This window comes from Rhinopithecus roxellana, chromosome 10 (genome assembly GCF_007565055.1).
Source record: "Rhinopithecus roxellana isolate Shanxi Qingling chromosome 10, ASM756505v1, whole genome shotgun sequence".
NCBI classification, from domain to species: Eukaryota; Metazoa; Chordata; class Mammalia; order Primates; family Cercopithecidae; genus Rhinopithecus; species Rhinopithecus roxellana.
In genome coordinates this window covers 69,070,655-69,558,241 of record NC_044558.1, presented here as the reverse complement: position 1 = coordinate 69,558,241, position 487,587 = coordinate 69,070,655, and the positions used below count along the sequence as shown (strand labels likewise).

Here is a 487,587-nt window from a genome sequence, read left to right as displayed (position 1 = left end):
CAGTGACCAGGCAGGAAGGGAGCCAGCAGAATAAATATCCAAACTTTACTTCTTCCTAATATGCCAGCAGTGTTTCCTGCTGCAGTATAATAGAAACCAGACAAGAATCAAGAGGACAAAGGAACCCACCATTAGGGTCTGTATAGATCAGCCACCCCAGGAGGCAGAGCAGGGTAGAAAGGCTGAAACGGAGGAGCTAGAGAGGAAGAACTAAGTTATCCATCACATCCCTTACTTAGGCATATCATTTTCAATTTGGAAATTTAGAAATAGCAACTTTCAATTTGGAAATAGCATAACAGGAGTTTATCATCAGCAGAACTAGAATGCAATTTTTATAGTGAATCATCTGTAGAAAAGAGGAACATATTAAACAAGATATTCAGACTCACATGTGTTATAAGGTAAGAGAAATATTTATTTAATTTTGCACAAGAACGAGCTTATACTGAACAAATTCAATCAAATAATATTAAGTGCAGTAAAACAAGGAAATAGGGATGACTTTTCCTGTTAGAAAATATTAAGTAACCATGCCTGTGCATTATTTTTATCATTACAATAACTTGTTTCAGATTTCTTTTCAGAGTGTGTACTGTACATAACATGTTATAGCTTCTTTGCTTTACTTCTGAAAATATAATTCATTCACTGCCTGACATTTTATTTCTTGCAGTGAAGAACCTAACCGATTCGTGAAGATTCTGATCTAGAGGAACATTTTCTGCACCAGTGAAGCTAGAGACTTTCACAGATCCAATGGGCTCAGGCTTTCTATCCAGCGGCAGGATGTCACGGTGTATATTCCACGCCCATTCTTCTACATGGTGATGTCAGACACAGTAGAGGCAGACTTGAGGTCTAATTGTGCCCCAGTAATTTTCCTTTTGTGATTTTGTCAAGCTCCACAAATTTCATAATTGAAAGTTCACTCAGCTATTAACAAAGCTGCATTTAGCTGCCCACAAATCACCCAATTTAAGTTTTAACTTTTTTTGGTCTTTTTAATGAAAGAACATTCTTTTAACAGAAATCTCCCATGAGACAGTTAACTTCACAGTTCCTGAAGGCACTGTGGATCCACTGAGCAACAGATGTGGCCATTCTAGATTTAAAAAAAGTAGAAAGAAAAACAGTATGAATTTTTAAGCCATTAGTAAATGATCACATTTATGGATTGGTACGTACAAATAAAACTGTATAGTTTATTTCTGCATTCCTAAAAATTCAATGGCCCAATCACTTTTCATAACTCTACTATTGCTAACTCAATTATTATGCCCATTGCATTTGTGGGAAGCCATAAACTGACTTTACCCATTGGCATCCTCTGTATCACATTTGTTCTTTTATTTATTTGCAAAATACGTACTGAGTCTATGTAAGCACTACATATATTGATAAATAAAGCAGACATGGTCACTACTCTCACAGAGCAGGGTTTGCAGTTTATAAGGGAGAAAACTAGTAATTACCAAGCCAACATACAATCAAAACTTGTGAAAAGTGCTAAAAAGGTGCTGTGAACTAAATGTTTGCATCCTCTTACAATCCACATGTTGAAATCCTACCCCTCAGTGTGATGGTATTAGGAGGTAAAGCCTTTGGGAGGTAATTAGTGAATGAGGGTAGAGCGCTCATGAATGGGATCAGTGCCCTTATAAAAAAATGAGAACACATGCATCCTCTCTCTCTATCTACCATGTGATACAATGAGAAATGGCCGTCTGCAAACAGGAAGTGCGTCCTTGCCAGATACCAGATCTGCCAGGGTCTGGATCTTGGAGTGTGATAAATGAATTTCTCAGCCTCCAGAATTGTGAGGAATGAACTTCTGTTGTTTAAGCCACCCAGTCTACGGTATTCTGTTACAGCAGCCTGAACTGACTAAGACAAAAGGAAATAAATTAGGTAGTGGTGTGAGATTAATAAAAGACTAACTACTTAGTCAGTGGCCAGGGTAGACTATTCTGTGAGGTGATATTTAAACCGAGACCTGGTGACTGCATGAAAAGGTGGCCAAACGTGCAGGAACCAGCATAAGGAGAGGCTTTGAAATGAGGAGAGTTTTGTGTAGTTAAGAAACTGAAAAAAAGCTTTGGGTAAGAATTTTCAGTTGGGGAAGAAAACTGTGATGATGAAATAGGATAAATAGGCAGGGAAGGGCCAGATATGCAGAATTAGTTTTCGATATGAGGTGTCACAACAATATAGTGTTGTACAAAGAAGAAAATCTTCTATCCTGTTCTATTGATTGCCTGCACTCTTACTTTTCTCAACCAGTTAACTCATACAATAACGTTAATATCATTTTTAAAACCGTGATGGTGACAATATCCCTCTACTCCTTAAGTGTGTACTCTGTGGCAGACACTTTGTCAGGCATTTAAAATACATCATCTAATTTCAACCTGATAGCATTCCCAGTGGGATTCCTATTAATAGTCACGTGTTTTAGATTCAGAAACTAAAGATCAGAAAGCTTAAATATCATGTACAAACTCACACAGCTAGTACATGGTAGAGCTAGGATTAAAATTCAGGCTAGCCTGACTCTAAAATACATCCTCCATTATATAGTTTCTCTCAGAAAATTGGCTTTTGATGGTTGAAATGTGTAATACTTTAACATGATAAAAATCGAAAGCGTCTTTGTTTCTATAAGAGGAAATCTGAAAAGATTTTGATACTCCAGCCTTTGCTAAAGCACACCAAATGAGGGAAAAGCCAGTATATATCCAAGAAGAATATTATCAATTTAACTTACTCTCATCTTTTCTAAGTTATTATTAAGCTGAGTTCATATTCTGACAGTGACAGACTCAACCATTTCTTAGACCTCTAGTGGCATTTTAAAGTTTTGTCATCATATCTCCAGCCCCTAACATATTCCTAGAGACAGAACTGTTCGAATGAGACTTGTAGAACTCAGCTGTGCCCCAGAATCTCCAAGATGCCCCAGGCTGGAACCACCTTTGCCTCTCCTGTCTGCCAAAGGCCACTTCGAGGTGCTGGCTCAGAGGCACAGGTTTTCTGACCATAACCAGGTCACACAATCTTTCCTAATTCATTGGCCCAATAAAGTGATGGGAGTACCAGTTCCTGGGAATTTCAGCTCCTCAAATTATATGGCTTTGGAGCAGAAATATAATTAGGAAATTTCTGGAGCCTTCCATCATTGAGTATGTGCAATTAGCATTAGAATCCTCTGGGGAAGAAACCATTAGTATTGCAACCATAAGTATGTCTTAGGAAGGGACTCTTTGTTTTCTAAAATCTTCCAGGAGTGTGTTGCTTATTCCATAAGGACAGATTCTGCTACAACAGGATTCTACAAACCATATCAATGGCAGCTCCTTAATTAGGGAAGCATGGACAACTAATAAAACACCCTACTTGGGTTCCAGTTTTACTGATAGCATAGTTTCTTATATAAGACTAACCCTCCTACAGATTAACAACTACAAAGTCTGAACAAAATACAAAAATAACAATTGAAAGCAATGGAGAGTATCAGGCAGACACTACAGCAGTTTCGATCTTTGAAAGAAGGGAAAGGTACTGTGCGAGTGTTGTTTTCACTTGGTATTCCCCCTTAGGGCACTCCCTAGTCTGTGCACCTTGAGATAACTATAAGGAAAGCAGAAAGCCACAATCTCACTGAGGTGTCAGAGGACAGCTTGGGGGTTGTCAGAGTGGCTGGAAATTGAGGGGGAAATATCTATAAAAGAAGCAGTGAATCAGTAAACGAACTCCTCTCAAATCCTTGGCTGATCTTTGAGTTGCAGAAGAGATTCTAAAGAGAAAATCAAGAGAGCCACAGTTTGAAGGTTGAAAGATATGAGAAGAGCTTTCAGATGCTGCTCACTGAAGCAGTGCGTCAAATCTGTGTCCTTCAAAGATATAAAGGATTGATAAGCAATTTAAGCTTTCCTTAGACTTCTATCTCTCACCACCTACAAAACATCAACTAAAAATGGATTAAAGATTTACATGTAGTATTAATACCTGCAACTATAAAACTACTAGAAGAAAACATAAGGCAAATGCTTCAGGACACAGGTCTAGGAAAATATTTTATGGGTGAGACCACAAAAGCACAGGCAACAAAAACAAAAGTAGATAAAAGAGACTATATCAAACTAAAAAGCTTCTGCACAGTAAAGAAAACAATCAACAGAATGAAGAGAAAACTTGCAGAATGGAAGAAAATATTTGCAAACTATTCATCTGACAAGGGACTCATATCCAGAATGTACAAGGAACTCAAATAACCGCAAAATACTGCAAGTAATCCAATTAAAAATGGGCAAAGGATTTGAATAGAAATTGCTGAAAAGAAGTCATACAAATGACCAACACATATATTAAAAAGGTTCAACATCACTAATCATCAGGGAAATGCAGGTCAAAACCACAATGAGCTATCATCTCCCTCCAGTTAGAACAGCTTTTATTAAAAAGGAACAAATTACAAATGCTGGTGAGGATGCAGAGAAACAGGAACCCTTATGCACTGTTGGTGGGACTGTAAATTAGTATAGCCGTTATAAAAAACAGTATGAAAGTTTCTCAAAAAACTAAAATAGACCTAACACATGATACAGCAATCTCACTACTGGGTTTTTACTGAAAGGAAAAAAATCAGTTTATTGAAGATATATCTGAACCCCTATGCAGCATTATTCACAATCACCAAGATATGTAATCAACCTAAACATATATCAACAGATGAATGAACAAAGAAAATGTGGCATATATCCACAATGGAATACCATCCAGACATAAGAAGAATGAAATCTTGTCATTTTCAACAACATGGATGAGCCTTGGAGGACATTATGTGAAATAAGCCAGGTGCAGAAAGATACAGACTATGTGTTCTCTCTCATATGTTAGAGCTAAAAAAATTCATCTTATAGAAGAAGAATTATGGTTGTCAGAAGCTAGGAGGAGTATAGGGGAGAGGAGGATAGGAAGATGTTGGTTAAAGGATACAAAATTACACAGCTGGATAGCAGGAATAAGTTCTAGTGTTCTATAACACTGTAGGATAAATGTAATTAATAATAATTCATTGTATATGTTCAAAAATCTAGAAGAAAGGATTGTTGAATGTTCCCAACAAGAAGTAATAAATTCTTGAGGTAAAAAATACCCGAATTGCCCTGATAATTACACACTGTACATATGTATCAAAATATCACTCTGTACCCCATAAATATGTGCAACCACTATGCATCAACCAAACATACAAGGAAAAAACCAAACAAACAATTCAAGCTTTCAATTGAAGGCTCAAAAGGGCCATGATTAGGAGTAAAACAATACCTATATATTAAGAGATTCATGCTAAAACTAAAGGTACATTTGAAACAGACCTTCCTAACTGGTGTAAAGCCAACCTTCAATAAGTGCCAGGTTATTGGCCAATAATTTACAACCTGCTAGAACAGAAACAGTTTTCACAAGAAGCCAATGGAACCTATGGTCTATAAAACATATCATCCATCATATCCAATATATTATAAAAATTAATAGACATGTGAAGAAAAACGGAAAATGTGGCTCCTAATGAAGAGAAAAAGTAGTGAATGGCAAATGACTCAAAGATGATCCAGATGTTGTAATTAGCAAAGACTGGAAGGTATCTATCATAAATTTGCTCAAAAATGTAAAAAGATATGGTCATAATGAATGAACAAATAGCAAAGCTTGGCAGAGAAATTAAACTTTTAAAAATTAAGTGCAAATTCTGGAACTGAAAAATGCAATATCTGAAATGAAAAGATTCACTAGACCAACCTAATAGCAGATTAGAGATGGCAGAAGAAAAAGTCAGTAAATTTGAAGACAAAGCAATAGAAATTATCCAGTCCATAAAACAAAGACAAAAATATTGAAATAAAAATAGAGCTTTAGTGACTTTTAGGATAATTAAACCATCAAAACAAATGTTTAACTGGAGTCTCAGAAAACTATGAGAGAAAAAGATGTGGCAGACAAAATATGTGAAAAAACAGTGGCTCAACTTTTCTCAAGTTTGGTGAAATGATATCAACTTAGATATTCAAAAAGCCCAGCAAACACCAAAGAAAATAAAGACCAAAAAAAGAGATCAGACCTAAGCACATCATAGTCAAACTACTAAAAACAAAGATAGAGAATCATGAAAGGAAAAAGTGGGGGGAAAAAGAAATACTGCATACAAGGGAATAAAAAAACAAATGATCACTGTATCAGAAACAATGGAAACTAGAAAATGATAGAATATCACCTTTAAAGTTCTGGAAACAAATCTGTCAATCCTGAATTCTATATCCAGTGAAAATATTCTTGAAATATAAAGACATTTTCAGATAAATTAAGAGTTGAAAGAACTTGTTACTAGCACACCTGCAATAAGGAAAATGCTAAGGAGTGTTACTCAAGCTGAAGGGAATGTAACCAGATGGAGACTCCAATATGTAAGAAGAAATGAAGAGTACCAGAAATGGTAAATATGGTAGTCTTCCCTTATCTGCAGTTTATCTTTCCACAGTTTCAGTTACCTGTGGTCAACTGTAGCCCAAACAAGTGAGTAAAATGTATGATAAAATATTCTGAGAGAGAGAGAGATAGAGATCACATTCACATAATTTTTATTATAGTATATTACAATTATTATATTTTATTAGTTATTGTTGTCAATCTCTTACTGTGCCTAATGTAAATTAAATTTTATTGTATGTGTGTATAGAAAAAAACATAGCATATATAGGGTTTAATAAGGTTCAGTACTATTGTGGTTTCAGGCATCCACTTGGAGTCTTGGAACACATATCCCTTGTGGAAAAAGGAGCAATTACTACATGTGAATAAATATAAAATATACCATTTTCTTTTCTTAATTTCTTTAAAAGACATAAGACTTACTAAAGCAAAAATAATAACATGGAACTGTAGGATTTATAGTGAACAGAGTTGTAAAATATATTACTGTTTTAGCACAAAAGCTGTGTGGATAAAATTATAATGTTGCAAAGTTCTTATATTTTATATGAGTAGTATAATACTATAATTATAATATAATAAGTTAGTGATATATAGTATAATCCCTAGGACAACAAATAAAATAATAATATGAAAAGTTACAGTTTAAAATCCAATAGAACAATTTAAATAAAATAAAAATGTTATTAAAGAAAAAGAAGGCGGGAATGGATAAATAGGTGTATAAAATATAGTTGGGACAAATAGAAAACAAATGACAAAATGGTAGTCCTAAATCCATCAGTGTCGCAAATTACATTAAATGTAAATAAATAAAACACTTTAATAACAGATTTTCACACTGGGTGAAAAATAAGAAAAATACATTATCTATTAAAAATGCACTTTAAATATAAAACCGTTGAAAGATTAGAAGTAGATGAACAAAACAATATACTGTGTGGCTAAATAAATATCAGACAAAATTAATTTCAAGTCAAGAAGTCTTGCTAGAGATAAGGCGGGACATTACGTAGCAATAAAATGGTCAATTCACAGAAGACATAAATAAGTACAAGCTGTGTAATTCAATTTATATGAAATTTTATAAAGGCAAAATGAATTTATTACAAAGAAATAAAATTAAAGTTGCCTACTGAAAGTAGGTGTTACTGAAAGGGGATCCAAAGGTGCTCTCTAGAGTGCTGGATATATTCTGTTGGATATATTCTGTATTTTGATTTATCAAACTCATCAAACTATATACTTAACTGTGAATTTCACTATAATAAATATTACCTTGATAAAAATGAAAATAAAACTGACTCACTGAAACTCAGTCTGACTACTAGGAATAATAAGCACCTACTATCAAAACTCATAAAATAACTATTTTTTTTTTTTTTTTTTTTTTTTTTTGAGATGGAGTCTCGCTCTGTCGCCCAGGCTGGAGTGCAATGGCCGGATCTCAGCTCACTGCAAGCTCCGCCTCCCAGGTTCACGCCATTCTCCTGCCTCAGCTTCCCGTGTAGCTGGGACTACAGGCGCCCGCCACCACGCCCGGCTAGTTTTTTTGTATTTTTTAGTAGAGACGGGGTTTCACCGTGTTAGCCAGGATGGTCTCGATCTCCTGACCTCGTGATCCGCCCCTCTCGGCCTCCCAAAGTGCTGGGATTACAGGCTTGAGCCACCGCGCCCGGCCTCTAATTATTTTTATATAGTGACACAGTACAATAAGTTTCCTTAAGACCTTTCTATTTTTGGCTATATTTATTGTTAAAGAAGTCCTTGCCACTCTTCATACTAACCTTTGCGAATCAAGGTTAGAAGACAGTCAACTTTTAATTTTCAGCTACACTTATTTTTTTATCCTATTACTGTCAATATTTCAGTATGTTTTAAAGGAGTCCATTTCCTTTATTTTCAAACTTTTTGTAATTAAAGTGAGTATGTAATTATACATAACATTTTTATCTTAATTTTTATTATAAGCATTGTGATCACTTCAACAGCTGAATAATAATATATAATCTTCTAATACATAATTAGAATATATTATATAAGTATAACATATCATATAATTGCATTGTACACAAAGTTACTATAATTTATTTAACTGTTCTATTGTTGGATATTTTAGTTTCTTCCTTAATTCTGTATGACAATGTTGAGATGGATATTGGCATGTATATAGCTTGTTTTATACTTTAGATTATTTCTTTAGGTTAGATTCTCAGACCTGGGATTAAAGAGAACAATATATTTGTGTGTGTGTATGGGGGGTGGGGATAGTGTGTTGCACTGTGTATTTTTAAATGATATTAACAGTGCACAAAACTAATAATTCCATTATATCTCTGTCAGCATTAGAAATTATGAGAAACTTCTTTACTAGAGTATATGAAAATAATTACTTGTAATTTTAGTTTACAATTAAGGTTCAATTATTTAAAGGCTCAATGATTTCCTCTTTTATTTTAGTATTTTTAGTGAGTTGTTTATTTATCCTTTGCAGATTTATTTATGGGGGAAATAATTGCTTTTTAAAAAAGCTTTAGGGGCAAGGTCTTACTTTGTCACCCAAGCTGGAGTGCAGTGGTATGATCATGGCTGACTGCAGCCTTGAACGCCTAAGTTCAAGTGGGCCTTCTGAGCAGTTGGGATTATAGGTATGAGCCACTGCACCCAGCAGTAAGTACTTTTCTTATTAATGTTTATGTTTTTAATCTAACACATAAACCAAATCTGCTGAAGCTATTTTTTTAGTCTGTAGTTGTGACTTTTATTTTTTTGCTAATTTTATGTATCTATAGAAGCACTAATCTTTTCTTTCAGTTATATTTTATCATTGATAAATTTTAAAAAGTATCTCCCTCTAGAATTTTGATAAATATTTAATTATATTTTCTTTATTTTAATTTATTTTAATACTTAACACTTTTTCCATGTGGAATTTGTTTTGATATGTAACATAATTTTTATAACTGCGTGTTATTTCCCTCAAATTGATATTTAGTCATTCCATTATTTGTGAAATAATGCTTTTTTCCTCCATTGATTTGCAAAGTCCTGATCATATATTAAAAGCTTTATTATAATACTGCCCTTTTATAGGTATTTTTTCCATAGATCTTGTTATCTATTCTAATGTTAGAACAGAGGTCCACTGGCACAACTTCAAGTTTGTAGCTTTTGATAGATGAAGGCAACATTTAGGAAGTGAGGATCTTGATCGCTTTACAAAACTCCAATTTCTTCCATACCTCAATAACTGTAGCATTGTATCTAGAGTCTCCCTAGGAGTTAAAGTAGCTCCCTGGTTTCTGATTTTCAGTTTCCTGCTCAGTGATTGTCTATTAAAGGAAAGGACTCCCTAACCCCTTCTTCCTCCTTATTTCTCAATTGGATACATCCCTCTTTGTTGTTTGAAGCTCAAAGTGTTCTAACCAAAGTGTGCTTCTCTAGAAGATTTCGAAAAAGAGAACTTCTGAATTCATTTTTGACTCAAGAGTTTAACTTTTGAGTGGAGAAGGCTTTTTTCCTTTAAACTAAGAAAATTAAATTTGAAGACACCTTTAAAAAGAGAAAAGAAAACTTGTCCTTTTCTACCCAACTAACTCCTAATTCTTAGATCTCATTTACTGAGGAGTTACTCCTCAGCCAACATTTATTGAGTGCTTACTATGTGTTGAGCACTGTCCGAAACTTTTTGCGTGGATCATGTCACTTAATTCTTAGAGTAACCCTCTCAAGTAGGCACTATTACAATTCCCAAGTAGGTACTATTATTTTTCCCATTTTTAAGGACAGCAAACTGAGCTAGAGACAGATTAATGAATGTCCCCTGAGGTCACATAATTAGTGAGGTTGACCAGGCTTTGAATCCAGGCAACCTGATTCCAGAGACTACATTCTTGACCACTAGACCAAGCCTGTCCAAGAAAACATGTTGTGATAACAGAAATGGTTTTTTTGTGTGTGTGATATAGTTTGGATATTTGTCCCCATGCAAATCTCATATTGAATTGTAATCCCTAATCCTGGAGGTGGGACCTGGTGCGAGGTGTTCGGAACATAAGGGCAGATTTCTCTTGAATGGCTTAGCATTATCCCCTAGGTGCTGTTCTCACCATAGTGAGTTCTCACGAGATCTGGTCATTTTAAAATGTGTGGCACCTACCCACTAACTTTCTCTCTCTCTCTCTCTCGTTCCCACGCCTGCCATGTGAAGTGCCCACTCTTGCTTTGCCTTCCACATGAGTAGAAGCTTCCTGAAGCCTCCCCCGAAGCAGATCCTGGTACTGTTTCCCATACAGCCTGCAGAACTGTAAGCCAATTAAACCCCTTTTCTTTGTAAATTACCCAGTCTCAAGTATTTCTTTATAGCAAAGCAAGAACGGCCTAACACAGTGTGCTATCTAATATGACAGCCAGTAGCCACATGTGGCTATTGTGCAATTGAAATGTGGCCAGTGTAACTAAGAAGTTAAATTTTTCATATTATTTAATTTTAATTAAAATATAAATAGCCACATGTGGCTACTGACTAGCATATTGAACAACAGAGCACCAGATAATAAGCTGATAGAGAATAACTCCCAGGGGTGACTGTGTCTGGTTTTGCTTATCATTATATACCTGGTACCAGCACAATGCCCCACACAGTGTGTATTTATCAATTAAAAACAAATAACTCAGAGGGGAGTAGAATGGAGATGTAATAAATAAAATAGTGCTTTCAAAGCACTAAATTGTAAAGAATGCTTACCTCTAAGGCAATATCTGAAGCCTGTTTTGCATAAACTTTATTTTAAAATAACACAAAATAAATGTAATAAAAATTAGTATTTGAGATAAATTTGACAAAACTGAGCATATTTTATGACTCATATTTAATAACAAGACATAAAAAAATAGTATCTAATACTAACTTCTGCAAATCAGTACTTATCTGACAGGAAGAAATGACTTTAATATCAAAATACACTTTCTGGAATGTATTTCTATCAAGAGCTGAGAGATTATAGTAGTTGTTTATAAGGCAGTGAATGACAAGCTCATTCAAATTCTTTACCCCAGAAAACAGTCTGAGTTGTTTTTCTGCCTATTACTATATGCATTTTTCTTACTGCAAATACCTTCTGTGCTATATTTCATTTTTGTTCATCACTCAATATATATTTTTGTCACTATTGCTCAGAAGAATAATCTCACAGAAAGATTAAGGGTGTAAGAGGACTCAACTCTATTTGGTAATTAAATGTCAGAAAGTATTTCCCTGTTAGTCATTAGTGCTAAGTTTCGAGATATGCACTATTGAATATACACATATTAAATGTATATTAAAGGAACCTTGCACATACATTCTTAGTAACTTTTAGTAATAGTAACTTCTAAATTTTCTAATGCATTTCATAAAACAGCAGTAAATGTTCACTCAAAAAGCTTTGCTTGATTGACAAATTGCATTGATTGAAAGAACTAGAAATTTGAGCTTGAAATAGATAAAAATGGCATCTCAAAGCTTAAAGCATTTTATATTTCTTTGTCCTGTTACTTCAACCTACTCTGGTAAGAATTTGTAGTAAGTGAATCTGAATTAAATTGCTCTGTAGGATAAAAATTACAAAATGGAAATACTCACTTAAAAAAATCAGAGCAGTTACAGATATCTGGCTATGTTATGCTGAGAAAAATCTGACACGTCTGCTATTTGGTTATTACTGTTAAGCCTTCAGGTTATTTATTTAGTTTTAGTGTTGATTACAAAATTATGACTATAAATCATAATGGCCACAAGATTAAATTTATATAGAAATAATAATCAAATTAGAATGCTTCCAACATTGTCACTGATCTACAAACTCTATATGCTCTGCCTACATTCATTGTATTTGTGCTCTCACTGAAGCAAAAGGCACAGAGCTCTATTTTCCAATGAGAATAAGGTGAAAGAGCTTTGTAATGGTTTTTCTCCAACTGTATGAATAAAATATGGTAAAAAACAGATCTTAAGTTTTTCAACTCAATGTAACTGACCACAACAAACCAAGAAATACGCCCATCTTTGCCACATTGATTTCCACTTTGGAAAATGTAATAAATCTACTTCGCTTATGTATCTTACGGACCTTGTAAAAGAACCAGCTAAAAATCAATAAAACAATATTGTCTCCTATCATGAAAGAAGAAACATGAGGTTTGTTGTTTCAGCTTTTTAAAAAGATGTGTACAGTTAGATACTTAGGACAATTTAAGTAGCTTGTTTCTATTCTGGTGATATAAATAACGGATCATTCTGGTTTCAGTCCATGCACTGTCCTTAAATATACATCAGAGGGATGCCCATGATAGCCTTGGAACTAATAGAGCTGAGTGGCATTCCTCCCATCTATGTTTGAAAAATGAACAGAAAAAAAAACGTTCCCATTGTCAGGTCGAGCACATTATTATCTATGAGCCCTGGGTGCAGCTGGCAAAGTGCTCACTATTTAAATGTAATGGGGTTTACCTTGCACTGGCAGAGAGTACACTCAGTGCCATGTTTGATCCAAGAGGACCCGGTGAAGCGAACCACATTCATCTCGTCCAGGCAAGTCTTGGTGATGTCATTGCGGATGGTGTCGGCCTGGCAAGGGTCTGTGACACAGCGCGGGCAGCACTCATTCTCTGGGAGAATACTGAATTCACACTCCACATCTGGGCAAGGCAGGGGCCAACAATCAACTTCCCCTTGCTACAAGAAAAACAGATGTGCAAGGGCAGAGGGAGAGGGAGGAGGAAACGGAGGGAGGCCAGGAAAAAGCAGATGAGCACAGTGTTTACTGAATACTCAATTTATTTGACTGATATTTAAACTTAGATCTACAAAGCCCATGAATCTTTCAGGGAATGTATTAATACAAAAACCCTATCAGAATGATGAGTTCTGTATTGCAGCTTGATTTTGAAACAATCTTCAGGATTTAAATAACACCAATAGAACCAATGCAAAAATCACTTATCTTAAAACAATAAAATGTGCATGCCCCATCTTTCCCATGACAAAGGAGAGAGGTTTTCATTTAACGTGTTTGCCCATGTGATACCTTTTTCATTCTTTCGCTATTTTTTCTAAGCTGTTAATCATTCCTTTATGCATAAAGAATGTTTTGTTCATTTACAAGAAAATAAACTAAAATATGAAGGGAATATGATGGTTTTTCTTTGTTCATTTATATATTTTTCAGTGTAGAGACTTTGAAAAAAAAAAAAAACCCTAGGAATTGATTTCACTCCTTTTTAATTCCACACAGGAAAATAGTGTGAATTGGATCTTTTTAAAAATGTAGTTCCCACCTGTTTCCTATTTTCTTCATAATTCTGAATCTCATGGTTTGGGAGATGAAAGCAGCCCTCAGGCACAGAAACTGACCTTGGTCTTTCCATTGATTTTTGGGTTGAAAGTACAAAAAGGAAGGAACAAAAAAGCTTTGCCTTAAAAATAACCTCACACAAATAGAAAGAAACTGGCCATAACTTTAAAAGTAGCATCTTCTGTGAAAGTTTCCGCTATAAAGACACATAGACCAATTTTCCTTTTCATTTACACCACTAGAAAGAAACAAGAAATTTGTTCAACTGAAAAAAGGCTTTAACAAGTCATTACTTTCTTCTTATTTATTGTTTCTAGTAAAAGTTTTATAAATATATAGAGAAATTCAATTCTAATATATATTTATTGCATATCCATATTATGTGCAAAACAAGGTGCCCACCAGAAGCAATGAAAATAACAATCTTTAGAAGGAAATAAACGGTTTTGGTTGTGGGGGTGTTGTTTTGTTTTTTAAGTCTAAACATGACTGATATAAATAGGTTAACAAAAGTTCTACTTGGAAAAATAATATTTTTTTCATGAATGCCATTATTCTATCAATAATTGTCTTTAAGTTAGCCTAAACTGGATAGGAATGGGGAAGCTAGGAGAGTCTTTTCTTCTTTTGAGCTATGGAGATACTTCTGAAAGAGACATCACTGTCAGTGAAAGACTATTCAACACCTTGTGCCACACCTACCTCAGAATATTCCTTCTTGGGTTGTGATCGTGTAACTATCACCTCATCATCCTAACCAGGCTCACTTTTTATAACTGTCAACACTGTGGCCTGGTGCTAGGTATTGGCAAATGGGAAGGGCAAGGTTTGTTCCCTATTTAGATTCTGGGCCTAAATTTTCTTTCCACTTCATGTAGTTAAATTTACCAAGCAGCGGCACTGTTGACAATTCTGGACCCAGGTGTCACCACTGTTGTACAAAGTTTCCCCATTTTGATGGAGGCACTGACTACTAAGCCTTGGGTCACATTCAGGGCAGCAAAAAAGATCAACTGTCGGATTCTCACAGTCACAGACCATCCGTCGACACATAACAAATCCATTCTGTATGAAAAAGAAAAAAAGCAGTTACCAAAAACCTCCATTGCTCAATACAATAACACACACACACACACACACACACACACACACACACACACACACACACATATTTCAGATGGTGACTTGGAAGTTGAAATAATTCACACTGCTTATCCAATATAATAAATTTTCTTTAACATTTCTTTTTTTAGCTAACACAAAAAAATTACCTAAGCTGGGGGATTTTCAATTTCCTTTCCACATACTACTCCTCAAATGACCAGAAAATATTTTTTTCAGAAATGACCAGCATAAAATGATAACCACTGTGTATATAAATGTCTTCATTTATATGTAAGAATATATTTGTATATTAGTATGGTAAGTTGCATACTAACTAAATTTTGTTTTGTTTGAGGGCATGTGTTTTAACATTTCATAGTTAATAAAATACATATTACTAAATTTCTGGAGTATTTAACACCTATGTTTTTGTATAAACTGTTATTAATTTCTTTTATGACAGTTGAGTTTTTGGTACATAATATTATTCATCTGAAAATAATTTGAGCATTCATTATAACTAGGTACATATAACAGAATACCTATCTAAAACTGAAATATAGACCAAATAAATATTTTTCACTCTTGGATCATAGCATGTTCATTCTGACTTTATTTCTGCAGTCATTCAAACATGATATTGTGACTAGGAAAAAATTAGCACGGTTAGTAATAAAATTTTATCAACATGTGGATAGATAAATACATTGGTATATTCATACAATGAAATAATATTCAGCATTAAAAAGAAATGGATTACAGATATATGTAACAATATGAATGAATCTCAAAAACATAATGTTGCGAGAAAGAAGCCAGACACAATATAGTATGTACTATATAACTCCATTTATATGAGGCTCTAGAAAATACAAATTTAATCAATAGGGACTGGATGCAATTTTTGCCTGGATCTAGGGTTGTGGGACTAACTAGGAAAGAACATAGGCAACATTTGGGCTAATGGAAATGTTCTGTTATATTAATTGTGCTGGTAGTTAAGTGGATGTACACATTGTCAAAACTCATCAAACCATATACACACTTAAAACATATGCAAATTACAACTGAATAAAATTGATTAAAGTTTTTTATTTATACCAACCTGACATGAGCACACAGAGCACCTGTCGTTTTCCAAAACCCAAATCTGACCATTGTGCTTAACTTTTCCATCGTGGATGCAGTCCCCTGTGCAATTCTTTCCATGAGGACATCGACAATCATATCCACCATCCAAATTGAAGCAAATGGTATCATTGGCACAGCTGTGCCTCCCGGTCCCACACTCATCAATATCTATAGACAAGAAAAAACGGCATGCAATGTGCTTAGAATATGTGCAGTTTCAAACAACTGCAATCAGGTCAGTTGTCTCCTGACATAAAGTATTCAACTGTAAATTAATTTTCATCTTACTGGCTTGCATTTGTGATTAAATGTTGACTAAAGCAATGCTAATGATCTGGGGATTTCACAGGAAAATATTATCATGTTTGATTTAAAAAATCGGGTAACCTTGGCTAGAATTTCAACTTTTATATCTATGTAAATACCATTAGGCTTTATGAAACATTTATATTTTTGAGAGTAAAAATATGACTCAATTTACCAAATAAAAACAGTTTAACAGTGGAAATTCTAAAAGTGCCTATGATACTTTAATGGGGATATCATCCCCAGTGTTAAACTGGTGATTACAGAAAAATCCCTTCTTCGTGGGAGATGAAATGTCATGAGATCCCTGCAGCATTTTATGCAATATCAAACCTTATTCTCGCAGCTGCACCTGCCCCCCTCCATGAAGCTCTTTCCATTGTTCTGCCTAGGTGATCTTCCCTTGCATTCCAGGTATTTTCATACGGTCCTTAGACTTTGACTCTCAACCACGGAAGGGCAAATAATCATCAGCAATTACCATCTCTCTCACAAAGAATCCACTACTTCTTAACTTTCCATTTCAGATGATCATTTTGTCCCCTGCCTGACTCAGTTGGCAACTGCCGATACTTCACCTGACATCACCTATTTCATGGCCATCACAGCCTAAAGCATTTTCATACAGATGAAAAAGCAAACATATCGTGACCCACAGATCAGGTACATAAGAGGAGATGGGATTCACTTTTATTTACCCCCGTAATTTAAAGGTCACAAGCCAAAATACATTTCGGAGACGTGGTATGAACGGCAATAAGCAGTTATTTCCCATTTCATCAGTTTCCTCTGAGTAAAGGTCAAGAAAGAAAGAATTAAATCATGGCAGAAGTGGGTTAGAGACAAGATGGAATGTGTAGCTTTTAACGAGGGCGCTGTATACTGATTCTCCTTGAAGATTTTAAAAATAAGGTTTAGGAAATATCTTTATCAAATGATTCGACTTCAACATTAACTGAAGACTTGGACTAGTTAAAATTTGGCAATTTTAAACTTCTTATATACTTAAATTCTGCCACATATATATTCCTGAAACTAAGCCACAGGACATTTTTTTTTCTGTTTGCCTTGATTTTTATTAGTTCCCATTTCAACAAAACTAATGAATTGGATCAAGAGCCAAAAAAGTGATTATAGAGCTTTATTAAGCTTGATTTGTTAAGGATAATATTACTTATTATTGTAGACTATGATCAGAAAGAAAACTGTTAGCCAGGATGAGAATATATTTTTTAAAAATTAAGTACTATGGCTAATGTGTATTTTTTCAGATTACAGAAAATTTTTCTCTTTGTAATAAAAATTGAATTTTATTAGCTAGTTTTATATTTCGTCAATTCGGAATGATATGGTACATCTGGTGAGTTGATACTTGTCTCCCATTAAATATTTCTAGAATTAAGAATAATAGCCAGAAAAACATAAACAAACCATAGTTATTTGGTCTCTTTGACAACAAACGCTACAGATATCCTTACTACATAGCTTTTTTACAGTCTACTATAAGGACATTATTCCATGAATGGCAATGGCTGAATTTTTGCAATCATTTTATTTCACTTGACACTTTAAAATAAAAGCTGGGTTATCAGATAATACTTTTTTTCCTGTTATAGGCAGAAAGATTCCACAGGGTTGCTGCATGGGACAAAGAAGAGATGTCCAGCACAAGATGAATATGTATACTTAAATAAAGCACATCTATAATAAAGAAATAGAGTAAAAAGTTGCTCATAACAATGGTTGGCATGTACTTGTTATACCTGGAAAAAATGTGTGGGCAGATGCATCATAATGGACTAACTACAATCCCTTGCTATCCAAGGAGTTTGAGTAAGTTTGAACCCAGCTTGTTTTTTCTGCTTATTATCTACACTGACTCTGACAATGCAGAAACTTTTCCCAATTAACTGGTGATATAGAATTTTGGAACCCATTTTTACACATAGCTTGGTTATAACAAGATTCCCAAATTAACTATCTATACAAGGTGTGTATTCTACTTTGAAAAACCTATCACGGTATACCTATCATGGCATATACAAATTCCAACTTTAAAAATATAGATAACTCCTTTAGTGAGTGATTATTGAAGAAATAAGGTTGCTAAATCCATTTGCCAGTGTCAGTTTTCATGTAACTTGGTCTAGCAGGGCACTTGACGAAACTTTCTCCCTCTCCTTGATAAATTTTCCCTACTTGCTTCCTATCACACTGGTAGCTCTTCCGGATCTTTTTTGTCTATACATTCTCTAGGTATGGCAATTATACTACGATTAATATTTAGCCATGCAAAGAGTAGGTAAACAGTAGTCTAGAGTGCTTTTGAGGCAAGAGTGTGCTTGAAGGCCCAACGTCTAGAGCTATTAAGATGTGCTGGAGAACCAGAAGTGCTGGTAGACTGGGATGTTCAGTGAGAGAGCAGAGTAAACAGCATGTAGCTGAAGAGCTACTCAGGGTCCAAGGAGAGGTCATGTTAAGAAACTTGAACTTTTTCATAAAGCCAATAAAATGTCATTTTAGAGAAATGCAAAAAAAAAAAAAAAAAACAAAACACCATCTGATTTTCATTTTAGACAGGTTCCTTTGGGTTCATTTTGAAAAGAGAATTGAATGGATTAGAATTTGGAGCCAGGAGACCAGTTAATAGACTGTTTCCATAGTCTAGGCAAAAGATGATCATACAATAAAAGCAGAGTCTCATAGTGGTTGATATGTACCAGACTCTGAGAACTTTTCATGTAATGATTTATTTAATCTTCACAACCACCCTCAAAGATATAATTAAATTATGATTCTCTCTTTATAAATCAGGAAATTGAGACATAATACTGTTACATAACTTGCCCAGGGTGACACAGCCACACAGCCAGTAGGCCCAGATGGGAACTGAAGCAATCATGCTCTAAGTCTGTGCTCTTAAGTACCATGCCACACTGAGTTACAGCAGTGGGGACGCATAGAAAGAGACAACAGAGAGAATTAACACAACATAGTGATTTGTTGGCTTTGAAGATTAGAAAGAAAGAGAGATCAAGAATGATGTTTAGATTTCTGGCATGGAAAATATGGCTGATGCTATTTATGGAAAGAAGAGCAAGATTTTGCTGTGGAACAGAAGAGCGGGGAGGGATAAAGGCAGACGTGTTCAGTTTAGGACTGGCTAAACTGCACTTCATCTGGGCTTCCAAGCAGAGCTGTTCAGCAAGTAGTTGGATATGTGTGTCTGGGGCTCAGAAAATAGGATTGGGCCAAAATGTGGATTTGATGCAGACTACTTTCATCATCTCCTTTCTCAAAAAGAGTCCTTCTACTCAGGTTCAAACTTTGTAGTACTTAGAGTATTTAGAACTACTTTTGTTTGCAGTCATTTTCCCTATCTTGACTTGGCAATAATCTCATCATACTTAGCAAAGTCCTAAAGCAAATACTAGGTACTCTGAGAAGCCTTCCTTGGTGCCAAAGAGCAAATAATTTCTCTTTGTTCCTTCACAGCATGACATTTCGATTTCTTCTCAAAATCAAATGCTTTTCTCAATCACAGCGTTGGGCTTGAACAGACTATTTAAAATACTATCATGTAAACTTCATTTTTTTGGTATCAAAAGTTCAAAAAACTTCACCAAACTTAAAGATTGTCCAGAAATTAAAGCAATAATGGGAAATGTTGGCATAAATATAAGATATTTATGCGAAAAAAGATACTGGATGGTGTTTCAGAGAGACAAGGTTTTAGCCACAGTGGAAATGGGGGATGGATAAGGAAAATGGGACTCTGGCATGTTACCTCAGGATGAAATGTCTAAATCTCTGAGATAAATGGATGGGCAAAACAGCAAACAATTTGTATGAATGCAGCTTATAAACATGTATGTTGTAGATCACACAACTGTAACCTAAAAAATAGTGACACAGTGAATTTATTTATTCATGCCTTCAAGTATGAGTCTTACACTTCAGAGTAACTGTAAAGCTACCACTGTGACTTTCTCTACTTTCTTCCCCCCAGCAACAGAAAAATAGCACCTTCTTTGATATAATCATATTCTTAAAATGGAATCCTTCTAAATACTAATATTACAATTCTACAAATCACAGAAATTGCAGTAAATGGAGAATGTTTAGAAGTTTTTTTTAAAATCTTTTTTAAAAAATATATCTATTCATCTGACAAAGGGCTAATATCCAGAATCTACAAAGAACTTAAACAAATTTATGAGAAAAAAACAAACCTATCAAAAAGTGGGCAAAGGATATGAACAGACACTTCTCAAAAGAAGACATTTATGCAGCCAACTGACACAGGTAAAAATGCTCATCATCAGTGGCCATCAGAGAAAGGCAAATCAAAACCACAATGAGTTAGAACAATGATCATTAAAATGTCAGGAAACAACAGGTGCTGGAGAGGATGTGGAGAAATAGGAACACTTTTACACTGTTGGTGGGACTGTAAACTAGCTCAACTATTGTGGAAGACAGTGTGGCGATTCCTCAAGGACCTAGAACTAGAAATACCATTTGACCCAGCCATCCCACTACTGGGTATATACCCAAAGGATTATTAATCATGCTGCTATAAAGACACATGCACATGTATGTTTATTGTAGCACTATTCACAATAGCAAAGACTTGGAACCAACCCAAATGTCCATCAGTGATAGACTGGATTAAGAAAATGTGGCACATATACACCATGGAATACTATGCAGCCATAAAAAAGGATGAGTTCATGTCCTTTGTAGGGACATGGATGAAGCTGGAAAACATCATTCTCAGCAAACTGTCACAAAGACAAAAAACCAAACTCCGCATGTTCTTACTCATAGGCGGGAATTGAACAATGAAAACACTTGGACACAGGAAGGGGAACATCACACACCAAGGCTTGTCATGGAGTGGGAGTAGGGGGGTAGGGATAGCATTAGAAGATATACCTAATGTAAATGATGAGTTAATGGGTACAGCACACCAACATGGCACATGTATACATATGTAACAAGCCTGCACGTTGTGCACATGTACCCTAGAACTTAAAGTATGATAATAATAATACACAGACACACAGACACACACACACACACACACACACACACACACACACACACACACACACATATATATAAATCAGATGTGTTCTTTTAAAAATTTCTTCAGGCCGGGCACGCTGTTTCGCGTCTGTAATCCCAGCGCTTTGGAAGGCCGAGGCTGGCAGATCACGAGGCCAGGAGATCAAGATCATCCTGGCTAACACGGCGAAACCCCGCCTCCACTAAAAGTACAAAAAAATTTAGCCGGGTGTGGTGGCGGGCACCTGTAAACCCAGCTACTCGGCAGGCTGAGGCAGGAGAATGGCGTGAACCTGGGAGGCGGAGCTTGCGGTGAGCCGAGATCATACCACTGCACTCCAGCCTGGGCGACAGAGTAAGATTCTGTCTCATAAAAAAAAAAAAAAGAAAAGAATCCTTCGGAGCATATTGTCCTCTGACAGAGTAGTAGGTTTTCCTGATAATCTTTATACATTTTATTGGTAGATAATGGTAGAATCATCTTTCCAGAATAGTGTTTTTGTTTTTGTTTTTTTAAAAAAGATTTTTCACTGCTCCTATGTTTGTGGGTTTCCTTGAAAGGCCTTTTCTATGAAGACGAATCCTCTACTTTGCTGTCTTCGTATTTATAATGTGTTATTTTGATGTTTAGTTTAATTATCCTTGTTACTTTCTGGGCTGAACACTCATGAATGCATTAATTATGTTTTATCCTGATCATTATTATATATCTACTTTTAACTACATATATATATCCATTATCTGTCATACTAATATCTACATTCCAACATAGGTTATGTGCCTAATGCATTTCTAATGAAGAGATTAGTTATCTATTATTTATCTCAATCTTTTCATTGGACAAATAAATGTATCATCTACTATGTGTCAGACACCGTTCTAGGCATTGGAGATATGATAGCTGACAAGCAAACACAAACTATGACCTTTGAAGCTTACATTCTAAAGCAGATAATAAGAAAGCAAACACATAAATACATACTATAATTTCAGGTGAGTTTATAATTTCTATCAAAAAAAAGTGAAGCAGGGTAAGTGAATAAAGTGTCAGAGGTGGGAGACTATTTTAAATTAGTAGTCCAGGAGAAACCATTTGAGAAGAAATTTGAATTAAATGAAAGAAGAACCATGCAAAGATCTAGGGGCAAGGGCATTCCACATAAAGGGACAGTACATGCAAATAAATCTGTTTTGTATAATTTAGAAATGGTAAGAAAGCCAAGGATGCATATCATGTGAGCCCTTGTCAAACATGGTCAGGGTTTGCATATTGCTTTGAGAGGGGTGGAGAGGCTCCAGGAGTGTGAACAGAGGAGTAACATGATCTAACTTCAGTTTTAGAAGAATCACTCTGAATGTTATAAAAAAAAAAAAAAAAAGGCTCTAGGGGAATTGGGCATGGAAGTAGGAAGACCAGTTTGGAGGCTGTTATAGTGGTTCAGGCAAAAGGTAGTAATGGCTTAGATTAAGATGTTAACAACAGAAGTGGCAAATGGTGGTCAGACTGGGAATATATTTTGAAAGTTGAAACTGTGAGATTTGTTAATGTATGGAAAGTGAGATATGAGGAAAAGAAGGAAGAAAACAATGACTAAGATGTAGTTCTGGACAACTATGTTAAAGGACCTGTAGGACTTAGAGAGTAAATTAAAAGTTCTGTTTTAGCCGTATTAGGTCTGAGTTGTCTATTAGACGTCCAGGCTGAGCTACCTAGTAGGCCACTAGATGTAGAATCTGTAGCCAAGGCAGAGGTCTGAATTTGGGATATATAGATGGCATTTTAAGCCATGAAACTGGTTGACTTAGGGATTGAGAATGGACAGAAAAGACTGACAAAGTCTGAGCCCTGGGACATTTGAGAGAGTTAAAAAAAGGCCTGTAGGAGAAAGGAGAAAAACCAGGAGAGAGTGGTGAACCTGAAGCCAAGTGAGGAAAATTATGTTTTGAGAGAAAGGAATGATCAACTGAGTCAAATGCCTGAGTAGTTGATCAAGGAGATAGTAATTGATCAGCTAATTTGGCAAAATGGAAATTGTTAGTAATCTTGAAAGAAAAGCATTGGCTAGAGCAGTGAGACTAAAGTGTCACTGGAAGGAAGAAGGCAGAGATAACAAGTATTGAAAATTTTTTCAAGGAATTTTGTTCTAAAGGGGACAGAAAACTGGAAGATATGTCTGTAGAGTCAGGTGATGTCAAGGGAAGTTACATTTTGTTTGCTTTTGTTTTGTTTTCAAAGATGGCTGCTACTCTTGACTCTTTGAACACTGATAGGAATGATGCAGTAGAAAAAGACTTAATTATACGGAAGAGAAAGTTAATAATATATGGGCAGTATCCTTAAACAGGTGAGAGAGGATGAGATGCAAGATACAATGATGAGTTTGATATTTGATAGGAGTGGGGCCACTTCCTCCAATAAAAGAGGAGGGAGAAAAAGCAGCAGGTATATAGAAATAAACGAGCAGATATATAGAAATAAATAAATAAGCGAGTATGGGTTGTGGTGGAAAGTGAGGCAGATCGCTTTTGACTACTTCTGTGTTCCCAGTTAAGTAGACAGGCCACTGACAGAGAATAAAGAGAAAGGAAGCAGTATCCAAAGTCTGAGGAGACTGAAGAAGTTGTGAAATGGCTGTTAACTGGAAAGTTGGAAGGGAATGTAACTAAGGAAATGAAGTAGGAATGCTGGACAGTGCTGATGGCCCTTACAGTAGGTAGCTTCTGAGATGGCCCCAGTGATCTCACCACTTAGTATTCAAGCCCTTGTGTAATCCCCTTCCCTTGAATGTGGGATGGACTTACTGACTTGATGCTAACAAATATAAAGTGTGAGAAGTGATGGAATGTCACATCTGACATGAGGTTGTAAAAAGACTATGGTTCCCATATTGGGCATCTGCTCTTGGATTGCTTGCTTTAGGGGAAGCAAGCTCCCATGCCTTGAGGAGTGGCCCATGTATTAAGGAGATGAGATCTGCCAATAGCCACATGAATGTCCTTGGAAACAGATTCCCATTCCCCCCACTACCACCACAGACAAGCCTTCAATATAAGAAGACCATAGTCCTGGCCAAGAACTTGACTGCAATGTCATTAAGGCCCTGAATCAGAGCCACCCAGCTAAGCTGTGCACAAATCCCTGACCCACAGCAAGTGTGAGACAATGTTTGCTGTTTTGAGCTGCTAAGTTTTGAGAGTAATTTGTTAGGCATCAATAGATAACTAATACAATCCACTAGAGATTCGTGATCATAAATTTGAAAGACAGTGAGCTTAGTTACAAATTTAATGTAAGACAGTCAACAGAGGTATGTGTATTTTTCTACTCACATTCAGATGCACAGAAGAAAGTGTGCAAGGATACTAACCCAAATTAAACATAGGTAACCCCTACAGGATGAGTGGAAAAGATGGGGAAAAGGGGGAGGTGAAATGAAGATGCATATTCAGCTTTAATCCATATACAAGCTTCTGTATGATTTGCATTATTTATAATCAGCTTATATTCATTCTTTATGTGCATAATTTTTTTAAAAGATGATCTAAATTAAATTCTATAAAATACAAAGAAACTAGCTTATCAGGGGAGAACAAAATTCCACTGTCTATAATCTGTGGTTCCTGGCATTCTCTCCAGGGCTGGAAATGTTCACTCTGGAACATTCACCAGTGCAAGATAAAGCCCTCAGACCATATTTAAGTGGTAACATGCAAATGCCAGGTTTTAGCCCCTGGTAAGGCAGCAGCATTCCCATTCCTAGGTGGAAATCCCGATGAATACTCTGTTCAAGCTCCAGAGCTTGTCTGCTGCTGCAAAACAGGCTAGAGCCTTGGCATCCATCACCCAAGCCTGTTTCACTTGTCTCTTTGTGAAAATCCTTTGAGGCACAAGGATAAAAAACATCTTATCATTTAGGTGTCAAGTATCTTTAGGTTAGACTGTCAAAAGCTTTCATTGACTGTGTCATCTTAACCCCATTATCCTCTCAGGCTCTATGAAGGTGTAAATACAAATGGAGAAAATAATGAGTTCTCAAGTTGTGTTTTGTTTTTCATTCCTATGCCAAGACTTCTGATGACAAATCCTTTCAGTGCGTGTAGTTTCCCTGGCAATTATTCACTGGGCTTTGCTTGCTCTGTCTGCCTGTTTTCTAAAAATCATGCCCCTTCAAGAGAGGCTATAGAGGAGCAGATTTGTCAATCCGTTCAAAATAATTCAAAATTAATGGTAACTAATTGAATATAATCTGATTGAATTTTCTACTCCTCTTAGATCGAAAACTTAATGGAAGCAGGGACCATATCTTATGTATCCAACATTCAACACTCACTAAACATCTCTTACTTTGCCAGGCAAGTGTCATGTTAGGAATAGCCCTGAGTAGCATGCGTTATGTATATCATCCTTGACCACACCATCATTGCATTTCCTCTATTCCCATTTTTCCTCTATCTTGCTTTTTCTCATGTATTTTTGCTACATGTTTTTGGATCAGATGTATGCATGCTTTCCTTTTAAAAAATTTACGTGATACTACATGTTTTTTCATTCTAAAAACACCATTTAACAGTTGTAAGAATCCACAGAAAACTGGGTTAGTGTCACAAACTTTAATTATCTAAAAATAACAATAATTACCATAATTAGCAAGAAAAAGTTAGATTTTAGCATACTTCCAATCACTGTTGTATCAACATATAGCAAAAACACTAATAACACTGGCTCAATGTATTCTATTTATAGCTTACGATATATTCCTCAAGTTCAAGAGAAGTTCTTAAATTCTAGGTCTTCTCTTTGTACTGACCTTCACATGATTCTCCACTTGGTGAAAACATCCCATTGTCATGGTAGCCATCTCTGCACTCACAGTGGTACCATCCAGGCAGGTTAATGCAATTAGCACGACTGTCACATTGAACAAAACCGTCAGAGCATTCATCAATGTCTGGCAAAAAAAGAGGAATTTTATGAAATTATTTATTTTCTTTTAAAGAAACAAGAATATTCTGCTACAAGGCTACTAAAATTTTTAATGCCAGCAAATCCTTGAAACTGGGAATACATAAAATTAAGAAAGTCCACTTGTTTGTTAAAAGCTATACAGAAAGAATGTGGTGTTATTAGTAACAGGAGAAACATCTAGAAGGCTTCTTTGATGCAAAAGGCATTCCACTGTAGAAAATGGAAAGAATCCATATGTGATGGTCATTAGTGCTGCTCACCAAATATTTTAGCTCTTCTAGACACAAGCGAGGATTATGATTCTCCAGGCCCTTCCAGTTAGGTATGGCCACGTGATAGGTGAAGTGTCTCTTAAGCCAACTCGGGAGTGATAAGTGTCACCTCTATGCAGAGCCTTTAATATGCAGTGTGTGATTCACATATACCCTTTCCCTATCACAATGAATAGCCATTTCCAGATGCTCTAAAGACCTACCTGAGTTCCTGTGGGAGACAATCTGGTGCACCTTCCTTACTTACCTGGGATGGACTTATGGCATGAGAAAGAAATCAACCTTAGTTGACACTCCAATATAGATGACAATAGCATTCATGAATCAACATGCTTCACATGTTCAAGTATACATATTATTTATGTCACTTTCTACTGTGTTTCACACACACTACTTCATTCAACCCTCAAAAAAAATCCTGCCATGTAGATAGTACATTGAATATGTGGAAAAAAAAAGATGGAGGCAGAGGGAAATTACGGGATTTAACCAAAGTCGCCTGAAATTTCACAGTGCCTGACATTCAGGTGTGTGCTCCTTTATAGATGTAGATCATGCTGGATCTACTATACAAAGAGAGCTATGGATCTTGAGTCTCAGATACTTCCTCCAGAGGCTTATTACTATTCCCAAATGTTGAAAGCCCTTGATTCTTCTTGTCTGGTCTACTGAATCGTGAGAACTTCCAACACCATTCAAGTACCTTCCTTTGCTCACAGGAGGAAAAGTAATCCCTGAAGTTGCCTTACAAAGTGTCTCCTCATTAACTCCTGGTTTTCAGGATCTTTCGGCTTCACTTAGACTCTGCTATATGATCCAATGGTGCTGAACCATTGTGGCTACCAAAAATATCCACATGTCTCTCACTCCCATCTTGATAGCCGTATGCCATAGCTGAAGGTTCCAACTTGCCAAGGCAGGATGGTTCTTTCCTATATGTTTCTGACACCTGAATCACATTTCCTACTTCTGTGACTAGGCAAGATGACATCCTTCAAGTTGAAGGTAAGACAAAATGCTTTTTAGAGACCTTTCCCCTCCAGACAGACTACTTAAGTTGACAGAATCCACTTCCTTCCTATTTCAGTCTCATTTCCCTCCAAATTCCTGGAAGCATATATTCCTTTCATTTTCTTATAAAATGTCCTCTTTTCAGAAGTTCAATGTTGAAAGAGATAAATTAATGAATAAATGTATACATAAGTAAAAAAAAAAGTCAGACAAATGAGCCATCACTCGTTTATTTCTTGATAGGTCAAGTGTCCCTTCAGCAAAATAGTATGCAAACCATCCTCTTAGATTATTAGGTAATGGGCCAAAAAATAAATATTTTATATAACTGTAATAGTTCAGCATTATTTCTGAATTATGAATGATTCTACCTCTGTGGTGCCTCTTCTTTAGATATCAGTTACTATTGACAGTCATTCTTAACTGTCAAAATAATTGCAACTGATCAAATCAGCTAACCATTGACTTCCTGACACATAACTGATGTGGACTGCATTCATTTACTGAGGCCTCATAGGTTTTGTGAAATAGTCTATTTGTACTTCAGGGGCATCCCTAACTGATGAACCTCTGATTTTAAATAGGTCCAGAACATTTTGCTCATTTTGGCTTTATATGGTCTTTTCTTCTAACCCAAATGATGTAGAAAATTGATTATGTCATTTCTTAAGTGCATGGACAAAAGAAAACAGGTTGGAATTTAAGCTTTAGAAGTGAGTTTTATTGGAAGAAAGCCATACGGGGGATGGTTAGAGTCATTCATTTTGGAAGAATTTGGTCACTAGGGCTGGTAATTTGGAAGTAACTCTTGATGGAACTAAGCTTGCTCCACTGAAGCAACTTTCCCATCTATATTTAGCTTTCAGTTTAGTCCTTTCTTCCTTCCTTGACATAGTTGTCAGGTTATCTCAGTTTCTATGGTATAGATATATATTTAGATTGTTACTTCTCACTTCATTTCTCTCTTGTCACTCCTTTACCAGGCCCACTCCTATACTGCTTCATACCCATTTCTTCTTAATTACATTACGGTAAACTTTCTTGATCTATAAATACACTCCATAAAGTTTAATAGAAATGCTATGTGTTATATTAATTAGTGTTTTGAAGACTGGGAATACAAGCATGTGCCTGCCCATAATGTATTTTCTTTCTTTCTTTCTTTTTTTTTTTGAGATAGAGTCTCGCTCTGTGGCCCAGGCTGGAGTGCAGTGGCCGCATCTCAGCTCACTGCAAGTTCCGCCTCCCGGGTTTACAGCATTCTCCTGCCTCATTCTCCCATGTAGCTGGGACTACAGGTGCCCACCACCTCGCTCGGCTAGTTTTTTGTATTTTTTAGTAGAGACGGGGTTTCACCTTGCTAGCCAGGATGGTCTCGATCTCCTGACCTCATGATCCGCCCGTCTTGGCCTCCCAAAGTGCTGGGATTACAGGCTTGAGCCACCGCACCCGGCCCCATAATGTATTTTTATATAAACTTTGGGCATTATTATTATTTAATTATTACTGTGTGATAGGATTATAGAGGGTGAATAGGTAAATATGGCTGTTCCTCCACTTTTGATGGGGTTACCTTTCAATAAACCTATTGTAAGTCAAAAAGTCATAAGTTGAAATTGTATTTAATACTCCAAGCAACCTATCATAAATTAAAAAACTCACAAGTTAAACTATTTTAGGTCAGGGACCATCTGTATAAGTTTCATGCATTAATTTACATATTCAATATTTATTGGATGCATTTTATGTGCCAAGAACTAAGTGCTGGGGAAATAGGGATAAACAACACAGACGCAATTTCTGCCCTCAGTTAGTTAATCATCTATTTAAATTGTGCTTTATTGTAATAAAATTAAATTTATGAAAATCTGAATTTACAATCATATGGAACAGTATTTCCAAACATGCAACTTATCTGCCACCAGTGACACGGTATGTAGGTGATAATGGGTAGATATTTTATTTTAATGGCTACATATATATTTTTCTGAATTAGTTCCATTTGTAGCAAGTGAGACTTATAGTAGAGTTATAAAACTATTTAAAATTTTAAAATGAGAAGAATTACAGAAACAATATCAAGTAACTATTGGTATAAATGGTCAATGAATATGAGAAAAAAATGAAGTTTTGAAAACAGCAATATACAATATAGGGTAATTATTCATCTTTCAAAAGGATTTGCTGAGTAATTCCTTGTGAAATGCAATGCCTTAATTAGTCTAAAATACGTCTGAATTTATAAAAGACACCCATGTCATAGATCAAGATTATATGCTTGCTATCATTTAGAATAGGGAAAAACTAGCCAGATAATATATATAACCTCATTTTACACTTTTATGTTCCTGCTAATTTTGATTTGTTTATGCAAATTTTTCTACTTTGGTTAGTCAGTAGACAATGAAAATGTGCTTGAATTGACAGAGTATACACTTCCCACTAGAAGGCATGTTTTTTGGCTCATGACTCTAATTAAAGCCAAAGATCTAATAAAAGAAACAGTCTCATCTGTAAGTGATTTGATGGTATGCATATCCTTATTCACTCAGTAAATACTTAGTAAATGAAGAATTGAAATCTGATCCACAATTTATAAATTAAGTATATTTTCTCTATGTACAAATGAGTACATTAACAAGAATTACAACATAAATGCACACATATTTTCAAGTACGCTCATATTGTGCTTCACATATTTTCTAATAACACAAGGCAGTAAAAAAAAGTTCAAATAATTTATTTCTTGGGTACTTTAATTAGGTTAGTTAAAACCTAACTTCATATTCTCTGAGTCAGATACACAGAAAATAGTAGACCCGGGGGAAAAATGTTATTATTTTATTCAGTATAAGAACTTCAAAATTTGAATGCATTATTTTCCAAACTAAATAAAAGTATTCAAAAAATTAGTATAGGCTGTATAAGCTTATATGACTTAGTCTTAATCCTAAGGACCTTAACTTTTTACTCTGTACGTACATTATATAAAAAACTAAGAGTAAATATCATGAATTTTATAATTTTATTACATATTCTGTCTTAGAAAGGAACTAGTTCCTTAGAACATTTTCAGTAACCACATTTAGAACAGTCAGCTAGCAATAGTATTAAAATGCTGTCCAAAAGCACAGAGAATTCTACAACTGCAGTTGTAGAATGAGACACCTGAGTGATAAACACCCTCTTTCTCATGCATAGTAATAGTTATTTCTACTATAAAATAACTAAGAACAATAAAAAATGTGCAAATGTCCAGAACAATCCATACCTAAAATAGACCCTAATTATTACTTTAACACTCTCAAGAAAACTGACTAGCTTCTGCTCTTGTACTGGATAAAAAAAGAAAGGAAATCCAGCTCTTTTTTAAGATGAGTGAATTGTTTTTAATGACAGTCACATAGAGTACTCTCTTTCATACCATTTTATCATTAATAAAAATATGACATCATTTCTCATTTAAAAATAGGCAAGTGTTCTATTTATATCATCATCACATGCACTGGTTGTTAAATTATATTGATAAACAGTATGCAATTAAAGATCCTCAAAACAATGAACTCCTGATTACCCACATGTGGGTTATTTGCTGTCTAGATTATCTGAAACGTTTCTTTGAATCACAAGGTCATTTCCATCTGTCTCTTGTTGAGAAGAGACTTCTGGGAAGTCTGCTTTCAACATTTAGGCATGAATGCTCAAAGAATGCAAACTCATTATATTACTTTAAATGACTGTGCAAGATTTGGGTATAAAATATTGTCTAAAATTTCATATAAGAATATTGATTTTCTCATGAATTTTTTGAAAATACAACATGGTGATATATGTAAATAAAAATGGAAAACCACAAAATCCTCTGCACAAGTTACACCCAACATTGCATATTTAGAGAAAATTATATTCATTACTTTATAGTTCATAATTAGGAAGTTAATGACAGGTATTAAAAATGCACAGATATAATCTCTTCATCATATTGTTTAATCATTAAAAGAACCATATGAAATATTCTTATCCTTATGTCATAGACAAGAAGGTGGTGACAGCAAACAGAACAGAACCCTTTCAACTCCAAGCCCAGTTCTTTTTTCCCTTATGGTAGGCTGCCTTTCAAGACGAACATGTCACCAAACAGAATCAGCCTATGCTTTGGAATATCACAGTGTATATCTTAAAGTCAATGAATTGCAGCTCGTTGGCTCTTCGAACTAGGAATAATACTTTCTTTATAGTTTGCTGTTAACATACGAGGCCTCACAGGAGAAGCAGTAACTGGCTCATAAGAGGTATCTAATATGTGCAAATTCCATGCCCATCTCCAAAATAATCCTTCAGAGTTTACAAAGCATGTTCACATTCATCATTCGATTACTTGAAAAGAAACAGAGGAAAATACACTTTCATAAGATGGATTTAGTTGAAAGAATGTCTTTTCTTCTGTGAACAATCAAGAGTCACTGAAGGGTTATTAACAGGAGAGTGATGTGGAAGCTGCACTTTGGGAAGAACAGGGCAGCAGTTATGTGTCAAGCCAGTGGGACTGGGTAAGACTAGAGGCCATCTCACCAGCTTATGAGACTACATTTTATAAAGAAAAAGGTTATAAACATTTCAAGTAGAGAATAAGTGGAAACAAGGATAAAGAAGCATGTTTTCTTTAATGCTTATCTTTGGTCAGTGTACAACTCCCTCTTATGTCCCCTGTGTTGATGTCAGGTTGACCAAGTTCACATTCCATATGTCTGGGGGATATACCAGAAAAGGAAAGAAAATTGAGATAATCTGACTTTTCTTTTGGTTACTAGAGTCTTAGTATTTTATTATTTCTTTCTTCTTCACAGAGTCTCTGCATATGTTTTCCCTGTTGACTAAAATTTTTTTTTTCTCATCCTCTCACCTGAGTTAGTTAACTACTTCTCATCTATCTGTCCCATACTAACATTAATGTCCCTTGGGGAAGCTTTCCTTGACTCCAGAGACTATATTAGATCTCCTATTACTTAATGATTAGTCTATTTTCCCCCATATTTTTCTTGTATTTTGTATCCTTGTAATAGCATCTATATGCTTTTTCTTTTTGCCTAAACTTGCACAAATATTACACTGACTTAATACAATTTCAATTCTGGAGAAGTTCCTACCTATGTTTTTCTCCCATGTTCAAAAGCATTTTTAATTTGGGCTTTTTGTCCTTCCAAATAAATTTCAGATTTATTAGTTGGTGAACTTCTCAGCAACAAGACAAAACAAAACAAAATAAACACAAGAAATGGGGGTGGGGGTGGGGGAAAGCCTGCATGGATTCTATATATTGACTTTGGGAGAATTGAAATCTTTATATTATTGTATCTTTTAATCAATACATATGATATATTTCCTATTTCTGTAATATTTTACAGATTTCTGAATGTATGTATTGTGTATATATTGCCTGAACTTATTCCTAAATGTTTTATTACTTTATCTTTTTTTAAACTAACTTTATTGAGGTAAAATTTATATAGGAAAAAAATCACTAACAATTTCATGACTTTTGACATTAGTCATTACCATAATCAAGATATAATGCATTTCCTTCACTTCCAAAATTTCCTTCATATCACAGCAGTTTGAAAATAATTTTTATAAATATTAATTTAATGTTTATCTCTCAGAGTAAATTTCAAATGGCCAGAAATTATGTTACATTTAACACCATATCTCTAACACTTAGAAGAGAACTGGGCACATGGTTGGAGATTGATAAACACATGCTGAATGAATAGATGAATGAATGCTCTGTTTGTAACAGCAAGTAAGTAAGTGGAACACTCACTATGCCACACTTGAGTTCTGCTAGGGTTGGAGGGGAATGAAGGCAGGAGTGACAGTTTGAAAGCATACACTAAGACAAAAATAACATGATAGTAAAATGATACTTCCTCATTCTACTTCAAATGTTTTCGCCGAAAGACTATAATACTAGATGCAGTACAATAGGTGAAGAGAATGTGCTAATTTTACACACTTTTATATGCCTATTTAATTATATGTATTTTTAAACAAAAAGAATACATCAACACCTTTGATTAAAATGAAAGACTGAAAACATTTTAAAATCTCTTCTTCTTTACTTCCAACCCTGTAAACATTATGTTAGAGGAACAAAGAAAAGTATAAAAAGCCAACAAAGACAAAAAGAAAGATGATAGCAGGAGAGAAGAAAGTATAATATATTTCTGTCTTTTCTTGGAAAATAGAATATAGGTGAAGTGGTAGAGACAGAGTAAAAGGAACCAAAGATTAGAATCTTTATGTGATAATCGGGTATGGCTGATTATTAATAATTATTAATGATTAAGAATATGACTAATGGGTGTAGTAATCTTCCCTGAAAAACCCTGAAGAGTCTTGAAATACCATGTAGAGCTGAGATGAGACATGCAGCTGGAAGTAGTTGAGTTAATTAAAAGTCTACTGATGAATAATCAACCTACTCATCTACTCCCACCATGAGCAGATTGTTGAAAGAAAGCAGTTACCCTTAAAGGGCAGAGTGAATGTTTGTTTTTTTCCTGCAAGGGAAATAAATATCTGTGGGAAATTAAAGCAGCAGTGTAGAATTTGTTATTGTTTGAATCAAAGTCCCCTGCATTTCAGTCTTTAGATATCTTGAAGTATAAAAACTGGCTCTTTTTTTTTTTAGCTTACTAATGTAAGTTTGCAAGCCAAAAAAAAGCCTACCCTCATATCAAAGCTCAAAATCAATTTTCTATGTATTCACTTCTAAACATTAATGTGAAATCAAGGAGCAACGGATAATCAAGAAAAGTCTGTAACATGTAAGAGAAGAGTCAAGATATAGTATCAAAAAAACTGACCCTGAAAGAAATAGAGATAATTGGCCAGGCATGGTGGCTCACACCTGTATCCCAGCACTTTGGGAGGCCGAGGTGGGTGGATCACAAGGTCAGGAGATGGAGACCATACTGGCTAACACAATGAAACCCCGTCTCTATGAAAAAAAATACAAAATACATTAGCCAGGTGTGGTGGTGGGTGCCTGTAGTCCCAACTACTCAGGAGGGTGAGGCAGGAGAATGGCGTGAACCCAGGAGGCTGAGCTTGCAGTGAGTCGAGATCGCGCCACTGCCCTCCAGCCTGGGTGACAAAGCGAGACGCCATCTCAAAAACAAACAACAAACAACAAACAAAAAAGAAATAGAGATAATTCACAGAACAGAACCAAAAATATTTCTAATTAACATTCTCAAATAGATTTGAGAGAATATTTCATCTATAAAATAAGGACACAGTGATTACAAAAAAATATTCAGAAAGGAATAAAGAGTTCTTGAAAATTAAATATATACTAACTGGAGCTTTAAAAAATGCAATGTTAAGACTTGGAAGATCAAGTAGAAGTCGTCTCTTGAAAAGTAGAACATATAGAGAACAGAGGAAAAATATGAAAACAGCAAAAGCAAAGAAAGCAAAGACCACCAACCCAAAATGCTCAGCTTCTGATTAAAGAGAAATTTCATACCAAGAACACACACAAAAAAACCAATGGGAGAAAAATATCTTTAATGATAATAATAAGTCCAGAACTTTTCTCAAAGCTATTGTCTTCAGATTGAAAGGTCTATCAAGGTCTTCAAATATACTGAATAAAGATGTTAGCCAATAGCTGTTGCTGGCTATATGGCAGCTATTGTTCTATGTAATTTACCTATATATACTCACTTAATGCTGACTGCAGTACTATGAGGTAGGGAATATTACTGCTATCCCCATTTTAAAGGGAAGTGAACTTAAGCAATGAAAGTTTAAGTATTTTTTTACAAAATTATTTAGGGGCAAAACCGAGATCTAAACCCAGATATTTTAGATAACAGAGGTCATACTCTTGCCCATACACAATACTGCCTCACAAATAAATGAAACAAAGACCTACATCTAAATACACAATTGTCAAATTTCACAACAACAAGAATAACATAAATCTTAATATGTCCCAGAAGGAAAACAACAGCTTACATATAAAGGGATGAGAATAAGTTTAGTAGCACATTTCTTACTTGCAGCACTGTATGCCCAAAGACAGTGAAGCAATGATTTTAAACCTAGAAGTCTATACTCAGCATAATTGTCAAATAGCTATGAATACAGAATAAAGATGTTTTAAGGCCATGTAGTTCTTTAGAAGTTTTATGTTCCATGCATTATTTAAAAATATTTTACTAATATAGTGCAGTAAAATAAAGGACTAAATTGAGACAGAGAAAAACCTATCAGTAGTTCATCACTCCTTCCTTTTTACAATACTTTCTTCACTTTGCAAGGATACACCCCTCTCTCTTAGTTCTCCTTGTACCTCACTGACCTCTATATATTACTTTTTTTTTTTTCAGATCTTATCTTCTCAATCTCTAAAAGTTTGAATTCCCTGGGGATCTACCCTCAGACCTTTGCTTTTGTAGCTACCAAATTCTTAGTGATTTCATTTAGTACCAGGGCTTTAAAGGCTTTAAATATCCAAATGCCACTAGTCCATTAAAAACTATCTGTAGTGGGCAGAAGAAGAATGTCCCCTAGAAAACCATGTCCAGTTGGAACCTCAGAATATGACCCTATTTAGAAAAAGGGTCTTTGAAGATATTATTAGGTGATAAACTCAAGATAAAATCACCCTGGACTTAAGATGGGCCCCAAATCCAGTGACTGGTGTTTTTGTAAGAAAAGAACACAAATAGAAACAGAGAAAGCCAGGTGAAGAATGTAAATCAACTCTCCACCATAGTCTCTGGTCTCTAGACTTTCCTGTTTCAGTTTGCATTCAGTCAGGAAAATTGAGCCACTACAAGAATTATGGGAATAAGGAGTTTTAAATAGAAATCAAGTCTGCACAGATCGGGGAGGAATTGGGGAAGTAAAGAATGCTTCATTCTTCATCTGGAGTTATGTAGATTGGAGTTATGTAGCCATAGCCAAAGAATGCCTGGGGCCACCAGAAGCTGGAAGACGCAAGGAAGAATAATTTTAATAATTTTCCTAGTGTCTGTAGCAGGAGCATGCCTTGCTGACACCTGGAGTTTGGACTTCTAGCCTCCAGAACTGTGAGATAATAAATTCCTATTGTTTTAAGCTACCCAGTTTGTGGTTTTGTGGTATTTTACTATAGTAGTCCTAGGAAAATAGTACAGTATCTTATTTACATTTTTATTCTAGACTTCTCTCCTTTAGTTCCTACCTGTATATTCAATTTATCACCATCATTTCCACTCGGATACAAAATTTCTCCTTCTGAAGTCTCCCTGTTCTCAGAAAATGGCAATACCATTCAGTTACTTGGGCAAAAATCCTTATATTCATTCTTCTTCTTCTTGCTTTTGTCTCATGCCCTTTATCCAATCATCAGCAAATCCTATTAGTAATGTCTTTCAAATACACCTAGAATTTAGTAATCACTTCTAACTAGCTTGATACTTACCACTCCAGTCCATTCAAGTCCATTCACTATCACTATCTCCCTGATTCCATCTTTCCCTCCTACAGTGCATTCTGAATCACAGCAGTCAGATGATCCCTTAAAAATATGTCAGATTGTGTCATACTTATGCTCAGATCCTATTTCCCATTCATGGAGAATTTTAGGAGGGAAGTATCTTGGGATAAAGCTGTAAGGGATATATGCTGTTATCAACAACTTTCTATTGCTAAGACTGAAGACTACATTTCCCAAACGCCCTTTCCCTGTGTATGGCTTTGTGTTAGAGTTCAACAATGAGCGGAATGCCTAAATTTGCCAAAGAGAACTAAGGCAGAAGCCATTATTCTTGGGAAGTCATAGCAATCAGTGTCAGTGATTCTAAGAACTCTGGTTTCTCCACCAATTCTAGTGCATCAGTCTGAAGTGATGAGTGAATGTTTTGCAAATCCTCTGGCTGCAACCTCGAGGATCTTCACTTTCGCAACTCCTCCCTCATTTGTGCAATCTTGATTTCTGTATAAAACTCCTTATTCCTATAATACTTGCAGTGGCTCCATTTTCCTGACTGAATGCAGACTGATACAGAAGTGTCTACACACCAGAGGATATAGTGGAGAGTTGATTTTAAATAACAAATATGTGATGAAGAGTAAAAGAAAAATGATTGTCAATTAAGAACTTCAAGATAAGAAATCTAAAGATAAGAAATGCTATGTATATACTACTTGTCTCTCTAGTAAACAATATTTACCTGGTCACAATGATATAAACACTATGGATTTTCAAATTTTATATACATTCCATAGGGAAAGCATGAGATATTTAAATATTAAATTCGTAATATAAAAAGAAGACAGAAGTTGGGAGATGAAGGTAAGGAGCAGAACCAACATTTTTACATTTCATAGTGAGGAATCAAGAAAAACCATTGTAGTTGATACAATGAGAAGTGAAGGTGGAAAAATATATTGCTGAAGTCTGAAAAGGTAACCAATAGAGGAACTTAAACTAGTGATATAACTATATTAGAATTAAATAGTATGAACAGGTGATAGTATAAGAGAGATAAATCTTCATCTATCATACCCGGCATTCTACTGATAATGTCTGAAATTGATCAATTAAACCAAGAATGGTATAAACATATTGAAATAATTAAGTTATTTATCCTAGCAGCTTATCTCAACCAAGGTTTCAGAAGAGAATTAAACCCTAATGCATCCTTGTAAGCATGGATGAACTCATCTCCTGTATATCTTGTATGGTGCTAGTCATATGCCATCTTTGGGAGTTATGAGAAAATAGTCCCTCAAGTAATTTTCTGGTTTTGAGATTAGATGACGAACTCCTTTTACAAAAGGGTGCTGGAAAGTGAGCAGGAAGTGAGTCAGGTGATTATTTCTTTTCATTCCAAATTCTTCTCTACTGTTTGGTATCTTTTAACTCTGTCTTTTTTCTTTGACACACATAAAATATATTTTTAAAAACATTTAGGAATCTCATTTTATAAGTGTTGAGTATAATAATATGACAGGATGGCAATTCACATAGTAATGATATGAAGAATGATATGAATGATATGAAGATATAAAGAAAGTGAGACAGAAGCTTTGGACAAGATATCAGGGCTGGATATCTACAAGGGTAACCTAATTAGAACTGATACTGCAAGATGCTACTACAATTAGACCTAATTTGGTGAAAGTACTAAAGTTGAGATTACAGAGACTAGAAAGAGATAAGGGCAGTCCTTGGAGAAAACTGAGGGGCTGGAAAGGGAACTATAGGAGGGATTGTGAGTAGGGAGGTGGGAGTAAGATCACAAGTCTAACCACAGAACTAAAGAAAAAAAGAATGTTAAAAACAGAGGGTTGCCAACAATGGTAAGGAGTATTTGCAATGGCCTTTTGATATATATTTTAAAATAAATATTTCTGGTTTAACATAGAATTGAAATGCTCTCTGATATATGAATGAGTTGAACAAAGCATTTAATAAAAGAATTCTGGAAACTCCTTAAGACTTTTCAAAAATCTTTGCAGTTTCTATTCCTTTCACAACATAACCAATGGGTAAGATACAAGACTTAGAAGAATTTTATTCTTGTAAGTATTTGAAATAGTCCCTCAGGTCATTTTTTGGTTTTGAGTTCAGAGGAGGAAATCCTTTTAAGAGAGGGTGCTACAAAGTGAGAAAATGTATTTATTCATTCATTTAAGTATTTATTAAATGTCTATCGTGTAAAAACATGTGCTAGACACTGTGGAGATATATTCAAGATTTCATAGTCTTATAAAGAAGATATAGAATGAAAACAAATAACTTAGATAACAAGGTAAATATCATGAGGTCTACAAATGAAGAAAGAGATGAATTCAGGAAAGAGACATCACCTCACTTTAAAGCTCAGTTCAGTAAAAGTTCAAAGAAAATTAGTCCACTGTAGTAAAACATGGCTGAACAGAAACTTCCAGCTTTACTCCTACAAATGCTAGAAAATTACTTAATTATTTACTACATTGTGATCAAATATCTACTTTAAAAGCAGAGTTTTAAAAAAATCAGGTGATATGATAGAAAAAATGAATGTGAAGTATCTATTGGCTCTACAATATTAAGTACACTGCTCTTAATCAAGGCAAAAACCAGAAAAGTCTTACTTTCTATGCCTCCCAGAGCCATTTTCTAATACCAAAGATTAGATTGTGTACTTGATCTACTTAAAGATTATTTCCAAAAGAAAAAAGCTGATTTTCTTGGACTATCCAGTAAGAATAAGAGGGTTACGGTGTCTTTGTGTAATAGTTTACTGTGAGCTTTCTAATTATTAATATAGTGAAGCAAAAGACTATGCATTTTGATGAGCTCACTTATGGTTATTCAAAAAATGAGCTTCGAATGGTATGCCAGAAATTGTAAGATGACAGCAAAAATAGCTCTTCTGTATTTATTTGCAAACTAACTGACAAACCTACATCACAAGAAATACTGCTTTGAGTGAAACGGGCTCACTGATACCAATAAACAAAGAAATGCAATACTACAGTTTTCATATATCTGAATGAGAAGTTGTCAGATATAGCTTTGAGTGGGTCTTAACCAGAAAATGCACTGACGGATAGCTTCTACTGGCTTTGAGCAAGTGTCATATGCCTGACAGACTGTCTACTTTAAGTCCATTTTATTATAACAACCACTTCCATCTCTGTTGAAACACCCATTAGCTTGATACAGGTTTTTTAGCCAGTAAGGAAACATCACATCTCTCCCACATAGATAATTGAAGGCAAAAATATACCAATTGAGCAAGCCAATAACTCCTTCCAATTAAAATTACATGAAACAGGCTATGTGTTTCTTAAAGACAGGTTTGCTATTTGATGATGCTTTAAAACCTCTTAACCATGCAACCTGATGGCACTGTCCAGTTCTGTCAATATGAGGTCACTTAATCAAACTTTTTCCAGACTAATTAAATTTTGTGCTCACTGCAACAACTATATTTTCATGATCAGTCAGATCAGTTGTACAATCCAATTTTATTACTGAGGCAACCCCAAATGATAGATCAAAGGAAAAGATTTTCACTCCTGAGTGTTTGATTTTACAGACTCAGCTTAATTGTGTACTTGAGTAATGTGTATTTTTTAAAAAACCTTTAGTTTGCATTTTTGTGATTATTTAATGTAATAAAAGAAATAGGAAAAGGAAGGTAACTGACAGTTGTTTGGTTGCTAACTGCCAGGTGTTTTGTCTATCTTTCTCATCTAATTTCCATTACAATCGTTGTTTCTACACATTCACACACAAATCTTTTTTTTTTTTTTTTTTTTTTTTAAGATTTATATGGTGATAGGAGACATGATATGGGGTACCCAAAAGGAAAACAATCTCTATACGAACAGAACTGCCACAGCTACTTATAGTTTTCTGTGGCAGAACATATTCATCCTGCTACTTCTTAGAGGCAGGTTCCAACATTATAAAAAGGCTTGGCAAGAAGTTTGTCTTTCTAGTAGTTTCAGTGCTTAGTCAACAACATGAAGTATTTTGAAATCTAGTTTTATCTATACTATCTCAGCATTAAGCTGCTAGAGCACAGGAAATGATCTAAAAGTACAGTGATGAGACAGTGATTAAATGAATTATGGCACATGCATAAAATGGAAAGTGATACAGCTTCGTAAAATGATGCTTCGGAAAAATCTGAATGTCATGGAAAAATGCTTGGGATAAATATCATGTAAACAAGGTAGGATCAAAATTATGAATAAAATATTACTCCAGCATGTAAATATGTATCTTACTCATGAATAAGATAATGGTTATCTTTAACTGGTAATATTATGGATAGTTTTTATTGTATTTGGTATATGCTTTTTCATTTTATACATTTTCCAAAATTAAATATGCATTGCTTTTTAATTTAAAAAGATTTACCAAAAAATATATCAGAGTTGAGGAATAAAACCAGAATGAATTAGAAGAGTGGTTTGTATGTACTCCTTAAATAAATTAATGTCTCAAGAAAATGGTCAAGGCCATCTCATCTCATCTCCCATTGTACCCCTTCCATAGATTCTGTGCTCTGCCTGCCCCTTCCCTGCACATGAACTGGACCCTTTTGCCTCCATGCTTTTGCCTACAAGACTTCCTCTTTCTGGAATACACTTTCCCTTCCCTTTGAGGCACTAAAGTATATTTTCAAGGCTCTTCACAAGTCTTACTCATCCAGGATGCTGTTCTTAACTCTCTGGGTTCTAGTTCTCCTGCCGCACTTATAATTGAACCAATCACAATCTGTGAAATGCCTGCCAGTCTTACCAAAACAAAATGTGAGCCCTTAGAGGACCTGAATCTCACATTATTCACTCCCTCCACTTCTAGAACACAGCCTGGTGCACAGTAGACCTCAGTAAATATTTGCTCAACTCTGGTAAAGTCATCCTTAGCAAATAGGACTGGGATGCATGAGTGGGATGCCTTCAGATTAACATGTGGAGTTTTCGGTGCAATCAAAGGGCATTAGTTTAAGCTATTGTATTTCTTCAAAGCAAATTATTATGTAGTAGATTTAAGAACATAAGTGTTAGTCTTTAAAATTTTGGCCTACAGTGACTAGTATAAAACAAGAAGGATCACCTGGCCAACATAGTGAAAATCTGTCTCTACAAAAAAAAAAAAAAAAGTTAGCCAGGCATGGTGGCAGGTGCCTGTAATCCTAGCTACTTGGGAGGCTGAGTCTGGAGAATTGCTTGAACCTGGGAGGTGGAGATTGCAGTGAGCTGAGATTGCACCACTGCACACCAGCCCAGGCGACAGTGTGAGACTCCATCTCAAAAAAAAAAAAAAAAAAAAAAAAAAAAAAAAAGAAAGCCAAGAAGGAAAACAACACCAAGGAGACAGGCCTGAAAGACTAAGCTACCATTTTTTTTTTTGGTTGTTCAAAGAACATGATATACACTGACTTATGCCATTTTATTTTCACATAAGCAATACTTTCTTTCAGAATAAATAACAATTACTGGTTTGAAATTTACATTGGGACTTAAAGATAAGTTGTAAATATTAAATTAAATTTGTCTCACCTTTTAATTGGAACTATTTTAAATATAACACATAAATATAGTTGTAATTCACAATGATAAAATTAAGCACTCTATGCTTCTAATTTCCTATGGAAGTTGATTATAAAACAGAAATGCTTTCTGTTAAATCACCTTTATTTATTCCCCAGTGGAATGTTCTTTCTAAACTATGAAGGTAAGCTCTGTAATTCTTTCCACTCTAATATCTCCCATGACTAGGGATCAAAAGAAATTCACTTAACTTGGAAAGTGAAACTTGTTAGTTTCAAGAATAATTAATGATAAATTCTACTACGTTGGCTGTACCACATATTTAATTTCATGTTATATTGAAGAAAATACAGTCATAGTACCTGTTAACAAGACAAATTCCTGGAGGTAAATAAAATAGTTATAGTACACTAACTGTGGCAGAGATTGTTAATGGTTCACAGAAATCTATTTCCTCTTCCTTGTTGGCACACAGCTAGACTACATGAGTTTCAGAAAGTGGAATATGAGTGGTCAGGGTTTTTAGAAAGCAGATGTGGCACTGCCAGTCTCTTACTATTCTGCTGGTTGGATAGAATTAACAAGATCATCGGGAAGAGGAGAAGGGTGGGAGAGAGATTAGAAGGAGTTTGAGATTCTAAAATGTCTGCCAATCAGAGACACTTACTTTGGGCAGTTACACGAAAAATAAACTTCTATTGTATTTGTCATAATACATTTTGGCTCTATTTACTATTGCTGCCAACACTTCCCTATCTAAGAACTAGTAAAGGAATTCAGTGAAGTTGCAGGGTACAAAATCAACATAAAAAAAATCAGTTGCATTTCTATACACTAACAGCGAACTATTTGAAAAAGAAGTTAAGAAAACAATACCATTTACAATAGCATCAAAAAGAATAAAAAACTTAGGTAAAAATTTAACCAAGTAAGTAAAAGATCTGTACACTAAAAACTATAAAACATAATGAAATTAATTAAAGTAGACATAAATAAATGGAAAGATATCCTAAGTTCATGGATTGGAAGGCTTAACATTGTTATAATGTCAATGCTACCCAAAACAATCTACAGAGCCAAAGTATTCTTATCAAAATTCCAATGGCATTTTTCACAGAAATAAAATTCAAAATTCTGAAATTCATATACAACCACAAAAGATCCAGGATAGCAAAAGAAATTTTAAACAAGAGGAACAAAGCTAGAAGTATCTGATTTCAAATTCTATTACAAAAATAGCAATCAAAATAGCATGGTACTGGCATAGAAACAGACACACAGACCAAGGGAACAGAATAGGAGAGTCCAGAAATAAACCTACATATACATGGTCAACTTTCAACAAGGGTGCCAAGAATACACAATGGGGAAAGGAAAGTCTCTTCAAAAATGATGTGGAGAAAACTGGATATTCACACACAAAAAAATGAAACTGGGCCCTTATCTTAAAAAGCATAAAGAACTCAAATCAACCTAAAATTTAAAAATCAACTCAAAATAAAAAAAATAAAAATACAATGACTACATATCTATCCAAATAACTTGAAATTGCGATCTTGAAGAGATATCTGCACTCTCATATTCTCTGCAGCATTATTAAAATAGCCAAACTGGGATTACAGGCACATGCCACCACACCAGGTTATTTTATTTTATTTTATTTTTTGTGTTATTCGGGAGGACTAGGCAGGAAAATTGCTTGAACCTGGGAGGCAGAGGTTACAGAGAGCTGAGACCATGCCAGTGCACTCCAGCCTGGGTGACAGAGTGAGACTCCATCTCTAAATAAATAAATAAATAAATAGTCAAGTTATGGGAACAACTTAGATGTCCACCAAAGAATGAACAGATAAGAAATTGTGGTATATACATACAATGAAATACTATACAGCATTAAAAAGGAAGAAAATTCTGTTATTTGTGACAACATAGATGGACCTGGAAGGCGTAACATATGGTGAAATAAGTCAGACACAGAAAGATAAGTGCTGTATAATCTCACTTATATGTGGAATCTAAAATAGCCAAACTCATAGAAGCAAGGTAGAATGGTGTTTTCCAGCAGCTGAGGTTAAGGAGAAAAGGGAAAGTGATAGTTAAACTGTACGAAGTTTCAATTATGCAAGATAAGTAAGTTCTGGATATCTACTATACAGCATAGTATCTACAGCTAACAATACTCTCTTTTATATCTAAGAGAGTAGATCTTATGTTAGAGGGTTCTTACCAACAAACGAATACAAAAAGCAATAAAATTGTAAAGAGGCAAAAGAAAACTTTGAGAAGTGATGAATATGTTGATGGTACTGACAGTTTCACAGGTATATATGTATCCCTAAACTCATCAAGATGTAGACATTAATTATGTACAGCTTTTTATCTATCAAGCATACCTCAATGAAGTGGTTTAAAAATACTCCCCTAACCAATTCAATACTATACCCTATGTAAACTATCTAAAATATACATCTTTTATGCATCCATGCATAGAAAATCCAGGTATCATTTGTTGTGTACCCTGTTTTCTGATTTATTCACCCTTAAATATGGATGTTAATTTTTCCAGATGCATATATAATATATATGTCATGTGCATTCACATTTACATTAATTTATTCACTCATGAGAATCTGCTAATTGGTAGGCCTTGAGGATACATGAGTGAAGAAAGTTCATTAACAGTCAGAGAGACAGATCTGCATAGCAGGAGTAAACTTGATGTATTAATATGTGTGCTTCCTTGTATTTCCCATTCTCTCTCCTCTCTCAATGGCCTTCTCCTCTCCCAAGTGCCTTCTGCCCCTCCTTCAGAACCTACCCTCAGTTCACACAGAGAATAGCAACAAAAACTGGAAAATTCATAGAATTCTAAGTGGATATAGTGGTTGTGTTTGGAAAAATCAGGAAGTGGTTTGATGAGGAGATGATGTGAGGTCCATGTAAATATCTGGAAGATAATTCTAAGGTAGTATAGATAAGGCCTAGTGCCCAACTTGGACAGAAGGAGCCCACAGTGGCTTTTTAAAGAACCACCAAGTAATAACTAAAGCAAATGAAACCAGAAGCTTTTATTACTCATAAGATAAAGCACTCTCTCGTAACATTGCCTACTAGAATCCCCTCAGAGAACATGAAATTCTCCTGGACACACAAACTGAAGGAGCTCAGAGAAACACAGGTCATACATGTAGGCATTCCTAGGTGTGGTCCCAGAAAAATGACTGATCTGGCTGCTAAGCATGGGGAGTTCCCACTGCAGCTACTAGGCATATTACTGCTAATGTGGTATCTGTGATGTCTGGGATGCAAAGTAAGGCAAATTTTACAAAGATCACTTAATTAGAATATTTAGGTAGTTTGCTCATTGCATGTAATTTAATAACATTTTCAAATACAGAAAACATAAATTTTTCTGAAAGATTAGTGTAACCAAAGGTTTAACTGGTAACTTTGGATTGCTTTCCTTCTTCATTCTTCAATATTATGGAGGAGATGAATAATATCCTTGTAGCCTGTCGTTTTTAAAGATGATACTAAAATTAAAGTCCTATAAGCATCTTTTAGAAGGGTTTCTAAGCCTTAAAAGTGCTAAAAACCTCCATATATTTTCTTTAAAATAATCATTTCTTTTTGTCTGACTGATAAGTTCAAACTTTCCACTCAGATAGACTGTATTTATTGAATTTCACAGAAAACTTCACTTACAGGTCTCTTGCAATGAAGATAATTATACTAAAATTTTACATTAGATTGTTTCTTTTTCCAGGTTTTAGGGGGGAAAGAAAGACACACTAATATTTATTTTATTATTACTACCAGTTCTTACCATGTTACATAGAATTCTCTACAAAGAAAGCATATACCAAATGATTTTTAGTATGTGATGTTAAGACTATGAGAACAAAAAGAAGCCAGTTACTTGTGTTTACATTTTGAGGAAACTATCCCAAAGCCCCACATTAATAATAGCACTCTCTCTTTCAATGTCTTAAAGTTATTGCTATGACTTTCAGATTTTATTTTTCCATAGGCCAAGGATCCCAACTGTGCCATAAAATATGACCTATAATTTGGAACTCTCATCTCTGAGATTTTATTTGGTCAGCTTCTATTATCTACTCTATTTATCTCTCTATTTCAATTGGACTCTGCAGAGTTGGTTAAAGGTGAACATTTCCTACAAATAAGTCTCTTCACCTCTGTCTCCCAGGTTGATTCATGACCTAATATAACCTTTGACCCTAAGAAAGTAGATTTCTAAAAGAATAACTGCTAGTTTTAGACTGCTATTTGGCTTCATATCTACAGCCAGGCAACTTTCTTAAATATACCAAATAATTTCCACCTTCGCAAATATGTGAAGTGCTGTTCTCCTAATTTTTTTAAAAGAAGAATCAAAACAATCATTTCTATAACCTAGTATAATGCAATACATTTTAAAAAGGGCAAATATACAGTGAACTATGAACCACGAATGCTTAAAACACGTAGAATAATATATATTTGAAGTGATGGATATTCCATTTACCCTGATTTGATCAGTATGCATTGTATATGAGTATCAAAAATCACATGTACTCCCAAATATGCACAACTATTATATATCAATGAAACGGAGACAAAAAGGGTGTTTTTGAAAGTAAATCGTGAAGTAATACTATTGAGGACAATGAATTGGACATTGTGAGAATATAGGATTTAAATGTTCCAAACTAAAGAGACTGCTCATTTCCATCAACACAATATTCTACACACACACAAACACACACACACACGCGCGCACACATCTGTGCATTTAAGTTAATTTGCACATGCTAGTTTCACCCAAATATGATGTAGTAAAGCACAAATATTTTAGGGCTTAATTAGCCCCCAATATGGTAGGAGTACTAGCAAAACAGGACAGACTTCTGATTGCAGATATCATGTACCGTGTGTAAGAAGCTACCTTATGCTGATAGTTGCTACTGCCATATTACTATATTATCATAAGGAATCTGCAGAATGGACTCCAAACTTGAGCTATAAAATAATGTAGACTTCTGATTACAGACATTTTAGAAAAATTGCACATTTGAAAACTTTGAATGGATGCCATCCTGTTCACAGGTGGCAGACCCATAAATGGAGCCATAGTGTGTTAAGATATCTACGTATACATGGATCTCTAACCAGCCTGAATAATTGTCAACTAATATTAGAGATCATGGTGAGAATAAATCAAATATAAAACAGAAAAACAATACAGTACATACTGTATGATTATGCTTACATAAATGCTAAGAAATGCAAAGTAACATACAGTGACAGAAAGCAAATCAGGGTTTGTTTAGGCTTAGGGGAGAGGGAGTTGGAATGAGGCCTTGCAAAGGGACACTATGAAAATTTTGGCGATAATGGATATGTTCGCTATTTTGATTGTGATGATGATTCCATGGATGTACAACATATATTAAAACTTATCAAACTTTACACTTTAAATATGTGGGGTTTATTGTATGTCAATTTCAATTTTCCAAAGCTATTAAAATATATGTAATAAAAATGTGTTCCCAATTTTATGCACATATTCAACACAATGGTCAGAAATTGGTCTCTGATGATTTACTGGTGTATGACTGTAAACAACTAAAGAACTTCCAGATACTTAAGGTAACAAACTGTCCTTCCCAAAAGAGCCAGAATTAGCCTTCAGTTACAGGAATTGGGAGAACTAAGGAGGGAGACTTGGTGTTAAGCAAGAGTGTGTGTGTTTGGAAACTCGGGTATTAAAATGGGGAGTTACTTAACAGGAACACAATAGTTTAGTACACATTAATAAAGAAAAATTTCATAGACACAGGTTTGGAAACACGAGTGGGTAGCCTCCTTTTAGATTGGGGAAGCCATGTGCTGGAGGAAGACATACTCCAACTCTGAATAATAACTGAACTCAGAATGTCTGTCATGCAGTCATTCTTCGTAGATGATGCTGACAGCAAAGATAACTGAGTGGAAGGTCTGGAGCACCCAAGTCAGAACTGGTTGGGGTTCAGGTGGAGGGGTCTGTGAGCAGCAGCCTACTCAACCTGTTTGGAAATCAATTAACCTAGTTGTGGAAAGTAGGGTCTTGTGAGGGCTGGAAGGTCAGACTCAGTTTGAGTTGGAATCTGTTTTCCCTCTGAATACAGTGCTTACAGGTTCATTATGAATCTTCTGACATAAGTAACTGGCTTTATAGCTGTTTTGGTGTGGCTTACCATCTCCAACTCTCTTTTTGAGGTCATGCTCCTAGAGTAGGGAGTATTTCTTATGAGTCTTTGATCCTTCATATTGCTGACAATAAACATTGAATGGAAGAATAAAATTAATGTTAGTAGGCTTTCCTAAAGCTCATTAGCCCTGTTCCCCAACTGACACCATCGTCTACTTCAAAGACCTACTGCTAGCAACGGAATCAGCTGCCAAGTCCACTAAGTGAGGAGTGGACACTGGAGTCTCAGAATTGAATCACAATAACCTTTCAACCCATGATAGATTTCAGGCCCACTGTATTAAAAGTTGCAGAGACCAGCATGACAGCAGGCCAAGAAAAGTGAACTCAATCCCCCAATTCAGAAAGCTCCTTGGGATTTCCTGCTGTGTGATTTGACATGACTGAGTTTCTGAAAAGGCCATCTAAGCAGGAGACAAATCCAGCAGCAAATCCGCCTGGTGATGGATAACATAATATTTATCTTTCATTCCCTGCTTCCTTTATTTTATCAATGGGGGATTGATTAAAGAGAGGATGTCTAGGAACCAGGCACCAGAGAACTGGGAAATAAAGCCATGAAGGCTCACAGGCTGTAGGTACACACATACCCAAGGTGCATGCTGCCTTCAGGTCCACTCTGTCAAGCACAGCAGTTAGAAAGCAAGTAATAATCTGGACTATTGATAACTTACCAAAGTAAGCTCTTGAGCTTCTTTTGCCTGCATAATACATAAGAGAACGGAGGGGTACAGTCTCTTTAATTTGATGATGCTAATCCAGCACAGCTGGCATGATACAATGGAAAATAAGGTCTGTGCAGTTTACTTCAGGGTTTTTAAAATCCAGTCCATTCAGACAAATATTATTAGAGTCTGAAAATATAGGTTGTGGCCAGACGGTGAAGGGACTTGTTTGCTGGACCTGACATTTTAGATATTATCCTGAAAGCAATGTGGAGATGAAGAAGTTTTTGAGTATGGGATATTCAATAATGAGCTGTCCCCTGAAGCTCTCTCAGCATGCTGATGGCTAAAAGAAGCAGATGATGCACTCCCACAGATCCTTTCTCTTTCTCCCATGAAATGTCCTGGTCCCAGTCTTGAACCAGGGCTCCCCACCTCTGCTTTGGAAAGTTTATCTGTTGATCCCACCATTTTTCCCAGCCCCTTTTGAGTTACAGATTACTTGCCAAATTCTGATGTACTTCACCAAGGCACCACTGCTCCCACTATCTATGAAAACATTATGGCAAAATAGAAACAAAAAGCATCAAAATTCTTTTTCTGGTCTTAGCCTCTGAAGTGCTGTTATCAGTTAAGGGTAGAGACGGGGCAGTAACAGGATTTGGAGGCAAAGTAGAAGGGGAGATGGTAGAAAGAGAGTTATATTAGAGAAAGGAAGAACACTGAAGAGGATGAATGAAAATAATGATGATCATTGCTGAGAAAATCAATGCAGAGGTACTGAAGAGGTGGAATCTACAAGACTTGGTGACTAACTGACATGTTGTCACTTCAACTCTATGTTGAAGATAAGGGAGAAAAAATCATGGAAGATCACTTTAGACCACGTTGAGCTTTTAGTGTTCATGAGAAATCCAGGTAATTATGTCAAATTGGCTATTGAAAATACAGGTATGGGGTTCAAGAGAGATTGAGAATCAAGTGCAAATTTGGTATTGTTTGATATATACTATAAAAAAGAAGCCATGGAAATAAATGAAAGGATGGAAATGCTAAAGGGGAGTATTCATGATAGAAAACAAGAATGAAAAAGAGGAACCAAAGGAAGGATCTAAGAAAGGGCACCCCAAGCAGTAAAAGTAGGAAAGGATTTCAACAAAGAGAACTGTCCACAGTTCAAAATCGTTCAGCCAAATGAAAATGGAAGAGAGGGCACTGGATGTAGCAATTCACATGGGACAAGGGGGAGTACAAATTGAAATAAGTTAAAAAGTGAATGGAACATCAAGAAAATAGAGACAGGAAATATATATTTCATTTCAAAAAAGTTTGCCTATGAAGGAAAGGAGAGGGCTATATTAGTATTTTGAGAAGAAAACAAAAGCAAGGATTTAAGGAATTATTTAAGGTAATGAAACTTGAATATGCTTACAGGTTGAGGAAATGGCACCAGTAAAAGGGGAAAGACTGGATGGTACAAAATACAGAATGGATAATCGATTGAGCTCTAATCCAATTTCATTATTTCTAGCTGCATAAAAAATAGTCCATCAAGCAAATTAATTAGTTCTTCTCTGATGTTCAAGACAAAACAAGATAGAAGGTAAAGTATGGAACATCAGGGGTTGGCAAGATGGCCAAATAGGAACAGCTCCGGTCTGCAGCTCCCAGAGAGATCAATGCGGAAGGTGGGTAATTTCTGCATTTCCAACTGAGGTACCTGGCTCATGTTATTGGGACTGGTGAGACAGTGGACGCAGCCCAGGGAGGGCGAGCCAAAGCAGGGGGCAAGGGATGCATCACCTCACCTGGGAAGTGCAAGGGTTCAGGGAACTCCCTCCCCTCCCCAAGGGAAGCTGTGAGGGACTGTGTCATGAGGAACAGTGCACTATCTAGCCCAGATACTATGCTTTTCCCATGGTCTTAGCAACCGACAGACCAGGAGATTCCCTCAGGTGCTTATGCCACCATGGCCCTGGGTTTCAAGCACAAAACTGGGTGGTTGTTTGAGCAGACACTGAGCTAGCTGTAGTAGGTTTTTTTCATACCCCAGTGGCGCCTGGAACACCAGTGAGACAGAACCGTTCACTCCCCTGGAAAAGGGGTTGAAGCCAGGAAGCCAAGTGGTCTAGCTCAGTGGATCACACTCCCATGGAGCCTAGCAAGCTAAGATCCACTGGCTTGAAATTCTTGCTGCCAGTACAGCAGTCTGAAGTTGACCTGGGAAGCTCGAACTTGGTGGGGGGAGGGGTGTCCACCATTACTGAGGCTTGAGTAGACTGTTTTCCCATCATGGTGTAAACAAAGCCAGAATTTCATATCTAGCCAAACTAAGCTTTGTGAGTGAAGGAGAAATAAAATCCTTTACAGACAAGCAAATGCTGAGAGATTTTGTCACTGCCAGGTGTGCCTTACAAGAGCTCCTGAAGGAAGCAGTAAACATGGAGAGGAAAAACTGGTACCAGTCACTGCAAAAACATACCAAATTGTAAAGACCATCGACACTATGAAGAAACTGCATCAACTAATGGGCAAAATAACCAGCTAACATCATAATGACAGAATCAAATTCGTGCATAGCAATATTAACCTTAAATGTAAATGGGTTAAATGCCCCAATTAAAAGACACAGACTAGCAAATTGGATAAAGAGTAAAGACCCATCGGTGTGCTGTATTCAGGAGACCCATCTCATGTACAAAGACACACATAGATTCAACATAAAGGGATGGAGGAAGATTTACCAAGCAAATAGAAAGCCAAAAACAACAGGGGTTGCAATCCTAGTCTCTGATAAAACAGACTTTAAACCAACAAAGGACAAAAAAGACACAGAATGGCATTACATAACGGTAAAGGGATGAATGCAACAAGAAGAGCTACCTATCCTAAATATATATGCATGCAATACAGGAGCACCCAGATTCACACAGCAAGTCCGTAGAGACTCACAAAGAGACTTAGACTCCCACACAATAATGGTGGGAGACTTTAACACCCCACTGTCAATATTAGACAGATCAACACGACAGAAAATTCACAAGGATATTCAGGACTTGAACTCAACTCTGGACGAAGTGAACTTAATAGACATCTACAGAACTCTCCACCCCAAATCAACAGAATATACATTCTTCTCAGCACCACATTGCACTTATTCTAAAATTGACCATGTAACTGGAAGTAAAACACTCTTCAGCAAACGCAAAAAATGGAAATCATAACAAATAGTCTCTCAGACCACAGTGCAATTAAATTAAAACTCAGGATTAAAAAACTCACTCAAGACCACACAACTACATGGAAACTGAACAATGTGCTTCTGAGTGACTACTGGGTAAATAATGAAATTAAGGCAGAAATAAAGAAGTTCTTTGAAACCAATGAGAATGATATCATACCAGAATCACTGGGACACAGCTAAAGCTGTATTTAGATGGAAATTTATAGCACTAAATGCCCACAGGAGAAAGTAGTAAGTATCTAAAATTAACATCCTAACATTACAATTAAAAGAACTAAAGAAGCAAGAGAAAACAAATTCAAAAGCTAGCAGAGGACAAGAAATAATTAAGATCAGAGCAGAATGGAAGGAGATAGAAACATGAAAAACATTTCAGAAGAAAATGAATGAATCCAGGAGATTGTGTTTTGAAAAGATCAACAAAATAGATAGACTGCTAGCCAGACTAATAAAGAAGAAAAGATAGAAGAATCAAATAGATCCAATTTAAAAAATGATAAAGGTGATATCACCACTGATCCCACAGAAATACAAACTACCATCAGAGAATACTATAAACAACTCTACGCAAATAAACTAGAAAATCTAGAAGAAATGGATAAATTCCTGGACACATACACCCTCCCAAGGCTAAACTAGGAAGAAGTCAAATCCCTGAAAAGACCAATAACAAGGTCTGAAATTGACATAGTAATTAATAGCCTACCAACCAAAAAAAAAAAAAAAAAAAAAGCCCAGGACCGGATGAATTTACAGCCAAATTCTACCAGAGGTATAAAGAGGAGCTGGTACCAGTCCTTCTGAGACTAACCAAACAATAGAAAAAGTACCATTCCTTCTGAGACTAACCAAACAATAGAAAAAGAGGGACTGCTCTCTAACTCATTTTATGAGGCCAGCATCATCCTGAAACCAAAACCTGGTAGACACACAACAAAAAAAGAAAATTTCAGGCCAATATCCCTGATGAACATGGATCCAAAAATCCCCAATAAAACACTGGCAAACCAAATCCAGCAGCACATCAAAAAGCTTATCCACCATGATCAAGTCGGCTTCATCCCTGGGATGCAAGGCTGGTTCAACATATGAAAATCAACAAACTTAATCCATCACAAAAATAGAAGCAATGACAAAAACCACATGATTATCTCAATAGATGCAGAAAAGGCCTTCAATAAAATTCAACACCCCTTCATGCTAAATACACTCAATAAACTAGGAATTGATGGAATGTATCTCAAAATAAGAAGAGCTATTTATGACAAACCCACAGCCAATATCATACTGAATGGGAAAAGTTGGACGTATTCCCTTTGAAAACTAGCACAAGACAAGGATATCCTCTCTCACCACTCCTATTCAACGTAGTATTGGAAATTCTGGACAAGGCAATCAGGCAACAGAAAGCAATAAAGTGTATTCAAATAGGAAGAGAGGAAGTTAAATTGTCTCTGTTTGCAGATGGCATGATTTTGTATTTATAAAACCCCATTGTCTCAGCCCCAATTCTCCTTAAGCTGAGAAGCAACTTCAGCAAAGTCTCAATAAAAAATCAATGTGCCAAAATCACAAGCATTCCTATATACTACTAGATAGCCAAATCATGAGTGAATTCCCATTACCAATTGTTACAAAGAGAATCAAATACATAGGAATACAACTTACATGGGATGTGAAGGACCTCCTCAAGGAGAACTACAAACCACTGCTCAAGGAAATAAGAGAGGACACAAACAAATGGAAGAACATTCCATACTTATGGATAGGAAGACTCAGTATTGTGAAAATGGCCATACTGTCGAAAGTAGTTTATAGATTCAATGCTATCCCCATCAAGCTGCCATTGACTTTCTTCATAGAATTAGAAAAAAGCTACTTTAAATTTCATATGGAACCATAAAAGAGCCCGTATAGCCAAGACAATCCTAAGCAAAAAGAACACAAAGAAGTCAGTCATGTTACCTGACTTCAAATTATACTACAAGACTACAGTAACCAAAACGGCATGGGACTGGGACCAAAACAGATATATAGACCAACGAAACAGAACAGAGGCCTTAGAAATAATGTCACATATTTACAACCATTTGATCATTGACAAACCTGACAAAAATAAGCAATGCGGAAAGAACTCCCTATTTAATAAATAGTGCTGGGAAAACTGACTAGCCATATGCAGAAAACTGAAACTGGACCCCTTCCCTACGCCGTATACAAATATTAACTCAAAGACTTAAATGTAAGATCTAAAACGATAAAAACCCTAGAAGGAAACCAAGGCAATACCATTCAGGACACAGGCATAGGCAAAGATTTCATGACTAAAACACCAAAAGTAATGGCAACAAAAGCCACAATTGACAAATGGGATCTAATTAAACTAAAGAGCTTCTGCACAGCAAAAGAAACTATCATCAGAGTGAACAGGCAGCCTACAGAATGGGAGAAAATTTTTGCAATCTATCTATCTGACAAAGGGCTAATATCCAGAATCTACAAAGAACTTAAACAAATTTAAAAGAAAAAAACAACCCCTTCAAAAAGTGGGCAAAGGATATGAAGAGACATTTCTCAAAAGAAGACATTCGTGCGACCAACAAACATATGAAAAAACGCTCATCATCACTGGTCATTAGAGAAATGCACATCAAAACCACAATGAGATACCATCTCATGCCAGTTAGAATGGCGATCATTAAAAAGTTAGGAAACAACAGATGCTGGAGAGGATGTGAAGAAATAGAAATGCTTTTACACTGTTGCTGGGAGTGTAAATTAGTTCAACCATTGTGGAAGACCATGTGGCAATCCCTCAAGGATCTAGCACCAGAAATACCATTTGACCCAGCAATCCCATTACTGGGTATATACCCAAAGGATTATAAATTATTCTACTATAAAGACACATGCACATGTATGTGTATTGTGGCACTGTTCACAATAGCAAAGACTTGGAAGCAACCCAGATGTCCATCAGTGATAGACTGGATAAAGAAAATGTGGCATATATATACCATGGAATACTATGCAGCCATAAAAAAGATGATTTCTTGTCCTTTGCAGGGACATGGATGAAGCTGGAAACCATCATTCTCAGCAAACTAACACAGGAACAGAAAACCAGACACCGCATGTTCTCACTCAGTGGGAGCTGAACAGTGAGCACACATGGACACAGGGAGGGGAACATCACAAACTGGGGCCTGCCAGGGGGTTGGGGGATAGGGGAGGAGGGATAGCATTAGGAGAAATACCTAATGTAGATGATGGGTTGATGGTGCAGCAAACCTCCATGGCACGGGTATACCTATGTAACAAACCTGCACCTTCTGCACGTGTATCCCAGAACTTAAAGTATAATAATAAAAAAAAAAAGAATGGAACATCAGAAGGGAGAAAGAAATTATAGGTGATTTTTTTTCTTTTTCTCTTGCCTTTGCCACCAGCAAAATTCTAAATCCTGAATTTGAAGCTCTGCTTTAAAAGTCGTATATTATTTAAAAATGCACGAGTATACTAATACTACTCTTAGTAAGTCATCATTCATCCATAGTTTTTTAGGGAAAAGGTGGCACTGCTTAGCTAAAGAGTGAGTCTAATTAAGTAGATCATCATATATACCAAGGACACATTTGTGAATAATTACAAGATAAGAAACCCATTAGCTATTAAAACTATGTTGAACATAACTCAATCTTTCTTTACTGATTTGAAAGAATCTTATAGTGCCCTGGGGCCATCATTATAAATATTAATTCTCATTTAAAATATGGAACTGTCAGTTCGTTGGTACTTTCTAGTAGAAATAGCCTTTTCTAATTTTAGACTTGTTAAATAAATTGACAGATAGGTTTGAAGAAAAAAAAGGTTAATGCCTCAGATACTACAAAATGTAGAGAATTACCAGTTTGCTTCTGGTCTCTAAAATTCTATGATTATTTCCAGCTGAAAATGTCCCACCATGGTTATCAGAAATCTTATTTTAATAAGCTTACTGCAGGTCAATAATATAGCATATATTGATATAATCCTAAGGTAACTCTTTTGGAAAAGTACATAAATTGGATGATAACACATTCCCATGGTTAAATGAATGGCTTTGTGAGAATATATGATGGAACATTTCCCTTTTCATATTTATCCAGCTGTATAATTTCAGTGATGAAAGGATATGATATTTGACTTACCAATTCAAACTAAACATTTTACTTATAGTTTTTAGTGAGTTAAATGACAAATCCAAGTAAGTAGGGGAATGCTTTTAATATATTTGGGTGAACTGCACCTATAGAAGAAAGTACTAGAAAGCAAAATGCATGGTTTATTTTGTAGTGGGTCAGCATTTGAGGAGATTCTTTATTGAGGATAAATACAGAGAATAGAAATATTGAATATGAGTTATAATTGCCATTATCAAAGGAAAAGCAAAATGGTATAAATACTGTAATAGTCTTCAGGGCTATTTCAGTTCTCAGTATTTATATAGTATCCTCAAGAAAGTGTAGCATTTGACTGTGAAATGCATGTGAAAGTACATTGTGGGATATTTGCAGCATGCTAGGCACTAGGCTAGGCCCTGAGGACATAAAGTCACAGTTGTGCCCTATTAGACTCACATCTAATAAAACAAGCACACACACAACACACGTAATGCATATGCATGTGTGTATAAAATTGTCTGCAAGGACTGCCTGAAGGAAATACAGCTTTTTAGGAATCTATTCATTTATTATTTTAGATACAAGGAGTGCATCTAGGTTGTATTATTTTGGTTTTCCTAAAACCATGTTAAGATATATTTTCAGATTATGGTCTCACTTTTTCTTTCATTACATGCTACACAAAGACAGCCTGCAGATATAATTTCTGGGCATTTGCTACGAAATGAGGGCCTTATTGGTATATCCCCTCTATCAATCCACACACATTCTGAAGCTCCACTTGAGAGTTAAACACTGAAAAGAGCATTGTATATCCCTTACGGCAGTGTTTCTCACAGTGTGGACCCCCTGAATCAGAATCCTCTGAGGATGGCTTATAAAAATGGATATTTTTAATCTTGGTCCTAGGCCTATGAAATCAGAATCCCAGGTAATGGAGTCCGATAATCTGTCTTTTCACATACTCCCCAGGTGATCTGTGTGTGCCTTAAAGTTTGAAAGCTGCTGCACTAAGAAGCCAAGAATGTTCTCCCTTAGAACATTCTTCCTCAGATCTGTGAAGCATATTCTCCTCCTTTTAGTTTTGGCCTTCAAAGAGACTAAGTATCAAATTTGATGCTCAACTCTAACAACAATCATATTTTATCTATTCTTACTAATTCACTCATTGTAAGTTGCACATAATAATGATTATATGTATCACTAAATATGCTGCCAATTAAACAATGACATACCATCATTAGACACATTCTGATTTTTGGAATGTTAAAATGTGAAATGTGTGCATCTTAGAATTGATGAAGGATGGTCTATAGACTGCCATCCTTGTATTGTAACTCTTGTGTGACAGGATTGTCAAAATAAAAAAAAAGTTTTGAGAGATGAACACAAGTTTGCTAGAAAATCTGTGAGAGGGACAGTGCTTTTAGATTGAGGGAAGAGCAAGTGCAAAGTCCCAGAGACATGAAATTCACATGCTTAGTCTAGAGAGTATACTAAAGTCAGACTGCTTGAGTTCCAATGTTTGCCTTGACGCTTACCAGCTGAATGATATCGGAACAACCTAATTTTAAATGTCTGTAGGCATAGGACTGTAAGACTTAAATATCACAATACAAATAGAATGCTGAATACATTGCCCAACAATTCTCAATTACAGATTATAATGATGATTATTGTGAAAGGGAACCGTCTAGTGGGGAAGGAAAGGGAAATGAGAGAAGATGAATCTAGAGGGGCAAGTGGGAGTAGGATTTTGAAGATTGCCCATTCCTAAGAAGCTTAGACTTTATCTCCTAATAGGAAATCACTGGAAGCAGGACAGTGATTGGTCTCATCTGAATTTGAAACCAATTACTCTAGTGTCAGTTTGGACAATAAATTCGAAGGCAGGGACCATAAAGACAAGAAAACTTAGTGGCCTCTGGCGGTAGTTCAGATGAGGCATGATAAGAATGGTTGCAGTCAAGATGAAGAGTGGGAAAGACTTCCTGGAGAGATTCAAAAGCTAATTTGAATTACAAAGTAATTCAAAAATTACGTAACTCAGTGGCAAATGTGATGTAGTGAGTGAGTGATCAGGAGACGTCAAAGATACTTCCAAGATTTTTTAGCGTACTGAATTAATTTTAGAGAGTAGGTGCCTTTTGTAGAGATTTACAGCAGCCTTTGCCCTTAAGAAAATTAAAAATGAAAATGGAAAACCTCAGAAGTCACCATATAATTAGCATTCACCTATAACACTAAATAAAGAGAAGAAAAACTCAGGGAGAAGAAATGGCATAGACAGTAGGTGAATATTATCAGGAATGGATGAAATTAATCAGGAAAATAAAACAAGATATTAATCACAAAGTTCATATGTGCTTTTTTGCCTCTATACTAGTACATATTACACACACACAGACACACACACACACACACACACACACACACACACACACACACACAGAGTTTTATGAATAGCAATAGGGGCTACAATAATTTGACCTTTATTTACAGCTGGGGGCTGTCCTGTAGCTGTAATCAGAGTTCAAATCTCGGCATTAGTCATTTAATGACTGTGGTCTAAGACAAATTTGCTAACTTTGCTGACAGAGTTTCATCATCTATACAAACAAGAACAATTATATCTACTTTATAGTACCTCTGTAAAAGCGTTTTGAAAATTATGAAGTAATCTATTTACTATATGCTTTTTTTTTTTTTTTTTTTTTTTTGAGATGGAGTCTCTCTCTGTCACCCAGGCTGGAGTGCAATGGTGTGATCTTGGCTCACTGCAACATCTGCCTCCCGGGTTCAAGCAATTCTCCTGCCTCACGCTCCTTAGTAGCTGGGATTACAGACTTGCACCACCATGCCCGGCTAATTTTTGTATTTTCAGTAGAGATGGGGTTTCACCACGTTGGTCAGGCTGGTCTCGAACTCCCGACCTCGTGATCCACCTGCTTCGGCGTCCCAAAATGCTGGGATTACAGGCATGAGCCACTGCATCTGGCCTACTATATGCATTTTTATCTGATGGGAGTTTTATACCTTCCGTGAAACATGAAAACTCTATATGTTTTCATGAATCGGGATAAAAAGTACTTAAATCATTTTTAGTTTTAAAATGTAACTCCATCCTCATTTCTCATTACTATTTTCTTTTTAAAATACATTTTAATATCTTTCTATTGGTTTTTAGATACCTCAGCCAGTAAGATATAATGCTAATGAAATTCTCCTGTAAAAACTATGATCAAATAGAAAGGAGATACATATACTTAACCTAGTTTAGGGTCAGACTCTGATTCGAAAAATCAAGACCTAAAAAAATTGTTCCTGAAACAGAAATCAGAGTTGAATGACCTCAGTGCTACAGTGAATTTGGAATTACTCTACGTAATCCTATGGTAATGAGAAAGTGAAAAACAGAAGACACAGTACCAAAAGAAAGGCCAAAACAAGGAAACAAGGGAATGATGACTTAAGCATGTACTGACATATAGCCAGAAATACGGAAGAAAAACTAAAGAGGAAGCAGCATTCTATTATACGACACTCTTCATATTACATTTGTCCTTAAGTTTTCTTCTTCTTAATTTGCTACCCTAAACCAGAATGGAGATCCTGGTATTCACCTCATATCATTACCTTAGGTATAGGAATGTATTTCTGGCATAGCTAAGCTACATACAATTGCCCTGATCAGACAATGATCTTATAATAATCTTGTACATATTCCTTCCCTTTATAGATGAGGACTTTTCCACAATCTGTAGGCATTTGATAAGGAAAGTGGGGAATGTTGGGAAAATATATTTATACTCGGGAATTTTTAAAGTTGAAAGGGGTATACAGGTAAACACAAATACTACACATAGACACAACCTATAAAATCACACTAATCAAAAAAGAACTAATTGAAGACTTGAATGTTAAATATTTATAAAAGTAAAACAGAAAAATATGCTGAGTGTAGTTGGTCTGATTAGCAAGCCTAAAATCATTAAAAGATTTATGGATGACACAAAGCTGAAAAAAAGGGACTTGATTTAAGATTGTAAAAGAAATGACACTCTATGGTTTGGTGGCAGGAAATGTAGGTAAGTATGTGTAAAGGAAAAGTTCAAACCCAGCAGAGTATCACAATTTCATGAAAGAGAGTGCAGAATCACATAATCACATAGTGAGAACCAACCTTAAGTAATTTGTTTCCAAATTATGGCTACTTAATGACAAAAACTCTGTATTGGTTTTTATATAATTAGGTTATTCCCATATTAGAGATACCTTCAGGTAATTTTGATTTTAGATCTGACATCATGAAGATGAAGCACAACAGTGAGAGTGTGGAAGCATAAAGTCCTTTGAATTTGGCTCATCTAGAAACGGTATTACACTCTATATTTTTACAGTTTATCATATCATTACTATGATATTTAAAAGATAATAACTTAGAAAAGTAAACTGATTCTTAAAGGCCAGAATTTGAGGGATATGTATATAATAATGATAACACAACCAGAAGTTAATGAAATTGTTTCTGACATATGAATCCTGACAGAATTCACTTTTACGAGATTAGACTGCCACAGGCTCATTTATGATTCTGAAATATAGTATGTATATGTGCACATACATATTACATATACACACATTATACATATAATTATATATGCTTTATATATACACATATATATAGCATGCTGTAATATAGTTAGGCTTTTAAATTAGAAAGCAATATGTACAAAATGCCTAGCATGATGAACTACTTTCTTTTTTTTTAATTTTTATTTTAAGTTCAGGGGTATATGTGCAGGTTTGTTATACAGGTAAACTTGTGTCACAGGATTTTCTTGTACAGATTATTTCATCACCCAGGTATTAAGCTTGGCACTCATTAGTTATTTTTCCTGATCTTCTCCCTTCTCCCATCTTCCACCTTCCAATAGGCCCCATTGTCTGTTGCTTTCCTCTATGTCCATGTCTTCTCATCATTTAGTTTCCACTTATAAGAACACACGGTATTTGGTTTTCTGTTACTACATTAGTTTGCTAAGGATAATGGACTCCAGCTCCATCAATGGTCTTGCAGAGGACATGATCTCATTCTTTTTTATGGCAGCATAGTATTCCATAATATATATGTACCACATTTTCCTTATCTGGACTACCATTCATGGGTATTTAGGTTGATTCCATGTTTTCACTATTGTAAATAGTGCTGCAATGAACATATGCATGCAGATGTCTTTACGATAGGACAATTTATACTTCTTTGGATATATGCCCAATAATGAGATTGCTGGGTCAAATGCTCTTTCTGTTTTTAGGTCTTTGAGGAATTGCCACACTGTTTGCCACAATGGTTGAACTAATTTACACTTCCACCAACAATGTATAAACGATGAGCTATTTCCTTTAGCTAAACTAATCATTACCAAATAAGTGAAAATAGTTTTAATTTTAGTTTATAAATGGTTCTGTTTTAGACCTCTTTAAAGATTTTAAAAGTTAAGCATAGACTTCAGTTTTAAAAAGCATGAACACTATGTCCAAATGTTGTTAAGCTTTGGGACCCAGAAATAATATGAAGCAACTGAAATACTTATTAAGATATTAAAAGCATTTTGAATATTAACTACATTTTGATCTATGAAATTTTTTATGAGAAGATACCTATTCTATTCAGAGAGGTCTTTGATTATTACTATATTATATAGCACTATCTAACTCAAAAACATTTTTCTCTTTAAAAAGAATAAGGACTGGGACATTAGCTACAATTTCCAGCCAGGGATTTAAAGGCTAATTTCAAGGCACTTCAACAGGTTGAGTTAACACAGCAGATAAGTTCTTCTCTATAAATTTCCTACTGGCATGTTTCATGATAGAACAAGTCTCATCTGAAAAGCAGGTAACTTTTTCTTTTTTTATCTGAGCAAAAGCATGATTGCATTTTTTAAAAGTACCCGGTCTATGGAAAACCAATTTAGTTTCATTAATGAAAAGCAAGCACAATGTGATTGAGAATGTAATACGGAATTATAGTTCATTAATTCTTCAAGTACGTAATTTTCCAGGCTCCTGATCCCCCATTGATTTCTGCACACCCCCATAAGTCCCACCAAATGTGAGCAAAAGGAAATTTAATGGTGTTGCTATATCATGTGTGGCAATGGTGGTGCTCCACAATTAGGCAGAAACATTGTGAAAGGGATTTTTCCAGTGACTGCTCCACCATGTAGCTCTGTTAACATTTCTTTGTTGTCAAAAATTGATCAATCACAGACCCACAGACAAATGGGACCGTGACAGTCTCCTATTACGTGGTCAGTATCATCAAAGGAGATGACACTTGCAACAATCGAAGCTGATAATTCAGTACACTTAATTAAGCATGATAAATCGGATGTATGCATCAATCTTTTAAAAAAAAAAACTTGTATGTATTTTCCTATTAGTATCATTGCCATGGAATATGTCAATGCCCATTAAAATTTAAAACTAAAAATTTTACGCTAATTAATAGAACACAATTACAATTTGCGGTGTTGGTTCAGAGTTATATCCTGATCTTCTGCCTTTCATAAGGTTTATCTTTTTTAAAAAAATACAATGCTCTGTTCTCTCTGCTAACTTGTCCTTGAAACTTAAATTGCTTTATTTGCCACATCTCAGACTTGGGCAAAATTGTTGCCATGAATATTGTGTCAATTAGTGAATGCCAGTATATGTGGTCTGAAGAAATGAACAGAAATGCATTATGTCTAAACCAAATTTAGCAAAATGTTGTATGGTACTGCTTTCTTGCCCTGTAAAGACAGCTAATATTTCAAGACAGCTATGGAAGCTGCACTGACAAACTTATTGGGGTTCTTCTACAAGGAATCAAGGTCAGAACAACCCTATTGTGCTTTATTAATAGGTTCGAAGCATGGCACATTCTTTATATATTAAGAGAAAAAAGACAGGTAGAATCTTATAAAGAAGTGTTCTGAAAACAGTTGTGTGAACAAAAGCCATTTTAGCAGTGAGAGGAAAATCTACCATGGAGGTCAGCCTTTAAATAGCCCTTATAACCATTTCCTCTCTATAGATGGTAGAGTAGTAAATGGGGCAATCTTTAAAGAGTTTCAGCTTTTCATTCTCCCCTCTTTATATATTTTTATGCATAGTAGTGCCTTCTTGGCTTAGCAGAGTGTGAATGGTTCTGTTACCCAGAACACATAATTCAGGCACGAGTCAGCAACTAGCCTACGCTAATATACCATCTCAGATCTCAGGTCTGCAATGACTGGGTTGAAATAGTATATGGTGAAAGTTGGGAATGCTTATTAAGAATCCAATAAAGTAATTACTTATTTTTTCACCGGTTTATTGTCCATCTACCTCATTCTAAAGTAAGGGTCTGTCAGGGAAGTGATGTTATCTTGTTCGTTAGGGAGTCTCCAGTCTTCAGAAGAGTTCTTGCCACATTGTAGGCATCTGATATAAATTGATCAAATAAATGAATTAATTAATTTTATGTACAATGTTGATATTTCATGTTTGGTAAATACCTTTATTGAAACACCAAAATAAGTTTTGAAGCATTTCAGCATCATATGTGCAATATGAGAAGTTGTTACCCTTAGACATAGACATCTTTTCTTGGGGTCCCATGACAATAAGATAAATAAACTGCACAATAATTTGATTATAGAACTCCATCTCTCTTGACTCAGTTCTAAAACAGCTTCTAGGTTTTCAACTTTATTTAATAGGAACTCCTGGATCAATATTAACCATAAGAATTTTATACTCAGGGTATGTAGATTATAGCCACCCATGTATACAATAAGCACAATAAGCAAAGAAACAAAAAAGAAAATGAGGAGAGCAGAGATATCATAGCAAAATGTACAAAGCTCAAAAAAGGAAAAAATTTTTCTTTCTTTCTTTCTTTCTTTCTTTCTTTCTTTCTTTCTTTCTTTCTTTCTTTCTTTCTTTCTTCCTTCCTTCCTTCCTTCCTTCCTTCCTTCCTTCCTTCCTTCCTTCCTTCCTTTCCTTTCCTTTCCTTTCCTTTCCTTTCCTCTTTGTTTCCTTTTCTATCATTCTCTCTTTCTCCCTCTCTCTAGTTTGAAAGAAATTCATTATTTCATGGCCTATCATTACATTTTATTTATAAACAATATTTTAAGACTAAATTATTCAAATGTTATTTATTTATTTATTTTTAGACAAGGTCTCACTCTGTTGCCCAGGCTGGATTGCTGTAGTATGATCACAGCTCATTACAGCCTTGACCTCCTGGATCCAAGCGATTCTTCTGACTCAGCCTTTTGAGTAGCTGGGACTACATATGTGCACTACCATGCCAAGTTAATTAAAACATTTTTTTTCTTAGTGATGGGATCTCCCTATGTTGACTGGTCTCGAACTCCTGGGCTCAAGCTTTCCTCCCACCTTGGTCTCCCAAAGCAATGGGATTACAATGTGAGCTACTGTGCCTGGTCTGCTCTTTTTGATAATAATAATTTTGATTTTCTTAAAAAATGTGATGAGCAGAAACTCAGCTAATTAGACAAATTAGGAAACATACTAGGAATTTATTTTAGCTTTCATATTCACTCATTTTAACATATTTTCTGGACAACAGTATTTCAATATTGCTTGATTTTGAATGTTTGTATACAGGTAAATGGCAAAAGCTAGAGTATGTAAACATAAAAGGATAATGGGAGATTTAGTTTAGATGGTGGAACGAACAACAGCACATATTCTAGCAAAAACATCAAAATCACCACCATCAACTAAATGAGTATGATGCAATGGCTTAAAGAAAGAAACCTAAGTTTCCTCAGCAACTTGCAGACATGTGACATGGCTAAGAAGCCACACTGGAGACTAGACAGATTCTGAAATTTATCAATAAAACTGCCAGATTTGTCTAGCGATCTAACTGATAATTCTCTTCTAATTAAGGAGTGGTAGAAACAGCACCAGGGAAAAAGCTGAAGAAACAGAGGCATGCATAGCAGGGCTGATAGTGGAAGAGAAGAAAACCTGAAGTCAGAGGGCTAACCCAAAGGCTGAGGTGAACTTCTGCAGGAATGGAACTGTTCTCCAATAATATGGATTGAGCTCTCACACCAAACATTTGATGAAATCCTAGAAATGAGAGCACAGCCCAGATATTACAAGATGCTTCATGAGCTGAGCTCTCCTCTCAGCCCATTAGGCTCTCAAGTCATAGGAAATTATGGATAGAACACAAAATGCCTCATCTTCAAACCACACCTGTGGAGGGTACAACAAACAGTTGTGAGATAGGGCAGAAAGAAGCCAAAGAGAAAATCTAGAACAAACTGCCTAAGTGTGAGTAAAATAGAAGGAAAAGGAATGGAATTGATGACCGAAAATAGTAGAAAACAATCAAAATCATAGCACAGAAAGAAAATATCCAGCCTGGGAGAAAGTGTAACTCCAAAACAGAAAGAAACGTATCACAAGCGCTTAACAGGAAGATATCAATTAAATAACGAAGATTCAGGGATGAGATAATTTTTAAAAAGCAACAAAAAACCCACTAATAAATAGAAAATCACAGGCCTAAAGGCAATAAACTTGAAGACCAAAACATCTTCATGGAAGCAAAGTAGAAACAGCAAAGAACAGAATATATTCTTAAAATAAAGTTTCCAACTTAAAAGGAAGACTTGTGATAGTCACAGAATATATGGTTGGAAAGGAAAATATTTAAGTAATTAGAATGCAACTAATAGATATGGAGAACTGGCAAAAATAATTCAGTTAAGGGTAATTGAGGTTCCTGAAATACAGACCTTAATAAATGCAAGAGGAAACATTTAAAAAGTATTTAATATGAGAATTCTCCACAACGCAGAGAAAGATTTTAACTGTACACAGGGAGACTGCTCAACATGGAGACGCTCTCCACTCAGAGTTTTGCGTGGCTGGCATCTTGGGAGCATTCCTGTCTTGGACTAGGTGTTACCCACTAAGAGAGTTCTTGTACCATGCAATTCAATAACCTCCCTAGTTGTTTTCTTTCATATCATTAAGGGTTTTTGCTTGTTTGTTATTTTTTATTTTATTTTTATTTTTTTGAGACGGAGTCTCATTCTGTTGCCCAGGCTAGAATGCAGTGGTGTGATCTCAGATCACTGCAACCTCTGTCTCCTGGGTTCAGGTGATCTCAGCTCACTGCAACCTCCAGCCTCCTGGGTTCAAGTGATCCTCCTGTCTCAGCCTCCCGAGTAGCTGGGATTACAGGCATGTGCCACAAAGCCCGGCTATGTTCTGTTTTATTTTTATTATACATTCACCATCTGAAAAATCTGTACAAATTATAATTACAAAAATAATTTAAATGTTATAAAATTTGAAAACGTATAAAATAAAAATGAACAAAAATCTGGCGGGGTAATATGTTCATCTTTGACGTCAAGGACTTTATTAATATTGTCTTAAATTTAAAAATGCAGTGAAAATATCTATAACCCACTTAATATTTTTAATAATCTTTGCCTTTTTTTAACTTAAAGGAATTTTTAAAAAATAATACAATTTGTGATAATAAAAAAAAACACTAAACACCTTGTATGCCACATTAAATGGAGTTTGCAGTGATAAAGCAAAAAAAAAAAAAAATACTCACTTAGTCTTATTTTGTGCCAATACAAGATGATATTTATAGTAATATTACAAATTTGCAAATCAACATGAAGCAAAAATACTATTTGAATTAAGAGTTGCTAGTGCTTCAGAGATTGGGCACCGATGTTCTTTCTGCCAAGAATATTCTGGCCTCAAATATTTGCATGGCTTGCTCTCTTATCTTCTTTAGGTATTTATGATGTTACTGACTCATTGAGGCCTTCTCGAGATGTCTAAAATCACAACCTCAAATGCATCTATACTTGACATTCCGTTTCTCTGCTTTACTTTTCTCATTAGACAAAACTATTTATTACAGGATTCATACTATTCTCTAGCATTAATTTAGTATAAATTATAGAATGCATCCTGTTTGCTGTATGTGTCTCATCCAACAGACATGTATTTTACTTACACATCTTATGTATGGTTTGCCTTTCTTCCCTTACAGCATAAGCTCTACATAGGCAGGAATTCTCGTCTATTTTCTTCACAATTGTCCTCAGTGTCTAGAACAGTGCCTTTCACATAGTAGTCAGTAAAGGAAATGTTTGTTTAATAAATGAATGACTCAAAAATAAATAGAAATTCATGAACACAATGGAACACCATCCTATTAGCTACTATACTTAATCCCTTTTTAACTTACTTAAAACTTGAGAGATACAAGTAAACAGATATAACATAATAATTGGAGTTTGAGGATTCATTTTTCAAGCAGATACGTGCAGGCAGATATTTCCACAAATTCCTTGCAGCTTTGGTTCTCAGAGGCTTGGAAGCATCTACACTTCTTGATTTGCTGTATCTTTGCTGCAAAGCACTGACATCTGCCTCTACCTAGCATCAGAGAGATATGGAGCCAAAATAATTTACAATAAAATATTATAAGATGAAGTCTCAGTCTCTGGTCTTACCTTTTGGGTGTCCAGTTGACTCTAAAGCAACAGCATTTTGCTTGATTAATGCAGTGAAACTGCAGGCGATGTGGAAATGTGAACTTATTTTGACAGAGCACCACTATTTTCCAGGCATGCTTTCAATAATGCACATAAAGCACTGAGCATAGGGTTTGCTATACAGCTACAGTTCAATACATTTTCATATATCTTCATTATTATCACAGTTCCAGTCATCTTTCGCATTGAATAGACCTCCTGATTTTTCTTCTCACTCCCGTTTTGACACTCTTCCAATATCTTCTCCACATTCATGACTAAGTGATCTTTGAGTAACTCAAATCCGACCATACTTAAAATATTGAATAGCTTCTCTTTGGCTGGAGGGTGAAGACCAAAATGTTAATGACCTACAAGCCGTCATAGTTTGACCCCTACCTGCCTCTAAAACCTCATTATATACTAGGCTTTCCTGGCCTCTGTGCTCCAGGCACACTGACCGTCTTTCCCTTCCTCAAATGTGCCATGCTGTCCCCATCACAGGCTCTTTGCACATGCTTTCTCTGAGAACACTCTTTCCCTCTACTTCACCAATAAATCTTCCTCTTCCTTTAGATGTTGATTCAAACCAATTACCTTAGTAAAGCATTTCAGGCATTCCTGAGTAGATCAAATCCCCCATCCCACCTCCCACGCACAATGTGGATAGCAGTTTTTGTAGTTGTGCAATGCAGCAGCTCTGACTTCTCTGTAGGATTTCGCAGTCATGCCTGCAAATTATCAGTGGGATCCTTTGATTAGATCTCTTTCCTCACTAAACCATGAGCTCCTTGAGGGCAAGTGGTGAGTCTTTTCCATTATTAAATCACAGGGTCTTCCCAGTGCCTGTCCTAATAAGCAGGCTTGTGTGGAATAATTATCATCATGATCACTATCCCCATCAACATCATTATCATTACCATCTCATTCCTGGGTAGACATCTTTCTTATGATTTACCCCTAGAGCCTGCCTTCTCTTTTTTTTTTTTTTTTTTTTTTTGAGACGGACACTCGCTCTGTCACCCAGGCTGGAGTGCAGTGGCGTGATCTCGGCTCGCTGCCAGCTCCCCCTCCCGGGTTCATGCCATTATCCTGCCTCAGCCTCCCAAGTAGCTGGGACTACAAGCACCCACCACCACACCCGGCTAATTTTTTGTATTTTTTTAGTAGAGATGGGGTTTCACCACGTTAGCCAGGATGGTCTCGATCTCCTGACCTTGTGATCCGCCTGCCTTGGTCTCCCAAAGTGCTAGGATTACAGGCGTGAGCCACCGCGCCTGGCTCAGCCTGCCTTCTCTTAAAACTAGCTCCAACGGAACTAGCAGACCTTGACATGGCATTTATATAATAGCAATTGCCCTGACTCTTAACATGTGGCCCGATTAATTCTAACTTGCATTTTTGAATTCTGTCTAGATCACACCAAGTGAAGGTAATTTCTATCCTTTGAACCTTTTGAAGTCCTCACATGCTATAGTAATTTGTGTATTTTCAAATCCTTCTACTGAAATTTAAAATCCTTAGAGGTAAGAGTTGGCCTGTACTTATCTTTGAAAACCCTGTAGTACCAAACATTATTCCTTAAATATAGTTCAGTAAGTATCTATTGAAGTAAATGGTTGTTTTAACTCATAATTTCTCTCTGACTCTGTTTGAGTCTTAGTCCCTCTACTTCTGTGTTTTAACAATTATTTGTTTCTTTACTAACTTTCTTCAAGGAGCTACACCTTTCCATTTTGTAAACATCTTAAACATAATAAGATATTTAAAATACAGCGTATCTAAATGTTAAATGTATACAAACAAAACATACACTTAAATGTATAGAAACAAAAAACCCCTGATCCTATCACAGAGTATTTCAAGTGTTAAGTAAAATGATAGAAAACTTCAATTCTGAAAAGAAATTGAAAGTAAAGTAATTGATCAAGATAGACAAAAAAGGGCCTAAGGCTATGAAAATAGTTAAGAGAAATAGGAAAATGCCTTGAAAGCAATGAGAGTACCACAATAAAATCGTATGAAGGCTCTTCCACAGTCTCCCTTCTAGGCTTTGCTTAGAGATGTGTATCTTTAATTAAAATCTATACTTTGCATATTCCTCAAATCTATACCTTGCAAATATAACCTTTTTTTGTGGCAACAAAAAATGCCAGGAGACAGTAATGTGTGCCAGTGACTGGGCAAGAGATCCACCCAGCAACAAAGTCAAAAAGAAAAATTTGAAGATTTTTAACATCCAACAAAATGGTGCATACAGGTTTTCTTGAAGAAACAGATTTATTCCATGGTTTGAATTTTAAGAGTAGTTTATATGAGAAATGTCTTAAAGTGATGGTCAATATTTTATTACTGTTTTGCAAAGAAACAGAAAAAGCCTTCAAAAGCTTACTTTCTCTGTCTCTCTTAGGCTCAATCACAGCTTAGTTTTTTCTCAAAGGCATTTCTAAGAGGCATTGTTTTGTTTGTTTGTTTGTTTTGCATTACTTTATTCAATTCAGGTTTGGAGCTCAGAGAATCCAGAGGAATGAATTTTGATATGTCCTTTTCATTTTTACTCTCTAAAAACATCTGAGATTTTAAGCCAGCTTTGGTAGGTGCTAGACCAAAGTTACTTCCAATTTTAATTTTCTGATTTGTCCCTGAATTGCTGTAGTTTTGATTTGTTTATTAGGAGAGCATGCATCACTTTAGATTCAAACACATGGGCAAGAAAGTCTATACGTTTTTGTAAAAAATCAGAAGTTTGGATTAGCTCACAGAAGTAACATACTCTTGCAGCTTTAACAGGGGGCTAACTATAGGTGAGATCAGATTATTTTTCCCCAAAATCAGTTCTGAATCTGTTCAAAGGCATGGACAAATATTTATATCAGACCCTAGTTTGCTGTGCCAAAAGGCGTATATATAGATAACCATTTTGTTCTGAAACAAGCGTAACACTTAGCACCTTGGCCTTACATCTGTCCATCAAGAACCTTTGAGACAGTGGAAGTAGACTGATTTTGAGTGGAACCATATTCTGATAGGTCCTATAAGATGTTGACTCTAAAATTTATATTCCCAGCTTTTTGTATGGCTTACCACATAAAACAGGTTTACTACTGTCGCCTTAAAATAGAAGAATGCCTACTAAATATGACTTCAGTTTTAATACCAAGCAACACAGTTTAACTGTGTCAAATACGGTTAAACTGTTTTCTCACGGTATTAAATCAATAAATCAGTTATTTTTAAAGACACATTTGGCATCAGAATATGAGACTTGTTCTGACACCTTCTGGTTGTGTGAGACCAGAAAAAAAAATCCAGGTAATAAATGCCTTTATTACCTCAATTACCTCATCTCTAAGATGTGGAATACCTGTTATACATATTTCAATGACTTTCTGAGAGAGTGCATCAAATGACATAATGTATTCTGTAGCTCTATGAAACTGTTAAACCATATTCAAATATAACAAATTATTTTATGGGTTATTTATATACATTATTTAATTATCCAGAAAGCTTTCTGAAAGCAAAAAATAAGTGTATCAGAATTTTTCTTGGGATGGTTAAACTGTTTTTTAAAATGTGCCATAATGGTATGTGTTTAGAGAGAAAATCTCTCCAAAAGTCCACTTGATTGGACTTTGTACCCACTTCATTTTAAGATTAACTTGTAGTAGAGACTCTTGCTCTGGTATAACCTTCTTAACTGTATAACATCATTTTTCTATTATGGGTTCATTAGAATAGGGGATAATTATGTGGAAGATTCACATTGATTCAAGGGAAAAAATGGTGTCTGTTGAGATTAAGTTGGGAGTAAGGAGCGGCCCAATACCCTCACTGCCTTGTCTTACAGATCTGTGAGCTTTCACAGAAAAGCATCACAGAAACGACACAAAGTAAGTGCTCAGAGGTAGGACAGATGTCATTCCAGCTGGGCGCAGTGGCTTACGCTCATAATCCCAGCATTTCGGCAGATTGCCTGAGCTTGGGAGTTCGAAACCAGCCTGGGCAACATGGTGAAACCCCGTCTCTACTAAAAATACAAAAAATTAGCCAGGCGTGGTGGTGGGCACCTGTAATCCCAGCTACTTGGGAGGCTGAGGCAGGAGAATCACTTGAACCCGGGAGGCGGAAGTTGCAGCGAGCCAAAATCACGCCACTGCACTCCAGCCTGGGTGACAGAGAGAGACTCTGTCTCAAACAAACTAACAAACAAACAAAAAACTTATAATTCATGAATTTATTGAATTTCTGGAAAATGGCTTTAAGTTCCAAAAATCACTAAAAGGAAGCCTCAGGGTATTTTATTATTTGTGAGCTGTACATTTCAGTTCATTTCATATAACAAATGCCTATTTCTCAAATGCTATTGGAAGCATATAGAGCTTCAGTTTGAATTTAAATTATTGCAATATTTTAAAATCAGTATAGAAAATAATATGATTGCAAAAGAGTCAATAAAGTAAAACATTTACATGTTAACCTCATTTTGAGACAAACTTTTTAAAAAATTTAATATTTGCATGTGACAATTTACATTTCAACTTCCTAAATGATTCAGTCCTTTATGAAAGTGATTCCATATCTATTTTAGGTGATTTCCACATGCAGATAATTTCAGGCCTTTCAGTGAATAAATAAAACTTTCTAGTAGTTTTAGATTAAAGTCTATACTTAAAGCCATCAGTTTTTACTTACCAATGTGCCACTAATGGGACAGCTGCTTTTGTGTATGTAAGTTTTAATTACAGGAAAAGTCATCAGAGCTCTACATCTTAAAGATACTTAATTTAAAAGAAAAAAGGTTTTTTAAAATCTTTTACAATCTATACTACCCATCTGACAAATAGAAGGCAGAATAAACTAATGAAGGGTTATAACTCAATTCATAACTGAGAAGTTATCTGTTTGTTAGAGATCTTATTATAAAACACCCTTCTAAATATCTGGAGTACTTTCCTTATAGCTGCTTAAACATCAACAATCAACCTACAGATTGAAGTAGAAATTCCTTCATAGGAGTTCCTGAAAGAACGATTTTTACCTATGAAGTAACTTTTAATGCTTAAAAATATTATGTATAAAACCATTAAGTGGCTCATTTTAACTACTTGTCTTTGTGTAGACTGGTTAAAAGAAAAAAAATACATTATTGAAAAAATTCAGTTTGTTTTGAAGTGAAAAGTAGGGTTCCTAAATGCCGTTAGGCCATTTTCCCCTTGAGGGATTACAATAAGGTAATAAAAATCTATTGAAAACTATTACTGAACTATGATCTTAACTTGAATATAGAGAGCTTAAAAATATATTGCAAGTTTTAATTGTGGGCAAAGGAAAAAGAAAGATCACAGTAGGGCCTAAAACATGGTAAATATTGAAATGAAAAAAGTATCTGATGATTGCTTTAATTTTAAAAATTCAAGTCAACAAAACATTTTAAGCCCACACTAAATAGACACAATTGTATGCCAGGCATTCTTGAGCAGTGATGTGGAAAAGGAATTACAATTGCATCCTTTAATTTTTTCCCACATCTTTTCAAGGCTAATTGCTTCTTTTCATTTAAATCCCAAAGAAGGTAGAGACAAGGCCATCAATAGTAGGAGGGTGGGTAAAGATTGGGAAGGGCGCTTTGACAGAGAAAGCTGTTAAAACTTGACGACACAGAAACGGGCATGAAGTAGTTGTTCTGAAGAGAGGGGTAAGAAAAGCATTCTAAGGAATGGTAGCTCTGCATGCCCTTTTGAGATTTGTGCTCATGAATTTAAAGAGTGGCCAGTCAGTGCAGTGGTATGCTTTTTCTCCAGCCACAGTCAGCTGCTCAGGAGCAGAATGGAGGCCAAGGATTACACCTGACCCAGGCCTGGGCTTTTGCTGGGCAATATGATATTTGGAGAAAGAGTAAGAAAGTTAAGGGTATTCATAAAAGTGTGTTCAGATTGATGGACCAATCAAAGTGGTATTATTGATGAACCTTGAAATCAAGTTGTGCATTAGAAAAATGTTTAGATAAAATAATTAATATGTTCAACAAAGTTAAACAATTAATGAAGTGAAGATACTATGGCATATGAGATGAAAGGATAGGAAGTGGTGGCCAAAAGGTAGAATGCTTGAAAGTGAAATTTAGGGAGTGATGTAGTTATAGATGAGGATAAGGTCAAGGTTATGACCATAGGAGTGAGTAATGGTAGAATGCAGGAGGTGAGAAGATCAAAGAACTGGAAAGACAGAGTATTGGTTGGTGCTGTGGTTTGAATGTGTCACTCAAAATTCATGTGTTGAAAACTGAATTTCTAATGCAACAGTGTTGGGAGATAAGGCCTAATAGGAGGTGATTAGGTCATGAGGATCCTGCTCTCATGAATGAATTGATGTCATTTTCTCAGAGTAGGTGTGTTATTCTGAGGGTGCGCCTGTATAAAAGAAAGTTTGATCCCTTCTTGCTCTTGTGCCCACTTGCCCTTCCAACTTCTGCCATGGGAAGAAGCACATAGCAAAAAGGCCCTTACCACATGCGGACCCCTTGACCTTGGACTCCCAGCTTCCAGAACTGTAAAAAATAAATTTCTTTTCACTACAAATTACCCACTATGTGGTACTCTGTTATAGCAACACAAAACACACTAAAACATTTGGGTTATCCACATGTATACTGAATGAGCCAAGGAAGGTATGGTGGAAGAATGTCATCAACCACACGTCAGAATCTTCAATGAATGAAAGTTGACAAGGAAGGTTGGAGGGTATATTCTGATGGTATAAGATTCAAAGCTCAAACTCCATTTATTTAAAAAAGGCTTCCCTAACCACTAATGCTCACACTCTGTCACATTAGTCTATTTTATTTTCTTTACAGTACTTGATGCTGCAAATTACTTGTTTCCATGTATGTTGTCTGGACGCCGCACCTCGCTAACACCAGAAGGTAAAACTTATGAGAGCAGGGACCTTTTCAACTGCGTCATTACTATTTCTTGGGACTTAGATAGTAGTGGGTACATCTTACACATTGATAAATGAATAAACCAATGAATAAATAAAAGAAACTACTAATTAGATATTCACCATATGTCATGAACTGTGTAAATTATTAATAAAAAACAAAGATTTATGAGACAAAGATTTATATTTCTTTATGAAACTTTCATGCTATAGAGGAGCTTAATTCTAGAAAAACCAACACTAGGAAACATACGAAATGAACACTAAGTGTGATACAAAGTGCTGAAAGTGTTTAAAGGTACAAGTGATACCGTTCCCCCATCATGGCTCAAATACTACTTCTATTTATTTATGTATTTATGTATGTATGTATGAATGTATTTATTTATTTATTTATTATTTATTTATTTATTTATTTGAGACTACATCTGTCTCTATTGCCCAGACTGGAGTGCAGTGGCACAATCTCAGTTCATTGCAATCTCTGCCTCCCAGGCTTAAGCCATCCTCCCACCTCAGCCTCCCGAATAGCTGGGACTACAGGTGTGTACCACTACGCCTGGCTAATTTTTGTATTTTTCATAGAAGTGGGTTTTCTGCCATGTTGCCCAGTCTGGTCTCACACTCCTGAGCTCAAGCGATCCACCCACCTTGGCCTCCAAAAGTGCTGGGATTACAGGCGTGAGCAACAGCGCCCAACCTCAAATATCACTTCTTTAAGAATGCCTTTCCCATCCACGCTATAGACTAGGTCAGGCGCTCCGCTATATCTTTTCATAGCACCTTCAACTCTTATCATTAAGGTAGTTAAATAATTATGTAACTGATTTTAAATGTATGCTTACCCTCCTAAGATGCAGAAAGAAGAGGAAGTATCTACCTTTTTTAACACTGTAAACCCAGCAGCTATTCACAGATGACTGGTCAGCCTGTCCTTTCTGTGGGACAAATAGCTCAGTGACAGAGCAGTGTGCAAGAAATGTCACATAACTGATGGAGATTTTTTAAAGAGTTGTTGACAAAACAATCATGCAATTGGAGACTTCTTGTTACATGACACTCTTTGTGCCAACAAATCTACCATGGTTTACAACCAGCTCTTTCAGTTTCATAGGAAAAGCAGTGGGTTAAGTGGCATTCCTGTATTATATACCTGAGCCTTATTTATGCAGTTGTTCTTTTCGGGAAGGTTAGGGCTAACAGATTATTTAATTCATGTTTTACTGATTCCATTTCTAGCCCCCAAATATCTCATTCTTAGAATTCATTTATTCATGGTTTCTTTTCTAATTATCTCAGTAGGCAACTTGTTTTCAGGTTTATTTTTCCTCTGCCTTACTGAAAATCCATGTGGCTATAAATTCTGTGGACAACTGCTGTTACTTCAGTTATGAGGCAGTTAGGTGAAGGCTGATGACAGACTGGATCATGTTAACAAGGCAGCCAGAATCCATTCGCTCTCGGGTAAATTTCCCTAACAATATAGACAATGGATATACCTGCTATGGGAGTTAATCATCTCAGTGTTATTGCTTGTGGAGCAAAATGAGTTCCATGATCATCACATTGTACTGTCTAATGACCATTATTATGTCCTTTGATCCAGCCTGATAGGCCTTTGTGACTTTGTCCGAAGAGTCTTGAAATCAAGCACAATTTTATTTGCTTTCATTAAATGCATTTTTATTAAAACATACTTGAAAAACTGAAAATATTCCTATCATTCTCATATACAGTTGGTGGGAATATAACTTGCATATATCCTTTATGAAGGGCTTGGCAGTACCCAGTGTTCTTACAATTTAACTTTGCAATTTTACTTCTAGGAAATAGTCTTACAGAAATGCTTACACATTTGCACAAAAAGTGCATATATGAGGATGTGCATTGAAATCATCTGAAATAGTAAAAGAGTAAAAACAACTGAAATGTCCATTAATAAAACAAGAGTTAAGCCGGGAGCAATGGCTCATGCCTATAATCCCAGAACTTTGGGAGGCTGAGGCGGGCAGATTATCTGAGGTCAGGAGTTCGAGACGACCCTGACCAGCATGGCAAAACCCCGTCTCCACTAAAAATACAAAAATTAGCTGGGTGTGGTGGTGGGGGCCTGTAATCCCAGCTACTCAGGAGGCTGAGGCAGGAAAAAAAATATAACAAGAGTTGAATAAATTATGATATATTTGCATATACATATAGAATGCTAGGTTCTCAAGAATGAGATAGAACTAAATGTATTGATTGAAAGACCTCCATCTTGTAATAAGTAGTAATAGCAAGTCATAGAACAAATAGGTACAATTTTATTATTTCATTTACACAGCATGTGGGTGTGAATTTTGCATGGGTACATAAATATACTGAAAGAATCTATAAGCACACATGACAATGTCTGGAGACATTTTTGGTGGTAATAATGGGGGAGGGAGAATGTTACTGGTATCTGGTGGCTGGAGGTGAGGGATGCTGCTAATCACTGTAAAATGCGCAGACCCATAACAAAGAATTATTGGGCTCCAGGTAAAAGGAAAAAAAGCTGCATTAGAAGTAACCACTATGAACTGTTTGGTGTATAAACTTATCGATTCTTTCAGTATATTTATGTACCCATGCAAAATTCACATCCATATGCTGTGCAAATGAAATAATAAAATTGTATCTATTTGTTCTATGACTTGCTATTACTACTTACAACAAGATGGAGGTCTTTCAATCAATACATTTAGTTCTATCTCATTCTTAAGAACATAGTGTTCTATATGTATATGCAAATATACCATAATTTAATTCTTGTTTTCTTAACGTGTATATATATACACATATATACATACATTTATATATATATAATCATATATATCCAATTGAAAACCACTATTATAGTGAGTGGGAGTAGGAGCAACGAACTTTGCAGAGTGATTTTATATCTATATATACACACACACATATATAAAATAATGAACTTTGCAGAGTGGTTTTATATATATAAAGTATATATGTATATATGTACAAATGTGTATATATGCACACATATAAATACATAAATATATACATATATACACACATATAAAATCATATATCCTATGTATCTCATACACATGTCATAAATATATAATTTCTTAAAATTTAAATACATGATTCTTTAAATTTTCTTTAAAATTCTTTAAAAAAATTTCTTTTATTACTATAACGTTTTTAACATTGAACTATCATTTTCAAGGCTCAGAATAATAGTGTCTATCTACCTATATAATTTTCAAGTTTCTCCCACATTTCTAAGATATCTAAAATAATTATATGGAATTTACCAAACAACAAATACAGTGAGACACTCTACATTATTAACTCGACCTGATAATGTCTTAAGTAATTTCCTCTTTTATAAAACAGAGATACTTTTTTTCCCACAGAGTTGCTATGCCAAGTACAATAATACATGCATTGCAGTATGGCATATTAGCATTTAAATTATTAAGATATAAGGGTTATTTTTTGAAGGAGATTGGAGTAGACTCTACAAGGGAAACAATATTGCCCAATTTTCTTCATCATATTTCCAATGCCCTGTACAAAGTCAGCACTCAACACATATGTGTGAAATAACTAAAAACATAATGACCTCACATGCAATACAAATTAATATCTCTCATCTAACATCAGTAGTTGAGTAAGGTATTGACTTAAATATTTTAAGTATGAAGTTATATACACATTTGTCCCTATTCAGAATGAAATGAGACTAAAAATAATTAACATGATTATTACTAATGAACAATAACTATCAAGCTTAATCATTGAGATCCATTAGAAACATATTACATTACAAAATTTTTAACACATATTTTTTATATGTATTTTCATAGCTTGGCCAAGGGAATGATTTGTAATGGTGCATCTTTTCTATTAATGTCTAATAATGCTGGGTCGCTGGGTACAATACATAGAATCACAGAATCCAGAAGAATTTCTGGAGTCAAATAGTCCAACTATATGTTTCAAGTATAGATAGATAGTCGATTGTATTATTAAATAATTCCAATGTAGTAAGGAGCCATGTTTATTTAAAAACTCCAGGTTTTCCCGAAAGCCACCAAGTAGTTAGAAGAAATCTCAGGGAAAAAAGTCCCACTTGGACCTAGCTTTCCTTAGCTTTTGTACACCACATAATAAACCCCCTTGATGGTCACCAATCTATTGCTAAATTAGCAACATTTTTGGTTTGAAAATTACATTATAAAAGTTGGTTTTATATTTTGAATCTTTGTGTTTGATTGCTTGACCTAAATGAAATCGAACATAGCGCATCTGGGCACATCTGGCAGTGAGTGATAAGCACCATGGCTGAGTTTGTCTCACAAAGCCACAGCCTTGTGCCTCCTCTCTGGGGCAGCCTGGGCCATCAGGACCACCCTCCCAAGCCAAGCTTCATAGCCAAGGCTGTGGGGGTCTGTTGAAGGGAACCTCTCTCTCATGATCATGCACCCTACAGGCTCCTCAGACTGCCAAAATGACGTCCACTGGCTTAGGGGACATTGTGGAGGATAATTTGTCTCAGGCATCTTCCCTTGTATGCCAAAGTATGCTGGAGAGGGCACTGAAAGTAGTCAGTGTGTTAGATCTGAAAGTATGCTTATGCATATTTCCTGGCACTACGCAAAATCCAAGGAAAAAAAGTGTGGAACAGGTTTAAACCTGAGTGACAACCATCAATTATATGCTTACTTTCTTTTTATCATGGTAAAATATTCCATATTTTAACCATATTCAAAATTTTCCATTTTAACCATATTTAAGTATACAATTCAGTGGCATTAACTATATTCACAATGTTTTGTAACCATTATCATTATCTATTTCCAACATATTTCATCACCCTAAACAGGAACTCTGTATCCATTATGCAACAACTCCCCATTCCCTTCCATCCCTAGCCTTTGGTAACATCTAATCGACTTTCTGTCTATAATTTCGTTTAGCTATTTTTAATAATTTTATTTCACATGTATTTAGTACTTAGTATGTGCCAGGCACTGGCTACTAAGTGTTTTGCATGAATTAACTTATTTAATACTCATTACTACCATAAAGGGTACCATCAACTCCTTTTCACAGCGGTAGAGATAGAGATTAAGAAAGATGGAGTTACTCTGTAGTAGAACTTCAAGAATGAACTCCAGCATCCTGACTCCAAAGCTCACACTTTTGACTATGATGTTGGCCTGCTTACTGTTGAAAATTCTTTCTGAGTTCTAACGTTGTATTTAAGCTTACACTCATTTCTCTCAGTCAGTCCAGTGGAAACAAAGAACTGCTAGGCACCAAAATACTCCTTTTATAGCATTAATTTTAAAAGACAGTGATGAAAAAAATTTGCTCCAGGCAATCTTTTCAAGCACAAACAGACACTCTTTTTTTTTTTTTGAGACGGAATCTGGCTCTGTCGCCCAGGCTGGAGTGCAATGGCGCAATCTCAGCTCACTGCAGCCTCTGCCTCCCAGGTTCAAATGATTCTCCTCCTCAGCCTCCCGAGTAGCTGGGACTATAGGCACGCACCACCTCCAGCTATTTTTGTATTTTTAATAAAGACAGGGATTCACAATTTTGGCCAGGATGGTTTCAATCTCTTGCCCTTGTGATCTGCCCACCTCGGCCTCCCAAAGTGCTGGGATTACAGGCATGAGAAGAGACAGTACTTTTAAGCAATGCTTGCTAAAAGTGCATCCTTTAAGGTGGCTGTTAAGTAGTATCTTGGCTTTGTTTGTAACAAAGGAAAACCAAACTTTATTCACCAAAATGCCTGTTTAAGTTCTCCTAACAGAAACTTTGCAAAGACCCATTCTTGCATCGAACATCACCTACTTGTTCCAACCCACTAAATATCATACAGTTAAGTATCAAATGCTTATCACTATTACTTGAATGATTGGTGTCCAATTTCATTCTTACTTTGTTCTTATGCCCGTTCCATCTGATCTCTGCCTTCCCTTGTCACATTTTTTTCTCTGAGTCACACTGATATCTACCCAACTCCTAACTCACAGTTTATTTTACTGTATAATCACCCTAATCCAATCTATAGGTACTGATTTATTATTTTTTGCATACATGCCAGTAGGTAAATTTCTCAGAATCAGGTGAGAGGTGACTTATTCTCAGTCATTAATTATAATGCTTATAGTTGCTTACTTATTGTTGAATTTTATATCATATTATTTTTGCATATATATTTTTATACATTTAGTATATATATATATATTTAGCATAGTTGCATTAATTGTACTGCTTATAATTACTTCCTCTGTCAACTAAGAACACCTGTTTTCTTCTAACAGCTGCTTCCCAGTTGTTAAAGCCAATATCACCCATTAGGAAAGATGACATATTGCATTTTGAAGTCCCTGTGAATGTCACAGGTATATAGTTTTCAAAATGCAGCCTAGGTTCATCCTTAAGAGATCTAGTCCATACAGTGATGGACCTGCTGAAGGTAATAAACGCTTACCTTTTCAACAGATTTTTTTAAAGCAGTATACTTATGAATTTTATAATAGTTATTTTGTTTATCTAGATATAACCCAAATAGTGTTTAAGCCATAAAAACCATTTCATAAAATACTGGATTGGTTCCCATGAAGCAATGTATGAAGCTCCATGAATTTAAGATAGTGTTATTGTACTTTTGAGATTAATAACAACACAGAAGAAAACACAGGGGAAATGCTTCAAGACATTGGTCTAAGCAAAGATTTTTGGGTAAGACCTCAAAAGCAAAGCAACCAAAGCAAAAGCAAACAAATGGGATTAGATCAAATTGAAAAGCTTCTGCACAGCAAAGGAAACAATCAAGGGAGTGAAGAGACCACCTACAGACAGGAAGAAAAATTTTGCAAACTATTTATCCAAGAAGGAATTAATATGCAGAATATATATATATATATATATATATATATATATATATATATATATATATAAACTCAAACAACTCAACAGAAAAAAACCCAAATAGTCCAATAAAAATAAAGGACAAAGTATCTGGATTGACATTTCTCTAAAGAGGACATGCAAATGGCCAACAAATACGTAAAGAAATGTTCAACATCAATAATTATCAGGGAAATGCAAACCAAAATCATGAGAAGATATCATCTCACCACAGTTAGAATGGCTATGATCAAAAAGAGAAAAAATAACAAATGCTGGCAAAGATGTGGACAAAAAGGAACTCTTATACACTGCTGTTGGGAATGTAAATTAGTATAGCCATTATGAAGAACATTATGGAAGTTTCTCAAATAACTAAAAATAGAATTACCATATGATCCAACAATCCCACGAATGGGTATTTATCTGAAGGAAAGGAAATCAGAATATTGAAGAGATATCTGCCCCCCCTATGTTTATTGCAGCACTATTCACAATAGCCAAGATATAGAATCAACCTAGGTGCCCAACAACAGATGAACAGATGAAGAAAATGGTATATATACAAGATGGAATACTATTCAGCCATAAAAAGGAAGAAACTGTGTCACTTGCAGCAACATGGATGATCCTGGAGAACATTAGATTAAGTGAAATGAGCCAGGTGCACAAAGAAAAATACCATATGCTGTCACCCATACATGGAACCTAAAAAAAATTATTTCACAGAAGTAGGGAGTAGAACAGTGGTTACTAGAAGATAGAAAGGAGCAGGGATAGAAAGAGGTTGTTTAAAGGATACAAAATTACAGCTAGACAGGCGGAATAAGTTCTAGCTTTTTATAGCATTGTAGAGTGATTATAGCTAATAATAATTTACTGTATACTTTCAAATAGCTAGAAGAAAGAATTTTGAATGTTCCCAACACAAAGAAATGACAATTGTTTGAGGTGATGGATATGCTAATTATCTGATATCATCATTAAACATTGTATACATGTATCGAAATATGACTGTATTCATAAATAGGTACTATTATTATGTGTCACTTAAAATTTAAAAAATTAAAGATTAATAACAATACAAGGTAGTTTGAAGAAAGAGGATAAAATTGATACAAACATGGGAGTTGAGAGCAAGGCAAGGATACTTCTTATTAGACAAACCAAGGAGAGTTTTTCAGAAGAGTAGTATCTGGATGGCAATATGGGGAAGAGGTAAAAGCACACGTCTGAGGCTAGGTTTAACTATTCAAATCAAAAGTCTACCAAATGCTTGCTGTGTGACCTTGGATACATGATTCAACTTCACTAAGCATTGGTTTTAAAATGATTATAAAAAATTATACTCATAAAGTTGCTGTTACGATTTAAATGATTTAATAAATGTAAAGCAATTAGCACAATGTTTGGCATATGGAAAGTTTTCAGTAATGACTAGCTGATGTCTCAAGAAATTTAGAAAGGCAGTTCAAAACAATAAAAAGATAAATAGGACAGTGGCATATGTCATAATAAAGGAAAAGGTCCTGATTTAGGAAAATATCTTGATTACTTCTTTGGGTAGAGAAGGTGATGCTTTGTTTCCCTCTTCCCAGAGCACGGTGGGGAGGAAAAAGATTAGGCAGTTAGGTAGACCGACAGATACAGAAAAAGAGAGAGAGAGAGAGAGAGAGAAGAAATATAAAGATGTGAAATTGAGAGCCACAAGAGAGGATAAAAAGAAAAACAGTCACAGAAAATGGAGGGCTGTAAGGTGAGAAATATCCACCTGGTAAGAAAGAACTTTGTGCAGGGGTCAGTCTCTGGGGACAGAAGCCTATTCATTTTGAGGGCCCTGAGGAAAAAAAAAAAAAATATTACCAAGATATGTTGCAATTGCAGATTTTTTTTTTTTTTTTTTTTTTTTTTTTTTTTTTTTTTTTTGAGACGGAGTATCGCTCTGTCGCCCAGGCTGGAGTGCAGTGTTTTGATCTCAGCTCACTGTAAGCTCCGCCTCCGGGGTTTACGCCATTCTCCTGCCTCAGCCTCCCAAGTAGCTGGGACTACAGGCACCCGCCACCTCGCCTGGCTAGTTTTTTGTATTTTTTAGTAGAGACGGGGTTTCACCGTGTTAGCCAGGATGGTCTCGATCTCTTGACCTCGTGATCCGCCCGTCTCGGCCTCCCAAAGTGCTGGGATTACAGGCTTGAGCCACCGCGCCAGGCCACAATTGCAGATTTTACAAAAATATATGGCCAAGTGAGCACATTGCTAGGGCTCTTTCCAAGGGCTGGAAAGAAGCCTGGTTGCATTAAGAGCAGAAACTTAAACTTCATTAGCTTAATGGAAAATCTGCCTCTGACTCTGTGGGAAGAAATAGCTAAAGCATTTTTAGAAAAATGGGATCTCTATTTCTTTTTGGCTTTTTGACATTTGTTTTGTTCTTCTTTGATCCTCCTCCCTTTGCCTCAAAATTTTGAATAATACTCCACTACAAACTGTTTGTATGGGTGTTGCTCTGACGGGAATGAAGGAATTGAAGGGAGATGAGTGGTCTGTCAGGCATACGTGATTCCAGTATAAAACAGAAAAGCATTCATGATCCACATAACCCAAGGACAGCAAGCCACTGCAGACTGCTAAATGTCCAAGTGAGAACACAATGTAGCCCCTTGGGAGTGGGAGTTAAGCTTAGGAGAGGTGTCAGGATAAAATAAGTCCTTTTGAAGAATTGAAAGTGACTGAGATCCAGAAAGGAGATGGTAATAAGAAAGAAAAGAGATGATTATGTGTATAATCTTGTAAAACTTCCACATTTAGGAGATAAGCAGCAGCAGAAGAAAAAAATGCACACACACACATAAAAAGCAGTCAGCCAGGTGGGAGGGGAATAACAGTAAAAGCTCATGGGTGTGGGAACGGCCATTCTGGAGCTATACTGCAGTGATTTATTAGGGGCTTTACATTTACATGGTCCCATAGGTAACTTCAGGCTTGTCAATTTAATAGCTATGTCACCTTGGGCAATTTCCTTACTCTATCTTTTCTTTTAAAAAAGTGGGTGAAATAAACATATGTGTGCATGTGTCTTTATGGCAGCATGATTTATAATCCTTTGGGTATATACCCAGTATTGGGATTGCTGGGTCAAATGGTATCTCTGGTTCTAGATCCTTGAGGAATGGCCACGCTGTCTTCCACAACGGCTGAACTAATTTACACTTCCACCAACAATGTAAAAGCATTCCTACTTCTCCACACACTCTCCAGCATCTGTTGTTTCCTGTAGCCTTGTAATATAGTTTGAAGTCAGGTAGCATGGTGTCTCCAGCTTTGTTCTTTTTTCTTAGGATTGTCTTGACTATACAGGCTCAATAGCAAAGTCTTGGAACCAACCCAAATGCCCATCAATGACAGACTGGATAAAGAAAATGTGGCACATATACACCATGGAATACTGTGCAGTCATAAAAAAGGATGAGTTCATGTCCCTTGCAGGGACATGGATGAAGCTGGAAACCATCATGCTCAGCAAACTAACACAGGAATGGAAAACCAAACACTGCATGTTCTCACTCATGAGTGGGAGCTGAACAACGAGAATGCATGGACACAGGGAGGGGAACATCACATACCAGGGCCTGTTGGGGGTGGTGGGATAGAGGAGGGATAGCATTAGGAGAAATACCTAATGTAGATGACAGGTTGATGGGTGCAGCAAACCACCATGGCACATGTATACCTATGTAACAAACCTGCACCTTCTGTACATGTATCCCAGAACTTAGAGTATAATTTAAAATATATATATATATATATTATATATATATGTACATAAGAAATACTGATTACAAATGTAGAATAAAAAAGTGGGTGAAAACACCTATGTGAGCAAAATACCTACCACATAAAATTGTTGCAATACTATAGTCTGGAGAAAATACCATGTCAAGGAAACCAAAGAGAAAGGGGGTTGCCATAGAACTGTTGATTCTTAATATCAAATGCTGCAGAAAGGTCAAGAAATGTGAACATTTTGGAGATTGTGATTAAGAAGTTATATCTGATTTCCAAGAGAGTCATTCCAGTGGAAGAGTGAAGTCTAAAGTAAATGACTATAACAAGTATAGAATACTGCTTATACACAAATTTCTCCCTCCTATATGCCTGTCAAGAATATAAAGTCCTTGAAGATAAAGATCTGGTCCCAGAAAATATAGTGTAAATATTTATTAATCAACATAACAAATCTCCCCATTCTGCTTCTACATTATCTAAAATTAGTTTATTTATTCTAATCTAATTTATTTTAGACACTTACTAAATATTGCACTTACACTTATATACCTTACAGTTAGTGTAAGGTACAAAGTTACCAGTGTAAAAGAGATTCAGTACCTTCTGGTTTGTAATTAAGTTTTATGATTTACACACAGAGTCACCTTCCCATCATTCACTGAGTAAAAGTTTTGGCATCCTGTAATGTGTAACTTACTCTTGATTCTTGCCCACTCAGTATTTTTGTTTATAGGTATCTGTGTTTTAATCAATTTATTTTTGTGGTAAATGGCCGAAACCAAAAGATCATAATGAATAATAAATTGTTGTGCTTACACAATCCATTAGATTGATGGATTTTTAAGCAAAAAGAAACACAAGCAACTGTAGTCAACTAATTTTCTTTTCCTTAAATTAAACATTTTTAAAGAAAATCATAATAAATAGTAAATATGCTTGGCTTTATATTAAAAGGACAAAGTCAAGGTTAATTTTAAGGCTGGAACTGTCCCTTTTAAAATGTGAAGAAAAAACATCCATGAGTGAAAGAGTAATTTATATTTTAAAACCTGCTAAGGCAAATGAAAACACACCTCATTTAAGAAGGCAAAGAAGGAGTTATGTATCTTTTTTTTTTTTTTTTTTTTTGAGACGGAGTCTCGCTCTGTCGCCTAAGCTGGAGTGCAGTGGCCGGATCTCAGCTCACTGCAAGCTCCGCCTCCTGGGTTCACCCCATTCTCCTGCCTCAGCCTCCCGAGTAGCTGGGACTACAGGCGCCCGCCACCTCGCCCAGCTAGTTTTTTGTATTTTTTAGTAGAGACAGGGTTTCACCGTGTTAGCCAGGATGGTCTCAATCTCCTGACCTTGTGATCCGCCTGCCTCAGCCTCCCAAAGTGCTGGGATTACAGGCTTGAGCCACCGCGCCTGGCCGGAGTTATGTATCTTAAAAAGCTAAGAATATCAGATAGTTCCTTTAACTTGTTTTTTAAGGCTTTTGATTAACCTAAAGGTGCAAGTTAACTCTTATTGAGCCTTACAATTATCTTAAGACATGAATATTGAGAAAATTGGCAATGGAAACTATGTCTAACACTTGAAAGTATACCTTTCACACATTTAATCAGCTGTTTGTTTGCCTCCTAGGTTCCCAACAATAGAAGTTTATCATAAAGCCTTCCTCTCTAAATTACAAGTATTGGGATTACAGCTCCAGAATTCATTCTTCTTAAGAGCAATTTCTTCTGGGGTTACCACACCAGACAAGACTTGTAGTTAGCAGTCATTTAAAAGGTATTAGTATTATTTTTGTACCCATCTGTTTCTCTGTCATTGAGATAAAATGCTTCTTGTGCATTTGACAGGCAGAGGTATAAAGCCCCAAGAGAAAAGAACTGCATTTTACTTTCTACATCTTCATACGCATCATGTTGTGCTGTTCACGCACAGGAGCTTAAGAAATCTTTAATATGGATAATTTGGCACCCATATTCCACAAAGTTTACAGCTATCTCAAAGTCATTTTAGCATCCTATGGTGCAGTGGGAGGCCAAATATCAAAACAGAAAAAGCGTGGAAAATTTTAATGTAACAGTCCCAGAAATAATTCTTTTCTATTCCATTTTACTGGCTGTACAGACCAGAGCAAATTATTTAATCTTTTTCAACCTCACTTTCCTCATCTAGTAATAATAACCACTTTAAAGGGTTATTGTAGGGATTGGGATAAGGTCATGATAATAGCTAACATTTACTGAGCCACTGCTTGGTTTCCTATATTAACTAATATAATGCTCTCAACAATGTCATAAAATAGTTTTTTTTTTCTTCTTTAAACTACTATTATTTTTTGGAGAAAGGGACTTGTTATGTTGCCGAAGCTGTTCTTGAACTCTTGGCCTCAAGTGATCCTCCCACTATCTGCCTCAAAGTGCTGGGATTACAGGCATAAACCACACCACACCCTGCCTAAAATAGTATTATTATTATCACTCCATTTTAAAACAAGGAAATGGAGGCACATACATATTAAGTAATTTGCCCTATTCCACATACAGAAGTCATTTGCAGAGCCTAGATTTATAGCTAGAGAGCCATCCTCCAAGCCTACTTGTAACTCTTAACCATCATGCGACACTGCTTGTTTATTATTATACTAAATGCCCTTAGACATGCAGTTTGAAGCAGCTACTGTTATGAACAACTATAGCAAGAAGAATTTTAGATAATCCCAATAAGCCAAAGCCATCTTGTCCCAGAGTGTGGAAATCTTAAGTGTCTTCAGCATTTTGTTATCTAGACTCTGATTGAACATTCAGGGTGACCTATCCCTTTTTCCTGCGGTTCTTGTGATTAATAAATTTCTTATTTGGAGTCTAAACCTGCCTCCTGGTAAATTTACTAGTTTTGCTCTCTGGAGCAACAAAGAAAAATCTAATCCCAAATCCACACACTAGTTTAGCTCTTCATGTATTTAAGGATAGCTTTTATAGCACCTTTCGTTTTTCTTATTTTTTAAAAAAAATTCCTGGTGAAGATTTATTCAACTACCCTCTTATATCTGCCAGGACTTTCATCTCCTGGAAAACTTTTCCTCAATCACACTCCCATTTGCTGATAGTCTCTTAAAACTATTGGCCCAAAGTAAATACAATATGCCATTATAAAGTAAGTAATGCAGAATTTAAGGAGACTTTTGTTTTATAGACCCTGTTTCTTTTGATTATAGGTTAAGATTGCATTTTCTTTTAAAGCTAGCACATTATACTTTTGGCTCATACTTAACTTGGAATCAGTAGCCAACTAAAGCATAAAAACTGTTAAAGTTAGTTCCCTCTATGTTGCACAATTGGTTTTTCTAACCTAAATGCGAGAGTGTACTTATATTTTATTAATATTCATGGACTGCCTACTATATGCAAAGCATGATGCCAAGTCCTATGAAAAACACAAAATCATAGGCTCCATCTCTACTTTCCATGGAACTCATACTCCAGTGGGAGGGAATGAGGAAAAGGGTAAGGGAGGAAAGACAGACACCTAAAGAAAAGACAACTAAAGGAAAGGGGCAGAGAACACAATGAGTGTGGGCCAAAGATGGAAGAGATCAGAATTAAGGATCTAGAAATGTTGAGGGCTGGAAGCAGAACAAATGCAGGAGGTGCTTTTAATTGTTTGTCAAGTGTCATAATGTTATTGGATCCCATTGTTGCTACAATTTGAATAGCTCTGAATCTTGATCCTGTCTTTTGTCATATAAGCTACCCTCTCAAAACTATGTCATTCACAAATTTGACTGTTCTTCTTTAACTTGGTCCCAAACCCATTATTTGCTATTTAACTTGATCCTTGTGCACCACATTTTACTGTAAGCCTAAAAAAATTAACCTGGAATATGATCTATTCTCTCAAACAAACAAACCAAAAAAAAAAAAAAAAAAAAAAACAGTGAGTTTTAAAGAGAGAGTTATCCATTAGATGGATAGGGCTGACTGCTATAAGTTTTTTTTTGTACCTAAGTCCTAGTGGCTTCTTCCAGAAAGTTTCCATGACAGAAAGAAACAGAAACTAATCACAGATGAGAACCCTTTGAGAAGAAGTACAGACACTGTTTGAGAGCATTAGAAATTTAGTAAACGGAAAAAAACAGCTACATCCCCCAGCTCCATTCCTAGCAAACCTCATAAACTTCATATCATTATTGTTTTTTCCCATGTTCCTCCTCGTTTACATTCTCTCATCATAAATTTCACCTCACAGTCTACAGATTTATGAATGGTCAAAGTTCATCATTCTCAGGAGTCATTCACTGAGCATCAATGAAATCATACTTATGCTTAACACATGATTTTCTTTCTTATTCCAGCAATACTGAGACATGCATATAACCTGAAAATCTTTCTACATACACATGGCTTAAAAATATAATATTAAATTCATAACTGATCTCATTGAAAAAATGAAAATTCCTATGTGGCATAAGAAGAAGCCAATTTTGAAGTTAAAAATTTATATAATCTGTGTGGCATACCACTTGGCAAAAACTTTAATGCAAATGATGCATTGCAGTACCCCTGGTACACCTGCAGAAAGAAATGCAAGTTTTCCCTGGAGGGAAAAGACCTTAGACTTCAAGATAAAAGTTCAGTGGGAGGGTGGAGCAAAATGGCCGAATAGGAACAGCTCCAGTCTCCAGCTCCCAGCGCGAGCAACACAGAAGACAGGTGACTTTTTAATGATTGCCATTCTAACTGGTGTGAGATAGTATCTCATTGTGGTTTTGATTTGCATTTCTCTGATGGCCAGTGATGATGAGCATTTTTTCGTGTGTCTGTTGGCTGTATGAATGTCTTCTTTTGAGAAGTGTCTGTTCATATCCTTTGCCCACTTTTTGATGGGGTTGTTTGTTTTATTCTTGTAAATTTGTTTGAGTTCTTTGTAGGTTCTGGATATTAGCCCTTTGTCAGATGAGTAGATTGCAAAAATTTTCTGGGCTGCCTGTTCACTCTGATGGTAGTTTCTTTTGCTGTGCAGAAGCTCTTTAGTTTAATTAGATCCCATTTGTCAATTTTGGCTTTTGTTGCCGTTGCTTTTGGTGTTTTAGACATGAAGTCCTTGCCCATGCCTATGTCCTGAATGGCATTGTCTAGGTTTTCTTCTAGGGTTTTTATGGTATTAGGTCTAACATTTAAGTCTCTAATCCATCAGGAAACAACAGGTGCTGGAGAGGATGTGGAGAAATGGGAACACTTTTACACTGTTGGTGGGATTGTAAACTTGTTCAACCATTATGGAAAACAGTATGGCGATTCCTCAAGGATCTAGAACTAGAAATACAATATGACCCAGCCATCCCATTACTGGGTATATACCCAAAGGGTTATAAATCATGCTGCTATAAAGACACATGTACACGTATGTTTATTGCAGCACTATTCACCATAGCAAAGACTTGGAATCAACCCAAATGTCCATCTGTGACAGACTGGATTAAGAAAATGTGCCACATATATACCATGGAATACTATGCAGCCATATAAAAGGATGAGTTTGCGTCCTTTGTAGGGACATGGATGCAGCTGGAAACCATCATTCTCAGCAAACTATCGCAAGAACAGAAAACCAAACACCACATGTTCTCACTCATTGGTGGGAACTGAACAATGAGATCACTTGGACTCGGGAAGGGGAACATCACACACCGGGGCCTATCATGGGGGGGGAGGGGGGAGGTATTTCACTGGGAGTTATACCTGATGTAAATGACGAGTTGATGGGTGCTGACGAGTTGATGGGTGCAGCACACCAACATGGCGCAAGTATACATATGTAACAAACCTGCACGTTATGCACATGTACCCTACAACTTAAAGTATAATAATAATAATAAAAACCAAATATATATATGTGTGTATATACACACACACACACACACACACACACACACTATGACCCAGCAATCTCACTCCTATAAATAAACCCAGTAGAAACGCATGCAATTGTGCGTCAAAAGGCATGCACTAGAATGGTCTTAGCAGCATTTCTCATAGTAACCCCAAACTGGAAATAATACAAATGTCTATCCACAGTAGAACTGCTGAACAATTTGCGCTATATTTCCTACAGCTTGAGAAGGAACAAAATGAACAACCTGCAGCAACATGAACGGATCTCACAAGTATAATGTTGAACATAAGAAGCCAGGCACAAAAGAGTGCATATTTTTGTGTCTGACTCCATTACATTAAGTTCAAGAACAAGAAACATTAATGTATGGTGTTGGAAGGCAGGGTGTGGGGAGGTAGTTGGGGCATGAGGAGGTTTTGGGGGTACAGGGGGGTGGTAGTGTTTTACTTCTGGTTCTGGGGGCTGGCTTTATGTGTATTCATTTCATGTAAGTTCATATGCATTTGTGCAATGGCCTGTAAAGATGTCATACTTCGATAATATTAAAAAATGCAAAATAAAACTATAAAGCCCATATGGCAGAGCATTAAAAAAAAAAAAAAAAAAGGCAGGTGATTTCTGAATTTTCAACTGAGGTACTGGGTACATCTCACTAGGGAGTGCTGGACATCAGTGCTGGTCAGCTGCTGCAGCCCTACCAGCGAGAGCTGAAGCAGGGCGAGGCATCACTTCACCTGGGAAGCGCAAGGGGGAAGGTAATTCCTTTTCTTAGCCAAAGGAAATTGAGACACACAACACCTGGAAAATCGGGTAACTCCCACCCTAATACTACACTTTATCAAGGGTCCTAGCAAATGGCACACCAGGAAATTATATCCCACACCTGGCCCAGAGGGTCCCACACCCACGGAGCCTCCCTCATTGCTAGCACAGCAGTCTGTGATCTAACTGCAAGGCAGCAGCGAGGCTGGGGGAGGGGCGTCCGCCATTGCTGAGGCTTAAGTAGGTAAACAAAGCCCTAGGAAGATCGAACTGGGTGGAGCTCACAGCAGCTCAAGGAAGCCTGCCAGTCTCTGTAGAATCCACCTCTGGGGACAGGGCACAGCTAAACAACAACAACAACAAGCAGCAGAAACCTCTGCAGATGCAAACGACTCTGACAGCTTTGAAGACAGCAGTGGATCTCCCAACATGGAGGTTGAGATCTGAGAATGGACAGACTGCCTGCTCAAGTGGGTCCCTGATCCCTGAGTAGCCTAACTGGGAGACATCCCCCACTAGCGGCAGACGGACACCCCACACCTCACACGGTGGAGTACACCACTGAAAGGAAGCTTCCAAAGCAAGAATCAGACAGGTACACTCGCTGTTCAGCAATATTCTATCTTCTGAAGCCTCTGCTGCTGACACCCAGGCAAACAGGGTCTGGAGTGGACGTCAACCAATCTACAAGAGACCTATAGCTGAGGGTCCTGACTGTTAGAAGGAAAACTATCAAACAGGAAGGACACCCACACCAAAACCCCATCAGTACGTCACCATCATCAAAGACCAGGGGCAGATAACACCACAAAGATGCGGAAAAAGCAGCGCAGAAAAGCTGGAAATTCAAAAAATAAGAGCGCGTCTCCCCCTCCAAAGGAACAAAGCTCATCGCCAGCAACGGATCAAAGCTGGATGGAAAATGACTTTGACGAGATGAGAGAAGAAGGCTTCAGTCCATCAAACTTCTCAGAGCTAAAGGAGGAATTACGTACCCAGCACAAAGAAAGTAAAAATCTTGAAAAAAGAGTGGAAGAATTGATAGCTAGAATAATTAATGCAGAGAAGGCCATAAATGAAATGACAGAGATGAAAACCATGACACGAGAAATATGTGACAAATGCACAAGCTTCAGTAACTGACTCGATCAACTGGAAGAAACAGTATCAGCGATTGAGAATCAAATGAATGAAATGAAGCAAGAAGAGAAACCTAAAGAAAAAAGAAGAAAAAGAAATGAACAAAGCCTGCAAGAAGTATGGGATTATGTAAAAAGACCAAATCTACGTCTGATTGGGGTGCCTGAAAGTGAGGGAGAAAATGGAACCAACTTGGAAAACACTCTTCAGGATATCATCCAGGAGAACTTCCCCAACCTAGTAGGGCAGGCCAACATTCAAATTCAGGAAATACAGAGAACACCACAAAGATACTCCTCCAGAAGAGCAACTCCAAGACATATAATTGCCAGATTCACCAAAGTTGAAATGAAGGAAAAAATCTTAAGGGCAGCCAGAGAGAAAGGTCGGGTTACCCACAAAGGGAAGCCCATCAGACTAACAGCAGATGCCTCGGCAGAAACTCTATAAGCCAGAAGAGAGTGGGGGCCAATATTTAACATTCTTAAAGAAAGGAATTTTCAACCCAGAATTTCATATCCAGCCAAACTAAGTTTCAAAGTGAAGGAGAAATAAAATCCTTTACAGATAAGCAAATGCTTACAAAGTTTGTCACCACCAGGCCTGCCTTACAAGAGACCCTGAAGGAAGCACTAAACATGGAAAGGAACAACCGGTACCAGCCATTGCAAAAACATGCCAAAATGTAAAGACCATTGAGGTTAGGAAGAAACTGCATCATCTAATGAGAATGGACAGACTGATTATTATTAATCAGTTATTAATATAACCAGTTAATATCATAATGGCAGGATCAAGTTCACACAAAACAATATTAACCTTAAATGTAAACGGACTAAATGGTCCAATTAAAAGACACAGACTGGCAAACTGGATAAAGAGTCAAGACCCATCAGTCTGCTGTATTCAGGAGACCCATCTCACATGCAGAGACATACATAGGCTCCAAATAAAGGGATGGAGGAAGATCTACCAAGCAAATGGAGAAAAAAAAAAGCAGGGGTTGCAATCCTTGTCTCTGATAAAACAGACTTTAAACCATCAAAGATCAAAAGAGACAAAGAAGGCCATTACATAATGGTAAAGGGATCAATTCAACAGGAAGAGCTAACTATCCTAAATATATATGCACCCAATACAGGAGCACCCAGATTCATAAAGAAAGTCCTTAGAGACTTACAAAGAGACTTAGACTCCCATACAATAATAATGGGAGACATTAACACCCCACTGTCAACATTAGACAGATCAACGAGACAGAAAGTTAACAAGGATATCCAGGAATTGAACTCATCTCTGCAGCAAGCAGACCTAATAGACATCTACAGAACTCTCCACCCCAAATCAACAGAATAGACATTCTTCTCAGCACCACATCACACTTATTCCAAAATTGACCACATAATTGGAAGTAAAGCACTCCTTAGCAAATGTACAAGAACAGAAATTATAACAAACTGTCTATCAGACCACAGTGCAATCAAACTAGAACACAGGATTAAGAAACTCAATCAAAACTGCTCAACTAAATGGAAACTGAATAACCTGCTCCTGAATGACTACTGAGTACAAAACGAAATGAAGGCAGAAATAACGATGTTATTTGAAACCAATGAGAACAAAGATACAACATACCAGAATCTCTGGGACACATTTAAAGCAGTGTGTAGAGGTAAATTTATAGCACTAAATGCCCACAAGAGAAAGCTGGAAAGATCTAAAATGGACACTCTAACATCACAATTAAAAGAACTAGAGAGGCAAGAGCAAACACATTCAAAAGCTAGCAGGAGGCAAGAGACAACTAAGATCAGAGCCGAACTGAAGGAGACAGAGACACAAAAAACCCTCCAAAAAATCAAGGAATCCAGGAGTTGGTTTTTTGAAAAGATCAACAAAATGGATAGACCGCTAGCAAGACTAATAAAGAAGAAAAGAGAGAAGAATCAAATACATGCAATAAAAAATGATAAAGGGGATATCACCACGGACCCCACAGAGGTACAAACTACCATCAGAGAATACTATAAACACCTCTACGCAAAAAAACTAGAAAATCTAGAAGAAATGGATAATTTCCTGGACACTTACACTCTCTCAAGACTAAACCAAGAGGATGCTGAATCCCTGAATAGACCAATAGTAGGCTCTGAAATTGAGGCAATAATTAACAGTCTACCAACCAAAAAAAGTCCAGGACCAGATGGATTCACAGCTGAATTCTACCAGAGGTACAAGGAGGAGCTGGTACCATTCCTTCTGAAACTATTCCAATCAATAGAAAAAGAGGAAATCCTCCCGAACTCATTTTATGAGGCCAACATCATCCTGATACCAAAGCCTGGCAGAGACACAACAAAAAAAGAGAATTTTAGACCAATATCCCTGATGAACATCGATGCAAAAATCCTCAATAAAATACTGGCAAACCGGATTCAGCAGCACATCAAAAAGCTTATCCACCATGATCAAGTGGGCTTCATCCCTGGGATGCAAGGCTGGTTCAACATACGCAAATCAATAAACGTAATCCAGCGTATAAACAGAACCAAAGACAAAAACCGCATGATTATCTCCATAGATGCAGAAAAGGCCTTTGACAAAATTCAACAGCCCTTCATGCTAAAAATGCTCAATAAATTTGGTATTGATGGAATGTATCTCAAAATAATAAGAGCTATTTATGACAAACCCACAGCCAATATCATACTGAATGGGCAAAAACTGGAAAAATTCCCTTTGAAAACTGGCACAAGAGAGGGATGCCCTCTGTCTCGTCACTCCTATTCAACATAGTGTTGGAAGTTCTGGCTAGGGCTATCAGGCAAGAGAAAGAAATCGAGGGTATTCAGTTAGGAAAAGAAGAAGTCAAATTGTCCCTGTTTGCAGATGACATGATTGTATATTTAGAAAAAGCCATTGTCTCAGCCCAAAATCTCCTTCAGCTGATAAGCAACTTCAGCAAAGTCTCAGGTTACAAAATTAATGTGCAAAAATCACAAGCATTCTTATACACCAGTAACAGTCAAACAGAGAGCCAAATCATGAATGAACTTCCATTCACAATTGCTTCAAAGAGAATCAAATACCTAGGAATCCAACTTACAAGGGATGTCAAGGACCTCTTCAAGGAGAACTACAAACCACTGCTCAGTGAAATCAAAGAGGACACAAACAAATGGAAGAACATACCATGCTCATGGATAGGAAGAATCAATATCGTGAAAGTGGCCATACTGCCCAAGGTCATTTATAGATTCAATGTAATCCCCATCAAGCTACCAATGAGTTTCTTCACAGAATTGGAAAAAACTGCTTTAAACTTCATATGGAACCAAAAAAGAGCCCGCATTGTCAAGACAATCCTAAGTCAAAAGAACAAAGCTGGAGGCGTCGCGCTACCTGACTTCAAACTATACTACAAGGCTACAGTAACCAAAACAGCATGGTACTGGTACCAAAACAGAGCTATAGACCAATGGAACAGAACAGAGCCCTCAGAAATAATACCACACATCTACAGCCATCTGATCTTTGACAAACCTGAGAAAAACAAGAAATGGGGAAAGGATTCCCCATTTAATAAATGGTGCTGGGAAAATTGGCTAGCCATAAGTAGAAAGCTGAAACTGGATCCTTTCCTTACGCCTTATACGAAGATTAATTCAAGATGGATTAGAGACTTAAATGTTAGATCTAATACCATAAAAACTCTAGAAGAAAACATAGGCAATACCATTTAGGACATAGGCATGGGCAAGGACTTCATGTCTAAAACACCAAAAGCAACAGCAACAAAAGCCAAAATTGAGAAATGGGATCTAATTAAACTAAAGAGCTTCTGCACAGCAAAAGAAACTACCATCAGAGTGAACAGGCAACCCACAGAGTGGGAGAAAATTTTTGCAATCTACTCATCTGACAAAGGGCTAATATCCAGAACCTACAAAGAACTCAAACAAATTTACAAGAAAAAAATAAACAACCCCATCAAAAAGTGGGCAAAGGATCTGAACAGACATTTCTCAAAAGAAGACATTCATACAGCCAACAGACACATGAAAAAATGCTCATCATCACTGGCCATCAGAGAAATGCAAATCAAAACCACAATGAGATACCATCTCACACCAGTTAGAATGGCAATCATTAAACAACAGGTGGTGGAGAGGATGTGGAGAAATAGGAACACTTTGACACTGTTGGTGGGATTGTAAACTAGTTCAACCATTATGGAAAACAGTATGGCAATTCCTCAAGGGTCTAGAACTAGAAGTACCATATGACCCAGCCATCCCATTACTGGGGATATACCCAAAGGATTATAAATCATGTTGCCATAAAGACACATGTGCACGTATGTTTTTTGTGGCACTATTCACAATAGGAAAGACTTGGAATCAACCCAAATGTCCATCAGTGACAGACTGGATTAAGAAAATGTGCCACATATATACCACGGAATACTATGCAGCCATAAAAAAGGATGAGTTCGTGTTCTTTGTAGGGACATGGATGCAGCTGGAAACCATCATTCTCAGCAAACTATCGCAAGAACAGAAAACCAAACACCGCATGTTCTCACTCATTGGTGGGAACTGAACAATGAGATCACTTGGACTCGGAAAGGGGAATATCACACACCAGGGCCTATCATGGGGAGGGGGAAGCGGGGAGGGATTTCACTGGGAGTTATACCTGATGTAAATGACAAGTTGATGAGTGCTGACGAGTTGACGGGTGCAGCACACCAGCATGGCACAAGTATACATATGTAACAAACCTGCATGTTATGCACATGTACCCTAGAACTTAAAGTATAATAATAATAAAATTAAAAAAAAAAAAAAGTCAGTGAAGATAATAAGTTCAGACACCAAAAGTCCAAAACACATAAGGAAACAATCATGGGGCATAAGTCGGCAAACACAATAAAAGCTAGATTTAGATCTCCTCGAACTTCAGGCAATAGAGCAATGCCATAAATTTTATAATATAAGTACGTTTAAAATTGTTAAAGACATAAAAGAAGTAATCAAACCCCAAGACCAAAATAAGAACTAAGGAAAAAGAACCAAAATATATGAAAAAGAGAACTCCCAGAAATTAAAAAGTTATTAAAATTTAAAACTTCAACAAATAAACTAAATAATGGATTAGACAAAGCTGATAAATTCATCCATACACTGGTGGATAGGTTTGAAAAAATTATGAAAGGCACAATACAGAGAGATAAAGAGATGAAAAGTATAAAAGAATGTGAAGAATTATAGAAAAGACAAGGGCCAACAAATATCCAGTAGGAAGTCCAGAAGGAGAGAATAAAGAGAAGTGGAAATAAGCAGTATTCAAAGGGATAAAGACTGAGTGGATTCCAAAACCGACGATAGAGGTAACTCTTCAGATTCATTCTTCTAAAGGAGTCCGTAGCAAGATAAATAAAAATATTAATAAATTCATACCCAGGCACAATGCTTTGAAACCACATACTCCAAAGAAAAGGAAACCTTAAAAGCAATTAGAGAGAAACAGACTTTTAAAATGAATTACAATTGAATTGAAAGCAGACTTCTGAACAGAAACCTCAGAAGCCCCCCCCCAAAACAATGGAATACTGCCTTCATAGTGCTTAGGGAAAACCTAGAATTCTATACCCAAGAGTTGGCCACCAATAGAACCACTCTAAGAGAGTATTAAAATATGTCCTTCAAGAAGAAAGAAATGAAACAAACAGGGGAGGAATAGAATGCAAAAAAACAAAAACAATTTTGGTATAAATAAAATGTTGCACACAACAACGTTTCTCCAGCATATAAAGTTTATGCCTCCCCCGATTATACTTCTGATCAATAGAAGTTCGTCAGCTTATCCATATGAAAAAATCAGAATTTATGAAAGAGAAAATTGCAGAACATTCTCAGCCAACATATGGGGGTACCTCCCAAAAAGAGAAAGATCTTGACCCTAAGACATGTATTCCTATTGACACCTAGACTTTTACAAATTAAAAGTCTACTATTTGAATGGCAGAAAGCCTCAGCCTTCCTATTTGAACTACTCTGTCTAACAAGGACTTATCTGTGGTATGATTTCCAGGATTTATTGTTAAGGGAAAAAGCAGTGGTTGGGGAATTGCTATAAAGGAAAGTTTACTTTTCATTATGTGCTCTTTGTACTTTTAAAATTTATACAATGTGTATATAATATTTATTCAAAATATTAATTAAGTATTCAATTAATTAATTTTAAAACAAAGTTAAACAACTATCTTAAAAGTGACTCCATTTGGCTAGCTTCAAATAAAAAATAAGAGGCAACAGGGATCCTGGGAATTCAAAGGCACAATACAAGTTAATATACAAAAGTGATCTATTGAAAAAAACAATATTTTAAAAATAAAACTGAAGATCTTTTCCAAATTCCCAACTAATTCCACTTGGCTTTTTTCTTTTTCTTGGAGACCTGCTCTCTAACAGCTTGAAAGCTATTTTTTTCCTCTTACATTTTCTGCATGATGTGTCCTCATTTCCAGTGTTAATTAGGTAGGCCTTACAACAAAGGATCTGAAAAATTTTCCCATCATAGTTGTTATCTATTATACATGACTGATATACAGAGTGAGTTTGATTTTTTCCAATGAGCCTGCAGGACTTGGAAGAATGACTTTGAGATTTAACACTAAGAACTTTTGACTACTTTTTGAATAACACAAAGATTTATATTTTCATAAAATATTAACTTTTAATATTTGCATTAGGACAAAAATAAAGCAATTTTAAGCAAATGTACAGAATGCAAATCACTAAATTAAACATTTTAAACCACTAAAGTACAGTAAAATTATACTTATAACTGGTTTATGAATGAATCAAGAAAACTAGAATCCTTTATTGTTCTTAACCTTTCTCTTATAACATCTCAGGGCATCTCCAGCTAACTCAAGGATGTCAAAGAGTCTCAAACAGTTCTGTCTATAAAAGTTTATTTACAATTCAACTTAAAATTTACAAAATCATCATATCAGGTGTCATTTATTGAGTGCTTACCAACTCCTCAACATGGTGCTATGTGCCTTCCTCCATTTAATCTCCAGAACAAACCCATGAGATAGATATTACTATCATCTTTATTTTCTACATGCACAAATTAAGGCATAGACAAAAATGAAATAACATGAAAAGGGTCACATGGCTGGTTGGTAATAGAACTAGTTCTCAGGCCAATGTTTCTCTGACTTCAATTTTTGTGTTCTTGACCACTATGTTAAATTCTTCAAGGAGAACGGGGTTTGGAATAACATTAAGCAATTAAAATCTTATTCAAAACAGATTAAGGATCACCAACATAAAGAGAAGTTACGTCTTAAGTATCTAAGCCAACTCAAGCAGGGTACGGTCAAAAAGCCTTTGGTGAGAGTGCTTTTTGTTTGTTGTTTTATTTGTTCATTTTATAACAGAAAAAGAATCATTGGTATCTACACTCCTAATTCATACAAAGTTCATTAAAACACATTCATTTATCAAATGTAATTGAATCGCTTTTATCACTGCAGACAGTTTCAAGATAAGATGTGTCTAGTGAGCATGAGTGCAGATCCCTTAGGCAGATCAACAGAACCCTCCATGAGTATGTGCCCACTTTGCAAAAGCTACCCAGTGAGCTACTTTGCAGATCTTCCCTTGAAAAATTAAGATTCAGAAAACTGAATGTAATAAGACAGTACAGAACTAGAAGCAAAGCTTCCTTTATTCCAAATTGTCTTTATTATAATAAAGCATATTTAATGATTTGTGTACATGAAATTTGCATTTGTTCAGATAGAGCAGAATAAATTCAAAATAAAACTAAAAAATTCTTATTGGTAAAGCAGATGTATCTACAGTTTTTCTTTCTTTTTACATTATTTTTTATCAGATTGTCTCAGATTTTCTTCTCAATTTCTCCTCTTTTCTCACATAAAGATATATATTTTGGTAATGTCTTTCCACTGTGAGTCATATTGGTAAGAAAAGGTATGCCATGTCTGAACTGTTCTGAGAATTTTCTCTTGCTTCTGAATTTTTTCTAGTCTTCCTATGAAAAAATGATATAAATTTATACAAATTTCTGGAAAAATACGCCTCAAAAAAACAAACACTAATGAAACCAGCAGATATATTTTATGATGAAAAATGTGCTAATTCAGTCATACCAGGAAAAGTAATAGTTTGACATTAATAATAAATGCTAACTTTGGATAAAACTAGCAAGATAACTTTTTTCTAACAAAAATAATTTCTATTATCTATACTATAACAGTAATAAAATAAACTTAAAAAAATCAACCAACCTCAATCCACTTGAAGTTACTTTTGAAGTAAAGCAATACTCATGTAGGCCTCATGCTTCATTTTTGTCATTTTAAAACAACACATATTAAAAAGCTACAAAAACACTTAGGGATGCAACTTAAATTTATATTCATTTAACAACTCACTAAAATAATTAAAATCTCATCTCATGTTTTGATATGTGGATAACAAATCCATTATTTTGTACACAGAAAAAAAAGCATTTATCATCAAAATGTTAGATCTCTTCCTTGATACTACAGCAATGTTTTTTTCAGCTTTGTCATTTGTTAACAACTTTTTCCCAGTTATAAATATTTTAATTCGATTTAAGTCAGCAATTGCTTGTAGGGGACTGTCAAATCTTTTAGAGTTATGCTTTAAATCATTACTGAAAAATTTGCTTTTAGTATAATAAGACAGCTTTGCATATTAATTAGATCATCAGACTCATGTTTGCTGAGGTTTAGCAATCGTGTAATAAATACAATATGGCAGTGATAAAGCTGTAAACCTTGGCACATAGCTTTAGCTTTCTAATACACTTTACTGAGTTACCCAAGAAATAATCACCCTGCTAAATCCAAGTTAAACACCTGATAGAATATTAGGATATTTAATTAAAAATGAAGTTATGCTATACATGTGGGTGATTTTATACAGTGGCTAAAAAAGAAGTCCATGAAAAATTAATTTTGCTCAGTAAAAATCATACACATTGCTCTTTTGTGAAGTTGGTAAATGAATGCAAACTTTCCTACTAAGATACACATGATGCAGAAACAGAAATGAGGGGAGGGTGTTTCAGAAGAGACTTCAACCCCTTCAAGGAACAAGGGGTGGTAAGTGCAAGACACATTCAGATTGTCTTTCAAAAAGCAAGTAAATCCTATTATTTCATCCTCAGCGATTCCACTGAGATGGCTCAACAGATGGCCACTGGGGCTGCACAACAATTTCCTTTTTAAGCTATCAGGCCACATCCAACTCCAGCAGGCCAAATTTAGGCCATTCCTATACTTGGAAATCTTGTCAATCTGGAAGCATCCTTTAACTTTGGAGAGAAAAATTGCCACAGTTTTCGCTGTTAAAGACAACAGGTTATTTGGCAGTCGAAGGTGGCATAACAAAAGGCCCAGACCCGATGAACGATGAAGGTATGATGAATTCCTGGGACAAAGCATGGCATAAGAGAAAAGGAAAGCAGGAAGAAAGGAAGAAAGAGAAGGAGGGAAGAAGGCAGGACAGGAAAGAGAGAGAGAGGAAGACAGGAAGGGAAGCAAGGAAAGAAGAAGGAGTGAGAGAAGGGGGAAGGAAGGAAAAGAGAAACACTGGGCTAGAAATCAGAAGACCCACGTTCTAGAATGCAGATATAGATCAACAGTGAAACACCTATATAAGCTACTTCACTTCTCTGTGCCTTAATTACCATATCTGCCATATGATAGTACATAACTAGATAACTCTGAAAGCTTCAACTAACATTCAAAAAAGTCCAGCAAATATGGAAACAGCAACACCATCTTTTTCCTCATCATTTAATTGATCACTCATGTGTGCATTTATTTATTCACCAAATATTTATGGAACAACTACTAAGGTACTGTTTCGTGATGATACAAAAGCAAATAAGATACACCCTGTGTCCTCATGAGATTCACTGCCTGGGGGTGGGAATGAAGTGAGCTGGCAGAAGGACAAGAGGATAAAGTTGGGTGGATATGCAGGGCCAAGTCCTAACGGGCCTTATTGATCATGTTAAAAATGTGGCCTTTATCCTGAGGGCAATGGGGAACATGAAAGGTTTTCTTCAGTCTGGAGTGATATGATCAGATTTCTGCTCTGTTATTCTGTGGATACTGGACTAGCCAGAGACAACCTGAAAGTCCCCAACAACTGCAGCTCTGACCAGAATAGAAAGAAATGGACCCTGGTAAAGACATGGACTCAAAAGGATTTGAATGGATGTGAAAGAGGGTGAAAGAGAAATTGCTCCCTGATGACTGGCTTAGAAGACTTGATGGATAAGGTGGCTATTTGCTGAAATAAACTAGTAAGGAAGGAAGAAATGAAGATTCAGGTTTTGGTGGAGGACGGTAAATGGGGAGACATGAATCATGGATGAGATAATGAGTTCAGATTGGGGTCTTTGGATTTAAAGTCCCCAAAGAAATATACTGGGATGCACTGGATAAAAGCCTGGATTTGGGAGCAGAATGACCTTTGTATCAGCTTCAAACTCTGATGCTAGGGAAAAAAAATTAAACACCCTGAACCCAGTATTTCTGCATGCAAATACAGATAATAACTGCCTTAGAAGAGAATGGTGAAGAGTAAGGTGAGGCATAAAGGGTACAACACACAGGGAAGTTAGGTAACTTGCCTAAGGCAACGTAACATATAAACAGTACAACTAAACTTTGAGTCCACATCTGTTCTCAAAGCCCTTGGCTGCTACAGACAGCTATGTAGAATCAGTCTGGGATTGTCTTCTTACAGACTGAAGGTTCAAGGATAATGAAATAGAGATAGCTACATGTTCTTATTTTCAACTCCAGTCTTAAATATTACATTGCCAATATTAATTTTATGCCGTTCTAGATTTCTACAATCTTGTGATATTTTTCCTAGTGGAAGAATGCTGTACAGGATTGTGCATGGCCACTATTCATCCCAGATTTTCTGGGACAGCTTTTATTTCAAAATTCCACACCATTATCCTCACACCATTGAAATGTCCTGAAAAAGGAAGTATTTCTGTATCCAGCCTCTGTACCAGAAGCAGCACAAAAATATTGTATTCAGGAAGCCTTGTCACCAGAGGTGTTGATGTGCAGGAGGTCCACAGTGCACCTTGATGTATAGGGGCAAACTGGTGGAGAGCATGCCATAGAAATATAAGAAAACTATTGCAGTAGAGGTGCCTGATTTGATTTAGTATATCATATGGTAACTACTAAAAATCTGTATTTCTAACAAGTTATCAATCTCTATAGGTGACTCTCATGCACAATAAATTTAGGGAGCTTCTGATTTAGGAAAGGATCCTCTTAAGAAAGAGTCCTACATATCAAAGATAGTCACTATACATTGTCAGTCACAGACTTTTGAAATCAATTAGTCACTGAAATTTGAAAAACAAGACTTAGCAGTACTTGTAGAGATTATCTAGTGATGCAAGCCCTTTTGTGAGCATCCTTCTGTGCACAGTAGCAGTTTCTATTCAGTAAAATGTTCACTTCCCAAATGGAGCAGAACATTTTCTGTCTCACATTCTGGTAAGTCAGTGTTTTCATTAAACCAGATGACTCTGCAAGTGGAATAGAGGCAGAGCATGTACTGTATCTATTGCATTGAGATTTATGAAAAGCAATATGAGATGACAACTGTCAATTGCCAGTGGCAGAAGCTTTCTTTTAGGAAGAATAACCTGACTCTCTGAGGTCATTGCTATTGGACCCCACTGAACCAAAAGCAACCAAAACCACTACGAGTATGATTTTAATTAGGACTTAATACTCAAAACATTTTTTTAAATTCCCAAGGTGTGTTTTTCATTGGACAAAGTATTTTACTTTAGGGTTATAAGTTATATGTAGACTATATATTGTTTTTAAAATAATTTTTAAAGTTTTTAATATTCATGTCCATCAGAAAGAATAAGTTCAGAATGGATCTGGATGAGAAATAATTGAGAAGTAGAAAACTTTAATTATTTTCCAGATCAATAATTATTTATGAATAATTAAGGGGCCAGATAAAAATTTATTAAAAATTCCTAATTGTGGATGCAGGTGATAGTGTGTCCTAGGCACTGAGTTGGCCATAAGCTTGAAATCTAGGCTTTAATATAGTCATATAGATTCCAGTAAAAATGGATTTCAAATGAGTAAAATGAATTATGAAGTCATAAAATCCTGGGTAATTCCACACATGTTTCTGAAAAGTTCAATATGCATCTAGTTATAATAGCTGCAAAACCTTTTTAGAGTGACTTTGGGGAATCGCCTGGCAAAATGCATCACTGAAACTTCCCACCTCCTCCCTCCTATCACTTCCTTATTAATAGCTCCACGCTTTGAGAACCCACTTGAAACTTGAAACATTATTTTCCTCATGGATTACTTTATGCATTAGCATAAAAATTCATTTTCTAGAAGATGAAATGATATTCTTACCCGTTTCACAGCTGGGTCCAGTGAAGCCTTGTGGGCAGGCACACACATTAGTGGCAATACAGGCTCCTCCATTCCTGCAGCCATCTTTGCAAAACGCTAAAATAATTCAGATACATGATTTTAGCATTTTAGAAGTAAGTAGTTTAATAAACTCCAAACCTAGCTTTTCATTATCCCCTTAGAGATATGAACATCAAATTCTAAAAGTTATTTTAATTTTGTTTTCATGTAATATTTCCCATACATGTAAGAAACTTCAACACAACTTGTAAAACAGTACTCTCTCCAATGTTAGAGGAGTATTTCACCCTTAAAACAAAACACTCAAATTTATTTAAACAACAAACAGCAAATTTGCACAATAGGAAGTACATTAAAATTCAGATTTCTTCTCATTGTAACAATCCACCTTGAAAATAAACCTGAAAATGGCAGTTATCCTAGATGGAGCAAACCACCATCTAAAGAACGAGACCACGAAACAGGAAATGGTTGAATCCCATGGGGCTCTGACCATTTTGCACACTAGCCGAAGTGCCAACATAGTAGGAAATGCTCCATCCTTCAAAAATTTGTAAGCGGGTCCTGGTAATGAATTAACCAATAGTAAGAAAAATTCATTAGAGTGGTCTTCAGGGAGACTCTTAAATTCCTCTGCTAAGGCTAGGTCAGAATCAGGATCAAGGGCAAAGACACTGTATAACCTGTTTCATTAGAGTGGTTTTGGGAATGAGGAAAGTTGTTCTGTGAGTAGGAAGCCGAACCATTGCAAGGGAGCCAAGGTCTGTACCATTGCAAGGGTGATCTCTTGAAATGTGCTGTGTTCAAAGAAGTGCAGAAAAGAAGGAGAAGAGCAGCAAGACAAGTGAGCACAACAAGAGACGAAGAGAAAAACAAGATGGTTGGGACTGAGCCCCCTTTAGAAGCTTTTATTTCCACTTTGGCTTATTCTTTGGCTCTGTAAGGCTCAGCAGCTGCTTCCTCAGTCTGACAAAGTCTGTAATGAGTGAATTAGACCAGCTTGTTCCAGGCATTAAGGCAAAAGTTTTTTCTACAGTTTTCTGGCATGTGCTTCCTCTAGTTAGGTAGAATATACTTTCTCAGAGTAATAAAATGTAGAAATCTGAAATTCTAGTGATGAGTTAAAGAAATGGACCCAAAGAGTCCATTTGGCTTCTTTGGTTTAAACCTCATAAATGATAAAGAATGTGTCTGCCAGACCACGTTCATATGTTCACCAGAGTAATTTGCAAGGTTGCAGCATGTTGATACCGCACAGAACTCATGTTGATCAACTGCATGTTGATACCGCACAGAACTCAATGATTCAGCTCCTACATTTAAACTACTTATCTCTCAGATTTTTCCCATTCCCAGCATGGGAATTCCCAATAATTGGGAATTCCCAACATTCCCAAAGCTATATACAGGAACCGAACAGTCTTTATTCGGGCAACCTGTAGTCCTAACTTCCAGAAGGAATTTATAAATCCTTGAAAGTTCTCCTTCTTTCAAATACAAGAATTGTCTGTCTGCATATGTTCATAACTTTCAGAGTTCTTTATTTTATGAACTTTATTCTTCATACTAAATAGGAATTGGAATCAAGCAGAAATAAGAGAAAAGCTTTAGGGCTCCTAGATTAAACCTTAAGCCTAAGCAAACTCTCAGAACATTCCGGTGATTTGGAGAAAGTCCTAAGGACTTAGTTGTATTGTATCCACTCATGCTTTGGAAATACATTTCAAGATCCACAGAGGATCCTTGAAACCTCAGACAGCACAGAAATCTATTTTTAGATTATATGTGTATATGTATATATCCACATATAATCTAAATACACATACATACATATACATATGTATACATACACACTTTGTATATACATATATATACGTATATATATACAAAGTGTGTATATATGTGTGTGTATATGTGTACATATGTGTATATATGTATATACGTATACATATATAATGTAGTTTTCCTATACAGACATATTATGATAAAGTTTAAAGTATAAGTTATGCATAGTAAGAGATTAACAACAGTAATTTATAATGAAATAGGTCAATTATAACAATATGCCAACATCACTACTGTTGCACTTTGGGGCCATTAACAGTAAAATAAAAATTACTTGTTTTTGTTTTACCCATTTTGAGTTAGTTTTTGTACATGGTGTTTGTTTTTTGTTTTGTTTTGTTTTTGTTTGCTTTTTGGTGGAGATGTTGCCCAAGCTGGTCTCAAACTCTAGACTCAAGCAATCCACCTGCCTTGGCCCCCCAAAGGGCTGGGGTTACAGGTGTGAGCCACCAAGCCCAGCGAAAATAAGGTTTACGTGAATACAACCATTGTGATACCTCAGCAGTGTATTTGATAATCGGGAAGGCTAAGTGACTAATGGTGGCTAGTTGTAGACAGCATGGACACACTGGACAAAGGGATGAGTCACATCCCAGGCGGGATCTCATGCTACTCAGAACGGTGCACAATTTTAAACTTAAGAATTGTTTATTTCTAGAATTTTTGATTTAACATTTTCAGACTGCAGTTGACCACGGGAACTAAAACCATCAAAAGCAAAACTGTGGATGAGAGGGAACTACTGTACTATACATTCTAAAAGTCTAGCTTTTCTCAGGATTTGTTTAGTATTTCCAAGCAAATTTTTGTGGGATTTGGACCCCGAAATAAGTAGGCCTTCTTCAAAACGACCTACACTAATGATTTCCATGGAGTTTTGAAAATCAGGGTAATCCTCTGGCCCACCCATCTCTGGGTACAGTGTATTTTTGTCGACCAGGCCTTAGGACCCATCCGCATAAGACACTGCATTAACTACTATTCCTTGTTCTTTCCTACCTCACACAGACACGGTACCATAGCAAACTGATTTTAGTGAACTCTGAGATGAAGGACACAGTATATTTGAGAAATCAGCAGTTTTGAAGCTTAAAATGCCTAAATTGGATAAATCATATGACATTATAAGGGATGTAAACGTTATACTATGGGAGTTTGTAGAGTTTCCAAAAAGGTCTTCTATTTCCCCTAGGAGGTAGGAGGGAAAGAGGACAGTGGGGGAAAAGGTGAGTTAAGGATTGTGGTGAACTACAGTTGTATTGTCCACTGATGGAAACAGAAATCTGATTTCAACGGGACATTTAAAAGAATGATCAATTGGCATTAACAAACAAGCTAAAATAGGAAACTATAACATGTAGAGAATCAATATTCATGTTAATTAATCTTCCACAGTAGCGTCTGACAGCTCACAAGAGAGGGAAAAAAAAAAAAAAAAGCTGTCCTACTGACTCAAAATGGAGGTGATTCACATGGTAGCATAACAAATAGGTTGACAACGCTGTCAGAAAAATAGCTATGATGATATATGCATGTTTCGTCTCAAAAAGAAACATCTGAAGCTGGGAGAGTGCTAAACTGAATGAAAAGGAAGGTTCAACGAAATTAAAGATCAAAAGGTGTAGAAAGAACAGACTGAGCAAGCTGGAAGAAAAGGGATTAGACAATAGAATGTTGAAATTTAAGATTTCCAAGATGGAGCAGTTCTCCACAAAAATGCCCAGGATGAAAACCACTGTGGCTAAGGTCAAGGAACATTAGGTCAAAGGAGCTGAATGATTTGGTCACTTAAACACTGAAGTAACCCAGGAGGATGTCAAGACCTGCGGGAAAGACTATGAGCCACACACCAAAGCTTTTGATGTCTCTAGGAAGTACCTGGAATGTACATAACAGTAATGATAACGTGTAGAGGAAGGTAGAGAGGGATTGCATTGCACATAATGGAAGAGGCATTGGCATTTCAACCTTTTACCTTTGCATGTTGTTCCATTCCCTGTATAGCCCGGCTTGCAAACACAGTTGTGTCCTCCAACAGTGTTGAAGCATAAAGCATTTTCATCACAGTTGTGCTGATTTGTGATACACTCATCATGTTCTGAAATGAGGAATACAATTTTGTTACTCATAGTTATATTTCCAAAGACAGTATATTTTAAACTACACCTTCAATCTTGGTTATTGCATGGTAAATTCTTTCAACCACAGACATAACAAATTATAAATTACAGAAGAGCTCAGATTTTGAAGTATTATATACTCCTCTTGATGTACGTATAAGTTCACACATTCACAAACATTGAATGCAAAATAATTTGGACAAAAGGCATACCAACGATTGCAAGAAATAGAGAGGGGAGGCAAAGATGAGGATTAATTCTAGAAGTAGACTCCAAAGTCAGCTGTATACAGTTAATATTTGGGGAGGTACTCTCATGAAATAAATCTGTCACCTAACTCATCACTGTAGCATGTGAACGATGACAGGGAGGATGTGAAATTGTATTGCTTTGTGAGTCATGACCTGTAGGATAATAAAGCTGAAGTTCTAGGAGTTAGGTGCCTGCCGTTAACACCTGCAGCCACATTTCCAAGCCTAAAGATATTTATGCAAACTGTCTGGGGAATCTTTGATTTCTTTAGTAAGTTCCCTCACTCTGCAAAGAAAGCATCACAAATCTATTAAAAGACAAACTTGCTTTTGTAATATGTGCAAATACAAACTTTAGAATATGTAATCAATATAGTATCTGCTCTAACTGCTTGTAACTTGAAACTCTGGAAAGCATTGAATTATTTCATCCTTACAGCACCCTGTGGGAGACGCAGAACCATTATCATTGTAACCATTTTCAAGATGACTCGATGGTGGCTCATAGTGTTTAAGTATCCTGCCCAAGTTCACAGGAATATCAAGTAACTTCAGAATTCTAGCTCAGCATTCAGCAAAGATATAAATGTAAGGAATAAATACAGTGAACATGAGAAAGCAAACAAATCTAACATCAAAATAAAGATGAGGAGGAAATGAAATATGTAAGAAAATGCACACAAATTAGTTCAACCACCTAAAATCCCTACAGTGGCACTACTTCGTACTCAGTCTTTTACATGAATATTATTTAGGCCTAAAACAAAATACATACTTTAATAAATTACATTGATTGAGCCATTAATTTCACATTATATAAATCATGAAAACAATGAAAGATTTGATTTTACTTTAGAACTCTGTATTCCAGACATTATAATGGTAACATATCTGTAACTTGTCTTTGGCATAATAGATGTGTAACTTGTAATACATCTGTAAATTGTCTTTGGCATATACAGTTAAGATCAGACCAAAACCACTTACTTCAACTACTAAAATAAAATGCCCTTCGTTTTCTTTTTTAAAAATAAAAATTAACATTTTGCTATTGTATTTTATGTCTCATTCTACATAAGCACAAAGTTATGATAGCTTTAATTATAACCCTGTAATTACATTCATAGAGATTATTCCCAATAATCCTTTAGAGGAAAGAGAGATTTTAATCACCAAGGTTCCAAAACTGCACAAATGGATATATTATTTTCCAAATTCCTGACTGAATAACCAAAAATTTTACAAAATTCCACCCTTATTGTCTAGTATCACAGAACATTTCACAATTTTTATAAATTCATGCTTACTACTGGTAGCTTAGAAAAGAGCTAGATTACACATAGGTCTCCTAATTGAGGCTACCCTTGGACCATCATAAAATTTCAGAAGGGCTAGAATGGGCAGCATGCCTACCTTTGGGTTCTGCTGCCTGAAGCAAAACAAATCTACACTTTGAATGAAGTTTGCACCTGCTGCCAATTTTCTTCCCAGTGCAATTCAAAGTGCCACAGTTAATCTATAAATCTTTATATGGACAGCCGTAGGCCCTTAAGAGACAGCTGCTGATTGATTTGATGCTGTTTTAATCCCTGCTTTGGTTGTCTTTTTAATTAGACCATACTCACCAGGTAGAGAAAGGACCTAACAAGATTCAGTTTAGCACCTAGCATGATAATGTTCAATAAGCGCTAAATAATTACACAATCTGGGACCTGGTTTCCTCTGTTGTCATTTACTCTCAAGGGTACTGAAATGAGAAAGTGGGCTCCTAGGCAATTCAAAGGCAAATACAGTTCTGAAGGCTTTAAATGCCTCCATGCCTTTATATATACGTATATTGTTCCCTGTGACTGAAGTGTCCTTCCCCACAGATTCTCCTGGAAGACACTTAGCATTTTTAAACATTACAATAAAATGTCACATGCTGTTCGAAGACACCTTAGTCTTCCCCTCCTACAGAGTTAGGGGCTGTTATCTATTTTCCCTAACACAATATACAAGGTTCTGTTATTCTCTTTTATTGGAATTTTATGTCAATTTCTCTTTAGTTCTTCATTCTTAAGCTCCACTCTGGGACTGTGAATTTTTAGACCAGAATTTTGTATTTTTCTTTGTATCTCAATTTAAACATTCAAAGAATATTTCTTTTTTTTTTCTTTTCATTTTTTTATTATACTTTAAGTTCTAGGGTACATGTGCATAACGTGCAGGTTTGTTACATATGTATATTTGTGCCATGTTGGTGTGCTGCACCCATGAGGCCAACATCATCCTGATACCAAAGCCTGGCAGAGACACAACAAAAAAAGAGAATTTTAGACCAATATCCCTGATGAACATCGATGCAAAAATCCTCAATAAAATACTAGCAAACCGGATTCAGCAGCACATCAAAAAGCTTATCCACCATGATCAAGTGGGCTTCATCCCTGGGATGCAAGGCTGGTTCAACATTCACAAATCAATAAACATAATCCAGCATATAAACAGAACCAAAGTCAAGAACCACATGATTATCTCAATAGATGCAGAAAAGGCTTTTGACAAAATTCAACAGCCCTTCATGCTAAAAACGCTCAATAAATTCGGTATTGATGGAAAGTACCTCAAAATAATAAGAGCTATTTATGACAAACCCACAGCTAATATCATACTGAATGGGCAAAAACTGGAAAAATTCCCTTTGAAAATTGGTACAAGATAGGGATGCCCTCTCTCACCACTCCTATTCAACATAGTGTTGGAAGTTCTGGCTAGGGCAATCAGGCAAGAGAAAGAAATCAAGGGTATTCAGTTAGGAAAAGAAGAAGTCAAATTGTCCCTGTTTGCAGATGACATGATTGTATATTTAGAAAACCCCATTGTCTCAGCCCAAAATCTCCTTAAGCTGATAAGCAACTTCAGCAAAGTCTCAGGATACAAAATTAATGTGCAAAAATCACAAGCATTCTTATATACCAGTAACAGACAAGCAGAGAGCCAATTCAGGAATGAACTTCCATTCACAATTGCTTCAAAGAGAATAAAATACCTAGGAATCCAACTTACAAGGGATGTCAAGGACCTCTTCAAGGAGAACTACAAACCACTGCTCAGTGAAATCAAAGAGGACACAAACAAATGGAAGAACATACCATGCTCATGGATAGGAAGAATCAATATCGTGAAAATGGCCATACTGCCCAAGGTTATTTCTAGATTCAATGCCATCCCTATCAAGCTACCAATGAGTTTCTTCACAGAATTGGAAAAAACTGCTTTAAAGTTCATATGGAACCAAAAAAGAGCCCGCATTTCCAAGACAATCCTAAGTCAAAAGGACAAAGCTGGAGGCGTCACGCTACCTGACTTCAAACCATACTACAAGGCTACAGTAACCAAAACAGCATGGTACTGGTACCAAAACAGAGATATAGACCAATGGAACAGAACAGAGTCCTCAGAAATAATACCACACATCTACAGCCATCTGATCTTTGACAAACCTGAGAGAAACAAGAAATGGGGAAAGGATTCCCTATTTAATAAATGGTGCTGGGAAAATTGGCTAGCCATAAGTAGAAAGCTGAAACTGGATCCTTTCCTTACTCCTTATACGAAGATTAATTCAAGATGGATTAGAGACTTAAATGTTAGACCTAATACCAGAATGTTTCTTAAATAAATGATTGAAAGAATAGATGGGGCGAGATAGGAACTACTAATTCCTTTGCCATAATTCAAGACAATCCCAGTTTGTTCAATTGTGGACTACATGCCAAACACAGAGCTCTTAAAAATCCGAGCTGTGTTTTCACATTGATTTTACTACAGTGCAGTTTTATTTGATTTTGGATATTTCAAATATTAGTTAAGATATTAGAACATCTTTTGAAAACAGAAAATATTAATTCCTTTACACTATCACTTTAAATCTTTTCACACTACTTAAAATAAAGTTGGTTATAGCTACAATATATGAACTAATGCAAACTGTGAGCTTAGGAAAACTCTTTTAAATGACTGTAGTCTCAAAGAAGATTTTCTAATCCTTCACAAAAACAGAATATAAATGAAGCAACAAGCAAATATTCTGTAAAGTCATCTCAATAGACAGTTAATTATTGGTGCTCCATTTCCAGTTTTGGTCAAATGTCAATTTCTCATCCTTTCTCTGACTCACACTTCCCTGAGGACTCCACCATCAAATCACTAGTTCGCCTCTCCATTTCTAATACTTCCTCCAACACTTCCAATATATAGTAAGTAAAATTCAACAGAATAAGGAGGGAAATTCTAAGGTAAATTTTAAATCAGTATTATGTTCCAGTGTTTAAGAAGAGCATGTCAGGATGTAATAGTGAATAAATTTCAAGATTTATGTCCCACATATTGAAAGGCAGACATTCAGATCTGATGTTTGGAATATCCTTCCAATCTATAAGACTCAATGCCATCTTCATATCCTCAGTAAAAATTTCATGGTTTACTTGATACGACAATCCAACTAACAGCTGGAAGTGAAATCAAATGCATCACTTTCTAGCTCCTCTTCATCAAAAATATCAGCACATGGTTATTTTAATCAGAATTTAATTATTCATTGTGTCTATGAATTTGAAATTTAAATGAAATGAAAAAAAGAAAAATATATCGAAGGAAAACACCATCACTCAACAATACTAAAAGGAAGTAATTTGGTTGTCAATCACTATGAAACATTATACATAGAATTTATAATTGTATAGTGATAGCTAGAAAAGATTTTTTCCTGTGTATCATAATTTGTTTGTTCTGCATCTCTACATACAATGTAAACCTGATTTCATACTAATGATGAGGCGCAATATAGTAAAGTTCTTCCATGGGAAAAAAAAGTAATAATATACGCACTTGGATGCATCTAAATACAGATGTTATGTATAACAATAATGCTTGGCTTTCACTGATTAACCCCTAAGTCAACCTGGGTATGCTAATGTATCTAAAATAATTTTAAGATTCCTATCCAACAGTGTCATCAGTCATAATAACATGGACTTAAGATGAGGTTTAAATTTGGTATTCATATTGAGCTGTTTGCAGTATGAATGTGCTACCTAGAAACAAACAAGTTGCTGTAAAATTCACATAGCTTTCCTCACTGTGATTTCAAAGTAGATGTACAATAGAACACAATCCATGTTCTATTCAAAAATTTCAGTATAATATAAAATGCAAATACTGCAGAAAATAAGAGTGAAAAGTCATCGTTTACAAGTATCTACATTTAAATTAAATTTAGTACATTTTTCTTCAATATCTATTTAGTACTGGAATATTTGGGGGTTAAAAATTATTATAAAGTTAACAGCCTTCAAAAAGCTTACAGTTTAGTTGAAGATATAAGAAAAAAAAACAAAGCTTTAGTAAATGGTTTCATTATGAGAAGCTGCTAAAGTAGAGAAGTAAACACTGCTTACAGAGGGTTGCAAGAGATCAAGGGAGGATCTGGTTGGGTCAGGCAGGAATCCAAAAATGACTTCTTGGAGAACGAAGAATTTGACACGGATTTATTTTTTTTACATGTGTTGGTGAGGGCAGATGCAGATTCCCAATTAAAAACACCATGCATATACTTTGTCTCTTTTGTTTTTGGAATCTCGAGGCCCTTATAAATTTGAATCACACTGAATAATTTATAATAATCATAGCTACGATTCACTGCTTACTACATACCACATACTTTGTTACATATATTATCTCATTTAATCCTTATTTAATCATTTATGACTAAAAACATCATTACAGAAAATTAAAACTTGACTTAGAAAAGCTAAATGGCTTGCCCAGGAACACGCAGCTAGTAAGTAGCAGAGTTGTGAATTACATCTGACTCCAAAATTCAGGCTATTGATTGCTATGTAATTCATTGGCCAACGTATTTAATACTTGTGTTTTTCCTGAATCTAATCCTTTTTTATTCTAGTGTTCTTCTTTATAATTATTCAGTTTTTAATGTTTATACAGTTTAATGTCTTTTTGTTGTATGTAAAGTCTTCTGCTGCTTTACAATTAGGACGGTATCATCTCTTTACTATATTTTATACTTCTTTAAAAACACCGTCTAAAAGGAATCTTAGAATTATAGCACTTCTTAAGGCAAAGGACAGCCATCACTTTCTGTTCATACTAAAACCCACGTTTTCACAAGGTAGAAAGAAATTTTTAAAAGAAAAGGATAACAACATGTTCAAGTGCAAATCCCCGCCAAACAAAGTAACCAGCTAACAGAACTTGGACTCTAGCACCAATTGCCTGCACTTAAAAATCTCTTGAAGCTTAACATTAAATTAGTTTGGTAAATAGACACCTCCAATGTCTGAGAGTCTTCTCCTCTACCACCAGTGGTCAGGCCGTAGAAACACTGTGCATTGTGCTGGATAATTCTGCTTCATCTACCAGCAATATCCTACATCCTCTAGCTGACACCTTTATACACTAGATTCTGCTCTTCTGGTAACAGAACGTAAATGTCCTTGACCATCTAATGAATCATAACACAATGTTTTCATATATCAGGCTGTTAAATATCTGCGAAAGAGAAGGAAAGAAGAAGGGAGAAGGAAGGAAGGAGTGCCACTTTTTTCTTATAGACCTAAAACCAGAAATTTTGGAGTTGTAATATAGAACATTAATTAAACTCAGCTTGTACTCATTTTGGAAGATCTGCAGTGCAATAATTATCTTGTGAAAGTACTGAGGTGCTGTGGACAAGTTCAGAGAGTTGTTTAGTATACTAGGAGAGAGACAGAGTGTATTTTATCAGGGGATTCAGTTGTTGCCATTCTTTTTGGAAAAAAGCAAGAAGTCTCAGTATTGCAGATCCATGGGCTGTGTGATTTGGATGCTCTTCACAAAACAGTGCAGGTCACTACATATTAGCTTTGGTGGGCACACTTACAAGTGACACTTATGGATGGACTTCGGTAAAACCCATTGACATCTTAAGCAATCTAGTCTACAGAAATATTAGAGGAAAATGACTAAGCAGTCATACATTTTTTAGATAAACCATCCCTCTAAACATGTAGTTTGATACTGTTGTTATAAGCTACTCAAGAGCAATTCACACCTCTTCTATGGGCTTCTCTGCTCCAAGACTTATTTAGCATTAATTCTAAGGGAGCTTTTTCTCAGGTTTCTAGTAATCGGATGATAGTTGTGACTAGAGGTTAGTTGTCACTATGTTTAGGGCCATAACCTGCTACAATCTAAGAGAGAATTTACTTATATGAAATTTATATTCCAGAAAACGCTTGGGTTAGAGAAAGTGAAGCAGCTTTCTTTGTGAAACATACACCGATATGTTACTACAGCTGCTGTTTTTCCAACATTTTAAAATTTGAACAGAGGAGTAGAAGATGCAAGATAGACAATACATTTCCTGTGGCTGGAGAAGTATATCAGAGAAGAAAGTCTCTCTGAGGGTAGTGGGCTGACTATGAAGGTATATGATGTGTAGCAGGACCACAGCTAAATTTGAAAGATACAGGAGAAAAAATGAGAAAATTATGTACTATTGTAATGAACAATAACAGGGAGGCAGTGTATATAGTACACATTTTAATTTCCAGACAGGCTTAGTTTCAGATGCCATTTTATCCTAGTTCTATGGACATGAGAAAGTTAGCTAAGCTTTCTAAGTTTAAAATGCGGAAATTAGGAACTGTATAAAAGAGCAGTTGTGAAGGATAAATTTAAAGGATGAAAGTTAAATTGCTGGCAATAATAAGGACACTCAAGAAAAATTAGTTGCCTATTATCTACTTCAGTGGGAAAATTTCTTTTGCTTTTACTAGACAGATGTCTTCTCTTTTCCATTTCATTTTAATTCTGTGGAGAGAACCTAAATGTCCCATAGTGTTTGTTCTCCTCACAATCTTTTCTGAAATCAAATCTATTTTGGACATTTTTCTTGTTTCCGAAATGCCACTACTTTCAATGATTACATCAAGGGAAAATTGTCTGCTGACATATTGAGCAACAGCTATTCACTCTGTTTCTTGTGATTACCTTATTTACTCACTTTATATTATAGAAAAATTTTACTTACTGCCATGTCATTTTAACAGAAATCTATTTTTAATGCTACTAAAGTGACTGCCAGAAGTCATATTGTAAACTTATTTGATGCCCATATCAGTAGCAAATTCCCTAAAAGTCATTTTTAACACCCAGGCATTTTTAATTCACTATTTGTTTCTTGCTCACTGACCACACCGATTCAATTCAAGTCAATACTGACTTCTTGTCATTCTTCAGTTTGCTTGGCAACTAGGAATTTGTTCCGATTTTCTTCTCCTGACATGCTTGGTTAATTTTCTTCCAGTCTTTTCACTGGTGTGCCCAGTCTCCCTTCCTAATCCTTATTTGACCAAGAATCTTAACAACCAAAGCACACTCAAATTTCCTCCTTCTCCTTATAGTAATTTCGTAAGCTAACAAATAGAAACTAACTATGATATATCGTAGAAGTTGTTTAGTGCCATAACAGGGAAAATAATAATAGTAATAATAATGAGAGTAGCTAAATTCTTAAGTGCTTACTACAGACCGCAAAACACTGTGCTAACTGTTTTATATGCAGTATCCCCTTTAGTCTTCATAAAAGGCCTGTTCAGGTAGGTATTATTTTTATTTTTATTTTATAAATGAGAATACAGAGCTTTCTTGGCGCAATTAGGTGCTTTGTCCAAAGTCACATAGCTAGAAAGTAACAAGGCCAGACTTCAGTGCTTTAAAATACACAACCTGCAAACAAAAATCTCATGAAGCTTAAGGAGCTCAAAGAGATGAGGACTGACTGAAGGTTCTGGGAAAGCATTACGTGGGAAACAGGCCAAACAGGTGGCTCTTGAAAGACAGAAAGGGGTTTTAACAAAAGTGTAAAGATGGGAAAGAACACAGCATCTGGAGAAAACACAGGTGCACAAGATAAAAGCATGGGGTATAAGAGGGCCCTCAAGTACTTGAGCTGGCAGATGGTGATGACTAAAAGATAACAGTAAGGAATAAGTATTGGTAGCGTCCAGACTACAACAGAATTTTATTTGGTAGGCAATAAATAGCTGCTTCCAGCTGTAGAAGAAAATGTGGCATGGAAAATTAGAGTTGATTTTAAGGAAAACTAATCTAACAGTAATGTGTAGATGAAGAGAGATTAACTTTCCTTGACAAAATGGGCTTCTCAAGTTAGAAAGTTAGCATTCTTCTCTCTTTTTATCCCTCTTTCTTCCTTTTATTCTTCTCCATTTGAACTAGATTATTATTGAGAGTTGAGACAGAAGTCTGTGCAACACTGAGAGAGGGAAGAGGAAAAGAATGAGAAGGCGGAGGAGGATAAGGAGGAAGGGGAGAAGAAGGAGGAGGAGGAGCGGTGTTGACAACAAAGAAAAACAGAAAGAAACTGAGTGCTTATTACCTGCAAAGCACTGTGCTAAGCAACGTATATATTCAGCATAAGGAAGTACTAAGGACAGAGGAGGAATTACTGGGAAGTTTACAACAAAATCACAAGATTTGAATCCCTTTAAGGCAGGAACCATGTCTTATTCATTTTACGCATCCCAGCCCCTATGATTTTGTGAATTAAACTGTCTTGAATAGAGGGTCTAAAGTATAATGGAGAAAATGATGAAGGAAGAGGGGTAGATTTATACTCCAATTTTGGGCTCCAAAGTGAATCAATATTTGAGTCAAGAGGAAGAAACACTTTAGATAACTTAGGTTCTTAACCTGGGCAAGTGGGAAGGTGGTGATGAGATTAATAGATTTAAGAGAGCCTCTTACCTGTAGGTATTTTGTTATTCTTGTTTGCCTGGGTTTTGTTTGTTTTTTATGGCAAAGAAGAAAATAGAAATAAACAGTCAAAATATAAAGGCAAGGACCACCTTAGGAAACAAAATTTACTCTATTGATGGTGATCATAAACCAAATAAACACTCTTCACCCCAAATCTGTTTAACGACCACCACTTAGATGGTAAACCCTTGGGTCTAATTCATCAATCACCCCCAACATCCAAAACAAAATGACTGGCACAAAATTGATCTCCAATGAATACCTGTTAAGGAATGCATCATTGATTCTATAGTGTGTCTCAATCTAACATGCAAAACACCTGACAATGCTGAATATTCAAGGTATTCCAGAATGGCAATCCTGCAGTATCTCTTATTGTCTCTTCAAGAGCTTGCCCCATTTCCATCCTCAGCACATTACTCCATGAACAACCTCACAGATAAACATTCAGGTCATCAGGAGAGAATGTCCTCAGATTTCCCATCCACAGACAAATATGCAGCTAAATCTATCCTTAAGTCTTTCTTCCTCCCAAACCAGGAATCCGGGAGTCACTATAGATTCCTCCCTCCCTTCTTCTCACTCCCCACATTCATCTGGGTGCCAGGTCACCTGGATTCTTCTTTCTTGAAAGTTCTCATTTCTGTCCTCCCATCTCTATCCCCATTGCTCTGCAGGTGCCCAAAACTGGGCACTAAATAGCTCTTGTTTGGATTAGTGCAATATCCTCATGATGACAACACTGTCTCCAGTTTGGTGCATTTTCAGACCATTATCAGAATAACTTTTTATAAAATCTAATCTCCTTTCCTTCTGCCCCCACCAATCCTCCCCATTCTCTCTTCTTCTCTCTTAATTTTGCTATTGGTGGCACATCATTGTTTTTACTGGCCAGCAAGGCACTAAATCCTCATTAAAGCTTTCATCATGGCCCCCTGCTTTCACCAAACTGCACACTGATGTACCTACTGCAACATCTAGTAGTACTATCACTTGTTGAGACTCTACTAAAGGCCATGTCTTTCGCATGTGCTTCTTTGCTGCCACAGGTGCTATTCTCTGCCCAGAAAGCCCCTTCCCACTTTCTTTGCTTAACTGTTCTACTCACCTCCCACTCAGATCACACAAAACTCCTTCAGAAAATTTTCTTTGAGACTCTCAGTCTCATTTAGATGAGCTCTATAGAGCCTTGTATTTCATTTCGTTATAACATTTGAAAGGCAGAATGTGAAGTGGTTTGGTGAAAGGACTTTGGAGTCAGGCTGTCTCAGCTCAAATCCTGGCTCTTCCTTTTACTGTGAGGTCTTGGGCAAGTTACTTAATCTCTTCAAACCACAAAATGAATCTAAAAACAGTACAGAAGTAAAATTCCCTGCAGGATCTGGGGCTATACTCAAGTATTTCAGCAGTAAAAATATGACCATTCAGACCAAATAGGATCAATAAAGAAGTAAAATAGCCTCACATCTGATCAAATTTTGCTGCCAAATGAATTTTAAAAAATAAACATTTGAAGTACCTACATCCTTCACGTGGATTTACTCATTGTTATTGTGCTCGAACATTTTTTTAAAGCGCATCCATACAGTACCTCTTTGAAATAAAAATTAATAAGAAAAAACAAATAAAATAAAATAAATAAACACTTGATCGTCACAGCTGTCTGGACTTTTTGGAGTTTAAAATTGTAGATGAGGGACTGTGGATATGCATGCCTTTCATAGAGTTGTGAGGCTCAAATGTGGTAACATCTGGAAAGCACTGAGAATAATCCTGGTTCTCATAGCGCTTCATGAGTTAGTATTAGACTAGCTGTCCTCATGCTGTCAGGGATTGTTAATTCTCTTACCTGTCCCTCCATAATCAGTATACTTCTTGAGAAAGAAAATGTTAGTATAGATCTTTGAATCCTCACATCTTGCCATAACACCTGCCACTTTTTAGGCACTTGATACATATGGATGAATCAATGATGGGTAGGCTCCAATAGATACAAAAATCAACATTTTTCAATTCCTCAGAGTATGTTACATCTAGAGTTCATTGCACTCACTCAGAATCCCTGTAACACGTGTGAGATTTAATATTTAGAAAAATATCTACACACTGCTTAAGAGATCATGATGCTTAACTTCATCAATGCAAAAGTTCAAGCTTGTTGCTCGTGTGTTTTCATGTTGGTGCTGCCCCTAAATTTGGCAAGAGGCATGATTTTCCATCTATTGACGTTTATTTCATAAAAAGAAAGGCTTTCACTAAGCTAGTGAAAATCTCTGCTGGAGAAAAATATCACCTTCACCTACCTAACCCCATACGATATATTCGTTTTTTGAAAACTTTAAGGCCTGCTCTCCTTTAATATCTACAAATAAATAAGATGAGAGAGTATACTCAACAAAGTACACCAGAAAAAAAGTACCTCAAAACAAAATGAAATACAAAAGGTAACTTCTGAAATATATAATTTCCCAAGAAAAACAGCCATAGCATTCCAACATAGACAGTCTTTCCAATGAATTTTAAGATATTAGATTTCCACAGTTGGATCAGATACTATTTTCCGAAAAGAGAATGATTCCTCAGATTTTAAAGTGATGAGACTATGGGGCAAAAGAAACCTATCAGTGTTTTCTTTCAGGGGCTTAATTTTAAAATGAGCTTCATTACGAAATTTATCTTTCTTGGAGTATGTTATTTTAACATCTCCTGCAGCAAAATACAAGATAAAAGATAATTTCCTATTCCAAAGGATTACTACATACATTGTTCTTGATAAAACAGGAAGAAGCATGTAAAAGTATCTTTTGTGCACTTTTATTTCATGCTTCTGTGTTTACTGTGTTTCAGACTATTTAGTTATTTCTGACATTTTAGAGCTAATATCTTTAAAGATCCTTTAATATTTTGATTTGCAGTGGTGTGTTTATTGATGTTATAAATATGTGTTAAGGTCTCCTGTGCTTAAATTAGAGTTGTGGTCATTACAAGATGAGTAAGGCAGAATTCTCACCCTCAAGATATCTATATATGTTGCTCCCTCATAAAATAATAGATACAACTGCATTTCTTTATGTGTGCATATATGTAGGTATGTGTGTGAATATATAGAATATATGTGTGTATGTATATAATTTATACACACTAGACATAGATAGATAGATAGATAGATAGATAGATAGATAGATGTTAAGTAGCAAGTAATGTCTAATTTATACTTGTGTTTTGTTCTGCTCGAGTGTCAGGAATCAATTTAGAAATATAGTTAAATATATATTTTTTGTTTTGTTATTCCAAAAGTCATCTTTTCTAAAATACAAAGGAATGCTCTCTTTTGGTAATGTGGTTAGAGTGTCTCTTCTTTTATATTTTTTTCAAGAATTTAAAATGGATTTTATTCTAAATCTCACTCTGAATCATTCACTTTTACTTCATAAGGTTCCTTAAACTGCAATAATTCTTCTCTCACTGTGCCTCACAGAGGGGAGCTCTTGCCCTAAGGAATCACTAAAAGTTTTCAGAGAAGTTTAAGAGATACTTTAACGTCAATTCATCATTCTCTTTCCCTGATTGTTTCTCACACTAACAAGCTAACTCTTCCCTTCTCCTGATGTTTTCCATTTTTACTTACTCTCTTGGCCTCTGGGATCCCAATCAACTGTTGCTCAGATATGAATAGAAATGTGACCCAAAGACCAGAAAATGCGTAGCTTAAGGAGCAACTGGATGAAGTTGGAAACCATCCTTCTCTGCAAACTAACACAAGAACAGAAAAACCAAACACTGCATGTTCTCACTTATGAGAGCTGAACAATGAGAACACATGGACACAGGGAGGGGAACATCACACCGGGGCTTGACAGGGGGATGGGGGCTAGGGGAGGGATAGCATTAGAAGAAATACCTAATGTAGGTGATGGGTTGATGAGTGCAGCAAATCACCATGGCACGTGTATACCCATGTAACAAAACTGCACGTCCTGCACATGTACCCTAGAACTTAAAGTATAATAATAATAAAAAAGAAGCAACTGAACGACAACAAATGGGAATTGATTCTGATGCCAATTTTCTTTACTTTCCCTTCTCTTTCCACTACTTGCGTTCTTATATCTCTGTTTCTTGCACTTGCTTCCTTCCCAGTTGCAAGCTTTACTCAACACCTCTCTCCAATATATTCGTTTCAATTTCTTATATTCTTCCACAAAATTAAAAACTTTAAAATAATGTACTCTTCTCCCCAACTGCAAGTGTATATTTTAATTGCAATCAGCAATGTCCTGCTCTAGGAAAAACGCTCACTCTTTGTATTCATGGCTCTTATTCTACCCTCCTCTAATTACACCGGGCACCTCCCTCCTCACCACCTTCTTTCCCCAAACCTCTTTTCTCTGGGATCCCAGATCTAGTACAATGGGCAAATAGGTGTATTTAAAGGTTACCCCTCGTAATGTTATTTAAACATGTTCCATATATCTTACCATGAATGATAAAATCCATTCACTCACTCACAATGTCCCTTTAAGGTAAAGTGGGATAAGAGGAAGGCAGAAAGGCAAAATGAAAAGGATTTGCAGTTATCAAAATATAGCTGGCTCAGGTAGCCTCCAGGGCCTCTAGGACAGATTGAGCAAGTTGATTGACTCAGTAACACTCCTGCTTCTCTGTCTTCTAACTTGGTCTCTGCATTCTCCATCCTCTGCCCACAATGCAAAATAATAAACTAAATGAAAATGATTACTTTGAAAGTGAGTCATGATCATTATGGAAAGTTCCAGAGCAGTGAAAAACAGAATGATGGAATCATAATGTGAAACTCTTGAGGAACATAGTTTTCTCAAAGAGAAGATGACAAATATACATATATATTTCTGAACAAGTGAATGTTGGGGAAAGTACACTACAGATTTTAATTATAGATTTATTTGGGGGATAGGAAAGTCCTCTTTTTTAAAATATTCACTCTCTGTCACTACTTCAGGACTTTCATGACCCAGCATATTTGCCTAAACTGTTTCGTTAGACTGATGTGCGTTCCTTTATCATGGTATTGAACACCCGGCATGGCAGTTTTATATTTGCCTACCAACCTTTGCTTCTAGGTGATGACAGCCTTCATTATAAAGATGTGTTTTGGCCGGGCGCGGTGGCTCAAGCCTGTAATCCCAGCACTTTGGGAGGCCGAGACGGGCGGATCACGAGGTCAGGAGATCGAGACCATCCTGGCTAACACGGTGAAACCCCGTCTCTACTAAAAATACAAAAACTAGCCGGGCGAGGTGGCGGGCGCCTGTGGTCCCAGCTACTCGGGAGGCTGAGGCAGGAGAATGGCGTAAACCCAGGAGGCGGAGCTTGCAGTGAGCTGAGATCTGGCCACTGCACTCCAGTCCGGGCGACAGAGCGAGACTCCGCCTCAAAAAAAAAAAAAAATAAATAAAAAAAAAAAAATAAAGATGTGTTTTGTTTTTACACCCTTATCAACATAACAAAGAGTAGTTGAAAGGGAATTAGCTCCACCGTAATGGCGTCAACCAACTCTCCAGCCACCCCTACACATCCAAGTAAAAACAACATATAATTTGACGTGCAAATGCAACTTCAAAAGGAGGCCCCTAGTTTCCCACATCAAATATATTATTTATCACTGCCAAACCTCTGGCAGGTGACTTTGCTGTATCCTGTGTTTGGCAGAGTGTCTGACCAGAAGTTAGTATTTCATCTGTGTTTGTTGACTGAATGTTTTCATGCATTAAAAAAAAAAAAAAAAAAAAAAATGGAGCAGGTTGGCATGATACATCAAGAGGAGAAAAAAAATCCATCTAGAATGTTCTAAGAAGTTCCTGACCTGATTGCTGAATGCTTGCAACAGAAGGCTTTTATTTGGATGTCATTAGATTTATACTCCTGGACTCTCCTGTCTCTGTCTCCAGTCAAATATTTCAGAGAAAAACATCTAGAAAAGTATTTATTACACTGTGGTTAATCAAATCTAACAACACATGACCCTATCTCACAATCTTTCCTGAACTGGATTGAAACACTCACGTTTGCCAGCCCAAAAGCAGTTAGTATTTTTACTTCTTCTGTGAATATTATGGACAATTCTATATTACCTAAGATAAAATGAAACTCAAAAGGTAATTCGGAAAAAAATCAAAATATATCAGAAGAAGCTCAATTTTAATCATTAGCCTTCTCTAACATCTCTAAAAAATGTTTTCTCTATAAAAGTGCATGATTTAAAAAAATATGTATATCAACATATTTGAATGTAGTCAGTTAATATGCAAACATACTCACCTGTAGCCCTCTTATTTCATTCAACAGGCAGAACAACCATTTCAAGACATAAAACAGATCATGACTTATTTTCCCATTTTGAATAAAATATAAAGTATTTGCCATGACCACAGTGTGCCCTGCAATCTTCTACTTCTCTCTCTTCCCAATCACACTGGCCGCTCTATGTTCCTTGAATAGCAAAAGCATTTTGCTGTCCCGTCTTCTTGAGATGCTGTTAATTCACAGGTTCTTGTAGCTCACTCATTTGTTCACTTATTTCAGAACCCTGCTCAGAGGACACTTCCTTAGACATGCTCTGTCTCAGACCACTTCTTTTACCTGGATTTATTTCTTCACAACACTTGTTCCTATCTAACATCAGACTATATAAAATTATTTGCTTATATATTTATGGTCTGTCTTCTTCATTCAAATAAAAGTTGGATGAGCACAGAGACCCTAATTTATTCACTGACACATCTCCCCCACGTAAGAGAGAATTTGTTTACAGTAGAAACAGAGAATTTTAAGAGAAACTGGACCCTATTGGCTGCATCCCTCACCAATTTTTTTAATTGATGATATGAAGAAATTGAGGCTCATTCAGAGTAAATGACATATCCAAGCTCACAGTTAATAAGTGGCAGAATTAATAAGTGACAGAACCTTAGTTATCTTTACTTCCAGTCCAGCAGCTTTTGACTGTAAAGAAACAAACAAAAGAAATGGATACCCACACTGATTTTCGATTTTATGGAAATTTACATTTTGTTTTTTAGAAAAGCTTCTCTCTAAAAATTGTAATAGCTTTAAATCTTGGTTTATTTTTTGTTTTCTTTCCCTTCACTAGCAGTGAGCCCTAGTGTGATTTTGCAAATCCCAGAACATGAAAGCTAACAGGGTGTGACAGCTGGTATGTCCCATGCTCGTCAAATTCAGTGGTCTGTAACAGGGTAAATGACACAATTACTGCTGTAATTACTGCTGCTGACAATACAGTCTCCCTAGTGAACGCTTTATGAAATTCAGAACCGCATTTCTTGTCAATCCAATCCAAATCCTGCCTACATATTTGAGGTAGTATTTTGCTAAATAAATGTTTAAAAATTAGAGCCCAAATCTAAGTGGACATTTATTACTTAGTGTAATTCAAGCATTATGGATGCATTTTGCTTTAATCTATTTTTTGGATTGACATGGAAATCTTTCTAACAAAGTTTTGCTTTAAATCAAGAATCTATTCTCACTGGTTATAAAGATGCACAGAAAACTTCACGGAAAAAGCAGATATACAAAAAAAAAAAAAAGAAAAAAAATTCAGAACTGAATAAATAAAGCATCTGCCAAAATCCCTGGTCTAGAGTGGTCTGCTGTACACTGAACTTATTACTTATTTCATTTCAACTATAAAGACACTTGAGAATACACACAGACACAAACAATTGTAATAGTTGACTGCTCTGAGTTTGGCTGCCAGCCAAAATCCTTCACAAGTTATAGGTAGGCCATCAAAATAAAAAACAAAAATGCACAGGGACATACTTGCCTGCAGATATAACTTGTTTCCCTTTCTTAAAAAAAAAAAAAAAGTAGAATCACCAAATTCCCATTCTAAAACTGAGATTAGATTAAATAGCTTAGACATAGTAATAACAAAGCAATTCCAACTTATGAAAAAGTAGTACAAGCTCTTTTGCAAGTACATTCAAGGAACACCAATATGTTATCAGAATTATATTAGTAACCAGATGATTTTGACTTTGCAAATAAGTGGTTCCTGGTTATTGATGCAATGTATTCCTGGAAACCACACCAGAAGGCCGATTATCATTAAATGGAACTAATCATATCCTTATTGGAGTCACATGTTCTAACATAGTTTGGCACCATCAGCAAAAACCAATGAATAAATGGGTGAAGAGTTCAAAAGTAAAGGACATGTACTTTATAATCAGCACTGAATATGCACAGCAGTAAAACAAAAATGAGAGAAGAGGGCTAATATGTAAATTAAGTACATCATATCTTGACACAGAGATCTTCATTCCATAATGACACAAAAGGAGAAAAATTAAATTAAAAAAAGTAACAACATGCAATGTTAATGACTAATACAATGGATTTTGTAGTCTCATTTTTGGAAGTGAAAGTAATGACAAATCAATAAATCCTTTCTGAATTTCTTAGATTTTGCAGTTATCCAATGGTTGCTGAAGAATTGCAGCATGCTCACCCACATGGTAGAGGGTGGTAAGCCTACACTGAAACACAATAAACCAAGCTACTGCACCGAAGCACAATTCAAGCCAAAATGTGGTCTCATGCAAGCTGAGATCAAGGTGTTGAAATACATTTGTTCATCTAATCTCCAACCCCACTGGGTTCTATAAGGCTTTCCCAGCTTTGAGACTCGCCCTTTGCTATTGGTCAGTATTTTTGTTCTGGAGTCTTTGGGTCTGCTCATTTCTCCACCCCGTAATGTTCTTCCCCAGGTTCTTCATCCCTCAGGATCCCAGCGAGGCCCTACCTGAAAACATAACCTAAGTAGGTCCCCTTGCTGCCCTCTATAGCTTTCCTTCATAGCACCTATTTAGCATTTGATAATACTCACCCACTTGCTTGGTTACTAAACTGCCTGCTCACCTCACCTCCTATCTAGAGGTAAAGACAATGAGGGGATGAATTGTGTGACTAGCACAGTACCCAGGCCATATTAGGTGTGCCCACCTAAATATGAATTAGGTGAATGTACCTTTCAGACTAAAGGACTATTTTCCCTACGTATGTCTTTGTCCATACTTCATAATTCTAAATTTGAAATTTTAGAGGTCTTGAGACTAGTGAATTTGCAAGTGAGGAATAAGACTAATAGCTTCTCTGTTCAGTGTAGAATAACTGTATAGTATCAGGCTTTTATTTGAATGCAATTACATTTCAAGAGACATGATATTATGTAAGGTGTATCTAAATTTGAGTACAAAGGAGTCAACTAATATAATTCTATTCCACTGTATTAATTTGAACTATGGGTGAGAATCATTTCAATTCAAATGGCCTAGTCACTTTCACACTGAAGCATGAAAGGGTATAATTTCAGTTCCAGCATTCTAACAGAGTCCACTATAAAGGCAAAATATCAGGTTAGAAGAGTTTAATGTTAGCTTCAGAAAATCATTTGAAAATAACCTCAGAATTTAAAAAAATTAAATTTTACTGAAAACACCTTTTCCTATTGATTGGATTATCTGTCAACAGAATTATCTAAAGTCAAATTGATTTTCAAAGGAATTAAAATATGAAGACTCAGGTAAATAAATATTGTGTTTAGGAGTAGGATGCAGAGTTGTGGTACCCCTGCAGTAATAAATCAGCAGCAAAGCATTACAGAGATGTCACAGGTAAGCTTGCTTGGAAATGTACCGGATGCTACCCTTACAGTCGTATCTATTAACCCAAAGTCTTCATGGATAGACTCCATATTTCAGAGACAGATTGGGCACATATGATGAAATAATGCATTGAAAACTCTCTCTGGTAATTCTGGGTTAAAAGGTTATTTTCTGCATTCATTTTTACAAATATCATGGTAATTGAAACAAAATGCAGAATGGAAATATTTATTAACAAACCATTTTTCCCAGACATCATCACCAATCACAGAAGCTAGCTTGCATTGTGATACATATTTGCCAACACTGTCATAAATTTTCAGCAACACTGTAATTATTTCCTGACCTAGAACTGTTAGTTCATAAAGGATTTCAGAATATCGTCTTGCTCTAGAAACTTCTTTTCTAATCTGTCTTTGTCCTTCTGAAGACATTCCCATAAATAGCACTGACTCAACAAAGAAAGGGTATATTTTACAGGAACAGACCTGTTGGTTACATATTATAATAAACAGTGAAGCACTATTACTTTGTCCTCTATTACTAATAGCCCTATTAATCATGTTGCGGTATTTCATTATCCATGCAGAAGCAATACCTATAGGCATATTTTGCATATTTAACATGAGGATATATAATTTGTACTTGCATAATTAAGAAAACTTGATATGAACAGAAAAATGTCTCATCGTTTGGCTGGCATTTGCATTCAAGCTTATGTTTAGCTATTTGTTGAGCACTTATAATGTCCCAAGTACTATAAAATATAATTTACTTTGTCCTTTGATTTAATTTTCACAATAACCCTATGAAATAGGTATTGTTAACCCCATAGTATACTATAAGGCAAATGAAGCATGAAAAGGGGTAAAAAAATTTCTTCAAAGAATTTTAAGTAGAGGAACTAGAATTCAACTAGATCTTCAAATTTAGAGACTAAATTCTTAAATGTTAAACTAAGTTAAGAAGCTCTGAATTAAACTAATCGATCTTCTTCATTTGAAAGTTTATATCTTTTGCAAAGTAAACATGCTACCCCTTAACTGCTCTACAGATCAACCCCAGCCACATGGCCACACTGTGGATCTAATTACCAGAAGGCACTTTCCATATTCAAGGTCTTACAGTTGGTGCTTCTTACGGATTTCACCCTGGGAATTATCCTTTAAGAAGTCCAAGGTCACGTCCCATCATAAGGACCCCACTTTAAGAAGAATGAGGGTTAACTAAAACACATCAAGAGAACAGTCATAATAATGAAGGAATTAAGTAGGAACAATAACTGGTGGAAGTGTGAACTAATTTTAAAAAAGGATACCCCCAGAAAGTGAATTTTTAAAAACATTATTTTGAGCGCTGTTAGATGGAATAAAGATTAGTCTTATTTTCCTATGTTCCACGGTGTAAAATAAGGATAGCTTAATCACTGACTCAACTCAAGAATATGGTATTCATTCCATGTCAACTTCATTTGTGTTGGCCTCCTTGCCTGAAATCTTTTTTCTTCTTCTAGTTTACCCAAATTCTATCTCTCCTGAAATGTACTTTACATTCCATCACTGTCAAGAAAATGTTTCTGATTGGAACCATCCTCATTGAATTTCCTACCTTCAGAACTCCTAGGCATTATTATACTAGCTTCTTTTGATTGCTCTTATTTATTATAGAAATTCTCCAACAGACTAAGTTCTTTCAAAATAGGGTTCATGTCTTTTACTTCTTCTCTAGCACATAAAGGTGAGGTGTGGAAATAATGAAAATATATATATATATATATAAACATTATTTTAGATAATAAAATTAATAAAGTAGCCAAAGCAAGAGTTCCACATGTTATGGGGAAAAAGCATCCAAAGAACCCATGAGTTAAGAAGGAATCACAATGGATATTTTAAAATACTTAGAATTAAATGCTATAAAGAAAACTGATATTATATTTGTGGGATGTAGCTTAAGGAAATATTAGATGGAAATTTATACATTTATATGCACTCAGTCACAGACATGAAGATGGCAACAACAGACATTGGAGTCTACTAGGGTGGGGACAGAAGGAGAGGAGTAGGGTTGAACTAACTATTGGGTGCAATGCTCAATACATGGGTAACAGGATCAATCATACCCCAAACCTCAGCATCACACAATATGCCCAGGTAACAAGCCTGTTTATGTACCCCATGAATCTAAAATAAAACTTGAAATTATTAAAAAAGTAGATTCTATGAAGTATATAATGATGAATAGATTAGTAAACTCTATCAAGCATATAATGAATATCAAAGGTACACAGTCTTCTAAACAGTAGAAGAGGAGAGACCATTTCTCAACTTATTCTGTCAGGGATCTTACCCTGATCCCAAGCCAGATAAAGGCATTACAAAAAAAAAAAAAAAAACTACAGACAGGTATCCTTTATGAATATATGCAAAATTGCCACACAAATTATTAGTCAATCAAATTTAATAGTATATAAAAAGGATCATACATTCTATCTAAGTGGAGTTTATCCCAGGAATGTAACACTGGTATGACACTGGCCAATCAATCCATGAAATTGACCATATTAATAATGTGAAATAGAAAATTTTTATGATCATCTCAGTAGACTCAGAAAAAGTCTACAACAAAATTCATTATCCATTCTGATAAAAGTTCTCAGAAAACTAGAAAGAGAAAGAAATCTCAGAAACCTGATAAATGGAGTCAACAAAAACCTAAAGTTAACATGATACTTAATAGTGAAAGCTTCTTGTTTTCCGTTGACATCAGAAACAAGTCAGGTGTCTAATCTCACTTCTATTCAACACTGCACTGGTGGGTCTAGCCAGTGCAGTAAGGCAAGAAAGGAAACAAAAAGCAATCAGATTAGAAAAAATAAAAATAAATAAATGCATACATTGGAAACACATGGCTTTCAAAACAAGCAGACCTGGGCACCAGTATTTATTAGTAGTGTGATTTTAAACAAGCTATTGAAAATTCCAACGCTTTATGCTCCTCACTTATGTGATGAGGATAATAATATCAAACTTATGATGGTGTTTTGCAGATTGAATTAAATAAACAAAGCATCTGGAACCATGTCTGACATACTCAAGGCACTCTTTTTAAAAAATATTATCACTACCTCCCCTCGGAAGCCAAAAAAAATTAGATTAATTAAATGCTGACTAACATTTAATTAATGCCATTGACATATTTAAAGAAAAAAGAAGAAGACAGTCTACATGAATCCTGGAAAAGAAAAACCTTTGTACATTCTTCTTTTATTATCTGGGGAAGAGATACACTGACCAAATACACCAGAATCCCAGTCTCCTTAGAATCTTCTCATTAATTTCTTTTGCTCTACTTATAATTCAGTTATCTCTATCATTTTTTTTTTTTTGATGTTTGTTTTCCCAAAGGAGAATGCTATAACTAGGCCATAGAGAGTATTAGAGTCTTCTTGACTATGCTAGTGGATAGGACTATGGTGAAAATCATGTATAGAAAAAAATCAAAATAGGGAGAATAGAAAATAGGAAAAGAAAGTAAGAAGAAATATGAGCCCGTACAGGAGTCAAAGGAAACACACACACATCCATACACACACAAACACAAACAACACGTTAGGCAAAAGAAAAGTCAAAATTGTCAGGTTAATAAACACTAAGAGGAAAAGAAGTTTGATTAAGAGGTAAAGGCAACAGTATAAAATGCCAGAGAGACATGAGAAAAGGGACTTCCTGTAGATATTTAGGTCACTGGTGATTTCTATGTGAGCAAATTCAGAAGATGAGAGAAAAAGCCAGTTTACAAGAGGCAAATAAGTGGTAAAGAAGTGCTGGAGAAGCATGGAGTAGCAAACCATGCTGTTTTACTTTGTGATAAGATAGGATGGTAGCTAGAGTGGGGTCCTCTTCATACTACAAAATGTTAAATCCATAGCACCCCCTTTACCCAGTATGATTTGCAGCAGTGTGACAGAGAAATAGAGAAATAATAAAAAAGTAATACACACATATCTCAAATACTTAAAATATACAAACAAACATTTGCGTGTCAGTCACTAATGGACAGGCAAGGTCTTTGCTTTGAGTTCAAAGTCATGCCTTTATAAATCACAGGAAATATGTATTCTGTAGGAGTTCCAGCTTTAATTTATTTAAAGTACAGTGAGAAATTAAAGATGCTTCCAGAGCAATCTGAATAATGAATAGTAGATTCATATGATGGTCTCCAATATTTTACAGTTTTCTTACCCACCCCAAATATGATAACACATTGTTAAGTACTTGACCAAATCAAGTTTTCCTAAATATCCAACTTTTTTTGGTGACACAATATAATTTGGAAAATGTGTTTGGTTGGCTATCAATGTTGGTTTAAAAGAGCTTCTAATGAAGAGGGAAATTTGCTACCTCTCTTCATACACTCATAACCATTCCTGTAAAATTCTCTACCCTAAGAGGGAATATGTTCAGACATAATAAAAGGTTGACAGCTGAATAGCTCTATCTTAAAATAAAATGTTAATTGACCACATTTTTATATATAACTGACACTGATCCAATTCCTTCTTCTATTATATAACTTGCAGAACTACTTTAAGAAAATATACATGAAATAACCTGAAAACTGTAAAGCATTTTACAAAAACAAAGACATCATTTCATGGAAGATATATTTATAACATCTATCATTCATTTCTTTTCTATATATACATATTTTAACTTCTGGGATGCATGTGCAGAAGGTACAGGTTTATTACATAGGTATACACATGCCATGGTGGTTTGCTGCACCCATCAACCTGTCATCTACATTAGGTATTTATCCTAATTCTATCCCTTCCCTAGTCCCCCACTCCATAACAGGCCCCAGTGTGTGATGTTACCCTCCCTGTGTCCATGTGTTCTCATTGTTCAACTCCCACTAATTAGTAAGAACATGCGGTGTTTGGTTTTCTGCTCCTATGTTAGTTTGCTGAGAATGATGGTTTCCAGCTGCATCCATGTCCTTGCAAAGGACATGAACTCACCCTTTTTATGGCTGCATAGTATTCCATGGTGTATACGGGCCACATTTTCTTTAACCAGTCTATCATTGATGGGCATTTGTGTGGGTTCCAAGTCTTTGCTTTCGTGAATAGTGCTGCCATAAATATGCGTGTGTATGTGTCTTTATAATAGAATAATTAATAATCCTTTGGGTATATACCCAGTAATGGGATTTCTGGGTCAAATGGTATTTCTGGTTCTAGATCCTTGGGGAATCACCACACTATCTTCCAAAATAGTTGAACTAATTTACACTACCACAGTGTAAAAGCATTCCAATTTCTCCACATCCTCTCCAGAATCTGTTGTTTCCTGGGGTACTTATGAGTGAGAACATGAAGTATTTGATTTTCTGTTCTCGTGTTAGTTCGCTGAGAATAATGGTTTCCAGCTTAATCCACGTCCTTGCAAAGAACATGAACACATCCATTTTAATTTATTATTATTATACTTTAAGTTCTAGGGTACATGTGCATAATGTGCAGGTTTGCTACATATGTATACTTGTGCCATGTTGGTGTGCTGCACCCATCAACTCATCAGCACCCATCAACTCGTCATTTACATCAGGTATAACTCCCAATGCAATCCCTCCCCCCTCCCCCCTCCCCCCTCCCCATGATAGGCCCTGGTGTGTGATGTTCCCCTTCCCGAGTCCAAGTGATCTCATTCTTCAGTTCCCACCTATGAGTGAGAACATGCGGTGTTTGGTTTTCTGTTCTTGCGATAGTTTGCTGAGAATGATGGTTTCCAGCTGCATCCATGTCCCTAAAAAGTACACAAACTCATCCTTTTTTATGGCTGCATAGTATTACATGGTGTATATGTGCCACATTTTCTTAATCCAGTCTGTCACAGATGGACATTTGGGTTGATTCCAAGTCTTTGCTATTGTGAATAGTGCTGCAATAAACATACGTGTGCATGTGTCTTTATAGCAGCATGATTTATAATCCTTTGGGTATATACCCAGTAGTGGGATGGCTGGGTCATATGGTACTTCTAGTTCTAGATCGTTGAGGAATCGCCATACTGTTTTCCATAATGGTTGAACTAGTTTACAATCCCACCAACAGTGTAAAAGTGTTCCTGTTTCTCCACATCCTCTCCAGCACCAGTTGTTTCCTGACATTTTAATGATTGCCATTCTAACTGGTGTGAGATGGTATCTCATTGTGGTTTTGATTTGCATTTCTCTGATGGCCAGTGATGATGAGCATTTTTTCATGTGTCTGTTGGCTGTATGAATATCTTCTTTTGAGAAATGTCTGTTCATATCCTTTGCCCACTTTTTGATGGGGTTGTTTGTTTTTTTCTTGTAAATTTGTTTGAATTCTTTGTAGGTTCTGGATATTAGCCGTTTATCAGATAAGTAGACTGCAAAAATTTTCTCCCACTCTGTGGGTTGCCTGTTCACTCTGATGGTAGTTTCTTTTGCTGTGCAGAAGCTCTTTAGTTTAATTAGATCCCATTTCTCAAGTTTGGCTTTTGTTGCTGTTGCTTTTCTTGTTTTAGACATGAAGTCCTTGCCCATGCCTATGTCCTGAATGGTATTGTCTAGGTTTACTTCTAGGGTTTTTATGGTATTAGGTCTGACATTTAAGTCTCTAATCCATCTTGAATTAATTTTCGTATAAGGAGTAAGGAAAGGATCCAGTTTCAGCTTTCTACTTATGGCTAGCCAATTTTCCCAGCACCATTTATTAAATAGGGAATCCTTTCCCCATTTATTATTTCTCTCAGGTTTATCAAAGATCACATGGCTGTAGATGTGTGGTATTATTTCAGAGGACTCTGCTCTGTTCCATTGGTCTATATCTCTGTTTTGGTACCAGTACCATGCTGTTTTGGTTACTGTAGCCTTGTAGTATAGCTTGAAGTCAGGTATTGTGATGCCTCCAGCTTTGTACTTTTGACTTAGGATTGTCTTGGAAATGCGGGCTCTTTTTTGGTTCCATATGAACTTTAAAGCAATTTTTTCCAATTCTGTGAAGAAACTCATTGGTAGCTTGATGGGGATGGCATTGAATCTCTAAATAACCTTGGGCAGTATGGCCATTTTCACGATATTGATTCTTCCTATCCATGAGCATGGTATGTTCTTCCATTTGTTTGTGTCCTCTTTGATTTCACTGAGCAGTGGTTTGTAGTTCTCCTTGAAGAGGTCCTTGACATCCCTTGTAAGTTGGATTCCTAGGTATTTTATTCTCTTTGAAGCAATTGTGAATGGAAGTTCATTCATGATTTGGCTCTCTGTTTGTCTGTTACTGGTGTAGAAGAATGCTTGTGATTTTTGCACATTAATTTTGTATCCTGAGAATTTGCTGAAGTTTCTTATCAGCTTAAGGAGATTTTGGGCTGAGACGATGGGGTTTTCTAAATATACAATCATGTCATCTGCAAACAGGGACAATTTGACTTCTTCTTTTCCTAACTGAATACCCTTGATTTCTTTCTCTTGCCTGAGTGCCTTAGCCAGAACTTCCAACACTATGTTGAATAGGAGTGGTGAGAGAGGGCATCCCTGCCTTGTGCCAGTTTTCAAAGGGAATTTTTCCAGTTTTTGCCGCCCATTCAGTATGATATTGGCTGGGGGTTTGTCATAAATAGCTCTTATTATTTTGAGAAAAGTTCCATCAATACCGAATTTATTGAGCGTTTTTAGCATGAAGGGCTGTTGAATTTTGTCAAAAGCCTTTTCTGCATCTATTGAGATAATCATGTGATTTTTGTCTGTGGTTCTGTTTATATGCTGGATTACGTTTATTGATTTGTGTATGTTGAATGAGCCTCGCATCCCAGGGATGAAGCCCACTTGATCATGGTGGATAAGCTTTTTGATGTGCTGCTGGATCTGGTTTGCCAGTATTTTATTGAGGATTTTTGCATCGATGTTCATCAGGGATATTGGTCTAAAATTCTCTTTTTTTGTTGTGTCTCTGCCAGGCTTTGGTATCAGGATGATGTTGGCCTCATAAAATGAGTTAGGGAGGATTCCCTCTTTTTCTATTGATTGGAGTAGTTCAGAAGGAATGGTACCAGCTCCTCCTTGTACCTCTGGTAGAATTCAGCTGTGAATCCATCTGGTCCTGGACATTTTTTGGTTGGTAGGCTATTAATTATTGCCTCAATTTCAGAGCCTGCTATTGGTCTATTCAGGGATTAAGCTTCTTCTTGGTTTAGTCTTGGGAGAGTGTAAGTGTCCAGGAAATTATCCATTTCTTCTAGATTTTCTAGTTTTTTTTTTTGCGTAGAGGTGTTTATAGTGTTCTCTGATGGTAGTTTGTATTTCTGTGGGGTCCGTGGTGATATCCCCTTTATCTAGTTGATCGAGTCAGTTACTGAAGCTTGTGCATTTGTCACGTATTTCTCGTGTCATGATTTTCATTTCTGTCAGTTCATTTAAGGCCTTCTCTGCATTAATTATTCTGGTTATCAATTCTTCCACTCTTTTTTCAAGATTTTTAGTTTCTTTGCACTGGGTATGTAATTCCTCCTTTAGCTCTGAGAAGTTTGATGGACTGAAGCCTTCTTCTCTCATCTCATCAAAGTCACTCTCCGTCCAGCTTTGATCCATTGCTGGCGATGAGCTGCGTTCCTTTGGAGGGGGAGATGTGCTCTTATTTCTTGAATTTCCAGCTTTTCTCCCCTGCTTTTTCCCCATCTTTGTGGTTTTATCTGCCTCTGGTCATTGATGGTGGTGACGTATTGATGGGGTTTTGGTGTGGGTGTCCTTCCTGTTTGTTAGTTTTCCTTCTAATAGTCAGGACCCTCAGCTATAGGTCTGTTGGAGATTGCTTGACATCCACTCCAGACCCTGTTTGCCTGGGTGTCAGCAGCAGAGGCTGCAGAAGATAAAATATTGCTGAACAGTGAGTGTACCTGTCTGATTCTTGTTTTGGAAGCTTCCTGTCAGGGGTGTACTCCACCGTGTGAGGTGTGGGGTGTCGGTCTGCCCCTAGTGGAGGATGTCTCCCAGTTAGGCTACTCAGGGATCAGGGACCCACTGGAGCAGGCAGTCTGTCCGTTCCCAGATCTCAACCTCCATGTTGGGAGATCCACTGCTCTCTTCAAAGCTGTCAGACAGAGTCGTTTGCGTCTGCAGAGGTTTCTGCTGCTTTTTGTTGTTGTTGTTGTTTAGCTGTGCCCTGTCCCCAGAGGTGGAGTCTACAGAGACTGGCAGGCCTCCTTGAGCTGCTGTGAGCTTCACCCAGTTCGATCTTCCCAGGGCTTTGTTTACCTACTTAAGCCTCAGCAATGGCGGGCGCCCCTTCCCCAGCCTCGCTGCTGCCTTGCTGTTAGATCGCAGACCGCTGTGTTAGCAATGAGGAAGGCTCAGTGGGCGTGTGACCCTCCTGGGCAGGTGTGGGATATAATCTCCTGGTGTGCCCATTTGCTTAAAGCGCAGTATTGGGGTGGGAGTTACCCGAGTTTCCAGGTGTTGTGTGTCTCAGTTCCCCTGGCTAGGAAAAGGGATTCCCTTCCCCCTTGCACTTTCCAGGTGAGGTGATGCCTCGCCCTGCTTCAGCTCTGGCTGGTCGGGCTGCAACAGCTGACCAGCACTGATTGTCCGGCACTCCCTAGTGAGATAAACCCAGTACCTCAGTTGAAAATGCAGAAATCACCTGTCTTCTGTGTCGCTCGCGCTAGGAGCTGGAGACTGGAGCTGTTCCTATTCGGCCATCTTGCTCCGCCCCCCGAACACATCCTTTTTAATGATCACTATTGTATCTGGCATGAGATACATTGATGTTTAAAGGGTTTTTTGTGTCTGTATCTCCTTCAGTTCTGCTCTGATCTTAGTTATTTCTTGTCTTCCGCTAGCTTTTGAATTTATTTGCTCTTGAACCCTTCTACATATCCAACAACTATTTATTGACCACCTGCCCTATATGAGGCACTATGCTACACATTGGTTATAGAGTCGTGAAAACATACTCACCTTTTCCTGCACTGTGGGGCTTAAAATAATGAGGATAAAAGGAAATAAGCTGATACACAAATCACAGTAGGTGTTATGAAAGAAAAAGTGTGGGATATTCTGTGAGTGAATAACAGGGAGACCAATATTAAATTGGGTGATCCCAGATAACCTTATTATCTAAAGCATGAGTTGCAATTAATCCAGCCAGAACAGGAGAAAAAAACTGTTGCAAACAGAGGGAATATGCGTGTAAAGACCTAACTGCAGGAAAAAGCCTCACGTCTCTGAGAAATGAAGAAAACATGTGTTTCTCAAATGACATGAGGCAGAGACCAAATGCATAAACCTCAGTTTGGGCAAACTTGATGGCAAACAACCCTGAAAATTTCAGAAAGAAGTTGGTATCAAGTTGATATGCATCTTAATGAGAAAAAAAGTATGTAGAGCAATGCAATGCATCCTCATAAGACTAGCCTCCTGTGTCTATAACACTAGTCTTGTCCAGCTGATTTTCAAAATTACTACAATAGCAGTTTTTTGTACACATTGGTCCAACCTGTTTCATTGTGACCTTTAGGTTACAGTATGGACCAGGAATTCTTTCTTATTACAAAAGCTCTTTGTCAAGTTCCGTCGTCCTCTGTACTCACTTCATTCCTTTGCTTTTTCCAGTAGCTCTTTCACTCTTACTCCTGAGAATTTTCTTGCTCTACAAATTTACAAAGCATCCATTTCCATGCACACCCTTAATTTGCAAACTCCATTCATTTAAAAACTCCTGAAACATCTCTTCCTTCCTCTTTCTTAACTGAAAAAACAAAGGCGATTTTTAGACTTATTCTATTCCGGCCAGATGCACAATTCCTTTGACTTCTTGTGTAGTTAATAGTTACTCACTTGAATCTCATCTAATGTCATTACAGAATCCACTAACAAACATCATCATATCATAGACAGCACTGAGAGGTAAATGACCTTTTGAGGATTCTACGATGTATACAGGTTACATAAAAGTCCTAAATAAATTAACATTTTCTGTGGTGATTAGCATCAGAACATTACCTAGCTAATGGCAATAAAATACACAACACACAATTTCAAGTGAGAAGAACTGTTAGGGAAAATACACAGGCAATTTCTATCACACAAACCTTGAGAAAGAGCTGAGTCTTGTAAGTAGAGCCAGGAACAAAATGAGAAGAGAAATCAGCATAGCTACGGGATGCTTTGCAGATATCCCATATTTTGAGTTGTAGAGGCTCTTTTGTGGGTAAAACTAACCTCTAGCTTCACTCTAGGACCCTGGTTAAATGTTTGTTGATAATGCATCCTGTAGCAACTCATCCACACTATCTCACTTGCTTTGTTCAACAGGGTCTTTGTCTTGAACACACTATGTACAGGCCAAATGATTGCTCATTCTCCAGCTAGCCCGGAAAATTGGCATGAGTTAGAAGTAGTCTATATCAGCACTGTTCAAAAAAAATATAATGTGAGTCATATATATAATTTAATTTTTCTAATACTCCCATTAAAAATTGTACTGAGATTAATTTTAATAGTATATTTTATTCTACCAATACATCTAAAATATTATTTCAACATATAATCAATATAAAAATTATTGAGATATTTTAAATCTCTTTTCACACCAAGTCTCCAAATTCTGGTGCACATTTTACGTTTAAACCACCTATTAATTCAGTTGAGCAAAATTTAAAATGCTGAATAGCCATGTTTCCAGTGACTAGCCTATTGAGTGCCACAGGTCTAGACAGCTTATTCTTGGTATTCTTCTCCCAGTCTTTTTCACCCTACAAAAGTATTATGTATGCCTAGAGGACAAAGTAGACGAGAGACTCTACAGACAGCAGATGTAATTGTAAATAATGACATAAACAGATAAGCCATAGACACCCACATATATTTTCTTTATGAACCAAATTCATGAACCCGTGTAAACTAACCCCTTTCCAGCTTTATTATGACCATAACTGTGACACTTCACTCCACCCACAGCACACTCATAAATCATCTTCAGCTAAGCTGGGCCACTTGCCACTTCCTAACAAGACCTTAGTTCTTTCATTGCCAATTCCTTTTCCTAACCACTCCTGCCATTTTACTCATTTTTAACTACTCAGCAGTTCAATCTAGAAATATGAGACTTACTTGACTTTTCCTTTTCCCTCATTCCATGTAACAAATAAATCACAAATCCACTTTTTTTTTTTTTTTTTTTTTTTTTTTCCGATTTCCAGGGCTATCCCCCTAATCTGAATTATCACCATTTATTGTCTGGAAGACCCTCCTAAAATGGTCCTCTTAATTCCTTTCTATTTCTAACCAAATCATACTCCACACAGTTCTTACAGCAATGTCTTTAAAATATCAACAGGATCATGTCTCTCCTTTACTTAAAACACTTCAATGGCTTACCATGACATCTAGTCTGAAATGGAAACTCCTTCCATGGTTTAAGACTCTGCATGATAGAACCTGACCCTACACCTTCATTCTCATCCCATGCCACCTTCCCCAATTCACTATGCTTTAAACCTAAGGCCTCTTTCCAGTTCCTCAAACACACCAACCTTTTATCCCAACTCAAAGCCTTAGTATATGCTTGGCTGTCATTTTTTTTTTTTTCTCTAATGTATATCTAGCTTTCAAATAAAACTGTGAATTCTTCAAGGATAAGGACTCATTTGTATAGTTTTCATAGTTTACCACTAAAGGCTAATGTTCAGTAAATAGCTGTTGATTGCTTCACAAATATAAATGGGTTAAAAAGTGTGTTTTAAGACCTTTCAAATGATGATGATCATTACCACAATTTAAATTGATTGCACACTTGCTATGCACCAGGAACTATGGGAACACTTTTAACTGAGTCTCTTAGTCTTCACAACAACCCCACAAGGTAGATGCTATTATCCCAACTGTAATAATAATGATAAAACTAAGGCTGAAGGGGTAAATACTTTGCCCCTGTGCCTGTGCAATTAAATAATAGGAACTGAGATTTGAACCCTGATCTGTCCATCTCTACGAATAATTGTTTTGCCTCCCTGAATTTCTATAAACTTTAAGTAATTTATTTTTATCGTTTTAATAAATCACCATATTAATAACTCAAAAATTGTAAAATCAGTACATATGTGATCAGTTTTTACATTCTATATTGTGTAGATATCTTATGCTGACATTGCACTGCTTCAGTTGCTATTTTTGGCACATGGTTGCATAGCAACAAGGATTATTAGATGGAATTATCTTCCAGATTGTATTTTGTTTTTTTTAATAGAGTTACCATATTATTCATACAGAAATAGCTAAGGAAAAAGGGGACAAATTTGATACAATCTATAATATCACATAAACAATAAGATGAATGCTTTTCTGTTCAGTAGTGTTTTGGTTTTAGTTTCCAAATACTTCCTTCAGTCATCAAATATATTTGGAATCCAACATGGTTGGGGAGTGACAACATGTAACTGAAGATGTTAAAACTTCAGAAGTGAACCAGTTAAGAGCAACAGGGTTGGAAAGAACTATGTTTACTTTATAAAGGGGAAAAAAATGCTCCACAGATCCCAGATCCTATCCAGAATTCTCACAGCTACGTTCTCTTGGAACCAGATGTAACTGAGATGGAGCATATGGCTAGCTCCATGCAAAGCCCTCACCACTAGTTAAAAAAAGAGAAGAGAAAATAAAAGAAAGAAGAAAGAAAGAAAACACATCTGAAAAATTGTGGCTTAATGCTACCATTTTACATTAAAACTAAAACAGTGGCATCCTGCTAAGGGAAAAATGTGTAAGTACATAATACATATCCAAAGCATGAACCAGGAACAATGCAAAGGGGATCTAAGTTCCTTGTGAGCTAAATCATATTTTTCCCTCAGCTTATTATTAAAAGTTTGTATTTTTAGGAGTAAGTAATAAAATTAACTGTAAAATTAAATCAAATGTGATTCATGATACAAATGGATTTGGACAAAGTGAAGGATAATCAAATGATTCACTTTTTGCAGAGCATCCAGTAATGCCTGGTGTCTGACGTAAAGCCAGTCTTACTTGACAACTTAAGAAAACCACGTGATCAAAATGTCCTTGCTAGTTCTGACATGTTGTTAAAAAAAATAATGAGGAAAATAAATTGTAATGAAGAAGAAAAGAAAAAAAAAAAAAAACCATGAATATGAGTAAGGCTATATGGGAGAAAGACTGCAGGATTTTGGCATCCGAAAACCTAGTCAGTAATAGTCCTGAGTCCTGGTATTTAAAATCACGAGGCCTTGTACTAGTTTCTCATTTTTTTCTTTTTCTTTTTTTTTTTTTTTTTTTTTCTTTTTTTTGGAGATGGAGTCTTGCTCTGTCCTCCAGGCTGGAGTGCAGTGGTGGGATCTCGGCTCACTGCAACCTCTGCCTCTCGGGTTCAAGCAATTCTCCTGCCTCAGCCTCCCAAGTAGCTGGGACTACAGGCACATGCTGCCACGACCTGCTAATTTTTTAGTAGAGAAATTTTAGTAGAGAAAGGGCTTCACCATGTTGCCCAGGCTGGCCTTGAACTCCCGAGCTCAGGCAATTCGCCCGCCTCAGCCTCCCAAAGTGCTGGGATTACAGGCAAAAGCCACTGTGCCCGGCCCAGTTTCCTCATTTTTGGAGTCACAGGTTTCTCCTCTATGAAATGAGGATAATATTTCCTTCTTTGCCTAATTCACAGGCTTTTGTGAAGTGAGAAGGGATTGATTCATGCAGTCACTATTGCACTTTTCCGCAGCTTGATTTATGAGTCACCAGGGATACATGTGAGCAGGTGCAATGTGCTGCTAGCCTACCATCTAGGCAAGGATTCATAGATGATTCTTAACCTGATAAGCCTTCTATCCAAACTGAAAAAGACGTTGAAAACACTCATTAGGAATCAATAAGAAAAATATCAACAGCCAAAATAAAGAGTCAAAGGACATGAATAAGCAATTCACAAAAGGAAAAAAAGTCAATACACACAATGTTCATAGATTCCACTTATATAAAATATGTAAGATGGTCAAACTCAAATAAATAGCAGGTAGAATTGTGGATGCTAGGCTTAAGGGAGAAGGAGGAAATGGGAAGTTTCTGTTCAATGGGTATAAAGTTTTAGCTACCCAAAAAGATAAGTTCTGGAGGTCTACTATACAACAGTGTATCTATAGTTAGCAATATTGTCCCTTAAAATTTGGGAAGAGGTGGCCGGGGGCAGTGGCTCATGCCTGTAATCCCAGCACTTTGGGATGCCGAGGCTGGCGGATCACCTAAGGTCAGGAGTTCAAGACCAGCCTGGCCAACATGATGAAAACCCATCTCTACTAAAAATACAAAAATTAGCTGGGCATGGTGGTGTACACCTGTAATCCCAGCTACTTGGGAGGCTGAGGCAGAAGAACCACTGGAACCCAGGAGGCAGAGGTTGCTGTGATCTGAGATCAAGCCACTGCACTCCAGTCTGGGAGACAGAGCGAGATCCATCTCAAAAACATAACAAAACAAAACAAAATTTGTGAAGAGGTTAGATCTCATGTTATGTGTTCTTACCACAATAAAAAGACATTAAAAGTACCAAGATACATACCCTTCCACACATACATACATTTAAACCTATAAAAGGAAAACAGTTTCAATACAAACAAGGATTCAGAGAACCAGCCTTCTCATAGACTTCTGATAAAAATGTAAACTCCTACAAACTTTCAGATGAAAATTTTATAATATATATTAAAGTATTAAAATGTGCACAATTGAGGCTTAATAATACTATAGAAGTGTATCCTAAGAATATTAGCAGGGGGATTACAAAAGTCCTGTACCATATATTATCTATAAGAGTGAAATTCTAGAAAGAGCGGAACATTTCAACCATATATGACTGGCTAAATAAATTACAGTTTATTTTATAGAGCTACAATACCATTTTAAATTATGTTGTGAAATATTGATATGATAAAATATTCATACTAAGTTGATCATTTTAAGATCAAAAATGTTATGATAGTATAATTCCAATGTAATTTAAAAAGGTACGTAGGCATTGCATGAGTAGATAAAAGAATAAAAATTATGTCCAAAATATTAACATGAGGTCCGGACCTTCCAAAGGAAAAAAGAAAGATAAAATATTAACAGAAGTATCACTAGAAAGTGAGATACTGGGGGATTTTAATTTTCTTCTTTGGCCTCCTCTGTTTTCATTATAACCTGTGTACATATTACATCTTATCTGGAACAAAAATGATACATATACAAAAGAAAACATGTAGCAACATGAAAGTAGCAAATTTACGGCTCCATGTAGATGCAGTATATTTATATTAACCAATGCTAAGCTTTTCAAAATATGTGTGTTTGGTTTCCCCCGAATTTCAGTAGAGTTTCTATTGATAAATATTATCCAAATTCATTTTTCTGGAATGGTTCTATTATGTGCACAATGATGCAGATTTTGGAAAATGAACAACAACAAAAAGCATGTCTGTACTTTCAACAAATACTTAAAATACCTTAAAAACGAGTTAGAAACATGGGTAAGAGCTCCTACTTGGAACAATAACAATGATTTCACCAGGAAAACCTATCTAATCAGATAGATGTTTGATAGGACAAGACAAAGTGTAAAGGAGTAATAGCCAAAGAACCTTTGGGCTGCAAGTGTCTCAAACTTACATTTACTACTGTTACAAAAGAAGATTCAGCTATTGATAGACTATGAACACAGAGGCCAGTGCAAGATTAACAACCTCATTCTATTCCTCTGTGGAGACAGTCTTGGAATAAGAAATTCAGGCCATTATGTAGTAGTAGAAGAAAAAATACAGACAAAATAGGCTTCCTTTTGTAAAAAGCAATAAATATGAGTGAGGTGCTAGCAGGACTGACAGACAGTGAGTTCACAGTGTGGCATGTAATTGAGCTGAATTTTGTATAATAAATCTGAGATAAATTCTAGGCAAGGTAACTAAGAAATGGAAGAGAACCATGGCAACCACCTACTGCTATTTAAAAGGTATACCCTAAACTTCTCCTCTAGAAGAGTAAGGTGAGTATTGCAACTGGATATGACAAAGGAGGGAAAGTCTTCATTTGATGCAGGCTCAGCTTTTGGATGAAGAGCTATTTAACTGTCAATCTTCTGAAGGACCTAATAAATCCTGAAGACATCCTATACCAGACAAAGTAAAGTATACATATACATATATATATATATATATATATATATATATATATATACACACACACATACACATACACACAACACTGCATACTCATTATACCTTTCTTTTATTCCTTAAAACTCTGACATAATGTGCTTTGATGCTCTTGGTAGTTAATATTTATTGACTAAATTAATGGACCCAAATGTCTGCTGATACTATACCTCCTAGGAACCATTCTGGGTATCCACTGATGAACAAAACAGAAACAACAGACATTATCCTTGCTTTATGGGCGTACAGAAGCAGGAGAAAGACAGTTAAGAAGAAAAAAAAAGTTGGTGACTCTTAGCTTCTGAAGGAAACATAATAGAATCCCAGTGGATGGGGAAGATACTATTTAGACAGAGCAGGCAGAAAAGGTAATTTTTAGGTAAAAATATAGAGAATGGGTAAGAGCCAACTGTGCAAAAGAAGAGGCAGAAATTATGTTTCAAGTAATAGGACAGAATATAGGAAATTCCTGAAGAAAAAAGAAGATGGAAATTTCTTCTAGGAAATAAGAGGCCAATGAGACAAAATAGGAGAAGCAAGACATCAAGTGGAATGAGACAAGTTAGGAGAGGGAGGGAGGGGACACATGATAGCTTTGTAATAGGGAGCCACTAAATGGCAATAAGCAAAGGCAGAACATGGGCCAATTTTTTTACTTTTAAATTATTACTCTGGCTGTTGTGTGGAGAACATACTTGAGACAGCAAAAGCAAATGTAACAAACCAATAGAGAAGTGACAACAATTTGCTGACTTGGACTTCTATAATGGGAGGGAGACAGAGACAAGGTGTGGATTTGAGTTTTTTATTTTGAAATCTAAAACAAAGGACATGTATATAAATTGGGTATTCAGAATGAAAGAGGAATCAAGGGTGGCCTCAGTGTCTATGGTGTTAGCAAATGGGTGGTGAATGAAGCAAAAGTGGGTAAGACTGGGAGATAAACATTTTCTTACTCTAAATCCCAATTTGCTCCTTGGGTACAATAATCCTTTTCATAGGTGAGTAACGGAATTTCATATTATCTAATTAACCACATGTTATTTCTCAGCCAATCCTGTAGGCACTTTAAATACCTTTTAATATTTTTAATCCTTAAAATACCTTTAAAAGGTAGGTATAATTTTTCCATTTTACCAAAAGAGCATGTCAGGGAGGGTTAGTAACTGGTTGAGTTTCCTAGTTAGTATGTGATGAGTCTGTCTATACACTCCTTAATTCCTGACTCCAGCCAACGTTTATCCAGTATATTATAGTATATTATATTGTTTTTACCCTCATCTTGCATCCATCATTAGAATTTTATATAAGCAAATGACCATAGCACATAGTTTATAACTCTGTTTAGCAATCAATTCACTTTGTCTTTTATTAATTTTAGTTGAATGACTAAATAAAAACATTTCTACCTCCCTTCATGGATTATAAAGTCTGCAAGGGTATATGTCTTTTTTTTTATCCTCCACAGCATCAAGCATATGCCTTCCAAATAACAGCTAATAAATATGTATTTTTTAAAACCACTTGTTCTAGGCACTACTGAAAATATCTCACATATATATTAACTCATCTAATCCTTACAGCAAGTGTGAGATATTACTTTTCTTCCCATTTCATATAAGGGAAATGGAAGCACTGAGAGTTAAGCAACTTCCAAAAGGTCACACAGTTAATAAGCTACATAACCAGAATTCAAACACAAGTGGTTGGGCTCTAGAATGGTCTTGTGGACAGTACAATAGAGTAGTCTCTGCTTATTGATGGGGGATATATTCCAAGACCCGCAGTGAATGCCTGAAACCATGAATAGTACCAAACCCTACATCTGCTATGTTTTTTCTTATAAATATATACTCATGATAAAGTTTAATGTCTGAATTCAGCATGGTAAGAAATCAGTGACAATCATGAAATAGAAGACTTATAACAATATACTGTAATCAAAGTTATGTGAGTGTGCTCTCTCTCTCAAAATATTTTATTGTACTGTACTCAACCATTTTTGGATTATTGCAGATTTTGGTTGACTGCAGATGACTGAAACCATGGAAAGCGAAAGTGTACATAAGAGGGGACTACTGTACTGCCTAGTGAATGTGAAGTGAAAAGTTAAACTTAAGGAAAGAAGTCAGAGAAAAACTTGAGTGAATGGAGCTTACAAATCACTCTTAGGCAATGTAACTATTTTGAATGCTAAGTCAAAATACTACCGAGATACTTTAAGTTTGCCTCCCTAAGTAGTCCTACTACTTAAAAGCTTACAAATTTGGGATGCTACTTGAACTTCTCTGGCTTCAGTTTCCTCATATGTAAAATGGGGATAACAATAGTACTGAGCTAAAAGATGGTTAATAAGATTAAATAAAAAATGCATATAAAGGGTTGTAAGCACTGTGTCCAGCACATAGTAAGCACAGATCCTGAGGTGTTCTGCTCGAGACAGCCTTCCAGAGTGCAATAGCACATATGCATTCTAAACACCTAGAATTTGAGGACACCAAAAACCAAGAGCATAGAGGGAAATGCCAAGGACTGGGTAGCAGGGCCCCTACACAAATCCGTCAGGGATTGGCAACTGATATACAACCAAAAGAACATGAGTTTGGGGATGATGAGACTGAGTTAGCCAAAGTTTACAACCACATGTCTAGTTCATATATATTCTAGGAATGGTTTTGTTTTCCCTAAAGTGATGGAAGAAGAGAGGAGCCAAATGTTTTTTCCTCTCCCTATTTGAATAATGGTTCCTCCACTTGGAAAACCTTCCTTATACCTTATACAAAAATTAATTCAAGATGGATTAAAGAACTAAATGTTAGACCTAAAACCATAAAAACCCTAGAAGAAAACCTAGGCAATACCATTCAGGACATAGGCATGGGCAAGGACTTCATGACTAAAACACCAAAAGCAACGACAACAAAAGCCAAAATTGACAAATGGGATCTAATTAAACTAAAGAGCTTCTGCACAGCAAAAGAAACTACCATTAGAGTGAACAGGCAATCTACAGAATGGGAAAAAATTTTTCCAATCTACTCATCTGACAAAGGGCTAATATCCAGAATCTACAAAAAGCTCAAACAAACTTACAAGAAAAAAATAAAAAAACATCAAAAAGTGGGCGAAGGATATGAACAGACACTTCTCAAAAGAAGACATTTATGCAGCCAACAGACACACGAAAAAATGCTCATCATCACTGGCCTTCAGAGAAATGCAAATCAAAACCACAACGAGACACCATCTCACATCAGTTAGAATGGTGATCATTAAAACGTCAGGAAACAACAGGTGCTGGAGAATATGTGGAGAAATAGGAACACTTTTACACTGTTGGTGGGACTGTAAACTAGTTCAACCATTGTAGAAGACAGTGTGGCGATTCCTCAAGGATCTAGAACTAGAAATACCATTTGACCCAGCCATCCCATCACTGGGTATATACCCAAAGGATTGTAAATCATGCTGCTATAAAGACACATGCACACGTATGTTTATTGCGGCACTATTTACAATAGCAAAGACTTGGAACCAACCCAAATGTCTGTCAATGATAGACTGGATAAAGAAAATGTGGCCCATATATGCCATTGAATACTATGCAGCCTCAAAAAAGGATGAGTTCATGTCCTTTGTAGGGACATGGATGAAGCTAGAAACCATCATTCTCAGCAAACTATCGCAAGGACAAAAAACCAAACACCACATGTTCTCACTCATAGGTGGGAACTGAACAATGAGAACACTTGGACACAGGAAGGGGAACATCACACACCAGGACCTGTCGTGGGGTGGGGGGAGTGGAGCGGGATAGCATTGGGAGATATATCTAATGTACATGATGAGTTAATGGGTGCAGCATAACAACATGGCACATGTATACATATGTAACAAACCTGCACGTTATGCACATGTACCCTAGAACTTAAAGTATAATAATAATTTAAAAAAAAGAAAATCTGACAACTTAAGCAAGTTATTCAACCTTTCTGAGATTTAGCTTTCTCGACTATGCAGCAGGGATATCTGCTGCATAGAGATGAAAAAGACATAAAGCGTGCCTTCAAATAACATATAATTTAATAGGGGAAGATGGATGTGTAAACAACTAATACAAAATCAAACAGATTTAAGTAAGAGCTATAGAAATGCAGATGAAAAAATCTATTGCAAATGTCACCCTGTGACTAGGAAGGTGAATACTAAATCCACTTGAGTTTCAATCCATTGGCTGCTAAATTATCCCACTTTCTAATGAGAAGACACAAAGAAACTTATATAAGTGGGAGCTGTTTATTAAGCAACAGAAGGTGAATAGAATTTCAATAAGTGAAGAAAAAAAAAAAGATGGCTGTTCTAGTCAATGAAAAACCACATCAGCTAAGACATTCTTAGAAAATGTATAATAAAACTTGCCATAATGGGATAAGTGGGGTCTCAAAATCTAATCTAGTAAATAAAGGTAGAAATGTTATGAGATTAATGACAAAAAGTATTTTTCAATTGGTTGTCCAGTTACTAGGTGATGCATCATGTGGCTGGAAGGTGAGGGTAAAGGTGTCCTCGCTACTCTTGGTTTTAGGCAGTGTAGCTATTCAGTTTTCTGACTCAAAGTAGAAGAGAGCAGTGGAGATTGCTGCACAGGTCACTATGCTTGGAGGTGGCTCCACTGTGCGGAAGAGGCAGGCAGAAACAGATGGGGAGAGTTATAGGGCTGGACTCTGGGAATGACATGTGTTGGAAGCACTGAAGCTTCCTCCCACTAGAAAGAAGGTTCAGCATATGCCTTCTGTCAAATCCTTGCAATGTTAAGTATGTTTCAAATTTAACTGCTAAATCCTCAAATGATCATGAGTCAGTCACTCCCTGCTTCCCTTCTTCCTCCCTCAACCCAAAAAAGTTAAGACCTTTAGTTCACCCCTGGTTAAGGGGGCTGGATCCAGCTACATCAGCATTTGAATTACAGTGTGGTACCTTAACAAGTTCTACTATAATAGTTTTGCAAAGCAGAAGCCTGTGGTTTGAGGACACAGAAGCTGTAAAAAGACATGAAACTAGAAAGGGAGACTGCTCTGCTAAGGTTTGTGAGTGTTACTCTGTGGGCGATGAGAAGTTAATGAAGTTTCTAGAGAGGGAAACAACGACACTGCATGTAAAGACAAAGTTGGTGACCAAATTGTGGTCATAATGAAGAGGCAAAAAATTTACAGAGAATGAGATAGTATCATATCTAATATTTTCAGATAAAAAAAAGAAGGCTTGAACTGAGATTGTGGCAGTGGGAATAACAATGCCATGATATATATATATATATATATTATTGCTGTTGTTTTGTTTCTGAGACAGTCTTGCTCTGCTTCCCAGGCTGGAGTGCAGTGGCGCGATCTCAGCTCACTGCAGCCTCCGCCTCCCAGGTTCAAGCGATTCTCCTGCCTCGGCTTCCTGAGTAGCTGGGATTGCAGGCACACCGGGCACACGCCACCATGCCCAGCTAATTTTTTTTTTTTTTTTTTGTATTTTTAGTGGAGACGGTTTCACCATGTTGGCCAGACTAGTCTCTAACTCCTGACCTCAGGCGATCCGCCCACCTCGGCCTCCCAAAGTGCTGGGATTACAAGCTTGAGCCACTGTGCCCAGCCACAATGGCATCTTATATTTCCATAACGCTTTGAACATTCTTTGATGTATAATCTTGTCATAGAATCACACGCCAACCAAGCAGATTAAGGAGAAAGGACAATGTAGATCCTTCCTTATTTTTCTCCTTCTCTCTTCCTCCCTCCCTCCCTCCCTCCCTCCTTGTCTGCCTGCCTGCCTTGGTAATCTAGCATCTGAACCATCTCTCTATTTTGGAAACATCATCCACTGTGTGATTCCAGGTAGGAGGCAGGGTGCCCCTACCACTACAGAAGCCAAAAGAGGCAAGATGCTTTCTGTCCCACCAATCTGCTGCCACTTGGCAAATCCAAATAATTTATGTCTTCCAACATAAATTAATACAACTATAAGCTTCTGCCCAGGAATTCTGAATGTAGAGTGAGTGAGTGGAAGGCAAAGAGATAGTTGGAATTCACCTTCAGTGCTGTGTGTCCCCACATCCTGCAGTGGTCCCCAGTGGCAGGGGTGATACATACTACAATTGCCCCATCCTGAGAAGACTCACAGCACTGAAGGCTTCAGAGATGACTTGGTCTCTGCACATTTTCCAGACTGCTCCTCAAGCTTTGTGTATTCTTTGCACCCCCATACCCTGCCAGGAAATCTCTTTAAGCTTAAGATCGCCAGTTTTTCTTATTATTTGCAACTGAAAGCCTTGACTACAAACAAAGAAATCATATTTTCCCCGTTTGCTAACAGGACACTGAGATTCAAAAAGGCTGAGAGTTGCCTGTGATCACAGGAGCATTTAGTTGGCAGCTGCACAGGGCTCTTCCCACTAAGAGCTATCAGTTGTTTATCACTGGACTCATCAAATTCTGCACAGGAATGTGCAAAGAATTACTGCTAAAGGAAGGGTAATACCACTAATTACAATGTGTGTAAAGGGAAGCTGAATAAAATGAAAAACGTCATTAATATCTGGTAAGCTAAAACCTACAGCCTCAGGGTGCACTCCTCTCGCAAAGGAGTTGCAAATTGTGACATATTCTCTTTCATTGATTAACTTACAATGAAATCCTGCAAAATGAATCTAGGTGATGTATTCCCTCGGATAATTACATTTTATTTCTTATAATATCTTGTTACCTCCTTACAAGTCATTGACTGCTATTTTCTTTTAAAAGATATTACATCTATTGAAGAACAGACTGACTGTTACGGACTGAATGTTTTTACCTGCCCCCACGCCCAATTTTTTTCTTTTTTTTTTGAGACTCCGTCTCAAAAAAAAAAAAAAAAAAAAAAAAAAAAGACTGGAGTGCAGTGGTGTGATCTCAGTTCACTGCAACCTCCACCTCCCAGATTCAAGCAATTCTCTCCTGCCTCAGCTTCCAGAGTAGCTGGGACTACAGGTGCCTGCCACTACACCGGCTAATTTTTGTATTTTTGGTAGAGATAGGGTTTCACTATGTTGGCCAGACTGGTCTCAAACCCTTAACCTTAAGTGGTCTGCCGGCCTCGGCTTCCGGAAGTGCTGGGATTATAGGCATAAGCTATTGTGCCCGGCCCCGCCCCCCAATTTATATGTTGAAGCCCTAACCCCAATGTGGCTGTATTTGGAGATGGGGCCTTTCAGGAAGTAATTAAGGTTAAATAAGGATATAAGGGTGGGGTGCTGATCCAATAGGTTAATTGTCCTTATAAGAAGAGATACCAGAGAAATCTCTTTCTTTCTTTGCCTGCTCCTAAAGGCCACACGAGGACACAGTGAAAAGGCAACTAAATTGCCCTGAACCTTGGTCTTGGACTTCTAGCCTCCAGAAAAGTGGAAAAGTAAAATAAATTTCTGTTGTTTAAGCCGGGGGTCCCCAAAGCCTGGGCTGTGGACTGGCAGCAGTCTGTGGCCTGTTAGGAACCGGGCCACACAGCAGGAGGTGAGCAGCAGGTGAACAGGTGTTACTGCAGCGGCATCAGTAGATTCTCATAGGAGCATGAACCCTATTGTGAACTACACATGCAAGGGATCTAGGTTGCACGCTCCTGTGAGAATCTAATGCAGAACAGATTCATCCAGAAACCATCCCTACCCCACCCCACTTGTCCATGGAAAAAATTCTCTTCCATGAAAAAAACTGTATTCCATGAAACCAGTCTCTGGTGCCAAAAAGGTTGGGGATCACTGATTTAAGACACGCAGTCAATGGAATGTTTTTATGGCAACATAAGTAGTCTAAAAATCCAAAGCCATTAAAAGCCAAAACAAAATCCAGTATTCAATAGTTTCACTTCCATAGATATTTTCTACTTTATTGACAAATTTTATGCATTTGTTGATCTACACAATTTTTTTCTGTTATACACTGTGCAATAAATTAAACTTCTAGATTTTAAATTGGGCAACTGATACTACACTATAATGATATATATACTCTCTGTGACTATACTATTTAAGGTTATTATAATTTAAGTTTGAAAGGAAAACTAATGCAGATGATTCAAAATTTACTGAAGTGTCTACTGGTTCTTCTGGGGTTTATTTCAGTGTGACTTGTGGATCTAGTAGGAATATGACTCACAAAGAAGACAAACCTTTGACATTAATTCTTATATTAAAATCCGTGGTTTAAGATGATCGTATTTATGATCACTTGAACACCATAAATCATGGGTTACAAGCTAAAAATGCTCCAATTTGTGGGTCAGACAGACAAAGCAAATGGGTGAAACAGGCCAGCTATAAGAATGCCTAGTATTTATCTGAACATGTTTTTCTACTGGAACTGAATCTCAGTGACTAGGAGAGGGGAGACCTTCTTCTAAGAGGGCTGTTACTATTTCAGCTGTAATTGATAGTTGAGGTACAGCAATGCAGATCCAAAATTAATAAGGATTAATCTGAAAATCTGGCTGGAAATCCAGATTTTAATGACAAAATATTTTGAATGTTTAAGTGTTGAATCATTAAAACACCCCAAAGCCAAATAAATCCCCATTGAGAGCTAATGTGGCCGAAAGGTCACTAATGGTTGGCTCAGGAGTAGCCTTGCTGGCATACAGTACTTCTGAATTAAAAGGTCATTCTCAACAATCCTGCATTCTGAAGATTATGACAACAATGACACTCCAATAACCATCTAAATCTACATTTTTGATAGTTTCCAAAATTATTGTCTGTGAACTTCCTTCACATTATTAAGTTCAGAATCTCCTTAAAAAAAAAAAAAAAAAAAAAGGGGCAGATGAGAAATTTGCTATACATTTATTTTATATATTATATGTTGGGTAAATGTATAGTCTATTTCTGTGAGATTTTGTGTTTGTGTGTTTGTGTTCACTGGAAACAGACAATGAAAATGTTTTAAAAATGTTGAGCATCCCTCAGTTTTACAGCAAAAACCAAATATGGAAAAATCAACTCAATCATTAAAGTGAGGAATTTAGGCATAAACATGAACTGAATCCTCTTCTCAACAGACTGTCCCTCTAACTCTCTCTACAAACACCAAACTTGCTCCAGAATTATTTATTCTCTTCAATCATTAGGGAAAAAATTGGAACTAAACATCATTTTTAAATATAGTTGTGGACAAGTCAACAATGTTAGCTAATAGTAATAGTGCATTAGTTTTCTATTGTTGCCATAACAAATTAAACCTGGTAGCTTGAACTATGTTTATTTATAGTTCCACAGGTCAGAAGTCCAACATACATCTACCAGGCTAAAATCACAATGTCCACAGGCCTGAGGTTCTCCCTGGAGGTTCTAGTGGTGAGTCTGTTTCCTTGCCTTTTCCAGCTTCTAGAGGATGGCTATGTTCCTGCTCATGACTCCTTATCTATTTTCAAATCCAGTAAGGTTGCATGTCTCTGACCAGTCTTCCATAGTCACATCTCCCTCTTAAGTTTCTTCTAAGGACTCATGTGATTAGACTGAGACCACCTAGATAATCCAGGATAAGCTCCTCATTTCAAGGTCCTTAACCTTAATCGTATCTGAAAAGTCCCTTGTGCCATGTAAGGTAGCATATTATTCACAGATCTGGGGATTAGGATGTGAACATCTTTGGGGGGCTTTTATTCTACCTACCACAAATACCAAAAATAATAAGTATTATTTGCTGAGTGCTTATTATGTTGCAGGGATTATACTAACTACTTTGCATGCCTTTTTCTTATTCTATTATAAAAACAACATATAAGGTATGTGACATCATTCCATTTTAAAGATGAAGAAACGGAAACTAAAGAGTTAGGCAAATTGTTCATCATCACAAGTAGTGGATAGTTAAAGAAGAATTCAAATCTAAGAAGCATGAGTGAGTTATTATCCACAAGCTAAAATGCCACAAAATAATCCTGGAGAAAAGGGGGCCAGAGAAAGATTTGATTTGGACAAACTAAAGAGATTCTACGAACTTCTTAGCCATTCTTCTGGTTGTTAGTTGTTGTAGTTCACTATATTTTTGCAAACCATTTTTTAAATTCCTCAGATAACAACTTAATGGTACTGAATTTATTCTAGAAAAATTCTAAAATCAGTTCTCACTAGGCCAAACTGAAAATTTGCTTTCATGGAGTTCCAAGAACACCAACAAAACCTGCCTTCTTTGAAATGTAATACCATATCACCTTAATACTAGGCCTGCATTGATTATCGGAAGTCTCATCAATTTAGTAAACAATTTTTCAGCAAAAAAGAAAACAACATACAACAAAGACAAAATAAAGCATTAACGCTTAAAGTTGCACATCTTAATTAGAATGTCTATAGACTGACAGAAATGTTTCAGAAACCATAAATGTGTCTTAGAATTTTCCGTAAGACTTTCTGGCTTTATCTCCTACAATTCCATTCACACCAAACTTGCTATTATACAATAACCTACTCTTCCTGCTTCTTGAAATATCTTCTCTCACTTCTTTCTCTCTTGAAATGTCTCTTCATCCTTAAATACCTCAATTTCAATGTCACTTAGTTGGTGATGTGTAGCCATACCCAGGCTTCAGCCAGATGACTCACTGCCTTCTCTGAGCTCCCCGTAGCTCTCTGTACATTTCTTTGTTACAAATTGTACCACATTGTGCTGTAATGATTGATTTCCACTATTCCCATCTATTAAATTGGACAATAACCCTACCATGTACCTATATGAAAGCTCTGGTGTAAAGAAAAGTAAAAGAAATGTGTGACAACTTATGAGTTTTTCACAATCACTGACACACAGTTCCTACACCATGCATTTTTACTACTCTAACTCTCTCTACTCTTATCCTTCAACCTGATACAGTTTATCTGTGCTTGGCTGAAGTGGGTTAATTAACTACATATAGTACTCATCGTTTGTGGTAGTCAGTCTCTAAAATGGTCCCCTATGATATCCATCTCCTGAGAGCTATGCCTTTGTGTAATCCCCGACAGTTTAGTGTGGGCTGGATCTAATGATTTGCTTCTAACCAATAGTTTGCAGCAAAGGTAATAGGATGTCAGTTCCTACTGGAATGCAGCTATTCCACAACCAGATTCCTGTCCCACAGACACAGTAAGGAAACATTCTCCAAGCAGTCAGTGTGGTTGTGTCTCACCCCAGCAGAAGCACACAGGAGAGATAAGGCTTCTGATTTAGGGGAAGAAGCTCAGTCTCAGGGCCCAAAACCATAACTTGTCATGAATGTGACACTGCAGAGCATGTGTAATCCTTTTATTCCCCTAGGTGAGTTTTCGGCTCTCTGCTTTTCATATAAAAATTTTGAAGTGAAACAACTAATACATCCATTTGGGACAAAGGTAAATTAGGGTTTCACTAATAAGTCAAAGTAGATGAGGCTTGCTAATGAGGCAGCTCCCACCATCTCAGTCCTCAGGTGGGCTTGCAGAGAGGCAGGTTCACAGGGAAACAAGCCACTGGTGCTCTAAAGACCAAACTATGGCCAGCTGGGCTGGAGGCTGTACATGGATATGGCAGATGCATATGATTCTACATAAAGGCTCTGACAAGCCTAAAAGCCACTACATTGAAGCTGGTGTGCTTCCCCCACTCACTGACAGATTCAGTGAGCACAGACTCCTCTCCAGGCTTTTCATCTTTAAAAAGGCAATTCAGCTGCCAGAGCCTTTGAGCCTGTTCCATTTTGGGCTGACTGCTAATTGTATGCATGCACATATGTGTTTCAGAAAAGAGATAAGCACATTGCCTTGGCCTCCTCAGTAACTGTGGAGACACGTCTCACTTCTGTTCTCTGTGAGTTTTCTAAATGTGGCCTGAAGTTTTCCAAACATTAACCCTTCCTGGTAGCCAGAGTACACGCTTTTCTAGAGATGCTTCCTGGATTATGTTGGCTTAGAAATAGTTTTTCATCATTAATTCTTTGAGTCCTAGGGCTTGGTATTTTAATTTGCTTTTGTGATCATGTTTATATTTCCAAATTACTTAATAAGCAACATTGTAGTAATAGATAATGAACCACAGGAGATGAATGAGGCATCATTTAGCTTTAGGGGGCATACTTTCCTTTTTAAAACCTAAAGTTGTCTGATTTTCATGTTTTATAAAAAGGCTGATACATGCCACAATTTCATTACAGTTTGCAATGCTGATTTCAGGAAAAGAAAATTGAAATGGTTGTTCATAAAAATGCAAAAGTCATTTCCAATAGTGATGGCAACCAGTGGTCAGATGGTAGGATTGTCTGATTGTTGACTATGACTCTTCTAAAATAAATCCACACAGAAGCAGCCAGGCTCACAAAATCTGTCCTGCTTGAGAATGGCCCAGACCTGCTGATTGTTTAGAGGTGCTATTCTTTACCCTGGGAAGATTAGTACTGTGAAACCCTGAATGTTTGCATTTAGTCCCTGGGTATCACAATCTAACATTCATTCTGGAACTTCTTCCTAGGAAGTACAACAGATCCTCCAATGGAAGGATTTTCCAAGTTCCAGAGTAACTATCATTCAGTTACTTCAACGTTTTTAAGCCCCTATTCACAGGTACAGAAGAAGTATAGTTGAATAAATAATAACGCACTGAGTCCATTGCTCCAACAAAGCTATCTATTTCATGTAAGTTAACGATTCAGTTCAAAATTAACCAGAAAAAAGTGCCCAGTTGAAAGAGTCCCATTGAGAAATAAGACATTTCCTCAAGACAAGAATTTGTCTAACCATAAGAGTCACAATAATAACAGCTAGTGTTCATTAAACATTTCTTTTTTTTTTTTTTTTATACTTTAAGTTCTAGGGTACATTTGCATAACATGCAGGTTTGTTACATATGTATACTTGTGCCATGTTGGTGTGCTGCACCCATCAACTCGTCAGCACCCATGGATTCATTATTTATATCATGTATAACTCCCAATGCAATCCCTCCCCTCTCCCCACTCCCCATGATAAGCCCCAGTGTGTGATGATCCCCTTCCCGAGTCCAAGTGATCTCATTGTTCAATTCCCACCTATGAGTGAGAAAATGCGGTGTTTGGTTTTCAGTTCTTGTGACAGTTTGCTAAGAATGATGGTTTCCAGCTGCATCCATGTTCCTACAAAAGACGCAAACTCATCCTTTTTTATGGCTGCATAGTATTCCATGGTGTATATGTGCCACATTTTCTTAATCCAGTCTGTCACAGATGGACATTTGGGTTGATTCCAAGTCTTTACAATTGTGAATAGTGCCGCAATAAACATACGTGTGCATGTCTCTTTGTAGTAGAAAAATTTATAATCCTTTGGGTATATACCCAGTAGGGGGATGGCTGGGTCACATGGTACATCTAGTTCTAGATCCTTGAGGAATTGCCATACTGTTTTCCATAATGGTTGAACTAGTTTACAATCCCACCAACAGTGTCAAAGTGTTCCTATTTCTCCACATCCTCTCCAACACCTGTTGTTTCCTGACTTTTTAATGATTGCCGTTCTAACTGGTGTGAGATGGTATCTCATTGTGGTTTTCATTTGCATTTCTCTGCTGGCGAGTGATGATGAGCATTTTTTCATGTGTCTGTTGGCTGTATGAATGTCTTCTTTTGAGAAATGTCTGTTCATATCCTTTGCCCACTTTTGATGGGGTTGTTTGATTTTTCTTGTATATTTGTTTGAGTTCTTTGTAGATTCTGGATATTAGCCCTTTGTCAGATGAGTAGATTGCAAAAATTTTCTCCCATTCTGTAGGTTGCCTGTTCACTGTGATGGTAGTTTCTTTTGCTGTGCAGAAGCTCTTTAGTTTAATTAGATCCCATTTGTCAATTTTGGCTTTTGCTGCCATTGCTTTTGTTGTTTTAGACATGAAGTCCTTGCCCATGCCTATTTCCTGAATGGTACTATCTAGATTTTCTTCTAGGGTTTTTACGGTATTAGGTCTGACATTTAAGTCTCTAATCCATCTTGAATGAATTTTCGTATAAGGAGTAAGGAAAGGATCCAGTTTCAGCTTTCTACTTATGGTTAGCCACTTTTCCCAGCACCATTTATTAAATAGGGAATCCTTTCCCCATTTCTTGTTTCTCTCAGGATTGTCAAAGATCAGATGGCTGTAGATGTGTGGTATTATTTCTGAGGACTCTGTTCTGTTCCATTGGTCTATATCTCAGTTTTGGTACCAGTACCATGCTGTTTTGGTTACTGTAGCCTTGTAGTATAGTTTGAAGTCAGGTAGCATGACGCCTCCAGCTTTGCCCTTTTGACTTAGGATTGTCTTGGAAATGCGGGCGCTTTTTTGGTTCCATATGAACTTTAAAGCAGTTTTTTCCAATTCTGTGAAGAAACTCACTGGTAGCTTGATGGGGATGGCATTGAATCTATAAATAACCTTGGGCAGTATGGCCATTTTCACGATATTGATTCTTCCTATCCATAAGCATGGTATGTTCTTCCATTTGTTAGTGTCCTCTTTGATTTCACTGAGCAGTGGTTTGTAGTTCTCCTTGAAGAGGTCCTTGACATCCCTTGTAAGCTGGATTCCTAGGTATTTTATTCTCTTTGAAGCAATTGTGAATGGAAGTTCATTCCTGATTTGACTCTCTGTTTATCTGTTACTGGTGTAGAAGAATGCTTGTGATTTTTGCACATTAATTTTGTATCCTGAGAATTTGCTGAAGTTTCTTATCAGCTTAAGGAGATTTGGGGCTGAGACAATGGGGTTTTCTAAATATACAATTATGTCATCTGCAAACAGGGACAATTTAACTTCTTCTTTTCCTAACTGAATACCCTTGATTTCTTTCTCTTGCCTGATTGCCCTAGCCAGAACTTCCAACACTATGTTGAATAGGAGTGGTGAGAGAGGGCATCCCTGTCTTGTGCCAGTTTTCAAAGGGAATTGTTCCAGTTATTGCCCATTCAGTATGATATTAGCTGTGGGTTTGTCATAAATAGCTCTTATTATTTTGAGGTACGTTTCATCAATACCAAATTTATTGAGCGTTTTTAGCATGAAGGGCTGTTGAATTTTGTCAAAAGCCTTTTCTGCATCTATTGAGATAATCATGTGGTTCTTGTCTTTGGTTCTGTTTATATGCCGGATTACATTTATTGATTTGCGAATGTTGAACCAGCCTTGCATCCCAGGGATGAAGCCCACTTGATCATGGTGGATAAGCTTTTTGATGTGCTGCTGAATCCAGTTTGCCAGTATTTTATTGAGGATTTTTGCATCGATTTTCATCAGGGATATTGGTCTAAAATTTTCTTTTTTTGTTGTGTCTCTGCCAGGCTGTGGTATCAGGATGATGTTGGCCTCATAAAATGAGTTCGGGAGGATTCCCTCTTTTTCTATTGATTGGAATAGTTTCAGAAGGAATGGTACCAGCTCCTCCTTGTACCTCTGGTAGATTTCAGCTGTGAATCCATCTGGTCTTGGACTTTTTTTGGTGGGTAGTCTATTCATTATTGCCTCAATTTCAGAGCCTGCTATTGGTCTATTCAGGGATTCAACTTCTTCCTGGTTTAGTCTTGGGAGAGTGTAAGTGTCCAGGAAATTATCCATTTCTTCTAGATTTTCTAGTTGATTTGCGTAGAGGTGTTTATAGTATTCTCTGATGGTAGTTTGTATTTCTGTGGGGTCGGTGGTGATATCCCCTTTATCATTTTTTATTGCGTCTATTTGATTCCTCTCTCTTTTCTTCTTTATTAGTCTTGCCAGCGGTCTGTCAATTTTGTTGATCTTTTCAAAAAACCAACTCCTGGATTCATTGATTTTTTGGAGGGTTTTTTGTGTCTCTATCTCCTTCAGTTCTGCTCTGATCTTAGTTATTTCTTGCCTTCTGCTAGCTTTTGAATGTGTTTGCTCTTGCCTCTCTAGTTCTTTTAATTGTGATGTTGGAGTGTCAATTTTAGATCTTTCCTGCTTTCTCTTGTGGGCATTTAGTGCTATAAATTTCCCTCTACACACTGCTTTAAATGTGTCCCAGAGATTCTGGTATGTTGTATCTCTGTTCTCATTGGTTTCAAAGAACATCTTTATTTCTGCTTTCATTTTGTTATGTCCCCAGTAGTCATTCAGGAGCAGGTTGTTCAGTTTCCATGTAGTTGAGCGGTTTTGATTGAGTTTCTTAGTCCTGAGTTCTAGTTTGATTGCACTGTGGTCTGAGAGACTGTTTGTTATAATTTCTGCTCTTTTACATTTGCTGAGGAGTGCTTTACTTCCAATTATGTGGTCAATTTTGGAATAAGTGTGATGTGGTGCTGAGAAGAATGTATATTCTGTTGATTTGGGGTGGAGAGTTCTATAGATGTCTATTAGGTCCGCTTGCTGCAGAGATGGGTTCAATTCCTAGATATCCTTGTTAACTTTCTGTCTCATTGATCTGTCTAATGTTGACAGTGGAGTGTTGAAGTCTCCCATTATTATTGTATGGGAGTCTAAGTCTCTTTGTAAGTCTCTAAGGACTTGCTTTCTGAATCTCGGTGCTCCTGTATTGGGTGCGTATATATTTAGGATACTTAGCTCTTCCTGTTGAATTGATCCCTTTACCATTATGTAATGGTCTTCTTTGTCTCTTTTGATCTTTGATGGTTTAAAGTCTGTTTTATCAGAGACTAGGATTGCAATCCCTGCTTTTTTTTTGTTCTCCATTTGCTTGGTAGATCTTCCTCCATCCCTTTATTTTGAGTCTATGTATGTCTCTGCATGTGAGATGGGTCTCCTGAATACAGCAGACTGATGGGTCTTGACTCTTTATCCAGTTTGCCAGTCTGTGTCTTTTAATTGGAGCATTTAGTCCATTTACATTTAAGGTTAATATTGTTATGTGTGAACTTGATCCTGCCATTATAATATTAACTGGTTATTTTGCTGGTTAGTTGATGTAGCTTCTTCCTAGCCTTGATGGTCTTTACATTTTGGCATGTTTTTGCAATGGACTGGTACCAGTTGTTCCTTTCTATGTTCAGGGCTTCCTTCAGGGTCTCTTGTAAGGCAGGCCTGGTGGTGACAAAATCTCTAAGCATTTGCTTATCTGTAAAGGATTTCATTTCTCCTTCACTGATGAAACTTAGTTTGGCTGGATATGAAATTCTGGGTTTAAAATTCTTTTTTAAGAAAGTTGAATATTGGCCCCCACTCTCTCTGGCTTGTAGAGTTTCTGCCGAGAGGTCTGCTGTTAGTCTGATGGGCTTCCCTTTGTGGGTAACCTGACCTATCTCTCTGGCTGCCCTTAAGATTTTTTCCTTCATTTCAACTTTGGTGAATCTGGCAATTATGTGTCTTGGAGTTGCTCTTCTCGAGGAGTATCTTTGTGGCGTTCTCTGTATTTCCTGAATTTGAATGTTGGCCTGCCCTAGTAGGTTGGGGAAGTTCTCCTGGATGATATCCTGAAGAGTGTTTTCCAACTTGGTTCCATTTTCCCCCTCACTTTCAGGCACCCCAATCAGACGTAGATTTGGTCTTTTTACATAATCCCGTACTTCTTGCAGGCTTTGTTCAGTTCTTTTTCTTCTTTTTTCTTTTGGTTTCTCTTCTCGCTTCATTTCATTCATTTGATCTTCAATCGCTGATACTCTTTCTTCCAGTTGATCGAGTTGGTTACTGAAGCTTGTGCATTTGTCACGTATTTCTCGTGTCATGGTTTTCATCTCTGTCATTTCGTTTATGACCTTCTCTGCATTAATTAGTCTAGCTGCCAATTCTTCCACTCTTTTTTCAAGATTTTTAGTTTCTTTGCGCTGGCTACGTAATTCCTCCTTTAGCTCTGAGAAGTTTGATGGACTGAAGCCTTCCTCTCTCATCTCATCAAAGTCATTCTCTGACCAGCTTTGATCCGTTGCTGGCGATGGGCTGCGCTCCTTTGCAGGCAGAGATGCACTCTTATTTTTTGAATTTCCAGCTTTTCTGCCCTGCTTTTTCCCCAGCTTTGTGGTTTTATCTGTCTCTGGTCTTTGATGATGGTGACGTACTGATGGGGTTTTGGTATAGGTGTCCTTCCTGTTTGAGAGTTTTCCTTCTGACAGTCAGGACCCTCAGCTGTAGGTCTGTTGGAGATTGCTTGAGGTCCACTCCAGACCCTGTTTGCCTGGGTATCAGCAGCAGAGGTTGCAGAAGATAGAATATGCTGAACAGCGAGTGTACCTGTCTGATTCTTACTTTGGAAGCTTCCTCTCAGGGGTGTACTCCACCCTGTGAGGTGTGGGGTGTCAGACTGCCCCTAGTGGGGGATGTCTCCCAGTTAGGCTACTCAGGGGTCAGGGACCCACTTGAGCAGGCAGTCTGTCCCTTCTCATGTCTCAACCTCCGTGTTGGGAGATCCACTGATCTCTTCAAAGCTGTCAGACAGAGTCGTTTGCGTCTGCAGAGGTTCTGCTGCTTTTTTGTTGTTGTTTTTTATCTGTGCCCTGTCCCCAGAGGTGGAGTCTACAGATACAGGCAGGTTTCCGTGAGCTGCTGTGAGCTCCACCCAGTTCGATCTTCCCAGGGCTTTGTTTAGGTACTTAACCCTCAGCAATGGCAGATGCCCCTCCCCCAGCCTCACTGCTGCTGTTTCGGTTAGATCGCAGACTGCTGTGTTAACAATGAGGGAGGCTCCGTGGGCATGGGACCCTCCCGGCCAGGTGTGGGATATATTCTCCTGGTGTGCCCGTTTGCTTTAAGCGCAGTATTCGGGTGGGAGTTACCCGATTTTCCAGGTGTTGTGTGTCTCAGTTCCCCTGGCTAGGAAAAGAGATTCCCTTCCCCCTTGCGCTTCCCAGGTGAGGCGATGCCTCGCCCTGCTTCAGCTCTTGCTGGTCGGGCTGCAGCAGCTGACCAGCACCAGTTGTCCGGCAGTCCCCAGTGAGATGACCCCAGTACCTCAGTTGAAAATGCAGAAATCACCGGTCTTCTGTGTCGCTCGCACTGGTAGTTGGAGACTGGAGCTCTTCCTATTCGGCCATCTTGCTCCGCCCCCATTAAACATTTCTTTTGCAGTAAGCATTTTACTAGAGGATAAGTGTACAAAGCACTTTACAACTAAGACAACTTTGTTTCATGCTTTTGTGAAAGCTGATATGCAATATGCATATTTCCACTTCCAGTTCTTTGTCATCATCCTCCTGAATCTGTGCTTCTTGTGGCCCTATCTACTCTGTCATTGTCCCCAGTATTCTTACTTCCTTTACTATTTATATACCAGCAATTATTATGGTGCATGCACACACAATAAATTATCTGTTTTGTTCTGTACTTGTGATTTTGATAAATCCATTGAAAGCTATTTTTAAATAGCTGACATGAAGGTATTGTTTATCTGTACAATAACTTTTTGCTTCAATATAAATGTTTGCAGAAGAAGTTAGAATAAAAACAGTAGTATTCCTGCCTTTTCAAAATATGGTTTCTTTAAATCCATCAAACAAATTACCCCTCTAGCATTATTTGAAATAATTTAAAAACACAGAGCAGTGTTTGAGAAAGGGGCATGCATGGGTTACGACTGACTTAAAATCTTTGCTTTAGTTGCAGTAAATTCTTTTCTGCAACCTTTTGCACCTAACAATAGTATCCAAGACTCTTTTAAGGCTAGAAAATCAATAGTGATGAGGAAAAGTGAAGAAAATATCATCATAAAATTCACCACTCTTTCTCCGTAATTAGCAAATTAAACAAGACTGACAAACAGGACACTAGTGATAACTTCTTTAAATAAAAATATTTAACTCTTTTAATATTTCACTGGAGAGAGAAAGAAAAGAGACAGCGTGTGTGTGTGTGTGTGTGTGCATGTGCATGTGTGTGGGTGTGCATGCATCTATGTGGTATGTGAGGTATGAGTCAAAACTGAATTTTTCCTCAAATTACCAGCCATTTATTCCACTACCATTAACTGAGGCTTCTTCACACATTGTCTTATGACACCACATTTAAAAGATTATTTGAAATTCTCTTTTTTTTTCTTCAGATGGAGTCTCACTCTGTCACCCAAGCTGGAGTGCAGTGGGGTGATCGCTCATTGCAACCTCTGCCTCCCAGGTTCGCACCACTCTCCTGCCTCAACCTCCTGAGGAGCTGAGCTAATTTTCTGTATTTTTAGTAGAGATGGGGTTTCACTGTTTTAGCTAGGATGGTCTCAATCTCTTGACCTCATGATCTGCCCACCTCAGCCTCCCAAAGTACTGGGATTACAGGTGTGAGCCACCATGCCTGGCTGAAATTCTTTTTTTTTAAATTATACTTCAAGTTCTCAGATACATGTGCAGAATGTGCAGGTTGTTATATAGGTATACATGTGCCATGGTGGTTTGCTGTACCCATCAACCCGTCATCTACATTAAGTATTTCTCCTAATGCTATCCCTCCCCTATCCCGCCACCCCCAACAGGCTCTGGTGTGTGACGTTCCCCTCCCTGTGTCTATGTTTTCTCATTGTTCAATACCCACTTATGAATGAGAATATGCAGAGTTTGGTTTTTTGTTCCTGTGTTAGTTTGCTGCAAATGATGGTTTCCAGCTTCATCCATGTCCCTGCAAAGGACAGGAACTCATCCATTTTTATGGCCGCATAGTGTTCCATGGTGTATATGTACCACATTTTCTTTACCCAGTCTATCACTGATGGGTATTTGGGTTGGTTCCAAGTCTTCGCTATTGTGAATAGTGTTGCAATAAACATACATGTGCATGTGTCTTTATAGTAGAATGATTTATAATCCTTTGGGTATATACCCAGTAATGGGATTTCTGGGTCAAATTGTATTTCTGGTTCTAGATCCTTGAGGAATCGCTGCACTGTCTTCCACAATGGATGAATTAATTTATACTCCCACCAACAGTGTAAAAGCATTCCTATTTCTCCAGATCCTCTCCAGCATCTATTGTTTCATGACTTTTTAGTGATCACCATTCTAACTGGTGTGAGATGGTATCTCATCATTGTCTCAGCCCAACATCTCTTTTAAGCTAATAAGGAACTTCAGCAAAGTCTCAGGATACAAAATCAATGTGCAAAAATCAAAAGCATTCCTGTATACCAAAAATAGACAAACAGAGAGCCAAATCATGAGTGAATTCCCATTTACAATTGCTACAAAGAGAATAAAATACCTAGGAATACAACTCACAAGGGATGTGAAGTATCTCTTCAAGGAAAACTATAAACCACTGCTTAAGGAAATAAGAGAGGACACAACAAATGCAAAAACATTCCATGCTCATGGATAGGAAGAATCAATATCGTGAAAATGGCCATACTGCCCAAAGTAATTTATAGATTCAATGCTATCTCCACCAAGCTACCTTTGACTTTCTTCACAGAATTAGAAAAAACTAGCTTAAATTTCATACGGAACCAAAAAAGAGCCCACATAGCCAAGACAATTCTAAGCAAAAAGAACAAAGTTGGAGGCATCACACTACCTGATTTCAAACTACACTACAAGGCTACAGTAACCAAAACAGCATGATACTGGTACCAAAACAGATATATAGACCAATGGAACAGAACAGAGGCCTCAGAAGTAACACCACGCATCTATAACCATCTGGTCTTTGACAAACCTGACAAAAACAAGCAATGGGGAAAAGATTCCTTATTTAATAAATGGTTTTGGGAAAACTGGCTAGCCATATGCAGAAAACTGAAACTGGATCCCTTCCTTACACCTGATACAAAAAATAAGATGGATTAAAGACTTAAACATAAGACCTAAAATCATAAAAAACCTAGAAGAAAACCTAGGCAATACCATTCAGGACATAGGCATGGGCAAAGGCTTCATGACTAAAACACCAAAAGCAATGGCAACAAAAGCCAAAATTGACAAATGGGATCTAACTAAACTAAAGAGCTTCTGCACAGCAAAAGAAACTATCATCAAAGTGAACAGGCAACCTACAGAATGGGAGAAAATTTATGCAATCTATCCATCTGATAAAGGGCTAATATCTAGAATCTACAAGGAACTTAAACGAATTTACAGTAAAAAAAAAAAAAAAAAAAAAAAAAAAACTCCATCAAAAAGTGGGCGAAGGATATGAACAGATACTTCTCAACAGAAGACATTCATGTGGCCAACAAACATCTCAAAAGAAGTCTATCATCACTGGTCATTAGTGATAACTTTTTTAAAAAAATTCAACATCAACCATGTTAGAGAAAAAGAATTGACCACAAAAAGATAATAAAATATAAGCACTAGGCACATTCAATGCTATAAAAAATTAAGTACTTGCAGAAGTGAAACTCCTTGAGGAACACCAGAGGAGTCTCTCTCTTTTTTTATTTTCTTTTTTTCAACAAAAACTCAAGTATCTAGTAGAACTCCTTGTGCTTAGACACTTTATAAACCTCCTATGATATGTGACATGCACCAAAGCCAGCATCAAAAGGCCCTGGGATAATAGAAGCAGTCAAAATCAGTAGAAAGTATATGGAGCATGCATCACGATAGTGTCATTTGAGGGGCCCTAAGGAATTTTCTCTGCTGCCTCTGCTGAGGCCTGTAATTTTATCATTGGAGAATCACTCACCTATGTTAAGCTAAAATCTGGGTTTTGATAGAACAAAGAAGACAGAAGAACTTAGTGGTGAGTGGGACTTAAAACGGGGTCCTTTTTGTGGCCAAACGACCATAAAAGGACACTGGGGAACACAAGAAGTAAGAGAAGGTATCCCTATACAGGGCCTAAAGGAAATTCAAAGGGGAACAGGGAAAGTTCAAATGAAAATATGCATCTTACAATTTTAATTGGGTGACTCTAAAGCAGGATTTCCCAACCATGGGACTATTGACATTTTGGGCCACGTAAATCTTTTTGGAGGGTGGGGAACTAGCTGTCCTGTGCCAGATATCTTGTAAGGGATGAAGATTAGTCAGTCATCTGAAAGGTAACCAGAGAAAAATTCCCATTGAAGGGGTCCCAAGGAAATAAAACATTTCCTTAAGCAGATAGCTAGTCTACTAATATTACAGGATGCTTAGTTGCATCCCTAGCATCTACCTACCAGATCCCAGTAGTAATCCCTTACCACATAGTTGTGATAACCAAAAACATCTCCAGATATTTTCAAGTATCCTTTGTCAAGTGGGAATGCACAGTTGACAACCACTACCCTAAAGGATCAATTTAATTCCTAGGCTGGGACAACAGAATTTTCCATCCCTTCTACCCATCCATCCTTCCCATTCTCCTATCAACACAAAAGAAGAATCAGAATTCCTTTTTCATTGCAGTAGAGAGCAGAGAGAAATGTGAGGAAGATCTGAAATGAGTGTCTCTTCATTCAGATCTTTACCCAAAATGCTTGATTCTGTTACAGGTAGTTAGACAGGAATGAGTGGGGTAGGAGAGGGTTCTCCTCCACTCACTGGGAATGTTAGGTGATGGTTTGGCAATTATCACATTGCCTCTGTAAAAGTGAGGCAGCCAGCACCAGGGAAAGGCCATTTTCTGAGGGTCCACATGTGTCTCACTAAAGGGTTAACTGAATGCAGATGCCAGGGAGAAGCAACTTCCCCGGCATGTACATTAAGAGACAAAATGAAACCCACAGCGAATATCATACTGAATGGGTAAAAGCTGGAAGCATTTCGTTTGAAAACTGGCACAAGACAGGGATGCCCTCTCTCACCACTCCTATTCAACATAGTATTGGAAGTTCTGGCCAGGGCAATCAGGCAAGAGAAAGAAATAAAGGGTATTCAATTAGGAAAAGAGGAAGTCAAATTGTTCCTGTTTGCAGATGACATGATTGTATATTTAGAAAACCCCATTGTCTCAGCCCCAAATCTCCTTCAGCTGATAAGCAACTTCAGCAAACTCTCAGGATACAAAATCAATGTGCAAAAGTCACTAACATTCTTATACACCAATAATAAACAGAGAGCCAAATCATGAGTGAACTCCCATTCACAATAGCTTCAAAGAGAATAAAGTACCTAGGAATCCAGCTTACAAGGGATGTGAAGGACCTCTTCAAGGAGAACTACAAACCACTGCTCAATGAAATAAAAGAGGACACAAATAAATGGAAGAACATTCCATGCTCATGGATAAGAAGAATCAATATTGTGAAAATGGCCATACTGCCCAAGGTAATTTATAGATTCAATGCCATCCCTATTAAGTTACCAATGACTTTCTTCACAGAATTGGAAAAAACTACTTTAAAGTTCATATGGAACCAAAAAAGAGCCCACATTGCCAAGAGCGTCCTAAGCCAAAAGAACAAAGCTGGAGGCATCACACTACCCGACTCCAAACTATACTACAAGGCTACAGTAACAAAGCAGCATGATACTGTTACCACAACAGAGATATAGACCAATAGAACAGAACAGAGCCCTCAGAAGTAATACCACACATCTACAACCAACTGATCTTTGACAGACCTGATAAAAACAAGAAATGGGGAAAGGATTCCCTATTTAATAAATGGTGCTGGGAAAACTGGCTTGCCATAAGTAGAAAGCTGAAATTGGATCCCTTCCTTACACCTTATACAAAAATTAATTCAAGATGGATTAGAGACTAAAATGTTAGACCTAAAACCATAAAAACCCTAGAAGAAAACCTAGGCAATACCATTCAGGACATAGGCATGGGCAAGGACTTCATGTCTAAAACACCAAAAGCAATGGCAACAAAAGCCAAAATTGACAATGGGATATAATTAAACTAACGAGCTTCTGCACAGAAAAAGAAACTACCATCAGAGTGAACACGCAACCTACAGAATGGGAGAAAATTTTTGCAATCTACTCATCTGACAACGGGCAAATACCCAGAACCTACAAAGAACTCAAACAAATTTACAAGGAAGAAAAACAAACAACCCCATCAAAAAGTGGGCAAAGGATATGAACAGACACTTCTCAAAAAAAGACATTTATGCAGCCAACAGACACATGAAAAAATGCTCATCATCACTGGCCATCAGAGAGATGCAAATCAAAACCACAATGAGATACCATCTCACACCAGTTAGAACGGCAATCATTAAAATGTCAGGAAACAACAGGTGCTGGAGAGGATGTGGAGAAATAGGAACACTTTTACACTGTTGGTGGGACTGTAAACTAGTTCAATCATTGTGGAAGACAATGTGGCAATTCCTCAAGGATATAGAACTAGAAATACCATTTGACCCAGCCATCCCATTACTGGGTATATACCCAAAGGATTATAAGTCATGATGCTATAAAGATACATGCACACGTATGTTTATTGCGGCACTATTCACAATAGCAAAGACTTGGAACCAACCCAAATGTCCATCAATGACAGACTGGATTAAGAAAATGTGGCACATATACACGATGGAATACTATGCAGCCATAAAAAAGGATGAGTTTGCGTCCTTTGTAGGTACATAGATGCAGCTGAAAACCATCATTTTCAGCAAACTATCGCAAGAACAGAAAACCAAACACCGCATTTTCTCACTCATAGGTGGGAATTGAACAATGAGAACACCTGGACACAGGAAGGGGAACATCGCACAACGGGGCCTGTTGTGGGGTGGGGGGAGGGAGGAGGGATAGCATTAGGAGATATACCTAGTGTAAATGACAAGTTAATGGGTGCAGCCCACCAACATGGCACATGTATACATGTGTAACAAACCTGCACGTTGTGCACATGTACTCTAGAACTTAAAGTATAATTAAAAAAAAAAAGAGAGAGACAAAATGTCATAGTATGATTTTCCAGGGGCATTCCACTGGAAAAAGGAAGAAAGCCTCAGATGAGCATGCACACAACTTTTTAAAGACACTGTGCATGCTCACTGCCCAAGCACAAGGATGGCACTGCACAAGTGCAAGGAGGGCACTGCACATGCAGGCAGCCCATCCTATGGGAAAAATCATGGGAAAGGGGTGCAACACGTTGGAGGTGGGCCAGCCTATAAAGTCCTAGGATCAAGGTTAAACACAGCACTTGTCCTTTGGGTCACCCATCTGGGACTCTTCTTTCCAGTGTATTTTCTTTCTTGCTGTAACACTTTTTAATAAACTTTCATTCCTGCTCTGAAATTTGCCTCGGTCTCTTTTTCTGCCTTATGCCCCTCAATCCTCAGTTGAATTCTTTCTTCTGAGGAAGCAAGCAGTGAGGTTGTTGCAGAACTGTAGGAATTTACCACCAGTAACTCGAATATCTTCCACCAGTAACATAGTGACATGTGACTCAGATATTTGCCACTGGTAACAATTCCATCTTTTTTTCTAGAGATGTTTCATGCTTTTTCCATTACTCAAGGCCAGTTCCAAGAAGAGATTACCAGTAAAACTCAAGAAGATCTACCCAATTTAATGAATATTTATGAGAGTGAACCAAAAAAGCCATTAGTCCACATAAGTAATCAAGAAACTTTGTTATGCATAAACAAAATGGGTTACTTTTGCAGAGATCCTGAAGAATGGGCCTCAAGCATCTTGGCTCATGTTTTCCCTTCCATTCCCTTCCCTTTTCTCTTCCCTTTTCCATTTCTTTTCCTCTTTTCCCTTCCATTTTTTTCTCTTTTCTATTTCCCTCTCTCTGTTCTCCCTTCCCTTCTTCCTTCCCCCTTCCTTTCCTTTATCTCTTCTCTCTCCCTCCTGCTCCTCTTCCTCTCTCTCTCTCTCTCTCTCTCTCTCTCTCTCTCTCTCTCTCTCTCTTCTCTTGTGATACCCAGTATTTTTTCTATAGGAACAGGAAAGGATGCAAAGAGAGAAATTATGAAGCATTAATTAGAAAAAATAATAACACCTTCACTGGAAGGAAAATTATATTAATGAGTTTAGAAGAGCAAAAACAAATGCATGATTTGTGCAAATGGTGCAAATGAGTCATTTCCACAATTTTGGAATAGAGTCAGAGGCCCAGAAAATGGTGATTCATATTTATTCCACTAACTTCTGATTTAGGGTCATTATTATATGATCTGTAGGGTAAAAATTTCTCTTGGAATTGAAGCTGATTAACTTAAATAACCTATAAAGACAGCAGTTTAAATACTGAACATGATGTATTGAATAGTGTGTTTCTACATAAAATATGAATCACTTCCCTTTATTTTTGTATGGTTGCAAATTAGACAAACAGTGAATAGTATAAGAGTTATAATAAAAAGGTTCATATTCCAGCCCCCTTTGCTTCTCACTATACGTTTATGGATAAAGCAATCCCTCTGAGCCTTGGTTTCTTCATTTGTGAAACTTAAGGGATTTAACCTGATTATCTTTAATAATTCTTTCATCTCCAAAATTTTATGAACGTGAGGAAAATCTAACTCAAATCATCTGAAACTGAAAGAAAAAAATATGCAATTTGACCAACTTGCATATGTAATATGTATGCCAGAGCTACTAGGTTAAAAAAATAAAGCAGAAAAAGGCTTCCTTATTGATCAAAGCTCTTGATTATTAAGTAATGTGTATTGCTTTTGGAATCTTCTTTAAATTAGAACGTCTATGATTAATTTCCACATGGGATAAGCAACTTTGAGAGTCTGCTGGAAGTATCTGTTCTTTTAGCAAGGGGCTCATTAACAGGAAAGAGGGGCAGGGATACAGAAGCAAAACAAACATGGAATTCCAAGAGCTTGGTCACAAACATCAGGGACCGGCTCTGCAGTGATGGCTTGACATTCATTCTGGAAAGTCTTCTACTATAAGTATGTGGGCGTCTATTACTAAAATTTAGAAAAAAATAAATCTCAATCTTTTATAAGATAAAGTCCTACTCTGATCTAATGGGAGCTCTCAAAAAGGAACAGGCTAGAAGCCTTTGGTCACAAGGCAAAGTCCCATTAGGGGAGTAATTTCTTTAAGACTTTTGTACAGACCCTAATATCAAAGTGTGGGGGAACCAATCCCAGAACATAAAATGTAAACATGTATTTCCTTTACAGAAACCTGGAATATGTGTTGGTCCTCTATGACCTAACATTAAAAAAAAAGTTTTGGCAATATTCACCTGACTCTGGACTAAAAATAAAATCGACTTATATTCTCTCTAAAAAAAATCCAAGTTTTGTGTTCATAGACCTAGTCATAATAGAGTGGAAATTTAAGGGCAAGAAAGTTTCTCCTCTTTAAGTGACAGCATAGAAATAATGGTGTTAGTTGAAAATGCTAGTGCCTCATTAAAGAAATACATTTTATCATCTGTCAGATCCTGAGCTTTGTGGCTCTTGTTCCTTAGGCACAAAAAAATCAGTCTGAATAGCGTTTCTTAAAATGATTTTCTACTCCCTTCACATTCCTACAAAGGAATAGTTCATTTATATCATTAGATACTTTAAAATGGTAAGGGAAAATTCCTCCCAAGTAGTCAAAAACAAACATTAATTTGTAGGATTTTATTTGGAAGGAAAGTGCACTGGGAGAGGTGAAGCTCAAGGCAGAAGAGTCTCTGTAAATGTATGAAAGCTAACCTATTCCTTGGATTTATATCCAACAGACTCAGAACGGAAATGAATCTCTTAAAAATATCCTGCCCTGCAGAAACACTCCTTACTCAACAGTAGGCCAAACTATGTCACATGTCCTTTCACTGAAAACTTCTAACACTACTTTAAGAATATAAGAAAAACAAAAAGAATCATTAGGAAATGTAAAAATGCACAAAGTTTTTCAAGTCTATAATATCAAAGAATCAGTGGACTCCCCTGAAATTGTTAGCACTAATTTTTAATAAGCACACCTTGAAATATATGCATTCTAAGATGCAGCAGTTTTATCTTAGCTTTCTTGTTAAAGATTAAGTGGAAATTCAGATTTATTGGTATTATCAGTAGTATAGTAAATTATATTTTCCATTTATTTATTATAATTTGTTCTTTTATATTCTTTTTATGCTGAAAAGCATCTCTGTGGTCCTACTTCAAGATACTCTTCCACTCAATGTACTTAAATTTTGTCTAAAAAATGGAGAATTGTTTCCATAATTTGGAAATGTTTAGGATGAACTGACAAAAAGGATAGGAATTTGTAAATCCGTCAGCATTTTTATATTAAATATCTTCTACCTTCAGGATATCTTCAGTTATTTTCCATAAATTGGGAAATCACTTCTCATTATTTTTGAATGGCATCATTTTGTTTTTATAAATACCACATTTGAATTTAGAGGAAGATCCTTCCCTGTGATAAGGCTATCAATTAGCAGACAGTATGGACACTATAATGAAGACTTAGAAGCGGACAACTGAAACAAAGACAAAGTGATACTTCTATTATAGATTCATATTTTTACTAGGGAGGATTATGGAGTCTCCCTGAAAACATCTAGGTTTTGTTTATACCTGCATCTGATAAAGATCATAAAGTTGGAGGTAGAGAAATAGGTGACAAGAATAACATTTTTGGTTGCTCTCCAGTTTTATGATTCTACCTGTCTTTCTAAAATATGTTATTTTGTTTCTTCTATTTAAAAATATAGAGATGGAAAGAAATGTTCTGTTTCACACCCACATTTCCTCAAATCCTATAGTATTCAAGCTACTCTTCTAGCACCATGTTTTGTTTTGTTTTTTTTTTTTCATATTCTACAGGTAGAAAGCTATAGAATAAAAGGAATACACTGTATTACCTCAAGCCAGGACCAACTTCAGACACTACTAACACAATATCCCTAACAAGACTTTGGATGATACTGAATGAGTGGTATTTCATACAACAAAAAACACAGAAAACTTATTTGATGTAGTTCTCAATTGTACTTCTCAGACGTGTGAAGAAACTCAATTATCTTTAATAGTCCCATATCCTAGAACTCTAAACATCTCTAAACTCTAAAAATGTGAAAAAAATCACATTATTTATGCTATTATTTTTCTATTCAAAAATCTATCATCATATATCATTTAGGGCTTGTTTCTCAGATTGACCATAGTATTTCATACAAGTTTTGAGCATACATACTAAGTATAAATGTAGCATATACTGATTTTCTAGGGCTTTTTTCTTCCAAATTGGAGTATATGTTTATCCAGAGCAAGCAGGTGTTTTTTTTCTTTAGAATAGATAAAGAAATAACTGCCAAATGAAGATATGATTTTGCTTATTTTTTGTTGTATTTATGGTACACTTATCAAAAAAAATGAGAGTCAAAGAAATTTTTAAAAGTAAACTTAAGACATAAAAAGATTTTATTTCACGATTAGCCACCATTTACCTGTACATGAATAATCATCGATTCTGATGTATCCAGTTTTGCAGATGCACATAAAAGAACCCGGGGTGTTGACACACATAGTATTTTCACGGCAGTAATGGCGCCCTTCAGCACACTCATCGACATCTGTGAAGAAAAACAGGACAAAGAGGTCAACAGTGGGTAATATTCTGGAGCTCCTATATTATTTTCTTTGGTAGGGAGAGGGAAAATATTTACTAAATGAATAGCATTTCAAAAAAGCATTCATGATATCTCCTTTGCTAGGAGTGTTTAATGTTCCAATGACAAAAATCAAGAGTTTTTTTCCAACAGCTCTTCTTGGAGTTATGAAGAAGTCTGTCTGTTTTAACTTGCATCATCTAAATATCTTTTGAAATTTTTCAGCACATTCATCTGCCTATGCTTGATAAAATGAATCAGAATGCAAAGATTGGGCTGCCTTAGTATCCAGCAATCTTCAATCACAGAGCCTGCCACATATTATTGTTTGATTCACCAGCTATTCAGTACAGTTGAGCAGACCCTGAAAGAGGTAAATAAAGTGTTCGATATAAACCAGAATTGTAACAATTTCACTTAAAGACATGAAGTCAATTGCATGAGCTTATTAGAGATAAAAGTAGACAGCTATCCCAATAAGTATATAAACACAGATAAAGTTACAATAGAGATCTGATATAGATGAGAAGTTACAAAATAGTAAAATAAGATATTATATTGAAGATCTTACATGGTAATTCACACACCAAGTTCTGAGTATGTATAATGACTTCTGGATGCTAACCCATAAGAAGCACTGCTACTAATTGTGAAGAATGTGAATTTTCACAATGAAACTGTCTTCATGTAATAGCATCTCTCTGCATAGAATACAAATCATTTTACAAGTATTTAAGGGCCTTAAAGCATTGGTCAGACAAGGAATTTCCCATCCAGAAGTCTGCATTCTCAAATCCTTCTGATGATTCCACAAAGCAGCACTGAATTCATTTATACTGTTAACAGAAATGGATCAACTATAAGAGATGGATAGGTGACACACCACTGCAGGGGCCATGTCATTTGTGTAAGCCCAACTATGTTCCCAGTCCTGAGAATGTCAAAAGAAATAATTGACATAATCTAGGAATCTATATTTTAGAACTGTAGGGTTCTTATCATTCATCTGAGTTAACTATTTATTTTATAGAGGGAAAAACCTGAGTCCTAGAGAAACTCAATTTTCTATTCAATTCCATGGAAAACATAATAAATTCTAAACTTCTTATCTGACCTACAAAACGTTTCCTGGTTTGGTCTTTACTTTACCAATTTCACAGCTGATGACCTCACTTCCTTCTCCCCTCTCAGTGTTCTGGCCACATAGTTTCTAACCTACCTGCTCTTTCTTACCTGTCGTCCTTTATATATGCTGTTCTGTCTACTTATAACTGCTACTCCTTCTCTCCCTGACACCATCCCAGTGGATCTTGTTTACAGGTAGATTCATCCTTCAAGAATCTATTTAAATGTCCTTCCTACAAAAACTTCCCTAATGAACTAAAATACTCCCGATGCAGTACTCCCTCAGGACTTTGTAAATGTTTCCATTATAGATGCATCAATTGTATTTTTATTAATTTTTATGAGTTTCTTTCTCCTGAACAAACCACATATTCCTCAAGGGTATAAATTATCTATTAGTGTTTCTTAACTTTGCCCATCATATTCATCTGGGATGTCAAAAAACAAAAACAAAAAAAAGACTGGTTCTTCGGCCAACTTCCAAAACCCCAGTCCAAGTTCTAATTTAATTGTTTGTGGTGGAACACATGCAATGATTTTTTTAAAAAATCTTCTCCATGATGAGTGTAATACAGGGATCAGAAAAAAAAAAAAAACCTCTGTAAAGGGACAGATAGTAAATTTTCTAGACTTTGGAAGTCATGGGCAACACATAAATTTAATGAACTTGGCAGTGTTGGAATAAAAGTTCATTTACAAAAATTGATGGTAAGCCAGCCATATTTGGCTCACAGGTCAAAAGTTGATGACTTCTGACCTAATGCATAGCCAAGGTTAACAATCACCACTGAGCAGGGTCAGGATTCAAAATACTTACTATAGGAGCCTGGTACTCATCTCTTTGACAGACAAGGATCATAACAGCGAGTAGATAGCCACATGTCAAATTGAGTTTCTAACAGATAACTCTGAAATTCAGCAGGGAAGTGTCAGAGAACCTCTGAGGCATGGGACAGAGAAGTGAAGCAGTTGGCCCAGGCAAGATCAGCTGAAAGCCAGGAGGAACTATCTATTGTGGGGAAAAGGTAAGTGAAAGATTTGCAGGGGTTCACATTCCTACCACAGTCTCATATAATCCTAGCCACAAAAGACACCCTGTGCCCTCACAGGCCCTGAGCCTAGTATAGCAAGTTGCCTAGAATACGTAGGATGGCATTGTTCCATGTAGGGTCCTACAAACCCCCCTGAGACCCAAGCAACTACAGCAATGGTGCCATTTTGAGTGTCTATCTCTCAAAAGATGATATCCTACCCTGGGGCCCAAAAACCCCTGCTTTTCTACATCCCTGGAGCACCACTGGCATCCCTTCATGTCCACCCAGAGGGCTATGCTGCCATAATACCAACTAGACCCAGCAGCGCAACCAGGTCCCTGGCACTTTAGTCCACACAATGTCCTATACACTGGGGAATAGATGATGCAGCACACTAAGGAAGCTGCCCCTGGGACAAAGGAAGCCAAAGCATGCCCTCCCCAGAAACTGAGAGCCGACTGCCCAGGGTCACTGCTAATGACAACAATCCTACCCTCTCCAGCAGCAGGGCTACCATGTACCTGTACTTGCCTTCAGGAGACCTCAAGACTGCCCATGTGCCCTCCTGGGGGTTGAGAATAGGCTTGTCCCACCTACTGCCCCTGCCATTAGCACCCAAATGCTTTATCCAGGGACCTGAGGATTGACCCATCCTACCCAGCACAGCCAGGGCCTAGGTGCACCATCATGGTGCTTGAGAGACCTGTCTTGCCTGCTGCCACCAATGCTGGTGCCCACGTGCACTATCACAAATCTGGAGATCATCCCACACTGCCCACTTGTGCTGGCCAGGAGCCTGGGTATGGGCTCACCATGCCTGCTGCCACTGGAACATATGCACACTATCCAGGGGCATTAAGGACAGGCCTACCCTACCCACCATCAGTACTCACATGTACCTCTTAGGGAACCCAGAAACCAGCATGCCCAACCCACTGCCATCACCATTAGTGCATGGGCATGTGGTTCAGAGACCGGAGGGTTGGAAAACTGCCACTAGGGCCACCATCCATGTCAGAAATGCTGTCTGAGTGATCAAGGACCCACTCAGTTGGCCCACCACTGCAACTACCAGAACCTGAGCATACTGCCCACAGGCCCAAGAACAGGCCCACCCATATCTGCCACTGCTGGTGCTCATGTATGCCACTGAGGGCCCAAGGACTAGCCACACCCAGCCCACCAATGCACCACTGGTACCAAGGGACCAGCCCACCTAGAATTCCCATTCCCAGCAAAGCATCACCAAAACCTCCACTAACAATCACAGCTTAAGTCACTGAGGAACTCATAGGCATCAATGACACTAATTATAGCATGATAAATCATACAGAGACTACAATATTGTGCCTACCAGAATCAAAGCAACAGCATCTTACTAAACCGACAATACAGACACATCTATAGAAAAAAGTCTTTCTCTACTAAAGCCAGTCCATAAAATTGGAAGGAGAGACTGTTTCACCACATGCACAGACATCGCATAAAGACACAAGAAACATGAAAAACAAAGAAACATGACATCTCCAAAGGAACATCATAATTATCAAGTAACAGATCCCAACATAAAGGAAATCTATAAAATGTCTAAAAAGGAATTCAAAAGAATGACATTAGAGAAACTCAGTGAAATACAAGAGAACACAGATAAACAACACAAAGAAATCAGGGAAACAAGTCATTATCTGAATAAGAAATTCAACAGAAATAGATGCCATAAAAAGAAAAAAACCAGAAATCCTAGATGGGAATAATTGAATGAATAAAATAAAAAATATAATAGCTTCAACAACAGACTAGATCAAGGAGAAGAAGAAAGAATTCCTGAACTTAAAGACAGGGCTTTTGAAATAACTCAGACCAAAATCAAAAGAAATAAAACAGAATAAAAAGAATAAAATGAAATAAAGAAAGCCTAGGTGGCATACAGGAAACTATACAGTAACTAAAATTTGAATTTTGGGAGTTCCAGAAGGAGAAGAGATGAACAAATGCATCAAAAACTTATTTAGCAAAACAACAGCTGAAAGATTCCCAACTCTTGCAAGTTATAAACATCCAGACACATGAAGCTCAAATATTCCCAAATAGCTGCAGTTCAACAAGGTCTTATTCAAGGCACATTGTAGTAAAACTGCCAAAAGTCAAACAGCAAGAACAAAGCATGAAGTCACATATAAGAGCATCCCTATCAGAGAGGCCTGGAGAGAATGGAGTGATGTATTCAAAGTGCTGAAAGAGAAAAACAACAACTGGCAGCCAAGAATACTTTACCCAGAGAAGCTATCCTTCAAAAATAAAATGAAGGGGAAAGAAATTCTTTCTCAGATGAGAAAATAATGAAAGAATTCATCATCATTATACCAGCCCTACAAAAAAATGTTTAAGGTAATCCTATATCTGGAAGTGAAAGAAAGATATCTACCATCATGAAAACACATGACAGTATAAAACTCGCTGGTAGAGCAGATATACAAATGAGAAAGAGAAAGGAGTCAAATATTATCACTATTAAAAAAAATCATTAAATTGTAAACAGCAAAAGAGGAAGAGGAAAGCATGTGTAAGACAATCAGAAAATAATTAACAATATGACAGAAGTCCCCACCTATTAATAAAAACCTTAAAAGTAAATGGCTTAAATTCATCAATTAAAAGATATAAAACAGCTGAATGTATTAAAAAACAAGATGCAAGTACAAGAAACCCATTTCATCTATAAAGACACACATTGACTAAAAGAGAAGGGATGAAAAAAAAATCCATCCAAATGAAAACCAAAAGTGTGAAGGAGTAGCTATGCTTATATCAAAAATTGACTTCAAGTTAAAAAACATAAAAAGGGGCAAAGTAGGTCAATATAGATGACAAAAGAATCAATTCAGTAGGAAGATATAACATTGTAATTGTATATGCACCCAACACAAGAGCACCCAGTTATATAAAGAAAATATTATTATAGCAAAAGAGAGAGACCCCAACATAATAATAGCTGTGAACTTCAACACCCTCGTTTTAGCGCTGGGCAGACCATCTAGACAGAAAATCAACAAAGAAAGGTCAGACTTAATCTGCTCTACATACTACACGGAGTTAACATTTACAGAAAATTTCACCCAATGGTGGCAGAATAAATATTCCTCTCACTAACACAACGAAAGTTCTCCAGGATAGAACACAAGTTAGGCCACAAAACAGGTCTCAAAAATTTTCAAAAATTGAAACCATATCAAGTATCTTCTCAGAACACAATGGAATAAAACTAGAAATCAATAACAACCGAAATTCTGGAAATTGTACAAATACAGGGAAACATGTTTCTGAGCAACCACTGGGCCAATATAGAAATTATGAAGAAAATAAAAAGCTTTCTTTAAACAAATGAAAATGAAAGCACAACACAGCAAAACCTATGGTATACTGTAAAAACAGTGCTAAGAGGGAAATTTATAGTAGTAAATGCCTACATCAAAAAGTAGAAATATTTCAAATAAACAATATAGCAATGCACCTCAAGAAACTGGAAAAGTGAGAACAAACCAAACACAAATTAGTAGAAGAAAAGAAATGACAAAGATCGGAGCAGAAACAAAACAGACTATCAGACAATACAAAGAATTAACAAAATGAAATGTAGGCTTTTTGAAAAGATAAAATAAATTGTTATATAGAATAACAAAGAATAAAAGAGAGAAGACCAAATAAGCAAAAACGGGGACCATGTAACTGATACCACAGAAATACAAAGGATCACAAAAGACTACTACTATTAATGGCTGCATGTTAATAAATTTAAAAACTTAGAGGAAATGGATAAATTCCTGGACACATACAACCTACCAAGACTGAACCAGAAAGAAATAAAAAACCTGAACAGATCAATAGCAAGTAACAAGACTGGATCAGGAATAAAAAGCCTCCCAACAAAGAAAAGCCAAAGACCAAATGACTTTATTGCTCAATTATACCCAGCCCTTCTGAAAGCCATAGCAGGAGTCCCCTGGGCTTAAGCTTGTGAGCTAGAGAGGGTCCCATCAACAAGTCCATGCGTACAAAGACATGAACAATTTACCTGTGTGGATGAAGAGCCAATTATAAGAAACAATTCAGTGGAAACACCCTGGTTATCAGAGAGAGGAATTACTTTGATCACACGGTTGCATTTCCTCAAACAAGAGTGGTTCCTGGTAAGAGATGATAGTTCCAGGTACAGATAGGAAAGCAGCTTCAGTGTCTAGAGCAGGACAGTGAGTTCTAGCTGGAGCAAACGTTAATTACATCAGGCACCATAACTCTCTCCAAAGACAAAACAATATCCCACAGAACGGGGGTCCCCAACCCCAGGATGTCCAAACAGTACCAGTCCCTGATATGCTAGGAAGTGGGTCGCACAGCAGGAAGTGAGCGGCAGGTGAGTATTACTGCCTGAGCTCCCTCTCCTATCAGATTAGAGGTGGCATTAGATTCTCATAGGAGTGCAACGCCCATTGTGAACTGTGCATGAGAGGGATCTAGGTTGTGTGCTCCTTATAAGAATCTGACTAATGCCTGATGATCTGAAGCATAACAGTTTCATCCCAAAACCATTCTCATCCCAAAACCATGGAACCCGCCCCTGGTTCCATGGAAAAATTATCTTCCACGAAATCAGTCCCTGGAGGCAAAAAGGTTGGGGACTACTACCATAGAAGTAGCCTACCCCAGCAGGAGTAGCTACCAAACCTGGTTAATTGAGCTCATAAGTATGTGGGAAACACCTCAGATCTCTCCCAAGAATACTTAAGAGATGGGAACTTTGATGGCACTAAAGTTCTGTGAGAGGAGGTGGAGAAAAGAGCCAGTGAATTAGGATTATTTCTGTTAATGTGACCCTATTTACAGCCACAATGGTGGAAAATTTGATTTATAAACAAAAATGGAGAAAATTGTGCAAGAGTAAATAGGCCTTCTAAAAACTGTCTCTCACTGTTCAGTGTTGGGTCTACATCCCAGAGGTTTAGGAGACAGTGACTTGTCCAATCTTCTATTATAGATGTTTCCCTTTTAAGCTATCACAGAGTCAGAGGAAACTCCATGTAGGATCATAAAGCAAAAACAAAAAGACTATTGAATATGAAACCTTTTAGGAACTCAATGATTTGGATCTCATAGACATATACGATTCATGACCAAGAGATCTAAAGTATCAGCCTGTTAATTGGAGTGCTGTGAGACAGAGCGAAGTAAAAATAGCAAAAAATACCACCATAACACTGTAGATCTAATTGTCACTTGCCTTTTTTGATTTCTCACACCCTGTCTTCAGAGGAAGAACTCCCCAAAGAGGTGCATTTATGTACTGAAATTGCAAAGTTACATAAATGTCATTTCCATTTACATGTACAGATATTCACAGGCATAAAAATGGCATGACTAAAAGGTAATCTGGTGGAAAATCATGTCAAATTTAGTTCAGGGTGTATTTTAGTTCCAAATCCCAATTCAAAAACCTAATATAAGTCAAATTCTCACAGTTCAGTTTCAATTCTCTACACATTCATTGAGTATATTCCATGTACAAAGGCATTTTATTGGATTTTCTGATGGTCCTATGGGGTAGAACCACAGCGATGACTGGATAGTATCGGGGTAGGCTTTGACTCATTATGACTTTCTACTAAGAAGAAAGAACTGCACAGGTTTTGATTAGGCTGCCAAGTAGAAATATTCTGACATGAGCTGGTTATGCTGTAGAGAATTAAACAAAGAGTGCCCCATTGGACCACATGGCCCTTCACATCCCATCCAAAATTTATTACAGAGTTAAGGGATAGACCCTGCCTTAAAAGGGCTTACAATCCAGGAAATGGGTGATGATCATCATCACTGTCATCCAGTTAGCTGCCTTCTATATTTGAAGCCAGCATTTCACAAGCACCATTGCTTAAAGAGCAATATCTCTAATAGAAGTTCATGGTTCCTTGAAAACAAAATATTACATGGTCAAGTAAGTTTCAAGACGACTATATTACAATAGTTCTTCCTAGTTGCCTCCTAAACACTCATAATAGACATAAGCTAATTACAAGCTCTGAGACACTTAAAAAAAAAAAAACTTCATTCATTTATTTAACAAGTATATAATGGGTATGCACTATGTTCCAAGTACTGCATTAGGTGACAAAGATAAATTCTAGCTGGAGAAAATAACATATATAAGATAACATTATAAAGTGATGCATACTATGTAACAGAAACATATACATTGTGCATTGAATATGGAGCAACAGACGTTTTTAAAAACACAGTGCTTGTTTGTTCTGAGAACCCATTAATGCAGAACACATTTGGGAATTTATATCTGGTGATACGAAAAATTTTCTGACTCTGCCTCCTCCTACCAACTTGAGAAACTGATAGTGAAATTAAAAATCCAAGATATATTTGCATGAATAACAACACGAGTTCCTACAATGTAAGGGCCAAAAAACCCACACACATACACACACAAATCCTACAGGGACTGATATTCAGAGAAAGGTTAATGACTAAGAGTAGAGCTATCCAGGGAAAATATAATGGTGCGGCAGGGCTTGAAGTGGATTTTGAAGAAATCCACTCCACTTACAATGTAAGACCTCTTGTTGTTATTTTGCTGCAGAAGGAGCAAAAACATGAAATGCTCAGGAACAATAAGTAATCCATTTAATTAGAGTTTATTCAGGAAAATAATGGAAATACAATTATGGGAAAGGAGACATAACGTGAATGTATTTAAATGACCAACAAATATGAGGATGGCACCTTCTTTGTAGTGATATGAAGACATTAAAGCATTTGGAAGAAGCGGGTAGGGAGGAGGTATAGATATATCTTATGGGAGTCGGTAAAATGTCATAATTGAAGAGTTGGTAAGAAGTGCATTCAAGTTAAGAAGATCTTTTATGAATTAATAAAAGTCTGAGTCTTAGGTGGTTACTACATCTTAAGTAATCTACTCAGTCCTAATTTCTTCATATGATATCTTCACTGGTATCTGAAAGTCTTCTATTAAGTTTTTGTTAATATATCTGCTAGCTATGTCCATTGGAATATAAAATTCAAGAGGGTAGAGAGTTTGTCCACAACAAAGGCTGGCCCTGAATAAATATCTATTGAATGAATCAATGAATCTTTGTATGTCTTTGCCTTTAAAAGGACAAAGGGGAAAGTGTCTTCATTCACAACAGTCTGATGTGAAGCTCAACATGGCAGAGTGAATTCATTGTCTTCTGAGCACACTGCCTGGGCATTTACTTAGATATGAGCTTTTGTATGAATAGCAAATACAAGCCATCCTAGTGAAACAGTCTTGCATAGTAAAGGAAAAATGGGGTGGGAATAAAGAAGCCTGAATTCTGGACCTGCATTTATTACAAATCTGACAAGCATTTAGTCCCTTCAGACCTTAATTTCATCATTAAAGGATAATTTTCAAGTCACTACTAGCTGTAAAACTTTGCAGTTCCAACAAAGGGAACGTGATCTATGTGGTTGCAGTGGTTGCTGATTCTCCAGGATTTTGTAAGCTATACAGTCATATTCTAGCAAATTTAAAAAGCAAAAGTAAACTGTGTTTCTTATACTTGAACAGCTTCTCTTGCCCCAGGATAATTCAAGCCGGTCTATTTTAGAAACCAGAATTTATAAATTTATAAATTCCCTTTTATCCTATTCGAAAGATGAGGCCAACTTTGTAATTATTCAGAATCATAGATCTTTAGATTTGAGAGGAACTTTAGAAATCATCTAACCCCAGTAATTTACAATTGAAGAAACAGAGGCAGAGAAGCCAGAAACAAATTAAAGAGGAGGCAGGGATGGGATCACAAAGCTTTTGTGAGTCATATTAAAGAATTTGAACTTCATCCTATGTAAAATGGGAAAGGTTTTAAGAAGTGATTAATTGAATCACATCTGGGTTTTTGGAAGATTCCTCTAGCACAGGCTTATATAGTTAATGAGTGGCAGCCATAACAAGAGCAACATTTCTAGACCCCGGGTTTAAAATTAGTTTCTTTTGGTCTATGGACTCATCTCCAGACTAGGCTCAGAGGCAATGAGCACACAGGCATGACACTCCCTTTCCTGCCACATTATACCTTGGATGTCACTGATAACTGTTTTGTTTTTTAAAGTGTAGTGTATTTCTAAAGCTACAACATTTATCTTGATTATATACTGTAAAAACATTATATTAGTATGTTAATGAACACTAATGCCTTCTTGATCAGCCAATAAAATCTTGAAGTCATGCAGCTCAACTGCAAAGACTCCATATATTGAAAAATAATATAGATCAATATGGGTTATTGCTAAGTCTTGGCTCACCAGCTGTGAAATACTGGCTGGGCAAAGTTGGCAAAGATATCAATAAACTAATTCACAAACTAGGATAAAGACTAAGTTCTAAGAAATGTAATTCTGGAAAGAGATTTGAGAGTAACATTTGGGAAGATAAGAATTTTTTTAAATATAAAATTTCTAAGTTTAAGTGGGCTGCTCAGTGAAATACCAGTAAAGAATAAATTAAAATATCATTTACAAATAAGCTAACACTGAAAGGAATTGCCAGCAATCATATGTTTTAAAGTCAGTGGCATTAATGAGTTTGTTTACCATATATTAATTTCTATGTATTAAAAACTATATTCATCTGAATGTATGATTGAAGGATAAGACTGAAACATATGATTTTCTTGACATCTCAAAATAACGGCCACAAATTTGCTTCATTCATTTTGTAATTTCATTCATTGTAAATTGTATGGTACATTCCTCAAAAAGAGTGAAAGCTCTGGCATTATATCAGCTTTCTTGCTACTCTTGATAGAATATATTATTCTTAGCTTTGGGATTCCTGAATTTAAAAAAAAATAGAGACATGCACTAGGAAAATCTCAGACAGGGTTGAGAGTGTATCATAAATAATATCCATGGAGAAAAATGAGAGAATGTGGAATATTAAGGAGTGGGGGAACAAAGGCATGTGTAGGTTTGTCCATATAATAGTTTCTGACTTCCTACTATGTCCAAGGTACTATAATAACTTAGATACCAACAGCATAGCCTGAATGAAACAGATGCAGTATCTGCCTTTGCAGAACTTAGGATCTGACAAAAGAGACAACTAGTAATTTTAAAAAATGTAATTGGAGTTTGAGAAGGACAGTGCCATCTGGAAAACAAAGTGAGGGCTCCAAACCCAGTCTTACAAACAAGGAGAAACTGACATCTAAGCATAGGACTAAAGGAGAAGTAGTTAGCCAGGTGAGATGCCATGAAAGAGCATTTCAAACAAGGAGACTACATGCGAATGTTGGAAATTAAGAGAATTTGATATGTTTGAAGGATAGCAAAGTACTCAATGCACCTAAAGAAGTACCCAGGAGCGGCCGGGCGCGGTGGCTCAAGCCTGTAATCCCAGCACTTTGGGAGGCTGAGACGGGTGGATCACGAGGTCAGGAGATCGAGACCATCCTGGCTAACACGGTGAAACCCCGTCTCTACTAAAAAAAAAATACAAAAAACTAGCCGGGCGAGGTGGCGGGCGCCTGTAATCCCAGCTACTCAGGAGGCTGAGGCAGGAGAATGGCGTAAACCCGGGAGGCGGAGCTTGCAGTGAACTGAGATCCGGCCACTGTGCTCCAGCGTGGGCGACAGAGCGAGACTCCGTCTCCCCCCCCCCCCCAAAAAAAAAAAAAAAAGGAAGTACACAGGAGCTGCGTTTGTGTGCAGGTCTTACACACTATATGAGAGTCTGACATTATCCTATAATCAAAGGTAATCACTGAAGTTTTTAAAATTATTCTAAAACATGTCATATGTACACATGCTGTAAAATTTAAACGATGAAGTAGAGTGTATCATGAAAGTAAATCTGAGTCATAGTCACTCAGTTCTCCCACTCCTAATCCCTGAGACAACCTCTGGTATCAATTTCTTCCACAATTTCCAGACATATTCTATGCCTACTTAAGCATACGTATAGGGGAATATGTGTTTGCGCTTTTCCTCTGAAGGGTGTTCAGCAGGGACATGAAATGTTATTATTGCTAAACAATATCTTTGTAAATGCAGGGTACAGGATAAATTCGAGAAGAGTAAAACTGGAAGCTAGGAGGAAGCTCACTTGATATTACACAGTTTCAGTTCTTGTGACTATGACTGCAGAAGATGAAAGGAGTGAGGCAGATTAAAAAAATATACATGGGATCGAATATTGCTTGCACTCTGGGACTGACTGGATGCCTGATGATTAGCGAGGGATGCTCTCAAAGATAATATCCTTCTTTTTTAACTAAACAACTGGGTGGGTCCATAGTGTAGGGAACTGGAGGACTGCAACTGAGCTACAAAGAAGCAGTTTTAAATAGGTTGAATTTGAGGTGCTTATGACACATCCAGATAAAAATGTCCAAGAGGCAGTGAGATATGTGGGTCTAGAGCTTACTCCAGAGAGAGCACTGGGCTAAAGATCAACATTTGAGAGTCATAGGCACACAGAATGTAATTAAAGCCAGGGCGTTAGCATCACACAGGTAGAGGATGTAGAATGAGGAGAAAACAATTAAAATGGAGACCTGGAGGACTTGGACATTTAAGTGGCAACTAAAGAAAGCAGATGGAGAAAAATTGCTCAGAGAGGTAGCAGCAAAACTAGAGGAGTGGTGGAGAAAGACAAATGTCAAAATGGTAGGCAGTCATCACCTTTTGATGTCACCTATATTTGGAAAAATATTTGTTTCTTCCAGAAAGGAAACTCAAATTTTCAGTGTCCTTAGAAACTAGTGACCTAGTACTACCAAATGGGAGCACTCATGCAAAAATTCAATCAAGAAGAGAACTTTATAACTTTGCAGGTTGCAAAATTTAGCAAGCATAATAGAGAAGGCATCTCCGCATTTAGCATGGTCGCCATGGCATTCACTTCTGGAGTCCAGTCCTGGATGTCATCAGCGAACATTCACATTTATGTGAGTTGTGGTGTTGACATCAAAAGGTAGAGGTAGTGGGATTTGTATCAAGATGTAATAGGTATTTTCTTGGCTGAACATCATCTTAACCTGTTTTCCAGTCCTTCCACATACACTGTGAGCTACCTAACATCCTTCAACATATTCCTTTTCTGCTTAAATCGTCAGAATGAATTCCGTTGTTTGCAATTCAAAACCCCGATCAATACAGTGTAGTATCATGAAGACAAGGTAAATAAGTGTTGGAAGAAGGGAGAGATCGATAGAATTAATTGCTGCCTAGAAGTCAAGCAAAATACAGATGGAAAGTTGTCTGATTTAACAATAGAGAAGTTATCAGTGACCTTGGTGAGAGTAGTACGGAGGGGATATGGGATGTAAAGTCTAGTTTGAAGTTGGTTAAGGAGAAAGTCTGAGATGAAGAAGTGAAGACAGTGAGAAAAAAAGCATTACATTAAGAGATTCAGCTATATAGGGGAAAGGGTAATAATACAAAAACTAGACGGGATATAGAGTTAAGGGAGAGATTAAGCATAAGTAAATGCTGATGGGAAGGAGCAAACAGAGAGAATGAAATTGAAAACTGAGTTTGAAGATATAATAGATGAAGCAAATTTCCTCTGAAGACAGAAAGAGAAGAGATTTAGTACTTTTATGTACCTATTACTCCCAGGAGGAGAGATTTCTATTCCACTGATACCAGGAAGAAGGAAGAAAGGGTGGAAGTAAGGCATGCTGGCTTATGAAATTGGAGCAGGAGGATGAAGAAGTTGCTGTCTGTTTCATTGGTAAAGAAGTTATCTGTCAGGAATACGAGAACTGGTAGAGTCAAAGGCTTCAGAGAATGGTGAAGATTTACAGTGATTATTGTAGGAATTGAGCGAAAACTGCTGGGATGCACAGTAAAATGACCAAGCAGACTATCGGCCTCAGTCGGAGTCAGTAAGCATGAACATGCAGCTGTGGGAATCCACTACCTGACATTTTTATAACACTTGGCTTTGTACAGTGCATGTTCATATACATTGTATGTTCATTCTCACAACCATCCTGTGACCTGGGGAGAACAGGCAATAGCCCCTTTTCACAGCCATGGAACCTTTGTGAAGCTGAGAACTTTCCCAAAGTCTGTTACAAGTTAGTGTCTGGTAAATCTAGCATAGAATCACTAGTTATTAGCCACTGTCCTTCCACAATCTGGTCCCTATCTTTGCAGTTTAATCTACTAACACTCTTGGATATAAGCCTCGTGTTGTAGAAAAGTTCCAGAACATCTCTTGCCCTTTCCCTTTGCTTACTCTTTTCTGCCAATCTAAATTGGATTCATATCTCAAGGCCCAGATGAAGTCTCAATTCCTACATGGTCTCTTCCCTAACCTCTTTGGTCACAGGGATTCATTCCATCTGTCTCTACTTCTGCACTTTTTGTCTGTGCTTATTCATGGGCAGTTAGTAGGTATCTGGGCTGAATCCAACTTGCTTGAAATTACAGAACAGACAGGCTCATTTAAATGATTGTCTTGTCATGCTGGATTTGAAAATTCATCAAGTTGAATAGCAGCATTCTTTCCAAGAAGGTGGATTATTATTTTTAAAATTAGAAACTAATTTAGTAAATATATATTAATTTTGCCAGAAAGCATGAATTACAGTCATAAAATTGTCCAAATTGTTACCCATCCAGAGTTGCTTGATTAACCTAAACATTACATCAGTGTTTTCATGAAAGATATGAAGCCACTCCAATTTCCAATTGCTTGTTTGTACATAAATCACTGACTGGACTGCATTGTTACTAGCTTTGATAATCTTAATCAATGTTTAATGTTGATTAGGAAGTAGGACCTTACAACAACTCAGTATACACAAACATATATGTTCTACAATTTAAATCCCATTTCTCCACCACCACATTTCCATTTGAAGATATGAACAATTTTTAAAAATCTATTTGGGAATACATTCTTCATATTAAAGAAAAATTACCTGGAGTACATTTAACAATATAATTAAAGCTGTTTTTGAATTTAAAGTAAAAATAAAAATCGAATGTATTATTAAAATCCTAGGGATCTATTTTAATATCATACCAATGAACAAAACACGCAATACAGAACCATTATGCCTGCTGCTTCACCAGTGCTTCACACTCATTAAAGCCAGCACCAATTTCCTAACTGTCTCTTGTGTCAAAACACATGGGGCTCTGTTTTCTGTGGAATAATAATTGACTCAAAGAAGCTAGGTCTTTCTCCATCACGTAACTCAAATATCTCCCTGTTCTCTCTCACGTTCATTTAACTTGTACCTACCTGCTTCCCCCAATTCGCAATTATTGTTGTCCCCTAAAAACTTATTCTTATTTCTATTCATTATATTAATAATGAAGCTAACATTTACTAAAATGTATGTTGCTTTGACAATGTCATTGCATTGTTTTTCCCACAGCATCACGTTTTCACAATAGATCTCAAATATAATGTCAGCACTATTTAATCAAAGTTAAATTTATTTTCTTTGGGCAATTCTTATATATTTCTAGCTATAAGGTTTTCCTGTCATTAACCAGGTCCAAGCTTCCACTTCCTATCTCCAAGCCTTTTTTTCAGATGTCTTTGGTGTTCGTGATAATCTTATTTTATATTGGAGTTGGTTCTTGTTTTTGAAAGAATGGACAGAGGAAGACAATGTAAAAGCAATGCTAACAGTTGTGTTTCACTCCAAGCAAGTAATTGTTAATTGACTTCAGCACTTTCAACAAATATAACCAGAACATGTGACTTGGATTTCTTAGAAGAAAAGATAAAGCTGGTATTTATAATTTAATCTCTATGCATACCTGACCTTAAACTTAATGAAGTTGCAAGAAGACTTTTTATATCAATTAGATTTTTTAAAGTTGTCAATCATGTGGTGTCTTATATGTCACTTCAGATGGATTCCTTTCCAGGGAAGCAATTTATTATTTTTAATAATTTGCATTTCTCTAATGAAAAAATGATAATAAATGGCTGCATCACATAAGATATCTGCAACTAATTTGTTTAAAATGAGTTGCTTAAATCTAAGTGACAATTTCTCTCTAATATTAGTAAACAACTTCATGTAATGTAATTATCAAGTATTTTAACCTGCTATTTATTTACAGAAAAATAACATGAATCCCCATAAATTTAAAGACTTGCCAAATAATTTTGAAAATGAGAACAAATTATACATACTCTATATTGAAGAACTGGTTAGAATATTATTCAGACCAGAAAGGAATTTGGCATAAAGTAGTTTGGTTCTGGAAATAACCCATGGTAACTTAGTTACTGAAGTAGCTACAGATTTCATTATAATTGGCTTCAAATGTAAGACAATATCATTATACAGACTCTAAGAGTCCTGTTGTCTCTAGTTTCCAGTAAATTAATAATATTTTAGTTTCAAAATTAAATAATGTTGAATGAATTAACTGATATACTGACAGTAACAAATATATGTGAAATATATAAGCTTAATAACAAACATTTACTGACTTATTTTTCTGGAAGACATTTTCACATTTTTAATCTTATTTAATCTCTGCTTCCCTAACAACCTCATGAGACAAATTTTTCCCATTTTAATACATGAGAAGGCTGAGGCTCTGAGATGTTAAACGATTTGCACAAGTTCCCACAGTTAGTAAATAGCAGAGGTAAGAATTCAAGTCTTCTTGGGCAATGTTCTTCCCACACATCAGTACTGCGCTTGTTTGTCACAGATAGACAGGTTTTGATTTGATCCATACAAATGCTTTATATTCATCTGTGTATTCAATCTCCAAATTTTGTCTGGCATTTTAAAAAAATAATTATAGTTGGCTGCACACATAAATCTGCAAACCGTGTATTCACATACTAGAATGACTATGTAAAATGAATGTGTCCAAAATAAGTTATTTGCTCTGATTTAATTTTCAGTATCGACACAACTGACTAGTAAAAGAGTAACAATTATAAATACTTGTTTAACATTGGCGGCTAGTAAATGTTTCCATCATACTAGGAAGAAATGCAAAAGTAAGCAATCTGTCAAGCATAGGGGGCCAAACAAAACTCAGTCATACCATAAATTCAATAATGTTACAGGCTATGGATACAAATTTTCCCGGCTGCTAATAAATCTGAGGTTGCCCTTCAAAGTCTCCCCAATCCCTTCTGAGTGCACTCTGTTGTTCCTATGAGTTCAGGAATAAATCAACACTTATATACTACCACTCCCCTCTACCCTGCCCCTGGCCATCCTCTGGGCCTTTTTCATGTATTCTGAGTCTCTGCCAAAGCTAGTACATATTCCTATGTCCCTATTTTGTCCCTTTGAAAGGAGCTCCCATCCGCAAAGCTATTATATAAAACTCTTTAGCAACTACACAGCATCTTCAGTTCTTCAGAAGCATATTCAGAAAGACTCAAAAATGAAAAAATAAAAGTTTTTATACCTAATTTTGCTTCATTCTTTAGCCCATAGGTTCTTCAGTAGCCTTGTTTCTGTATTAAATGTAAGAGGTTTTCCTCTTGCCCATCATCATATTATATCTCTCTCACCATAGAGTGTTGAAACCAACTCACAGGTCCAGGCAGCCCTTATGTCCCCATACATAAATCTCTCTTCACCCTTAGCTTAAGCCCTCAAGAGAACCAAATAGTAACAATAGATACTTGGGGTGGGAGTCATATTCATATACAACCATGCTCCTTTTATTTATTTAGTTTCAACCAATATTCTCAACTGAGAGTAATTTTGCTCTTCAGAGGAAATTTGATAAATGCAAACATTTTTGGTTGTCACGACTAGGAATGCAGGCAGGCACAGGTGTACTACTGGCATCTGGTGGGTAGAGATCAGAGATGCTGCTAAACATCCTACAATGCACAGAACAGCCCCACACAACAAAGAATTATCAAGTAAAAAATGTCAACAGTGTGAGCTTGAGAAACCCTGGTTAAAACAAAAAAACACTCTGATACACAGAAATATATGACCGGAGATCGAATAATTCATCTTTCTAGGCAGGATCATATAAACTAAAGACTCAAAAGTAATTTTTTAAAAATCCATCCTTAGAAAGACATCAATGTAAAACTAGCCTAAAAATAGTCCTTCTCCCACTTTAATGTGCATAAGAATTGCCTGGGAAGCTTGCAAAAATTTGAGACCCAATCCTGACCCACTCAAGCAGTATTAAGGTTGTGTCCAGGAATGTGCATTTTTCATAAGATCCTCAGGTGGTTTTGATGCAGCCTGAATCACATTCTAAGGTTCAATGTTAGAAAACTAAATTTTATACTGATGAAAATAAACTGAGAATGTGAACACTAAAATTCCTCTCCAGTTGAGCATATGGCTGAAAAGAATTGGACAGCCACCAAATTATTAAGATGATAAATTAATAAACTCTACACCCAAAACGTGCTCTCTTCAAATTTTGTATGCATAGAAATCACCTGGAGATCTTGTTAACATGCAGATTCTGATTCAGAAGGACTGAGATAAAGTATAAGATTCTGCATTTTTAACAAGCTCATAGATAGTGGCCCATGTTGCTGGTCCTTGGACCAAATGTTGAACTTCAAGCACCGAGGTCTTGAAAAAAAACTGCCAAAAGAGTATAAAAACAGGATTACTTACTTTTAACAAAGCACAAAACCATCAGTCACATTTCTCATTTCCACGTGCATCTGGAAAATGGGCAGAGATTTTAGGATGTCACCTCTGCTAGTAAGTTAACTCCATGAAGGCAGGTGTTTAGTAGGAGGGTTTTGCTCATGACTATATGACCAACACCCATTATATGCCTGGCACATAGGATGTGCTTAATAAATACTGTGAATAATGAATGCTGAATAAAGATTATCTACATTATATCTGATGATAGAAACCAGTCAAAAATCAAATTCCCAAGAAGAACCTGTAGATCCACCTCAGAAAAAAGTGCTTGTTCCTAGTGCTGTTTAACATACAGCTATATCACTAACTGATGACTTAATTTATTATTACTTCCCTATATAGCATCCAAAGCAATCATGATCTCTAATAGACATAATTATGAGTATTCTATAGGCAAGCCACTAAATTGAGGGGGGAAAATCAGCTGACCATGAAAGTCACACAACTATGGGGAGCTGTTTCCAAAGAAGAATACAGGCATACCTTGTTTTATTGCCTTTCACTTCAACTGCCTTCTACAGATAATGTGCTTTTTACGAATTGAAGGTTTGTGACAACTCTACATTGACCAAGTCTGCCAGCACCATTTTTCCAACAGCAGGTGCTTGTTTCATGTCTCCATGTCATGTTTTAGGAATTCCCACAATATTTCAAAAATTTTCATTACTATTACATCTGTTGGGGTTATCTGTGAATAATGATCTTGGTTTTATTATTTGAATTCTCCTAGGGCACTAAGAACAGTGCCCATATAAGATGGCAAACTTAATCAATAACTGTGTGTGTTCTGACGGCTCTACTGACTGGCCATTCCCATCTCTCCCCTTTTCCTCAGTCCACTCTAATCCCTGAGATACAACGTTACTGAAATTAGGCCAATTAATAAGTGTTCAAGTGAGAAGAGTTGCACATCTCTCATTGTAAATCAAAAGGGAGAAATGATGAAGTTTAGTGAGGAAGGCATGTTGAAAGTCAATACAGGCCAAAAGTTAGGCCTCTGGAGCCAGTTAGCCAAGTTGTAAATGCAAACGAAGGAATATTAAAGTGTTACTCCATAGAACACACGAATTACTGAAAGTGAAATGGTCTTATTGATGACATGAGAAAGTTTGAGTAGTATGGATGGAAGGTAAAATCAACCACAACATTCCGTTGAGCCAAAGCCTAATCAAGAGCAAGGCCCTAACTCTCTTCAATTCTAGAAGGCTGAGAGAAGTGAGGAAGCTGCAGAAGAAAAGTTTACAGCTAGCAGAGGTTGGCTCATTATGTTTAAGGAAAGAAGCCATCTCTATAGCAGAAAAGAGGAAGGTGAACCAACAAGCGCTGATGTACAAACTGCAGCAAGTTATTCAAAAGATCTAGCTAAGACCATTGGCCAAGTTAGCTATACTAAACAACAAGTTTTCAATCAAGACAAAATGACTTTCTATTAGAAGAAAATGCCATACAGAATTTTCATAGCTAGAGAGAGAGAAGTCAATGCCTGGTTTCATAGTTTCCAAGGAGAGGCTGACTCTCTTGTTAGGGGCTAATGCAGTTGTTGTGATGTTAAGTTGAAGCCATTGCTCATTGACCATTTCAAAAACCCTGGGGCCCTTAAGAATTATGCTAAAACTACTCTGCCTGTGCTCTATAAATGGAACAATGAAGCCTAGATGATGGCCACACTTCTGTTTACACCACGTTTTACTAAAGATTTAAAGCCCACTGTTCAGGAAAAAAAAAAAAAAAAAGGATTCCTTTCAAATTATTGTGGCCCACTGACAATGTACCTAGTCACCCAAGAGCTCTGATGGCAATGCACTAGGAGACTAATGTTTTCATGGCTGCTAACACTACATCCATTCTACAGCTCATGAATCAAGGAGTCATTTACACTTCATAGTCTTATTATTTAAGAAATGTATTTCTTAAGACTGTAGCTGCCATAGATAGTGATTCCTCTCATGAATCTGGGCAAAGTAAATTGAAAACCTTCTGGGCAAGATTCACCATTCTAGATGACACTAAGAAACTTCTTGATTCATGGGAAGAGGTCAAGATAACAACACTAACAGGAGTTTGGAATAAGTTGATTCCAGCACTCACAGATGACTTTCAGTGGTTCAATACTTCAGTAGAGGGAGTAACTGCAGATGCAGTGGAAATAGTAAGAGTACTAGAATTAGAAATGAAGCCTGAAGATGTGACTGAATTGCTGCAATCTCATGTTAAAATTTGAACAGATGAGAAATTGTTTCTTACGAATAAGCAAAGAAAGTAGCTTCCTGAGAAGCTCTACTCTTGGTAAAAATGCTGTAAGCATTGTTGAAATGACAACCAAGAATTTAGAATATTACAAAAACTTAGTTGATAAAGCAGCAGCAGGATTTAACAGAATTGATTACAATTTTGAAAAAAGTTCTACTGCAGATAAGATGCCATCAAATAGCATTGCACACTATAGAGAAATCTCTCATGAAAGGAAGAGTCAATCAATTGACAAACTTCATTGTTATCTTATTTTAAGAAATTTCCACAGCCATCCTAACCTTCAGCAACTATCTCCTTGATCAGTCAGCAGCCACCAACATTGAGGCAAGACCCTCCATCATGAAAAATATTATTATGACTCTCTGAAAGCTCAGATGATTGTTAGCATTTTTTGCAGTAAAATATTTTTAAATTAAGTACATTTTTAAAGACATAATGACATGCACACTTAAAAGACTACAGTAGAGTGTAAATATAATTTTTATATGCACTGGGAGACAAAACAGTCTATGTGACTTGCTTTATTGCAATACTAGCTTTATTGCAGTGGTCTGGAAACAAACCAGCACTATCTCCACGGTATACCTGTATATGGATAGCATTGATTGTGTCTTCAATTAGCTTTGCATGAGAAACCATGCCTAAGAAGAAATTTAGAAAGGTTTCATTTTTATCAGGTTTGATTTATAAATTTCAAAATCCTCTCCTATCAAAGGAGACCTTTGCTTCGAATTTTAAAATGTCCTTTTCTCTTATTTGAATATCTTAATGGTGTTCAAGTCTAGAAATGAATGGAAATTGTTTTGACTCTGAGAAAGTTGAAGCATAGTAGAAAGTAAATGATGAATGAGCCCAGATGAATAGCTAATGCAAGTTCAAATTTAGCTATGTCACTTACTACGGATTTTCAGAACTTCCATAACAGAATTCTTTAATTGAAGAAGGAATGATTCTCATGAAAAAATAAATCCATTATTTCCTCAACATTGTAAATATGTTACATAGATGTTCCTCAAAGCCTAAAAATACTTTAATGTTTCCATATATCATATTAATCCTGAAAGCTGTTTTATGCAGCAATTTTTCCACTTGATTGAATGGATAGATGATGCCATTAAAAGGTCAAGTCATGACATTTGGAAACCTCAGAAATACTTTTGCTCTTCTCTGTCTCTCTCTCTTTTAAATTTTACCTGTGATGGTTAATTTTATGTGACAACTTGACTAGGCCAGGTGGTAACCAGACATTTGGTCAAACGTTATTCTGGGTGTGTCTGTGAGGGTGTTTCTGGATGCAATTAACATTTGAATCTGTAGACTGAGTAAAGCAGATTATCCCTCCTTAATGTGGACAGACCTCATACAATCAATTGAAGACTTGAATAGAACAAAAAGACTGAGTAAGAGGGAAATTTCATCTGCCTAAGTCCTTGAATTAGAACGTTGGTCTTCCTCTCCTAACCTCAAACTGGAACTTATACCATTGAGTCTCCAAATCTCAGGCCTTTGAACTCAGACTGAAACTATGTCACTGGCTCTCCTGAGTCTCCAGCTTGCCCACTGCAGATTTTGGGACTTGTCAACCTCCATAGTCATGTCAGCCAATTCCTTATAATAATAAATCTCACATACATATAATATACAACACACGTGCGCACACACACACACACACACATCCTATTGGTTCCGTTTTTCTGGAGAACCCTGACTAATACAGTATCCTTAGACTTTTTGTTTTATTTATTTAAGAAATTCTACCATAGTATACCACAGAGAGTGCATCATTAATGACAGTTTTGAAAGTGACAGTGTCTGTTAGAGTTCCCTAATTAATCCCATAGGGCTCAGTTCTCTAGGTTATTTATCCTAGCTGTTAGCAAGCCTCCCATTAGATCCAGCAGGGACTTGTGTGCTGGGTTTGCAATCAGAGAATTGAGTTCATTCTGTAGCTTTCCTTTCATATCTCTTGCAGCAACTTTCTGAGGCTATCGCTCATCTTACTCTTAAAGGAATCCTTTCAGATTTCCTCTATATCTCAGTTACTCATATGCAAAAACGGTTGTGTCAGGAATTCATCACTAAACAAGTTAGTTGTGAGATGGTAAGCAGCTGAAAAAAAAAGAGAAGAAAGGAGACAGAAGGGGTAAAGGGAAGAAGGAAGGAAGGAAGGAAGGAAGGAAGGAAGGAAGGAAGGAAGGAAGGAAGGAAGGAAGGAAGGAAGGAAGGAAGGAAGGAAGGAAGGAAGGAAGGAAGGGAGAGAAGGGAGGGAGGGAGAAGGAAGGGAGGGAGGGAGGAAGGGAGGGGCGGAGGAAGAGACCTGGGAGGGAGGAGGAGGGAGGGAGGGAGCAAGGAAGAAAAGAAGGAAGGAAAGAGGGGAGGGAGGGAGGAAAGGAGAGAGGGAGGGAAAGAGGGAGAAAGTGCGGGAGCAAAGGATGTTGGTTACATGATTAATGGCAATGTGCTGCTTTCTGGATGAAATACAGAATCAGAGTGAGACTCCGTCTCAAAAAAAAGAAGCATTCAATTTTTAAAGTAGCTAACTATGATTAAAAATGCCTTTCTAAAGAAAAATCTTATGCTACTCTTTCTTATAAAAAGAATTAGATTCAATATTTAATAAATAAATTAGTCTCGGCATAATGGCTCACGCCTGTGATCCCAGCGCTTTAGAAGGTGGAGTGGGATGGTCACTTGAGCCCGGGAGTTTGAGACCATCCTGGGCAACAAAGCAAGACCCCGCCTCTACCAAAAGTAAAAATAATTAGCCGGGTGTGAAGGCACACGCCTGCAAGCCTCAGCTACTCAGGAGGTTGAGGTGGGAGGATCGCTTACCCAGGAATTCAAGGCTTTAGTGAGCCATGATCATGCCACTGCATATCAGCCATGCCTGGACAATAGAGTGAGACTCTGTCTATACAAAATTAATTAAAAGTGGTAAAGAGAAAAAGTCCTCAGAATTTGAAGACAGATGACATGAATTTGAACCTTGAATTTACTGTTTGCTGCCTGGGTACATGATTTTGAAGGAGTCGTTTGATATGCAAGCTCTTTAGTTTCCTAAACTACAAAATAGATTATAAGAAAGCTTTCATCATCATAGGACTGTTGGACGAAATAAGATCATATATATGACCAGCCTAGGCAACACAGTGAAATCACGACTCTCCAAAAAAAATTTAAAAAGATAAAAAGAAAATAAATTAGCCAGGCATGGTGGTGCATGCCTGTAGTCCCAGCTACTTGGGAGACTGAGGTGGGGGGATTGCTTGAGCGCAAGAGGTTGAGACTGCAGTGAGCCATGACTGCAATACTGCACTCCAGCCTAGGCAAAAGAGTGAGATCCTGCCTCAAAAACAAACAAAAACCCATGATATGTGAAAAGCCATTTTAAATGCCTCCAAAGAACCATAGTTTTGCTCACATTACTTTGTACATAGGTTAGAATTCCCTGAAATGCAGAACAAGAAAGAGGGTGGAAGAGGTATCATTAGCCAAAAGATAGCATTAAAAAGACAGGAATGAGGCGGGAGAAATCAATGTTTTTATTGATGTAAAGGATGAAGCTTAAAAAATAGATATTTGAACTAGATGTCTAAATATAAAAACTTACTAGTTAATTTTTGAGGATTCCAACTCTGGCACATCACAAGTGCTTAGTAAAAGAATATTTACTAAGATTCCCATGTTCAGGGTCAACTGGTATTTATTACGCACCTTACACATACCAGATATTTCATGTTGAAGTGAGTTGCTTTGCAAATTTTAGGTAGAATTCAAATCTTAGGAAAAAAATGAGTGTTCTGTAAAAGCAATTGTGAAGATGGGGAAACTTCTAATAGTTGAGGTCCTTTGAATGTGTATGTTATTTATCAGTGCACATATAATTTAATAAATAATGAACATTATGAATGAACAAATTCCTTTTCTTGCACTATTCAGAATAATTTTTAAAGCCCAACAGAAATCAATTTAAAACTGAATCCCTTTTTAGCTACAAAAGTCAGTACCATGATTAGATTTTCTTATATATAGTACAAATGCAACTCTATAAACTCAGTGCTTGCCAAGTCATTCTTTAGTGATGAGTCAGCCTAACGGTGCCCATCAGTTCAGAATATTTAAGCACTTCAGACCGTCAGTCAACAAACCTGACCGGGTAGCCCAGGAGACAAGGCAGGAACCAGCCCTCTCCAGGATGTCATTCCATCATAAAACCACTCACACACACCCACACTCACTGACATTGGGGCCATTTAGACACACCAGTGACTCTACCATACACAGCTTTGGGGTGTGGAGGAAACTGGAGTATCCGGGAAAATCCACACAGACATAGGGAAAATGTGCAAACTCCACACAGACTGTGGCCTCAGTCAGGAATATTTTTTTCTCATCAACATTATAATGAAACAACATTAAATGAAATGATGTTATCTGAGGATGTGTTGTATACTCCAGCTGAACAACTGGATATAAAGTAGTATAAAGTACTAATTGTTCAGTCAGATAAAATAAAAAGAGAATATGAGAAAGCATATGCACACAATAAATTCATCAGGAATTCTTCCCAGAGAAGATAAAAATCAAGCAGAGTCTAGAAGAATGATTAAATCATGAATTGTTAAGCCAAAAAGCTAAAGGCATTTCTGTCAGATTGTATTAGTTTTCTAGGATTGCCATAATAAAGTACCACAAACAGGGTGTCCTGCACCCAGTTTTGGAGGCTAGAAGTCCAAAATCAAGGTGTTGACAGGGTTGGTTCCTCCTGAGGGCTGTGAAGTACTATTTGTTCCATGCTCCTCACCTAGCTGCTGGTGCTTTGCTAGTGATCTTTGGTTTTCCTTGGCTTACAGTCACACCATTCTGATCTCTGTCTTCATGTTCACATGATAATTTCCCTATGTGTCTGTATCCAAATTTCTCCTCTTTATAATGAAAGCGATCATACCGGAGTAGGGTCTCACCCTTCTCCAGCATGATTTTATCTCATCTTAACACATTAAATTTGCAATATTCCTATTTCCAAATAAGGTTACATTCTGAGATGCTCATGGTTAAAATGAGAATGTAAATGTGGGCTGGGGTGTGAGGGTAACACAATTCAATTCATAACTCAGATGAATCATTATCAGCAAAAGAAATGATCATGATAGGTGACCTGCTCAGGGCTAATGGATAAATGGCTACGTGCGACCAGGTGACATACAGCCCTGGAAGCTGGGCAAAGAAGTTCAAACTTGATGTGGTGAGCAAGAAGAAGGCACTGGAGGCCGGGTGCGGTGGCTCAAGCCTGTAATCCCAGCACTTTGGGAGGCCGGGACGGGCGGATCACAAGGTCAGGAGATCGAGACCATCCTGGCTAACACGGTGAAACCCCGTCTCTACTAAAAATACAAAAAGCTAGCCGGGCGAGGTGGCGGGCGCCTGTAGTCCCAGCTACTCCGGAGGCTGAGGCAGGAGAATGGCGTAAACCCGGGAGGCGGAGCTTGCAGTGAGCTGAGATCCGGCCACTGCACTCCAGCCTGGGAGACAGAGCCAGACTCCGTCTCAAAAAAAAAAAAAAAAAAAAGAAGAAGGCACTGGGAACACTCAAGTAGAATAAATGATGTTTTATGAATGTTAATCTGGAGAGTGGGTCCTGGTTGGTTAGGAATGGGAAGAGACAAAGGAGGCAGAGTGTCTAAACAGATGGTGACATGAAGTGAAAAATGACACCTGGAGGCAGGAATCAGAATGAAAGACATTGAATGAATCCAAGAGAAACTAGGCTATCAATAAGAAATTAGGTACTTGGAGGTGGGGTCAGACTATACCGAACTATTTCCCATATTCTTGCTAATTTCACAAACTTACTTTAAAATTCATTAATAAGCCATCAATTACCAATTTTTATAATTATGTGTGGTATGCAATCATATAAATGACTCACTTTTGCAGGACTCTTCCTGTTCTTGGTGTAATGTCAAAGGCTTAGATAGGAAAAACGCCACTGGTTTTAAGAAGTTTGGAAATCACAAAAATCTTCATCGTAATGCGCTATTGGACTGACACAGCTGTCATCCCCAGCAACTATTATGTGCTGAAGAAAGAAACTTACAAAATGACTCTGGAAGCCACCATCTAAAATAGAATGCCAAGATAACCCTAACATAATACTGAATAGTGGAATGTGAGGAAAGAAGATATAATCAAAACATCAAAAGATCCCATAATTTTCACTATCAAGTAAAGACATGTAGCAAAAAACCAGTCTGAAAACCAGGATGTCCAACATAATTTTTGAAAACTTTTATATCTTAGATGTACTGACAAAATACCAAATGTGAGGTAAAATATTTAAAAACTTAGAAAGAAATCTATAGGAGATGAGATGGATGGATGGAGATGAATATATAATTTTTTAAAGAGAAATGTGATAAGCATGTAGTTAACAAAAAACTAAGTAGGCCAATATACTTCCAGACATTCTAGATCCCTTATACAGAAAACCTAGAGAAGTCATGCTGTCATAAAATCCTAATATTAAACTATGTTTATAAATATCTGAGGCGTTGTAAAACTCACTGAAGAACAAGAAGTTATCATCTACCTGGCTGAGATACTGGGGCAAGGGCAAACGGTACAGAAGTTAAATAAGAAAAAGTGGGTCGGGCAGAAAAATTCCTTCTTTAGCTTCAGGTCCCCTAAGCTACTTTCTTTCTCCATCCCTTTGTAGGCAAACATCTAGAAGAAGCCCTCTCCCTTCTTCAGATTCATTTTTTCCCCTTAGACAATATTCAATGTACTCCAAACTGGCTTGCATCACCAACTTTGCACCAAAATCACTATTGCTGTCCTCAGTGTCATCTGTGAGGTTCAACGCAAAGGACATCTTTCAGTCTTCATTTTTCTTGATCTCTCAGACACATCCTACTTCTTGAAATTCTCTCTTCTCTTGGCTTCTGTGACACCATCTTCTCTTCTCTTTCCTCTTAAATTTCAGCCATGACTTTGTTATCACCATCACCAAATCATGTTTTCTATAAAATGCTCAAGTGTTGCTCAAAACTCTCTAGGCAATCCCTTCCATCTCCTCAACTAACATTTAGATGCCAAAGAATTCCATTTTTTTTGGTCTAACTTAAACTTCCCTTAACGCCAAATTGAAGTATATTCAACTAGTTACTCAACTTAGATGTCCCATAGGCACTCCAAATCCATCATGATTTTCTCACTCAATCTGTTCCCTAAGTGAGCAGCGCCAACATCTGCCTATTTATTAGTCCAGAAACCTGGGAATCAACCTCTAAACCTCTCTCCTCATCATCTACTATCACCAATTAATCAAGAATGGCTGGTTTTACCTCTCAAATGCTCTTAGATGCATCCACATTTCCACTTCTATTTTTAAGACAAGCCCTTACTGGCTTTCGCCCACTGGTTTGCCTGCATCCAGCCTTACTCCCGTTCATCCTACAGCTGGAGTGATACGTTTAAAACACGAGTGTGATTATGACACTTCTCGGCTTAAAATCTTTAATTAGCTGCCCCTTGTTCTTCACATGAAACTCCTAATCTTTAGTGTGACCTTTAAGATCCTGCTTCTCATCATCAGTCTCACTGGGCACCTTTCCTGTGCTCTCTCCTACTGACCTTCCCTCGGTTCTTAAAGAGTCCTTCTTTCTACCTGAAAGCCCTTAGACATGCTGATTTACCCATGTAAGAATTCTCTTCTTTTCTACTCTTCCTTCCATGCTTCCCTGACTTTTACTTACCCTTCAAATTCCAGAATAAAACTCTTCTCCTCCAAGCAAAATTTTCCCTAACCCCACCACCCAGATCACATGCCCTATTAACCTATTTCTCTTTTAGAATAGTTGCCACATTTGCAATGAAATGTTCTTTGGTGTAATGAAATGGCCTGTTAATTCTCTTTCTTGCCTGACAGAATATTAGTCATGTATATCTAATTTACTGCTTTACCCATATCTCTAACTTTGCACAAAGTAAGTAGTTAATAAATGTTTACTGAATGAATGAATGAACTCCAATGGTTACCAGTGTTATAATAACCATGATCAAGAAAACAGCAGTAAAAATCAATAGTCTCAATTAAAGTCATATCATTAAACAACCCCACAGATTTAGTAAATAAAATTGTATGTTATTTACAAACAACAGCTTGCTTATTTTTATGTATAATCACAAGTGTAATTTTTTTAAGGACCAAATATGTAACATGCAAAAATTGCATTAAAAGTGTTTAAAAGGGTGTTCCTTCTAAGAAGTCAAAACATCTTCAAAGTTAGCAACCATGCCACAATCAAAGGAAAAACCATATTTGATAAGAATTATTCAAATCCTGAATAATATTTTGTTATTTGGACTAAATAACAAAAGATATATTAGAAGTCCTTATGTATAAAAAATTTCAAGATATCTTGAATTTGATTATATCAATATGTTCAACAAATTTTTCCATCAGTTTCTTATGTTTTGAAGATTATATATTCAAATGACAATTAGTATAAAGTTGTAAAACATCTGTCATTGTATAGTGCATTCAAGATGAAAACAGCTGCCAATCTGTGCCACGGATTTTATCCAGAACACTTCCAGATAAAAACTGAGTTGGTCTTTATGATTAGGCCAATTTTCAGTAAGTTTCACTGATAAATAATTTAAGCAAGTAAGGTAATCTAAATATCTGGCCCCTTTCCTTAACTTCTTTCCTGTCTCAATAAACAGCAATGCCATCCATGTGTTGCTCAGATTCCAAACCTCGGCTCCTCTTGATCAATTCTACACCACATCAAACTATATGCAAGTATTTTTGGCTCTACTTTCAAAATGTACTATGAATATACCTCACTCCTCTTCACCTCCTATAGCTTTCCTTATCCAGGCCATCAACATCTTTACCTGAACTACTGCAATAGTCTTCCAACTGGTCTCCAATTTCCACTGCTCCCCACCACACCCAACACCATAGTTCACCTATCACACTGGAGCCAGAATTCTCCTTTTCAATACAAGGCTGAGCATATCACTGTCCTCCTTGATGAAACTCTGAAGTCCTTGCAAACTTTCCTACATTACCTGGCCCCTGCCTAATTCTCCAACAGGATTGCCTTGATTTGTCTGCTCCACTACATTTTCCTTCATTTTGTTCCTAGAGCATTCTAAGCTCATTCCCACTTTTTATTCTTCTGGTTGAAATGTTCTATCCAAGATTATTACATGGCTGTTTCCCTTCTTACCATCAAGTCTCAGGTTAACCACTACTCTCCCCTCGCTCCCTGCCCCAGAGGTTCACCACTCTGAATATATCCTCAGCCAATCTTTAGTGCATCAACCTGTTTCATTTTCTTCCTATTAATTTTTACTACCCGAAATTGTCTTCTCTAGTTCTATGGTCACCCAGTAATTCTCTGTCTTACCCCAAGAATGTAAAGCTCCTGAGCACAGGATATTTGTAAGTCTTGTTCACCATTTACTCCACTTTACACCAAGCCTAGAAAAATGTTCAGGACACAGTAGGTGCTCACTAAATATTTATTACATGATTGAATATACTTAATAGCATCAAAAGCAGCTCAAAAATTTTTAAAAAGTAATAATCATATAAGTAAAATTCAAAACAAAATATCACATGAATCATGTAGTTTCATGTTATACATATAAACAATATCAAAGGGGCTTGTTATGTGTTAGAAATCTCAAATATTATAATGAAAATACATTAGTGTCTTAAGAAAGTTTACCTCTATGTTACATAAGGGTAAAAATCCATTTTTATGTAAAATCTTTTAAGATGAGGAATTTTAAATAAATCTGCATTATGAATGGGGAAGGGAAGCCTTCCCCATTTTTTAATTTGTTTTCTTCTGCAAAACTGGAATGATCCCTTTAGGACTGAATCAGTAGCATTTAAAGAAATATTTTGATCCAAAGGTCAATTTAAAAAATGAATACAGATTTTTAAGAAAAAGAAAAAACTATTTAAAGCTAAGGGAAACAACAGAAGTTGGTTTCCCAAGAGCCAACAAATCATCCTGAAGCTAAACAGAACCTGTGTATTTATACCTGAGGTTTTCCATCTCCACAGCTCTATGGCACATGCTTGACATGTTGAATGGGTAAGTTTAGAAGTCTCCAAAACTTTCTCTGAATGCCCAAACACCTCCAAATCAATGTTCTGGTTTGTAGCTAGTTATTAGCTAGTTACACAATTAACAGGAATGATTCAAATCCATACCTCAGGGAAATAATAAATTAACACATCTCATGGATTTCTTCAGGAAGAGTCAAAGCCAGAGCATTTGAAAATGTCATGGGTCTGCTCACTGTATGTAGACACTTTCCACGAAAGAATAAACAATCTTGGGTATTAGTTAAGATTTTTAAAAGTAACTAGAAAATGATTTACTCCACTGGAACTATTTACTAAACACTACAGAGCACGAATACAATCACTTAGATTACTTAGAGTAGCAAACAAAAATAGCAGTAGGCACTTTATCTTCCTGTTAAGTGATTGCCTTTGTTACACAACACTGTCTGGAAAACTCTGACTACAATTCTAACTGCAAACCACAGTAATCATGTCAATATGTGAGCTATCTGAATATCTAATTATGAAAAAAAGAAGGCAATTTCACAGTGGAAGAATTGTTCTAATTCAAGAAACCAGCCATATTAACTTATTAGTCTGACATATAGCAGATAGCTGAAAAACTTTAATTTGAAAGATAATTATTTTTAGCTGATTAATATGCTTCAAATTAAATTCACTGCTTTTAATGGGACCATCAACTTGACAACCTGGGAAATTAATAAATTTTGCATGCAGTAATCCTAGAAAATTTATACAGCTGAGCTACACATCATTACAAGGATTACCTTCACAGTAGGCATTATCTTCTCGAAGAGCCCTAAAACCATCTCGACAGCTACAAACAGCTCTGTCATTCAGATTTCTGCAGACAGAATTCTCCATGCAGTTATGCCTTTCAGAACAAAAGTCATAACCTACAGAAAAAAAAAGAAATTTATTAAGGTGAATGAAACTATGACAACGCAAATTTTCCTACTTAATATTTTCTTTAATTTTGAAGCTATGACTTGCTAAATAATTTTTAAATTAGTATCTTCATCAACATTTACAGAAGAATCACATGCTGTGAATACCAAAAAGTTCTTCTTTACGTTTAACTCAATTAATTTCTATCTCAAGTTAACTCTATTTCTTCTTTGGTTTTTGACTTTAAAAATGCTATCTAGTCTCTAATATTCTAATTATAAACCTCCAAGTATCTGAAAAAAGAAATATTATTAGGGTTCAAAATAAAGATTTATAACATAGAAGGTAACACAATGAGAAGGTAATCTAGTAACTGGAGGTTCAACATTATCAACACCTGTGGGTAAAACTAACCAAATCAGATGAAATGCACCTATTGTATATTTAAGAAATTAGACAGCTTAGCATCCAAAAAAAAAAAACTTTCTAAATGTGTTAAAGATGAATATTACATCACTTTAATCTAATTTTCTCTAGAAATCTGCAAGGCAAAGTATGTTCACTTTAAAGAGGAAGAAAAATTTAGAGAAATACAGAGATTTCACAGATCTGAGTCTTTATGAGAGAAAAGAAAAATGGGACATTTTATAAACAGTGACAGCAATCATGTGCAATTTCTCAAGATCTCTTTTTGTGGTCTGAATCCCTTGTTCAAAGATCATCTAAGATGCTGAAATGAAGTCTTCAAAACTGGAATCCATATTTAATGGAAATTACATAATTATATATCATTCACCCATTTTTAAATTGCTTGATGTATGTTATTTATCTAGTTTTGTGCTTTCTAATGGATTACTATTTTAGCCTATGTTAAAAAAAAAAAAAAAGTGGCTGGGCATAGTGGCTCACACCTGCAATCCCAGCACTTTGGGAGGCTGAGGCAGATGGATCATTTGAGATCAGGAGGTGGAGGCCAGCCTGGCCAACATGGTGAAACCCCGTCTGTACTAAAAATACAAAAATTAGCTGGGCATGGTGGCAGGCGCCTGTAATCCCAGCTACTCTGGAGGCTGAGGCAGGAAAATGGCTTCAATCCAGGAGGCAGAGGTTCTAGTGAGCCAAGATTGCGCTGCTGCAATCCAGCCTGGGCAAAATAGTAAGACTCCATCTCAACAACAACAACAAAAACGACTAAAAAGGTATATTTCATGTATCTTAGAATAATCTGATCTACCTATAGGCAAGAAGACTTTTACTTGAGAAAATCATATAGATGGAAGTACTAAATTGGTTCATCTTATCTGTAATCAAATTGGTCTTCATTCTGATTATAATTCCAGAGTTAAAACACACTCCCTATTAATGCAACTATGATGTATAGTAAAATATTATTGGTACAACTTAATAACCCTTAAGAACAGTAAGAACAGTAATGTTCCAAAAATGTAATAATGCCATTAAAAAACAGTAGAAAAACAATCAAATGACTCAGTGATTTCTACAAAAATAAAATAAAATAAAATAAAATAAAATACAGGTTTATTAAGTCCAGAAAAATATAGTCAATAACAGCATTTAAAAATACTTGGCAACTTAGCTTCTTTAACAAGAGTCTTCACAATCTAAATTGTCATGATTAAGGCTGTACATTTAAAAGTAAAATTCTTAAGAAGAGCAAAAGTTAAAAATGCTTTCTCTTACGATCTTTTTATTTCCTTCTTCTTTAAATAGCTAAATTAAGATGCTACTTCTTCAAATGTATTCCACTGTCTTTTCATAATGCCTGAGGGAGAACAATTTCAGCTAAAAAGTCATCTTCACTCTCTATTCCAATAGCTCAGCACAACATCAAACTAACTAAAAAGGCTTCAAAAACCACTTTATATTTATTCTATATTAAAACAAAGTTACTAAAAAATAGCCTACCCCTTAAGATACACAGATTATTAAGAAACAAAGCTCTAACACAGTGTTAAATTTCTGCATAATTTTACCTGTACTGTCTCAAACAACTTTCAGAGGACTGTGACTAAGAATGGATACCATTTCTCATACATCTTTTTTTCAAAACCTTCCTTCAGCTTTTCACTTGGTTGAATTTTCTCCTCTCCCATCTTGGAATCTGCTCAATATTATCTATGCCATATGCGATATGCCACCTCTATTATCATCCATTTTCAGTTCTGTTTCAGTAATGGTGAGACCTCTCATCTCAGCACTAAACATCTTGCACACATACACTATGTAGAGTTTCATTGCTGCAAGAATTTTCTCACTGTAAGATAACAGTGTGATCCAACTTTCACTGTTGTAGGTAAAAATTAGGAAGTGCCTTACTTTTTACCGTATGGGTTTTTAAAAACACAAATACTTGAAAAATTAAAATTTCAGTCATTCAAATTCCAATTTACTATAAACAATGTCAGCTATTTTGATTCATTCTTCCAACAGATAAGTTGATTGAATCTACTGGTTATTTTGCAAAATGCTAGGGTCAAAAGGCTAACAACTGATGGGTGGAAAATTCAGACTTGATTTCAAGTGGGTTGCTTCTGATCTATAGGGAATAGCTTTAAACAAATCAGAGTATGGGTTGGTAACATAATCCTATTATCTTCATAGTTGCATTTCCATTCATATGTGCTTGGCTTTTGGAGTCGGCAGGCCTGAGTTTACATCTGATCTCTGCCACTTACTTGCTGTGTAAATCATTAACTATACATTAATTAACCTTTCTAAGCCTTCAGTTTTTCTCACCTATAACAGTAGTATAGTAGTATAATAACTACCTTGCAATATGTGAGGTTCAGATGAAATTATCTATGTAAAAGCATAATAACGTATTATTTATTAATAACTAAAGTTATTAGAGCACTACTAATAAGCTGAAATTAAATATGTTGAGATCCATAAAAGAAAATTCAAATATTTCTTATAGACAGATGGATGAACCAATTATTTAATACAACCTAGCCTTTCTTTGATTTCCTTCTTTAGGTTTTAACTTCAAGGATATCATGTTCTCTAATCCCTTTGCAAGCTTTACAAAGTTACATAAAGTTCTGTGTTCTTCTATTAAGTGTAGACCTTTTGGTAAAATATAAACATGCATTCCTGTATAACTGGAAAAGTAGGGGAGGATGGATACAAAAGATTATGTGTAAATAAGAACAGTATATATATATATATAATGGTAATACATAATTATCAAGAGAAAGAGTATACAATAATTTTGTGGTGAATATTTATAGGTTTTGCCTAAAGGCATCTATTTCTTTTTTTGTGGAAAAAAACAATAACCTAGTTATACTGTGGAAGAATCACTCACCCCTACTTTCAGCCCAGATGCTTAAAAGAAAATGAACTCTACTCCTCCACAGGATACAGCCACACCAGTCAATGCAGTCCACTGGCCTGGACACAATAATTTCTTCAGGTCAGGGCATATTATCTACTTCAAGCTAATGAAGACCACTGAAACTCAATTCTGGGATTTTTATTCAGTTTACGAGAATGCTGAGCTTTTTCTTCCACCTACTTGAATGGCATAATGATATGAGCGTAAGAATGTGGGCGTATAGTTGAGAACACATTGAGCCTGAAAACAAAGGTACCTCACAGGAGATAAACTGAGAGATGCATCAAGACAAAGGGATGAGATTTGAGAGTGGAATCAAGCTACACCTGAAGCCAATTTACCCTTTGCTTATTGGGCCTACATATTCCATTTTTTGCGGTGACACTTGAATTGGATGTTCTATCACTTGTACATGAAAGAATACTAACTTAATTTAGGTATTGTTTGCAAGATAATGGATTATCCTAGTGTTTCCCAAAGTGTATCTCATGTATATGGATGAACATAGAAAAATACTAACACTAATGGATTTCTTTTAATGTGTATAAGAAATACACAGATCTAGTAAATAATTCTATTATTTCATGGCTACCGCCACTTAGGAATAAAACTAAATCTTTTAAAAGTGAGTTGATTAAGAGTAAGTATTTAAAAATTAACTATATAATGGTATTAGTAATATATACATAGCCAGAATCATGAAGGTGATAATTGAATAATATGGGAAACTACGGGTTATCCAGAAGTCTCCCAGGGAGAGGAGAACTGACACTAACTCAGCCTTCTGCATGTGGATGCCCCTATTGCTTATAATTATGAGTTGAGATGAAATAAATAATAAATTAAGGATGGACATCTAGTGAATAAGGCTTAATGATCTTGCAGGCAGACAAAGTGGTTGCCAAGGAGGAGGAGAAGAACCAGAAGGACTGTGGATATAAAAGTTATCCACATTATTTCTGTATCTTTCTAAATCAGAATCCTCGCTGAATCGCTGAATCTCTGTCATGTGGTAATCTGTTATAAGCTTCCTTGAAAGGGCTCTCTAATTCGAAAAACGTGGAAAAGTTTTCTGCTACATTTCTTCTGATCTGCTGCTACAGAAGACGGCTAGCTACAGGGTACCTAGAACACAGTCCTGGGTGAATTTGATTTAGTGCCTAGCAATTTGGAGCCTGACTTCAGGGTATAGCTTAGTTTCCAACCACTGGCTGAGCCTCTATGAAAAGGTCAACACTTCATCTCATGCTCTGCTCTAAGTGAATATTTACTAACTGTTGTCCAACAATTTACTCTTTCAGATGTGAACACACCATCTTTAGCACTATACAAACAGGCCTGCAAACAGGAGGTCAATTTTATTACAAATGAATTTGTCACAACATACCTTTAGGAGTTAACCAAAAATTTAAGCCTTGAAAACTTGACTTCTTTAGTTTGGAAGTTAGAAAATGCCAGGAGAACATATGTTTATTTTACATATTTGAAGTCGGAAATTAATGCAATCTTTACTAAAAATGGTGCTAAATGTTTCAAGAAGGGACGACCTGTCCAATTTCAGTTTGAAGATTATCTAAGCCAGTGGTCCACAATCCTAGCTGCAAAAAATAATTTATCAGGGATTTTTAAAAAATAGTAATGCCAAGGCCCCACTCCTCTTATATCAGTTATATCAGAATCTCTGGTGGAGGAAGTATTAGCCATGGTATAGTCTATCATTATATTTTTAAGTATTCTGTGTAAACACAGTTTTTTAACTGTAAATAATTTAAATATAACACAATTTTACTAGCCTTTTCCATGTATTAACTTGCTTTTCATAATATATTAGGACTATTTTAAAAAGAAATAGATGTGGTTAAGGTTTCTCTTGATATCATAAAGGCCCTATTTCAGCTTTTTACCCAAATCTTATCCTACCCAACCTTGACTAACTTCTATGCTATTCATCTCTGTAATTTCTGTATAGCCCTTGGACATCTGTAGTATTCATTAAAGACAGCTATTTAAAGTGGCCACAATTTTGCAGCACTCCTATCTATGGTGAGGTCTCTTTCCCCTTCTCTTGAATGTGGGCTGCCTTTGAGTGCTTTCCCCAACGGTGTGTGATAGAAGTGATGTGGTGCCAGTTCCAGACCTAGTCTTTGAAGGCCTGAGCCACCATTTAAGAAGTTTGATGATTACCCTGCTGAAGAGACCATGGGAACAGGTCCTTAGATTATGCAGAGAGGGAGGGAGCACCAACTGTGCTCAGCCTTCTAACCATTCCTTCCTGGTCCAAGGTGACCAACATATAGTGAGGCCATCCTGAACTTACCAGCCAAGCCCGGCTTCCAGCCCTACAGCATTGAATGACCCCAGTTAACACCACATGGAGCAAAAGAATCACCTAGCCAATTCCTGACCCACAATACTATTCCTGACCCACAATACTATTGCTTTAATCCACTGAGATTTGGAAGAGCAATAGATAGATTTTTTGCAGCAATAGTGAACTACTAAAAGTGTGGTCCTGCTTGCCAACAGCATTAGCATCACCTAGGAGCTTTTCTGTAGAAATTCAGATTCTTAGGCCTGACCCCAGACCTACTGAATGAGAACCTGCATTTTAATAAGATGCCTAAGTTAGTCATATGTATATTTAAGTTTAAGAAACACTGATATGGCCTACCTATGTTTGGATGCCAAAGACATTCTAGTCAAGCTGCAAACTAGAGGACTAAATCCAAAGAGCATTCTTGATTCATATCAAATTACACACATGCTTTGTGTAAGGCACTGACTTAGGCATGGTGAGAATGAAAACTCTTATGGTCCTTATTAAATGTCCAAGTGATCATAGTTCTTTTTAGAAGTGTTGCTCATTACTGCAGAGTTACCCTGAAAGCTCCTTGAAGGGCAGACCACGTCTTAAACCATTTTGTAATTCCTAAAGAGCCTCACACAAACTGAGATTTAAAAACTCCCTATTGAGTGGATGGAAAAGTAACATAAAAACTAAACACAAAACCAAACTGCACCATCCTGATAAAAATGGGAGTGGACATCAATGCTAGGAAGAAACTGCATCAACTAACGAGCAAAATGACCAGTTAATATCATAATGACAGGATCAAGTTCACACATAACAATATTAACCTTAAATGTCAATGGACTAAATGCTCCAATTAAAAGACACAGACTGGCAAATTGGATAAAGAGTCAAGACCCATCAGTTTGCTGTATTCAGGAGACCCATCTCACATGCAGAGACATACATAGGCTCAAAATAAAGGGATGGAGGAAGATCTACCAAGCAAATGGAGAACAAAAAAACACAAGGGTTGCAATCCTAGTCTCTGATAAAACAGACTTTAAACCATCAAAGATCAAAAGAGACAAAGAAGGCCATTACATAATGGTAAAGGGATCAATTCAACAGGAAGAGCTAACTATCCTAAATATATATGCACCCAATACAGGAGCACCGAGATTCATAAAGCAAGTCCTTAGAGACTTACAAAGAGACTTAGACTCCCACACAATAATAATAGGAGACTTTAACACCCTACTGTCAACATTAGACAGATCAATGAGTCAGAAAGATAACAAGGATATCTAGGAATTGAACTCAACTCTGCACCAAGTGGACTTAATAGACATCTACAGAACCCTCCACCAGAAATCAACAGAATATACATTTTTCTCAGCACCACATCACACTTATTTCAAAATTGACAACAGAGTTGGAAGTAAAGCACTCCTCAGCAAATGGAAGAGAACAGAAATTATAACAAACTGTCTATCAGACCACAGTGCAATCAAACTAGAACTCAGGATTAAGAAACTCAATCAAAACCACTCAACTACATGGAAACTGAACAACCTGCTCCTGAATGACTACTGGGTACATAGTGAAATGAAGGCAGAAATAAAGATGTTCTTTGAAACCAATGAGAACAAAGATACAACATACCAGAATCTCTGGGACACATTTAAAGCAGTGTGTAGAGGGAAATTTATTGCACTAAATGCCCACAAGAGAAAGCAGGAAAGAGCTAAAATTGACACCCTAACATCGCAATTAAAAGAACTAGAGAGGCAAGAGCAAACACATTCAAAAGCTAGCAGAAGACAAGAAATAACTAAGATCAGAGTAGAAATGAAGGAGATAGAGACACAAAAAACCCTCCAAAAAAATCAATGAATCCAGTAGCTGGTTTTTTGAAAATATCAACAAAATTCATAGACTGCTAGCAAGACTAATAAAGAAGAAAAGAGAGAAGAATCAAATAGACGCAATAAAAAATGATACAGGAGATATCACCACCGACCCCACAGAAATACAAACTACCATCAGAGAATACTATAAACACCTCTACGCAAATAAACTAGAAAACCTAGAAGAAATGAATAATTTCCTGGACACTTACACTCTCCCAAGACTAAACCAGGGAGAAGTTGAATCCCTGAATAGACCAATAGCAGGCTCTGAAAAGGAGGCAATAATTAATAGCCTACCAACCAAAAAAAGGCCAGGACCAGACAGATACACAGCCGAATTCTACCAGAGGTACAAGAAGGAGCTGGTACCATTCCTTCTGAAACTATTCCAATGAATGGGAAAAGAGCGAATCCTCCCTAACTCATTGTATGAGGCCAACATCATCCTGATACCACAGCCTGGCAGAGACACAACAAAAAAAGAGAATTTTAGACCAATATCCCTGATGAACACTGATGCAAAAATCCTCAATAAAATACTGGCAAACCGAATCCAGCAGCACATCAAAAAGCTTATCCACCATGATCAAGTGGGCTTCATCCCCAGGATGCAAGGCTGGTTCAGCATATGCAAATCAATAAACATAATCCAGCATATAAACAGAACCAAAGACAAAAACCACATGATTATCTCAATAGATGCAGAAAAGGCCTTTGACAAAATTCAACAACCCTTCATGCTAAAAACGCTCAATAAATTCAGTATTGACGAAACGTATCTCAAAATAATAAGAGCTATTTATGACAAACCCACAGCTAATATCATACTGAATGGCAAAAACTGGAAGTATTCCCTTTGAAAACTGGCACAAGACAGGGATGCCCTCTCTCACCACTCCTATTCAACATAGTGTTCCAAGTTCTGGCTAGGGCAATCAGGCAAGAGAAAGAAATCAAGGGTATTCAGTTAGGAAAAGAAGAAGTCAAATTGTCCCTGTTTGCAGATGACATGATTGTATATTTAGAAAACCCCATCATCTCAGCCCAAAATCTCCTTCAGCTGATAAGCAACTTCAGCAAACTCTCAGGATACAAAATCAATGTGCAAAAATCACAAGCATTCTTATACACCAGTAACAGACAAACAGAGAGCCAAATCATGAATGAACTCCCATTCACAATAGCTTCAAAGAGAATAAAATACCCAGGAATCCAAGTTACAAGGGATGTAAAGGACCTCTTCAAGGAGAACTACAAACCACTGCTCAGTGAAATAAAAGAGGACACAAACAAATGGAAGAACATTCCATGCTCATGGATAGGAAGAATCAACATCGTGAAAATGGCCATACTGCCCAAGGTAATTTATAGATTCAAAGGCATCCCCATTAAGCTACCAATGAGTTTCTTCACAGAATTGGAAAAAACTGCTTTAAAGTTCATATGGAACCAAAAAAGAGCCCGCATTGCCAAGACAATCCTAAGCCAAAAGAACAAAGTTGGAGGCATTACGCTATCTGACTTCAAACTAAACTACAAGGTTACAGTAACCAAAACAGCATGGTACTGGTATCAAAACAGAGATATAGACCAATAGAACAGAACAGAGCCCTCAGAATCTACACATCTACAGCCATCCAATCTTTGACAAACCTGAGAGAAACAAGAAATGGGGAAAGGATTCCCTATTTAATAAATGGTGTTGGGAAAATTGGTTAGCCGTAAGTGGAAAGCTGAAACTGGGTCCCTTCCTTACTCCTTATACGAAAATTAATTCAAGATGGATGAGAAACTTAAATGTTAGACCTAAAACCCTAAAAACCCTAGAAGAAAACCTAGGTAATAGCATTCAGGATATAGGCATGGGCAAGGACTTCATGTCTAAAACACCAAAAGCAATGGCAACAAAAGCCAGAATTGACAAATGGGATCTAATTAAACTAAAGAGCTTCTGCACAGCAAAAGAAACTACCATCAGAGTGAACAGGCAACCTACAGAATGGGAGAAAATTTTTGCAATCTACTCATCTGACAAGGGGCTAATATCCAGAACCTGTAAATAACTCAAACAAGTTTACAAGAAAGAAACAAACAACCCCATCAAAAAGTGGGCAAAGGATATGAACAGACATTTCTCAAAAGAAGACATTCGTACAGCCAACAGACACATGAAAAAATGCTCATCATCACTCGTCATCAGAGAAATGCAAATCAACACCACAATGAGATACCATCTCACACCAGTTAGAATGGCAATTATTAAAAAATCAGGAAGCAACAGGTGCTGGAGAGGATGTGGAGAAATAGGAACACTTTTACACTTTTGGTGGGACTGTACACTAGTTTAACCATTGTGGAAAACAGTGTGGCAATTCCTCAAGGATCTAGAACTAGAAATACCTTTTGACCCAGCCATCCCATTACTGGGGATATATCCAAAGGATTATAAATCATGCTGCTATAAAGATACATGCACACGTATGTTTATGTGGCACTATTCACAATAGCAAAGACTTGGAATCAACCCAAATGTCCATCAGTGACAGACTGGATTAAGAAAATGTGGCACATATACACCATGGAATATATGCAGCCAAGAAAAGGATGAGTTCGTGTCCTTTGTAGGGACATGGATGCAGCTTGGAAACCATCATTCTCAGCAAACTATCGCAAGAACAGAAAACCAAACACTGCATGTTCTCGCTCATAGGTGGGAATTCAACAATGAGATCACTTGGACACAGGAAGGAGAACATCACACACCAGGGCCTATTGTGGGGAGGGGGGAGGGAGGAGGCATAGCATTAAGAGAGATACCTAATATAAATGATGAGTTAATGGGTGCAGCAATACATATGTAACAAACCTGCATGTTGTGCATATGTACCCTAGAACTCAAAGTATAATAATAATAATAATGAAAATGTGGCACATATACACCATGGAATGCTATGCAACCATAAAAAAGGATGAGTTCATATCCTTTGCAGGGACATGGATGAAGCTGGAAACCATCATTCTTAGCAAACTAACACAGGAACAGAAAACCAAACACCACATGTTCTCACTCATAAGTGGGAGTTGAACAATGAGAACTTATGGACACAGGGAGGGGAACATCATATTCCAGGGCCTGTCAGTGGGTGGGGGGCTAGGGGAGGGATAGCATTAGGAGAAATACCTAATGTAGATGACGTGTTGATGGGTGCAGCAAACAGGTACATATACACCTATGTAACAAAACTGCACGTTCTGCACATGTATCCCAGAACTTGAAGTATAATTAAGGAAAAAATAAATAAATTAAATAAATAAATAAGTAAATAAAAATGGGTGTGGGTGATCTAGGATCTATCCTATGTCCACTTTTAATAGAGTAAGTTAAAAGAAAACAAAATAGCATATGTTTCATAATGTTTCTTTTTAAGAAACTACTTTTTCTATTTAAGCTGTGTTTTGCATCAACATAAAGGTTATTATTCAAATAAGTACTGTAGCTTATTTGGGGTAGTTTGTTATACAGCACCAATTACATCAGTTATAAGTACCAACTACATTCCAGGTATCATAGTAGGTATTAAGGATATAGAGGTGAACATAAAGACTCAGCCCTGCCCACAAGGTACACTGTCTAATGTAGAAGATGGATTCACAAGCATATAATTCCAATATAATACAGGAAGGCACATATAATTTCATGACTGGCAAGGATCTTAAAGAGTTCCATATAATCTATGCTTTAATTTAATACATGAATCTATAATAAGATATCTAGTGTAAAAACCTTTAGTGATGGAAATTCACTGCCCCCTGGGCTGGCCTATTGCATTTTTGAATAGCACAAATTTTAGTGTTTTCTTATCTTGAACTAATAATCAAAGTCCCTTCTAATTATATTGTACTAATAATCAAAGTCCCTTCTAATTACTAGTTCTAGTTCTATCATATCAGAGGCAACACAGAACAAACAATATATGTCTGATGGCCTCTCTCTTCTCAGTAGTCCAGAGGCCTATGGGTGAGAATTGAGAGTAGAATCAAGAAGAGAGGGATTTGAAGTAGTCATAATGAAAAATATTCTAGGTAAGTTATAAAAAGAAGCTGAGGAGAAAAGAAAAACAAACAAAACTCACTTGCCAAGAAACAGTAACTGACAGTAAAATAACTAACTCAATATTGTTGTGTAACTTTTTTTAGCAAAGCTGTGCTGACTCCGAACCAGCACATAGAGAGAAATTTAGAGATCCAGAGCTTGAGACAGGTTCAAGACAACTTGCAGAAATGCATGGGAGCAGTTCAGTTTTAATTCAGTTCAGTAAATATTTCATGACTACCGGCTGTGCCACTCTGTGACAAATTAGGAGAGCATATAGGGAAATACTATTAGTCTATGGAAATCATTTGCTTATGAGAATTTCCACTTCATGTCAGTTGCACTAGCCTACAATAATAACTCTTGCACACAAATCTTACTTCTCAAAAAAGTCTTACCTTTACAAACTTTGCAACAGCTGTGAGACAAGGTAATCTGATGAGACTCTGGACAATCCAAAGCTGGACAGCCTGAACTCTCAACAAGTTTCATGGTCTGGTCCTGTTAGACAACAGAAAAGAAGTGCTTCAAATTGTATCATTAGGACGTGCTAAGAAGTTTCCAGATCCAGCAACTGAGAAGGCTCTTTTAAGATAAAGAAATTTTTGTCCTGAGGACCTCTGCACACCTGTCATGGGCTCACTTGCAAAATGACATTAAATCCCAACTGGAAAGTCTTCAGAATAAACAAGTCTTTAGAATAGGAATCAGCCACACTGATTCTACCACACTGCAGCCATGTCTATAATTTGCCAAACATCTGGGGAATCCTGGAAAATTTTGCTCGTTTTACAATACATTTGCAAGCCCAGATGACAAATGTGGCAAAAAAAAAAAACCAGTTTGATTTACATCAACAGCTTTTGGAAAAAACAGTAAATAAAAATTGAGCTTTCGAAACATTTCAGTTTTCTGAAAAAGTTTTGTTGGCCGGGCGCGGTGGCTCACGCCTGTAATCCCAGCACTTTGGGAGGCCGAGGCGGGCGGATCACAAGGTCAGGAGATCGAGACCACAGTGAAACCCCGTCTCTACTAAAAATACAAAAAATTAGCCGGGCGCGGTGGCGGGCGCCTGTAGTCCCAGCTACTCAGGAGGCTGAGGCAGGAGAATGGCCTGAACCCGGGAGGCGGAGCTTGCAGTGAGCTGAGATCCGGCCACTGCACTCCAGCCTGGGCGACAGAGCGAGACTCTGTCTCAAAAAAAAAAAAAGAAAAGTTTTGTTATAAGGAGATTCTCACAGATGATTCCGGTAAGAAATATTGGATATCTCCCACAAAACTACAAGGAAAATGAGGGCAGGATGCATGTCTCTTGTAAATTAATGTCTAACACATTTTCAGGCATCGAATTGGCACTTAAAATTTTCTTGAATAAATGAATACATCAATGTAAAATCATTGTAATTCTTGCAGTGAAAAATATTAAATACTTCCCAGGGAGAAACCAAAATACAAAATACACTTCTGATAATTGAAGTATTCCTGCCTTAGGAGCAAGCATTTATTTTCTATACGGTTGGTCTCTAATCTCCTAAAAATAAGGATCATTAACTATGTTATATTATGCGAACTAATACATAAGTAATAACTCTTGGAACTTGGAAGCTTCCATTTTAACTACTGGTCAATAGCTTAGATTTGTAGACACAATTTCTGCAAGAAATACTTTCATAGAAGAAGTTCACATTTCAATATCTGCCTTTTCCTGGCTCATTTATGTAAAGGACCTTCTCCAAATCATAAGCTCTTGTCAAGAAAGTGGCAGGAAGCATGTATACAGTGGAGTCAAATGCTAGTCTTCTTTTGGTTTAGTAGTAATATCCGGTAATCTGGTTTTCTAAACCACAGTGTTTTCTGTGTTACTATTAAAGTCACAGACCCCTAGGACTGCCAATATTTTCAAAGCCACAAAACTGACAATAAAAGAACAAAGAGGGACTAGAATTGACAGCTCAGAAAATGGCTGTGTGAGAGAGTTGTCAATTATGCAGCAAAGTAAGTACAGGAGCTTTAAGGGCCTTGAAGGGAAAAGAAACTGTGGAAGTCCTTAAAGTGAAGAATTTAGTACAAAAGCTTATGATGATCTGATAGAGCTGTGCTGTTCAATCAGTAGTCACTAGCTACATGTGGCCCTTTTACACTGTAATTGCAAAGTACACATGAGAATTTGAAGACTTGGTATAACAAAAGAATGTACAATATTTTATCAATAAATTTAACATTGATTACATGTTGAAATGATGATATTTTGGATATATGGGAGAAAACAGAAAAAAAATAGTCCAGCAAAAATTCTGTTTGTGGCTTGCATCATATTTCTATTGCACGGTGCAGCATTAGAAGGTAGAAAATGGTGCCTTTTGTTTCAGCAAATAAAAGGTAACATTCACTCATTTATCTAAAATTTACGAGCACCTGCTGTGTTGCCTCTATACAGACTTCTAACTGAACCTATTTAAAACCAAAAAATCTTATATAATAGCACATTTAAAATCCAATAGGCAATTATACCAGTACATTTCTAAACCACAATTATCAGTATTATGAGACATATTCTGGTAAAATGAATAGGATGCACATACACACACACACACACACACACACACAGAGAGAGAGAGAGAGAGAGAGAGAGAGAGAGAGAGAGAGAGAGAGAAGTGAGAAACTTTAAATGCCCTCAAGATTTTTAAATTTAGAGCCAAAATTTTAATGTTAGAGATTACTATTAGAAGCCAGTGGGCAGAAGTTTTCCTCCCTCCTTGAAGTAACTTCTCTGAGTCTCTTTTCTCATTTTGGAGTTACTAGATCTCACTCTATCTTCCAATTCTTTTATCTATTGTGGAACATACTCCACTTAAAATGGCATTGGTGTAGGGATGATGATAAAGGAAAATCCATCATCTTGAAATACAGGTTGAGGAATTCATTTTAATTTTCCTGTGCCTCTATTCTCTAAGATGGGAACCTACATCATTGGAAAGCTGATTTAAAACTAAAAGAAGCAGAGAGGATACTTTATAATGGGCATGAAGAAATCAGAGCTTTCATGTTCTAGAAATCAAATCTGTCACAGTCTTGCCTCTTAGCATCTCCTCCTTGCTTATCTCAAAGGATTTCCAAATTAAGATGTATGAAGTGGATAGCTTCTTTCAGATTCAATTTGTCTTGGCAAAATTCTTAGGATTTTCCTTTCCCTCACTCTTAGTAATCACAGTTGATTGGTGGTGCCAGCAGCATAAATCACTATCTTAATTTTCTGCATAATTTATACATACTAAATCATTTCCCAAACTATGTATAGGAGGCATTTAAAGAGGAAAATTAACTATCAAATAAAAATGAAGCCCTAAAGCAGAAATTTTATATATAGACAGTTTCCTTCATATAGAATAAGGACTGAAATGTAATATTAAGGTCAAGAAATATAACACTATAATTTACAAAAGACAAACATGAAAAGTGTTGTGAATCATATTTAATTTTTCAATTAGTAGGTTGAGGGGCAAAAGTTCTAATGAATCGCATTTGCTTCAGAAACCTTGGCAAGTAAATTTGTAAGGAATTCCCCTTTAACTAATTTAAAACATTCCTTCCAAAGGGAATTAGATAAATATCAGTCTCAACTCCATTCAACAATTAATTTTAGTTAGGTAGTTTTTTGTTTGGTTTTTAATTGAACTGAGCAATATTTCTCACATGGTAGAAAATCATGAGTGACAAAAAGCTAAGTCTAACTTCACCTACATTTTCCTCTCAATAGCAAATAAGGAGCTTATTTGAATTTGGAAAATATAAGACAACTTCACAAAGCTTTAATTTGACAAAATAGCATTTTCATTTATTGGAAAAATTATTTTTCAACCACTAATTTACATGTTTAAAAACGATAATTTCTTCACATTCAAACTATAATTAATATTGTGAATTTTCTCTTTGCATTAGAATTTCAAAAATGTATTTCAAGGTTGAGCTAGTCAAGAAAATTTTATTGTGTTTATAAATAGAAACAATTTTGAAAGACCCATGAATAGTCTTCTTACCTTGCACTCATAGAGAACACATACTCCAGAAGACGAATAGACTGTATTTCTTTCTCCTTCAAAGTAGGTTCGTCCTTGAAATTGGCATATCGCTTTGGAGGAAAAAATACAGATGTATTTATTTTATTGGGAAAAATAGCTTAGAAGGGATCAGATCATCTTGTAACAGCATTCCACATGTTTTACACCTTTTTTCAACATGTTTGAATAACCAGAAACCTCAATTCAATCTACTGCAAGGCACATGTAAACTTAGTGTCATGCAAATTAAGTTGAGAGAGTAAAATAAGATACAAAAAAGATAAAGGGCAATGACATGTCTGAATTAGACTCTGAAAAAGTACTGCCAAGAAGCAGACTTAAAGTCAATTACTTGCCTGATAGATGATGTCCCACTTAGGGCATATTAAGTAGGCACTTAGGGTGGCAATAAATCAGGGGTAATATGAGACTCGGGGAACAATATGAGAAAAGTTTTTGTTTTATATACCATTACAGAATTTTAAAATAGAACATTATAATAGAAAGAAGCTATATTCATTTCAGCACATCCATGTAAGTTTTAGGTTTTATGGTTTAGTGTTATTTTATTTATAAGTATGTATGGGTTAGGGCACCCCATCTAGGACGTTGACAGGTCTTAATCTAAACCTGCCTTGCTTCCATCACAATTAAGTGAAATTTTAAAATGTAACCTTAGATTGCATGGAAAGATATGTTTTTAATCCATAAAAAACGCACAGAGTATCAAATAATCTTCTCTAAAACTTGCAAAATATTTACAATTCACACAAACATTTAGCCAACAGAAATCATTTCCTTGTTTTGAAGTAGTTCATACTACCTACATTGACTCATCACCTAAGGCAAAACAGATTTACCCTAAAGCTAATGGTGCCTAATTTTCAGGGTCCTTCTCTGGCTTAGGCTCCTTGTAAGATGCTGAACTAAGTTCTCCTTTCATAATTTTATATTGTTTACCTTTGAAAAGACACCCAATATTGTAGATGCTTCAGATCCCCATAACATCTAGATCTACCCCAAGATAATTATTTCAAAGACCAGTGGAAGTGATCAACTGATAGACTCCGGCAATTTGTTTCCCATATTTACTAAATCCAGTTTTTTATTTTAACTATACAAATTCTATAAAGTGAATGTGTACATTTTCTTTTAATTCCACTGTGTGAATTATGAGAAATTCTTTCACTCTTTGCAATTCATATATCCCTATTACCTTTAAAAGTATTGACTTCCCAATAATAAAGAATAAAGAAATTAGACATACTTTTTACTTTTTAATTTCATTATTTATTTTTTTCTTTTAGAGACAGGGTCTTGCTGTGTTGCTCAGGATGATCTCGAACTCCTATCCTTAAGTGGTCCCTCTGCCTAAGCCTCCCAAAGTGCTGGGATTTACAGGCATGAGCCACCATGCCTGGTCTGTTCTCCTAATAATATCAATATATTGTTGTAGAAATATTAAGATCCAAAATATAACCCGACTCTCACTGTCCTTGAAAAACTATTTTAAAGTTGCACATTTAATAATGGAAACATGCACGGTTTTAAAAATGTCATCCTTCAATTCATCTCCTTACACAGTATTTATTAACAAATTTGACTACATAATGCATATCTTCTAGCCAATTGATTTTGAACGTTTTAGAGCTTGCTAGCAAAGAATGAAATTTACTTGCACTAATCATATGACTTAACGTCTGGCTAAAATATGCTCACTCGTGAATATTCAAAATGAAACTATAGATCTGTCAGTTGCATTCTATCTATTATATTATGAATTATAATGGTATGTGCATTTACTTAATATGATTGATCGCAAAATATATCTCTCTGACATCTAATTTTTAGGATTTTTTTTGTTTTCATGAAACTCAGTAACCTCAACATAATTAAACATGCAACATGCTAGGTCTTGGTATGTTGAGGTTACTGAGCTTCATGAAAACAAAAAAAAATCCTAAAAATTAGAGGTCAGGGAGATATATATATATATATTAAGTACTATATTTTATAAGATAATGAGAATAAATAAAACCTTTCTTACATCTATTCAGTACCTGCCATTCAAAGGTTTCTAAGCCTATTGTATTATATGACTTGATAACTGTAGCCTATTCAAGTCCAAGCGTATGTGGAAGAAAAACGATGGTGCTCTAAATCTTTCTTACACAGAGGGGAAAGGAAACATTGCTAAAAAAACACAAGGGTAAATTCTCCTTATACAAAGTCTTTTGATAATTTAATATTCACGTAGAGCAGATGGGCCTTCTGCTCTAAACTCTTAATTCAAAAGACTCAAATAGGCAACTTGTGGGACAATAGGGCACCAAATGGAGCTTGGCAGGGAGGGAAAAAGCACATAAATGAATGAGGTCACAATTGCTTAATTCTCTTTCAAGCAATGAGCACAAGCAGGATGAAGTTGGCTTAGAGAGAACCCAAAGTGAGTGATTTTTATCTCACTTCTTTTTTGATCAGTTGCTGTAATTCTCCATAAGTCTAACATTGACATGGAATATTCAGTAATATTAGTAGGATATTTCTTTCCTAGACTCTTTAGAGGAGAAACGTGAAGAAATTCAAACAAAGATATAATGATTCCTAAAAGCACTGCAAGGAATCATAAAAATGCCATTAGAATGGCTCTAGGAGTTTTCTAAGAGAAGACTGAGAGAGTAACAGTCATGTTAACCTATTCATACATTTAACAAATATGTACTGAGCTCCTACTACATGTTAGATACTCTCCTAGGTACTGGAATTCAAAGACAAATTTAATGTGCTTCGTGCCTCACTATTTAGTAGGGCAGACAGACTCATACACAACTAACTCTAAGAGAAGCCAAACTGAAATTCTATGATTAAATAATCCATAAGTTATATGGAAACTCAGGAACCCGAAAGCACTTCTAAGAAGGGACAGCTGGATTAAGATTAAGAAAACAAACAAGGGCTGCTGAAGGATCCATATTGTGGTAAAGGCAAGGGATCATCATCACCCTAGGGCTAAGGAACAAGGGAAGAAAATGGTTTTACTAGAGACCAGTGTAAGCCAGAATTATGGAGGAGAGGATGCCTTGTGAAAGCTATAATCATGAGAGCACAACTACTGCCAGAGACATAGCTTGGTGCAGGAAAGAAACATAGCCAACCTTCTCTCCTCCTCCTGCCTTCCAATTTCCTGCCAGTGTCTCCCATTGGTGAACGCTACTTGAAACTAGCTGGCAAGGAGACCAGAGTGATGCAGGCTGCAGAAGTCAGGCTCCTGGGGGACAGAGGACAAAAAATGGAAAAGGGAGTGTCGGGTGCCCAGGAACAGGAACAATAACAAGAACAAATGTCTGTTACATTAATTCACTATATGCCATTAAGAGGTCTAGTTTACCAAGATAGCTTGCTCAGAAGGGCATAAGAGAATGGAACACAAAAGTCTGAAAGAGAAAATAGATATTTTTAAAATGTAGTCCCTCCTTCAGATTATCAAAGTGAGGTTTATAGGCAGCCAGAGGGTAAAATGAGGGAACTGAGCTCTGGGAAAATCAAGTGTGTAAACAGAGGAGGGAAAGCAGATCGGGCCTATGCCCTAATTTTAACCAAGGCCAGCCCGTGTAGGTATCAGGTGCAAATTCTCAGAGATAACAATAATCACTGGCTACCACAATGACTACACGACCATCCCTGGAATTCTCTAACTGAAAAGTATCTGCCTTCTAACCTCTCCCCAGTAGAGTATAAAGTAAGAAAATTCACTTCCTCAATAAAACAATAAAGGAATAATCATTTTTACTGTATTTTCTGCTCCTTTTAACCATGTTAATTGCATGCACACGTTTATAGCCAGAGGCTTCACTTCTTCCCTAGTTTTCTTGTGTGGCTTGTGTATATGTGAGTGAGTGTGACTACCACATTTAGTTCTTTGTGATGTAACTTTGGATTTCTACACCTCAAATCACTTACTAGCTTAAAGCAGAACTGTTTCAATTAGGCCATGTTTTCAAAAGTCTATGCTGAGTGATAGATTGAATATGTTATGTGTATATACTTTAAGATATAAAACTTCTAGGGAGATGTACTTAATTTATTCATACAGGCTTATCACTTTGTAGACTAGGAAGCTATACCATTTTGAAATCATACTAACCCATAGAACCAAAGCTACTCATTAGTTATTAATATTAAACAATGTGAAATACACATTTCCTCTGACTCTAGTAGGTGCTGCTGTTGGCATAACTCGAGGGAGTGCATTCCCAGCAGGGTCTATGTGATTTACATCACACAGAGCTTTCCTGCACATAGTCTATTCAGTCATAAGTGGAGACATTAACAACAACTTGTAGAAATTCAACAGGACAATGTAACACTTGATGTGTATGTTCTACCAAGGCTATCTTAAACATTGCAAATTGGATAGTCACTAGCGTCATAATTATCAGAGAATCCAAGAAAGCAATTAATAAAAATTATTTTCCTTCATTTTCCTCCATTTTAACAACATAAAAACAACTAACAGCAAATAGGAGCCAACAGATGCTACAGACAAATTTAGAAGTCATCAGTTGTTAAAAAGTGAAAGGTAATTTATAACACAGATTGAAAACTGGATAAGTGAAAGAAGCCAGTAAAACGCTGAAAATTCTAAGTTACACATTGAAATCTTGATTTACTGGTCCTTAATGCAGAGATGGCAACTGCAGGTTTCTCTAATGAGATTTAAATGAACTTCAGCAAACCATTGTAGAAAGAATGATCTAAACCCATCTAAAAAATTTCAGAATATATAAGCAAAAGGGCATCATATTTTACTTCTAAACATTTCCTCACTACATCTTTAGCTTTTTTCCTCTTATTACTTGATTGAAAATACATGCATCTACTTTAAACTTCCCAATTGGTATCAATACCTTTAAAAACGATTCATTACAAAATTAAAAGTTATAAATACCAAAAAGAAAGTCAGTGTAATTAACTTAAGTGAGTCATGGGACATAGAGTTTCTTTAAAATTCTTTTTCAAAACACCAAATATCAGTGATCTTTGGATTGGTTGTCTGTTAAGGATAGACTTTTATATAGTAGTAGCTTTCCAATGGTATGCTTTGAAATTTTTATTCCCTTTGGGAGACTTCTCAAAAATGTATAATAGCAGTTACTTCATTCTGAGCCAATATTTTGTTAGCAATATACAAATCAAAGCTGTTGGATGAGAAAATAACTCATTAACTATAATTATGTATATCTGTATTTTTATTATACTTTTTAAAAATAATGTACAATAAATGCATTCATGAGGCAGGCTAAGATTCTGCAAAGTCAAACAAAAAATTTAAAAGTGTTGTAATATTCTTAATAGGCTCCAATCAGCTATGCTGCATTTATCCAGCCCACAATCTTCTTTTGTAATCTGGACTCGCTTGGAATCAATTCTTAACAATATGGTCGTAATAAAAGTCTTGAGCACTAACTGATACAAATTAATCTCTCTTCTCTACAATGCTTAAATCTCTATCATAGCACTGAACACATTTTTCTTCCTTTTCTCTAGTGAGTTGTACACTTTTTCATCTTTCTTATTTCAGGACAGAGACAGTGTCTTACTTGTCTTTGGATTTTATTCAGCACCCAGCATGGGCCCTGCATAATATACTCTCAAGGTTTGTTAAATTTTTTGGTAAATTCTCTTCCAGCTTCCTATTTGATAAAGAAATCTAAAAATAAGTGAACTGAACCTCTCTAAACCTCATTTTTCCCTTTACATTTGGTCTCACCTGTGAAGTTTGCATCTTATAATAAAGATTCTATAGCCTGTGTCTTACAGAAAGAGTCTGCCCTTTCTGTAAAATGACAGCTTACCTTCAACTGGAGCACATCTGAAACTTGTGAAATGGGAGCAGTAAGAAAGCAGCTGGTTACTGTCATAGCAGTAACTTACTAAAATGAATAATGCAAATTAGCATGCTCAAAGAAAGTCTCCTTGGACAATTTGATGACAAAACTTTCTTCTTTCCCAATATAAAACCAGTTTTTGTGAGTCAATGCTATTTAAAATGATTAGAAGTTCAGAGTGCTTAAATATTTCACAAATTCATGAATTAGACATGATTGTCTAATCTCATTAATTGTTTGGGAATTTAGTTATTTGCCAAACTAATATTAGAGTTTAAGAAATGAGATCTTGAGAGTAGTTGTGCAACTTCCCTTTTCTGTTTTATATACATCATGTCCTTGGGCTTCTAAAGGACCAAAGAGTGCTGCCCTTAGGGGGCCTTAATTTTAGGTCAGTAGCTTATTCTTCCAAAAAGAGAACAGGCCCTGAAATACTATAAATTTAGCAGTAGTGAGGGGTTAGGAGGCAAAGAAGGATAAAAGTACCTCCCAGAATAGAATAAGAGCAAAAATTCAAGCATCCTGTCCAGATCAGCCTTTAGGTTAGAGAATGTATATGCTGAGAAAACAAAAAATGAATGTTTAGAAGTTAATAGCAAAAAAGCACGCACTATTGCTGTAAGCAGAGATTCAGAATTTTTTACTCTAACTTTACCAATTTAAATGGCAATCTAAAAATATTCTGAAATTCTTTTAAATTAGCTGCTTTTCTGTCACTAGTCTTGTTCTTGATCCTGGCTCATGTACCATAGAACAGTCTATTAAAACGACAATATAATCAATTCATTTAGTCCTCTGACAATATGAAAAATAAATTGAATGACTGCAGGTAAACATTTAGAGGAAAATACAGTATTTGTGTCAATACTTAAATACTATTAAAGTGACAGAACATGGACACACATGAAGAAACAGGTTTCATTACCACTAGACAAAGAAATATAATGTATAATATAATAAGGAAAAGTTTGCATATTGTCACTTTCAAAGTTAGAACTAGAATCCATATGACAGTCCTTCTGTGCATCTTTTCTTACCACCAACCCAGTGAATTTGATCAATATAGGAACATCTTGTCTTTGGCTTAACTTTGTGTAACTTTTTTTTTCAAAATGCCTGGCACCATTTAGATACATGTTGTTTTGATGTTATAGTGTTGAAGATATTGAACATCAAATGTTGTGTGAACTGCAAAGCATGATTCTTTTCATTATAAACCAAATATTAGTGCTCAACTAAGAGATTACAAGTAAAAAACATTGAAAAAGTGATTTTGCTCTTTTAGAACAGTTTCTGGTGTGCAGGTAAAACAAAGGAGGAAACTGTTGAGGGGTAGCTCTATTAGGAGGACAGTTTTCAATGCAGTTTCCTGAGAGCTATATTAATAACTCCATTATGCAAAGAATGTGGGCCAAGAGAAGAGAACAAGCACAAGGTTAAAGGGAGCAAGCTCTGTGTAGAGTAAGACAAGTGGAAAGGATGGCAGAAAGAGGAGGGAAGAGAGAGCAAAGGAAGCAACTGAGGATGGAAAAATTTGAAAGCATACTTGAGATGGAACAGGAGAAGGAAACGCAGTAAGCAACAAAATGATAAACAGGAGAACCAAAACAATTTCATAAAGACCTAGGGCAAGAATGGTAACACCTGGTGAAAATAAGAAACTATTTTTTCTTTTTCTGAGACAGGGTCTCACTTTGTTGCCCAGGTTGGAATGCTGTGGCACGATGAACTGCAACCTCAACCTCCCAGGCTCAAGCGATCCACCTCAGCCTCCTGAGCAGTTGGGACTACAGGCATGCGCCAGCATGTCCCACTAATTTTTTAATTTTTTGTAGAGACAGGGTCTCATTATGTTGCCCAGGCTGGTCTTGAAGTCCTGACCTCAAGTCATCCTTCAACCTTTACCTCCCAAAGTGCTGGGATTACAGGTGTGAGCCACCACACCTGACCTAAGAAACATTTATTGACACTGAAGCACTGTAGTAGAAGGTCGACTTCCCTGCCTTCAAGGAGCATTCAGCCTAATGTGGGAAATGATGGGCACATGCATAGGTAACTAAATATAACTCGGAGAAGAACACAGTCTTACAAGGGTGGAACTGGAAATGCTTCACACAGAGGAGTGTTTGAAAATGAGCACTGAGGGTGAAATGATTTAGTATGATTTCAATCAGGAAAAGAGTACTCATAATACATTCAAAAATAGAATAATAATCACATTAATATACTTTGTCCCAGGATCCCAATGAACATCCAGTCTCGAAACCTATATTACCTGGAAGTGATTTATTATAAGTTGGTTTTACCTTTACTCCCAAACTAGTAGGCTGATGGATCTCAACCACAGATACGAATTAAAATCACCTGAAGAACATTTAAAACTCAATGCCCTATCTGCATGCCAGACCAATTAAAAAATTCTGAGGGTAGGACTTGGGTCTTTTAATATTTTAGAGCTGTCCAGGTAGACCTAAGTTGACAACTATTTTATTATTCAGAGAAAGGGGAAATGAAAGAGAAAAAATAAAATTAACATTTGAATAGAGACAGTCACAGATATATTCAGTAGAAGCCTTTTTTTTTTTTTTTTATACTTTAAGTTCTAGGGTACATGTGCATAACGTGCAGGTTTGTTACATATGTATACTTATGCCATGTTGGTGTGCTGCACCCATCAACTCGTCAGCACCCATCAATTCATCATTTATATCATGTATAACTCCCCAATGCAATCCCTCCCTCCTCCCCCCTCCCCATGATAGGCCCCAGTGTGTGATGTTCCCCTTCCCGAGTCCAAGTGATCTCATTGTTCAGTTCCCACCTATGACTGAGAACATGCGGTGTTTGGTTTTCTGTTCTTGTGATAGTTTGCTAAGAATGATGGTTTCCAGCTGCATCCATGTCCCTACAAAGGACGCAAACTCATCCTTTTTTATGGCTGCATAGTATTCCATGGTGTATATGTGCCACATTTTCTTAATCCAGTCTGTCACAGATGGACATTTGGGTTGATTCCAAGTCTTCGCTATTGTGAATAGTGCCGCAATAAACATACGTGTGCATGTGTCTTTGTAGTAGAATAATTTATAATCCTTTGGGTATATACCCAGTAGTGGGATGGCTGGGTCATATGGTACATCTAGTTCTAGATCCTTGAGGAATTGCCATACTCTTTTCCAAAATGGTTGAACTAGTTTACAATCCCACCAACAGTGTAAAAGTGTTCCTATTTCTCCACATCCTCTCCAACACCTGTTGTTTCCTGACTTCTTAATGATTGCCATTCTAACTGGTATGAGATGGTATCTCATTGTGGTTTTGATTTGCATTTCTCTGATGGCAAGTGATGATGAGCATTTTTTCATGTGTCTGTTGGCTGTATGAATGTCTTCTTTTGAGAAATGTCTGTTCATATCCTTTGCCCACTTTTTGATGGGGTTGTTTGTTTTTTTCTTGTATATTTGTTTGAGTTCTTTGTAGATTCTGGATATTAGCCCTTTGTCAGATGAGTAGGTTGCAAAAATTTTCTCCCATTCTGTAGGTTGCCTGTTCACTCTGATGGACAATCCTAAGTCAAAAGGACAAAGCTGGAGGCGTCACGCTACCTGACTTCAAACTATACTACAAGGCTACAGTAACCAAAACAGCATGGTACTGGTACCAAAACAGAGATATAGACCAATGGAACAGAACAGAGTCCTCAGAAATAATACCGCACATCTACAGCCATCTGATCTTTGACAAACCTGAGAGAAACAAGAAATGGGGAAAGGATTCCCTATTTAATAAATGGTGCTGGGAAAATTGGCTAGCCATAAGTAGAAAGCTGAAACTGGATCCTTTCCTTACCCCTTATACGAAGATTAATTCAAGATGGATTAGAGACTTAAATGTTAGACCTAATACCATAAAAACCCTAGAAGAAAATCTAGGTAGTACCATTCAGGACATAGGCATGGGCAAGGACTTCATGTCTAAAACACTAAAAGCAACGGCAGCAAAAGCCAAAATTGACAAATGGGATCTAATTAAACTAAAGAGCTTTTGCACAGTAGAAGCCTTTTTATCCTATGTTATCTGATGGGATTTGGCCCATTGTTTGAAAATAATCAGTTAAACTGAGAAATCATATATGACAATAAATATGTATTTAAACATTTTAAACACACAAATTCACACTCATTCAACCATGTTTTGATGTTGAACATTTTAGTATGGATTCCTTGATTGTGCTTTATTGTAGTCTTGATTATATAAGTAAACCTTTTAATGTGTTGCCTAGAAATTTCCAGTAAAAGTTTCATTTTGACTGGGTTTTTTTTTTTTTAAGGTAATAAGATAGATACTTGCCCAGCAGTCTGAAGAGAAATAATTTCAATACCCTGTTTTCATCCACATTTATAGTTGTTTTACTGACATGTAATTTCAGAGTACCTTTTTTAAGGGAACTCTTATACACTGTTGATGAGAATGCAAATTAGTTTAGCCACTATGGAAAGCCGTTCGTAGAGTTTTCAAAGAACTTAAAGTACAACTACCATTCAACCCAGTAATCCCACTACTGGATATATATACCCAAGGAAAATAATTCATTCTGTCAGAAAGACATATGCACCTGTATGTTCACTGCAGCACTATTCACGATAGCAAGGACATGGAATCAACCTAAGTGCCAATCAACAAGGAAGTGGATAAAGAAAATGTGGTGTATATATACACCATGGAATACTATGCAGCCATAAAAAAGAATGAAATCATGCCCTTTGCAGCAACTTAGACACAGCTAGAGGCCATCATCCTAGACACCCTAACATGAGAACAGAAAAGCAAAAAACACATGTTCTTACTGATAAGTGGGAGCTAAACACTGAATACACATGGATGTTAAAGTAAGAACAATAGTCACTGGGAATCACTAGATGGGGGAGAAAGGGAGCAGGGTGTAGCCTAAAGAACCACCTGTTGGGTACTATGTTGCTGCCTGGGTGATGGAATCATTGGGACCTCAAGCCTCAGCATCATACAATTTAACCATAAAATACACCTGCATATGTACCCTTTAATCTATAATAAAAGTTGAAATTTGCAGGATACAAAATCAGTGTACAAAAATCACAAGCATTCTTATACACCAACAAGAACCAAAGTGACAGCCAAATCAGAAAGGCAATCCCATTCACAATTGCCACGAAAAGAATAAAACACCTAGGAATACAGCTACCCAAGGAAGTGAACGATCTCTACAAAGAGAATTACAATACACTCCTCAAATAAATTAGAGAAGATACAAAAAAAAATGGAAAAACATCCCATGCTCATGGACAGGAAGAATCAATATCATTAAAATGGTTACATAGCCCAAAGCAGTTGGCATATTCAATGGTATTCCTACTAAACTACCAATGACATTATTCACAGAACTAGAAAAAAAAAAAAAAAAACTACTTTAAAATTCACATGGAACCAAAAAAGAGCCTAAATAGACAAGGCAATCCTAAGCAAAAAAAAAAAAAAAAAGCTGGAGGCATCACAATACCCAACTTCAAACTATACTACAAGTCTACCATAACCAAAACAGCAATGGTACTGGTACAAAAACAGGACATAGACCAATAGAACAGAATACAGAGCCCAGAAATAAGGCTGCACATTTACGACTATCTGATCTTCAACAAAGCTGATAAAAAAAAACAAGCAATAGGGCCGGGCGCGGTGGCTCAAGCCTGTAATCCCAGCACTTTGGGAGGCCGAGACGGGCGGATCACGAGGTCAGGAGATTGAGACCATCCTGGCTAACATGGTGAAACCCCGTCTCTACTAAAAAAAATACAAAAAAAAACCTAGCCGGGCGAGGTGGCAGGCGCCTGTAGTCCCAGCTACTCCAGAGGCTGAGGCAGGAGAATGGTGTAAACTCGGGAGGCAGAGCTTGCAGTGAGCTGAGATCCGGCCACTGCACTCCAGCCCGGGCGACAGAGCAAGACTCCATCTCAAAAAAAAAAAAAAAAAAAAACACACACAAGCAATAGGGAAAACTCTCTATTAAATAAATGGTGTTAGAATAACTGGCTAGCCATATGCAGAAAATTGAAGCTCCTTCCTTACACCATGTACACAAATGAACTCAAGATGAATTAAAGACTTAAATGCAAAACCTAAAACTATAAAAACTCTGGAAGACAACCTGGGCAATACCATTCTGGACATAGGAATGGGTGAAGATTTCATGACAAAAACACCAAGAGCAATTGCAACAAAAGCAAAAATTGACAAGTGAGATCTAATTAAACTTAAGAGTTTCTGCACAGCGAAAGAAACTATGAACAGAGTAAAGAGAAAACCTACAGAATGAAAGAAAATATTTGCTGGCAAAGTTGCAGAGAAAAGGAAACACTTATACGTGGTTGGTGGGAGTGTAAATTAGTTCAACTATTGTGGAAAGCAGTATGGTGATTCCTCAAAAAACTAAAAGCAGAACTCCCATTCAGCCCAGCAATCCCATTACTGGGTACATACCCAGACAAATATAAATCTTTCCACCATAAAGACACATGCACATGAATGTTCATTGCAGCACTATTCACAATAGCAAAGACATGGAATCAACCTAAATGCCCATCAATGACAGACTGGATTTTTAAAATGTGGTACACAAGCACCACGAAACACTATGTAGCCATAAAAACAATATCATGTCTGTTGTTGGAACATGGATGGAGATGGAGGCTATTATCCTTAGCAAACTAATGCAGGAACAGAAAACCAAATACCACATGTTTTCACTTATAAGTGGGAGCTAAACGATAAGAACTTATGAACACAAAGAAGGAAACAGCAGACACTGGGGTCTATTTGAAGAGGGAGGGTGGGAGTAGGAAGAGGAGCAGAAAAGATAATGATTGGGTACGGGGCTTAATACCTGGGTGATGAAATAATATGTACAACAAACATCAGTGACATAAGTTTACCTATGTAACAAATTTTCACATGTACCCCCAAACCTAAGAAAAAGTTTTTTAAAATTCTATTATGCATGACAATGAATACATTGAGAAATATTATTAAAACTTTTACTCAGTGAAAATTATTACTGTAAAAAGTAATTGACCAGAGAGTCCTTCGAGAAATAATTTTTAAAAATAACAGTAGATATACACACATAAAACACACTTACAAACTAAGAAAGTTAAAATAAAATTTTCAAAGGAGAAAAATACACTTACTGAAGAAAGAGCTGGAAACATATTTTACCAAATGAATACAAATCATCAGGAACTCTGCTAGATGTATTTCTTTAAGTTTTGTTATTCCTTCAAGCAACTTCATGAGGTGAGAAATATTATCTATCTATCTTTGTGTTACATATTTTAACTGAAACCCAAAAAAGTTTGTGTTGCCTAAAGTGGGTGACACAGTGGGCTTCACTTTCTAGTCCAGTCAAATCTCCACATCTCTAGTTAGTTAACCCTCAAAACCATGGGTTAGAATTTGGATTCATTCAACTTTATTTCATTCTAAACCCTAAAATACAATGATTTGCCAATGTTTTTCTAACTAGACATAAAGGTAGAGTTTAGATGTGCTATACTTAAACTTGAATATAATCAAGAAAATTTTGATTGCATTTGCTTTCAAATGCTTGCATTTTACATTAAAGACTCATAGTGTTTTAAAAAATTTAACATTAAAATGAGAAAAAGAGTACTTTTTTAGTAATTTTAGTTTATCAACTTTTTCCAAATCATTCAACTTAATTTGTATAAAACAAATTTTATTTCATTTCATATTTGTATTTAATCGATTTATATATTTGTATGTATTTATAGTAGTTAAATAATATTACAATTATTATATAAATACAACTTACATAAACAGGGTTGAAAACATAAGTGTACAGGCTTAGCTTCAAACTTAGTTGATTTCTTGTAATTTTTAACAGAGCCAATGTAAACTGTCAATGAATGTTTCTCAAATCACCTGGAGATCTTATTTAAATGTATATGCTGATCAGTAGATCTAGAGTGAGACATGAAATTCTGCATATATAACCAGGTCCCAAGGGATACTAATGCTGCTGATTCAATGATCACACTTAGAGTCGCAAGATTGTAGATCAGTAATTATCAACTGGACTTGCACATAAAAATTGCACATAGGGAAATTGTTGAAAATATCTGTGTGGAACCCAAACCAACTACATCAAAATATCTAGGAGAGGGACCTAGGCAATCAGTATCTTTCAAGAGAATCCAGGTAATTCTAAAGTCTGACCAGTGTTAAGGATTACAGGTGTAGACTCACCCAACTAGTCAATTTAGGGAGGTTTTACTGTAAATCTCAATCCTAGATAATCCCACTCAGTAATGCACAGGTTGCTATAAGAATCAGACCAAAATTATTCTGGATGTTTCTTAAATTTTAAATAATTTGCTTATGAATATGACTGCAAAAAGAGTAATAAAAGTAACAGAAGTGGAAAAAATGGAGAAGAGGGAGATGGAGAGGCAGAATGAGAGAGAAAAGCAGAAAGAGAGAGGAAGAGAGAAAGAGAACATGTGAAATGCACGTTTATTGTAGGACTAGAGATTGAGCCTTATTAAATACACCTGTACTTGTACCATGGGATGAAAGTATTTGTATCATATGAAAATAAAATATCATATTTTATTCTTTTCAGATAATTTTTCTCATTGGGGTCAATTAAGTAAAAGTTTTTGACAGCTACGCTAAATGAAACATCAAGGTTAAAATGTTAAACACATTATGTTAACTCTGTAAATTAAGAGTTAAATTAACGCCATAATTAACCTTCTCACAATAATAAATAATCAAAAGAAAATTTGGTTACATTACCCCCAAATGCCTCTGGAATTAAATAAGAAGCAAAAAGGCTTCCCATAATCCTTCATGTCTTCAGTGATGCTATTATATATATAGATGAATTTCCCCTCCGCCACATTTATAGAGAAGAATACTGTGGAAATGTTCTCGTTCATACTCTCACGCACACACACACATAAAATTATTATTTTAATGGCTATTACATGCCTATAAGTGTGCTCATACTAATAAAAAAAAATAAAAAATAAACTCACAGACACTGACCTAAATAAACAGAGGCATGTGATTACCTGAAAAGAAGTCAAAATGACCATCATAATGCTGCCCAGTGAGCTCAGGAAACTGATACACGAACAAAGTTGGAACATCAATAGATAGTAATTTTTTAAAATGACCAAACAGATATTTAGAATGTAAGAATACAATAACTGAATTGAAAAATCCACTAGAGGAGTTCAACAGTAGATTTGATTAAACAGAAGAATCAGCAAACTGAAAGACAGCACATCTGAAATGCAGTCAGAGGACCAAAGAGGAAAACAAATAAAAAAGAATAAAGAAAGCCTAAGGGACTTACGGGATAACATGAAGTGAGCCAAAGTATGCATTTGGGGATCCAAAAAGACTAAGATAGAAAAAGGCAAAATGCTTGTTTGAAGAAATAATAGCTGAAAACTTCCCAAATCTGGGAAAGGAAATGTACATCTACATTCAAAAAGCCAAAATAACTTCAGCATGATTAAATGTAAACAAAGCTACACAAAGATACATTATAATCAAACTGTCAAAAGTCAAAGACAAAGAGAATTTCAAAAGAAGCAAGAGAAAAGTGACTAGTCATGTGCAACAGAACGTCCATCAGACTATCAGCAGAATTATCAATGGAACCATTGCAGGCAGAATAGAGTACAATGATGTATTTAAAGTGTTGGAAGAAAAAAGTCTGCCAACCAAGAATACTATACATAGCCAAACTGTCCTTCAAAAATTAAGAAAAAATAAAGACTTTCCCAGGTAACAAAAGCTGATGAAATTTATCACCACTCAACCTGCCTTACAAAAAATGATAACAGGAGTCCTTAAAGTTGAAATGAAAAAACTACCACACAGCAACACAAAAGTATATAAAAGTATAAAGTTAACTGGTAAAGGTAAATATATAGACAAATAAAGAATATTGTAATACTCCAACAGTGGTGTATATATCACCTTAAATTCTGGTATGTAACTTAAAGATAAAAATATAAAAATAACAACTAAAAGTGTGTTAATGGACATGCCACCTAAAAATGGTAATTTGTGACATCAATGATAAAGAGTTTGGGGGGAGGGGAGTAAAAAGGTGAATGGAAATAAAGTTAAGTTGTTATCAACTTAAAATAGATTGCTGTATTTTATGTCAGCCCCATGGTAACAACAACAAAAAATTCCTATAGAAGATACACCAAAGAAAGTAAGAAAAGAATCAAAAGCATGTCACACATACAAAAAAATCAATGAAACACAGAGGAAGACAACAAAAGAGAAAACGCAGGATAAGAAGCCACAAGACAAACAGAAAACAATTAACAAAATGACAATAGTAAGTCTTACTCTATCAATAAAAACTTTAAAAGTAAATAGATTAAACTGTCAAACAGAGAATAGCTGAATGAATTAACAAAACAAAACACAACATCTAATTGTATGTTGTCTACAAAAGACTTACCTAAGATTTAATGACATAAATGGGCTGCAAGTGAAATGTTTGAAACATATATTTCATGCAAATGATAACCAAAAGCAAGAAGGGGTAATCATACTTCTATGACACAAAATATACTTTAAATTCATAACTGTCACGTAAAAGACAAATAAGGAAATTATATAAAGACAAGAGGGTTTACATACCACAAATATATGACAATTATAAATATACCCAATATCAGAGCACCTATGTATACAAATCAAACACTGATAGACATGAAGGGAGAAATAGTAACAAAAGAATAGTAGAATATTTCAATACCCTACTTTTAATCATGAATAGAAGATCCAAGCAAAAAGACAATAAGGAAACAGAATACTTGAAAAACACTATAGACTAAATGAATCTAACAGACATACATAGAACATTCCATACAACAAGAGCAGAATATAAATTCTTCTCAAGGACATATAGAACATTCTCCAGGATAGACCATGTTATAACATAAAACAAGTTTTAACAAACTTAAGAAGATGAAATCATACCAGTATCTTTTCTAAACACAATGGAATGAAACTAGGAGTCAGTAGTACTAGGACAACCAGAAAATTCAAAGATATATGGAAATTAAGTAACACATTTGAATAGTAAATTGATCAACTAAAAAATCAAAAAAGAAATGTTAAAATACCTTGAGACAAAGAAAATAAAAACATAACATAATACAACTGATGAAACACAGCAAAAGCAGTAAAAAGAGGAAGTTTAGAGGGATAAATGCCCACATTTAAATATAGAAAGATCTCAAAGAACCTAACTAAACACCTCAAGGAACTATAAAAAGAACAAACTAATTTCAAAGTTAACAGAAGAAAGAAAATATTAAAGATTAGTGCAGAAAGAAAATGAAATAGAGGACAAAAACACAAAATGGAAAAAAATCCTGCTAAAATAAGGGTTGTTTTTTAAAAAGATCAACAAAATCGACAAACCTTTGGGTAGACTAACAAAGAAAGAAAAAAAGGGAAGATTCAAGTAAAATCAGAAATGAAACAGAAAACATTACAACCAATACACAGAATAAAAAAGTCATAAGACATTACTTCTAGTAATTATAACACCAGTAAATTGAATAACCTAGAAGAAATGGACAAAGTTTAGAAACACTACAACCTACTAAGACAGAATCATAAAGACCTAAAACATTTGAATGGATAGATAACTGGTAAGGAGATTGATTCATTAATCAAAAATCTCTCAGCAAAGAAGAACCCAGGACAAGATGACTTTAGCAGAGAATTCTACCAAATATTTGAAGAATTAACGCTAATCCTTCTCAAACACCTCCCAAAACGTTGAAGAAAATGGAACACTTCCAAATTTATTTATGAGGCCAATATTACCCTGATATGAAAGCCAGACAAAGCACTGCAGGAAAAGAGCACTACAAGCCAGTATCCCAGAGAAATACACATGCAAAAATCCTCAACCAAATACTATCAAACTCAATTCAACAGCACAGTAAAAGAATTATACACCATGATAAAGTGGCATTTATCCCTGGGGTGTGAGGATAGCTTAACATCTGAAAATCAATCAATATGACACACCATGTTAAAAGAACAAAGGATAACATCACATAACCATTTTAATATAAAAAGAAAAAGCATTTGACAGAATTCAACATCCTTTTATGATTAATAAACACCCAACAAACAAGAAATAGGAGAAATGTACTTCAACTAATAAAAGCCATACATGAAAAGCCCATAGCTAACATTATACTCAACAGTGATAAACTAAAAGCTTCTCTTCTATGAATAGTTACAAAGCAAGTTTGTTCACTTTTAGCACTTTTCTTCCACAAAGTACTAGAACTCCTAGCAAGAGAAATTAGATAAGAAAAAGAAATAAAAGGCATCCAAATCAGAAAGGAAAAAGCAAAATTATCTTTGTTGGCAGATGACATTATCTTACATGAAAAAACCCTAATGATTCCACAAAAGACCTGTTAAAGCTCTTAAACAAAGCAAATTTGTAGGACATGAAATCAACATATGAAAATCGGTTGTGTGCCTACACTCTAAAAAGGAACAATATGAAAAAGAAGTAAATAATCTCAATTATTATATATATAATTTATCAATATATAATTATATTATAAAATTATTATATCAATAATAAAATCAATATAAAATACTTTTATAGCATCAATAATAAATATAGCTAATATAGCATATTATAAATAACTAACATAGCATCAATAATAAAATACTTAAACATAAACAATGAGGCAAAAGACTTGTACACTAGAAGCTATGAAACTGCTGAAAGAAATTTAAAAATACTTTAAAAAATGAAAAGACAGCTTGTGTTTACAGGTTGGAAGACATTGTCAAAATGTTTGCACCATCCAAAACAATCTACAGATTTAATGCAATCACTATCAAAATCCCAATGTTATATTTTAGAGAAACAGTAAAAACAGTGCTAAAATTCATATGGAGCCATAAAGGACCCCAAATAGCTGAAACAATCTTGAGAAATAACAAAGCTGGAGGCCTCACACTTCCTGACTTTCAAACACATTACAAAGCTACAGTACATAAAACAGTATGGTTTTTTGGCATTAAACACAGATAATGAAACAGAATAGAGAGCCCAGAAATCAACTCACTTACATATAGTCAAATCTCCAACAAGAATGCTAAGAATACACAATGGGGAAAAGACAGTCTCTTCAACAAGCTGTGTTGGGAAACAATATCAAACGCAAAAATGACATTAGACCTCTATCTCACACCATGCACAAAATCAACTCAAAATGCATTAAGGACTTAAACGTAAGTCCTGAAACTAAGATACTCCTATGTGAACTAATAGAAAAAATTTCATAATATTTGTCTTAGCAATGATTTTCTGGATATGACACCAAAGCCCAGGCAACAAAAGCAAAAATAGAGAAATGGGACTACAATGAACTAATTAACTTCTGTACAGTAGAGGAAACACTCAACAGAATGAAAGGTAGCCTATGGAATGGGAGAAAATATGCAAATTGTATCAGATAAGGAGTTACTATTCAAAATATATAATGAATTCCCACAACTCAATAGCAGAAAAACAAATAACCCAATTAAAAACTGGGCAAAGGATTTGAATAGGCATTTCTCCAAAAAAGAGATATAAATGGCCAATAGGTATATGAATAGATCCTTAATATCACTAATTATCAGAAAAATGCAAATCAAAACTGCAATGCAACATCACCTCACATCTGCTAGGATTGTCATTATCAAAAACAAACAAACAAATATAAACAAAAATGGAAAATAACAAGTGTTGGCAAGGATGTGGAGAAACTGGAAACTGTTGCTGGGAATATAAATGTGCAGCCTCTATGAAAAACAGTATACAGGTTCCTCAAAAATTTGAATAAAACTACCATATGCTCCAGCTATCCCACTTGTGGGTATTTTTCCATCATAATTGAAATAAGAATCTCAAAGAGATTTTTGTGCTCCCATGTTCACTGCAGCATCATTTGCAATAGCCAAGAGGTGGAAACAACCTAAGTGTTCACTGATGGATGGATAAATAAAGAAAATGTAGTATATACATACAATGAAAGATTATTTAGCCTTTAAAATGAAGGAAATCATGTAATATGCTACAACATGAATGAATCTTGAGAATATTATGCTAAGTGAAATAAGCCAGCAACAACAGGACAAATACTGCATGAACCCAATTAATATGAGCTATGCAAAGGGGTCAAAGTCATCTAAGCAGAAAACAGAATGGTGGTTTTCGGGGCTAGGAGGAGAAGAAAATAATATAGTTAACAATACTGTATTGTACACTTGTAATTATATTAACAGGGCAGATTTCATACCATGTGTTCTTTATCCAAAAATAAAAAAGAAAGAAAAGCAAGTAAGGAAGCAAAGAAGAAGGGAAGGAAGGAAGGAAAGAAGGAAGGAATTGAATGAATTATAGTATGGAATGTTTTAGCATCTACTGCCACTGATTACTAGTTTAATTGCATTGTGGTCATACAGCATATTCTGTATGATTTCAGTTCTTTGAAATTTGTTGAAATGAGCTTTATGGCATAGTATAAAATCAGTATTTATAAATATTCCATGGGTGCTTAAAGGCTTATGCAAGCTGCACAGTAGGGTATAATGGTCTAAATATGTTTATTAGGTTTGGACGTTTAATCACATTCAAGTGCTCCATATGACTAATAATTATTTTGCGTGCTCACAGTCTATCAATTACTACAACTTTATGTATTTGTCTATTGTTCCTTGTAATTCTGTCAATTTTCTTAAATCTATTTTGAGGCTATATTATTAGGTAAATACAAATTCAAATTGCTAGGTCCTCCTAGTAATTTAAAATTTTATCATTATTAAGTAATTCTAGTAATGCCTTTTTTTGTCTTAAAATCTACTTTGATTTATCAGGGAAAAATAGCTTTCTTTTGCATGGTCTGTATTTTACTGTTCTTTCACTTTTAACCTTTCTGTATTATTATATTTTAAATGGGTATCTTTTATTTTATTTTATTTATTTATTTGTTTGTTTGTTTGTGTTTGTTTATTTGTTTTTTGAGACAGAGTCTTGCTCTGTCACCCAGGCTGGCGTGCAGTGGCGCAATCTGGGCTCACTGCAAACTCCGCCTCCTGGGTTCACACCATTTTCCTGCCTCAGCCTTCCGAGTAGCTGGAACTACAAGCACCTGCCACCACGCCTGGCTAATTTTTTGTATTTTTTAGTAGAGATGGGGTTTCACTGTGTTAACCAGGATGGTCTTGATCTCCTAAATGGGTATCTTTTAAACAGTTTAGAGCTGAGTTTCATTAATCCAGTTTCAAAATATTTATTTTGAAATATTTATTTGAAACTGAAAAATACTTATTTTGAAACTGAATTATTTTGTCTATGTATATTTAATTTAACAACAAATATATTCAATTTTTAAATCAACCGTCTTATTTTGTGCTTTCTCTTTTTCTGCTTATGCTGTTTATTTTTGTCCCCCCTGCTTTTACTTATTTTGAATTAATCATTTTTGCTCATTCAATCTTCCCTTATACTCAGTAGTTTAGATATTTAACACTCTATTCTTAAATAATAAAAAACTAAGTTTAGTCAACAACTTTAGGGTCCTTTGGGATAATAGAAGCGTCTTAAAATATTTTAACATATTTTATTCACCCTTCTATAATGTTATTGTTGTATTTTTAAATTTCCATACATTTTCTAAATTCTGTAAGATTATGAGGATAATGATAATTATATCTTATTCTATCAATACTCATTTAGGTTTACTCACTATTTAGAACTCATTTTTTCAGATTTTTACTTTTCAGAAATATTTTTCTTTATTTCATTCTTGAAGGATATTCTTATTAAGCATAGATTTCATGCTCAGAAGCCATTTTCCTTCCATATATTGAGGAAGGGATAGAACTACTCCCTTCTGGTTTCAACTGTTGAAAAGCTAGTATGATTAGTCTATTCATTATTCCTTTGAAGTTAATATTGCCTTTGGCTCCAATTTAGACTTTCTTGTCTTCAATTTTTCTGAATGTTCACTTTATTGTGTCTAGATCCTATGTCTTCCTGTTCCCAGAAGTTATACTCAGATTTATCTTACTTAATGAGTTCACTTGTATTATATTAACTGTCGGTTAATTCTAATTTGACATTTTTGCAGTCTGTTTCTGTTGTCTGTTGTTTCTGCCAGTTTTCATTCTATAGTTTTGTTTCCTTGGATGCCTAGTAGTAGTAAAAAGAAACCATATTTCTAAAAGTAACTTGAGGTCTGGGATAAAGAAAGACTTCTCCAGGAAGGATGTTTATTATCTTTCACCAAAGCCTAATACATAAAAGTAAATGAAATCCAAGGCTTGAGTCTCCCTGAAAAACTGAGATAACCGCAGCCTAGGCTTTAAATCCATGCAACATCTTGTTTACTACTAACTTGCCCTTATCATGAAGGTACATGGTTTTGGAATTCCAGCTTATTGTGATGAGGGTCTGTTGAATGCTTCCTCCTACTATAGGTTCTTTGCTTTTGTTTCTGTCCCCTTTGCCCCATGAATTTATCAAAAGAAAAGCTGAAATTTTCAAGAAGAAAAAGACCCTCATAGCAAAAGCAGTTCCATTGATTTTTTTTCACTGTATTCTATTTTCTGGGTTTCTCTTTGGTTTTGGTCTGAGAATCCCTTGCTACTATTTTTATCATTTAAATGATTTTAAGAATTTTTAAAAATATTTTTATCCTCCTTTGTTAGTTGCTTTTAGAAGAATGAGGTTCAAATAACTTAGCTATTATGCAAAATAGGAAAGTCCATTCTTAATTTTCACCTTTTTAGTTAATTGTCAACAACTAAGAGACTTAATTGTCGACAACACTTAATTGTCGACAACTAAGAGACTCAAAGTTCAGGTTAATAAACAATAAAAATGTAAGCCAATTAAAATTAAAAACAAGCTGTTAATTCTTCATTAAAAAAAAAAAGCATTGGGTAACTCTATTAAAGGGTTGCTAAAACAAAAATATTCTAGAGCCCTGCCAAGGCCCTGCTACATAGAAACTACAAGGCAAAAACTTAAGATTCTAGCATTCTAAAGGGCAAAGTAGATAATAACAGTAGACTAAATAGTGGCCAATATAAAATATATGTATAATTAACCTTACTTAATCAAAAAAATAAAAGACAAATCATGAGTAAACATGAGAATTGTACATGTGTACTTTCTTAATGAAGCCAGGCTTTGCTAACATGTGGCTCTGAAAAATTCAACAATATACTGAAAGAAACCAGAAAAGGAGTTACCCCCAAATGTCTACTATTAGAAATCAATTCACCTAGTTGTAACTATGTAAATTAAACTTTAAATTCAATAATTATACTGTTAATATTTTACAAAGAATATTTGAAAGCAATTTTATATAAGAATTATAGAATCAGCAAATGTCTGACCTAAACTTAGTCTCCCTCAATGAAGTTAAAAGACAAATTATACATAGTGTAATACTGCCTTCAAACCTATATATGCAAGCATAAATTTCATTTTTATTAAAAATAATAGAAAATGTCCTAATTTATTTTATAAATGTATGCATTTTTGCAACTATCATAATGTAAATATTCTCACATTTGTTTACTCATTAATCTGATTTACTGTCCTGATTTATTTTCAGTGCTGTAGTTACATAAAAAGATTATTTTTAGATATTCAAATTTTATCAAAATATTTATAGGTAATATTTCTCATTTCGTAAAACATATAAAAATTCAAAATAAATACCATATACTATATTAAAATTGATACTTTTCTAATATTCAGAGTGAAGTTGCTCAGATTAACATGAAGTATGTTCAATTTTTGAGTATTTTATTTTGCTGTAAGTCCCTCACGTCTAGCTGCTAAATAACCATTTTCTTGGTCATGCATAATTGAACAGAATAAAGCAGCATTAGCCATTGTAAGCATTGGGACAGTCTTAACATGCACACATTTAGTTCACAATCAATAATTTTTAATAATAAACAAAATACTTGTTTGTTCTTAGTTGATAAAATTATGCCTCTTTAATAGGCAGATTTCTCATTTGTTTGCCTGCTCCTCCCAAATTCCTTTCTCATTTTTCATGCAAAAAATCTCTAAGAATATTATTAGTGTTATTTTAATTCCAAATCATTTCTTTTTCTGTAATTGGTTTTGCCACATACTTCTTATTGCTCTGTAATAATCCCCCCATGGTAAATACATAAGTCCAGCTCTCAGAGTACTGTTACATGGCTGCACGATAATTGTGATCAACCTGCATCATTAAGTGAGTACTGGCCCACAGAGAATCATTCTTCTACTTTTTATTGGTCATTATACATGGGTTTTGCTCTTCATTAATTCCATATTGTCATTTAATTATTAAACTAAGCCTTCCTCTCCATTCTGCATACCTTCCCCTGGTATCCAACCAAGAGAGAATTCTTGTTCTTAAGGCCCTCATGATCTAATTAAAACCCAGATAAAAATGAGAACTAAAGGGCAAAAGGTTGGCTGCAAAAAAAAGAAATGTATGATAGTCTACAGATTAACAAGACAAACATACAGACCAGCTGATGACAGACTAAATAAGGAAGTCATAGAAACTAGTTGGTACTTGTCAAGGAAGACTTCATAAAGAACAAATGAAGTTCTAATTTACTCTGACTCCTTTGAGAAGCCTTCCCTGATTTCCCAAAACAAAGGAAGTTTCCTCTGCTCTATGAACCCACAGGACTTTAATATATCTCTAACACAGCACTCAGCTATTACATTGAAGTCTACTGTCCCTCAGTAACTATAAACTTACAGAGAAGAACTATATTGTTATGTTCATATCTCAAGCAAGTAACCAAGTGCCTCCATCATAAGCATTTTCTCAATAAATAAAAGTGTAATCAGAACATAGATCTAGCAATACCACTTCTAGATACATAAACAAAGGATATGAAATCAATATCTCAAAGAGGTATGCGCTCTTATGTTCACTGCAGCAATATTCACAATAGCCAAGATACAGAAACATGGTAACAACCTAAGTGTCTGTTGACAGATAATTGGATTTTTAAAATGTGATTACATACACACAATGCAATACTTTTTACCTTAAAAAAAAAGAAAAGAAAATCCTGTTTGAGACAAGATGGATGAACCTGGAGGACATTATGCTAAGTGAAATATGCCAGACACTGAAAGATAAATCCTGCATAGTCTCATTTATATATGGGAACTAAAAAAGTCAAACTCATAGAAGCAAAGACTAGAACCATGGCTGCCATGAGCTGTGGTCAGGGGGAGGGAGAAGAATGAAAGGATGTTGGTCAAAGGATACAAACTTTCAGTGATATGATGAATAAGTCCTGGAGATCTAATGTACAGCATGATGACGATAGTTAATAATTATTGTATACTTGAAATTTGCTAAGAAAGTAAATCCTAAGTTTCCTGATCATAAAAAGGTAAATATGTGAGGTGATAGGTTAATAAGCTGAATTAGTGAATCATTTTGCAATGTATACATATATCTATATTTTTAATTTTAAAAAAGCGCTACCTCCCACTCATGGACTATAAAGATTCAGATATACTGGAATTTAAAGTCCAAACTCTTTATGGCTTTGAGGCTTTACCCCTCTTTCTAGAATGATTTCCTCCACTGCCATTCACACATATCCATACACACACATACATATTTTGCATATTCATCCTTCTGATTTTAAATGTTACTTTTTTAGACAAAATCTTCTTGAATTCCAGTGTAAAGTAAGTCCCAAGGGTTGCCTCTCATAGCACCTTAGACTTTTCCTATATTGCACTTACCATAATTTGCAATAATACCTGTGTGTGTATGTGTGTATCCTTTACCACCAAATCAAGGTAGAAAATGAAAAATACAAGCAAGAGCCTGTGGGATTTTTCCAAAAGCAGTTTCAGAGAAAAAAGAATACTATCTATACATCTGAATGGTATGAAATGTGAAGTTTCTAGCACATGTACAAATATCTAGATTAGAATTTCTTTAGTCAAAATAGCTTGTAGTGGCCCTGGGAATTGACTCAGAGGTTGACAAACTATGACCCAGAAACCAAATCTATCCACTACCCAGTTTTATACAGCTTTGGAGCTAAGAATAGCTCCATATCTTAAAATGGTTGGAAAAAATTAAAATAAGAGTATTTTATGATATAAAATTATATTATAGAAAATTCAAATTTCAGTATCAATAAACATAGTTTTAGCCAGGCACGGTGGCTCATGCCTGTAGTCACAGCAATTTGGGAGGCCAAGGTGAGTGGATCACTTGAGGTCAGGAGTTCGAGACCAGCCTGGCCAACATGGTGAAACCTTATCTCTACTAAAAATACAAAAATTAGCTGGGCATGGTGGCAGTCACCTGTAATCACACCTACTCGGGACACTGAGGCAGGAGAATTCCTTGAACTGGGAAGCAGAGGCTGCAGTGAGCCAAGATTGTGTGACTGCACTCCCGCCTGGGCAACAGAGTGAGACTACGCCTCAAAAAAAAAAAAAAAAAAGGAAAAAGAAAAAAAAAGGAGAAAAAGGTATCTATACAGTTAAAAAGTATAAATTGAAGAGCCAAAAAAAAAAAAAAAAAAAAAGAGTCGTCCCGGCGCAGTGGCTCACGCCTGTAATCCCAGCACTTTAGGAGGCTGATGCAGGTGGATCACAAGGTCAGGAGATAGAGACCATCCTGGCTAACACGGTGAAACCCCGTCTCTACTAAAAATACAAAAATTAGCCGGGCGTGGTGGTGGGTATCTGTAATCTCAGCTATTCAGGAGGCTGAGGCAGGAGAATGGTGTGAACTCAGGAGGCAGAGCTTGCAGTGAGCTGAGACCGTGCCACTGCACTCCAGCCTGGGCATCAGAGCAAGACTCTGTCTAAAAAAAAAAAAAAAGAGTCTAGAATGGGGATGTTGGTTTGGGACTTTGTTTCTTCTCTGCCAGTTAGCATGCAGGTCTCCTCTGCTATACCAAAGGAAAATCTAAAATTCATACAAGTCCCATTTTTCTGCATGTGCCTCTGAATTTTAGGGAGAGGCAGGGCAGGCAACAAAATGGAACACCAGAAACACAGCATATGTCATGGCAATAACACATGGGTAATAGATAAAACTGATCCATTACTGATAGGAATAATCTGTTTATTCACCAGAGGTCATATCATAATAAAAAATATAGCAATTATAATAGCTAACATTTATATGAAGCTTACTATGTACCAGGCACTGTTTCAAAGTACGGTTTCAAAGTACGGTTGATCCTTGAACAACATGAGTTTGAACTATATAGGTCCCCTTATTCACGAATTTTCTTTCCATTTTGCAACCCCTAGGACAGCTGGACCAATTCTTCCTCCTCTTCCTCCTCCTCAACCTACTAAATTTGAAGACAATGAGAAAGGAGACCTTTATGATAATCCACTTCCACTTAATAAATAGTAAATACATTTTCTAATTTTTATGATTTTCTTAATAACATTTTCTTTTCTTTAGCTTACTTTAAGCTAAAGCTTAAAGCTTTTCTTTAGCTTACTTTAAGCTGTATTCATAAGAATACAGTATATAATACATATAGCATACAAAATGTGTGTTAATCAACTGTTTACATTATCGATAAGACGTCTGGTTAACATTAGACTGTCAAAAAAATGTGGTGGGAGTCCAAATTTATATGTGGATTTTTGACTGCACAGGGTTCAGCGTCCCTGACCTCCACACCGTTCAAGGGTCAACTGATTCTACCGATAAATTCATTTGACTAACCAAACTAGTAATGGAAAGATTCAAAGGCAAGTGGTCTTGCATTCGAATCCAGGCTTTAATCAATACATCATACTGTCCCTTATCTGACTCTCAGTTATATCATCTGTAAAATGAGGATTTTTTTCATCAGAGGAGAAACATCCCCTACAAAATGTAGACAGAGTAAATTAGCAGCACTTGGTGCCTGCAAAAGATCAGAAGTGACATTAGCCTGTTTCAGAAACTTCAAATTGATGTGCTCATTTGTCAACACTGTAATCTAAGAATATAAATAACATTAGTATTCATACAGGCTAATATATAAACAAAAGTGTTCCTTTATATTTCTTTGTGTCTAAAATGTACTCAACAACAACAAAATTTCAGAGCTTTGACAGTAGGTTTGCTTTTCTAAATCATTGGTAAGAGTATTATTTTTCTCTACCCTTTAATTTTTTTTTTCTTTCTTTTTTTTTTGAGACGGAGTCTCGCTCTGTGGCCCATGCTGGAGTGCAGTGGCGCGATCTCAGCTCAATGCAAGCTCCGCCCCCCGGGTTCACGCCATTCTCCTGCCTCAGCCTCCTGAGTAGCTGGGACTACAAGAGCCCGCCACCATGCCCGGCTAATTTTTTTTTTTTTTTTTTTTGCTAGAGACGGGGTTTCACTGTGTTAGCCAGGATGGTCTCTATCTTCTGACCTCGTGATCCGCCCGCCTCGGCCTCCCAAAGTGCTGGGATTACAGGCGTGAGCCACCGCCCCCGGCCTACCCTTTAACCTTTATAGACAAGGAATCCCTACTTCTTTTGCATTTCCTAATGATCTTATGTTTTACAGAAATAATAAATATAAAGATCCTGTCCAATGTATTCAACAGACTTTGTTATATATTCTTTAATACTTACAACACTAATTATTATTCATGCAAACGAATCAAACCTAAATAAATCAGAGTTGGCTCTATCATGATCACTATATCTATAATGTGGCATAAAAAGGAATCATGTAAATGACTGAGTGTTGAGAAATGCTTAGTTTCCATGGGACCATAATTAAATTAAATACTTTGCTTATTGAATAGGATTAGAAAGAGCCAGGCAGCTTTGGCTTACACAAACCAAATTCTTCAGACTTGGACAGTATGAAAGCAATGAAAAGATGTATCCATTTACCAAATTAAAAGAGTCAGAACTTAAGATCAACTTTCCAAACTAAGTATTCAAATAATAAAATCAAATGCCAAAGAGGGACTATTAATGACTAGCAAAGAGAGAGGAAGGGACCAAGAAAAAGCAAAGTTATTATTTCTCCACTTCATGGGAATTGTATTACAGTGAAATTTGCACATACTCATAAATAATTTAGAGACTACAAAAGGCAAAATGATTCTGATACAGAGATCTCAGTATTAAATTAATATCACTCATGCCACATTAGCCTTGCACAATGAGATCAGTTTTCTCAACAAAAAGATGACTCCAAAAGGACTAAGTCTGATACTTCATTAACACTGACAAGGGTTTGAATCAAAGATTGGCAGGTAATGACCCACTTGAAGCTGTCTATTCCTTCAGTTCAGTCTATCCCTAAAGGTTTAGCTAAAGGCAAACTGCGAAAGAAATTTCCCTTGGGAAGTCAATATAGCAGGAACTACTGTAAAGGTGAGAAGATATATAATGCGTTATCAGCTTTTTAAAAAATTACTTATACATATTCAACATTCTCACCCTTTTTCTGAAGTACACTTCTATGTGTAAGAAAGAATGCAAATTTTTGTCATTACCGTATTATTTTTCCTGATTCTATTTAATATAGTTTTGGCCATTTTCCTTTCCTTCTGGCATTTCCCAACCTGGACATATGTAGCACACATCAAAAATTACTGCAGCACTGAAGCAGGTGTCAGATGACACCTCTTCTTGCTCACACACGTTATTTCTTTTAACATTTCCATCTTTTATAGAAGCAACTATTTTGTCACCTCCTTAGAAGAAAGACCAAGAAAAAATTGATGTTATTTGAGGATTATTACATGTATTTCCACGATGCCATTATGCATAGCTAATACGAATAATGAGGTGAAGTCCCCCTCAGAGCAGGAAAGGAGAGGGGTCTACTGAAGGCGTTCTTACAGCAACGGCAAACTGTGGCATGAGAAGAGAAGAGGTGATGCCATCATTCAAAATGTAATTATTCAGAAGGGCAAATAACACCATAAAAAGAAACGGACACAACGTAAGAAGCACTATCTTGTGCACTATGTAAAATCTGTCACTCAGTGCGCATACAAGGGGTGGAAATGTTGGAAAATATTCTCAACAACAAGGTAATTATTATGAACCAGAGAAGAAATATGTAAACCAGGAAACTAGCAGGGAGAAAAAAAGGAGAAATTAGGAAAGGTACAGATATCAAGATACATTTAGAAAGAGAGAGAACATATAAAAAGAGAGCGTATATACACCAAGCTTATTGCAATATGCAGTGCAAGAAATGTCCCCTCCTCTGCAAAGATTGGCACTAGAAAAGTGTCATTCTTCAAAGAGAAAGAAAACCACCCAGCAGAGATTATGTTTTCCCTTTATAGTCTTCAAAAATAAAATAAAGTTAACAAATATGTACTGTTAAAGATCAAATGAAAAGGGGAACTATGTGTCTTTATGCTCTCTGCAGCAGATGCTGGGCAGAGAAGCCGATAATTACCTACAGGTAGACAGATTGGAAGGTATATTCTTTTAAAATTACGTTAGGACAAATTATTTAGAGACTTTCATAAGAGGGTAGATGTTTCCTAATACATTAATGGTGGAGGATTCACTGACAAGAAACAAGAAGTTTCATGGGCTTTATAAGCTTATAGGCTTTCATGCGGCCATATTATGTAAAGCAAGCAAAATGAAGCAACTCTAAAAATCAGTTTATTCTATGAACAGGTAAGGATTACCAAGGCTAAAATTTCACTAATAAAACATGAAGTAATTGGGAACCTGAACTACCAGAAAATTCACCAGATTCAGGTGACCATTGCTCACAGAAAAGGAATCTTCTTTTTTTTTCTCTCTCTCTCTTTCTTTTTTTCCAATTTCTTTTTTTTTTTTTTTTAATTATTATACTTTAAGTTCTAGTGTACATGTGCATAACGTGCAGGTTTCTTACATATGTATACTTGTGCCATGTTGGTGTGCTGCACCCATCAACTCGTCAGCACCCATCAATTCGTCATCTATATCAGGTATAACTCCCAATGCAATCCCTCCCCCCTCCCCCCTCCCCCATCCCCATGATGGGCCCCGATGTGTGATGTTCCCCTTCCCGAATCCAAGTGATCTCATTGTTCAGTTCCCACCTATGAGTGAGAACATGCGGTGTTTGGTTTTCTGTTCTTGTGATAGTTTGCTAAAAATGATGGTTTCCAGCTGCATCCATGTCCCTACAAAGGATGCAAACTCATCCTTTTTTATGGCTGCATAATATTCCATGGTGTATATGTGCTACATTTTCTTAATCCAGTCTGTCACAGATGGACATTTGGGTTGATTCCAAGTCTTTGCTATTGTGAATAGTGCCGCAATAAACATGCATGTGCGTGTGTCTTTATAGCAGCAGGATTTATAATCCTTTGGGTATATACCCAGTAGTGGGATGGCTGGGTCATATGGTACATCTAGTTCTGGATCCTTGAGGAATTGCCATACTGTTTTCCATAATGGTTGAACTAGTTTACAATCCCACCAACAGTGTCAAAGTGTTCCTATTTCTCCACATCCTCTCCAGCACCTGTTGTTTCCTGACTTTTTAATGATTGCCATTCTAACTGGTGTGAGATGGTATCTCATTGTGGTTTTGATTTGCATCTCTCTGATGGCTAGTGATGACGAGCATTTTTTCATGTGTCTGTTGGCTGTATGAATGTCTTCTTTTGAGAAATGTCTGTTCATATCCTTTGCCCACTTTTTGATGGGGTTGTTTGTTTTTTTCTTGTAAATTTGTTTGAGTTCTTTGTAGATTCTGGATATTAGCCCTTTGTCAGATGAGTAGATTGCAAAAATTTTCTCCCATTCTGTAGGTTGCCTATTCACTCTGATGGTAGTTTCTTTTGCTGTGCAGAAGCTCTTTAGTTTAATTAGATCCCATTTGTCAATTTTGGCTTTTGCTGCCGTTGCTTTTGGTGTTTTAGACATGAAGTCCTTGCCCATGCCCATGTCCTGAATAGTATTACCTAGGTTTTCTTCTAGGGTTTTTATGGTATTAGGTCTAACATTTAAGTCTCTAATCCATCTTGAATTAACTTTCATATAAGGAGTAAGGAAAGGATACAGTTTCAGCTTTCTACTTGTGGCTAGCCAATTTTCCCAGCACCATTTATTAAATAGGGAATCCTTTCCCCATTTCTTGTTTCTCTCAGGTTTGTCAAAGATCAGATGGCTGTAGATGTGTGGTATTATTTCTGAGGACTCTGTTCTGTTCCGTTGGTCTATATCTCTGTTTTGGTACCAGTACCATGCTGTTTTGGTTACTGTAGCCTTGTAGTATAGTTTGAAGTCAGGTAGCGTGATGCCTCCAGCTTTGTTCTTATGACTTAGGATTGTCTTGGCAATGCGGGCTCTTTTTTGGTTCCATATGAACTTTAAAGCAGTTTTTTCCAATTCTGTGAAGAAACTCATTGGTAGCTTGATGGGGATGGCATTGAATCTCTAAATAACCTTGGGCAGTATGGCCATTTTCACGATATTGATTCTTCCTATCCATGAGCATGGTATGTTCTTCCATTTGTTTGTGTCCTCTTTGATTTCACTGAGCAGTGGTTTGTAGTTCTCCTTGAAGAGGTCCTTGACATCCCTTGTAAGTTGAATTCCTAGGTACTTTATTCTCTTAGAAGCAATTGTGAATGGAAGTTCATTCATGATTTGACTCTCTGCTTGTCTGTTACTGGTGTATAAGAATGCTTGTGATTTTTGCACATTAATTTCGTATCCTGAGACTTTGCTGAAGTTGCTTATCAGCTTAAGGAGATTTTGGGCTGAGACAATGGGGTTTTCTAAATATACAATCATGTCATCTGCAAACAGGGACAATTTGACTTCTTCTTGTCCTAACTGAATACCCTTGATTTCTTTCTCTTGCCTGATTGCCCTAGCCAGAACTTCCAACACTATGTTGAATAGGAGTGGTGAGAGAGGGCATCCCTGTCTTGTGCCAGTTTTCAAAGGGAATTGTTCCAGTTTTTGCTGCCCATTCAGTATGATATTGGCTGTGGGTTTGTCATAAATAGCTCTTATTATTTTGAGATATGTTCCATCAATACCGAATTTATTGAGCGTTTTTAGCATGAAGGGCTGTTGAATTTTGTCAAAAGCCTTTTCTGCATCTATTGAGATAATCATGTGGTTCTTGTCTTTGGTTCTGTTTATATGCTGGATTACGTTTATTGATTTGCGAATGTTGAACCAGCCTTGCATCCCAGGGATGAAGCCCCCTTGAGCATGGTGGATAAGCTTTTTGATGTGCTGCTGAATCCGGTTTGCCAGTATTTTATTGAGGATTTTTGCATCGATGTTCATCAGGGATATTGGTCTAAAATTTTCTGTTTTTGTTGTGTCTCTGCCAGGCTTTGGTATCAGGATGATGTTGGCCTCATAAAATGAGTTAGGGAGGATTCCCTCTTTTTCTATTGATTGGAATAGTTTCAGAAGGAATGGTACCAGCTCCTCCTTGTACCTCTGGTAGAATTCAGCTGTGAATCCATCTGGTCCTGGACTTTTTTTGGTGGGTAGACTATTAATTATTGCCTCAATTTCAGAGCCTGCTATTGGTCTATTCAGGGATTCAACTTCTTCCTGGTTTAGTCTTGGAAGAGTGTAAGTGTCCAGGAAATTATCCATTTCTTCTAGATTTTCCAGTTCATTTGCGTAGAGGTGTTTATAGTATTCTCTGATGGTAGTTTGTTTTTCTGTGGGGTCGGTGGTGATATCCCCTTTATCATTTTTTATTGCATCTATTTGATTCCTCTCTCTTTTCTTCTTTATTAGTCTTGCTAGCGGTCTGTCAATTTTGTTGATCTTTTCAAAAAACCAACTCCTGGATTCATTGATTTTTTGGAGGGTTTTTTGTGTCTCTATCTCCTTCAGTTCTGCTCTGATCTTAGTTATTTCTTGGCTTCTGCTAGCTTTTGAATGTGTTTGCTCTTGCTTCTTCAGTTCTTTTAATTGTGATGTTAGAGTGTCAATTTTAGATCTTTCCAGCTTTCTCTTGTGGGCATTTAGTGCTATAAATTTCCCTCTACACACTGCTTTAAATGTGTCCCAGAGATTCTGGTATGTTGTATCTTTGTTCTCATTAGTTTCAAAGAACATCTTTATTTCTGCCTTCATTTCGTTATGTACCCAGTAGTCATTCAGGAGCAGGTTGTTCAGTTTCCATGTAGTTGAGCGCTTTTGATTGAGTTTCTTAGTCCTGAGTTCTAGTTTGATTGCACTGTGGTCTGAGAGACAGTTTGTTATAATTTCTGTTCTTTTCCATTTGCTAAGGAGTGCTTTACTTCCAATTATGTGGTCAATTTTGGAATAAGTGTGATGTGGTGCTGAGAAGAATGTATATTCTGTTGATCTGGGGTGGAGTGTTCTATAGATGTCTATTAGGTCCACTTGGTGCAGAGATGAGTTCAATTCCGGGATATCCTTGTTAACTTTCTGTCTCGTTGATCTGTCTAATGTTGACAGTGGAGTGTTGAAGTCTCCCATTATTATTGTATGGGAGTCTAAGTCTCTTCGTAAGTCTCTAAGGACTTGCTTTATGAATCTGGGTGCTACTGTATTGGGTGCATATATATTTAGGATAGCTAGCTCTTCCTGTTGAATTGATCTCTTTACCATTATGTAATGGCCTTCTTTGTCTCTTTTGATCTTTGATGGTTTAAAGTCTGTTTTATCAGAGACTAGGATTGCAACCCCTGCTTTTTATTGTTCTCCATTTGCTTGGTAGATCTTCCTCCATCCCTTTATTTTGAGCCTATGTATGTCTCTGTATGTGAGATGGGTCTCCTGAATACAGCAAACTGATGGGTCTTGACTCTTTATCCAGTTTGCCAGTCTGTGTCTTTTAATTGGAGCATTTAGTCCATTTACATTTAAGGTTAATATTGTTATGTGTGAACTTGATCCTGTCATTATGATATTAACTGGTTATTTTGCTCGTTAGTTGATGCAGTTTCTTCCTAGCCTCGATGGTCTTTACATTTTGGCATGTTTTTGCAATGGCTGGTACCGGTTGTTCCTTCCCATGTTTAGGGCTTCCTTCAGGGTCTCTTGTAAGGCAGGCCTGGTGGTGACAAAATCTCTAAGCATTTGCTTATCTGTAAAGGATTTTATTTCTCCTTCACTTATGAAACTTTGTTTGGCTGGATATGAAATTCTGGGTTTAAAATTCTTTTTTAAGAACGTTGAATATTGGCCCACACTCTCTCTGGCTTGTAGAGTTTCTGCCGAGAGGTCTGCTGTTAGTCTGATGGGCTTCCCTTTGTGGGTAACCTGACCTTTCTCTCTGGCTGCCCTTAAGATTTTTTCCTTCATTTCCACTTTGGTGAATCTGGCAATTATGTGTCTTGGAGTTGCTCTTCTCGAGGAGTATCTTTGTGGCATTCTCTGTATTTCCTGAATTTGAATGTTGGCCTGCCCTACTAGGTTGGGGAAGTTCTCCTGGATGATATCCTGAAGAGTGTTTTCCAACTTGGTTCCATTTTCCCCCTCACTTTCAGGCACCCCAATCAGATGTAGATTTGGTCTTTTAACATAATCCCATACTTCTTGCAGGCTTTGTTCATTTCTTTTTCTTCTTTTTTCTTTTGGTTTCTCTTCTCGCTTCATTTCATTCATTTGATCCTCAATCGCTGATACTCTTTCTTCCAGTTGATCGAGTCAGTTACTGAAGCTTGTGGATTTGTCATGTATTTCTTGTGTCATGGTTTTCATCTCTGTCATTTCATTTATGACCTTCTCTGCATTAATTATTCTAGCTATCAATTCTTCCACTCTTTTTTCAAGATTTTTAGTTTCTTTGCGCTGGGTACATAATTCCTCCTTTAGCTCTGAGAAGTTTGATGGACTGAAGCCTTCTTCTCTCATTTCGTCAAAGTCATTCTCTGACCAGCTTTGACCTGTTGCTGGCGATGAGCTGCGCTCCTTTGCAGGGGGAGATACACTCCTATTTCTTGAATTTCCAGCTTTTCTGCCCTGCTTTTTCCCCATCTTCGTGGTTTTATCTGCCTCTGGTTTTTGATGATGGTGACGTATTGATGGGGTTTTGGTATAGGTGTTCTTCCTGTTTGATAGTTTTCCTTCTAATAGTCAGGACCCTCAGCTATAGGTCTGTTGGAGATTGCTTGAGGTCCACTCCAGACCCTGTTTGCCTGGGTATCAGCAGCAGAGTTTGCAGAAGATAGAATACTGCTGAACAGCAAGTGTACATTTCTGATTCTTCCTTTGGAAGCTTCCTCTCAGGGGTGTACTCCACCCTGTGAGGTGTGGGGTGTCAGACTGCCCCTAGTGGGGGATGTCTCCCAGTTAGGCTACTCAGGGGTCAGGGACCCACTTGAGCAGGCAGTCTTTCGCTTCTCAGATGTCAACCTCCGTGTCGGGAGATCCACTGCTCTCTTCAAAGCTGTCAGACAGAGTCGTTCGCATCTGCACAGGCCTCTGCTGCTTCCCCTTTTGTTGTTTAGCTATGCCCTGTCCCCAGAGGTGGAGTCTACAGAGACAGGCAGGTTTCCTTTCCTTTTTTTTTTTTTTTTTTTTGAGACGGAGTCTTGCTCTGCCGCCCAGGCTGGAGTGCAGTGGCCGGCTCTCAGCTCACTGCAAGCTCCGCCTCCCGGGTTCACGCCATTCTCCCGTCTCAGCCTCCCGAGTAGCTGGGACTACAGGCGCCCGCCTCGTCGCCCGGCTAGTTTTTTGTATTTTTTAGTAGATACGGGGCGGTGGCAGGTTTCCTTGAGCTGCTGTGAGCTCCACCCAGTTCGAGCTTCCCAGCGGCTTTGTTTACCTACTTAAGCCTCAGCAATGGTGGACGCCCCTCCCCCAGCCTCGCTGCTGCCGTTTTGGTTAGATTACAGACTGCTGTGCTAGCAATGAGGGAGGCTCTGTGGCCGTGGGACCCTCCCGGCCAGGTGTGGGTATAATCTCCTGGTGTGCCCGTTTGCTTAAAGCGCAGTATTGGGGTGGGGATTACCCAATTTTCCAGGTGTTGTGTGTCTCATTTCCCCTGGCTAGGAAAAGGGATTCCCTTCCCCCTTGTGCTTCCCAGGTGAGGCAATGCCTCGCCCTGCTTCAGCTCTCGCTGGTCGGGCTGCAGCAGCTGACCAGCACCAATTGTCCAGCACTCCCCAGTGAGATGACCCCAGTACCTCAGTTGAAAATGCAGAAATCACCGGTCTTCTGTGTTGCTCACGCTGGGAGTTGGAGACTGGAGCTGTTCCTATTCGGCCATCTTGCTCCGCCCCCGAATCTTCTTCATTCTTTTCTCAGTTGCCACTCTCGTAGGTTCATAGCAGCCAAGAACAACAGTGCGGGTCAAAGCATTTAGGAAAACCTTCTGTTATGTTTCCATGTAATAAATATACCACACATATCCAGAAACATAAGTCTTGATAGCAAGTAGGAACATATTTTAAATGGAAAAATGAAAATAACAGGTTGTGTTATCTTTTGTGAATGCAATTAAGTTATCGTTTGTGAATGCAATTAAGTTAATGACTTAACTGAAATTCTGCATTTCTAAAAGTGATCCAATATCAAAAGAAAATTATAGCAAGAGTCATTATAAAAGAGTAGGCAATATTCAAGAAGGTGTTTGGGTTCTCCCTAAAGTACTACTGTCAGAAGAAAAAATAAAAATCAGGATTTAGCAACAGTCTTTCAGTCCAAAAGAGCAGAATAAAGCTTCTGAAAGGACCTCACAGAGAAGATTAAATTACCACAGAATTTCATAAAGAATTCATTGAATGCTTAAGCAGGCTTCTGTGGAAGTCAAAGGGAACCAATCAGAAAATTGGGGTCATTAAGGGATGAGAGACAGGGTAATAGGAGCTGAAATATAATTACAAACTAAGTGGAAGGGGGAAGGAAGAAATAGCAGAAATATATGCTGTTTTGGTTTTGGATTAATCATTTTTTCTTTAAGGACATTTATAGACTAATTCAGTTTTTTTTTTTCATTCAGTGATATTTTGTTCTTTATATTCTATTTTAGAAATGATGGCCTCCAGGGAGTGGCTCAGGTGCTGGAAGTATCTGAGCCTTTGATATATATTTCACATATATTTAATTGGAAACTTGAATCATACTTTATCTTCCTTCTTAAAATATTCATTAAAATCTAGTATTTAGCTATACAAATTTGTGTATGTATTACATTTCAACTTCATTTCATTTTCAAAAAGCATGTCTGTAAAACATAAAAAGCAAGAACTGATAATAAGCTTAAAAATCCACATGTATTGATGACCAAGGTAACATTTCATATTTTCCTGTGTTCCCTTTTTTCTCTCCCTCCCTTTTGGAGTCTATAATTCTGAAACTTATATATGTTGTTAAGCCACCCTTATCCTGATTGCTTTCCTTCTTGGTACTTTCAATTTCACATCATTAGCATTTATTACTTCCCATCCACCCAGACAGTAAGCTCTACTCAGGCCAGAGATTTCTATCACTTTCTCATTCCCTACCTTGTCCCTTGCCCTTTGACTACTGCCTAGTACATGGGAACACTGAGGTATTTGTTGAATGAATGGATAAAAGAACATCTGGATAAATTCTAACTGGTTTTTCTTTTACTGTTTTTCCCCCTCTGCCTTTACCATCCACAATATTGTCTATGTGGCTCAAAATGCAGCAAAGTAAAATATGGAATGGGTAAGCTGCAAAGTATTTTTGGGGAACAAACCAGTGAGTAGGTCAGTGAAATGCCACATAAATAATGGCCTAGGACTTGGCTGTGTTGACCTCACATGCCCTATTTTTAATATTTTGTTTCAGGGAATAATAATAATCCTCACCTCACAGGACTATTTTAGGGATTTAATGAGGTAATATATATAATCTGTATATATATAATGATTGCTACAGGGCTGGTACATAGCGTTCTGTAAATATGAACTTGTATTACAATGGCTGGGTTGCAGCCAGTTTTCTATTGCTGGTTTAGAACTTTAAATATCATGGTGAGGAGTTTGCACCTAATGTATTTGTAAGGAATATTTTTGTTAAATTTTCGCCTAATGAATAAATATTTTGAATGGCTAAATTTTTGTTTCACACCCGTCCTAGGCCACATTTCCCTCTTTCAAAATTCATATAGAGTTGCAAAAACTAGCTCACATTTTGAGGTGGAAAAGTCATTTCTGTATTCCATATTATAAGCAAAGATAAATCCCAAATGTATTTAAACATTAAAATGATATCAAGTGAAGAATTAAGAGAATATTGGGAAACATTTGAAAATACAGGGAAAGAAAGCTATTTTAAAGCTATTTGAAGAATTCATAAAGGAAGAACAAGATACCAGTTAACTATGGCTCTGGTTAGCATCTACACAAAGGACTCCCACATTTATAGCTCCAGTTTAGACCTTTTTTCTAAACATCCGACTTATGCATCAAACTTCAATATTTCCTCTTAGATGTCTATGGGCATCTCAAACTCCTTATGGCCAAAAGTGAACTCAAAACCTAATTGCCCTCTAGTATTCTCTACTTCAATAGTATAATCATCACAGCCATCCATCCACTTTGCACAAGTCTGAAATATGAAATTCATCCATGATATGTCTCTCTCCCTCAGTCCTTGGAATCCAATTACTATAGGCAACCTATTCTGCCTCTCATATATACGAATCCATTTGCTTCTTTCCAATTCCACAGTCATTTCCTACCCCAAACTGTAGTCTCTGTCAAATGGACTAGCATGAATGTCCCTAACTAATGTTTCCATATACCGTCCTGCTTTTTCAATCCAGTTCCCACAGTGGCTCGCCTATCAAATTATAATACTTAATCATGTCATACTCCTGTTTAAAACCCTTCAAATGCTTCCTAATGCTTTGGGGATAAATATCAAAGTCTTTTAAATCACCAAAACAGCCCGCATTATCTGGTCACTGCTTCTCTCCCCACCCTTATTCCAAAATACTCTACTTAGATCCCCACACCATTCACTGTGTTCAAGTCACAGTAGAAAGATACAATATACTATACATCTAACTAGATAAGATTTTCTTTTTAATGATGATAACACCTTTTGCTGGTGTGGGTGTTGAAAACAGGCACTTTCAGATGTTGCTGAAGTGTAAATTGATAAAACCATTGAGAACAATATGGTAATACGTGCCAAAATTTTGCATATTTTGTACAATGTTCAACCTACAAATTCCCCTTTTTAATACTGACCTGAAAAATACTGTGGCAGTATTTTTACAATAGTGAAACCTGGAAACAAATGAACAGTAAATTTGAAAGACTTTGATGTGTATCCTCAAAGCATTAGGAAATGTTTGAAGGGATTTAAACTGGAGTATGACATGATTAAGTATTATAGTTTTGATAGATGATCCAGTAGCACTGTGGGAACTGGGTTGAAAAAGTAGAAGGGATATGGGGACATTAGTTAGGGACATCAATACTTTATCTGGTAGAACATAGTTTGTTTCATCTGGCGAAAAGTTCTCTTTTGATACAGGAAAGTACACACACACACACACACACACACACACACACACACACACACACAGAGTATATGAAAACTCATCACTGTTTTCAGTGCAATCTAAAGAGACTGTCCCAGCTGAGAATTTTTGGTAGTTTCTCATATGTTTTGTGTGATAACTAGATCATTTGGGGAATTTTTTATCCTCAAACTATTCAAAATCTGGAAATTGTCTTAACTCAACCTGAGTGAAAGTTTGCAACATTCTTGACAAAATAAAGAATTTAGAAAGGACAGTCCTTTCTATTCTGTTCAGGATGAATAAATCAGAAACGAAAAGGGGAACATAACAAATTAGACAATAGAAATGCCAGATGGCTAACAAACCTCTTAAACATAACATGTCTAAATTTAACTTGATCTTAGTCACTCTCCCAAATCCAGCTCAATTACCAGCCTTTCCAGTCTCAGGTATCAGCAACTCTGTCCTCTTACTTCCTTGATACAAAAACCTTGTAATCATCCTCAACTCCTCTCTTTCACTCATACTAGTTTCTTACCATTAAAATTCCTGTTGGCTCTACCTTCAAAATATAGTACATCCAAAACCTAATCACTTCCCATAACTTCCACCTAATGAAGCTACCATAATTTCTTCCCTGTATAACTTCAAAACCAGACCTGCCTTGCCTAAAATGTGTAACCAGCAACCCATTGCCCTTGGTGTAATAATAAAACTCCTTAATTTAACCCCATCCTACCTCTCCAGGTGAAACTCATATTATGACTCTCTGCACAGCAGTCACCGCTGCCACCATTCACAACATGACACCTCCCTACACAGAGCCTCTGCATATTCAATCTCTCAGCTTACACATTCCTCTTTCCCCTCTTTACTAGTTAAATGCTATTTTTTGTTAGAACTCAACTCCAACATCTTTTTCTCAGGAATACCTTCCCTGATCTCCCTGATGGTAGAATTTTGCTTATTTACGGTGCTTTAACAACACCTTAATACTGCACCATTGCATTGCATACTTGATCATTACATGATTACGGAAAAGAGATTTGGTGGTAAAACACTCATTTCACCTTTATTTCACTTAATTTGTATATGCCTAGAACAATCATTCCATATTACTATTTCTAGATCATTTCAAGAAATATTCTCCAGCTCCTAAATTCATTCCTAGGCACATGGAAAACCCAACTAGGAAAATTAATCCAATTCTTATATCCCACTTCATATTCTACTGACTGTCTGCCCCAGCTCTAAGTCCTTCCGTATTTAGGAACTGTGGTCTGAAGAGACATTAATACATTAAAGAAATCAGTGAACAAGTACAATGTGCATCTTGTTCTATACCAGCCCACTCCCTCCCTTCTTTCCAACTAAGAAATAAAAGTGACCTTTCTGAGATTCAGGGCCTGAGAAATGGTGGAGGTAGACTATAAGCATGAACATAGATGGGTGAATTATTAATATTGCTTTGCTGTAAAAGGTCCTAAGTTGTGGTCAAGAAAGCTCATTTTTTTATTGGTTTAAAAGCATGATGCTTACCCACAAAATAGTATGAAAATAATATGTTACCAACTGCATTTTTTCATCTTTCTCAAAGCGTAATAAAGGATTAGCTTCCTAAATCTAATAATAATGATTTAGGCAAAAAAAAACAAATAAACAAACGAAAGGCTCTTGGTTTGTGTTTTCTTACAAATAATGCTACAGTAAATTACAAGATCCTAAAACTGGTTTAAAAGGCTTGACTAGGTTAAACAAAGACCAAGAGAATATACAGAGCCATCTGCAAACACTTGCTTTTAGCATCATGAGATATATTTGTGCGGGCTCACTAACTCCTTGTAAATCACCATCTTTAAAATAACCTCAAGAATCAAGTGGTACAGAGCACAATTCTAAGAGGGTGGGTTAATGGGAGAATTTTTACAAAGGAGAAAAGAGAAGTTAAGCTTATGGAAAATGCATTGTCCTAAAGTTTTCTAATGCTGTAGTGCTTTTATTAATCTTCTTATCCTTACAAGATTTACAATAAAAAACCAAAGACTTCAATGTATGTGGAGTACCAATAGTTAACAAGTTGGAAGAGAACAGTTTAATTTAGCATTGAGATGGCACAATCTTTCTCAGCAGAACTACCCAGCATAAACTAAAACTATTTTACGGGACTACACCAAGCGACAAAGGCCTGGGAAATTAGACAGATGTGATTTATTCCACAAGTATTCAGAAAAAGACCTCATCTAATACAAATGTAAAGAAAACTTTTTCAAAAAGCTTTTGGGACCAAAGAAGAATTCCACATGATCACTGACTTTTAAGAATTCCAGTTAATAATCAAGGTAGGTCTAAACCTTTTACATAGATACTTTTAATTTTAATTCAGTGTGTTTTCTGTATTCTTTATTTACCAAGAACACGTAAAATCCAACCAGAAGACATTTGCTTTTGAAATTTCTCTTCCTGAACTATCCCAGAATTGATAGTTTCCATTCTATGTATGAAGTCTTACAAAGTAATGAAAAGTTGTGCTTTCAATTATAGGCCTACACATTTCATTTTAATAAGAAATACTAGAAGATTTACTTTTGATTTTTCTCTCTTCTCTTACTAATCATATAGAAATAACTATTATAAAATCACATTTCCTAAGTACTTACATAACCATTGAACATATGGATAATTAAAGTCCTTGATATCTCCAGAACATCACAAACTTTTTAAATTCTCCATTTAAACTAATTTTCTATTTCCATTGATGAAATATGTTGCAAATTGTATGAGACAGTGCACAAGAAACACTGCATATGTTTAAATTGTGATGCTGCCACTTTACTAGCTGGCTTATCTCAGGCAAGAGAAGTAACCTCCCTAAGCTTCAATTTCATCTGTAAACTGGAAGCCATTATGAGAAACAAGAGAGATGATTCTTGTTAAGCTCTCACACTTTTAAATGTCAGCTTAAAATATCCCTAAAACATATCCTGACATCTTACTGCATACTTAAGATCGAAAAGAGAGAGAGAGAGAAAAAGCAGTATTGAGCTCCTGGACAGTCAGGGATGCACACCTGTTCACTAAGTCCTTGCTAATTGAAGCATGTTCCACGAACCAGCAGTGTTCGCCTCACCTGGGAACTGGTTAGAAATACAAACTTGTAGACCCCACCCTGAAACACTGATTGAGAATTCTTATTTTAACACAATCTCCAGATGATTCCTATCCCCATTAAAATTTAAGCAGCACTGAGCTAAGGGACGTGTTCCTGTATACAGACCTTACAGCTTGTCTGAAAAAAAAATTCGAGTCTCAGCAAAATTACCAATGTTACGGATCATGGAGGTCACTTTCCAATGGTTAAAATTATAAATATTATATCTGCATATTATCTATTGTGCTATATGGACTTCAAATTGTCTTTCTTGGGTTACTGAGTTTGATGTACAAGTATTTGTGAGACATCTCTTTATAATTTGCAATAATATTTATAAGTGAGGGCCATTATGAAGGCAGCTGGGAATTTTTTTTAAAACTCACAATGTAACTAAAGTATAAAACAATCAATAACTCCAGATCTGAGCCTTAAATCCTAAAATCCTGATGTGGCCTTATGGCTTAACTCAAATTCCAGAGACCATGCAGCCAGTTCCCTAATATAGACAACATTCTAGCAACTGGGGTGAAACGGGTGTGAACAGGAGCTGTTACCATTTAGAAACAAAATCTAAGTAGAGGCTCTAGTATATAATATAGGTGAAATATATACTGTGGCTCAGAGTGGGATTGCAGCAGCTATTCTGACAAATACTTTACCAGCTTAACATTCCTAAATTGGAAGAAGCTCCATTCTTACCACCACCAACTCCAGGAACAATTTTTAAGGTAATTTCATGTGGTATTTTTTATAGTTAAATATTTTTAAATTAGGGGCCAGCTTTTGCATAAAAGCAAATGTGCTTAAACTGTACTCCATCTCAACCATCTTTAAACTGAAATGTGTCTGAATTGGCAGGGAGCAGTGGCTCATTTCTGTAATCCAAGTCCTTTGGGAGGCAGAGGCGGGCGGATCACTTGAGGTGTTTGAGACCAGACTGGCCAAAATGGCCAAACCCCATCTCTACTAAAAGTACAAAAATTAGCTGAGCATGATGGCTGGCACCTGTAATCTCAGCTACAGGAGGTGGAGGCTGCAGTGAGTCAAGATCATGCCACTGTACTCAGCCTGGGCGACAGAGCAAGACTCCATATCCAGAAAAAAAAAAAAAAAAAGAAAGAAAGAAAGAAATGCATTTGAATTCTGCTTTATCACAACCATCTCTAAACTGAAAAAGTGAATTCCTTTCTGTCCCTTCCTCATACTAAGCTCCCATATCATTATGTTTTATTTCATTTCTAATCTATAATAATTTTATACCATTTATAAATACGTACAGAAAACTGAAGGCCGCACATCATTTTCAAGGTAGCCACTGGAGAGGCCAGTGCGGCTGAGTTGTGGTTTTGTGCATTTGGTTGAGGACATGGAAGCCACGGCTTTATTCTCCAATGGGAACTATGTTGTCCCTTTACTTTCATTGTGCAGCTGGGGTGTCGGAGTTACTACTTTCCACGTAATTGCCAAAATCAACTTCAAAGATGCTTTAAATTGCCTATGTCTCATTCTTCCCTATTCTTATTTCAAAAATGCCATTTTGTATTATCTCAATTGAGAAGAAAATAAGTTCATTTTTTAAAACAATTACTTAACAGCACTGGAGATAAAAAGTTGCATTTTCTGCCTAAGTGTTTTTCTTCTCTCTTAAATTGGGTCTCCTATAAATGATACCTAGATTATGGCTCTTTTGCTTTGGTATAAATTTGAAATCCTCTTACTTGTTTCAAAGCGTTATGGTACTAAGAAGGAGGACTAGCCTTCTGATCACCTAAAGAATCCTATTTTGGTCCCCTAGAACTGTGCTAGACAGTTTGATTTAATTATTATTGCAGACAGATTTGCATAACGCTTTCTTCTGAAAAGTCTTAGGACACTTAAGCAATGTCATTATATGTGCAGAGAAATTCTTTTGAGAAAGTGTAATGGGACATGAAAAATAATAAAATCCACAAAATACATTTATTCAAGGATTTTAATAATGAAGAGAAATTGCAATTCAGAGTGAAGAACTAGAAGCTGAGTACTCTCTATTATTTTTAAATAAAACATGATTAAATAGGCGCAGTATAATGCCTTAGAGCCAGAAAACAGTATCCATGTTAAATCTACCGGAAAACTCACTTTCATATCAGAAAAAAGGGGAGGTCAATACATTCTTATGCCATCTGCGGAATTTATTGAAGAAGCAGAACAGCAATTCCTTTAACAATAATTTTATATGAGTGCACCAGACAACATTGTTTGTGGTAAAACAAGAACGTTTGGGCTTCCACTGACTATCTCTCATTAAAAGATCTCCCATTAATTGCCATTTTCTTGTCAAGGTTGCTTGGGAAAGAGAAAAAAAGCCCCCTAATGTCTTTTCTAAAGATCTAGTGAAACCCAGAGAAACATGCTGTTTTCAGGCTTCCCTCAACACTGCCACCTGGTGCTCCCTTGCCAAAGGAAGAAAACATCTGGGACCATCTGCCCTCCAGCCTGGGTGACAGAGCGAGACTCCGTCTCAAAAAAAAAAAAAAAAAAAAGAATAATTTGGCAAAAACTGACAATATTTAAAGTGTCGTAGTCTTTGACACAGCAATTCCATCCTTAGCAACTTACTCTATAGATAAAGCCAAAAGACTGCACCAAGATTATGCATTAATGGCTTCCTGCAATATTGTTTCTCATAACAAATATATAAATGAATTAGAAACATCAAAATATCTTTAGAGAGGGAAGAAATAAAATAATAAACTAAATGGAATAATATGCAACTATTTTTTATTTAATATGAAAATATCTCCAGTATATGTTATTAATAAAAAATAAAGTTCAGGAAAATGCTGAACATCATTTATAATACATAAAAAGCCTAGACAGGCAATGTGAGTAGATGCATGAGAAGTCATCTGGAGGGATACACAAAAACCAGAAGTTCGGAGGAGAAAGAATAGGGAGGTTTTTATGGTTCATTTTATATCTGTTTGCATGGTTTGCATATTTATTATACACATGCATTTTTTTAATTAAAGCATTAAGAATACTGAACTAGAATTGGGAAGAAGGAATGGTAGACTTAAACAACTTACACTATCCAGGACCAGAATACAGGACACAACAGCTAAGTCACTGTGACATTGTAATCCCTCTGTGATTCTGCCCTACATTTCCCTGGCATTCCAGCTCTGCTATGAGTTGACTAATTAACAGTAGATTTATATTTTTCTAAAGATCATTAAAATATATCACATGCTGTTTCATAGTAATTAATCTGAAGGCTGTACTGTTAATTATTCTAGCTTATTAATATATTGCCAATTCAGTATTTTTCCACTGATCTGACATTTATCAGTTTTTATAATGTTTAAAAGGTAGCAGCATGCCAACTGCCTTTTTAAAGGGTTTATTTTTTTAATTAAGATAAAATTAATGACAGTACAGTATTTAGGAAGCCTACAAGATTATCTTAATGAAATCTCTCTTTAATAAATTTAGCTATTTGTCTTTAGAGAAAACATTCCCTATCAGAAGCTCATTATCTTTAAGTAATACACAATTGAACTATTTTTCTTGCCCATTTGTCACATATACGTATAGAATTATAGAAGTGTTCTAATTCTATGATTTATTCAATGTTATTTCAAATACTAAATTAAAGTAATTTTCGTGAGAAAAGAAGGTCCAGACCAAGGCTGGATACGTGATTTCCAGTGACACCATTAGCTTTCAGCTCATTCAATTTTTTGCTGTGTCATAAAATTCCTTATTGACTACAGACTTTCAAGAAATATTCTTAAAACAGTGCATCTGATATGTAAAACAACACACCTTTCTTTTGATTGCTACTTCTACCTTTTTCATTATTACATAATTCCTCTCATTCTATATCGGCATTCTATTCATGTGGCCCCTTGTGTCTCTATCATACCAACTAATTTATAATTGTGTTCATGCATGAGAACCTCCAGTACATCCTGAATATTTCCCAGGCTCCCAGCATTATTGCAAAAATAGCTATGTCTATTGGTTACTTTGTTTCAAAATTATTTTCTTTTTTACCATAGCCTACATAAATTATGTTTTCCCCTCTGTCAAGAACAAAAAAAAAATTGTTGGTGAATTATATTGTGCTGATTTTTGTTGAAAAGTCAAGAACACATGTTCAGAAATCTCTGATTCCATTTTATCAGATTATCATCCTAATTTTTAAAAATCACTAAGTACTTGAGCAGCAATCATTTAATCTCCACTACCCCTACTTTGCTATGCATTTTAAGGTGACAGGACTAGAATCGTCTATACTGATGTGCAAATAAAATAAGCCTCCCAAATTACCACTTCTACTAAAAGCAAGAAAATTGTTCTTTCGAAAAGTATAAATACAAAATATTTACTCTTACTTTTTATTATTTAATATTAATGAAAGCAGCCCATAAATAGATTAAAAAGGCACTCATCTTCGTTAGTCACCTGGGAAATAACAAACTTAGGCTGTGGCACAATATCATTTACCAACATCATTTGTCAGAATGTTACAATTAAAAAGACTAAAAATGCCAAGTGTGGGTGAGGGTGTGGGGCAACTGGAATTTTCGTACCTTGTTGGTAAGAAAATAAACTAGGATAACCACTTTGGAAAACTGTTTGGAAAATTGGTTTTGCCATAGAGTCAAACAGTTTTACCCCCTGATCAAACAATTCCACTGTTTTAAATATATACCCATCAGAAATACATACATAACTAAGACCAAGAAACATGTAAAGAATTATTCTAGGAGTACTCTTCACATAGCACAAATTGGCAAACTACCTAACTGCTGTGCAACAATAGACTGAATTGTGGTACATAAACACAAATAAAAATATATGCAACAATAACTAAAACTGATCTGCAATGGACATTACAATGATGCAATAAGTATGAATGAGATGCAGCTACATTTTTGATCTGCATCAAAAATATGGATGAGTCTCATAAAGATGATTCTGAGTAACGAAGCCAGACACTCAAATCAGTACATAATATTGAGATATTAGTTCTGGGTTTCAACCTTGATTAAGATACGCCCATAATATTGGGGAAGAGAATGGCCTTGGGGAAATCAGGACACAATTTGACAGAAAAAAATTACCTTGTATTACATACTATTTGATCTTAGTAACGTCACTTAATCTACCTGGCATTATTCTTCTATAAAATGAGGATAATGAAACCATACCTCCCAAAAGCAAATGGCTGTTTCAAAGAACCCTTGAAGTCCTATGTAGCTTTAAGATCTAAAGGTAATGAACTAACGAGATCATTTCACTACTTCGTAATTTAATAAAAACATGGGTGTCCCTTTTAATAAAAAACAGTAATAATAGTTAATGTTGTTCTAAGCACTTTACATTTATTACCTATTCAATGCTTACACCTTATAAAGTAGATATAATTGTTATTTCCATTATACAAATGAGGCAACTGAGGCCATGAGAAGTTAAGCAATTTGACCAAAGTCTCACAGCTAATAAGTTGTGGAGTCAGAATTCAAACCCAGAAAATCTGACTTGTAACGCACAGAATTAACTACTGAATATGCAAAGATATTACAGTAAGTCCACTTTAACTAAACCAAGATGGCTTTTAAAATTAAGTTTAAAATAATCTGATGTCTAATCAGCACAGATTAGAGATTTAATATATTTAATTTAATATAGATTATTAAAGTGTAATCTATATTATATAATGAAACTCTGACCTTGCTCAACCAAAAGAATGATGATTTTTATTTATTCATATAATTCTGGACTCTGAGGAAACACCACTTTAACTGTTGCTACTAGGCAAATACCAACCAGTTCTGATGGTCACATTCACACTCCCTGTATTTGAGAACTTTCTAATAATGGAGGAAAGACATTACAGCATCAGTTTAGATTTGCCTCAGATTCCCTATTTTCATCAACCGCCTTTCCTGTGAAGCACAGTTCTGTATACAAGCCTGAATCTACAATCAACATAAATAAATAAATAAAGGCACGTATCCATGTAATAGCATGAATATTCAGAAAAACTAAATTGTTTTATAAATTCAGTGACTTTTGGTAATGTTCAATTTCCTAGAATTTCAACCAATTATTTTCTGATAATTCTTTTTTTTTTTAAATCTAGGTTGAGATTTTATGTACTTTAATCATATCTTGACGTAATTCTATTTCAGAGATAAAGTCACCTAAAATATTTATGCTTTCCATTTTCTACAGCTATCTTGAATATGTGTCACTAAATTTCCCTGTTTGCTAGTTGACAGCCTGAGACCGGGATAAAGGATGTGGAGGAGATGGTGACTGAAAGGGAAGAGGATGAGTGGTGAAAGCAAACTCTGCCGCCTAAGACTCAACTAGGATTCCAAAACACCTCTGGTGAGCTTAGCTACTGGTCGATAAAAGTAGATCACTTAGATTAATTGTAACAGATTTTTTTTTTAAAAAAAGGAAAGCAGGCTGTCAAAGCACAGCACTTTCAGATGGAACTTCTCTGAGACCTCTAACTGCATGTTCCTGAATGGCTTGGAATTCTCCTTATTAGGAAGATGGAGATAATACCTATTTATAGAGCTGCAAAGATCAAATGAGGCACAAAGTATGTGTCTTGTAACCTATAGAAGCAATATGGCTTCATTATGGCTGTAATTACTATGGCTTTAACGATTTGGCCTTGGCATTCCTGCCTTTGGATTTTATCCTCTGTTTAACTCCAGCACACTATTTTAATGGTCCAGGCAGGAAATTAAGCCCCTCCTCCCAATGCTTTGTTTACGTAGATTCAAATAAAGAAAACTCTTGGTTTCTTCTGACTTCTTTCCCAGAACAACAACCTTGTTGCTATTCACCAGTATTTATATTCAGATAACGAGCTGGAATTGAAGTTGCTGAGGGAAAGTATAAAGGAAGCTGCCAAATAGGACTGCCCAGAAACGTGCAAACAACTCTGATGAAGCAAGCCTGAAAGCATTAAAGGAAGAACACCAAAAAGTGGCCACATGCACGTGTTTCGTGCATTTCAATCTTGGCAGAGTCACATTCAGCAGTTAGGTTATATGCTTTACCTTCCAAGGGCTTTAGAAACAGTAAGTGATTAATCTCTTTAAACAGTTTTCAATAATAATCTATTTTATCGTGTTTTGTCATTAAAAAGGCAATTGAGCGGAAGCATTTCAAAGATAGGATCAGTGTAGGGTCTAAGAAGAGGGCTTATATTCGTTTAAAAGAGTAAAAAAATAGGAATTTACTTCTACTCCACTAAAATTAGATTTTCATGAATTTTCAGTGACACTACTATGGAATTAACATAGGAAAATAAGACTGTTTCTCCTCACATGCAATGGTGACACACATACACACACACACACAAGACATCATAGGTATGTGTAACTATTGGTTTCTCCCACTGTAAATACATATGAAAATCTGTACTATTTAAGCAAGTCAGTCAAAGGATTACTATCACATTTATTTTAAGTGTTATTTGTCTTCTACAAGACTTTTCAGAAGCACGTTTTCTGGATATTGTCAGTGACTTATTTTTAAATTGTGCTTTGCGAAGACTCATTCCCAAAAAGAACCTCTAAGAATATTCACCATATGAACTAAAAGCTTATTTCCCTATGGGGAAATATCTATGGCTGTTTACTGAAATTTCTTGCTAGCTCTAGTAAAATGTTAAATTCATTAAAACTAAAATTTCAAATCTTTAAAATAACAAGCAAACATAGGCATGAACCCTCTCTATTCCTCTCTATTGCATGGTACTCATCTTATATATCATTAAATGTGAACAGAAAGATAAAGTCACTTTATACTTATTATTTTTTGGCCATATCTAATGAGAGCCTATGCCTTTTTTTTTTTTTTTTTTTCATTACGTTGTGGTCTGCTCACTGATTACTCACTTTCAGCTTTAACTATTTTCTATATGAAGCAAACAGTTGGTTTTCAATCATTAACACCAAAGACTGCCCAAAACACTCTTCATTAATGAATCTCAAAATATTTTATCATTTCATTATGTCTAACTGCATGCTTATTGGGAAGAATTCAAGCATTAATCTGATTTAGTCTGCAGTTTACTCCTGATAACAGAGACAAATGGTAAGATCAGAATTGAAATTCACTTCTGACGAATCCCTCACAATGGCCCGTTATTTTAATCAACCTGTATCTAATAACACTGACAACACTTAATGAAAATCTGTCATATCCATGAATGACAACATAGAATTATGGATGGAAAGAAGGATAAAAGAAGTTAAAGCAGGGCCAGGTGTGGTGGCTCACGCCTGTAATCCCATCACTTTTAGTGACCAAGGCAGGCGGATCACAAGGTCAGGAGATCGAGACCATCCTGGCTAACACGGTGAAACCCTGTCTCTACTAAAAATACAAAAAAATTAGCTGGGCATGGTGGTGAATGCCTGTACTTCCAGCTACTCGGGAGGCTGAGGCAGGGGAATGGCGTGAACCCATCAGGTGGGGCTTGCAGTGAGCCGAGATCGCACCACTGCACTCCAGCCTGGGGGACAGAGAAAGACGCCGTCTCAAAAAAAAAAAAAAAAAAAAAAGAGAGAAGTTAAGGCAAAAACTATGATTCCTTGCTATCGTATTATGAATATGAAGTCATATATGTATACATGGTCCTTCTTCCTTCCTCTCTCCAACCACCTACAAAGAAAACTATATGATATTACCACAAGCCTCCTTTTATTAATAAAAGTCCCAGAAAAATGCAGATTATTTCTCACCAAGAAAATTAGCTAGTGACATGTAAGAAAAATTGTATTCAATCCTTCCTAGTTCCACTGAATCGACTTGACTAGGCTAATACACTTTTATGACATGGATTGTCTTCAATGTAAAGCCTAATAAAATTAAATACAAATGCATTCCTGAGGGAGTTAAATCAATGGACTATGAAGCAACTTCCTGATTTTTCTCTGATAGCTTGTCACCCTCACCAGTAGTAGCACATTGCTACTGTCCCTCTCTCCACCCCCCTGCACTTATCCCCACTTTGTCTTTTTGCGAGTATACATATAAATACACTTGCATTTACAGAGCTCTATATATTCCACAAACTTTAAAACAACTCAGTTTTCATGTATGTTACTACTCCTTTGTGGAAAAAAAAAAAGCTAAATTTTTAAATACTCTTTTTAACAAAGGTTTAAGTGAAGTCTTTTAAAGTATTAGAAACATAAAGAAATTATTTCCACTATTTATTGAATGATCTAGAACCCAGTTAAGGGTAGTTACAGATGATTCAAAAAGTATTTTCTGACATCAGAAGTGAACTGTTATATAATGACTGCTAAAAGGCAGAAAAGCTTCCACACATGGTGGTGTGAGCCTTTTTTTCCCTGAATGAAGGCCATGGCCCTTATCTACACTGGACAATCCTATAATAATGTGGACTTCTGTTGTTTGGGCTAATGGGACAGCATATCTTCTGCTGCTGAAGGCCACTTGTGTCATGGATTTCCTTGGTTATTGTGGCCATGTGGACCATTCTTAATCTATTTGGGAGACACTTACAATAAATAGTACAATTAGTGAAATGCCTTCCGGTAAGTTTCTTACACATCTTTCCTACTACTATCACTATATGGAATAGATTACTCCAAGAAAAAATTGTCCTACTGGAATAGGGGCATAGCATTTTAAAATGGAAAAGAACTAACCAAGCAAAACAGAGAAATTATTCTTCCTTTTTTCCATCACTTCTGAAAGCTATTTAGCTTGCCTAGATTAAACCAATGATGGGTGAATGCTTATTAATACAGAGCTTTATTTTTCCAAAGAAAGTATTCATCATAAAAGTTATACTCACATTTGCATTCCTTACAGCATTTGCCATCCACATACGCAAGAGCCGACTTAAGTGGGCAGTCAGGATTTGGGCAGATTAGAGTTTCACACTGGATTGTTCCATTCTGAAAAGGAAACAATATTTATAGAATTTCCATGTTGGAGTTTAGTAGTTTTCAAGAATTTTTGAATCCATTCCTTAAATTTTAAACTCTTCATGTGAAGAGAACAGAAGAGGCCATTGCCAGGAGGAGAGGTGGTGCTGACAATTACCACAAGGAGGCGCCAAACTGGAGCCAAGACCACCATCAGGAATTTGATTCCTAAAGGTGGCCAGAGCTCCCAGGTAGCTGGCTGCTCAGGCTTCCCAGACATTTTATTGACTTCACTACACCACATTCCATCTTTTACTCAATTTGACTTTTGATCCCCATTTTAAAAATTTAGGAACATATCATATTCCTGAATAAAAATTGTATCACCCACACGCACATGCACGTGTGCGCGCGCGCACACACACACACAGTTCTGAACGACTTTTGATCTTTTTATGTGCAAGATACTCTGTTTTTGAATAAACTGGATGAATTTTGAGAAATTTTTTAAAAAGCCTAATTCACATAGATGTCTGACTTCTTTCCAGAAAACCAGCTTTAACAGATGAGTTCATGTGTAATTTAAAAGTTTAAAACCAAACTCACTTTGAACTTTTCTTTGAAAATGAACATATATTTCTGAAATCATAATGCAATAAAATATTCCACTTCATTAGAGAGCAGTTAGCAAAATCACATTTATTTAAATTCTATAATTTGTATTCCACCATATTAGTAAACTATTAGATTGTCCCAATCATTTAAACTCTATCATTTGTTTATATTGCTCAATCTGGACACAATATTTAATGCTGCATATGACTTAGTTTCATCAAAATGCACTCATGAAGACACAAGGGAGAAAAATCTCTGGAAATACTAAGGATAAGAGGATAGTCTTCTTTAGGAATCACTTTAGCTCATTTAAATTACTAACTTCATGTGTGTACTGATAAACTTTGTAGCATTCCTAAACCATAATCATCTTTAGAAGCTAGACAGTGTTTTTAATAATGCAACGCAGTTCTTTAGATATGACCAGGTTTGTTGGCACTTTAGTGTTGTGTCTTGAGGAAATGGGTCTTGAAATTTTCATGACTATATTGTTTTAATAAATTTTTAAAGAGTGGGAGCATCTGAGTTCCCTTAGTCTCAACTCAAATAGAAGCCATACCAGGCATGTGCAGTTCTTACAGCCGTCTGTCCAGGACTCAAATTCTCGGTAGGTGGTTCCCTTCATGGTGCAAGTCCTTTCACAATAGCACTGATCCAATCTATTCATTCGCTGTTCAGCTCGAGACAGCTGTGGCACAAAAGAAGGGGTTTTACATTGTTCATTATTCCAGCAACACAGAAATGTGAAACACTCCAGCAGGCATCTATTTTTTTTAAAGTATGTGGCAGTAATAATGGCTGTCCTCATCAACTACTTGCCATAAACATATTTAAGACTTTAATTTTAAATAACTTTTTTTCTCCTTTTTGTGATAAATTTGCTCCCTGCCTTAGAAACAAACAACATAATTTATAAGACACAAATCAAAGGTTAATTCAAAACAACATCACTCAAATGCAGAGAAGCATTTTCCATTTAAAAGAAAAATGTTTAATTTCACTAATATGCTTATTCAAGCAAAAAATACAATTCAGAATTTGTGTTGTATAAGAAACAAATCATACACCATACAACACAATCACCAGGCAATCTGTAACTACTATACAAAATTATAAGTCTAGTGAAATTGTAGGTAAACCTGATATGTGCTTAAGATATTAGTAAATAAACCCAGAACTGTAACATAGTGATAGAAAGCATTTATGGGACCATTTCTTTGATACAATTCTGGTGTCTATATTCTTTACACTGTCCTCCTGCCTCCTTGCTTGTAACGAAAAACTAAATAAAAATAAATAATAATAAAAACTAAACAATAAATCCTCCTGTAGTAAGCAGTGTATAAATTAGGTAATCTGCCTCATTCCTGATTTACTGAATCATTTGTTATACAGATGGCTAGGGTTTTAATATTTATAAGCCTTCCCTTAAGCAGGGATTTAGAGTCAGTCCTAGCAAACGGTATAGTATAAGAAGAGCCTCGAAGGTGAAAATCTATGGTTATAAAAGGAAGTATTGGGAACATGAAGGATTTTTAAGCTTCCTCACTGTATTTTTGACTAGCTTTTACCTTGGCTGATGTTTTGGCTAAAATATCCTGTAGCTCCATGATTTTCTGCACAAGTCCATGGAAGTCATTGCAAGTTGGACAAGCTGGAATTACAAACACTACATTTGGTCAAGATGCATTTATAAGGGGTTCAATCTGGTTAAGTCTATGCTGACAACTAAATACATGGGATCTCCACAGTGCAAGAACAAATAGACTTACTGCGATTAAGATCTGGGCACTGAGCAATAAATCCCTGGGGCATGACAAGTAATTGCACATCTTGCATTATACCCTGTGTGTGAAAAATAGAAAAAAAAAGACATATTACTTTCATTTACTCAAATTATGTTCAATGGTCAAGTTCATGAAGGAAAATATTACAGAACACACTCACTAAAATCCCTGAGTCTTTGTTAATACATTATTTACACTTCATACCAAAGGGAAAGAAATTCATCAGGCACAATAGATGATTACCCATGTATTCTCTTATTAATAATGTTTTTAAAGCCTTAAGATTAAATGTCAAGATATAATTAAGAAGCAATAGTTATGTTATTTTGAGAAGTTATTTTTAGTTAGCCACTGACGGGCTTGAAAATGACCTTTAAAAAAATCAACCTGATAATAATTTCTAGCTTCAGCAACTCTGAAATTGATACCAATTTTAAATTAACTTTAATTATTGGAAAGAAAAGAATAGGAAAACTGAGTCATGAAAGCATGCTCATTTGAGCATTTCTCATTTTTCAGTTGGATCTTTTAAAACTAATTTCTCAATTCAAAAAGGACAATAGATTCATTAAACTGCTATAGCAAGATATAGTGATGAGTTCTTATGAGTACAGAAAGTTTACAATGAAAATTTTTTAAATGCCAGCTGGAAATGACCTGTTCTACATAGAAAATTTTATCACATGTTTATAGACAAAATTTACATGCATACTTAGTCATTAAGGTATAACTAGCTTCCAGCTTGCTGAGCTCTTAAAGCAAAGGCCAATGGTGGCTCAGAAATGATCTGTCAGACACACCCAGCTGTCTCTTTTATCTGCCACCCTCCCCCCATTTCTTCATGGCCTTTATATATTTTATTAAATATTTTACTTTATCCATTTGAAAAATGCAAACAAAATATCTAATGATAGGGATAACAGTACCAACATGATATCAAGATAATTTTAAACGTACCTACAAAGATTTACCAGTCAAATACTGGTCTCTATGTCTTGTACATGTTTAATCTGATTAATAGCATGTATCAATGTGAACAATAAATATTTAAGTATTTACTGTGTGGGTATTACTGGATCCATTGTGTGCTTGGGCCTAGATTGAAGAAGCAAATTGTGTACCAACTCCTATCACTTAGAAGCAGCAACATAAAAACAAGGCTACTGTGTACAGTTATGTAACAGTTTGTACACTGTACAACTCTAATGGATGCTATTTACAGACTACAATAAAGAGAATGACCCATAGAGTCGTACACATAATTGACGTGGAGATTTTGAGGCCACACTCAGGCTCCATGGGAAAGACTGTCACGATTAAATACAGACAAGATTTGGGACTCAGCACACATCTGCTATCCCTTACCTGGGAAAAGTGCATGGTTTCAGGATTTGCAAGCATGGAACCAATTTCCCATTTATGTCACTTACTATTTGCCTGGCTTTCAGCAAGTTACTTTGCCCCTCTGTGCAGGTTTATGTATAGTAAAAGAGAAAAAAATCACCCTGCATCAAGACTAGCAAGGCTACAATTAGATGGAATCATATATTTCAAGTATCTGGCTTCCTGGTAACAGATAATGTTTAAATACATTCCCAAAACACCTTTATAGAATTATAAACTTTGCTTAGAAAACAACTAAATTCACGGGTACATACTCTCTACCTTGAAATCTATGAGTTGAACCTATCACTTATCATTATTTGATTTGGTAATCATTCATTGAGCCACTTCCATGTTGTAGGGACTGTCATAGTCACTGGGGGAAAATGATTGCACTATGGGCTTGTAGTCAAGCAATTCTCTGGACTTTATTTCTTCATCTTTAAAATATGGAAAGTTAAATGACATGTCCTTTAGAACTTCTCCAATGACGAAATTCTATGAAGTGTTGTCTCTAAGTTCATACTAAAGGAAAAGATATAAATTATGACTGCTTTCTCTTTGACAGATTTGTGCACATATGTGTATTCCTTTCTCACTTTCCGCAGTACAAGGAGACCATGAATAATATATACTAAAAAGCTTTTAGTCCTCTATTAACATCCTTGTAGAAATATCATCAAAGGTTATATTTCAGTGGTAGAGAGTTTATTTGTATGTTAACATTTAAGATTTGTATTGCTTTGAAAGATTAATTCAAAGAATGATATGTTAACTGCCCTGATTGCAGCCTTGTGATCATTTCTGTAATATCTAACGATTAAACTCATTGAAAAAAGAAGAGAAAATAATATTTGCTGGCTAAATAAAATATTACTATTAAAAAAAGAAATAGACACAAATTTTCTAACTTACAAATCAAATTGTTTTGTTTCACACCATAAAAAGTAAAATCTACGTTCTGAAACTCATTAGAAAGAATTTACATTTCATTTTCAGACTTTTGCCAGAAGATACCTTAAAATATCCATGTGCATTATTTCTCTGTCCTAGCCAAAATGTTGTGCCTAGAGGCAAGTCTGTGGAGGGCTTTTCTATCACCCTTTCATAAATTCTGCAAAAAAGAAACATCAAAGAAGGAAGGTGAGTAGACAGTCATTTCTCAGAATCTTCCATTTCCTAAAATGAGGACACTACACTTACTTATTGCAGTCAATGTGTAAAATCAAATGGGAAGCACTGATGGCTAAGGAGAGCTTGTGCCACTTGTCATCAGCCAAAATGTAAGGAAACACTTCTGTGTGAGGGCGGTGACTGCCTGAGCGGTAATGCAGTCTGACTTCATTCCGATGGCCACTACTTTCCAGTTCCAGGTACCTGCAGAGAGAAGAGCCACATGGGACACACTAAAAATAAAGTTCAAAAATGATTGAGGTGACCTCTGTCTACAGAAGGATGGAATAGATGTACTTTTCCTAGTTCTCCCACTGAGTACAACTAGACATCATATACAAAACAAACACAGAAGAATCTAGAAGATAGAGAAAAAAAGATATTCAGGATCCAAGGAACAATATGGTAGCGAGTTCAATGGGTCATATATATATTTTGTGTCATATATCCTAGACTTGGAGTTAAGAAGCCTACAATCTGGAAATATCAATGAATGTAGACCTAAAAAATCCTCAAGATGAGCCTGCTTTCTCTAGCTGAAGGACAAAGAAAGGATCAGTCTAGCAAGATAGAAACTTATAGATAATAATCTCTCTGTTCCAGTCAAACATCACAGAAAAAACTGTGGCCCCATCCCAAACCATGCCAAACAAAAGCTAATTGAAGAGGCTATATTTCTACCCTGTTCAAGCAGAAATGAGGCACCTAACACCAGAATAGTGTCAGAGCCAAGAATTTTAACCCTGCCAGGCAGTAATGAGGTCCCCCTTAGCACTAGTAAAGACCATTACAATGAGGAGCCTGGACTTCCATCTCAACTTGGAAGTAATGAAGCACACTTCCCTTTCCCCATTGGGATATTATCAAAGGAGGCCTACTGAGGAGTCAGGAATTTTATCATCATCCAGCAGTAATGACACCACCCCCACCACAGTGCCAGCAGAAACCATATAGGAAGCTGGAACTTCCCCCAACTCAGAAATAAAAGAAGCTTCCCCCTCAGCTGTCAACAAAGGCAAGTGGGGAATCTAGACTTCTACCTCCACCTGGCAATAACAAGATGGCACCCTCCCCCTGCCAAAGCAGTGTCAGAGAGAGCTGGCTAAAACAGGCGGGTTAAATAAGATTCAAGTCTCAGAACACGATATAAACATGTCCAGGTTTCGGTAAAAAATCATTCATTATACCAAGAACCAAAGAAATCTCCAACTGATTGAAAAAAGAAAAAGAACAGATATCAAGACTAAAATGATAAGGATGTTAGAATTACCGAACAAATATTTTAAAGCAGCATTGACTAAAACAATCATGAACAGACTTAAACGAAGAAAATATAGAATGTTTCAGAGAAAAAGAAAAATGGGAAAAAAATTTAAAACCAAATAGAAATTTCAGAACCAAAAAAATACAATAATGGAAATGAAAAGCTCAGTGGATAAGCTAAACAGCAGAATGGAAATGACCGTGAAAAGAATCAGTTACCTGGAAGACAGAAAAAAAAGCATCCAATGTGACAAATAGACAAAAAAGAAGATAGAAAAAAAAGTTGAACAGACTTAAAGAGCTGTGAGATTATAACAAAAGATCTAATATTTTGTATCACTAGCATCCAAGAAAGAGAGGAGAAAGGAAGCGAGCTTAAAAAACAACTGTTGAAGAAATAATAGCTGAACACCTTCCAAATTTGGCAAGAGATATAAACTCACAGATTCAAGAATCTAAAGAAACTCTAAACAAGATAAAACAATTTTTAACTTCATATCAAGCCATATCATAATTAATTTTCTGAAAACTAAAAACAAAGAACAAATACTGAAAGTAGACAGAAAATCTTGCACATTAAGTGCAAGGAAACAGAGTAACAGTGTATTTCTCAGAAGAAACCATGAAAGCCATAAAGAAGTAGTAAAATATTTTTCATGTGACAAAAGCAAAAAGAGCTGTTTACGTAGAATTGTATACCCAGCAAAAACATCCTTCAGGAATGAAGGAGAAATCAAGACATTCTCAGATAAAGGAAAACCAAGAGAATTTATCATGATAAGACCTACTTTAAAAGAACAGCAAAATAATGACCTCTAAACAGAAAGAAAAATATAAAATAAAAAGTTTTGGAACATCAGGAAGATAGAAAGAACATAGTATGTAAAAAAGAAATAGGTAAATACAATAAGCTTTCCTCCTCCTCTTGAGTTTTCTAAAGTGTATTTGACTATTGAAGCAACAGCTCAAAATTGAAGCAAAAGAGTTTGTGTCCTAAATGTATGTTTTAAAAAATTGCAAAAAATTATATTATAAATGAGTGAGGGTAACGAAACATAAAGAGAGTTAAAATTTCTATACATCACTCAAACTGGTAAAATGACTATACGAGCAATCAGTTACAAGTTATGTATATATAATGGAATACCTACAACAACCACTTACAAAGCTATTCAAAGAGACACACTCATAGACACACAGATAAAATGAAATTGTAAAACAAGTAACCCATGGTAACAAAAAAAAAACAGAAAAATAAAACAAAGAGAGAACAAACATAAAATAAAAAACAAAGTGGCAGATAAACTCAAGCATATAAATAATTTTATTAAAAGTAAATAGTTTACATGCACCAATTAAAAGAAAGAGATTAGCAGAAGGGATTAAAAACCATGACAATATTCTGTTGGTAAGTAAGTCACTTCAAATATAACAGTCTAGGCAGTTTGAAAGTAAACAAATAGAAAATAATATATGCTGAAACTATTAATCAAAGGAAAGCAGAAGTGGCTATATTAATTTCAGAAAAATATATTTCAGAGCAAAAAAATACCAAAGACAGACAGAGATGCCATAAAATGATGGAAAAAAAATCAATCCATTAAGAAGACACAGCAATTCTAAATATGTACTACCAAAAACACAGAAATGCAAAATATGTGAAGCAAAAACTGATAGAATTGAAAGAATAAATGGTTAAATCCACAATTACAGTTGGAGACGTCAACACCCCTGTTTCAACAATTACTTGAACAACTAGCCAAAATATCAAGAATGTATAACTCAAAAATGCCATCAACCAACAGAATCTACTCAACATTTACAGAACATGCCACCCAACAATGACAGAACACACATTCCTTTCAAGTTCCCAAGGGATATATGCCAAGACAGACCATATCTTGAGCCATAAAATAAACTTCAACAAAACAACATTTAAAAAAATTTAAATCACTTAAAGAGTGTGCTTTCCAACCACAACAGAATCACACTGAAAATTAATAACCAGACAATCTCCAAATGCTTTAAAACTAAATATATTTCTAAATAATCCACATGTCAAAGAGGAAGTCTCAGGGAAATTTTTAAAAATACATAAAACTAAATTAAAATTAAATATCAAAATTTGCCATAAAAAAACAGGTAAAGCAATACTTGAGAGAGAAATTTATAGCACTAAATGCATATATTAGAAAAGAAGATAAGTCCCAAATCAATAAGCTCCAACCTCAAGAGCAAAGAAAAGGAAGAGCAAAATAAACACAAATCAAGTGGAAGTAAGGAATTAATAAAGAGCAGAAATCAATAAAACTAAAAAAATAGAGAAAAATCAATGAGCCACAAGTTGGTTCTTTGAAAAGTTCAATAAAATTAATGAACTAACAACGAAAAAAAAGAAAAGATATCAATATTAAGAGATAAACATGAGATCTCATTACAGACCCTGCAGATATTGAAAGGTTAATGTGGGAATACTAAACTCTAGACAAAAAATTTGACAAATGACACAAAATGAACCAATTCTTCAAAAACACAACTTATAGAATATGAAACAGATTACTTGTATAGACCTATAATTTTTAAGAAAAGTGAACTCATAAATTTAAAACTCCAAAAAATTAAATCTCCAGGCCCAGATAGTTTCATTGCAGAATTTTCTCACACAATAAAGGAAGTCATAAGAATTCTACACAATCTCTTCCAGAAAGTAGCAGAGAGAAAAACTACTAAATTCGTTTTATGTAGTTTATATTGCCCTGACACCAAAAAAAAAAAAACAGTTAAAAATAGTACAAACAAGTAAAACCAAAGACAATATGCTTCCTGAGTATATACATAAAAACTGTTAACAAAATATTAACAAACAGAATTCAGCAATATATAAAAACAATGACATGCCATAATCAAGTGGGGTTTATTCCAGGGATGCCAGGCTGGTTCAATATTTGAAAATCAATCCACTATACTGACTAACAAAGGAATGAAATTATTTTATCATATTGACTTATGCCGAAACAGCATCTGACAAAATTCAACACCCATTCAAGATGAAATTCTTAGAAAAATAAGAACAGGAGAACTGTCTCAACCTAATAAAAAGCAGCTGTAAATAAACTACAGTTAACATCATACTTAATGGTGAAAGACCAGATGTTTTCTCCCTAACAACAGGAATAAGGCAAACCTCTCACTCCCAACCATTCTTATTCAACAAAGTGCTGAAAGCTCTGGTCAGTGCAATAAGAAAAGAAAACAAAAGAAAGGAAAAGAAAAAATAAAGAAAAAAGAAAAGAAAAGAAAGGAAAAGAAAAGGAATACAGAACAGAAAGGAAGAAGTTAGAAAGTCAATATTTGCAGATTACATTATTGCCTACATAGAAAATCTCAATAAATCTAGAGGAGTTGGCACTATTCCTTCTGAAACTATTTCAAACAACAGAAAAAGAAGGACTCCTCCCTAACTTATTTGATGAGGCCAGCATCATCCTGATGTCAAAACCTAGCAGAGACACACATACAAAAAAAGAAATTTCAGGCCAACATCCCTGATAAACAACCATGTGAAAATCCTCAATAAAATACTAGCAAACCAAATCCAGCAGCACATCAAAAAGCTTATCCACCATGATCAAGTCAGTTTCATCCCTGGGATGCAAGGCTGGTTCAACATACGCATATCAATAAATGGAATTCATCACATAAACAGAACCAATGACAAAAAAAATATGATAATCTCAATATCATCAATAGATGCAGAAAAGGGCTTTGATAAAATTCAACACCTCTTCATGCTAAAAACACTCAATAAACTAGGTATGGATGTAACGTATCTCAAAATAATAAGAACTATTCATGACAAACCTATAGCCGATATCATACTGAATGGGCAAAAGCTGGAAGCATTCCCTTTGAAAACCAGCACAAAACAAGAATGTCCTCTCTCACAACTCTTATTCAACACAGTATTGGAAGTTCTGGCCAAGGCAATCAGGCAAGAGGAAGAAATAAAGTGTATTCAAATAGGAAGAAGGAAGCCAAATTGTTTTGTTTGCAGATGACATGATTGTATACTTAAAAAACCCCATTGTGTCAGCCCCAAAACTCCTTAAGCTGATAAGCATCTTCAGCAGAGTCTCAGAATACAAAATCAATGTGCAAAGATCACAAGCATTCCTATACACCAATAACACAGAGCCAAATCATGAGTGAACTCCCATTCACAATTGCTACAAAGAGAATAAAATACCTACGAATACAACTTACAAGGGATGTGAAGGACTTCTTAAAGAAGAACTACAAACCACTGCTGGAAATAAGAGAGGACACAAACAAATGGAAAAACATTCATGCTCATGGATAGGAAGAATCAATATCGTGAAAATGGCCATACTGCCCAAAGTAATGTATAGATTCAATGCTATCCCCATCAAGCTACCATTGACTTTTCTTCACAGAATTAGAAAAAAAACTACTTTAAATTTCATATGGAGCCAAAAAAGAGCCCGTATAAACAAGACAATCCTAAGCAAAAAGAACAAAGCTGGAGGCACCACGCTACCTGACTTCAAACTATACTATAGGCTACAGTAACCAAAACAGCTTGGTACTGGTACCAAAACAGATATATAGTCCAATGAAACAGAACAGAGGCCTCAGAAGTAAAACTACATATCTACAACCATCTGATCTTTGACAAACCTGACCAAACCAAGCCATAGGGAAAGGATTCCCTAATTAATAAATGGTGCTGGAAAAACTGGCTAGCCATATGCAGAAAACTAAAACTGGATCCCTTCCTTACACCTTATACAAAAATTGACTCAAGATGGATGAAAGACTTAAATGTAAAACCCAAAACCATAAAAACCCTAGAAGAAAACCTAGGCAAGACCATTCAGGACATAGGCATGGGCAAAGACTTCATGACTAAAACACCAAAAGCAATGGCAACAAAAGCCACAATTAACAAATGGGATCTAATTAAAATAGAGTGCTTCTGCACAGCAAAAGAAACTATCATCAGAGTGAACAGGCAACCTACAGAATGGGAGAAAATTTTGGCATTCTATCCACCTGACAAAGGGCTAATATCCAGAACCTACAAGGACCTTACATTAATTTACAAGAAAAAAACAGCCCCATCAAAAAGTGGACGAAAATAACAGACACTTTTCAAAAGAAGACATTTATGCAGCCGACAAACATATGAGAAAAAGCTCATATTGCTGGTCACTAGAGAAATCAAAATCAAAATCACAATGAGATACCATCTCATGCCAGTTAGAATGGCAATCATTGAAAAGTCAGGAAGCAACAGATTCTGGAGGGGATGTGAAGAAATAGGAACACTTTTACACTGTTGATGGAAGTGTAAATTAGTGCAACCTTTGTGGAAGACAGTGTGGCAATTCCTCAAGGATCTCGAACCAGAAATACCCTTTGACCCAGCAATCCCATTACTGGTTATAAACCCAAAGGATTATGAAGCATTCTACTATAAAGACACAGGCACATGTATGTTTATTGTAGCACTATTTACAATAGCAAAGACTTGGAACCAACACAAATGCCCATCAATGATAGACTGGATAAAGAAAATGTGGCACATATACACCATGAATTGCTATGCAACCATAAAAAAGGGTGAGTTCATGTCTTTTGCAGGGACATGGATGAAGCTGGAAACCATCATTCTCAGCAAACTAACACAGGAAGAGAAAACCAAACACTGCATGTTCTCACTCATAAGTGGGAGTTGAACAATAAGAACACATGGACACAGGGAGGAGAACATCACATACTGGGGCCTGTTGCGGGGAGGGGGCAGGATGAGGGAGAGCATTAGGACAAATACCTAACGCATGCAGGGCTTAAAATCTAGATGATGGGTTGATGGGTGCAGCAAACCACCATGGCACATGTATACCTATGTAACAAACGTGCACGTTCTGCACATGTATCCCAGAATTTAAAGTATATAAAAAAAACTATCAGAACCAATAAGTTAATTTGGCAGGGTCATAGGATACAATATGACATATAAAAATAATTATATTTCTGCATACTAGCAATAAACACATGGATACCAAAATTAAAAATATAATTTACAATTACACAGAAAATTTAAAACTACTTAGGCATAAATCTAACAAAACATAAACAGGTCTTATATACTGAAAACAATATAATACTGATGAAAGAAATAAAATATCTAAATTAATGAATAAATATACCATGTGCATAAATTGGAAGACTCAATAAAGAAATCAATTCTCCCCATCGTGAATAAATGTTTAATATAATTCCTATCAAAATAATGGCAAAAAATGTAGCTATAGACAACATTATCCTAACATTTATATGGAAAGGCAAAAAATTTATATTAAAATTTATATGGAAGGACATTTAGGCTATTCAAACTGGAATAGCTGAAATAGTTTTGAAGAAGGAATAAAGTAGGAAGAATCAATCTACCCAATTTGAAGACATTATACAGTATAGTAATCAATACTGTGTAGTATGGGCAGAGGTATAGTCACATATCTCATATAGACAGAGAATCAAGAATATACCCACACAAATATGACCAATTGATATTTTTATGAAAGAGCAAAAGCAATCCAATGGAGAAGAATCTAACTTTTTCAAAAATGGTGCTGGAGCAACTGAACATCCAAATGTTAAGGGGAAAAAAAATGTTAATTTCAGTCTCACACCTCATGCCAAAACCATCTCAACATGGATCACAAACTTAAATACAAAATATAAAATTTAAGACTTTTAGGATAAGAAAAAGGATAAAATGTTACGGATTTAAGTCTACACAATGAGTTCTTAGAGTTGTCACCAAAAGCACTATCCATAAAAGGTAAAATTGATAAACTAGACACCATCAAAAAGGGAAACTTTTTGTGCGTTTTAAGACCCTGTGAAAAGGAAAAGACATGCTACAGTTTGGAAGAAAATATTTACAAATCAAATATCTGACAAAGGACTACAAGCTAGAATATAAAAGAACTCTTGAAACTCAGCAATTAAAAAAACAGTTAGAACATGGGGACAGTATCATTATGGCACGTGGGAGGCAGGAATAGATTGCAGCTCCAACTCAGATGGACAGAGCAGTGTGTGGAGGCTGCATGATGAATTTTAGCTCCAGATCGACTGCAGGAATAAACCAGGAATCCTGAGAGGACCCACGGACCCTCTTTGAAGGAAGCAGATTGCTCCTGCAGGACACCGGAGACACCCTGAACACTGAGTGCTCCAATTGTGGAAATGGGAAAGGGAGATCCTCTTCTCCCAAACACACACCCCCACTGGGGAAACTGAAGGTCTGTTTGAGGGATGAGTTTCCAAACTTACCTGGAGCTGAGTCAATCTAGAGAGCCCAGTGAAATACAATGGTAGAGGAAGCAGTGGGAAAGGCCCTAGGAGCTCACTGGGTCCCCAAGCAGGCCATTCCTGCCTAGCACCACAGGGATCCTTTGGGAGGATGTCCAGAGGCATGGGGGAAGGCAGAAGGAAATCTCAAGCTGGCAGAAGGACATCTCAAGCTGAACTTTGTAACAATTTAAACTGGGCAAGAAGCCTCCTGGCCAGAACTTGGAGAAGGGGACAAATCTGGTGTGCAGACTCCATAGGTGGGGAAAGAACCAAAGCTCTGTTCTTTTGCAGCTGGGAGGTGGGTAGCCTGGAGCAAGTTCTTAAGTCCAGCTCACCCACCACCTGGAAACAGACTCGGGGCTGTTGGGGCAGGGCACAGTGGGAGTGAGACCACCCCTTTGGATTGTGTGGGAGTTCAGTGAGGCCTGTGACTGCCAGCTTTCCCCCACCTATAATCCTCCTAGGTTCACAACTCCATTGACCTGGGAACCTCACCCCCAGCCCCCATAGCAGCCACAGCAAGACCTGCCCAAGGAGAGTCTGAGCTCAAACATGCCTAGTCCTGCCCCCACCTGATGGTCCTTCCCTACCCGCCCTGGTAGCTGAAGACAAAGGACATATACCCTTGGGAGTTCTAGGGTCCTGCCCACTGCCAGTTCCTTTCCATACTACCACAGCTGATGCTCTCTGGAAAGCGCCACCTCCCGGCAGGAGTCCAACCAGCACAAAAATAGAGCACTAACCCACCAAAGCTAAAAATCCTCAGAGTCCATTTCACCCCCCTGCCACCTCCACCAGAACAGGTGCTGGTACCCACAGCTGAGAGACCCACAGACAATTCATATAACTGGACTCTGTGCAAACAATCCCCAGTACCAGCTCAGAGCTGGGTAGACTTGCTGGGTGGCTAGACCCAGAAGAGAGATAACAATCACTGCAGCTTCACAGGAAGCCACATCCATAGGAAAAGGGGTAGAGTACTACATCAAAGGAATACCCTGTGGGAAAAAGAATCTGAACAACAGTCTTCAGCCCTAGACCTTCCCTCTGACAGAGCCTACCTAAATGAGAAGAAACCAGAAAACCAACTCTGGTAACATGAGAAAACAAGGCTCTTTAACATCCCCCAAAAATCACACTAGTTCACCAACAATGGATCCAAACCAAGAAGAAATCCCTGACTTACCTGAAAAAAAAATCAGGAGGTTAGTTATTAATCTAATCAGGGAGGCACACCAGAGAAAGGCGAAGCCCAATGCAAGGAAATCCAAAAAAGATACAAGAAGTGAAGGGAAATAGATAGCATAAAAAAAATCAAAATTTCAGGAAACATTGGATGCATTTATAGAAATGCAAAATGCTTTGGAAAGTCTCAGCAATAGAATTGAACAAGTAGAAGAAAGAAATTCAGAGCTCAAAGACAAAGTCTTCAAATTAACCCAATCCAACAAAGACAAAGAAAGAAGAATGAGAAAATATGAACAAAGCCTCCAAGAAGTCTGGGATTATGTTAAATGACCAAACCTAAGAATAATTGTGTTCTTGAGGAAGAAGAGAATTCTAAAAGCTTGGAAAACATATTTGGGGGGAAAATTGAGGAAAAATTCCCTGGCTTTGCTAGAGACCTAGACATCCAAATACAAGAAGCACAAACAACACCTGGGAAATTCATCACAAAAAGATCATCGCCTAAGCAAATTGTCATCAGGTTATCTAAAGTTAAGAGGAAGGAAAGAATCTTAAGAGCTGTGAGATAAAAGCACCAGGTAACCTATAAAGGAAAACCTATCAGATTAACAGCAGATTTCTCAGCAGAAACCCCGCAAGCTAGAAGGGATTGGGGCCCTATCTTCAGCCTTCTCAGACAAAGCAATTATCAGCCAAGAATTTTGTATCTTGTGAAACTAAGCATCATAAATGAAGGAAAGATACAGTGTTTTTGAGACCAAGAAATGTTGAGAGAATTCATCACTACCAAGCCACCACTACAAGTACTGCTAAAAGGAGCTCTAAATTTTGAAACAAATACTGGAAAAACATCAAAACAGAACCTCTTTAAAGCATAAATCACACAGGACCTATAAAACAAAAATACAATGTAAAAATCAAAAACAAAAAACAACAACAAAAAAAAAGCCAAAGTACACAGGCAACAAAGAGCATGATGAATGCAACAGCACCTCACATTTCAATACTAACATTGAATGTAAATGGCCTAAATCCTCCACATAAGAGATACAGAACCACAGAATGCACAAGAACTCACCAACCAACTCTCTGCTGCCTTCAGGAGACTCACCTAACACATAAGGACTCACATAAACTTCAAGCTGTGAAAAAAGGCATGTTATGCAACCTGGACACAAAAAGCCAGCAGGGGTAGCTATTCTTCTATCAGAAAAAACAAACTTTAAAGCAATAGCAGTTAAGAGACAAAAAGGGACATTATATAATGGTAAAAGGCCTTGTCCAACAGGAAAATATCACAATCCTGAATATATATGCACCTAACACTGGAGCTCCCAAATTTATAAAACAATTACTAATGACTTAAGAAAGGAGATCGACAATAAGAAGAAAGTTCAAGTAGATAAATATACACACACACACATATATAGTATTCCATCATATATATATGACATATATATAGCCATAAAAAGGCATGAATTAATGGCATTTGCAGTGACCTGGTTGAGATTGGAGACTATTATTCTAAGTGAAGTAACTCAGGAATGGAAAGCCAAACATCCTATGTTCTCACAGATATGTGGGAGATAAGCTATGAGGACACAAAGGCATAAGAACAATACAATGGACTTTAGGGACTTGTGGGGAAGCCTAGGAGGGGGCTGAGGCATAAAAGACTATAAATAGGGTACAATGTATACTGCTCGGTATATAGCTCCTGCAATAATTCATAGGAGACGTGATGGTGTCTTGGACCAGGGTAGTAATGGTAGATTGGTGGGGAGTTAATTTTGCATATATTTGGAAAATAGAGCTGATAGAATTTGCTGATGTGAAATTTTGAAAAACAAAACTAAAAAACAAAATAGTCAAGTTGGAGCTTTTGACTCCAGTGTTTTGTACTTGAGCAAATGGAAGACAAGAGATGCCACTGATTGAGATGGAGACTGTAAGAAGAGCAAGTTTAGATAAGGTGAATCAAGTATTTAAATTTAGATATGTTATATTTAAGGTACCTAATGAACATTCAAGAGGACATATAGAAAGGACAGCTAGATCTATAAGTCTGAGGTGAACGGAGGTCCATATGGGCATGAGAATATGGGGGTAACAGGCATATAGACCACATTGAAAGCCAGGAAGGCATAGGGATTCCCTAGGGAATTATTATAGATAAAAAAGGCACTTAGACATTTTGAGGAAGCAGCAAAGGAAACCAGGGTGGCCAGGGAGACTACAGAAGAAAAAAGTGAGAGCAGTGTCTCAAAGGCCCAGTGATGAGGATGGTGCCTCAAAAAAGAGGGAGTGATCACCTGTATCAAATGCCATTGACAGGTCAAGTAAGATGAAGACTTAATCTCTGGATTTAGCAAAATTCAGAGATTATGCTATTTCAGAAAACTTTTTAGGGGACCCTAAAGCTATTTCAGAAAACTTTTTAGGGGAGAAAGCTGACTTGAAGTAGGTTCAAGAGACAATAGGCAAAGAGAAGAAAGAGACAATAAATGGAGACACTTTGAAAGAAATGAGAAGGCAAATGCTGAGAGATATGTCAAGAGATTTTTCTTTATTTTTACTGGTGAGAAATACTATACATGCTTATCTGCTGCTGGGGATAATCCTGTAAAAAAAGGAAATTAGCCAAAATTGAAAGAGAAAAGAAACTGGAATAAAAATGAAGCCATAAAGTAAAACACAGATTAACTTTACATTTTAACTACATAAAAGTTAAATTTTTTTCAATGGAAATGATACCATAAATAAACAACAAATGACATTCTATAAGACAAAATAAAATACATAATACATCAGTGGTTAATATCCACAATATATGAAGTGCATGTATAAGTCAATAAGAAAAATCAACTAGATGGATTTTTTTTATTGACTTATAGATCTGCCAATCAGATTAGCAAAAATTAAGCAGATTAATAATATCCAGTGTCAATCATAATGTGGGGAAATATGCACTCTGATACATGATTTGCAGCAACATAAATTGACAACACTTTTTTGAAAGGCAGCTTGGTGAAACTATCAACACCGTAAATGTGCATACTCTTTAAATGAGCAATTCCAAATCTAAAAATCTATCCTACTCAAATAATAGTACAAATTAGCAATGACATATGTAGAAGGTGCTCACAGAAGATGTATTTAAAATGGTGAAAAACTGATAAAATTCCAATTATTCATTCATATAGAAAATGTAATACATTCATATTCTAGAACACTAGGCCACTCTACAAAAGAATGAGGGTCTGACATGAAACAATACCATAGTGTACTATTAAGTAAACAAAAAAGCTGTCTATAACCACATTTTGTTTAACAAAACTCTGTATGTGTATGTGCGTGTCTGTAAATATATAACATATGAAGTAAATTGATATTTTAAGATAAAAAAGAAAAAGGTAAATCACCAGTCAAGAATATAAATTATTTAGAAATTACAAAGAATGAATAAAATACCAACTTGTTTGTTTTACCCAAAAGACACCAACCAGAGAGTCCCTTTTATCTTCTTATTTAGCAGCAAGTATTCATTATTTAATCAATTCAACTAGTGAGTTCTATAATAATAAAGTGTGTTTGCATTTTTAAACAATAACTTCAGCAAACGCATCATCCTATTGCTAAATACCTGTCAGTTCTCAACATAATGAGGCAAGAACCCGATTGTTGCTATCATATCCCCACTTTTAGAAATTATTAGAAATAGCACCTGTATTGAATTCCTAAACCCAAGCCACTAAAAGTAGCCTTTAGTAACAATGAGGGTGATGCTACACCCTACAAACAAGAACAGCTCCTAGGGAGTTAAATTATTTCAGCAAAAGTTACAGTTTCATTAGCATAATTCACTCAGGTTTTTTTAAATGAAATAGATAAGTAATCCATCAAAAATTTGTGAGGAGAAAAATAAGTAATGATGTAAAATACTTAGAAGTGTACCTGACACTTGGTTAGTACTCAATAGCATTAGCTATCATTAATAGAAAGGAAGACATGTCAAAAGGAATCAATCCATAATTCAATTCTGATAGTTTTGAAACAGAATGTCTTCAAAATCAGTCATCATTAAGATGTACAAAACCATATGAATACATGAAACTACCTGAAAATATGATAATTGTTAGTTGTAAGTTTTTATAACGAACCCTGGCATACTTTGGTCAACCATTTTTCTAAATACAGTCATATCCACTTCAGGAAGTCCACTGTTCCCCACTGAATGGAGTCTCAGTAGGACACAGCCCTGGCTTCCCGCATTGTCCCCTTCCTGCCTCCCTACCAAGGCTCAGCATAGCAGGGTGGTTGAACATCTAAACCCTAAAGCCAGATCACTGGGTTCACATCCAGGCACCCCTCCTAGTGACAGTAAGCTACTTCACCCCTATGTGTTTCATCTGGTTAATCCACTCTATAATAGTACTTGCCTCATTGGATTTTTGTGAGGATTTGAATGAGTTGATTTAAGAAAGCACTCAAAACAAAGCACTCAGTACATACAAAATACTCAGGAATAGTAGTAGATGTCAGCTATCATTTCCATTTCAAAAAGGAAAGGGCTCAAATCTTCCCACTGTCTTCCCTTGGTATAATTAGAGGCAAGACCATGACACACCCTTCCAACAGACATGCTTTCCAGAGACAGAATCTGATGCAGCACAGCAAGGAAGGGAGGACAGGTAGTACCTCCCTGTGCAGGCGGGAGCAGCACCCTAGTCAGTTATGCTAAGGTCACTGTGCATTTTGCTTCCTGTTTGCTGACCCATCAGGGTACCTCTCATTATTTTCTAGCTCTAATTCTGGTGTACCAGCCTCCCATTAGTTCTGTAAACTGCCCTCTCATCTGCAACCTCCCCAGATCACCTTTCAACCAAGAGTTCTAACCAACACATTAAAATTGTGACTACCAGGAAAATACATAATTGGAATAAAATGTACCAACATTGTAAACATAATTGTTTGAGTGATAGAACTATGAGTAATTTTTAACCTTATTTTTATTATCCTTTATCTTCCCTTTTGTCTTTAATGAGCACTTACTACCTTAAACTGAAAATCACATTATAAATCCCAGGAAGATAATTTGTCACACTCGAACATATCTTGTCTCCCTGATTTGTTATTCAGAATTTTGAGAGTTAGCTGGAATCAGAAATAAAGTTCACCTTTTATAGTAATTTATGCCCTTGTTATTCAAATGTCCTTTGCATTGGCAGAAATATAAACTAATTTAAGATTAGGTTTCCGAGAAATAGGCAACGGTGGCAGGGCATCATTCATTTTAACAACCTCCTTCATCACTCAAGACCAAAGGATAAAAATAGGGTCGTGTCTCATATGACAAAAAGGTTGCACACAACATGAAATGAGAATTTTTTCTGCTGCCTTAAGTTAAGCCTAAATAGGAAAATGATCAGATCATCTCAGTACATTAAGCTACAGCCCAGATATAAATTAGTCACCTAAAGAAAAGCCACATGTACTTCTAGTGCCAAATATATTATCAGTGCAGCTTATGGATGGTACAATTGCAACATATTTACATGCATAGGCTTTGGAATTGAAAACACAGCTGAGCCTCTCACTACTACCTGTGACCTAGGTAGATCATCTAACCTCTCAATGCCTCAGTTTCCTCACCTGTTCAAGAAGATTCAATGTGATAATCCATACTAAGCAAGATGCCTGAAACATAGTAAGCACTCAGTAAATGACAACTATTTTTATTATTAGTCAATAATCCCAATTAGGCATCATTTATAAGGTCCAGATTCTTAAGGCTGATTCTGTGAATAACGAGCAATTTGAATATGTTTTTTTAAGTGCAAGAATGCAGAAGCCAGGAAATAAACAAGGCAAAAACAGATTAATCCACTCTAGTGGATTCATCCAACTAGTGGATAGCACTGGTATTGCGGGGACTCTAGTATAACTAATGAAATACAAAGAGTGAACTACAGTGGTAGAGCCAAATTTATTGTGAGTTAGGTGGCTTTCCTCATTCATTATACAAAATTGGCTGTCTCATCTTGCCACTTTTAGTGATTCCCTCACATGTTAAGGGAGATGGGAGAGCAAGTAGAAAATGGTGCATTTTTTGGCATCCCTTATTAGAAACATTTTTCTGATACTTTTGTTCACTCATTTATTCTAATGGTATTTGTTCATTTGCAAGACAGTATAATGCAGCAATTTAAGAGGACTCAGAGTCTCTTAATCCTGTCTCCACAGTTTACTAACTGTGATAACAGGCAAGTTAAAAATTCTCTCTAAGCCTCAGTTTCCTCCCTCCCCATCCAAAGAGGATAATAAGAGTTGTAAACTTCTATGATTATTTTAACAATTAAATGAACTAAAAGTTGTAAGTGCTTACTTTGCACAATTCTTAGTAAAGAGTAAGCACTCCATACATGTCATTATTATGACTTATATTTCCTATGATGCAATTATACATTCTTTTAAAATATCAGCAAAATTTCAGGATGGGTTTTAACTTAAATAAGTATGAATCTCATGAACGGAAAGTGTTTTAACAAGAATCTACCCAAATAATGGTGCTTAAATCTCATCTACGATATTCCTGTCAAAATGATTATCTAGTTTGAATATATCCAGTGACCAAAAATCATGACTTCCAGACACAGACCATTTCATTTTTAATTTTAAATATTTTTTCTTACATTAAAGCCTAAAGAAAAGAGGTGTCTTAATAATAACGTTTTAGTTTAATTATTCCAACAAGCATTTACTATGGTACTGAGAATCTGTCAATAAAAACAAGGCCAAACAACACTGTAGCTTAAAGACTCTCAGTAATAAACACATCATTAAGTGAAAATTAGGTTTAGTTGTTTCAAAACTAATAATAACACTACTATAAAAGTCTTGTTACAAGAAAAGGAATGCAGCCAAATCACTGAAGATAGCAAAACTTTTTCATGAATAATATAGTTAGGAGCCAAAATTGTATCACCAAGAGATAAGATCAGTCACAAATTGAATTAATTCATAATTGAAGCCCTAGCATCCAACATGATGGCTTGAATAACAACCTCTCTATCTTATTACCCTACATAACTGCACTTAATGTAAAATAAAAGGAAAAAATGGCCCCTTGTAAATTACAGGTAACTTATTACTCTTAATGATGAGGCCAGCAAAACACAAAGAAATCGTAAGAAACAACACTTGGAGCTATTATTCTGGAGATAAGAATTAAGTGGCATTGCATACATTTTTCAAACACCAGTTTTCAAAGGTCCTATGTGAATATTAAGACCATGTATTTAAAAAAGAAAGAAAAGGTATAATAAAGCACTGATAATAAGTGGGGTACTCCACAGCACAGGGGTAGCCAAAAGAGTTAAGGAGTTAAAACAAGCCACTGGATAAAGGGTAGTACCTGCTTAATGCTTAGCTTTCTCATTATCTCAACTCAGTTGTGACTGAAACCAAACAGGTAGAAATTAGAGAAAGACATGGAGAGAAAGGGTTCAAAGAAGTGGCAGGCTCAAGGAACATGAGCCTTCCCTATTGTATCAAGGATGGTCATAAAAGCATACTGTTGTAAGGTTGGGGACCCACTGGGGAGTATGGTCTGCTTTAATGATCTGAAAATGCACATAGCAAGAGTGCAAAAAGTTTAGCTGGCTCACAAATTTTACAAAGGTTTCATAGATTCTACAAAGTCTATTTATGGGCTTCCAAATAAGTATTTCTGAGTAATAGGAAATAAAAGCAGAAAGAGTGAAGGCTTATGGCTAGTTGCAAAAGACCTGACAACTTGGCCAGTTGTGTATATACACAAATATATAATTTTTCTGATATAAAATAATAGGTTGCAATTAGACAAAATTTCAGAAAATACACAAAAGGATGATGAAGAAAATTAAAATCATTAATGGTCTGGCTGGTCATTTTTGTATGTATCCTTTGCAATCTTTTTCATTTAACTGAATATAACTTTGTCTTTCAATGTCAATAAAGTAAACCCACATCCTTTTAAATGGATGTGTGGTATTTTACAGTATAGCTGTATCATAATTTATTTAATATCTAATGTCCTATTAGTTCCTACATTTTCATTCTTAATAAAAATGTTTAATACATGTTTCTTTGTGCATCTGTACAATTATTTTCTTAGAATAAATTATTAGAAATAAAATTGCCAGTTCAAACGGCATTACATTTCAAAGGGATTTATGTTATATATACCTTCTCATTTATTTCATTCAACAAACACTTTTTGAATGTCTATTTTGTTCTAGGCTCTGTTCTAGGAACATAGGAATATAGAAGTAAACCAAAATGATAAAAAACAGCAGCCTCAAATAAAGTTAATACGTAAAATATATAGGTTATGTGGTGATAAAAATCTATAGAAAAAGTTAAAGTAGGAAAGGAGAATACAGACTATGAGGGGATGATATTTAACATAGGATGACCAAGGAAAGTTTCATTAAGAAAGTGATGTCTAGTGTAATCCTGAAAGAGAAGCATCACCCTGAGGCAGTGGCCTACCTCATAAGTTCAACAAATACCAAAGAAGCCTGAGTGGCAAGAGTGGAATGAGCAAGGGACAGAATAGTAGGAAATTAGGCCAGAAAGATAAGAAAAGGCAGGGAGGAAGATCATTTAGGGCCTAAGAAGCTAATAAAATAACATTGGCAGCAGGTAGAAAGCCACCAGATAATTCTTTGAATTGAATTTCAGTATAATCAACTTGACTGCAGTGTCAGAAACTCACTGTATGGAGAATGAGGAGTTGCAAGGGTTAAAGCAAGGAGATAAGTTTGGAGGCTACTGCTAGTGGTGGTTTGGACAAGGTAGGGTTGTGAGAAGGGTCAACTCTGGAGATGTTTTAAACGGAGAGCAATAAATATTTTCTGAAGATTAATGTGCAAGTGAGAGATACTCAAATCAAGAAACACTTCAAGGATTTTAGCCTGAGCCTGTGGAAGAAAGTAGCTACCATTTATTGAGAGGAGATGGAGAAGACTCAGGTTTGAGAACGAGTAAGCTTGAGGAAAGTGACAAATTTGACTTCTAATATGCATAGTTTGATATTCAAATTAAATATCCAAAGATATTTATATTCTAATGAAGGTGCAGTTGGGCCACTGGATACATGAATCTGGAGTCCACAGGCAAAGATCAAGACTAGAAAAAATAGGAAGTCATTGTTTCATAGAGATGGGATTTAAAGCTATTAGGATAAGATCATCTAGGAAGTGAGTAGACACTGCATAATGAAGAGGTCTGAGCATCAAGCATTGGAACAGTCCTACATTGAGATGTCAGAGGTGTGGGGAGGAATGCATTAATGGACTAAGCGGCAAATCCAGAAGAAGGCAAGCTGTGAAGGCCAAGTAAAGAAAGTGTTTGGAAGGAGCAAATACTCGACCTAACTACCTAACGAAATGATGCTCAAAGTGCAACAGAATGACGATTCAGAATTGCAAAATGGATTTAGCAACACGGACATCAGTGGTTACCCTGATTTAAAAAAAAAAAATTAATGAAATAGAGAGAGCAAAGCCTCATTGGAGTAGGTTCAATAATAAATGATAGGATGGGAATTGGAGACAGCTAAAAGGAACAGAGAAGGCAGTAGATTACCAGTTTCAAAGGTTATATGCAAATGGAGAAAGTCATGCTGCCAAATTAATCACTAAAGTCATTGTAGACCAAGAGTATAACAGATGACTCATCCACACATTTCATCAGCAATTGGTAATCACTGCTTTTCCATGTGTATACACACACACACAAACACACACACACACACACACACATATATTCCTATGTCCAACCATCTCACGAAACCCTCATGTAATAACCTTTCAGTCAATTCTTGTAGGTTTATTAGCAGACAATTTTAATAATAGCAAATATTTGGCTTAGAAAATTTATATTTATATAGCTATTTAAAAACCCTACTTTAGTCTTGTTGTTTTATACATTAAATGCACTTCTGGAGTTCATCTGAAGAATTTTAGTAAGAATGTTAGTGTCTCTATTCATACTTTACACTGCCTTATACTTGTGTGTGTGTGTGCATGTGTGTACATGTAGTTGTTCCATACTCAGATTTTGGAATCAGGATTAAGATCACTCTAAGAAGTGAACTAAGAAGCATTTCTTTTCTTTTCCACACTCAGGAACAAAGTATATAGCATAAGTATCTGTTCCTTGAAGGTCTGAAAAATTCAACATTAAAAAAATAAAGTTAAGGTCTAATGACTTTAGGATGAAAAGATGAAAAGATCCAATTGTTTGACAAATTTTTATTCCATCATTCCTAAGTGGAATGATGGAATAAAATCATTCAATCAGATTTTCTGTACTATATTTGAGTTGGGATTCTACTTCGTGATTTCACAGAAAATCATTCACTACATCTAAATTTTCAAATGTATTAGTATAAGGTATAAGAATTTGAAATAAATATCACTATTTTTACTGGTGGATAACATGACTATGTGCATAGAAAAAGCAAAATATTCTACAAATAAACTATAGAATTAACAAATGAATTTAACAGGCTCACTGGATAAAACATCAGTGTGCAAAATCCAACTGTATTGCTAACAAATAGAAAATAAAATTTCAAATGATGCCAATTAAAATAACATCAAAATGTCAAATATCCAGGAATTAATTTAACAGAAAATATGTAACAACTCTACAAAATGACTATGAAACAATACTGAAAGAAATTAATGTTCTCTAATGTAAATATGTAAGTCATCCTTCAAATTTATGTATTTGGGATTTAATGAAATCTGAAACAAAATTTAAGCTGATTCTGAAATTACAAGGAAATGTAAAAAATACAAGTACATATATCTAACATAATCTTGAAAAAAGCAAACTTTGGAGAACTTATGCTACCACATCTAAAATTATTAAAAAGGTATTGTAATTAAATTGTGTAATATTGGCACATGAATAAAGAAGTAGACTAATGGAGCTATATAGATAGTTTAGAAATAGGTTCACACAAATAGGGTAACCTGATTATAGCAAAGGCATTGTAATGCATATAGAAAAAAAACCCAGCTGTTTAAAAAACTGTGAGGGATCAGTTGGCTATTCATATAGGGGAAAAAAGAACTTTGCAAATGATTTCCACCTTTTTTTTTTTTTTTTTTTTTTTTTTTTGAGATGGAGTCTTGCTGTGTCACCCAGGCTGGAGTGCAGTGGCAGGATCTCAGCTCACTGCAACCTCCGCCTCCTGGGTTCAAGTGATTCTCCTGACTCAGCCTCCCGAGTAGCTAGGACTACAGGCGTGTGCCACCACGCCCGGCTAATTTTTTGTATTTTTAGTAGAGACTGGGTTTTGCCGTGTTAGCCAGGATGGTCTCAATTTCCTGACCTCGTGATTAGCGAGCCTCGGCCTCCCAAAGTGCTGGGATTACAGGCGTGAGCCACCGTGCCTGGCCCGATTTCCACTTCTTATTTATCACCTATGCGTATGACTTTTGTGCAATACAGTAAGATCACATTTCCTGAAAACTCAAGGCATCAGTTTGGAGATCAGATTCATTATACCCCAATCTTGATGGCAGCTGCAAACCAGTTCTGCCTCTAGCACCTGCTGCAACTCAAAGGATGTTAATGATATTTGAGAAAAATAAAGAAGTATAACCTTTCACTAATTCTCCAAGTTGGTGTTCATTGAAGTATGGTAGGTTGAGAAAGGGTCAACAGCCCTCTTTCCTTCTTTCCAAAACTCTCCCATCTCACTACCACTTTATAATATATTATATTATTCTAATGTCCAAAATGGTCATAATTTTTCCACTGAATACAGATCAGTATATTAGAGAGAAAAAATAAGAGTTTGGTCATTTAAATATAAATACTAGTGGTCCTATTCTGAAGGGTTTTCAGGTGTGTAGGGAGGATGATGTATATAATATAGCTAAGTTATGAAACATATTTTATTTTATTTTATTTTATTCCATTTATTAACTGAGGTGTCACCTTACTTTAATTAAAAGATGAAACTCTTACCCAAGAGTTATTTGTAAAGGATCAAATAAAATATGAATTTCTTTCTACATTATGTTTAAACGTTATTCTACTTTCTACAGAGAGGAAGTGGAGTAAAGTGGATCTGTGAAACCATCTGTCATAGGTATTAGTGGTCAAGTAGAGGTCAAAAATATAGAAATTGAATTTAATTGAATTTAATCACCAAATCCTCAGAATACATTTGCTCTGATACGAAAAGATATAGAAATATATAGACACATTAATTCCACCAAGGAATAACATGCTCATTGAGGAATAATTAGTTACTTAGTCATTTGGCATATAAGACACTACTGTACTTAATTTTACTTTAAAATATGGTAAATATGTCACATTTTAGTTCTGAATTTGGTTACTCAAGTCAATCTCTTAATTTTGTGAAAAAAATAAAATTCATTTTTTCTGGATGTAGTTTTACCTGTTAGAGAGGTTTAAGTCAGCTCTGCCTGAAGTTAAAGGGAAGAACTTCGCGATATCTCAAAATCCAATCTATACGTAAACTAAATACTATTGTGAATGGAGACGAGAGAGAGAGAAAGAGAGTGTTCCCAAGAGAATACGCTAATCTTCTCTTCAATTTCCAGATACCTAAGTGGTTTTACAAGCCTATGAAGGGATGACTGCAATTGCACGCTTTCAAATAACAAAGAATTTTTAGGAAGAAAATAATATTCCCCAAATGGCAGCTTTTCATCTTCATCTTTACCTAAAAATGATCCATGATACTTTTAGGGATATGTCCGTCTGGAATGAGTGACTCTCAAAGCCCCTCAATGCCCTAAGATTCTACGCAGTATTTCATCTGGCTTCCAACCTTTCTCTTAAGTTAACAGTTTGCTGTCCTAAGATGCTAAAAATCAATAGAAATTATTTAGACCAATAACGCTTGGCCTGTGTAGGAATCAATTCAGACACAAATAACTTACTAACAAATACATTTCCAAAATATTCAAATTCACTAATACTCAAAAATTAGTAAATTTTTAAAATTGCAGCCAGTTTTCAGATGTTATATTAGCAAAAAATTATTTAAAATATAATGCTCAATGCTTGAAAATGTGCATAGTTTAAGTGTATAGTTAAAAGTTTGAGTGTGTAAGTATATAGTTTAATGTTTAAGTCATTTGCAAAGCAAACTTTTTTCTTGTAATTCACTCAAAACACATATCTTACTTCACTTTTGGTGATGTTCAGACTATTTTTACTGGCTGAATTAAATGGGTTTAAGCTGAAATATTCAATAATTCATGTATTCTGTGAGGCATTCAGTATCCTCAAGAATGTGTCATCCCACAATCAAGCGTAATTTTTATAATACCTAAAGTTTTAAATAACCAAAGGTTAAAGTACAAAGGAAAGAAGACAGCATGTCAATCACCTTCCTTCAAAATGCTCAGTGAATAAAAGTACTAAAAAAAGAGGCAAAACATGAATGACTTTATTCAGCTGTTATGAAACATATCAATACATCGTTTCAACCACAAAAATTTAAGACTTCTCTCCAGAATCAGTGGAAGGAGAGTGTACACAACAGCAAGAGAAATAAGATGTTTTAGGTAACGGAGATAACATAAACTCCACTGTCAATTAAGACACCAAAATAAGATTTCACATGGACTTTTTAAAAAGGTAGCCACTTAATCGTAACTAAATGAAATTGTGAAATAAGTTAAAAGTTAAATTCTATTTCCTGAATAGTAAACTGTATAAAAAAATTATAATTTTTAAGTGAGCCCTTTGTAAAATTATTTTAAGCAACTGATCAAGGGCTTAAAGAGTATTTGTGAAGTTTCACATCGACATGAAAAGACTAAAAGGAGATGTATTGCAATGCCAAAGAAATAAAATTTATTACAACAATCCTTCAACATTCATTGTGTAAAATAATTTTAAAATGTCAGTGCATATGAATGTATGGTAGAATAAGAAAAGAGAATTAAATGAACTTTCATGGCACATCGAAAATTGTCTTATGATACTCTGAGTTGCATCCAAAGAATCCAACTCTGTCACTAGGGAAAAGAGAAAGCAATTCAAATCCTATGGAAGCTGCTACTTTTGATACAAAACAAAATCCATTTTTCTAGTAACACATTAACTTAAATGTCTTTTACAATTAGAAAATATAATTGAAAAGTAAATAACCCATCACAGTAGCAGTACAATACATAAGGTTCTTAGGAATTAGTATAACAAAATATGCATATACACTTTATGTAGTAATTTCAAAGAAGGTAATAGAAGACATTAAAAAATGCAGAGAAAAACCATATTACTGGATTAGAAGACTGAGTAATATAAAAATGTTAATACATTAACCCATAAATGTGATACAATTTCAATACATACCAATGAAATTTTTTTCATAAAACTTAAACTGATTCTAAGTTATTCCCAAGAATGAAGTTTCAAATGCAGCAAAAATTTCTTAACAGGAAGAACAAAGAGACTTGAGCTATTAAATATCAAATCTTATGAAACTACATTAATCAGAGTATTGTGGTATCTCTGCAGAAATCAACAAATAGGTTAGTAGAACAGAAAACAGGGCCCAGAAACCGACTTCAGCATTGATGGAGATTTGAGGTGGCATTACAAATCTGTGAGAAAACAGTGAGTTTTTGAAAAAATTGCACTGGGGCCACCAGCTTCATTCTGTTGGATATTGCACTGAATATCTACATCTAAGTAGATACCTTAGATACCTATATCTTAGTCCAAAATGTCAATTTTTTCTTAGGCAGGACTAAAGGGCATTAAAATAGAATATCTGTTTAATATAGTAAGGCAGATTAAGATGGAAATTTAAACACAGTTGTAATATTATACCCTTTCCAGACCCACAATTAAAAGATCAGTAGGGAACTTATCAACAATATTTGCATTTATGCCTACAGGTAGTATTAATTGCAATACCAAATATTGTGCTGAGACAATCATTCTCTCGCTAGAGTAACACAAACTCTCCAACACCCAAAAGAGAATGTTCAATAGCATCAAGGACAGATTTTTTTTTCTTAAATGTAATAATTGTCCAAAATTGTAGTAAATTTTATTTCATTATATATAATGGACCACGAATTTCTCATACAAGATTTCTTTTTCTTGAATTTTTGGATTAGCCTTCTCTTGTTTTATATATGGAAAACACATTATTTCTTCACTATGTCATTAACACAATCTCAACCTTTAGAGACAGAAATTATCGACTAGACTGCACATCATTCAAGAAAATTTAGTACATAAAAAAACATAAAAACTTAGAGGCAAATTAAAAATATAGATGATAATGAATAAATATCCTTATTAAATAGAGCTCATTTATAAGAAAACATGAAAAATTGACAATCTATATACATAGGCAAATTATAAAAGAAGATATATGCATGGCCAATAAGCATATGAAAAGGTATTCAACCTCACCAACAAAGTGTTACTTCTCACCTTCTAAATGGGCAAATTTTTAAATCATTGTTGAAGAAAGTAGGTAAGTAGGCACTCTGCTGATGAGAATGCAACATATTAAAATTTGTTATGAAATATGTATTTCATATACACAATATGTAGAAAATTACACATACACAAACATATCTCATAAATATTCACCTATATTTGGTGTAATCATATACATATTAAAATCTATACTTGAATCTCTATCTATATATCTATCCAATATCATAAAATTTAGAAGTACATACACACAGTGCATATAGAAACCGCATACTGGTTGATTATAGTCAAGGTTCATTCTACCTTGTCACTTTCCTGCTTTGGTTGTTTAGTGCCCATGGCATACTGATTACTATATATTTTGAATATCACCCATGAATACAACAGCATACTATATTTGAGTAGTAATTTTTTGCATTTGCATTTTTTAAATGCATACAGTAAAAAACCACAACATGAAAAATCACGTATGTAAGTTTATTACTGGTATAAAAATAAACAGACTAATGAAACAGAAGAGACAGCCCAGAAATGATTTTAATGTAAAATATAAGATTATATTTCAAATGAGGGAGGGGGAGAGTTACATAAATGGGGTTGGAATAATTAATTATCTGTTTGAAAAAATGTTTAGAGCCTCGATTGTCTTAAGTACACTAAAATAAATTATAGATTGGTTCAAGAACAAGACAGGGAAACCATAAAAAAAAATATTTTTACAAAGCAAGGCTACCTGATCTCAGGATAGGAAAAACCACGTCAAACAAAGAAAACAATATACAAGGAAGAAATTAAGTGAAATAACAACCAAATAATAAACACATATAAAGAAGCAACGTTTGAAATGCAAAAATCCTCTTAAAAGAAAAAAATTAAGTGCTCAGCAAAGTCAGAACCTCTAACGGCATTGCATTTAATTATAAGGAATCATTTACAAGAAAAAATAACAAAATATTCCTGTCTAAAACATTATACTTAATAGGAATTTATACATTTGATGGATTTGCTCTTTACACACACACAGACACACACACACATGCACAAAGAATTCTGGACCAATGACTCAAAAAAAAATCTCCGTTCATTAACAACATCTCTATGAAACATGATAATAGATAGTAAATCATCGAGATATGATAAGCTTCTGTCTTAAAGAAAATCAGGAAGAGCTATAGACTCCTAAAATTTAGATGTCAACATTTTCAAAAATGGCAAAAGGGAAAATAATAAAGTCACAAGTTCTTAGCAAAGCCAAAACAAGAAAGAGCTAAAATTATAATCTCAAAGTTTTATTCCCAAGTGAAGAAAAAGTTAGAAAAGTTTTTAATCATTAGAAATAGTTTTTAATGCTGAAAAGAAAAAAATAACTTTAAAAAGCAGCAGACTGATCATTAAAAGTTACATGGGTCAATTATTTCTAATGAACAATTCACCTTTCCTGCCATTTCTAAAGAAATTATATGGCAACACAGAAACGGGAAGTATGAAAAACTGCAAGCAGGAGCACAAGGTTGGTTTCCAAAACACACTATGCTTGCTCCTTAATGACAGTTGCTTACACAACAACCAAAATTCCAGTACTCTGTCCATAGGGAGTGAAGAGAGTAGATGTGAAGGAGCTACAAGATGGATGACACAGAAGGGTCTTGCAATGGCCTAAGATATTTAGGGTCTGATAACCAAATGCCTGGAAATATCCTTGGTCCTCTGCATCCCCATCTAGGAGGAAAATACCCAAAATGTGTAATGAAAGTGAATATGGGCTGGTTAGTCTATGGGCTGCGGCAGCAGCAGTCAACTGATTCATTCTTTGACCCTGCAGAAAGAGTGGACTGCTTACAGGAAGGGAAAAAAAATGCCTCGTTTCTTTAGCGTGAAACAGGGGATTCGTGCTCTATGGGATAACCTCTGTATGTTAAAATGTGTATTTCTGTCCATCACATCACCTATATAAGAATTACGATGAGAAATTCCATTTGCTTGTTTTAATTTACTTTCTTTGATGAGCACTTGACCATGCCTACTTGGTAGTGATATATATATGCTTGGCCACATTAGAATATATATTGCAACCTTCCTGATAATAAGGGAAGTATTAAAGTACACAACAGAGATGCAATTTTGTGAGAGATAAAGAATGATATAGAAACACTTCAAGAAAATAAAATCTAAGTAAAGTTTTTTAATTATGTAGAAATTGGAGTTTGAAATTTTAATTTATAAATCCTATTATCTTTAAAGTTATTTATTAAATAAAGTGCAAGCAGAAAGTAACAAGTTTAGTAGCTTTTATGTCAGTCTATTAATTTCATCCATAATAAACAAAGTCATTTTTTAGTTCAGAACCATTAAGCCAAGCAAATATTGCCAGTAAGTTTAATTTTTACTTACTAATGTCAAGAAAGAGAAATGGCTTAATACATGACAAACACTCACAAACATGAAGACACATTTTTTCAGCCTCATACATAAATACATTTTAACTCACCCAGAGGGCATGATTAATATTAAGAGGGTAGAAAAATCACATTTATTTCACCTGAAGTTTATTAATGCAGAAGATGATGACAAACTACAGGACAGTTTTGTATTTATTTGCAAAACTATTGCCACAAATTATCTCCATGTATGCTATCTGCAAAGCACTCAAAGTCAGAAGCATAAATAATGCTTGGATATCAGCAAAATTCCTAATAAACCCCTTGGAACCAATTTATATATCTAAAGTCCATGATTGTTTTAAATAAAGAAGAAATACTATAAGCCACAGAACAGAATCTAGGCAACTACACCAAATTACACTAATCATAACAAAAGGATTTTATTTATCCTGAAGAAACTGCAGTTTTATAAGAAGGAAACAGTTTCTTCGGGATTTTCAATAAATTTCTTTTATTTTTACTGATAAGTATACTTTTGCTTTTCAACAATCCTTTATATTTTTCATATTTCTCTTCTATGTTTCTTGTATAAATGGATAAGTGAATCAGTATCTTAAAATATTTCTCTATTCTCTATTTACCTTTCAAAACACAATAGTCAGAAAACTATAATAAAAAGAGAACTCCTTTGATCAGCCTGAATATCTTAATTATTTCCAACAAGTGTCATGTATTATTGTCTGTTTTTTTTTCAGGTTATGCTGCTGATGGTGAACATACTGAAATGACTGAAGAGCCAAAAATCTTTTTATCCTGTGCTCACATGAAGTTTATGGCTTAATTTTTAATATCAGCCTCTACTTAAGGAACACCATTTGAAACCAGCATCTCGGGTTGGGAGGCCAAATGAGGCTTTGCTCATGGCACACCAGGACACTGCTGATGGGCTTCCCGGGAGTTTCATAATTATGCCACTTGGTTTGAAGCTATGTTTCAGTGCCAAGATTTGACTGAAGCCCTCTTCTTAATTCTGCAACAGTGTGATCATCTGCCTTTCCTACTTTTATCTTGCTTTTACTTCACTTCAGATACCCTAGAATCCAGAGCATGCCCATTAGTCCACATGCTCAAACCAACACAATTGTGTGATTAGATATCCAACACTAACACCGTGGCTGAGATGTTGCCATATAGCTTATTACAGTTGTCGTTATTCCCTAAGAACCTAACTTATAGCTGTTTCAAGGCAGTGGCTGCCAGTTAGTGAATTTCTTGTGCTAGAGTTAATGACATTTCAGGATGGATTAGGCACCCTGCATCAATATAGTAATTTGAACATTCTCCAAATCCCACCACCCTAGCTTGATGAAAACTTTGTGATGCCATTTATGATTCCTGATGTACTCATAATAACCTTTCTCTTCATCTTTTACTCATTTCTTCATCTACCAAATATTTATTTAGCATCTAACTGTGTATGGCAGGGTGACAGATGTAATGGAGTTTGCAAGTTTAATGCACAATCCTTGACAGCAGAAAACCTTAACATCTAATCAAAAATTGTTGTCAACTATGTAAATATTTTACACAAACACAAATTCACCTGAGAAAAGGATGCAAAAGCTGCATCCCACAGCATTAATAGGGTTATCGCTTAATGTCAGAATTACAGGCAGTGGTAAATGTTTAATAATTGGCTCTCTGTTCTCTAGAGACACAATTCTAAGCTATTGGTTCATCTGCCCATTTGTATCGGAAAGAGAGTATTTAAAAAGTATACAAAAATAAAGGCTCATTGAAAAAGTATATTTTTAAAAGCCCTGTTTTGTAGCATCTGCTGATTTCCATGGAATAATTACTCATACCATGGCCTGTTTCAAGCTACTAATGTCAACTGGTTCACAAAATTTCAGTCCCTAAAGCCACTAAGAAAGCCAGCTCCAGCAAACCACTGACTGGATGAGCTTCATTTTCTACTTTATATATATATTTTTTGTTTTCGAAATGCCTTAATGATAATAGTGGCTGCCCTCAGGGATAGAAACTGGATGGCAGGGGACAGGAATGAAGTGCCTTTTACATTTTGAACCTTGGGATATATTACCAATTAAAAAAAAAGCCACAATTTAGATTTTTAAAAGTTAGATTATGTATTTGTTACAATTGTAATCAAAAGCAGTAAATGATATTTTAATGTCTCATGCAATTAACACATGTATACACACAAAGTATTTAAATAACAATGAAAGACATGCAGCCATAAAAAAGAATGAGTTCATGTCCTTTGCAGGGACATGGATGAAGCTGGAAGCCACCATTCTCAGCAAACTAACGCAGGAAAGAAAAAACCAAACACCTCATGTTCTCACTCATAAGTGAAAGTTGAACAACGAGAACACATGAACACAGGGAGGGGAACATCACACACTGGGCCTCGCAAGGGGTCGGGGGGAAGGGGAGGGAGAGCATTAGGACAAATACCTAATGCTTGCAGGGCTTAAAACCTAGATGATGGGTTGACAGGTGCAGCAAACCACCATGGCACATGTATACCTATGTAAAAAACCTACACGTTCTGCACATGCATCCCAGAACGAAAAGTTAAAAAGAAAAGAAAAGAAAAGAAAGACGTTGGGAGGCGGAGCAAGATGGCCGAATAGGAACAGCTCCAGTCTGCAACTCCCAGCGCGAGCGACACAGAAGACCGGTGATTTCTGCATTTTCAACTGAGGTACTGGGGTCATCTCACTAGGGAGTGCCGGACAATCGGTGCTGGTCAGCTGCTGCAGCCTGACCAGCGAGAGCTGAAGCAGGGCGAGGCATCGCCTCACCTGGAAGCGCAAGGGGGAAGGGGATCCGTTTTCCTAGCCAGGGGAACTGAGACACACAACACCTGGAAAATCGGGTAACTCCCACCCCAATACTGCGCTGTAAGCATACAGGCACACCAGGAGAATATATCCCACGCCTGGCCGGGAGGGTCCCATGCCCACGGAGCCTCCCTCACTGCTAACACAGCAGTCTGCCGCGATCTATCAGCAAGGCAGCAGCGAGGCTGGGGGAGGGGTGCCCGCCATTGCTGAGGTTTAAGTAGGTAAACAAAGCCACTGGGAAGCTCGAACTGGGTGGAGCTCACAGCAGCTCAAGGAAGCCTGCCTGTCTCTGTAGTCTCCACCTCTGGGGACAGCGCACAGCTGAAGACCAACAGGGGAAGTAGCGGGAGCCAGTGCAGACGCGAACGACTCTGTCTGACAGCTTTGGGGAGAGCCGTGGATCTCCCAACGTGGAGGTTGAGATCTGAGAACGGACAGACTGCCTGCTCAGGTGTGTCCCTGACCCCTGAGTAGCCTAGCTGGGAGAAATCCCCCACTAGGGGCAGTCTGACACCCCACACCTCACAGGGTGGAGTACACCCCTGAGAGGAAACTTCCAAAGGAAGAATCAGACAGGTACACTCGCTGTTCAGCAATATTCTATCTTCGGCAACCTCTGCTGCTGATACCCAGGCAAACAGGGTCTGGAGTGGACCTCAAGCAATCTCCAACAGACCAACAGACAGTCCTTCTGACTGTCAGAAGGAAAACTATCAAACAGGAAGGACACCTATATCAAAACCCCATCAGTACGTCACCACCATCAAAGACCAGAGACAGATAAAACCACAAAGATGGGGAAGAAGCAGGGCAGAAAAGCTGGAAATTCAAAAAATAAGAGCGCATCTCCCCCTGCAAAGGAGCGCAGCCCATCGCCAGCAACGGATCAAAGCTGGTCAGAGAATGACTTGGACGAGAGGAGAGAAGAAGGCTTCAGTCCATCAAACTTATCAGAGCTAAAGGAGGAATTACGTACCCAGCGCAAAGAAACTAAAAAGCTTGAAAAAAGAGTGGAAGAATTGACAGCTAGACTAATTAATGCAGAGAAGATCATAAACGAAATGACAGAGATGAAAACAATGACACGAGAAATACGTGACAAATGCACAAGCTTCAGTAACCGACTCGATCAACTGGAAGAAAGAGTATCAGCGATTGAAGATCAAATGAATGAAATGAAGCGAGAAGAGAAACCAAAAGAAAAAAGAAGAAAAAGAAATGAGCAAAGCCTGCAAGAAGTATGGGATTACGTAAAAAGACCAAATCTACGTCTGATTGGGGTGCCTGAAAGTGAGGGGGAAAATGGAACCAAGTTGGAAAACACTCTTCAGGATATCATCCAGGAGAACTTCCCCAACCTAGTAGGGCAGGCCAACATTCAAATTCAGGAAATACAGAGAACGCCACAAAGATACTCCTCGAGAAGAGCAACTCCAAGACACATAATTGCCAGATTCACCAAAGTTGAAATGAAGGAAAAAATCTTAAGGGCAGCCAGAGAGAAAGGTCGGGTTACCCACAAAGGGAAGCCCATCAGACTAACAGCAGATCTCTTGGCAGAAACTCTACAAGCCAGAAGAGAGTGGGGTCCAATATTCAACGTTCTTAAAGAAAAGAATTTTAAACCCAGAATTTCATATCCAGCCAAATTAAGTTTCCTCAGTGAAGGAGAAATAAAATCCTTTACAGATAAGCAAATGCTTAGAGATTTTGTCACCACCAGGCCTGCCTTACAAGAGACCCTGAAGGAAGCCCTAAACATGGAAAGGAACAACCGGTACCAGCCATTGCAAAAACATGCCAAAATGTAAAGACCATCGAGGCTAGGAAGAAACTGCATCAACTAACGAGCAAAATAACCAGTTAATATCATAATGGCAGGATCAAGTTCACATATAACAATATTAACCTTAAATGTTAATGGACTAAATGCTCCAATTAAAAGACACAGACTGGCAAACTGGATAAAGAGTCAAGACCCATCAGTCTGCTGTATTCAGGAGACCCATCTCACATGCAGAGACATACATAGGCTCAAAATAAAGGGATGGAGGAAGATCTACCAAGCAAATGGAGAACAAAAAAAAGCAGGGGTTGCAATCCTTGTCTCTGATAAAACAGACTTTAAACCATCAAAGATCAAAAGAGACAAAGAAGGCCATTACATAATGGTAAAGGGATCAATTCAACAGGAAGAGCTAACTCTTCTAAAAATATATGCACCCAATACAGGAGCACCCAGATTCATAAAGCAAGTCCTTAGAGACTTACAAAGAGACTTAGACTCCCATACAATAATAATGGGAGACTTCAACACTCCACTGTCAACATTAGACAGATCAACGAGACAGAAAGTTAACAAGGATATCCAGGAATTGAACCCATCTCTGCACCAAGCGGACCTAATAGACATCTATAGAACTCTCCACCCCAAATCAACAGAATATACATTCTTCTCAGCACCACATCGCACTTATTCCAAAATTGACCACATAATTGGAAGTAAAGCACTCCTCAGCAAATGTAAAAGAACAGAAATTATAACAAACTGTCTCTCAGACCACAGTGCAATCAAACTAGAACTCAGGACTAAGAAACTCAATCAAAACCACTCAACTACATGGAAACTGAACAACCTGCTCCTGAATGACTACTGGGTACATAACGAAATGAAAGCGGAAATAAAGATGTTCTTTGAAACCAATGAGAACAAAGATACAACATACCAGAATCTCTGGGACACATTTAAAGCAGTGTGTAGAGGGAAATTTATAGCACTAAATGCCCACAAGAGAAAGCAGGAAAGATCTAAAATTGACACTCTAACATCACAATGAAAAGAACTAGAGAGGCAAGAGCAAACACATTCAAAAGCTAGCAGAAGGCAAGAAATAACTAAGATCAGAGCCGAACTGAAGGAGATAGAGACACAAAAAACCCTCCAAAAAAATCAATGAATCCAGGAGTTGGTTTTTTGAAAAGATCAACAAAATTGACAGACCGCTAGCAAGACTAATAAAGAAGAAAAGAGAGAGGAATCAAATAGATGCTATAAAAAATGATAAAGGGGATATCACCACTGACCCCACAGAAATACAAACTACCATCAGAGAATACTATAAACGCCTCTACGCAAATCAACTAGAAAATCTAGAAGAAATGGATAATTTCCTGGACACTTACACTCTCCCAAGGCTAAACAAGGAAGAAGTTGAATCCCTGAATAGACCAATAGTAGGCTCTGAAATTGAGGCAACAATTAATAGCCTACCCACCAAAAAAAGTCCAGGACCAGATGGATTCACAGCTGAATTCTACCAGAGGTACAAGGAGGAGCTGGTACCATTCCTTCTGAAACTATTCCAATCAATAGAAAAAGAGGGAATCCTCCCTAACTCATTTTATGAGGCCAACATCATCCTGATACCAAAGCCTGGCAGAGACACAACAAAAAAAGAGAATTTTAGACCAATATCCCTGATGAACATTGATGCAAAAATTCTCAATAAAATACTGGCAAACCGGATTCAGCAGCACATCAAAAAGCTTATCCACCATGATCAAGTGGGCTTCATCCCTGGGATGCAAGGCTGGTTCAACATTCGCAAATCAATAAACGTAATCCAGCATATAAACAGAACCAAAGACAAGAACCACATGATTGTCTCAATAGATGCAGAAAAGGCTTTTGACAAAATTCAACAGCCCTTCATGCTAAAAACGCTCAAGAAATTCGGTATTGATGGAACGTACCTCAAAATAATAAGAGCTATTTATGACAAACCCACAGCTAATATCATACTGAATGGGCAAAAACTGGAAAAATTCCCTTTGAAAACTGGCACAAGACAGGGATGCCCTCTCTCACCACTCCTATTCAACATAGTGTTGGAAGTTCTGGCTAGGGCAATCAGGCAAGAGAAAGAAATCAAGGGTATCCAGTTAGGAAAAGAAGAAGTCAAATTGTCCCTGTTTGCAGATGACATGATTGTATATTTAGAAAACCCCATCGTCTCAGCCCAAAATCTCCTTAAGCTGATAAGCAACTTCAGCAAAGTCTCAGGATACAAAATTAATGTGCAAAAATCACAAGCATTCTTATACACCAGTAACAGACAAGCAGAGAGCCAAATCAGGAATGAACTTCCATTCACAATTGCTTCAAAGAGAATAAAATACCTAGGAATCCAGCTTACAAGGGATGTAAAGGACCTCTTCAAGGAGAACTACAAACCACTGCTCAGTGAAATCAAAGAGGACACAAACAAATGGAAGAACATACCATGCTCATTGATAGGAAGAATCAATATCGTGAAAATGGCCATACTGCCCAAGGTTATTTATAGATTCAATGCCATCCCCATCAAGCTACCAATGAGTTTCTTCACAGAATTGGAAAAAACTGCTTTCAAGTTCATATGGAACCAAAAAAGAGCCCGCATTGCCAAGACAATCCTAAGTCAAAAGGACAAAGCTGGAGGCGTCACGCTACCTGACTTCAAACTATACTACAAGGCTACAGTAACCAAAACAGCATGGTACTGGTACCAAAACAGAGCTATAGACCAATGGAACAGAACAGAGTCCTCAGAAATAATACTGCACATCTACAGCCATCTGATCTTTGACAAACCTGAGAGAAACAAGAAATGGGGAAAGGATTCCCTATTTAATAAATGGTGCTGGGAAAATTGGCTAGCCATAAGTAGAAAGCTGAAACTGGATCCTTTCCTTACCCCTTATACGAAGATTAATTCAAGATGGATTAGAGATTTAAATGTTAGACCTAATACCATAAAAACCCTAGAAGAAAATCTAGGTAGTACCATTCAGGACATAGGCATGGGCAAGGACTTCATGTCTAAAACACCAAAAGCAACGGCAGCAAAAGCAAAAATTGACAAATGGGATCTAATTAAATTAAAGAGCTTTTGCACAGCAAAAGAAACTACCATCAGAGTGAACAGGCAACCTACAGAATGGGAGAAAATTTTTGCAACCTACTCATCTGACAAAGGGCTAATATCCAGAATCTACAAAGAACTCAAACAAATATACGAGAAAAAAACAAACAACCCCATCAAAAAGTGGGGAAAGGATATGAACAGACATTTCTCAAAAGAAGATATTCATACAGCCAACAGACACATGAAAAAATGCTCATCATCACTCGCCATCAGAGAAATGCAAATCAAAACCACAATGAGATACCATCTCACACCAGTTAGAATGGCAATCATTAAGAAGTCAGGAAACAACAGGTGTTGGAGAGGATGTGGAGAAATAGGAACACTTTTACACTGTTGGTGGGATTGTAAACTAGTTCAACCATTATGGAAAACAGTATGGCAATTCCTCAAGGATCTAGAACTAGATGTACCATATGACCCAGCCATCCCACTACTGGGTATATACCCAAAGGATTATAAACTATTCTACTACAAAGACACATGTACACATATGTTTATTGCGGCACTATTCACAATAGCAAAGACTTGGAATCAACCCAAATGTCCATCTGTGACAGACTGGATTAAGAAAATGTGGCACATATACACCATGGAATACTATGCAGCCATAAAAAAGGATGAGTTTGCGTCCTTTGTAGGGACATGGATGCAGCTGGAAACCATCATTCTCAGCAAACTATCACAAGAACAGAAAACCAAACACCGCATGTTCTCACTCATAGGTGGGAACTGAACAATGAGATCACTTGGACTCAGGAAAGGGAACATCACGCACTGGGGCCTATCATGGGGAGGGGGGAGGGGGGAGGAGGGAGGGATTGCATTGGGGAGTTATACATGATATAAATGATGAATTGATGGGTGCTGACGAGTTGATGGGTGCAGCACACCAACATGGCATAAGTATACATATGTAACAAACCTGCACGTTATGCACATGTACCCTAGAACTTAAAGTATAATAATAAAAAAAAAAAAGACTACCAAATAGCTATTACGAGAGATTACACAAATATTTGTTTAATACTTAATAAAGAGTCACCTGAGACTTTAGGCTTCCTTGCCAGGGTGGAGACATGACTGAAGAATCTCTCTTCAACTCTGCAAGTAATTTTGCAATGCATATGTTTCCCACAATAACTCCTGTAGATTTCTGGTTATGTATAGTAAAGCTATAGGAATACTTTGCCCTGCCTTGTTTTTCTTCTTAATCATAAAATTATTTTACTGATGTTTTACATGGCATATACAATAAATTTGAGGGAGAATGAGAAAAAAAAAAAAAAAAAAGACGTTATATGTTAGAATGCAAAAAAAAAAAAAAAAACTGGTACAAGTTTTTTAAATACATTGGAAACTGATATAGGAAGAAATTAATGTAAACTGGGAAGGTAAGTGAAAGCTTCCTGGAGATATGAGCGGAGTTCTGAAGTACGAGCAGGATTTGAACAAGCAGAGAAAAAGAAAAAGGGTGACACATAGATGCTGAGCAGACTGGTCACTGTGCCTGGCTAGTATTTATACTCCTATCGCTTTACTCCATCACCACCAGTGCTGGAGCTTCCATTCCCACAGTCTCCATCACTTCCTACCTTCTCCCTCTTTAATTAGGCTTCAGAGTAGGCTTCCCAATAAGCTAGGCATTCACTGCAAATAGCCCAAATGGAGATAAGACTGGAGTCAGGAACTGACATAAGGAAGAGACAGCCAGTCTCACATCACCTCTAATAATAATACTAATGTTCATTTCATGTTTATTCTCTAGCAGAGACTTTGTGGTCTAACTCACAGAGTCTAAATTCATAAAGGGATAGCTCAAGCTCTTGCTCTTGCTCAAGCTCTTGATCTTGTGCTTTCTCCCAGGCAGGCAAGAACATGTGCTCAGAGGAAGCATCACAATGCCACTGCCACCCCACCTTGCCCCCCAAAAAAACTAGAAAAATGACCATCCTTCAGCAGGGCATGTAGAAGAGTTCTTACTATGGTGAACCAGAATGCACCCATTGAAGAACCAGACCTGCACCTAATCACTGTCAGTTGGGAGTGACTGAGTTATATTGAGAAAAGCAATTTACATGCAATGTGGCCTGAAGGACACAATCTACTTACCAGGCCTCCATATAAAAGGCTCCTGCATATTCAGCAGGAAAACTTGGTTGTATATGACTGTCTTGCATATTACCAAGAGAGTGTCTCCAAAGGGGGCAGTGTTGCTTCAAAGACCTTCATACCTAGATTATCAGCATCATTGTAGATCTGCTTCTTCTGAAGGGACCAGCTAACATAGAGTCCCCTGAACTTGTTCTCTAAGGACACTTACTACCTTGACCACAAAAGGCCATATGAGAAATATGTGTCTGGTTTCAGTGCCAAGAATGGTTGAATTATCCTGATTACTTAACTAGTGTTTTATCTTCTTGTTTGCTCTGATTTGTATATGTTTCATTTTATCTTGTCCTGTAGACATTTCTATAAGCCTCCTTAAAATTTTTGTGAAAGAAAGCAGAAAATAATGAAATAAATGTTCAGGCAATGATGAAACTAAATAGATGAGTGAGGAAAAGCAGGATAACTAAAGAAAGATAGCTTCAGAAATAAGAACAGGAAAAATTCCAGTACAAGCCATAACAGAAGGTCTGTTGAGATGATAGAAGGCAATAGCACAGTGCATTAGTAAAAAGACTCAATAATAGGAAGTGGGTTTGGGTTCTGGCTCTGTCAGTAACTAGCTAAATGATGCTGGAAAGAAAGGCAATAAAGAATCTAGTTTAATGATCTCCCAAAGACACGGAGAGACGGGATGGCACAGAGGTTCAGCAGGTGGACTCTAAAATCACACTGAGGGAAAAGACTACTCCCATTGATTCCCATCGAACCTTTAAGAAATTATCTCTAAGGCTTGTTTTTCTTATCTTTGAAATGAAAATAAGAGTGCTGATCTTGTATGATTATGGGAGGTTTGTGAATTTTTATAACTAGTATTTTCAAGCACTCTATATGGATTTGCAGAGGGGGACACTTGAGGTACAGAACAATTAAGTAATTTTTACAAGGTCCCAAAACCAATGAGTGGTAGAGCTATGATTGGAATGTACGCTGTCCATCTCCAGGTCTACACTCTTAACCACTGTTGAATACTGCTGATAAATGAACTAATCCCGTGTAATGCATGGAGCACAGTGCCTGGCACACGGTAAGCATTTAATAACTGTTAGCTTACTTAGCAAATGAAAGTGCCTTACAAATCTAAGTTATTTTCCTCATGATGGAAAGATATACTGTATCTCAAATATGATATTTGTTAAATAATAATATATCTAGATAATATCTACATAATTTATAATTTCATAGATACATGCCATGACATTGACAAATGATACAACTATAGAATGAATAAGTAAAACAATAAATTTTGAAAATAATATTAATTTTAAAGGTATAACTAGAAAACCTAACAGCTGAGCACAAATACTTATGTATAAGAAATATTCATCATATTATTATTTATTAAAATTTACAAAGTAAATGAGTTGAATATCCAAAAGTAAGGGTTGATTAAACAAAATACGACATATCAATGCACACAGACAAAAGGACTCAACTGAAATATGACAGAACTTCAACATTCACCTTTTGGTAATATGATTGTATCAGTTTTCCTATTTCTTTCTAACTGTCAGTTTTCCAAATGTTTTCTACAATGAAAACATATTTCTATAATAATCTGAAAAAATAAATACTATTTTCAATTGAAATAAATCCATTTAAAACCCTGCCTATAACTTTAATAAATCTACCTCACAGGAAGAGTAAGAAAGGATTTGCCTGACAGCAAACCACCTGATGAAGGTCAGGTATTTCAGTTGCCCATATCTTTAAAATGTTTAAGGTGCTTAAAAAAAATCAAACTATTTTAAGAAATATTAGGTGGAAAAGTTTGCAGATTGCAAGAAGTCTGTGCTGGTCAGAATGTGTACAGTTAAGGTGTTCGACCCTGGGAACCAATACAAACAGGACTCATAGTTGAGGGAAATAGACCCATTGAAATGCTGCCCAACAAGCCTCAGGAGGAGCAGATGGAGGCCCCAGCATCAGTTAGCCCAGCGACAGGAGCAGTAAGAAAGCAGGCAGCAGTGGCCACCATCTATGTAAGGGATGTCATCCGGAAGAAGGCTGGGTGAGTTCTATGTCTCTACAAACAGGGGAGTGGGAGAAAGTCACAGGGAAGAAAAATCTAATGTGCAAAATTAAGGGAAAATTTTCCTAGCATGTAGAGGTAATCAGAAATACAACAGGTTGTTCTGCAAATGAACAATCTTCCTTTATTACATGTGACTCTTGTTGCCTGAAAGCTCAATGGACACGGGCAGAGACACACGGCTATAATCAAGGAGCTCACTGGATCTCAACCACATGAAGACAAGGCCTGTCCGTACAACCAAAAACAGACTGAAGGGAATAGCCCCAGTGAACCCTTCAAGATGGGACTGCTCCCTTTCTTGCTCTTCCCTGAAAGTTGTAAGCCAGTTACCAGGTGAGTGTTAGGATGGCACCCTCCCCTCAAAAACAGGCCAGAACCTGGGGGGAAAGAAACCCAAGCGAAGGGCCTGGGAAATTATCCTTTGGAGCTAAAGATGTAATTAAATGGGCCTTCAAGCTGCAAGAGCAAGTTGGATAGTATGTCCCTAGGAACTTTCCTCACTAAGTCAGTCTTGCTATATTTTGTTCTCCACATAGATTTTCTTATGTTTGCTCTTTAGTATTTAGTAAAGATGTGCAGGCCGGGCGCGGTGGCTCACGCCTGTAATCCCAGCACTTTGGGAGGCCGAGACGGGCGGATCACAAGGTCAGGAGATCGAGACCATCCTGGCTAACACGGTGAAACCCCTTCTCTACTAAAAATACAAAAACTAGCCGGGCGAGGTGGCGGGCGCCTGTAGTCCCAGCTACTCGGGAGGCTGAGGCAGGAGAATGGCGTAAAAACCCGGGAGGCGGAGCTTGCAGTGAGCTGAGATCTGGCCACTGCACTCCAGTCCGGGCTACAGAGCGAGACTCTGCCTCAAAAAAAAAAAAAAAAAAAAAGATGTGCAAAGTCCCAGACTGCCTCATCTGTGATAAGAGAAACCAAATAAAGAGATTTATACCCATGCTTGGACAGGATCATTAAAGTTTTTATATAGGTAAAGCACTTTATATGTATAAACTCTTTAATCTTCACAACAACTTATGAAGCAGGTACTATTATCCTCAATTTACAGATGAGGAAATTGAGATACAGATCTTATGTGACTTCCCCAATGTCCACAGATAGTAAGTGGTGGACTTCCATTCCCAGAACTGTGGTTATTCTTTCCAGAAGGAATCATCTTAAACTATTTGGTATTATTTCATAGTAATTTATGTATATGTCACGTATCATGAATGACTTTCTTCTTCTTCCTCCCTTCCCCACATCTAGAGCTCCTAATCATGTCTCACATATAAGAAAAGCTGGAAGATAGTAGACAGCATTTTTATACAGTGCATGTCCAAGAATACAGCTGTAACTGCTGCAAACTATGAGGTAAAAAAGGAAGTTATCTGTCAGTGATTAAAATTATATGACTATTAAACTCTAAACCCAGGCAATTTTGCAAAGAAATATAATATAATATTTTTGTGGATAACTATTCACACATTAAGAAGTATGTTTGGCTTTAAAATTGAGAAAGATATGTCTTGAGGAATTCAGTAATTAATAAATTTGTTTTAGGAATAGCAACTTCTTACTAACCTGAAAAGCAGCACCTCCTTCTGCTTTTAGGCAATTACTTTCAATTACCTGTGTTTGTGATTTTTGTATAACATAACAAAACCATTCTACCTTAAGCCAATCTTTTTGTTGTTGTTGAGACGGAGTCTCGCTCTGTTACCCAGGCTGGAGTGCTATGGCATGATCTTGGCTCACTGCAACCTCCGCCTCCTGGGTTCAATCAATTATCTTGCCTCAGCCACCCGAGTAGCTGGGACTACAGGTGTGTGCTACCACGCCCAGCTAATTTTTGTATTTTTTAGTAGAGACAGGGTTTCGCCATATTGGTCAGGCTGGTCTTGAACTCCTGACCTCGTGATTTGCCCACCTCAGCCTCCCAAATCATAAGGAGATATACCAGAGAAGAAAGCTTTTGTTTCCTTCTCTTTAATATGTTCATTTAACCACATGCAATGAAAACACAGGAAACTACAGCAGCCACATTTACCTGTGATCCAAGTGGTGAACTGAGAGAATAACTCCTGAATTTAAGTGGGTCTGTTTTAGGGTCACCAAAATAGTAAATTCATGTTTATTTCTCAGCTTCTGAAAAAACTGTTCAGCTGTAGCAGTGGATGCTTTTATGCTTCTGGGAGTATCTAAAAAAGAAACAAACATATACTAAGAATAGACTAGAATTTGATTTTATGAAGTATCTTTTACATGTAACATCTTTCAAAAAACTTTATCAAGTTTATCAGTAGCAGCTGATAAATACTGAGTTTCAGACTCTTGGTAAATTCTTTTTCAACAAGACTTTATGCTACATATAATAACATAGGACAATAAAATCACACATGAATTACTGAACTTGTGTTTCAGGAATCTGTTTTCAAAAATGTCACCTTTGAAGCAAAGAATCAAAAAACCTTATTTGAGGATGTACACTCCCAAGTTTTCTCTTTACACAATTCCTATATTCTAGATAGCACAGCAACATCAGTGCCAACAATGAACAAAAAGATGTGCTTCCTAGAATAGGACCTAAACGACCACACTAGAACTAGTTAGCTTCTAGTCATGACTCCTCATGACAGAAAACTGGATTTAAATCTATGTGCCACCCTCCACATTGGTTTCTTCAGCCAGAAGGTTTGCTATAAATAGATTTTTAAATGATCATTGAAATTAGTCACTCTCAGCCTTCTGTGCAGTGGAAGAGGCATTAAGATCAAATTATCTCACCACAGATATTGAAAAAAAAGAATACATAGAACTTAATTCCCATTTCTTCCCCAGGCTTAGAGAAAGCTTAGTCAAGGAAAGTTTACTTAAGAGAGGAGAAACTTTTACCCTGAACTTCTGCATGTTTTAGCCTTGTATTCCAACCTCCGGACTCAGATTATATGGGAAAACAGATAAGGATAGAAATGCACTTAGTAAAAACCTATCATTCAAGCAATCTGCTAGCTGAGCATAGGCTCTCCTATTCATAGTGTATGCAAAGAAGATTGATGAGAGGTAGACATGCAGTTTATATTGTGATTACTCTCCTCTTTCCTATGCTTCAGTCTAGATAAGTAGTTTTCAATGGAAGAACTGGCATTTAGAGAGGACAATCCTTCTTTGTGCAGGATTGTCCTATGCACTGTAAAACATTTAGCACCTCTGGGTCCTTACCCAACAAATGTCAGTGGCACCCAATCCCTAAACTTTGCAACAACTCAAAGTACTCCCACACACTTTCAAACATTCCCAGGGAAGCAATGCAGCAGAAACTTGGGAATCACAACCTTGATGAAACAGAGATTATAAAATTAATCCAAAATTTTCTGCCTTTCTAGGCCCACAATTTTACATGATGCTAATGTAATCACCTGGTCTGAGTCCATTACCGAGAATATACAGTCATGGAGAACATGCAGACCTTGAGACACTCATATAATAGAAGGGACACCTAATATGATACAAGGAAAAAAATGCTCTCAGAGAGGTAGGTACAAAGTGTTAATGGGTCAGGGGGGAAAGTAGCCAACAGAATCTGAAGGGAAGGCTCAAAAAGTAGATGCCATTTGATCAGGAGTTTACCAGGTAGAGAAAAGAGGAAAAAGCATACCAGACATAGGAAAAGCTTGTGAAAAAGCAGAGATATGAAAGGGCATCACATAGTGCAACGAATGAACAGCAGACATTGCTGGATGGGGCTGGGAAACTGGATGAGGCAGGACCTCGCAGGCCAACTTAATGGGACACCTGCTGTTTCCATCACCATTATCAATTTACTCTCCTGGTTTAAAACAAAACCAAACAAACAAACAAAAAAGCCTCCCTATTTACCACTGAGAAATGATCCCTCCCCACTCTCAACCCTTGACGTCCTCTCTGTTACAATTGGTCATGTGACACAGACCTGACCAATCAGGGCATCACCTATCCCTGTGCACAGTAATAGGTTCAGGAACAGGTACCTAATCCAAGGTAATGAAGTCAGACTTGGGATAGTTGTTCAAAGTTTTAGAAAAAAGAAACTATCTTGTTGCAAAAAAGAAACTTCAACATTCCCAATCAACTTTCATAACTCAAAAACATAACAGTAATCTGAAACGTTTGCCATAATCAGTGCAATAGTTTCTCCCCAGGCTCTATTACGGATAAGACAGGCTGTGGAGGAGATTCCACAACATTCCTCTTAGCTCCAAAATGTTTTGTTTCCTCAAGGAAGCATGCAAAATCTAATTGAGAATGATTTCATCTAGTGTTAACTTTTAATTCATTCTAATTTACACAGAAGTGAATCATTCACAAACGACATTACTTCATTTTAATTTAATAGCTAAAAGCAAACTGAAATTAAATTATAAATATTTATTATGCTTCTCCTCTTTTCAGGCAGGTAGAACTTCAGCAGCATCCTTTGTCTTGCTGAACAGGATGATAGATGGGGATGCAAATGACAGAAATGGAGAAAGGATTACAGTGAATACAGAAATGATGCTCAGACCCGCAGAGAGGTTCAAGGATGTGGCCCAAAGAGATAGAGCTCTTACAGTAAGAGAAAAGGAATTTGGAAATGTGTGGCAGCTGCCTTACAAGACGGAACTTTAGAGATAAGATGCTCAAAGAAGATTCTTAGGCTGTTGTGTTGTTTTGTATGCACAGAAGAACTTTATTAAATGTCTATATTATTCACTATTGCTTTTGGAGTTAGATTTGTAAACAGAGCTGAGAGGCTATATTTTGTTCACTTATTTTTTAATTTTGTTGTGTTTTCAGATGAAATGACAAGTAAAGATTGGCTTTAAGGTAAAAGAATGAAGAACCTGGAAGAATGAATCACATTTGAATATTAGTAAAAATGTACGTCACTATGGTTGAAAACATGGTGAAGGAAACTGTAGGTGAAGGGAAAACATCAAAAAAATTGATCAATCTGCATTTTGAAAAAAAAATTTCTCTAGTGGCCATGTGGAAGGGTTGCTTCAAGAAAGAAAAAAACTGGAAACAGAGACAGCTTGACAAGTCTGTCAATTTGGTAATTATTAACTTATACAGGTTAGATTTCACATATTTAAATATCATATTTTGACATCTCTAAACTACCTTTCCCAAATCAAATTGATTTTCTTTGGCTTTGACTGACTAGTAATGGTGATACTGAGCTAATAGTGTTTGCACTGCTTGTCAGGCATGTTGATGAGGGAAGGTCCAAGGGAACTCTGAGGTAGATGGATAATTTGTATTGGGGTGCTTAATGAAGTGCTTAAGGAGACCCGCACAGCAGAACCATCCTCCACCCCACCAGGGTGGTAGATGGGGTGCTATGAGGCCTCCATCCAGCTTAGACTTGAAGCTCATTCACTCATGCAGGGTCACAGTTCAGGACAAGACCACTTATCCTATTCAACCTCTCCTCCCAGCCCTTTGTCTTACTGTTTTGCTACCTCTATGGGGATGGGATGGCTTGCAAGAAGGAGGGACCCTCCAGCATGAACAAAGTCAGCAGAAGCCCCATTCTGCTTATGCTATAGGGATAAGAACAATAATATTCTTTTTTTTCATCCTGACTAACCAAGTTCAACAAGTTGCACAATTGTTTAAAAATGGGCTTCCATAAGCCTCCCACCTATAACGGAGTAAGGGGCAGTGTGGAACACCCATGGGAGAGAGAAAACCCAACTTGATTTACCATAGCCTCTGGATGGTCTCCTCACCTGGTGCTCCAGCCCAGAAGCCCAGGACACAGATGAAGATTTTTAAGATTTCCTGAATGTGACAGAGAGAGTACATAGAGGAAGTGTAAGTCATGATTGTATCATAATTTTCGGTTCTCTGTCCACAGAACACCTTCTGCTTCCAACCCTTAGCTCACCCTAAGATACTTAAATGTATTGTTCCCCTTAAAAACATGTTTTCAAGAATTCATTATGTCCAAGTCCAGGAAGGACTTGATGAGGGCCTAAACTCTGTAAGTGGCATCAGAGTAAACAGGAGGGGTAGGATTCAGGATATATGTAGAAAGTAGAATCTAAAGAACTTGGTCACTAATAAATCACATACAAAAGGTAAAAGAAAGGAGGAAAAGGAATCCAACTGACTGCAATGTTTCCAGCTGCAGAGACGTAATGAAAGGAAATGCAGTAGAAGCCTGATGGTACCCAAATGGGATTTCAGTTTTAGAAATAGTGATTTTAAAACGCCATGTAACATACATGTGGACATGTCCAGTAGAAGGCTAGCACTTCAGAATTTGATATGAAAGAGGTTAAAGTTGGCAGTATAGATTTAGAAGTCACCAGATTGTGTTACCTAAAATCATAGGCGTGCCTGAGTAAATCACAGGAGTCACAGGAATGAGAGGAGGATGAAAGGATGGACCACAGAAACACTAAGTCAGTAGCACAGCAGGGGCAGCATATATAAGCTTAATAAATACAAACACACACACACACACACATATATTCTATAATGCTGCACATATACTATACAACTTTTATCCTGCAAAATTGTATAATAATATATTTTTTCCTTTTGAACTCATGTTCCATTTTGTTCTCACAAAGCCCTGGAGACTTGACAGCAGCAACAATTACTACTTCCTTTTTTAAAATGAGCAAAAAAAGCCACGGAACATTTCCATGTTCACCCCAAAACACCAGCAGTTAGAGGTATAATGGGGATGACAATTTCTGGGCCAGTATTCTTTCCACTAAATTGTACTGTTCCTGAACATGGCATCCTTTATCCATGCCTAATTGCCAGTCACAAACAAATGCAAATAAAAGTGCACCAACACAGAAAATAATTCAGAAAAAAGTAATTATATAAGATAACATTTTTAGTTCTTTAAGTAACTAGCTGAGTAGTGATTTTAAGAAAGGTCATTTTACTCATTTGCATTTCTATTTCCAAATTTGTAAAACTGGCATTCCTGCCTTATATTTTCATCTCAAGGATTACATAATGTTCAGAGAGACTCTAAGTTCCCATGATTAATAAGATAAGACCCAATTCTGGCACTGATCATTAAATCAAGTCAAGGAAACCACTATCCAGGAATTAATTTTACTTTATTTATATTATCATTAAAGTTTTCAGAATTAATTTTTTTTTTTTTTTTTTTTTTTTTTTTTTTTTTTTTTTTTTTGAGACAGTCTTGCTCTGTTGCCCAGGCTGGAGTGCAGTGATGTGATCTTGGCTCACTGCAACCTCCGCCTCCCAGGTTCAACTGATTCTTGTGCTTCAATCTCCCAAGTAGCTGGAACTACAAGTGTGCGCCACCATGCCAGGCTGATTTTTATTTGCTTATTTATTTATTTTCGTATTTGTTTTAGTAGAGACAATGGTCCACCATGTTGGCCAGGCTGGTCTTGAACTTCTGGCCTCAAGTGATCTGCCCGCCTTGGCCTCCCAAATTTCTGGGATTACAGGCATAAGCCACCGCATCTGGCAAAAATTTTAATTTAGAAATGCATTAAGCAATCTTTCAACAAGGAATCCTGCTAGGAATGAAATATAGAAAAATGAAGTGCAGTGGTTACAGGAACAAACTTGGAAGCCAGAAGAATGAGGTTCCAATTCCAACCATGGAGATTATTAGCTGTTCATAGCATGTAGTAAAGACCATGGGTTTACTGTGAGAAGTATAATAGTAATTATTATTATTATTATTATTCTTACAAGCAACGAGGCTGTGGAATCCATGAAAACCAACAACTGCCATAACACCTTTGTGATTTTCTGAGCTTACTTTCATTCTAAGTATCCCAAACTCAGCCACAAAATACTAGTTTCCAAGTTTGAATATTGATATACAAGTTTTGACCATCAAATTATTCTTAACATACAATCCTGCCTACCACTCTCTGTTTCCAGAAAATTATGAAATATCATTCTTTTACGGACAAAAATCAACGTAAAGTGAAATTCTTTCTGAAGCAGGGACAAAGATCATTTGATTTGCTGCTTAGAGAAAAAGAGGCTGAGAAACAGGCCTTGAAATGCTACTGGTAAGCGCTATAGAAAAACTTATCAACATGACCATGCTGCATGGGAGCTTTTTAATTGGAGAACTGCTTGAGTTTAAACCTAAAATGTATTTCAATGTTTTCCATTTTTATTGTGCATAGAGCCTAAAAATCCCATTAAGAAAACAACCTGTAGCCATTTAAAGCAATTATTAATAAATAATGAAGTAGCTCAGAAGCAATTACATCAAAATATTCATTTTTAGTCATGGGACTACCAGAATGGAGTGATGAGTTCATATGTGGCTACAGTAAAAATTTCTAGGGATTTAGACAATGTGCTAGGTATTCACTATATACATACATAGTTAACGAAGAAAGGCGGGGGGAGGAGGAGACAGAGAGAGAGAGAGAAAGTATCTGACTTATTTCTAAAATAGACTGTGCTTAATGAAATTATGCATATGGTAGCAAATATGGGTGTTTACTGAAAAATAGAGTCAAGTTGGAATTCCTTTCTTCTTTATTTGGTGGCCAAATTTCTCTTCTTAATGGGATTTGATTAACAAATTAAAATTGTATATATTTAATGTGTACAATGTGATGTTTTGACATCTATATCTATTGTGAAATGATTACTGCCATCAAGGTTCCTAACAGATCCATCACCTCACATAGTTGGCATTTTTAAAATGTATGGTGAGAACATTTGAATTTCAAGTATACAATACAGTGTTAATAACTATAGTCACCACACTCGATATGTTAGATTTCCAGAACTTATCATCTGCATACATGAAACTTCATACTCTTTCACTAATATCTCCTATTTTCCCCATCTCCTAGCCCCCAGAAATCACCATTTTACTCTCTGCTTCTATGAATTCAATGTTTTTAGATTCCATGTACAATGAGATCATGCAGTGTTCATCTCTCTGTGCCTGCCTTATTTCACTGAGCAGTTTGTCCTCCAGTTTATCCACGTTGCTGCAAAAGATATGACTTCTTTCTTTTTATAAGGCTGAATGATATTCCATTGTGTGTATATACCAATATTTCTTTATTCATTCATCCACTGGTGGACATTTTAAATTATTTCCATAGCTTGGGTACTGTCAATAATGCTGTTATGAACATGGGAGTACAAATATTCTTCAAGATACTCATTTCCTTTAGATACATACCCAGAAGTGAAATTCCTGGATCACATAGTAGTTCCATTTTTTATTTGATGAGAAACTTTACACTATTTTTCATAATGGCTATACCAATTTACATTCAAACCAACAGTGAACAAGGGTTCTCTTTTCTCCTTATCCTTGCCAACAATTGTTATCATAGGTCTTTTTGATAATAGTCATTTTAACAGGTGTGAGGTGATACCTCAATTTTTCAAATTTGCATTTCCCTGATGATTAGTGATGTTGAGGATTTTTTCACATACGTTTTGACTATTTGTATGACTTCTTTTGAGAAATTTTATTTAGGTTCTTTGCCCATTTTTAAATCAGGTTACTTGTTTTCTTGCTATTGAGTTGCATGAGTTTCTTATATATTTTGGATATGGACCCCTTGGCAGATGTACTGTTTATAAATGTTTCTTCCATTCTGTACATTGTTTCTCCACTCTGTTGATTGTTTCCATTTTTGTGCAGAAACTTTTTAGTTTGGTGCAATCTCATTTGCCTCTTTGCGTTTGTTACCTGTGCTTTTGGGGTCATCTACCAAAAATGTATTGCCTAGACCAATGTCAAGAAGTTTTTCCCTGTTTTCTTCTAGTAGTCTTACAGTTAAGTCTTTAATCTATTTGGAGTTGATGTCTGTATATGGTGTGAAATAAGGGTCTAATTTCATTCTTATGCATGTGGATATCCAGTTTTCCCAACACCATTTATTGAAGAGACTGTCCTTTCCCCGCTGTGTGCTGTTGGCACTTTTGTTGAAAATCAATCGACTAGAAATGTATGGATTTATTTCTGGGCTATAACTATTCTGTTTCATTGGTCTACATATCTGTTTTTATGCCAGTACCATGCAGTTTTCTACAGTTTTCTAGTGCAATATATTAAAGTCAGGTAGTGTGATGCCTCCAGCTTTGTTATTTTTGCTTGAGATTGCTTTGGCTATTTGGGGCCTATTGTAGTTTGATATAAATTTTAGAATTTTTTTTCTATTTCTGTGGGGAAATGCCATTGAAATTTTAATAGGAATTGCATTGAATCTGTACATAACTATGGGTAGTATGGATATTTTAATATCATTAATTCTTCCAATCCATGAACACAGGATATCTTTCCATTTATTTGTGTCTTCTTCAATTTCTTTCATCAGTGTTTCATAGTTTTCATTGTAGAGGTCTTTTACCTCCTTGATTTAATTTACACCTAAGTATTTTTATAGCTATTATAAATCATATTGCTTTATCCATTTCCTTTTTTTTTTTTTCTTTTTTTTTTTGAGACAGAGTCTTGCTCTGTCACCAGGTTGGAGTGCAGTGGTGCGATCTCATCTCACTGCAACCTCCGTTTCCCTGGTTCAAGAGATTCTCCTTCCTCAACCTCCCGAATAGCTGGGACTACAGGTGCATGCCACCATGATCAGCTAATTTTTGTATTTTTAGTAGAGGGGGGTTTTCACCATGTCGGCCAGGATGGTCTCGATCTCTTGACCTCAGGTGATCTGCCTGTCTCGGCCTCCCAAAGTGTTGGAATTACAGGTATGAGCCACCACACCCAGCTTATTCATTTATTTTTGAGATAGTTCATTGTCAGTGTAAGTAAACCCTTTAAATATTTTTTGGGTGTTAGCAGTAAAAGTAAAGAGAAGGAATTTGTCCATCTTCCAACAACAAAGAAATAGGTAAGCATCATTTTCTTCTTTTGTGATTAAAAAGTATCACCACAACTGCCATCATGAATTAAATGAGTTTCTGCCCACTGCAGTGTGTAGAAACCTAAATTGATTTTCTCCCACATAACCAGACTAATAAAAATACAATGTAAAAATTCTATTAGAAAAACTGTCGAATTTCAGACATAGAATGGTTGACTTAAAATATTTCAAAACTCACGAGATTACTCTTTTTTTCAGTACTTAACTATCAAATGTTATTGTCTTCTAAATTCAGGTTAGAAATATATTAAGTTAAAACTATTATTATAGTTACTCTCCATTGCTCTTCCTTCAATATGCTCATGCTTTTATAATGCAAACTTATAAGACAAAATGGTAACAATTTTAAAAGCCATTAAAATTTAATTAACACTATATACAAAGTTTCCAAAGTCTTTAAACATGAACAACCTCATTTAAACCTCATGACAATTTTGAATAAATAGGATTGTTAGCTCTATAATAACAGAAATTGCTGGTGAGAAAATGGAAGCACAGAGAAGCCAAGACACTTGGGTCATCATCAAAAGTGGCTCAAAATCAGAGCTCGTTTCTATGAACTTACAAAAGCAATTACAGCAGTATATAGGTATGAACCCTCCAAATTCAAGTGGCAGAGCCAGGATCCTAACCCAGGCCAACGTGCTTCCTGTTTTACACAAGAGTGTCCTACCAACACTACAGTGATGCACACTCCAGGGGTGGATTAACCCTTATTTTAAATTGCACTTGATCTTAGAATCATCAGGCTTTTCAAACATAGAAAATTATTTATATCATATAATCTCCTCTCATCTAGATACTATAACCTAAACTATAGAGAGTAAACTGCACTAAATTGCAAAACAGAAGGCTTTTTTAAGAGACAATTTTAAAATAATTCTGCTTTAAAAATTACTGAGTAAAATGTATGAGTTCCCCACAAACCCACAATTTTGTAACTTTTAAAAAAAATTTGTGGGTTCATGGTAGGTATATATATGTATGAGTTACATGAGATATTTTGATATAGGCATGCAATGATATCGAAGTAATCACATCAGGGTAAATGGGGTATCCATCACCTCAAGCACTTATCCTTTGTGTTATAAACAACCCCATTATACTCTTTTAGTTATTTTTAAAAGTACAATTAAATTATTTTTTACTATAACCACCCTGTTGTGTTAGCAAATTCTAGGTCTTCTTCTAACTTTTCTTTTTCCCATTAACCATCCCCAATTCTTTTTTTTTTTTCTTTTTTTTTTTTATTATTATTATACTTTCAGTTCTAGGGTACATGTGCACAACGTGCAGGTTTGTTACATATGTATACTTGTGCCATGTTGGTGTGCTGCACCCATCAACTCATCAGCACCCATCAAACTCGTCATTTACAACAGGTATAACTCCCAATGCAATCCCTCCTCCCTCCCCCCTTCCCATGACAGGCCCCGGTGTGTGATGTTCCCCTTCCCGAGTCCAGGTGATCTCGTTGTTCAGTTCCCACCTATGAGTGAGAACATGCGGTGTTTGGTTTTCTGTTCTTGTGATAGTTTGCTGAGAATGATGGTTCCCAGCTGCATCCATGTCCCTACAAAGGACACAAACTCATCCTTTTTTATGGCTGCATAGTATTCCATGGTGTATATGTGCCACATTTTCTTGATCCAGTCTGTCACTGATGGACATTTGGGTGGATTCCAAGTCTTTGCTATTGTGAATAGTGCCACAATAAACATACATGTGCATGTGTCTTTATAGCAGCATGATTTATAATCCTTTGGGTATATACCCAGTAATAACCATCCCCAATTCTTTATCCCTGGCCCCCACCCAACCATCCTTCCCAGCCTTTGGTAAGCATCCTTCTACTCTCTATCTCCATGAGTTCAATTATTTTAATTTTTAGCTCCCACAAATAAGTGAGAAGATGCAAAGCTTGTCTTTCTGTGCCTGACTTCTTTCATTTAACATAAACACCTCCAGTTCCATCCATGTTGCTGCAAATAGCTGGATCTCATTCTTCTTGTGCTGAATGGTACTCATTGTGTCTAAGTACCATATTTTAGTTATCTATTTATCTGTTGGTGGACATTTTGGTTGCTTTCAAATCTTGGCTATTGTGAATAGTGCTGCAATAAATATGGGAGTGTAGATATCTCTTTGATATACTGACTTCCTTTCTTTTGGGTACAAACCTGGGAGTGGGATTTCTGGATGTTATTGTAGCTCTATTTTAGTTTTCTGAGGAACCTCCAAACCATTCTCCATAGTGGTTGTAATAATTTGCATTCCCACTAACAGTATAAGAGGGTTCCCTTTTCTACACATTGTTTCTAGCATTTGTTATTGCCTGTCTTTTGGATAAAAGCCATTTTGACTGGGGTGAGATTGTATCTTATTGTAGTTTTGATTTGCAATTTTCTGATGATCAGTGATGTTGAGCACTTTTTCATATAGCTGTTTGACATTTGTATGTCTTCTTCTGAGAAATGTCTTTCAGATCTTTTGCCCATTTTTTTAAACCAAGTTATTAGATTGTTTTTCCTATAGAGTTGTTTGAGCTCCTTATATTTTCTGGTTATTATTCCCCTGTCAGATGGGTAGTTTGCAAATATTTTCTCACATTCTGCACACAAACCCACAATTAATGATGCAACTTCCTCTCCCTTAACACATTTATATGCCCTTTACATTACTGGTTTAGAAGAGAACAAAAACATACTCTTAGAAAACCAATTTGGAAATTCCCCTTCTACCTTCTTACTCCAATTAAACTCCCAAACACCTCCAGTTCCATCCAAACCCCCAAAATTTCTTTTGAATCTACAACTAATTACAATTTGATTCAATGCATAATAAACATATACATTTCCACATGTATCATTAACAAAATATGTGTTGGCTTAATGTTGTGCATCTTCAACCACATAAAAGTATACATACATTAATATAATCAGAAATCATAAGTATAAGCATTAATCAACTAATCAAACAAAAAGAAATAGCAGGTTCTATTCCCAGAACCAACAACTATAATGGTTGACCTTAAGCAAATCATTTGAAGTGTATGTTGGAATTTTCATTAATAAAAGTCAGGATATGGGGGGAGGGGGGCTTCAAATAATAAAATGTCTCTATGATTTAGAACTTAAAATTAAAGTACTAAGATTTATATATAACAAATATAAGTTCTGAAGACTATTCTATTTCATTTGTTTTCATTCCATGCTAGCAAGCAAAATTCTGATAATTATTTGGCTTCTAGAGTGTATTTTCCTCCAGAGACAGTAGTAGTGATCAACGACAATAAGTACTCTGATTTAGTTCACTGCTATAATTCACATTTCAGATTAAAATTAAAATTGGCACTTGAGTTTATAATCAGATCAATACTTTTGGCTAGTGTGAAGCAGTCCCTCAGAACCTCATCAACTAAGGTACCAGCTGTTTTGATACAGCAAAACTGAGTGGGTAAACCAGTCCAAACAGTCTTTCTCTTTATCATCTCTTCCTCTAACTGCACTACTACTCAAGAATAAGATCACATATTCAAAAAAGATCAAATAAGGCAGAAACCTTAAGCAAATAAAAAGAATGATGATAACTGATGATGATGAAGATGATGATGATGACGATGATGTCATTCACAACTTTAATAGCCTGACTGCCTTCCACTGTTGATCCCATCTCATACCTATTAAGTAGCAGTCTCAACAAAATCCTTTTAACACATGTATCAAATTTAAGAATCAGTAATTTGCTAGACTTTTATTTAAACCAATCCAAAACGTTATATCAAATTGAACCCAAACTGAATGCCTGCAATTTGTCAGCTAATATCATTAACCCATGTCTTAAATTCCTAAGAATCATTAAATTCATGAACCATCGATAATTTATAGAATATGTGTCTGCCTTGACTAAAGCTACTGAAACTTGAACAAACGTTTGAATTTCTTTAAAGAAAAGAAAAAAACTTGAGTTTTCACTGGTCTTATCCTTAAGAATACATGAAAAGGTTCAACTGCATCTTCGTATACTGACACCAGTCATTACTGTATGAAGTAGTGCTTAAATTAACAAATTATTCACCTTAGCATTAAAGTTTATATATTTAATAATTACCTAATTTAATAATTAGGTAATTTTTCTCATTTTAAATTATCCCATAGATAGTACCTGGTTATTTCTTAAACACACATACACTTAGTGTTTGCAAAGTGTTCATCTATTAAGATAGTAACCATCTATCTTAAAAAAAAAATGAGAAAGAGAAATGTTTATAAGTTAAAGTTTCCAAAGTGAAAACTGAATCACAAGCCTTTCTTTTATTTTCTTTGAGATCTGATCAAATATTCATATAGTCCCTAAGAGGAAAAAAATGAATGTTCTTTCAAAAAACTGGTTGTTTTTCTAACCACATATGTGTTACTGTTTTGACATGGCTCTAGTAAAATGATTAGCATAAAAAGAAGAAAACAAGATGAAGGTAAGATTTCTATTATATATCCTTAACATTTTATTCATACCTATTAATTAGAAGGAATAAAAAATAATGATGCATAAAATATTTTTACATCTATAAAATGTGAAAGTTATGAATTGTGCAACCTCAGACTCCACAACCAGATTCTAACAGAATTGTTGCTGAATAGGCAAAGAGATAGTACATAGTGTCCCATCAATTATGCAGAGCTGAAGTACTGAAATGCACAATTTCATATTCTACCTAATAGGCTAATTTGACCTGAAACATCAATTTTGGGAGTTTGTTCTGTTTTTATCCTTCTTTAATTATAATAATCAAATTATTTCAGAATAACAGGACACCAAAATATCAGTTATCATGATTAATCACCCTGTCAAAATTGAGCTACATTTTTTCTATGAGTATTTTCACTGCAAGAAAGAAAACAGCATTATAAAGTACCACAGGGCATGAGGCACATTGTGATCAACTTTTCCAACCAGAGTTTCACACACCAGCCTTCATGTTAGTCCCTGTCCCTATTTCCCCAGGCCCCAAATCTGCCACCTCCCAGTTTCTGAGCCTGTTATGATCACGATGCCAGAAAATCAGACGTCTTACTGCTCAGAGATTTGACAAAAAAAAAAAAAAAAAAAAAAAAAAAAAAAAAAAAAAGCAGCTCTGGGAATGTGTGCAGCCTCTAAAATAAATCATTTCCCAGCCCCATCATGTTGGCCCAGTCTACAAAGTTAAGCTTCTGCTTCAGTCTCCCAGCCTGGAACTCTACACTCTGCCATGCACACCCATCTGCTTGGTTGAGGCTTTGATGTTCTGTCAGGATCTTGCCAAATCTCATTCTCTCTCCCCCTCTCTCCGTTGCCCCTCAGGAATTCAGGAATTTTACTTTAAAGGTGTCAGAATTCTAGATCTATCAAATGCTGCCTGCATGACTTTAATCTGTGGGGGAACTGGACTTGCCCCATTTACCACATGGACACCACACCCAACTCCCACTTAAACTCACAACCCACCGCCAGCCCCATCTTACCGTCCTCTTGAGGTTTTTCCCACCAGTGTGAGTTTTCTTAAAATTAAACTCACTATTTAAATACCGATGTTACCGCTGCATAAAGTACAGAAGATTCACTTCTGTCTAAACTAATCTCTGTACTTTACCTTACTGGGAGCTCTATAATCTCTAGTGCTAATTTAACCATTCCCAGGAGTCTCACATCTGACTCCACCATGCTTGTGTCTTTCCCATTTCAAGAACAGATTTCTCCCTAAGTGACCATTCCTAGACTAAGTATTGCTTCCAGTTTTCTGCTCACTTTAATGAGCTCAACAAATATATACTGAGTATGTAGTAAATGTTCAGTATATATTACATAATGATCATGTTGAGAATTCTGCAACGAAGATCAGGAATAATCCAGTACCACAAACTGTTTACCTCTCTGTGGCAGATTGCTAATTGTCCTCCAACAGCAATAACTCTCTTCCTCTTCTAAGTCATAAAACTCTCTACTTTTATCAGTGCACACATGGTTTCCCAGCTAGAAACTGTATTCCCCTATATCCTTTGCAGCTAAAGTGAAAGGGTGATGTAAATCCTCGCCACTGGGATGTGAGCAGAAATCATAGGTGCTATAATCCACATTTTATTATTAAAAAGGAAACTGATTGTCCCCCACTATTCTTTTCTTTCAGACTGGAATGTCCTCAATGAGGACAAAGGCAGTGTGGAGTTAGAAGACAGACAAAAACTGCGTCCTTGAGTAATTTCAGGTGGCAGGACTGGGGATCAGCCCTGAAACACCTGCCTACCTCTAGATTGTTACATAAAAAAGAAATAATCTCCTTTCTTATTTTAGCACTGCATTTTGGGTCTCTTTGTTACAGGAACTTGGCCTATTCCCTAAGTAAACCACCTCCCCAAGGTTCCTATGACTTGTTCAAATGTTCCCCATGGGTCTCATTCTTTAAAAATGAGGATAATAATTTTTTTCTGTATAAAAACAGACAGTAAAAATTTTAGTCTTTTCAGGCCACATACTCCTCTATTCCATACTGCTTTTTTCTTTTTTACAAGCATTTAAAAATGTAAAAACCAGTCTTAGCTCAAGGAGTCATATAAAAATGAGACCCAGAATTGGCCTTTGGGGCCACAGTTTTAACCAACCCCTGGAATCAACAGATATGGATATAATTTCCCCTAGATAAAGAAAAATTATTTTATGTCTTTAGCTGATTACGTCTAGAATGGAAGACCAAAACAATGTGATAAGAGCTTAGTTAAAGCAAGTACTAGATGTCATGAAAGTGGAAAAGACGGAAAGTGAAAATACCTATTAACTAGTTTTCATCACTGGTATTGATATGTATATTTTGGTGTGTATCCTTTCTTCTCTCATTGTATGATATGCTTTCCAAGTGTAGGGATCAATTCTGTAACTCTCCTTTTTAGCACAGTGATCTGCATGCAGAAAACAGTAAGTATAGCTGACCGTCTTATTCATTGATGACTTTGCCACCTACTTCCACGCCTTTTCATAACAAAGAGCATATTGTCTGCCCAAGTAACTAAGTAACAGTTACAGATTTGTTTTGTCCTCAACATTTCTTGGCATTGCCACCTATTTTAATATTATGATTTAAAGGTACTGTAGATAACAACCACAATGAACTAAACTAGAACACATACAAAAACATTTACAATAGTGCTTTATATTGTTACATATTAAGACCAAAAGACTCTCCTTTCCCCTTGGAAGATATAAACTGGCAGGTCTGCATGAGGATTGTAGCTCTATGAAAAGAACTTAGTCCTTTCTAGCATTCTAAGATTAACATCTTCCTAGAAAAAGGAATAACAGAAGACCTAAATTTCTGACAAGTACAATGGTAACAGTGTGGTTTGAGTATTTTCTTAGCAATGTTATAAATTTCTAGATTATTAGAGAAAATAATTACTAATTGAAACACCTTCCAGAGCTAAATGTAAGCTTCACACTTACTTTTTCTCAAATCCACCACCAGTTTTGGGGGTAGTTGTGAGTTGGCCTACATGGAATGTTCAGAACACTTAACAAGTAAGTGTTCTTGCTTTTTGTTTTCTTTTGTTGTGTAACATTCCTTTTTTAAAATTCAAGGAAAACCTGGGTGTTCTACAAAGTGGTTTATAGATAACTTCTTCAGTATATTTTACGCTCTAAAACAGAGGAGAACTGGGGATCAAAATAATCCCGGAATTATATTGCAATCAAAATTTAACATCTCATATTCCATCTTCTTGAAAGTTCTCTCCTTTTCATGATAGTCCACAGCTCTGATATCTTTACTACACATTTGCATTATTTTTCAGTGTAGCACTTTGTGCTGCCTTATAGTTTTCTCTGTTTCTTGCCTAATTGCTTTACATGCCAGTCTTACATCCTCAGAAAGACAGGTTTTAATCTCCTTAAGGGCAAAACTGTATATTATACCTCTCTTCTACCCCAATAACTATCAGCAATTATAGCCCAAGACAGAGAGAAGGGTTCAATAAAAATTTGTTGAATGAAGTTCAATTAATTTTCTTTTCCCAAGACTTGGAAGACAAAACAATGGCCTACCTTGCTGTGTAAGAATAAGTTACTTCCCTCCCCTCCTAATTCTCCACTGAAGCAAGGTTTACAACCTTGGACTTGCGGTACAGTTCTAGGCAATACCTGATAATCTCACACACAAACACAATTTATGCTGTACTAAAGGTTTATGGGAGGTCCTGGGAGGCACAGTCCATACTAATTACCAGGTCCAACTATCTCATTAGTCCAGGCTAGGAAAGTTGTTAGGATTTAAAATCCTATTGAAATAAAAATATCGGAGTGGAGTTTAAAACGAGCTGCTTTCTTCCATCCAGCATTTCCGATCTGAATGCTAGTCTAAGTGATGTATTTCTTCCCCTTTGGTAATTATTTTCTTTCTGGCATTTGGATGATAATATGGGCATTTCTACCTCAATACCACACTTAGATAGATGTATTTCTGAATTACATACAGATATGTAAAAAATATAATAATTTCCATTTCTAATTTAGAAAATTTGGCTCAAACATCAATAATATATTTCCTATTTAAACACTAACATCCAATGACTCATTCACATATTCCCTCATTTTCATTCCTTCTCTCTTATATCTGTACAATCTCATTCACTAAACACATGCTCTAATTTTGTTTTTCTTACAATTTCTTATTTGTAGCATTTATGTCACTCTTTTCTCTTTTTTCATAAAGTATAAATATAGTAAAGATATAAATACAATTTATAAATATGTGTATATATTCATTTTTGGTTATATTTGCATGTATACCCACACAGACACATGCATTCTTACTGTGGTCAATCTACAACTCATAAATGTGGCTGTGTTCTAAAACATCATTGGTTGATCCGTTTTTAGGATCTTGCCCTAATTTTTACACAGAAGCAATATTGTATATAATCGTTAGTTCCTCTGAAGATTTAGATTACTAGATCATGCTGTGACTGATTTCAATTCAGTAGATCCTGGTTTCACTAATCCAACAGGGTAAGCTTGGCAACACCTGACACTGTGGTGGGCAGAGGAGAAATGTGGAAGCCAAGAGGAGAAAGAGGGACGCAATAACTGAACAAGCTGTAAGCTAGATACTGACAAAGGAAGCCAGGCGTTCAGTGTCTAATAGTGAAAGAAGTAAATGTGAACTCAGACCTGCTCAAGTTGGAAAATCCAGGCAGAGGAAGAATATGTACAAAGCATTTAGGAACGACGAAGTATGGCATATTTGTCAACCTACCAGTATTTTATACACTGCTAGGGCATAACGTATGTGGGAGAAATAGAGGGGAGTGGAAGGAATCTAGACAGGTGCTTAGGAACAGATCATAGTTCTGTGATCAGCCTTTCAGAGACACTGTGTTACTCAGAGAATTGCAGGGCTGAGAAGAAACCAAAGCAGAAGAACTGGGCCAACAGATTGGAACACACAGAAAAGCTATGACTCAGTCAGCATGTAACAGCACGGGGCTTTTCTTAGGAACACCAGGAACCAGTCATTAGCACAGTGAATTCCAATTCTATTCCCACACTAGGCGGGTGAGATCCCAATCTATTCTCTGTCCTTGTCAGAACTGGCTCCGGAACTGGGAATGGTTGGCACACAGTTACCCAAGCCTAGAACGGCTAACATAGGCCACCATTTATAGCTTGGTCTCCAGGTGAAACCACACTCAAACTTCCCACTTAGAACCCCAAGAATGTGTCTTCAATAAATAGCACCTGAAAAAGAAATAGAGACCTTCCCTCCCTGATGCCATATTAGGCTATATAAGCCAGAACAGGAGCCTGAAGTTCTGAAGGAATAAGGGGAGAAGGCTACCGAAGAAACTCAGGGATCCCAGCCCTGATGGAGAAAAACTAGGATGTCCGCAGTCGGAGGAAGGAAGAGAGAAAGTCCTGAGGCAAAGAAAAATCTCTAACTGGAGAGCCATTGGCATGAATGAAACCTCCTCAATTTCAAAGTATGCTTGGAGAGATTAGCAATATCTGCTCATAGATCAGAGTGAGGGGTCTATAATGCTGAAGTTTAGATGAGTGTTTTGGGAAATATGGGACTAATTATGTTCTTTTGAAATATAACTATAGATTCTTCTAGGTCTAGAAGAGAGACTTCTCAAAAGAGATGAAGAAGGAGCATTGCATTTTGAGAGGAGGGGGGCATAGACAGCATGAAGTAGCTCTAACAGTGATAGATGCTGCTGTCCCTAGGAAGCAGATGTCACCTCACAGCGACCCCTACAGTCATAAACAGCAAGATCCTCAAGAGTAGGGGCCAGGCCTATTTGGCATCCACTGGATGCTTAATATCTAGGAGAGTGCCTAGCACACACTGAGCATTTTACATATATATATATACACACACACACACATATATATATATATATATATACACACACACACACACACACACATTTTTTTTTTTTCTTGAGACGGAGTCTTGCTCTGTCGCCCAGGCTGGAGTGCAGTGGTGCGATCTTGGCTCACTGTAAGTTCCGCCTCCTGGGTTCACGCCATTCTCCTGCCTCAGCCTCCCTAAGAGCTGGGACTGCAGGCGCCCGCCACCACGTCCGGCTAATTTTTTTTTTGTATGCATTTTACCAATATTTGTTGAGTGAATAACAAGAGCTACTATTTACTGATTGCTTACTATGTGAGGCACTTTCCTAAGTGCTTTTTTTGAATTCACTACATGGGTACTATTAGTGTCCTTATTTTGCAGAAAGAGTAAGTTATTTGTTCTAGGTCAGAGTTTCTCAATCTCTGCAATATTCACATATTGGACCACATAATTCTTTGTTGTGGGGAGCTTCTCTGCATATCGCGTGATGTTTAGCAGCATCCACGTCCTCCAGTGGAACCTCATCCCTAATCGTAGCAATCTAAAATGTCTCCAGACAATGCCAAACATTCCCTGGGGGACAAAACTGCCCCTAGGTTGAGAACCACTGATTAGGCTTTCCAGTCGATAAGAGGTAGAACTAGGACTTGAGCTCAGGTAGTCTACTCCAGAGACTTTGCTCTTAACCTCTACACTACAATGGCCAGATGAGCGTATGACAGGCAGCACTTAGTGACTACTTACTATGAGCCAGGCATCATGCTGCATGCTTCATATATAATCTCATCTAATTACCACCATAGCTGTGGATCTCAGTAGGTACCTCTGAAACCAAACACTATAGAAGAATTCAAAGAAAGCTTTTTTATTTTCTTAAGTTGATTCATATCTGCCAGATCCTTTTCCAAATACTTTTGCAGGACTCAGAACTACATTTTGGTTTTCTGATTGCTAAGGTCTTGACTTTTCTATCCCATTTTTGGTAAAAGCAATGTACCTTACTGAACTAAAAAATAGCTTTAATTTCTACATTAAATCAATTCTGATTTTTATGTGGCATTAAAGACTTATGTTGTGCCAGTTTTATTATAGTATCCTGAAATCATCTTAAAGTAGAAGTACAAAATCACCGTACAACAGCTTCTAAAGATGTGAACTATGGCCTTTGTGAAACCTGCACGGGGGAATCCTTGATTGTAATGTTGCCAAGCTACTTCATGGAAGAATGGACTCTAATAACAACATCGGCAAACCACAATCCATAGAGTTTACCTTTCTCACTTTTAAAATTTATCTAGAAACTGAAGTCCAGGGGGTTTAATTTCAAATCCTATATCCTACCTGTCTCTTAGAAGATGCATCATGAAAATATCCATTATTAAAGGTAACAAACCCCACTGAGAAATATGGTAACAAAATTTGGTACCGTGGTGTTTCCCAATGCACAAAAAGGTGTCTGAAATTATGTCAACAGAGGATGCTTTGAATGGTGAGTAAAAATGTCAATATGAATCATTTAGGTAATAGACAAATTTTGAATATCAGTCCCTTGTCACACAAATGTACCTACATTTGAAATAATAATTGTGTACACTCTAGAGTCAGTGTATACTACATTTTGATGCCAGTTCCATCATTTTCTAGTTTAAACAAGTTATTTAACCTTGCTAGGCCCTGGTTACTTTGGTTCCCATCTGTAAAATGGGAATAATAATAATAGTACACAGGGTCATGGTCAGGACTAATATATATAAACTACCTAGAACAGTGCTTGAAACGTAATAAATGCCGGATTAATAGATCTCTCACACATGTATAGAAGCACACACACATTTTGATAATTTGTATTCGAATTGGTGTGTTATTACAATGTGGATAAATAAATAGCCAAACCCTCAATGCCAGGTAACCAGATATGTCTACAGCTCTTCCAGCAGAACTAGAATACTGACATTTTTATTATATTATGAGTAAAGAAAAGTCAGGGGAAGTATAGAACACTTCACTAATATAAACACATATAAACAGTCATTTCAACATGTAGACCATCATCTTTTAATAGCCACAACTGTAAGTGAGTTCATCAGCTAAGTGAGAATACATTGAACTATGACATTTTCTTCTGCTGGTCTGGAAGCCCAGCTTCAGCATCTGAGAAGGAGGAGGACCTGATGACTGCAAGATGGCAATTTGCATGGTGTAATGAGGGGGGTTAATTTTGTGCATCTCCCACACCTCCCCATGCATGCTTCAATCTGTGCCACACAGGTGAATTTATACTACACCATTCCTGTTCTCATATGATCTTTCTAAAATTCTCTCATTCCTGTATACTATCTGTGAAAGACTGTTATATACCATTGTACTAATTATGCTTCTACAGAATATTGATGTGCCCCTTGGCAAACTTGGCAACCCCAAACAAAAATTATAAAGAAAATTAAGGCATTATAGTCATTATCAGGAAAATCAGTCTATATTTATATCTTCATGCTGCTTATAATAATGGTGATAAATAAAAACAAAACTATGTTGGAAGAAATAAAAATGACCTGTATATACAAACGACATGCAATAGAATTCATTAAAAAAGAATTATTTGTAATAGTGACCCAGATCAATGGTTTAAATATCCATAAGATTACTCTTCATTAATATTAATTAAGAATATGAGCATTTGTGTATAAAACCAGGAAAATTTTGCACTATCCTAAGAATAATAATAAAAATGCTTTCCAAAAATGGCTCTCAGTTTTATGCAGAAATACTAATATGAAATGTGACGTAATTATCTAATTCCAATATTTTTCATCTGTTAGAATTTTGTTTCTAATTTCTAAAACAATTTAGTGAAGTGTTCCCTTGAGGACTATCGTTCCTTCAAGTTTGCTGTCAAGGTTACGATCTTAAAGTTTTTGTAATGACTCCACCGAAAAAGACCATAAGAATGCTGTTCTTCACACCCATGATAACACTATTTTCTGCCATCTGGGAACACAGTTTTGGACTGCTTTTCTATCAGTTGGGCTTAGTTACACTGCTTTCCCAAGGCTTTCTCAGTTCTTCCCATGACCAGTGTCACAACTTGCAAGACAGATGCCTCAGGTCAGGTTTTCATTCTGATTCTCAGAATTCAGTATTATCTAATTGTTACTATCCTTTCAACTTCATCCCAGGCCACTCTCCCACATGCGTGCTGCATTCTACCTACACCAAACCACTTGCAAGCCTCCAAATGCATCAAGTTCTTGAACTCCCCATATTTTTGCAGTTGCTGTGCTTCCGCCTGCAATATCCTCCCTTATCTCACTGGCCTGTCAAATTAGCACCTAAATGCTTTCCAAGTTCCTGCTCAGTCAAACACCTTGCTTGATTGAGGGAGCAGTCCTAAAGACCCCAACAAGTTGATAGAGTTGGTGATTTATTCCTCAGAGTGTCAGTATATTGAGTGCTGTCTCCACAAGTTTACTGTATTGCAAGTTATTTACTCGATTTCATGTCAATCTCTCTCACTACACTGTGAGTTTCTTGGGGACAGTCCTCAAGATTTATCTACCCCAATTTAGCCCATTTTCAGACATAATTTAAAATGATAAATGTGGGTAGACTAGTAATAGCACCCATTTACTGAGAACTTACAATGACCAAGATTTTACATTTTTTATCTCATTCAACAATCCCATGAGGAAACGACAGGTAACAAAAATTAGATTTGTAATCATCACAGAAGGTGGTCTCCCCAGTGACAAATGGACAAATGAAGACATAAATGACTGAATGACAAATAAAATATTTCAAATACACTGGAATATTGGGACTAGTGATCAGTCACCATCTATTGACTCTCTTTTCCATTTTCCACCACTTCCACTCTAGTTCAAGCTCTCAATAGCCCACTTCTGGACTGCTGCAATAGTCTTCCGGTCTCCCTATATCCAATCTTTGCCTTCTCAAATCCATTCTTCAAAAGTGTTTGTTAATCTGTATTTGCATGAATGCATTCCTAAGAGTCTGTAGGTTACCTACAAAAATCACAGCAGTTTGTGACTTGTTATGATAGTACCTTTTAAAATATTAGTATTAATACACTCTTGAATATTTAAAAGATCACCTTCCAAAGGAGGACTATCATGAAATTTCAGAGCCTGCCTTTGTATTTTTGCTTATAATTTCATTTACCTCAGCAATACTATTTTAATTGTCACAGACAAATGCAAAAAGATGCATGTAAATAACATTCATAAATGATGGCTTCAAGCCAAGGATGGGCAAGTTATTAATATATCACTTTCTTCCCTATAAGAAGAAAGATTTTGCAGTATTCACAGCAATGTGATGGAAGAATTGAGTCATCCACCAGTGAATGGATTGGTTTTAAAAGATCTTGCATCCTAGAAATATCATTTGACCCAGCAATCCTATTATTGGGTATATACCCAAAGGAATATAAATCACTCTGTTACAAAGATACATGCATGCGTATGTTCACTGCAGCACTACTCACAATAGCAGACATTGAATCAACCCAACTGCCCATCAATGATAGACTGGATACAGATGTGGCATATATACACCATGGAGTACTATGCAGCCATGAAAAGAAACAAGATCATGTCATTTGCAGGCACATGGATGGAGCTGGAAGCTATTATCCTTAGCAAACTGACGCAGGAAGAGAAAACCAAACACCGCATGTTCTCACTTATAAGTGGGAGCCGAATGATGAGAACACATGGACACACTGAGGGGAACAACACACAATAGGGCCTGTTGCGGGGGAGGGAGAGCATCAGGAAGAATAGCTAATGGATGCTGGGCTTAACACCTAGGTGATGGGTTGATCTGTGCACCAAACCACCATAGCACATGGTTACTACTCATGTGACAAACCTGCATATCCTGCACATGTACCCAAGAACTTAAAAGTTGAAGAAAAAATTAAATTACATATAAACAAACAAAAAAAGAATCTGCATCCTAGCTGTCACCACCATATTTATATTGTAAGCAACAGTTTAGGTTTTCACCAACACATCATTCACCATACTAAACTAATGTTACTAATCTGTATTTACAGATTTGTTTGTATTAATATCTAAATTATAAATTTGCTTTTATTTAAAGTAAATATGCAAGAAATTAATACTTTGTTTTACATTCATGTAACTTAACAATATAATATAAATAATTTATGTATAGATACATCATGTGAGGAATCTTTTTTCCTTTAAAAAAGATTTATACAATACACTTGGTTGAGATATACTGACTAAACAATCCCAGACATTTCATATGGTGGCCCTTTTTAAAGGGCCACTATAACCAAAAAGTTAAATTCCATACTGGCCGAGAGGAGGTACAAAATACATATGCGTTGCTTTGAAGTTTATTTGTACTTTCCTAAGCAAGGCTCTTTTTCTCTTTCAAAAAAAAAGAAAATACAAAAAATTAGCCAGGTGTGCTGGCGGGCACCTGTAGTCCCAGGCACTCGAGAGGCTGAGGCAGGAGAATGATGTGAACCCGGGAGGCACAGCTTGCAGTGCGCAGAGATGCACCACTGCACTCTAGCCTGGATGACAGAGAGAGACTCTGTCTCAAAAAAAAAAAAAAAAAAAAAAAGGCATAATATATGCTGTATTGATTGGTTCTTAACAAACCCAGAGTAAGCAAAGAAACATAGGCACTTCCTAACCACAGAAATTTCAACCATTTTTGGCTACATATCTATAGCTTAAAACAAATTGTACTATGAGTAAATCAAAAGTGCTATAGGACATGTTGCATTTCATTTTCTTTCTTCTTTTCCTAAGGTAGAAATAGGTCAAATACATGGAGAAGTGATGTCTTTTAAAATGCTGAACATGTTTTCCTATGGTAGTTGTTTATGTGTCTAACTTTGAGAAGATAACAAGTAGTTTTGTAAAACATTATGGCAGATAGACCCTTACATTTGGTATTTTTAATATTCTGAAAATAGTGTTCTTTGTTGCCTGGCATAATGATCTACTGAGGAAAACCATAATAATTTTATTAAAATTCAACAGTTTAAAACTCAGTAGACTGATGCACACCTTGTGCACTGTGCAATATCTCAGAAACCTTTTAGTTAAAAGTACAATGGATAGAAAAGAGCAGAAATTGGCAGGCTATGTAGTATGGCATTTCAAAATTGCTTCAACCTCCCTGGTTACCAGAAGTAACTCAGCTTCTTTAAGTGTACCCCATGTCCTTTTCACTTGCCTTATTTCTAAATTACGTAAATCAAATCAACTTTCTATAGATTAAATCCTTAAATATCACATGCTTTCAAGAATCTAATTGACTGGTAATCCTATTTACATACCTCCTCACAAAGGGACAGCACAGGCACCCTGTCCCAGACATAATGAATTAATGGCTATCAGACTTACCTTCCACTCTATGAAACTATAAAGTTATGCAAGATATGGAAAGTAACTATTTTAAGGCATTGGGAAACAATCACATAGCTATGATCCTTGAAAGAACTTTGGCTTTCTACGCAGGGACACTTTTCAAACTAGAAGCCACAGAGAAGCAGAGGAAAAATGTGTAGAGGAGGAGCTCTAGTAATCTTGCATAGGGTTCCCCAAGAACTCTATACATTTCCCAAATATGACCAATGGCTAAGGTGTGTATGTGTAGTGCAAGACTCTAGTTGACTGGCGGTAAACATTTCCTGGGCTATAAGCTGAACAGAGATTCCAGGGCTCACATAGTACTGGGAGACACTGGATTATGATCATCCAGACTGGAGCAACCTCTCTGAACACCCAGAGAATTCACTCCCAGGAAGATCATGCCTTAGGAATGGAGTCACTCTAGCTCCTCTAGCCACCTTAACAAATCCTAAACCAAGCCTGAAGAGAATAAGGATAACCTTCCAGTAAAATGACTGCCTGACAGAAAAAAAAGAAAACGGCATTCTTCAAAGGAAGGTAACTTAATTAAATAGAATGCAAAGGCCTTACAATAGCCAAAACAACTTTGAAAGTGATGAATGAAAGGAAAGAAGAAAGCAAGGAAGGAGGGAAGGAAGGGACAGAGGGAGGGAGGGAAGGGGGGAGGAAGGAAGGAAGGGGGAAAGGAAAAGAAGGAAGAGAAGAAAGGGAAGGGAAGAGAAGAAGGAAGTAAGGGAAGTTGAAGGCCTTACACTACCTGATTTCAAGATTTATTATAAGTTCGTAATAACCAGGATAGTGTGGTATTGGAATAGCTCAGAGAGTCTAGGAACAGAGACATATTTACATGTTCAATAGATTTTGACAAACGACCAAATAAATTCAATGGGGAAAGGATATTGTTTTCAATAAACCATACTGGAACAATTGGATATACATACAGAAAAAAAATCATCTTTGGATTTCATCTCATACTATAAAAACAAAAATTGATTCAAAATGTATTACAAATCTCAATATTAAAGGTAGAATCAAAAAACTTCTAGAAGAAAGTACAGGACAATATCTCTGAGAACTTGGTATAGGCAAAGATTTGTTAGAGCACAGAAAGAAGCAGCTATAAAATTAAAAATAGATAACCTTGATTTCATCAAAATGGAAAACTTCTGTTCATCAAAAGCCTTCATTAAGAAAATAAATAAGTGCTCTGGGTTAAACAGTGTCCCCCAAAAAATTCATGCTCCTTGGAACTTCAGAATGTGACCTTATTTGCAAATAACAAGATGAGATCATACTGGATTAGGGTGGGCCCCAAATTCATGACTTTTTTTAAGAAGGCCATATGAATAAACAGACATACAGAGACAGACACATACACAGAGGGAAGAGGGCCATGTGCAGATGGAGGCAAGAATTGAGATGACGCAGTTATAAACCAAGGAGTGTCAAGAATTACCAGGAGCCAGCAGAAGCTAGGAAGAGGCAAGAAAGCATTCCTCAGAGGGAGCCTTGCAAACACCTTGATTTCATACTTCTGGTCTTCCATGAGATAATACATTTCTGTTGTTTTAAGCTACTAAGTGTGTGGTAATTTATTACAGCAGCCCTAGGAAACCAAAACTTCTGTTCATCAAAAGACTTCACTCAGAAAACAAATAGGCAAGCTACATATGACAGAAAATATTTTATTTGGGGAAGTGGAGGGGTAACTTGTAACTAGAATATGAAAAAAAAAAAAAAGTCCTAAAACTCAACAATAAAAAAAAAAACCTTTTAGAAAGTAGAATACATAATTAAACAGAAACTTCACAAAGGAATCTACAGGAATGGCAAATAAACACATGAAAAAGTACTTAACATTATTTACTGTCAGAGAAATGCAAATTAAAGCCAGAGGAGATACCACTATACACTGATTAGAATGACAAAATTAAAGAATCAGTTGCAAGGGAAAACGTGGAATGACTGGAACTCTGAGAAATTGCTGGTGGGAATATAAAATGGTAAAACTTAAGAAAACAGTGAGTAATTTCTTATTAAACTAAATATACATCTACCGTATAAGCCAGCTATTCTACTTCTAGGTATTTACCAAGAAAAATGAAAGCATACGTTCAGAAAAGACTTGTTCTGTGCTGCTATAACAAAATATCTGAGACTGAATAATTTATAAAAAACTGAAATTTGTTTTCTCATAGTTCTGGAGGCTGGGAAGTTCAAGATGAAGGTACCAGCAGGTTTGGCTGTCTGGTGAGAGCTGCTTTCTGCTTCAAAGATGACGCCTTGACCTGGCGTGGTGGTTCATACCTGTACTCCCAGCACTTTGGGAAGCCAAGACAGGCAGATTGCTTGTGCCCAGGAGTTTTGAGACCAGCCTGGGTCACGTGGTGAAACCCTGCCTCTATGAAAAATACAAAAATTAGCCAGGTGTGGTGGCTCACACTTGTGGTCCCAGCTACTTGGGAGGCTGAGGTGAGAGGATTGCTTGAGCCTAGGAAGCAGAGGTTGCAGTGAGCCGTGATTGTGTCACTGCACTCTAGCCTGAGTGACAGAGTGAGACCCTGTCTCAAAAAAACAAAAAACAAAGACTGCGCCTTGTTGCTGCAGCATCTGGAGGAAAGGAATTCTCTGACTTCGTGTGGCAAAAGGTGAAAGGGCAAAAGAGTAGAATGCTGCATGAAGCCTGTTTTATAAGAGTCTTAATCTCATTCACAAGGGAGGAACCCTTACAGCCTAAACATCTCTGAAAGATTCTATCTCTTAATTTTACCACATTAGTGAGACCTGAATTTTAGAGAGGATACATTCAAACAATAGCAAATTGGAAACACTTATATGTCTATCAACAAAAGAAGAGAAAAACAAGTTGGGATATATTTATACAATGACTTATTACTTAGCAATAAAAAGTGACAAACTTCAGATGCATAACAGCATGAATGAATCTCAAAAACATCATGGAGAACAAAGGCATCTAGATACAAAAAAATTACCTACTCTCTAATGCCATTTAGACAAAGCACTACAACATACAAAAGTAAGCAATTATAAAAATCAGCCTCCTCAAAGCTGGGGGATGGGGAAGGAGGAGTGGCAGGGGTCACCTGGAAAGAGGCACAAACATGCTCAAATTTTTTTTATATGAGAAATGTTGGAGTACCAGTGAAGAGATATGGCATACACAGGTTTGAGCTATGTGCTTAGTGTGTGTGCATTTCACTGTCTATAAATTAGAACTCAAAGAAATGCTAACAGATGAGGACAAATATAAGTACACTACATTTTAAAGTCCAGTTCAAAATCTTAAATAAATCACTAATTTAGTAGGAAGTAGTCATTTCTGGAGACCTCATCACAATAAATCTCCATTTTTCTTTTTTCCAGTTAGTGAAGGATAATACCCTGGAAGAGTTTATCATTGTGCACAATTAATATAAAAGGAATCTAATTTTTTAAAATTATAATTAATAATCATTCTATTATCTCAATTCCAGAAAGCTGCCACATAATTTCAGCCTATCCCTTGCTGAATTTTTTTACATACCCTCTTAATCCTTAATATTTTCCATTCCAAAATGGAAATAATGAGAGTCCAAAATTCCAATAAAGTTTCTTCAATCTAGGTTAAGCTTCCCTTCTTTATAAACTAGAAAAATTGAAAGTATTTGACCACTTATAACTTTAGAAATTGTCGTTAAGTAATACAGGCTCCAAATTTTATCCTAGAAACTCTGGCCTTCCTATTATATTGTTATGCATGTCAAACAAGACTTCCCCATCACAGATGTGCCCATTAACTGAGTATAGCCTTTGCTAATCAAGTATTATAATTTCTGACTTAAAGTTCACCAAGCACATGGAAGGGGACAGGAGTGGTGAACAGCATTTAGAACTGCACTGTTCAACACAGTACAGTATAGTGCATAGTGTACAGTGGCTAGATCAATCCACTAGTCACATAAAAGCTAAAGTATCAAAATTAAAATTTAAAATTCAGTTCTTCATTCTCATTAGCCACATTTCAAGTGCTCAACAGCCACATAGGATTAGTGGCTATCATATTGGATTGGATGTTTCCATGACACTATTCGGTTGGACAGCTCTGATTACACAGAAGCTGGGGTAAAAGGCAGTCCTAAGGTAAAAATCTTCATTTCAAATTCAATGGAAACTAAGTATTCTGAAGTGAAGGAAATGACCCAAAGCTAACAGTTAAGATTTAGAACTTTGTGAACCAGAGATTTTTCATAAACACATGCACATACACACACACAGTACTAAGGCAAAAACCAGAGGTCAATGAGTTTTATTATTATATCTGGTCTCAGGTCCCATGAGAGTCATCCTAAAGAGCCTGAAGCAGCAAAATTCAATTTGCCTCCACTTTCAGAGAAAGTCTTTGAGCCAAGGTGTACACTTTATTTGACTGCCTGGTCACTATTCATGTCAAAAGTTTAATCCTGAAGGCTTTCAAAACTCAAGACTTTAGATTAGAAAATGGCCTGCACTCCACACTAAGGCACTGCTCATTCTGGACTTATGAAAATGCTAATATAATAAAAATGGACTTGGAACATTTACACCAGGAGCACTAATAACCATTTGGACTAATGATTGGAGTACATCCCTTGAAGTTACTGACTTGGCCATGCACATGGTTTAAGGCCATTTAAAAGACAACTTACAGGCCAGATGTCTGTAAAAATGTTCACATAGCATCTGTGGTTCGCTATGCAAGTATATATTTAGAGATTATTGACCCCCAAAGACCATAAAAGTTTCTTTGGAGCCATCATAGTTAATGATGCATTTACAATAAGGAAAAATTCTAGCATTGCCAGACAGTCTATGGTGTCAGCAACAACATGGATGCTCTGTTTTTATGAAGATTCTTGACTCTGCAGATGGGAATGGCTTCTTTAGTGCACTGTGGTCTAATCATATCAAACCCTGCTAAAAGAGTCCTCCATTTATGGATCACTAGCAATATTGATCAGCACGGCTCCTCTGGAACCATTATCATTTGTCATGTCAATATTGTTGCTACTGCACCCTATTGCATTTTAAGTTGCTGCAGTAGTGGAGTAGCTCAGGTTCCAGGTGAAAAAATTGCAATTTTTCTTCCAAATTCTCCCCTTTCAGACAATATGCAAAAGTATTATGATATTTCATTGTAAGTAACTGAACCCATTAAGATGATCAATTCAAAATAAATCCTAAAACATATTTTTTCTAGTTTTTTTCCCATGCCAATAGCATACATGGTTATGCAAGTCTACATATTTGTACTTGCCAATTTTTTAAGTTATCCAAACGATCTTTCAATCTCCATTTGAGCTCTCTATGTATGATACATACAAATGTTTTTTTTTTTAAGTTATACAACCTTCCAAAATTAAAAACAACCCATCCATATACTGCGGCATTCTGAGATTTCATAAACAATAATATTCCGAAGCCAGTGTCAGCCACAGGACTTCTGAAAGTGGCTTTGCAAGCTCAGAATATCTTGAGGGAGTGTTACAGAGAGCAGCTGATTAATGCCTGGCAAAGTTTTCTTCCATACTATACAATGCCTGATACCAGAACTCAGAGTATTGCATAACATTCTATGCTTCCAGTAGCTCCAAGGCTGACAGGCCAGGACAGAAAAAGGACCACAGTAATGGGCAAGGGACTCATTATTACCATGGGCAGAGCAGCAATTCACCCCATGCCAACCTCACCAGTGCAGTAAGGAAGCAAACAGGATTACAAATAGGATATTTGAACCCTACTCTCATGAAATAAGGGCATTAGATTATTGTCTGTCTTAAATGTGTGCTTTACTTCTATTAATCCTATCTTCGAAACCAAGGTGTACATTCCTTAAGTATTATAATCACATATATCCTTTTACTATTTACTGCTGAGACTAATTTACTATATTAGGGATATATTTACTATATCCCTTTACTATTTACGGCTGAGACTAATACAGTAGATTTAACACAGTGAAATTATTTCTATTTTCTTATGTGTAACCGGGATAATATTTTATAAATTATTAATGTGCCTTTCTATGCATTCACCTTAGCTAGCCTAAGCAGTCTTCTGCCTGAAAGATTTTGGCTCAGTACAGAAGAAATGGGGGGGGGAAAAAAAAAGCCTTGTATTCCTTCCGCAATGACACCAAGGGAGCAGAAAAGAGAAGCGTGAAGTTCAAAAAAAAAAAAAAAAAAAAATTAACCCACTCCATGCAAGACTGGAAAGGAAGTGTTATGAAGAAAATAAGCAAAGAGAAGAGATTGTTTTTTTTCCCTCTCTTGGGGTTTTGGCCTGGAGAGAGGGAGCTGTATTCAGTAAGTGTCAAAGAGAGTGGAGAACTTTGGGAGAAGGCGGTAGGTGGATCACTTGAGGCCAGAAGTTCAAGACCAGCCTGGCCAACATGGCAAAACCCTATCTCTACTAAAAACGCAAAAATTAGCTGGGTGTGGTGGTGCATGCCTGTCACTCCCGGTACTCGGGAGGCTGAGGTTCGAGAATCGCTTGAGCCTGGGAGGGAGAGGTTGTAGTGAGCCAAGATTACACCACTGCATCCAGTCTGGAGACAGAGTGACACTCCGTCTCACAAAAAAAAAAAAAAAAAAAGCAGATGGCTGTAGCGACTGCACTGTATAAACTTAGGGCATAGCCACATTAAAGTAAACACTGAAGTGCAGCAGTGTTAAGGCTAAGGAGAGGGGATGTCCTGAAATTCACCTGTCCCAATATTTGGCTGGGGACCTTGCCAGAAAGGACACTGGAGAAGTGGTGAGATGGCTTTATAGAAAGCGATGCAGGCAGGGCGCGGTGGCTCACGCCTGTAATCCCAGCACTTTAGGAGGCCAAGGCGGGCAGATCACGACGTCGGGAGATTAAGACCATCCTGGCTAAGACGGTGAAACCCCGTCTCTACTTAAAAAAAAAAAAAAAAATTAGCCGGGTGTGGTGGCGGGCGCCCAGTCCCAGCTACTCAGGAGGCTGAGGCAGGAGAATGGCGTGAACCCGGGAGGCGGAGCTTGCAGTCGGCCGAGATTGCGCCACTGCACTCCAGCCTGGGCGACAGAGCGAGGCTCCGTCTCAAAAAAAAAAAAAGGAGGTGGGGGGGCGGGGGGGAAAGAAAGCGATGCAGAGGGACCAACCTCCCAGGCTAAGCTCAAATATGAGTTAGTACCAGACCCCCTAGGGTCTATAGCACCAATGGGAGCCAAGATAAGGCAGTCGGCCGGGAGATGCCACTGGGCTCTGATTGAGCTAACAAAAATCCAGTGAACAAGGGACAGCAATCATAGGCTTGAGCTACAAGTGCCAGCAGAACACACAGCAACAGGTGGGCAAAGAATATCAACCCCCAGAGCAGCAGAGAGAGGAACACAGGACAAGACCCTCTTCTTCCCCACCCCCATCCCGCCTGGAGAGAAGCCAGAGAATACTCCTCCCAAAGATCTCAAGTCTTTCTTTTAGTTATGAGGTCACGAAAACCATACCTCTCTCCTCATGAACTGTCATCACTTTATATAAAAAAAAAGGCAGGGGAGGCAGGCTGAGAAACTGGACTTTTTAATCAATAGACTGATCACTACTTCCCATCTAAAAAGAGTTCATGCTTTAAGCAGTAGTCACTGGACCAAAAAAATCACTTGTTAAAAATACATTACAATTATTTAAGGCAAGGGTCAAAGCCAGTAACTCCCAAGTGTCCCACCCATCTACAGACATGCAAATTTGAATTTGAATAACTCTAAGTGACGCCTGTACTTCCCACTCACCCACTGACCTCACTACCCCTCATAATCTCATATCTGGTTGAGTGAACTCATTTATGTTACTTGCCTGGCCCATGTAAGCAAAACGATGTTGTGACAGGCTACTTTAACATTTTAAGATTATTTAGGTCTGTTTCTTTCTGTTGAATTTACACATTGGGAAACAGGAACTCACAAATTTTTAAAGGTTTTTTAAAATTAGATGTATGTAGGATTTCTTGAACAAGACACAAAATATTCAAACCACAAAACAAAAAATAATGATAACTTCAACTCCATTAAAAATAAATATTCCTTCTCATCAAAGAAATCCATGAAGAAAATAGACAAGCCACAAACTGGGAGAAAATATCCACAAAATAAATATCTAACAAAGGACATGCATTCATAATAAATGAAAAAATCCTACAAACCAAAAATAAAAAGATGCAAATCTCATTTTCAGAACAACTAAACAGACACTTCACAAATAGAAAACATATAATGATCAGTGAATAATACCTCATGAGACATCAGGAAAATACAAATTAAGTCCAAAATGAAAAATCTCTTCATACCCATGAAAATGGATCAAATCAAAAAGACTGCAAGAAACACTGAGAACTCGCAGACATTTATATAGGAGTATTGAACAGTACAAAATGATACAATCATTTTGGTGAACTGTTTGGAAGTTTCTTAAAAAGTTAAATATACTTCAACCCCAAAATTCTTCTCACAGACATTTATCCAAAAGGAATAAAAGTAAATGTCCAAAGGAAACTTTTAGAGAATATTTATGGCAGCTTTATTCAATAGCCAAAGACTAGAAAAAAACCCAGGTGTTTATTGCAGGAAAACTGATCATCAAATTGTGGTATATTCATACAGTGAAATAATACTCAGCAACAAAAGAGTATTACTGATACATACAACATAAATAAATTTGAAGACATTACCTTAAGTGAAAAAAGTCAGGCACAAAAGCATATTGCTTGATTCCACTTGTATAAAATCTAACTATAGCAAAACTAGTCTATTTTATGAAAAACCAGAGATTAATTGTTGGGGAGAGGTGGCAACTGACTACAAAGGGGCACATGGAACTTTCCCTGGGAATGGTAATACACTAAATCTTGTTTTGGGTAGCGGTTATCTGATTGTATACAATTATGAAAACTCATCAAACTAAGCACTCAAGATTTGTCCATTTAATTGCATGTTAATTATACCTCAATGGAAGTAGCTATAAATACGGAGTAGACAGGTATAACTTCATAGGGACAGTGATAATTTTGAGGGACAGAACTTCTAATTTAGTAGTCCTAAAAGAGATTTTTGGGTTTTTTTTTTTTTTTTTTTTGTCTGTTTGTTTTTTTCTTTGAGACGAGTCTCGCTCTGTCCCCCAGGCTGGATGGAGTGCAGTGGCGCAATCTCCACCCACTGCAAGCTCCGCCTCCCGGGTTCAGGCCATTCTCCTGCCTCAGCCTCCTGAGTAGCTGGGACTACAGGCACCCAAAAAGAGTTTTTTAATTATTATTTTTTCATAATTAATTATACAAGTAATGCAAATTTATAAAAAAATTCCAGCAATACAAAAATGAATTAAGTAGAAAAGGAAGTCTCTGTGTAAATGAGATAGTGTTAGAGACAGAGTGACAAGGATGTCTATTCCATTCACTTACTGGTAATTTTTCTTTTAAAAGAATCAGGAGAGCCATTTAAAAAATATTTTTATTTGCTCTAAAACTATATTAGCGGTTTGTTAACAAGTTGTTATTTTTAAATTGTTATAATTTTTGAAGATTACAGTCAATTAGAGTTTATCCTTCATTTATCAAAGAAGGCATCGATGCAAAACAGTAATTCTTTTAAAAAGTTAACATCAGAAACATATACTAAAACAGTTATGTAGGGCTCACTGCATAAAGTAAGTTTATGAAACTAAAGCACTTCAAAGTCATTGCAAAATATGCCAAACTGAAATACAGAGAAAAAAAAACCCAGCAACAAAACAAATAATTTGAACAAATAGGCAATACCATGAAAGCCTTTGCAATACCATTAAATGGAACCTGCTCCCAAAGAGACTGCAAAAAAAACCCCAAAAATCTCAACAGTGATAACATAGATGTCAACGTTAAAGAGAACAGCCAAAGATATCAGGAAGCATAAAGTGCAATTTAGGAGGAGAGTGGTGGATCCGGGTGAAAGAATTAGAAGAAATAGACAAATTTTGCTCTTGGGACTAATTAGGAAGATGTGGGAGTCCAAGATTCTTTTACATACATGATACTTAAAATATCTATATTATATGTATATACCTAAATAACTATGAATGAAACTAGGCTAGAGTGCTATATATTTTATATCAATCAAGTAATTCAACATTTACCTTTTTGTTCAAAGAATCAACAAGAGAACTCTAAATAGTGATTGCTTTATAATAGAAACACCTGAATCCATCTGGTCAACACACTACTATACTGGAAACCGTAATGACATCTGCTTGGGTTAGTCTTCCAAACTCACCCACCCACTATCACCTCTCTACCATAAATCAAGTGGCGTAATGAATTCATATCTATAAATAAATATTAATGGTTAAACTTCAGGAAGAATTTCCTACAGAATTTAACAAAGTCATTTCTATGCATTTCTTTTCAGAATAATGAAACATTAAATGTACTAAAACCTCAGACCAGTCGAAATTTGGACTCTTCATGATTGCATGCCAAACAAAATATGCACAAATAAAAAATAGAATGATATAGATGAAGTCAAGTATGATCTTGTTTCAAGCCTTTTTAGCATCTTGCTTATGACTTTGCTGTCATTTTTACTTTCTACCAGGTAATTTTTTTAATTTACAGCTATAGCTAAAGATAGAATTAAACCACAGCTCTAAACGTAAGAGTGCTTTCAAAATGAAAATGCAAAAAATGCTTCACCAGTCTATCTGGAAGAGGGAATAGTAGCCAACTAACATTTATAAACCCCATTCCTCCTACAGAGGGATGATGTGCCATATGCGAAATGGCCTATTTCAGTTTCCAAGGTTGGCAACAATCTGCACCAGCGAGACCAAGTTCCAGAGCCAGCAGTGCACAGGTCTTTTCATGTGTCACATACTGACAGCTGAATCTGTTTTGTGGAGTCTTATGCCATATCTTGTTCTTGCTCAAACCCTACAATGCCATAAGAACAGATTTTGCCCTTCAAAAGTATTTGATCTTTTATTTTTAAGTACATTTGGTTCTACCTTCTCTAATTAAAAGCGAGTATCTCTGCAAAAAGAACACAAAAATCACAATTATTTTGCACTTTCCATTGTTCCCTCTTGTATTTTTATAGATTTATTTTGAATGAGTTCTGTCCATTTAATCCACTAAAATATAAATGCATTCACTGTCAATATCAACAGTGGATTTGATTTACTCTTTTTCTTGAGCCTGTTGCCTGAAATTCCGTATCTCAATTTAATTATCTGAAGAATGTATTTTTACAGATTCATATCTCAACATACACTGCTGGAAAAAAAGTTAACAAATTAGATTTTCCTTACCGACTTCTTCTATCAAGACAGTGTGGAAAAGAAAATTAATCCTTTCCTACAATATTTTCCAGTAGCACATATTTGTCATGTTGCTACATAACTTTAGAAAGTCTAAAATGAGGTAGTTCAGCATTTGCACCTCTATTCTGTGTTTTTCCCCTGAGAGAAAACCTTTGTTACCCTCAAATGGGAACAGTTTAAACATTCCCTCTCCTTTCTTCATGAGGCAGCTAAGATAGTGTTCACTTAAAACCCAATTTTTGCTTGTCAGATGCCTGTGTAATTAACATCAGTCCCAAAAAGTTTTAGAAATAAGCCTGCAAGTTTCCACAAGCTAACTGGCATTTTCCCAACTTCACCCTCTGACTTTACTAATTTGCTGACCAAAATAACAATAAGTAATCATCCATTAAATAGGTGGGTTCTCCCCACTCGACAGTTTCCTGCCTGGTCAATGATTCAGAGTGAATGCTCATTTTTTCCCATTAGTCTTTGAAACGCGTTCTAATTCGAAAGTATGTTATCAAAGAACAATTTAAATTGCACAATTTTCCTGGAAATGCAACCCAATTATTAAAAATTGAACCCAGAGCAGCAAAGGGATGAAAATGTACTATGAGATGCTTTGTTGTAGAGAGACACCTATGATAAGAATAATGAAATTTTTGTAGCAACTTTTAAAAAATTGACCTCTACATCAGAGGCTTAGTGTCTTCAAGGTGAGTGGCCATAAATATACTTTTACTCTGTGTTCTCTTCTTTCCCTTTAGAGGCCTCATTTCTTGTGAATTCCCATGCTCCAAATCAAGTTCTTATCCAATCAAGTTCTTATATCCACTGCATTTCAACTTCAAATATGTCTTCATTTCAACCCATAACATAATAGTCTTATAAAGATGTATAACCTAAAAGTGTCCTGTATCTTCAGGATTACTGTTTTTCATAGAAATTAATAATAAACTTCAGAAAGATTTCAATGAAGACAATCCAGATTTGAATTAGGAATTTTAAAAGTCCAATTTCTGACCTTTGGATTTTAAGTTTAAGGAAATTGGTAAAGTTGTTTCTATGCATTTTCCTTCAGAATAATAGTGAAACATTAGTGTATTAAGATCCCAGGCAAACCCAAGTCTGAATTCTTTAGACTCAAATTTGGACTGAAAATTCCTCCTTTGAGACATTTTAAACATTTCTCCCCTTTATTTGGGATACGATATTTCTTCTCCCAGAGTGAAAAATCTCTGTCTTCATTTAAAAGGCAAAAACATAAAGCCTAGAGTCACAGTGCTTCCCTGAGTTGGTTAAATTAAATGATCTATTAGGTATCCTACATAAAAATTCACTCTGAACATCAGGGAACAGAAAGTATTAAAAAAAGCAATAACACTAATACTTACATTACAACAGAACTTTTGAAAATCAGTCTCAGAAGGAAGAACAAACATATGAATGACAGTGTCATAAAATAAGTTGCCTCTCTGGAGTACTCATATACTTTAAATAAATCTATATTTATAGTATAATTAGCAATCTGATGAAATGTGAGAAGAATACATCAGTGAAGGACACGTCCTCCTCCAAAGTCAACAGGCTCTCAGGAAACATCCAGGTTCAACATTCAGTTACTAGGAGCATTGCATCTCATTGGTAGCCTAAAGGAAACATTTTTATATGCCTTTTTTTAGCAATCCATCAGTCTCTAGGAAGAACTCTGCTCAGTTACAAGTATATGTCAACAAACACAATTCATAGTAAAGATATTCAGCTACCAATTACCACTGGAAATTTAAATAAGTTCTAAAAATATAAGTTACATTCTGCTCTGAAATACTTAATCTATTTGGCATTTTTTCTGGTCCATTTAATGGTCCATCAGTACAATGTGTTAGACTGTACAAACAGAATTAGACACAGTGCTTGCCTAGCGGATTCTCAATTTAAATAGACAAGCAAATAGATTAAACACTAAAACACCAGTGCATGGAAGAAATAAAGTGGATCACTACCATTAAGAATACATATTTATAAAACATGCACAATGTACAGCACAGTAGTAAAGGGCAGGATATCTCTCAGTAGCAAAGAAAGCATTAGAACAATCCAAGATGCTCTTTGGAAGGGAACTGTTTTGAAGATACTGTTAAAGATTGTCAGAGAGATGAAAAAGAGGATGTTATGGACATCAGAGTTTACAAGAAAAAGAAAAGTTAACTAAAAGGAAAGAGGAAATTTACTTCTGGCCAAATGCAAGTGACTTCAGAAATCATTTAATATAACTCCCATCTACACACCATTGAAACATTTTTGCTAAAATACAGTTATCTAATCTCTACTTAAGTATTATTAGAGACATGATTATTGGATGGATGGATGGATGGATGGATGGATGGATGGATGGATGGGTGGACGGATGACTGGATAGATGGACAGATAGAAGGAGAGCTATTCCAAAAAACAACAACAAAAAAAAGCTACTTAAATTTTGGAACTTTGTTGAAAGCACTTATCTTAAAATGACTCTTCCCAACTTTTTTTATAGACGTAGTTTTGCCCTCTACACCAGTGTTGTCCAATAGAAGTATAAGAGCCATAAAGATGAGTCACATAAGTAATTTTACATTTCTAGTAGCCACCTTAAAAAAGTAAAAAGAAACAAGTGATTTTAATTTGAATAATATATTTCTTTAACCCACTATCCAAAATATTATTCCAACATATAATCAACATAAAAATGAGATTTTATATTTTATACCAAGTCTTCAGAACCTAGTATGTATTTCTATACTTACATCACTCCTCAATTTGCATTAAGCATATTTCAACTATTCAATAGCAATCGGCGATTAGTGGCTACTGTATTGGAGAGCTCAGTTTGAGACAATGGTTCACAAACTTGGCTAAACATCAGAAACACAGGAAACTTCTTAAAAATGGAGATTCCTGGGATTCATCCCCAGAAATTTAGATTCAGTAAATTTAGGAGGGCCAGAGAATCTTTTTAACAAGGCATTCAATAAACTACTGATCATCAAGCTGACATTTGGGAATTACTGCTCTAGAACAGCACAAAATCAATCTAAGTCCTTCTATACATGACTATCCTTCCCAAATCTTAGAGAAATTGTCACATTGGCACTGTATTTTATTCTACAGGCTAAAAATTCTAAGGTCTTTCAATCATTCCCCATCTGGCAAAGTTTCCAAACCTTTCAACTCCCTGGTTGCTGTACCCTGGATGCACTCCAGTTTGTGTGGCTTATTTGCAATAATGGAGAAGTACCATAGCATAAATAATCCAACTTAATCTTTATCTGCCTTGGAAATGTTTCTCAGGACTGTCATATGAATATGAGTGTCTCTGCTAAATGTTGAATTTGCAATACTTCAAACTAAAAATTTAAACTCTCATCATCAAGAAGCATTCAGGATGTCCAGGTTCTTCAAAATGCTGTTATTTCCTCTGCGGCGCACTTCATCATAGGCTGGAGAAGGACCCTCTCAGGATAATTTGGAGTTATTCAAAGTTGAACAGAACTACCATTTTTTCCATGCCTCTCCACCCTCTTACCTTTCCTTATGACTAGAGAAGAAAGCGGGTATTTTGATTTTTAGAAAGAGCTATTCAGCTTTCATTAAAGTTACATAAATACAAAACATAAAGTCACCAAAATAATCATATTTGTCAAAAACAAATGGGCTCAATTCAGTGCCACAAGTATTCACTTAGCAAGGGTTTACTAAGCACATTATATGTGCAACCATGGTAGGCCAGGAGGCTATAAGAAGAAACAATGCAGAGACTCAAGCCCCAAGGCATATTAATCTAACAAACATATAGAGATGCTCCCCAGCTTCTAAAACACTGGTAAAACAAGGCAGATTAAATTCCTTCCTCTCCTATGCTAGACATTTGGGATTCATATCAGTAAATTAAGCATTCAAAAAATCCCTGCCCTCATGCAGCTTACTTTTTAGCAGCAGAGACAAACAATAAATAATTCAAATGATAAGTAAATGAATTATACAGTATGGTAAATAATAAATGTTAGGGAAACTAACAGACCAGAGTAAGGGGTATCAAGAATATTTGGGAGGTAAAAGACAAGTTGAAATTTTACTCTATGATCATTAGAGGCCTCATTAAAAACTTATTATTCGAGAAAAACGTTTGAAGGAAGTAAGGCGGAAAACATGCAGCTGTCTGGGGGAAGGGCATTCCAGGGCACAGTGGACAGCCAGTGCAAAAACCCTGCAGCACGAGAGTACCTGCCTGGCCTGCTTGAGAAGCAAGGATGCTAGTGGAGTTAAAGCAAAATAAGCAAGAAAGAGAGAAGCAGATGAGGTCAGAAAAGTAATAGGGTGGGAGTGGGAGTGTGCATGTAAGACTTTATAGGGCATAATAAGAAATCTGTCTTTATTTTGAGTGAAATGAAGAACCCCTGAAGGCTTGAAGCAAAGTAGTGACATGATATGTATTATATTTTAAAAGGATCACTCTGGCAACTATGTGAAGGACAGACTGCAGACAAGCAAGAGTGTAAGCAGGTAGACTACTTAGAAGGCTAGTGGAGTAATCCAAGTGAGAGAGGGTGGTAGCTTGGACCAAAGAGGTACAGGGAGGAAAGGAGAAGTAATCAGATTACTTCACACACAAAAAAATTATAATACAGTGTGGTGGGTATCATGTCAGAGGATATTAAGAGAGCACAGAAAAAGTAACAAACAATAATTCCACCAAAGGAAGAATTTGTAGCCAAAGTGACAACTTACCTGAATGGTATGTAAGAGTTCATCAGGAAAAGGAACCAGGAAGAACAGCAAAGAAGAAGGCCAGCACAGAGCTGCTGGTGACCAAGAGAAATAGAGGGAAATGACATTTTCCCTAGAGAACCTACATTCTCATTAAAAGACGTAATCATTTAAAGACTACAGTTACAGGTGCTACTGGAATCAAAATCAGCACGAGGACTTTAGATTGTAGAAATAAGTAGTAATGCAAGAATGATAATCAAAAAACAACACCAAAGAAGTAACAGAAAATGCAGGGAAAAATAAACCCACTTCACAAAGGGCTCACAGGCAATCTGGGAACATTCCACTGGCCCCTGAAACACAACTCAAGGTTCCCTGAAATCTTATCCTCCACCACCAGCTCCCACCAACAGATCAAATCAATACCAAGGAACACCAAGGTTATCCAAACAGAGCCAGGTAAAACAATTGTGTCATTTGTTTTTCAGAACTTCTAAAACTTATCCCCACAATATAGAACTCAAAACCTAAGCTTTAATTGTTCTTGAAAAGTAATTAGGTTGGGGTTGCTGTAGAGAGGATCTATGCCCTGAATCTTCCTTTACTGGTTTTCTCAATGCTCCCCAACTTCTAAAACACTGGTACAACAAGGCAGATTAAATTCCTTCCTCTCCTAATCTGCCATTTGTCCTCACCCACTTCTACCCAAATCCGTATATCCTTTATTGCCCATTAAGAACTAAAAACAGCAAAGGTAGAACAGAATATGCTTTAGGGGCAGTTTCTCCCCCAGCCCAGATGACCTTCACCTGTCCTCCCTTTAGCACATGAAAGTCATATACTTTAGCTCCTACACAAAATCTAGCATTTCTACCTGAAAGCCTCTAAAAAGTCCAAGACAGCATGATCTTCTGATAAGTTAATTTCCAAAATAAAAATAATAATTAACATTTAGTGAATGTTTAGTAAAAGTCAGGCATAGTTTTGTTCCTATGATGCACACATCAACCCTAAGTAGTAGTACTATTATTATGCCAATTGAGGCAGAAATAATTAACAAGATCAAGTTCATACAACTAGTAAAGGAGCCAAGACTGTAGATGAAGATGTCTAGCTCCCAAGCCGTGCTCCTAAATGCTACTGCACATCAATATGAACTCAGAATTACCTCCATCATTCCTTCCCTTTGTCTGGAATACAGTGTGACCTTTCAGAGCAGTGATTTTCAGTCTTCTTTCCATATATTTCCTTTGTAGGGAGAGACACATGGTTGCCTGGGTTAGTCACACTTTCCCAAGAATGAAGACTATTCGCGGAGGCGTCATCAAAAACAGTTCAGGGAATATGTGCCCAAGTGCCCAGTTCCTGACAGCTGGCCACATGAGAGAGAGAGAGAAGCTATGCTGTACTTTTTTCTTCCCCAACAGCTCCTTCACTAATCCTTCTTAAGTACAAGGATGAATATCCAAGTCTCTACAAATATGAGTTTATATGGTGAAACAAAAGTCACCACAACAAAAGTATTCAGCAATAAGCTGTTTGCTTAGAAAATGTTTCCACCTAAGACTAATGTCTCTCTCGGCAATGTCAATTAGAAACTGAAATCTAGCAAAAGATGAGAAATTTCATGAAGTCAATAAAAGCAATGTAAGACAAATGCTCAAATGACACAAAAAGGCCCTAAGTTATGATTATCTGATGCAGGTGGATAAATTTTTTAAATTAAAATTAAAATTTAACCAGAATAAGTACTTCAAAATAGAATGACTTCACATTCAAGGATTAAGAGAGAGTCCTCAGATATTTTTGCAAACACAAACAACAACAAAACACTCAATACTTGATTTTACTCTGTTTCTTCTTAGAATTAGCTTGTGGTTAAATGATTACCCACAATTTGTCATATATAGACTAGGACACAATTTTCCTAGTTTTCTAATCATTCTTCAAGATAAAGTCCCAAATTTTCTTTTTCATGATTCACAATAAAATTTTGGTTCCTATTTTACTGTAATAATTTATATAGACATTTTCCTTTCCCTGTTATACTGTGATCCCCATCCTTAAAATAGAAGCAGTGCAATAAATATTTGTTAAATTGAATTGAATTAAAATCAACAGGAAGGACGGGTGCAATGGTTCACGCCTATAATCCCAGCATTTCAAAAGGCCGAGGCAGGCGGATGACCTGAGGTCAGGAGCTCAAGACCAGCCTACCCAACATGGTGAAACCCCGTCTCCACAAAAATACAAAAATTAGCTGGGCATAATGGCAGGTGCCTGTAATCCCAGCTACTCGGAAGGCTGAGGCGGGAGAATCGCTTGAACACGGGAGGTGGAGGTTGCAGTGAGCTGAGATTGTACCACTGCACTCCAGCCTGGGTGACAGAGTGAGACTCCATCTCAAAAAAATAAAAATAAAAATAAACAGGAGACATATTACACCATAAAACCTTGTTGTCTAATGCCTCAGTTGTCAGTTAGTACCTTGGTAGGTATTGAATTATAGACAGATAATCTAGAATAAGAGAAAGAATAGATGCCTACAAGAATGGGATCTAGAACCAACATGAAAAGAATAAGCCAACAAGAGGTCGAATAAAGCCAAAGAAAGAAAGTCCTCACTTCAGCTGTTACCCAGGGTGAATTCAGCGATGACACTGAAAGCTGTTCACTTGCCAGAGCCTGTCAAGATTGCTCCAGCTCTTCCAAAATCAAGTCAGTGTTCCTGTGATATCCTTGGCACTTTTCAGAGGGGTCTTCTAGTTATGTTTGACCCTGTCAATAATTATAGCTACCACACTTGCTGGGTGCCAAATAGCATGCTAAGTGCTGTCCCTTCTATCTTCAAAATATTAATGTTTTCTGACTTTTCCCCTCCACATCCAGAGTAACATTTTGAGGAGAAAGGGTGTATTTTTGAAAAAAAGATTACAATAAAAAACTCAACACTTGATTTTACTCTATTTTTTCTCAGAATTAGTTCATAAATGTTGGGGAGAATCCCTTAAATACTCAGCATTTACCATAAAGACTGAATTGACATGTAAAAAAATCTATTGTACATCCCAAATGACTAATATGACATGGTAACTGTCAATACTTGCAAACCATCCCATAAACACATTCTGTTGCATAGTTAAATGAGAACTCAAAAGAAAGTTTACTTTGTGATATTGAACTCGAGTTGGAAGAGGCGAGTCCGGTCTCAAAATGGAGGTAAAACCGCCACCCGGTCGCCCCCAGCCCGATTCCGGCTGTCGCCGTCGCCACCGCAGGGAGGAGGGCCATGATCCAAAGGAACCAAAGCAGTTGAGAAAACTGTTTATTGGTGGTCTGAGCTTTGAAACTACAGATGATAGTTTAAGAGAACATTTTGAGAAATGGGACACACTCACAGACTGTGTGGTAATGAGAGACCCCCAAGCAAAACGTTCCAGGGGCTTTGGTTTTGTGACTTATTCTTGTGTTGAAGAGGTGGATACAGCAATGTGTGCTCGACCACACAAGGTTGATCACAAGGTTGATGGGCATGTAGTGGAACCAAAGAGAGCTGTTTCTAGAAAGGCTGCTGTAAAGCCTGGTGCGCATCTAACAGTGAAGAAAATTTTTGTTGGTGGTATTAAAGAAGATACAGAAGAATATAATTTGAGAGACTACTTTGAAAAGTATGGCAAGATTGAAACCACAGAAGTTACGGAAGACAGGCAGAGTGGGAAAAAGAGAGGATTTGCTTTTGTAACTTTTTATGATCATGATACAGTTGATAAAATTGTTGTTCAGAAATACCACACTATTAATGGTATGGTATAATTGTGAAGTGAAAAAGGCCCTTTCTAAACAAGAGATGCAGTCTGCTGGATCACAGAGAGGTTGTGGAGGTGGATCTGGCAATTTTATGGGTTGTGGAGGAAACTTTGGAGGTAGTGGAGGTAATTTTGGCTGTGGTGGAAACTCTGGTGGAAGAGGAGGCTATGATGGTGGAGGTGGTGGCAGCAGAGGTAGTTATGGACGAGGTGATGGTGGATATAATGGATTTGGAGGTGATGGTGGCAACTATGGCGGTGGCCCTGGTTATAGTAGTAGAGGGGGCTATGGTGGTGGTGGACCAGGAAATGGAAACCAAGGTGGTGGATATGGTGGCGGTGGTGGAGGATATCATGGTTACAATGAAGGAGGAAATTTTGGTGGTAGTAACTATGGTGGTGGTGGGAACTATAATGATTTTGGAAATTATAGTGGACAACAGCAATCAAATTATGGACCCATGAAAGGGGGCAGTTTTGGTGGAAGAAGGTCAGGCAGTCCCTATGGTAGTGGTTATGGATCTGGTGGTAGAAGTGGTGAAGATGGTAGCAGAAGGTTCTAAAAACAGCAGAAAAGGGCTACAGTTCTTAGCAGGAGAGCAAGGAGTTGTCAGGAAAGCTGCAGGTTACTCTGAGACAGTCGTCCCAAATGCATTAGAGGAACTGTAAAAATCTGCCACAGAAGGAACGATGATCCATAGTCAGAAAAGTTACTGTAGCTTAAACAGATAACCCTTCTTGTTCAGGACTGTCATAGCCACAGTTTGCAAAAAGTGCAGCTATTGATTAATGCAATGTAGTGTCAATTAGATGTACATTCCTGAGGTCTTTTATCTGTTGTAGCTTTGTCTTTTACTTTTTCTTTTCATTACATCAGGTGTATTGCCCTGTAAATTGTGGTAGTGGTACCAGGAATAAAAAATTAAGGAATTTTTAACTTTTCACTATTTGTGTAGTTCAGTTTTTCTACATTTTAGTACAGAAACTTAAACAAAATGCAGTTTTGAAGGTGTTTCCTTGTGAGTTAACAAGTAAGGAAGATCATTGTTAATTACTATTTTGTATGAATTTTGCTAAAGTTAACTGTAAAGAAACACCTGCTGACTTGCAGTTTAAGGCGAATCTAGTCTCCCCATTTCCAAACCATGATATGAATGGGTGCTGACACGTGGAGAGAATAGATAATTTGTGTGCTTGCAATATGTGTTTTAGATAAATAGGATTAGGTATTTAAATTACCATTTGTGAATTTAATAGCATTAAGATTACCTTCAAATTAAAAAAGTCTCAAAATTTCAAAAAAAAGCTTAATTTGGTTATAAAATAAATGACTGCTAATGTTCAAGATATATATTTGTTTTCTATTTCTGCTTTAACAAATCACTACAAACTCAGTGGCTAAATTAACAAATTTATCCTTCAGTTCTAGAGATCAGAAGTTCAAAATGGGTCTCCCTAAGCAAGCATCAAGGTGTCAGTAGGGCTATGTTCCTTCTGGAGGCTCTAAGAGAAAACTTGTTTTCTTGCATTTTACAGCTTCTAGAGAATGTCCACATTTCTTGACTCGTGGCCACCTTCCAACTTCAAAGCCAGAGATGACCAGTCAAGTCTCACATTGCTTCACACTGACAAATACTCAACTACCTCCCTCTCCCACAATTAAAAGGCCCCTTGTGATTACACTGGGCCCAGCTAGATAATCCACAATAATCTCCTTATTTTCAAGTCAGCCGATTAACAACCTTAATTTCTTTTGCAAATCTAATCTCCCTTTGCCATGTAACAATATATTCACTGGTTCTGGGGATTAGTTTGTGGACAGCTATCAATCAGCCTGCCACAGTCTTTCTCCTGACCCCCAAAGATTCACATCCATTGTACATGCAACAGTCCCCCAAATTTCCAGCCCACTGAAGTATCAACTCAAAGGTTCATCTAAATCTTAAACAGTTCAGAAGTCCCAAGAACCACACATTAGAACGATGGTGAAATAAGACTTTCCAGCCCTCAATCCCCTGACAGAAACATCCATTAGAACAACTATCAACACATAACAATACCATACAAAAGCTAAGAAAACCAAGTGAGAGATTGCAACACCTGGGTGTGGCACAGAAATAAGAAAAGGCATATTGAAGAGAGCAGTAAGGACAATTTTACATTACCCATCTCACCTTTCCCCAGTGTCAGGCAGCATAGCACGGAAAGCAATAATCTTGGGGAAAGGAAATAAAAATGAGCACTTGACTTTGTTTCAGACTCCAAAAATAGGCCTGACTCAGTAAAACCCAACACTAGGCATGACTCCACAGCCACAGACTCTAGGCTGGAACCCACATATTGAGCCTTCAAACCCATTCGAGTGCCAAACCGGATCCCACAGCCTCAAGCTCCAGGCCGGCCAATCAGACTTGGTCTTTGGGCTGCCCCACTGTCAGCCCATCCCCAGTAGCCTCAGGCTCTGAAACAAGCTCAACATTAGATTGGGACCCACAGACCCAGGCTCCAGACCCATTCCAGAAACAAGCACTTGCAGCAGCCACGGGCTCTGGACCACCCCCAGAGCTGAGCTGGGCTTCACTTTCCTAGGCTTCAGACCTAACCTAGCACCAGGCTGGCAGCCTCTATCCATAGGGGCCAGGCTAAAGCTGGGTCTAAGGATGCCCATTCCATCAGCAGGGCAGTGACCATGGACTATGGCTCCAAGCTAGCTCCACAGACCCAATCAGTGAGTCCAGGCAACAGGCCCGCCAAACTGCTAACCCAGACACCAGGACAGCCTGTCTGAGAACTCCAGCTAATAAGTCTTCCCACCGACCATGCCAGACAACCTTCCTAGAATCTATGAACTGGCTGACTGGTGAAGAGCTTTCCCAGACAAAGCCAGTCTGCAAAGACTAGCATAAGTCCTTACTTCTTCAAATGCACTGATTTTAACAGAAGCAACAAGAAACATAAAAAGCCAGGGAGATATAACACCACCAAAAGTGCACAATAATCTCCCAATAGCTGACCCCAAAGAAATGAAAACATATAAACTTCATGACAAAGCATCCAAAACAATTGTTTTAATGAAGCTCAGAAAACCTTAAGGAAGTACACATAAATAATTCAAAAAAATCAGGAAAACAGTAAGAGATCAAAATTAGAAGTTTAACTCTTTTCTCATTTGCCCCATGAATACTCACTAGCAGTGGTTGCAGCTGCAGTGTTTACTCTGGGTTAACTTTGCCATGAAATATCTTGCTTTTATTATTATTTTTACATTGTTCCAGTATATAGGTTTTAGAAACAAAAGACATCATTCTATTTATAGCATGCTGCTTTTAATAGTGGTATTTCCATTTTAAAATATAGTAATTCTCAATTGCTAAAATGTCAAATCCTAGAAAATGTAGCATTCCTATGCAGATGTTAACATTGTTTTTGAACAGTTGTTGGCCAAAGACTAATCTGATGAATCTGATTTTTCCGAAATTGATTATTCTGGTGATTCAAATAATTCTGATGTTAGTTCTGTTTAGAAATAACTCCAAAAACAGTTTTTATATTTTATTTTCACATTGCAAATCAGTCAGATTTCCTTCAGCCTCAAAAAGCATGTTTATGTAAAATTAAATGAGTGCTGGAAGTGAGCTGCACTTTTTTTCTAAACAGAAAAGGGATTAATGGAAAGTTTAAAATTATATTTAGAAAAACACAAATTCTTCAGCTAAAAAACACAGTGCACAAAATAAGCGCAGTGGACAGTAATACCAACAGAATGATCAATTGGAAGAAAGGATCTGTGAACTCAAAGATAGATTATTTGAAAATATACAGTCAGAAAAGAAAAAAGAAGGAAATGGAAAGAAGAAAGCTTACAGGATTTATGGGATGGCATCAGGAGTTTAAGAAGGAGGAAGAAAGAGACAAGTAAAAAAGCATATATACACACACACACACACTTTAAGTTCTGGGATCCATGTGCAGAATGTGCAGGTTTGTTACACAGGTATACACGTGCCATGTGGCTTGCTGCACCCATCAACCTGTCATCTACATTAGGTATTTATCCTAATGCTATCCCTCCCCTAGCCCTCCACCCCCCAACAGGCCCCAGTGTGTGATGTTCCCCTCCCCGTGTCCATGTGTTCTCATTGTTCAGCTCCCACTTATGAGTGAGAACATGTGGTGTTTGGTTTTCTGTTCCTGTGTTAGTTTGCTGAGAATGATGGTTTCCAGCTTCGTTAAAGAAATAGTAGCAGAAAACATTTCAAATCTAGAGAAAGATACTCGGATACAGAAAGGTCAACGGTCTTCAACCAGATTCAATCCAAGTAAGACTATATCATGACATATTATAATCAAACTGTCAAAAATCAAAGACAAAAAAAATCCTAAAACTAGTAAAAGAGCCAAATCACGTATAAAGGAGTTCCAATAAAGCTAACAGAAGTTTTCTCAACAGTAGTCTTACAGACCAGGAGAAAGTTGGGTGATATCAAAAGCATAGAAGTAATAATAAAAAAAAAAAAAAAAACTGCCAACAAAGAATATTGAACCCTGCAAACACTCCCTTCAAAAATGAAGGAGAGAGAGATAAAGACTTTACCAAACAAACAAAAGCTAAGGGAGTTCATCATCACCAGACCTGTCTTACAAGAAATGCTAAAGGGAGTTCTTCAAGCTGAAAGAAAAGGATGCTAATTAGTAACATGAAAACATCTGAAATATAAAACTCATGGGTAAAATGAAGTACAAAGTCAAATTTAGAATACTCTAATACTATAATGTAAGTGTGTAAATCACTTACATCTTTAGTATGAAAGTTAAAAGTCGAAACTATTTAAAAATAATAAAAGCTACAATAACTTGTGAAGGAATACACGATATAAAAAGATGCAAACTGTGCCTTAAAAAATAAAATAAAATGTAGGCAGGGAGTTGCAGTAAATGTATAGTTTTTCTTATGATATCAAAGCTAAGTTGTTATCAGCTTAATATAGTCTATTATAACTACAAAATGTTTTATGTAAGCCTTGTGGTAACTACAAAGAAAAAATCTACCATCCTGGCTAACACGGTGAAAACCCGTCTCTACTAAAAATACAAAAAAAAAAAAAAAAAAACTAGCCGGGCGAGGTGGCGGGCGCCTGTAGTCCCAGCTACTCCGGAGGCTGAGGCAGGAGAATGGCGTAAAAACCCGGGAGGCGGAGCTTGCAGTGAGCTGAGATCCGGCCACTGCACTCCAGCCCCGTGGACAGAGCAAGACTCCGTCTCAAAAAAAAAAAAAAGAAAGAAAGAAAAAGAAAAAAGAAAAAATCTATAATAGATACATAAAAGATGAAAGGAAAGGAATCAAAGCATACCAGCAGAGGAAATCACCTAAGCACAAAGGAAGACAACAAGAGAGGAGGAAAGGAATAAATGATGTCCAAAACTACCATAAAACAATTAACATAACGCCTGTAGTAAGTTCTTACCTATCAATAATTACCTTGAAAGCAAATGGATTAAATCCTGCTATCAAAAGACATAAAGTGGCTGAATGTATTTAAAAAATAAAAAGCAAGACCCAGATACATGCTGCCTATAAGAGACTCACTTCACTTTCAACAACACATGAAAACTGAAAGTGAAGGCATAAAAAATAAATTCCATGAAAATGGAAAACAAAATAGAACAGGATAGCTATGCTTACATCAAATAAAATAGACTTTAAGACAAAAACTGTAAAATGAGACAAAGTACGTTATACAATGATAGCGATAAACTTATCAAGATGATATATAACAATTGTAAATATAAATGCACTTTACATCAGTGCACCTAAATATATAAAGCAAATATTAACATATCTAAAAGAAGAGATAGACTGCAATACAATACAATAGCAATAGGGAACTTTAATACTCTACTTTCAGCAATGAACAGATCATCCAGACAGAAAATCAATAAGGAAACATTTAATTTAAACTACACTTTAGATCAAATGGATCTAACAGACATATAAAGAACATTTCATCCAATAGCAGCAGCATGCTCATTCTTTCTCAAGCGCACATGGAACACACTCCAGGATACATCACATGTTAGACCATTAAAGAAGTTTTAACAAATTTAAAAATAATGAAACTATATCATGTACCTTTTCTAACCACAATGGTATTGCCATGGTTTAAGTGTATATGTCCTTCCGAGATTCAAATGTTGGAACCTAATACATAATGTGATATTATTAAGAGATGGGGCCTTTTGGAAAGTCATGAGTGATCCACTTTCATGAATGAGATTAATGCTTTCATGAAAGAGATTGAAGGAAGCACCCTAGAGTCTCTTGCCCTTCTGCCATGTGAGGATACAGCATTCATCCCTCCCTCCCACCATGTGAAGACACAAAGAAGGTGCAATCTATGAGGAATGGCCCTCACCAGACACCGAATCTACTGGCACCTTGATCTTGGACTTCTTAGCCTCCAGAATTGTGAGAAATAAAAAAATTACCCAATCTAAGACACTTTGTTGTAGTAGCCAGAAGAGATTAACATAGATATGAAACTAGAAATCAGTAACAGAAGAATTCTACAAAATTTGCTAATACATAAAAGTTAACATGCTCATGAACAACCAATTGGTCAAAAAAGAAATTAAAAGGGAAATTATAAGGGAAGGGGAAATTAGAAGACATCTTGAAACAAATGAGAATTGACACAACATACCAAAACTTAAAGGATGCAGCAAAACAGTTACCAAAGGTAAGTTTATAGCAACAAACGCCTACACTTAAAAAAAGAGAAAATCTCAAACAAATAACCTAAAGTTACAACTAAATGAACTATAAAAAGAAAAAGAAAGTAAAACCACAGTTACTAGAGGGAATGAAATAATAAAGATCAGAGCAGAAATAAATGAAAGAGACTAAAATTAATAGAAAAAATAAATGAAACAGTTGTTTTCTAACGAAGATAAAATTGACATGCCTTTAGCTAAGAAATCTAAGAAAAAAGAGAAAAGACTCAAAAAAATAAAATCAGAAATGAAAGAGGAGATATTATAACGAATACCACAGAAATATGAAACATCATAAGACTACTATGAACAATTATATGCCAATTAGATAAACTTAGAAGTTTAAGTGTATATGTCTAGGAATGAATACATTCCTAGACACACACAACCTACCAAGACTAAATCATGAAAAAAATGAAAAATCTGAACAGACAAATAACTTGTAAGGAAATTGAATCAATAATAAAAAGTCCTTTATCAAAGAAAAGTCCAAGGTCTGATGGTTTCACTGCTAAACTCTATTTAAATAACTAATACCAATCCTTCTCAAACTCTTCCAAAAAAAAAAAAAATGAAGAAGAGAGAATAAATTCCAAATTTATCTTATAAGGCCAGCATTACTATGACACCAAAGCCAAAGATACTACAAGAAAATTACAGGCCAATATTGCTGATGAACAGAGATGCAATAATCCTCAACAAAATACTAGCAAACCAAACTCAACAGCACATTAAAAGTATCATTCACCATGATCAAGTAGGATTTATCCCAAGCACGCAAGAATGGCTCAACATACACAAATCTATAAATGTAATACACCAAATTAACAGAATAAAGGACAAAATCCACATGATCATTTCAATATTTGCAGAAAAACGTTTGACAAAATTCAACATCATTTCATGATAAAAACTCTCAATAAATGTATAGAAGAAATGTATCTCGACACAATAAAGCTCAGATATAACAAAACTACAGCTAACATTACACTCAACAGTAAAAAGTTGAAGGCTTTTCCTCTAAAATAAGGAAAAAGATAAGGATATGCCCAATCTTGCCACTTAATTTATCCCTATTTGCATTTGACATCATCTTATATCTAGAAAATCCTGAAGATGCCACCAAAAAATTGTCAGAACTAATAAATGATTTCAGTATAGTTTCAGGATATAAAATCAATATACAAAAAAAAAGTAGTGTTTCTATATATTAACAATAAACTGGTCAGGTGCGGTGGCTCACACCTGTAATCCGAGCATTTTGTGAGGCTGAGGCGGTTGGATCACTCGAGGTGAGGAGATCGAGACTGGCCTGGCCAACTTGGCGAAACCCTGTCTTTACTAAAAATACAAAAATTAGCCAGGTGTGGTGACAGGTGCCTGTAATCCCAGCTACTAGGGAGGCTGATGCAGGAGAATAATTTGAACCCAGGAGGCAGAAGTTGCAGTGAGCCTAGATTGCACCACTGCACTCCAGCCTAGGTGAAAGAGTGAGACTCCATCTTAAAAAAAAAAAGAAAAGAAAAAAAAAAAAGAACTACCTGAAAAAGAAATCATGAAAACAATCTCGTTTACAATGGCTATGAAAAAAATAAAATACTTACATATAAATTTAATCAAGAAGGTGAAAGATCTGTACACTGAAACTATAAAACACTGATGAAAGAAATGAAGAAGATACAAATAAATGAAAAGATATCGTTTGGTCATGGATTCAAAGAATTAATATTGTTAAAATGTCCACACTATCCAAAATGATCTACAGATTTACTGTAACCCTTACTGAAATTCCAATAACATTTTTCTTTATTCGTTCATCCATTGGTGACCATTAATTAGGTTGATCTCACATCTTGGCCATTATGAATAATGCTGCAAAGAACATAAGAATGCAAATGAATGCATAAAGAAAATCTGGTATGTATGTGTTTGTGTGTGTGTATATATATATACACACACACACAATGGAATACTATTCCACCTCAAAGAAGAAAATCCTGTTATTTGAGACAACATGGATCAACCTGGAAGACATTATGTAAAGTGAAATAAACCCATCACAGAAAGAAAATACCACATGATCTCACTTATATGTGGGATCTTAAAAAGTTGAACTTATAGGAGCAGAAAGTAGAATAGTGGTTACTAGGGTCTTGGGATGGGAGGTAGTTGTTGGGGAGATGTTAGCCAAAGGATACCAAAATTCAATTAGATGGCACAATATGTTCAAGAGGTCTATGGTACAACATAATGACTATAATAATAATACATTGTATTCTTTAAAATTTCAAACAGATTTTAAGTGTTTTCACCACAAAAAATTATAACTACATGAGGTAATGAATATGTTAATTAGCTCAATTTAGCCATTCCACAACGCATATTTCAAAACAGTGTTGTACACAATAAATGTATACAATTTTGTCAATTTAAAAATAATTAAATGTGAAGTAATAAAAACACAAAACAAAAACAGAAGTCTCAAATTTCACCATCCAAAACATCTAAAACAGGTATGAGAAAGGCATTGCATATAATCCATTCTGAGGCACACCTTAAAACATGCTATCTGATCCCAAAAATACAATGGTAAGGCAGATAAAGGTGATAGTTCTAAATATTCTCATTCAAAAAGGGAGAAAATGGAAGAAAGAAACAAACAAACAAACAAAAAAACAGTTGCCATACCCAAGCAATTTTAAAATCCAGTCAGGCAAACACCACTTGGTTTCAAGGTCTAGAAATAAGCTTCTGTAATTATTAGCTACACCCTCTGGAGTCAGCTCCATGCTCTGGGCTCTGAGTTCTGCCCTTTGAATTAAACTTCCTTTTTCATGAAAGATAGCTTCATAGAAAGATGTTTACAGCCAAGTTAGCCTGTTTTTTTGCTTGTAGAATTTTGGGGATCCAACACCTTCTTTCACTTTATTCTCTCACTGATTCTTTCAGGTCACGCCAGCAGCAATTTTACTGGCATAATACTCTTAAGAACCTTGCAGATCTCCCATGTACGTCATGGGGATTCACTCCAGTAAACAAAAAAGGCTCCTCCATAGATATTTCTTGGATAATTCCATCCCTATTTGTGACCTCTGCTGAAATGGTTGAGGGGATCTGTGAGTCATATGTTCTTCAAAGAGCCCTCAATGTAACTGAATACTCTGACCTTTTGATATTTCTGAGGCACTAGCAAAATATTTTCTAGTCACATCCTTGGCTTTCTTTTCAGACTAGGTATTCCTGACAGTGAATATCCTATTTTAACATGTTTTGGATTCTGAATAGGTTGATAATTTCTCAAATATCAAGTTATGAATATGTTTTGATTAACAATTTTTCCTTAAATCTCTCTCTCTCCTCTCACATTACTACAAACAGCAAGAAAAAGCCAGAGTGCACCTTCAACACTTTTGTTGCTTAGAAATCACCTTAGCTAAAATCTAAGTTCATTGTTTACAAGTTTTGATTTCCACATAACCACAGGGTACAATTCAGCTAAGTTTTCTGCCACTATATGAGAAGGGTCCCCTTTCCTCCAGTTTATAATATTTCCATCTGAACCCTCAATGGCAGTTCCTTTAATGTCTATACCTCACCAATGCTCTCCGTATGATGATTTAGAAATACTCAGAGGTGATTTAGATTTTCTCTCTACCATGCTCTTCACTTTCTTCTCAGTCCTCACTAGTACAGTCACCAATATCCATATTTCTACTGAAAGTCTATTTAAGGCAATCCAGGCTTTTTCTATCACGCTCCTCGAAATTCATCCAACATCTGCCCATTGCCCAATTCCAAAGCCACTTCCATATTTTTTAGGTATTTCTTACACCAGCACCCCACTTTCATGAACCAAAATTTGTATGAGTTTCCTATTGCTGCTCAAACAAATCACCACAAACTTAGTGACTTAAATCAACACAAATCTATCATTGCACAGTTCTGGAGATCAGAAGTCCAAAATGAGTCTCATTGCTCTAAAATCAAGGTATCAATAGCACTACATTCCTTCTGGAGGCTCTAAGAGAAAATTCATTTTCTTGCCTTTTTCAGCTTCTAAAAACGGCCCGCAGTCCTTGGCTTGTGGCCCACTATCATCTTTAAAGCCACAAGTGACCAGACCAGTTTTTCTCATATCACATCACTCTACACTGACTCTTCTGCTTCCTTCTCCGCATTTTTAAAAGATTCTTCTGATTACACAGGGCTCACCCAGATAATCTATGATAGCCTCCTAATCTTAAATTTAGCTGATGAGCAATCTTAACTTCCCCTTGCCATATAAGGTAACCGATTCTTTGGTTCCAAGAATTAAGACATGAACATCTACGCAGGACCATTATTCTGCCCACCATAATATATCTTTACATAATGATAAATTTTCAATTCTGCTCTATTAATATAGCGTACCATGTAACCTGGCCCCTGCTTTCCTCATATGCTTTATTTCATATCATATGCCCTATGTTTCTATTTCTCTAGACTTCCTCCATTTTCTAAAATGCACGCTCATTCCATGCTCAGAACCTTGCTCACACACTAGTCCCTTTGCCTATCCCCATAGCGTCTCTTCTCCAGACTACCCTTATATATCCTTCAACTATAAGCTTAAATGACTATTCTTCAAAGATGGTTTCCCTGAGCCAGAGACTCCCATAACTAAAATATAGATTCTCATTATATCTTCAGTTTTTCTTCATATAATTTATCTTAATGGTGATTAGGTCAGTAACTATGTAATTGTTCAATGGCTATTTTTAAGACACTATGAAGTCAAAGTTAAGTTCCAAATTCTTCATTTGTTGTGTGCCTAACACCTAGCAGTATGCTAGTTTCACAACAATAACTTATTTGATTGAATGAACGTAACTCGCTTAATCGTCATAACAATAATCACTTTATAATTCAGGATACTGAAGCTTAGAGAAATTAAGGAACTTCACCACAGTAAAACAACTAATGAAATTCTACATCAGTATATTTTGTTTCTAAGTGCATCTCTTAATCACTGTGTTATTCCACTCTATTTGGGCACCAATAGCCATCACTTCAAAGTGCACAGATGCTCACCAACCAACATACTGAAGACAAATTAATGCCACCTCGATTTCCTCAATGCAGTAACCTTTGCCTGCTAAAGTCCATGGTCTACTACCAAATGCCTATTTCATTCTGCTGCTACCAAATACCTATTTCATTCTTATTCATGGCATAAGAGGAGACGTACGACTTTTTTTCCCTTTAAAACCTCAAAGTTCTTTACAAATAACTACTAAGCTTATTTTCATTTTACTAACTTGTAAAAAAAAACATGCTTTGATTTTATCTACTTCTCTTCTGCGGATTAATGAGATTATAAAATCTGTGAACACTTCAGAAGAAATTGTATTAAACCAAAAGAGGAAATTATCTACCTTGGAAACCTGGCCAGATTAATTGCTAAAATCAAAGATCTAAAAATCATGCTAACATTGCTGGAAAGTCCTCAAATGGTGCTTCTGTTTACTCTTATTCCGGATCTCTCATGTACAGAGAGGAAAAAAACATTATGATCATTCCTGGGAACTACTTCCTAGGTTTTAGAAGGTAGAACCCTTTATAACTTTTCATAGGTGCTTTTAGTGTCAACATTCACTCCTCTAATTTTTAAAAGCATAATAAGTGTATTTTTGTGGCTGTGAGTCAGATTATAGCTAGAAATGATTAGAATATTGCCTGGACTCCTTTTTTGAAAATTATTATAATTGGCAAAGATCAAAAGCCATATTTATTAAGGTGTAATCTAATTTAGATTCTTATTATTTGAATTTCCAAAGCAACTATAAATCAAATTTCAACAACAACAAAACCATTTTAGTGATACTATAGTTGCTATTATTATTTTTAAAATATATGACTTTAAAATATATTTCTATTTTTTATTAGGTATAGATAATAATAAATGTATTGTTTCAAAAAGTATTGAATTGCATGCATCTCAAAATTCACTAAGGAGAAAAACTGGCACAAGGAAAAGCAATATTAAATGAGCAAAAATCATTGGGAAAGTACATGTTGAGATTTCTTTATTTTAAAGCTAAAAGACAGAAGAGGATGGTTATGTTACTGCAGGAAAAACTGTAATGGTTCAAAATCCCTTCCATCTATTTAGAACATATCTGATAGCACAAAGAAACTTATATGATAAGTTCATATGAAACCTGAGAGCATCTCACAGATTTTGTAATTTGTTACTATTCCTGCCATGACTATGCATACACTGTACAAAATATCTGCAGCACCCTCAACTCACTGTAAATAGAATCTATAAAATCTTCAGAATCTGAATATTTTTTTTCTCTCTACAGTCAAAGGAAATCTCAGTGAAGCTGCAAGACTCAGAACTGACTTCCTAACAAGTTTCCAAATGCTATTAGCAAAGACCTTTCCAAGGTAATGCGAAATTCTATGCATGGCCAAAGGGCCACCTTTTGTCAATTTCATAATCCGAATCTTAGAATAAAAGAAATCACAACAGCATAATCAATACATCAGTAATATATGCCTACTGAGAACATTACATGCAGGAAATACTTGTTGATTGATTGGTTATATTAAATAAAGTTCATAATTTGGCAGAAAATGAAATTTTACACCTTCAAATCTCATAAACCATATTTGTTAGGCATTTACTGTGTCTAAATATTGAGCTTGGTATCAACCAGGAAGCAAAAACAACCAATTCATCAATGTACATGGATATCTAGTTACTATGGAAAATTCAAAGAAAACATTTTATGTGCCTTATGTATTTTGAACACAATGCCTTGAATAATTTGACAATTTAAATAAAAATGAATAACTAAACATTTTTAATTAACTAGGAAAGGTTATCGATTCCTGAGACTATTTCCTAAAAATTGTTTAATTTTCTAGCATCAGAATATAAAATGCACAGTCCTGAAGGTTTCTGTTTGTGACAGATCAGACACTCTACAGAGGAAACTAGGTAGAATACTAATAAAATTTAAAGGAGCTTTGTAAATTTTAAGAGCACTACAATACCGTTTATTAGGAGCTTTAGATCCTATAAAGCTTTCCGGTTACTCAAATTGGCAGTCCTGAAATAACTTTGTTTCCAGTTCATAAGGATTAAAAATCAGAGATAAAAACACAACAATACAAAACAAAACAAAACAAAACAAACCAGAAGGTTAACCCTACTGACATGTCTATTCAACTACGTGAAATTTTGCTGACAGTGTAGCCTTATCTTCTTTATTAGATTTGGTCATTGTTTTTAAAGGATTCAATATCCAAGCCCCACCCTCCATAAAAGACCTTTAAGTGAATAAAACATTACCATAAATATTTGTTACAATAAAAAATTAATTAAACAGAAAATTTAAACAATAATTTTTAAACCAGAAAATTGCATTTTAATTTTTTATAAGAGCAAACTTGTTTTAAGTAAATGTAACACATGTGAATTTCCTCTTTCCCAACTCTAGGCTTTGGTGTTAGTGTCCATGGTGACACATACTGGCTATATCAGGCAACAACACCACTACAGAAACATTCAAGTTTTATTTTATTTCTATTTCTTGGTAGCATATTTTCCGAAGTGGTTTCCTTTTGCATATCCAACTCTTTAGTAATTATGAATTGCACTTTCAAAGCCATGGCACCAAAATAACAACAACAACAAACAAACAAAAAAAAACCTGGGTGAGGTAGGACAAGAAGTTTTAGTCCATCAGATATGTTCAACCAAACTCCATTTCTCTTTTGCCTTCATGTATTCTTCACTATATGTGAATCTAGCCTGTCTGTACACGTTTAGCCATCTTTTAGAAGCTCTTACTACGGCAACTTTCCACAAACAAGCAACCCTCAGAAGCTCTAATCAAAGTTGAAGGCTTGTTGCATTGGAATTTGCTTCTGACTGCACAACACATTTAAATATAATTTGAGATGCAGACATTTGTACCCAGCCAATATTCATTGACTTAAAAAAAAAAAGTTGTAAAATCCTAGGTACACAATTAATGATAATACAAGATACACTTCTAGATTAACATTTACTTGAAATCTTTCCAAAATACTTTTGAGACTATTATTCCCTTCCTCTTGTTATTGGTGGATGAAGGAAGAATGAGGGTCTTTCAATGATAAATCTTGCCTCAAATATAGTGTGACTGTGATATACAGTAGGTAAAAATATTCAGAGGCATTAAATTTTCCAGAAAGCTACTCCCATAAAACAATTCCTCCAACCAAGCAGGGCACCATTGTACCTGAAACTTTCAGAGATCAGTGTCTTAACTAAGATTAAGCTATCCTGTTTCCTACCTAAATCAGTTTCACCCAAACGAGGCGTTTGTGTTATAATTCATTGTTCCCCAGATTCTAAAATCAACCATCTGCCATAGGAGTTTCTGCTGGGTAATTAAGGCACTACCCATTAGAACTGGCAAGAGTACAAAGTAAGGAGGAGAAGGGTGCGGCAGGAGAGAAAAAACACTTAAAAGAGATAGGGATATGTGTCTCACACTGGCCCCTCTACACCTCAGCTAAGGTACTGTCATCCATGAGGCAATACAAAGTTAGGACGAACGGCGAGGACAACTCCTGCCAGGGTTATCAGAACTGAAATCACAGTGGGGATGCAGCATGCCGGGCATACCTTGAAAGAGAAAGGCTTTCGTCCCATTATGCAGCCCCGGGACCTGGCGCACTCCGGTCGTGGACTCCCCAAGTTCTAACTCTGATAGGACGTCAATCTGTAGGGAAGGGTCCACACCAAGCCCCCAAACTGGTGAGGGGTATGAGAGGGGAGAGAAAAAAAGGAAAAGCTCCATCAAAATGCAAGTCTCTTCCTCCAGGGCAGCAAAGAACCGCGTCTTCGCGACAATATTGGGAACTGAAGATGAGAGGCGACTGCCCCCTCCTCCACCGAGAACCTTACCTGAGATCAGCAGCCAGGCTTTAAATAGCGGAGCACTCAGTGCCGTTTCCATGACCTACTTTAAACCCCTCTCTCTGCAAAGTTCCCCCTCAGCCCTCCGACCCCGGACTAGGGGCGTGACACGCCTCGCGGTCTCCAAGGCAAGCACAGAAAAAAAAAAAACCCGAATCCAAACCCGCTCCCCTACTTCAAGCTTCCCACTCCAAACCTACTTTGGGTCCGGGAAAAGCGAGGCTTCCCCAGCTAGACCATGCTGCCCCGAGGCGGGAGCCATCTCTTTCCCAGTCCCAGCTCTGCGGCCACTCACCTGCTCCGAGACCGAAGATCAAACAGAATGTTCTCAGTAAGACCCGAGACTCCATGGTGCGGATCAGCTCAGTCCATCGTCTCCCTCTTTAAAAATAAAAATAAAAATCGAAGAGGTTCTTGGAATCAAGGGGGAAAACAGCGTTTGTCTCTCTTGCTGCTGCCTCGAATTTACTGATTAGTAGGATTAATACGCTTTGATCGCCTAAGAAAGAAAAAGGAGGCCTCCTCAGGCGCGTGAAGAACTTAGACCCTCCAATGCGCACATCATTCCCACACGCAGAGCCGAGGCGGCGGCGCGGCCAGGAGGGGGCCCGGAGGGAGGGGTCGGACTCGCCCCGGCGCGACTCCGCCGGGGAATTAGCTCCCGAGCCGAATAAAAGCAGCCAAAGACTCGCACACCCGGTAGAAGGGGGGCGGCCCCAAGAAAGCCCGGGCTGGGGCGGCCCCGCACCCGCCCGTCTTCCCCGCCGCCCGAACCTGTTGTAAAGGCAGAGACAATGGAGAGAGCTCCCGGAGAAGCGCTGAGAGACTGCCCCTCCGGGAAGGGAGGGGCGGGCCGGGAGAGGCGGGGTGAAGAGGAGGGAGGGGCCGCCGAGGGCGAGGCCGGTGCTCCGCGTCGGTCTCCCGCAAGGTCTCCTCGATGCCAAACCCGGTCTAGCGAGCCCCGGAGCCGTTGCAGCCTCAGCTCTTCTCCCTCCCTCTCTCGATGACCCGGGCAATGCCAACCTCCTTTCGGGATTGAAAGATCTAATTGCAAGGTGCTAAGTTGATGGGCGGTCTTTTCTCTCACCCCTCGATTTCGGGAGCTTGTCTTGAAAGACAGGAGAGAAAAAAGACCACCCAGCCGCAGGAGGCAAGGCTGGAGCAAGAAACGCTCGCCCGCCCTTTAGGCAAAGGAGGGAAGCCCACGTGCATTCATGCACTGAGCTCCGAAGCACCCCCGGGGTGCAGGGCACTCCCCCTCCAGGGCGTGCGGAGGAAGGCCACGAAAACACGCTCCACTGCCGAGGTGGAGCTGGGGAAAGTAGATAGAGACTGTTGGAGACGGATGGCGAGCCTGGGAAGCCTCGGAAGTCCTGGTGGAGAGGTTCCCTGCCTGGGGCGGAGCGCGCTGGAGAGCTTCCCTGGCGCCGATAGCGCAGAGGAGAACTTGGCCAGGAGGTGCTGGACAGCTCCGGGACCTCGCGCGCCCCCTGCCAAATACAGCGTGGAGACCTGGACTCTGTGGGACCAGCATACAGCAGAAGGCAAGGGGAACTGAGCCAGGGCGTCCGTTCACGCCAAAATATACATAGAGGAGATGGTTAGAGAGAGAGATAAATAAACACATAAATACATAAATAAGCAGAGGGAGGAGAAGGAGCCCAGGCGAGAGAGAAGAGCCATCCCACTGTTGACCACACTCATGCAGGCTCTACCTGCCCTTCACCATATATATGCCCGGGACCATAACAGTGTTGTAATTTGAGATCCATTTTTCAGCAGACAATGGCACATAATTTTTTTTAACATATCCCTAAAATGTTTAGGTAAATTTTGAGGAATGACATTCCACTTTCATTTTGGAAAAGTTAAGAGTTTCAAAACCCGGCCGGGCGCGGTGGCTCAAGCCTGTAATCCCAGCACTTTGGGAGGCCGAGACGGGCGGATCACAAGGTCAGGAGATCGAGACCATCCTGGCTAATACGGTGAAACCCCGTCTCTACTAAAGAATACAAAAAACTAGCCGGGCGAGGTGGCGGGCGCCTGTAGTCCCAGCTACTTGGGAGGCGGAGGCAGGAGAATGGCCTGAACCTGGGAGGCGGAGCTTGCAGTGAGCTGAGATCCGGCCACCGCACTCCAGTCTGGGCGACAGAGCCAGACTCCGTCTCACAAAAAAAAAAAAAAAAAAAAGAGTTTCAAAACCCATTATATAGTATTAATCTGTACGATGATCAATTGAGTTTCTTAAACTTCCATGCAAATATGTGGGTGCTGACTTCTCCAACTGAACACTATACAGCTACAGTTACCAAAATACCTACTGGGTAGTCTGAGCCCCCTGCAAGGCAGCAGTATAATAGACGTTTTATCTATAGATATAGAGATACAGAATTATCACATAGTGGAATACATATACTATGTTATACTATAGGGAAAGGGGTATTTTTAGTTCTGCCCTTAGAATTTTTAAGAGAAAAGATTCAGAATTTGGGAGCTCTTTTAAATTTATTTTTAATTCTCTCTTATCGAATTTCCCATTTAATTCTATTTGTAACTTCGTAAAGTTTGAGAAATATTTCAGTACTTACAAGTGATAAAGTATTGTCATATGCAACTTCCCAAATTTGAAAAACTATGCAAATAAATAATACAATTTAATTAATCAATGAAAAGAAATTAATCATCAGAGAATTAAAGACCTTTCTAGAGTAGTGCATCTAAAATATTAAATTGTAATAAGTATCTACAAAAGTTACACAAAATAAATTTTAAATAATGTATCATTTACATGTTATTGTTAGAGAAAAGAATAAAACATATATATATATATATATATACATACGCACATGTATTTCCATGTAAAAGTCCTCCTAAGCAACCTGTATTCAACCAACTCATGAAAGTAGGGATACTCTCCAGTTTCTCTGACTCTCATCCATGATAGGCTGAAAGCTGGTGGTTAATGGGCTTATCTCCTGTACCATGCACACTGAGGCTCCCTCCAGAATACCCAAAATAATTCTAGTTGAACCTGCTACTGTAATTATTTGACCTAATTAAATACTATGGAAATCATTAAAATATGAGTATGAGGAGGGGTGAAGGGTCGTTTCTATAAAAATAAGGTGTAAGTCTTAGAAACCCATAGTAAAGATGAGTCATTGCATTAGCTAGGGCAGAGTTTCTCAACCTGGGCAGGAGTTTTCAACATTATAACTACTAACATTTTGGGGCTGGATAATTCTTTGTTGGGGCTGTCCTGTTGAATTCTTGGTCTCTATCTACGGAATGCCAGTATTTTCAGTCTTCCATTTTATCTATGCGTTTTTTGACTATATCTGTTTGTGAAGCATTTAAAATTGGTAATCTAGGGAATGCAATACACATACTTAACTTTTCGCCTTCTACCTAGAGTCCATATGTTGCCACTTCAGTTGAAATATAGAAGCTTTACTACCACATCAATCCCTTTATCCTCAACTCTTTAGGTTGTAGTTGTCTTATGTATTATATGCACATCCACCCAAACTCCTTTTAGACAATGTTAAAATTTTGCTTGCAATCATTGTTATAGGCATAATAATACTCCAATCCCCTCCCCCTTAAGAAACAATCTTTTCCAGGTACTAATCCCTGAAACCTGTGAATGTTACCTCACATGGCAAAGGGGATTTAAGGTTGCAGATGGAATTAAGATTGTTAATCAGGTAACCTTAAAATAGGAAGATTATTTCAGATTATCTGGGTATGCCCAATATAATCACAAGGGCCTTTAAATGAGGAAGAAGGAGGCAGAAGCAGAGGTCAGATTAATGCAATATGAGAAGAACTTGACTTCCTATTGCTGCCTATGAAGATGGGAAAATATAGAAGGGCTATGAGACAAGGAATATGGGAGGCATCTAGAAATTGGAAAGGGCAAGAAAAAGGATTATTCCTTAGAGCCTCCGGAAAGGATTGCAACCCTGCTGATACTTTGACTTTTACTCAGAAAAGTCAAGACTATTTTAGACTTCTCAACAACCAAACTGTAAGACAATAAATTTGTATTGTTTTAATCCACTAAATTTGTGGCAATTTGTTACAGCATCCATGGAAAACTAATGTAAGTACTGACTACATGAGGCAAAGTTCAGTAAACATGGTTGACTCTAACCACCCTTAGATCCCTTCCTACCATATACACATTTCAAAGCTAAGTAAAACATCCAATTTTTAAACTCACAGATGAGCTTTAAATTAAGAAAAGAAAATCCCCAGGTGCGAGGAAAAAAAGATATAGCAGAAGATGGAAAGAGAAAGTGATAGCTGGTGCAAGAATTGGGAGAGGGTGGGACACAGGGATTCAGACTCTACCAGGACCCTGAGAAAATAGAGTGGGATTTTAATATCCACACCAGAACTGAAAACAACAAATTTTGGAAGCCAGGAAAGGTGATAATATTACTGATTCTTCTGATAAGAGTAGTAAGCTTTGAAGAATTATATCTCCTACAAAAAGAAACTTTTGAAACTTTAAAACTCTGCATGTTGGCCCAAGAAGTGGCAAAATGCTTCACTGCACATGCCCTTGTGGAAAACCAACGCACCTATACTAGATGTGAAATCTTAAGCTTTGCCACTTGCGGGTACAAGGTCCAAAATCACACTCCTCACTGGTATGGAAATTCTAAAATCAAAAAGTAGCATTAAACTCACAGGGTCTTCTGAAGAAGCAAATGTAAAACTTATTTTAAGTGGCTTTCTATGACTTCTGGTACACAAGAGGAAAATTCCTGCTGTGCAATCATACTAACAATAATAATTGCCATTGTTATTGTTATTACACTGAAATAAAAGACCATGAAAAATAGTCAAGAAACATACAGAGAGAGAGAGAGAGAGAGAGAGAGAGAAACAGAGAATTAGTATAACTCAGGATATCAAAAAATAAAGTGACAGAAAGCATAAAATAAGACTATTTAAGTGATTGGAGATATTTTTAAAGGCATATAAAAATAATGAAATGACAGAATTGTATGAGAAAAGAGTAGGCATATCTCAAAAGAAACCAAATAGAACTTCTAGAAATAAAAGTATATTTAAAAACAATATTAAAAACCATTAGCTCTAATAAGTAGCAATAAAACAGTGCTAAAAATTAGTGACAAAAAATTGAAAACAAAACGTCAGATGTGAGAATATTACTGAGAATGTGCCAAGACTGATAAAAAGAATGGAAAACATAAACAAAACATGAATGCTACAGTTAAAATAACCAACACACAGCTACTTAGAGACGTGGAATAACAGACTAGAAAAAATAGAGATATACAGTATTATAGATAACATTTAAACAAATATAAAAAGTTTTCAAGAATTAAAGAATATCATGGGGCTCCAACTCTGGATAAAATGGATTAAGTACTCTTTACCATTTCTCCCACTGAATGCCATCAAACTTCAACAGAATGTATAAAGTATTTGAGGACTCTGAATATTACATGGTATCAAGCAAACTGGGAAAGAAAAGCAGAGTTTGAAGTACTATCATACTGGCAGTGAGTACTTTGTTTTTTGTTCTTGATTTTTGTTTTTTGTTTTTTGTTTTTTTGGCCAGTCAACTGAAGCAGTAGGACTGGAAAATGAACAAATAAATCTGTAATTGGTTGTGACCAATTAGTTGTAAGCACCACTGCACTCAGACCAACCAGGCAGTGATTACCAGCCAGGTCATCACTTTGTAGTGTTGCACACTACAAAGTCTTAAAACCACACAAAAGAAAGACTAGTCAAAATCTTTTGTCTAAATTCAAATGGGTCAATCGCCTGTTTAAATTTTTAAAAATCCAACATTCACCACAGTACTTAACAAAATTCAGAGTTTTATAACATAATATTAAAATATGGAGGTTATAATAAAAATTATTTGGCATATGGAGAACTAAGAAAACTTCAACTTAAGTGAGAAAAATACAATCAACAGATGCTAATGCCAAGATGACACAGATGTTGGAATTATCTAGGAAAGATTAAAGAAACCATTACAAAAATGCTCTAACAAATAAACACAAATACTCTAGAAACAAATGAAAGACAGAAAATGGCAGCAAATACATAGAAGATATAGACAAGAACCAAGTGGAAATTTTAGAGCTGGAAAACAGAATAACTGAAATTTTAAACAAAAGGCTCATTAGAATGGGTCCAGTAGCAGAACGAAAATGATAAAGGAAAGAATTAGTGAGCTTGGAGACAGATCAATTAAAATTACCCAATCTGAACAAAAGGGAGAAGACTTTATTTTTAAAATGAACATAGCCACAGGAACCTGTATGACAAAATGAAAAGAAAATGTCATCGGAATTCCAGAAGGGGAGAAGAAAGAGTGCAGACATTTTGTCGTTGTTGTTAATCAAGAAAGAATAGCCTAAGGTGTCTCAAATTTGGCAAAAGACATAAACTTACAGATTCAAGGAGCTCAGCAAACTTCAAAAGGATCCACTTAAAGGAATCCATAACCAGAGTGCTGAAAACAATAGAAAAAGGAAACTATCAGTAGAGAAAAAAAGTCCTAAAAGCAACAAGAAAAAATGGCATTACATATAGGGAAACAACAGTTTGAATGAATGCAAACCATGGAGGCCACAAAAAAGTGGAATTTTTTTTCTAAGTGTCCAAAGAATTTTGTCATCCCAGAATTCTGTATCTGTTAAAATACCCCTCAGGAATAAATAAGAAAGAAAAACATTCTCTGATAAAGAAAATCTTTAAAACCTGATTGCCAATAGACCTACTCTAAAATTATTGCTAGAGAAAGTTCTTCAGGCAGAAGGGAAATAATACTAGAAAGACAACAGCATATCAGGAATGAACAGCAGAAATGGCAAATATTTGGGTTAAAAATATATACTATTCTTGAGTACTGTAAAATATGTTTGATGGTTATATTATTTTTCCATTGCTGCTATAACAAATTACCACAACTTTGGTGGATTAAAACAATACAAATTCATATACATATATATACACATACACACACACACACACACACACATATACATCTTTTATTTATTAGTTTTTTTTGAGATGGCTGGAGTGCAGTGGCACCGTCTCGGCTCACTGCAACCTCCGCCTCCTGGGTTCAAGCAATTCTCCTGCCTCAGCCTCCCGAGTAGCTGGGATTACAGGCAGGCACCACCAGGCCTGGCTAAGTTTTGTATTTTTAGTAGAGACAGGGTTTCACCATGTTGACCAGGCTGGTCTCAAACTCCTGACCTCAGGTGATCCACCCTCCTCAGCCTCCCAAAGTGCTGGGATTACAGTCGTGAGCCACCGTGCCTGGCTATACACTTTTTTTTTTCTTTTATTTTGAGTCTCCTTCTGTCACCCAGACTGTAGTGTAGTGATGCAATCTCAACTCATTGCAATCTCTGCCTCTGGGCTCAAGCAATTCTCCTGCCTCGGCCTCCCAAGTACCTCAGACTATAGACATGTAACAACATGCCCAGAAAAAAATTTTTTTTGTATTTTTAGTAGAGTCATGGTTTTATAATGTTGGCCAGGCTGGTCTTGAACTCCTCATCTCAAATGATCAACCTGCCTTGTCCTCTCAAAGTGCTAGGATTATGGGTGTGAGCCACTGAACCTGGCCCACAAATGTATGATTTTATAAACCCAAAGGTCATAAGTCTGACACCAGACTTACCAAGCTAAAATCAAATAATTGACATGACTAAGCTTCCCTCTGAAGACTCTAGGGAAGAATCTATTTCTATACCTTTTTTTAACTTCTACAGGGTGTCTGCATTCCTTGGCTCATTGCCCCCTCCTTCAATCTTCAATCTAGCAACAGCAGGCTAAGTCTTTCTCACACTACACTCTCTCTGGTTCTCTGACTACAGTTTAGAAAGGGCCTCTGCTTTTAAGGATTTATATTTTTAGATTAGGACCCCCTGGATAATCCAATATAGTCTCCCTATCTGAAGAGCCTTTGCCTTAAGCACATGTTCAAGTCTCTTTGCTATGTAAAGTAACATATTCACAGGTTCTAGGGATTAGGGTGTAGACATCTTTGGGACTCCAATCTCCTGACTACCACAATGATTGAAAGAAAATATTTTAAAATTATCTAATGGAGTTTAATATATGTAGATTTAACACATGAGACAAACACAATGTAAAGATATGGAAATAAAAGGACTGATATGATGGTAAGGTTTCCACATTCCAATTGAAGTAATAACATATGAACTCTAAGTAGATGATAAAAAGTGAAGTATGTATTTTATAATTCTCTACAGCACCAACCTAAAATGCTACAATTCAATAAAGGTATAGTTAAGAGATATAATAGGTAAAATGGAATTCTAAAGATTATTTAAATAACTTGAAAGAAAGCAGGAAAGAGTTTAGATAGGAACAGAAAATAGAAAGAACAAAGAGAAACAATAAAATGGTAGACCAAAATCCAAACAAGTCAATAATTGCCTTAAATGCAAGTGGTCTAATCATAACAAAAGACTGAACTCATAAGAAGGAATTTGAAAAATATATTCCCACTATATGTTGTTAAAAAGAAATTTACTTCAAATATAATGAGGTAAGTTAAAGGTAAAGGATTAAAAATATATAAAAATATATATACTACGTAAACATGAATCAAAAGAAAGTTGAATGTCATATGTGAATGTCAGAAAAAGCAAACTTTATTACAGAATAATAAAATGGTTCACAATTAAGACATAACAATCCTAAGTATATATGCACCTAACAGCAAAGCATCAAAATGTATGAAACATTTACCTAGAGAAAGAATAATAGGACTGAAAGAAGAAGTAGACAAATCCACAATTCTATTTGGAAAAGTCTACATTCCTCTTTTATAATCAATAAAATCTCTAGTCTTACATAGTTTCAACACTAAATTCCACCACATTTAAAGGACAATTAATAGCAATTTTACACAAATATTCCAGAAAATAAAGAGGAAACACTTTCCAACTCTTCTTATGACATTAGCCAAAACCAGACAAAGACAGTTACAAAACAGAAAATAAAACTAGAACATAGACACTAAATTTACCTTTTGAACATACAAAATCCTAAACAAAATATTATTAAGTTATATCTGGCAATATATAGAAAGGATAAAAAACTACAACAAGGTGGGGTTGATTCCAGAAATGCAAGGTTGATTAAATATTTTAAAATCAATCAAGATAATTCAGCACATTTACAATCTAAAGAAGGAAAAACATGTGATTATATCAACTGATGGAAAAAAAATGATTTGACAAAATTCAACACCTAGTCACATTAAAATAAATAATTCACTGCAAAGTAAAATAAAAGGGAACTTCTTCAATCTAACAAAGAGCATTTAAAATATACATCTAATGAGGCAACATTGTATTGGAGATTATATTCAATCTATCCAATGAGGCAATAAAAAGAAATAAAATGGCTGGGTGTGGCAGCTCACACCTGTAATCCCAGAACTTTGGGAGGCTGAAGTGGGTGAATCTCCTGAGGTCAGGAGTTTGAGACCAGTCTGGCCAACATGGTGAAACTTGCTTTCTACCAAAAGTACAAAAATTTGCTGGGCATGGTGGTGAGCACCTGTAGTTCCAGCTACTTGGAAGGTTGAGGCAGAAGAATTGCTTGAACCCAAGAGACAGAGGTTGCAATAAGTCAAGATCATGCCACTGCACTCTAGCCTGGGAGATAAAGCAAGATTCTCTTTCAGAAAAAAATTAAAAATTAAACAGAAAAAGAAATAAAAGTTATTCACGCTGAGAAGGAAGAAATAAGTGTTTTCCCTAAAAGATATGGTCATCTACCTTTAAAAAATCCCAAAGCATCTGTGAGAAAGCTACTACAACTAATAAGTGGGTTGGCAAGGTTGCAGAATACAACGTCAACATACAGAAATCAATTCTATTTGTATATCCTAGCAAGGAATAATTAAAAATACAGTTTTTAAAAAATATGATTTATAACAACATTAAAAAACACAAAATACTTATGGAGAGAAATAAAATATAGGTAAGATTTTACACAAAAAACTATAGAGCTTTGCTGAGTGAAATTAAAAAATATCTAAAAGGATAAAAAGATCTACCATGCTCACAGATACAAATATTTCACATTGTTAAGATATCAATTATCTTCATATTGATATAGAGATTCAAGAAAATCTCAATAAAAATGCCAGTAGGCGGCTGGGTGCAGTGGCTCATGCCTGTAATCCCAGCACTTTGGGAGGCCGAGACAGGTGGATCACGAGGTCAGGAGATTGAGACCATCCTGGCTAACATCCTGGCTAACACGGTGAAACCCCATCTCTACTAAAAATACAAAAAATTAGCCGAGCTTGGTGGTGGGTGCCTGTAGTCCCAGCTACTCGGGAGGCTGAGGCAGGAGAATGGCGTGTACCCAGGAGGCAGAGCTTGCAGTGAGCAGAGATGGCACCACTGCACTCCAGTCTGGGTGACAGAGTGAGACTCCGTCTCAAAATAATAAATAAATAAAAAATAAATTCCAGTAGGCTATTGTGTAGCAATTAATAAGCTGATTTTTAAATTTATATGGAAAAATCAAAGAAAACAGGAAAGCCAAAAATTTTTTTGAAAAAGAGCAAAATCAGAGGATTCACAGTATGTGACTTCAATACTACACTGTAAAGCTACAGGAATCAAGACAGTATATAGTTTTAGCATAAGGCTAGGCATAGAAATTAATGGAATAAAGTAAAGAGCATAGGAATAGACATATATATGATGCTTAATTGATTTTTTACAAAGATATCAAGATTTTTCAATGGATAAAAGGTAATCTTTTGAACAATGATGCCTGAACAATGGAACATCCATATAGGAAGGAAAGAAGGAAGGGAAAGGAAGGGAAGGGAAGGGAAGGGAAGGGAAGGGAAGGGAAGGGAAGGGAAGGGAAGGGAAGGGAAGGGAAGGGGAGGGAAGTGGGGAGGGGAGGGGAGGGGAGTGAGAAAGGGAAGGGAAGGGAAGGGAGAAAGGGAAGGGAAATGAAGGGAAGGGAAGGGGATGGGAGGGGAGGGGAGGGAAGGAGGGAGGGAGGGAGGGGAAGGGCAGAAGGAAGGAAGGGAGGGAGGGAGGGAGGAAGGAAGGAAGGAAGGAAGGAAGGAAGGAAGGAAGGAAGGAAGGAAGGGAAGGAATTAAAGAAGAAAGGGAGAGAATCCTCATCTTGTCTTGCATCATATACAATAATTAACCTAAAGTGGATTATAAGTTTACATGTAAAAGCTAAAACTATAAAACTTTTAGAATAAAAGATTTGTGACTTGGGTTAGGCAAAGATTTCTTAAGCAGGACACAAAATGCACATATATTAAAAGAAAAAATTGAGAAATTATAGTTCATCAAAATTAAAAACTTCTAGCTTTTTGAAAAATACCATCAAGAAAATGAAAAGTCAAGCTATAAAATAGGAGAAAATATTAAAGGACTTGTATTCAGATTATATAAATAACTCTTAGAACTCAGTAGGACCAAAAAATTCAATTAAAAAATAGGCAAATATTTATTTTTTGTACTTTTTGTGTTAATGCATAATAGATGTACATAGTTTTGAAGTACATGAGATAATTTAATACACTCATAGAATTTGTAAAGATCAAATAAGTGTATTGGGATATCCATCATCTTAAATATTTGCATTTTCTTTATGTTAGAACTATCCAAATTATTCTCTTCTAGCTATTTTGAAATGTGCAATAGATTATTATAAACTACAGTCACCCTACTGATCTATGTTAACACTAAGTCTTATTTCTTGTGTCCAGTCATATATTTGTACCATTAATCAACTTCTCTTCATCCTCCCCTTCCTGCTAAACTTCCCAGCCTCTGATAAGAACCAATATAATCTCTGTCTTTATGAGATCCATTTTTTTTAGCTCCCATATATGAGTGACAACATGCGATATTCCATCTTTTTATGTTTGGCTGATTCTACTTCACATAATTACCTCCCATTTACTGAATATTATTACATACCTACATATACTACCTTTTCTTTATCCATTCATCCATTGATAGACACTTAGTTCGATTCGTAGTTTGGCTACTACTCTGAATAGTGCTGAATGAACATGGGAGTGCATATGCCTTTTTGATGTATTGATTTCCTTTCTCTTGGATAAATAAGCAGTAGTGGAACTGCTGTATCATATGGCAGTTCTTTTTTAGTTTTTGTTTGTTTGCTTGCTTGTTTGTTTTAGCAATGAGGTTTCACTATATTCCCCAAGCTGATCTCGAACTCCTGGGCTTAAGCGAACTTCCTGCCTTGGCCTCCCAAAGTGCTAGGATTACCGCATCTGGCCCTTATTTTAGTTTTTTTGAGAAACCTCCATACTTTTCTCGAAAGTGGCTGTAGTAATTTACATTTCCACCAAGAGTATACAAAGGTTCCCCTTTCTCCACATCCTCACCAGCATCCATTATTGCCTGTCTTTTTTATAAAAGCCATTTTAACTGGGGGAAGATACCAATCTCATTAGAATTTTGCATTTATCTGGTGATTAGTGATGTTGAGCATTTTTTTCATATACCTATTGGTCATTTGTTTGTCTTCTTTTGAGAAATGTCTGTTCAGACTTTTGCCCATTTTTTAATCAAATTATTTGGGTTTTGGGGGGATTATTGCGTGTGTGTTGTTGGGGTATTATTGTTGTTTTTGTTGTTGTTTTCCTATTGAGTTGTTTGAGCCCCTTATATTCTGGTTATTAATCCCTTGTCAGATGGGTACTTTGTAAATATTTTCTCCCATTTTGTGGGTTCTTTCATTTTGTTGTTTTCTTTGCTGTGCAGAAGATTTTTAGCTTGATGCAATACCATTTGTCTAATTTTGCTTTGGTTGCCTGTGCTTTTGAGGTCTTACACAAAAACTCCTTGCCGAGACCAATATCCTGGAGCATTGGCCTAATGTTTTCTTCTGGTAGTTTCATGGTTTTCAGTCTTAGAGTTACGCCTTTAATCCATTTTGATATGATTTAATTTTTGTATATGGTAAGAGATAGCAGTCTAGTTTCATTCTTCTGCATATAGTTACCCCGTTTTCCCAGAACCACTCATTGAAGACTGTCTTTTCCCCATTGTATGTTCTTGGCACCTTTGTTGAAGATGAATTGGCTCAAAATGTGTGAATCTATATCTGGGTACTCTACTTTGTTCCATTGGTCTATGTATCTGTTTCTATGCCAGTATCATGCTGATTTGGCTACTACAGCTTTGTAGCAAATTTTAAAGTCAGGTATTGTGATACCTTTGGTTTTGTTCTTTTGGCTAAGGATTACTTTAGCTATTTGAGGTCTTTCGTGGTTCTAAATAAATTTTAGGATTTTATTTCTAATTTTGTGACAAATGAACAGGTTTTTTTGTTGTTTTTTTGTTTGTTTGTTTGTTTTTTTTTTTTTTTTTGGAAGATAAACTACTTGACAAACCTTTACCTGGACTAAGAAAAAAAAAGAGAAGGCCCAAATAAATAAAATCAGCAATGAAAAGAGGGACATAACAAATTAGACAACAAAAATGCAAAGAATGATTAGAGACTATCACGAAAAACTGTACATCAACAAACTGGAAAACCTAATAATAAAGAAAAAAATATTAAAATTAAGAAGCCATATATCAAACTGGGAATGATTAAGTATGATATAAAAAGGAATAGTAAGCAGGATAAAATAATTTTATAGCAAAAGTGCCTTTCCATACAAATCATATTCTTATTCACAATAGGAAGTATAAGAGATGGCCTATTTGGAACATGGGAGGGGATTAGGTTTTAGTCAACTTTCTCCGTATTCACCAAAGAATGTTGTGTGAATGTGGAATCATTGATAAAACTGTGCTAAAATAAATAAATAAGTAAAATAAGAGAAGTGTTGCTTCAAACACAGTTCTAAAAGCAACATAGCAAAAAGAAATGAGCTTGGAACTTAGGAGCTCTGGGGTCGAGTCCCTGTCCCTGCTTTCCTAAGCTAGACACAAATTCCCTGCACCTGTTATCAGAGTTGCATAATAACTAATGCTATCTATCCAAGGACTGCTGAGGGTCAAGTCTACACTGCCATGCTGTATGACATGAATGCTAGTTATTTCTGTTGCTGTGACCTATCAGGACTGGCCTATTTTTATCACTCCCTCTTTGTGAGGCCATTATCAAAATGCAAAATAATGGTAATTTAAATCAGTCCATATGAATAGGCAAGGAAAAGAGAACTGGAAATGTAAATAAGGTTTACCAAACAGCACTGTAAGAGAACCAAAAATGTGAATAAGCTTTACCAAATAGCACTATTGACCTTTACTGGTTAGAAAAATATATATAGCATTCCGGGCACAGGACTGACTTGTTGGTTTATCATATGCATTAATCTCCAAGCGCCATGAGTCATCAGTTCAAAAGCTTATCCCACCATGCAACCCTTATTTTTAACTGCCAATAGACAAGCAGAGTGAGCATTGGCTGCTTTTTCAATACACTACGGTACTGAACGTTCATCTGAATAGAATGAAGCATCCACATGGACCCAGCTGGTAAGCTGGCTTCTGGCCCTGTTTAAGGTTTTCTATTAAAGGATAGGGCTTTGCCTATCATTAGGGGTCAAGTGACCGTTATGTGAAAGGCTAAATACCAGAATATTCTTAGTGATATCCAGAAATCAGCTTTACTTATATCAGATTTTTTTCTCTTCATCCTGTAAACTTAAATCCAGAAACAATAAATTTAGAAGTCATTAAAAATTCCATTTTCAAAGGGAGATTTTTATTTTATTCTGCCTCTGCTACCATCAAAACTAATTCTCTTTTTCTAAGGCTATACGTAGTCCACACCTTAAAGAAAATTTATTAAGTTCAGTCCTCAGGATGCAATAATTCAAAATCCTTCCTGACTCATCACATAACTATTGTTAATGCTCAGCTACTGCCATTAGAATCTTCTTTTTGATGAACATGTAGTTGCTAGATAGAAAGCTTAAGCCAGGTTTCCCAAATGCATGTCTTGAGAACAGGGATAAGTTTATGTTAGTATCTAAAAAGGCTGGCAGGGATCCAGATTCAGCATTAGTTTAGCCAAAGTGTCTGTTCACATGTATCATTCAGTCCTCTGACAGGAATAAACGCCCCTAGAATTCTGTCACTCTGCCAGAGCCTCCCTCTATCTCCAGCTTTACAGTCTTGGCCAAAGGCTGGAGCTGAGAATGCAAACATAAAGGAAGAGCTGCTGAGTGATCAGGTAAATAAATGTGGGAGTGGCACAGGTGCTGTTCAGGTCATCCTCATCCTTTCCCTATACAGGCTTAGTATTAGTATTCACAGCGCTAAGTACAGGACTTACCGGGAAGACTGGCCACCATTTAGGATCATATAATAGAAAAGCATGTAAAGTTCTCATTTTGCAAAGCACGACACAGACAAGTCAAGTAATTTGTTCAAAATCATGCAACTAATTAATTTCAGAGTAGCTCTTAAGCTTTGTTTTCCAGCTTTATTCATTTATTTAAGAAGTATTTGTGGAGGTGACTCCAGAGTTGATTCTCTAAACCCCTTCTCTATAGCTGTCTCCTTTAAAAGTTGTTAGAAAACTTAATCTAGTGAATTCCAGGCTTAGTCAATTGCTTCTATGTTTTTTTCAAGTCACCTCCAGTTTAAAATCAGTTCAAAATTTTCTCCCTCCATATCATTGCCCCCAAGGGTTCTTACATTTATTTTTCTTTATTTTCTTTCTTTTCCTTCCTTCCTCCCTTCCTTCCTTCCTTCGTTCCTTCCTTCTTTCCTTCCTTTCTCTCTCTCTCTCTCTCTTTCTTTCTTTCTGTTCAGGTAATCCTCATCCTTCCCCTATACAGGCTTAGTATTAGTATTCACAGCGCTAAGTACAGGACTTGCCGGGAAGACTGGCCATCATTTAGAATCATATAATAGAAAAGCATGTAAAGTTCTCATTTTGCAAACTCTTTCTTTCTTTCTTTCTTTCTTTCTTTCTTTCTTTCTTTCTTTCTTTCTTTCCTTCCTTCCTTCCTTCCTTCCTTCCTTCCTTCCTTCCTTCCTTCCTTCCTTCCTTCCTTCCTTCCTTCCTTCCTTCCTTCCTTCCTTCTTTCTTTCTTTCTTTCTTTCTTTCTTTCTTTCTTTCTTTCTTTCTTTCTTTCTTTCTTTCTTTCTTTCTTTCTTTCTTTCTTTCTTTCTTTCTGATAGAGTCTCACTCTGTCACCCAGGCTGGAGTGCAATGGTGCCATCTTGGCTCACTGCAATCTCCACCTCCCAGATTCAAGCAATTCTCCCACCTCAGCCTCCTGAGTAGCTGGGATTATAGACATCCGCCATCGTGCCAAACTAATTTTTGCATGTCTGTAGAGATGGGGTTTCATCATGTTAGCAAGGCTGGTCTTGAACTCCTGACCTCAGTTTATCCACCCGCCTCGGCATCCCCAAGTACTAGGACGACAGGCGTAAGCCACCGCACCCAGCAGGGTTCATACATTTCATTATGACAGTAGTGGAAAAGGCACTTTCTCTGTTGCCGCCCCTCCAGGTTAAGATATGCTACTGGTGTCCAAATTACCGCCTACTATTTGGTCATCTGCCCCCTTCTGAAGCATCCCTCACTCAGAGGACACCATACTTGTTCTCCATGCCCTGCCATTATGGCTACAGCTTTTTGAGTTTACTAGGCCTGCCAGCTATCCAAATAATTTCAAATAGACTGGCACCCAGAAGAGAGGTCTGGATTATCCCAGAGATGATAACTAAGGCCATGGGAGCAGATCCTGCTAAAACTCTCCACACCACAATCCCTAGGAGATTCATATGCAATATGCACCTTCTAATAATGTTCTTGTAGTTCTCCTGCAGGATGTCCCCATAAAGGGTCCTCTGCTGTCAGCTCAGACACTACCACTGCTGGAGCTCAGGCCCAATGGGGCCATGTCCCTTAAAAGTTAAGATCTTTCATGTTATTGTTGTTGTTGTATTATTGAATTTTTGTTCATTCTTAATTTTTAAAGTGATTAGATGTTACTCTCTTTAAATTTTTTCTCTTTATTTCTAACACTGATTTTTTTTTCTCTTGTGGGTCATAATTCTGTATAGAAAAGGGATTTTTCTACCTTTCCCCCTAGACTGAAAGCTCCACTGTAAGAACAGAGCTTATGCCTACCTTAGTCATATGATTAAGAGCCAAGTACAACACCAGGCAGAAAATTGGAGTTCAATGCATGCATATTTGTTTAATCAAGTTGAAACGGAATCTCCTCTCTCTACCCTCTTATTTAATTGTGTAGAATACGGTTCCATCCCCTGCCTTGAGAAGATCTCAGAACAATATGTTTTGCTAATTATGCAAACATATTTATCAAATATATGGGTAAAGTAGCCTATAATTTAAAGACTGAGGACTTGTTTTCAAACACATCACAGTAATGAAATGAGCCTATTCCAACAGTATATTCATGGTGCTATGGTTTCCTTTCTAAGCCTGGTGATTGTTTCACACCAGGCAAGACATCTGGTGAAGTTGAGAGGCTGTCACCCAGCTGAGAGAATATGTGTATGGTTGGAAGCAGAATTTCCTTACATCTTTTTAAAGATATCAGCATTTGAAAATGAAATCATTATGTGAGGATCAATCTATGAAGGTGCATGAGTGAACAGTTTACTCGGATGACTTGAGTAGAGGTAGAAATGTCATCAGAATGACAGAGAGCATCCCAGGCTTCTACTTCCAACTATGCCACTGTCCAACTGAACAGGTCAAAGAATCTTCTCCAACAAAACCACCATGCTACTAGCATCATGATTATCATAATAACATCTAACCCATACAAAGTGCCTACCAGCTTTCAAGCCCTGTGCTTAAATGTTTTCATGGATCATTTCCTTTAAACAGTAATCAAAAATAGCCCTATAAGGTCAATCTTCTTTTTCTTATCAAACTATTACCGATGAAGAAACCAAATTCAACATTAGTAAGGAGCACAATTGAGCTTTGCATTTATTTTAACAATCTGATTCCAAGACCCAAACTATTAAAAAAAATCATAATCCTACAGAGGATATTATTTAAACTCATTTAGAAATTCACATACCAAAGAAACTGTGATTCATAATACTCTATCAGTCCACATAGTCGTTTCCTAGGGCTGCCATAACAAATTTCCACAAACTAGGTGACTTAACACAACAGAAATGTATTCTCTTACAATTCTGGAGGTTAGAAGCCTGAAATCAGGTAATGGTAGAGTCATGCTCCCTGTGAAGCCCCTAGAGAAGGATCCTTACTTGCCTCTTCCTGCCTCTGGCAGACTCAGGAATTTCCTGGTTTATGGCAGCAGAATTCCAATCTCTGACTCCATGACCCAAATTCTTAATCAGTTCTTTCTACAGAACACTTTGAGCCTCAATTTTCTCTCCAATTTTCTCTATCAGATATTAAGTTACATACATCAAGTCCTTTTCAATTCTGAAATGTCATTATTCTAAATGAAACATAGCCAAATTAACCCTTAACATATTTAGAAATATATATAATCACATAATCATGATTTTGCCAATAATAATTTCACATATAGGATCAGCCCTCACTTAACTAACAAGTGTTAACATTATTTTAAACACAGCTAAATTAAGTATTTCTGGGATCTGCTTGGTATCTCTCTACCACTCAGAGAGGGTAGAGGGAGAGTTTGTGACTTCCTCATTGCATATCAGGAGTAACTGCAGAACAGCCACCTGTTCTGTCTTAAACCAGACTGACTACAGGATTTGATGTTAGCTGTGTTCCTGTGCCCAGTATCTAAGAAAGCATGACAGATGGGGTGCCTCAAGCCTTCTAATTTTGAATGTCCATGTAGCATCCTAAATAATGAGAATAAGAGCTATCACTGAAGAGTTTTCTTCCTGTCCCTAGGACAGTATCCAAAACCCTAAACTTGGCCTACAGAAGTGCTTTCCCAAACCATCTGTGGCAACAGACTAATTCTTTTAAAATCCCTAATCCACTGTGAATCAACAGATTAAGGATTTTTAAATTTATGTTCATAAAGTATAATAAAATTAAATTCTAGAAAAATACATGAAAAAGACATACAAACTTAACAGACCTAAAATTGCATTTCAATACATCTACTTAGAACAAATATAACAGGAAAAAATAGAGAAATTCTACACATTGTTCAATGAAAGTTTGTATTTAGAAGATTAAAATGGAGAATTGCTAATTATGCTCATAAGTTTTGTCATCCATAATCATAAAAAAGAAAAAGTTATAAAGCAAGTCCCTGTATTAAATTACTTTACACACTTTGAATGAACATCATGTATATCAATAGTTGAGCTTGTTTTTCTGCTTGTTAACTTACCCTAGGTTGGCCTGATGACAGTGTTACTCTCAGGGGATAACATACATCTATGTTTTCTTCTATTAATAATAACAATAGAGAAACCTGTCTCACATAGCAAATTGACAGAAATGGAAGAAAAGAAAGCAAGCTCAGGATATTTGTTTTAAATTTTTATCTAAAGTGAGGTAAGTGATGCTGTATTTTCAAACTCCATCTTTAATCTTGCATCATTAACCAGTTACAACAATTTATTCTGTAAAGCTATGATTGCATGTATATTATCTTTCAAAAATTGAGAAGGATGCTAAATCCACTACTTTCTCATGCATGCATCTTCTTTTGATAAAAAGTAAAATTCTAAACATTCTATCAGATCTATAAGGAACTCAATGATATGTCTCACAGATGTGCAATGCCAAGATCATAAATTATCTCATCAATAAATTTTGTTAAATTATGCAACATGTCATAACAATTTATAAAGGTATTCTTCCCTGCTTCTAACTCTCAATTTTACCCTTCAGTTTTACCTATTATTGAAAAATATTTTGCATTCCTTCTTTGCATCCATATATTTAGATGATAGAAAACATTAAAGATATAAGATATATACATGCTGCCCAATTCACAACTTGAGAATGTTGGGATAAAACTGATTTCTTATCTTGTAGAAAGACCAAGAGTTTCTTCAGTGATTCAATCATTCTCAATAGAATGTTCTCCCTTTATATGCATCATAACTTAGTATGCAACAAGTCACTTGTGATTAGCTTTTGTAACATTCATATTATGACATAAAAAAGAGAAGTGTGTAGGATTTAACACATTTGATTAGCTGGAGTTGGCCAGGACAAAAAGACAGGAAGTAGAGATTCTAGAAAGAAGCCTGATGGAGAAAGGAAATCTTCTCCTTCAGCCTTTCCCTTCGACACTTAGAGAACTCTGCAGGATGGATTTTTGCTGTGGTGCCAGAAGAGCATCTATTTCCCAGGGTGAGTGACTGTCAGCTCTAATCAAATGATTATATGATGAGATAACAGCAATTTAGTAAGGAGCCATTAGTTTAATTAAAAGGAACAAAACGCAAGAGTTGAAATGCAAAGAGAAAATCTCAATTTGGATCTAAGATTTATATTTATCTTAGCTTTATTTAAATTCATTTTTCATTTTCTGCTTCTATTTATATAGTAGACTGGTATTCATACTGATGAGTAAATAAAAAAATACATTTTCATAGATAAATGTAAATCATAATTTGGTTTAAATGCCATTACAAACACATGGAGGAACCTTTGGTTAAGTGATTGTGACCATCTCATGTAGCTGAATTTGAAGCCCTGAAGTCATAGTTCTCAAAAGTTTCTAACCCATATTTCCATTATAAACATTATCCCAAGGAGATTCTGATTTGTATCCACATCAATAAGATTTCTGTTGAGGCTTTTTTTTTCCTGCGTTTATATTATGAAATCATATATCACCCCCTAACTTTAATTAGATATTACCACTACCACCACCTCGGGGCACATCCTTCCACCTTGAGATTCACAGCCTAAAGAAATCATTTCTTTCTTTAGTGGCATTACATCAACAACACAAATAAAGATGGAGTGCATAACTGGATTATATTATCATCTAACACATTTACACTGATAAACACTCAATTTTACAGTAAGCCATAATTATATACATTTGTAAATAAAACATATTTTGCTATGTTTGGTTTTATAACATGTTATATTCTGATTATTTAGACTAAGGAAAATAAAGCATTTAGTGTGTTATGAAGGAAGATAAAAAGCAAAAGAGTCCGAGATTTCCATGTAGGTCAAAGTAATTAAAATAGTGATCATTTAGTAAGACAGGAAGAGGGGCTATCAGAGAAGGTCTCAGTGTGGCTAAATTAGAAAGCAAGGAGATGTCATTTTTTAAAATCTAAAAGTTGTGCCACTTTATAAAAATCATCCAACTAAGCAATTCTTGATGGTTGCTAAATATATATGCTGGTGTAAGCTAATATGAAATACACAGCAAAGTTTAAAAAAAGAAGAAAATGTATATTTTAGTTCAAGATATCCAGCTGAGGTAAGCTCTATAGGCTTCCTTAAATAGCTAATGGGAAATTTCTAACATCTCCAACTATTAGTTGAGTGTCCTTTGTTAATAAATGAAAGCTACTAACAAAATTTTTCAGATTTAATTAAAATAAACTAACATTTCTTAAAGGAAATCTGTGGCCAAGGTGTACACAGGAGTACTGAAAGCTAAAATGGTGTATATTTCTAAGGGCATATGCCCTTAAGGAACATATAAACTGGTCTTGAAGATATATATGTATACATATGAAAAGTGTTGGGTAAAGCAACATGTAATTGATTTTATAAGAAAAATATCACTTAATGTACTACATGAGCACAAGAAACAAAAGCAATAGGGAGTGTCTGCCCTCCTCTGTGAAATATGTTTATTTTTAAAGGGCAGGTGAGGAATATTTCAAATGGATGACACCGGAAGCAAAAGTTTTTTCCCTGTCTAAAGAATGAAAGGCTACTTTAGATGCATGAGATGGACAAGTGGAAGATAAGGATGGACAGGTAAGAGAAGCCCTCAGTTGTGAAAGCTACAGTGATTCTGGACTTAATTTTGAAGATAATAGCAAAGCAATGAAGGTTTTTAAGCACAGGAGTGACTCAATTGAAGGGGAACTTTAAAATATGTGGTAGCCTTTTGTGCAAATAAATACTAAACCTGCTGGTACTATTGACATGTTTTCATTAAAAGGCCCTCTATACAGTGCTGGTTAAGAGCAAATGTTAAAAAGAAGCTGTGATTCTCTCAAATTTAACAAGATGACTATCAGCAATAATCACCTACTGAGGTTAGTAGAATACCTGTCAGTGTTGCCAGAAAACAGAACACAATGCAGAAACTGATCATAACATTCTTAGAAACTACAAAAAACTAATGAAGGTTCGTACTTAAAAATAATACATGGGAAAGAGGAGTGTGTTCTAATGTTAAAATTTAGTATCTTGGATTCCCCAGTAAGATGGCCGAATAGGAACAGCTCTGGTCTGCAGCTCTCAGCAAGACCAAGGCAGAAGGCAGGTGATATCTACATTTCCAACTGAGGTGCCCAATTCATCTTATTGGGACTGGTGAGACAGGCAGTGTGGCCCACGGAGGGCAAGGAGAAGCAAAGTGGGGCGTCGCCTCACCAGGGAAGCCCAAGGGGTTGGGGAACTTCCTCCCCTAGTCAAGGGAAGCCGTGAGGGACTGCGCCATAAGGGACAGTGCTATCCAGCCCAGATACTATGCTTTTCCCAAGGTCTTCACAACTGGCAGACCAGGAAATTCCCTCGGGTGCCTACACCACCAGGGCCCTGGCTTTCAAGCACAAAACTGGGCAGCCATTTGGGCAGAAACTGAGCTAGCTGCAGTTTTTTCATACACCAGTGGTGCCTGGAATGCCAGTGACACAGAACTGTTTACTCCCCTGGAAAGGGGGCTGAAGCCAGTGAGCCAAGTGGTCTTGCTCAGAGGCCCCGACAGAGCCCAACAAGCTAAGATCCACTGGCTTGAAAGTCTTGCCACCAGCACAGCAGTCTGAAGCCAACCTGGGAAGCTTGAGTGTGGTGGGGGGAGGGGTGTCCACCATTACTGAGGTTTCAGTAGGCACTTTTCCCCTCACAGTATAAACAAGCTGCTGAGAACTTCAGGCTGGGCAAAGCCTACCAAAGTGCTGCAAAGTCTCTGTATCCAGACTACCACTTTAGATTCTGGGCAGGGTATCTCTGAAAGTCAGCAGCCCCACTCAGGGGCTTATAGAAAAAACTCCCATCTCCCTGGGACAGAGAACCTAGGAGAAGGGGTAGCTATGGGTGCAGCTTCAGCAGACTTAAACATTCCTGCCTGCTGGCTCTGAAGAAAGCAGCAGATCTCCCAGCACAGCACTCAAGCTCTGCTAAGGGACAGACGGCCTCCTCAAGTGGGTCCCTGACCCTTGTGCCTCCTGATGGAGGGACACCTCCCAGCAGGGGTCGACAGACACCTCATACAGGAGAGCTCTGGCTGGTATCTGGTGGGTGACTGTCTGGAATGAAGCTTCCAGAGGAAACAGCAAGCAGCAATCTCTGCTATTCTGCAGACTCCGCTGATGATACCCAGGGAAACAGGATATGGAGAGAACATCCAGCAAACTCCAGCAGACCTGCAGAAGAGGGTCCTGACTGTTAGAAGGAAAACTAACAAACAGAAAGCAATAGCATCAACATTACAAAAAGAACACCCTTGCAAAAACCCCATCCAAAGGCCACCAACATCAAAGACCAAAGGTAGATAAATCCATGAAGATGAGGAAAAACAAGCACAAAAAGCTGAAAATTCCAAAAACCAGAATGACTCTTCTTCTCCAAAGAATCACAATTTCTTGCCAGCAAGGGAACAAAACAAAACGGAGAATGAATTTGAAAAACTGACAGAAGTGGGTTTCAGAAGGTGGGTAATAACAAACTCCTCCGAGCTAAAGGAGTATGATCTAACCCAATGCAAGGAAGCTAAGAACCTTGATAAAAGGTTAGAGGAACTGCTAATTAGAATAAGCAGTTGAGAGAAGAACATAAATGACCTAATGGAGCTGAAAAAACACAGCATGAGAACTTCATGAAGCATACACAAGTATCAATAGCCGAATTGGTCAAGTGGAAGAAAGGATATCAGAGATTGAAGATTAACTTAATGAAATAAAGTATGAAGACAAAGTACCTGAAAGTGACAAGGAGAACAGAACCAAGTTGAAAAACATGCTTCAGGATATTATCCAGGAGAACTTCCCCAACCTAGCAAGATAGGTCAACATTCAAATTCAGGAAATACAGAGAACATCATAATGATACTCCTTGAGAAGAGCAACCCAAAGACATATGATTGTCAGATTCACCAAGGTTGAAATGAAGGAAAAAATGTTAACAGCAGCCACACAGAAACGTCAGGTTACCCACAAAGGGAAGCACATCAGACATACAGAGAATATCTCTGCAGAAACCCTACAAGCCAGAAGAGAGTGGGGACCAATATTCAACATTCTGAAAGAAAAGAACTTTCCACCCAGAATTTCATATCCAGCAAAACTAAGCTTCATAAGAGAAAGAGGAATAAAATCCTTTACAGACAAGCAAATGCTGAGAGATTTTGTCACCACCAGGCCTGCCTTAGAAGAGCTTCTGAAGCAAACACTAAATATGGAAAGGAAAAGCCAGTACCAACCACTGCAAAAACAGCAAAATGTAAAAACCAACGACACTATGAATAAACTGCATCAACTAATGGGCGAAATAACCAGCTAGCATCAAAATGACAGGACCAAATTTACACATAACAATATTACCCTTAAATGTAAATGGGCTAAATGCCCCAGTTAAAAGACACAGACTGGCAAATTGGATAAAGAGTCAAGACCCATTGGTGTGCTATATTCAGGAGACCCATCTCATGTGCAAAGACACACGCAGGCTCAAAATAAAGGAATGGAGGAAGATTTACCAAGCAAATGGAAAGCAAACAAAAGCAGAGGTTGCAATTTTAGTCTCCAATAAAACAGACTTTAAACCAACAGAGATTAAAAAACACAAAAAAAGGGCATTACATAATGGTAAAGTGATCAATGCAACAAGAAGAGATAACTATCCTAAATATATATGCACCCAACACAGGAGCAGCCAGATTTGTAAAGCAAGTTCTTAGAGACCTACAAAGAGACTTAGACTCCCACACAATAATAGTGAGAGACTGTAACACCCCACTGTCAATATTAGACAGATCAACAAGACAGAAAATTCACAAGGATATTCAGTACTTGAACTCAGCTCAGGACCAAGCAGACCTAATGGACATCTACTGAACTCTCCACTGCACATCAATAGAATATACATTCTTCTCAGCACCATATCGCACTTATTCTAAAATTGACCACATAATTGGAAGTAAAACACTCCTGAGAAAATGCAAAAGAATGGAAATCATGACAAACAGTCTCTCAGACCATGGTGCAATGAAATTAGGACTCAGGAGTAAGAAACTCGCTCAAAATCGCACAACTACACGGAAACTGAACAACCTGCTCCTAGATGACTACTGGTTAAATAACAAAATTAAGGCAGAAATAAAGAAGTTATTTGAAACCAATGAGAGTGAAGATACAATGTACCAGAATCTCTGGGATACAGCTAAAGCAGTGTTTAAAGGGAAATTTATAGCACTAAATGCCCACAAGAGAAAGTGGGAAAGATCTAAAAGCAATGCCCTAACTTCACAATTAAAAGAACAAAAGAAGCAAGAGAAAACAAATTAAAAAGCTAGCAAACCCTTTGAAGGCCAAGCGGGGTGGATCACAAGGTCAAGAGATTGAGACCATCCTGGCCAACATGGTGAAATCTCATCTCTACTAAAAATACAAAAATTGGCTGGTGTGATGGTATGTGCCTGTAGTCCCAGCTACTCAGGAGGCTGAGGCAGGAGAATTGTTTAAACCCAGGAAACAGAGGTTACAGTGAGTCCAGATCACACCACTGCACTCCAGCCTGGCAACAGAGCAAGACACTGTCCAAAAAAACAAAACAAAACAAAACAAAAGAACTACCAGAAGACAAGAAATAACTAAGATCAGAGCAGAACTGAAAGAGACAGAGACATGAAAAACCCTTCAAAACAATCAATGAATCCAGGAGCTGGTTTTTTGAAAAGATTAACAAAATAGATAGACCACTAGCCAGACTAATAAAGAAGTGAGAAGAATCAAATAGACACAATAAAAAGTATAAAGGTCACCACTGATTCCATAGAAATACAAACTACCACCAGAGAATACTATAAATACCTCTACACAAATAAATTAAAAATCTAGAAGAAATGGATAAATTCCTGGACACATACACCCTCCTAAGACTAAACCAGGAAGAGGTTGAATCCCTGAATAGACCAATAAAAAGTTCTAAAATTGAGGCAGTAATTAATAGCCTACAAACCAAAAACAGCCTAGAACTAGATGGATTCACTGCTGAATTCTACCAGAGGTACAAAGAGGAGCAGGTACCATTCCTTCTAAAACTATTCCAAACAACAGAAAAAGACGAACTCCTCTGTAACTCATTTTATGAGGCCAGCATCATCTTGGCACCAAAACCTGGCAGAGACAAACACACACAAAAGATTATTTCAGGTCAACATTCCTGATGAACATTGATGCGAAAATCCTTAATAAAATACTGGCAAACTGAATCCAGCAGCACATCAAAAGGCTTATCTGGCATGATCAAGTCAGTTTCATCCCTGGGATGCAAGGCTGGTTCAACATACACAAATCAATAAACGGAATCCATCACATAAACAGAACCAATGACAAAAACCACATGATTATCTCAATAGATCCAGAAAAGGCCTTCAATAAAATTCAACACCCCTTCATGCTAAAAACACTCAATAAACTAGGTATTGATGGAACATATTTCAAAATAATAAGAGCTATTTATGACAAACCCACAGCCAATATCATACTGAATGGGCAAAAGCTGGAAGCATTCCCTTTGAAAACTGGCACAAGACAAGGAAGCCCTCTCTCACTAATCCAATTCAACATAGTATTGAAAGTTCTGACCAGGGAAATCAGGCAAGAGAAAGAAATAAAAGGTGTTCAAATAGGAAAAGAGGAAGTCAAATTGTCTCTGTTTGCAGATGATATGAATGTACATTTAGAAAACCCCGTTGTCTCAGCCCAAAAACTCCTTGAGCTGATAAGCAACTTCAGCAAATTCTCAAAATACAAAATCAATGTGCAAAAATCACAAGCATTCCTATACACCAATAATAGACAAACAGAGACCCAAATCATGAGTGAACTCCCATCCACAATGACAACAAAGAGAATGAAATACCTAGGAATACAACTTATAAGGGATGTGAAGGACCTCTTCAAGGAGAGCTACAAATCACTGTTCAAGGAAATAATAGAAGACACAAAACAAATGGAAAAAACATTCCATGCTCATGGATAGGAAGAATCAATATCATGAAAATGGCCATAATGCCCAAAGTAATGTATAGATTCAATGCTATTTCCATCAAGCTACCATTGACTTTCTTCACAGAATTAGAAAAAACTACTTTAAGGGGGCGGAGCAACATGGCCGAATAGGAACAGCTCCAGTCTCCAACTCCCAGTGCGAGCAACACAGAAGACTGGTGATTTCTGCATTTTCAACTGAGGTACTGGGGTCATCTCACTGGGGAGTGCCGGACAATCGGTGCTGGTCAGCTGCTGCAGCCCGACCAGCAAGAGCTGAAGCAGGGCGAGGCATCGCCTCACCTGGGAAGCGCAAGGGGGAAGGGAATCCCTTTTCCTAGCCAGGGGAACTGAGACACACAACACCTGGAGAATCGGGTAACTCCCACCCCAATACTGCGCTTTAAGCAGACAGGCACACCAGGAGAATATATCCCACACCTAGCCGGGAGGGTCCCGCGCCCACGGAGCCTCCCTCACTGCTAACACAGCAGTCTGCGGCGATCTATCCACAGGGCAGCAGCGAGGCTGGGGGAGGGGCGCCCGCCATTGCTGAGGCTTAAGCGGGTAAACAAAGCCGCTGGGAAGCTCGAACTGGGTGGAGCTCAAAGCAGCTTAAGGAAGCCTACCTGTCTCAGTAGTCTCCACCTCTGGGGACAGCGCACAGCTGAAGACCAACAGGGGAAGCAGCGGGGGCCGGTGCAGACACGAACGACTCTGTCTGACAGCTTTGGGGAGAGCCGTGGATCTCCCAACGCGGAGGTTGAGATCTGAGAACGGACAGACTGCCTGCTCAGGTGGGTCCCTGACCCCTGAGTAGCCTAACTGGGAGACATCCCCCACTAGGAGCAGTCTGACACCCCACACCTCACAGGGTGGAGGACACCCCTGAGAGGAAACTTCCAAAGGAAGAATCAGACAGGTACACTCGCTGTTCAGCAATATTCTATCTTCTGCAACCTCTGCTGCTGATACCCAGGCAAACAGGGTCTGGAGCGGACCTCAAGCAATCTCCAACAGACCAACAGACAGTCCTTCTGACTGTCAGAAGGAAAACTATCAAACAGGAAGGACACCTATACCAAAACCCCATCAGTACGTCACCATCATCAAAGACCAGAGACAGATAAAACCACAAAGATGGGGAAGAAGCAGGGCAGAAAAGCTGGAAATTCAAAAAATAAGAGCGCATCTCTCCCTGCAAAGGAGCGCAGCCCATCGCCAGCAATGGATTGAAGTTGGTCAGAGAATGACTTTGACGAGATGAGAGAAGAAGGCTTCAGTCCATCAAACTTCTCAGAGCTAAAGGAGGAATTATGTACCCAGTGCAAAGAAACTAAAAATCTTGAAAAAAGAGTGGAAGAATTGACAGCGAGACTAATTAATGCAGAGAAGATCAAAAACGAAATGACAGAGATGAAAACCATGACACGAGAAATACGTGACAAATGCACAAGCCTCAGTAACCGACTCGATCAACTGGAAGAAAGAGTATCAGCGATTGAGGATCAAATGAATGAAATGAAGCGAGAAGAGAAACCAAAAGAAAAAAGAAGAAAAAGAAATGAGCAAAGCCTGCAAGAAGTATGGGATTATGTAAAAAGACCAAATCTACGTCTGATTGGGGTGCCTGAAAGTGAGGGGGAAAATGGAACCAAGTTGGAAAACACTCTTCAGGAGATCATCCAGGAGAACTTCCCCAACCTAGTAGGGCAGGCCAACATTCAAATTCAGGAAATACAGAGAACACCACAAAGATACTCCTCCAGAAGAGCAGCTCCAAGACACATAATTGCCAGATTCACCAAAGTGGAAATGAAGGAAAAAATCTTAAGGGCAGCCAGAGAGAAAGGTCGGGTTACCCACAAAGGGAAGCCCATCAGACTAACAGCAGATCTCTCGGCAGAAACTCTACAAGCCAGAAGAGAGTGGGGGCCAATATTCAACGTTCTTAAAGAAAAGAATTTTCAACCCAGAATTTCATATCCAGCCAAACTAAGTTTCCTCAGTGAAGGAGAAATAAAATCCTTTACAGATAAGCAAATGCTTAGAGATTTTGTCACCACCAGGCCTGCCTTACAAGAGACCCTGAAGGAAGCCCTAAACATGGAAAGGAACAACCGGTACCAGCCATTGCAAAAACATGCCAAAATGTAAAGACCATCGAGGCTAGGAAGAAACTGCATCAACTAACAAGCAAAATAACCAGTTAATATCATAATGGCAGGATCAAGTTCACACGTAACAATATTAACCTTAAATGTAAATGGACTAAATGCTCCAATTAAAAGACACAGACTGGCAAACTGGATAAAGAGTCAAGACCCATCAGTCTGCTGTATTCAGGAGACCCATCTCACATGCAGAGACATACATAGGCTCAAAATAAAGGGATGGAGGAAGATCTACCAAGCAAATGGAGAACAAAAAAAAGGAGGGGTTGCAATCCTAGTCTCTGATAAAACAGACTTTAAACCATCAAAGATCAAAAGAGACAAAGAAGGCCATTACATAATGGTAAAGGGATCAATTCAACAGGAAGAGCTAACTCTCCTAAATATATATGCACCCAATACAGGAGCACCCAGATTCATAAAGCAAGTCCTTAAAGACTTACAAAGAGACTTAGACTCCCATACAATAATAATGGGAGACTTCAACACTCCGCTGTCAACATTAGACAGATCAACGAGACAGAAAGTTAACAAGGATATCCAGGAATTGAACTCATCTCTGCACCAAGCAGACCTAATAGACATCTACAGAACTCTCTACCCCAAATCAACAGAATATACATTCTTCTCAGCACCACATCGCACTTATTCCAAAATTGACCACATAATTGGAAGTAAAGCACTCCTCAGCAAATGTAAAAGAACAGAAATTATAACAAACTGTCTCTCAGACCACAGTGCAATCAAACTAGAACTCAGGACTAAGAAACTCAATCAAAACCGCTCAACTACATGGAAACTGAACAACCTGCTCCTGAATGACTACTGGGTACATAACGAAATGAAGGCAGAAATAAAGATGTTCTTTGAAACCAATGAGAACAAAGATACAACATACCAGAATCTCTGGGACACGTTTAAAGCAGTGTGTAGAGGGAAATTTATAGCACTAAATGCCCACAAGAGAAAGCAGGAAAGATCTAAAATTGACACTCTAACATCACAATTAAAAGAACTAGAGAGGCAAGAGCAAACACATTCAAAAGCTAGCAGAAGGCAAGAAATAACTAAGATCAGAGCCGAACTGAAGGAGATAGAGACACAAAAAACCCTCCAAAAAAATCAATGAATCCAGGAGTTGGTTTTTTGAAAAGATCAACAAAATTGACAGACCGCTAGCAAGACTAATAAAGAAGAAAAGAGAGAGGAATCAAATAGACGCAATAAAAAATGATAAAGGGGATATCACCACCGACCCCACACAAATACAAACTACCATCAGAGAATACTATAAACGCCTCTACGCAAATCAACTAGAAAATCTAGAAGAAATGGATAATGTCCTGGACACTTACACTCTCCCAAGACTAAACCAGGAAGAAGTTGAATCCCTGAATAGACCAATAGCAGGCTCTGAAATTGAGGCAACAATTAATAGCCTACCCACCAAAAAAAGTCCAGGACCAGATGGATTCACAGCTGAATTCTACCAGAGGTACAAGGAGGAGCTGGTACCATTCCTTCTGAAACTATTCCAATCAATAGAAAAAGAGGGAATCCTCCCTAACTCATTTTATGAGGCCAACATCATCCTGATACCAAAGCCTGGCAGAGACACAACAAAAAAGAGAATTTTAGACCAATATCCCTGATGAACATCGATGCAAAAATCCTCAATAAAATACTGGCAAACCGGATTCAGCAGCACATCAAAAATCTTATCCACCATGATCAAGTGGGCTTCATCCCTGGGATGCAAGGCTGGTTCAACATTCGCAAATCAATAAACGTAATCCAGCATATAAACAGAACCAAAGACAAGAACCACATGATTATCTCAATAGATGCAGAAAAGGCTTTTGACAAAATTCAACAGCCCTTCATGCTAAAAACGCTCAATAAATTCGGTATTGATGGAAAGTACCTCAAAATAATAAGAGCTATTTATGACAAACCCACAGCTAATATCATTCTGAATGGGCAAAAACTGGAACAATTCCCTTTGAAAACTGGCACAAGACAGGGATGCCCTCTCTCACCACTCCTATTCAACATAGTGTTGGAAGTTCTGTTTAGGGCAATCAGGCAAGAGAAAGAAATCAAGGGTATCCAGTAGGAAAAGAAGAAGTCAAATTGTCCCTGTTTGCAGATGACATGATTGTATATTTAGAAAACCCCATTGTCTCAGCCCAAAAGCTCCTTAAGCTGATAAGCAACTTCAGCAAAGTCTCAGGATACAAAATTAATGTGCAAAAATCACAAGCATTCTTATACACCAGTAACAGACAAGCAGAGAGCCAAATCAGGAATGAACTTCCATTCACAATTGCTTCAAAGAGAATAAAATACCTAGGAATCCAGCTTACAAGGGATGTAAAGGACCTCTTCAAGGAGAACTACAAACCACTGCTCAGTGAAATAAAAGAGGACACTAACAAATGGAAGAACATACCATGCTCATGGATAGGAAGAATCAATATCGTGAAAATGGCCATACTGCCCAAGGTTATTTAGAGATTCAATGCCATCCCCATCAAGCTACCAGTGAGTTTCTTCACAGAATTGGAAAAAACTGCTTTCAAGTTCATATGGAACCAAAAAAGAGCCCGCATTGCCAAGACAATCCTAAGTCAAAAGGACAAAGCTGGAGGCGTCACGCTACCTGACTTCAAACTATACTACAAGGCTACAGTAACCAAAACAGCATGGTACTGGTACCAAAACAGAGCTATAGACCAATGGAACAGAACAGAGTCCTCAGAAATAATACCACACATCTACAGCCATCTGATCTTTGACAAACCTGAGAGAAACAAGAAATGGGGAAAGGATTCCCTATTTAATAAATGGTGCTGGGAAAATTGGCTAGCCATAAGTAGAAAGCTGAAACTGGATCCTTTCCTTACCCCTTATACGAAGATTAATTCAAGATGGATTAGAGACTTAAATGTTAGACCTAATACCATAAAAACCCTAGAAGAAAATCTAGGTAGTACCATTCAGGACATAGGCATGGGCAAGGACTTCATGTCTAAAACACCAAAAGCAACAGCAGCAAAAGCCAAAATTGACAAATGGGAGCTAATTAAACTAAAGAGCTTTTGCACAGCAAAAGAAACTACCATCAGAGTGAACAGGCAACCTACAGAATGGGAGAATATTTTTGCAACCTACTCATCTGACAAAGGGCTAATATCCAGAATCTACAAAGAAGTCGAACAGATATACAAGAAAAAGAACAAACAACCCCATCAAAAAGTGGGCAAAGGATATGAACAGACATTTCTCAAAAGAAGACATTCATACAGCCAACAGACACATGAAAAAATGCTCATCATCACTCGCCATCAGAGAAATGCAAACCAAAACCACAATGAGATACCATCTCACACCAGTTAGAATGGCAATCATTAAGAAGTCAGGAAACAACAGGTGTTGGAGAGGATGTGGAGAAATAGGAACACTTTTACACTGTTGGTGGGATTGTAAACTAGTTCAACCATTATGGAAAACAGTATGGCAATTCCTCAAGGATCTAGAACTAGATGTACCATATGACCCAGCCATCCCACTACTGGGTATATACCCAAAGGATTATAAATTATTCTACTACAAAGACACATGCACACGTATGTTTATTGCGGCACTATTCACAATAGCAAAGACTTGGAATCAACCCAAATGTCCATCTGTGACAGACTGGATTAAGAAAATGTGGCACATATACACCATGGAATACTATGCAGCCATAAAAAAGGACGAGTTTGCGTCCTTTGTAGGGACATGGATGCAGCTGGAAACCATCATTCTTAGCAAACTATCACAAGAAGAGAAAACCAAACACCGCATGTTCTCAGTCATAGGTGGGAACTGAACAATGAGATCACTTGGACTCGGGAAGGGGAACATCACACACTGGGGCCTATCATGGGGAGGGGGGAGGAGGGAGGGATTGCATTGGGGAGTTATACATGATATAAATGATGAATTGAAGGGTGCTGACGAGTTGATGGGTGCAGCACACCAACATGGCATAAGTATACATATGTAACAAACCTGCACGTTATGCACATGTACCCTAGAACTTAAAGTATAATAATAAAAAAAATAAAAAATAAAAATAATTAAAAAAAAGAAAAAAGAGAAAACTACTTTAAATTTCATATGAAACCAAAAAAGAACCCATATAGCCAAGACAATTCTAAGCAAAAAGACCAGAGCTGGAGGCATCATGCTAACTGACTTCAAACTATACTACAAGGCTACAGTAACCAAAACAGCATGGTACTGGTATCAAAACAGACAGATAGACCAATGGAACAGTACAGAGGCCTCAGAAATAACACCACACATCTACAACCATCTGATCTTTCACAAACCTGACAAAAACAAGCAATGGGGAAAAGATTCCCTATTAAATAAATGGTGTTGGGAAAACTGGCTAGTCATAAGCAAAAAACTAAAACTGTACCCCTTCCATATACCTTATGCAAAAATTAACTCAGGATGGATTAAAGATTTAAGCATAAGACCTAAAGCCATAAAAACCCTAGAAGAAAATCTAGGCAATACCATTCAGGACATAGGCATGGGCAAAGACTTCATGACTAAAACACCAAAAGCAATGGCAACAAAAGCCACAATTAACAAATGGGATCTCATTAAAATAGAGAGCTTCTGCACAGCAAAAGAAACTACCATCAGATTGAACAGGCAATCTACAGAATGGGAGAAAATTTTTGCAATCTATCCAGTGGGGCTAATATCCAGAAGCTACAAGGAACTTAAACAATTTACAAGAAAAAGAAACACCATCAAAAAGTGGGCAAAGGATATGAACAGACACTTCTCAAAAGAAGACATTGGCCAGGCGTGGTGGCTCAAGCCTGTAATCCCAGCACTTTGGGAGGCTGAGACGGGCAGATCATGAGGTCAGGAGATCGAGACCATCCTGGCTAACACAGTGAAACCCCGTCTCTACTAAAAAAATACAAAAAACTAGCTGGGCGAAGTGGCAGGCACCTGTAGTCCCAGCTATTTGGGAGGCTGAGGCAGGAGAATGGCGTAAACCCGGGAGGCAGAGCTTGCAGTGAGCTGAGATCCGGCCACTGCACTCCAGCCTGGGTGACAGAGCGAGACTCCGTCTCAAAAAAAAAAAAAAAAAAAAAAAAAACATTTATGTGGCCACCAAACATATTTTAAAAAGCTCATCATCACTGGTCATTAGAGAAATGCAAATCAAAACCACAATGAGATACCATCTCATGCCAGTTAGAATGGCAATCATTAAAAAGTCACAAAACAACAGATGCTGGAGAGGATGTGGGGAAATAAGAACGCTTTTACACTGTTGGTGGGAGTGTAAATTAGTTCAACCATTGTGGAAAACAATGTGGTGATTCCTCAAGGACCTATAACTAGAAATACCATTTGACACCATTTGGCCCAGAAATCCCATTACTGGTTATATACCCAAAGGATTATAAATCATTCTACTATAAAGACACATGCACACATATGTTTATTGCAGCACTATTCATAAGAGCAAAGACTTGGAACCAACCCAAATATCCATCAGCGATAGACTGGATAAAGAAAATGTGGCACATAAACACTATAGAATACTATACAGCCATAAAAAAGAATGAGTTCATGTCCTTTGCAGGGACATGGATGAAGCTGGAAACCATCATTCTCAGCAAACTAACACAGGAACAGAAAATCAAACACTGCATGTTCTCACTCATAAGTGGGATTTCAACAATGAGAACATATGGGCGCAGGGAGGAGAACATCACACACTGGGCACTGTCGAGGGGTAGGGGAAAGGGGAGGGATAGCATTAGGAGAAATACCTAATGTAGATGGTGCGTTCATGGGTGCAGCCAACCACCATGGCACATGTATACCTATGTAACAAACCTGCACGTTCTGCACATGTATCCCAAACTTAAAGTATAATAAAAGTAAACTAATTAAATTAAATTTTTAAAAACTTAGCTTTAAAATCTAGACAAATTAATATGTATGGCCAGGAACACTTAAAACAAATCTATTAAATGTCTATGACTCTTTTGGACCACAAACTTATAAAGATAGCAAATTAAAATAATAAATTTATTTTAGAAAAACTTATGTTACTTCATTGCATTAAACATCTGAAATAAAATAAATGGGAAAGGCTAGATCAGACATTGTAATAGATATAATGCTATATGCTCAACACATCCCATTTTATTTTACTCTAAGAGTACACTTTCCACTCCACTTGTTTGGGTAAAGTCCTCAACTAACTTATAACTAAAGGAATATGTGTAGAAGTGATACTCAATGCTTCCAGGTCTGGCTCCTAAAACTTCCATATTCTGTCTCTCTTTTCTTGCCTGCTGAACAGATACAAAGATATCCAGTGGAATGCTAGAAAGCCCTTGAAAATCAAAAAACAAAACACAATGAAAGCCACATGATGGAAGGAGGTTTGAGTCCCTGAATGACTGTGAAAAAGAAAGGCCTTCCTTTTACCTCCCAGTTACCCTCACTGAATTATGACATGAGGTAGAAATAAGAGCTACTGAGATTTGAGATTATTTGTTATAGCAGTTAGCCCACCCTACCTAATATGGGCTCCTAAAACTCCATGCGTATTTAAAATCAAATGTTACACAATTTATTTTCTAATCCTCCTCAAAGTATTTCATTAAAACTTTATGCTGCAAATATAACGAAATTAATTTTTAGTACACTAAAAAGTACAGTTGAAGATGAATGGCTTAAGGGAATGAGATAGGGCCATTAATCATTACATTTTGCAAAAAAAAAAAAAAAAAAGTGGCCTGATGGTTCATTAGGGATTTGGTTATTCTATCGTAATTTCCCCAGTGGGCATTGTCCAGTGAGAGTTAAACAGTTTTAAGCAGAGACAAAAGTAACCTGAACACCAATGACTGGACCAAATTTTCTTCAACTTTATAAGATTTAAAAAAAAACAAAAAAACTTCTGTATCAGAGTTCTAATGATGTAGATGTTCTCTTACATGGATTATCTTATTTGAAAATCTAAAATACAATGAGCATTTCTTTGAGCATCATGTCAGTGCTTAAAAAGTTGGATTTGCAAGAATTTCAGATTTCAGATTTTCAGATTGGGTATCTCAGCCTGTATTTTCATAACAGTTTATTTTTATATTTTCCTGTATTTTCTTTATTTCTTCTTTTAAAGTATGTGTGTTGTAAGCTGGCATTTTATTTAATTATATTTTATAATTTCTATTTTATGTGGTGTGTTTATACTTATAGATTTCCCCTTTTGATGTTTTTTACTGTTCCAAGCATAAGTTCTTGTAACTGTTTATAAATCTTATATGAGATGACTCTAATTTCTGAATATATTTCTTCTATAAGACATGTGTTCTTTCATTAGTAAAGATTTTTAAAGTGAGTTTTCACTAAGACCAGAATGATCCAGAAAAAACATAAGCATTGGAAAATGGATAAAAATTGATGAATATAAATTCCTTCATTAATATCTGGTTATCCAAGCAATGAGGGATCCTGAATGTCTCTTCCCAAATTATTTTTTAAGATACACTGAATTATTTTATATCCTCTCTGGCCCATATCAAGATCAGATGTTCATACAACCTACAAATAAATCACCCACCATCTGACTAGCTCTCACAGGCCCATAGTGGGCCCTTTGGTCTGAATCCTATAAAAATATTTTTCTTCAGTATGACCATTATACATATATTCATTTAATTAATGTTTAATGAAGGTCTACTATACAACAGACACTATTAATATATTAATGAAAAAAAGACAAAAATTGCTATCCTCTGAGAGTCTAGGGGAAAAACAGGGAATAAATAATAAACTAAATTGTCTATAATTAATTACATAGTATTCTAGATGGTAATACATGCTATGAAAATAATACAATAGGAAAGAAAAATGTGAAGATTATAGAGAGGTTAACTTTTAAAATAGGGTGTTTAGTAATGGTCTCACAAAGATTGGCATTAAAATCAAGACCTGAAGGAGGCAAGGAGGTGAGCTCTGACGATATCTTAGGGAAGAGGGTTTCTAGGCAGAGGCAACAGCAAAAGCCTTGAGGTGGGAATGTTCTAGGCAAACTTGAGAAGCACAAGGAATCAGTGTGCCTGGAGAAGCAGTAGTACGATTGGGGATAGGAAGAGAGTAAGAGGAAATGAGGTTAAATTACGTGAGTTTTATGAGTCACTCTAAGAAATTTGGGGTTTTCTTTAAGTGAAATGAAATGTCACAGAAGAATTTTAAACACATGAATGATATTATATGAAATATTTAAAACTCTTAATTCTGGCTGGTATGTTAACAATTACTGAAGGAGTAAAGGGTAGAGCAGTTAGAAAGTTATTGCAATAATGCAGGTTAAAAATGATGATGGCTCGGCCGGGCGCGGTGGCTCAAGCCTGTAATCCCAGCACTCTGGGAGGCCGAGACGGGCGGATCACGAGGTCAGGAGATCGAGACCATCCTGGCTAACACGGTGAAACCCCGTCTCTACTAAAAAATACAAAAAAACTAGCCGGGCGAGGTGGCGGGCGCCTGTAGTCCCAGCTACTCGGGAGGCTGAGGCAGGAGAATAGCGTGAACCCGGGAGGCGGAGCTTGCAGTGACCTGAGATCCGGCCACTGCACTCCAGCCTAGGCGACAGAGCAAGACTCCGTCTCAAAAAAAAAAAAAAAAAAAAATGATGATGGCTCAAACCAGGGTAAGAGTGGGTAGATATGGTGAGAAATGGTAAGGTTCTGGACTTACACTGAATTCAGAGCAGATAGGATTTACTGCCAGACTGGAATTGAGATATGAGATAAAAAGATGAATAAAGGAGAACTCGAAGATTTTTTTACCTGAATAACTTAAAGAACAAAATTGGAATTCACTGGGATGAAAAATCTAGAGGAAGAGATGGAGAAAAGAAGCAGTAATCAGAAGGTAAGTCCGGGACATACTAACCTTGGGATGACTATTAAGATGTCCAGATAGAAATACTGATCTGGCAGCTGGAGTTAAATGACTGGGATTTAAAGGAAAGAAACACATAAGAAATACATATATACATGGGACTCATAAGTATATAGATGTCTCTTAAAGCTATAATATGGTTTGCCTGTGTTCCCAGCCAAATCTCATCTTGAATTGTAGTTTCCATGATCCCTGTGTGTCCTGGGAGGGACCCGGTGGGAGGTAATTGAATCATGCAGGTGGTTACCACCATGCTGTCCTGATGATAGTGAGTGAGTTCTTATGAGAATTAATGGTTTTATAAAGGGCTTTTCCCCCTCTTCATTCATTCTTCTCTTTCCTGCCACCATGTAAAGGATATGTTTGCTTCTCCTCCTGCTGTAATTGTAAGTTTCCTAAGGCCTACTCAGCCCTGCAGAACTGTGAGTCAATTAAACCTCTTTCCTTTATAAATTACCTAGTCTTGGGTATTTCTTCATAGCAGCATGAGAATGGACTAATACGAGCTATAAGACTAATTGAGATCACAAAGACTCTGAGAATAAAAAGGAAAATAAGAATAAGAGTTCTGGGCACTCCAACATTAAAAGCTCTGAAAGAGAAAAACATTACAAAGGACTGAGAACAATAAGCTAGCAGATTAGGTGCAAAACCAAAAGACAGTGGTGTCATGAAAGTGTCAAGTGTTGCTTATAGGCCAAGTAAAATGAAGATTGATATTTGGCCTTTGGATTTAGCAATATGGGAGTAATTGGTTACGTTGGCCAGAAATATTTCAGTTGAAACACTTCTGTTGAAGGCAGAAACCTGTTTGAAATGGTTGAAGATGAAATGAAAACAGAAAAATGAAATTAGAGACAGTACAGTAGGAAAACTCTTTGGAATAATTTTCCCATAAAGGGAAGGAGAGAAGTACAATGGTAGATTGAGTGAAGGCAAAGAAGGATCAAATAAGGCTGTATTTGTTTTTTTGTTTTAAAATGAAAGATACAACAGTACATTTGTAAGATGGTGGGACATAACCATTAGAGAGGGAAACCAGTAACTGGAGAAAAACAAGGGAAAATCATTGTAATGATGTTCTTGAGTGCATTCGAGAAATAAGATATAGTACACAAGTAAAATGTTGGCATTAATTGCAAATGTGGACAGTTTTTCAGGCATCCGAACAAGGCAGAAGGCAGAGTTTAGGCACACAGAGGCAGAAGGTCATTAAATGCGGTAGTACATGCTTAAGAATGATGTCTTCTGGTTGCTTTTATTTTCTCAGTGGAATAGGAAGCAAAGTCATCCATTGGAAGTTTTGATGAAATAGACATGTTTGAGGTTTCAGAAGAGAGGAAAATATATGAAATGGACATCTAGAAGTACGGAAATATGTGTGGCATGGAGAAATATGATGGCTAGGAAGCATTAAAATTCTACTTGAGTTTAGTGATCAATAATTTGAAGTGAGACCCATAAGCCTAGGAAGCTATGCGGTATAGATAAGGTATAGAAGAGTTGTATTTAACCAATCTTATGATTTGGTTGAGGAATAGAGGGTATGTACAAGGGAATTATTACAGTGATTAATCATGAAATTTAAGATGGGTAAGAAAGGCAGTAAAACAGATAGTAGGTAGGTAAAGGTCAAAAGATTGTTGAGTAAAGTGTATTCAAGAATAAACTGGAAAGATAAGAGTTTGTAATAATAGAAGGATTCATGGAATTGAGATTTTGACAAGATTGCAATTATTTTTATAATATGGTCTTGAATGAACATAAGGATGAGTAAGGAAGAATGGAAGACAATATCACTGAAGGAAAGGAGGTCAAGGAATCAAGTGGCTACAGTAGTAGCAAGATCATCCACATGGACATTAAAATATTTAAGAATTATGGCAGAAGTAGTGTTGGATGAAATTAGAGTGATCCAGGCACTAAAATATTCCATAAATGAAGTTATATTCAACAGGTAGTCTAAAGCAAATGAGTTGATGAGCCTTTGTGCTGCTAAAGATACAGCATTCTTCATAAGAAAAGAGAACTTATTTTTACCTTTTACAGACTACTAATGACCACACTAGAAAAATAAATAATTAAAAGTTATTTCAATCAACAATATTAAAAGGGAATCTCTTGAGTGGTGGGTAATTCTTTCTGACATCCTTTCTCTGAAAGAAGAGTCAGCTAACATAATTTATTTAGATTTACTTTAAAGGTGTTTGACCTTAAAAAATACCTATCACAGAACATATAAGAACAGAGTAATTAAGAAATCAATACAATGCTCTATTAAGTTGAAAAAGTGACTAATTACTTTTAAAAATAAAGTACTGGAAGTCCTAGACAGAGCAATCAGCCAAGAGAAAGAAATAAAAGCCATCCAAATAGGAAAAAAAAAGAAATTCAACTATGTCTCTTTACTGATCATATGATTCTATACCTAGAAAACCCCAAAGACTCCACCAAAAGGCTACTGAAACTGATAAACAACTTCAGTAAAGTTTCAGAATACAAAATCAATGTAGAAAAATCAGTAACATTCCTATATACCAATAATGTTCAAGCCGAGAGCCAAATCAAGAACACAATCCCATTTACAATAGCCACACACAAAAAAAATAATAATAATAAAGCAAAATACCTAGGAATAGATCTACCCAAAGAGGAGAAAGATCTCTACAAGGAGAATGACAAAAAAAAAAAAAAAAAAAAAATGCTGAGAGAAATCACAGATGACACAAACAAATGGAAATATATGACATGCTCATGGATTATTGGAAGAACCAAAATCATTAAAATACTCATAGTACCAAAGGCAATCTACGGATTCAATGCTATTCATATCCAACTACCAACTTTATTTTTCACAGAATTAGAAAAAAAAATCTAAAACTCATATAGAACCAAAAAGGAGCCCAAATAGTCAAAGCAATCCTAAGATAAAAGAACAATGCTGGAGGTATTATATTACCCAATTTCAACCATACTATAAGGTTACCGTACTCAAAACAGCATGGTTTTGGTAACACACAGACACAGATATGCATGCTCACACACACACACACACACACACACACACACACACACACACACAGAGTAATGGAACAGATTGGAGAACCCAGAGATAAAGCTACACACAATACAGCCATCTGATACTCAACCAAGTCAACAAAAATAAGCAATAGGGAAAGGACTCCCTATTCAATAAATGGTGCTGGAATAGCTGTCTAGCTACATGCAGAATAATGAAATTGGACCCTTACCTTTTATCATATACAAAAAAAAATTAACTCAAGATGGATTAAAGATTTAAATGAAAGATTACAAACTATAAGAATCCTAGAAGAAACATAGGAGACACCATTCTGGACATAGCCCTTAGGAAAGAAGTTATGACTAAGTCTTCAAAAGCAATAGCAACAAAAGCAAAAATTGACAAGTGGGACCTAATTAAAGAGCTTTGACACAGCAAAAGAAACTATCAACAGAGTAAACAACCTACAGAATGGGAGAAAATATTCACAAACTTTGCATCTGGCAAAGGTCTAATATCCAGAATCTATAAGGTACTCAATTCAACAAGCAAAAAACAAATAATCCCATTAAAGAATGGACAAAAGACATAACAGATACTTTTCAAAAGACATACATGTGGCCAAAAACCATGAAAAATGTTTAACATCACCAATCATCAGAGAAAAGCAAATCAAAACCACAATGAGATACCATCTTGCACTAGAAAGGCTATTACTAAAAACTCAAAAACACCAGACACTGAGGAGGCTGTGGAGAGAAAGGAGTAATTATGCACTGTCGGTGGGAATGTAAATTAGTTCAACCATTGTGGAATACAGTTCGGAGATTTCCCAAAGAACTTAAAACAGAACTATCACTCAACCCAGTAATTCCATTACCAGATATATACCCAAAGGAAAATAAATTACTCTACCAAAAAGATGCATGCACATGTATGTTCATTGCAGCAGTATTCAAAATAACGAAGACATGGAATCAACCTAGGTGTCCATCAATGATGGACTGGATAAAGCAAATGTGGTACATATAAATGTGGAATACTATGCAGCCATGAAAACAACAAGACCATGTTCTTCACAGCAATATGGATGCAGCTGGAGGCCATAATCCTTTTTTTCTTTTAAAAAATGGAACATTGGCCGGGCGCGGTGGCTCAAGCCTGTAATCCCAGCACTTTGGGAGGCCGAGGCGGGCGGATCACGAGGTCAGGAGATCGAGACCATCCTGGCTAACACGGTGAAACCCCGTCTCTACTAAAAAAATACAAAAAAACTAGCCGGGCGAGGTGGCGGGCGCCTGTAGTCCCAGCTACTCGGGAGGCTGAGGCAGGAGAATGGCGTAAACCCAGGAGGTGGAGTTTGCAGTGAGCTGAGATCTGGCCACTGCACTCCAGCCTGGGTGACAGAGCGAGACTCCTTCTCAAAAAAAAAAAAAAAAAAAATGGAACACAAAGACTTAGCCATAATCCTAAACACATTAATGCAGGAACAGAAAACCAAATACCACATGCTCTCTCTTATAAGTGGGAGCTAAACTTTAGGTACTTTTGAATATAAAGACAGCAATAATAGACACTGAAGACTACTAGATGGGAGAGGTAGGGAGGAGGGTAAGGGTTGAAAAACTGTTACATACCATGCTCACTACCTAAGTGACAGGATCATGCATATCTCAGTATCATGCAATATACCCATGTAACAAATCTGCATATGAACTCCCTGAATCCATCTGAAATTATTAAATAAATAGGTAAATAAATTACTGTTTTATAAATGTGGGAGTAGAATGAATTACGGGGAAGGAAATGATTACACTATTTCCCTGAGTATTTTAACTATTGTAAGTCAACAGGGTAATTTGCAGGTTTTAGAAAATTGCTCCAATCATTCTGAACATTGATTAGTCTTATTCAATTTCAAGAAGACTATTAAAAAATAACAAGAACAATAAAAAAGAAATAACATATATTTCTCAGGGAAACCATTTGGCTATGTGATTAAGTAGTAAACCCTAAGTATTCCAAGTAACATTTTAAATTATAAACTTTCAAAAGATAAATGGATAAAGCACCACAAAAATTAAGTAAATGCCTGTGTTTAATCCTTGTCTTCCTCAAAAAATTAAACTACAAAATTCGTATGGGCAACCTGGTTTGGGTGAATATATCAAAATTAAAAGTAAATGAAAACTAGAGCACCTTTTCAAGACAGTTTCTATCAGGACTGAATATTTACTATGTTAAGTTCTAGGGAAATAAAAAATGAGTAAAAGACATAACCCTGCCTTTGAGTCATCGATAAACAAGAGAAAAAACACGTATGTAAGCAAAATATATATTTATAATATACATTTATATACAAAATGCTAGGGGACCAAAAAGGAGGTGGTGACTAAATCTTCCTGCGAGAGTGAGAGTAAAGTCAAAGGTGATATTTAAACTGGGCCCTGAGGACTAAGATGGAGTTCAGGTTGAAGGTCTCTGTGTCTATGTGTTGGGGGAGAGTAGTATTGAGAATGGAAAAGCCCACACAGAGAGAAAAAAATCCAGCAGAATCTAGAAGAATTAAAATTCATGGAACACTTAGTTACTTGTGAAGAAAGAGATGTAGTTTATGAGGGGATACAATGGATGATGAATTTGTAAATGAAATTGGAAAAGCACCCTTGTAAATTATTTTTAAGGCTTTAGACCTCATCCTATAAAGTAGTTACTTGCCAAAGCATATTCCATAGGCTGCTAGTTCTATGGGATGTTGAAAGATTATCACAAGAAAAAGGAGGCATCTCTGATCAAAAGAGTTAAACAAAATTTAAAGCATGTATTTACTCTCGGACTTCTCTCCATCTCTTAATATACTAATACACACTGAAAATCTCAAAAAGCTAACAGAATATGCAGTTTTCTAAACTAACTTCACAATAGAATCTTTTTTTAAAGGAGAAAATCAGAGAACTAATGTTCTGTGGGAATGTATTCTGGAAAATGCTACTGGGGTAATGGGGAAATCACTACAAGCTAATTAAATTGGCTTCCCACCACATAACATCATTTATTTAGACTTCCACCTAATAAACTTTTATTTAGTACCTTCTACATGCTAAGCATAATAATACATAAAAGTACATGAGCCTTATAAATTCAGATTGTTTATGTGAATAAAAATAATATTAGTTTCCTACCGAGTTAATGTGACCAAAACAAAATGAACTGGATTCTGACTATATAGGATCCAAGTTCATGACAGTGCAGTAGTAGTGGTTAGGCATGGACACTTGGTAGCCAAACTACCTGGGTTTAAATCGTAGCTATTCTACTTACCAGCTGTATGACCTTGGGCAAATTACTTAACCTCTCTGTGCCATTATTGAGTGGAAAGTGTGACAGTACGTGACTCAGTTGTTCTGATGATTAAATTGAATAAGTTAATATTTATAAAGTCCTTAGAAAAATGCTTGGCATATAGTAAGCATAATGTGTATTTTTGTTAAATAAATCAAATAAATATGCTAGGGTCATAGGGAGTGTTTTTCTTTCCTTTCTTAAACTAGTTTATTGCACACTTACTCTGGGAAATTTTTGTAATAAATCAGTAGCCTGTTTAGATATTGGTGAAAATGAGATAACACAAGGCCATTTGGGCTCTTCCCTTAAGTAGGAAGCTTTATTGAAACATCAATCTTTACCCTAGATAGTGAGCCACAGTCTCCTAGCTCTCATTATTTTTGCCATACACCTGATTGAAAAAGTCAGGATATAAAAATGTAACAGCAAGATGAAGAAATAAAGTTGATTTCTAGTTTTTTCTTTATACTTCTTCCTAGTTTTCAGATTTTCCATGATGGCATATCTAAGCTCTTTCTTAAGAAGAAAGTTATCTAAAAAATCAGCTCTCAAACTAGGGTTAAAAACAAAGATAAATATAATATAGGAATTTTCTCCTTCCCAGTCCTAAAATAGTTGCCAGAGATAATTGGGAGGTCAAGGCAGGACTCAGCATTATAAGTTTGAATAGTTGTGAATTTAGCAAAGAAATTCCCAAACTCTTAACATACTATAAAATTCATAAACATTAATATATTTTAACAAAAAACAATATGATTCACATCAAAATCACAGCTGTTTGAAAATTCAGGTCACTGTACCCTCCTTACAGAATTTTTTAAATGGTGTTCAGAGTTACCTTAAAATTAAAATGATAAGAAAGAACTCACATTTTGAGGATTAAAAATGATAAGTCTTCTTATAGACATTTTATAATAATAATGTCTAAAAGGTTCTTTTTTCACTTCCACATTGAATAAAAGCATCTTCCTCATTTCAGTAAATGCTAGATGGATCCTTCTGATTGCTCAGGCCAAAAACCTTGGAGTCATTTCTCTCACATCCCACATCCAATTGCTCAGTACATCCTGTCTGCTACTTCTCAATATATAGACAGAATCTGGCCAGTTACCATCTCCACCCACAACTGTCATGGTCTAAGTCATCATCCTAACTGGTCTCCCTGCTATTATCATTCCCTTCAGTCTATCCTCAAAACAGCATCCAAAGAAGTGATCTTTTTTAAACATAAATCAGCTGGTGTCACTCCTCTGCCTAAAACCCTTAGTGGTTTTCCATCTCACTTGAAGTAAAAGCTGAAGTCCTTGCCAAGCCATCCATGATCTTGTCCACTTTACCCCTCTGATGTCGCTCTCCTTCCCTTGTTCATTTCAGTCTCCCCAGTATCCTTACTGTCAATATTCCTAAAAACAAGCAGCCAGGCCTTTAGAGTTGCTGTTCTTTCTACCTGGAATGCTCTTCCTGCAGGTGTCCTCTTAGCTCACTCCCTTACCTTCTTCTGTACTTTGCCCAAATGTCATCTTATCAATAAGGTTTTCTTTGATTACCTCTTTTAAAATTGCAAACCACCCCACTCACATTTCCTAGTGCCTCTTCCAGATTTTTTCTACATAGCAATTAAAACCATCTAACATCCCATTTTTCATATTTATCTCACTGTGTCTCCTCAACATAATGAAAACTTCATGAGGACAAGATTTTTCTCTGTTTTATTCTCTGATATATTCCCACAACCTGGAACAGTGCTTAACACACAGTAGCTGCTCACTAAATATTTAGTGGATGTTAAACAAAAGTGAAGGTGTTGGGAAAGCTATTGGATATATACTCCTAGAGTGTAGACAAAGGTCTCGGCTAGAGATATAATTGTATTAGTCATCAGTAAACATGGCATTAAAATTAAAGAGGCTGGATTCAGTAAAAAACTTTTTTTTTTTTTTCAAGACGGAGTCTCCCTCTGTTGCCCAGGCTGGAGTGCAGTGGCGCGATCTCCGCTCACTTCATGCTCCGCCTCCCGGTTCATGCCATTCTCCTGCCTCAGCCTCCCGAATAGCTGAGACAACAGGCGCCCGCCACCACGCCCAGCTAATTTTCTGTATTTTTTAGTAGAGACGGGATTTCACTGTGTTAGCCAGGTTGTTCTTAATCTCCTGACCTTGTGATCCGCCTGCCTTGGCTTCCCAAAGTGCTGGGATTATAGGCGTGAGCCACCACGCCCGGCCAAAAAGAAACTTTTAAGATAACTCATTTTAAAAATATTCGTTGGAAAAGCATAAAGACAAAAAGAATGCACTTTGCTGGAAACACATAGTGATAAAAATAACGTAGCTTTTGTACATTTCGAATTAGCAAAATTTACAAAACTGAAGGCTATTTAAAAGATATACAATATGCAACAAATTGCAAAATATTGAATCTGTAATTTTTCATTGCTTTCTCATTGAATTTTGCTTTATTTCATGTTCCAGGTTATCTTGTCTTCTTAGTAAATGAAGGAAATTATATGCCTTTTCATCCTTCTGTTTACCATCAGATCTTAGACAACCATAAAACACAAATAAGGAACTGAGACTCATGCAATATATTGTTTCTAAAGAATTCCCCTCTCTATTCTTCATCTTCTGAGACTATTTAATTGTGCTGGTGACTGGCAAGACATGTGGGAATTGAAAGTAATATACTTGGAAGTAAATGGAGATTAAAATTCTCTTCCCAATAATTTGAAACTTATTCTGAAGCTTATTCAAAAAAATAAATGAAGAGCCCAAGGTCAGGCAATACTTTACTGAGAATCAGCCATTAGAATGCAGAACAGTCCCCTCAAAGACTGCTATCTGCATTTTATATGAACAGATACCAAAAAAAAAAAAAAAAAAAAAAAAAACCATGGGGAAAATATTGTCAAATAACCACCACCATTGCTCGGTAATTTGTGTTAATTGTGTGAATGAAGTTGTCGACCCATTGTACTTCTTAAATGACATTATTCATCAATCCCTGCATTTGTTTCAACATGATGAAAATACAGTTGGGCTGAAAGATGCCTAGCTTTGGAGTAGTCTAAAAGCTTTTCAAACACCTTTAATGCATACTCACAGCCACCACTTTCCAAAATGTAATATTTCATCACCTGCTATATTTAAATTTCTAAAATCTGCATCATATATTTCAAGGATGTGCAAATCAAAGTTAAAGTATCAAAAAGCCTACATGATTTGACAAGTAACATGTATCAAAGTATGCTGACACAGCAGGTAATAGGCAACCAACAGGCCAATGTTAGCTAGATGAAAGCTACAAATAACTGCAGATTTAAAGTTATGAAGATGAAGAAGCTGAGAAAGAATTTAAAAGAAAAGAGATAACTGAAATCAAATGAGGCAAAGAAAATAGTTTAAAGGCAAGAAAGCTGAAAATATAAAAACAATCTGAATAGTAAGTAGCTAACTAAGCTAAAAAAAAAAAAAGGTATTAATCAACCATCACACCAGACCCACACTTTTGAAAATGGAAATTATTATAACTGGGGTAAGAATAAGGAAGCAAGAGAATTCACGAAATATGGTGGAAATTAATATTAAATAGGGCACCATTGTGATTTTTTTATTTTTTATTTTTTATTTTTTTTTTAGTTTTCTTTCTAATAAAATCTCTAGAGTCATCTTTACTCCATCACACCTTCCTTGCACTCCTCATGGCATCCATCATTATTAACCACAAATCTCACCTTCCCCACCACAGCAACAATTTTCCTGCAAGAGGTTTTTGTACAGAGTATGTAAGTCAAGAAAATGACAAAATTTGAGTCCCTTCAAAGCAAAGCATTATAAGTCATATTGAACACTTTTTGAACACCAGTGCCATAGAATCATATACTCACAAGGCCAGAAAACTCTAAAAGTCCTCCAGTCTAATCATTCATTCTCAAAGTCCCTCTATAATATTCCTGACAAGCAGCTAGATTATTTTTACAAAAACATGTTGATTGATAAGAGAACACTGCCTCCTACAAAATGGTCCATTTTACCTTCAAATATCCTTTCAACCTGTTATTTATTCAATTTTTATTCCACTCAAATTAAACATTTTGGCCAGGACATCTATTAATAAGAAAACATGAACACACCAAAGCAACTGGCCCTACCCCACAGAGACTCTCATTTTGTTAATCTGATTGGAGCATCCCTGAGAATGTGCTTCCAAAGCTCCCCAAGTGATTCGAATATGCAGCCAGGATTGAAGAACCTTGCACCGAACTAACTTCAGTCCATACCAAGGTGGATTTACTGCAAGAAAATGTCAAAAGGTCCTTCTCCCTGAAATTTTCATCCATGAGTCTCTCTTTGACCTCTTGCTGATTATACAGTAGAATAAAACAACTTTATGAGATAGAAAGAACACAGCATTTGAATTCAGAGAAACCCAGCCCAACTACTTCCTAAGTGACTGGCCTCAGCCGAGCTGTCTAACTGTCCTAAGTCTTAGTTTCCATATATGTAAGAAGAGGATAATAGTAACTAATGGAGAGTTGAAGGAGCTAATATATTGCACATGGCCAGCACAGTGCTATCATGTCTTTCTAAGCCTTCTCTAGGTAAATGTGGTGAGCAGACCCTAGGGTGGGCCCATGAATCCCACCCCTTGGTGTTCATACCCTGTATAATCTCCTCCCATTGAACATACGGGAAGCTTGTGACTTGCTTCTAATCAATAGAATATGGCAAAGATTAAAGGATTCTGCAGAGGTAATTAAGGTCCCAAATCAGTTGATTTCAAGTTAATCATAAGGAAGCTTGTCCTGGGTGGGCCCTTAAAAGAGTGACTAGGCCCTCCCTGAAGTCAGAAACTCTAATCAAGAGAGACTGTCCTGTGGGCTAGAGCAGTAAGGGGTCATGTTACAGAAGCTCATGTGGCAAGTAACTAAATGGCCTCTAAGCACTGCAAGTGGCCTCTAGGACCTGAGGGCAGCCTCCAGACAATAGCTTCAAAAAATCAGGGCTCTCTGCTATATAGTTTCAAAGAAATGGATTGTGCCATCAACTGGTCATTTGGTTTACAGCGGTAGAAAACTAATACTGTTAAGCATCAACCATTTTAATTTGAATATTTTGAGTCCTTTCCTCTTGAACATAACTTTTATTTTCCTGGTCACTGCCTAAAATACCTCCACTTGAGCTAAAGTTTCTTTAACATGTGGCTTGCAAAAGCAGATGCAACCATCACAGCAAAAATGTATTCAGGTAGAAAGCATCAATAGATATTAAATCTGGGGTGGTGGTAGTGATGGAAATGATATTTACATTAAATTTGATTTTGTTTTTTACCCTAAAGTACAGATCCTGTATGGTGTTAACCTCACATTTAGGGAAAAGAAAAAAGACTCCCCTGTTATCAAATTGTTTTGCTAAAAATCCTCTCTTTAACCATCTGGAATGCAATCCACTCAATCTGAAGCTCGTGTTAACTCGAAAGCTTGCAAAATATATTTTGAAGAGTTTTACAAAAAATAGACATTTCTATTGTCGTTTATCTTTATTATAGTTTGTATTACTCACTTGACTCCACTAGCCTTATGCTAACTTGGCATATTTATATGTTTGTGCATACGTGTGTGTGTGTGTGTGTGTGTGTAGAATCTCCTGCCAATCAGAAAAACCTAAGAACCTTAATTTTCCTCTTTCTATATTCGCACAGGCAAGTGTTTAAAAGTATTTCTAAGTAATTCACATCCAAACACACCATGAAGACTCATTCTTTCACCCTTGCTCACTGATGGTTTTATGTCAGATCACATGCATTATCTATCTTTAATTTCTGAAAGGAGCCTTTCTATTAATGTCCTTTGTAAGGTGTCATGCAGAGGAGATTAATGGCAGTCCTTATTTCATAGTACCCAACAGTCAGCCATTGCTTCCCTCTCTCCTCTATAGGCAGTCCCTGATTCCCAATGTAGAGGCTAACACTGCATAGGTAGTTTTTCCCTCTTATTGAGGATATGATCACATGACCCTGAAAGTACCTGACAAAGAAAATTAACATGCTAAGAATGACAGAATGAAAACATAAAAGAGCTCAAGTTCTTGATGACGCTGCTTAAGCAATGACTTAACCTGACCTTCAACCACCCTATTGCCAGATTTCTTCGAATATGAGAAAAAAAAAATACTTTGTCTAAGCCCTTTTTGCGTATCCAGCTACTTGTAGCCACAAACATCCTGAATGATACAACTGCCTATCTGTAACAATTTTTAAAACTCCCTAAACCTCAGTTTTTCTAGCAAACAGAAGAAAAAATAATAGTGTCTGTTTTTTAAGAACGTTGTGGAAATGCAGTGGTACAATGAAGATAAATGGTGCTCAGCATGTAGTAAAAATGATAATTATTAGTATTAATATTAACATAAAATAATATTAATATAATGCAAACCTACATAAATAATAACTGTATGTTGAATGCAACCGTGTTATTATTGTGGGTTGAACTGTGTTCCCCTAAAAGATGTTAAAGTCCTAACCCCCAGTACCTGTGACCGTAACCCTGGAAATAAGATTTTTGCAGACCAAGTTAGGACATGTCATTAGGGTGAGCCCTAATCCAACGTGACAGTGTCCTTATAAAAAGGGGAAATTTAGACACAGAGAGAGACACGAGCACGGAGAGAATGCCATGTGAACGTGAAGGCAGTAATCAGAGTGACGGGTCTACAAGACAAGGAATGCCAAAGATTGCCAACAAACCATTGGAAGCTAGGAGAGAAGCATAGAATAGATTCTCTCCCACAGCTCTCAGAAGGAACAAATTCTGCCAACACCTTAATCTCAGACTTCCAGCCCCCAGAGCTGTGAGACAATACATTTCTGTTGTTTAAGACATTCAGTTTGTGCTGCTTTGGCATGGCTGCCCTAGCAAGCTAATACATGCATTTAATGTTAAAAATAAACCTAAATTCCAAAGGAAAACATGCAAAAAAGGCAGAAAATGAGTGTCCACTGTTTGCATAGCCATACATTCATAAGCCGATGGTGATTTTCATGGATAACTGATGGTAGCACACACACAAAAATGATTCTGGAAATAAAGTCTTTGAGCATGAATTTTAAGGTTAGAAACTGCAGAGCTTTTCAAAGGAAAGAGGAATATTCACAGAGAAAAAAAGAATAATTTGGAATTTATGTAATATATGTTAATAGAATGAGGAAACACAAAATCTAAGGGAGAATTTTGAAATATAGAAATAAAGTAGAAGAATAAACGGGGTTAAGAAACAAGAGCACTTTCTTAATAAAATAATGAAATCACAAATGCTAAAGTAGATAAAGAAGATAATGAGATGTAAGAAGAGAATCCATTTGGACATATCTTTTAAATTTTAATTCTTTAGAAAGAACTATAAATTGTTATATTTGCATATTTAATCATTAGTTTTTAAGCCTTTCAGTTCCTTGAAATTTTTTACTAAAGAATTGTCACTAAAAAGATGTGGAAGATGTTTTGTATTGAATTTGAATATATTATTCACTTAATTACAACCTTCATGTAACAAAGGTTTCCTAACGTAGTCTCCTCTAAAATTAATAGATATATACTCAGTGAATCCAAATGTTTAATGAGCTACAAGGTTTATTAACATTCCCATTTTATTTATTTTTAGCTTTATTAAAGCTCGTCTACTGCCCACAGGCTTATGATGCACATATCACATAATAAAAAGGCAAATTAAATTTAAATTCTTAGTGGCAGAATTTCCTACAAGCAAATGAATACCAACATGTCTACAATATTTCAGTACTGCCAGATTTTAAATTAAAGATTAAAATTTTTATTTGCTTTTAATTAGTCTTATATTTATACAGAGAGAGAGAGAGAGTACAAACCAGTGCAAATGTTACCAACAAATCCATAAAATGAAATATTTCACGTAAAAATGGGTATAATTTCCACAGCTCTGGAGTAGGTCTGTTGCTCAAATAAATACCTCCCTCATTTATTGACTGATGGCTGAAATTATTAGTAATTAATTTCTGTGAAAATATAAATGTTCTTAAGAGAGTAACACTTTAAGCTACTCTCAGTGAAATCATTTGAGATCCTAACCTACATGCACATTTTTATAGTTAGCAGGTAGGGGACTGAGGCAGGAAAGGAAAAGAGCACCCAAGAGAGGCTGGAAGCACCCAAACTGACAGGTATCAGCTTCCCTGGATTATTTATATCTATTTGAGATTCTATTTTTTTCAAATGAACATCTTCTTATTTAAACCACGACGTGGAAGTCAGAGACCTAAACACTAGATAGACTTGTGCAAATCGTGGTCTAATTTCAATCCATTTGCAAGCATTTACTGAGTACCTATTGTGCACAAAATACTAAGCTAGGCTTTACAGAAAATACAAGTGTAAGAAAGACACAGTGGCCAGGTTCTTAGAAGCTTACAGTCTGGCAGATGTATAAAACAAGTTCAAAATTCAGTTACTACATAGGTGGTATAGCAAGATGAGTCAGAGAGTGGGCTCCAGAGGCAGACCGGCAGGCTTGAATTGTGGCTCCAGCTCACATGTAATGTAACCTCTGTGTAACTTGACCCTCAGCTGCACAATGGAAATGAATTGTTATGATTAATTGAATTAATACATGTAAAGCACTTAGAACAGTACAAGCAATAAGTATTATGTAAGGGTTATCTGAGACAACTAAAAACAAAAAAGTGCTAATGGAGTTCAGAAGACCCAAGGGGGTATTTGATAGGAAAAAATGACTTTTCTAAGATAGCATACAGCAGACAATATTAGGGACCCTCCCACCCTCCACCCCACCTATCATACACAAAAGGACTTCTCTACCTTTTCAGAGAGTACTTCTGCCTTTGTGCAACCTGACAGCTTCAGTTCACCTGTGGTTTGTACTGTAACTTATTCTTTCCCTTTTATTTGCTCTTCCTCCCTGGTTACAATGGGAACAACTTGCACTAAAACTGTCATTGTATAACAAAAATATGTCAACATCCCACACACAGTCCTTGCAAAAATGTCGGGGTGGATTTTTAAGATGCGAGTATCATGAGTATCCTTCCACATTCATTTATTTTTAATACATGAAGAAATAAGCTCTCCTCTGCTAAGGGAATAGAGAATATAAGTTTAATTTGGTCAAATCATAGTCTTGGTTTTTTAGGATGGCATGGATATCGGTGTAGTTAGGATTCAACCAAAGAGTCTAAAACAAATCAAAACAATTTATCATACTTACACAAAGTAAAATTTTTAATTTGATGCAAAGTCAAATGTTTGTACATTATATACAACCTACTTAGAAATGAGCCTTTTTAAATACTACAATATACGAACTTTTAAAAATTAACTTCTTAGATTTCCTTTTTCTGAGAGAAATAGGGACAGTTGGTTGACTTTGTAGTTGTGTCCCTAAATATGGTATGTTGAAGTACTAACCACCTGCACCCCCACCTCATCCCTGTGAATGTAACCTTATTTGGGAATAGGGTCTTTGCAGATGTAATTAAGTTAAGATGAATCATGCTGGACTAGTGTGGCTCCTGATCAAATGACTGATATCCTTATAAGAGGAATATTCAACACCAAAATAGACCAGATTAAACACACAGGAAAAAAGGCCATGCAGCGATAGAGGCAGAGGTCGGAGTGATACAGCTATCAGCCAAGGAATGCCAATGATTGCCAGCAAATACCAAAAGCTAGAAGAAAGAAAGAACTCTTCCCCCCAGAGACCTCAGAGGGAGAATAGCCCTGCAGATACCTTGATCTGAGACTTCAAGTCTCCAGAACTGTGACAATAAATTTCCGTTGTTTTAAACTACCTGATTTGGTATACTTGTTATGGCAGCTCTAGGGAGCTTATACAGTAGGCCAATTCATTCATTTAGCAATACTTATTGAGTCTGCTATATGCTGGGCACTATGCCTAGTGCTGCTGGGTTATGGTGTGAGTAAGTGTAACAAAGTCCCAGTTCTTGGAAGTTTATGTTTTTCCAGAGAAGACAGACATTCAACAAACAAAATGTACTATCATTCATTTAGTTGCAGTTGCAAACATCATCACCAAAGTACCTCTCTCAAGTCATTCTCTAGCACAGTAATTGGTTTTATTTTCTTTATAATCTTCATCACCGTTTGAAATTATCTTGTTTTGTCCTATAATTGTTGTCAGTCTCCCCTCATTCCATTTCTAGCTTTTAGAAGAGTGCCCAATAACTACTAGATGAATGAATGAAAAAAAATGTGCAGGGTGACAAGACAGCATTTGTTAAACAGATGCGAGCTTTTCTGAAAGATCAAAATGGGAAATGATGTTTGGGCAAAGTAATAAATACGAGTTAACTGCTTACTAGGGACTAATAAGGGTTAATTTGAAGACTAGACAGGGAAGAATGTTGTAAGCAAAGAAAATAACACCATAAAGACCCTTGGCAGGAAAGAAAGGCACATTTAAGAAATCCATAGGTCAAGCTGACTAGGGCCCAAAGAGTAAAGGAGAGGGTACATCAAAGTAAGTCTGGTGAAGCAGGCAGGGGCCAGATCATACAGGAATTGAGGCAAGGTTAAGCATTTTTACTTTATCGTGGTAGACAATGGGAAACCTTCACCGAATTTTCCAAAGGAGAGTGAATGATCATATTTGCCTTGTAAAAATTTCTGTCTAGCTCTTTGCTATGAATTAGAAGAAGGCAAGAATAGACATGGAGAGATGAGCTAAGGGCTATTCTAGCAGCCTGGATAAGAGATAAGGGTAGCTCAGAAAAGGGAACAAGCTATGACAAAATGGACAGATTCAAAGGTTGTGCAAGTGGTTCAAAAAATGTCCAGAGAATTGTAATTGTGATGGATTAGATGTGGAAGAGTAAAGGATAAGGACAAGCCTTCTGGCTCATGCTGCTGGGTGATTTGTTTTGTTTGTTTTGTTTTGTTTTGTTTTAATAAAGAATTAGAAGAGAATGAGGTAGTAGGGGATGGGTAAAAGAATTTAGTTTTGACCATGTTGAGTTTAGGCTCCAATGAGACATCCACATGCTGATGTTGAGTAGTCAGTGTCACAGATGAGTCTGGATCTTGGCAGAGATGCCTGGAGCAGAGACATGGATATTAGGAATCATCTGTCTAGAGATGGTAACTGAAGCCTTGGGCATTGATGAAAGTACTCAGGGAGAAGAGAAAAAAGTCTTGGACTATGTCTTGAGAAAGCGAAGTACTTGGATATAGCCTTATTTCTTTTTTTTTTTCTTCCTTTTTTTTTTTTTTGACATGGAGTCTCGCTCTGTCACCCGGGCTGGAGTGCAGTGGCCCGATCTTAGCTCACTGCAAGCTCCGACTCCCGGGTTCATGCCATTCTCCTGCCTCAGCCTCCCTAGTAGCTGGGACTACAGGCGCCCACCACCACGCCCGGCTAATTTTTTGTATTTTTAGTAGAGACGGGGTTTCACCGTGTTAGCCAGGATGGTCTCAATCTCCTGACCTCGTGATCTGCCTGCCTCGGCCTCCTAAAAGTGCTGGGATTACAGGCGTGAGCCACCGCGCCCAGCCTTATAGTCTTAATTTCTTTGCATCTAGAGGGTTTTTTTTTTAAATAAACTTTCTAACCTTAACCTCTCCATGACCTAATTGTTTTCTTTTTAAAATTAAACACATACTGAAAAATACCAAATCTTCTGAGTTTTATGTTTAATTTTGAGATCCCGAATTCCAGTTAGTGTGGATTATAAAATTTATTCCTTTAAATGTACATAAATGGTAAACATATAGCAATTAAATCACTTGGCATTTATTCTTCACATTTGTCAACTTCATGTAAGTTTTGGATAAATATTCCCCATACAGGAAATCAACTTGTCTTCCAACATTCAAGCTTCCTGTACAAATATCTACATACAAACCCAGGAAAAGTCACCAGGTTGAACTCTAATTTATTTTATTTTATTTTTTGAGACATTGTCTCACTCTGTCACCCAGACTGGAGTGCAGTGAGTGGCACAATTTCATCTCACTGCAACTTCTGCCGCCCAGGCTCAAGCAATTATCCTGCCCCAGCCTCCCAAGTAGCTGGGATTATAGGCACATGCCACAACCACCCAGCTAATTTTTGTATTTTCAGTAGAGATGGAGTTTTACCATGTCGGCCAGGCTGGTCTTGAACTCCTGACCTCAAATGATCCAGCCACCTCGGGCTCCGGAAGTGCTGGGATTACAGGCATGAGCCACCGCCCCAGGCCTGAACTCTCATTTCTTTCTCAAGTTTAAACTACCCTCTCATTTTCTGGTAGGACTTTGTATTACTGAGAACAAAGGCCTCAAGAAAATTGATTTCATGGGATACCTTCCTGCAATATTTGAATACATATAAAAATCCCTATCAAAAGCTAAGACAGAAAACTATGTACCTTTATTTTCAATCTAAAGTGATTTTATACCCTGGAAAGTAAGTATAAGCACAATATTTACTGTAAAAAAATGCACTAAGCATTTTGTTGATATAAAATTTAATGAGTCCATAACTATGCAAACATTGTCATTGGGAGTGAAGGACATATAGGTTCTATCTGTCCTTGCCTATCTTCTAGAAGAGAGGCAAGAAACAGCCATGACTTAACAACATGACCAATTCACAGAACTACCCTCAGGCCCTATGAGTATGAAAACACATGCAGGATGCAAAAAACTCATACAGAGTTTTATTTCCAGAAGCTCTTTTTTGAAATGGCCAATACTAGAGAATATTTATGAAATCCAATTTCTACTTAATGCAGATAATTAAGTAGGTAATAAGGGATGGGTGAAAGAGTTGCAACTTGCAACTTGCCTACAACTCTTTTCAGACTGCAAATTTTCAGATGTCTTACAAAACAAAAACTTACTTTAACCAACCAATCTTTGAAGAATTTTACATCTTACTATAACATATACTTATTCTGTTCCTTTCCATCATCCTGACTCAACAATTCGTCATAACATTAACACTTTCTCTCCTGTATTCTCCTTACTATTTTCTCTCCTGTATTATACTATTTATAGAATTAACTTATCAGTGTTGATCACATAGACTTTTATATATTTTGGCACTATAAGGCTTTTCAGAAGTCATTTGGTTCCATTTTATTTTCATAGGTGAAGCAACAAGTTCAAGTCCATTAAATGACTTCCCTTAAAACACACACGAATACGGCAAAGTACATAATTTAGTTTTACTTTTCTTTAGTTCAAACCAGCATGCTACTATTTATAAGTAATAATATAGCTTTTCATACTTTGGAGGGAAAATTGTCTATCATTATACACAACTTTTACCCTCCTACAGGTAAGTTTCCCTTTATTAAACATGAATCAACTTCCCAACTATCTTTGAAAGGCTCTTGACATCCCATAACATAGTAAAACTCTTGTAAAATGTTATCAGTGCACTTCAGTTCAGACCTTTCCTTCTCTCTGTCTCCATATGAAGATATTTACTCATATTTAGAATATTCCTTTACCCCATGGTAAAATAAAATCTTTATTTTTCTGATAAGTTTGCCTTTATTCATCCTTAATTCATAATATCAAGTATATTAAGGGCAAATCCCAAGTCCGTAACTCCTTAACACAAAATAGGGATTTGGCACCCATTGTAGAAATCTCATGGAATAAAAGGATTTGTAAATACCAAAATCTCTAAAAATAGATTACAAACATACTTTTCATCTCCTCTTGGAGTTTACCATATTTGCTTCTTGTTTCTCAAAGTGACCTCTGGGAATACTCCAATCTTCAATTAGTAAGCAAGGAAAGGCTTTCCTGCTTTAACAAAGTAATTTGAGAGATGAGTTTCAAAGACAAACTGATAGAATGTCACTATGGACACAATGAGGGAAGGGAATTTCTTAGTTAAGTATACCTCAACATCCAGAATCTCTGGTTATACAGTTATATAGCAGGAGGATTGGAAATATATTTAAGACTTTCTCATGTTCTCATTGTAAATTGAATAAAATCCAAACTCCCTTAGTCCTAGAAGACACACTGACACCCTCTCAACACTGACCAACTCCAGCCCCATCATAGACCACTTTTTCGCTCCTACCTATCTGCCACTGTGTCTCTTGAAAATTGCATAAGCAGTTATAAGAAATAATACAGATAGAATCTACATGTCCTTCACTCCCAATGACAATGTTTGCATAGTTATGAACTCATTAAATTTTATATCAACAAAGTGCTTAGTGCATATTTCACAGTAAATATTGCACTTGTACGTACTTTCCAGTGTATAAAATGACTTCAGATTGAAAATAGAGGTACATAGTTTTATATCTTAGCTTTTGATAGGATTTTTATGTATATTCAAATATTGCAGAAAGGTATTCCATGAAACCAATTTCCTTTAACTCAGTAGCAACTGAACTTTTCAATTGTGCACCACTGTTAATAAAGAAAACATAAAATGCATATATGTACTAGAGAGTTAATAGGTAAATTACAAACATAAAATAGAAAAATGAGGAGATTGAGTAAATTAACATATTTAGAGAATACTGTTTGTTTATTGTAAAAAATGATTTGAATTTCACTAAAAATATTATCTTATGCTAATTAATATGTTTACTTTTATTTGAAAGTTTTATTTTATTCCTTTGAAATAAGCCAGTTCAAACATGAAAACAAGAAAAAGAAAGGAAATTACAAAGCACATCCAACTGCAACAGCTTTGATTTAGCTTTTCCCAATGCCTAGAATATTATCCTTGATTTTCACAAGCAGAGTGGCCTTCCTTGACCATCCTATCTATACACACCCACCTCAGCTCTCTCCAATTAGCCTGCAGGGCATTTGTAACTGTCTGCAATTATTGCTATTTTTCAAGTTTGTTTGTCAACTTTTCCCACTAGATCGTAAAATACATGAAAGAAAACACCTTAATCGAATTTACTACTGAGTCCTGAGGCACATACATCAATGCCCAGCACATAGTTGATGTTCAATTAATAAGCATTTAATAAATATAAAGTTGACATTGGTCAAATGCTTTATTTGCCTTTTATTCACTATATTTATTGTCTATTTGCTAAGCATTACCTAACAATAACATTTTAAAATAGAATTCTTCAAATACCTAAGATCAGGAGGAAATCCAAATCCTAAAATTATAAAACTGTAGTGTTGATCTTGAGCTTAGAAATCATCTAGAGAAGCTTCTTTGCCTTACCAGGGGAGGAAACTAAGGAACAGAGACAATAGCAACTTGCCCAACATAATGCGAGGTTTTTATTGTTTCTAGGAAAGAAGCTGCCCAGTCAGATCCTGAATGGAATATTTAAAGCACTGACATAAGAAGTTTGGTTCTCACCAATGAAGTTAACTTTACGGTTACAAATTTAAGAATTATTATTACTATAATTACTATTATTACCACTCCTATTAGAATACTGTGTGGATGTGACTTAACAGTTTGATTACTGTCTATGTGAATAACTATGTAGAAAACCCACACCAAGTCCTTTAAACACCAAACACTTTGATCAATACTGTCACCCAAATAATTTAAGTTCCATCGACTCTAGCGATTGACGGATTATCACCTGCTCAAACAGGCTGATAATAAAATGCAAAGACTGCAGTCCAAAACGATTTAATCATCAGTACCATAAAAGACATACACACTGAGGCAAACACGTTGAATTGATTATTTAATTTTGTGTATAAGTTAAGGCTTGCAGTACCTCACACAGTGTCTGTAACAGAGGGATCAATAAATACTGAATTAAATATGCTACTAAGTAACTGTTAAATGGCAGTTGGACAGATGGATAAATGACAGACTGAAGGAAAGAATCATTCAGTCAATCGATTTGAATCATGAAGCCTTCTGCCATTAGATGTGTGTTGCCCTACTTTGCCTGTCTAATTGTGCTTTGCGCAATTCTATGTACAGCCCAGTTGATCTTTCTGACATCATTCGGTCAGTCAAAGAACGCTTAGAGTTGAGGTTAATTCAGGATTGGAATAAGCCTTAAGAATTTGATTTCTCTATGAAGACTTCACTTTACCCAAACTCATCTCCTTGGGATGACCACCTGCCCACTTTGTAAAGATATTCACAACTGTGCTTCCTTTAATAACTTTTAGGGACTTAGCAACAGAATATGTGGGAAATCTTCCCTAATAAATTGCACAAAAAGCACTTCACCAGCAATTTTAGTTTATCAAGTATTTTTTAAACTCATTCTTTTCTTTTAAGAAGATTACAGCATTTTGGAATAGAAACATTGCATCTTTTGACTAAGTCTGTTGAGAAGTAATAAATTTGGTGGGTTTTAAGTATTTTTAAAATTTATACAGAGTTCACCCAGTAGAACCTAGGTGGGCTTGTACTTTATACATTGAAAAAGTGAGATGCGGGCAAGTTAGGGGTTAAAGAGGAGGAAATCAGAGCTTCCCTTTTACCCCAGTAGCCCTTGTCTTAGCACTTTGCTGAGGAAACCTCTGGCTTGCAGTCAGTATCATGATAACTTGACAAGTCCCTTTGCAAAAGTCCTTATTATGCCTCACATAAACAGCACAATTAGAAAGCCTGAGCTACTTCTTACACATTACAAACAGAATATTTCATGCTAAAATTGGCAGACTTGACTAAAAGCTACCTGACATGGCAATTACAAATACAATATACGTTAGTGGTTCAAAGTGCAGGCTCTGGAGTCACTAAGAACTTGCCTTTAGATCCCAAGCCCCACTCACCAGCTGTCTGAACCCTCATAAATTATTAGATTTTTCTAAGCATCAGTATCTTCATCTGTGAACGCACAATAATGCTACCTGCGCCATACAACTACTGTATGAATTAAATAAAGGCATGATGTGCTTGACACATAGTAGGCTTTCAAAAACACAATTAGTAGTAGTGGTAATAAGTGTATATATGGCTTAACTACTTAAAGCACCAACTAAAAGCACAAACATATCTGCTAATGTACATTCAGAGCTTTTAAACTTAAGCGTGGCTTTTCTACCCACTCACCACTATAAGATCAAAATTGAGAGAAATAGATAAAAATGAACTACAACCTGTCTTCTCTTGCGAGAGTTTTCTAATTAGCACACTAACTAATTCAATCCTTACAAGAGTGCAATTCGTAAACACAAACTGTTGTCTCAGACACTGATAAGTGATTTTGTGAACGTAAATGCATTACAAATTCATTTTAATTAGACATAATTAAGAATTACACACACTAATTTATTTGTTTCCTCTTGATGCTTGGGCTTTTTATTTAATACATTTCTGATTCTAACAAGGAGACTGTGTTAGGGCATTAATTAAAATCTTTAGTGTTTGGGGTCAATATGTAATTTTTATTAAACTGACCCAGTATGATCAAAGAGAAACTTAAAAATAATTCACTGCCAAAATATTTTAAATACAAATCTTCTGAACTTATTTTAAGCAATGTTTGTATTTTGAAAGGAAAAAATAAAATTTTGTTTTCCTAGTAGATCCAATTAAAACTGTCCTTTGCAGATAAAAGGGCTCAAAATCATTACTATAAATGGATTCAAATGCAAATTTATCTGGGAACTTTGGGAAGTCTTAACATCAAAAGGATACAACTAAAAAATATTTAGAACAAAATTGAGATGCAAATTAAACACTAAAATATTTACTAAAAGAAATCAGTCCCATATCTAATATGTTTTTCTGCACAAGACTAAACAAATTGAATTTTTTAAAACAGAATTTAGCAGAAGACCCTCCTGTAAGATCAGACAGACACAGGTAATGCTGGTATTGCTGGGCTATCATAAAGAAGTGGACTGAGCCCTATGCAAGAGCTTTAAAAATTATTACAAAAGACATGGAAATATCCAGTGAATTAAGCAGTTCAGATGTTGAACACCCAAAGTAGTACTAAAAAACATTAAAATTCTATCCATAAGCTTTAAAAGATAATTTCTAATTCATAGCATATAAACAAAGGGTAGACTATGTTTATTTTAAAAACTGCCCCAAAAAATCCTATACACATAATTTGTTGTGTACTAATTCCTGTTACTGACCCTTCCATGGCTATTACCGTGGACTTCTCTAAAATATGTAGTAAATCAGGCCTATTATGAAGTGACAGCCTTACATTCCTTCTTATATGTCACTTTTATATGTAAAGAAAGGAAGGGGAGGATACTTTTAAAAATAAAACCCTGAGCGGCTATATTCCAAATAATTGGAAGAACTACAGCGCCATCTTGTGGAATAAAGTAACTAATTAGTTAAATGCTTTGATTCTGTTAGGAAAAAAATTGAATTTCTTGGCCATCAACTCCAGCTTCTTTTAATGATCTATTATTTTACAACATTTTAGTCTGGAACATCTGTCAAACAGCAGAAACCACTATTATGCTAGAACACTAACATACGTGATACAGCAACCAGGCGATTTATGGCCGACTGTATCATAGACAAAGAAAAATACAATGTTAATATTATATGTTGCCCTGGAACCAAAGAAAGAATCTGGAAGTTTTGGCTTTTGTGTCCTTTTTCAAAAATTGAAAGGCAATAAGAAAACTCTTAATATGGCTGAGGTGCAGTTTCTCAATATTTATTAAAGAAGCGTATCCTTTAATATCCATAATCAGAAAGAAGGAAGTAAGTCAAGGAGGTTTGGGAGGAAATAAGGTTGTGTAGTTGGAATCAGAGTGTTCTTATTTATTTCTTCTTAGTTCAATTAATAAAATTTACTGAGAGGCTACAATGTGCCAAGCACTTGGTAGGCCCTAGAAGTAAAAAAAAAAAAAAAGAATATATATAGCCCCTCCCTCAAGACACGTATAAACTAGTAAAGTATACAGATCACTTCAAGGTAGAGGAAATGCCCAGGAAGGCCATGGGGGCCTGATACAGTTTGGATACTTGTCCTCTACAAGCTTCATATTAAAATTTGATCCCAATGTTGAAGGTAGGGCCTAATGGGAGGTGTTTGGATCATGGGGGCAGATCCCTCAATAATAGATTGACATCCTCCCTCCAGAATGAGTGAATTCTTACTCTATTAGTTCCTCCAAGAGCTTGTTGTTTAAAAGAGCCTGGCACCACCCCCAACCCTTGCTTTCTCTCTCGCCATGTGATCTCTGCACACACAGGCTCCCCTTTATTTTTCACCGTGAATGGAAGCATCCAAACGCCCTCGCCAGATGCCCAATCTTGAACCAGCTATCACAATAGTGAGCCAAATAAACCTTTTCTTCTTTATAAAATTATTCAGCCTCAGGTATTCCTTTATAGCAACCCAAAATGGATGAAGATAGGGTACCTACATCATTCATGGCAGAAAGCTGAACAAAATCTTGAGGGGTAAGAGAAAGGGGAGAATATTTTTCACTCATTTTCCCAAATCAGTGGGTAAAAATCAAATGGTGAAACCCTGGGTGACTCTCATACTACAATATACTTTTCTTTTCTTTCTTTCTTTCTTTTCCATTTTTTAACTTTTATTTGAGGTTACGGTTACATGAACAGATTTGTTATATAGGTAATTGCATGTCACAAGGGTTTGGTATACAGATTATTTCATAACCCGGGTAATAAGCATAGTATACGATAGGTAGTATTTTGATCCTCTCTCTCCTCCCACTCTCCACCCTCAAATAGGCCCTAACATCTGTGGTTCCCTTCTTTGTGTCCATGTGTACTCAATGTTTAGTCCCCGCTTATCAGTGAGAACATATGATATTTAATTTTCTGCTCCTGCAATAGTTCACTTAGGATAATGGCCTCTAGCTCCATCCATGTTGCTGCAAAGGACATAATCTCATTCTTTTTATGGCTGAGTAGTATTCCATGGTGTATATGTACCACATTTTCTCTATCCAGTCTACCACTGATGGGCATTTAGGTTCATTCCACGACTTTGCTATTTTAAATAGTGCCCAACATATTTCTCAAAGTACTCTCCAGACAACTATGCATCCCATACAAACTAAAAAAAGCACAGAGTACAGAATGACCCTTTGGTAGAATTAAACATCCTCTCCTGTGCTCCCACAACGTTTGGTTCACAACCTAATATAAAACTCCTTGTGAATAAATATTAATCATTATTTACCTGTTTGCTTCTCCTAAAAGATCATGATCTCTTAAAAATCAAAACTATCTTACTCATCCTTCTATACTTAACCCCAACCACCTGCAAGTTCAGCAATCAACACATTTGTTGAATTGAATCAATTATATTTTACAGTGGTGTTTAGCCAAAATAATAAGTTCATGAATAAGAATCATAGAGGTAGCAGACCAGCACCGACAACAGTGTTACTGATTTATTTCTAAGGTTGTCATTTACCAAGCTCTTGTTTTGCGGTTTTTCAGTCCTGGATCTATTTTTATAAAATCTCCTGATCAAACAAGGGCAACAGATAAAAGAAAAATTGTCTCCATCTTATATCTATGTTTTTATTTGTAGGTAGAAACTTGGTGTGATTTCTTTTCTAAAAAAAAAAAAAAAAAAAAAAAAAAAAAAAAAAAAATCTTTCTTTAAATAAAAATCTAGAGGCAGCTTGCTAACATGGTAGAGACCAAAAAAGAATAAAGGGAGAAAAATTAAGATTTTCCAGAAAGATGACTTAAATCTCCCAGCGTGGTGCATTTGCTCTCAATTCCCTCCTCTTTGCTTCTGACCGCTCAACTTGTTTGTTTGTTTGTTTGTTTGTTTGTTTGTTTGTTTGTTTCTCAAGACAGGGCCTCACTCTGTCGCCAGGCTGGAATGCGGTGGTGCGATCTTGGCTCACTGCAACCTCCGCCTCCCAGATTCAAGTGATTCTCCTGCCTCAGCCTCCTGAGTAGCTGGGATTACAGGCACACACCCCCACGCCTGGGTATTTGTTGTATTTTTAGTAGAGACAGGGTTCCACCATGTTGGCCAGGCTGTTGACGAACTCCTGACCTCATGTGATCCCCCCGCCTCGACTTCCCAAAGTGCTGAGATTATAGGTATGAGATACCATGCTCGGCCCTCTCTCAACTGTTAGCTCCCACTCACACCCGTCCCTTGACTTTATTTTTTACCTAAAACATTAACACCTGATTGCGGAAGAGGTCGTAGCAAACACAGATGGAGAATTTGTTATAAATCATTAACAAAGAACATTTGAAATCCAATTTCTGTTATGACTTTTACTTTTTTGGACATCTTTAGTCACTTACCTCAAAATATTATCAAAGTGTTTGGCTGCAAAAAGAAACCAAAATGCCAACTTTTAAACAACAAATGGATGTAAAGCTCTCTAAAGAAACCAATGTTAAATAAAAAGTTCAAAATGTCCTATACTTGCTGTGTGCTTAAATGCTGAAAAAGGAAATGTATGCAGGAAAAAACTATTTCATATGATTGTGCCATATGTGTACAGATCAAGAGTCTAATTCACAGCAACTCTATTTTTAGATGAGGACCAACAGTTTTATAAACTGGTTTAGAAAGAAGAAATGCTTCAGCAGTCACTAGATAAGAGGGAAAAGCTTGATGTGAAATAATTCTTTTAGTTCTCTGTAGGGTCAAGGATTCAAGTATCACATACAAAATGCAATGCTGACATGGGGGAAGTCACTAGAACATACTGCAAGTCTCTCTAATTTAAATGCCATTCAGACTTGTACTCATGGAATACAAAGTGCTTCTTACAAAGCTTGTATTACAATCCATTTCTTAGCTCCTACTTTGGATTAAACAAGATAGTTACACAAAAGATCCAGGAGTAGTATCTGACACTTAACGGTTTCCTTTTCCTTTTCCTTTGGAGGTAAGAGGACTGTGAGCACGTTTCTAATTTCTATGGAAAAATTATTAAACCTCTTTGAAACTTGGTTTCTTCCTGTGGAGGATGATAACACCACTTCATCAAGTCATTGTAAGGGATAAAACTTACAGCTGATATAGTTAATTGTAAGTAGTTGCTCAAAATAAAGTAGCTATCATTATTAGCACTATATTTTTAGAGTGGTTTGGTATAAACTGCATATCCAAACTTCTAACCTTTACAATATTCACCAAAACTCAAATCTAAATAGACAAAGTATGCTCAAATCTTGGTGTTATATAGAAAAACCTCTAAGGTGGTTAAGCGACTTTATTATGGTATGAGTTTTCTCAAAGTGTAAGCTTTGAAATTTTAATAGTAAAACATAATTATCCATCTATATTCTAGTCAGTTCTTCATCAAAAATGGTTTTCCAAGAAGAAAATCTAATTGTACCAATGCAAAAATCCTAATAACGACTGGCTGAAAAATCTGAAATCTTATTGAAAAAGACAAAAATAAGTTCTTTAGCACCTCTGAGGTAATTAAGTTGAAAATGCCAAGGAAAATTGTATTTTTGTGGTTATTTTATTACCCTTTCCAGCAATTTTCCACTTGAATAACTTTTAAATGTGTAATTTAGCCACACTTTATTCTTTACTGTATATCAATATGGGAGGCAAATAATAGAAGACCTGGAACCACCAAGAATTCCGGTTCTAGTTCTTGTATTGATTTAGCTCTTGATTTTCCATATTTAAATTAGGATAATAACCTGACCAGTTTCAGAACCATGTTGTCATGACTTCTTCTACTTTTTCTTTGAGTCTCCCCATCCCCTTTCCACCACTGCCAGTCCCCAAAACACTATGGAACCGAATTCATTATAAGTAAATTCTTCAATTAAATTATCTGATATAAAGTAGTATTTGGCATAAAAATGATCATAAATGTTTTCCCCCTTCCTACAAATAATGCTTTTTCCCTTTTCTCAACAGTTCTAATTGCCTCTTAATGAAACCTATGAAATTAATTTCTCCTGATTTTAGTAATTCCAATCATTTCAGCAAACCCAAGAGAGTCAAGGACTGAGCTCTGGAACATTCTATTACTTAAAAGTCAATATTTAAAGATTCAAAGGTGAATCCAATCAAGGAAGCCTGATTCAATTTGTCATGAGGATATGGGCTGAGACCGTGGAGTCATTAAGGTTGGCTGTAAAGGGTGGTCAATACATTGGTAGCTATAGGGGATATAAAAGCGAAGAAGGGTTATATTCTCCCTTGATTAATATTACAGCACATCACAGCAGAGAGATATAGTGATTATGCCAGACAGAACAGAAATAATTATGTCAGCAAATTCTTGAGAAGGTGAAAAGAGATGGAATCCAGTGCACACGTAAAGGGATTGTTTTAAAATGGGGACAGAGACCCTTCCTCTGTAATAGAAGGATTCGGATGTGAGAGACTAAGTGGTGGGAAAATAACATTATCTTCTGATTGCTTCTGTTTGCTCAGCAAGATAAGAAGCAAAGTCATCGGCAGAGAGTGAAGAACAAGGAATAAAAGCTGGAAATTTGATACGAAAAAGTGTGACACAGTACCCTCAGAGAGGGTAAAAATAATTCAATGAGAAAATGGAAACTGTGGTTGACAACTGCAGAGAGGCACTAAGGACCCACCTGAGACACAGCCATGAAAATTAAGAGAGATCAGTCAGCTACGTTAGATGTTCCTCTCCAACCATTAACTGTAAGCGTAAACATTTATTAAATATTTATTATGTGCCAAGCACTATTCTAAACACTTTATTTTCATATTACTTCATATTAATACATTTGAGCCCACAACAACTCCATTAGATAGGTATACATGAGGACACTGAGGCACAGAGCTGTTAAGAAACTTACTCAAGTCACATGGCTAGTAAATGTTCGACTCAGGATTCAAGGAGCATGCATCCGGAGCCCACATCCTTAATCACTAAACTATGTGACATTTCCGCAAGTACTTGGGATTAACCAATATTGATGTTCTGTCATTTGAGTAAGGCAGAGAGTGAGGCAAAAAACCTGGGGGCATTTACAAGTCATTAAACAATGGAATCTAAGCTGGACAAGAAGGAAGTGAGGATAAAAGAGGGTAGTGGAAACTAAAAATTGTAATAATAAATGGATTAGAAGCCCCAGAGTAGTCCAAAATTGTCATAGATGCAGGTAGCTGAAAACAGAAGAAGGGGTGTTTGGTGACTGGATGTTAGAAGATGAAATTTTGAGTATGGTACAGTTATTCACAACAACATAGTATAAAGTTTTACCATGATGATTGGCAGCTAAAGTCAGGGGGTGAGATGAGGCACGAAAAGATTGTAATGGAAAAGGTCACGGGGCCATGCGCGGTGGCTCACCCCTGTAATCCCAAAGCTTTGGGAGGCTGAGGCGGGCCAATCACCTGAGGTCAGGAGTTCGAGACCAGCCTGGCCAAATGGTGAAACCCCACCCCTATTAAAAATGCAAAAAATTAGACAGGCGTGATGGCCCACGCCTGTAATCCCAGCTACTTAGGAGACTGAGGCAGGAGAATCACTTGAACCCGGGAGATGGGGGTTGCAGTGAGCCAAGATCACCCCGCTGCACTCCAGCCTGGGCAACAGAGTGAGACTCTGTCAAAAGAAGAAAAGAAAGAGAGAAAGAGAGAGAGAAAAAGAAAGAAAGAAAGAAAGAAAGAAAGAAAGAGAGAGAGAGAGAGAGAGAGAGAGAGAGAGAGAGAGAGAGAGAGAGAGAGAAAGAAAGAAAGAAAGAAAGAAAGAAAGAAAGAAAGAAAGAAAGAAAGAAAGAAAGAAAGAAAAGAAAGAAGAAGAAAGGGAGGGAGGGAAAGAAAGAAGGAAGAGAGAGAGAGAAAGAAAGAAAAGAGAGAGAGAAAGAAAGAAAAGAAAAGGTCAAGAGACTTAAAAAAAATCTGTTGAATGCATATATACACACCAAAGGTAGTCATGGAAAGAAAGAAATAAGTCGGGTGTTAACATCTTCACCAAATGAGAAGCTTTGTAGATTACTACAGGATGGAAGGATGAGCATAGTTCGGTGGCTTTGCTCCAAATAGATATTCCAACTCTTCCCAATTTACCAATAACTTTCTTGGTTTCAACACTGAAAGTCCCGCATTCTGGGCCTCCATGAGCTAGGGATTTTGAGAGATGAAGAAAAATGAGACATTTTCTGAATATGGCAATGAAAAGATTATACCTGCTCTATCTCCAGGCCTTGTGAGATATGGATGTCATGAATTTTAACTCTAAAAAACTGTCATGTGGTAGGTACTACTATTATATTTTTAATTCCTCTTTTCAGAGTAGAATGCTTGGTTAACATTAGCTGATTAGTTTGAAGCAAATATTTCCAAAGCATTTTCCTCATATTTTGTGCTACCTTGATTCCTAAAGGGTAATGATTATGTTTCTTGTCTCACTAAACCTAATATGCTCTAAAAGCTATAGCTAATTCTTTTTTTACCAATAAGTATTATAAATACTTGAATACACCCAATAGGAAAAAATCACTCAGGTAAGAAAGTCTTTTCTCACAGAAAAAGTGTTGGCACTCGGGAAGGGATAGGCTTGGTACTGCACTATCATCCTGTAATGAGAAATACTCTGCCACAGAAGGGTCCACATCTTTCACTCCACTAATTCAAAGACTTCTGGGTCTAGAGTATGGAGGGAGAATCATAGTATTTCATAGGCAGGAGTAACCTTAAAGATACTTTAGAAGTTATTTAGGAGTTATGGAAACCATCTTATTTGATTTAAACCCTTACGGAGACTCTTCACTCAGATTATGCATTAAAAGTAGTTTCTGTGTATTTCCATATTCACATGGCAGCAAATGCTGTATGACATTTTTCCATTTCTTAAGCTGGACATTTACAAAATGTGTGACATATTAAGTGATTTCAAAATAACACATGCAAAGAAAAAGGCTGAAAAAATACACAAAAGATTCACTAAAAAATTATCCAGAAGGTGCAATGAGACCATCAGGCTAGTCTAAGCCATCTTCCAGGTCTTTCCTGCTTTGTAACCATACCCTTCTCTCTCCTTGCTCTTATCACTAAACATCTCAAAAGCAAAGTCTATATTTTTTTAACTCCAAATCACATCTTGGATTGAACCTGACTTCAGCCCACACTCTCTTAGGAGGTTACCAAATGACTACTTACATAGTCATTTATGAGAAAATCCCAATTTCCTATGCTTTTATTATTTTCACCATATTCAGAATGAACTATGTAACTAAATGTGAATGATTTTTACACGTGTTAGTCTCACACAAGTTTATAATCCAGAAAAAAAAAAAAAGATTTAATGTGCCACACATCCTAAGTTCAGGTTTAAATGCCCAGCTCTCTAAACTCAGTTTCCATCCCTCCTTGAAATTTCAGCAATGTTTCAAACCATTTGCTATCTCTTCTCCCTGAAATGATCTAACTCCTGCCCATTTAAAAAAAAAAAATTCTTATCTTATTCTCCTATTATTTTGTTACTTTCCACTTGCAAAATTAGTTCATTATTTTTCATATAATTCTTGAACTTTTAGCAACACAATGACACCCTCTTTTAAATATACTCTTGCCCTGAATAGTTTTCCTGAATGTTCTTTCTTTGGTCACTTAGTGGCTTCTTTTCTTCCTCCAGGCTCCAAAGGCCAGTAATCCCTAAGAACCTACACTTGAACTTTCTCTCCCTTCTTTCTACAAGGCTGATCTGTATTAGTAAACTGTCCATTCTCATGATTTCAAGGACCGTTCCTAAACAGAATGTACCTCAAAACCTAACATTTTGAGAATTCTTTCCTGCAGTTCCAACCCATTGCTAAACATCTCCACCTGAATGCCTTATAGTCACCTCACACTCCAACGAAAATCACACTCATCTTCCAAACCAAAACAAGTTATTCTCCTGATTTCTCTAATTCTGGTTAAAGAAGTCACCAATCTCATGGTCACCCAAACTTAAAACCTCTGTTTTTAATCCATTCTAGTCAGTTAGAATGGTTAACATTTTCTATCTCCACCCTAGGTCTGACAATCATTGCCTCTTCTTCACGTCTGCAATTATAATACAATGGCTTCTTAATGGCCTCTTTGTATCTGGTTTTTTCACCATCCAGTCTGTCCAGGATATTACTTCCAAGCAAATATTCTAAAACCCAGTATTATGACATTTCGTATTCAGTAACCTTTAGCAGCCTCCTACCACATAGCAAACTAAAGTCAAACTATCTAACCTGGCAACCAAACCCTTCTAAGCTGCTTGTATTTCTCTGGTGATACTTACCTTACAATAGAGTCAAACCTCTTAGATTCTAAAATCAGAAATGAGAAAATCATAAATAATCAAAATTACCCTGGAAAAGTCCTTTGGGCACTCCCCTGGAGACCGCGAGTTGGTTTGGCACAGCCAGTTTTTCCTCCAGCACCGGAACAGATTCCTGTTTCTTTGGTTGAGCACCAGATGAAGCAGTTGGCTTGCTTTTAGGGTACATTTTATGTGAAAAATGCATATATGTATATCTTTAAAAACTAGAATCACTCAGCTCAGTGATATACTTGCACTTCAGAACAGAGACAAACTGAGGAAACTACAGATTCGCATCTCCATTGTCATGCTCACTCCAGGCAATCATTAAAAAGAATGATGGGCAGTATTGTCAACATTATTTAAATTGGTAATTTTCTCTTTTTTATTAGATTGTTAGTTTGCTTTTGTTTTGCTGAGATGATGGGATTTCAACTGTAAGTCTTCATTAAAAGTTATTTAGATTTTGATTTCTAAATAACTTTTAATGAAGACTTACAGTTGAAACACTCATAGGTGGGAACTGAACAATGAGATCACTTGGACTCGGGAAGGGGAACATCACACACTGGGGCCTATCATGGGGAGGGGGGAGGGGGGAGGGATTGCACTGGGGAGTTATACATGATATAAATGATGAATTGATGGGTGCTGACGAGTTGATGGGTGCAGCACACCAACATGGCACAAGTATACATATGTAACAAACCTGCATGTTATGCACATGTACCCTAGAACTTGAAGTATAATAAAAATAAATTAAAAAAAAAAGTTATTTAGAAACTTGCCTTTACTCTTCCCCTTGAACTTTGGGGATACAAATCATGTAATCATGTCATATTCCTATTTTCATTTTATACAGCACTTGACACTGTACTGAGTTACCCTGTTAAGTATTTTCTCAACAAATCAAATTTGCTTTGATTTGTTTATAATAATTAAGTGGTGTTCAATAGAATATGTCTGATGAAAGTGTTATTTCCTATTTTATTAATATCTGTATCTTTTCCCATGAAGACATATTGACAAAGTTTTTTCTATTGCAATTATTTTAAGGCAACAACTATTTTTAAAATATGTTGCTCTATTTTAAATATAACAATAAAACAATATCAATAAATTCCAGTAGAGGCTATGAAATAGATATATACTTGGTATCTATATTTAATAACCAAAATATACGTGTTAAAATATTTGTATATTTCAATACAGATGCCACATATTTATATTCAAAAGTAATTAATCTACAGTTGTTATTCAAATTAATAACAAGGGGCCAGGCACGGTGGCTCATGCCTGTAATCCCAGTACTTTGGGAGGCTGAGGTGGGTGGATCACCTGAGGTCAGCAGTTCCAGAGCAGCCTAGCCAACATAATGAAACCTCATCTCTACTAAAAATACAAAAATTAGCCGGGCATGGTGGCAGATGCCTGTAATCTCAGCTACTCGGGAGGCTGAGGCAGGAGAATCACTTGAACCCGGGAGGCAGAGGCTGCAGTGAACCGAGATCACTCCAGTCTGGGAGACAGAGTGAGACTCCGTTTCAAAAAATTAAGTAATAAAATAAAAAATAAACGAATAACAAGGAAATAACTGCTGTAATATGTCATCATGATTATATTAAATCACGTAAAAAACTGATAGCATTTCTGCATTAGACCGCACAGGGTTTGCCAATGTTATTTAAATATACCTTATAAATAGAACAAAAAAATAGGTCCCAGAAAAATTATAAATACAGTATCCCACGTAACTTAAGATTGTTAAATATTTACCTTGGGGAAATAAAAGATATCCAGAGCTGTTTTGGGGAGTTAATTTAAATAAGCCACCCTGTGCATTCTGAGGGACGTACAAAAATAAAGTTTGGACTTGCTGCCACATCCTCTAGATACCTGTTATATTATTCCTGAAATTTAGTGACAGAATCTACCCTGTAGTATCCAAGAGTGTACAATTGGCAGGTTTGAGAAGTCATCTTGAATTGGGGTGGTGCTAAGGGACATTCCCTAGGAGCACCTAAAGGGAAGCTACGAAGGCGACTCTAGGTGGTGTCACACACCCTTGCTTCCCTGGGCAACATCCGCGGGTCTTTCAGAATGTTCCTGGGAACGTTGATGTCCGAGTGAAGGTTGGAACTTCCTAGTGACCAGTAGGGGATCCGGAGCATCGTTGCGGCAGGCTGCCCTCTGGAGGCCATGGAAGGAAAGGGCTCCAGGGATGTTCTGAGGTTTACACGCTGAACACACCAAACAGCAGTGGATGCTGAGGCTAAAAGACTATTAATGGGCCGGGAGTGGTGGCTCACGCCTGTAATCCCAGCAGGGAGATTGAGGCTGGGCGGGCAGATCACGAGGTCAACAGATCGAGACCATGGTGGCCAACATGGTGAAACCCTGTCTCTACTAAAAATACTAAAATTAGCTGGGCGTGGTGGCGTGTGCCTGTAGTCCCAGCTACTCGGGAGGCTGAGGCAAGACAATCACTTGAACTTGGGAGGCGGAGGTTGCAGTGAGCCGAGATCGTGCCACTGCACTCCAGCCTGGCGACAGAACGAGACTGCGTCGTCAAAAAACAAACAAATAAACAATTAATGTAGAGAACAGACCTCAGATATTTGGAGCCAGATGAAGAAGCCTTCTGGGTCACTGATGCCTGGCATGCTGATGCCCAGCATGCTGATAACCTTTCTACCTAGATTTCTAGTTTTTCACTCATGTCCAAAGAACTAGATCTCCCTGAAGAAGGAAAGATACATATCAGAATGAGGAAACAGAATGTGTCCAGGTTTTGGTATCAGACCAATTTGTATTAAAATCCAATTTGCCATTTATTAGCATGAGAGGATGATTAGCATGAGAGGAAGTCATATATTTAATCCCTGTAAGCTTATGTTTCCTCATCTGGAAAATGTAAACTACTTGGTATTGGAAGGTACTTTAAAGAATGGATTCAATAAGAGGAAGTTGTACTTTTTTTTTTTTTTAACCTAATACGATTGGAATCTCTGGGACTCTGGGTGGTATCATTCGTTGCTGTCCCCAACTACCTTCACTAAAATCTAACATCTCTGTCAATAGCTATACAGACTCCACAGATCAATAACAGCCTTATGTAGTGAAACATGAGATGCCCTAGAAGATTCCACTGCTTCCAAACCTGCTATATTTTGTATTGGACATAAATTTTAATTGTTCTCAAGAACATCAGCCTATAGGGAGGCCTATAGCCCCTACCAAGTGTAGTCAGTATATCTAAATGGATCTCTCACCTGCCTATCTGGTACCTTTGGTTCCTCAAGGTGCTGAGAGCCTCATCCTGAATTACAGTTGCCAGAATCAGCAGAGTGAGGAGCAGATAGAGTTGGAGGGGCCAGCCTACCTAGCTAAACCCTGTTGTCCCTTTCCTTTGGTATTGTTCTCTGCTGGTAGTATTGGTCCTGCTCCTCAGGCTCCATCTGTTAAGCATCTCAACATCATATACATACAGCTCCCTATTTAGTTATTCTAATCCCACCTGATGCTGTCCCCAATAAGTTTCTTCTGTCCCACAGTCATTGCAACAGTCCCTTGAACACTAACTTCATCCTGTATTTAAACTATTACAATCTCAGCTTGGGTTTTAAGCTTTAGGTCTCATTATAGTCCATGTTCCCCAGGCCTCACTCACAAATATTACACCTAGTCTCAGATTGTTCCCCAAAGTCTCTCAAAAGAACAGATAGTTATGACTGCACCTTTAATCAGAAAATATAAGGGCTAGGGCTAGATTTATTGCCTGGAGATACTGAACTAGCACTCAGATTCCTAATAGAGGATATGGCTATAGAAATAGGTCAATTAATTCCATTAGTTACTTTCTGTTAATTAACACTGTCATCAAATAAAAAACCCATTAATACTCAGAAATGACTATCAAAAGAGCTCTTCATCCTCTAATTTAAAAAGTATTTGGGGAGTGCCCAAGATGGCCAAATAGGAACAGCTCCAGCCTCCAGCTCCCAGCATGAGTGACACAGAACATGGGTGATTTCTGCATTTACAACTGAGGTACCGAGTTCATCTCCCTGGGGCATGTCAGACAGTTGACACTGGCCCATGGGTGCAACTCAACCAGCAAGAGCTGAAGCAGGGTGAGGCATCGCCTCACCTGGGAAGCGCAAGGGGGAAGGGAATTCGTTTTCCTAGCCAAAGGAAATTGAGACACACAACACCTGGAAAATCGGGTAACTCCCACCCTAATACTGTGCTTTGCCAAGGGTCCTAGCAAATGACACACCAGGAAATTATATCCCACACCTGGCCCAGAGGGTCCCACACCCACGGAGCCTCCCTCATTACTACCACAGCAGTCTGAGATCTAACTGCAAGGCAGCAGCGAGGCTGGGGGAGGGGTGCCTGCCATTGCTGAGGCTTAAGTAGGTAAACAAAGCCATTGGGAGGCTCGAAATGGGTGGAGCCCACCACAGCTCAAGGAGGCCTGTCTGCCTCTGTAAAACAAAAAGCAGCAGAAACCTCGGCAGAGGTAAATGCCCTGGTCTGACAGCTTTGAAGAGAGTGGTGGGCCTCCCAGCATGGAGATTGAGATCTGAGAATGGACAGACTGTCTGCTCAAGTGGGTCCCTGACCCCTGAGTAGCCTAACTGGGACACATCACCCATGAGGTACAGACCGACACCTCACACGGTGGGGTACACCCCTGAGACAAAGCTTCCAGAGCAAGAATCAGACAGCAACACTTGCTGTTCAGCAATATTCTACATTTTGCAGCCTCCGCTGCTGATACCCAGGCAAACAGGGTCTGGAGTGGACCTCAAGCAAACTCCAACAGACCTACAGCTGAGGGTCCTGACTGTTAGAAGGAAAACTAACAAGCAGAAAGGACACCCACACCAAAATCCCATCAGTACGTCACCATCATCAAAGACCAAAAGCAGATAAAACCACAAAGATGGGGAAAAAGCAGTGCTGAAAAGCTGGAAATTCAAAAAATCAGAGCGCATCTCCCCCTCCAAAGGAACACAGCTCATCGCCAGCAATGGAACAAAGCTGGACGGAGAATGACTTTGATAAGTTGAGAGAAGAAGGCTTCAGTCAATCCAGCTTCTCAGAACTAAAGGAGGAACTACGTAACCAGCACAAAGAAACTAAAAACCTTGAAAAAAGAATGGATGAACGGATAACTAGAACAATAAATGCAGAGAAGACCTTAAAAGAACTCATAGAGATGAAAACCATAACACAAGAACTACATGACAAATGCACAAGCTTCAGTAATGGCAGATCTCTAGGCAGAAACTCTCCAAGCCAGAAGAGAGTGGGGGTCAGTATTCAACATTGTTAAAGAAAAGAATTTTAAACCCAGAATTTCATATCCAGCCAAACTAAGTTTCCTCAGTGAAGGAGAAATAAAATCCTTTACAGACCAGCAAATGCTGAGAGATTTTATCACCACCAGGCCTGCCCTGCAAGAGATCCTGAAGGAAGCACTAAACATGGAAAGGAACAACAGGTACCAGCCATTGCAAAGACATGTCAAAATGTAAAGTCCATCGATGATAGGAAGAAACTGCATCAACTAACGAGCAAAATAACCAGCTAATATCATCATGACAGGATCAAGTTCACACATAACAATATTAACCTTAAATGTAAATAGACTAAATGGTCCAATTAAAGGACACAGACTGGCAAATTGGATAAAGAGTCAAGACTCATCAGTTTACTGTATTCAGGAGATCCATCTCACACGCAGAGACACACATAGGCTCAAAATAAAGGGATGGAGGAAGATCTACCAAGCAATTGGAAAACAAAAAAAAGCAGGGGTTGCAATTCCAGTCTCCGATAAAACAGACTTTAAACCATCAAAGATCAAAAGAGACAAAGAAGGCCATTACATAATGGTAAAGGGATCAATTCAAAAGGAAGAGCTAACTATCCTAAATACATATGCACCCAATACAGAAGCACCCAGATTCGTAAAGCAAGTCCTTAGAGACTTACAAAGAGACTTAGACTCCCATACAATAATAATGGGAAACCTAACACCCCACTGTCAACATTAGACAGATCAATGAGACAGAAAGTTAACAAGGTTATCCAGGAATTGAACTCAACTCTGCACCAAGTGGACCTAATAGACATCTACAGAACTCTCCACCCCAAATCAACAGAATATACATTCTTCTCAGCACCACATCACACTTGTTCCAAAATTGACCACATAATTGGAAGTAAAGCACTCCTCAGCAAATGTAAAACAACAGAGCGATGCCCTCTCTCACCACTCCTTTTCAACATAGTGGTGGAAGTTTTGGCTAGGGCAATCAGGCAAGAGAAAGAAATCAAGGGTATTCAGTTAGGAAAAGAAGAAGTCAAATTGTCCCTGTTTGCAGATGACATGACTGTATATTTAGAAAACCCCATTGTCTCAGCCCAAAATCTCCTTCAGCTGATAAGAAACTTCAGCGAAGTCTCAGGATGCAAAATCAATGTGCAAAAATCACAAGCATTCTTACACACCAGTAACAGACAAACAGAGAGCCAAATCATGAATGAACTTCCATTCACAATAGCTTCAAAGAGAATAAAATACCTAGGAATCCAACTTACAGGGGATGTAAAGGACCACTTCAAGGAGAACTACAAACCACTGCTCAGTGAAATAAAAGAGGACACAAACAAATGGAAGAACATTCCATGCTCATGGATAGGAAGAATCAATATTGTGAAAATGACCATAATGCCTAAGGTAATTTACAGATTCAATGCCATCCCCATTAAGCTACCAGTGACTTTGTCCACAGAATTGGAAAAAACTGCTTTAAAGTTCATATGGAACCAAAGAAGACCCTGCATTGCCAAGACAATCCTAAGCCAAAAGAACAAAGCTGGAGGCATCACACTACTTGACTTCAAACTATACTACAAGGCTACAGTAAACAAAACAGCATGGTACTGGTACCAAAACAGAGATATAGAACAATGGAACACAACAGAGTCCTCAGAAATAAGACCACACGTCTACAGCCATCTGATCTTTGACAAACCTGAGAGAAACAAGAAATGCGGAAAGGATTCCCTATTTAATAAATGGTGCTGGGACAATTGGCTAGCCATAAATAGAAAGCTGAAACTGTATCCTTTCCTTACTCCTTATACGAAAATTAATTCAAGATGGATTAGAGACTTAAATGTTAGACCTAATACCATAAAAACCCTAGAAGAAAACCTAGGTAATACCATTCAGGACATGGGCATGGGCAAGGACTTCATGTCTAAAACACCAAAAGCAATGGCAACAAAAGCCAAAATTGACAAATGGGATCTAATTAAACTAAAGAGCTTCTGCACAGCAAAAGAAACTACCATCAGAGTGAATAGGCAACCTACAGAATGGGAGAAAATTTTTGCAATCTACTCATCTGACAAGGGGCTAATATCCAGAACCTACAAAGAACTCAAACAAATTTACAAGAAAAAAACAAACAACCCCATCAAAAAGTGGGCAAAGGATATGAACAGACACTTCTCAAAAGAAGACATTCATACAGCCCACAGACACATGAAAAAATGCTCATCATCACTGGCCATAAGAGAAATGCAAATCAAAACCACAATGAGATACTGTCTCACACCAGTTAGAATGATGATCATCAAAATGTCAGGAAACAACAGGTGCTGGAGAGGATGTGGAGAAATAGGAACACTTTTACACTGTTGGTGGGACTGTAAACTAGTTCAACCGTTGTGGAAAACAGTGTGGCGATTCCTCAAGGATCTAGAACTAGAAATACCATTTGACCCAGCCATCCCATTACTGGGGATATACCCAAGGGATTATAAGTCATGGTGCTATAAAGACACATGCACACATATGCTTATTGCAGCACTATTCACAATAGCAAAGACTTGGAATCAACCCAAATGTCCATCAGTGACAGACTGGATTAAGAAAATGTGGCACGTATACACCATGGAATACTATGCAGCCAAAAAAAGGATGACTTCATGTCCTTTGTAGGGACATGGATGCAGCTGGAAACCATCCTTCTCAGCAAACTATCGCAAGAACAGAAAACCAAATACCGCATGTTCTCACTCATAGGTGGGAACTGAACAATGAGATCAGTTGGACACAGGAAGGGGAACATCACACACCGGGGCCTATTGTGGGGAGAGGGGGGAGAAGGGTTAGCATTAGGAGATATACCTAACATAAATGACGAGTTAATGGGTGCAGCACACCAACATGACACATGTATACATATGTAGCAAACCTGTACATTGTGCACATGTACCCTAGAACTTAAAGTATATAAAAAAAGTATTTAATGCACAATTTTTAACTAATGTGGTGGCTTTTGTCTATTCTCTTCATAGCAGAACACATACTTAGAGTTGTGCACTTGGGGTTTTTTTTTTCCTATAATAACAATGGATTTCAACTGATCCATCTGTTTTCTCCTCAGGAATGCCCATAACCAAGAGTATGTATCTCCAGATATCAAGAAAGGGGGAATTATTTAGTGGCCCAAGAATTGGAAGGAATACTAAATGGTTCACAACAGAATTCAGACCTTATTAGAAATGTGTCATAATAGATGGATACTGATAATTATCTTAAAGTATTATAGAGTACCTCTCATTTCCGTTCCAGTCTCAGCATTCTACCTTTTCTATTATTATTGATTTATAAATTAATGAATTGCTTAAGAAGAAAAAATAATTTATTTGCCTGGTGTCTGTCAATTTTGCTATGAAAAAAAAAAAGTCCAAAAACTGTACTGGCACATCTATCCCACAAAAATAAACACTATATCTGTCCATATCTAGAATAACGGAAGATTTGCCACACCAGCCAATTATGAAAATCTTTCTTTGAATTAAACATCAAAGTATTAGATGCTACAAAAGGCAACAACAGATTTTTTTCATATCCACATTATAAAACTGCAACTCTGAAAAATATTTTTCTAGGAGTTCACTGCTTTCTAAAGTCGCTGTCATCAAGTTTTGACATAAAGTATTTCAGGCACCCAATTTAGATAACAAACAGCTATTAAATGTCTAAAATGTCTATTGCCATAGATGTTTTAATAATCGGATAACATTAGTTTCTTTTTGCCTCCTTTTCAAAAAATTAGGCAGTTCAAGGTGTGTTTATTCATTTTTACAAATATATTTCCCCACTGTGTCAAAAAGAAGAGCGTAATTCAATCGAAGTGCATCAGAACTGTGCTTCTTTGTACCATATTATATGACAAGCTGTAAATAAAATGAACTTTTTATGAATACATTATGTATGGGTTATGTTCCCAGGGTTGCATATCAAGAGTATTTTAATGACATAGATTTTTCTAGGTAGGCAAAAGTATGTTGCTATTTCAATAACTCTTGTGCTGAATATAAAGCAATTTTAAAGTGTCCTAGCACAGACTTAGTAGTCCCAGCACCTGAAATATTGACATGGTAAGGTTGGTTTAGAAAATCACCCTTTGGGAAATTATGTCAGCTACCATGGACTTTAAAAAAACATATACTTTAAGTATTTAGTACTCTAGGAATATAAGTTCTACTTTAATGTTAAATTTCTGTAAATGATGCCAATTACTGCATATCTGTTAGATATAAATAAGCATATATAGTTATTATTTTATTAAGTTATATGAATGACTTGGAAACATAGCAGAAACAAAAATTTTATAATTTAGCAAAGAAAATATCTAACCAAAAGTCATGTATAATGTGGAAATGCTCTAAATGTAATATTATATTGAAAATCTGGGTACAGACTTCATATAAAGCATAATTCCCATAATTATTCCCATATACTCCCATAAAAATATATTCTTAGAAAAGCCTGGAAGCAATCCAATAAAGTGCTAACAGTAGCTCTTTGGAGATGCCCGTTCTTTGTATCTTCCTGTATTTTTTTCATTCTCTACAATAAATGTTAATTTTATCTTTATTAAACTAAGATAAACTAATTTTATCTTTATTAAACTCCTTCATTAAACTAAGGCCTATAGAGCACCTACTATATACCAGGCGCTGCTCTAGGCACTGGTGTACAGCAGGAAAAAACACTAAGTGCCTGCCCTCAGGGAACTATGTTCTTCAAGTGTGTATGGGGAGAGGGGGACAATGGACAATAACAAGATAAACATATAAATAAACAGAAAGTTAGATAATGACAAGTGCTATGAAGCAGGGAACGCAGTGCAATGAGATACAGAAATATAGGGACCAGAGAAGTGTAATTTTATACAGGGTGGTCGGGAAGATATTATTGAGAAGGCAACGTCTAGAGAGGGAGAGCCATGCAGGAAGTGAAAATACAAATCTCACAGGTATCTGGGGGAAGACGGATCTAGGCAGAAGAAACAGCAAGTAAGAAGCTGCAATGCAGAAGTGTGCTTGTCATGTTTGAGGGACGAGGGGAGCTGGAGCTCAATGAGTGAGGGGAAAAGGGCTAGATGAGGAGTTCTGATAGGCAGCCCACAGTCAAGGCTTGAGACACTGACAAGCTCTCACCTTATGGAGATCACTGCAAGGTTTTAAGAAGGAGAACACCATGACTTGACTGAATTGTAAAGGGTGCCCTGGATGGCTGCTGTGAACGGAATAGACTGTGGGGGACAGAGGCAGAAGGCATCAGACAAGTCAGTAGTCATTGCAGGGACTCAGAGAGAGCTAAAAGTGGTTTGGATTAGAATGGCACTGATGGCAGGGAGAGAACTGGTCAGATACCAAAATGTGCTTTACAACAAGGCTGAATGAGTGAGGGGTTTGAAAATTGTTAATATTAAGCTGTGTATTTTCAAATTTCCTTCCTTCCTTCATATTTCCTTCTAATGTCTAAGGTCTAATGTCTAATAACTAAAAACCTCAGTTTTTCTATCTTGTGGTCTTAGTTTTAATAAAAAGTATTTGATGTTTACTTTAACACAGAAATAATTAATAAATTTTTACTTGAATCATGTATAGTCAAACCTCAGGCAGATACAGTTTGTTTTCCATACTATATATTATTTCTAGTTTTTTGAAGAATTTGTGGCATGCACCAGTGAACACTCAATAGACTATTTTTTTTTCTAAAATACAATAGAATAATCCTTCAAACATTCTAGGCTTCTAATGTACCTCATCTTAATTAAAGTACCACCTCTGGTTTTAGATAGCTAGTTTGACGGAATAGCCACATGCTGACCTAGAACAGGTTCTATTAATAGAATAACTTACATTATTAGTTCTTTAATAACTGATTCCAAAGGATATTGAAGAAAATGTCATGTTGGTTAAAAGACTATGTTTTTAATGTCAGTTGCAAAACATGGAAGAAAAGTTTCCAAAAGCTAAGAGCTCAGGATTTAAAGCAGACAGCCTTGAGTCTTTGGGTTTGAGTCGCTGGTCATCTGCTACCAGCTATGTGATCTTAAGTCCATTGCTTAAGCTCTCTCAGTCTCAGTTTTCTCAATTGTAAAATTTGGCAACAGTACATTCCTTAAAATCATTATGGATCTTAAGTCAAACAATTCACTTGGTACAGATGGAGCACATAGTAAGAATTCAATAATTGTTGGCTATTATGAAAATTAGCAATATTACTTTTCAATTGTGAAGGGTGGGTGGTGATGCCATCATTTTCCTAAAGTTTCCTGCACAGTCAGTGCTTCCCTTCAGCTCAAGACTTTGTACTCTAGCCAAATTTCCTCCTTACTATCTCTAAAATGTGACAACCCCGATTATCATGCCCAAGTGATTTCTTCCAAAGCAGAAAATGTATGTAGGAGACATCCTTTGAAAGTAGATTTTATGGCCTCGCCAATTTGGAAGAAGCAAACTAACATGCAGAGATTCACACAGTGAATTTTTATCCAAGAAGGAAAATGATAATTCAACAGAAAAGTTAAAGGAAACTTCAAATACTGAGAAAGAGAAGACAGGCAGGCAGTCCGCATGACAATAGTCCAGCTGAAAACTGTGAGTGAACCCCCAATACGGGAGACAGGGAGTGAGTATCCTTCTGCAATCCACCTTCTCACTGGGGAACCATAAAATCTGTATCATGGGATAGCAATTTGACCTTCCCAAGCCCTGGATCTTACTTGGGGAAGAGCCAGGAGGCTGTGAGAAGGAATGGCACTGGGAAGTGCCTCGGGCATTTTCCCAGATATAGGCACTGATAGGAGGATGTCATTCTCAATTCTAGCTCCAGCAAGCTGTGTGGGATCCTTCAACCTAGCAGTAGCATCAGCCATTAGCATTAGAAAGTCCCAGGCGGAGGGTTGGAAATTTGAGTCTCAAGCAGGGGAGGGGTCCCCACAGCCAGTACTAGTAAAGAAGTGTACCGTAAACTCCAGCCATGGGTGCCAGAATTGGGCTTCTCCCCTTCATAGGACCAAAGCACAAGATTTGCCTGAGAGATGCGGTTTTGGCCTATATAGTAAATTCCATGGCCAGAAACAGCTTTGTGGACTAAAAGCAGCCTATGTGTGACTTTACTAAGTGTTCAGACCTGCTCCCTAGGTTGGGACAGGAGAGTGAGTTGTGCTAGGACTGGAGCATGAGAGGCAGGCAAGTACAACTCCTGCTTACCTTACCTTGGCATGGGGGCCACCCCTCACTTCCTGTGCTGGGACATCATTGCAGCAGTGGTTGCTCTGCTCCTTGGCTAGGCATTTCTCCAGGGGCCTGAGGAATGCCCCTGGACTCTCATCCAGGCCAGTGCTTATACCTAGCATTAGTGGACCCTACTGCAGACTTGCTCAGTCCAGCTTCACCCAGCTTCACACCCCTCTCCAAGGCTGAGCACAGGACCCAGAACACTGAGTGTTCCACACTGAACACTGAGTGTCCCAGCCTATTGCCTGAGACACCCAAATACTTCTCTTGATTAACAAAGATCAATCATAAACCCTACTGCTACTGCAGTAGGACAAGAAATCAGAAAAATACAAAGAAATCAGAAAATCGATTCAGGACATAAATGAGATATTTACCAAAGAGATAGATATAGATATCTTTTTAAAAACATTTAAAAATAAAAACAAAAACAGAACTTCTGGAAATAAAAAAATTATTGAAAGAATTGCAAACTACATTTGAAAGCTTTAACAATAGATTAGTTGAAACAGAATAAAGAATTTCAGAATGTGAAGACAAGATTTTGAATTAATCCAGACAAAAATAAAGAAAAAAAGAATAAACAAATCCTTTGAGAAGTATGAGACTACATAAAGCAACTGAACTTACTAATCATCGGTATTAACTTACAGAGAAGAAAAAACAAAAAGTTTAAAAAAATCTATTTAAAAATATATTGATGAAAACTTCCCTAGTCTAGCAAGATATTTAGACATTCAGATACACGAGACCCACTGATCACCAGGAAAATACATTGCAAAACAGATTTAAGCACACCATATAGTCAGACTGTCCAAAATCAATGTGATGAAAATAATTCTAAAATCAGCAAGAGAAAAGTGTCCGGTCACCATGAAGGAAACCCCATCAGACTAACAGTGGACTTCTCAGAAGAAACCTTATAATCCATAAGTGAACGGAATGCTATTTTCAAAGTGCTAAGTGAAGAAAAAAAAAAAAAAAAAAAAACTTCTAACAATAAATTTTATTTCCAGCTAGAATAAGCTTCATAAATGAAGGAGAATTTTCCTGCTAAGACAATTCAGCACTGCTAAACTGGCCCTGCAAGAAATGCTAAACAGGGAAACAAAAGGTATTTACTATCATAAAAACATACACAAGTGTAAAACTCACAGAACTTGTAAAACAGTTACACAAAGGAGGAAGAGAAAGGAATCAAAGGGCAACACAGCAGAACTTCATGAAACTACAAAGACAAACACAGGTGAAAAAAAGATATTATAATAAAGGGATCAATTCAACAACAGGTTATAATATAACAGTCCTAAAAAGATGTGCACCCAAGACCAGAGCACCCAAATCCATAAAACAAATATTACTAGACCTAAAGAAAGAGATGGACAGCAATACAATAAAGTAGGGAATTCCAACATCCCACTTACAGCACTAGACAGATCACTGAGACATGAAATCAACAAAGAAATATTGGGCTTAGCCTGGGTGCTGTGGCTCACGCCTGTAATCCCAGCACTTTGGGAGGTCAAGGTGGGCAGATCACCTGAGGTCAGGAGTTCGAGACCAGCCTAGCCAACATGGTGAAACCTCATCTCTACTAAAAAAGCAAAAATTAGCTGGGCATGGTGGTGGACGCCTGTAATCCCAGCTACTTGGGAGGCTGAGACAGAAGAATCACTTGAACCTGGGAGGCAGAGGTTGCAGTAAGCCGAGATTGCGCCACTGCACTCCAGCCTGGGTGACAGAGCGAGACTCCATCTCAAAAAAAAAAAAAAAAAAAAAAGAGAATTGGGCTTATAGTTGAACTTTAGACCAAAAGGACCTAACAGAAATTTATAAAATGTTCTACCCCAAACCCACAAAGTGCACATTCTTTTCATCAGCACATTGAACATTCTCCAAGATAGAGTGCATTTTAAACCACTAAATAAGTCTTAATGAATTTTTTAAATTTAAATCATATAAAGTATCTTTTCAGGACACAAAGGAATAAAATTAGAAATCAATGCCAAGTGAAATGCTGGAAAATATACAAATACATGGAAATTGAACAACATGCTCCTCAACGACCTTTGGGTCAAAAATATTAAGTCCAAAATCAAAATTTGTTTTGAAATAAATGAAAATGGAAACACAACATACCAAAACCTCTGGGATACTGGCAAAAATTTCATGATGAAGATGCCAAAAGTAATTGCAACAAAAGCAAAAACTGACAAATACATCCTAATTAAACTAAAGAGTTTATGCACAGCAAAATAAACTATCAACAGAGTAACCAGACAACCTACAGAATGGGAGAAAATATTTGCAAACTACGCATCTGACAAAGGTCCAATATCCAGAATCTATAAGGAATTTAAATTAACAAGCAATAAACAAGCAACTCCATTAAAAATTGGGTGAAGAACATGAACAGATATTTTTCAAAAATGCAGTCAACAAGCATATTAAAAATTATCAACATCGCTAATCATTGGAGAAATGCAAATAAAAACCACAATGAGATACCATCTCACACCAGTCAGAATGGTATCATTAAAAAGTCAAAAAAATAACAGATGCTGGTGAGGTTGTGGAGAAAAGGGAATGTGTATATGCTGCTGTTGAAAATGTAAATTAGTTCAGCCATCATGGAAAGAAATGTGGCTATTTCTCAAAGAACTTAAAACAAAAGTACCATTTGACCCAGCAATCCCATTACTGGGTATATACCCAAAGGAATGTAAATCACTCTACCATAAAGACACATGCACATGTATGTTCACTGCAACATTTTTCACACTAACAAAGATATGGAATCAACCTAAATGCCCATCAGTAGTACTGGATAAAGAATATGTAGTACATATACAACATAGAATATTATGCAGCCATAAAGAGGATAAGATTATGTCCTTTGCACCAATGTGAATGGAGCTGGAGGCCACAATCACATGCAAACTAATGCAAGAACAGAAAACCAAATAGCACATGTTCTTACTTATAAGTGGGAGCTAAACATTGATTACAAATGTACACAAAGAAGGATACAACAGATACCAGGGCCTACTTGAGGGTAGAAGGTGGAAAAAGGGGGAGGACTGATAAACTACCTGCTGGGTACTATGCTTATTACCTGGGTGACAAAATTATCTGTACATCAAACCCCTGTTGCATGCAATTTACTTGTATAACAAACCTGCACATGTGCCCCTGAACCTAAAATAAAAGTTAAAAGAAAAACCTCTGGGATATATCAAAAGTAGTTCTAAGAGGAACATGCACGGTGTTAAATGCCTACATTAAAAAAAGAAAAGATCACAAATTAACAAAATTTTACCTCAAGGACCTAAAAAAAACAAGAACAAACCAAACCCAAAGCTAGCAGAGGAAAAGAAATAATAAAGATTGGAGCAAAATTAAATAAATTTAAGACCAAAGAAATAATATGACAGGTTGATGAAATGAAAATTTGATTATTAAAAAAATTCATTAACATTTGTATTATAGATACAAAAGATCATCAGAGACTATCATGAATAACTATATGCTCACAAACCAGCAAACCTAGAGGAAATGGATAGAGGAAACATATAACCCCCAACACTGAACCAGAAAGAAACAGAAATCCTGAACCAACCGATGACAAGTAGTGAGATGGAATCAGTAATAATAATAATAATAAAAATCTCCCAACAACTGCAACAAAAAGCATATGACCAGATGGATTTCCAGTTGAATTCTAATAACATACGAATAAAACTGATACCCATCATAGTGAAACTGTTTCAACAAATTGAGGAGGAGGGAATCCTCCCTAACTTAGTCTATGAAGCCAGTATCACCCTGATACAAAAACCAGATAAAAACACAGCAAAAAAGAAAACTACAGACCAATATTCCCCATGAACATACGTGCAAAAATTCTTAACAAAATACAAGCCCCCTGAAACCAATGGCACATCCAAAAGATAATATACCATGATCAAGTGGGTTTTACTTCAGAAATGCAAGATGGGATCGAAATATGCAAATCAACTTATGTGATTCATCACATAGAAAGAATTAAGGACAAAAACCACATGACCATCTCAATAGATGTAAAAAACCATTTGATAAAATTCAGCACTCCTTCATGATAAAAACTCAACAAGCTATTCATAGAAGAAGCATACCTTAACATAATAAAGGCCATATATGACAAACCCACAGTGAACATCATCCTGAATAGGGAAAATGTTGTCCCTAAGAACTGGAACAAGTCAAGGAAGTCCACTCTCACAGCTCCTAGTCAACACAGTACTGAAAGTCCTAGCCACAGCAAGCAGACATGAAAAAGAAATAAAAGGCATTTAAATTGGAAAAGAGGAAGTCAAATTATCTCTGTTGGCTCATGACATGATCTTATATCTAGAAAACCCTAAAGACTCCACCAAGAAATTATTAGATTTGATAAATGAATTCTAGCATTTCAGGATACAAGATCGAAGAATAAAAATCACTAGCATTTCTACACACCAATAATGCCCAAGCTGAGAAACAGATTAAGAAGGCAATCCAATTTACAATAGCTACCAAAGCAAACAAACAAACAATAAAACCCTAGGAATATATTTAACCCAGGAGGTGAAAGATCTCTACAAGAAAAACTACAAAACACTGATGAAAGAAATTGTAGATGACACAAACACATGGAAAAAATATTTTATACTCACATAAAAAGTGGAAAGCTACTCCATGTTCATGTGTTGGAAGAATCAATATTGTTAAAATATCCATACTGCCCAAAGCAATCTACAGATTCAATGCAATCCCTATCAAAATACCAATGACATTCTTCACAGAAATAGAAAAAAACAATCCTAAGATGTATGTGGAACTACAAAAGACCCAGAATAGCCAAAGCTATCCTGAGCAAAAAGAACAAAGCTGGAGAAATCACATTACCTGACTTCAAATTATACCACAAAGCTACAGTAACCAAAACAGCATGGTACTGACATAAAACAGACACATCAACCAATGGAACAGAACACAGAAGCCAGAATCAAATCCACACACCTACAGTGAACTCATTTTAAACAAAGGTGTCAAGAACATGCCCTGGGAAAATGTCTCTTCGATTCATGGTGCTAAGAAAACTAGATATCCATGTGGAGAAGAATAAAACTAGACCCCTATCTCTAGCCATATACAAAAATCAAATCAAAATGATTAAAGACTTAAATCTGTGACCTCAAACCATGAAATTACTACAAGAAAACATTGAGAAAATGTTTCAAGACTTTGTTATGGGAAAAATTTCTTGAGCAATACCCCACAAGCACAGGTGACCAAATCAAAAATGGGCAAATGGGATCACATCAAGTTAAAAAGCTTCTGCACAGCAAAGGAGACCATCAACAAAATGAAGAGAGAAGAATAGGAGAAAATATTTGCAAACTATGCACCTGACAAAGGATTAATAACCAGAATATAAAAGGAGCTCAAACAACTCTATAGGAAAAAAAAATCTAATAATCTGATTTTAAAAATGGGCAAAGTATTTGAATAGACATTTCTCAAAAGAAGACATACAAATGGCAAACAGGCATATGAAAAGGTGCTCAACATCTTTGATCATTAAAGAAATGCAAATCAAAACTACAATGGGATACCATCTCACCCCAGTTAAAACGGCTTGTAACCAAAAGATAAGGCACTAACAAATGCTGGCAAGGATGTGGAGAAAAGGGAACCTTTGCACACTGTTGGTGGGAACGTAAATTAGTACAACTGCTATAAAGAATAGTTTGGAGATTCCTCAGTAAACTAAAAAATTGAACTATTGTATGATCCAGCAATCCCACTGCTAGGTGTATGTTCCAAAAAAGGAAATAAGTATATTGAAGAGATATATGCACTCCTATGTTTGTTGCAGCACTGTTTACAATAGCTAAGATTAGAAGAAACCTAAGTGTCCATCAGCAGTTGAAGAGCTAAAGAAAATGTGGTACATATACACAACAGAGTACTATTCAACCATTAAAAAGAATGAGATTCAGTCATTTGTAACAACATGGATAGAACTGGACATCATTATGTTAAGTGAAATAAGCCAGGCACAGAAAGACAAACATCCCATGTTCTCACTTATTTGTGGGATCTAAAAATAAAAACAATTGAACTCACAGAGATAGAGAGTAGAAGGATGATTACCAGAGGCTAAAAAGGGTAGTGGGAGGGTGGAGGGACGATGGGGATGGTTAATGTGTACAAAAAAGAAGAAAGAATGAATAAGACCTAATATTTGATGGCACAACAGGGTGACTACAGTCAATGATAAATTGTGTATTGTAAAACAAAAATAAAAAAAGAAAGAGGCAGGAAAGAGAATGAAAGAAAGAAGAAAAGAGTTTAGAAACATCAACTTTTGTGCAAGAGGTATATGTTTTTTTGGTATGTGAATTTGCAGTGGGGAGAATGCACTAACCCAAAATTTGAAGGACTTAAGTGTGAAAGCCCATTTCTTTGCACTTCTGTGCTGGACAACTGTACATAGCCTGTCGAAGCTCTACAGGTGGGTGTGCACTCACTGGCATGAAAGATCTCTTGGCCACTCCAAAGGTTTCTCCCCATCCAGAGATCAGCTGAGACAAGCACTCCCTATCACATGATGAAGGATTGGGTAACTGTCTTGGACTCCAGTAGCCAATCTCTTGGGAGCCAGCACATGCCCTTGGTTCATGGGATGTGCTAATAATTTAGACTTGAGATCACACAAGCCCTGTCTTTCTTGATCTACTCTCAGTTCATGTACAGTAAAGTAGTTCGGTTAAACTAAACTCTTCAGAGTTTAGTTCTGGCAACAGGTTTGGGAGGTGGAAACACTCAGTTTCAATGGATTTGGTGCCCCTCTGGATATATACTTTAAACATTTTCTGGAATAAAATAACCCTTTGATTTACATTTGATAGTCATTTCATTATTGACAGTCTGGTACAGTGTTCCTTATCATAAACAAGTGTACAGAGAGTATGAGCAAGCTAGAACTGGAAGAGTATGTGTATGTGATTTTAGAGGGTGCCACTTTTAGCAAATATGAGAAAAGCTGTATTTTCTTTTTTTTTTATGAATTTTTTTTTTTTTATTATACTTTAAGTTCTAGGGTACATGTGCATAACGTGCAGGTTTGTTACATATGTATACTTATGCCATGTTGGTGTGCTGCACCCATCAACTCGTCAGCACCCATCAATTCATCATTTATATCATGTATAACTCCCCAATGCAATCCCTCCCTCCTCCCCCCTCCCCCCTCCCCATGATAGGCCCCAGTGCGTGATGTTCCCCTTCCTGAGTCCAAGTGATCTCATTGTTCAGTTCCCACCTATGACTGAGAACATGCGGTGTTTGGTTTTCTGTTCTTGTGATAGTTTGCTAAGAATGATGGTTTCCAGCTGCATCCATGTCCCTACAAAGGACGCAAACTCATCCTTTTTTATGGCTGCATAGTATTCCATGGTGTATATGTGCCACATTTTCTTAATCCAGTCTGTCACAGATGGACATTTGGGTTGATTCCAAGTCTTTGCTATTGTGAATAGTGCCGCAATAAACATACGTGTACATGTGTCTTTGTAGTAGAATAATTTATAATCCTTTGGGTATATACCCAGTAGTGGGATGGCTGGGTCATATGGTACATCTAGTTCTAGATCCTTGAGGAATTGCCATACTGTTTTCCATAATGGTTGAACTAGTTTACAATCCCACCAACAGTGTAAAAGTGTTCCTATTTCTCCACATCCTCTCCAACACCTGTTGTTTCCTGACTTCTTAATGATTGCCATTCTAACTGGTGTGAGATGGTATCTCATTGTGGTTTTGATTTGCATTTCTCTGATGGCGAGTGATGATGAGCATTTTTTCATGTGTCTGTTGGCTGTATGAATATCTTCTTTTGAGAAATGTCTGTTCATATCCTTTCCCCACTTTTTGATGGGGTTGTTTGTTTTTTTCTCGTATATTTGTTTGAGTTCTTTGTAGATTCTGGATATTAGCCCTTTGTCAGATGAGTAGGTTGCAAAAATTTTCTCCCATTCTGTAGGTTGCCTGTTCACTCTGATGGTAGTTTCTTTTGCTGTGCAAAAGCTCTTTAGTTTAATTAGATCCCATTTGTCAATTTTGGCTTTTGCTGCCGTTGCTTTTGGTGTTGAAAAGCTGTATTTTCAAAGTGATTTGAAATCTCTTTGTTTTAATTTTTCTTTTCTTATCTTTTCTTTTTTTGGTAGGATGTTACAAAAGGTTTTAAAATTAACAGAATGGTTTTTAGAAATGCCACAATGTACATCTGCTTGAAGTCTATACCCATGCTGGATTGTAAGCTCCATAAGAGAAGGTGTTGTCTGTTTAAATACCATAACCCTGGCCCAAGCACAGTGCCAGAGTATGCAGTCCAAGGATTTGTTTATTGACTATGGTATTATATGGCAAAAAAAAAAAAAAAAAGAATTTGGGAACTAAGAGTTAACTTTGTCTGTCTTGATCTTTTTACTCAATTCAACCTTTTACCTCTTTTCTCAAACCCAGTCAACATTATTATTACATGCTCAATGAAGTAACAATAACTAAACTTCACTGCTAATATTCAGTGCTTATTTTTAAGTTATTCTGTCGCTTGAAATATCAACACACCTGTAAAATTAATTTATTTTTAGATCAAGAGATGAAGTAACCTCTCTTGCCCAAAAAACTGGAATTATATTAATTATATCAACAACTTTAGCGATTTTATGATTACAAATTTCCAAGTGTCAAGTTTTATAAGATCCAAAAGTAAGCTGTTCCAAATGCCTTTAATGCAGAGTTCAATGCTATTTATGGGCGTGGAAAAAAAGACTTCAAGGAACACATTTACAATGTTGGTGTTTATCTCAATGGTCAGATAATGAGTGATTATTTTCTATGTTCTCTTTTTACTTCTCAGTTTTGTCCAGCTTTACTAAAATGTGCATTTTATAGTTAAAAGAAAAATTATCAGACTTCTGGCTTTTAATAATCCTGCTGGTAGCAGCCTATGAAATCTTGTCTCACCAAAATAATAAAGAAAATGCTGAAAAAAAAGAAGGAACAACACGAAAGTTGACTTGAGATTCTAGTGTGATACAAGGCAATTTCCCAGTAATAAGTTCCTAGACCATCAGATTGTCATAGTGATCTATCCAGGTACCCTGAAGTCACACACACTCTGGACTTGGGTGTTTCTTGTGTGTACGCTAAACTTCTAAGTAAAAGTATGATGGGAGGAAGTCAGTTAACCTCACAGCAAAACCTCCAGAGGAAGAACCAGTAAAAATCTATTAGTATTGCAGCCAAGATAAAAACTATCATCCCTGTTTTTAAAAAAAAAGTTACTTACATTGGTCATTTTTCACCCTAGTAAAAGAATAAACAGAAGAATGCGATAATACCACCAAAATTAAATAACATTGAGTCTAGGGCATCAGCAGGCATAATAATGACCTTGAATGCAAAAATCTGCATAAAGAAGAAGAAGTAAGATAGATAAATGCTAATGACATTTACACTCAGACATTTTCCATGGTTTCTCTTGCTACTGCATAGATAACTTGACATATTTGCTTTTCCCCATAAGTAATTTAAATGCTCATTATATTAATACAGTATAACAAAAAATGTTAGGATTGTTTTAGTCTAGTGGAACAAATCTGTAAATTTTTCATTTTTTATGGGAAAATTAATTGGTGTTTAAGCTGTTTTGAATTATCTTTCACTTTTCAGAAAAGTTGTTGTCAGTTGAATCAAGACACAGGTAGTCCCTTTACAAAGCTAGAAATCTATATGTAATGTAATTGTTACCAAAAAAAGCAAATAATTATTTTATGTATTTTCAAAACCTAGATAGGATGGCCTGAGTATTTTTAATTAGAAAATATTAATAATAAACATAAGAAAGATGATATCTCCTCAAGCCCTTCTTAAGATTATCTTTCATCTAAGACTTTAGAATATGTCTATGCTATTATATTTATTTATGTACCACATGTTTATATATATATATAATGTTGGAAATATATTATTTATTTATTTATTTATTTATTTTTATTCTTATTTTTTTGAGATAGAGTCTCGCTCTGTCGCCCAGGCTGGAGTGCAATGGCCCGATCTCAGCTCACTGCAAGCTCCGCCTCCCGGGTTTACGCCATTCTCCTGCCTCAGCCTCCCGAGTAGCTGGGACTATAGGCACCCGCCACCTCGCCCGGCTAGTTTTTTGTATTTTTAGTAGAGACGGGGTTTCACCGTGTTGGCCAGGATGGTCTCGATCTCCTGACCTCGTGATCCGCCCGTCTCGGCCTCCCAAAGTGCTGGGATTACAGGCTTGAGCCACGGCGCCCGGCCGGAAAAATATAACTTAAAATAAATTCTAGCCCACAAATCCTTTCCACAAATGTAGTAAATAAATAAAACTCTTTTATTATTAAATAAGCATCAAACCAGAATGTGAGGCGCATCATACGCAATCTGCTAAGAGATTGCCAAGAACAACAAAAAAAACTCACCATTTTATACAACCAAGCAGACACAACCTGTTACATATATGTTCTCATGAAAAATAGTAGTCCTCAAGTAATAGGACTTGATAGCACCATTTGTCACACATTCACCCTGAATTCACCTGGCAACTGAGCGATCATTTGTATTAGCTAATTGATTTTATCCAGAGAAGAAACACACTTCTCATATCTTTATGGCAGAAGATAGTTTTGCAACTTGGAACAGGCCACCTACCAAAGTTAAGCTCCTTCTCTCCCACAGAGACTGGGAGATAGAGGTACTATCTCCCTTGATGTCTACATTCAAGGATATGGCTCCAAGATCCTTGAGAAATACATTTTTGGGTCATAAAACTGCCAAAAGGCCTATCTAGTTTTCAAAAGGATGTATACACATTTCAAAGGGAGGAGAAAGTACTTACAATTACAGGTTTTCTTAAGTAAATGCTTAAAGAGAAAGGAAGAGCAAGAAATCTCTTCCCTTATTTACAATGCCTATAATTCTTTCATTTTTAATTTTCCTTTATCCTTATAATAGCTATATAGGGCACATTTATGTGTGTGTGTAAAACTATATGAAAACTATTTATTGTATGCATTTATAGATATACACATATATACAGTATATTAACTATGTATAAAAGAAATTGATGGCAAAAAAGACTATCTGTTATATAGTACCAAAAAGGACTGTAAAAATATATCAAAAAGTCAACATTGGTTATGTTTGAATAATCAGATTCTATGTCACTTTTATCCTCTCCTTCTACTTATATGTATGCAAAATGATTTTAGTACACATTCTGTTTTTAATTGAGAAAAAGAGAAAACATAGGTTGTTTTTTAAAATATTGAAAAACATTTCCCAAAAATTCTCAGCAAAAATTTTCCCATCTGTGAGAAAAGAAGATGCCAATTTTTTAAATAAAAATAATGTAAGGCATTCAGCACACAGTTATTTGTGATGCTGTGTTTTGTTGGTGTCACAACAGTTTATTTTTCAGCAAGATGAAAACAAAGGGTGAGTTTGCTGAACACAATTTCTATGGTTTGAAGTGATCACAATATTGGCAGAGGAGAAAAGGTGATTGATTGTTACCAGGATGAGGATAGAGAGTGAGACATAGGGCCAGTGGCTGGGTCCATGGGTACTATCAACGAGTGATCGAAGCAACTAGTGGTTCATACCAACCATGATTCAAGTAACAGTCACTAAGCTATTTTCAGAATCAATTCCCTCTTCTGAGATATTCCCTCTTCTACTGTTTTTCCCACTTAAGAACTATTTTCTCACAGAAGAGATGGAATTAATACCTCAACCTTTGCAAGTAGACATACAGCTCCAGATATTTTCTGAAAACTTTCTCAGGCTGCTGAGAAATAAACTGCTATCTGGATTGTCCCTCACCAAATAAATTGTAAAACATCCAAAACCAGAAATAAAAACATTCAGGGCTCAGGATGACTATTCCACCGAAGAAACAAAGCACAGAAATCAGAATCTGCAAGATACGTATTCTGCTAAGCTCTCTGCCATCAAGAGCAATTGGAACATCTCAGCTTGGAAGCCCAGAAGCCCCAGAAGTGGAAGGCCCCAGAGAAGAAAAAACCTCAACAGCACAGTGCAATGTGCAGGAAATAATACAGACCTTAAAGCCAGGCAGAACTGACATGAAATCCCTACTTAGCTATTTACTAGTCATATGAACCTGGGTAAGTTATTCCTACCCACCTCTTTCTTCATCTGGAATATGGGGATATCAATCTATGCATTAAAGGGTCACAGTAAATAATGAAAATACATGTAAAATTCCTGGCTTAAGGTAGGCATTCAGTAATTGATAGCTATATAATAGTCCCACCGTACCATTGTGACACAATGGGACAATAAGAAGACTTGATTTGGTTGAGAATTGGCCTATATAATGTAATTTTTAGAGTTAGCTTACAGCAATCTCTCTTTTTTTTATTCCTTCAACACTTTTGTCCATATTATGCCTTGAAGCTACTGTCTTTCAAATTTATTATTTCCCACACTAGAATTGAGCTCTTTCAAAACAGCAACTATTGAATTTGTGATGGATTATGTTCCATACTTCAGGGATATTTGCCTGCCTTATGATAAGAGCAGATACCAGAGAGGAAAGTTGTTATTTCCTAAAACAGCTAAAAACATGTATAGTGCCTGTATATCTGTGTTCACGACTAACCATTCTATGAAAAATGCAGGCAGAAAGATAATTTAATTTATTGATTTGTGAGATTTTTGCTTATGTTTTTCACATTAAGCCCAGAAACTGCTTTAAAGAGCTACAGATAAACATAGTAAATGGATTAAAGAATGATGCAAATGTTATTACACAAATTTTGTTTGAAAGAAAGGGCAAAGGTATTCACTTAGTTCAATTTAGAAAATAGTTAATCCTTCCTTCCTTCCTTCCTTCCTTCCTTCCTTCCTTCCTTCCTTCCTTCCTTCCTTCCTTCCTTCCTTCCTTCTTCCTTCCTTCTTCCTTCTTTTCTTCCTTCCTTCTTTCCTTCCTTTCTTCCTCCCTCCCTCCCTATCTCTCATTCACACCTTTCCTCCCTCACTCCCTTCCTTTCTGGACAGTTCAGTGCTGAAATCACTAGATCCCATGGGGCCAAGCAAGATGGTCTCCAGCCTGCCTTACCATCTGCATACTCCACTGCTCCCCCTGAACTCTTTGTTGCAACTGAATTAAACCACTTGCTCTTTCCACCTGTGTACGTCTGTTCACCCTGAAGATTCTTCTCCCTAGCATGTGGACAATTCACGCCCAGCTTCCTTCCCCACCACCCCTGTTGATGTCTAAACCAGTTCCATCCACACTTCAAGGAATAATGTCTCAAGGACTGCCACCACTCACAAAATAATATTTTCCTCCTCTTAACTTTCTCAGAATTTTCTCTGTATCTCTCTTATGGCTTATCTCTTTCTCTGTTGAATTATTATTATTCAAGAATATATCCTATCATCTCTAGCAAATTGTAAATTCATTCCGAGTGGAAAAGGAAGAATTTACATCTGATGAATCTTGTCATTCCCTGAAGTAAATAGCACAGTGCCTATGATACACTACCAGACATTTAATTAGGATTTATCAATTATGTATTAGGTGAGAAAAAAGTAAAAATCATTTTAGGCAACAAGAAATAAGGATGGAGATTAATGCATTCACTCATTCATTCAACACATGCTGAGTTCCTGTTATGTGTCAGACACAGTGGAAAAAAAAGACTATAAGAGATAAAAATAGTGGGAGACAAAAATATAGTGGGTGTGGTGGTCACATGACTGTATGGAGATTGCCAAAGGTCAGGCTGAAGGACAGAGATTTCAGACTAGAGATGATAAAAGGCCAGTATCATCATTTATAATTATATATAATTTACCATATTATTGACATAATTTATAATATGTTAATTATTTACTATGTCCATATATGTTATATATACATAGAGAGAGAGAGAGAAAGAGAGAGAGAGAGAAAGAGAGAGAGAGTTTCATTTAACCATCTCGGACATCCTCTGATGTTTGCAGATGAAGAAATAAGTTTAAAGAGATTAAGAAATTTGCTCAGGGTTAATAAGTTAATACTTGCTGCAGTTAATATAGGGCAGGCTGGGATTCATACCTAGGGCAGTGTGGTTCCAGAGCACTTAACCACTGTACTATAAATCTACAAGGTTCTTAAGTAGAAGAAAGACTGCATTAAAAAGTGTGATTATAGGAAAAGTCCTATAACAGTGACCTGTTGGATTGACTGGCTTTGGAAGGAGCTAAGGAAAACATACTGTGAATACTCTTCAGTGATTACCTACATTTATCCATCAAGCCAGGTTCTCAAAATTCTCCAGAAAATAACTCTAATCCAATTCTGTTGTAGATGATATGCAACATCTGCAATGCACAGGTGGCCATAAGGTTTTTTTTAGTTTTTTTATTTCCACAGGTTTTGGGGGAACAGGTGTTATTTAATACATGAGTAAGGTCTTTAGCGGTGATTTGTGAGAATTTGGTGCACCCATCACCAAACCCAATTTGTGGTATTTTATCCTTCATCCCCCCCCACTTTTCCCCGAGTCCCCAAAGTCCACTGTATTATTCTTACGCCTTTGCATCCTTGCAGCTTTGCTCCCACTTATGAGTGAGAATGTATGATGTTTGCTTTTCCGTTCCTGAGTTACTTCACCTAGAATAACAGTCTCCAGTTCCATCCAGGTTGTTGTGAATGCAATTAATTCATTCCTTTTTGTGGCTGAGTAGTATTCCATCATTCATATATATATATCTATATCACAATTTCTGTATCCACTCGTTGATTGATGGGCATTTGGGTTGGTTTCATATTTTTGCAACTGTGAATTGTGTGGCTATAAACATGCATGTGCAGGTATCTTTTTTGTTTAATGACTTCTTTTCCTCTGGATGGATACCCTGTAGTAGGATTGCTGAATCAAATGGCAGTTCTACTTTTAGTTCTTTAAGGAATGTGACAGTAAGGTCTCAACACAAAAGCTTGCAAAGGTGTCTAAATAATTGACATTGTTTTGAGGGAAAAGATCATTAATTACCCTGCCAGATTGAGGAACAGTCTCCAAGACAACTGACCATGACTCTTCAAAACTGTCAGTACTACTAAAGATAGAACAAAGGCCTGGGAACTACTTTAGACTGAACGAGATCGAGACACAACTAAATGAAATATATGACCCCCCAATTGGATTCTGAATTTTTAAAAATAAAAGCTGTATGGAACATTATCAGTGCAGTTGAGGAAATTTTAAGACTGGCTATATATTACATAATATTATTGTATCAATGTTAAAATTATGGATGTAATAATGGCATCATGGTATTTAGGAAAATGTCCCAGTTTTCAGGAGATGATGCTGAAATATTTAACGAATGCAGTGGTAAGATGCTTGTGACTTATTTTTAAATGACTCTCCAAATAAACAAACATGCATATACATATATGAAGTGAAAAAGAAAATAAAAGTAGCAAAGTTAATTGATGCACCTAGGTGATGTTATACTGGTGTTCATTTTCTCAACTTTAAAATTTGTTAAAATAAAAAG

At 36.6% G+C, this 487,587-nt stretch overlaps 1 protein-coding gene and 1 pseudogene across 4 annotated transcripts; one reads left to right on the top strand and one right to left on the bottom strand.

Moving 5' to 3' along the window:
• Positions 1-395: 395 nt before the first annotated feature.
• On the bottom strand, positions 396-388,553 carry NELL2 (neural EGFL like 2). 4 transcript variants are annotated; one of them, XM_030939199.1, is made up of 21 exons: positions 388,310-388,553; positions 387,518-387,603; positions 386,929-387,057; positions 325,968-326,118; positions 284,197-284,370; positions 284,011-284,107; positions 281,596-281,668; positions 281,395-281,477; positions 280,383-280,511; positions 279,136-279,238; positions 225,658-225,749; positions 222,019-222,121; positions 209,846-209,974; positions 177,700-177,825; positions 110,428-110,550; positions 106,587-106,682; positions 26,246-26,386; positions 16,036-16,229; positions 14,715-14,891; positions 12,983-13,207; positions 396-1,105 (listed from the first exon to the last, which is right to left on the bottom strand). In XM_030939199.1, exons 1-21 carry the CDS (start codon positions 388,432-388,434, stop codon positions 1,055-1,057), a joined length of 2,607 nt encoding a protein of 868 aa, XP_030795059.1. In that variant the 5' UTR covers positions 388,435-388,553; the 3' UTR covers positions 396-1,054. The 4 variants fall into 4 exon arrangements, with proteins under 4 accessions (XP_030795059.1, XP_030795061.1, XP_030795060.1 ...); XM_030939200.1 differs by lacking the exon at positions 388,310-388,553 and adding an exon at positions 387,997-388,161 and having other exon boundaries at positions 401-1,105; XM_030939202.1 differs by lacking the exons at positions 26,246-26,386; positions 388,310-388,553 and adding exons at positions 387,211-387,343; positions 387,997-388,018 and having other exon boundaries at positions 402-1,105.
• On the top strand, positions 370,900-372,055 carry LOC104668298 (annotated as a pseudogene).
• Positions 388,554-487,587: the final 99,034 nt, after the last annotated feature.

Excerpts from the sequence above, each read along its gene's own strand:
- NELL2 (XM_030939199.1), bottom strand. The coding sequence starts at position 388,434 with ATGCACGTGGGCTTCCCTCCTTTGCCTAAAGGGCGGGCGAGCGTTTCT. Across the intron at positions 326,119-386,928 it reads GAAAGCCTTTCTCTTTCAAG|ATACTCCCAGAAGCATAAAA; the intron begins GTATGCCCGGCA and ends TTTCTTTTTTAG. Across the intron at positions 281,669-284,010 it reads ATGCACATGGATATTTTAAG|GGTATAATGCAAGATGTGCA; the intron begins GTATCTTCTGGC and ends TTTCACACACAG.